At 39.2% G+C, this 433,912-nt stretch overlaps 1 protein-coding gene and 1 long non-coding RNA gene across 7 annotated transcripts; one reads left to right on the forward strand and one right to left on the reverse strand.

Moving 5' to 3' along the window:
* The first annotated feature begins 131,549 nt into the window (after window positions 1–131,549).
* LOC104068330 (contactin-3) lies at window positions 131,550–242,934 on the forward strand. 2 transcript variants are annotated; one of them, XM_054076138.1, is made up of 21 exons: window positions 131,550–131,676; window positions 159,176–159,306; window positions 186,814–186,915; window positions 200,603–200,806; window positions 201,100–201,202; window positions 202,899–203,083; window positions 210,871–211,007; window positions 213,252–213,381; window positions 214,548–214,698; window positions 225,040–225,167; window positions 226,564–226,739; window positions 230,497–230,614; window positions 231,411–231,569; window positions 231,659–231,808; window positions 232,593–232,663; window positions 233,524–233,758; window positions 233,916–234,031; window positions 234,669–234,855; window positions 238,145–238,257; window positions 240,099–240,267; window positions 240,856–242,934. In XM_054076138.1, the coding sequence occupies exons 2-21, from the start codon at window positions 159,252–159,254 to the stop codon at window positions 240,954–240,956; spliced, it is 2,790 nt and encodes a 929-aa protein (XP_053932113.1). In that variant the 5' UTR covers window positions 131,550–131,676; window positions 159,176–159,251; the 3' UTR covers window positions 240,957–242,934. The 2 variants fall into 2 exon arrangements, with proteins under 2 accessions (XP_053932113.1, XP_053932114.1); XM_054076139.1 differs by lacking the exon at window positions 131,550–131,676 and adding an exon at window positions 136,741–136,759.
* Window positions 240,277–417,216, reverse strand: LOC128853238 (uncharacterized). 5 transcript variants are annotated; one of them, XR_008451592.1, is made up of 12 exons: window positions 417,090–417,216; window positions 371,342–371,550; window positions 364,525–364,645; window positions 255,935–256,027; window positions 250,360–250,490; window positions 248,077–248,176; window positions 246,768–246,889; window positions 245,675–245,921; window positions 245,458–245,546; window positions 242,953–243,279; window positions 240,838–240,973; window positions 240,277–240,454 (listed from the first exon to the last, which is right to left on the reverse strand). It is a non-coding gene; the product is annotated as an uncharacterized LOC128853238 (long non-coding RNA). The 5 variants fall into 5 exon arrangements; XR_008451591.1 differs by lacking the exon at window positions 364,525–364,645; XR_008451593.1 differs by lacking the exon at window positions 250,360–250,490.
* Window positions 417,217–433,912: the final 16,696 nt, after the last annotated feature.

The raw sequence follows: 433,912 nt of genomic DNA on the forward strand, positions 1-433,912 counted from the left end.
AGTTATCCATAATATATCAGAATATTACTTATCTCTTGTTACATGTGTATATACATATATATCTTGTAATGTTCTTACATGCCTATATTAAACCTTGGTGTACATTTGTCAGCTTACTGAAAATATAGGTTCCTTTAGTCTATGTTCTTAATAGAGATCCCCAAGAACAGGTTTTGGTAAGAAATTTCTTATGTATTATTAGTTTCAGCAGTAAATGACTTATGGCTTTCTAATAGTAGCCTTTCTTCCAAATCTTAGTCAAAATATGTTTTGCTAAACTACCAAAATAAATTAGAAAAAATTTGCCTCGTTGTTTGAAACTTGAGTCATAATAGTGACAATGGGATGGTAACTTACTGCAACTGTATTTCATGACTCAGATGACAACCACATTAAAAAAAACTTAAAGAACCATTTATGTGAGTAATGAGTCACTTCTGAATTGCCAGTTTGATTCAGAAATCTTTGATTAATTCTTCTAGAACAAGGTATTATGAACTACTAGTAAGACAACATTTCTGACAGGTTTACCAGGATTCAAGAAAGCTTACATGGCATGGTACTACTGCTCTGCTATAAACTCACCATTTTTCCATTTTACCCCTAGTGTTCCAAGAATATTTGAAATAAGCCTTCTTTGTACTCTTTAAGCCTAATTCCATTGCTAACAAATTTTGAAGACATTAAAATCAGCTCCAAGGAGCAGAAACAAGGCTAGCGTTACAGTGCTACAAACCCTAGCATTGTATCAGGCCAATCTCAGAGGGTCAGCCAACTGTTGTTCATCCCTCCAGGCCTCTAACACACAAGTGCACGTGCAGAAGAGATTTTGGTGAATGAATAAATAGCAACTTTAATCATACAGTCACATGGGAAGTATGTCAAAGTACGGCTCTTTATGGCATTTTAATGAGACGGAATTTAAAATGGAACAGTACATAGATGTGAAAATATTTGTACCAGGAGCATTTCAGTAAACTGTAGCTAATTACAGATTAGAAGAGATAGATATGAGAATGAACTGCTATGCTGAACATTGACTTGGATTTTTTTTTCCCCCCATTTCTCTTGAAAGCTTGATCACTCCTCTGGTACAGACTAACCTGCAGAGTAGAAAAACAAATCAGGAAGACACATAGAACATGCATCCTGCATAGACCATATTTTTGTTTGGTAGCATTCACTGTGCCTTCCCACACAGCAATAAAAGCTACAGAAATTTCTCTAGATCATCCTGTGACTGCACAGCACTCTAATGAATACGGGCAAGCAAACCACCCTGCTGTAACTGCACTTAACCACAATGTTGATAGCTAGAGTCCTCTCAGCTTCAGAATAAATTTTTCCTCAGCTACAATGATGAAAAGATCTAGCATTTAAATATTTAAGATATGAAATATCAAAATAATATTCACTTTATGAATGGTTAATAATATATCATGTAAGCAGTTAATATATGTAGGAATTAATGCAGTGAACTTTTGATATGATAAAACTGCCATGAGATCTGATCACGGCCAGGAGGAGGAATACCAGACTCTTGAACAAGGAAAGGCATATAGTGCAACCCTAGCACTGTATACACCCACAGGATATTCAGTCCCAAGAGAGCTCCTGTCATAGAAATGATGACCTGGTGCTAGATCTGGGAGGATCCAAGCAATACTTGGAACAAGCTGGTTGATCATCCTGCATATGCCAGAAGACACTGTTTTTATTTCAGCATGACAAGAAGTGCACAGGGGTTCGGAATACAAGCTTTTACATGTGTGCTGATTACTGAACCAGGAGTGGTCCCAAAGATGTCATATGAGTGACTGCACTACTCAAACGACAGCCCAGATATTATTCCTCTGGTCTCTACATAAACATCAGCTAGAATGTATTACAGCTCCATACCTCTGCTTTCTATAGGGACTGTACCGCATGGCCTCAAAAGCCTGCCTGCAAATACAGATCCTCTGTACAATTACATATATTCTATCATGGAAGTGCTTAAAGAAATTTTAATCCACTGAGATGAAAACTGGCAAAAATAATTGATTAATTGCCCATTTCCCAAATGCAAAGACTTCTAAAACACCTTATCCTACAATGCAAAGGGAAACAACTGGTCATTAGATGTTTGTATTCAAATTATCGCTGATAAATATGTGTAGTATGAGTGGCTGTTAGCAGCTGTTATTTTTTTTTAGCATTGTTGGACAATTTTTTCTGTAAACAGGTGATAGAGTATCATCTCAAGACTAAAAATGGCAATTTCTTTTTTTTTCCCCCCAGCAAAATACTATTTTAGCATAAATGTATTTTCAGCTGAATAAAAATGTAAATTTATGGGTTGAACTTTCTAGGTATAGTTTCACCTAAGAAACATGAAAAAATATAAATAAATAATATCTTTATTTTGGATATTGTGAATCCGTTCAGCTTATTTTTAAAATATTATTAAAATTGAAGATTTTATAAGTTAAATCTAAACCAAACACATAGAACTGCACTTTTGTTTAATCCAGTATGAAATTTTCTTCTTTAAATTTCTGGTATTCCTAGAAGGAACAGAGCTGAGGTACATTTTGGAGAGAGAAGGGAGGCCAAAAGGGAGGCCAAAAGAGCTCAGCAAACCATTTAGGGCAGGATAATATTCAAGAACCCTTTGGACACAGAACATCACCACATTGATAATTAGATTATTCTCCACAGGTGGAACCAATTGGCTAAAAACAGAACCACACATCCATCAAGGTCCTTAATTGCTATTTCCAAAAGTTAATTATTGTTGACTAGATTTGGCAAAATGTTTTCAATCAAGCACAGAAGGACTGAGAAGAAAATCATCTAGGGAGAACCCTATATGCCAAGTTCCAACCCAGAGCAGATTTTTATAGCTAACTAAATCTAAATTACAAATAAATCTTTTAAAAAATGGAATTTATGTTGGAAACAGTGACAAAAGTTCATCAGCTATAACTGAGCTAGTGGTCACAGTTGTCATAAGGTGATGACAATAATTTAAAAAGAGGATATTGCCTCAAATCTGAAGTTTGATGAATGACGTCTCATAATGCAACATCTTACAAAGTCAGTGCTGGGCATGTAAGCAGCTGCTGGTAAATACATTTTGAGTATTTTTTTCTTGCTATAAGATAGAATTTCAACTAAACAAAGGTAATAAAATAGTGACAGCACTATTCACTGCACAGCATGACAGCTGCAGTTAATGCTCACATATTAAATATAGTATCTGAGTGCCTCAGATTTCAACTACTTCAACATTGATTAGGCAGAAACCTGGCATTCAGAACCTGCTCCCTCTTCTTCTCCACCCTCCCTTGTGGTGAGCATGCAGCTTATCTCATATGTCCTTCTCCATCCATACCTATTCTTTCTTCACTTTGACCAACATTACAAAGACAAGTTTTCTGAGTATTCAGCAGACTGAACACGTCTCAGTATTAGCCCCACTCTTCAACACAAGAGAGTAGTCATCACATCCTACGTAACTGCCAACAAGCAGAAGGTTATCTGAAGCACCTAAATTGACCATAAATAAAAGCAAAAATCACACATTTACACATCTTGTTTTCTCTACAAGCAAGTCAGATCCTCCCTCATCCATTACTGGCAAACAGCACCAGTCTGGGCATCACCAGGATGGATGCCCTGCACCTGTGGTGCAATGGGACTCCTGAATCCATTGCTGATGGATATTTAGCATATAAGCTGGGAACCGAACAAGACAGCAGCAACCTGCAATGCAATTTCCTGATTATTATTAGGAAAAGCACATAAAAATAATTGCAGCACCTTACTGGAAACTCTCTGAACGAAGCAGGAGGCTGGTGCAAGTAGGGGGAGCCAGACCAGGACAGTACTGTGAGTAGCACTGGCAACTGCCAGGCTGACACAGGACATGAGGACTGCTTTCATTGGCAGAGAAAATAAAGCTAAACTCTTGCCTTAGCTGACAGTTTTTAACTCCACCATTCAAACTTAGATTTTGAGATTACTCTTCGATACAACTGCCTCTTGGCAGAAAAAGCGTATGCAAGCATATGAAGGTCCATGTGTCCCTTCTGGGCAGGACTGAAAAACAGTTTAAATTGAGCTAGAAAATACCCATGTTATTATCTATCCACATTGAGGTTTGTTTGAAAAGCTCTCACTCAACCATTTAAAAAGATTTTTTTACATTAATATGCATATATTTCCTTTCATCCGTTTAAGAATATGATAAACAAGCTGTGCTTGTCACTAATGAAGAACTGAACACTGGTTTGAAACACCAATTATTTGAAATTCATTAATCACTCTTAGCATAACTCATACTCCCCCTTCCAACCCTTTCCTCCCACCTCTGCTGTCAGTCAGAAGGCAGCAGCCATCCAGCAGAGTACTAAGTGGCACTCGGTGCTCATTCATGTATTTGTCCATAGGAATTTTGAGAGCTGACTTAGTAAGTCAAAAAAGCTTCTTTCAAGATCTACGAGGATGTTTAAATATGCAGATCATTTTAATGTAGCTGTTAATTCCTTGTTTAATAACTAACAGTTTGAACACTAATACGTTATCGAAGTATGCAATAATCTCGTTTTCTAATTATATTGCATTTTCTCTAAAAGAATGCTTCCTATATTAAGGGGAATGGAAACAAGACAAGGAACCATGCATTTCTCTTTCACCAAAACAATTACATCTGTGATACTGCTGGTATTCATTTCACATTGAGTAGACTATTAATTTTGAGACTCTAATCCCCAGAGCACATGTATCTAATACGGTCTATGCACCACATTACCAAGTATACTACTAGAATCCACATCAATTCTGGTCCTCTGCCCAGACCAGCCAGACACACAATGGCTCCAGTACACCTCTTCCTTCTTTCTTTCATGCACTTAGCTAGCCTGTGGTTGAATTGTCCATGGCATAAACCCTGAGAATAACATCAACATACTCACAGACTTGGCAGCAAAGCCATTACCTAATCCTACATCAAGACAAATTTGATCCAAAAAGTCCTAAAGTAAATCACAAGTAGAATTATAGAATTGTTGTTATAGAATTGTAAAAAAGACTTTTAAGGTCATCAAGATAAACTGTAAACCTAACACTGCCAACTTCACCACTTAACCATGTCCCTAAGCTCCACATGTACATGTAATTGAAATATCTCCATGGATGGTCACTCCATCACTTCTCTGCACAGCCTGTTCCAGTAGTTGAGAACCCTTTCAGTGAAGAAATATTTCCCAATATGAAGTCTAAACCTTCCTTTGTACAGCCCGAGGTTATTTCCTCTTGTCCTATCACTTGTTACTTGGGAGATGGCACCCACTTTGTTACAACCTCCTTTGAAGGAGTTGTAGAACTCCCCTCAGTCTCCTTTTCTCCAGACTAATCAGCCCTAGCTCTCTCAGCTACTCCCTCATGAGACTTGTGCTCCAAACACTTCATCAGCTTCGTTGCTGTTCTTTGGACATACCCCAGCATCTCAATGTCTTTCTTGTACTGAGGTGCCCAAAACTGAACACAGCAGTGCCACACTAATTACCACTAACCTGTGCTTTTGGCTCCATGAACTCTTGGTGTTTATGTCAGACAAAGGAACATATTCCAGGTTCCCGAAATTTTCTTTAGTTCAGACGATATGAAATGTGTTCAGCTTCTACTAATCTTCTAATTAAAATAAGGAGTACACTTACTTGCAGATAACACAATTAAAGCAAACTAATGTTCTCAGTTTGCTGCTGCTACAGAGAGATCTTGCTTTTTCATACCCTCTGACACAGAACTAATCATTTCACCCATAGATGAAGCCATGGCTTGGCTAGGAGCAAAATAATGCCCAGGAAGCAATTTTCACATAAAACAGATTTAAACCAAAACAGCCACAGGTGATCCAAACAAAACCTTTTAGGGCTCTTTATGTGTGTACACTACAGTTTTTAGCTACTTTCAACATATGCATTGATAGGAAAGTTTTCAGACCCATTTCTAAAGCAGATTTGGAATCATGACAGGAATCAAAACTGAATTATAATAAATCCATCGTTTGCAGATTGAGCAACAAAATGGAACAACATTGGTGTATCTTTTTCTATCCTAGCTTCTTCCCCAATCTACTCATCAACCAAATGCAGAGAAGAATTTACTTATTCACATGTACATAAAGCAGACTGGCTCAATCCGTACTGCTTTGTGAGGTCTATCTCAAAGTTAAGCATTTACAGAGGTTCTTACAGAGCAGGCTTTATGAGAGAATGTTTCCCCCACAACATATATGACTTCTTAAGGATTTAAGGGTATGTTTTGAATATTGACAAAAATATGCCCAAAATCCAGCCATTTAAGTTCAAATGGCCAAAAATAAAATTGCCTACAACAATGAGGGGGCAAACTTGCCACTTTGGTGAATTTGCTAACTGTAAAGATTTAATGGGCAACAGAGTAAAAGGTGATAATAAGCCTTAGGGGGAAAAAAAGCTATAATGATTGTTACTGTATCTGCACATAAACAGGGCACAATAACAGTAAAAAAGCAAAACAAGAAACCCAATGAACGTATCATAGCATGTATCAACAGCAGTACATTAAGAGCCACTGAACATAGACTGAAAAGATCAATTTCATTTAAGTGTAAATTAAAGTTTAAATGTGACGCAGACTATGTATTTTGCGTACCTGCAGAACTAGAAAGAAGATAATCATTCAGCAAGACAAATAACATTACTACACAGAACATACATCACTTTCTTTTTAATACAACATTTTCTGAAATTTTCTCAAATCTACAAAATAAAAAACAAAACCACACCACCACCCAAATCAGCATATGTACAGCTAAGACGCTATTTCTCTCGCCTATCCTCCTATTTATTCTGGCCAACTCATTAAATGCTCTTAAGTGGTTCCTGCCCTACTACTTTGGCAGGACATGAATCACAATAGTAGCCCTAACCTTACCCCCTTATAGACAGGGTAGCAATGAAATACATACAGATCTATCAAGACATTTGTAAAGCACACATACCTCCTTATTTAATGTCTTGAAAATGCTCATCAGTTCTACTGCTAGAAGAGTAGCTGTTGTAGAACCAAGAGGGCATCATCAGATTTTTATATGCTTCGTGTCAGGGCCTTGAGGACAATAATAGGGCTTAATTGCCCTGAGCAGAGTCACATGAGACCTCTACCATCCCATTTCAGCTTAGGACTAGATCCTCAGCTTTAGCCCAAGCTTTGCCATAGGACTACCCTCCAGTATCTTGCTATGGACCTTGTTGATCCAGACCTCAACCCAGGGGTCTGATATCCCAGCTTGATCTCTGTTTTGTGACTCTAGACCAGCCCAGTGATCACTGGACAGTGTCTGACTCTGGCTATCACCACTGGACTTGACCCTGACTTGGATCCCATCTTATCTGCCTTCTCACTAGGGACCTACTTAAGGATCAGACATTTGATTGCCCCCCACTGCTGCCCTGCAATAACTCCCTGCCTGCCTTGGTCGCATGAGGGTTCAGCCTGTGGTTCCAGGTGCTTGAGGAACAGCCAAGCCCTCACTGCTCCCAGACACTTCAGCTATAAATTTTCATTTGCTTTCAAGCTACCAGAAATAAGAACAAACACAAACCTTGGAAGAGCTGTACTAAAAATACATGTCTAGATGCATATCTCCTTTTCAGCTCCTTCACCTGCTGTAGCTGTGTAATATATGGCTCTCACTGACTACTTTGCTGAATCACCATATACAAGTAAATGAATTCTCTGCTAGTCTTATGTCAATGCTTCCTAATGAGAGCTTTGTTTGAGTTTCTCTTTTCAAGTATGTGCAGAATAATAGATAGACCGCAGTGAAATATGTCCCTCATGCTCTTTGATGGAAATCAAACTCTGACTACATAGCTCCAATGATTTACAGCACTTCCAAAATGCAAAGTAGAATTCATTCTGTGCAAGAAGCTGCTGCAACTTTCATTTGTTTTTTCCTTTAAAATGCAATACATATATTCATACACGTTATATAAATGAAATATATATTTCATCTGTCCATGCAATTATGCAAAAAGCAATGTTAATAATTTATCTATGCCATTCATAATAGCTTAACAAAAGCTCTATTCCCATAAGTATGAAAATTAATAACTGTGCATCTCAAGAGCACTAGTTTAAGTCTTTTAAAGGATTTGTTTCTTATAATGAAAGTCTGCCCATCTAAGCTAATCATGGACAAAAGCTAAGCTTCATGAATAATGTTTATATTTTTTAACAAACATCGAAAGAGCATACTCAAATTAGTTTTTCCAAGTCACCAAGTAGGATCATGATTTGCTATCAAGGAGTCAGAAAACTACAGTACGAAGACTCATACTATTCCAGCTGGACACTCAAGAACAAAAGACAGTCAAAAGAGTCATTAGCAACTGAAAGCCTAGAAGTTTTTTCAATATTGTCAGATAATTCAAATTTTCAAAGTTCATTTAATATAAAAACTAGTTCCTTGATAGACCTTGTTCTATCATTTATCTTGCAAAACAACTAGGACAGGTGTATTCATCAGGTGTCTGTAAAAGCATACCAATAAACGTCAAGACCATATAATGTACTCTTAGACTTACTTCTGCTTATTTACCTCGCTCTACCAAGCACACACTAAGGAATTTACAGTTAGATGAGGGCACTTCTACCCCCTAGATACTTTAATTCTAATTTCACATAAGGTTCAAGAGAGAGGAAGCTGAAGAAATAAGACAGGCAGATGGAGAAGGCAAAAAAGCATATAAGGAAATGGAAGGGCAAAGACACAAGCTACCTAAATTAAACATATGTATACACTTCATCCAACTCTCTGGAAATCAAGGGTAGCCTTCTGATTTCAAAAGGCTTTGAGTTCAACAAAAACTAATGTGCAGCTGTCAACCATTTTTTATCATGGACAATGTGTCATACAGCACTTGGTCTTCAAGCCGGGATCACTCAAGGACCTGCTTGTGCTGTGGTAATTTATACTGATCATATAAACAAGAATTAAGGTGTAAAAAATGGAAATTTCTGCTTTAATTTCAGCAAGCCAGTTCTTGAATCGCTGCTAAAACCTTGCTTGCTCTACTTATTTTTCTGTTAAGAAAATAAACATTTTCTCTCTTCATGATAATTTACACTCGGCTCCCCAAAAATTATACGCTAGGACTTTTAAAATATTAAACACTACAAATATTCAGAGCAGATTTTGTCTTATGTATATTATATTTGACTCTGTAATAGCAGAATATGATATGAAGTGACTTATGACTCAGATACAACTTTTATTTGTATTTCTTCTAGGCTTTCTCCGAAAGAAACAAATCATTTATGACTATTAACAAAGGGTAGATAATACAGTCAATCAGATAGAGCCTTCAGGCTTCTCAAAACTGTTTAGGTTTACAGTTTGAATTGAGACAGCTGTTTCTGTTGATCTGTTGAGAAACCATAGGAGCTGAAAAAAAGAGACCCAGCACTGAAAATAAAATCCCATTTTGGTTATCATTTTGCTAGATTAATGCTGCTCGTGGCATTTCTGTCTTTTCTACACTTTATGAATTTATGAAGTCTTGTTTCTTATGGCAACCACAGCTGATGACTTTTGAATCGTTATCCACACTTCAGTGGAATCCGATGGGGGGTTTTAGCTTATTTTTAAATGGACTATAATTTACATGATTTTATACAGAACAATGGTTCAGACAGCATGGGGTAAACATTCAAGGTGGTGAGTAGGAGGTACAGTGCAAGCACCAATCCTGTTAATTTTAAAGAGGATTGGTCTGCAGCCTTCTGTATATTGCTTTGAAAATGCAACCCTGTGCCTGATTTTCAGAATAATTCTACTGGCACCATCATGGGCTCCAAACAGACTTGGACATGTGTACAGCTCCACGTACGGCATCATGACGCAAAAGCTTCTGAGCAGGACATGACCTTGGCATTAAACTTCAAAGCAACTAATAGATTCTCTGGTTCCCTCTTTATTTCAATGACCCTACTCTTATTGCTCTTTATCAGTGAATCAAGCATTACTGGCCAAGAGCTGTTTCCCTGCAGAAGACAGTTTTCTATTGCTAATGTTCTATGTTCTTAGTAGTTTGGATATGTGTGAAATAATGTTAAATGCTATCGTAATACAAATATATTTTCCACAATATATCATCTAAATTACTGCCAAAGAGAACATCTTAAAATAAATACAGAACATACACAAAATGAGGGTTTTTTTCTCCACTTACTGTGCTTCCACTAACCACCACAGCTCCTTAAGTTCCTTCCCCCCCCATTTTTATCCCACCAGCAGGTTTTACAGATCCTGGCTTGGAAGGAAATATATCTGTTTTCCTGCTCCTGTGGACAGGACTGCTCACCATAAAAGCAGATAGTTGGTGGTTTAGCTGTTTTCTTCCATTCCTTCTTCCCTAAACAAAGAAGTAGGCAGGACTTTTGATGGAGGAGAAAATTCACAAAGCTGATAGTCATATGGATAGAGAAAACAGGGTGTAGAGGAGACAAATGTAAAAAAAAAAAAAGGAAAGCCTAAAAACCAACTTAAATAAATTACCCTTTAAAAAAATTATCACCTCTGACTGTTTCATGACTTGATGCTAATTTCATAAGCAACACCACTGTTAACTACTTGAGGATGAGATTAATTAATATGCTACCATGAAACAAATGTCCCAGCAATAATCTGTAAAAATTACTGGGATTAGGTGTCTGGAAGAACTTTCATTTTTGTTATTGATTAGGTTTTGAACCATTTAGCAATAGAAAGGTAATGATAACAAGAAAAGACCTTTAATGTTAACTTTAGCTCAAGTGTCAGCTTGGCTAAACTCACTTTGCTATAGCAGCAATGAAAGTCAGTGTTGCCAAAAGGAATACAGCATGGCCCGAGATTCAAGACTGCCATCAATGTACCAACTTCCATCAAATAATTTTGGATGTATTTCTATGAAAGTGTTCGTACATCTACAAAGTAGAGCTTTACCCTGAGGGGTTTGTGTGTTAATGTTAAGGATCTGACATCTTGTCTACAAATAGCAATGACATTTGTTATTCTTTCAACAATGTGATATTATTTGTAATAAGAACACCACTATTCTCAACTGAAGATACTAGTGAGGTTCCGTAAATCAGATGCCAGTAATGCGGTCTGCGAGGGGGAATCATGCAGTAATATGTATTTCTGGCCAACTCTGAATTCCTCATATTCAGAGGAAAGTATCTTTCTTCTGCTTTTCCTATCTTTTCACATAGTTAAATATTACAGAACAAGAGCAAGTCCTTTTCTCCTTGAAAGTCATAGGAGAGGGTGACTTTGCATTAATCTGAAATCCACATATATATGTGTATTCTAAAATTTTTCTGCTGCTCACTCTCACATTGTTCTTTATAAAATAAAGAAAAATAGATCTCCTTCAACATTTAGTTCTGATTCTGTTCTCATCTTGCTGCATTTTTGAAAAGGGAAATCATGTCAGACTTTGGTGCCTTATTGCCAAAAAACAAAAAATCATATTTAAATCAAGTTAATGACTCACTCTTCCCATTTCATGCATTTTCTTCCATTACTCTTGGTCCATTGGTTCATCCATTTTTAAAAGGTTTAATTTCCTGTTGGATCATTGACTGAATTTGTAACAGGTTCTCTTTCCATTGTGAGCTTATGAGGCAAACAGCATTATGTTTGCTAGCACAGATAAGCTCGTTCACTAAAGGCAAGAGCTTTCTTTTTTATTGAAGATGTGCTAGTAAATCATTTTCACACATAAATAAAATATAATAATTATTTCTCTGTATGTTTAAGTTATATCAAGTCTTTTCACACATCTCTCCTCCCTCCCAAAATACACTACCCCTGGGGCACCCTAGTGTTTCCAGTGGACCCAGGCATATAGAAAGCAAGGCTAATTTCATATGTAAAGTGCTGGAAATGTTTCTTGTAGTTGTTTATAACCCCTGCTGCACGCTACTGTTTAGTGACTAATTTAAGACTGCTACCTCAGTGTGAGCTGGGCCTTCAAGGGAAAACCAGTGCTAATTTTTCAATTCTCAGTTGTCACAGACCTTCCCTTTACTTCATCTCAAAATGAGTAACGCATTTCAGAGATGATCTTATAGCCAAGATTTTTTTTTTTTAAACAAACACTAAAAACTTCAAATATTCTGGGCGACAAGAGTCAGACAGATCACAAGACATCCATTGTGATGCCTATAGACAGCAGAATGTCAAGTAACTCAGAAAGAATCATGCCAGCTGAAGAAAAGGCAATAAAGAATTGCTCTATATCACAGATATAATCTGAATGATGATTCTTATTTATGGGAAATAATGCCAGAACTCCTACTGAGATTGTGTGAGGACTTACCAGCTGCATTTAAATTAAGTCTAAGCCTGAGATGGACTACCATTTTCTCTGCGTGGACTGGAACAAGCTAAGCAGGGGAAGTTTGTATAAACTACCTACAACACATCTTGCAAAGCTAGAGTTTGGAGCCGATACCGCAACTGCATCCTTTACTTGTTTAACAGTGATTCTTTTGGATCGGTGAATTGATCACGACCTCGGGGACTTTTCTTACAAAAAGCACAAGCAAATGATGGGACATCCTTTCCTAAAGGGAGACAAGGGTTCATGACAGTTTTTCCAAGTGCTGAATTTTGGAGTAGGAGCAATTGCAACAAAGCAAGCTAGCTGTGTCAGAGTTTGTAAATGCATATTTCTGGTTCACTCTGTTTTGAAGACATTGGGAGCTACTGTCAGTCTACTTTCACAGGATCATTAAGTGAAAGCTCACAAGAGCTTTCACAAGAGCATTAAGAATCGCACAATTTTACACCCTAAGAAAGGCATGAAAGTTAATCCAAAATGATATATCAAATCAAATTTACATGTTTATGTTGGTACCAATACGGTAAATAGTGTAAGCCTAGACTCAAAGCGTAGAGGAGACAAATTTATCACTATATATATAAGCCAGGGCAACGAACACTAATATCCATGGATTTTACATATTTTAAAATATCCAGATAGTCTAGGCCACTCACAGGCTACTCTTGGCCTAGGTAACTCTGGAATGCAGGAAATCCAGATGGATGTGTGACCTGCAGTATTTCAGATCATCGTTTAATGCAAACGTATACACACGACAGATTTATAGGATACCTTTTAATTCTACAATAATCACAAAAATGGTTTTGGTAATAAGAGCTTTCACCACAGAATTGGAGCATGTGTCAGACACTGTGCACTGAGAAGAGCAGGGTAAATGACATAAGGATGCTTAACAACATCTCAGAGAAGTCACATTCACAGTCAGCAGATTTACACTTCCACAAGGAAGTGTTCCCAGTGGGATCACATCATCCTGATGACTGAGAAAATACTTCTAGCTATAACAAGGAGAAAGAAAACTGAGAATATAAAAGTCTGTATCTAGGGCTTTTAACGTTAAAGTCTATAGGACTTCGTCTCTGAGTAGTATTTGTTTTAGGCATGAAAAAGACGCAACCCTGTGCCTGCAAAAGCACAAGACTTACGTAAGGAACACACATGAATTCTTCCACCCACCATCTGGATTTTTGGGATAGCCTCTGGAAACTATGGATCTGCAGCTCAATGAGTAGCTGTTTTCTGGAAGTTCTGAGATACGCCTCCTATTTCACACAACTCGCTCACTATTCCAGTAACCATTGGCAGAAGGATGAAGTTTCAGAGGCTACTGAGTATTCAAAAATCCTTATCTCTGGCAAGAAACAAGCCAGCAAAAACTTGCTGATGCTGACATCCCCAGGTTGACTAGAAAACCAGCCACAGACCCAGCCGGTTCCATAACATGGATGGAATAACACTTATTTCTCATGGACTGTCCAGATTGATTGATCTCCATTCCTGGAAGTGCACTAAGTGTCCTCTGCCCCCAGCAAGGTGGAGGTTTAAGATTCTGCAAAACTAAACTGTGTAGCAATATAAAAGGAAAGTCTGCATTGACAACCACCCTTATTTTGAGGACAAACTGAATTATATAAAATGACTAACTATTTGTATTCAGATACAAAAGTAAGAGGAAGAGGAAGGGTTTACTGTTGGATCACTGTATCATAGTAGGATTTAAAATAACGAAGACAGCCAAGATTACAGGTAGTCTGTATTTCTTCCCTCAATGGCTAAAATCACAAGCATCAGAACTGCAAGCACTAAAGAAGATTCATATTTATGCATGCATTTGCATAGTATTTTTCATACTCCTTTTCCTGATAGTATAGGCTCTTGAATCTAAATTATTTTTCACAGCACTTGGGAAGGGAAAGGGAATCATTATAAAGACTTTTACAAACAATTTTTAATTTAACACTGTATCAAATATCCATTCATTTATTTGAACACTGACTGCAAAAAAATGGCGATAAAGACATTTGTTTAAAGTCTAATGTTCTTACTGTAGCAGATTCTTGACTTGTGCTCTTTATTGGGTTACTTTAAATAAATTACTGAGCAGCTGCAGAGAAAAGATACTTTGAGTAAAACGAGGGTAAAATGTAGAATAAATTTTGAAAGTACACTTTTAAACTATAAAAATATATTTTACACTGGGGAGAAAAAAGGAATAATAGTTACTCCCTGTATTAATCACAAATCCTCAAAGCTACTCAAAATGCTGTGCACAAAAGGCAAAACTCAGACGAATGTGATTCATATATGAAAAATAAAAAAGCACGGACTAATTTTTTAAAACTATCAATATTTCAAAGATTTTGATGATTTAACAGAACATAATGCCAAAATCCAGCTAAAAAAATCTATTTAAATGTAAAATTTCTTCTTTTCTAAAATTATGAATTATCTCCTTTCTGTCATGAGTAATATTCAGATTTAAAAGTGCTGGAACAAAATTCACATAGAGTCTTCCTTCTTGACTTTAAAATATTGTTTCAAAATCTGCTTATTTTTAAAGCTACTTTTGCCTCCAAGCAGTTTTTTTGTCATGCTACAAGCACAAAAGCTGATTTTTAATAAATGCTTCAACTGTTCTTTTGCACCCTATGCAAGTTTTCTTTCAGGGTTTGCGTTGGTTTGACTTAACATCAAACACAATTTCCTTGAAATTATAATTTAATATATGCAACTACAATGAGTAACTGGATAAAAATCTGGGAGTTTATCCATTCTGGGTCAGGGAATATATGGTAAATTTCCTGCTTTTTGAGGAAATATTAAGACTTGCACTGCTGTCACGATACATGCTATTTATAATTTTCTTGTTTCATACAAATTAACACCAGTCTCTCTCCTTACCCAAAGCTTCAAGGCCCACGTTGTGTGATGCTCAATAATTTAGTTATCTATTTGCATCACACTTGTAGAGCAATTTAAGTAATTTACCCATTTGCCTAATTATGCTCCAGGGGGCATTGTTGGTAGAGTATGAGCTCTGCCAAGGAGTCACAGGACCAACTACACCCTCTTTCCATCAGCTACCGCATGCTCAAGGCCTGCAGAGTGTAGGAATCACCATCAGACACTGATGGTGTCTCATCATCTCCTTTCTGTCAGTTTTCGAGTAATGGGACACACACTCGTGGAAACAGGGAGCAAGCTGAGAAGAGGCTGTGAAACCAAATGCCTTCCTGGCACGAGACAAGCACTGACAGCACTTCCCAGACCCACAAAATCACAGCATGCTGTGGGTGGAAATGCCCTCTGGAGATCATCCAGTGCAACCTCCCCTGCTAGAGCAGGGTGACCTCAAGCAGATTGCACAGGAAGGCGCCCAGATGGGGTTTTGATACCTCCAGAGAAGGACACCCCACACCCTCCCTGGGCAGCCTGTTCCAGTGTTCCACCACCCTCACAGTAAAGTGTTTCCTCATGTGGAGTTGGAACTTCCACAGCACCAGTTTGTGCCTGTTTTCCCATGTCCTGTTGCTGGGCACTGTTGGAGAGAGTCTGGTCCCTTCCTCCTAATTCTATCCCCTGCCCTCTTGATATTCACAAACATCAATAAGATTGCCTCTCAAGTCCTTACTTCTCCAGGCTAAGCAAATCCAGATCTCTCAGCCTCTCCCCATTAGAGAGATGCTCTGGTCCCCTCATTATCTTCAAGGTCTCTGCTGGACGCTCTCAGGCATTCCTTGTCCCAGAACTGGACGCAGCCTGGTGTGGGCTACACCAGGAGCCACAGAGCAGGGCTGGCGGCCCCTCAGGCTCCAGACCCACCATAGGGGACCCTGCAATGCCTGGATGCAGCCCTGAGCAGCCACAGGGACGAGGCAGCAGGTCTGGCCTCACACCAGCACCCTGACTGCAATTTAGGATATGTCCATGCCACTCTCTTGCCCTGGCACTGCCTTGTGGCCATGGTCGAGGGGCTGCTCCCAGAGGGCTTGGTCAGTCTGCCTAAGAATTCTACCACAAGACATCCTTTTGAACCCTAGAATGAGGATTTATTGAGACAGCAAACACAACTATAAAAAAAACAACCAGAATGAGACAACGACTGGATGGGGAATGAAAGTTTCCACTAACACTGTCCTCACCAGGCAGCCCCATCCTGTTGCCCAGTCCCTCATGGCTACAACAGATGCATATTTGCCCTAAAAATCCCTTTCCTCCCCACCTTCTGGTGCCCATTCTTTGCCTTCCCACCTTTGGGAATCTTCCCTCCTCACAGGACAGCCCTCCCTTGAGCTGGAGGTGGTTCATCAGAGAGGAAAACCAATGCACCCAAGACATCATAAGGACTTTCACAGCTTTTTTCTTTAAAAAAAATACACTGCAAACTTTCACATTTTTTCAACTATTTACAATGGTTCTTTTTAGAGGATACACTCACTATGACACTGCGCCCAGTCCTTGTATTGTGCTCAGTACAAGGTTGAAACCACCCACCCTCTGGGTACCTTTACTTTTTTCTGTTTGATGATGAAGCCATTGTTCATTCATCTCATTCTTTTTTTTCAGGTGTCATTGCTATTCAGGGTTTGTACTAAATTTGTCTCCTCATTGATATGCAATAGATGAGAAACAAGTTCTCACAAACAGTGAAATTTGCTTTGATTTAGGAGCAGTATAAGAGCTATGCATTATTTAAGTGCCACTATAGCTGTATCTTAAAGTCTTAAATCCATTTAAAGACAAAGGAAGTTTCTTACATTTCTTTACATAGACTTGAATTTAACCTCACGTGCCTACTTAATTTAATCCTTTTTATCCTTATTTTCAAAACTCTGTGTTCCTAAATTAGGAGTTTCTTAGAGCAGATGGTGCCGTCTTTTCCTTCAAGGACAAAAAAATGCAGTCAAATCTGGACTCCTTAAGTTAAACAAAATATGTGGGGCCTCCCTGTACAGCAGCACACCAGAACTCTTCACTGACTAGCTGTCGGAAATGCACTGCGTTTTGAATTCCGATGATAATGAAGAATTATAGTGCTTACTCTTGCAGCTCACTAAAAAAAAACCACAACAACCTCAGAGCATATTAGAGAGAAAGATTATTTCATCTTGAGTACAAAGCAGAGGAAGACAAGCGCAAAAAAAGATTTAAAAAAGGAATAGAAAAGCTTACTACGTTCGCAGACAAGTTAAAACCGTTGTGCAAAAACTGTAGTAGGAAAGCTGCCTAAGTGAATTAAACAAATGTAACTGGATTCCCATGTATATATAAATGGACTCCTACGACAACTTGCAGAAATTAATATAAAAATCAAAAGGCATATAGGAATCAGGACTTGTGGAACATTGCTAACTTTTTTACTCTACTTTCCTCACTGTTGCAGTGAAGTTGTTTTTTTTGTTTCCAGAACATGAAGACCAAGGCATTTTAGGTAGATATTTTTCTGAAGTTCTGCACAGTCTTGGCACATCTTTTTTTGATTCCACCAATCACCCATAAAAATACTTAGCTAAACAAAATCTTAGAAAAATCTTATAATTCTTCTATTATGAGAACAAATATGATATTTTATGGATAAGCACAAGCAGCAACATTCAACTTCGAAAACTGTGTTGAGAGAGAAAAGGAAGTTATGTCAGTCTAAAATATTCAGGGTCACATAAAGGAGTCTCAGAGTTCCAATGTAACTTGCTATCTAACTGTGGGAGACTCTTTTCATACCCAAAGCATGTGTTATAATAACAACAAAAAAAACCCAATTATAAATACTAACAGGTTACGTGAGACATTTTCAGTGAGGTGTGGACACTGCACACTGCAAATTCTGAAGAGTTTCTCACTGGTCAGTGTTTCCAGGATTGGATATTTAGCACATTTTTTGCAAATAACAGCCCCAGTTATTTGCCATAAGTGAACTTGGTAAGTATTGTTCCTCAAAGAGTACTTGATAGCAAAAAAAGAAGGTTTTATGAACATTGCAAATCCATCATAGTGGCCTTACATTCCTTTTATTTTTTTCTCTAATACCTTTACTGTTCAATAATTATCAATCATATTAAAAAGTTTGAGTTTTCATGAACGAATTACATCAAAACCCAATTGGACTTCATAAATTTCGCCCCAATACTATTATATGAAGTAAGAGCTGCAGAATTGGCTCTATAATTTTCCATTATCCAGCACTCAAGTTGGCAGATATTTAGCAGAATGGATATCTCAATACATAACTCTCTCTGAGTTAATATATCTTTAGGCAGTTTTAAACCTCTGATGATTCACAGTGCACACGTCTCATTGATCTGTCCTTAGTATGCCCCAGTGAAAAGTGTACATCTTTGGGGAAAAACAGAGCTGTACATTTATGCAAAGAGAAAAAAATGTATTTCCAAATCTTGAAACAAAAGATCATTTTTGTTTGAAAAATAAAATACTATAACTATAAATAATCATTCAATAAATGAAAAGGATAACTTTTTTCAGATAGAAAACTGTTAAAATTTCATAATTACTCAGCTGCAAAAACTACCAAGTTAAACTAGGCAGATCTTTCAGAATTAATACAATTTTTATGAGATATCAAATATAAACAATCTCCCATTATCTGCCACAATTTGAACCCTTTCATACATATTTTGTGCTTTGCAAAACTAGAAAGAGTAGAAATGGTAGGAATAGCCTGGAATTCAAATAAAAGTTAAATCCAAGCCTAACTTCTGGATATTTTTGATTCCTGACAAGAAAAGGGTTACTTGAAGTTTCCAGATGATGGGTATTGAATCACAAAACAACAATAGCTTTGAAACAACGCTATAAAAGCTTGACCCAGATTTTAACTAAATCAAAAATCTATATAGACTATTAACTAACAGCGAATGAAAAATCCTAAAACATTAGTCAAATTTCCTAGATGCAGTTCAAAACCTGTTTTTCGGCAGATGGGAAAAATTACCATAATATTTCTCATGAATGAAAAGTTATGCTTCAAATGAAGTAATTAAAATTGCAGCCTTTAGTGTCAGCGAGTACAGGATACAACTCCAGTGCTGGAAACATTAATCAAGCTGGACTTACTAAGAAACAAAAGATAAAAATATAGTAGAATGCACTTCAGTATGTTTCAGTTTGTTCCAATTATAAATATTTTACAATATCTGGACTATGACGTTACTGAAGGTGACTCCATTTCTCACTAAGGTAAGAGCAAGTTTTTTTTTTTTTCTTTCTCCTTGAGTCGTATTGAAATCATAGGAAAAAGGGAAGTACATTTTGAAGTATCAGTGCTCTTGGAAGAAAAGTTTCCTTAGTTTTCCTTCTGGTTAGGATAGTCCAACTGAATAACATTATCAACAGTGTGTATAGTGGGCATTGACAGATAAACAAATTTGGAACAAGGACAACATCCACTCTAACCCTTGCACATCAGTATCGGGTGGAATGAGAATTGAGCAGCACAGTTCAAATAATAGCTTAGAAAACCAAATAAGAGCACCGAGCATCACAAATTGAAACTTTTTTTCAGAAGTTAAGAATTTTTCAGTCCAGAATGTCTATCATAACATCTTACCTGAAAGATTTGTTTTAAGATTAGCTCTTCATGCACTATTTTACCAATGCCACCTAATCAAACTGGTTTAACATTGCAATGTTTAAAATGTTTTATTTCCCTTGTCATCACCAACCATCCAGTGATCTATATTACATATACTAAGTTAAAGGATATGCTGCTCCTTTTATAAACTCAGACTCAGAGTTAAGAGCGTTCCAGGTGAGCAATGTTTTTTTTTTTTTCTTCTTCTAAGATCAGTCCAAAGCTCTGTAGATACCAAACATGACAGGGCCGGTGGTAGTTTTCCATTGCATAGTTCGAGTCATACAGAATTTCCCCTATATTTATTTTTTGCTAAAGACTAATAGATCCTGGAGGGAAACCAGGTGAGGGGAAGGGAGTGCAGTAACCTAAGAAGTTTATGACAGGAAATTAAGAAAGAAACAGAGATAGATTTACTATCTCTAGGTTTACATTCTCTCTACAGAAATGTCTGCATCAATTAGAAAATGATTAGGTGATTGTAAAATTTAAATAGTTTAGATGATTGAATTGAAGGATTTCTTTTTCAGATTAACATCTATACTAGATATAAAATAATAACTGCAGAAGACTGCCACAGACTTTGTCCCCATACATCTTCCCTGTCTGGTAAGGAACACGTCTGATTCTTGTGAGTTCAGTATCTGCCAAAACACTCAAGAAACTCCACAGCCATAAATAATCCCACTGAGATTCTTGACATGCGTGCAGTTTCTTAGGGCTGTGCAGTACCCATGACAAGGGGGTTGTGGTTTTGATTAAGGCTGCTGATGCTGCTGTAACATAAATTTGAAATACACATTTTTGTGCACACATTCACAAATAATAGATTATCACGCAGAACTTTCCAAGACATTAGAGCTCTATGACTATCTCCCAAATTTAGAATATTAATTCAGTTTCCGGAAACTTAGTACCTCACCTTTTTCCCCCTCCAACTCTGGATTTTTAGGGCATTGATGCTGGAGGGGGTTCAGTTGGTTGGTTTTCTATAGTGCAAATCTTTTTCCTGTGAAACTTAATTTCAAAATGAAACCTCTAAATAATTAGTTTAACTGCAAAAAGCAAGTCTATGATTAAATATTTATTCCATTTTAACCATACAAATAAAAAAAACTAGCTTTCAGTTCTGTGTCAAATGTGCATTTTTTTTATATCTACCTCTTTGTTTAGGGTTTGAGTTATTTGGTTTTTCACCAACAGTCAGGCAAGTCCTTACCATTAGTTTAGCACATGGACATTTCAGAATATCAGTTGAGTTTCCACTATCAACATTTCCTTTGCTTGCATCAGTGGAACCTCCTCCGTAAAGGACAGAGAGGCTTCAGGTCCCAAAGGACAAGGGTCCTTTGAGGGCCAGGGAGAACTTGTAGTATTTGCAGAAGTTTCCTCTGAGACTTTACCTCATAGCTTGCAATATACATAGAGAAAAGTGGTCTATGACGGTGCTTTTAGCAAAGTTTTATTGCTAGAAGTGGCAGGAGAGAACAGAGCCACGCAAGGCACCGAGTTCCAAAGACCTTCTCGATTTTACCTCTTTCAAATAGCTTCCTCAGTCTGAGCATCTTCCATACCACCCAATGCTGATCTGTGCCTGTTTTTCACCTTTCCTCTTTGCTAAATTTGAGGACAGCAGATGGGCTATGTTTATTTTAGGGATAACCTCATCTGCTGTTTATATTGGGGGAAGAAAAAAAGTGCTCACTGATGACTTCCTCCTGACACCTCCAGCTGAGGCTGACATTTGTTTTCTAGCAGTTATTGGTTTCTAATTATGCCTGGATATTCAGAGGATCAGCTAATTTGTTCCATATTTTTTTTGAGGCAATTTTTAATTCCCTTTCCTCCCTTTAAAACTTAGTGTTAATTTCATGGAATTATTAAATATACAAATATGGTGGGACTAAAGCCTTTGGGACTCCCTGGTGATTCTGCTCAGGCTCCTCTGTAGAGCTACCCTCTGCATAACATACAAACTCCCAAACAAGCAGGTAGTTAGGTGGCACGGCCAAGAAACACATGCAGTTTTGCTGCCTTCTCCTTGTCTCTTTCAGCACAGTGGATCAGCATGGGTCCACTCTTGCTGCTGGGCAAGGTAAGCACTGTGTGGAGCCTTGAGCAGAAGGTAGACATTGTAAATTGAAGTGTGTGGAGACATGAAGACTTTTTTTGAACTAATGAGATTGTGTAAAACACTGATGTTACCAGCAGGAAAGGAATGGGGGTACAGTGTTCCAAGTTGTGCTTCATTTTCCTTTATTTTCTGTTCTAAAAGCTTAGCCTAGAGTCGAAATCTTATTGAAATTCAAAATTTCCTTGTGTATCAGGGGTAATTTTTTTCCTATGTTCTGCTGAAATTAAGTGACTTTGCGCTGCTTTCAGAAAATACTTCTAACATTGTTTCTAAAATATTTCAAATAAATGTGTTCAGAAGTATCCCACAGGGGTAACACTGTATAGAAACATTCTAGTTACGGATTTTATCAGGTATTGCATGCACAGGCAAGAATTCATGAACATTTCAAGTTATTTGTAGCATTTAATCTTTTATATATTCCTGGTTTGCAAAGCTGTTCCATTTTAAAGATCCAGGCATGTTTGAAATAATTGAGGTTATTTAACAGAGTAGAGTTAAGACCTATGCACATTAACTAAGGCACTATTATCTGCTTTGCAACGTTCTTTATAGCAATGATAAAATACATACGATTCATGTAACTCAGAAATCCCTTGATTTTCTTCATGATGTTAGACTATATGTTACTTTCATGCTGTTCTTCTCATTAAGTTGTTTTAAAGGTGCTATTTTTTTTATAGTTTGCAACAGAATGCAGTGTTCTCTTGGCTACGCACATCATAACAAGGCCTTACAATGAAAAATAAATCAAAGCAGATCGCTGTTGAGAAAAAAGGAAATAACTTCCTGATTTTCATAGAATTTGAACCAAATGACTAACTGGCACGCTGAATCCATTGCTCTAATTATTTACACTTCTTTCTCCAACCCTTCCATCACAATCTGCCTTCATTAGGTACGCTGACTTCATAGAGAAATTTTCACTTCCTTTATTCACATTTGGTGTAACATCATTCATATTTGGAGCAGAAATACCAGCTTTAAGGAATACTGAGTAACTTAGTAGAGCATTACAAAAGTCTGGTTCCAGCTGAGCCTCCTAACTCCCTCTTTTTATATCTTAATGTTATAAAGACTTTTTTAACGTTTTTCTCGCATTTAGGAGTTAGCATATTTAGCAGTATTTTCTAGAAGTGACTATCCTTCTGCCTGGCCTTGTCTATGAATACCTTCCAGACTGCTAAGATTTGCAATAGTCTGCCAGGTTTGCAGGACATGAATTTTGGATTTTTCTGGTTCCTCCTCTTGTCATCATTACAGTCAGAGCTTCGGAAGCACTAGAAAGGAGTATATCAACAATCCCAAAACAGAATTATTCAATTAAAAAGAAATTTAGTTTTCCATGAGTGAAAATACCCATCTGACATTAGAGTAATGCCATAGGTTTGACAAAGATAATTTGGACAATTATTTGTGTTAAACACACAACTGGAGCAGAAACTTCCTACTTAAGTTGTGCCCATGAGAAGAAATTGCCTGTCTCTGTCAAAACCCATGAGAAGATCATTATCTAAACCTTACATATGGATGGATGTACTAGAGAGGCTGCTGGTAGATATACATTACACAGCATCCTCTGAGCCACAGACAACAGAAGACTTTTAAGACTCAGCAGCTTAGATTGTAGAAATTCAGTATTTTAGATCTGCAGTAGCTGACAGCCCTTTGAAACCCCAGCTGCACCAGGTGGTCTATACAAAGGCAGCAGCTACAGGCTGTTCTAGACTTACAGTCTACACAGAAAAAGCAAACTAAAGTACAGGACTCACGGAACTGATTGCTTTCCTTAGACTTGGAAGAAATAAATAAATTCTTGTAACATTCTTTTGTGGAGCCGTGGGAATAATCAAAGAAGTTTGTTTCTCTGCTATCCTAAGCTCTGTCATTGGTGTTCAGATTTTAATGTATAAATGATGCTTGATTTTAGCAAATTACTGTGAGAATGCCTGAATTCCATTTACAGCCTCCCTCCCAGAGATAATAATTGTGGTTATGATGACAACATAATACATTGCTTCTTCCACCTCCTTCCAAGAAAGCAGAAATCCTAAGTTTTCTTATTCACATTTACCAAACGAAGACAGACAGGGAGAGGGAAAGTAGCTTGCACCAGGTCAGGTCCCTGGAGCCTGAAGTGATCTGAAGTGTCAGGGATTTAGGTGAAACAGAATATGTTTGAGAAAAAATTCTGGATTTTAACTGTAGTTAAAAATAACACAACAACTCTTGTTTAATTGTGAGTAGCTATCCCTTACTGGCTCAGTAAAAAACTCTCAAGGGTCTCTTTACATTTTGGACCTGTCACTTTAAAGCATACCTAGGTCCCATCAAGAATAGCACCCCCAGGGACAGCTCAATAGAGTCTCAGTATCTCAAAACCAATAGGTAATACTAGAACACTGAGAAATCAGATTTTATTTCCTCAAGTCAAAAACCTTCTCCCTTTGGCAATATAGGAGTGCACCTAATGGGATGTCAGACAGCAAGGGTGATTACAGTAGAAAAATTAAAAAGAGCTAGATATGGTCATAAAAAGTATTTTTTTTCCTGCCTAAACTGGGTTGACTTCTAGTGAACAGCTTGCTGCAGATTATCTTTTGCTGCTTTCATGTGGAGTCAGTTTTGTTTTCTTTAGCTGTCTTTTTTTTAAAAGGTTGTTTTCATCTTGAAAGAGAACATTTTATTGTCCCAGACAATACAGAAGATATTCGGCAAGTAACAGAACTCTGTCCTGTGTCCCTGTGACACATGGAGAATAAGTGCCAATCTTTGAAACCAGAGGAGTGAACCTAGACCTGGCTGATTTCAGAAACTTATTCCACTTATCTTTAAGCACCATAGGAATTATACATGACCTGTTGTGGGGTATTTCAATAGTAGAAATACAGAAAAAAAAGGTTAAGCTTCTAGAATAGATTGGTTGAAAAAACATTTTCAAATGATACAATATAGTTTTCAATATTAAATGAGCCATTATACAGGCTACTTCATATGGCTCCTACTTTAATGCATTAACAATATCTTGTCAGGCATCAACATTATCCTGAGATTCAACACCAAGGCTATCCAAGAAATTTACTTTAGAAAATGTTTTATATTTTTCTTTTCTTGATTTGATTATTTTTGCGAGTACACTAATACAGCCCAGTGTGATTTAGTCTTATTACATTCTTTTATGCCTAGCAGAGCAGCTATGTGTTTGTGCCTAGATGTTTATTTTGCTCAAGTAGTGATAGCAGCTAGTTTTATATGGGGAATTTTTATTGATAAAAATAGGTTAGGATGGCTCTCTTGTGAGATTTATTTTTTTTTAATGCCCTTGAGACACTTGGCATTAATCTTATGGTTTAAGGCTCATTATAACTCTGCCTACCCTTGTCCTTAAGTGGATTCCTTTAGATGTCCTGCCTATTGGTCATAATGCTCCACATCTACTTCTAATCTAAGCTGGCACCTGCACAGTATAGGTAGGTCTGATGGAAATCAACAGCTGATGTATTCCTCCTTTATGAGTCTGACCACTGGGAAATACAACATACTGGCTCCAACCACCATTAATTGTTTCCACCAGGGGAATAAAGTATTTAAATTAAAATCATTTTAAAACCAAGAGCTTCTATCCACATTACTGCATCAGTTAAATCCTTCCATTCTGCAACAGCTGCCTAAGCAGGACTAACTTTCAAATAACCCAATACACAGCAGTCCCTCAACTGTATAGAGATTAAAAAATAGAGGGCATAGACAGTGTTCTACCTTGAATGACACTTTTCTTTTTTGTTACAGTTCTTGACTGAGAAGCTATAAAGTGTGTTCGACAGAAAAAAAACCCACATTGTCAGATTAGTGTATACCATCATAATCTGCCTGTCTTATTGGCAAAGAGATTGCTTTCTGTAACCACCAGCATAAGTGAAGAAGTAAACAAAATTCAGTGTATATGAATGAAAAGGTATATAATGAACCTTCCTGAGTTCATTAAGACATAGAAGATCCAGGCCACTGATAACCACATAATATGTATAACAGCCACAATGTCACTCCAGCAGGCTTCATGAAAGATCAAGCTTGTGTTTCCTTTTTGAGGTTAACGACTGTTTAGAAATAAGCAATGGAGATTACCTTGCTTTCTATATCCAAGTGTAAAGATAGTATACAAATTTGTAAGTTAAAAACCTTACTAGAAATAGAAAAAAACTTATTTTGTCATTTCAAGTCAAGAAAGAAAATAGTAGAGGCAAATAGAGCAATTGAAGGAGCATGAGACACTTAATGCTGCCAAAAAATAACTGTGGGGACAGTAGCACTGTGGAATGAAGTGTGTACTGAAAAAGTAGTCAATGTTCTCTTTCCTGTTGTTCTGATTTTCCTTCCACTTCCCTAAACAAAAGTAGTTCTAGTCAGAAAGTCACTTCGTTGAGATAATTAGGTTACTTGCAAAGAAAAATCAATAAAATGGTATCCACTCTTTTCTACAAACAGAAAACACTAAATAGAAATTTCTCACCTTGTTTCAGTGGATTTGAATTTTCCTGATTAATGCATAGAGATTATTTGTTGTTAAATATTTATGTAACTAGGGTATTATTACAAGTTGTATAAATGATGGTACATGTAGGATAATAAGGAAACTGTATTTTAGTAGTTAGATTATACTCTCTAGTACATCAATATATTTGGTGTGCAAAATACATCCTAAATATTTACATTCAGCTAGAAGCAGAACTCATCTCCCCAGCAGTCAATCCAAGACTATGGCATTTCCTCATAGTTTTACTGTGCAGGTTTAAAATCCAGATCAAAGAAAGCTTCTTTTCCTATTAAGGGAGAATCACATTTCTGAGTGTGTGCCACTAACTGGGCTTTAGAGATAATTTCAGTGCTACAGTGATGTCCCTTCCCAGCTTCAGAAAAGCTCACTGCCAAACAACTCACAGCCAAAGCAAGAAGCAGACTGGGAAGACGGTGTATTTTTTTTCTCCTGCGTTGTTTGCTCCCAAACTCCTTATTCCAGAATCTTGGCACCCCTGTAAACTTCTGCAATCAGTGTCTTAAATGGGAACACACTAACCACCCAGTACAAAACACGAATCAAACTTGGAAGCTTGCGGCAGGGTTGAGAATGAATAGAATTGCCTCCTATTCTTACAATCCAAAGAATTACAGAGAAAAACCCAGCAACAAACAAACTTGGAAGCTTGTTTTGGAGCTGATGAGCAAGTAATACATAATCCTCCCATACAGAAGGCCTATAGAACCTTGCCAGTGTTCTGGGACAGCAAACAGATGGAGGGAGGAATGCAGTGACAGCTTGAGAAGGCTGTGCGGCTATCTAGAGATGGAGTTCACGTATTAACATTAACCCAAAGGTTGTTAGGAAGATAAAACACAGTGATAGCTCTGAAAAAAGCAACATTAGGAAAGCAAAATGAACATATGTATATTAGATGAAAAAAGCCATGTTAGTTTTTATTTACCAAGGGCAGATTTAATTATATTCTGCAGAAGGTACAAGACAAAAGGTGATATAAAAAACTCAGATTTTGCCCAGGAACTTTATTTGCTCTTTTATTTTACATAAGCTGCTGTAAATTGGACCAACAGAAAGAGTAATTACTTTTGCCTTATCCAGTGTATTTCTCCACTACAGATATTTTTGAGAGATGGTACTGTTAAACTCAAAGATAGTAAAGAAAATATAATATTGCAGAAAATACTATAAGTAAACAAAATAAGGTACCATTTTCAGAATCTCTAACCATTCTTGCAAAATAAAAGAACTTAGATTTCTTTAGTGATAAAGACTTATTTTAAAAAAACCCCACTTTTCCATTCCTTTTGTTCCTTTCTTTCCCACCTCTCAAAGGGTCACTGGACATGTATGTTTATGGAGGCGAGTTGCCACAAATCAGAATTCCTCAGAACTAGGATATTGCCAAACTCTGAAACGGTAAGTCCTACTTTTTCCTATGTAAATCCCCTGATATTCACGTAGAAAGGAGATCTTCAAGACTTCATGATCTAACAAGAGTAGAAAGGGTATGTTTTAACAGTATGTAAGCTTAGTTATAGTAAGTTGAATATGCTTTATCTCACCAAAAGTGCAGTCAAGAGCCTGTCCACGTCTTGGATAGGAAACCTGGTAGCCAAGTAATCAATGAAAACCAGGTAGATGATAGACCTCATAAAACCAACCATGCCAACAGACTAAACTTTCTTAGTTTTGACGGGCGGAACAAAAGCTCTGCTACCACAGCATTATCTTTCCAGCAGACAAGTACTGCTAATTTCCTCTTCTAGTACTGCTAATATCATAGAATGATTGATTAGTTAGGGTTGGAAGGGACCTTAAAGATCTAGTTCCAATACCCTGCCATGGGCAGGGACACATCCCACTGGATCAGGCTGCCCAAGCCCCATCCAACCTGGCCTTGTACACCTCCAGGGATGGCGCAGCCACAGCTTCCCTGGGCAACCTGTGCCAGGGCCTCACCACTCTCATGGTAAAGAAATTCTTCCTAATGTCCAGTCTAAATCTGACCCTCTCCAGTTTATACCCATTCCCCCTCCACCACAAAACCATTCAGTGCACCCTCAAAAATAGTTATGTTGACAAAGGCAACCCTGTTTTCCATGGATAAATTTGGCTTGAGCATATTTTGTTTATTCTGAGAATAAAGATGAGGGGCTAGTAAGAGCTCAGAACACATGAATTATCCTCTGTGCAAAAAAAATAGACAAGAGAAATTAAAAAAGTGAGATAGGAAAGAAAAAGGAGGTATTTTATTAATTGTTATCAAGTCTTGAAAAGGAGGTAAAGCAGAGGACTTGGCATTCCCCAGTATATAAAGTGGTTAAATGCAAGATGAAACAAATACGCTTCTCTAGATAGGTAGGAGTTGGCAGTAGGGCCTAACATAGACAATTGCAGTCACGAAGATGTGATCAGAAAACAGAGGAGATTTAGACCTTTTCATTGTGGCTGCAAGCCACATGCTTAACGCAGCTTTCAGTGTTCAGCTGAAGCTGCCACAGAAGGTGCTGACAAATCTGTACCAAAAATTCTGCAGAAATCTGTTTATTACTACAAAGAGGTCTAACATACATCTTGAAACAAAAGTGGAATCACAGGCAAATGGAGTTAACAACAACTTGATGCCAGCCTGACTCTGGGCTATTATGCTTGCCAACATAAACACAGCTGAAGACCACCCACAAATATCAACCTAAAAAGGACAGGAAACAACTTAAAAGGGAGGACAGTCTACCTGTTGTCTTGATGACAGCTTACTACTAATGATCGAAGACAAATAGAAAGGATGCAATATCTGAATTGATTTCCCAGATCATGGTGCTGGATACACTGCTTCATACACAAATGTTTAGCACTCCAAAGGCATTCACTACCTGTTTATTCTTACATAAAAGAGCCTACTGGGAGCTGTCATGAGCTGCTTGCCTCAACCAACATTTCCTCCTGTATGCACTATTAGTTTCCTTGCCCTTCAATTGTCTAAAGAAAGTGCTCCTAGTACACTTTCATTTCTTTGTACCTTGAACTTAACATTTAACATTACCACTGGAGGTAGAACATAGATCATGAGCCTATATTCAGGAAGGTGTAGGCAGACTGAAGTTATATGGTGTTGGAGACACTCCTCTGTCTGCATGACACACCCATGGGCATAGGTATTTCCCATGTGGGAAAATAAGATAAGTGTATTAACATCTAGCATCTGAATTTAGACTCACAGCTACAAGCTGCCCGGCATACAGCCTTGGATGTTATTATTTCCAAATACTGCACTGATGAGCTAAGCAAGCACAAAAACCTCTGACAGATAAAATGAGCAAATATACAGACATTCAGGAGTGCATAACAGGGTAATCAAAGACCTGGAGAGACTGAAAGTAACCATATAATTTTCTGTGAAAATAATTTTGATAAAAACACGTGAAGTTTGACTAATATAGCTACACTACACAGTGTAGTGAAGTTAGGAACTTATTCTACCAGCTCTTCAAACACACAGAGCCTACACTGCAAACTGCATGCCACATTCAGAAATCCAATAGTTTCAGAACTCTGCTTGCAGATATCATATCTGAAGTTACTCCTGTTATTGCTGTCGAGTAGTCTGGCCTCCACTGGAACACACATTTTCTTTGCCACCAACTTCGCTTAGTTTGCCTTCACACTGAGGATGTGAAAAATTGCAAAGCAGACTAGGAAGGATTCAGCCTGTCAATATTATGTATTTGTAGATTGTTGTACCAGATTAACTTTGTCTCAGAGCCTCTGACATAGCACCACAGCCTCTGGCCTGCACTCATGCAGAACATCAACTCGAGCTGTATTACTATAAGATGCCACATCAAAAACTGTAGATATGAAGCCAGTTTGAATGAATCAAAGGCTCACATTCTATATGTAGCATAGATAAGCCATAAGGTCTACAGAAGAAGTAACCTGTTCTTAAATGAAAACCCATCCCAGTCATAAGCGTCTTTGTCAGAAAGGATATGAAAATGTCATTCTTCTTGAAGACTGACTTGTTTCTGGGATAGGAAAAATATTTTAAAACACAGTCCATTTAAGACCACAGGTGCACAATATTCATGAGCTCATTATTACATTTGCCCTAGTTCAAGTCTTGTTTTAGTTGTGAGAAGGTGAATGAAAACTTCATCTGCTTGTTTGAACATTCTCTTCCCAACTGTATTAGCTTTTTTTTTTTTTAACACAATCAAAAAATAAGTTCTCTCTACCAGCTGTAGAAATACAGCTCAGGGAAAACTGAAAAGTTTTAATTTCCCAGTGCCCCAATTATGTTGCAGCTGCAACCACCCTGTGTTTTTGTCAAGATTCACAGTTTTCTTGTACTTTTCTATGTTTGATTCCAAGGTGTTGTCACAGCAGTGCAGCCAGGAGGGGATCTTACAGGAAATCATTGCAGGAAATGCTCACATTTGTAGGTCTCTATTCTAAAACCTTTGCAAAGGAAAAGAAACCTACGTGTTTATATGTACACGGCCTTATCTTCACTTTAGTATGTATCACTTCGGAAATACAAAAAAACCTGAAAACTGTTGCATTTATACTCAAGTTTGTTTCAACAAATAAAAATATAGCCATTTAAAGTGACAGCAAGTCTTAAAATCCATAATGTATAAAGATAACTTTATAACACAGAAAGATGTTTGAGTAGTTTTTAAAGCTCACTGTAACTGCAATTGTAAACATCCAGTTGAAAAGCATAAAGATAAGTCATTCATTTACATTTTTATCTGTGTTGTCTTATAACCATTAATTGTGGAAATGAAACAGATGTGTACTAAACACCAGGCTGCGAGAAATTAATATACATGAAGAACAGAAGTATCTGGAAGTTAGCAATGACCTCCATGTTTCAGAGGAAGCTTAGTCAAAGCACAAGTTATGGCTTCCAATTTACTGCAAAACAACAGATTTTTATTTCAAAATAACTAAAGAAATAGTCTACCAGTTTCAGCAGAACTTAGATTATTCAACAGTAATAAACAACTAAAAGTCAGTGCTCCATATCTTGGGGCCTGAATCACTGTTCATGAAAGGTAGGAGTATTTATGTTTGTTTAATCGCAATAAGTTTTAATGATAAGGCATTGAGTGACATGTACATTTAAATATCCACCTTCAGCAAAGCAGTCATTTGCATCCATTTTCAAGCCATTCAGAATTCAATAAGGCAGATCCAAGCTGATGTAAATTGTCTTAGTTGCAGGAAAAGCAATGAGGCCAATGCAAATTTACACCAGCTGAGATTGGGTTCAAGTATTTGGCTATTTAAAGAATGAGCCATAGGAGGCTTATTCAGGCAATTTCTCTGGCTTACAGCTCATAAGGGCGAGGTATGTTCACAAGGGTTAGGCAGAACTCTGAGGTGTGTCAGAGCAAAATTTGGCTCATGGTTTTATCACAAAATGGTACCCTGGAAAGAGTGTATTAATTGTAAATGTAATTTACTCAAATGCTTTGAGTGTCATAGAACAAGGAAGTGAATTCTCCCAAGCCATACAAACCTAGAGTCCCTATGGAACAATTTTAATTTAGTGTTCTTCTGTTAATAACTAGGAAATGTCATGGCATTTAAACTGTGGAACTGCATTGTAGCCAATTTCTTTATCCAATTTAAGGATGCTCCCCATCACCATCTGAGGCACATACCTCCGTTGGGACAAGCCCAGGGTAAAGAGGGATAGATGCTGTTTTGCGCCAACAAGCGAACTCAGGGCTACAGTGACTGTTGGCAGCAGTCAAATTGAAAAAATATACAACATGCAGAATACCTACTAAATTAATGTGACAGTCTTATAAAAATCAGTACTGAGTCTTGTCAAGTGAGGAGCTAGGATACCTTTCCATATACCATTTGTAACTCCAAAAATGCTTCCCAAACTCACGTAACACTCAACTGCTAAAATGTGGATTTAGGAGCACAATGATCTCTAGACAAAGAAAAGATTTAACTTCACTGAGACTTATCAAATTCTTTTGTATTAGCCATGCAATTATTGGTTTTACTTATTCTTTTGTAGCAAATATCCTACCTTTTCCATTCCAGGACATATGAAAGATTCCAATGCAGCAAATTCACATTAATTAAGTAGAGATGAAAGAGGAAAATCTCCTCTTCACTACTCAAGAAGAGGCGGACCAAGGAAATTGAGAAACTTGTCCAGTAAACTTATTTCCAGCAATTTCTCAAGCTGCCTCGAGGTTACATCTCTTTGCCATAGTTTCACAGTTGTCCTCAGACAAGGCTGCATATCTGAAGGCACAAAGTCAATAAAATATCCAAAACCCCAAGGCAGCTTTGCAGATCAGTCTTCTCACTGAATTTCATACAGACACTTTAAAACTTGAATACTGCACCTCCTTTTTCACTTCTGATCAGAGTTACAAAGACAAACAGAAGTTCCTAATTTCCATCATTTTTCAGTCAGTCTAGTCTCTTACATTCCAAATACAGCAAATTTGGGTTTTTTCTTGAATCTCCATTTCCATCTCCACCCTCTCTAAAAACATTGATTCTCATCTTCTGGCAGGTAATTCAGAGCTTCTAATATGTAAATGTCAATGCTATGACCCCTTACGCCTCAGAGTTCCATCTCAAAATGGTCAAAAAAGTTCCACGCAGTTTTGGTTACAAATTAAATTCTAATAAAAATGAAACACTGCTACAGTTGCAGTGAAGCTTTGTAAGTGTTGAAATATTTTGTTCACAATTCATTACCTGCCCAGCTGTAATGCCTATATCCCTTTTACATCAGGACTTAAGTTTCCAAGTCACCTTGGTGGGTCTGAAAGAATTCCCCTCCTCTCCTTATGTTACTGTATGAATAAACACCATGGATTTGTGCCACCCAGCATGAAAGTTAACCAACTACTTTTCAGATAGGGGTTAATCAGAAAAGAAACAAACAGAAAGCAGGCACTATTCCACACAGTCAGATGCTAATTTATTTTACACAATTTTTCACACAGTTGTTGAACATGCATTAGACAACAGCTTAGCGAGAACGCGTAGGACAGCAGTTCTTCACAGAAAGGGCAGCTACCCGTAGAGAGCTTCTGGGAAGGTAAGATTAGAGCACTTTAAGGGCAATGCATACAGCAAATGCTCTTTTCCTGCAAAACCATTTCATTCAGTGCATGTACAGAGCCCAGCACATCAGCTCTTTACTCTACCACTGGAACACCCAAGGTGGAGGAAATGAGTAATAATATTAATTACACCACTATTAATTAACCAGTTAATTTTAGTTCCTGCCTTCTGCAATGGAATACTTGCACTTTCCCTGTATAAAGGGCAAAATAGTCAATATAAACCTTCTGTTCGTACATAGTTCACCCTGCTGCCAGAGACAGTAAGTGTTGATCTGTCTAGAAATATTTTTGATCATATAATTGGTTTTATCCATCAAGTCTTTTAGATTGTTTTCCTTCTTTTCCTGAAAGGAACACTTAAAGGAAAACGTGTCAGATTCTGAGCTGCTGCACCTTCATATCTGTCTTCCAAATACAAGTCCTTTCCACTCCTATAGATTACTCAACAAAGATGAGAAAAAAAGGACTGTGTAATGATGGATCACATGCACTGATGAACAGCATGATCTTTTTATATAACTGTAGCACTCAGAGCAGCAACACTAGGACAGTATCTGCCTTCTGAAACAAACTGTCAGTCAACAGGATCCCACATTAGTAACATCATTAGCCAATTCCCTGTTGGGTAAAGACCTTCTCATCTTAAACGACTCCTACTTATATTGAACTTCACCCATCATCCTACTCATTTAATTTTAATGTTTCATTTCACCCAATGTATTTGTCTATTTTTCTTTTTTTACTTCAGAATTTGAGACTATGTCTCATTTTCCTTTTTAGTGTAAAAGTTGCGTTTAACCTTGCTGTACTCCAGCTCTTTGTCTCAATACAATGGTTAATGCCATTTTCTACTGAGCTTTAGAAACATGAAAAAAACACAATGTTGATGAGGACTGCATTGAATAGCTAGCTTCTCATTATACCAGCGAAGTTCCATTACAATTGAGTGCAGAGATTACCTTTGGGCTAATACAATGAATGTAAAAGGGGTCTAAAACTGGACTCTTGCTTGTGTTACAAAGATTACACTTACTGCATGTTTCACCTTAGGCTCTCTGCTCATGTTTACCGAGACTTAACTATCATAATCCCCATGAGAAGACTAAGGCATAAGGAAATTAAATAACATTTATTATTTAGAACATTTAGTAACGCTGTTTAGAAATACCAGTTTCCTGATCAACCAAGTGCTACTCTACTGCAAACCCAGATAAAGGGGCTAGAATTCTCTGTACGCTCACCTCACAGGACTAAGCTGAGAAATTGTAATCCTTTCCCCTTTATCACCTACCATCTTAGATTAGACGTGTGTTCACTATCATCCCCTCCTGCTATGGAATCAGATTTTCTAACCTGAAATTCTCAGGTAAGGGCACAGGTGAAAATTTGTACTGGGTTTTGAGTGTGTCTCAACAAGTATTTATTGTTAATATGCATTATGTATATTGGGATAAGCAAGATATCCGTCAGCCAAAAGCCAGAATCCTATTGTGCTAGACAGTAAACGCACAGCATGATGAAAGTCTCTTCACTGAAGATCTGATATTTTTTCCTGGTTCCAGTGGAATTTCGTGCACAAAGCACCATAGTGAATCCTGTGGTGCTTCAGCAATAACTTGTCATCACTGTGCTTTTGACAATTTGCGATAAAAGCTCCTCTTAGGTCTGTAATTTCTATAGCTCTGTATGGAAAGAAAATGAAGCTAAAGGAATAAAGTTGCCAGCTTTAAAAATAAGTATTGTAAGGCCCTGTGCCTTAGATTCTTCTCTTTCAGTGACCTCCAAGATCTGAAGGAAAAGGTAAAGATCCAGGACTAGGAGTTAGGAGCCAATGTGACCTTTTCTTTAAGCCAGACAATAAACAGTAAAGGGTATTGTTAATGCAGTGCACAGGCATTTAGCCACATGTCTCATTAACTTTAATGGGAGTCTCACTTAAATATCTGAACATCACTTTGAAAGTATACCCTAAAGTGTGATGTCTGGGAAAAAAATTGCCCAAAGAGAATATATAAAAAAAGGAGAAATATGAAAGAGCAAGCCATATACAAAAGCGCACATGTGGGTGGGAATACATAAGGGTTATTTGCATGTTGCTGTGAGAAGAGGTAGCTAAACTCCTAACCAGACACAGAGGTGCTTAGAAGCAGTCAATAGAGAAGTAGAACATAACGAGAAGGGAAAGGTATCAAAGGACTGGTCCCATTAGTAGCAGCAGCGATAGCTATAGAAAAACATAAGGCGAATCCATAGGGAATATCAATCTACAATCCCCAGTATGACATTTTAATGTTTCACTATAATTTAATATAATGGAGAGATGTAGGCACTAAAGCATTCGGGTTAAAGTATTCATGAATAATAAAATCATCTTCATTTTATCTGGTCACATTCTATTCAAAATTATTTTACTACCTTCCAAAGGGTAAATCTGGCAAGGGTTTTAGAACATGTTAAGATAATTTAAAAGGAATTGCTTAAGTTTAAACCTTTAATGGCTTCTTCCATCTCAGTCTTTGTGAAAGCTATGAATGGAAGAGGGAGGAGAAGAAAAATATAATGGACCTACAGAACAGAATGGGACAGGTTGCACGCAACAGGACTTTAAAAACTAATTTGCTTACAAAGAACTTCACAAGTAAACATTGAAATATCTTGTTCAAAACTAGCTTCAAAAGTAAAAATGGCACCATGAACAGTGCTGCTCTTTTACTTACACAGAAATATCACAGCTGGTTTTCCTGATAAAAGTGAATGTTAAGAGCCCTACTAATGAAGGCACTATCATTCAGCACAATGGTCCCTAACTTTTTATCATGCTTTCTGAGCCTTTTCAGTCAGCCAGCAGTATGCCAATGGCACAGCCCTATCCTGTCATCTTAGCACCTTCTCCCTTCTCCACTGGGACTGCTTCCCCAGGTAACCCAGAAACACTGCCACTTTTCACCCCACTACAAGGCCATCACGGCTTCATCCTGCTGCCTCAGCTGCAGCATGCCCTTCTACACCTGTTTTCATTGCAAGGAGCAGAAAAACAAGCAACTCTCAAAAGCTAGCATGGGTTTGGAAAAAAATATTAACATGGGCTCTGTCATGCCTCTAGGCAAAGCAGAGAGCTCCATTTCATTGTCCTGAGATCACTGCCATGCAGCAGAAGAACATATATCAACCTGAATGAAGCCCACCTGCTCCTTCCATGAGCTACAAAGGGCTGTCACCAGACAGCACCAGTTTGTGCCATGTCCACACAGCCTCCTGGTTCTTTTAAGCTTTTGAGCCCTGTAAATCCAAATATGAATGAGTGAGGGTTTTATTTCTAATATTTCATGATCTTTATTCCCCTGTAAGCAGCAGACCTGACCCAGAAGAGCTTTTGGGCACGTGCAGAAAACACGTGAATAACTCAATGACTTCAAGCTGCTTGGTTCCTCTCTTTTTCACCCTGGGATTTGGCCTGCTTTTCCTAGAGCCAGGCAAAGGAAACTGCAAATCATTAACTAAATAATCTTTGCCCATGACAGAGACATTAATCAAAATGTCTGTACTCACGTTCCAGAGGGGCATTTAAACCATCATCTATTCATTTGCTCCAATATAACCCAATGTCACTTCTACTGAACAGCATTCAGATTTCCTTCCAAAAATATGACAGTAACTAATATTAGCTTTATGTAACAGCTTCCATTAGAAAAAACCTGTAATATTTATGGGATTGAGCAAAAGAAAAAAAATCAGCTGTGAAAGTCAGTATTGTGTCAAGCAAATAGAAAGAAATACACAGTATTTGAGCATATGCAGCCTGCCACCTGGACAAATCTTTTTAATAAAAAATAGTCCATCTTTTCTTCTTAACAGTACAAACCTGATTGTTAAATTCCCATGTGCCCTAGTATCCCCTCCCTCTCATTTCTCAACAATTCAAATACATCAATTTTAAATCCTTCAAGAGCAAATCTTCACCTGTGCACAAAACAAACTCAGCAAGCAAAAAATCCCCAAACAAAACAACCCACATCCCTTTCAAGCCTATATCACCATGCATTTATTTCTTCTTGCAGCAAAATGTTTTTGTCATGAGCAAAACAAAATGCAACACTATAAATCTAGAAATCCTGTTATATTGCACAAATTATCCCACAACTGGAAACAAGGCTGTTTTACTTCTCTAGAGAGACCAAGAAAAAAATGTTAAAAAATAACTTTCTGGGAAATATTTGTTTATTAGGAAGCTAAGGAGAAACAAATGGATGCTTAAATATAATCCCTACTATAGTGTATAATTATGGCACTGAACATGCCTTTCTTGTTGGAAAAGAGAAAAATTGGCAATTCTGAAAAGATAATGCAAGAGCTTGGAAAAATATAAGAATAAAATAGTTTTATGTAGTAAATTATATAATTGTCAGTTTTAACACAAGTCCTATCGGCTTTGATGAAGCACTTTATCATCTTGATGTATGCCTGCAGAGAAAAGGTAAAATGACTGACAACATGTCCTGACAAGGGTTTGTGAGCAGTATACCTCAAAGCCACCTTAATATAGTGATTCAGTCAACAAGAAAAGGCTACTTGGAGAAAAAAAAAAAAAAAAAGAGACAATTTTGCACATAACCGAGGTCTCCTTCTTTAAGGAAAAGCTTTGTCATTAAGCCATAAGTCTGATGCAATTTAATCAACTTCACTGTTGTTCCTGTCACCTGGGATAGGAACCTCAAGGTACTGTTAGCAAGAACGCACTCTTCCTGCTGTCTCCTTATTACTTGCATAGGCAATAACTTCCAATGGTTTTCTCTCTTCATTAATAAGAGCAGTTGGAAAAACGATTTACATAAATGGTGGGATTATGTATATACAAAGAATTTTTAATATATTTTGTTTTAAAAAGTTTTTTATGATACAGAGCCAGGCAATTCATTCTTATTTGAGTTTCTTCAGTGCTAATAAAGACCTTTACTTATCTAGCTGTTCATTACACAGCATTCCCACAGCAGAGGGTGACCACAGCATTTGTACTGATCTCATTTATGGTTTCTGCTGCTTATTTCCTAGCTGCTGTTTATAGAAGCAGATCATCAATAACAGCAAAGTACTTTGCTCTTCATTTATGGGCTGCTGGAAGATAAAAACATCAAGAGTAAAACCTTCCAAGTAGCTAGGGTGAAATTTAGCCACCCAGCTATGTCTTACAGCCTCTGAAAGCTCCCAAGTCCATAGAATATCTCTCAAAATTCAGAGCAATTAACCTATTTCTCAGAAAATTTCATTAACCTGGACCCTGTAGTCCTCCTCCTGTAATCTATCTTAGTGAGGCCAAATCCAGAGTAGTGTGTTCAGTTCTGGGCTCCCCATCTCAAGAAAGACAAGAAACTGCTGGAGAGTGTCCAACAGAGGCCATGAAGGTTATGAGGGGACTGAAGGACCTCTCTATGAGGAGAAGCTAAGAGACACCTGAATATGCTTAGCCTGGAGATGAGAAGACTGAGGGTGGAATTTTATCAAGACTTATAAATATCCAAGGGGCAGATATTGAGACAATTGGACTATATGCATTTCAACAGTTCCCAGGAAGAGGACAAGGGGCAATGGGCACAAATTGGAGCACTGGAAGTTCCACCTGAACACGAGGAAAAAATTCTTTACTGTGAGTGTGACAGAGCACTGGAATAGGATGCCCAGGGAGGGTAAACTAGGAAACCCCACCTGGACACATTCGTGTGCATCCTGCTGTAGGTAAACCTGCTTTAGCAGGGGAGGGAGGAATAGATGATCTTCAGAAGTCCCTACCAACCCTAACAACTTGGAGATTCTATGTACCATTCTGTTACTTGAATTCGTGTAATAAAATGCTGAGAGCAAACATTGATATTTAACATCTGTGTATAGGACCTTCTTTTAACGTATTTAGTAATTTAAGGTACAAAAAATCCACATGTATAATAAATAGTTCTGTAGCAGATACCTCCAGTCTCAAGCATGATCAATAAATACTGAATGAAATATAGCAGGAAGAGGGAGGATGGAAAAAGAGAACAGATACACTGTTAATCTTTGTTATTTCACCAATGCATTTTGAAGTACAGCAATGTGAACATATTGACACTAGGGAGAAGGGAAAAAGTCAGACAGTAATGGGTTCTCTCAGACTGATTATTTGACTAGTAAAAGGTATATGAATCTCCACCCTAAGTACTAGATGTTTGTTCTTCTCCACACATAGGTTTAAGTGCTTTGGTTCAGAGGCAGAGAAAGTTGAGGGGTTGTGGCTTTTTTTTGCCGAAGAGTGCATGTCTTAAAAATACAGTTTGAGGGGAAAAAAACATGAAGTATTTGTCAGGTGGGTCATGCCTGAACAACAGTCATTTGACAAAGAAATAACAGAAGAGTTATTTTGAGTTTCATCATTCAGGATATTCCAGAATTCTTATTGCAGAGTTTAAAAAGGAGTTATAAACTGAAAAATGAAATAGAAATTTTGATTTTCAGCAAGGGAAATATTTTAAGTTAAAAACAATCTTCACTATGGACAGAAAACTGATAAAGGATTTCTGCATTCAATTCTAATTTCTCCATCAAGTTCTCTTTGATTATACACCCAGGAGCGTGATGAGGACTAAACTATGGGCTACCTCATCTGCAGCATGTGGTAATTCCCTGCTAGAGAAGTTCACTATGTCTACAGGCACTAGTCCAGTGGAACAAGTCTGATAAATATCTATTACTAGGTTTTAAACAACAACAACAACAAAAAAAAATCACAGTAATCACAGCCGCCTCGGTTCTACCAGAACAGCCACAAGAGTAATGCGGTCTGGCTGGTGAGGGCAGCCTGGTCCCATCACTGCAGGGGAAGGCTATAGAGCAGGGTAGCAGTCACAAATCGATAGATTGGGATCTTGAAGCCATGGGTTTGTAGGTTGAGCTCAAAGTTTAGGGAATTTGCTGGATGGTCTATTGGCAGCAAAACTAAAGGTGTTTCATATGTATTTTCTGGGCCAGGCAGTTTTGGACAAGAAACATGGTGCATAATTCCTCCTCCGACCACCACTTCAGAGTACAGCAGTCAGCCCCGCTCAAGGCTGCCTTCAGAGGCCATTTGGAAGGTGTGCCAGTGGCCACCTGCCTGGCAGGCAGAATTTTCTGTTCAGAGCATACACCATTGCTACTCATTGCTACTTTGCCAGATGAGCTGGCTGCTGTTGGGCTTCCAGGTGACTCGAGCAACTGTTGACCTTTGAAGATATTCACGGTAGCCTTGGTTCTCTCCTTTCATCTTTCCTCCTGCCACCCTAGAGCAGCTAATACTAGCACAGAAATCCCCGCATACACATGGCTGAGGTGAGGGCAAGACAAGGACCGTGGAATGAGCACAGCTGGGTGCAGACATGGTGAGGAATAGAGATGAGGTAAAGAGTCATCCTCTGTCAGGTGCTCCACTCCACTAATTGGCATCAGCCTTGAAAATGCATCTCCACATCCCCAGTAAGTTGCTTTCTGGAACCTATTTCCCTACTGGTTTGTCCCATATTTTATTAAACTTAGCAACAGACAGAGGGTGGGAGAAGGGGAAAAAAAAATCACTAAGGCCACAATAAAAAGATAAAACAAATATTACTCGTGTTTCTGCAGCAAAACACATGGATGGTCTGGCAATGGGAGCAAACATATTAGTTGCTTTTAACTTGATGGATGTTTCTGCTACATATAGACATTCTTAAATTAAAATGAAGGTAAGCCAAAAATATTTATCAAAGGTCATCAGCTTATTATTAGCTGTGTAATAGTATTGTCATCATTTTGGCTTGCAGCTCACTGACATTGTACTCATTGGTTTGAACAAGGTTGTGTCAGGTAATGGTCCAATAAAACAAAGAGACAGTTCTTGCCCTAAACAGTTTACCTATACAATAGCACATATTGCCTTTGCTACAGCCTCTCTATTTTTACTTGTTATAACACAACAAGAACATCACTTGCATAACTGCAGAATAAACTTGTATCTCATGTGTTGTATCTCAGATTTTGAAGCTGAATTCCTACTTTCTGATCTCTTTGACTTCCACAGGAAGCCTACACCTGCTCCTCTTCTAGCTCCCTTCCCTCTCCCACACCTTCCTGGTCCCAGACCTGATTCTTCAACCAGAGTTTCAGGAAAAATGAAGTTGGGTTTATGTTAGGACAAGGGTGTTCTACTTCAGTTATTTATTGCAGTAATCATCTCATGGAACTGTGCTTTCCTCAAATTGCGCATATAAATTATCAGCTATTACTCCCTCCTGCAAAGGTTGATGCAACCTCTTGTTTTACAGATATAGGAAATTTAGAGGTTAAAAGATGCTTATGACTTGATTTTTCTCCCTGCTTCAACAGCTGCAAGGAAACAAAAGAAGCCAGCATATTACTGTATGAGCAGCTTATATGCTAACTGGAATTAAATATAAGCTTTGTGAAGCATTCTGAAATGCTATACACGAGCTTCGAGACATCTAGCTTCTCACTGCTATTCATTTTTCAATTTTCAGCTTCAAAGATCCTGGGCATTCTCCTCTAGGCTCGTCTACAAGCAGGAATCCAAGGTCTAGTCACATTGGATGATTTTCTCAGATACAGGATTTGTTGCAGCAGTCTTGAGACAAACCAGGGGAATAAAAAAGGAAGTTTATGCAGTATTAGAGTTGCTTTTATTTTCCCTGTATGCCATGACAACCCTATTGTCCTTCAGAGATGAAAGTAAATTTACCTTGTGGAATATGACTAAGATTATTATGGTATTTGTACTTGATAATCTACTTCTCTCCAAGTCTTTCATGCACTTCCATGAAAAGCTGTGTTCACCATGGTTCCTTGTTAGTTGTTGGAGATACAAGAACCTCACTGACTGCTAACAAACAGCAATACTGGAATGAGGCCACACCATAAGGGTCTTAGTAAGAGAAGTATGGGAGATGTCATGCCACCTAGCGAAAACAGTCAGAGGTAGAACAGGAAGATGCCAAGGAAAACTAGTATTAAACACTGTTTGTCACAAGGAAAAGCCTCGTAGGGGTGAAGCTGCTGCCAACAGGAAAGCAGCTGGTGTATAGTTACTATCTCAACCATCTTCACATATTAAAGGGTCTCTAAAAGCTATGATATACTAGTGAAGGAAGGTATTAGCAATCAGTATCACCCATATTATTTCATGTATATATATTAAGATACAGCAATATAATAACTTGAAAACAGAACTATAATACAAGTACCCTAGGAAGTTGGGCACTTGGCCATGGGTTGCAAGTATTGTTCTACAACAACTACACCCTAGTTTTCATTTCTAAGAAAGTGTTTCTCATGCATTTTTTTGTTTCTATTTTCCGCTCCATAAGATACATACCATGTTCTCCAAATTCACTGTTTCTCAGGTTTCCAACGCGCCTTTTCCTTACAACCCTATAGGCAATGTGCATACACCTCAGCAAGGAAGAAGCGTTCAATTCTGCTAGGATATTCCTTTCCACAAGGAATATCCTCACCTTTCTCACCTTTTCTTTTCCAAAGACTGTTGATCTGAGCACATCCCCTCCCTCTACTCAGTAGGTACAGGGCCAAGTCTGGGCCACAGTTGTTGTGGCTTCTAGTAGTATGTAGGGTGGGATAGATAGCACAGGCACAACACAAGCTTTCTCTGCTAGAGAGACTGGAGGTCTTAGAGCAGGTCACTATGCCCTGCAAGAGGCTCTTCAGAGTCCATTAATACAAGGTTCACCCACAATGTCCCATACATCTTGTCAGCACATCTCAACACAACTCTGGGTTCTTCTCTAGACACTTGTGGTAAGAACTGCTGCCCATAGAGGTAGCCAGCCAGCCCCCAGCACCACAGTACCTGAGCACAATAAGCAGGATAATTCCAGGAGAAAACACATAGCTTCAGCCAACAGCCAAAATCATCAAACAAACCTGTGGCGACAATACAATCCAAGGTCTTAGAAAAGCAATTCCCCAGCTCAGAGTCCAGTCAAACCATAATGAAGCCCCAGGGCCGAGCTTAAATAGAGACCCCACCCGTGGGTGTGGTGGGTGGAATCTCCAGGTGAGGCTGGTTAGGGCCATCAAGACCTCTGAGTGCCCTTGGAGATCCTACATTACCTTACTATCTCCTGTTCCCTACTCACGTTATTTAAACTCACTTACTGACATTTAAAAATTGTTTGGTGAGGACAGACCATTGACATACAAAGATATTTTTTCATACTTTTTTTATCTAATTCAGAAATGTTATGGGCTGAGCCCTCAGCTGCTGAGAATCAGTGGGACCTGTGTTAGTTAAAAGCAGTAGAGGATTTAGCATATGATTTTGTTCCTATAACCCATCACATTGACCAGTCCTTTTATTAATCTGAGCATTTAAATGAGTTCATAGTAGAAAAAAAGTAACTAGAGCTGCAAAAAAGGAACAAGGTGAGGCAAGGACAAAAAAGTAATTATCTCAAATGTGGAAAAAAAATGGTGCAGCTGAAGTTCATGTTCCTCTGTGTGGAACACAGCCCATTTAATGTACAATTTAGATGCAATAGTTTTCTCTGACTGGGAAATCGGTTTGATTTTTTTTCCCCCAGCTTATCCTTTTAACATTTTCCTGGAGAACACAATGATGGTAGAACTGAAATGCTGCAGCAAGCTGTACAAATTCATTAATGACATTAGCAAAATAATTAATTCAAATGTGTGTCAGCACAGACAGCAGCACTACACTTTTATTGAGAGACTTCCAGCATTCCACTTCTGCTGTAATGTGAACACATAGGTTTGTCATCCCCACTGCAAGAAATATAAGGTCTTAAAACAGCTGTATTTGCTATGTTCCTGCACATACTTGTGTCATAATTTCAAGGATTGAAGCCAGTGTTGGCAATCAACCAGTTTTCATTGCTCTCCAGCAGAAGTTTTAAATAGGAAAAATTTTCTGAATTTATTTATTAGTCTGTCTTTCAGAAATTTGCCATGGAGATGAGCAAGTGAGGATGTTATCCCATCCCTAATTAAAGAGCCTGACTCAGACCTGCAGTTTCTCTGAACACAGCGTGGTGTGAAAGAAGGCTCTGTGTCACTTGTATTTCCTTGCTGGCATCTATGTTGTGTGTCTGATGTTCATGGTAGTCCAGCACATGCTGCTGTATTCCTTCTTTCCTCCTTTCTGCCCAGGAGCCCTAAAGCAGCAGAATGGGTGTTTCTGTGCCCAGAACTCTGGCCCCATGTGTGGAATTTGGATGGAAAATTCTGGCTGGGACTGAAATTCAATGCTTATTGCCCACCATTAGCCTACAATTTGGAACAACTTTAAAAAGATGAGGAAAGGACCTCCTAAATTGAATCAGGAAAAGGCAAGCTGAAAATTTGAAGGGTGCCAGCAGAGCCAAGGGAGGCAGCAAGTAGCAGGATGCAATCTAAAGCAATACTACTGCCCTCGGGGCATGTGTTATCTATCAAATTGGACCTATCTAAAAATCTGTACAGCCCTTGGATTGAACATTTTTTCACCTAAACCTGCTGACTGCTTGCAACAACCCTCCCCTCATCTCTCTGTTTAGCTTGGTGAGTGGTTAAATCCCTCTAGAGTAATGCCCTGCCACCCACTGAAGGGACAAAAACGCAGGAATAATGGCTTGTCTGCAGGATAACATTGGTCCATCTGGATATCTTTCCCTGTCCCGGCCTTGATGTTATGTGCCTAGTTCATATTTAGACCTTTCTACCATTTTCTTGGCTTATTGCAGCACTTCAGGGTTCTTTTGCACAGTTTTACTGTTTTATTCTCAGCCAGCGCTACTGTTATATACATGATTTATTTATTATAATGAAGTTAATGATGCAGGGTTACAATGGAGGAGATATTGGGAGAGTCCAGTGAAAGAGCGAAACCATATAATGATATCAACCTGCCCACTAACCCTTCAGACAAGACCACAAAATGAGAATTCCAGGGCAGTGGAGCTAACAGAATGACAGATAACACTGAAACATTGAAGATATAAATAATAAAAATGAATAAAGCTTTGGTTTTAGAGCTTTCATCGCAAGTTCTGCTGATGCATTGAGAAAGTTTATAAAGCTCAATGGGAAATTTTAATAAGATGTAATAATAGGACTCTCATCCACTAAAAGAACACTATTCTGACCTATTTTATAAAAAGGGTATTCAAAATAACTCCACTGACATCACAACAAGCTAGGGCAAGAAAAAATAGATTCAGTCCCTTGGTATTAATAAAATAATCTGACTGGGGCACACAAAAAAACACATGAAGGAAACCTGAATAAATATCCTCATAATTAAAAAATGCTTGAGCAAGGCTTTTTTTCCTAGATTGGAATCTGTTTTGATAACATACGAAAAGTTCATAGCTGAAAGATCTGTAGCAGCTAAAATGCAGCTACACATTGAAGATGTAATGATAATCTACATATTTGATTGCAGCATTTATTGCCTAAATAAAGGAAGAAGAAGAATTAGTGATAATACAAAGCCTTGTTTTCTGTTGCAGAAATAGGTGTTCCTGTAGGCTTGAGGAATCAGGCAGGATAGCTGCTATATGGGACAAAAGCATCCAGAACCTGAGCACAGCTGTCATCAGCTGAAAGGAGTTTTTTTGTGTTACAGGCTCATACTGTCATAAATCACATCCAGGTAAAGAATTTGAGGATGGAGGGAAAGAATTCATAAATAGAGGATAGGGTGTAGGGGGAGCTCTACTATTGTGTTATAATATCAGCTTTTAAGGACTTCACTAGTTTGCTGCCTTTAGTGGTGCAGGAGTTTTCAGGCTGCTATAGCTCTAGAACAAGGCTGAGAGAGATCCTGGGATAATTCATACTTATGAAGAAGTTGGTACTGGGCTTGGATGTTTTCTTATGTCTTCCTCAAAGAATTAAAGCTTCCCCTTCTATTAAACACAGACGCTATGCTCACTCTAGGTACAGTCCTGAGGGAAAAAAAAACCAAACTGTTTTCTCTCCCCTCTGAAAAACAGCGAGGTACAGAAGGGGGGAATAAAATTGCTCACTTGTGGCAAGGTGTCTATATCCTTTGAGTGGGTAAAATACAGAGATGAATGAAGCCTGCAGGCTAGCAGAGCATCATCAATACAAAGTCATAAATAGTTCAGAATGTTCCCACTTCATTCACTTCATCTTTGTTAGATACACGTGGGGTGATGGGAGCAGAGGCAGGGATGCCTAATTCTACTGTTGGAAAATCTTAAACCACACCTGAGATTCAAGGTTTTGTTGTGACACAACAGAAGCATAGGTACATCTGAACTAGGCTTAGCTACGAGATCTGAAAATGAGGGCCAAAGGCTTTAGATGCTTGGTCTTTTATGTCTTGTCTTTGCTGCTGGTGTTAGCAGAAGTAGCTAAAAATGTCTTCCTGTGGTAGATTGTGTCTTCTGCTCGTAACAGGGAAGGTAGGTGTTCAGATGTTGACTTTTACATAGTGAAATGAGAAGAATCATTAGCCAGAGATCCAGTTTGCTATGGAGAACTGTATCTGGGGTTATTGTGGTATTGCATCTCAGGAGGCAAGCCCAGATGCCAAGGGTCTCTTCCTCTAGTCTTTCTTCCTCACACTAAATGTTACCGTGGAAGTGGTGACACCTCTCTTGCTTCAAACCTTTCTTCTTCCTTGGAGCTGTCAAAATGCTTTTGTCAACAATCATGAATGGATCCAGCCATTGCTTTCTGTTACAAAGTAAAACAAAAATTCACTTCAGCCTCACAAAAAAGGAGGGGGGGGGGAAAGACCTTTTTAAAATAAAGTGTCAAGTTTGTACTACTATTTGAATTACCTTAACTCATCTTCCACGTACTAATCTTCAGACTGTTGTGATTCGTGAGCTCTATTTCATCTGTAAAAATTTTATTATTAAAATAATAAATAGTTATTAGTTATTTAGTTAGTTATTTAGTTCATATTGCTTTGTTTTGGTTTGTTTTTTTTTAAAGAAGACATTCTCCTCAAATGTTCCCTGCTCTTGCTGTAGTAATTTCATGACAAGAGAAGAATGCAAAAAGGCACCCTTTGAAGCACATTTCAGCAAGTGCTCATGTCCAGACTTATCTAATAAAGGCTTAAATTGAAGTTTAAATATGTGGGAGGTGGTAAAAATGAATGACCTGCCTACAAGGATTTACCTCTGCTCTCTTCAGTGAAAGGAATTTGTTTAAAATTCCCCTCTCAGAACTGTGCCTGTGAGGATCCCACTCTCTGACCTCTGCAATATTAGTTATCCACCTTTTCAGCTGCCTTGGTGCCTCCAAACTTTTCAGCCCCCTCCTTTCTGACACGTCTCAGAGGTTGCAAGATCTTTATTTTCTCCTGCTCCCCCACTATTCCTCTCTCTCTGAATGTTAATGCAGTGGATGACTTCCCCAAACACTCTACAGGCAAATTTTCCTTGTTGACCTCCCATTTTGTGGAGTAAAGCTGTAATATGTCTTTGTCAGCTTAAACCTGAGCATATGGTGGTATTTCAGTTGTGAATAATTTCCTCCAACTCCATAAGGAGGTAGGGAAGAACTATGCATAGAGAAACTCTATTTTTTTTTATTCTTGGTGCCTGATCCAGGGCTCCTTGAAGTTGTCTGGTGTTTCATATGAGCGTAGTAGTTCTTACTCATTGCAGACATTCTTCAGTGTGTGGTATGTTGTGGAGTTTTTCTCCTCTAAGTGTAGAGGCTGAAGATTGAAATGACTCTTTGCAAATTTGACTCCTGGTTTGAGAGGTTTTCGTCATCCAATAGTGATCTGCTTTGCAAAAACAGCTGTATAGGTTGTTGCATATTCCATGTTTCCTCTAGATCACTTTGGCAGTGGGACTGTGGTCATCAACAGTTATGCAGGTGTGATCCAATGGAGGGAAAAGAGAGAAGGTGCAAGAGCGCAGTGGTGTTCCTTTTTGCTTCATTCTTGCATAGACTCTATCATATGTCTATTGCATAGACATATGTGCTTAATACATACAGACATTATTTTTGTTATTTTTTAATGGAAAGCCTATACATTGTAGATTATTCCCTTACGTATCTCTTTTGCATCATGCTATGCTTCTGTCCTTTATTAGCTGAAGGGAAATAGAAACAATCTAGGTGAAACCTAGTAAACCCTAAAGAACACAATTTCCCTATAAAATATAATTTCTTTCAAATAAAGGGAAATATCAAAGCATTTATTGTTCTGCTTTACAGTTGTAAAGTAGAAGTTACAAGAAGGATATTAAGTTTCCCTGATGTAGAGGGAGTGCAAACCAAATCAGAAACACTTTCTTCCTCTGTTTTTCTGTCATTTAATGCCTGTACTAAGGAAACAGCCCCCAGCAGAAATTCTGGAGAAGATAACAGATGTTTTCCTCTGATTAACCTGGAATGTGGTGGGTTTAACGTGTGCCAAATTCCAAAGTCTCTACTCAGGCAAAACTGCCAGAACCTGCATTAATAATGCCAGAAGGATATCACATAAGCATCAAAATGCAAAATAAAATCCATTCAGTAATATACTGTAACACAACTCAAGTCTAGCTTAAAAGAGCGTCCTGACTGCAGAGCTGATGTGTTTTGTCAAAATAGTAGTGTGCTCCAAAAGTATTTTGCTAGCAGAGGGTAGGACATGGGCTGTGAAGTATTGGATGAATGATAGGAAAAGAAAGAATCCTAGTTCTCTGAACATCTCTGTTTTCATCTCAGGCAAAATATACATCAGAAAAAAAAAATTGAGTGAAAACTTTCTTTCCAATAAACACTTTAAAAAATGTATCTGAGAAGATGATTTAAGAGGACAATGACACAAGAATTGTATAATGAATCTGGACCTGTGCTGCTGCATTTATGTAGGCTTTCCAGCAATAAAGTATGTTAAAAGACAAATTAATTGTATGCTTCCTCTTCAGGAGAAAGAGACCAGTGGTAGTTACTATGGCAACTACTTGCAATTCATCCTATTAACTTTCTTATTGCAGGAACAATCAATAATGATACAGATCGCTTTAGGATAAAATATACATGAAGGTTTTTTAAAAAAATATATTGTTTGCTCTACTTTCAAATAAAATCTGATACTCTCTTGAAAAAGCAAAGACAATGTTAGACAGAAGCAAAACGTGGATTTGCCAGAAGGAGATAAAAGGTGAGACAAATTGTACCAAAATCCATCCTCTCCTCTTAGCAACTTCAGCAAACTGTTCAGATTAATTTCTTCTGAAATGTTTTGACGTTTGTATTCACTCTGATTGTGAAGGTTACACCTTATTTAAAAACATAATTCTATGTGCAGCTGTCTGTGTTCAAACTAGTCAGGTATATTCACACTCTTAACAAGATGTTGGTAACTCCAAATACCTTTTGGAAATGCAGTGCTATCACCCCTGATGCCTTACCTTCTTATAGAGCTTGTAATCTATTCCACATGTTTTTTCAAACGTGGAACAGCAAGAGGGATCCATCCAGGCGCTCCCTCAATTCCTGTGACCCAAGCAGCAATAACAGCCAGTTTTAGTCTCCCTGTTGAAGAATATACGCTCTTCTGTGTGGCGTATAGGATATTGTATATTCTTAATCTTCACCTGTTTAATTTTATACTTGCTAGGAGATATAAATGCCCTGAGGTTTACATCCCACCCATGGTATTTCTTGCACCTTGTTCTGAAGAGTCCACTGAATTTAGGGGTATGCAGCCACCATCAGAAAGCCACCTCATATGGGAATGAATCTAAATTATGAGTGTGCTGCAGAAGTAGGAAACTTGAAGAACAATTTTAAGTTGCATGATTAGTCAGTGGAAGTTTGCTGTGCAGAGATGTCTGGATGGGCAGCAGATACAGAGTGAAGAATAGTGATTAGGATACCAGGTAGGGTCTTGAGAACTGTTTATTTCTTAACTCAGCTGCGACGTTCCTGTGAAGTTTTACATAATAACTTACCTGGTGTCTTTTCCTTTGTCTCACGTGTACATGATACTGTGATCCCCTGCAAACACTGATAAAATGGAGTAGTCGTGACTCTAAGATACCCAAATGTCAGATTGATGCAGGCATATAATCTAAAAGTTGTGTCTTCTCAAGGACATCCCAGAGTATTGCAACTATTACCTTTAGATTGCTTTAAGCATTTCTTTCCTCAGTCTAGGGAATCTTTCCATTTCTTTCAGTGGTATTTGAATCAGACTGACTGCCTGTAAACTGTATGAACAGAGAAGATCTATTCCAGTCCCCAATATTTTTCCATCCAAATCACTGTTCCAAGTGCCTTCTCGTTGAACATGGCCCTGTTATATCAGGAGCTGATGACTCAAGTTCTGTTTATGTGCATATGATTGTAAATATGTAAGACACTAACGTTTTCTACTTTATAATGCTTGAAAAGCCAGATATGGTTTACTGCTATTTCACTTACAGGTGTGAATCGTAATATATTTTAGCAAATTTAATGCAGTAGCACTGTGTGGATTGCTGAGGGCATTGTCTCATGAATGTGTCAGTCTTCTAACACTGCAGAGTTTTCTGAAGATGCATTTCACTAGATTGAGTACATAAATCTGAGCCACCTGGGAAGGAGGAAGCTGGAACAGGAATATTTCCCTGTGTTACAGAGAAGTTTAAACATCCTAACTTTATACATATGTTACCAATTCATAAGCCACAATTCTTTTGTTTCTTACAGAAGCTGTGACTTACGGAAGTTGGTTCTTTCTATAGAAATTCTAAATTCAGTTAATCTTCAAAGGAAGAATGTAGAATATTTTTAAACAGAAAAGTGGAAGATATAGCGCAAGTTAATTTACTTCAAACTGAAGCTTTTGATCTGCTGTTCTTAGATCACTTCATTAATACTAACATGACCAAAACAGTAACATTTTAACCTTCTTTTCCAAATCTCCCCTACTACTAATTCAATTTTTTCCATGTCACTTGAATTCTCGATCTACAAGTCACCTTTGCTTCTTCCCTGTATTGCTTCAAAATATGCATATATTACTCATTTCTCTATTACCAACACCCCTCCAAACACTACTCCCTCTGAATGACAGGCTCTGAATGACAAGGCATAAAGCCAGTTTAAACCAGCTGCAAATTTTAATGATATACATTGTGGGTTAAGTATTTCTTATGGTTTATAAATGAGTTCCTCACTCCATGTTGGTAGGAACCTGGCACTTCTAATGATGACAAAGGGATCAAAGCAAGAGTAGTAAAAGACGCATCACTTCAGACCAGTTGTGTGGCAGTTTTCATGGTAAGACATCCAGACGCGTGATGAAGGATGGTGGAGTGAAGCCAGGTTTAACAAACAAAATTTTAAAAGAAAATGCTTTCTCCATATTATTTGCAGTTTGCATTTCAGAATTTTTTCCCACTTGAAGCACATATACCTGGTCTCTCTATTTAAACCTGATGGCCTCTAACCATAAGAAATTAAGTTCAAAGATTTTCTGCTTTCTTTGGAGTATTAGCCTCATAGGGAATTAAATGTCATGCAAGACTGCAGCTTTGGGAATACTATGATGAATCTTCTCGGTACAGGTAGATCTCCACATGCACACATTTTAAACTATTTCTGAAAAAGCATTATATATCCAGCAATGTAAATAGAGGTTCAAAACTAATTTACTGAAGGTAAATAACAAGCTCAGCTTGTTATTTATTCAGCTGGAATATTTATTTTGCCATTTGATCAATAGCTGCTGTACCAATCCCTCTGTTATGTCTAATTCTGTGTCAGCCACTTCCCCTTTTTTCTGTTAAAAATGTGAAGAAATTATTAAAAAATGTCCAAATTGGATATCCGTGTGCTGATTCAAACTCTGTAATGTCAGCAGAAATCGAGCTCACAATTTCAGTAGACTTTGGGTTGGATACATGCTTTCTGACATTATCTGTCTCAGTATTACACATCTTCGATTTCTCTGCTTCATCTGAACTAAGGTTTGATACCCTTCTTGCTGCCTCTATGGGAAAATGTAGTTAATAAGACATCTGAGATACACCTAATGTCTCCTTTATTTCCTTGATGTAATTTCTGTGCTTAAACAATGTCAACTTTAATTGTGTTTGAGATTAAGTTAGAGGAAAACTGAGGGATTGACTCTCTGATCTCATGGTTAATGCACTCTGATTTGGTATGAGAAGAGGTGTCAAGCTCAATTCTCTGCTTCAAATAAGGAGGATGGATTTGAACTTAAATCTCAGGAATCTGTGATTAACCCTGGGCAGCTAAACGAAGGGCTCTATTTTTTCCCTTCTTCCTCCTGGTTGTTCTTTGATCTGATTATGAAAACTTTCAGATCTATGTGTTATGAATGGCATAATGTCCCTTCAGTCACAGGATAAGCACTGCATCTCCCAGAAAGCAAGACTGAAGCCATATTATAGTCCTCAGTATTTCCTTCTGGGAGATGTAGAGAGTGGCAGAAGGTCGGAGAGTACCTTACTATGGGAGCAGTCAGCATCCATCAACAGAATGCTACAAATTCTGCAGATAGTGCATCTTGCATACTCAAGTACTACCCAATGTCTGTTCCAGAAACATCTGATTTTAATTTGCTATAGAGTATTTTCTAAGGGAGCTTGACTTCTCTCCAGCTAAAATATTGTGACTAGAGAGAGTAAACAAAGTACAGAAGGGTTAAAGACGAGGCGGGATAAATAAATACAGTATGTTTGACAGGATAATGATCTGAGACCAGCTGTTGATGAACAAATATTTATTATTATAAATCATCAGAGGCCTAATAAAATATAGACTTACCAGAACAATACCAAACAGAAATGCTTATGTAATAATTAAATATGCAAAATTCACAGCTCCCTAGAAAATTATTTTTTTTCAGGGACAGGTCCAAATCTATTTCACTTTCATGCAAATCACTCATGGAAATTCCATGCCTTTGCTAAGAGTTATTTAATCATTTAAAGCATGACTTTTGTTGAGGCAATGAAGACATAACCGTAAAATACTCCTGGTTATAACATGGCAGCATTAGAGAATCCCAAATAAATGCTCACATTCTGGCCTTGTTTCTACTGGAGGAAAAAGTGGGACATATTAAAAATGCTAAGCATGATGAGCTGCACTAACAGGTGCTTGGGTAAACCTTAGATTTCCTCCCATGGTTTATTTCTACCAGCTTATACGCTTGTATTGCTGGAATTCAGCACAAAGTAGTCAAGTTCAGAAGAACACAAAAAGCTACGCAGAAGGAACAATGCTGGCTTGGAAGGTAAGTGATTGGAAAAGGACAGAGGTTAAGAAATGTTTTCCATGTTAAAATGTGCTCACAGATGTGTTCACATATGGTAGCAGAGAGGAGCTAGTTCTGTTTTACAGTTCTAGCCAGAGAGTATTACCTCTCTGGGTGCGAGATCCTATAAGACTAAATGTCATAAGCAGGTCTTGCAAAGTTAAGAAACATCAATGCATTCTCCCCAGGCACAACTGAGATTAAAAGGACTTGGATTTTATGAGAAGGGAGGGAAGCTGATAAAAAAAATCAAAACCACAATGATCCAAGCAATCTCTTTAGATGGTGACAATAGCTGGAGAAGCTGGACCATGAACGCTTCAGCCTTCCCAGAAGAGATGCCTGAGATTTCCTACTCTACGTATATTTGTGGTAATACAAAATGGCAGTATTTCACTTTTGAAACTCCCAATTACTCTAAACGAAACTGAAGTTGCTTTGACATCTCTCTTTTAAGCTAGAGCCTGAATGAAGTGGCAAACAGAAATAAGACACTGTCTGAAAGCTGAAGGGTGACAGAGTTGTGAGCAGTAAACAGTGTTGGTGTAGATCAGGGGTTGGGAATGTTTGCTTGCACCTGTTACACGTCATCGCTTGTATTTACATTATCTTCAGTCTTTTTCCCTGCAATCTCGCTTGAGTTGCTGCACAGATAAGAATGCCTGAGCGCTCCAGCCTGTCAACACTCTGTGGCATGGCAGTGGCACTCCACAAAGAGATGCTTGTCCAAGGCACGGCTTTTGACAGTGGCATCCAAAATGACAATCTCTGTTCTGCTTGGAAGTTCCAGAAGCCTTTTGGTACTGCTTCCTGCCACGCTGGCTACTCACCATCTGTGTTGAGTGGAAAGCAGTAGATGCTGTCAGGCAACAGAGCAAAATAATAATTTCCCTTTACTTGATGACATGATTTTTGACTGGCGTGGGGTTAAGCTGAGCAGGTAATGTCTGGCTTTAGAAAAGGAGCTGAAGATAACCACAGATTCAGAAAATGATATTTTAATCAAGCCTTGAGCAATTTGCTAATTACATTCAACTGCACTTATAGGAAAACAGGAGTTGTCAGGATTTTGTAAAGACAAGCAGAAAACTGGTTTGGGTACACCACTGATCGTTATGAATACCTCAGTGTCACTATTATCCAGGAAAGGCAGTGATAATCCTAGCAAAAGTCATATTCGCTATTTCCTTTCCAACTCCACTTTGGAGTAAGTGTGGTCACCAGCTTATTCTTCTTATCTTTTTTTTCTTGCAGTACGTCTATTTTATATTTAAGTATGTATAATGGATCTGCTAAAAAACATCAGAGACCATTAAGCCAGAGAAGCATGAAATCAAGTAGAAATTATTATTTTAATTCTATGCACTTGTGCATAACAGTATGAACATGGTGCCAAATAAACATTCATCAGAACTCCAGCTAGTACTCAAGACAGTAATCTGATTTTCAGTTTGGAAGCAGAAAATACATGCCTGCATATGTTTCAAGAGAAATTTAGCTGCAAAAAACCAGCTTTTATGCATTCTGACAGGCAAAATAAAATGTCAATTACTCCACAGTAATTATATTGTTAAAAAAACCCTTCAAATGGCAGCACTGGGGTTTGACAGACAAATACCAACCTGTAAACTTTGTTAATCATGTGTGTGGTACAGAAACATAAGCTCAGTGTTCATTAACTTTGCATGATCCTTCCTCATCATGAGCAAGTTCAGAGTCTCAATCTCACATATAATTTCTAAAGGGAATCTCCAATTTGACTCGGTCTGCTTTGTGACAGAGGTTGTTGGTGTGCTATAGGCACAGGAAAGTGAATGCCCTGATATGTATCATCTTCTGCCTTGCACTGAATCTGTAGGCATGGCAAAGGTGGGACAGAGTACAGGACAGTTTGAAAGTCTATTTGACTGGTGACGGAAAACTGGCCAAAGAGGGAGATTCGTTTACCCTAGAACAGATCCAAACTTTATATTTTTGGTTTGGGGTAAGAAAGATGTTATGAGAAGTGGATGTTATCTAACTTGGAAATATAATGTTGTTTCTCCTCTGCAACAGGACTAATTCTAAACTGCAGTATGAAACTTGCTCTAGATGCATGTTTAGAGTAGAGTTAAAAATTGTGAATAAGTTTTTCAATACATAATATATCTGATTTGCCATTCTCTGCTTCTCTTTTTAAAGTATAATGCTTGGAGCTGAGGCACACAACGAATTTACCTTGCACCATGTAACTTATAACAACGATGGTGAGCAGGCTGTAAGACTTGCCACAATGCAAGTTTATTTAAGTTCATGTAACCTTTCTGCATAAAAGGCTAAGACAACTTGAAATGTCTCATTTGCCAGAAGCTAGGAGAATGCACGTGGAGAGTTGCTGCTGATCTGCTCTGCTTATTTGTGTGCTGATTCTAAGAAAGGTGCTTGTTTGACATGCCCGTGCTTAAGGGAAAACAAAACAAAACCCATAGAACCTACTCACAACTTGGAATCATTTGCTTTATAATGTAGCGAGTGGAGCCATTGGCTACTGCGAATCACACAAACACCAAATAGCTGTATTTTGTGAGGCAGTATGTAAAGATACTGTCAGGAGCATACCCTGCCTATTGGCTTTGCAGTCTATCAACATAGTACAAGACACTGATTTGTTTAAGATTCAAATATATGCCTGAGTCCTGGCACCACGTGCAACCTGTTCAACCCTGGTGATTTTGCTCTGTGTGTAAAGTGAAGTGTGTTCATAAATACGGAGAGACTGAGAGAGAGCAGTGGTCATCTGATGGGGAAGAAGCAACAAATACTTTATTATAATGATGTAAAGACTTGAGGTCTTGCCTTCAGTGTCATAGAGAGACAGAAACTGAAACATTTCAAACCCTCTCCCAATCCCTTCACCGTAAAACTGGTCTCCACTTGGCAGTATTAAGCATCTTCTCAGCCAATACTCATGAAACTGGTAGAAATTAAGTTCTATTTCACCAAGTACCTAGGAAAAGCAGTTCATTTACAGTGTAAACATTCAAGTGATTTTCAAGCAACAGCAGTTTTTTACCAACAGCTGCCTCAATTATCCCAAAAATGTTCAAATGTGATCTATAAAATGAGTCCTTGCCTCAAACCAGAGATTTGTACACTGAGCTAAGAATAGGTGAACACGCCTGTATGCTTTCTTAGTCCTGTCACATTCTGTTTGCAAGATATATTCATGAATAATAATTCTCACTGTAGAAATGGAATACATTAATTACAATTAGTCCTTTTTTAACTGCTGCTTCCTTGTCTTCATAGCCCACTCTGCCACTCTTTCTGACATTATGGAGCTTCTTACAGAACAACATAAGTTTCCTTATGAAAATTCCTGGAATTTAAACATAGCTGGTGTTAGCCCTTACCTGGCACTGAGGCTGTCGTGTTGGTGGAGCTTGAGAGGACGTGCCAGGCTGTGACTGCATGACCCTGTGCAAAAGAGGAGTTCCCTCTGAAGGGTTTAAGGGAGACGACCTCCAGTAATAATGGAAATATGGCTGGAACTGCCTAGCACATACTGCACTGATTCATGTTAAAGAAAGATGTCTTTTACAGGAAGACAGCTATGCTACTATTAGAGTAATGTTCTATTGCAAGCTAATATGAATATTTCCTATCTGTTACCATGTTTGAATGCCATTGCTACAATGCAGCTCAGTGAGAAGGAAAGGGATCCGATCTTCCCAGGGAGGGATTGAAATGCAGGGGAAAAGAGCATTCCCCGACTGTCTTATGGGAAGCTGCTGGGCAGAGTCTAATCTGGGGTCTCTGAATCCCACCTTGGAGTTTGAAGCACTTAACAATCTTTCTTCACCGCTTTCACTATGTCTTAAAAGGGCTCTGAGCACACGGGTAATTCCTGGGTGTGTCAGCAACCCATTTACAGCCATTAATAAATTCATGAAACAAAAGATGAGGGAAAGTGGGGAAACAGTAGGCCGTCAAAGCTCAAGTTTATAGAGAAGGAAAATAAAGAGTAGATGAAATTGAAAAGGAGAAAGACCCCTCAAATATTTTACATCATTTAATGATGATTTTGATGAGTATCCTTGAAGAACAGAAGATAGCCTAACAGGGAGAAAGCACCAGCCCCTTCCTTCCCAGATAAATAATCTGATGTAGTAAAAGATACACTATAAGGGAAAGCCAAATATTTCCCTAGCTCTTTTCCTCACTTTCCTGTGGTAGGTTGGTTTAATGGTCATGGTTTAGAACCATCAGGCTAGAACTGCACTGGGCCATTCACCTTCAGTGATAGGCAGAGAATAGTTCCCATAGTTTCCGTGTAAAACACAAAGTAAATAATCTCAGCCCACATGCTGCCTTTCAGCATGGAAATAAATGGCTGTAAGAAAAGGATGAAACAATATTTCCCTGCTTTCCTTGCTTTTCTGGCTTCTTGATGTTGTCTGTGCTGCCCTTTGCTCTGTCATCTCTCTTCCTTGCTCTCAGAAGAAGGAGGGTACTGTGGCATACTAAAGAGCTGAAGGCAGTTAATGAATAACAAATTGGAAAGTGCACTTTCAGAGACTCCATAATTTCAGAAAATCCCTTACAGAAGAGTAAAGCATCTGAAATCCTCAAAATTTCAATAAACCTCTTCTCAGTTTGCATTCCATTAGAAGCAGCTGTGAACTCATGAGGGCCTCCTGCTGGCATCTTCCACAGGCATCAGATTAGTAGCTTTCACTCCTGTCTTTCACTTTTAAAGGTACCCAGGTCCTTTAGGTTAGGTCCAGCCTTGGCCCCACTACCCTTGTTTTTTAGATTCCTGTCCTTGAGAAGAAGCCATAGCCCAGACACATGCATCCAAACTCTTCACATTGCACATGGGAAGGCCAAAATACCTCAACTAGAATATCCACAGCTGTGTGGAAAATCACCTGGAGAAGCTTCCTAGAGCTTCAGATCTCAGTCTCTCAGGTCCTTCCTGCATCACCATTCCCGATGTCTACTCCTCCTATGACACCTTGTGCTAAGAAAGCAGCAACCTCCTGCTTCATCTCCTATTTTAGCTAACCTACAAGAATTCTGGTCTCTAAACTAATAAAGAAGAATACTATAAACGTATCCTATACTGCTGTCTTTGCTGAGGAAATTTGTTGATCCTGTGTCTGTTTAGGTGATTGGCATCAATTACAGTTGCTTCAGAACTGTAAATCTGCAAAATATACACCCAATATACACCACTCATAGTCTAAGCTAAATGTGAGCCATACGAGAGATAATTGTATATGTGATTACCACTAAAACCACTGGCTGGGAAGGGGAATAAGGATTACTAGAAGTATTTTTAAATACGCTGTATAATTTGAATCATAATAAGAAAGAACTGTGTAGAAAGCTTATTTGGAAAAGATATAGAAAGAAATGTACAATATTTCCATTTATTAATTTCTGGTGAGAGTCCAGTTTTTTTCATAGTGCCATTTTCCTAAATAACAGGTTACATCACTCATTTGATGTGCAATGTATTTTCAGCGCTGTGTTGAAATCTTTCCTCTAAGACAGGCAAGGCTCGATGCTTCAGATGCTCTCTGAGATCCTCTTGCCCTCACTAATGGACTGTGGTGAACATGAGACGATGCCCTTTGGCTCACCAGTACCTCAACTGAACAGAGGCAGTCTCTATCAAAAGAAGCATTTAGCTGGTCAGAGGAGACTACATAAATATCAAAGGAACCTATGTTTGAGCTGAAGATAAACCTAAGGGAAACAAGTACATAGATTATTTTAGTACCTTTCATGTGGAAGACAACATCCACTCATGGCTTTGGTTGAATACTTCCCATTTAAACCTGCAAGTTAGTCCTAGCAGACAATAGATGTGCAGAAAGACTATAGTCTCTACAGTTTTGCTTTAATATGAAAGTGGAAAAGAAGAATATTCCACAATTGTGTAAGCATCTTCCCTAGCAGAAAGCTGGCTTGGGAGCCAACAACTCTCAGCTCCACTGCTTCTACCCTTGCAATATGTTTCTTAGCCACTTAAATACGCTACTATAGGTACTTTGGTTTGCACATCTGAGACGTTTACACATACACTACAAAATTTTCATTTCATCTATCAGGTAACGAACTTTGGGTTGGTTGTAGGGCAGCAATGCCGCTAGACATTCTGTCTTTTAACTACAGAAACTTTTTCCATGTAATATTAGCATAGGTTCGGAAAAGAACTGACTGTGCATGAATTAGTGTCTTCTTATTCGTATGCCAGGATTGTATTCCTGGCACGGTTTGCTGTGTCTTACAGAAGAGGCTGGCAGAAACAAGATGAAAAGTAAAGCAATCACGAATTCCAGTGTCTAATTTATTTGGAGCTTTTCATACAGTGTCAAACAATAGTGAGTAGCTTCTAGTTCCTCCTGGGTTGCCATGGATTAGGAGTGGTTTAGTACTACCTTCTTAATCCTAGTGCTTATTAACACCTAGCTGGCCAGGGAAAAGCAGTGGAAGAGATGTTTTGGGAATGCTTGCTTGGATTTAAGATCTTTTGAGCTGACTGTAAATTTTATTTTAGTCTTAATGTAACAGAGCCATCAAAATGAAGTATTGATTAAACTGCAGCATTAGGCAGGCTGGAAAACTCAGTTTCAAGGTAAACCTCTGACTATTTTTCACAGCAAACAAGACTTCCCTGACAGCACTCTGCCTCCTGTCAAGGGATTGGTGACATGCCCAACCTTTGCTACAGAAATCTTGTGGGCTGGCAGCAGTGGGAGAGCTGATGGCAGCCAGGGACCAGGCTGCATGCTGTCTGCTGAGCGTTATCAGCTTAATTACAGTAAATGTCTGTGTTTGTTTATATGCTGAGATTTCTTTTCCTTCCTGCTGCTTTTCTTTTCTCTTCCACATCACTGGCACCAGCTCCGCTTCACTTCTAAATTTCTTTTCCCTAGATAATTCAGATTGCAATCTCGTTTGCTCATTGTTTTTGTTGTGACCTCTTAATTTCCTGAATTTCTGTCACATTATTTATTTCCTGTTGACATGTTGGAAAGAATAAAGCAAAAGAGAAAACAACAGAGAATGATGCTGAAACTGCATTTGCCTGTTGGTCTTCCTCTTCAGCCTCTACTGCTCTTTGCAAAGGAGAACAGTATTATGCCCACTTGATGCCTTTCTCCCACCTGTTTTGCTGTTTGTACTTCCTTTCTGCAGTGCTGGAATTACTCAACATTCAGTATTGAGAACAATAGTGGGAGTAACAAAGACCTCTTCTGCCTAGCAATCTATAAGAATAGGGCTAAAAATCTCTGCAAAATAACGTCATATATTTCAAGTATTTGTTTGGTTTTAGCAGGTTGTATAATCATTCATATTATATTAAGATGCAGGGGGAGCAGATCGATTCTGAAATTTTCCTTCAAAAACAGGAATCTTCAATTTGTTCTTTCTCTTCCTGGAATAAAAGTTACTTTACTTTTCCAAATGCAGGAAGGGTAGCTTGTGTGAACCTCCAGTGAGGAGGTGGGCACCGAGGTGATGAATTCCACCATGGTCCTTTGAGAACCCCAGCTGCAGCGCGCAGCTCAGCTCTGTACAATTTGTCTTCACTAGGTCTTTTTAAAAGAGATAATCTAAAGACATAGGGTAGATAAGAAGGGTGATTGATTGCAACGTTATTACTAATAATACTTTATGTTAAATTGAGCTTTTTTTTTATCTGCCCTATGTCATTGTATGTTCCTGTTCATAAATTTTAAATCCAACTTTACATTTCATGGAGAATTTTAAACAGACTGGTTCAGTACTAAAATCTATTGAACAAAATTTAATCTGTTGTGATCTTTCAGGTATAACACACCAAAAATTGTTTAATGTGATAGTAAGGCTGTATTGCAAGAAAACTTATTTAAAATATACAGAAAAAGTGCAATCTCTGTGAATGCAGTGTACTTTAATACCTAATTAAATTATTATATTTCTAATTTAAACTTATTTCTGTCTCTTTACTTTTTCCTTAGTGTTGTTACAAATGCTACTTTTTAATCTCATTTCTAATTTAATGTGGATTTATTCTTAAGCATTTCTTACATGATAACTGATCAACTAATTTCAAATTCTGTTCAAGAAAGGCACATAAACAGACACTAAAAACCACAGCTAACATTGTGAAATGGCAGTGAAAATTGTAGTGGCGGAAACATATATTCAGTCTAATTTTATTGTACTTCTACAGGAATACTTTTTTCAAAACATTGCATCAATTTCCAAATCCATTTGTTATTCATTATACCAGAGCATAATGAAACCATTTAATACACTATAGCCTGTCATATGTACTTCTCTTGGTGTTTCATTTTAATTTAGCAGTACTTAGTAGACACTTAGCTGATTGTCATTCTTATATTTAATAGGCAAAACCTATCTTTGTCTTGTTCTTTTCTATAGATTAATATTAATCTTATTCTGAGATAAGTTTCTACCATTAAAACAAAAAGGATTTCTGAAAAAAATCTTGTCTAGCAGAGTTATCTAGATCACATCCTTGCTTGTTGGAAAATGGCTAAAAATTTAATAAATCCTCCAGCCTTCTGGAATATATAGAATCGTAGAAGACAAAATGAGAAGGTCAAAATTAGCGCAAAGAAATTAGGCTATCAAGATCACCCTAAGAATGAGTTAAGATAAAAATTGACGGGAAAAAAAGAGGATTGGAACAAAATGAATTGAAATTGATGGGTTCGACACTAGGACTCATTACATGACAAAATAAAGTCAATATTGCCATTTCCACTCATTGCATCCTTGGAGTTTCCTTAGAAGTGAGGCTTTTGGCTGATGATTAGAAAGGTGAACTGAAAGAAATAAAGCCATATCGGAAAAGGAGACTTGGAGATCACTAACTTCTGCATTTGGAGTCAAACACTGACATGGACTCAATGCTGCCTTCTGCAGTGCAGACACCTAAGCCCACCTCCAGAGCAGTCACAGCTGGACATCAGGAAACATCAGCTGCAGAACTGCACTTTAAAAGTAGCTTTCTGCTCCAGATATTTCCATCCATGCAGAATTTATAGACCTTTTACTTTAGGTACTGATGGCTAGAGCTAGAGAAAACAAGCTTTGTGTTTAGGAGCCTTTGAAAACATAGATGTCAATCCCCAGTGCACCCCCAATATCAGAGGGAAAGAATGACCAGAGTATAATGTGTAAAGAGGGAAAACATCATTATTTGCCCGTCTTATATAATATCTTTACTATGAAAGAAGAACCATCCAGAACTGCACTTTAAAGATGCCAACAAATTTGAGATATTTAAAAAAGCCTCAAGCAAGTAATCTGGAAATTTCCGTAAAATGACCTACTTGCAGACTTTGGTTGACAAGATTAAAGCAGTTCTGGGTGAGAGCTGAGCTGAAATTCTCAGCCCTTCTTTAGCAAGACATAGGGATCACAGGGCAAGAACCAGGGATGAGTGGATTGCCCCCAAGCCCTAGTGTAGCCATATGGTCCCTGCTGTAGAGGGAACCTGCAAAGGAACCTCAGGAGAACACCTTCTGCAAGGCATGGAGTATGAAACATGGTATTTGCTATCAACTCTGTTTCATCTATCCTTTTCTGTTCCGTCTTCTTTCTTTTTTTTTGTTTCCCTACCTTTTGTTTGTTAATAGCCTGGCTTAATCAACCAAGATTACATCATTTGCAGCACTGTTATGAGCCTGTGACCACTGAGATCACTAAAAGCAATGCCTTGAACAGCCCAGTGCTACTACCAGTTTGCCGAATCTTGCAGTGGCTTATAAGAGTGTGCTTGAGTTCTTCCAGCTGTTATTGTGAAATTTAAATCAGTTTAGGAACAGTAGGGGAGTTCCAGGAGGCTGGGGAAAGCAAACGGTGTTCCAGTATTTCAAAGAGTAAAATTAGATGACCCTGGTAATTACAGGTTTGTCAGATTGATACTGGTCATGGAATGGCTGATGTAGAATTCAATTAATAAAGGATTAACGGTAGAAATCTAATTAATGCCAATCAACGTGGGCTTAGGGAGAGCAGATCCCGTCAAAATTACTTTTTTGTGAATGAGATTACAAATTTTGTTGATAACCGTAATAATGTTCATGTAATAGCCTTCTGTAAAGCATTTGATTTGGTCCTGCATGACACTGATTACAAACAGAGAGATACAAAATAAACAGTTCAGAGAAAATGGATTAAAAAATGTCTATCAGAACTCAAACTAACCCTAATAAGTGATCTTTACTAGCCATGTATTTCTTTTCCTGATGGACTTCATGTATTTCTCATCCCTTTGTTATTTTAGGCATTTTTTTTTATGATTTCAAAGGAAAAATAGCTGTTACTGAGCAAATCTGCAAATTACCCTGTGTTTGGAATAATGCTTAAAAAGAGGAGGACAAATCAGTGATACAAAACTATATGAACCATCTGTTTGCATCCAGATTAAGAAACAGGCATTTTAGTACAACCATACATAAAATCATACCTAAAAAGAATGAGTCCTCACTGATGTCAGGTTTGGCTCTGGGACACAGTTATTCTAAGAAAGCTCTTAGAGGCGATGGTGTCTAACCATCCTGAACACAATCTTCTGACATCATAATGGGTAAGATTATGCTCCATAGACTTTTTTTCTAGTTTCATATGGATGTCCACACCATGTTACTGATATAAATTACAGTAATATATTAACAAAACCCTTCAGCAATACATTCCAGAGTGGCCAATAAATGCCAGACCCTTGGCAGGGCTCCAGCTTGGGTTACACATTCGTAGCACACTTGCTCTTATCCAACCCTGGGCTCTGCCTCCATCTCTGTCCATATGGTTCTGCTGAATCCCTCATATTGAAGTTATGACTGCTGGAGTGCTGGGAGAATGGTAAGAGCTAATATTCTGGGGAGAAAAGACAGATGTCCACTAGGAGATCAGTGATGTATGGACTAGGAAAACGGAAATGGGAATTAAGGGGTTAGTCTGCATCAACAGTGGGCACTAAAGCAGATAATAGTGTCATACCTAGTTCTTGAATTTGAAGATAGGAAGGATGGGAGTAATGAAAGAACCTCTAAGCTAACTTGTTTAAATATTTTGAATATGTTGTTTTAATTAGATTAAGCTCCTATAATCTCAGAACCAGAGGGGTTAAGTTGTTAGCCCAAATCCAGCATGTCTATCAGTCCCACCTTGTCAGAGATTTATTGTGGCTGTAAATCCCTAGGTCTGTTCTCCAAGCTGATGCCAGCCACTACAGGAAGAGCAGGTTGCAAGCACTTTAACTTCATAATTGGCCAGTAGAAGCTCCATAAAAAGAAATATGCAGTCCTTAAATTGGAAAAGTTTGGACCATCATGCAAGAAATCATTAAAGTTTTAATCACTCACTGTGAGCAGGGAATGCAGAACTACATTCTTCTAGTTTAGTAGTGGTTAGGAGTTTAAATCACTCTAGGAATATCGTTAGTACTTGTAGTTAAAGTGATGAACTGAGACTAGGTCATGGTTGATTCTCTGTCAAACTCGAGACTACACGTTTTCCTGCATGATCTGCTCCAGTCCTCTCAAGAATTAATTCAGGAGAGCCTTGTGGTCTGTGGTAGGCAAAGAACTGTAAATGCCCTCCAGCCCTTCCATCTGGGTCAGAAATCAGGTTGCAGAAGAAAATCCATACCAATTAGAGAAGCTATATTTGTGATGTTTATTGGTTTCAGTGGGGCTCTAGGAGGTTGGGATTGTATTTGCTCTGTTTATATTTACTGTTCTCATCTGCAGCCTTGAATTTTTTTACCTCCAAGATTTAGGTTCAGTAGCAAACAGTTCCAGATCATCTTATCTATTTTCTCATTTCGTCCAAAAGAGGCACCAAACAGACAGTTGTCTTTATAAATATCTCTTGAGTATGAGATAAAGGGGATAAAGCTGTAAGGACATCTGATGTGCAGACCAATTACTCGATGCTTTTATCTTCCTATGTTCTAATAAAGGGTTTCTGCAGCATTTTAATAGTAATAAGGTGAATCTTTGAGGTGGTCATTGCCAGGAGATTCACCCAATAAGATTTTACTTTAAATTAGGCAATATTTTGTTCTAATAATGTTAACATCTTTTTAATTCAGTAAAATACATTTACTCAGAAATTGATACTACAGAACTATCACTTATTTTTTACCTGCAAGACAGCATATTAAAGCTGACTTTCTAGAGAATCTTACAGCAATGTTGGAGCTCTTTTGAAACTTTCGTCAAGTATTTCATAGAAACAGCTTAACTTCCTCTGAAGGATTTAAATCTAGGATTGAATTATTCCATAGTAAAATATATATATAAAAAAAAAAGGAAGTATACGGTGAAAATCTGGCCTTGTTAGAGCAAAAAGGAGCTTCAGTGCTATTTTACTCCCTTTCCAGCCGTGGTGTGACATGCACCTAGAAAACCTTGCGGCTTGCAGAGGCGTTAGATACCTAGCTTTTGCAGAAATCCTATAGATGCTGAATTAAACAAGGTTCTCTGTCTCAGGGCTACATAATATCTAGCTCTCCAGTAAGACTCTCCATTAACAAGTAGGCCTCAAAGTTCTTGATAACAGAAGTGATTCCAAAGTACTTTATATTAACATTGCAATAAAAATCTAGCAACACAGAAGTATTATAATAGAATAAAAATACAATTTCGAAGTTGTTTAATAAATTGAGGGATCAAGTAGAAAAGCTCTAGTATAAGGTCATTGAAACACTACATAGGAAATGAAGTTCAGGCTTTGCACGAAGACTTTGAAAACATTGTATCTGCCCCAAGGGTGGTTGATATTGAAAGAAAAGAATTTAAATGGCTGTGGTTCAAGTGATAAAAACCATATACCAAACTGCAAACTATTGCCTGTTTTCATTATTCACATTATGATTCCCAAAACACCATTTTTCTCGGTGCCTTAATTATTTTCTCCATCAACTCTTTTAAACGTTCTTTTGAGGCTTGTGAACCTAAGAAACTTTTTTAATAAAAAAAAATAATCAGAGAGCAAGATTGTTTTGCAGGACTGATTCTCTCAGGTATTTCAAACACCAGTGATAAACTCTACAGGTCCATCTGCAGCAAATATGAATTTAGCCTGAGTCCAAGATAAGCACTAAGCCCATCTGGAATTTGCTATAAAAACTGACAGTCAACTGAAACTAAGGTTGAACTCTCCTTTCTAAACTTTCTGTGTGTGAGAATCCACATACCGTCAAACGGGAGTGCCTGATGGGACATAAGTGATGCTTCCTACTGCAAGAGCCTGGAACTTACCAGCACGTCTGTAACTGCAGATTAGAGTGGCCATCGTCCCTTCCCGTGTGTAGGTTAGATTGCATTGCAGCAGTCATGCAGTCCCCTTTGATTGCAATAGAAGTTGTGTGGCTGAAATTAATGTCAATAGGGGATACGCACAGGCATCAAGGGGAGAACAGATTTCATAGTGTGCTAATTAAAACATATTCCCCTCTTGCACCTTTCCCTAGAACCCCACTCTTATAACCAATTTACTCTGCAGAACTGATTTGCATACTAATAGCATTGCCTCCCTTTCGCAAATAGGACTCCAGTTGAGAATACCATTAAATGTAAAGTTATATAACCTGCGAGGTGCAATACAGGAAGTGAGGCTTGTTAAAGGCTTCCTTTAGTACGAGTTCACTTTGTAGCAGCTTTCTGCTTTTCAGATTTATTTTTGAATGCTTTCATAATAAAAATTTCCAGGTCTAGAGTGCTCAATTCAATACCTGAGGAGGCATGCAAAAAAGATATCTTCCATCATGCATTTCCTTCCTACATCCATTTTTAAGTTTCTTTTAGAGTTCTCCTTGTCTCTTTATCTGATTCCTTTTTACTCCTCCTTGGTTTTGTTCTGAAGTCTCCCCCTTCCCTCCTCACTAAGTTATCTTTACCTTTGCTATTTTCTCAAGAGGCAGAAGTGTCTGTGCCATTGTTCATCCCTCCCAAGCAGCCACATTCTTTCTTTTGGTTCAGCGAGCTTCAGTATGGACTCAGTCCTGGAAGTGTTTTCAACAGAGCGCTGAGAAATAAGCTTGAAAAAGAGTAGAGCTGTGTGAATTTTCACCTTGAGTACTGCTTCCCGGGGAACTCTTACATTTTCTAGTTGTTTTCCAGAGAATAGAAGTACCATTCACAGGGCATAAGCTTCCATTTAAAAGAAAAAAAAAGATAGATGCCATTAACAGAATGCTGATACAATTTGACTCCAAACAATAATATTTTAATATAGATATTCTCCAATAACTTTCAAGTTACAGTTTTCCTCTATCCTAGGTTTTGTTTTTTTGTTTCCTCTATGAGTCAACAGGGATACCAGTAGCAATGGGATTTTCCTGTAAAGGCAAAGGGAATGTGTATTTAATAATATGTATGCAAACAGATATTTTGGTTTAAATGAGTTTAAGTTGTTCTAACTTATGTGAAGGCTGCAGCTTTCTTTGACAAGGACAGTGGAGACATCAGACTAAGGCAGAAATGTTAGCAGGGGCATCTAATAACCTGCTCGCTGATGTGACGGCAATATTTTACTACTTATAGTGAACAACAGTGTCAAAATGCCTGCATGCTAAGTAACTTAAACAGCATGGACTTTAAAAATTCAAAATAGGCTCAAGTTCAAAAATCTTTTCTTTCTGCCAAGATCCCAAACTCTTACAATCCCTTTCTCTTGAGGCAGCTGTGCTTTGAGAAACCTGTGCAGCACTGCCGTTTGCCGTAGGGGCTAATATAGAAATAATCTACCTGTAATTAAAAAAGATAGATATCTTCCAGCTCAAAGATTACAGCTCATTACTTTCCTTGGTCTCATGTGAAAAGCAGTCTCATCTATCTTGTCAAAAATTCTAATCCAGGAGTCCTGACCATTTGAAAAGCATAAAGGTTTCTGTAGAAGGACACTCAATGGGAAAAACAGCTTATGTTTGATAGAGGGAGAGAAAGTTATAGCCTTCAATATGCCTTAACATTATGAGCAACCAGCCATGGCTCTGACTGATTGCAAGGAAGTGGATGACTGGGATTGCTTTGTCATTAGTTCAATCCATGTTGTTCTGCAGAATATTTTAATAGCTGATATGATTTGTTATGACGTTAATGCAAGTAAAGGTAGCGGCTGAAGACAATTCAGGATTATGTGTATGAATGGCTGCTGCGTCCTTCGCTGTGCTAACTCCTTGATTGAAAGAGCCATGTGGAGAGCATGGACAGGAAGGATCTCTCTCCAAGTAAAATCGGTGGCACAGCAGCACTTGTTTAATGGAGAGTAGAAACAACATGTCATTTTGCCAAGATAGCCTGGAAGAGTCCACGGTGCTCATTTTGTGTTTAAGGGATGTTGTGGTGATAACCCAAAATGCTTTAGTGCCTCGTGAAATTGCACCTTACCGCAATTGCTAGCAAGACAAGCAAGCAGTTTGTCCTGAAAGTTACCTAACACTTACTTCCAGTTACCTAATACTTCCCAAAAGTATAGAGCTGGCATTGATGGATTATTGAGAAGCATGAAACATGAAAATTCAAAGCAGAATGGTTTATGGATATTTCAGTGCACATTTTATTTTACAGTCTGTGGGTTAACTGTGGTTTCTAAACTAAGCATCCCCAAACTACTTCATTCATCATGCATAACCCCATTTAAAACAAAAAGCCCCACACATGAGATGCTAGATAGAAAATCGATGATGGGGCAAAAGCTCATCTTGGTCTGGCTCCCATGAAAATGTTCCTGTACTGTCAGGGTATTATAAGTAGACAGTTATACTCTGAAAGTTATTATGAAGGGAAGGGCAAAAAAGGCAAATCCTTTGACAGCTAAAAACTGGAATCAAGTCCTCAAAATGCTGATGGTAAAGTAAAAGAGTCAAACAAAAACAAAAGAAAACAGAAAAATAACAGTCACACCTCCATAGATCTGTTGATGGAATAGATGTGTCCCTAAAGAAAATCTGGGGAGTGGAAATAAGAATCTGTTAATCTGTTACTAGAATATAGCAGAAGAGATTAAAAAATATAAAACAAACAACAAAACTTGTCTATACTTTCACATATTGAGGCAATTATAAAATTTTTTTTGGTTAGCTTGTAAATCTCTGATCTGTTACTTCTATGTGACAGTCTTCTTCCCACCCTTATTGTGCTATACTGACATATTGCATTGTGCTTCCTATAACTGGAGCTATTTGAGCCTATTTGGAGCATTGTTAGCAAAGCAGAATATATGGGAAAATAAAATAGTGCTAAGTGAAGAAAAGTCTCACATGAGATGCTCAAGAATTATATCCCTGTTAAGGTCTTGTGTAAGCTAGGGCAAAAGGTTGCTTGCAGTAGAATATGTGAAGCAAACCTACCGGAAACGTCTCCTGGGCACAAGGTACTTAATGTGAACAGCTTAACACACATAAAAAGCTGTGTGCTCCTTAAACTGTTACCAGTCTTTAAATCTTGGGCTAGATAGTGCCCGAGTGATCAATTCTTAAGCATGCGGCTTGCCACGCCGCTGTGGTGGGAGCGCAGAAAGTGTGTTAAAATGCAGATCCCCCTGTTTTGAGAGAAGGCTGTGGAAGGTGTCTTTTAACTTCTGATCTCAGCAGTATCTCTTCTCCACTCAGCAGAATACTTAGGGATGCGATTTAGAAGTAATTAGAAAAATGAAACAGAATCTGTTATTAAAGTGTGTTTACAAGTAAAAAAAAGGGATAAAGTGACACTGAATGAGAAGCACAGCTGAACAAAGGATGTACAACAGAACATCTTCGTAAGTGTCTTTGATATACATTATATTTAAGCTTACTTCACTTACATACGTAATGGTTGTCTGCTAACCCTGTAAATAAAGGTTCCACGGGAAAACAAAATAAAAAATTAAGTTTTTTAAACCTTCCAAATTTTTTAGCCCAATTTTTAATAATTGCTTGCGCCTTCAACAATTATGGTGTTTTGGACTATAACATGAAGTTTTAAACATGTAAAAAAACATTATTTGTGGTGGAAAATATATACATAGATTATACAATGAAGTGGAATGTACACAACATAGGTAAAATCATAAAACTTTAGCTGATACATAATGAGAAGTTAGAGTGGAAACTCTCCTTGTTTCAGCTAATGATAAAATCTTTGCTCTGGAGCTGTAAAGTCATACCAAGATCAGTGTTTTGATCATCTTAATTCCTAACTAACTACCTGATCCAAAATGCTTTAATTCAGTAAAAGGCTTTCCATCAGCATCAACTTTCTATCCAGAATTAACAGGCCCAAGATGTCAGTTTGAAATGCAGCCAATTAGACTTCCGAATTTGTTGTCATGCCAAGTTGAAAAACATTTTAGGGATAAAAAAGGCTCAAATGCTGTTTTCAAATCTATTTTATCTTTCATACTTCAAAAAGTTTCAATTACATGTCCATCATGGTAGAAAACAGTGTGTCATTTTATCCATTGAGAAGTTGACAGATTTCTTATGTTCCCTTTTACCAATAGTCAAAAGAATTCCATTTACTTGTTGCTTATTTTTTTTTTAGAAATTAACATAAGATAATTAATACTGCTCCTTTGTACCATTAAAACATTTTATGTGCCAAGGTATTTCTGATTTGTAGTCTAATTAGAGAAATTTTGATTTGAACAAGTACATAAGCAATCCACGTAATAAGTAGAGGAGAAGCTGTTATCAATATCCTATGTTTTCAAATAGATTGGGCAGCACAAGATTCCTGTTCAGTGATTACGGTAAATGACCACAAAACTGCATACTCTCTGATTTTCGTTGGCAGCGTGGGAAAGGTGAACTTTCTGGAGGATTCAGTGCAGTTTCGTGGGTATCTGTGCACCAAGCTTTCCAGGCTTGACAAAGATCACTGGAGAAGGTATCTGGGAAAAACTGCACCTTGGCAACCACTCTCCTCCCCACTCCTTGTTTATGAATTAACAGTGAAGTCTTTTTATCCTGGGGGGGGTTGGAGGTGGAAGGTTTGTGAAGTAATAATGAAGTAATAAATCAGAATAATGTGAATGAAGCTTTACTGTTGCATAAAACATTTGTACTAAGCTTGGGGTATGTGCAACTTGTTTGACAGCAAGCACAGCAACACAAGATGCAGTTCTTCACAAATCCTTTTCCAAGTTGGTGAGTTTCAGCTATGGATAGAAAATTAAATGATGTCTTGAGGTATTCTAAGTAAAAGCAAATTTTTCTACTCATTACAAGTACACAGCCTTAAAGCATATGTCATGAATCTTGTGTAACAGCATACATAAACTCTTTAAATGTTGGTAGTCTGCAAATCTATGGAAATAATGAAAAATTGTGCAGATATTCTGCTTGCTTTTCCATAAAGTGATAGATGTGCTCTGGAAAATATTATGGCTCAGCAAACTTGTTCTTAGACAGTCCCTTCTAAGCCAAGGTTTATCTAGTAAAAAGGAAAAAGAGGGAAATAATTTAAAATAATCTAGCACAGTTATTTGCTAATTCACAGTAAGAGTTTCAGCACCTTCCATTATGTGTATAACAAACCAAAGGCAAACTTAAATTGTCCTTAACCTATTATGTCTTTGAAGATATTTAAATTTTTTGATTAAACATGAAAAACTAAATCAGCCACAGATCGCTACTTTCATGAAGGTTATGTCCTGTACTCACACAGTATAATGACTTGTCTGCCCTACTTTAAACTGTCTTGTTTTCATTTATTTTCTTTTCCTAGTGATATTTTTTCACCACCCAGAATCACAGCCAGTTCATTTTCTTTCTCACCTTTACATTTGAAAATAAGATTTATGCATATTTGAACCAAATAAGGTATGAAAGACAAAATTCCACCAACTGAAGAAGGTTAAACCTGTATTAACAACATCTGACATCGATATGATTGAAACCGTCATCTGTATTAGAGCAGATCACATTATTTTTCAAGATGCAATTAATATTTCACTAAGTTTTGTATAGGCATAAAGAGAAGGCCTTATTCTTTCTGTAACATTTACTTAATTTCATTTTACTGTTGTGTCTGCCTTGGATTTCGCTGCTTTCATATTTCAGTGTACAATTTTGAGGCAAAATAATGAAGTCTATAAAATGCTATGGAAGCAGCGATAAAAAAATAGGCATGATATTTGCAGAGAATAATCCCTCCTGAATTATCACTATATAGAAAGGCACAATCTACTGGCATTAAATATATAGAAAGTGCTGTAATATTGCATGGAGGGGTGGGGATACATGTGACACTTCTCAGACTTCTTTACTAGTTAAATACACTTAAGCGAAAGATTATATCGCTGCACCCGAAAACAGTAAATCTTTATATGGATAACATGAAGTCAGTGATTAGAAATTGTTTTGATGAGAGAAAAAGTAGCAATGACTTAAGCACCTTCTGCTCTTCCCCTTTCTCTTCCCCTTATGCCATCCTTCTCCCACTCCTGAGTCCTGCCTCAATTCTATTCCTAATTATTAACAAGAATGATTAAGCCCCTGTGCTTTCCAAGTAGCCAAGCAATTTGCAAGGGTTTTGTTTGAGATTGGCTTGATTTTTTTGTTTTTTTCTGGCTGCCAAAATAGAGGGGAAAAAATAGAAGGTCCTTTTGCCTACTAGCAGTTGGTGAGTTTAGCCAAAACCAGGCACCACTTCAGTAAGGCAAGAAGGATTTTTATTAGCTTTTTTTTAATTCATGAATCTTCTTTCCTGCTGCGTAAGACCTGAATACAAATTTGTTTTATTGGCCATTTCACAGCTGTTGATTAAAATAGTTCATTACAAAACTGCAAATGTGCTTATTTGGAAGAGTTTCACTCAAAAGAATAGTCCAATTCTCCCCCAAATCAAATTGTGACAACAGATAGGGAATTAAATGACTCAGTGGTCAATTAAAATAATACATATGCAAAGGTTTTACGAATGTAAAGAGGAGGGAAGGAAGCAAACAAAAATTGTGGTTAAAAGGTTAATTAAAGGTCAAGTCATGTCTCATAAAACATCAGGCATAGAAAAAGAAACAACAAAAGGCTTACAGAGTAAAATAAAATAATAGCATAAAACTGACGATGAAAAGAAAAGTAAAAAAGAAAGGAAGCTTGCAGTAGATATTAATATGAATAATAAAATATGTTTCAAACGTATGTGAAAAAAGAACCTAATAAAGTAGAAAGCGAGGCCTCCAGGAGACAGCAAAACAAATTTATTGACTTAGGAAGCAGCCCTTAATAAATAATTAAAGAAATTATTTGCTTCATTGTTCTCTGGGGAGCTCAGGGGACAGATGCTGGCACCTGCTATATATCTTTACGCACGCTGAAGGTAGTGTGTAATGGAGGGTTTACGGTATCCATAGGGTAGAAGCGGTGTAGATGCAGCCAAGCACAACTCTGCACCACTTCTGTGGGAACAGAGGTGCACAGAGAGAGGGAGGAAATGAGAAATGTATATGTGTGTAAACTGAGGTTTTTTCCCCTAGACATCTGGCTGTGGAATTTGAACATGGACATTTTCTAATACAATCCAAGCCATTACATTAGACAAGTCAATCGAAGGTTATATCTCAGAGAAAAAAAAAATCCTTTCTTCATTTGTGGGAGCTAACAGGTAAAAGCATGAAAAATAAAATAATTGAAGACTGAAGCAGCTAGTAGTTTTATCCGAATTAATAGTTTGAGGTAAATGTGAAGATCCTTCATAGCCCTTCTTGACCTGCTAACTTTGAATTAAACTACATTTTGCTGTTACTGTGATTTAACTTTCAATTTGTTGCCTCATGATTTAAGAACACACCTTTTCCTTTCTAAATATAACTCATGAGAGGAACTTGGTGTTCAGCTCAGTTGTTTAACACAAAGCAAAAGTCTACACTATACTGACTTTTCTTACTTTTGGGGGAGTACTTGTTAAAAGACAATTTATTATATTCTAGTCTAAAAAGCCTTTGAAAGACAGGAAATAATGTACTGCTTGCAGAACTGGGTTTTGAAGATGTATTGAATTTGCTGTGTAAATGTACAGCCTTACTAGCTCCAAAAGAGAAATAGAGGGAGAGAGATTTTCATTGACAAATGATATCTTGGGTCATGAGTCAAGGATGCCTTTAAGAACATATCTAACTTGAAGCGCATGGGTTGTTCTGCAATGAAATATTATACTTTCTTGCAAAGACATCTCATTGTCTGCACGTCAGTCTGCAGAAAGACATGGAACTGGCACAGGAGGAAGAGATAAATGTATGGAAAGGGTAAAGATTTACTCCACTCTTTTATGAAAATATTAAACTCTTCCTTTGCTATTCAACCCTGTCTCCTCCTGGATCTCCTTTCTCTCAAAATCCATTTGCATTATGCAGTTATGCTTGATGGAGAAAACTATGGAATTGGATCAGACAGTCAAGTTTAGCCAAGCTAAAATATTAACAGAGAGCTTTATATATACGGTTTATGTGTCTCCCAGTATCTTTTCTTGTCTGTCCACACTTGTACACAGACAGAATGCACAAACTCAGTGTGGGCAAAATAAGTAGCTTTCACCACTGAAGGGTTAGCGTGCAACTTGTGAGTGGTGGAGCATGGCACCAAGATGAGCCGGGCACGTGTGATTGTCTTCAGCAGTGGAAAACAAATTGATTATGAACCTTTCACTGTGTCTGCTGTATTTTCCACTCCATCTATCTCAATGTTTATATTTCATCTAACAATGGGCATGTTCACCTCTCTGGGACTGGGCAACAGACCTCAAGCTCTGGATCACATAAAAATATGATCGCCCATAAGTAAACTTGTCTGCTGCCTCCCGTGTTCCTTCAACCCCAGAAAATCCCCAGGAGGCTTTTTTTTCTCCACCTCACCTGCAAAGTCTGCACTTTCTTTTAAGCTTCTGGCCAGTGTCACCATTACCAGTCCAACTGGTCACCAGGGATGGGAAGCACAATTGGAAAAGGGAGCTAGCGCAACCCAAACAAAGTGGAATGGGCTGACATGGGAGGTGTTTACGAGTATCAATATAGTTCGCAACCCTGGCAATCTACTGGGCTAGGCCACCAGCTATACCAGGAATATAACACGTAGTGTGAAAGATCCTTCCTGGACTGTGCTGTAATATCAGTGATACTGAAAATACACTATAAATCTGGCCGAAGACCAATGAGAACACAAGCTATTGTTTTATTTCCCGAAGATGCAATGTTTTACTGTTTGCCTTCATTTCTTTCAGAGATGAAAGAAAGAGAAATCCGGCTACTTTGGAAATGTGCTTGGTCACAGGAAGCTGAAGATGCGAAGGCAGAGGAGAATGTCAAGCCCGGGTGGTTTTGCCTGGAGCAAACAAGATTATACAGGACAAAACTCTGCCAGCAACACACCAACAAAATTGCTAGAGATGATAAAGAAATTAAAAATATCAGTGTTGCTTTTTTTGAAAAAAAATGTGTAATTGTCATCCTTGAAGCCCTGTCAAAATTGCCAGCCTGAGAAGCCCCCTGAAGTGGAGAAGCTTCCATCCCACTTACACAGCTCTTAACATTCCCCTGTAATAAAGGCAACAGAAACACTCCAGGAGCGCAATGATCCCTGAGGAACCTTTCTCCTTCTCGTTGACTTCTTTCCAATGAAGTTGAGTGAAACCTCCCTCTTCCCTACGCTGTCCCATTTCATTTTCTTCTCTCTGATGTCTAATCCAATTCAATATCTACTATTTCATTCTAATAAGACCATATAATGTTTCATTTAAAAAAATGTGGGTTTTTTTTCCACAGTGCTTCATTAGAAGTTCAAATTACTCAACCCTTTTGTCTCTTTCACTTGTTTTAGCCTCTTCCCTCCCCTCCTGTATTGATACTGGACAATTTTTGCATCACCCCAGGCACTGCAGTTTTTCCTTTCTGCTCCTATGAAGTGTCCAGATGTCACCTGAAAAATCAAAAGCGCGAAGAAGCTGTAAGGTTACTTTTGAGAGATTTTTTTAAACTGGTGAGCTGTGGACCAAAAAAACCTGTAAACATCTGTACTGAAACTTGCAATTCACGAATCTTCTATTACTGGCTTTCCTTCAAAACTGATGAAAGTCAGAGGGAAGGATTTTTTTTTCCCCTGTAGATATTTGGGAGAATTTTCCACTATGTCACTTAGCTGTTCAGCTACCCCAGTGATGAGCTCAGTGGGAGAAAAAGCTCTGAGGTTAGATAGATGAGATGGAAATGTTGGCATCATTGCACTGTATTAAACTACTACTATGGTTACACTCGCTAGATTTCTTCTTTGAATTTAATGGAAAACCTTATATTGATGGAATGCCTGATTAATAGGGATTTATAATAGAAGATTTGTTAATGTGGAAAGCATACAAATCTCATATATCTGTATCTATTTCCAATCTTTACTAGATTATTTTTACTTCGTTCAAGATTTAACTCTAGTAGGAAACAACTTTTGTGAACAAAATCCAGTGGCCATGACAAGAATGCATCACAGCAATTTGCAACTGTATTAGATAGCTACTTACAAAGCCTTTCAGAATAATTGCAGCAGCAGGAAAAAAAAATCACATTAAAACACATCCTCAGCTTTGGGGGGCTTCAAATTTAGCAGCTTCTCTAATGGTTTATGGTGATGAAGGGTTTCTTCCTGGCATTAATGCAGTACCCTGTTTCAACCTGAATCTCTAAAGACAGCTCAGGACTTGACACAGTATAAGTTGTTCAAATCCTTAAGACTTTTGCATGCTCTCCCCTCTCCCTTGATACTCCCACTCTCCCCCCGATCTTGTGCTATTGTAGACCTATCAAGGGATTCAGATTGGCATAAAACTGGTGTAAAAGGGTAGAAAATCAAGCCACTATTTTGTGTCTGACTCTTCTGAGTTTGAGTTCTGTTGGCTTTACCTGTTGCCTGGAGCAGAACTGGGATAGACCTGGGACCAGCTTGGATGATTCCTACTGCAAGGACACCTCATAAGCCCTCAGTGCCTCAGCAAGCCAAGCTTGACTAGTACCATCACTTCTTAGGGCAGATGGATGTTAGAATCTTCTAGTTTAATTAGCATGCTAATCTAGTACCTGCACCAGAGCTACTTGGTGTATATTAAATACAGTGCATGTGAACTATTTCATTTCCCAGCCATTTCTGCCTTCTAGATCTTCTATTCAATCTGTTTTTATAAGGCTTACTGGAGTTACCCTTCTTCATGCCAGATAAGGGCCAGATCCATACGTATCCAAATATATGTCTAATAGAATTTGAATGAAAAAAAAAAAAATCAACCCCAAATTAATCAAGTTTGCATTTTTCAATTAATTACATATTTTATTGATAGGAACAGAAGGAATCCACATTCCTGTTAAAGCTTTTTGGTCTGGCATATTGGGATATTGATCAAAGTTGCTGAGAGAAATGGTTGCCTTTGTGGGAGATTGCCTGAATAAAGATTTCAGTACTGGGCTCTCCAGCACTTAAAATGTTTCATTACTCAAGATCCTGGACTATGAAGATTCTTGCGGTGGATGTGTTTTGCACTGAAATGTAATTGAAACATATATCCTGGGCAAGAGATGCCTTAGACTATGCTGAAATAAATACATTATATGGTAGACAGAGTTCATATTGAAATAGGTAAATGGCTTGCCTATTAAAACATGACATATTAAATCAGGTACATCACTGGGAAGCTAGAGTTCTAGGAAAGGCATTGCCATAAATTTCTTTAAAAAAGCCAATTCTGCACTGCAAAATTTAAAGCCAAAGTCTGTCTTACATCAGATACAGCGTTTGGGGCATAGTAAGACAGCACTGTCCAAGTGGAATCCTTCTAAATTAATGCAACCCTTGATTAGGGTTCAGTACTATGTCACTTGTTTAGTTGCACCATTTTGCATGTGAAGCACATAAGCACAGCTGCAGTGTAAGAGGAAAAAGGTGTGACAAGGAAAAGAAAGAAAGAAGGAAATGAATTCTTGGCCATGAAATGAGTTTCATTCATGCAAATATCTATAAATTGTATTCTGTCATTTAGGCTATTTCTTTAAAGCCTCAGTTTATTGTATTCCTCTTTTTCTGCAGGTTTGAGCGTAAAACAGAAAAAAAAGTGTAGAACAATTAGTGTAAATAGAAATGCTTTTGCAATTAGTATAGGCACAAAACCCAAAATATCATATTAAAAAATCAGTTCTTATCTTTTTCTCAAATGCTGATGCCATAAATTCATCTAGTGCAAATCCATAGTCACTTTTCTTGCTCTGGTTTTAAAGAGCATATATAAGTGTCTAAATTAATACCCATTATTTCCTTTAAGTACTACTCAAGCAAGGTTGAGAGCAGTCTGAGGCAAACACTTGATTAAAATGGGTGTCTCTATGTCAGTCAAAGTTAGTGTGTTTGCAAAGAGACCAAGAAACATGCTGATTTATTCACATATATATCAAAACAATCTTTTTTTCTTTTCTTTTTCCATTACTAGATAGTGGTGCAGTGCAATACTTCGTATGTCAAAATAAGAAAATGTGCTATCCACATTCCCTTCCCCAGGGTTTGAGTTTGCCTGTCAACCGACCAGAATGCTGAGCTGATAATGGTAAAGATGCAGCAGAATTCCCTTCCCTGAAAATAACTGTATATGAATTCTTCATAGGAACAGCCTTCAAAATACCTGCAGGCTGGGACCCCAGTCCAGCACTGTACTTACCACCATGTCTTTGAGTTAAAGTTTCAACTTCGTTTCGCTAGTCTCACCCATTTAAAAGAAAAAGTAGCTTTCTTTCCTTTCTAAAATGCTTTGAAATGCAGCCCCTGAAATTTCAAGCACAGGTGATTTTTTTATCTGTGCTGCTGGAGTAAAAAACGGAAGTGTTATTTTTCTTTATAGCTGTCTTTTCTCCCTCATCTTTGGCTTTGGAATGCAAAGGATGTCCTAGTTGGATAAGCAAGCCAGTAAGGTCAGTTGGACAACTGACCTCTGCTCATCCTGCCTGTGACTCCTGCGTCACTGCCTTTGTTCCTCCCTTCCACGGCTTGCAGGGTAAGATTTACGACATAGGGCTAGCATTACTTCTCTGCAATCACAAATAAGGATGTTTTATTTTCATTTAGACCTTATTTGAAATAGAGTATTATAATTTCCATGGCTTGAACAATAGCAAAGCCAACATAAATCCTGAGACAGATGGTAGGCTGATGTAGAGAAGTGTTTGGAGACCCTCACCGGGAAAGACAGTGCAGCGCCTTTCTGCGTCTTCCTTTATAACCAATGAATCACGGCGAGTGGGATATGGATTTGCAAGAAAAACATTGCAACTTTGACCCAAAGTTTCATGATTGGCTTCTCCCAGCTGTTTGTTTTGGTCCTGCATGATAAGACAGATGCCAGTTGTTATGGAGAGAAATTCGCGGTACTTGGAGAAAGAGTATGAATCATGAAAGCTGGTGTTTGGATCTGTTATTTATACCCTGCAGTCGGAGCCATTTCCCTCAGAGCTCTGCAGGTGGAACTCAATAGCCAAGTGAATTTGGGATGGTGTGACAAGAGGAGAGCCTTCTGTCACCTCTCATGCATTTAGACAGCCCTTCTTTACCAGATAAAGAAGTATGCTAGTGGAGCTAAAAGGCAAAGGGATTAAATGCGAAGAGATGGGCTGATGATGGCAGCCCTGCAACAGATACATTGACTAAAGGCTGTGCAGTCCATCCAAGTAATTGCAGAGTTCCCTAGGAGTTGTAATTAATAAAGATGATGAGTCAACATGGTTTCTTAATATTTTGTCTTTCTTTCTACATGCCTGCAAGGATGACATAATAAACCATTAAATAATATCCATACCCCAGGATAAATTTTCTATTTGGGCATATTATCATAGCTCCACCATAAATATCAGTTCTGCGTCAGTAGGAGCTTCTTATGCTGTCTTACAGACTCACATTTCTTATGCCCATCTAAAAGCAGGCTCTATTTCAGCAATGAATGAGGAAATTGTGATGGTAAACAAGTCTTTGACCTAGCAGAGAAAAAGATATTAAAAAGATTTTGCTGAAGTGAGGCTAATTCAAATTTGAAATGAACATTTCTAGCCATTAAAATAACTTATCTTGGAATTAAATGGACTTTCTGCTCTGTAATACCCTTGAATCAGTTGACTTTAAGAAAGCACAACCAAAGAGTGTGGGTTTGATGAACAAATTACCAAGGGAGCCTGTTCAGCATAATTTATCCAACGTGACAGACAGTAATTAGAGTAGTTTGATCTAAAAATCAGAGGGGTTTATTATTCTCATGTATATTCCATAGTTTAGAAATTTGTTTTGGAGACGTTCAAATATTGTGTTCTGAATAAGCAGGAACTGGTTGTTCCTAGGCTGAAAATGTTAAGGAGAGACTACAAACAGTTTTTATCCATTTCCAGCATCTGGAAAGAACATACATGACAGTTAAGAAGAAAATGGTGATCTTAAAAAGAGAAATGATGGAAGCCTTCTCCTGGGAAAGAGAACGGAAGAAAAATACAAAAAGAAAATGGAAAAGAAATAGTAATAGCTAGCCCAACAACATAAGAGAATATTCTGCTGGTTTTAATGATTTTAAATTTTACTGTCGTTTCATGCCTGAAGAGTCTTGAATGTTTTGTTGTTGAACTGAGTTTTGCATTTCATTATTAATATTGAAGGATAATTCCACTGGTTTTACTTTGTAAAGTGGATGAAGAAAAACTTGCTAGCTGCTGCTGGCTAGAAATCGATGACAGTTTTACCTCCGATTTCACTGGAAGCAGGATCAAAGTTTATAATAATTTTTGTTGCTTTTATGGTTAATAAATATTATTTATTGCTGCGGTAGTGCTGCAGTAAGATCCCTAAAATGAGCTGTAAGATTGGTACATTGCAGGTAACTTTGCTCTGCTCCCCCAAGAAGTTGAAGTAACAAGAGATAGGAGAGACAAGATGGTAAAGTGGGATTTTGACGCAGGTAACAATAATGATAATGATTACAGGAAAAAAAAAAAAAAACCAACACAAAGACAGCCCTTGCTTGCCTGTTGCTGCCAGTGCTTAATACCTCAGAGGTATTGAAAAAGAACAGTCCACCAGTATAAAACATATAGACATTGTAACATAGTGCTGGGATTGCATGAGTAAGACTAAGTAATCTGCTGTCTGTCTGTTTCTAGCCCCTAAGTTAAAACTAACTGTCTCCTTTAACTTGCACATTGAATTTTTCCACCCCCTAGGCTTTCTGGAAGCATTATACATGCACCTTGTGTCGCTGGACTGGCTCTGGGTTTTCTTTTCTTTCTACTGCATCATTTCTCATATTCTAGGGAAGATTATTTTGAGGTCCAAAACACATGACAGAAATCATTTTATGTTTCCTCCAGTTAGAATACGTGCCATCCTCTAGCACTAACATGTATTTGGTGTTTAAGCTTCTGGTTTTTTTCTCTGCAAACTACTGGAAATACCTAGGGGAGGTAGAGTGGTTCTGTAATAATCGAGGTTGCTCGGAGTCATAGTGGCCGACCAGCCAGCGCTCCCTTCTGGGACCCATCTCTACTGCTTCTCATGTCCCCAGACAGGAACATCGTTTTCCATCTCTTTCCACTTATTATTCAGTGGTCATCTTTTCAGGTACAAAATGCAAAAGGAATGCAATGTTAGGTTATAACTCATTTTCAGACCAAAATATCTGGTTTTAATCACATACCTGCAAGATCTGTACACTTTTGTATGTATGTGCTATGTAGATGTTATACATTTTACTGTCTGCGGTGCATGCTTAAAATCCTCTATTAAGTCCATAGCCAGAAGGGCAGGCTGTCAAAAGTTGAACTAATCAAACTTCCAGCTTTCACTGAAATTTCTCCGAAGTCTGGGTCACCTTCATTTTAGATCAGGATTTAACCATTCTTCCTTACTCTGAATATAGCTCTGTTTAATTGCAAGTCGTGGCTGTTTGAAGTACTTGGGAAATTATTTATACCTGATAGCTGGGATTTCCTAAGGAGCCTAAGAAAGTTAGGCATTAAAATCTAATCAGACTTTAATGGAAACCATGTACTTCAACACAATGAATAGTTCAAACTTACAGAAAATCCTGTGGACTACAAACTAGGCTAACAGCTACAAAATGTGTGCATGGAGAGTTCTGCATCCTTCCGCAGATGCCATTGAAAAGATTGAGGTTGTTTTCTAAAATACACAGTGGAGGAAAACAAGCGTATAAACATAATAATGGCAGTCTATGAAAAATATAGCAAGGGAAATTTCTTTTTACTTTCTTCCTAGCAAATAGGAGAGCATTTGTAGCTTTTTCCTCAACCCTCTGAAATTGAATTTTGCAGGGTTTTTTTTCCCAAATGTTCTGTTCTTTAGTCCTAAAGGAATTCTTAATCAAGCAAAAATGACACCTGGATTTACAGCTTCTTCCCTCCCTCTTCCTACACCCACTTGCTCTTCTTCCTCTTTTTAGTTAATACTGAATTTATTTTGAGAAGCCTCAGAGAAAGAACTATATGTGGTATTGGGATTTTTGTGTTTTTTCATACAGCATCCATTTTCTGAGTGTTAAGGAAGTACTGACAAATTTGCTGGCATCCACAGGCAAGATGTATACGAATATTACTCAAAATGGAACATGCTGATGCTGATGTTGATGGCAATAATTTTTAATAGAAAAACTGTGGTCAGTGAAACAACTCAGCAAAATGGCTGTAACTTTTTTACTACCCTTACTGTAAGGTATAGCCTTAATTTCGAATACGAAAAAAAAAAAAAAAGCAGTTAGTGGAAAGGGTCTAATTCTTGGTCTGGTAGTTTTACCTCACAAGGTTAAGAGAAATGAGCTGATTATTTATCTTGGGATTCAGAGGGAGATATTCTTGTTGTATAATAATGTAAATGAGAGGAGAATCAGGCTAGAAATCTGGGATTTTTTCAGTAAATTGTTTCTACAACTATTGTACACATTTTCATTAATTGTGGTTGGAAGAAGAGCTTGTGTGATAAAAGATTCCTAGGGAGCCATACTTACCTGTTCATCTTCTCAGGGTTTGAAAAATAGCCTCCTTCTATTTCCAAACAATATGCAGTAGTTCAATGTCACAGACAAATGTGTGCTGCAATATTTAGACTTAAATTATAACATCCTGGAGCCCTAAACGGGGAGGAACACGCACCGTGCTTCTGATTCATTTGAGGTGTGATCTGAGTACATCTATGCTGAATTTCTGATGAGCCTACACCACTTCCAAGATGCATGTTTTTACAGGAGGTTGAATTAAGCTTCAAAAAAATTCTGTCTATGTCTTTGAAAGGGTATTTTGATTTCAGCTTGGATGCTCCCGAAGAGAGTTGATGCTTTGGAATAACATAGTCTGAAACCAAAGAGAACTTAAGGTACCAAATCTCCATCTGGTATAAATCAGCCTGGCTGCACATAGTTATTGTGATTTGTGCCAGCTCAAGACCCAGCATTTGAGTTTGAAATACGAAGAGCAAGAGTCTGGTGTTGTCGCAGGGCTGCAGATCCCAGCTGCATAAATACACACAGCAGATTGACACCTCATCTGCTGAGCCTGCAGCAGGGCAGAGTCTTACTGTCTTGAGGAAAAGAGCCTAAGAGAGTCCTTAAAATCCTCCCATTGCCACTGGACTGGCAGAGAGTTCTCTGAGTTGGGCATCAGGAGTTGGGCTCTTGCTGCCTCCACTCACTGCCTCAGCCACCCTTGTAGTACCTCTACCACTGCCTCGCCTGCTCTGATGAGCCTCTCACGCACCCTTCTCAAATCTCTCATTCTGTGGTTGTTTTTTTCTACCTTTAAATTGATGTTTCATTTTTCCTTGCTTCCCAACAGGTGAAATATCCTTCTCCTTACATGCAAACATCAGGTGCTCAGTTAAATTCCTTTCTAGAGCACGCTCTCAAAGCCTGTGCTTCTGAATGCAGCATGGGACTGCAAGAGGACGAAAAATGTGTGGAGGAAAATACTGAAAATGGATAGTCTGCATCTGGGCAGATCTTGCTGGTATACACCTCTGCATAATCTTTTTTCTCCCCTTTCTATTATAGTGAATCCAATGTTGCTGAAAGATAACTCACTTGGCATCTACTAATTGCTCTCCAAAATAACTAATGATATTTTTAAAGACAACAGCAACTTGTACAGACTTTCTAACTGCTAAACCTGAGTGCATCAATTCATCAGAAAAATTGGAATTATATATGTTCATTGCAGAACCCTTAAATGCTTACTTTCAGTTTAGCTCTAATTGTGCATTTTCAAGTGCTGTACTCAGCTTGCGTAGTACAAATATACAATATCATACAGTTACATTTATTATTTCTGTAGTCCCTAGTCTGCAAACGCTTACTAATATGTTCAAGTTCACATCTATGATTACTCCCGCTGGTTTGTAAAATTAAGCGCACGCATAAACGCTACCAACATCAGAGCCTTAATTCATGTTCCTTTGAACTGGCAAGGGGCCCATCTTCTCCGTAGCTTTAATTCCACTAGACAGGCTCTGTGCTCAGAGAAACACATTTTAAAAATGGACTGTCTGTATTAACAAGCACTTCCATGAGCAATGAAACTAATGAAGCCTGCTTTCTTATGGCTTTGTCCCTTGTAGTTGGGTTCTCTGGTGCCTAATAAAATGAGAACTCCATCAGAAGTTTTACACATAGAGGAGGCATTCAAAACATCTCCTTCCTCTGCAGAAGGAAACCGACAGGACAAATGAAGGTGTTTTGCCTCTCTTCTTTTTTTTTTTTTTTTCCATTCCTTGTTTTTAATAGAAAAGCAGTCTGTGTTCCTAATGCAGACTTTTCATTTCTGTTTTTGTAGAATTTGGAGGAATATCTTATTTTTGAGACGGATACACAATCACTGAAAATTGTTTAAAATTGGTCATGGGGCTTAAAAGCTATATGAGAGAGGACAGGACAACAAAATGAGGTGGATTCAGTAGTTTTGGGGAGTTTTAAGCAGACAGGATATAATTTTAAAATTCCTGTGTAGTTTCAAGGTGTATTAGAATGATAAAGGCATACTTGAAGAAAAAAAAGTTATTTTCATTACAGCATCAGTAGTTTACACTTCTCTCCTCAGACAGATGCAAGCAAAGTAGATTATTAAGGGCCTCCAGTAAGTATCACATGTAGATTTTATCTAGTTAGCAAATATTCTTTGGGTCATACAAAACTAAACTCCAGTGTCTGATTTGTGGACAACCTGGACTTCTCACTCCCATTCTGTGATTGGTCTTATGGAGAGAACTGTATATTATAGAAACCCATAATTACAGAAAGCTGGGTAGGCATTTTCTAATGCAGAATGTCTGCTATCGGTTGAGATTTCTGTTTCAAAATGCTCAGCAATAAGCCAGGACTGTTTGAGTTTGAAAAATGCTATTAGGCATATTCAATATTAACATCTCAGGCTCCAGCAGGAAACCTACAATTGATAAATAGACACTTCATTTGAACTTGGCACAACCTTCAGTCAGCTTTGCATAACTCCGCATGGTATTACAGATTGCAAACAGAGTAGAATACATTAAAGATGGACCAGGTGATACCAGTTCAAAAACTTTCTAATTTCAACGTAAAATATTTCCCCACATACATGGGAGTATGTTTACTTCAGAAATAAGTACAACATTGAAGGTTCTGTTATGTATGGAGAGGCAATCAAAATGTAACCAAAAATCTCCCAGAAAAATACTTGGAGCTTGTTTCTCCCCTTCTGTAATATATATTAATAACATGTTTCAAAAATCTTTCACTGTTTCTTAGCTGCTCCTTTACTTGCAAGGATTTAGATGTTCCAGAAAAGTCCTCTCCTTGTATGACTGAAAATATATTAAGTATTTTACTGGTATAAATCAATTAGGACTTAACCCAAAGGCCAAAGAAATCTACCAGGATGTATTTTGAAATTTATATTATTATTTAATATGCATGTTTTAATACCAGTGCAAAGGCATCTGAGAGAAACTAATAGGAATTAATATCTTAGATGTAATTTCAAAGCCCTGGATTGAGGTACACTCTTAAGTCAGATTCTTAACACTAAGCTGCAATTTTATATCAAATACAAGGCTGGTGACTATAGCGTATTGCGCCCTCTCTTCTTTCTGTATGATGAAAGCATCAGTCTCAGCCCAGCAATTTTTCTTCTTTGTGAAAAATGCTCAGCTCTGGATGTCACCCATCTCTTTATTATTAAGATATTACCCATTTGAAAAACTAGATTCATATCAAGTTATAGCATATGGAAAGTAGGGGGGAAGGAGAGGAGTACATGTCAGTTAATAGATGCAGAGAGGAGAGGTTATAGAAGGTGATGTTATCTATTAGAAGAACAAAGGAGGAGTGATATCCCTGAAAAAGCTGATGGAAAATCAATTCCATAGCATGCTATTAGTCTGTTAATATTAGACAACTTAAGCCCAGAATCCTTGCAGTGGACATAACGCAATACTCAAGATTTGGAATATGCCTCACACAGAAAGTAAATCAACTGACTTCTTTCTTTCTTTTATCCTCCCCAGAGAGAGCATATATAGGAAGCAGGTACTTCAGAGGCCCAAATAGTGCATGTTTCAGACCAGCAAGGAAGTGGCAAAGGGAGGATTTCATAGCAGAAAGATCTGTTGATCTATCAGCACATATTCAAACAAAGTCGGGAGTAGACTTTTTCTGCCGATATAGGGGACTGTAATTCTTTGAGTGTTAGTGAAAAAAATTTCCAGGTGGAAGAAATAAATCCTTCCAGACCTCCATAAACCATGTAAAAGAGGTTTCTACCACTACATACTTGCTGTTAAAATTTACAGTTTTAACAGATCTTAATATAATCTATGGATGATGGTGGCTATAACCACAAAACAAGTCAGCACTTGCAGCAGATGGGCACTGCTGTGCCTTAGCCAAGCAGAAATGGGACTCTGCACTCCCCTGCACACCGACTGAACAGGGTTGGAGAAGAGGACCCAAAACCACCACCACAAAGTGATAACTGCTGCTACGAAGTGACCTCAGAATGCCAAAATCAGAAACTGCAGGTAAGCCCAATCCCGACTCACATTGCCTGTTTAAAGCAATATTCCAACAGACCAGCTGAAAGACCTGGCTCCTTCCTGATGGTCTTTCCAGTAAGCACATTTTTAACACAACCTGTGGCTTTTGAACCCAGGACTTCTTGATTTCATCTCTCACTGCCACCCCTATAACTCTCTGTGTATTGCAGTAACTTTCATTTTTCCATCCTTCTCTGCATCTCTCTGGAAAGGCAATTCATTTCCTAAGGACAAATAATGGCTTTCACAGTCCCATCACATGCCAAGTGCTTGCAAAAATAGTCAAAATTCTGACAAATGCTCACCAAAATGGAAGATGATGTATCTTCTTTATGACAGAGAGTAATGTTCAAGGTATCCCACATACGCATATTTTCAAAAGGTTTAATGTACGCGGTATCTCTATACGACCCTCCCAAAAGCTTTTGCACGGAGCTAGACAGTATGCATGGCTTTTCCTCGTGGTAAGCAAATTCTATGGATTTCCCAGTAGAGTAGCAAATTCTTCTTAACATGTCTTGCTGAGTCTCTGGGGAAAAAAGTGTGTAGTTTCTTAAGCTCCTCATATTTTAGCTATAAACGCAAGTTCTTCATCCAGTGGTTACACTATCGGTCAGTTAGAGTCTTACTTGCAAGTTTTTCTTTTTATTCTGGGGGAAGGGAAAAGTAATTATATTTTAATGGCTAAAAAGAATATTTTTCTCATATGTATTGCAAGTTCACAGAGACTTTCTGACAGGAGTGACGATAGAGTGCATGGGAAAGGTCTGCCACAATTCCAAGGGGGGGTCCATCAGGGTCTGTTTTTATTAAGTTTAACACCAACTATATTTCTTAAGGAGTTATTTTCCTCTCCAACAATAATTTCTCAGAATCAGACAGGCTATTAATTTCTCCCCACTTGTAAATACCTGGTGAGTGCTCCATCACTAGCACACTGGTCTAAAGTACAGGAGGACTCGTAAAAACAAGCAAAGGTCTCATTAATAACTAAGGAATATTGAACTATTTTTTCATACTAAAGTTTAGAAATAAAATTGTTGGTTCCCTCTTTATGTGCCATGCAATTCATTGGAATGCTCAGTCTTGCACTTTGTACAACCCAATACCCTAATTCTGGAATACAGGACCAGAATATTAGGCACTGTAGGCTCTTTTACCACATCCTCCTTCAGCTTCTGGACCCTCGGTGATTCTCCACAAAGCCTGGCGTGTGGCTTTCATTTTTGGTATCTGGATGAGTTTTACTTTCCAAGGGGATTAGGCAACAGATTCTGGGGATGCCAAATGTTCCTTTATCCTCCAAGCAGGAATTAATTCTCTCTTTAATTAAACAGATAAAAAACATGCACATCTACCGCTGCGATGCTTTACCTCTCATAGCTGTGGCTGTCAGCTTTTTGTCAGCATCTCATGTTTAAAAACAATGTGCTTTCTCTCCTGACGTAAAACCACTGAGCTCCTCTTTTAATAGACTTCCACTGACTTATGTTAGTCCAGACTGTTGCTGGAAAATTAATTGGTCTTTAGTTTGAAGTAGTACATGAGGTGAAATGCTGGTTTTGGATGGATAAGGAACAATATTACTGAACGCTAGATTTTTGAAAAGTCTTTGTCATTCAACTTTTTTTTGTTGTTGTTAATAAAAGGACAGGTTAGTCATCTTTCACAGAAGGCAAAGCTTAATAAAATTTATTTTCCTCAGAATTCATTAAAAACATAAACCTTGATAATTCAGCTTGCAATATAGAGCAACATTTTCCAAAGCTTCAGTCCTGAAAAAAATTTGCATTTCCCAGCTTTATATAATGAATTGTTTTCACCAGGAATTAAAGGATTTTCTCCATAAAAAGGAAAAAAATCCCTTCACTGTCATCTAGACTAATCTTTACCCCAATCTGCAAAGGGGTAGAAAAATGTGTGTGTATGTATACATCTTCAAAACATCAGCCTAAAACTAGTAGACGCAAGATCTAGATCTGCACATCATTGCTCTTATGACTGAAAGCCCTCATGTGAACAAGATTTTTAAAGACCAAGGTGATTTTTAGTTTGGACAATATCTATATGAACATAAGTTTAAATGTATGGGATCAAACAGCTCAATTTTTTACCCAAGACTTAATGTTCCTCTGTCTTAACCCAAACAGCTGCAGATATTGCCATGTTAACACTTACCCACCCACTCTGTACCCATTGGAAACAGGGAACAAGTTTTCCAGACAATGTTGTGAAAGCAGAAAATTACTTTAAATCCTGTGTACACAATACATCCTTCAAAAATACTGCTGAGTACAGGACTAAAGGACAGCTTGGAAGCCAGGAGGTTAATTTGGTTTGTAGACATAGTGCTATGCTGGGATGGTAGGAATAAAGCTGATTAGAAAACCTTAATTGGCTACTATCTTAATTATGAGGGAGATTTGTCTTTGACTTGAGTGTCCTTTGAAGGCCACCCTAAATTTAGGATACAACACTGGCTATAAATGATACAAAACTAAAATGTGAGAACATAAATTTCATTTTAATACCCCAATCTTTTTGTTTGCCGATAAAGCTCTAGGTAAACTGTAGCACTGAGAAAATAAATAATAAATCCTGACAATTAATAATTGATTATGTTTCTTGATCTCACAATTTCACATTCAGTGACCTACCTGGCCTCCTCTAAGACTACAAAGATTACCTGCCAGCAAATGCCTTTTAATAGTTGCTTTTACCTCTTGTTTACTAGTATTGTTGACCCCATTCGTATCCTATAATGTAATTTTAATGGTGACTTTATAATCAAGGCGTATGTCTGAGAGAACTGTAGCTAAGATTCAGAGCAACTCCAGAGTCTGCAAAGCAGGCTCGCCTGAATTGCTTTTTCACTTACACAAGGAGTACAAGCAGATTTAACATAAACTGAAGCAGTAAACTTGTTACACATCCAGAGTCTATTGATTACAGTGTAATTCACAGAGATCCAAACACACTCTGAAAAATTTACCCTTCTGTGCCCCAAAATTGGTTTACAGGAGAAGACATTCTGCTGCTGTGACGGGCAAGGGGAACGCAGCAGAGCAGGTGCACGGGTTTTACAACCATGAAGTCTGGATCTGCCCACGCGAGCAGGCTGAGGTACACAGACCAAATACGCACGACACAAAGGCTCGAGTTTATGGTGCTTTTCTGAGGCTGGCTGGGGGCACATGCTGCTCGATGTCACTAGCTCTTTGCTGTGAAATCAGCCCTAAACACTTCCCAAACAAACTGAAGTGACAAGCTGTACTATACAACAAATCAGTACCTGGTGTTATCCAGCCATGAGGATTTTCGTCTGAACATAGAAGCCTAAAGCCGAAACAAAACCTATCTTTCTTGCTTTGAACTATGTGTGTTCAATTACAGCTATACCTTCAAAGCTGAGGTAAAAAGGTTATTGCTTGGATATTTTTTTTTCTTCCACCATGCACATGCTCTGCAGAGTTACCGTTACCTAAAATAGTGGAAAACAGAAAAATTTAGATTCTCGGTTGTAATCTAAGTATCAAGGTTTGAGTCATTCACAAATTGATAAGAATACGAATAATAGCTGCAGCTGTAAATTCAATTATTTCTGTTGTAGCAATGGTTACTGTCATATACACCTAGCATAGGGAACGTTATCTGTATGGGAATTTCAGAAAGAAAGTTGGTACATAGTGAAGATTTGAACAAGAAAAGTTTATGTCCACTTTCTTTGAAATAATTTACAAAATTATCTCCAAAGCCAGTGCACTGCAGCAATAAGCTATTCTGAAATTAAATGATAGCCACTAAGAGAGACATCTGGAATAAAAACTACCCAGGAAGAAACTGATTCAGTATTTGAAAGGAAATTACATTTGTGAAGTTATTTTTGCTGATAAAAACTATTATGCTTGACAACTTGCTGTGGCTCTTATAAAAATAGTTAAGCAAAAATTTATGAGAATACAGATATTGTACATATTAGCAAACTGAAACAAGTTTTCTTTCCAAAGGACGTATCTATCCACATATATCTCTGTGTATACATTGCTCATATGACCAATACGCATCCATGCATATCTAATTATGATTACTTATATATCCTGAACTTCTGCAGAGTTGGCAACAATCCTCTGCAAATGCGAAAGCCCATAGATTTTAGAAATTTTCATTGCTACTTATTGGATTTCTTTGATCAGAGAAAATGAGAACTCAGGAGAAGGATTCACCAGTGAGAAAATTACCCAAAGCCATGCAGTACCATCAAGAAAGACATGAACAAAGCTGCCAAAAATTAGCAGAGTTTGTTTCCAAATCCAACTGGCATCAGAGGCCTTGTAGAGCAAAGCTCAAGTTAATATATACGGGTGGCTCCACGTTAATCATCTCAACATAACAGTCAACAACATCCACTTCAACAATTATCCAGGTTAATGGTATTGGTACTTTGGGAAGTGAGAAAATATCCCTAGTATTTAGCCCCAGGGAATGGGCAGTAGGGGTGAAATAGGGAAACTCAGTCTCCTCTTAGCACAGGAGTGTCTGAAATATAGCGCTAAGCTCCCAGGATCTAATGATGTTAGCCTCCGCTTCTGCAGTGCCTTGTAGGCTTTGCTGCAGATCTTCTAATGTGAACTTCTGTGATTTAAGCTATTGAACTGCTAGCAATTAAAGTGAGTCAAAGTGAAAATGAACATTTCCTTCCGCTGCTTATCATGCTGACCATTACTGTCTTGTGCTACCTTGGTAAATTTGTCTGAATCCATCCCTTTGTCTGCCTGTGTTGCATGTTTTTCCATTTTCTAGCACAGTGCAAGTGAACAATAAGGAAGACAACTGAGGAATGGGAGCATCCCCATCTTTGCTAAGGGAACAACAAACCTTAGTCTTTAACAAGGGTTAAATACTCAGCCATTAGCCCGGTAAAATTGCTTTGTTCTCTCGTTCAGCTACCAGTAACTTCTAGCCTACCTAGCCTACTACCTCAGCCTACTCAGACCTGATGAAACGAGCTATTTTCCCTCTCAGGAGGGCAGCCTAGTGGGCCCTGTAATTCTCAGGGACCGTAGCCTGCTTTTGGAGACCTGCTCAGTTCTTCAGCGATGTGATCTAGCACACTGAGACAAGCAGTTAGGAATGCTGTGCACACAATCTCAGCAATTTAATTACAATCAAATTAGTTATTTAATCAGGATATCAGCTTGAAACAGAAAAAAAAAAAATAAAATCTCTTTTTTCCTCTTCCTCCCCACACCTCGAGAATCAACTGATGAATGCATAAAGTAGCAAGGTGATAATAGCTCTTAGTTCCTGCTGTGCAAAAGCTTCATTAAGCTTTTGCTGAACTCTGCTGGTATATTCCTTCAAGTCATCCATCAACAAATAACTTGAATCTGTTCTAGCTATTGATCAACTTATTACTCCGATAGCTGATCTAGTCAAATTCCCATACGTTCATTCTCAACATACCCCAGTGAAAAAAAGAAATGCTTTTCCACCTTGTTCAGAGACTAGTTAGCTTCTGGATCTAAACTAGTTAGCTGAATAGCATTAAAAATAAAGGCAAAAAGTTTACTAAAGTCACATGGGAAGTTTGTGATAAAACAGGGGAAGAAACAAGATATTTCTGGTCTCAGACGTGCATCCTAACCAACCACCTGTTCTTCCCTCTGACGCAGAAAGACAGAGTTATAGTAGGAAGACAAAGCAGTTATTTTTTTTCTTTTTCAGTCTTACAGTTATAAATCACTGAAGCACTTGGAAATGAACCACTAACCAAAACAAAATTCAACGTTGTATATTCTATAATTTTATGACTGAAGAAGCTAAGCTGTGACTCAGATAAAAACCAAACTCCCCCTGACTCACACTGTTCGGCTAACACCTGTCCTCTACTTACCTTCAAAATCTCCAGAGAAAAGTCTTCTTCTCTTTTTCACTAATCATCTCTGACATGTAGTTGGCCAAGTGATCTACACCACCGTGTTAGGGGTATTCTGAATTAGCCTTTTCACACACAGAGAAAAAAACAGATGGAGAAGCGAATACATTACTGCCCTGAACCATGGATTGTCATTTGTGCCTATGCCCGGTAGGTACAAAATGCTGCCCTTCTGATGCAGGTGTATTATTAAACACAATTTTCACAGGTGCAAATGATTTTACAAGGTGTAAAGCAGGGGCTGCATGAGCTGCTGAATTTGTTCCTGCTTGCTGTAGCACAAAGAAGGTAGAGGGAATACTTGTTTTCTGCTTGACTTTATTACTAAAATTGCTTTATCAGATGAACCAAGGCAAAGGAGAGAAAAAAATGGATCAGGTCAAACTGATTTATTTTTTTCTTCACTCTTTCTCACTAAAGTGAAACATCCAAACCAATTCAGTTATACGATGTGCTTTGGAGGGATAACATTCACATTCCAGGAAGAATAACTGCTCTTCTTTCCTCTCCTGTGTTTCCACATAAGCAAGAGTTCAGTAGCTACTTATACAGAATAAAGAGAAACTAATTTTCCATTTCTTTTCCTCCCTAAAGAAATTTTAAACCAATCTCATCTCTGAGAAGACTGCCCTAATCACCATCATCTGTGTGTCCTCAGTGCTTCTCCCTCTAGTTCTGCTCCTGTTGATTAAGTAAAGGTAGATCACAAGGGCAATAAAACCAGGTGTTTCACTCTTGGTGGGGAAACGTTGTGCTCAGAGAGATGAGGTGCTAGGCACTCCCAGCTGGCTACTGTTTAATACCTGGCAAGAAAACACTTGTGGTTCGGTTTTGCTTTTTTAAATAGTTCTTAAGTGGTCTGTTGCTTCAACCGCATCTCCTTCAATAGCAACATGCACAACTTTTCTTTTTTTTATTGATCCTACTCATGGCCCATCTTTCTCTCCCGCTTATGTGCTCTTTATCCTCACCCTCTCAAGGTAATGCTTTTGTTCAATACAGATGCCGGCTGGAGACAGCAGGCAGTGAGCAGCTGATAGCGCCTGCCCAAATGCCTTAGGAGTAAGGAGAACTGGGAATGGGGTAAAGAACTGAACCCAAGATTGGAGATGGCAGTTTCTAAGGTGAGCGGTGGCACTGCTGAGCCCTGTGGAAGATAAACAGGAACCTTCAGTTTCTTGGTGTGTAAGCCCTTCCGGCAAAATAAGGGACTAGCTTTAATAGTCTGATTTACCTGTGTAAGAATTGATATTTTGCTGCAGCTGGTTTGTATGTTTAATTATCTTGTCATATAAATCTGTCTTCAGAGAAAATATGCAGACAATAGCCAGATATGGATAAATAACCTGAAAGAATAAACACTCTCTTCGAGTTGCAAGAATTTATTGATGTGCTTAGTTGTCTTGTAAGATGTAGTTGTCTTAGGTCAAGAGATAACCCGAAGGGAGTCTCCAGACACGGTTGGATAACTTAAAAAAATAAACATTCTTTGAGGACTTACATGTTTTTTTTGTCTAAAACTAGTGTATCTATATACCCACTGCTTTTGCAAGATGGGATGCCTTTTTAGAAGGGCATCCGATTCAGCGCTGGATTGTAAAATAAAAATATTATTGCCTTTGCTTTGAAGACTTCTTCCTTTTCAATATTTTATCAGCAAATGAGTGTTTCTCACACCTGTACCACCTCTGAAGAAGCAGTCACGCAATTCATGTGTCCGGCGAAATATGGAGCCGCTTCTGAAACTGAGTCTGACTGCAGCAGTCAAGGTCTCAGCTTTCTTGTCTTTTTGGCCTTGTTTCAACAACTAACTGCATTGTGTGCTCCATTGATCTCAGGAACAATTTGCAACCAGATTAAATCTCTGCTAATGTAATTGGTGTAAATTCAAGCCTGGCCTAGCCTGTGTTGAAGGGAACGTGCTCAGCAGTGCTGCAGGAAGGCTGCTCGGAGAAAAAAAACATCTGTACAGCTGTGAGGCCTCTGCAGAGGCCACTGTGTCTGACCTCTTCCCTCACCCTCTAGAAGGTGGAGGATATTTATACGCTGCTTTTGGGTTTATTTTATTGCTCTTGTGCTGTTGTGCATTTTGACTTTGTGTCACCTTTATGCCTGCCTTGACCGCAGTGAAAGGTATTGAGCAATGATAGCGCACAAAGGACTTCTAGAAGCACAGGTGGATGACTTCTGCAGAGCTGAGGAGAATCTTAATTAGCATGGCTTTTTGATGTTTCTGGTACTGTCTATGTAAATCTCTGTTGAATCATACTGAGATCTGTCTACGGTGCTGGTGAACTCCGATCTTGTGAGCACAAGATATAGACACAGCAAAAAAAAATTGGCTGTTTAGTATCAAGTTTTTTTTCAAACTCACTTGTAAGAGAAAGCTAAGCTCTACTTTGTTGTGTGTCACAAAGGAGTGGTCACAGAAATCAGAAGAATCTGTATGTTTTCTGTTTGGCAGGAACGTTTCCCATGGGTTCACTAGATGCTGACACTGGGGAATCATGTCCTTAAAAATAGCCTAAGTTTCATTATCTGATTTTTGTCTTAAAAAAAATAACTGTTTTGGGGTTTTTTTTAGAAGTCTAGTTCTGGGGGACTCGGCTTCTCAGTAAATTCAGTCATCTTACCCCATTTTTGTGTAGCAGGTAGGCTTATATAAAAAAGTTCTTACACTGCTACTACAGCCATTACCGTTGGCACGACAGAAGAAAGCATGCAAGGTCTTCGTCTCGTAGAAATGAATTGCAGTACATGGAGGAGGTGAGTGGGACAGCTACATGTGCAGAAGTAGACTATTCCCTTTCTCTTTTTCTTCCCTCTCCACCTTCTGTTCAATCTTGAACTCTTACGTAGAAGACTCTCCTGGTCCCCAGTCATTTCCAAATTCAGCAGTGGGGTAGTGATTTTACATTCATTCTAGGAGCTGCAAAGCCCAAAGGAAAGAGGAACCCTTGCTCAGAGGAAAGCTGCAAAGAGGAACCGTTGCTCAGAGGTGTGCATGGTGTTCGCATTTTCTGTTTCTAACTCCAAATCCAAGATTTCTCTGTTGTGATCTTATGCAGCTTTAACCTGGTTTCTTTTGAGTTTCAACTTCAGCTTATTTTTGCTTATTACTAAGGTGATTATGGCCATTTCCTCCTTTTATTTAATCTATTTCTGTCCTGTGGAGTAGTCTTTCAGCATAGTTAGCAATGAAGAAAAAAAAGCTTTGTTCACATCATAATCTCCTGTGCAAATAGCACATTTCCAGTGCAGGGATATTCGACCCAGCTCTCCAGCTCAGTAGTCATCTGTGCTACCAGAGTGGTGGCTATGAAACATCGACATCTGGCTTAATTGATGAGATTAATCCTGTGCTTCAATCTAGCACTGTGTTTTAGTTCAAAAATATTATATTATTTCCATACTATGAAAAAAGAAACCAACCCTCCACTTGCAGAAACTGGATTGCATGTATGCCTATTTTTCTAAATATAGTGGCTATTTTGTCTGAACTACAGTAACTCCATCAGATAATTTTTCTATAATAACCTGTAGCATAGGTGTTTTGGTTGAGTAGTAATGTAACTAAGTACAGTGATGGACAAAATCAAAGCATTAAGAAACATATATGAATTTACCTGGGAAACCTTAGTTTTGGGAATGGGACAAACGTGACAGGTATCTATATTATACATGTCACATCATGAGGCCCTTTGTGATGAGGGCTCTACGTGCTGGTGAAAGGGGTATAACACAATTTCTGGATTGAGAAGTCAAGACCAGTCATCCCAATGTTACAAGACCCGTATGGCATCTAATTCAGTTCAGGTTGTCTTCCCACTTGTACTTTTTTCAAAAACACTGTTAGGAAAACTTTTCTTTATCCAAAACGAGAAAACATTACCGAGGAGCCTGACGGTTATGGGTTTACCTGCCATACTATTAAGACAGTTTCTCCATGTGGAAAAATCTTTCACAGCAGATTGTTCAAGCAACATGGTTCAGGTATGCGGATGTTCTTTATATGTTGGTCACCTGGATGGCAGCTGCCATATCCAAGCCTTATTCTTGTCCACTGTCTTACATGGTACACTAAATATTTGCTGCAGTATGTTTGGCAGATTTTGCTAATTTCCCCATATATCTTAAAATACAACATTTCCATTGGCTGGATGTTCACTGTAAACACATTAATCATCCTGAATTCTTCCTGGATCCAATTGCAGGATATACACTCTTCTGTAGAATTAATGCATATTCAGATACAGAAGGGGGAGAAAGTAAGAACGCTTAACTTTGATTAATTAAACTGTATTAATTTAACAGATGGTGTGTTCTGGCACCTGCCAGGCTTAGGTTTAGATTTGTGATAGTTTAAAGAGGGATCACTGCCTCCATTATTATATAGAGTTTGAATCTCTGCACAGACCACAGATGTTCAACTTGGTGTTTTGTATTGTTTTGTCTTCAACTCGTGGTTGGTAGGGACAGATTCAATCCTGAGGTTTGCAGACATTTTATACTACTACCTTATAAATCTGAATCCTTGCTAAGAAACCATTATTGTACGCAAACAAATCTTGATCTTTAACATCAGAACAGAAAGATTTATGAAGCAGATTCTGCTCTTTGTTGTTATAACTAATCTTAATGACTTGTGTGGACTAGATTTCATTGCTGAGATTTCCTTTCTCCTTCTCGCCCTTCTTATATTATCAGAGTTTTCTAGAGGCTTTTTTAGTATATCTGTTTCAGCATGGAATTGTGACTAGCACTTGCTTGTGAACACGTGTTAGGTTACCTTATGGTCACTGTTTCATGTTCTTTCAGCACAGGTTTTCTGCTTGTCAAAAGAGATGTCTCCAAAATCGGCAGTCACTATTACCTTGAACACCCTTGGGAATCCAAGACTCATTAGATGCCAGGTTCCTTACACATTTACCATCCACCTTTGAATAACAGATTCCTTAGCCACTTGTGTGTATTTGATAGAAAAGTGAAGTAAGTGAATAATGGTATCACTAGGCAGAATGTAAGGATAAAGTAATATATTTGCTCAAAACCGTGGATTTGCAGTAAAAAGCAATGTTATACTAAGCCAAATGCATCGAGGACCCTTCTGAGTTAGTACTCTTAACCTTGTCAAACTTGCTTGAACTTGCTGTGCGTGATCTTGCAGCTCCTTCCTGCGCCCCCTGTTTAAGGGGCCAGCGTGACTTGCTCCTTCAGTTGCCCAGATGGCATATCTCAGCCCTGTTCACTTGCCCTCTGCCTCTCACCTTGCTCATCCCATCTGGTCAGAGTCCACAAACATGTTCTGCTCTTGGAGAAATACTTATAATTCCCTTTAATTAGTCCATTTCTAGTTTTAGGCTCCAGGCTGCTACTGGTTTCTTTTCAGCCTCTTAAAACTCAGTGGCACTCCTCAATACGTCTCATGATATAAGTTACTAGCTTCTTTCAGGATTTATGACACTTAGCTTGCTTTGAGCTCTTCACAGAATTTACAAATGACACATAAACACAACAAAAACCTGATTTGTGAGCTGGGCTGTGCAATGCTTTACACATGCTTTTTTATATTTAGGAGAACCCTTCAGGGCACCTTTTGTAAGATTGTCTTACAGGGTTGTATAAGTTCTGTTGCAGGCAGGAAAGCTGCTGAAATTTCAGCTAACTCTGGCCCCCCGAGTTGCTTAGTAACTATGAGTGGTTTCCCAGGCAAAGCTTCCAAGTACCAGCCTCTAAGTTAAGAATAGCCAAACTGTACCTCTAAAGCAACACCCAGCTTGCAAATCACTTGGGCTCCATACCATGCAATACAGTAGCAACTGTCATTACTGAATTTCAAGCAGAATTTATTTTGCAACTCATGTCTTGAAATGAATGTATATCTCCAACAGAGAGGATTTTACTTATTTTAGCTTATGTTGCTTTGGAAGGCATGTTGCAAAACTAAAAATAATACCTTTAATAGCTAGAATTGCAGTGGGGCAATGGGACTTGAGTATATTAACATAGGCTAAATTCATGGAATAGGAAAAAAATTCTAAGCATTTGCTTTAGAATTTGATTATTTCTTCTGGTTATCTTCAAAGGTAATTACCTTAACACTTCAAACTGTCTAATCCTTTTGTACTTAAACACCACTATTGAAGAAAGGTAAACATCCCAATGTAGCAACACTGGTGAGAAGAATGGAAAAAGCTACAATGGAGGAAAGGCAGAAGAGAAAATGGATGGTGCTTTGCTTTTGTCAGACCTGGAGCTATCATCCGAGGCAGACCTTACGTAAGTGAGAAATGGATCTCTCTGCAGGATTACCTAAAATTATTAGGATTCATTATTTGAAATGGGTAATAAATTGTAGTCTAGTGAAAATTTGGAGTGACTTAAAATACTTAGTGGCTTAAAATTTTAGGTAATGAGGCAACAACAATGCTGCCAGTAGTTACAGGAAGACCATAATAGAAATAATTTTTCTTTTGTGCATTTTTCTTTAAAGACAGAAAACAGGAGCTAATAATTTAGATAACTCTATTGAATGAGCTTGGGATTTGTGTCATTTCTTAACTAAACTCCCATGCAGACAGCTAAATCATTCTGCATCGGTGCCAAAATCTGACAGCACCACATTGCTGTTCCTATTTTAAAATGCATCCCTTGCAGGATGCTAGACTGACAGGGATGCTATGAAGGCACTGCAAGGAGGAAATATGAAGCTCTAAAGACAGAATGTAACTCTTAAAATATGCTATCTTGCATTATATTGTTATTTGAGCTAAAAAAAGAGAATGTCTGAATCACATCAGTATGATTTTAATTTCCACAAGGACACCTCTACGGAATTTTTTAATTTTGAGAGGTTTTGTAGGTGTCCTTTGTGCCAAAAGTGACTATACATCACCAAGTGATGCAGTATAGCACTAAGCAGCCTCAGCCAGTCATGCTTAGGTATTTCTCTCGTCAACATTCTCAGGTGACCCTGCTCAAAGCAGCACTGAGGAAAGCTGGGAGCTTCCTAAGGCGGCTGAAACTCCAACCTCTGCAGAAGGTGGTGATGCAGTACTATAGCTTGTTTGGTTGCTTGAACCAATAAAGAACACATGCTAGGTCCTCCAGATATGTGCACACATCTTTAACAAGGACTGCAGTAAGGGTAGACGGTTATGTATCAGTTTTTCAATATTAGATAGCTACATCAGGTCTTGATAAATGCAAACTGTCAGTGCATTCAGCTGTTGGGTTGGGGTATTTTTTGCTGTGTTCGGAGAGTTGTGGTTTGGGTGTTAAAATTGGCAAAAAGCACATTGAATTCTTCTGTCTCTGTGCGATGCAGCACAACTTTAAACTAGGGAGATTTTATCATTATATCACTACACAAAGGCTCAGTCTGAGCAGCTCTCTTAGTACAGCTATTATTTTGTTTCTGATATTTACATGGCAAGGCTATGTAAGCTCATAAAACTTCCAAAATACAGATATAAAACCCTCGATTGCTTGGAGCCTGAGCCAAGTTCCTATTTGGGTAATTGCATTCTGTCTATTTAAAATTCACACATCAATTTTCAGTTTGATATTGATTGGACTCTCCTTCACTTTCTTGTACTAAACCATCTGCGTGCTTTTAGACAGTTACTGCAGTTTATCTTCCAGGTAGTTGCATTTCAGTCCCTGACATGGGGCTGGACGAGAGATGTCCAGGCTGCTTCAGTGCCATGAGCAGTTAGAGTGGCTTCTGTCCTGCCCAATGAAGCACGCTTTGCTCCTGCCGCCACCCTGTCTTGGTACCAGCAGCTGCCCCTCTTTCTCAGCTGGGGACGTCACCCCCGCCTCCGCAAAGTGACATGATCTCTGCCAGTTCCACCCCAGGAAATGGCTGAGGTTATTTTCTTTTCTTTGGCATTGGGTTCCTTTAGAAATATGGCCTGGAAGGAACCTTGTGCATTAAACTAAACTCTGTGCCCTGCTACGTTGGCAGCCACAGTTTATAACATTATGCTGTCCCATCCTAAGCTGTGGCGGATTGTATTGCTCCCATTACTCCTATTGAAAAGCTGTTCCAGGCTTTCGCTATTTTTGTGGTGAAAACTGACCTCGGAAGGCCTGAAATGGTAATCAGCTTACTTGCTTTTGGACTGCCTCCACCTCTGCATTTTAATATTCCAAGAGAATACGCCTAACACGAATGTGAACTTTGCTGCAAAAGCAATGCATAGCTGCAAGGTCCCAGACAGTTTGGTGGAAAGGTCCCTGAAGACATAGTTGGAGAGGGAAAAGAAAAGATATATTTTTCATTTTTATCCTGAACTTTCCATGAAGCAGCCCAGTAAATGTTTTCTACCAGCTCCAGATAATTCACTGTAGGAAGGAGACAAGAAGATATAACATCTATTTCTTGTTGCCTATATTGCTGATGAACGGTTGCTGAAAAGCTTTGATGCACAATGAGAAGAGAGTTCTGGAGCCAACTGTAATTAATGTTGTTCTGAAACTATGGTAAATCCTTAGTAGTAGTGCTTTAATCTGGCTTTTTTTTTAACTTGCAGGCCTGTAATGTCCACTGGGTAAGGAGGAGGAACCCTCCTGTGTAAACTCTCTTGTATACTCTTCCTTTTTGTAATTAGCATGAGTCAACAAAACTTGGAAGAATCCTCTTGAGCTACTTTATGCATGCTTAACTTTGTTTGTGCTGGTGTCACTTGGAGTCCTTTTTAAACAGAAGATAATTATCAAGAAAATAAATACAGCTACAAATGAAAATGCTGTGCTCTGGTTACATTTGGCCGTCTGAAACCTGTAGCCATAGTCTGTCTAACCATTGAGATTTCTGCTATAAAACATGGTCACCTCCCCGTTCTGCCTCTCCAACTGCTTTCCTTGTGTGGGTTGAGTTGCCCTTAATCGACGTCTTTCTCCTCTGGCTAAGAGACACCTATACCCCTGTTCTTTCATTAAAGCTACTCAAATGTACAATACAGTTAATAATTATGGAATTCATCCTACGTAAGCTTCATTTATGTTTAGAATTTGCTGCAAATCATCTCTTAGACCATGATTAGCAATACAAGTGCTGTAGTGTTTAAAGCTTTTGGTGCATGTAAGGTACTGGGTTTTAAGCTGTGCCTTTTTGGTTTTTTTTTTAAGGTGTAAACTGAGGAGAAAAAAAAGACATGTGCCTCATTCACTCAGGTAAGAAATTTAGAAATGTAGTGCAGAAAGAGGGCCACATATATTATTTTAGTAATGACATGTATGAGATTTTCAATGTTCTCCATGACAACTATTTACCTTGCAATAAATCTTGATTCTTAAATATTAACAGTGGGTGAAAATACCGAATATTTGAAAGCATCGAAACATCACACTGTGGGACATGTGGCAAAGCCCTTCCAACTATGTGAACAATGGGGGGTGATTGCCCCTGTTCAAGCAACCGAGAGAGCATTTACTTGTATTTCTTTAATTCTTGGATTACCCTGAGATATGTAACATACTAATGCTTCTATAACAGTAAAAATGTTACTCAAAGGTGACTTGTAATTTTTTGAGGTGGTGGCCTTGATGGAGCAGCTGCCCTATGCTGCAATATTCTCTGTCCTAGTGTGAACAAATTAGAACGAGACAGAAAAATATCATGAGCTTTCTTTTTGCTGGAAGAAAATAAAGTTGTGAAATATATAAAATTGTCTTTTATTTTGGTTTTGTTTAGTTGAGGTCCATGTAAAAAAAGCCATCCAGTTATAGAAGCCCAGACAAGCCAAGAAATACACTGAAGAAGAGAAAATAAAGGTTGAATTATTGTATGAACATTGCTTTGGACCAAGTTGAAAATGTAGTTAACAATGCTACTGCTAACTATCTGAAGGCTCATTTTCTGCCTTTTGCTGTGAACAAAACCCTCAAAAGGCAATTCAAAAGCCTGATATAGGAGACAGTCATATTATAATTTCATCTGTAGGCTCAGTTAATGGCTTGCAATGATTGTATATATTGCCACAGTGCTCAGGATGTTTGTGTACTATATACAGCCATCACAAACCCCAGGCTGGAAGTGCATTGGCTTCTAGTTCTGAAACCGTAACTTTTATTTGCTGAGTTGGCAAGAATGATACCTTTACAGAAAGTGCCCTGTCTTCGAAAATAGTCTCATGGCTGATGTGCACTGTTGGGAGCCTGAGTACAGCTCAGAGTTAAAAAAAAAGGAAAAGAAGGTGTCACTGGCACATCAGATGAAATCCTGTGCAATTTAAATGCTGTTACCACATTTTATTGAGAATATTTCTCTAGAGAAATATAAATAAATATCTGAAATAGTCTGCCAAGAAGCTAAGAAAAACAGGACTGACTTATTAAATAATTAATTTTTGTTACCTCTGAGTATTCTAAAAGCATGCCAAAAATTCTTAAAAAATGAAAGCAACAACATGTTGAAAACATATGATTTTAATATGCTATATTTGAAAACGTTTTAGAGACTGGCTGCTTTTAAGTAGGTTAAAATACAGTGGAAGATAGTTATTCTGAGCTTCCCTGTAACACAAAGACCATTGAAATAGAAACAGACCATCAGTAAGTAGGAAACAGTGATTTTCCAGATAGATTTGCATTGGAGTAAAAATAGTGCAGCTATCTAAACTACAACAGGTATTTCTAGATAACCCTAACCTGATGAACAACGGCACTGATAGGTAAGCACAAACATACTTTGAAAAACTTCAGTTTAATTTGATTATTTTGGCAAGTAAAATACGGTAATGAAACAAGTGCGCGTTCCTCTCTTACTTAAAGTTAGCATTTCTTTTATTGAAATGTGCTATGTTACCCACACACAGCAGTCAGCTCTCTTCCTTCCATCTCCTTTTTTATGAAGCTGTTCTTTCATATATAGCTGTGAATTATTCCCTCTTTCACCATCCAAGTGGAGGCAATGTAATATGTCAAAAAGATGACTGGATCCCAACAGGTTCTAACATAAGTTCTTTTGCTCTGCTATAGCAACATAGCTTAAATACTGAAGGAACTTTCTTTTTTAAAGATCTTGATTTTATTAAGAGAAGGAGTAGAGGATCAGAAATCCCTTGATATCATTAGTGCTCAATCCCATTGAATAGACCCGAAAGACTTCTTTAATTACCAACAAAACATTTTGAGCAGATGTCCACAAAATGAATTATCTGCTGTTTGCCAAAAACTACTTCTGGCAGGCAGTGTATCAGGTAAATAAAAAGAGAGATTGAAAACGTGAATAAAACATGAGTAAAACAGCCTACGGCACTTTGATCCTTATAGATTCAGAAGCACCAATTGAACCTATAGGGGTGCAGAAGGTAGGGTAGGGCTGCTATATGAAAATATGTTGAAAGGAGTCAACTTTGAAGGAAGCACTTTTAACAAGCATTTTCTCATGTTAGCAGCAGTATTGCTGTGCCAAGTAATAGAAAACACTTCAGGATATGGGATGGCAACAGTTTTCAGAGTTTACCACAGGAGACAGAGAATCTGGACTTCCAGCATCAGTCTGAGCCCTGCATGTCACAGGGGCCGGTATCTTGGATTCTTAAATTTAGCAGAAGCTGCAAATACCTGAAAGTCCTGCTATTCTGCCATTGGCAAGGACATTACTGTGTAATTTATCCTTAGTTTGAGAATCCAGTGCGAAATATTCAATTCCTACGAGGAATGTGCATGATGCTTTCCTAATTAAGGCAGGCTGTTCATACCATTAAGATCACGAAAACCTGACCTCTACCCTACAAAAAAAAGATGAACATTGCATTTAGTAAATTTGCAGATAGAAATGTTCTTCAGGAACTGAACTTTAGGTTTCAGAATAATCACCTTTATGTTAGCACATATAGTTCTGTGATTACATTTTAAAAATCTATCTATATGGCATCATTTCAGGCAGCTTGATATAGAATCAAAGAAAAGAAGACATCAGTTATTCAGAAGGAAGGATGTTCCCAAATACTTTGTATCGACTTAAAGCACACTGTGTTTTGTACTCTTTCACCGAATAATAAAAACTTTTAGTACTTTAGGAACAGATAGTGTCCCAAATCCATACCCTAAATTGTATCAAGTTGGACAAAATGCACTGGTTTGCTGCTTGAAAGAGAAAGCACCCATAAAATTGAAACATTAGCAAGTATCTAAACACCAAGAAATATAAATGAAAACATTTGCATATGGAAAACTTTGCCACAGAAGTGGTAGAGGAAAAGATGGGAGGACAGCACGATTTGAAAATTGTGATTAAAGGAAATGAATAGGTAGGTGGGTAACTTCATAGGTAATGGACCAGATTTATTCATGGTGGTTTCATTAAAAGCAGTGATAAATTAATGCCAAGCAGAAGTCTGTTTCTTTTCAACAGTCTTGACCTATTCAGTGGAACCATTGTAGTTACTAATTCATACAGGATTATACATTTGGGATGCCCAATTATAACAGTTGAGTTTCAGAAACGACAATGTTCTCTTTCCTTCAGGGATCTGTAATTTATTCCATTGCCTTGAACTTGGGTTATGCAATATGCCGAAATAAATTTTGCAAATGTTCTCTTAAATCCTGCTATCTTTGGTTCATACTGTATATGTGAAGGAAACATGTTGAGAGGATTAAAAATATGGGAAAGAATTACCATTTTAATACATTTGACTCGTCCACAAGGAGACAATAGAAGGTTTTCACCCTCCATAAATCTACTTTAATGTATGAAAAACGTTCAGAAAAAATGATATTATCCCATTGTCTTCATGACAGCAATAGCAAAGTGGTTGGTTCTAGAAAGGCCAGGATAGCTTATTTACTAAAGAAATCTGATGGTTTGTTTTGTTTCGTGGGGACAGCTTCCTTTACTATGTTTTGTTCCACTAAAATATTTCCTTATTGCGTTAATTCGTATGAAGTCTGATGCATAAACTGCTAGCAAAAGTAGCTACACTTTAAAAAGTGTGGCTGACGCCATGTTTCCTTTTGAAAATTCCAACAGAGGAATCAATCTTAAATTTGGCTAATGTTTTTTCTTTTTACACTTTGACTCTTAAATCTGCTGAGATATTAAGACAATAAGTGTTTGAAGAAAAGAATAATCTATTTATAAAGAATCAATAAAGTGTTGCCACGGGAAACATGAAGCTCTCAAAAGGAGGTTTCCTAGAATAGAGGATTTTCTCAGAGAGAGAATTACTCATACACATTTAGTTCTTTATGGCTGTTGCTGTATTGTTGCCTTCATTCATGTGGTGCTCAACTCTGCTCAGTTCAAGGGAGGAGTTCTCCTCATGTAGATCATCAAGCAGCAGAAACTGGAAAAATTACTTGCTAGGATGTCCCATGTATGTTACAAAGGTTAGATGAAAGATCTTTGTGAGCAGCAATGCAACAATACAATTTATGGGAAAAGATCTGTAGAAGTGTTGCCTTTTGAAGGATTTCAAGTATGCTGGAGAATTCTGAAAGGGAATATTCTAGCTACGCGGTTACAAAGCTATCTTAAAGGGCAGAAAGTATGGTGATACGGTTAGTTTGTTGGAATTCAGAGGAGAAAGACTGGTTTTTGTCATAGCTTTGTTTTCACTATAACATTACACGTTATTCCATTGGTGCTTGGACAGTCTAAGCTCTAGAAGGTACATGAAAGTACATTTATACATTTTCCCACTGTTTTAGGAGGATATTAATATCCATAATATGTGACATTATTGTCTTCTGTTGCTACAGTGAACAGGACCCCATCAGCCTCTGAAAAATGACTGATGATAAAGTGGAGCATTTTCCTAGTGAATCATGCAGGATTTTTCATATGGGGTCAGCAAGCCTTTGGGCATCTAAGCAATACAATAAATAGTTCTGTTCTAACTCTTTCCGCCTTTCTACAAAGGCAACACAGCAAGATCGTAAGCCTAGTGCAAGGACACGGTTTGTGCTACGGTGCATTTTCTGTAATGTGAACTGAAGGTGTCAGTTGTGATGTCGCTGGCTCACTACTCTTTTGCTGTCTCTGAATTCAGTTTTCAATGAAATGAATTGGAACAAAGCCAAAGATAACCCTGGATGTCAGAAATGGTATCTTTAAAGTGATTCTGGATGCATAGGCAGCCAAAGAAGTTCAGTCTCTCTTCAAAGTCATGATGCAAGTATTGTAATGCAGATTACATTGATTTGCTACCAGTTCCTGACAGCTAGCAGGAATCTTTTAAAGATTCTCCACAGTGCTCATGGAATAAAAAGCACTCTGCATGAAAGGGAAGCTGTGTTTTCATGCAGATGATCCATCCCAAAAATAGTATCAATGTTATCATATATGTAAGGCAAAATTCAATTTTGTATAATAAATTTTGACTATGATAGCTTTCAGCTTATACCACAAACAGTACTTATATTTAAGCACATAAGTAAGGCCACCAACTTGCATGAGTGCTTAAGCACTTGCTGGTTATTTTTTAGTAATTAACTTATAGCAGAGAGGCAATAGATAAACTGACTTTCAATATACTGCCAGTAAGTTTGCTGTGGTTCTGAACTCTCCTTGGGCAGGACTGGTGTGCAGGTGTATGATGAATGAGAGTTGACAAGATTCTACAATAAATACTTGAAATACCAAAGCAATGACTACTGAAGCATAAAAGTAGTACTGTACTGGGCCATAATTCAAACCAGCATTCAATTTAAAAATGTAATAAGAGTAATAGAAAAGATTAACTTTCATAGGAAATTACAGTTTGTGTACTTAAGTGCATGTTTTTATGAAGTTCAGTTTCCTACAGGCTTTATGTTTCTGCATCAAAGTTACCAGAATAATTTTAGATTGTAGCTCCATTCAGTAATGTTATGGCAATCTGTATGCAGTGTTCACAAGGACTGCTTCCCCCAGGGACTCAGTTTTGCCAAAGATGTCTGTATGTTTGAAGTGTAACCGTAATACGAGCACTGTAAACTGCAGTGTGTGCTCATATCTTTTATTTGTATGTAAAGGCACATGCAAGCCTTTAGGATTACACCTAGACGATCGCCATACACTTATACACAGGTTTGCATACAAGAGGAATGTTCTCCAAAATCTGGTTCTGTATGGGAGAAATGGAAGTGGTTTAGGTACAATTCACTGCTTGTCCAATGCCATAAAATATGCTCTGTCTTCTCTAGCTCTCCATTATATGAGAACGAAGGGATGTAATGTACAACCTTCTTACAAATACTCTGAAAAGAATTGCCTGACTGGCAAAAGGTTCTTGGCTCTCTAAAACTACAGATACAAGTTCAAAGAGTGCTCACCACTATGATTCTTTTCTTTCCTGTTGCAGTGGATACAAACAGATAGGAATCTAAGAGATTTGCCAGCAATCAGGGCAAAGACTAAAACCTGTCTTCTGAGTCCCTGGACAACACTGCGAGTCTTGTAGTTTTCTTCCTGATAAAACCTCACAGTCTAATAACTGCATCTTAAAAATTTGAAACAAAACAAGAAAAACAAAACCAAAAAAACACACAGAAAATAGCAAAACCCCAAGCAAATCCAAAACAAAATCCCAAACCTGAAACCAAAAGAAAAGCAGTAAAAAACCCATATTACTCAAATAATATTTAATCCAAAACAAACAAAGAAGTGATTATGAAACAAAAAAGGAAAACTAAATCATTGTTCTGCTTCTTCCTTCCTCTTTGGGAGCTTCTGCTCAATGTGAGTACCATGGAGTTGTTTAAAATAACCATCATTAAAAAGTTACTATAACATCTCTGACAGCTTTATTTTTCGTGTGCTCACAGTCTATCGAAGTTACAGCAAAACGCTGTGAAATCCCCGTTGTTTCCAGCTGCAGATCCAGAAGCAGAAAGTATATCCTGCTACAGCTGTAATTGCTGCCTTGGATTTCAACTGGCCACTTTCTAGCATTATTCACAAGACAGATTTATTGCATTTTTAGATCTGATTATTAACTGTCACGAAAACCTTCGTACCAAGTAGGAAGACTGACATCCCCAAATATGAACATGGAGAAGCTGTCATCTAGAAGATGACATAGTGCTCATGCTCAAATATCACAGCTGTTTATAATGCCACCGTGGTGGTCTCTGGTTGCAGTAACACTAAGAGATGTCAGAGACTTGACTGGTGCTGAGCTGGAGGACTGTGGCATCAAGGTGCGCGTACTGGCAAGGAGAAATTGTTTGTTTGCTCCTTTAACTAGCTGTTGGCAGAAGAAATGTTACAGTTAACGTTTTACATCTGGTTTGAGTATGTGGAATAATAGGAAGCTCCGGAGCTCTGCTTGTGAAGCAACCTGTAGCAAGGTACATTGGCAGCCTTTGTCAACGAGAAGGACTATTTTCCTTTATACCATGTAGTCCAGTTAGGACCACAAAAATTACCAGTACTGCCTATTAAAACAGCTTGGTATTTTCTCAGATTTTAAAATTATTTCATACAAGTCTTCCATTTCATAATTTTTCTTGTTGCAGAAGCCTTTGACTATCTACTGTTTTCTATTTTTTTTTTTTGTTGTTAAAAAGAATCAAATTTCTTTTTTAATGCAATTTTTTAAAATAGCAGTGAAAACTGAAAATTGTGGCTTGGCTTAACTCCACTGAAAAGAGTGGGCACACAGAAAAATTAAAGTGACCAAATTAAGGATAACTATTCTGCATGGAATTCTTTCTTCAGTGTCTGTTCCTTGTACCATTTGTAATAGGAATTCCCTTTTTTTTTTCCCAAATAACTACTGAGCTAATGATTTGGAAAGCAATTTTCAACTTTCTGAGTGACAAAGGCATTTCAACAGGATTGGCTTCTCTAGTTGAATTGAAAGAATGAATTAGTTTTTCCCTATATTTGCTGCCATTTTGCTCTCCTTTAAAGTATTCTGTGTACTCCAGCTAAGATCCATACAGTTAATCTGTTTTTCAAAATACATAGTTCTGAGTCTAAGGCTTCTGGCTCTGGAATACTGTCGACTCCAGACGTACCTCTCTGTCACGAGCACTCGTATGACTTAAAATCCAAACTGGAGGTCCTTATTTTGATGGACCACATATACAGTAGTGTTAATAGAGCTGTTCATTGTAATAGATTGGAGGAAATGAAGTAAAACATTACCACTAATCTTCCTGCTAACTGCATTAACTCTCAGGATGTGTTTATAAAGGCAAGGGAGGATAATACCAAAAAGATTTATCCAATAGTGAAGGCTTTTTTCCCCATTAACTAACTTGTAAGTTACAAAGTTCTTGCAGTTTAATTGGGGATAGTGGAATTTAGGAGGAATAATTACAAACATGACTACATAGGCAATATGAACAAAATACATCACCAACACAAAGCGAAAATTCAAATAAAATTAACTTTCACTTTCAAAGGTGAAAAACTTAATATGGAAATTTTGAACAAGCTATCAAAGTTTTAATCTGAATACTATTGAGAAGAGCATAAATAAATGAAGCAAGAACTGATAACCAACTAAAACTGAGTAGCCTTATAGACTGTTATGGGTTGGGTTTTTTTTCAAGGTAAAGAAGGAATTTAATGTCTGAAGTCAAAGTTAGACTCAATCAATACATTCAGGGCTCTTGAGAAATTTTGAAAATAATTTCCTACTTGTAGTGATTTAGGGCAGTCAGGCATGTAAAAAGATCGAATTGGTTGTGAGAAATCAATGACCTCCCCCCCCGCAAGATCCCCACTGAAATGAAAACTTGCCAATTACAATGGGAGTTTTGATAAGGCCAGCAGGAGAAGGATGCTCCAAACTCGAAGAAATAGCATGTGAAATGTAATATCTATTATTTTTTGTGCCGTTAGTGTGTAAGACAGAGACCTGCTGAAAATCTTATCTTAAAACTCCAGTATCTCTCTCCTGTGGCAAATTAGCAGTGGTGATACAAAACAAATAAGCAGAGCTTATGCATGCACGTAATAATCGCTCTCCATCGACCGGTGACATCTTCAGACATTTTCATTTCTGCTCAGCAGGTAACTGCAGTGCCACTTCACTGCAGCCTTTCACACTTCTTGTCAAAACTCCCTTTGGAAGTAATGCAACAAAACATAGGACATTGAACAAGTTTGCATACGTACTGAAACCACAATTTAATGCAAGGATCACCGTTTTCTTAATCTTTCACCACAGTGGTCTGTCTTTTCTCATGCCAAGCGCTATGGGTACTGGTCCATGGAGCTGTGTCCACACCAGCAGCCGAGGCAGGTCTGTAGCTGGGGACCTGATGTCTGCTCTCTCGTTCCTGGGGCTTTTTACTGCAAACAGGGCTAGTCTGGTCCCATGGTCTGAATAACTCTTTCCTGAAGGTGTGCATTAGGTGTGCTCTGCAGAGTCATTTTCCAGTTTATTTTCATCTGAGAGGGACTGAATTGTGCAATGTGAGAGGGCTCCTGAAGTGGCAGGGCCTGAATGACAGGCCTAAAACAATAGGGGTGACCCATGGATGATTCGTATTGCATTGCTATGTGTACTGTTCAATCTGTAAATTCTCACACTGCTATTATCAATAGAATTGTGCTGTGCTATTCCTACTACAGAGAGAGTGAGAAAATGTATCATAGTCAGCATCATTGGTAGAATTTGGCTGTGCCACCTTAATTGTAGCTACTCTAGCACACATAGGATGAGAAAAAGACCACCAACACCCTGGATGACCAATTGGCATGAGCATGAGCACTGTGCGAAAAGAGAACTATGCAGGAACGTTGCATCTCAACAGCCCCCTTAGTTTAAAGGTAGGAGATATCCAGCTGCTTCCCTATCTCCTCTCTTTGAACCCTGGCCTTGCTCCAGGAACGGAGGCAATAAGCAAATGGGACAAGAAACTCTGTTTTTTTAGAATGATGCAAGTTGTTTATTTAATGATATAAAAGCTGGACCCTTTGCAGCTATCACCTATGAGTGGACACACTGTGTAGGATCCCCAGTTGTCTGAGACAAGCTTTCCAAATGTTCATGGCAAAAGGGCATCCCCAGAGACTGCAGATATAGATGACAATAATAGGACGATTGATGATGTATCTTTCTTAATCGCCATCCTTATTCTCTTGTAATAATGATTAGATGCATTGAAAGCTGTTACTGTTAACTTATTGTTAATCACTACTAATCATTTGGTACCTTTCTTGTTTTGATAAGTTAAGTAAATCTTGATTTCATGGAGTATTTGAGAGTTTTGGCTTTTATGTTTGCTTTTTGTGCTTGGCACCCTGTGGCAATACATCTCCTCAGTGTGAAATGAAGACTGATATGGGAAGTAAAAGGATTCATTTTCATCAGTGCAGAAAGTAGGTACTGGCATACAGGGTGGAAAGCACTGGTGTTTTGCTCAAACATGGAAACACAAGTTACCCTAACATTGCACAGCCCTTTCTCAACCCTCCTCTTCTTTTTCACTCCTCTTTCCTTTCCGGTTTAGAAATTTCCGTTTGTGGCTGCATCCTTTCTTGGCTTGCTGCTACGGGCCACTTGCCAAAATATCTCTCAGGGATCTGAAGTGCAACTGAGCTGTTGCAAGGCTGGGGATGAAGCTACAGGACCTGAACATAACCAGAGGTGGAGTGGACCTCCCAGAAAACGGATTGCTGTGGCTTTGTGCAAGCACTCGGTGATTTCTCCTGAAAGGAAGGCTCACTCCTTCTTTCTCTCCTCTTCCGAGAGCAGCGTTTCAGAAAAAAAAGCCAAACAGCTGTGCTTACAGGATCTCACAGAGATTCCTAAAAGCTGATAATAAGGTTTGACAGTCACGTCATAATTGTTAACAATGGTATTGGAGATGTGCCAACAACCTCACAGGCTCTCGCTGCTTCTCTGGGTGAGAGGAATTGCTCTATGGCTGTGCGTCTGCAAACCAAATGTGATGCAGAGGGATATTTCTTGCAAGAGGAAATATAAAGCAATGCATTGTATTGTGCCAGATTACACTATGGCCTTGAAGGATAAAGTAAGGAAAGAGAAGAGACTACAGTGACAACCACATTAATATTTGCTCTTCCTGCTCTCCATGCATTCAAACATTACGTAGTTAAAGCTTTTAGGAGCCCGATGGAGCAGCCTGGTACAGAGGCTTGGCAGTGGGCATTTGGTGTGGTCTGCTTATTTACAGAATGATTGATACAAGTTGGCTGATGAGATCTTACCCTCTGAAAATCCATTGCCTGTTCTCTGTTACCAGCATGCCGTACAGAGAAAAGTTTCTAAAAGTGTAATTTGGTGCTCCTTGTAGTCCTCTCCTGTATAGCTATTTGTCCTGGTTAACATGCACCCAATAATGTAACTGTCAGAATAAATCACAGCAAATGATACTTTTCTGTATGGGTGTCACAAATTTCAAAGCTCAAGGTTCTGGGATTTTTTCAGGCCGATGGAGAGAGCTAGTTCCTTCTGAAATTTGTTGACCCTCAGACAGCCGTAACTCTTAGCAACCTTCACTGCAAAAGGAATCAAAATACAAATCAACACTATAAAAAGTGACATATGAGAACTATGTCCTTTTTGCCTGTATTTGCAATTCCTTCTCAATGGCTCTATTAGAACATTTACAAGCAAAGCCATGCAGATTTCTGCATGATCTGTTAATGATTATAGACTGTTGTTTACCTTATCACAGAAGCTGTCAATAGACCTAGTTAATGAATTTTTTTTTCTTCTCATCCGAATTTTAATTAACAGTTTATTAACTCACAATCCAGTTCCCTGGAGGTCTCAGTAGATTCCAGGAAGATATATTATGCATATGCTCAATCTTTCTCCTAAATTTAGATAATTTCTGGTCTGGAATTATTACATCAATTTCACAGAGCTGCAGATACAACTCCGACCACTCCAATTATCTGTCTACTCCAGAATACAGCAGCCATAATTTCAAGCCATCATAAAAAAGTTTATTAATTTAGCTCCACTGAATGCCAACTATTTTACTGTTGTGAAACAGAAGCCTTTAGCTATTTTTCTCCTGTCTTGGCTTTCTAAAAGGGATTTCTAAAATTTGCAAGGATGAATAGTGGGGCCAATTCAGCATCTCCATGAAGCTTCCCTAAAAGCCTGCAAGAATAAACAAGCATTTAAGGCAAGAAGCGGATATTTTCTAAGCTTCAGAAAAGTGACGGCTGGCTAGGGACTGCAGCAGTGCTATAGCTCTCTTTTTCTCATAATTTCTAAGAGCTGCGAGTTCGCTTGTTTACACACTTATTGGTGTGTTCTGTTTCCCCTTAAGCAAGTTTTTGCTGGTAAATCTGACAGCAATAGCTGAATATAAACTTCTAAGTTCACGTTAAACATATTCTTTCTGAGATTTCTGATGATCTTGATACCCTGAACATAGGAGCCACCTGATTTTTCATCAAACTTTGGTACAGGTGTTGACTGGACTTAAACTGACAGTTTGTGCCCTAAGGTCATGCAGTCAGCTGGGATACCCAACAGCCTGGCAGGAAGGATCAGAAGCACAGTAGAGAGAGAGACCATAGAATAGCCAAATGCTGGAATGTAATGACCAGCATATACTGGAGGAGTCCTCTGCAGAGGAGCTGGGGAGCACCAGCCTCATCTGCTGCAGATCTAAACCTGAATAAAGAAGAGGAAGGGGAGAGGAAGCCACTAGCCCAAACAAAACAAGGTACCTACACCAGGAGAGCAAGCACCAGAGGCAGGGATTGCTCCCCTAGCGTTGGTCAGTGTGGGACTGCCTGGGATTGTAACACCTGGTTCTACATAACCAGACCTATGTGCCTCCACCACGGTTCTCATTCTCTGTCTTTCATATGCCAGAAAATCCCACAGGGATTTCCTCTGGCAGAAAGTCTTGGGTCCAGAATGCAAATATCGTCTTTCAATAGGAATGTTTTTTCTCCAGCAAAAAATATTATTTTTCTCTTTGATATAGATTCTGTACTTACCAAAGTGCTGAAGTAAAACAAAATTCCTTGACATCATGGCAAGTCTGGCTACTGCAGAAAAACCAGCTATTAAAACAAAGCATGCTTTGCAACTCTGATGCTCCCTAGTTTTTTCAGATGTAAGGGTTCTGACGTGCTCTTTGAAAATGTTAGTTGTCATGAGTATTATGATGCAATTATAGCTATCACTTGTCATTTTATATTACTGCTGGTCAGATATCTGAAACCCCAAATTCAAAGTCTGTCTTTGAATTATGGAAGACCGCTGCCAAAACTGGCAGTTTAAATACCATAACTTCATCAGCAGTGCATCAGCCTACAGCAGATGTCAAGACCGCAGGAAGCACTCCCGCAGAGCCAGGCAGGAGCGCCAGGGTCAGGATACTGTTTTGGGGAGCTGTGGATGTCCTGAATACGTGCCACTAAGGGTGCAGAGCACTATATAGTGAAGAACTAAACCTAGGAGCAGGTTTGGTTATCTTTACTGTTTTGAGAAGTCATGCACAAACCCCCAACAGTCAGTGGAACAGACAACAAAAATCACTGACCTAGATTATCTGCTGAATGGGTGGAGGAGAAAAAAAGGCAGTTCCTGTGCATTGCTTCCAAGACAGTCAAAACTGACTTTAGAGAATACCATACATTGCCCAGGGTAAAGGCCAATCTCCGTTTCATAGGAATATCAAATGTATTTTGAAGAGTCAAAAGGTCTTTTTCTGAACTGAAAATGAACTGTTGCAGTTCACGGGCTGTTGCTAGAGCAGATACTTGAGGTTATCAAAGTGTAAAGATAGATTCCCGATCTTTAGGCAAAATACTGGTGACAAGGCAAAATTGAAACTAGGAAAAAATACAGCTTTTCTCAAGCATAATAAGGAACCATTGTGAAGCAGCTGTTTGAAAACTGCTTCAAAGCCACTTAAGTCAACAAAAGTTTTCATTTTCTGCTCATTTCAGTAGGCTTTTAATTGGGCCAATAAAGGAGAGACAAAAATAGACTGATGGAAATTAGAGAGGTGTAATCAAAATGTATGTATCCATTTAGAAATGGGATGTAAAATGGAGTTTTCACTTTACAGTGTTTCATGTCCACACTTCTGAAGATACTTATTTAGAACAACAGTCAGACTTTTTTTGGCAGAGAACGTGATAATCTAATAGGTTCTGCAGACTTCTATGGAATGCTAACTATAAAATACATCACCTATAAATTAAGGTTCAAAAGGTGACACAGCATCAGAATATTAAATAATAGCATCTTTCCCTAAGTTGAGTTAACTGTTATAGCAAAATTTATTGCCAATCTGGCTTCAGCATCTGCACAACTAAAGGACTTGTTAAAGAAAAATGAAACTTGTCCTTCTGCCAAAGTTTGGAGAGGCCTAAACAGAAATTAATATCCATAAGAAATCCTGGAACATTTTTGAAAAATTATCTGGCTGGCAGTACCTGCTGCTTTTCAGAGGAAAAAAAAGGTGTTTTAAAAGACATATTTCACAGTGTAGCTAAAGCTTGCTCCACGGAAATGCCGGTGCTTTGATACAATTACTTTCAAATTTTGTCACTATTGTTAAGGTAAATTCATGCTAATGACACGTATTTCTGACAAAACAAATCTGATACATTATTTACAGAAACCAACCACAGGCTCTTGGATTCTCACAAAACATCACACAGGTTGATGCTAAATATAAGGGGTGTGGAAGATAATGCATCCCCCATCCTTATGTGCAAGTTCAAGGTGGCAGTTCAAGATTGCTCTCTTTTTTGCATCATCAATTCTTTCTCCAATATGTGTTCTGGAGGAACACTGCTGTTGAGATGGTCTGCAAATACATATATGGTACCTAAACACTAATAATTAAAAAAAAAAAGATAACAAGAAACAACACAAAAACATATAAAGGAGCATTAAGTTATTGTAGTTGTTCTTCTTTCTTGTTGTCCATGAGGAAAAAATGTTTGCTTTTGTACATGGCAAATTTGTCATAGTAATTTCTGTGTAGCTATTTGTTTTTCACAGAGCCATTTTCCATACTCCATCTAAAGACAAAAAATCTTTGCTGCAAGTCTCAAAGATAAAGGCATAGCATTTATGAAACCTAGATTTTGTTTTCAAACTGACATGGAGGAAAAATCTACATTGGACATTACTCATAGTGGAAGCTACAGCGAGAATACAAACTGATTGTCCTGAATTCTCAGCCCAATGTGAAATTGTTTATTTCCTTAATTTATTTATTTCCTAATTTTAAAATAAAAAAATAAGCATTTTTCACATTTAGAGGTTGATATTTTTTGACCACACAGTGAACAGCCAAATCCAAATTTCTATTTGAGTAGTGAGAAGATGTATGTTGGCTAAAATTCTGTGCATATATGATGCCTTAATTTTCACTTCCTAAATTTTCAATAAAACCACAAAGAACTCACTCTAACCAGCCTGGTACCTGTTCAAGACGACACCTGGGCTAGATATTCTTAGAAGTACTTAAGCCTTATCTTGACATTTAACAACTTGCCTACTTTTTTAAATAAAATATCCAGCTGCAGCTGCTGGATATTTCATTAAACACGATAACGGCTCTTCATTTCAAATTCTGGAATTCTCTAGTTCTTTTTAATTACTAGATTATATGGAATTAATCGTGCCAACACATTTAGTCACTTGATAGCATGCTGCTTCTCTTTTTATCATTGAAATGTGATGTCTACAGTTTCTACTATTTGTGATAATAGACCATGGAAAAGAAAATAATCTATACTGTTACATTTTAAAATCTGAATTTACTGTTCTCTCAAGGCACCTCACAGAGAGCTGGGGTTTCTGGTCTGTTTTTCATTAGCCAGCAAGAGGTATGCTTTTGACTACCAAGAAACATCAGACTTGCTAAGGGACATGGCAGAACTCCTGGCTCAGGGTACAATGACAGCACTATGTACACTGTTTGAAAACTTTTGCCTAAAATTGCAAGGTGCAGAGGAGAGAGTATCAGTTACAAAGGAGCAGTCAGTGATGTGAACTTAGACCCTAGTTGACGATGCCAAGGATGGTTAGGTACTGAGATGCTGAATTCATCACCTAGAAAAATAAACTTCCATTTGCCAGGAGCTGGTGGAGATCCAAAAGCCAGGAAGCTGAGCATTCTTTTATTCAATGAAACAATTTCATGGATTATAAAAGACACAGTGAATAGATGGAATGAACTTCTTCAACAAAGCAGAGAGAACTCTTCATTCCTGTTCAATCAAACTGCAATAAATTAATTCATAACATTTAAGGATCATCAGGACTGTGAACAATGATTTCTGTTCATAAAGCTTTGGTTATTATGACACCTTCTGGCTGTGGATTTCAGCTAATTAGCAGTAATTATTTTATCTAGAGCATATTTAGCTGTGGAGTGTCTTCACATCTCTGAAGCCAGTTGGTTCAACAGTACCACCACCATATTATCCCATTAGCACTTCTGCATATGCCATGATCCATTTCCACTGTGCCCATAAAGACTGGATGACTCTGGGATCTTTTCTTCTTGTCAGACTGACATGGACAGAACTGAAATGCTTCGTGGCTTTGGGATTTCAAAATTGCACAGTCTTCCAAGTGCCAGTAATGTAACTCCCTCATGCATATTTGATTGCTGCCTTGGGTGGTGATATCTCTGCCTTTAATGTATGGGAACATGGTGCAGTTGCTGTGGGAACCGTAGCTTTGAGGTTTCACAATTTAAAAAAAGAAAAAATGTATTTATAGACTTTATTTATTTTGCTTATGAATCAACATGGTAATATTGATGCAATGGAAGAAAAAAGGAAAACAAACTTCTAAACAGAAAGCACACCATTAAACCCTGATCTGTTTATTTTTCCCTTCTGCAAGGTTCCCATAACAAGCAAAATCACAGCAACGGGAAGAGAAAAATTACAAAACAAGAACCAGATGAAAGAGGGAGAAAGCAAGTTGCAGAGAGCTGATTAGCTGAATTAAGTTGTTGAGAGATCAAGATTTACCAGTCATAGACTACAATGTGCTCGATGATGCTGTGATGCACTGCAAACACTTGCCATGGGGAAAACTGCCCCAAGCACTTTGAAGGTCAGCTAAGACAGCAATTAGGTTAATCCAACAGGCTGCTCAGGCAATCACAACAGTGGTTCTGAATGGTCACAAAACCAGGGATCTACATTTGGTTTTAGGCTCATTTGAGATCCCTTTAAGGAGTGCGCGCTCTGAGGAGTTGATCTCTGCCACAGCCCAGCACTGCCCTCACCAACCATGAGAGCGTGGCTGATGCTGGAGGTACAATTACAGCTCACTGCACTGCAAGATAAAGTCACACATATAATATTAAGAAGATAAGAAGAAGAGTCATTTCACAGGTGGCCTTATGAGGTGATTCTGTTACTAGAAGTGGGATGCTCCAGTGGTCAAACAAGCCGAGTAAAGCACTGAGATTAATTTACTGAGCCAGGTGACTGCGGAGAAGGATCCAGCATGGTCTCTCTCTGCCTTTTGGGGCACGAGCAAGGCTTGGCCAGGCTGGTTTACCCTATCAGGTGGGCTTTTTCTGCATTTCCACTGCATGAATTATGTCCACAGCAAGAAATATAAAAGGAACGGAAACTTTTCTCTCACAGTACACAGTGGGCTGGGTGTGCGTCAGAGTGAAGAAGGAGCTGGGCAGAGGGCTGGGGAAGCAGCTCCCGGTGTGTAGGTGAAGAGACATGAATATGTATGAGACTCTAATTGACTCCCACATGTAACCAAGGTGCCTGAAGGCCTAGGTGTCCTGGCTAATTGTTGTAACCAGTTAATAGGTTGAAATCCACTAGGTCCATATTGTCTTGTGCAGCTGTTTACAAGAGGAAAGAGTGACCTTGTCTGCCAAAGCTGCCTGGAGATGGGGAGCAATTGGAGTTCCCAGGCTCAGGGCTACAGAAAGTCACAACCAGTCTAGCATCGTCCCCTGCTCTCCTTAGTGCAGGAGAGACCTGTGCTGGAGCAGGCAGAGCATCCCTCCTACCCCAGGGATGGCTGGTGTTGCTCTTGGTCCTGATTGTTTTATGCAGCAGTCCAAGCAATGATGGATCCTGGTTCTCAAAGTCTAATTCGCTTTTCACGTGTTTAATGCATATGTCACAGCAGCATTTGCTGTGAGTGCCCAGGAGATGACTAGCAGTCCAAGCTGCCACTTCACGGGCAGCACGGAGCACATTAGACCTGGCAGCTGCCAATTATTTGAGGCATTTGAACAGACATCCCCTTTCACCACCTTTCCCTCTTCTTCACCATTCCTGAACATAGGCTTGCTGGGTTTTTAACTGCACAGCCCAGTGGGGTTTTGTGCCTCCTGTTTCTGTTTTATCCCCATCACTTTTTTAAATTCAGTTAAAACTTTCCCTGCAGTTTAATGCCAAACACAAGAAAAGTCATCCAGCCTCAGCATTTCTATCCAGCTTGCATTAGTTTTGTGGCCAAGTTCGTGGGTACCAGTGGTAGTTTGTAGTTTACCCCTTTTGCCCTGGCCCTACCATTTAAAATCCCTTGATTTGCCTCTTTGATTGTGTTTCCTTCTTCCTAGTCCTCCTGCTTTCTCTTCTGGGCCATTCTCCTTTGCTTAATCCACCCATAGTGTTGCACTTCTCTCTTTGTCACGCATCTGAACTCCTTGGCAATGGAACTGGTTTTTGTCTCTGAAATAACCATATGGTACATAAAAATATTTTCTGCTTTCCACTGATTCAGCAAAGATACATAGTAGATTTTATATAGCCCTTAACCTGGAACACGAAAGGATTTTTTTGGTCCAAACCAGAAAGAGTTTGCAATAAAGCTAAATATGCTTGAAACACAAAGCCTTTTAAAGAAATAGTCATGCCTGACTTAATAGTGGACTGAAATCTCTGAAAGACTGACCCCATGCTATTTGTACCTACCTCATTTCCAGATTCAGCAGCTTACAAATAAAGCCAGTTATAGGTTACATTATAACTTAATTCTGTGGTTAATGATTTTGTTTCTGCTGGTAAATAAACTTCCTTTCTACTACAGAGGGGCAGTGTTGGAGTCAAAGGAAGGGGCAAGAGTATGTTGGCCTCTTCATCTGCCAATTATTAAGTTTTCTGAAAGTTAATTATTTTCTTTCTGCTTTAATCACTGTAGTCTGGTACCCATTTAATCTGTAGGCTGTAGCCACCCTATTTAAAAGAGGTGAAAAACCAAGAACCTGAAATGTTCCTACTAGGCTAAAAGAAAAGTGTGGAGCCAACTTTCAGTCACCACATGGATACTACAGCTATTTTAGATAAGAACATTATTGCCACTGTGTTGAATGGATTTTATATGATGATACAAAGATGTCAATTAGTATTTCAATTAGCATCTGTGACTAATCTGGCCTATGCTGGGAAGTTGCAGTATGCAGGTTTCTTACCAAAGGGTATATTTTTCTTTCTTTGTTATTCAAGTGTAACGCCAGTTGACAACTTTAATAGTAGGGGCAAGACAGACAATTATATGATTTCTTTGTAATGGAAGATGAAGGATTGGGTAGAAGCATTTCAGCAGAGGGTGAGGTCTTAATTCTCCTGTATTATATAAAATTCTATATTCTACTTTGCATTATGCATCAACTCCTACAGACTTTCTTTCAAATAGTTGAATACTCTGAAGTTTCTATGAACTTTGTAAGGAATTTTGTCATACAGCTTTGTTCTCATGCTCTCTAGCTAATAGCATAGCTCCTTAAAAGTGTCATACAAACAAAATTATTCTTAACTGTGTTGGCATACTACCCACACCATCACATTCATCTATAGCAAGGCTATTTCATACTGCCTTAACAGTGTAAACATTCCTTTTTATTAAAAAGGGAAAAAAATCTGTAAGCAAATAATGTGCTAAGTTTTAATGTTGAGAATAATCTGGCCTTTGTGACTAAAACATACTACAAGAAAAACCAAGAAAAAATTGGTTTGGGCACTCTGTTTTGATACAACATCTGGAAATAAGGAATTTCTTTCTCTTTTTTCATTATTCCCTTTATTCCAGTAGAGGGCGCAACTGTTTAAATCACATTTATTTCATACACAGCATTCCATAATAAAGGCAATATAAAAATTCATAGGAACAAATAATATGCATCTATTTCCAATAATGAACATTTTGTGAAGTTTGACTGCATTACCTGGGATTGGCTAATAGCAAAGAGAGAGCTATTTAAATGATTTTGCATCTCAAAACTGCAGGAGTGTTTGAGAGTTTCTGTAGAGTTCACTATCAGAAAGCAGTACTTTGGACAATGGGATTATGGGAACAGAAGATAAAGAGATCGAAGAACGTGGTTAGAATAAAACCAATATTAATGTAAAACCAAAAAACACTACATAGTTGGTTTTAAATAAAAGGGATTGGAAGGATTGGGATTTTTTTACTCAAATTTTATATAAAAGCTTGGTAAACTTTATGTAAACAAAACACCTTTGCAAAGGGAAACCAAATCTTTGTGTAATTTTTCATTGTATTATTCCATCTGACATCCATGTAATGGGAATGAGAGAGACTCAGCATAAACCATGGGCTTTGAAAATAACAAAACAATGGTTCTACTTTCCATGCATATCCTATGGTAGTTTCATTCCAGTGTTTATTTCTCAAAAGACTTAAAAAATGCTCAATTCAATAGATTTATAGCTTACCTGAAAGTATAAAAGAAAAATTAATTAACAGAAAGAGCATCCAGCAGGACAAAGTTTAAAAAAAAATAGAGAAAAACCAGTAACTTATTCTATTGCACTTTTTGATCAACGTCTGCAAACGTTTTAAGACAGCTACGCACAAGATTTCAGTGATTAGAACACCTAATATTAGATTTATTCTAACCCTGAAGTTAGAGGTGCTTTCTTCTAGACAACCAGGACATTGCTGTCAAAAAAAAACTTTGACAAAATTATTGAAGAATTCAGGGAACTGCCAGCCGTGGACACAATCGTTGTTTGTCAAAAGGTCACAAAAAGGATCAACACGGCTCAAAGTGTCAAGACCCCACCAACCCATCCCAAGGAGGATTCAGTCGTTCAGCGTGGTGCCAGGAACTGAGCCAGAGACCCGCGGCCCTGCAGTGAGCTTAGAAGGGCTAATAAGAATAATATGAGGATGGAGAGTGAGTAATGCATGTCCTAGAAAAGAGCTAGCCTTAGCAGTGACTGTGCAGACTTTTCAAAGTAATTTTTGAGTTTGTGAGCCTTTTGCCTCCACAATTTAAAAATTATTCCTTGTCTTGTCACTCCTTTTCGGGTGACGTGCAGCAGATGAAGAGCAGATTTCCTAGTGCATGCAGTTACTCTTACAATATTCTGTGTAGCTATTTGAGCAGCAAGGTTAGTTAGAGTTAGCAATATCATCGTTAATAAATGTGAGTTCCAGCATCTCCAAATTCCATCAATCTTCAGATGTCTTTACAAGATAAAGCTACACTGACTTTCCAAATGTTAGTTTGAAAACAATAAGAGACAGCCGTCTGGGCACCTCTTTTCTTCTGGAAATGCTTTTTATCAGTACAGTGCCTGGCTTAAGCAGCACAGTAGTCAGAGTTTCACAGCCCCTCAGCATCAGCAGAGCATCCTCCTCTACCAGCTCCTTACAGACGGTCGGAAATGGGGATCAGCTGGGAAGATAAAAGAACAGTAAAGAAACAGCTTTATTGACCAAGTCGTGGGTTACAGGAATGGACTCACTGTATCTGAAAGCAGCTCTGCTTACAGACAGGATTTTGTCCAGTTTCATAAGAATCATTGGTTCAGATTCAAGCCATAAAATCCCACATGCCCTGCAGGAGTGGCAGGACTTTCTCCTTCAACAGGCATAATGGCTTACATCCAGCCCTTTTTATTACTCCTTAACATTCACATTACAGAACTTTTAATTTGAAACTAATAAAATTGTAAAGCATTGAATTTAAAGCAACTGGCAATTTGAAAAGAAAAAAAAGATATAATTGTATGCTGAGTAAAGAGTGACTTCCATTTGTATTTGGAGATGTGTTAGTTGGATGGCGATGAGATCCTTAAAAAATTTCCGACAAAACCCCCACAGTTTGGATAGATGGACTGTTAATCAATAATATTAGCAGCTTGAATGCACTCAGACTCTTCTTCCTTATTTTAGAATTCTCTAAGGATTTAAAATTTGCTTTAAATATGTTAAGCTCCACAACTGCACTCATGTTGAGATGCAATAGCATTTTGGTTGGAGGTCACTTACAAACTGTTCTCTTTATTGTTTCTTTTCAAAGTGAATTTGCACAGAATCATTTGTATTTGTTACAGATGCAGAGTTTTCCCATCAGGGTATTTATAGTTCTCAGAATTATTGGTACTTGATTTTGGAAAGTATTCTTAACCTAGACAGGAATTAAAGCATATGTTTTCACAGAGACAAACACAAATACTGGCTGAAACGCTCCACCAAATGGAAGCTCTTTCGGCACTTTTTGTCTTGTTTCTCTTTCAGGTATGCTGGTTTTCATTTTGTTTCTTCATAAGTCAGTGTTACTTACGCTCATTGTTTTATCTGGCTGCATCTGATCCTGACAAAGTTTAGGATTAAGTAAATGCACTTACCTTTTCTTTCCCTTAAACATGTTTGGGATGCCTGAGCTAACCCAGGAATGAAACTGCATGATATTAAAACCTGACCCTACTTCATCACATTTAAATTTAAAGTGTCAGGTGATTTTTAAAGTTCTACATACAGAACTACGTTGCTGGAGCACCACTCCATGGATGCATGGAGGTTGCTGCATAAGAAATATTAGCTGATGGCTGATACGATGAAGACAGTTCCCAATGTTTGTGTCATGACTGTCATGAGTTTCCCAGCTAGAACTGAAAGCTTTGGAGATGACTAAAAATCATCATCCTCTTTGGAAACAAACATTGTACCATTACAGAAATAACTTTAAAACTACAGATTCTTTTGAGTTCTTTGGAGTAGAATGAAAAGTCAGTGTGACACCAAGAAGAAAGAAAGGAGGAGTAGCTGCTCTTTTCCTCCGGTTCCCTCTAGCATGACAGTGACAAAGACCACGTTTCAGAGTGCTTTGAAGGAGCATTCCCTTGCTGGTCAAAAATTTACTAGCCGCATCTTTACTGGCAATGGCTGCCTATGCTTTGGTTTCTGTCTTCTAATCCTTATCAGCAAACTCACAGTCATAGTCATCCTTCGGATGCATTTATTCTCCACGTCTTCACCTCTTCAAAAATCAGTTTGAGGCCAGGAGAGGAGTCATTTCTCATCCTGAAAAAGCCCTCATGTCGTGAGAGAGCTTCTCAGTACTGTAAATGCAGTATGCAATTTCTCTAATAAACTAAATTGAGGTTTTGGTAGAATTAAAACCTCTAATCTGGAAAATGTTCTATATTAAGTAAATCGTTGAACAGCACATCAGGCAGTTTGTTTGAACAAAGGATGACAGAGTGGTGGGAATATAATTTTGTATTTAATTCCGTTCAATTAGGAAAGTTACACAGCCTGTCATTTAGCTTTCAGGACAGCCATAAAATGTCTTTGCCTTCCACTGAATTGCTAGCCAGTCCTCCAGGCATCAGGTTTGTTTCTGCTTAACACTTCAGCTCAAGGTTGCCAGTTAATAGGTAATAAGAACTGATCCATTGAATTTTAATAGATAGGACAAAATCAGGCAGAAGTACTGCAAAAATAACTTGAAACATACGGAAGTAATCATATTTTAATGCCTAGTAGCTGCAGATGTTCAGATTACTGTAATACTATTAAAATGAGTATCTATTAATACACAGATATTTTAATGACACACAAAAGAGCCAAACAAAAACCCACAATAAAAACAAAGCTAAAATTGCCTGTTTATTGGAATTAGCCTTCAATCATCTATTGATTTCTAATAGGCGAAAGGCTGTGCATCTGAAAATATCACGCTCTTGCTCTGTTCTCCCTCCCATAGTTCATAGATTGCTTTTATGCCTCCATCTACCTATATCTGAAATCACTTCACCATTTTAATTTTCCCTCTCTGTAATTTCAATGTATTCTATATCAGTTTGCGCTCACTGGGCACTTAACCTTCCTATTATCATTTTCCTTCTGTATCATGCTCTCCAGTACAACTGCACATAATTCACTTTCTTTTATCAGTTTTGTATTAGTCACTGTGGTTGATCTAAGTCCTAACTGTATTAGGGAAATTTGCATCCATACAACAACACCGCCGTGGTTATTATAGCAGCGTAATGCATACAGTCTGTGTCAGGGCAAAGTGAGGCTTTCAGTGCTGCAGTTTAATCCAGTCACATAATTAATTTCCTTATTACAGACAGAGCCTCTCCTTCTCGGTCGTTCCCTCCTGCTGCTCCAAACACTAGTTGCACTCTCCATTTATTCACACGGGCAAGAACTCATGGAGACAACAAAATGGAAATTTTAAAAAGCTGGTGATTTAATCAGTTGCGTTTGATACTGTGTTATCATTGACTTCAATGAAATTGGACTAGACCATTGTTGGATGCTTCTAAAACCACTATTCTTTTTAACATAACCCCACCTAGGAGTGAATTATACAAAACAGAGATGGCCATTGGCATGAGGAGACTGTCTGATGGTGTCAGTTGGGAACATCAACAATGCAAGATGACCATGGACCAAGCACATGAATGAATACAGCTAAGCCTCTGACACTGCCACAATAGGGAGTCTTCCTGTGCTTTGAAGAACTGCTGTGCTATCTTGTGATACACATATTCAAAAGACCATGTAGCTACTACAGTTGACATCAGCCTTGAGAGCAATGCATGATCCATTAACTGTGCCTGCAGATCGTGGCCCCAGATAAGCTGTTATCCATAGTGGCTGAAGGAGAGAAGCATTTCTTAAAAATTAGAAAGATTAAATTTACATTAAACTTATCCTTAAATAGGATTCCCATAACTGGGAGAAGTAGATTTTCTACCGATTTAACTGCACCCAAAGTATCATACATTTTGTCCATATATTTTCATCATTGCATTAAAGTGTGATTGGAAAAGGTAGGCTAATTTAACCCTTACAAATAGAAACACAGAAAACTGATTTCTCAACTCTTTGGGGTTTTTTTTAAGTTTTAATATTATGCTGTCTAGTGCCTGTTTCATATTAAATTAATTGATTTTTCTACCAAAGAAACTGATAGCAGTGATTGTCAGAGGTAAGACCAGACTGATGCTCCATCGAGTTTCATTGACAATATCCCATTTTGACAATGTCCTAGAGGTTTTTTGCAAAACAAGTTCAATTTAAGCTTGAGGTGAGTTATGCTGGTATTTCTGCCAGTGGTAAGAGAAAGTATTTGAAAGCTAAAACATCTGGGAGACAAGAGTGATTGATTTTTCTGGAGAAAATTATGGTGGATCTGAGTGTGCTTGTTCCTGGTGGCTCAACTCCTATCTAAAATCTGAAAAAACAAGGTTTGTTAAAGCGGACAGTGAACAACAAAACAGTCACACAGGCAATCCATGTGCTGAAAATGTGAACATGGCAAGAGACACAGACATAGTAGACATAGCAACTATGTCAGAGAGCAGCGAGGGGGATTGTAGTTAATGGCAGCAAGTGCTCAGCCGATCAGCAGGTATCAGAATGGACAGGGTTAAGCTGTTTCTTCCAAACAAATTATTAATTAATTTGGAAGTTTAAATATCATATTCATTTACCTGCGCTCATGCTCATAAATTAAAGTGGTGTTTTTTTCCACTTTAATCCATAGGAAGCATTAATTAGACAACATTAGAGCAGAAGCCTCCCTGTTCTTCTCATATAATTTCTGAGACATGTCGACAGTGATGTTTGAATGACAAGTAGAAATGAAAAAATCATTAAGCTGAAAGTAGCGTGAGATTTGCAATTAAGTTGTTATTATTGAACATGTATATTACAGCAGGCCCAGAAGCCCCAAATGGCAGAAGGGCATCACAGTACCAGGTACAGAGTGAAAACGTGCCATCTAGCCTCAGAGTTTATTGTCTACACATTGATTATCTTCAGTAAATATATGGTGATACTGCACATTTACTGTGTTTTCCAAAATGAATACAGGAAAAGCACTTACAAAACCACTATTTTTACATGCCTGGGTTGCTATAAAATAAGGGAGGGAAAGAGTGTTTTCTGTCCTTTTTTCCTTCACACCCCAAAGGTTAGAGTTATTTTTTTGACCTCACAATCTCATAAAGTGCCTCTCTGACAAACTCTAAAAGAATCCCTGCATCTTTTACATGGTATAACTGATACCTGTGATAGGAATTTGAAGTCCTTGACTTAACTGAAATTGAAAAATTATATTAGTTGGCCAAAGTAGTCAAAATGTTGTGCTGGGCTGGAGCTGACCAAGGACATCAGGGAAGGCAAACATGCAGAATGCATTTTCAAAATTTTAAAAGCTCCTTTGGTCAGTCGAGCATAAAAATACAAGCTATGCTTCTCATGCTAGTCTTGCACAGCTAAAGCTAATATTTCCAAGTGGAGAACTATGCCATAGGTTCATGACCTTGTCAGCTCTCATAAGCCCAAGTGAATCGGGTGTGGAGAACAGACGAATGGCAGACCTCTGAGGCAGCCCAGCCTGCATGTCGGTCTTTGCTCCTGGGTCTGCACTCAGTCAATGCCCTGCACATGTGTCCACAGACATTGTGCTCCTACCTGCGAGACAGTTTGCTGTAAAACTAAGGCTTGACCCTAGCCCTATCATAAGGCTTTGTGTAATAAAAACAAAATGTTAATATTATCTTCTAGGCAAAAGCCCCAAGTGGAGTTTTAGAGATGTGATAGAGTTACTATACTGTTAATACATCAGCTGAGCTACAGTAACAGGCTGAGCACACGTTCCTGCTCCGTGCCAAAGCTGAGCCGAACCATGTTAGTATGAACCTCAGTGCTCAGCTCATAAGCGGTAACTCATTAGTTATTCTATCATCTCTATGAGCCCTATGTGATTGCACTCCACCAATTAAAAATGCATCTTGTTTTTCTGAGATAATTTATTTTTTGACAACCCTTCCTCAGAGCAGTGCCACGTTTCGTTATAGAAGTTTATTGCAAACATTTCAGAGATGGACATCCCTTAATTACAGGCTTACAGATGCATAGAAGAGTAAAGATGGTGTCTTTGGGTCAGGGCTACTACACTAAGTTTGAGTCAACAGATACTGTGTTGAGTTTCTACTCGTCCCCGGAGGAGATGCCACTGTTTCCCAGGCAGCGCATTTCAATAATTGACCACAGAAAAGGAAACAGAGGTGTCAGTAACTTAAATCTTACTCGCTGAAGCAGCAAACTGTTTTCTTCTTGTCCTTCCTCCCAATGCTGGGAGAACAATGCATCACCACCCCTGTCCAAGAGCGCTCTGTGCAGCCCAGGACAGCCACCAGTCCTTTCCTCTCTGCAGCCACAGCTTCACTGAGCCAAATCCATCCTTGGTGCAATTTGTGACTTTCACTGAGGCACAGCAGCCTACAGTGCACTTTATCATAATGTACGCTTCGCTGTGCTTTGGGATCCGGAAAGATAATACAGGTTTTAGGAAACTTATTATCATTTGTCGTATAACCTGCTAAAAAGGGGGGACTTACAGGAATTCTGCTCAGCCTTAATTACAGCAACACAGCTCTATTACCGTGATCAGCCGGAGCCAGACTCAATAAAAATCTCCATCCGGCTCCTGCGCAGAGACCTACGCGAACCTGATTCTTTCCCCGGGCTCGCAGCCCAGAAATTAGATGGAGATTTTATTTAAGCTCTTATGTATCAACTTCCTTCACCAGCAGCGAGCCCGCCCAGCCCAAGCGGGAAGGAGCAGCTCCACAGGGCTCCCACCTCGCTGCAGGAGCACGTTCTACCCGCTTTGCCCCCTCCCGCCCCAGGAGCCCCGCGTGAATGCCAGCGGGGGCTCAGCCTCCCCCGGTGTCACCGGCGCTGCAGGACCGGCACCGCGGCAGCGCTGCGCTGGGCTGGGCTGGGCTGAGCTGGGCTGGGCTGACCTGAGCTGAGCTGGGCTGCGCTGGGCTGAGCTGAGCTGACCTGAGCTGACCTGAGCTGAGCTGAGCTGAGCTGAGCTGAGCTGGGCTGGGCTGAGCTGAGCTGGGCTGGGCTGCGCTGCGCTGAGCTGAGCTGAGCTGAGCTGAGCTGAGCTGGGCTGGGCTGAGCTGGGCTGGGCTGAGCTATGCTTGGCTTGACTGGGTTGAGCAGAGCAGAGCTGGGCAGGGCTGAGCTGGGCTCTACTGGGATGCGCTGGGCTGGGCTGAGCACAGCTGGGTTAGGCTGGGCTCGACTGGGCTGAGCTGAGCAAGGCTGGGCATGGCTATGCTGGGCTTGACTAGGCAGCGCTGAGCTGGGCTGAGCTGAGCAAGGCTGGGCTTGGCTGATCACGGGCACGGCTGAGCTGGGGCACGGCTGAGCTGGGCCTGGCTGAGCTGGGGCACGGCTGAGCTGGGCATAGCTCATGGGGAGCATGGCTGGGCTGTGCCGCGTAGCTCTCGACGCGGCCCCCGGGCAGGGAGGGAGCGCGGAGGGGGAGCGGCCCCGCTTGGCCCCGCCCGCCGCTCTGGGTCCCGCCCCGCCGGCCGGAGCGCCGCGCTCGCCGCTCCAGAAGAGGCGCCGGGAGCGGCGGGAGCCGCAGGATTACAGCGGGGTGTCTGCGCGAGAAGGGCTCGGCGGCAGGTGGGCAACTTCAGGGAACTAAGTTAGGCTGCGTGTCCGGCGGGGAGCAGCGGGCGAGGTGCCGGGCGCTGCCGGGGGAGCGCAGCCGGCAGGAGCGATGGGGAGCGGCGCGGAGAGGGGGCTCCGCGGAGCGCGGCTCCTCCCGGCCGGGGGCTCCCCAGCCCCGGGGCGAGCGCACCGCCCGGTGGATTTACCGCTGGCCGCGTTAGTGGGGCTCCTCTCCTCCTGCCTGGACGCGGCTTTCCCCTCGTATCGCGTCTCCCTTCGGTTCCCGGCGCTCCCCGAGCTCCCCAGCGCGGCGTGGGAACCGCTGAAAAGCCGCTGCGGGCAGCTGCTGTCCTTGGTTTTTTTTCCCTTTTCCCCACTGAAAATTGTTTAAGTGAGTCTGGAGTTACTCAAGTTCTAACGCTGGTTTTGCTCTTAATCAGTCCTAGTCATTGTCTCAGGCTCAAGAACGCGGGCGCAGGAGGTTTTTCCCCTCTGCGGTGGGGATGCCGGCGTCTCGGTTTAAAAAACCTCCCACCGCTCCAGAGAAGGCGTTCGGAAAAGCATTTTCTCTTTGCTCTTCAATAAAGGTTTTGTTCTTTCTGTGCATCATTCGGGGCTGTTCGGTTTCCGCTGAATTCTGACCGAAACAGAACTTTCCCATCGGATGGGGGGGGGGGGGGGGGGGAAGCCGAGCTCGACACGAAGTTTCGCGGTGTCGCCGTCGGTGTGGACGGTGGTCTCGGCACGGCTGATGGCTCCGAGCTCCCTCTGCTCCTCGGCAGAGCACGTTCTGTCTGCGCCGGTGCTCGTTCTCTCAACTACTGATTTCCCTTCTTTTGGAAGTTTTCTGTTTTTATTTACCATTCGTCTCTTTCTGTTGGTGTCCCCTGTATCGCTCTGTGACTGTGCTGCTGATGAACCGTGGAGCCTGGCTGTGATTAACCTAAATCCAAGCACCATCTTGTTGCGTGCGGTGGAGATCGGTCCATTCCGATGTGAAATGATCCAGCAGTAGCCTTAGGTGCTAACTGGTTAGTCGTGATTGCCTTACTGATGGCATTGACGTTCACAGAACAGCTAGCATACTGATTTTTAGCTGTCCTTAAAGCGCTTGTTTTACGCAAGGAGAAATAATGCCCGTATTTTTATTATGAGTGCAAAAATATAGAAATAATAAAATCGAGACCTTATGAAATAGGACAGGCAACCCCCCCCCCCCCAACCTATTGGCTGTGGTATTTAGAAGAGAAACTTAAACTCTAGGTTAAGGTGCATGCCAAGTTTTTTCAGTGATAGTGTTTTTTTTTTTTTCATGTGTCTGGAAAGTTATGAACTGATCATTAAAATGAGTAATGGAAATGCTGAACTAACTTTTAAATATTGAAAGTCTATTGTGGAATTATCCCAGGAAGTTATTTATTAGGCAAATGACTTTCCCTACTAAGCTGGCAAATTAATTTGTGAAAGCGTTTGAGGGAGATGGTTTAGTGAAGGTGTCTAATTCTTGCTAAAAATGCTGCTCACTTGATGTTGGGGCTGCAGTTTAAAGGCGTGTTGATGCTTGTGATTTCTCCCTGTGCTGTGAGCTCTCTATCCTGCTGCAGAGGCGCTTCCCTTGCTCATCGGGGCTCCTACAGGCTTCACAGTATTTTTACTTCTCTGTATTACTCCTAGCTTGTCTTTGCACTGGAAGACAGCTACGGGCTGGGAGCTGAGAGCTTGGTGTGTTCTGCATATGTGAAGCAGAAGGAGGTGCCACGGGTCTCCTGTCAGAGCAGAGGATCTGCAGGCTGGCACTGGCATTTGCTGCGGGATTTTTCCGAAGTGGGTTTTGCGTACGATTGCATAATGAATTAAGTAGAGGTTGCCTAATTAAATGACAGCTTGGTACTTTTATGTTAAGGGAAGTAATAATACTAGACTTCTTGAGAGAGCCTGCGGGGTTTGGAGCCACTGCAGAGTGGTGTCAAGCTCTGGCCCTGCACGTAACTCCTATAGCTCTGGCAGGCACTCAGCTCCCGTGCCAGTGACCTTAGGGTCTTGGAGAGAAATCCGTGTATTTATGTAGTTGGCCACATGTTTGCGAATTCCTTGGGTTTGGGACTAGGATAAGTGAACTACAGCACTAGCAAAATACTTGTTCTTTATATTCCTAAAAAGCAAATCCCCGTACCAGGTAGCAATGTCATATTTTCATGTTACTTTTCTATAATTCTTTATAGTTTCCCCCCAACAATTGAGTATTTCTGACCACTTGTATGGGTGGGTGGTTTGGGGGTTATTTTGAAGAAGACTCGTCGTCTTTCATTTTGTGCCACATCTTTATGTTCTTGTGGTATTGTAATGGGAGATTTCTGCAGATGGATTCATCTTTTTACCTTTCCTGGAAGGGACAGATTCTTACAAGTGACATAAGCCAATGGTTTTAGATGAGTGTAAATGATTGTTGGGGTTTACTGTGATACTGGAAGACACAGATTGACTGGAACCTGCAAACAAGATTTTTCACCACTCCTTTGAAATGATGAAAGGCACAGTGATGTGGTGCTGCTGTCTGAGGAGCCAGTAAGCCTGCAGAGATGGGAAAGAACTTATTAGTGATAAGGAATGACTGACTAGTGGTGAGCTTCCCTCCTCTGTATAAAGATGACTTCGGGTGACTGAGAAGTAATGATGAGATTGGGCTTTATTTACTGCAAAACACAAGGAAAATGGGAAGTCTGTTTATTTGTAAAGTTACTTTTTGTGTGTTTTGGTTTTCATCCTTGGTGCTTACCTTGGCAGCAACATCTGTCTTGTTATCGTGTCGAATATGAAACCTTCTGGTTCATAATTGGAAATGAGTGAACACTTGATTGTAGACACCAGAGATGCATACATGCATTCAAGTTGAAGACTACTAAAATTACAAGTGATGGGAAATTACTTTTTCAGGGGACTGCTCTGATGAATACATTGCTTAAGCTTGTGTTGTACGTGGATGATGTCAAGATGGATTAAATGGCAAGATGCGTTGAAATTGACTTTTGTTTAAAGAAGTTTAGAAGCATAATTTTGGTTTGCGAAGACTGATGTTTGCTATAGAAACATCTCTGGAAACAGAAGATAACTTGCTTTGATGTGTGCTCTGAAATTGCTCTGTTGCTGCTATCCTTAACAAAACATCCCTGCAGACAGCAGGTCCTTTTCCAGGTCTTCTTTTTGCAGCTCTGCAGCTTCAGTTGCCTCGAAGGCAGCCTCTTTAAGCCAAAACAGGGAAAGATCAGTCAGCAATTAAAGTGCAGGAACATGAAGTTTATAGAGCTGCAGTGGTCTTTTATGCTAACACTTCACCTTTGATTTAGTGAAGCTATTTAGGGTCATAGCCCTAACTTATCAATGTAGATACAAATATCTGATTTGATGGCATGTGTTGTGAGAGAACGCATTAAGGGAGAGATGTAAAGAATCATTAGTGATACCTGATAATGTGAAACAGCAGTTAGTTTTGTACTCTTAAAGTTGCATTTTTTTAAATCATGTATAATATTCCTTAAAAATCAATGATACTTAAATTTGCATAGCTGATGTGTGATTTTTTTCCAAACTATAACTATTAAGTGTTTTTCTCTTCAAAAAAATCTCTTTATCAATGTAAAGAATAATTAGCTGGCAAAGATGCTGCATTTCCAGCTGAGCAGAACAGCAGTTAGAGCTACTGAAGTGGTGCTCAGCCCAGAACAGTCACATCTGCAGCCTACTTGTGCTCTCCTGGAGAAACTTACCTAGTGAGAATGAGCAGTACTTGGAAACCAAGGTATGTCTGTTAGTATTTTGTTAGTCCTGATTGCACATGGGAGAAATCTTGTCTGTTTGCGGTATTTGAATTTTGAAGCATTTAAAATACTTCTATTGCAGAGCCCCTTGAAAACGAGAGACGGCAACATGGGCTGTAAAAGTCTCATAAGCAAGTGCTTCTGATGATAGGGAGAGAAAGTTGGAGATGAACAGATTTGTCTGAGAAGTTCTTATTGATCGTTCAGTTCAGGGTGCTGGAAAATACAGGCATAAACCTCATGCTTTTCCGTGAGAGAATTCTGCTGACTTGCACCCCAGTGTGCCAGACTTGGGCAGGTTTTTCCTCTTAACTGGTTTGCTCTGAGGGGTTTTCACAGCAATAAGTTAGACTTTTTTTTTTTTTTTTTCCCTTTGGATGCTGGAAATAAGCAAGTTATTGTCAGACTAATTCCAGTCAGTCAGGGTGACATTTATGGTTATGAAGAGCACGCTCTTGAAATTTAACAGTTGAGTGAATTGGTTTGTGGGTTTTTTCTTTTTTTTTCTTTTTCCCCTGAGCTGTCGTCTGCTTTATTTCTTGTGTCTGGATGTCTTGTAGCTGAACCCAAGCACTGGAAAAAATAAATAAATCCAACAACAAAACCACCAGCACCATCCTCAAAGAAAAACTGAACATGACCTCCCTCGCCCTGCAAAAAGAACCCCCCAAAACTGGTCCCTCAATATCAGGTCACTTACTGTGCAATACTAGTATGACTTTATTTGTGTATATATACAGGTGGGTGAAGCAACAATGCAAAGATAGAACAAAAGTGATTTCATTTAAAGGCTCATTCCTTCTGTTTCCCTGCTGAGATGGGCAGAGGACAGGCATGAGGGTCTCTGTAATACAGTGTATATTATTTAAATTTCTGACCTGCAGTTTGAGGGGAAAACGCATATTATGATGACAAGGAGTTAAGTGTGAGCATGAAGGAACTTGCAAAACCTTTGTGCAAGCGGAATCTGATTTAGAGGACAGTGGCACCAGTTTTAACAGCTAAGGATGGAGCAATACTCCTACCCCAGGTGTGTGTCTGCTGGTGGCAGGTGTCTCTCTGCTTTTCTGATTGCAGTAGAATTCCAGAGAGGTTAAACTGATTCAGCTGTTACCAATCAGCTCCTCATACTGTGTTTAAGTGAAGAAAACTAAATAAAGCATTTTTTTTACTATAGTAAGCCGGTTGAAACCTGTGCTGCTCGAGCCAGGTGTGGTGAACACAGAGCAAGAATCACCAGAGGCATCACCTGTGGGCAGATTTTGCATCTATTACTACAGGTATATTCCTATATGCTGTTTCTTTGGTTTTGCGATGAATAGTTGAGGAAAGATAACTTGTACATTCAATTACAAAGGAGAAGTGAGTAATCTTGAATTTCACTGTAGTTTTCTAAAACAGTAGTTTGAACTTCATTGAAAATTCCTGGTTAAATCTAAATTACTTTGCCATTTACGTTTTAATCCAAGCAGTAGTGGGCTACGCTGCATTAATTGTTTTAAAAATGCTCTTCTCCTTATTCCTGTCTGTTGTGTATTGACTCATTCTGAGAAAATGCTGTACTGTTTCTTTAGCTCTGCTGAAATCGCAGTGCTATATTCATCATTTGGGGAGTGTGTTTCAGTTCAGTAGGCCTTGACAATTCTGAACACTATTATCACTCAACATATTTAGGTCTTCTATGAAATTTAAAATATAATAAATTACAGCTGTTTGTAGCTGTAAACCTCTCTTTGGAGTGAATTGGTGGGGAATATCAACTGTTTTTCTACATTCTGACTTAATGTAAAGCATGTCCAGCATCTCTTTTGCTTGTACTGAGGTCAGGACAATAATTTTCAGCATATTGCACTACTTGACTACATAAGGAGCAATCCTGTCTAATCCAATCCAGAGCGGGTCAGTAAATGATAAATTTTGTTTAGCTTGCAAGCATACTGATTTTCACAGTTCATTTACAGAAGAATCATGCATCCCTGCCTTTGAAGACTCTCCATTTGTTGAAGTTGGTGTCTCTTTGCATTCTCAGTAAAATCTGTGAGATGAAAAGTACTATTTTAATGGCATATTATTGTAGAGGTATTTTACAGGGAGAAACTGGGAAGTCAAGAGTCATGTAGTTGATGCAGAAACTATCATTTACTTCACCTGAACGTAATAAAATGTTTTATTCCTGGCTTCTTAAGGCTCATTGCAGTCACCTGGATGTGTCTGCCCTGCCTATCCATCTTTGCTACCACTCAGCTACTTACTGGTGCCCTCACTCAGGGGGTGAGCTTGATGCTTGTAAGATACTGGAGCAGGTAGTAATCCTTGGTTATCCTGGTCTTGTAGGTGCAGGGCAGTAACGCTTTCCCGGATGGTGGGACTGTCTGTTGGTGAAACATACACGTGCAGTTTTTACATAAAACTCGGGACTAAAATGTCAGTGTTTACTGCGAAAACTTCATTTAAAAACTAACTTTTTTTGGTGCTTGCTGCTGCAAGCGTAGTGCAGGTCATTGTGTGTGCAGAGCTGAGGTTATGAGTGGGAGGAAAGCCCTCTTCAGCATCCTCGGTTATTTAACATCTCAGGCAAGTATGTTGATGTAAGTTGTAAATGACAATAAAAAGAAAATGCTGTATATGCATGTATGTTTTACTAGGGTAATTTATGAAGCGGAGTATAGGTTGATAGCATTTCTGCTAGGTCACTGCTTGACCACCAGCACCTCTTCCCACTGAAACGTGCTATGCTCTGGGAGCATGCTTCTGGACATTTAAGTTATAACAGTAAAATGTTTGTTTTAAAAACAAATGCTTTAAGATATAGCATGGTGATCAAGAGCTATTAGCATATATTCTATCACATATATACATGCACTTTAAGTCTTTCCCTTCTACTGTTAAGATTAGTAGAAGACACTTTATATATTTTATGTGCCTTTATGTATACCTTTAGTATTTCGAATCTGAGCATCCAAATGCTGTGGAAAATATTAGTGAACGTTACCTTAGTCCTTCCAAAGTGTTGAGGAAAAATACATTAATCTTTCAAGTTTTTCTGAGTTTTATGTCTTCAATTAAATGTTCTGTTGCAGCAAATGTCATTGTTCATTGCAGCGAGACAGACCAAAGGTTGTTTCTTAATATTTCTACGTAATTGCTTCAATCAATATACAATTTTAAAACAGCTGGAAATATAAGTATAGTGGTGTGAGTGGTCAAGGATAATGATCATATGAGCAATTATTGCATATTATTGAAATACTGCAGGCTTGAAGGTGCAGTTTTTCTGGCACCTCCACAGTTATGGGAGAGGGCTGTGTAAAAGTAAGGATACTACCTAGCTCCTGTAGGCAGCGGTTGTCTCCTTGACCATGTTTCTTCTTGGAAGCTTATGGTTAGCTGGTGAGGAGGATTTCCCTGGGCTGAGATGTAGTTCAAGCCCTGGAATAGATGCTTAGCAGCAATGCCAGGAGGAAACCTCGCTTCTGCAGGTGGGGCAGGATTTTGGGGCTGTACAAAGAACATTTCTCTTGTGCTATAAAGCAGTTAAATTACATTGTACAGTTTCTTATTGTTGCTTACCTAGCAGAAAATAGAGCTTTGTTAAAAGAACTTCATTAAAGAACTCAGTAGTGTATTAACTACTAGTTTTTATTGAGGTGGTGAAACAGGAGTTTGTTCCAACAGTGCTTTGGTTATTAAGTCCTTGCATTCACTCTGTGTCATCCCATCTCCTTTAAAATTTGGTCACTTTGAATATTCAAGGAATTGATAGTTACAGAGGAACCAGAAGTGTATTTGGAAGAAACAGCTGATGCTCAATTCTTCTCCTGCTGTCAACCGTAGCTGGTGAGAAGGGTGAATCAAGGGCATGGTCACAGAAGGAAGGCTGTTACAGTTAAAGCTGCCCTTCATCACAGCCCAGAACTTCCCAGAACCTCCAGAAAAGAGCTCTTTTCCAACCTAGCAATGTGGTGGATGCCTCATTTCAAGTTGTGTGCTCAAATCTGCTTGCGTGGAATTGAGACTGGAGGGAAGGAACAGAGCTGAGTTCAGGCCGGAATCAGCCTTTTAATTTTTATGACGGTGTTTTTTTGTTGTGGTTTTAATTTTTTTATTACAATGGAGTGTATGCCTGAATAATTGGTAGGCTGCTGTTCCCATTTTGAATTACAAGGGCACATTATTGTTAGTACTTGCCCTTGAAACGTATGTGAACTTATTAAGCACTAACAATTTCTGTCATGTTGATCTGTACTGATTTAAGTTTCACTTCATTGGTCCATACAGTGGAGCTGTTAATGATATCAGTTGTTTCCTTTTAACCTTGGGATTTAACAATTATATATTGCCTTAGAGTTATTACAGGCAGTTGAAAACATTTGCATTGAAAACATCTGTGCTGTGTCACAGGAGGATATATTTAAACATCGGTTGATTGAAGTTACAATAAGACAGTAGCCTTGCCACCTTTGAAAGTTGCTTGTTAAGTAAACCCTGAGTTTTGAGCGTTGGTACTGACTTCTCAACCATTCAGGTATGCATCTGCCTTTTCAGGAAAAAGGACTCCTAATATTTATGTACATGAATTAAAATTCATTATACACTCCGATGCTTTTCTGTTTCAGTCTGTCCTAATTTTTGCTTGTGTTGACTAAATACATTGAGTGTGTTGTTTGACTCTGCAGATAAATGTATGAAAATTAGTATCTGCCTTGGGTAATGTAGGTAGAAAGGATAGATTTTGTAGCTTTTCTCTCTTCTCTTGTGTATGAGACCACATGTAAATATGTATTGAATCATCTGTTAGCATAATGGCTTATAAAGAGTAGTGAGCGTAAGTGATTCAGGGTTTTTAAGTGCTTTCATGTAAATGTCTTTCCAGTGAAGCTGAAGCCACAAGATACGGGGTATTGAAGATTTCCCCAAGACTACAGATCAAGTCAGTAGGTGAATATTAATAACAGATTCTTTTCCAAACATAACTTCTTATTTCTGTATCTTAAGAACTGCGTGCTGTGTTTAGTGGTTTAAATCAATGGCAAATGCTGCTGAGTGATACGTCTAAGTAGTTTAGTGGAAGCTCTGTTGAAGACTTAGTAATAAGCTGATGACTTACAACAAAAGAAAGGAAATCAACTGCTCAGTTGAGAGGCTTCTAACTTGATTTTTCTGATTGTTCTCCCATTTGTGAGCACAAGGTCTTGCTTTAATCACTTATATTTGGATTAACTGATACATAAAAGCTTAGACTTTATGGAAGCTTTGCCAGAGGTTGTGAAGAACATTTTATCTGTGTGCTTGATTGTGTTTTTCCTTGCATATTCTGTGGCCAACATATCCTTAGTTTTTTGTATTTGGAAAATGCTGAAAGTTAAAGGCCACAAGTCAGATACTTTGGGAACTTTAAGGAGTCAGTGTTCCCTGTCCTGCTCCTCAGATAGATATGTGTTGAAAGAAGAGGATGACTGCCCATCTCTCTAAGCTTGGGGAATGATCAGAGTAATATTTGCTAGTCCTTAAAGATGAGATTCTGAATTTTTGGCTTGAGTGTAACTACTGGAGTAGGAGTGAGTACCAGTGAATGGAAAGGGGGGAAATCTGTGTTGCTCTGTTTATGAATGTTTAAAAGATGAGGCAAATGAGCAAATATGAAGAACTAAATACTTGCAATGCTTTAAAATGTTGAGTATTGAAATATGCAGAAATGTTGGCAATTTGCAAATTCACTGTATGGGATTAGTGAATGTTTTTGGTCTTTGCAATGCTACTTACGGCAGATAACCTCAAACGCGTTAATATCTGCCATGATGACTGAATTTTTAAGACTTTTAAAAGAACTTACACATAGCTCTCAAACTTTGTGAAGAGCTGTTCAGGTTATTTCATGTCTGCAGATGGAAGACTTGAGAAGGTGTAGGAAGTTGTCAGTCAGTGGTATAGTCAGAGATGGTGTAAATTCCTGAGGTTTACTGCAAATTTTTACCCATCCTTCCTCGCAGGGAAGCATGGTGGGGAAATGGTGTGTTAGTTAGATTCCTGATTATTTTCTGGACTGCAGCACTTCATTTTAGTGCTGCTCTCTTCTGCCCTCTGTGCCCAGTGTCTCTTGCGCTGGCCAGAAGTGTAGTCACCGTCACCCAGCAGGACATCCACACTTCTCTGCAGATGGAGGAGGAACTCAGGAGGTTAACCAGGAGAGACTCTTGGGTCTCCTCTGAGGGAGAGGTATGACTTGATGCTGAGACTCTGCTGGACCATCTTCTGGGATTTTATGAGAACATTAAAATTGAGACATGCTTGATTCTTCACTGAAAGTGGATTGATTTCTTTGTTTTATCTGTTCTGTAACCTGATTTAAAACAGATGAACTAAAACAACTTTAATGAGAAGAGATTTTATGTTTATCAGCCATATGGTATGCTGGGGTTTTTAATATATCAATTTCTGTCACTTGCTTGATCTTTAGGGTTTTTTCTTACCTCTTTTTACGTTGAATTTTGAAGCAAGCTGCTGAGGTCAGGAGGTTGCAGGTAATTCTGCCATATTAAAAAGGGACGAGAGTACAGTAGAAATTGGAGTTTTACCTAAAAAATTGTAGAATTCCTTAGTTGAGGTTGAGTAGTAGTGGAAAATAAGCATTGCTTTGTGTGTCTTGAAGTTTTTGCCACTTCCAAGCAATGCACAATACATAAGTTTTTAAGTCTCCTTTGTGTGCAGTCATTGGTTGACAGGATAAAAAGCAAAGTTGAAACATGTAGAAGAGGAGAATGAACAAATTAATGTAGCATCCAGGAAGGAAGGAAATATGTTTAAGAATAGAGATGATTTAAATGCATTGTTTAATCCCTTCTAGGTTTGAAAGACTTTGGGATAATGAGGGAAAACTTAGAGTTACCGAAGTGATGTAGCTTTTTCCAAGTTATAATCCTTGATTTGAGGATCAAGTCACCTATCCCCTTAAGAACCCTTTAATTTAGCCTGCATCAGCTCTTTGACTTTGTTCATTGCGGTCTGACGAATGGCTGTGCTAGCATCACCTAAGGAGTGAATAAGTAGGGGAGGGTGCAGGTTAAATCGGCGTTGCTGCTGAAAAAGCATCAGTGTAACTGAAGCTTCAAATTTTGAAGTGATTAAGTCTTTTTTGAGGGGAAAAACAGAACTCAAGTTTCTAACGTTTGTAGCCCTTCATATGAGGTCTCTAAATGTATATTCCCTAGCATCTGTTTAGGCATTTAAGCATGTGCTTTTAGTATCCTCTTTATCCTCTGGATAAAGGTTCATTGATTCTACAGAGATGTTCTAGGTGCTCCTTAAGTTTATGTTAACATCATTAGTGGCATATGAAAGTCCTCTGCTCGTACACAGGATTTCTTCCACGAATGAAAAATACATGTTTTGCTGTTGTAGACTCAAGATCTTGTCATTCACGGAGAAAGATGTATATGTGTTTAATTGGCTAAATGGTTCCCTGTTGCAACTGGTAGAAAGTGACCGGCTAAATTCTTGATGAAAACTCTTCTCTTAGGGTTGGGTTGAATGACAGTTTACCTGAACCAGTGCTGGAGACGGCAGAAGCTGTAGAGTCCAGTGCTGCTGTGCACAACCCTGATGCAATAGGAGTATGCTTAAATGTCTTTTTCTTCTTGACAAGATGAAGGGCAGCAGCTGCTCGTCTGTAACACTTGTTCCATTCTTTGATATTTGCTTTTTTTGTCTATTTTCTCCTTTGACTCAGCACAAGTTGGGTTGTGTCCCAGAAGTAGCTAAGATGGAGTTATTTTACTCTCTCTCTCTCCCTTGCTTTTGGGGGGCTGGTATCTCCCATAGTGCTATTCCTCTTGTTGCTTGTCTTGCATCTTTCCTGTTCTACAAATTCTGTTGAAGTTATAGTGGATAAAGCGAGAAACCTTGTAGAGAACTAGCAAACGATTTGTGGGATCAAAGACAATTACTGAAGTAGCTGCATATACATGGTAGTTTTCCTTTTATATGTTTGGCTTAATCTGTTTATAGATCTTGCATTTATCAATTTCTCACTATAATTGCTGTAACTATTGGATTTTGAATCTCACGTTGACTCTTTTCTATTGTATTGCTAAAGAAAACAAAAATCTGTATAGCTCTGGTGAAGAGCTGTTTCTAATGCTTTAAAAGCTGTAGTTCAGTCTACTGGAGCATCCTTTTTCCTCAATAAGCTTAAAATGCAAAGTCTACCTTTGCTATTCTTCTATGACTGTTACGTGAAGAACAGGTAAGGTTTCTTCCTGTCTTCTCCTTAGAAAAATAACAAAAGCATTGTGGGTTTTGCTTGGCATTTTATTTTGTAGTAGGTTCCTCCCTGCCACGTAACTGTGGTTTGCGCACCAAAATCCAGATGCTAGACAGTTCTGGAATTGCATCAGGTGTACTTGTATACCAGAAGGCCCTTCTGCAGATCTGTCCTTCTGCAAAACAGCTGAAATAAGTGAACTGCTGTCAAGAAAAACACTGTCCTGTTCAAAAGCACAGCCCCCAGGAGCACCTGCTTGGAGAGGTGGGTGCTCCCAGTGTCTCCGTGGACCATCCCCTGTGCATCTACTCACTGCAGTTGAGTGTCGTGCCCTGGCATGGTTTTGACACTGCTGTTGTGTTTCCTCTGGAAGTGGTGATGGTGGTGCTTGGTCCTCTTCCATAAGGCGCTGGCATCCAGAAAAGGGTCATGGACTTCTTTCTCTTCTTTTTTTCTACGTTGTCTTCAACGACTTCCAAGAGGAGTGTAGTATCCTATTATTCAAATCCCAGCTCTGATGCAGCTTAATCAAGGCTTCATGATTTTGACCTTTTCCCTATCCTGTCCCAAGAACATTCTTGACTAGCTTCGTTGTGGGCTGAATAGTCTATTTTTGGATGAAAAAAACCCTAACAACCTATTGGGAGTCTGTTTTCTGACTAGAATCACTGCATTTATACTCATTTATACAGGCTTATCCAGATGACTGCAGAGCACCTTCTTTGCAGTCAGATTCCGCTTAGAAGCTGCAAAATGGTCTCTTATTAATACTGCCAAAGCTCAGAAGCTGGGCTTACTGCGCAGATGATGCATGTCGTGCAACAAGAGGAGAACAAGTATGGCAGTTCCTTTACTAAACTGTGCCTGGATTTTAGGCTTTTAGTGGACGGGGGGTTCTTTGGGATGTGATGGGGTGATGTTGGGCTTTTTGGCTTCTTTGATTGGCAAGAGGGCAGAATGATAGTACTGAAGAGGCATCTGTCCCAAGTGTAACTTAACTTGAAAGCTGTTTTGATATCACTTGCTGAATGCACTTCAGAGTTAAAAGTTGCATAAGCTCCTTATCTGAAGCTAAGCAGCTTAAAGAAGTTGCAAGGCTTCACCACCTCATGCTTCCTGCTAGTGAGCTATTTTAACATACAATCTTCTCTTCTGCCAGTATCTGAACATCGTAATGTTACAGATTTTGATAACTTGCATAGTTAACTGCTTGTGCTGGTATGTTGTCCTGAAATAGCAAAAAGCTCCCAGACCATTCATGGTTGTCTTTTGAAGAAAAAAAAACCCACACACCAAAAACAACAGAACAAAAAAAAAGTTATATGTTTGCAACTGATAGAAAACAGCAGTCAGGTTTGAAGTTAAACATGTTTTTCTCCAGTCTGCTTTCATTCTGAGATGGACTCTAGTCCGCTTAAAACGAAATAGGCATGAGTTCTGGTCTGGGTCCTTGAATCCCCTTAACTCCTCATCAAGTATCTGCTGCCTTTCTGGGAGCCTTCAAAATTGTTGTGGTTGAAATTTCCAGCTTCTTCTTGAAGTTTTATGTACTATAGTGTCCAAAGAATTACCTGTAAGCCTCAGACGTACAAATCACTAGTAACATAGATGTACTTTCACTTTTGTGTCCAAGGACACTTTCCAGCAGAGAAGTCTGCACAGTGACATCTTTAAGAAAACCAGGCTTGGAGTTTGTAGTTGATGCATACAACATCATCTTGAAGGGGAAAATAACTTTTTTTTTCTCTGCAGGTATCTTGGCAAAATAAGCAGAAGAAAATAATCTCCTTTATACTTATGACCCTTTGCAGTGCTATAACAAAGAGAATCTTCTCCCCGTCCTTGCTTCCCTGGAGCAGGGAGCGAAGAGTCAGCATTTCCACTGGATTTTCAGAAAAAATGTGAAGTGCCTCAGTCTGGGGAATAAGCACTGCAGACAGTTAACTGGATGCAATTCTAATTTAAGACTCCTCAAATTCTGATTTTGTAAGGATCCACATATTTCCTTTCAAAACACCAAGAAGCTCAAGTTCCAAAACACTTGTCCAATAAGCCTGATTAAGGTGGTAACGAACATATCATTCTCAGATTAATGTATCCCTGTACTTCCTGAGAAGTAGTATTACATAGTGATTTGAACTAGCTAAGTAGTATGTGTGAAAAAAAGTTGTTCAAGATACAAACAGGTATTGCAGCAGAGAGCTGATTGTTTTTTTTTGTCTTTCCACAAAAGAAATGTTAATATTGCAGTGGTGCAGCACACATTGCTGCTTTACAAATGGTAGACTTGATGCATAATAGACTTACAGAAATATGCTGTGTTACCCTTAAGAACTGGGGGGTGGAAAAGTGCTAGTGTATATTTTTCTTCCTTTTTTGTGAACCAGGCCAGGTTTTGCTTTGGAAGCAAACCTTTTGCCATCACTAGCTATCAAAGTCACCGTTATCATGCAGAGTCACACCCAGTATTTGGGTGGATGTTCCATGCAAACAGCAACCCCAGTTACCCAGAGGATGGTGTGACAAGCCTGATGTGGTCTGTGTCTCTGCAGCTGCTGCTTAGTGAAGCTGATTCCTCCCTCTGTCTCTTGCAGCTACAAGCCGTGTCCTGCTGTGCTGTCTCCAGCCTCTGTTTACTTTACAAATGCAGGCAACTATAATTCTGGGCACATTCGTTATTTGTGTTATTTATCTGATTCCTTTGCAAATGCTCCTGAGTGATGTATTATTCTGATAAATTCTGCAAGTTTTCTCTGCATTGTGTGGAGGACTTCTAGAAAATACAGCCCTCCTTTGTTTCACTAGGATGTATTTTACATACCTTAGACTTTTCTAGCTGAAAGAAGCTTGTACTTCTAGAAACAAAATCCCAGCAAGGCTTTTTTTGTCATTTGCCTAAGTTCTATTATGATATTCTTCCTCTCCAGTATGTCAAGTATGTAGATCAAATTAGTGTTATAAGAACGTGAAAGAAGTCTTGAAAGCCTTCTTTAACACTGGGCTCTGAAAAATACTGGTTCCTGGGATTCACTGTGTGTGGTCAGGTGAATGTAATGGTCTTGTTAGTTAAAAGTTCCAAAAGCGTTTGAAGAATTAAAGTTACTTTTTTTTTGGACTTAGAATCATGTGCATTGTAAGTACAGCTTAAGGTATTCTTCTACAAGGCTTTTCATAGATGAGTTTATGCTTTGTCTTCTTGCTTTAATGATACCATTTAAAGCCAGGCAAAGTATGTTTTATGAGGGTCTGTCTTAGCATACATTCCTATCTCATTCCCTCTCCTGTACAATGAAGGACACAGAGGTGGCCCATGTGTTTTAGTAATTGTAGCTTTTTTCGTGCCGTATATCATAGATATGAATATTCAAATTTCTTATTCAACTTTTAGAGTTTCTTCTCCCTGCTAGCAAGAGTAAGAACCATCTAGTATACCAGTTGGGTACATCTGGCTCTCTCTTTTCATAGAGGATATGCCCTCTTAATAAGGGTAACACCAGAAAGGTATAAAACAGTGCATCTTGAGTTTTGTAGGAACATTTGGAAGCTGCTAAGGGATGCTCTTCAAGATCTTAGGGGGTTAGGAAAAAGTACTAGGTAGGACTGTCCAGGTACCTTTGCTCCTTTGGCCACAGCACGGGATGATCCAAATGCAGTCACAGACTGAAGTTATGTTGTATGTCTCTAGTATTACTATTTGTAAAGGGTTGCTGTTTGTCTTCTGGCTCAAAGCACAGGTATGTTGTTAAACTATATGAACAGTTTCTACCCAGTGGTTTAAATAAAAGGTGGTAGTGAATCTGACTGAAGGGAGTAAAGCAGCTTGACTGCTTGTAGCCCACTGCAGAAGGGCTGATTTCTGGGTCAGTGGGTTTATTGGTTCTTCAGGAATTATGAATTTAGTTAGAGGTCATTTCTGGAAAAGCAGTTTCTCTTGGTCTGCAGTACATGATTAATAGTGAGAGCAATGCCATGTGCATTAAGACGTGAAGTGAACCTTGGAGATCCCAGAGAAAAACAGCCTCTTCTGGGGTCTGGGCTTGTTGCTACTTTAGTGTTTGATGCTGCAGAGAAGAAATTTTCTTCTCCCTGAAGGAAAGGTAAAGTGATAATTGGGAAGTAGAGCCTACTTTGGTTAAAAGAGCTCCAAGTGTAGGTTTTGTGAAGCTGTATTTCAAACTTGCTTTGGTGCCGCAGATGATTTCAGAAGATAACGATGGTGAGGATAAAATAAAACTCCTGGATGTCAAAAGTTAAGTTTGAGTTTCTTTCTGCATCCCTCTCCTTGGTGCAGGCTCCATGTGCTCTCTCTGTATGACTCCTCTGCAGGTTTGCTTTCCTGCCAGGGCCTTTTGTATCAAGTTACTCTTAAAACTTCACAAACGAATTAACCTCACTTCCCATCTGCTTTTCCTTCCATGGTTTTCAAACCTCTCTCAGACATATTTCCTAATTTGAATTTGGTCCCTAAGTCAAGAAATTGATTTTTCCGTACTTTAGGTATTCTTAGGTGTATCACCACTGAATGTTATCTCAGTTTAGCTCTCTGCTCCTTCAAGTTCTGTTTATTTTGTTTGGTTTTTCTTTTTTTTTTTTTTTAAAAACCACAGCTGTCAAACTTACCCAGCAAAGCCAATGTAGTCTTTAGCACATCTAACCTTGTACTGATATTTAAAGATATCCTGCTAAGTAATTTAAATACCACTTTTTGTCAAGCCCTTTTTTAAAAAAAAAATTAAAAAATCCTTAAAATGAGGCCTCTTTATGTGGGAAGGATAAAAGGAGTCTTAATTGTTCAGCTGAGAAGTCTAGTGCTTATTCTTTACTGCTTCCTGTTAGCCATGGGTCAACTGTGGTTACTTATTACATGTATGAATCTTGGGATAGACCCTAACATTCCTCTTTTAGTATCAATGGAAGAAATCTCTACTATTCTTATTTTTTTGAGATTAGTCTTATGCTGAGACTCTGTTTCCTACCTGGTTATGTAACAGGGAGAGCCACAGAATAATTATCTCTAAATTTTGCAAAACTGAGATTAAATGTTGTCACTTGATTGTTCGTCATGTTTTTTTCTTCTTCCCCGTTGTTTTCCATTGTAGGAGTCTGTGTACCGTCCTCTTGCAGTGATGAGTTAACAAAGCAAGCATGTATCTGAGCTAATGCAGACCTCATTTCACAGTAATGAAAGGGAGCAGGGGTGTGTGGAGCAAATCGGATAATGAGGAATGTGAAGAGGTGGGGCAAAAGTGTTCTATTAAGATAAAAATAATTTAAAAAAACTCACATATTCTATGATCTTAATAGTAACCATAAAATGGTTTGGTTCTGTTGAGCAGTGCACTGTCATGTGCAAGCTAATCGGCCATGCTAATCAATGGAACATCTGTGGCAGCTTTATGTTCTCCAATGGGTATTATTCTGCTTGCTAGTTCAGTTTAATTTCACTTAGGGGGTTAATATCTCTGCTACTAGTGTGAAATTTGGCTGAAATGCAGTATTCAAGTTTTCAGGCGATATCACAGCTTTTTTATAAGAAAACTTTGCATAAAAATGTTTGAGCACTTCATTTCTACTCACAAGAGATGAGGCTCTCTTGGGCTGAATAACTTTTAAAGTGAAACTTCATAGACATCAATGTAGATTAAGCTGCCTTGGTCTCAAGTAAAAAATAGAAGGGAAAAAAGTACTGAAATGGGTTCAGCGATAACCATTCAGCTGTGACTTTGAGCTTTTCTTTCCTATCACATCGGCGCTTTATGCTGCAGGGGATTATTTTCTTGCATGTGACTTGGAGCAAGATAATCATAGACAGGATAGATTAAGGTACCTGTGGCCATATCTCTTGAAGCTCAGTTCCTCGCTAAAATTGGCGAGTTCTATCTAGGTCTTCCATTCCCAGGGTATAGAAGTTTCAAAAGAATAAGTAAAGGCTGGTAAGACTGTATATAAAATATAAATTTTGGGTTTTATCATTTTTTTCTTGTGTGCTTGAAGTGTTTATGCTCTTTTGCCCTCTTTCTTACTTGATAATGAATTTTCTTTTATAATTAAACGGAGACAATAGACCTCCTTGGCCACTGCCTGTTGGCTGTCAGGCTGTAAACAGGTACGGTGACTGGAACATGTTCAGAAATGGGGCTGGTCCCTCGGCTTACAGGATGAGGTCTCAGCTTGGAACTGCAATGGCATGTTCCCCCGGTGCTGTTTTCTTCTGTTATCTTACACTATTTAAGATGGTTTGATGCTCCCTGTGGTAGTTAACTTGATGTGGAGCATTATGTACTCCCAGCATTACACTTAGCGTCTCCATCTCTGGAGGTACTTTAAAGGATGCATTGAGCTTCGGAGTGGAAGACTCTCCAGAGAAGCCTGTTGCTGTTGGCTTCTCTACCCAAACTGCTCCATGTCTGAGTTGAGTTTTCAATGAAATCTATCCAGCACATACATATTGGTTTAAGACGCTTATACTTGAGGATGTGTGCTGACCTTACAAACAAGGATTTGCTGCTAGTTCAGTGATATATATATGACACCTTGTGCTTGCCTATCATGGCAAAAGCTACAGATGTCCAATAGCTAAAGAAGAAACAACAAAGGATTCCTGTGTTTACCTGCAGGCTTTTTCACCTGCTTATCTGGCCAGGAGGCAGAAAACAAGCTAGGTCAGTCTTGAGTCATCGTGCCTGTAGGGCATCTCTTCCTCTTGGCTTGCTTCTGCTCAGAGAAGGTAAAGAAACCTGTGCGTGAGGCTTATGGAACTATGAGAGACTTCTTATCACTGTTTATGTGGAGCAATGTTTCTCACCAATAAGTTTGCATCAGTCTTATGTCAGCTTTGGACTAAGGAGTTTTTCTTAGATATTGGTTAAGAAGAAACAATTGGGTAGTGTAATAGTAAAATGTTAAATTCACACCTGTGTGTTAGTCCACAGATGTGCCAGTGGACCCATGCAGGGGACAAATCATCTGCCTTAGATTTATATGATATGATCATCAGGATTTTTGATGTATTACCTTTTTTAATGACTCCCTGCTAAGTTATGTGAAAAGCTGAGTTAGTGGTTAAAAAAAAAGCCAAACCAAAACCAATGCAGAAAACTTGTCCATCACAGCGCTGAAAAGTAATGTGAGAATGTGTGTCACTTTTTGCTCTGAGTAAGTTTTCATTAACGTGTATTATCAAATACTTAAAAATGCCTCCGAGATTTTAGATTTTACACTTAAAAGCAAAGTTGAGCCCCAACCTTTGTAGGAAGCTAAGGTCCGTGGTGACAATCAGACTGCGGAAGTGCAGATGGAGCCCAAAAATTTAGAGGCTCTCCTCAAATCTCTGTTAGGATTTCTTTTCCTTTTCTGTTGGAAACAAAAGTAGTAACTGTATTGCTCTTTCTGGAAAATGCCTGATTAATGCAATATGCAGGTTGTGTTTTAAGCCTTGGTAAGGTGTTTTAAGTAACTAAAGAGATGGTCATGCTTTGAGGATTTCTTGCCTCTTTTGAGTTATGCATTTGTCAAAAATGCCATTAAAGATGAATGAATTTTCCTGTAGGTACTTGAGCGTTGATTTGAGACTTCTGCAGAGAGGGAGGAGAGGACAAGAAGGGATTTTTCTGCAGTTGTATTTTTGGTATACATTATTAGATTGTTACGTACCTCTTATAAATAGCTAGCTGTAAATATGTGTGTGTGTGTATGTGTATATGCATTGAAAGGAACACGTTTTACTGTTTAACGTACAAAATCTATAGTTGTCGTTTTTTTAAGCCCATACTCAATTTACTGATGGTTTAATTTGTCAGCTATAAGGTTACTAAGGCACGGAATTATTTTTCTTATGTGTTGCAGTTTAAATTCTCACTTTAAGGAAGACTTTAGTGGGATAGAGATGCTGAATTTCTGTATGATCTCTTGTAGTGAGGTAGATGAGAATGGCTAGAGTGTGTGTTTTGATGAGTATTTTGGGGAACGAAAAGCAGCAACATTTGTCATGGGGAGCTTTGTAAGTTAGAGTAACTTCTTTCTGTCAGTGCTTCAAGTGGATTGACACTTGTGTTTTCTGGTGGCATCTCATGGTCTATCTGTGGTTAGTTTTTTTGGTTTGCTTAATTTCTTTTTGTCTTTCTGTATTGGGGAAAGACTTTAGGAGATGTTTGGGGGTTCGTTTGGGTATTTTGTTTTTGCAAGTGTTTGAAGGCTTTCTGTTGTTAATCTGGGGTTTGTTTGCACCCTAGATGCCTCAGTTCAGGTAAATGGAAGTCCCTGAATTCCAGTTTCTAGGATTTGAAGCCTATTCAAGGGTAGAATGAGTGTTATTTGTGTTATAACCTGTTTTTATGTAGGTACTGTACTTCTATATGGGAGAATGACACATTTTGCTTATAAAATGGTATTTGAACTAGTTGGTATTACTGTGGGAAACAGGGTTATTGGAAATTCGCCAGTCTAAAATTTTGATGAAGAGGGAGCTACTGACAAATTGCTGTAGGTAACCCTTAGAACCAGTTCACCAAATCCTGATCAGCCTTCGCAGGGCTCCCTGGCCGGGTGAGGTGATGCCCTGGGGGAGATGGATGTTAATGCCAGCTGGGACAGAGCGAGATGTACAGATCAACTTTGTTCTGGCCAAGGAATATCAAAGTGAAATTATGTATGCAGTGGAAAGTGATGAGTTAGATTTGGGCAACCGTGCAGGATAAAAGAGGCTTTTGAAATTATGATTTGTGGGAGATGGAACCAAAGGTGTTTTGGAAGAAGTAATTATTTGCACCTCACCAGAGACCATATGTTAATGTGGTTAAAAAAGTTCCGTACATAAGTTTACTTTTATTAGGGCTTCCTCATCCCTGACTGCCACAGGTCAGTCTTATTTTCAGAGACTAAGTACGTGCTAATGGTCAGCAAGTATTCTGGCAGCCCTGGGGAGCTGGTAATGCAGACACCATAGTCACCTGAGCTATGGAAACAGAAATTGGGTGGTCATGTCCTCCCTTTCCTCCCACTGCAGCTATACAAGGTGTATTACATCCAAATGAATCCTTGGATCTATGTTTCCCAATAGCTTTGATTTGTTTATCATCATTGTAGAGCCTTAGATTATTTTTTAAATGTGGTTTGTGACATCTTGTCATCTGCGTTCAAAGAATTTCTGACCTCTGTTGGAAAGCTCAGTTGAAGGCGATGACCCATATGTGTTATCAAAAGACCTTCTGAAATTAAGTCACAGGGAGAAAGCCTCAGGCATGCAAATTATAGGAATAGGGGCCTGAAAATAACAGAGTCAATACTTTATTTGTGACAGGCCGCTTGTGGAGGGAGGGCTGAGGGAGGGCAATAGTACTTTTTGAAGTTGGTTATTGACTTGAAATATTGTTATTCCAAGAAAGAAGAATTAATGGACAAGAGTACAGCTCATGTCATCATGGGCACATTGCAATTTTCACATTACAGTAAGTTAATCATAGGGTTTTGAAATGCAGGAAACTGTTGCTGTGGTGTTGTATAGCATGAGTGGGGCAGATACTTAATAATCTGCTGAAGTAGAGAGGAATATATCTGTATAATGTTAATAAACAGAGGTATTTAAAGCAGCAGGAGAAGTTAGCTTTTGGCAATGACTGAATAGGAATGTATGGGTTTTTTTTCCTAACTTCAATACCACTTGGAGGGAATTTCAAACTTCTCTTTGTGCTAAATAGATAAGATTCCTGATTAAGTAAGGATTTTTTACCAAGAAATTGCAGCCTCAAAGTTCTGGTACAATGCAAAAAACACCTTTTCCTCACGTTGGAAGTACAGTTTTGGCCCTGAAGATAAGACTTTACTTGGAAGCTGGAAGTGAGTTTGGTAATTAGGGCGTACAAAGTCTGTATGCAGATGAACGCTGCAGCAGAGCCACGAGTCTGCTTCTTGGGGCTCGAGACCCATCCCTTGGCAGGGGGATAAGTGGGGATAACTCCCTATGTTAAAAGACTCAGCTGAGTTACAGCTTTCTTTAGTGGTCATAGCTCTTCAATGGAAGAATTTCGGATACTGAGTTCAGTAAACCTGTTGGTATATTCAGAGAAGATCTTAATGTAATGAATAGGAGATATAAAGTAGAGTTTGACACTGTAGAAAAATTAGTGTAGAGGGAGGGTGACATCCAAATACTGCGAATGTTCTTTGCTCCAGTGGGAAATGGGAGGGTTAAAACAAGTGTAGTGCTAGGAAAGATGCTCTGTAAACCAGAACCACCTGTGTGATCCGTGTACTGGAGAAATGTAGATCAAATGCGAAGGATGAATGGGCAGGTGAAGCGGGGGACCGTGGATGAAAGTCAATAAATGCAGTGAGGCAAAAGAAGTTGTAATAAAACTCTCCACAGAACAGTTGCTGCTTCTTTTTATTTTAAGGTTCTGTAAATTAATTTTGTTCAAAATGATACTTTTAAATAAGTCTTTGCTAATGACACACTGGAGATTACTTTGATCCTCCTTAGTGCTTGGTAATGGTGGCTTTTCTCTAAAACTTTCTTCCTCCTTTTTGTGCTTACAGTCCAACTTCATCGGGATGATTTGTCTATTGTTGATATCCCTGTAGGGATAGGAAGGCTGAGGAAGAGCCACAGGCACCTCACAACCGCTCCTTGCAAAGGCTGCTTGCTAATGAGTTGGTGCTACCATGCAGCTGTGGAACAAAGATCTAATGAGACCCCAAAGGAGTCAAAGCAACCATTATTTTCCTTGGAGCACCATTTTAAACTTTTCTTTGGAACAAGCCACGGGATTTCGTAGCAGGTTTTTTCCCCTGTTTGTTGCCATGCTTTTTGGCTTTTAACTGGTCAGTTCCTATTTACGTAGCCTTTGAGGTGTAATAGACGCTTTTACGTTTCTTTCAGAAGAGTGTTGCCAGTACTGGCTCTGAAACATTCAATATTTCCTCTGTGTTTTGTTCTTAAAAAGCCTTTCCAATCTTTAGCATGAAATTACATGAATAACTTAATCTGTATATTTGCCTGGTGGGTGATGGCAGAGTTGAATTAAGCATTTCCTTCAAGTGACCGGAATCCCTTACGAGTTGTCATCTTGAGCTCGCGCCACATATCCATCAGTGGAACAAATAACAGATATAAAATTTCATTTTAAAAGTAAGTAATTTCATGCTAAACTCTGGTGTTGAATAAATCTGCCTTTGACTTTACACTTCTGTGTATCTTTAGCACTTTTGATTTAGATTAATCTCACTAGAGACAGATCCCGGTGAACTGGGCTATTTTGGTATCAAAGCATAGTCTACAGATTAGCTACTATTACAGAAAGATCATTATGTGCAAACATAGTACTTTTATAGATTTTTATTGTATTTCGCATTTTCAAAGCCTACAACGGGAGCATTTTTGATGGATTATCTTTTTACTGAGTGCGTATGCTCACTACATGCTTTGTTTTCCAAAGCTAGGATATTTTCATCATGGCCCGTGTTCCTGTCAGTCTTAGGATATGGATTAAGAGCTGGTGGTTTGGATACGTGATGTGGAAACTGAGAGTCCACCATGTAGGTATTCCTTAATAAGGCAAAGTATATTGGGTAATTTTTTACAGCAAGTAATTTAATTTTGAGGGAAATGAAAAATGAGTATTTTCAATTTCCCCTCCCAAACTAGAAATTTTCTTCTTAAAGTTGAGGCATGTTCCACACTAATCAGTACATCTCAGTTTTATGATGCCCCGTGAAGATGACTTTATCATTAACTAGAGTGTTAATCTCGTAAATCAAGATGAGATGATAATAATTCTTTCCCTTTGTAAAGATATGCTGACCTCTAGTGTCAGTTCATCGGTTTATTTTCTGTTTTGTGGTCTGTGATCAATACAGGAAAATAAGTTTTCAGTCCCTGTAGCTCTCCTTGGTTCCAAGAATTCGATTGCTTTAAACTCAGTGACGCAACATGTTCCTCCAGCTCAAAACTCTAAAGTTTAACTTGAACTTGTCAGCCAGATCTGACAAGCTCCATTTCTGTTTATAGAAATAAAAATTCCACCTTTGGGGAACTACTGCTTTTTACACTTTGGGTAGTAAAATTCAGGTCAGTAAATAAAATTACTGACTCTTAAACTTTTCCTTGAATTTATATTTAAGATGTTCTTGTCCATCACTTGCTATATTAAATGATCTCAAAATGCATAGGTTTTGGAAAGCTAACTTTGAAGGAAGAAAATAAAGTTGAATTTTTTTATGTCCTCTACATAATTTGTTTCGCTGGTGTTTTTCTTGCTATCCTGTGGTTGTCCTCAACAGACTTCTTGGAGGAACTCATGAGAACTTGCTTACCTGAGAGTCAAAATAGGGTATAATAAATTAAATCTGTTATTTTTTCCCTGGTATATTACCTCACAGGTTTGCTTTATAACTTCTGAAATATCTTTGGCTTCTCCTGAAACTGCAGCTCTGTCTAATACTAGAAAGCTAATTTAAAAAATATATCTCCTTTTACACATTCTGTGGCTATTACTCTGTTTATTTACTGCCTTTTCCAACCATAACAGGGGCTGCTTGTCTTTATTTCTGGCCTTTACGTATTAAGTGCTGAGTTTCTGTAGAGCTAATTTAAGTCCATTTATTTCCAAAAGCATGAAAATGATGATGTGAATCTGCCCCTTTGCTCCTGCAAAATAAGGAGGAAGTGAAATTATTCTTTGCTATTAGTATCGCATTACTCTCTATTTGTAAGATATGGTATATTTGAAGTATTATGATCAATTGTCAAGGAGTTGGGACTTGTTTTGTACTCTTCTTCACCTTTTTCTGGATGTGGTTCGTCTGAAAAAACAGCTGGGATTATCTAGAAGCTCTGAAGGCAACAAAGATGCTTAGCGTTGTTGTCTGATTTTTGAAGCCCTGCCCTGGCAGTGAGTGGCTTTGCAGATTGCATCCACACACAGTCATCTTTTAAAAATGAAATTTTGGTTGTTCAGGAATAGATCCTAGGTTAGCAAAATACTACAGAAGAGACAAAATGAAGCATTTTTGAGTAACCTAAATCTTGCAAGGTTATCGACCTGATAACTACCATTCTCTTTCAGATATTCAAATTTATTAAAATATAATGCAGGCAGAGGTTGGGATGTATTTTACATTTCATACCCGTATATAAAACTTTTCAATTTTTTTTAGCTTCTACTAAAGCACTTTTTTCTTGCCTGAAATGTATCTATTAAGTTCTGTTTTGCCCAGAGCACTTAAAGAACAAAATCAAATTAATTTAGCTTTTCCTTCTGTTTTTTTCTTTCCTTCCTTTTAAGATTGCTGGAAGGCTGACATAAGAGTGACCTACTTTAGTATTCCTGCTCCACCTCCTCCCCTTTACCTTCTGGCTATCCTTAATTCTCAGGGCCAATGTTACAGCTATAAAATGGCTCATTCCCATGGACTGGGATGGTGATGCTTAGGAAGGATGTAGTGCTGCATCCCAAAACTGGGGGGATCCTGATAAGATCTGGTGCCAGGCTGGGGTGGCGCTGGCACAGCTGTGTCTTCTGATGGCTGCAGGAGCAGCTGATCCTCAGCAGCATGGGTGGAGCTGTGTCCTGGATGGTGTTTGGTTGTCCTGCCACTGATTTCAGGTCTGACCACGTATGACCTTCCTTAGCGGAAGGCTCTGCAGATCGCCCTTGGGAACACAGGATGTTGGATAGTGGTGGGGAGTGACTAAACCCAAACTTTCAGTTTGAACCAGAAGCATTTTTCTTATTTCTTGAGTTGGGGATTTCGTGTTGGAGGAAAGGTCTTTAACTACAGTTCTCATGCAATACAGGTTTCTGCCTTCCTTTGTGTGATCTCCTCAGTAAGTGCATCTGACCTCAGGCTTTCTGGCTTCAGGAAAAGGAAGAGTTATGACTTAACTAAAGCACTGTGGTTTAACATGAGCAGAGTTTGTGCTTACGCGACTGCTTTTGGAAACAGTTAATGTTTTAGTTGCATATGATAAACTTTTTCAGATCTTAGTCTGTGAGAACTGTGTGTGGTTCCTCAGACTGTCGGATCTGGAAACCTGCCTGGTGGTGGGATACTCCCTCCTCCCTCTCCACTTTTAGGTACTTGGGAATTGCTTTGCCCTGCAGTAAGCATCCCTCTTGTACCTGCTTTGCTGGCAGTGGATACCTGCTGAGTGATCAATACCTCTTACTTGATAAGAAGGTGGGGGTTGGGTTTTTTTTTTTCTGATTTAGAAACATGTAAAAAAATCTGAAGCATGTAAAAAATCTGAAAACAATGCCTCTGACAGTACGGAGGAGAGGATGTTGCTGTCAACACCGTGTGACTTAGCTGGGGAAGCTGATAGTGTACTCTGCGTGAGCGAAGATCGCAGAATGCTAAAAGATAAAGTTCTCGTGGCAAAGGGACACGCAATGTTTTTCTAAGGAGCTGAAACTCTTCTAGCAAGTCACAGTGTGGGGATGTATCAGCGTGTGATCTCCTTCTGGGATGCTTAGCTTGAAATTCAGACGTGATGTGTAATTTGAAGTGTAATGTGAAATACAGTTCACATGGAAAAGTAAGTTCAGACATCATCGATGTGGCTTCTCGGAGTTAATGATCGTTTTCTTGACCTTAATATTTTTGTGCATTGGCCCATAGCCTAATCCCAAGGAACCATTTGATCTGGTCTGTGTACTGCAGAACCTCAGATTTTGCCCAGCCGCCCTTTCTCTGAAGAAAGAGGATGCCGTGGAAGTGACACGGACAAAATATAAAGGCCACAGTTGTCATACAACTTCAGAAAATCTACTGTAAAGCTTTTTTTCCTAAAAAATAAGAGTATAATAACAAGGCTAGTAGACCTTGGGAAACCATTTATCATCTAGCCAGTAGCAAAAGTAGAAACAGAAACTGGCAAATTAGTTCATAGCCTGTCGTTACACCTGATGCACTCGAGTGTGATGTGCTCACTGGTGGCGGTTTTTTGGTTGCTAGATCTTTCACTTTAGATTTCTACAGTGCTCTTCTGTGTATTGAGTAGAGGTTTAGTAGGGAAAACAATGGAGAGAAAAGAAAGGAATGGTTTAGGTGTGGCTTTAATTTGTGTGATGGATGCTCTTCTTGTAACAAATGCTTTGAGCTACTGTACTTTGTGTATGATTGCACCTCATGTACTCTGTTTGCCTTTAAATCTACAGTTTCTTACAAATAAATGCATGCTAGGGACTCCTAGAGAAGTAGGAACAACAAAATTGACTTGCCTGTCAGCTCAACTCCTATTGAATTGTGTGACATCCAACACCTGGTATCCACATCTAAATGGGATACGTGTGTACCATTCTGTTGAGGGTTAAGTCATAGGAAGAAAGAGGAACATTAGAGGTTCTGTTAACTTTATATGTTTTAAAATGCATTAACAAGGAACCCAGTTCTGAGGGATCATTGTGAGATTCAATTTTACGTTTGTTCTTTTTAACAGGTTAAACCTTGCCACCTGGAAGACTAAAACAGCTCACCTGAGACTGAACCAGAATTACTGATTTAGGTGACTGAAGATGCTGCTGCTGTGGAAACAGCTGCTCCTGGTGTCATTTGTTGGCTGTCTTGGAGGTAACAATGCAATACTCTCCGACTTTGAGTTTAGAGCTATGCGTAAATCTCCACAGTCCAGATTTGAACTGAAATTGAGGAATAGAACCACAGGGACTTTGAAATGCAAATGTCACATAGAGTGTAGGAACCAAGCATGCAATAGATATCTTAAATAATAGAAAATCTGAACAGTGAATGAATTAAAATAACATTTTTTCTCCAAAGTTACTACATAGGGCTATGCTTTCGAAGCAAGCAGAATGTATTTGAACATATTAGGGGTGTAATTAGTAATGTATGCGTCGTAGGTGTCCTGATTTAGTAGGTGCAATGTGTGTTTAACCGGAAACTTTAAGTTCTTGCTGTAACTGGGGATGAGTGCTGCAACTTCGGTCAAAACTGTTTACTTTAGAATGAGTTTATTCGTGAGGAATAGCACTATGTTGTCACTGCACCAATTGAGCAGTTCAGAGGCTTGCTTTTCCTCTGTGTCAGAAACTCTCAGTGTTTGAAACTTGTTCTGCTTTTTGGGTCTGGTCATTCTGGCCACTTTAGTTCTTCTGAGTCGCTTTTCTTTACCTTCTTGAGGTCAGTGCTCATAGCAGCAGAAGTCCGTCACTTTTCTCAGTGATCTTTGTTCAGTGTGCATTCTGCTTGAGCATCCCTGGTTGATGCCAAGGTGTCTGAGGTGGAGAGGAGAGGCTCCTTTTACATCCTCGGGAGTTGGCTTTTGGTGACCTAGGAGCCCTTGGGCATCACCAGGGCTGCAAAGACCAGATGGAGCTGGTGGTGCCCGAATTACCTACGTGCATCCTCTGTGTAACATTTGGTGCTACTTTGCGAAGGACGGTATTGTATATGCACATGCTTTAAATGAAACATGTATATGGAATGGATTATAGCCTGGGTGTCTTGTGAATAGCTGTGTTTTCTCTGTAACAACTCTAAAGTGGGGGTGGATAAAGAGAGACCTTGATGCTGTGCCTGGCCTGTGCAGTCACCCAACTGTGATTTCTCCCTCTGATACTGCAGCATGTGCTGTGCCAGCCTCTTCTCTCGCCCCACTTCCTCCTGTAACCAGTGCTTATGTTCTGGCTGCCCTCAGGAGGATTGAATTCACAGAAACATAACTGAGTAAAGCGTATGGATTTAGCTTTATGTGGAGACTCAGAAGGCCAGGGTTTTGGGTTTGGCTTAGTCAAACTTTGGAGAGAAGGATGCCACGTTGTTAAACCAATCTGTAAAGTGACAGGTGCTAATATTGCCTCCATCAAATCCAAACGATTTTCTGCAGAAAGAAAATCCCAAGATACTTAAAATATAAATTATTTTTCCTGCAGGACTACTTTACAAATTGCTTTCTAGAAGAGGTTCTGGGTATTTCTGACACTGAAACAATCACACAAGACTTACACAGAATTATTGGTTGAAATAGGGGGACTTTCGCTTTTCTCCTCTTTGAACTGCTGGGAGCCAGGTTACCTTTTTAATAATACTTTTGAGTAGATAGTGTCTTGCTTCTGGATCCATATTCTTCGTGTGCCTGTCTGGCCTGTCCCACTGTTGTGGTGTAAACCATTCAATGAGTGCGACTCCCTTTGAGCCCATGGAAGCACTAAAGCAGGGAGGGAGGAAGTGGGAGGGGGCTGTTTCCCCCATTAGGATTAGAGGTGCTCTGTGGCGTTGCTCGATGCTGCTCTTGTGCTATAGCTCTTCTGTTTCAGCAGTAAATGTGCACAGGAGTGGTGCTGCACAGGGCAGAAGGGTGAAGTTGTGAGCATCCTGTATCTTGAAAGTGGAGCTGCTCCACGAGCCAGGGCTGTCCTTTTTTTTTTTTATTGGGTTGCATCTGGAAGGACCTGAAGTTGAAAATGTGTTTGTAGTCTTAGCGGTGTGTAGGATGTAAGTCCGCCCTCTGCAGTGCCTACTGCTGTGTCTGTTACTGTTGGGGAATTACTTTGTAAGGCCAGTTAACTGCTGCTGCATCTTGACTGGCAAAATTTGACATTATGAATGTTGGTGAAAGAGTTTGTTGCAGAATGTATGTATGTGTGTCCTTCTGAACCTCTCACACATAACTTTGGATTTCTGCTGACTGTTTAGTACAGTTATTCAAAGCAGATATATTCTTTGTTCATTTCAATATAGACTAAACAGGTTTTTTTACAGTGATTTGTTGATGTAATGAAGGATACTGGGGGTCGGGGGCAGAACCAGGTAAAATCCACACATTAGAAGTCATTAATTTCCTACAGGCTTTTTCAAAGTGTGATCTCACTGGGTTTGATGTGCTTGAAATTGTTTTTGTTTTATTTACATTGCAATACTCAACTAAAATGTATGAATAATTTCCATGCAATAGATCACTTGTGTTGGTGATTGTCGTCAAGGATGTTACTTGTAGTAGAAGGAATAGTTTCATTATGTCCGTGTTTCTGTTACTGTTAGATGTGTATTGATGAAAAAAAAAAAAAGAGCCTGTGTTTTAATCTGTTAAAACATATCATTAAGTTTTTCAGTTGATGTAAGGAACATAAGGACTAGTAACTTTATCTTGCTGTAGTTTTTAGTTACATTTTTATAATTTTATAGTTATCCTTTGAGTCATAACAAATATTTGAGATAAAAATGGTATATGAAGGGAAGGCTAAAAACCCCAATATTTCATTCATAGATAACAGAGTAAAATGTTCTTTTGAAAAACAGTCATTTTACTGTTATTGAAGTTATCTTTTTTAAATTGCAAAGTATGTGCATATTCTGGCTTCATGTGTTGAATTTAAATACATTTTTTTTAATGGAGAAAAGCCTTTGTGATAATATATTAGATAGATAGCCTACCCTCCTGCATCTGTATGTTAATGCTTAGATAGATAAAATTAAAGAATCATAGAATGGTTTGGGTTGGAAGGGACCTTAAAGATAATCTAATACCAACCCCTTTGCATGGGCAGGGGCACCTCCCATGTAGCACAGGCTTCTCTCCTTATCTCTCAGACACTGCTGATGTGTTACAGGCTGTAATGTGGAGAAAGCTGTAAGCATCTCTAGTTGGAGACTTGCAAACAACTGCTTGGAGTATGCGCTGCAATACTCACTTCAACAGCCATTGGTGTGACACCTTAAAGCTTTGCTGAGATTACTTTGACCTTGGTAGTGGTTTGTGTGGAGAAGTACATAACCTCCTTTTACAAGGATGAAAGATGTTTTTTTTTACCTGTCTGTTGAAGGACTTTTTTTGTCCTTTAATCTTTCTTACATTTTTATTTCATGTCATCTCTGTTCTTTTAGGTCATGTTTAAAAGCAACTTAGATGAAAGTAGGTTTTGGTTTTGCTGCCTGTTAGGAATGGTAGCCTTAAGGATCCAGGATGAATGGAGAAGTTTCTTATGTTAAACAGCCTTGAAGCCAAGTGTAGCAAATTATTTCCTAGAAAAGAAATAGAGTCATAAATGTCTGATTCTATGCAAATGTAACAGCAGAAAGACCAATTCATCAATTGACATCTCTAAGTTCAATATATTCAGTAGTGAATTTGGCACTGACTATAGTTGAGTTTGCTAATAGAGAAGTGTTTGTTATTCAGCTAATTACTCTCCTATTAGAATACTTAATTGCCAACGACCACTGCAGTAACAAGGAAAATGCTGCTGATATTTTGAAGTGCAAATGATTCTGGTCTTTCAGACTGCCCTCCTCTATCCTCTATCCTGCGAGCCTTTCATTATATCTATTTCACTTTATGTCCCACAATTAGGGTTTATCCCAAATATTGATTTAATACCGATGGGGAGTTGGTTTATGGGAGAACCATGAAGAAATTAAGCAAAAAAGCTGTTTTTTCACATTGCCAAAAGCCAGAAAATTTGATGGAGCAGGACTGCTTGGAAGCCTTGAGCACCTGTAATTTTTATATATAGCTGTTTGTGTGCGTTGTGTAAATGTGTCCCAGACTTAATGCTGTTACATTGCTGTTGTTGCTTGGAGTTACAGTCAGCACTTGCAGAGACAGGAGCTCGAGCCAGATGTGATTTGCTGAACAGGCTGAATCAAGTATTTGCAACTGCCTGACCCATGTCACTCAAAACTCCGCAGGTCTCAGTCCTGACGTATTGTTCTAGTATTTGAAGCCTGGGCATGTGTTTAACGCTAACATTACCTGCTTGCTTCAATTGCTTGAGTGTTAACAGTAGACCTTTGGAACAGTACTTGCTTCTAAAATCCACTTGGGAATCCTGTAGTTCAATTTATTTCAAGTCAGATTTTAGTAAGAGCACTCTGTAAATGTAAAACAAGTTGTTAAATAGTTTTGAGACTACTATTTTTAACCTGCCGTTAAGATAGATCAGCAAGTATTTTGACTCTGTAGAATACAATTGGTCCTGTGCTCCACTTATAAGCAAAACCACAGTTCTTTCAAGACCTGTCTGCAGTACGGTGTTATGAAATAACATCATAGCTACAGAAATGGAGATGCTGCTGATATTGGCTTATAAACCTTGACATTCTCTGTCCTTACAGATAATTTATTTCAAACTCGTTTTTATTACAGTGTCCTATATTGAATTGCTTTTCACTTACCCTATGTGAATCTTCACAGTTCATCAAAGTGGGGATATGAGAGCATCTAATGAAAAAAAAATAAATGGCCCTTGGGTTTTTGTTTATTGAAGTATGCTTATATCTGTATGACTAATGATCCTGCAGTTTCTTTGTCTATTTACCTTGGGGAGCACAAAGGTGATTGCTTAGCACTAAATATGTATATATGGAATTTCAAACAAGTGACAAAAATGTCTACCTTGTTAGGAAAGCAGTTTCAAAACACATACGTTAGTATTACTGTTTTTAAAATACTCTGAAGAACAACTTCAAAGATAAAAATGAATAAAATATGCAAAAAACCTCATGAACGGTTAATGTGCAAAAGTAAGTGGTGATCTGTGGTGAAATTTGTTAGTCAATTCCAAATGTGTTACAATTTCTCTTGACTCTCCCATAGACTTCTGGAGAAGTAAGAGGAAAAAGAACTTTTGAGATATGTTTGAATGGGAGAGAAAGCTGTGAATAAAGTTTAAAGAAATTGAGTGAGGAGAATGATGTGTGTAGATGCGTAAAAGTTTTGTTCTTCAGGAGATGAAAGGGTGCATCTCAAACAGCATGTCCAGGGTGAAACCTATCGAATCTACTTGGACTGACTTTCTCTGCAAAGCTTCTAACTCCTTGCTACCACAAGTAGTGTGAAACTCTTAACACTCTCTTGTCTGCACTTTGTCCAAAGAGGGGAAACTGAAAAATGAGGATTACATTTTTCCTTCAGCTGTTACAAACCTTGGCAATAAAAAAAAAAAAACCAAAACAAATAAACCAAAACCACCAAGAACAATAAACACAAATAACATCCTTCCTCCCCCACCCTCCACCCCCCCTGCAAAAAACAACCAAAAAACCCTGCTGAAAAAAACGATTATAACACGCAAACTATTTGGACGTTGAAGGCTGGTTCCTGTTCTGTCCCTTTACACTGAAATTTGGCAACAGGGAGATTTTCCTTTTGATTTCTCAAATATTTAGTAGTCTATTTAAATTTAAAACTAGATCATGTTATATGCATTTCTTAGTCAATTCAGGTGTTTGTGTTGTTTTCGTTTTTCATTTCAAGTCTAATTCTGAGTATTATACAAAAAACCTCTGTTAAACCCTCAGGCTCAGCAATGTTGTGTATCCGATACATAGCTCTCTTCTTTGTTAGTATTAAGTTTTGGGGACTTACGAAATTGGAAAGCATGATTCTTACTCTTTATTGTCCAGAGAGCATGAAAACAAGCTTGCTATGTTCTTAGTGATTTATTGTTTCTATTAAATCACGCCAGAAGGAAAGTAGAAACATCCTCTTCAGAGGAAAAGCTCGGTTCTCCACACCTGGAAATACGTTCTATGAGGTGGTGGGTGACTTGTTTTCTTGAGCATGTGTGAAAGATCTCAATCAGGTTTCTGTTTTGAAATCTCCTGTCCCATATTGATTGGGAGAGGCAAAAAGGGGGTCTTGCTCAAAGTGTGATATAGGTCCACTTTTTAATATCATTGCACCATTCATCCTGAATATCAGGATCCTGTAAGATCAGTGAGGTGAGCGAACAATATTCCTCTTCATTCTGTAATCCAGTATAATTGAAGACAGGCTTGAATTTTTATCAAATCTTAATTAGCCAGCTGATCGGAGAAGCCTGAGTGAAGAATGTGGTTTCAGTCTGCACTACCTTACATTTATATATGCAATCTCTTTGTTAAAGAGCTCAGTCTCTTACTCATATCCATGGGTGCATATGTTATCTTCCTCTTGGTATGCACTTTGTCACACAATGCTGTTTCCTTGTGGTTAAATGTCTTTTGAGGGCACGAGAATGCTTGGTTTCTTTGGCTTCAATGTTTCTTGAAAACAATGGGTGTACCAAACATCAACACGTTGACTGGATGTAGATGAAGAAAGAACTTGAGTGTTTCTGGTGAATTCCTGTACAGAAATGAATCCCATGTAGAGCTATATTTGCAGTTACAAATGTGTGGTTCTTAGTGTCAGCTTCTTGGACACTGGCAGAATGCTGACAATACCTTCCTTCTGCAAAACAGATATGCTTTTTCTCATAGCTCTTAGAAACTTGCAATAATTTTGATTTAGTCTTCAGTGAGGAGCTTCTATATGGGTGAGAATCCATTTGTAGAACAAAAATAGCTTTCACTGCTCTTGTTAAAATTCAGTTTTCATTAAGAGTTACTGCATTCAGACAAAGCCAGTCTGTATCTTAATGCATAATGGTTTTGCATATTAATAGTAATATTATTTTTGTGCTTTTTACATGCGTAGTCATAATGTTAAAATGCATCCATGCTGGTAGTTGACTATAGGAATTGTTTAGCTTGAATTGCTTGTATATTGCTACAAGATGCGTTACACTGATAGAAAATTTTGTTTATCTGTTGAATCAGTTACAAAATGAGGAACCAGTCTTAGAGTTTTCCTTTTCTATGAATTGTTTAATTCACGCAGAGTGGGTAACAGCGAACAGAACAGCTGCTGTGTATCAGAAAAGGCACCCATTGTAGATACCACTTTGCACTTAAACCCAACATCCATCAAGCCTAGCTACTCCTGTATAACAGTGAAAAAGGATAACAGCCTGGCATTTAAGCTCTGAGAGGCAAGACACTTGCTCTGGTGCAGAGTTGTCTTGTATGCTTGTGCCTTAGCATTGCCAGCTTCTCTGTGTTCAGCCTGCCAGTGGAGCACACTCCTTTCCAGAAAGCCTTTTTAGGGCTTGTTGTCATTCTTCTTGCAATAAGGTGGTGAGCATCAATGGAGAACAATGCTAATCTGTTCACTTGGAAGTGAACCATGTCATTTGGTCTCCTTCATAAAGATCATCTGGGTTTTTTTGTTAGCTGTATATTAACCTTGGACAGTCCAAGTCAATGAAAAGACTGCCATTGACTTAACGGACTTTCTCCAAGTTCAGTGGATCTACGGGAGTCTGTATTGGATGCTGGATATACTCTTATCTGTTACAATATTTAATTCTGTAAGTGTGGAAAATGCTGTGGTATTAAAACTCTTTTTGAAGAGAGACCTTAAATGCCTCTAAGTCTTCTCAGTTTCTGCTTTGTCTTCCAAGCAGAACATAACCTTCTTTTTAAAAACAGCAACTTCTTGCTGCAGATACTGTTTCAAGATGAATTGTCACCTCCAGACAACTAATGCTTCATTTCAGCAAGACAGATGCTGGCTTTATCTTCATTAATTAAACCTGTCACAGATTTTATTACATTTGAATGGAAAAATTTTGGCTTGTCGCACTTATAATTTTTAGATAAATTAGAGAAGGAATTTAAATACTTTATCCTGCAATAAAATTTTTTTGTTGCAAGTATTACTGGGCATGGAGGCCATACATCTGTCTTTATATAGTTCTTCTGCGTAGTGTAGTTTGAAATGCAGTAAAATATAGTAAGTAGTTCTGTTTTTTTTAAAAAAGATTATTGAGCTTGAGTGCATTGAATAGTAACACCCAACAGAATATTTATTCAAACCCACAGTAAGTTATTTAGTAAGAATGGTAAGTCCCAGTGCCTTAGAACTTGTATTTGCTGAGTTTCTTAATAGGTTACTGCCTGATATTTAGTATATGGCTACTTATTTGTTGTTTGACTTCAGGCCCCTGTTTCAAACACCTTGGAAAAAATAACCTTTGAAGGTATTTAGGATGCCTGCTGTGTCATGAAGGCTGGGCAGAATTTCTCTACAGCTGCTTTTTGGATTAGCGCAGTCCATCATGGGCAAGTCTGAGCTTCAGAAGAAGCAAGGTCTTGGAAGTTGTTGCAGGACAGCTGGTTTCCATCCCACCATCAGGCAGCTGTACCGTCCCATCCCTGTCCTGATGTGGTACTTATGAGGAGAGACTAGATGCTATCTCTAAGAGAGGCTGTCATCTTCTCTGTTAGCTGGGATCTTTCTTTTTCCCTCGCAAAGCATCAGCTTATCTCTTCTTCCTTGTCCTCCAGCAGCGGCTATTACAGTCATTCTTCTTTACTTGCCAGGCAGTCCCTACTGAAGAGATAAAAGCTTAGAGCTTGGATGTTTTGCCTTTCTTCTGCTGGTTTGATTCAGGAAATGAAGATAAAGCTTTCACTCATTACCTGAATAGAATCGAATAGCCATCCTAATGTTTCTTCTGTCTTTTGATAGCAAACTAAACAGAAGCATCCAAGGCTTGCTGCTCAGCCATCTTAATTGATTAAACTACCTCTGAAGTGTCTGTTGTTGGCTGCTGAAGAATAAATGATGATCAGGATGGACAAGTAATCTCATCTAGTGTGATAATTCCTGTGGTTTTGTGTGCTACCTTTAATCTTCTGTTTCTTACCTACAAAAGAGATCCAGTGGTGCTTGTTGCTTTGCGCAGTCATTGCTTTATGAGGCTGGAGATCTGCAGGGCAGTCGTGCTTATAGAAACACCAAGGCAGGCGAGGTTAGCACCTTTTCTCTACTAGCAGAAGGGTAGAAGACATTGAGAACAGGTCACGAGGGAAAAGGACTTTGGGAGGAGTTTGCTCTGCAGAACATAGGCTGTATCAGCCCAGTACTTGGGAATCTTCCCCCACTGTAGGGGCAGAAAAAACATATTAAAGTGGTTGTGATTGATAATGGGAAAACGGGGAAGATATGCTGTGGTTCAAATCTGAAACTGAGTAATTTGGCAGAAGTTCAGGAAAACAACAGAAGTGAAAATACTTTTTCTGTTTTGAAAAGGCTTCCAGAATAAATTGTTCTGATTTTGTTGTTCTTAATGATCATGTTCAAAATTAATACTTTTAATTTTTGGTAACGTTAAATAGTCTGATGCTAGCCTCTTAGACAAAAGTTTGATTTTTTGTCATAATTAACCTTCCAGGTTCTTCCTTAATAAGAAATGGGATAAATACTAGCCTTTAACTTAACCGATACAGGATGTATGTATCAGTGATAAGATTTTAGGGGTCAAATATTTATCAGGGATCAAAACACAATTTTCAGCCTTGGTTTTCAGTAAAATAAAACTTGAGTTTTGAAAGCAGACATTTATCATCAGCCGTATTACTGTACACATTTGAAAACCTGAGCAAATAAAAGCTCATTTATATTCTTGTCTGATTGTGCCAATCAGAACTGATTGATGCTAAAATGGACCAAATTTCCATAACTATAAACAGAATATGAAAATATAGCTGTTTAATGTAGCATGTTGTTTTTCCTTTTTGAATGGAACAAATAGTTACAACTTTCTTGTAGACTTTTTAGGAGTCTTGTAACAAAGTCAAAAGCATTTCAAACACATCTTTCGTCAGGATTTGTAGACCTGTTTCTAGACCAGGGTGTTGTGCTCCCTTGGGAGAGAAAGCAGGAGACGACCGCTGGGCGTGTTTGTACTTGGCGGTCCTTTACTCTTGTGTGGTCAAGGGTGAGATGTTCAAAGACTGCAAAATCATTGGAGAAACATTTGAACATAGAAACGAGTTTATTTGAACCACATTCTGGAAGCATTTGTAGTATTTTAATCTAACAGTAGGGAACAGAAGGCTTTAGTGAAGAGGAGGAGGTACGGAGTAACTTTATGCAATGATATACATACAGTAAGGAACTCTCTGTACTAAAGCCAACTGGATGTTTCCCTGTGGTGTAAAATAAGAAACCTGGAGTAACCTAATGCAAAGGATTCAGGGCTGTGGATTTTCAGGAGATGTGAGTTCAAACTGTTGTGGCTGTGACCTTTTGCAGGTGACTTGGTAGTTTCCATTCAAATTGCCAGGAAAAAGCATAATAACCCTAGTAAGGGCCTATGTGAAAAGAATTGCAAAATAGAGTTTTTCTGCATTGCTTTAAATACACATAGGGGTTTGCTCCTTTCTCCTAAGTGTAATTTTGTTAGGAAGTACTGAGTGTAAGGAATCAGTGGATTGCCATCACTTGTGTTTAGTAGAGGGGATGGGCTATGGGGGGAATTTACTTCAAATGAGCAGAAAATTTCAAAGCTCCTGTGCCACTCTTTCACCATCTCATATTGGAAAGGCTTGAAATGCCGCTTTGTCTCCAGTGAACTGTGAGTTACGCCTTGCACCCAAGGCAGATAACTTGCAAAATAATTCAACAGTTGTTACGTAATGAGAGTTTAAATGTTTTAAACCTGAATTGAAAAACAGCCTAATTTGCACAGTCAAGGGTAATTAGTGTATGCTTTATCCTGGTCCCTCACACAACGATTTAGAACTCTGAAAGCAATATAGAAAATTCCAAAATAGCTCTGTGTTAGCTTCAGTTAAGGATTTTCCTGTAATTCAGAGGTGGCAGATAAAGGTATTGCTGTTCGTAAACAACTGATTGGAAGTCTGATGATACTGAAGATAGCAGGCAAACTGATGTGAATGTACCCCAATATAAATGGCATCTCTTTTTGATCCTTGGTCATTTTTAGGAGGTCTTTGCATAGCTTGGAAGAGCTGAAGTGCGGATAAGAACTGGTCTTTTAAAACTCTGCTGCATGTTGGAGAATTTGTTTAGCTAATTGCTTCCATGTTACTTTGTTCTTTACATTGCCAGAGATCATCCATTGGTAGAGAGTTGATGAATTGGAACTTTTAAGGTTTCATCATATTTCTCATTTTTAAGGCTCCCTCTGTTGTAGAGAGATCATGTGGCACCTTATTTAAAGAGTCATGGCAGCTTTGGGGATGTGTAGTGGAAGGAAGCACCCTACATTTTTCAGAATGCAAAGAAACATTTCTTCTGTATCAGCAGCTTAAAAAGGGGGCAGATTCATTCCTTCCCATGGTGTTCTGTGCTATCTGGGAAGTGACTCCAGCAAGCTCTGAGAAGACAGTGTTTTAGGGACAAACAACTGACATTAATGGTGCCTTGAGTTCTTCGGGGGAGGGGGCAGTGTGATAGTTTGTTCTGCCGTCAAAATTTATAGGAACGGCTTTTGATTGCAGCTGTGGAAAAATATCTGTATTTACTTATTAGCTTATGCAAAACTTTATGGCAAATTATAGACTGTAGCTTAAAGAAAGAAAATTACATGGCTGAATCTATTTTATATAAAAAGATTCTTTATATATAAAGATTCTCCTCAAATTCTGTATCTACATCCATAGCATCGATGCAGAGTGTGGGTGTATTTCAGCTTTTGCAGGAGCTTCTAAGTGAGTGACAGTAGTGAACAACATTGGAAAATATTACTTCTTTAAAGTTTTCTGCATTTTAATTTGAATTATTCTATTCTGTAAATATCTGAGCAGAAAATGAACTTGCCTAAAAGCATAGAGTAATTGAGGGAGAAAAAGCTGTTGTTGTAGATTGTAACTTTATCAGTTGGGGTGACAGTTTTCGATTCCATTAGAGTTCTCTCCAGTTCTCGTCTTCTTTATGTTGGATTAAGTAACAGGTTTTGTTGTCTTATTCCCATAGCAACCTTATACTTTTTAATGTAAATTTTCTTGTCTCTAACTGTCTTTTAAAGGCTGCACGTGAATAGCTTGTGAAGGAGAGGAGTATGGTAAGGAAAGTGAACAAAGACTTTCTGTTATAGGAAATAAGGCGAAGAATATTTTGGAGATCTGTATAGATAGGCGTGTGTAAAACCATCATCTTTTTACCCAGAGCTTTTCAGTGTAGTTTTTCAATGAAGACTAAAATTTTCAGACTGTTTTAGTAGGCTGACTGGGCAAGATTCTTTGTCCAAGTTGAAGGCCAACCCAAAAATGCAGATTCAATGACCTGCAATGTTAAGGCTTACATAACTCAAGAGGAGTGCCACTTCCAATGAAGATAAATCTTGTCATGATTTTGCTCCGTATGTAATTTGGAATCTCTTGAGAGAAAGTTGGGTGCAAGCAGACGTTTAGCTGGGTGTTGTGTTGACCCCTGGCTTTGTGTCCAGACCTTCTGCATGATGCATGGTTGATGGCCCACAACTGGGACTATCCTGACCTGGGGAGGGTCTCAGAGTCCGCTGTATCACTGGGGTGAGGCCCGAAGTCAGAGTGCAACACTAGTTTGTATAAGAGTGTTCATACCCTCTGATGCATCTGCTTGCCCCTTTAAGGAAATAAACAAGCTTGAAAAAAGCAGCTCTTGCTTGATGTCTGTAAATCTTTTTCTCATATTAAATATTTCACTTGATTGGACTTGTTTAATATAATTGACTGGGAGATGGCTCCATAAATTAATTTGAATCAAAATTTTTCCTCTGTAGCTGTAATGGCTATGCTTTAACTGTCTGCTACCTTAGTCCCACTGTTGCATTTTGCTGTGGCCCGGGGATGCAACACGGTTGCATTAGTACCAACACCAAGAAATAAGCATCTTCTGGAACTGCACTTTTGTGTGCACTTTCTTACGCACCTGCTTTTGGTTGTCCATCACCTTTTTATTAGTTACAGTAGGAATCCTGCTGAGGGCGGCTTTGCTATCAGACTTTCTGCGTGTTCAAAGCATATTTATTGTTAGCGGATGAGGAGTGGACTGTTTCTTCATTAGCCCATCAATGTTTCTTCCTTTTAATTCTCAATTTTTGAATCTTTAATAGCTATCTAAGTTTTGGTAATAACTATTTTTTACTTTTTTCTTCCTTAGCTATTCTTTTGAGGGCAATAATTTGTTTGCTGGAATTATTTGGTGCACCTAGCATCTAGTTCTTACATTGTAAGGGTTTTTTGATGGGTTTGGTTGTGGGATTTAGGGGAAGATTTGTTGGGGGGGGATGTAAGGAGTTTAAAACAAAATTTCTTATTCATTCGGAGAATGTACATAATGATTAAACCAACATGATCATTATATTTTTAGTTATTTAGTCTTTATGCTTAAATTCTGAAGTCTTTTTGATAGCAGACTTCTGAAGTACTAGCTTCACTTCTGTAAGTGTAAAAAACTTTTATAACTAACTAATAAATATTGGCATTTCCTGCATGTACCCCTCCTCCAGATCCCAGTTGAAGGTCTAAACAAAATTTTTTTAAATTTTAATTCTTGCAGGGTAGGGGTTTTTTGAGTGGTGACTTCCCTTAGGATTTTTGCATGTTCTTAAGCCTCTGGAATTTGGGTTATTTGGAAAGAAGGAGCCTATATTAACTGAAAAATTAAAGCAAGTCATTGCCAAGGAAAATTTCAGCCCTTGTCTTGTTTTACAGAATTACTCTAATGGGGTCTTGTTAGCCCTTTTAGCATTCTACAGATATTAAGATTATGCTTAAACATCTACATTATATTAATACCGTGTTAAGGGCCTGATCTAAAGCCCATTGAAGTTGATGGCAGTGTTCAGTAGAAATTTAATGCTTTGATCTTTCAACTGTAGCTTTACAAGTTACAAAATCAAAAATAAAAACCATTTCAGTCAACATAAACGTGTCTGTTATCTGTGTTGTACTTCACCCTTCATGACTATTGGATTTGGAGCCTCCTCAAGCTGAAATACTTAAAATAATAATTCTGAGTGCGTTTTACAGCAGCAGGTTCTGAAACAGAAAAAATGTCTTGCTGAAAGGTGTATAACAAGTGCAATTGTCTTGTGATGTAGGGAATTACCCTAACGTGCTATGAATATATAAATGTAGTAAGTTTTAACTGTAAGTAGCGTAGAACTGCAACACAATAAATATCAGATTTAGGAGGAATTTAGAATCACTATTTAAATGTCTTCACTGTGCAGCTTCTTACTTTAAAGTGTACCTTTCCAGGGCTTCAAATTGCTGCCAACCTCTGCCTACTTTGCTTCTTGATGTTTATTGTCTGTAGAGCTATTTGCTGTGCAAAGTGGGTATCTTAACACCAACGTGAAAGAAGTTGCAGAACTACTCCTATTACACTGTATTGCTTCTTTCTGTATTTTTGTATTGATAATGTATTTATGTAAGTGTTTCTAGTGGAATATTACAGGGAACGGTGACAGAGAGCACAGGCTGTGAATTGTGGAGCGTCTCAATTTAATAACTGAGGAAATTCTCACTACTTGCAAGAAGAGATGCAGTGCCTGTTTTTTATTTTCGTGTTATTACCCCTCTCAGCCCTGTGCACTTGAGAGATCCTTCTTTCTTTTTTATGAAACTGTATATTTTCAGCCTGTGGCTTTCTATTAAATTGTAGTTAATGATATACTCATGAGGATTACATCACCCTACATGGAGCAATTTGGCTTAGGCTAGAGATCAATCTGCACATACAGCATCTGTCACTTAACAGTTCTGCTTAGATACCAACAAAAAGATTTGAGGTCCCACTGTGTTTTGAGGTTTTTTTTTCCTTATGTACATGTCTCAGTCTCTTAAAGTCTTCACTAGCACTGGGATTGTGTTTGTTTTTATAAACGTAGTAGCAGAAGAACAGGTAGGTATTTCTGGGCAGTTTTTCTCTGCTTCTGCAGCTTCTCTTTGTGAATGGTCCAATGCTGAATTTATTAATCTATGCAGTTGCTTGCTCAGGTGTAATCCCTTGTTCAGCTACACTTATTCATTCACTGAAGGATGTGCACATTTGTACATCATGGCATATTAAAGTTTTACCGCCGTCTGCCACAGCTGTCATCTCTTTGACCCTTCAGTAAACCAACAGTCTTCCACATAATTTTGCTTTCATCCAAATGTAATGCTATTACTGCAGAGACAGATGCAATGCAATTCTCTGAAGATCTTGTCTCATTACCTTCTCTTCCAAGGAGGTTAATGTGCTCAAATGATCCCTGTATTTTCTTATTTTCAGTCTCTTGCTGCATGAAGAGCAGAGAAGTGCTCTGGGTAGTATTTGCACAAGCTTTTTGGGGAATGGAGCAAATGGGAAAGATGAACTCTCCATTTCAGAGGAAGGCCTCTTTACCACTTGGATTTCAGATGCCTTCATTTGTTTCCTTAGAACTCTTAACCTTTTAGTTAAAAGCCACAAGAATATATAGATCTTTTTTCTAATATTACTTACCACACAAATAAGTCAGACAAAATCTCTTTACCCAAAACCAGCTAAACAACATTTAAACGTTAATGATCTGTGATAATAACTTGAGTTTAATCAGTGTCTTGTCCATGGCATTTGTCATATAGAAGTGGTACCACTTCAGAAACCAACGTAACTTCCTCAACTTCATTTTAATATTTGCATTATGTTAGTACTTTGTGGCCAGCAGGGATGACCTTATGATCTTCCAGAGTTCATGGAGAACATGAGAGTTGGCAGATGAGGGGCTGAAACTGGTGTCTGGAGACATCTGTTCAAAACCCTGGTTTGTAAGGCAGCAGCTGTCATGTCATCGAGTGCAGTTTCTCTTCATAAACTTATCATCATCGTAATGTCTAATGATTTGTGTTTTCCTCCTAGTGCCTTTGTATTGATGTACTAGTATTTTATATAGTAATGAAGCTAAACAATCGAGGCAGTGATTTATTGGGTTTCTTGGTTTAGAGACTGGTTTTACACTGCCACAGCTTCTCATTTGGTCTCTGAACTAGTGTTCGTGATTTGCCAGTAGCCTTCCTCACTGACTCCCTGAGTACCCAATAAGTGTATAACATGATGCTTTTGATTATTAATAACCACATAGTAACAGTTGTTTTCCGTTTCCTTATCGATTGTTCACACTCTACATTCATCATTTTTTTTTTAACCTCTGATTTCTTAATACATATCTCTGGTTGTATTTCATATCTTCATAGGAATTTTTTTGAATATTCAGCTTCTCTGGTTAACAAAATCTAACACTTTTCTCTTTAATATTTTATAAGTTCAGCTCTTAATAACATGGTACTCTTATTTACTCTTTCATCTTTCATAGAATCATAGAATCACCAGGTTGGAAAGGACCCACTGGATCATCGAGTCCAACCATTCCTAACCCTCCCTTAAACCATGTCCCTCAGCACTTGATCCACCCATTCCTTAAACACCTCCAGGGAAGGTGACTCAACCACCTCCCTGGGCAGCTGTTCCAGGGCCCGATGACTCTTTCCGTGAAGAATTTTTTTCTGATATCCAGCCTGAACCTCCCCTGACGGAGCTTCAGGCCATTCCCCCTTGTCCTGTCCCCTGTCACTTGGGAGAAGAGCCCAGCTCCCTCCTCTCCATAACCTCCTTTCAGGCAGTTGTAGAGAGCAATAAGGTCTCTTCGTGTAGTGCTCTTTTATTTCTTTCCATTTAAAAATAACTCTAGTCTGTCTTTACGCCAGTTCTGTCTTGTCCGTCCTGTATTTTCCATTCTCCTAGTTTTTCTGATGGGGATACAGTGGAATTACTGTCTTGGTTCTTTTAGAAGCCTTTTTGCCTCATAATAAATCCTTTTGTTACTGAAAAAAAATTGTCTGCAGATTCTAGTTCAGAGCTTTGTCTAAACTGTTGGAACTAAACGTACTTCCAGGCTCCAGTATTTACTGACTGTGACAAGGGTAAAATCCATTTCTTACACCCTGGCATCCATGAGAAGATGCCTGTCTAGAGGCTGGAAAAGGATCGCTATGCACTGTAACTGTTTTGAGTTGAAAGCAAGATGCTTAGCTGCACCATTGTGCTGGTCTGCCATACACCCCGACTTGCATTGATTTGTCACTATATAAGGTGTCAAATAGATCAAGTTAGTGAATTCTTATCACAAATCATTGCTTTGTTTAATGATTTTAATTTTTCCCAAGTCATGTGCGCAAGGGTCTCCTGGTCTTCAAGATGAATCAGTATCAGGCACCAATTCATTTTGACTAAGACCAGATGCAATTTTAGCATCAGTTTAACCCTCTTTAGTTACATGCAATTATTGTCCCTGCTTTTATAAACCAAAATATGGGATTTACCTGTGTGGGTATTATACTGTTTGTTTTTTAAATGTGTCTCTATCTGGGTCAGAGGAATGATTAATATTGCAAGAGAGATTTTGTAACTAGGCTGAAGCTCTGGCACATATATAGAAAAGAACATTATGATTTTACAGAGGATGCAAGAGGGAAAAGTAGATGTATGACAGAGCAAACGAAATTTTGGCTTAATTGCTTGCAATAGGTACACTTCTGTAGTCCTGGTCAGGCTGATTAGCTGGTTTGAGTAGCTGATAGGAACAGAGCAGTTGTTCGTTATAATAAAAGGCAGTGTTTACAGTACTTAAGATTTGAGAAAATAAACTGCACCATACATTACTGATCTTTTTCTAAGACTAAAGGTTAGATGGAACTGTTAGATGATCTGTTTTGATCTCCTGGGTATCGCAATACAGTTTTGCTGGGTAACCCCTGTATCAAACTCTTCTCCGGGATGCAGTAACTTATTGCTTCTTCTGAACTCTCTGGAGTTTTAAGTTCTGACTTGAGTTTGTGGCGCCAGCTTTTGGTTTGTCCTACCTAAGAAATGATACCACAAGAAACTCCTGTAAAAATGCGATCAGCAGGCAAGTGGGCAGCGTGCTGCAGAGAGCTGCTGCAAATCCAGTGCCAGCCATGTAGGTCACGGTGGTGTTTGCTCCTGCCGTATTCCTTCCCTCCACTCTAACGATTTCTTTTATTGACTGCTGCGAGCCTGTTGATGGGAGGGTACGAGTGTAAGAAAGTTGCTTACAGTGAAAACATATTTCAGTGTAGATAAGTAGAACTGCTGCAGTGTGTCTCGCTGTGTGTGTTGAAGCAACTGAAAGGATCTCTGCTCATCAGGTTTCCTTAAACGTCCTACCAGGAGCATGAAGTCGGCGCTCAGCATGAGCTGCTGTGCACTCGATTCCTGCTGCAACTCCCTATAGGTGCAAAATAATTTGACACCTTCCACTAAACATTCAGACTCTCAAAAACTAATTAAATATATTCAGCAGCACTTGAGGAAAGGAAAGGTTTCCAGATAAGAGAAGAAGCTGACTGTTCTAATAGCAGGAAACTGATAAAAATCATCAGCTTCTCATACTAAGCAGCTTCAAAATGAGACCAGATGGCCTTGGGACAGCCTTTAGGCTCTTTTGTCTCTTAGTTTTTGTCTTTGTTTAAGAAACACCTCTATCAAATTCTGCTCCCTGAAGCTGCCCTGTTTTGCTGCACCTACTCCTCCTCCCTGTACCTTAGATACAGAAAAGAAAATACCATTCTAGGTCTTCCCCTACTCGTGGAGACTTATGAAGAGTGTGCCCAGACTCTTGGTTGCTCCCCATGCGTGCTGTTTGTTGGTTTTTCTCTGTAACACACATAATGGAGTCCGGCATTGCTGTTGAGATGCGGTGGTCTATTTTGAGTTCAGACCCTGACAGGAGAAACTATGAATTTTCTCTGGATTCTAAGAAAAGGGAGGAGATTAGAATTTAATAAATTGTAATGAATATCATAACAAGAACTAAGGGGTGCGGGATTGGTAAAGTGAGTTTAATGAGACTGAGGATAAAGGAATCTTGAGATAAATTGAGGAAGATGCTGAGCCTGAGTGTTGGTAAGTTGAGGAGGCTGAAACTGGTGGAGAAGCAAGGACTGAAGGGGAAGCAGTTGAGAAGTGGGAGAAAGCACATAGGTATGCGAGGAATGACAGAAATGTGTAGGAAATGCATCTGAAGCTAAAGCATCCTAGACCTCAGGAGAGATTATGGCATTGGGAGTGGGGCACTTGAGCTGCGGGTTTCACTTTGGGGTGGCTGCTTCATGGGACCTGTTTGGTTTTTTTCTTGGTCAGTGTTTGCAATCTTAGGCAATCTTAGTTCTGATATTTACTAACTCCGAATAATTGTGTTTGCAACCTCAGTGTGTTCTTCTAGTTTTGTTAGGAACTACAGAGTAGCATGTTTGCACAAGAATACCGAATTAGATCATAGAGTGGAACTCGTGCCTGTGCATGGGTTGGAGTCATGGCTTCATGGGACACTTTTCATCCTTTGGCTTGTATCTTCCATATTCAAGAAATGATTCGGCTGCTTGCACTGCACAATCTCCTGTCTTCTTGAGATCAAATTATTTTTTTTGTGTGTGTTTTTACGTGAACCTGGAAACTTTTGTTGTTTTAAAAATCTCCACTGTCAGCATCACAATGATATGTTTCTTTTATATTCTCCACCTTACCTGCAGTAGAAAGTACCAGTTTCGCTTGTCAGCTGCAAATGACATCATGGCAAGAAATGTGTTTCACTGCACCCCTTTCCCCTGAAGTCTGTAAGAAAGTAGCTACAAACCATCTGCTTTAGCCACTCCTGCCTACTGTAAAGTAAATGAACAAAATGTATTTTGGTTTGCTTTGATGTGTTTCTGAACATCCATTAAGCTTTAACTTTAGTGTTGCTGTATGGTGCCTGAATAGAAATAGGTTGTTTTTCTTACATATCCTGTCTTCCTGAGCCTGTTAATGTAGTCTAATCCTATCTAGTAACATAAGAGACTTATAGTCATAAGTGTTTGCAGCAATTTTCTGGAATCTGTTTTATGCTGTGGAAACATCTTTGTACTCATCTAGGTAGTGCTGCAGATAAGGTGAAGCACCCAAGGAATTGTGTATTGTATGCCCGTTTGAGAAATGTTAGATTTGAACGTCACAGAGACAATTAATGTCAATACTATGTGCTATATTCAGGGCACTAAGTCTGAGTTATTTTATTCTTCAGGTGTGAAAATTATCTTGCCTCTTAAAATTGTAATGTGAATAGTTAATACAGTAAAATAACTGCTCTTTCTCCAGCTGAGCCAGGGAAATGTGCTACCCTGAAAATGTGTTACTTTTATTTCTGTCTCTGCCTTTTTCATCCACGAGGAACTCTGGTAATAAAATCAGAAGTTTTAATTTCCTCTGAATTCCTCTGCAAAGATAGTTCTTGATATGGTATTAATTTCTGTGCTTGCAGTCTATCCCCTCTATGGCGCACTTCAAGTAGGTTACTGAAATCACTTGTGTAGAAATAGTCATCTTCTCTAAGTTCACTTGTAATTGTTTTATTAAACTAAAGAGTTGAGGTGCAATGTACCTGACAAACCAATCTCTCTTTAGGTTGATAAGGAGTCTATTGGAGAATTATTAATATAATAAAAGTAAAATCCTTTAGTGTTAGCTCTTCAGGATTCAGGACACGTCAGGTTAAAAATACTGAACAGCAGTGGAGCTAGATAAAACCCAGCTGATTTTGAAAGAGAAAGCAACACAGGTGCTTTTGGCAGGGTAGGTCATGGATGGGGAGATGGCTTGTTACGTTGCACGTGCCTGCTGTCTGCAAAGCTGGTCGTAGGGCCACAGACATAGAATAAAACTGCATTGGAGTTATAATCACAGCAAGAAATGCTGTCACAGAGCTTTGGAGAGCCTAATCCTCGAAGAGGGTAGTCCGGACTATGAAAGGTGGAGGCTCTCTGAAGAGCTCGAGCAGATCTGTAAAGATGGAATGGCTTTCTCCAGGGCCATGTTTTTGATTAGCTACGGTGGAGTTAATGACACTCATTATTATGTTTGTAGTTCTATATAAACTTGTGCACTTCATATTATTTTGTTTAACCCAGGTAAGACACGCTTCGAGAATTATGGATATTTTAAAGGTCTGTGAATACTGTTGTTTTTATGCTGACTAACAAGTTAGCGTATTTTTATGAGTGAAGCAGCAGCTGTGCTAAGACATCTGTTGACAGGACATTTGCTCATCTGCTGTATCTGTTATTTGTCATCATTACATCTGTTATAGTCCACATGGCCCTAATCAAAGCAGTGGGGGTTTTTGCCAAGTGGTCCATACCAAGGGAGATAGGGAAAATGAAATATTTTGGTTACCTTTATCCTCGCTATAGTTTCTGGTGATAACCCAGTTGTATTTTGTGATATTCCTGGGAGGATAAATGCATTTCTTTAAGGAAGGTGGCTGTCTTTGGAATGATAAAGGACTGAAGTCGGTGGCAGAAAAAAACAACCGTGTTGTAATCAGCATATTTCCAATGCTTCGATGGTTTTGATTGATTTGTTTATTGTGGAAAGTCTTCTTGGAATCACTGCACTTAGTTAACTGAAGGTGAGTTTATTTATTAATTAGATGCAGATCAGGCAAAGCATTTAGCACTTCTTAATTTGAATAGCCCGGTGGTGTTCATCGTGAAACACACTTTGTGGTCATGAGTGGTTAGCGATGGAGGTGGTTTATAGATTTTTTTAAGAAAGCTTTAAGGGGGCAAGATCTGTGTTGCATCTGAGAACTTGGCTGTAGGATAATTTCTTTGAGCAAACATCCTTCCTTCCTGAGATGTTTCTTAAATTACTTGAATTGCTTTGTTCAGTGCTGTGTTTGCCTTGAGTTCACTGATAATTCCCAGATAATATGAATTTATGGAGGACGTATTTTTTGAAATATTTGTTGGAGTGTTCCTTACCTTCAAAACTTGCATTTCCCGTATAATGCTATTTTCCCAGTTCTGTCTGTGCATATTGCCAATGCAAAATGTTTGGAAAAAAAATTTGCTGTTCATCAGGTGTTGACTCAACTTTTACGCTATTAATATTCCTCTACTGCTTTTTTATTCTGCTGTCTCTGGGCTCTTCCTTCTGTTCCACAGAGTACACAAAAGCATCTTATCTCTCTCTGTCCTTCTTCCTCTCTCTTTACTGCAAACTCTTCTACCTTTTCCCATGCTGACATCCTGCATTCACTACACTGTGATACATCCCTGCGAGTTTCTTTTTAGCTTCACCTATTTGTTTTTGTAACATGCTCTGTATGACTTTTAAGTTATTCTCCCTAATTACTGTAAGAATGTTTGTTTTCTGTTGCTTTTCTTGCTTCATCCCAAGTGACTTAAGAGGTGGTGAACGGTTTGAGAGGGTTGTAAATAAGTTTGTTGCTGGTGGTTGGTACTGTTTGCCAGCTGGTTCCAACAGCCTGTAATCCCTGCACAACTTGCTTGTTAGATGTTCTGCTTTCCAGACAATGGAAACAACCTGCAGACACTCTTCCCTAAGCTGTTTACTTTGTGTAGAAATTTGCTGTGTTCTATTGGTAGTAATTCTATGGATGCAAGATGGAAACTCACGTGGGCTGTGCTAAATGAGACTAATGGGATGTGTACCGAGATGGGAGCACTATTTCAAACTAAAAACCTCAGAAGTTTTCTAAGGAGTACCTCGGGTTGTGAGTAAAAAGTGCCCTGAGGATGGGGTGTTGTTTCTGCTTGCTCTGTCCTGGAACTTTTTGGGCACGAAATGTTGGCTGGAGGGGGGTTTGGGGGTGTGGAACCAAATGTACTGTTACCTTTATACGGAGAAATGTCACAGTGTGCTGAGTTGATGCTGGCTGGATGCTGGTATCTGCCTAAAGTAGTACAGTATGTCTGGCCTTGGAAATGCCTTAGTAAAGCCAAGGTTGGGGTATAGAGGGGTGGGGAAGGTGGTTTGTTTATGCACATCAGTGATTTAGGTAGTAGTGAAGAGGTTTGGGTTACTTAAAGAAATGAAGCTGTCTTGTTCAATTTTCTCTAGAATAACATAGCTATTACAACATGCTGAGAGTGTTATAGTTTCTTAAGAGCCAAAGGCTAGCATTTCATTTCTTTTTACTAAAGTGACTTTTACCAGGGCGAGCTGGTTGTGAATTAGTACCTCATTACATGCTAACATCAAACAAAGTCCCCACTTCAAAATTACCTATTCAAGAAAACAGTTAAGATTTGGTTGTCCGACTCATTTAGATACTTGAACGTTCTACCAGTGTGGAATTACACATAAAGTATATTTGCTGCTCTGAATAGTAACGAGTGTAATGAAGTAATGGAATAAATGTCCCTCTTAAGGGACAATTATGCTTGTAGAACATCAGCCCTTGTTCTGCAGTTATCAAAACATGGTAGAATTGCAAATAAAAATATGTTGACAATAAATATCAATTGATGCAAATATAATAAGATGCCTGGGCATCAGTGGACTTCGAGTTGGAAACCTATTGTATCCTGCTTCTCTCCAGGGAGTAAATGTGTTCTGTGCATTGCTTAGATAAACAAATAAAAGTTGGTATAATTTCTAGCAGCCTCTATTAATCTCACGGAGTTCCAGTGTTACAGATGTGTGACTTTGGGTGAAACAGCACACAAGTTTCTTGGCACAGTGTGATGCAGCACAGTGCTGCGAGAAGGTAGGAGTCGTGTCTGGAGCAGATTTGTCATAAAAAATTCTCTGGATTTTTCACATCATGTTGTTTTACATCTTTTTAAAGCATAGGTGTAATAGTTGATATGATATTGCATTCTCTCTTTGCTTGCTTTCCTTGATTTTGTGAGATAACAGAAATGAGAATCATTTTAGAAGGTGCTTTCCGTGAATGCTGTGTCTGCAGGTGGAGATCAGGTTCTTTTTTTAATTCCTTCTCATGTATTGACATCAGGTGAGAACATGGTCTGGTTTACCTTCTGCAGAGGCTTCATGGGGCGTATTCTCTCCGCCCATTAATTTACAAAGCCATGTTTTTTAATAACTGGGTGTATCACATGAACTTTGACATGCTTCTGTTCCAAATACATACACAGAGGCATTATTCCTGGACAGAGGCAATGGAAATAGTGCTCATGTTACTTTTATTCCATATTTCAAAGTCTTCTTTAGTAACAAGCTTGTTTATTAAATGGAAGGAGAGAGCCCGAAGGAACATACATGCAGGTTTTCATCTCCTTGCTGTTTGTATGTACAAGAACATGTCCTATTGTTCTTATTTTTGGGCAAAATAAAAGACTTCAATAACGCATAATTACATTTTCTCACTCCATTTTATTGCAACAGCATTTATATTTCAGTTGATGTAGTTTTATATACTTAGTACTAAAGCTATGAGGCAAATACGTATATTAGCCTGGAAAGAGAGAAGATGATGCTGTTTCAGGAGTCAGAAAAGTCTTGATTGCTAATTTTAAACTTTCTTCTATATGGCAAGCTATAAACAGGCACTAAAAATATTTAATTTAGAAATTGCCCAATTTTAGATTGGTTTTAAGTTGGATTTTTTTTTTTTTCTTCTGTAGTCAGGACTTTGTAGCATTTTTTACCAAAACATTTTCAGCTTTAGGATTAGAGAACTTGCCTGGTAAAGTTAGGTAATGAAGTTGCTCGTTTCCTTCTGCAATGGTGGTGTTTCAGATGAAAGGAGCTAAAACTGGGGCATAATAAATCTTAATACAAGTAAAAAGCTGTAGACAAAAGAAACTAATTAAAACACTTTATTTTGGTAACCAGTTTGAGGAAGTAGATAAAGTTTTAAAAATCTGATGGTGAATAAGACAATCCATAGATCAATAGATAAAACGCAGAAGTACTTTTTATCTGTTTCTGCCCTTTAGAGCAAAACAATGGGATGTTGTCATCCCATGGGATTCTGATAAGCGAGTCCCGTTCTGACTCATCACTTCTTAAAACCATCTTCTGTCCTGTTCTTATCGCCATTCTTTGTTTCCATTTGTATTTTACCCATTAAGACATCTCAGCAGGGTAAGAGTCTGTGAGTTCAGAGATACAAATTGATCTGTAAAAGTAAACAATCTTTTGCATTATTTGCCCACCTTTTGCAGTATTTTATTTACCGTGTTAGTTTTCTGAGAACTTAATGTTCCTTCCCAATGATTTCATGTAATAGCAAGTTTTGTTAGAAGATACAGCCCTACTCCTCAGTGTTATTGTGTGTAGGATACTGGTTTTATTAAAAGCAAAAAAAAGCACACCACACCGAAAAAAAACACCAAACTAAAAAAAAAAAACCCACGCAAACAAAAAACCTGAAAGAAACAGTCTCTCCTGCTATTCTACTAATCGTGACTAGTTTTGACCTTTAATACTCTGAATACGCTGCAGAGGCATCTGAAAATCAGACCAGAATAAGCAGGGAGCACTTTCCAAGGTCAGAGGTTTAGACTTCATTGCATAATGCTGAGGGAGAATTTTATTACTCTTTTGTGTGGTGATTTTTAATTATTTTCAAAGTGGTTCCAGACAATGTGTAAAAGGAAAATGCAAGTATATAAATGAATTGAGTAATGATGTTTCTGCAGCTGTGTGATGAGTCTGGTACTTAAACCACTCTACAAGGTAGGATGGAGAGCTTCCTGCCTAATTAGGGAAAAATTATTCTTTCATTGTAGTACGTCTCATATTCTTCATTTTCTGATGGATTCTACATTGCTGCTTGTTTCTCAAAAAAACTGTTCTCCTGTGAGAGCAGTCTTCATCTGCAATCAGTGATTAATAACTTCTGCAGTGCAACATTGCAACAGATCAAACTGGAGAGAGCTGTGGTGGGTGTCCCCATTGGGTACCCATGGATAAACGAGTATGTGCCTTTCTGAATGCTTTGGCACGTCCTGCAGGTCACGTCTCTTCCCAAGGTGCTTCCATCCCAATCTCATCCTGCTTGTGCGGTCTGTCAGACGGCACAAAGATGACAGAGTTTCCTAAGGTCTGTATTTGCAATAAATGAGTGTAAATGCTTAGAAAGTACTAAAAGCATTTCAATTACAGAAATGCTGTGTATTAAACAAGACTAATGACACAGTAGTTGTGATATGAGAGCAAAATTAGGTCTCAGTTTTTTTATATGTAAAATAATTTCTCTTGGAAAGTCTTAAAATCCAAATTGCATAGCTGTGTTCATCCCCACATAGAATATTGTGTATCCTTTGGGGTGCTGTCATCTCTTGGTTCTTCCTTTCATGACTCAACAGAATTGTGTTAGGGGCGGCTAATAAGTCTATATTGTTGTGGAAGAAGAAGAGTCTTAAAAGGCCTGAAGCTAATTGCAGGGCATGCTGTGTTGCTCTCCCAGTGAAATTTATTTGGTTGTGGTTGCGTGTGACCGCCACAGTGTGTGTTGCTGAAGGATCAAAACTTATTCTGTGCATGAAAATGTGGGCCCTGAGATGTACCTGTGCAGAAGTTCAATTGGCAAGGTGAAAACAGTCCTTTTAAGAAGCAGTCTTAGAAGCTTTATGTGCAGTAACAAAGACTAATACAGCACTATCTTATTTCAGCGTTGAATATATTTTTTAAATTAAGTATTGAAATTCTAATCGCTCCTGTTCAGTGTTATGGTAACTGCTGTTGCTTTTGAATATTAAAAAATATTATATTTTGGGAAATAGCTACTGTTGGTCAACTCACTACTCCTATTATGCTTTGTTCTAAAGACAGCCTTGTAGTAAAGACTATGTTTGTATCCTTTACAGGGCTATAAACAAACTTTTTTAAAAAAATTATCTTCAGTTTGGTTTTTATTATGGAAAAATGTTTTATTAATGGAAAAATCTTTCTTACTGTTGGACCTTGATTTTGGTTTATATTGAATGTTACATCTTGCTTAATTCAAGGATATAATAAATCTCTATGTTCTTGGATCTTGAGTCACTAGTTAGAGGGAAAGTTAATAAAAATTTATGCTGAAATACTGCTGCTCTGCAGTTTTGTTTGTGTATTTGTTAGTGGTTTTTTCTGCTTTTACTCAGCTTAAGACCACTACAGAAGAGCTGAAGCCAGTCAGAGCAGAGCACACTGGTGCGAAGTGCTTGCCCTCACCAGGGCTTAGCAGTACTACAAGGGATGCTGCTGCAGGGAGGGGGTCGAGATGTTTCTTTTCTGTTTGAAAAGATATATATCCATTTTCTGAGTTATTAGTGTTATTATGAGTGTTATTAGCGTTATTTTACGGTTGGTTAGATGAGCTCGGTAGGATCTCAATGCTATTTTCATCAGAGCTTTCATTTCAGAAGAAACTGGCTTAAGGACCTATTTTTAAGTTATGCTTGTGATTCATTTTTTGTTATCAAAATTAGGGTAGCATAAGCCTAGCATAAGAACAAAATTAGCCATAGGATCTGTTTAATTATGTTCTTGTAAATTAGTTCACTTCAGTCCTAATTCTGTCATCCTCTCTCATGTTGAACAGTCATTTCTTTTGCAACTGATCCACTGAAATCGCTGAACTTGGTTCCACGTTGAGTGATACAGTACCCGGATTTGAAAACTCAAACTCCTGTATATTTAGTCTTTTCTGTTTCCTAATATCTCACTCACCTTTCTTTCAGTAACAGATCTTGAAAACTCCAGGACGAAAATGAGAAGCGCTGTGTCTGTTCGAGAGGGGCAGGGAGTTGTGCTGCTCTGTGGACCGGCTCCCCGGGCAGGAGGTAAGGGGCCTTCCAGGCTTTGTGCTTCAGCCACAACTGAATGACTGTGAAGTGGAATATTGTCCTGGAAATGCAGAAGTGAGAGCAAGAATGAAACTTTTTTCCTTTCTAAAGGAAATACAGAGAGAAAGAAAACAAAGCGAAAAGAGAGGAAGGGAGATACTTTGAAGGAGTTATCTTGAAATGCCTTTCTAGCTCCTAGGAATTTCTGTCCGCTTAATATGTCTGTTTTATATGATACTTCCAGTAATTAATTATCTTCTGGAGTTCAAATTCTGCCCAGTTTCACAATTGCCAGGACTCAATGAATCTAGTTTTCTCTCTGACTAAACAATTGCAAAGAGTAGATTGTTGTCTTTAATTATACCAGTGTCTGCCTCTTCTTGCATTCAAGACATTACAGCATTTAATAGTGTAATGTAATGGTGACGGCATAATTTAAAACACTGCTGTCTTGAGTGAGGTGAGTAAAATGGATATATGGATTCTTTGTGGACCAAAAGTTGCAAGTATGTTTTATTACTCATTCTGTATCTTTGACTAATTGCTCTTGAACCTCAAGTAATATTTGATATTTGGTTTTAGTTGATATGGAATCTCATTATTGAAGGGCTGTGATGGTAAACGTTAGATCTGATTACAAAGATTAAGTAATACAAGCTAAACATTTAATAAAGAAATATAGGTGTTGTGGTCTCTTAAATTTGGCAGAGTCCAAGCAGACATAGCCGTGAAGTGGTAATTTTACAACTGTCGGAGCTTGCAGAATTTTCTTCTCCCTAGACTGATGCATACTCTTAAATCATCTTTATAATCTTACAACAGCTTTGTCTTTTCAGCTGCTGAGAAAATAGGTTATTCTCCCAGCTATCTGTAAGAATTATTGAATTTTGCTTCTGTATGCAGTCCAAAGTCTGAATTATGCTGACCATTCTAGTAGTTGCATCCTATGCATGGATTTAGAGACCGTGGTGATCATCAAACTAACTACAGCTCTGCACTGAGTCTTGCAAAGTTTGTTTGAGGTGTTAAACATGAGATGATACACAACATGCTTCTGTTGCTGAGAACAGTGGTTCAAATCAACATGTGGGAGAGGTGAGAATTTCTTTTGCACTCAGCAGATGGAATATGATTGACACCCCCCCCGCACTGTTATTCATGCACAACGAGAAAGCTGAGGGCTCCCTGCATTATCAAATGGAATTGAAAATTGCTACCAGAATTATTTTAAAACCATCCCTGGCGATGTTAACGGCCAGGTTGGATGAGGCTTTGAGGAACCTGATCCAGTGGAAGGTATCCTTGCCCGTGTCAGGGGAGTTGGAACCGAATCGTCTTTAGAGTCCCTTCCAACCCAAACCATTCTATGATCTGTCTGGAAGTTGGAGGGTTAAGCATTAAGTTTTCAGGAGAGAATGGAACAAGGTGGAAATAGCCCTTTCTTCACAAAAATAAACCTGTAGCACAGTGACATAAAGCAGTGCCTCTAGATCTGGTATGGTAGGGTTCAGGTTGGTAAGTCTTTGATAAAAGATCCATCCATTAAGCAGAAGTAGTTTGATAGGAATAGCAGGGATGGTTTAGGAACAGCTGTTCTTGAGGGCTGTTCAGCCCTTTCCAGATCAGTCATCTGATTTTTTTTTTTTAATTCTGTATTTGTTGTGCTGAACTATCAAATAATTTCAACACTCATTCTAGAAACCTTCTCAAAGAGTGTTTTCTCTTGTTTAGCCCCCAAAATATTATTGCTTCATGTTCTGCTATGTCATGCAATTTCAAAGTTCTTTCTAACTTGATCTGGATATTCACTTTACTTTGTCTGTTAGAGGCCTTCAAGAAGAGGTGTGATTATTCCTGTGATATACACACCATTCAATTGCTATAGAAACCAATGTTCATCCCAAAAGGAAATACAAGTTCATAATATGGAGAAAGGAAATTGCTTCCCATCTGTAATGTGGCATATTTTTCTCTTCGCTTATCTTAGACATATTTTTATTAGCAATATAAATATCCCCTTTCAAGGTGGAGCAAATTATTCATGCAGTTAATGCTACTTTTGTCTTTTTGAAAGTCTATAGTTCCAGTTCCATCGGAGTATGGACATCTACCATTTAAACCAACAATGCAACTCCATTGAACTTAAAATAGAATCATGGAAAAGACCTTAAAGATCATCAAGTCCAACCCTTAACCTAACACTTACAAGTTCTCCACTAAACTGTGGCTCTAAGCGCTGCATCTGCAGAGCTTTTAAATACTTCCAGGGATGGTGTTTCCATCACTTCCTTGGGCAGCCTGTTCCAATGCTTGACAACTCTTTTGGTGAAGCAGTTTTTCCTAATATCCAGTCTAAACCTGCCCTGGCACAACTTGAAGCCATTTCCTCTCATCCTATCCCTTCTTACTTGGAAGAAGAGACCAACATGCACCTTGCTACAGCCTCTTTTCACCTAGTTGTAGGGAGCAATAAGGTCTTCCCTCAGCCTCCTTTCTTCCAGACTAAACAAACCCTGTTCTCTCAGCTGCTCCTCATAAGACTTTCTCCAGACCCTTCACCAGCTTCATTGCTCTTGCCTGGATGCACTCCAGCCCTTCAGTGTCTGTTTTGTTTTAAAGGGCCCAAAATTGAACACAGGATTTGAGGTGCAGCTTCACCAGTGCTGAGTACAGGGAAGCAATCACTTTCCTGGTCCTGCCGATCACACCATTTCTGATACAAGCCTGGATGTTGTTGGCCTTCTTGAACACACTGCTGGCTCATGTTCATCTGGCTGTCAACCAGCACCCCCAGGTCCTTTTCTGCTGGGCAGCTTTCCAGCCACTCTTCCACAGGGCTTCATATAGTTCATGAACCTCATACACATTGGACTTTCCCCCAAGTATTTTATTAATTGAACTGTTTTTTTATGTTGGATAATTTAAGTTCTGTTATAACTGAGCAGTGATTTTTGGATAATTAGGAGGGTCAGCTGACATTGTTCTGCGTAACCATGCTTCTGTGTATAGTTTTAATTCTATTACTGGAAACCTGTTAAAATATCCTGGTTTTATCACGAATTAGTAATTCATGTCCTCCACAAACTCAAAAGATAAAATGATATCTAAAATTGATATATGTAGATCTCTTTTTCAGTTGTTGTAAAAATTATATTCTACTGAACTGTCTCTAGCTGTTTTGACCTTTTGCTGTGTTATTATCTCTTTGATGGTTTTAAAGGACTGCTGATATGACAAACATCTCGACACAAAACTTAATACTGGACGCACTTCACATGCAGCCAGTTAAAAAGCATTCATGTGATGCTAATGTTTTTCTATTCTGCCAAGAATGGAAAAGGCTAAACATATGGAGATCTAAAAATGATTTTTCTCTACTATTGATTTTGTTCCAGAATCGGTATCTAAGGAGTGACAAAGCATGCATAAAGCAAATCTGCAAGTTCCTTTAGTTTTACCTACTGTTACTACTGATTGTTATGTAGCTTATCTTAAGATACTATTTGTTTGCTAGATACTATAGTTTGTAATTGTTTAATACAGTCAGTAATCTGAGATCAATTTCAGGTATTGGAAAATGTTACTGATTTATGGGGTATATTCTGTTGTGCAGGAGAGGAGAAAGCAATGAGGCATGGTCCTTTTACGTCGTTTGTGGTAGTTTCAGGGCTGCTTTTTAATGGTAGAGGTGAAGATTTGCTTGATGGTTATTCCAGCTTTTCAAGGAAAAGGCATGCCTGGAGAAATTAGGCATCAGTTGGTGGGTATAATTTCTGCTGTCTTGTTACTAGGTGAACTAGGATAGTAACCCACATGAACCGAAGTGAACAGTAAGAATGTTGTGGAACAAGCTGCTGTTTGGAAATTGCAAGGAAATTCTACTTGTCTTATATACATGATTAGCCTCCTGTGATACATGTTTCTATTTCGTTTAATGTGGCAATGATATTTCTACATAAATAAAACAGCAAGAATGAACTCCATCTTACTATCATGCCCTGATAAATGTAGATTAATTGAGAAATGAGACCATATTTGAAGGATAGGGATCAATCTAGCTTATAGTTTATTATTTTAAAGTTGTGGCTGCCCAGGGAGGTGGTTGAGCCACCATCCCTGGAGGTATTTAAAAGACGGGTAGATGAGGTGCTCAGGGGCATGGTTTAGTGGCAGATAGGAATGGTTGAACTCGATGATCCAGGAGGACTTTTCCAATCTGATGATTCTATGTTTTTTTGAAATACATTAGATCATGGAAAAATAGATCTGAATTTTATTGCTGACTGCTTGGTACGACAAATCGTTCAGTATGTAATATGTCAGTCACAAATTAGTATTTAGACTTGCAAACATTTGCTCGCGTCTTCTGCCATTTGGAGACCTGCAAGTTCCAGCAAGACTGTGCTTCATGAATAACATGATACGGGAAGCATCTCGTATGCCAGAAATACTTGATGGTTTGTGTGGGGTCCACAGCGGCTGAGGACCCCTGATTAATGCACCCGGAAGGAGATCATGGGACGGGAAGTGGGCAGACAATATAGGACCATGCATGAAAGTAGCACTATCCATTCACAGATTGTTTGTGTATAAGCTAATCCAATCATGCGGAGACACGTGTGTTAATCAAGGGTATAAGAAGCGCGCGTAAGATCAAGCACCGGCCGGCCAGCCCTGTAACATCAATAAAGAAACTTGCTTCCACATCACCGTGTCGTGACTCAACAGCGACAGGTTTGATTGTTTCTTTCCCATGACTCTTGAATATCAACATGTGGTTTTTCAGGGAACTATAAATTGAACCAAATTTACTCATTTGCTTTGGAAATATTTCATACCCTTAAAACAAAGCAAAAGCAAACTGACAGAACTCCAGATTATGGTTTCTTTTCTACTGCCCACCAGTGTGTTTTCAGAAGTTGAAAAGCTTCCTGGTTTTGCTCCTCTACTTTTTTTTATTTCAGATTGTGGATGACACTTATCTGGGTATGAGCAATAAACCATACTTACAGTATATGCGTTATGAGGAGTTTGCACAAAAATGCATTCTAAGGAGAATAGTAGGTTGAATATTATAAAAGCAATGACCTTAAAAATGGTCCCGTAGTGTTCTCGAGCGGTTCTCAATCTGCCAGAGAGAAATGGTATTTTTAAATAAAAATATATTTTGCAGTAGTCCTGTTGGTGTCATCATCATCTGCACAAATTTCAGCTGACAGTTTGAATTAAATTGTACCCAAGAGTTGCTTATATTTGTCCTTAGGAGAGACAATAATACATGTTCACAGCTGGATTTCACAGTGATTTGTGACTGTCAGAGCATTATTTTCACCACGAGTAACAAACCAATTCTTTCCTCTGTTCAGCATTTTATCAAATGCTGTCTTTTTAAAGCACTTTTTCTTTCAATAAACCTGTGTAAATTAGACCAAAGTTAATATATCCTTATTTGTATATTTGTACATCTGCAGCTACTTCATGGGTCATGTTTTCAGGTTAGTGTCGAGGTTACAACAGGTCTAAGAAACTTAGCAGAAAGTGCATGATTCCAGTTTGGGAAAGGGCCAACTGGACAAGCAAGGTTATCAGTCAGTTATTACATATCTCTTTAACTCCATGTTTTGTATTGCACATCAATGACAATAAATGAATATTAATATTTCTTTTTTTTTTTTTTAGCTATTTCTTCTTCTGTTCTTTTTGTAAGCCTTAGTTTGAGGTGTATATAGATCATGAAGGATAGCTTTATAGCCAGGTAGTCAGTAGAGCATAAAGCCTGGAAACATCCATGATTGGTAATGTTAGGTCTCATAAGTTTTGAACTGTTATCTTGAATACCTGTTGTAAAATGAGTATGGGAATATTGCAGCTTTTTTATAATTCTGTTTTTGAGGAAAGATTCTAGCCTTCATTCCTTCTATCTCTTTCTTCTCTACTAAAATATTTGAAGTTTTCCTTGAGAACTGGGTAATTGATTAGGAAGAGGCAGGATGGAGATGGCCGCAGTCCCAGCACACAGTCATAGCTGATTGTTGTATCCTTAACAAGAGAACTGAAAGTAATTTTTGTTTTTCACAGGAGTTTACAGAGAAGTTTACCTTCTCCTATAAGACTACTAAATGAAGTTTGTCACTAATCACTACTTCAGTGTATAAGCTGTAGTGTGTTCCTTCAAAAATATGCACTTGGGTATTTCCATTAGTTTCCATTAGTTTACCTCCCTAATACTTAACATTAAGAAGAAATCAGATGTGTTTTAGTTTAGCAACAGGCTAAGCTATCATCTTTTTATCCTCAAAATTATTATAGGCAGGAAGCAATTTAGAATACTTTGAACTATTGAAAAAGCACAACAGAGTTGTTAGAAATGCTCTGAGCAATTAAATGTAAAGTTCTAGGGAGGTGATTAAAAGAACAATTTGTCATTTGAAATGGATATGGCTAATGGGTATGTATTTAAATATTGCTTCCCAAAGCAGTTCCTTACTCTTCTGCGTGCTTCCAGAGTACCAACAATTTGATCGGAGCCAGTTCGCTTTGAATGACACAGCTAGTCTGACACAATTAGTTCAGAAATGTGATAAAGAGTGACTAATCCATCATCCTGCAGAGTTACAGGGGAAGCAAAATTGGTTTTTTATTCAATACTGAAACCCGAATGTAGAAAAACATTTTGTTAGACTCGTGCATTAGCATCTGGACTTTCTTCAGAGCACCAAGAAACATTTAACCTGCCAGTCAGGAGCACTTCTAAATTACAAGGTCACATTCAGTTTAAAACTTGGCACTCATTAATGGTTAAATTCTGCGTGTGGCAGGAGAAAGCAGAGTGGGATAGGAAGGCAGACAGCAGGCAGTGCCGTATCGCTGAGCTGCCTTTCCAGTGAATGTGCTGTTTGGAAATGTACTTACAGCGAGTTTTTCTGTGGTATGAAAGAAATAACGCTGCCGGTCCTGAACATCTGTGTTTCCCAAGGATAAGGTTAGAAATCTTTATGGTTTAATTACAATGGCATGCTTTGCTTTTTGACGCAACACTTGGAGAAATGCAACAAATTGTTGAGTACAATGAAAGACCTTCAGGGGGCTGTTCTGCATTGAGAGAGCTTTGTCACCTGTGGCAGCTGTGCAAAGGTACCCAGATGGTTTGTGTGATTACTGCTTGGCTAGTCTGTGGTTGTGCTGTAGGTGTGGGGGCAGGACGGAACAGTATAATAGATGCTGCAACTATGTTTAAGGAATTGCATCTTCTTTTACATCACACTAGCTCATTTCAAAATTGGAAAATGAGTGGACTCTTACCATATTTCATTTAAAAATGAAAATTAGGTGTTGGCCTGAAACCAGAAACTCACAATTTCAGCTAAAACATTTCAATATTCTCATTAAATGTGTAGATTGAAATTGCAAGATATTACATACGCCTATCGTGCTGCTGTCATTGTTTTGGGTTGTTCCATACACAAGTTGCATGCGTAATTACCTGCACAGCATGCTGAAATATGATCTTTTATATTTTATCTACAAAATAATTCACTTTTTCTGCCAAGAAGATTAATGGTACACATTAGTTTCAAATCAGAGTGTTTCTATTGTACTCTGGAATAAAAAGAGTTTCTCGGGATATGTTCTTCACTTTTTGTAGTTGGACTCCGATTCGAATTATGCAATTTACATTTTATATAAACAAAAATATCTTCAGCCTAAAGGAGGTATTCTGAAGAATTTGAGGGGGATTTCACAAGCATTTATAAACTCTCCAAACTTTTTACAAGTTGGGAAAAAAAACCAACCTATTTTAACCAGAAATTAATTTGTCTGACCTTACTCCTGGTGGTCACAATTCAAACCTTATTACAGAGGTTTGGTTTTGTAGTTGTCATTATTTTCATGTAGAAAGCATTAACAAAAAGTAAGCTATAATACCAAACCTGTGGTTCATACATGGTCTGTACTCTGAAGCATGACTGCAGCTTTTGTGAATAACTAGAGACTTGCATTATTAGTGGTAAAAATACTTGAATGCAAACAATTCAGGATACCTCTCAGTAATACATGGTCTGAGATTTGGTTTGCCCAGATGAACATACTTAGAACAGTTTTGCAGTTTCTGGCCTTTAATATGCTCAGTATACCCTAAAACCCTAAAATAATGTACAATTTCTTTACAATAAAATTCTAAAGAGTTTTTTTTTTCCATTGTCGAAACATTATAATTACGACAGTGGCACCTAAAAACATTATAACATTTAGTTTACGTGTATGTTAGGGGGGCTTTTACTGGAGTAGATAAACATTTTATGCCTACGGTGTGTAGGATTTTTATTTGTAAAACAATCTTTTTTTTTTGCCAGGAAAAAAAAAAAAATGTAGTTTACTTTACTTTACTTTATGGCAGAGATAAACTCAGAGGTTTTTTTTTGGCTGAAGTCCAGGCACCAAGAACAGCCTTGCAGCAGGTTGTGCAGGCTTACCAGAGGAAGGATGGGCAGTGAACTAAGTGAAATAAAGTTATCAAAGTTTGCCCAAGTGAGAAAGAAAAAGTAGTTAATGAGAAGTTTGAAGGTAGTGCATGTAAGGTAAAATGCATTATACCCACAGGGGCGCTCGCCTCCACCGGTATAGTGACCTAAACCCATAGCAGTGTAATCCTCTATGGATTAAGCTGCGGTAAACCAAGGACTGTTTGCATCTAAGCTAAGAGCATCCTCTGGGAGTTTAATGCACTTTACCTCATGCAGATTAATTTCCTACTTTTAAATAATTTGTTTGCCCCTTCCTAGGACCATACAGAGCTATCCTCAGAACTGTTGACAAATTTGACACTTCTGTATGTTACTGCCCTACAAAAAAACTTATCTGGTTGCTTCAGGTCTGTGCTGTGAGAGCTTACTCTTTCCTGAGTGATGCTTAGCCGGAAAGCGAGGGACTTTTCTCTTTTTTTCTGTCATTTAATCATAGTTTGAGCTGAAACTGGGCTAAATGATGAGTGGGTTTCTTTACTAATTATGGAATCTGTCATTATCCTCTCAAAATCAGTGTTACTTTTTGCTTTACTTTTAACTCTAAGGTAGATAATTCAAAATAACTGGTTGTTAGAAATTTCCATGCCTCTAACTGCAATTTCTGTCCTTGCTATATTTTCTGATTATGATCTTGCAAGCAGTTTTTTGAAAGCCATGCACCATCCCGTGGGTTAGGCAGACTGCCAGCTGGAGAGAGAAAATACCAGGATGCTTCAGCTTCCCGTTGTGTCTTTGTTATCGAATATTGTAGAAATCTGGACTGGAGAACTGTTTAAGATAATGTAGATTTGTGAATTGATGATTGACATGAAACTTGTTTCTTTTAATAAAACATTAAACATGTAACTACTGTTCAGTCAGCTTAATGCATTCAAATATTTTCATTTCATTTCAGGATTATGGAAACATCTGCTTCACTAATTGAAATCCAGTCAGTTTTCAACAGAAGCTTAAATCTGTTTCAGAACTGTATTGGTCACATCATTTACTTTTGGCTGTTTTAGAAGTATCATTTAGATGTGAACTGTAGGGCTAGCAGATCCATGTTAAGTAGATGTGTGGAAGTGGTGGTCCTAAACAGGAGTGAGAGATAGTGGGGAATGGCAAGCACCTGCACACCTACCTCCCCACTCCCCGGAAAGGGAAATGAGAGGAAAACAACACCCACCCCCCACCGGGAAAGGGAAGCAAGAGGAAAAACACCTGGGGGTTGGAAACTAAATAAAAACAGCTTTAATGAAATAATAATAATAATAAAGACAAAGAAAGTACTAATAACAATAAATAATAAAAATATATACAATTATAAAAAAATTGCCTGCTCCCCCTCCAACTATGTGACCAAATGTGCTGCAGAGCAGGCACGGGGAACGGTCTGGGCTGGGAGGGAACTGGATTCAGTCTGGGATCAAAGGCAAAAAGACAGAGAACATCCTCACTGGATGTCAGCCATCGAAGAGAGTATCCCTTGTGACCCCTCTGTTTTATACAGAGTGTGACTTATATGGGATGGAACACTCTGGTCAGCTTTTTACCTTCCTGCAGTTGTGACCCTTTTTCGTTTCTTTGACTTACAGCACTCCACCAGCTTGAAGACGGTCTTGATTTCTATAGAAATAAGCATAAGCAATGGCTTTTCTGCATACCACTGCTCTGCGTTATCACTTCCAGGGAGAAACACTATCTGAACAAAAAACATGCAGTTAAACTTTCAGACAATGAAGTTACTTAGACCAGACTTAGCTGAAGTTATAAACTGATTCTAATTTAGCTCAAATCGGAACAGTGTGTAAAATAAACTTTATGAATTATCCTTCTTTTAGCCATAGGTCTTTATACCCTTCCCCCATCCACCCCTGAACTTTTGCTTTCTTCCTTAATTAGTTTATAGTTTGTGATACCCACAACTACAGCTCTGGTTTCATTCCATGGCCTCCCACTGATGTATTGTAGCTTCTCTTAGAGGAAATGTATAATGTAATTAAAAGCAATCTTTCTCAGAAGGATGTACATGAGTTAGACTTAAAGTCTAACTTTGAACTCTCTTGAAAGTGGGGCTTACCCCTTTGTCTTCCTTTAGCAATAGGAGACTTCTGCTACTTAGGAAGGTATGTTTTTTGAGATTTGTAGATGGCAGGAAAAGACCATGGCAGGCAGTCAAAATTATCGATTTAATTCTTTAGTTTTTTGTAACAATCTAAATTTAAAAGTGATAGGCAGTTTTGGCAGCTCTTTTTAATCGAACAGTTAGATGAACAAAGTACCTAGAACAGTATGAACCTGCTGAGTGTGTTTTGGGTGTAGACTTCACAGTAAATAATAATCAAATAATATCAAATAAAGAGGAGAAGCCAACCAGGATACGGTAAACAAATAAAAATTGAGTAATAACTGTAATTTCCAATACCTTATCCATGTATGGTTGCCAAATAAGGAAAAAATGCATTGGAAAGCAAATGCTTAGATCTCTGAGGAAGCCCAAGAGACGCATATTGCTTCCATTTATAACAGAAAATCAACTGAAAAGTTGTAATTGACAGAAAATGAGTGAGTTTATGTCCCTTGAGGTACCCTAGGATCAGCAATAGGCAAATTGTGTAAACATAATAAATCACAGAACAAGTTGCTTAATATAATTTTTTTTTGGAAAATAAGAATACAATTTTATAAACTATAATAAATACAAAGTGAGGTATGGTTGTGGGGCACTGGTAAAGAAATACCCTGCTCCTTTTTTAAGTAAGTCAAAAATATACGTTGAATGGGAAATTAGGTTTCCAGGAGTGCTTTTTCATAGGTTGTTGAAGAATCCAGTTAAGCTGGAATACACTTTGCATGGCTTTTGTAGTCATAATGACTGATTTCAATGAATTTACTCTTGACTTAACCCAATACAACAGGAATGAAATCAAGTTGCACGTTTTCCTGCTGCATATCCAGGTCTGTTTGTCCCCTCTAGATGTTTTGAATACTGTCTTTTTTCTTTTTTTTAAAGAAAAAATTGTATTTGAGCTAAAGAAAACAAGTAGCTCAATAAATAGCAGAACTAATAAAGCCTGGCTTCCCGCACTTTTGTGTCTTGTGGATGTCTCCGTTTGATGTAGAGCGTAAAGTGTAAATTATTTTTTTTTCTTACTATTCCTAAATTGGTGGCTGTTTTAGTCTACAGCCTTTCCCTCAGCTTTATGATCACTCTCTTCATCCAGCTGCTCTGTAGAGATGGAATTATGTTTTATTTTCTGGTCTTTCTGGTTTTAGCCAGACCATATAATCTTTGCCCTCAAAGAGGTCGTAGTCCCCTTCAAACTCTTCAGGTGTGCTTTTTCTTCTTTTCCTTTTTCAAAAGTAACTTTTGTTTTATTTTTTTTTCTGTTTGAAGTGTCTGATAGATACTGAATGATGTTAGACCACAGCCGGAACGGTGCACAGCTGCCTCAACCTGCTGTGCGATGCTTACTCAACAAACCCTCTCAATTCAACAGCAAACCATTGACACCTGCATCTTGGTGTTTGTGTTGTAAGATGGGAGAAGAGCTATACAGAGTATTTTTTTTGTTGACTGTATAAATATCCCTCGGTTTGTGTATGAGATTCTTGTGGCACGCCTCAAAACTCTTGCTAAAGTCAAAGTAGATTCCCACTGCACTGCCTGCCTTGACCTTTCTTGGCAAATCCTTGTTGGCTTCTTAAGCATAAAATCATTAAACCTCCCATGTTACATAGGGAGGAATTTCTAGAGAAAGCCATTGTTTCACCTGAGGAGACATGCAGCATGTCCGGAAGGGTAGAAAGCTGCTTTCAACAGTGTTTCCAAATATAACAAAAGTTTAACTCTTGAGAAAAGTTCTGGATCTGTTAATTGTTCATCCACATCACTCCTGTAAAATTATGTTAATGGCATGGATTTAAATATTGTTAGAGGATAATTAAATGCAATTATGATAAGCCTTTTCATTTGATGCCTTTTTTTGCACTAGTTAGTCCATAAATATTTTAATAATTTCATTTATTGAATGTTTTTTCATCTGCACAATCTTACCTTGTGCTAAATTGTCCTGTTGGCTTAGCGCTTTCCTGAGTACGTATTCATACTCAACAGTGAAGCCTATGAACGTGCCTGCTCTCCATTTCATGACTGCGTCCAGATTTATGTGCCTTAAAATTAAACCGGTGCAAAAAGGGATGATCTACATCTTATAGGAGCAGTGCTAACGCTACAAGATATTTTAGTGTGAAGGCAGGTCAGTCGAGCTATAATTGTCTCTAATTAGCAATTGCAGAAGCTGTAATCTTTTTATAAACTTTCAGCTGAGTGGCACTTGGGTGAAAAATTATTTCTTGCCTGGAAAACCATTAAAAATTAATTTCCTTTGGTTCTGTAGGATATGAATGAGAGAAGCACATGGCCTTGCACAGGAAGGGGCTTTTGCCGATTAAAATTCAACACACAAAGCTTAGAGTAGTTTTCTGAAAAGAAAATAACAAATTATAATGCAGATTTTGCTAAATATCTTAGTTTGTCTTTTGAAGTGTATTTTTTCTTTCAAATGCCCATAATGAATGGTAGTGAAAGGTACTTTATGGTTTCATACAGACTTTTTAAAATGGCGTTCATGGGTTTTTTTATCAAATAAGCAGTTTTGCACTGTGGAGAGCCCTACAGGGAATTTGTGCTTCTTTTGACATTCTGTTCACTTGCATACACCTGTGCTGTTTCTATCTGGTAAGTATCTAGAGAAGTTGTTAAGTAGCTACTGAATGAATAATGTTTCCGTTTCAGCGAAGTTTGGTCTCGATTTTGCTGTCTGCGTGTCTTTCCATGCATAGTAAGCCATTAAAAAAAAAAAAAAAACTTGATAAAGTTATCCTGGTGTAAAGTATTTTGAATCCCTTTCACCTTTTTCTTCTGCTGGAGGAGATACGGCCTTGGTGAAAAAGAGAGTTAGTTGTGTCTTTTGGGGAGGTTGCTTTTTTCTAGTAGCTTTAAATTTATTTCTCTTCATCATTGATTCCTTGATGTTGTTTGTTAAATGATGTAGCATTATATATAATACAATACTGAAAATACAACACAATAATAAACTGGTATTTGAAGGAAAAAAAAAAAAAAAGTGAAAAGTCCTACAAAACGTCTTTACTTCTCTTTTATTACCAATTAGAATTGTCATTTGCTTGGATCTTCAATGAATATCCATCATTTGTCCAAGAGGACAGTCGTCGTTTTGTATCCCAAGAGACCGGTCACCTCTACATAGCCAAAGTTGAACCATCAGATGTAGGAAATTATACCTGTGTTGTAACCAGCACTGTGACCAACAGCCAAGTTCTTGGGTCACCGACTCCTCTTGTGCTGCGGACGGATGGTATGACTTCCCTTCTGCGTTGTCAATAAATTATACAACCAGTTGCCTGTAAACATTTCAGCCTCTTACAGTGTAACCTTTTATGCACTCTCAGGGTGGTGGTTGCTTTATAAGAAGATAAACTGTTTTGTGTTGCGCGCTCCTCTTCTGTGTCTGGCAGTGATTTGAGTGGGAGGTCCCTTTGCTTGCATTTCTAAATGGAGTGTGAGAGGTTGGTTTTGAATTAATTGTGATGTGTTGCTAAGGAGAGAAAAAAGGATTTAAAATTTACCTTTTTCAATTGTCTCATATAGGTGTGATGGGAGAATATGAACCCAAAATAGAAGTTCAGTTTCCTGAGACACTGCCTGCAGCTAAAGGCTCAACTGTGAAGCTAGAATGCTTTGCACTTGGAAAGTAAGTTTCTATTTTCATATATACTGGAAGTGGAAGCACATTAAGGTTCATCTGCACAAGAGATGTGGAGTTCTGGCAGTGGCTTTGTAGGTGTTTTCTAAAGATCCTGTTTTCATCATCACAATTATTGCCTTGGAATAAGAGGGCAATGAGTCTTGGAGTCATTTTTCATGGTATCATAGAACATCAGGTTGGAAGGGACCTCCAGGATCATCTGGTCCAACCTTTCTGGGCCACAGCATGATCTAGACAAGCTGGCCCAACACCCTGTTCTCCTAAATCTTAGAAGGGTCTGATGTTTGGGAATTCACCACTTCCCCAGGGAGGCTATTCCAATGGCTAATGGTTCTCATTGTGAAAAGTTTTCCTCTTGTGTCCAGTTGGAATCTCCCTGGGAGTAAATTTTACCAGTTACCTCTTGTTATTTCCATGTGACTCCTTGTAAAAAGGGAGTCTTCATCTTCTTTGTAGCCTCCCTGGGATATGGTCACAAGGTCTCCCCTGAGCCCTCATTTTTCATGGCTGAACAAACTCAGTTTTCTTGGCCTTTCCTCTTGTGGTAGGATCCTGAGTCCTTTGATCATCTTTGTGGCCCTTCTCTACAGCCTGTCTGCATCATTTTTTTGCACAGCGGAGACCAAAACAGGACACAGTATTCCAGGTGTGGCCTGACAGACACTGAGTAGAATGAGATAATGACTTGCTTATCTCTGCTGGTGATGCAGCCCAGCATCCTGTGGCTTTGCTGCAGCGGCACAATGTTTGCTCATATTGAGCTCATCACCGCCACAACCCCCAGATTCTTTTCCACAGAGCTGCTGCCCCGCTGGGTAGATCCCAGCCTGGACGGCGCTCCTGGATTATGTTGTTAATTTTCTTTAGAATTAAAATGTATATGTTAGTGACACAGGAATTTGTTTCATTTCAAATTATTTTGAATAATACCAGTGTAGTTTTACATATAGACTTTGACCTAGTTCTGCTTTCTTTGTGTAGAAGGAACTGTTGTTAAAGTCAGCAAAAATTTTGTCCTAACTTTACTGTTAAGTGTATTTGATGCTTTCTTAATAGTGTTCTTCCTTTAGAGTGGAAATAAAGCGTAAAATGCATTCCACTTCTGAATGACATTTCACTCAAACCTGATACCTTTTGTCTTTCACAAATGATCTGAAAAAGCATTTAAGTTTCTGTAAATGTATTTACTTACCATCTTGCAGTTTATTTGCAGACAGCTTTGTCAGGTGTTCATAATGTTAAATGTGAGATTGATAACTCAAGCACATGCTATTGCTGTCGCTCCCCAGCTCGGTGAGTGAGAGTTTTAAAATCTGAGAATGAATGGCTGTTTTAGGATGGGAATTTCAAAAGACTTGCCTTGATTTCCCCTTCCATGGAACTCACTGGTAAATCTTAGCCATCTTCAGGGGATGCCAGTGCTGGTTTTCCAGAAATGTTACAGTCATTGAACAGTCACACAGTAAAATTCCGTACCACCAATAATAGCATGTAGAACAGAACGATATATGCAGATCAGTAGCAATAGTGTCTGACCATCTGTCACATACAATATGAACACAACTTTTAATCCAAGCTTTTAGTCACTCCTGAGTTTTTTTGTATATTACTTTAAGTAGCTAATTTTGACAATCATGTACTTTAAGCAAAGTTGTTTGTGATACTGTTATTTTCTTTTTAGCCCCGTGCCTCAGATTAACTGGAGAAGAAGTGATGGTCTGCCATTTCCAAGTAAAATAAAGCTGAGGAAATCCAATGGCATGATTGAAATACCTAATTTCCAACAAGAGGATGCAGGGCTATATGAATGTATTACTGAAAACTCAAGAGGAAAAAACATTGCAAAAGGGCGTCTCACGTACTACGGTAGGAAACCATCTCTATCTCTCTCCCACCCGTCTTATGCATAAAATAGAAAACGCTCGAGGGTACTCTGGTTTTACAGCTTCTGCAATACCATCAAGCATTTGTACTTAAAAATCCATGGTCTCTTAACTACTTGAAGAGAATGAGAATTTCTTTACCAGGCTTTTTCATAACTTTTCTAATAAATGTCCAAGCTCAAAAGGGTGTCTAAGAGTACTGTAGAAAGTGCTTGTGCTTATTTTTCTATGACGGAAAGACTTTTTTAGAAACCCTTCTGATTGGTCTATTGGTGAAACCTTAGATTTTCAGTCAATTTAATTATTTGGGGGGATCATTTAGGCTTCACATTTACAGGAAATAAAAATTCTATCTTGCTTTAGGAAAAGATTACTGACGGATACTTTCAATCCTTTGCTGCTTTCAAAGCAGCCAATTTTATTTTAAATTGAGTAAATAAATGAGAGAATATAATCTAGTATAGGAAATGAAATAATACTAAATTTAATAGCTGGAAACAGAGAGAGTCTCTTGTGCATGTAAGGCTATAGAGTGAAATGAATATTGGCAAAGCATATTGGTGGTGTTTTAAAGCTAGAGTGGTTTGCAACAAAATGGTAATTGACAATTTTTGTTAAAGCCAGATCTCAGCAAATATAATTTTCTTTAGGTAAATGGCAATTTAAAGAGTGTTTTCAGATTGTGCTTTGGAATGCTGTTCCTCATGTAAGAATATTTGAGAAAAGATATTTTATTTTTTTTAAGTTGTATAAGAAAGCATAAAGCATAACTGCTATGCAACTTTGAGCAAATGTTCTTTCCGGTTACTACTTCTAGATAGGAAGCTGTTGTTTGTTAGAACACGGGGAGAGCTGCAATGTGGACTTTTGTAAATGAAGATTTTAATTTAAGGCACAACGGATTTTATAAGGAGGAAGAAAAAGAGATCTCTTCCTTCCTCAGCTTCCAATTTAATAGTTACCCTGAATCAGTGCCCCATCATTAGAAATACTCAAGATTAGGTTGGATGAGGGACTTGGAGCAACCTTAATTTTCCATACACTAGCTGTAATTACCACTTTTTGAGAAATCCTGTGGACAACATAGGGCAAAAGACCCAAGATGCTTCATCTGACAGTGTCGTCTGTCATTCCCAACCTGGCACTATGTAGTTGATTTTATAAAGTGACTTTTATTAGCTGCTTGAAATGTTTCAAACAAGATGTGATTTGTACATCACTTTGGCTTAGTATTCCTACTCTAGTTTTAAATCAGGGCAGTTGTAAGACACGATGTAAACTATGTACAAAATAGAGTAGATTTGTTCATTAGTCCTTGTAACGTAATTATGACAGTGGACAATCTTGAGGTATTTGACCTGCTTCCCAAGTTTTGTTTTGCTCATTAAAGGATGCAGAGCTGAAATAAAGAATGTTGCTAATCAATAAGAGCAAATGAGTTGCAGTTCTGTGACCAGTAAATCAGTGTGAATATTTTCTTTACAAATCCAGGAAGGGATTTGAACCCTCAAATAGAGTTCATATTCCAGTACAAATGTCTTCCCATATTAGACTCATCCCTAATATGGATGTTTAGCGTAAAAAGAATAATGAGACCTGTAATGACATTAATGGCACTCCAACTGTTTCATTTAATTTACTCTGTTTAATGAAACCCATTCTGGAGAATTAAGTAGATTTAAGTAATCTTTCTTATTTTGTTACTTGCTTTGTTGTTGCAATAGAATGCCAACTAGTCTGTGCTCAGGACAGGATCATTTTAACACTTCTTGATAATTTGAAGGATTTTAATTCTGTCTCTAGATTAATAATGTTCTGTAACTGAAGGTAATATCTTCTGGTGGCTTGCTGCTGTGATATCAAAGCTCAGAAATCTGTGTGGTAAAGAAATCTAACCATATGCCACTCGGCCTTCCAATGAAAGATCAATATTTAAGGAAGTTGTTCTAAAAGCAGATGAGAATTTGGGAGAAATTAATGCAGTATCCTGAAGACTTAGAATAAAACCCATCCATCTGCCAACAGTTACCAACTCTGGCAAAGATGAATCAAATCTATGGCTGCTGTTAAAACATTTTATTGGTAGAAGGGCAAGATATGTCTACTAATGTTATATAGAAAAATATGTAAATTGCAAATGGACAAATTTATTTGTATTTCAACAGTGAAAAGTATTATTTTGTCGCTCCTCAAAAGAACAAAGCAAGTTTCTGGCTTACCCAAGAAATCATATAAGAAGAATTGGGGTTTACCTTTTCTACGTTGTCTTAGTGAAATAATGTGAAAAATAAATCTCTTCGGGGGAAAAAAATAGACAAAAATTTTCCATTTGACTGAAAAACAGAAGGTTTTTTCTTCCTTTGCAGATTTTAAAGATTCTTTCTAAATGATGCATAAAGCTAGTCCTAAACAAAAGCTTGAAATACTTCATGGCTCTGCTATGAAACAAAACACTCTTATTCTCTTGCTTTGTTTTATGAGCTGAAGCTGTAAAATTTGAGTTCTGAAAATTGGGTTTTTCAGTGCATAAACGGTTTGATTAAAAAAAAAAAAAATCAGTTATGTGTCCTGTGCCGTCCTGCCTCTTCTTCCGGTAATGAATTATAGTCTTGCAATCACAAAGCACTTGAACATAGGCTCAACTTTAATTGTATCCATAGTAGTTTTCTCAAAAATACTCATAAATTTGGTTTAGAAATTCTGTGCATATCTGTAACTCTCTTTATGAAAACTAAAATGAGTCTGTTTTTTCTAATTTCACTATGAGTTTTAAATATAAGTCTTAAGCCATAGTTGAAGTCAATAATTAAAATAAATACTCTAAAACAGCTATTTTGGGTTCTTTCAAAACATTACTAACAGACTGTTAATCTTCCTTTTTTTCTCATGTAGAATTTTATCAAGAAAAACCTAACAAGAGTGTTCAGGTTTTTGTCCTTTGTACAGTTCCAACATTAGTCTAATGCCAGTTTTTCTCCTCAGGGGAGTTCAGAATGTGCTAAAAATAGGACAAGATTGTCTGACTTTGATTTAATATAAAATCTAAATATATAAATAATTTGCTTTCCTTTTATTAGTGGATTCATTTGTAATTGCTATTAGCCTTTTCCGTAAAGACAGAATAGAAGAAGAAAGAATCCATGGAGACTTTTCATAGCATTGAAAAATGAGAAGAGACGAAACAATTACCTTTTTGTATTTTAAGATGCAATTAAACATGTAACGTGGTAGAGATACATAAAGCAATTAATTTAAAGTATAATTGAAGAGAATATATTCTTAATTAGCACATGGTGATTTAACAGAATTCATGCTCGACTGTACTGAAGTAAAGTGTTTAACAGGGAGAAAAAAGATTCTGCTTCTCCTCTCATTTTGGTCTGCAGTGGTGGTCTGTGATAGCAAAGACAAACCCCCCAGTAATACATAGACTCTGTATAGTAATTTTTTAGTATATATAAAAATACTTTTATATTTTATTAATTTCTTTGCTAATAGCATACCACCAAATTTATACTGAAACTATGCTATTCATGTATGTGGAAGAGCCTCACTATTTAAAGCTTTTGTCTAATAGCCTCTTACCTTGTTCATGGAGGTGTCTTCAGGGATGTGTTAGATGCTTCTTAAGGCCCAGTTGTTACATCAGAGAAAAGTTATTCATGCTTCAAGTCACTTGGAGCTTTGAAAAAAGAAATAAGGTTCATCACCACTGTAGGCATCAGTGTGTCATAGCCTGACTTTCAGGTATACTACCTAGAAAAATGAAGGTTACATTCTTCTGGCTGTTTATTTCACCAGTATGCTTCATAGCTGCTTTCTTTTGAACTATGGAAAGTTCCTTTGGGCTCTGATTTATTGCCCAACTGCTGAGCTGTCTGAAGGTATTTTCAAAGGAGATTTCCAGCCTAGCTGTCATACTGTAAATTTTGAAGTAAAACGTGTATAAGCAAACTTCAACTGAAGTGCAAGCCCCAGTTAGGGCCTGTCCTGGAAGAGCTTCCCATAGTCTTCTGCATCCAAGCAGAGTCACTGCAGACCTCAGTACTCTCTGGGAGAGCACAGTGCCTGGACAAAAGTCGTGAGCCTGAAGCTCTGCCTTTCCTTCATGCTATCCCTATGGCTTACAGAATTAAAAGATTTTTATCGGAGTCTCCTACTCTGAAGGAAATCATATATAAAGATAGAAGTTGACATGCATGGTGCATGATACCCCACAAATAATTTGCAAATTGGATCTTGGCAAAGCTTCTGAAGAGTGTCAGATTCTTCAGGCATTGCTTTCAGGAGCTCCACCACAGTCACTCATTGCAGTTGGTCTTCATTCATATCCAGCCCCAGAAAGTTCATTGCAAAGTGTTTCTTAGAAGTCTAAAAAACTGTTTCTTCTTTCCTTATGGCTTACAGGGATGCCCTACAGTGTAATGAAGCAACAGTTTTTCTTCAGGAAGTCTTGCCTGGCTTAGTTAGCTGGAAGAAAAGAGTGACTGTACCCATAAAAAGGTGACCAAGTCTTCTCAGTGGGATAAATTAATTTATTAAGTTAGGCACTTGTATCACTTGTTGCCTGTAGGACCATGAGAATTACAAGGAATATTTTAGGCAAAAGCGATTGAAGCAAAATACAGGCTGGTGTGCCCAACCACAAGGCTGAGAGCTAACCTTCTTTAGAAAATCAGTTACCTACAAGGATTTCGTCCTAAGGGAACTGTAGATGAGTCTTTCGTGAAGATTGCACGGCAAATTCCTAAGTATTCTTAATACCATCACACAGTACGGATTCCTGTCACAGTCTCTAACCCTGCACTACAGTCTCCATTAAAATTAAATTCCAACCTCTCAACTTACATGACATCATCTCTTTTTTTTTTTCCATCCCAATTAAATTATGTTGCCCACTTGCCCATTCCTTGCTTAAGGAGGAAAGAGTGGTGTCTCCTCAGGAAGAACCAAACCAATGCAGAAGCTCCATGGGAGGATGAGGTTTTGTTACCAAGTCATTAGTCTTCCTTCAGCAGCACAGATGTTGTAGTGGGACTAGACCACACAATGAATAAAGCTGTATATTCAGAATCACTTAGGTACGGTCAGGCAGAGCTTAATGAAGAGGGACAGTGTTGAACCTGGAACATCATGCCTGTTTCTTGAAAGGATATGTAGATGTACATATCTACGTGATATGACAGGAAGTGTGACCTTCTGTATGCACTTTTCTCAGGTGCTGCAGCGTGCCTATCTTTGCCAAGATTTGGAGTATTAAGTGGAATATTCCCAGCTAGAATTGGCCCTGGTTAGCTGCCTTTTCAATTTTGAACTGGTTAGTCAAATTGTTCTTTTTCAAAGAGTTTTTAATACTCTTACAGCCACTTTTAAAGACTTCGAGATGTGGCAGATTGAAAAGGGTATTTTTCTTTGTGCTGAATGCCTTCATCAGTAATTTGAAGAGAAAAGAGCCTTCCCGGAGAAAATCACTAAAGTCTACATCAACACTCTCTTGCGAATGAACAAGCACCATAAATTTCTCACATTGTGAGAATTATTAGGCAGCTCTATTCTGTTCATTTCTGGTTTGAATCGTTGTCTTGCTTTCATGCTTTCCAAAAACACCCAGTTTATCTTGTCTTCTGTGGAGACTTGGGAAACCCTCCAATGGACAATATCTGACATGAAGAGTCGTAAAATGAAGATTTGTAATGTAGACAATATGTTTTGATCAGTGGAATTGAATCCAAGATCTTGAACTTGAAAACAGACTATATTTATTCCTATTTTCAAGTGGAGATGTGCAGCAGATGTGAAATATTGCACATGTATGGATCTTAAATAATTCATGCACTGTTGCTTGTAGCATAAATATTTAGGTATGCAAAGTGCAGGAAGCATTCTGACATGGAGTCCTGAGCTTTCATCCCCTTGACACTTGTGGGCCAAGTATGCCAAATGACAGTGTGTGATAAAGCAGTGGCTCTTCTTGAACTCCAGTGTTGTTAACGTTAACTGTCAAGATTTAACGTAAATTAATATTAGTAAGATAGTGCATTTGTGTGACACGAAGATCGGGTTATCCTGTCTTTTAAACCCAGTCTTTAATAAAGAGAGTGTATATAGTATAACATTCTCAAATCAGTGAAAGTCATTAATACTCACAGGGTAAAAGAGATGTGGAAAACAAAAGAAATGACAGAAGCTTTCACTGTGAGCAAATACTGGCTGAATTCCAAAACCTCCTAAGTTAATATCTCAATGAATGCATTGTAGTATATTCTTCTGTGAGAAGTTAATCCTAAATATGTATACATTAAATGGTATTAATCTTTGTTATCATAAAAGTATGGTGCTGTACATGATCATGTTGAGATCTTATCACTGTATTGCAGAATGTATGATAGAGAAAAAAATCAGTATGCTAGGAAAGAATGAACCTTTTAAAATGAAATTAAGAACAGCCCTCATCCAAACGTTGGTCTGTTGGTCTTGTGCCTGTGGCAGTGGAGCAGGTTTAGCTCTCAGCTGCGCTACAGACTTCCCTTGTGGCCACAGGCAAGTCATTAATTTCCCTGGTCTGAATTAATTGCTAATGTAACTCCATTGTAGTAGGAAGTTCAACGGGAATTAATCTGACCTTCTGTGCTTCCAAAACTCATATATTAAATAATGATATTTTCCTGTATCACCAGGGACTTTTTTTCTTTCTAGTTGTTTTGATATGAGAGTTTTATGAGAGTTTCCTAAGATGTCAACTTAGGAGAACCTTTAAGGTAATCAAATTGACTCCAGAAGTTCTTTGGCCCTTAGCTATGTACTTGCAATCAGTTTTCATCTTACTTTTTATCTGTTTTCTCCATGCACCAGTGTCTAGAATTTATCTTTTCTTGGAGAGATAGTATATGTTTAGATTATAAACTTTCTAGTAAATTGAAGAAATTCAAAGAAAATTCACAAAAAACTGGCTATAAAACACTGTTGTGCTGTTGTGTGAAACAAAGCAAAAAAGGAATAAACTGCTGTTGTCTGCTGTTGTCATTTGTCATGCAGAGATGTTTATTTGCCAAGTGAGTTGGTTTTTTTTTACACCTTATGAAAGCTCTAACAGATGTTTTAAACTCTGTCTTTACATTTTTAATTATATTATTGTATTTTAGGTAATTCTGAAGTATGGATGGTATTAATACATCTACAGTTTGTTCAAAGATCTGTGATTTTTATGGACTTCCTTAAGGGCCGTATTCCGATTTGCATCATCCAAATGCTGTGCTAAGACTAATGCTTTCAAAAACAGTCTCATATATCCATGTATTCATCCAGTTAAGTACTGATTAGCATTAGAAAACAATTCAAATGGTATTTAGAACTAAGGCTGACATACCATTACATTATTTTGAGGAATTAAAGGATTCTTTTCAGTATTAAGTTGATGATTTAGCTACATCAATTATTTAATTCCAGTATCACCACTAATTTCTTTATCTTATATTTAGCTCAATTTCAAAGTTTTGTTGTTTAAGCGTTGGTGATTTTCATATTGGTTTCACTAGTTCAGCTTTAGCGATCCATAATCTCAATTTTCTTTTAGTTTACTCCTTGTAATAAAAATGTATAAAAGGAAGAGTGAGTAATTTCTTCCATTAGGTGACTTGAAGCAGAACCACTGAGAATCTCTGGTGATATAAACCAGTCCACAGGTCACTGCTGTGCAAATTAACCCTTTGATTCACATACGGAACAATAACTTCTTAGGGTCTTACTTGTTGACGTGCATTTAATCTGCAGCAAAACCCCACTGGATCCAGACAATAAAAGATATTGAAGTTGCTGTAGAAGACACCTTGTACTGGGACTGCAGAGCAAGTGGAAAGCCCAAACCGTCTTACAGGTGGCTGAAAAATGGAGACCAACTGTCACCAGAGGTAACATTCTGTTTTGAAAAAAGGTGATGCTATGCAAAATTAACAGTACTTCATACAACCATGACAGTTTGGGAAAGTCCATGTAATTAGTCATGAGAAATATTTGATACTGTTTTTCATATGTTTGTCAAGAGCATCCAGATGGAAGCTTAAAAAGATGCAGTACCAGAATCACAGACAAATTATGTTGTACAAAAATTTCCCTACTAAAAGGAGATTTTAAAGCAATGATAAAACCATACAAATAAGTATTTAAGGAAAGACTGGAGAAGAAAGTTAACATTTTACATTAACAACCACAAATGAGTGATAGAGAACTTTAAGTACTTTGTTATATTTGCCATTGACCTTTGATTAGAGGCAATAAGAAAATCTTTTCAAACTTAAGGAAGACAAAAATTCTAAAAATTCAGAATATAGAACTTCTTGACCTGAAGAGTGAAATACCAACAGCAAGTAATGTAGGTATTTATTTTAATACAGTTATTAAAGTAAATTAATGGAAAGTCATGCATTTGGTGACAGAGAAGAGAACTCTTACTTAGAAGGTGAGGTGCTTGACTTCCCAGATCAGAAGTGCGGAAAAGCATGTTGCCCATATTGATTTGAAATCTCACTGTTTCATTGGGAAAACTGCCCAGTTCAAGTAGTTGGGAACATAAACTGTGGGCACTGTGCCATTGCAGGGAAGGTATTTTGCCCCTGGCCAATGCTTTGTGCTCAACGTTGGCATCTGCAGTTGAAGAAGAGCAAGTGGCCGCTCGAGTGTATTCAGTGGATGGCTATGAAAAATGATCTAAGCACTGAAAAACATTTCTTACCACTCAGAGTGCTGTAGTTACATGCTCACTAGAAGAAATGGCAGTGTTTTGTGGGCAGATTGAGTGAGGGAGTACAGAATCTCATCTTAGTGATTTAAGAGCATTGTTATCATATCACACAATGTCACTAAGTTAATGTGGTTTTTTGCCTCAGTAAGGACAAAAAGACCTTCTCTTATTCCGTCTTCCCATTTCTCCACTTTTGAGCATTGGTGTCCTGCCTTTTAAAATAGCGTAACACCATGAGCGTGGCTCACTCTGGAAGCGTTTAAGGACTGTAAACTGTAGCACAAACTGTTCGAGAGCCGGTGCTAAGGAGGCATCAGAAGAGAAGTTCTCTCGATATTGTGATTAGTTGTCCTCAGCTCCTCTGCTGCAACGTTCATGCTGGGTCTCCTCCACAAAAATCTGCTGGGTTTGTTCTGCTTAGCTCCCCTTCTCCAGATACAAATCTTCTGTTAGGAAGAGTAGGAAGAGCAGCTTGGGATGCTAGAGAGAGGATCAAAACATTGGAGACTTAGACTTCTTCCTGTTCAGCGTTTATTCGTTGTCTAACTGACTGAGCACTTTGAAATAAACTGGGAGGAGACCTGTCAAGGGAGGAGCTGAGTTGAGCTCTTATGGCTGCCCATAGATAGCTGGAGTCGCTCTGCATTGGGGATACCTCTAAGTACATGTCCTTAAGAAAAGGCTGCTGAGCCACATCCACATCACTTGTTAGGCACTTCTGCTCAAAAAAAACCCAGAAAATGTCTATGAGCAGATAATTTGTTCTTTTGGTTCAAAGTTGTTTCTCTGGTTTCCCCCTAAGGAGAGATACGTTTGGTTTTATATTTGCTACTGATTCCTTTTCTCACCAGTTCCTGTCATGCCATCCTTCAAATTAGTCACTTACTGGAATTCATATAGCTTCTTGAAAATAAGCAAGGTGAGACGATACCTATACTTGAGAAGCTTTGTCAGTTCTAAGGCAGTTAGATGTGTGCCTTTCACTTAATGACTCTTGGAATTTTTTCTGCATAGTATTACAGAGAACTCATTAGCAAATGGCATGTGTGAAATCTCTAAATAGCATGAAATGCCAGTGCCATCTGTATAGTTTGGATACTCTGGTCGGTCGTGAGGAGCCAGCCATGGTTTTGTCATATTTCTGGGGGAATATTGAGGATATTTGAGATTAGAAAGCCTCTGTGAAACTGAGCAAGTTTGAAGAATCTGTTTCATACACTGTGTTGACAAGTCTCCTTATTTGATCACTGTTGCCATAACATGGTACAGTCATGTCACTTATTTTAAAACTGCTCTCAGGATTATGCTGTTGTATTTATCCTATTTTTTGTATTTATGCTCTCATATTTCTTAATTATTTTAAAATTTTCACAGCAAATGGATCATCAGTAAAGATATTTTTCTTAATATTCAGGGAAGGATCCAAATTGAAAATGGTGCACTTACAATATCAAATCTAAATCTGACAGATTCTGGCAGATACCAATGCATAGCTGAAAATAAACATGGTGTCATCTATTCGAGTGCTGAGCTCAAGGTTGTAGGTAAGATTTTCCTTTTTCACTAAAGCATAAGCCCCATTCTTCTCTACACACCCTCCACCTGGGTTGTATTCCACCTCATCATAATGTCAGATTTAGCTCACACAGAAATAAACATTTTCATAGACCTGGTATGTTTTTATCTGCAGTGCTGAGGAGTTGACTCATCTGTTTCCAGAGGATTTGCAGCCCGGTCATTCATTGCTTTAAAACAGAACACAGCTAAATTATTAATTAGGGGTAGAGAGCGATGGGGGCTTGGACACAGGCCTGAAGATTAAAACTGCTGGTGTGGTCTGGAGGCAGCACTGGCTCAGCACATCAGTCAGCGGCACTCACCTTCTGCACCACGCTCCGGTGCTCCCCAGGGAGCCCTGCTGTTTAAAAGCAATAGGATGCTCTTATGTGCAGCCTTTCTAGATCAAGGGGACAAAGAATTGTCATTCAGTCATTCAGACAGCATGTGCTTGAGTCAAAAATAGTGACAGTCCTTTGTTTGATTCTGTGAAAACTAAGCCTGTAAAAACAGGCTGTTTTGGGGACTTCAGTTATTTACTTTTTGTTGTTAAGGTTCCAGTCAGTCAGCAGGCTGCTCCTTCAGACACAATCTCTTAAAATACTGAATTTCCTTGCAAAGTGCAGAGTTGTATGGATAGAAGCCATGTGCCTGTTCTAAAGTGCTACCTAATGCAGGCTATACCCATTTGGAATGAGCTTCACTGTACTTTTATGTCATCTAACATATCCAATCTGACATTGTACTCTCAGGCAAAACTAGCAGCCAACCAGTTCCTTGAGTTTTAATGAGACTGCTGGTGTTGACTGTTGTCCCTGGACTCAGACGAGTCATGTACACTCACATTCATCAAAGCATAAAGTTAGGCATGTGCTTAATGCTCATTGGGTTCACTGAGCTTCAGCCCAGATAAAGGTGGTGTGATCTTCTGGGCATTTTAGGTGATGTGCTCCGCACAACTGGGTCCTTTACTTTTGTACAGGTGTAAGGGGAAGAAAGGAGTAATTGTCCAATAGAAGATCCATTTGAACTAAATAATTCAGAGTTTTAATTACATTTGGAATCTGAGAAGTGTCATGTATGTGCTAAATAGTAGTATCATTAATATAATTAAAGGTGCTTTATTTCACTATTACAATCTCCTCTGTTTTAGCTTCTGCTCCAGATTTTTCCAAGAATCCAATGAAGAAACTGATCCAGGTTCAAATAGGCAGCACAGTTGATTTTGAATGCAAGCCCAAAGCTTCCCCTAAGGCCAAATGTTCCTGGAAGAAGGGAGGTGAGCAGCTACAGGAAAATGGAAGGTATCAAGTTGCATTGGTTTACTTATTTTAATCTTACCAAAAGCTTGTTTATGTCATTTTATGAAGTAGTCTGTTGTGTACATACAAAGTCTCTCTGAAGTCTGTCTAGCTGAGGGGCATTGTTTGCTTGGTTTTTGATTGTCATTATATCTCAGTACTGAGAGTACATGCATATAGCTTTCTTCAAGGTCAAGGGCCACCTTTTATTTTCAGTTTAATGTAGAGTTTGGCTTGATTTAGAGAGAACCAGATACAGGTAGAAAAATGAAAATGCAAAGCTTATAAAACAGTACTAAAAGCCTTTAACAAAATACTCTGAAAACACTAGCAAGGAGGTGCATGACATGTATTACAGCTGTGGTGATAATGTGGCTGAGAGATGAAAGAAGGCTTTAAAAGAAAAAAATTGTAGTTGGCAAAACTTAATAATTGGGAATAGCACTCTTACTATTCTATTACTTTTATTTTTACGGTTCTAGTACTGTGTTTGTTTATGTGGGAAAAGTTTTTAGAAAGATGACTCAGAATTGTACATCACACACACATACACAATTATGCAAAGCTTTCCAGATGATTGCAAGATGGACCTCATAAAACCAAACACTGGAGCTGAATGGTGAGAGATGAAAATCAGTATTGGCAATACACTTTGGAAACAAAAAGCAAAACAGTAAAACTGCTTGTATCCTGTTGTTGTAAATTAAATGTGAACACTGAGGGAAGTGATACAAGCATCCATGTGCACAGGTGGGTGTGAATATTCGGTACACATTATCAGTTAAATCATAGACTGATGATATATATGGGACAGAACAGAAAATAACTTTTAAATTGCACCATTACAATTCATTGCCTTGGATGTTGTGTTGGTCATCTTTTCTCAGAAATGTGTGGTAGAGGTAAATGAGGGATTGTTGGTGAAAATAATTAGAAGCATGACTAATGGATCTATAGTCAGTTCTGTGACTAAGAAAAGGTTAGGATTGTATGATTTCAAAAAGAGCCAAGGGATGTGTGAAAGAAAATGAGATGTGTGCTCATTATGAACGTACTTGTTCAAACGTATACTTAATTTCATGTGCATGTTGTTCAAATGAAAACAGGAAAAGAAAATGAAAATACACTTTCAGGGTCTTTTCAAGAAACTATGAACTTTATACAGCAATGATAATGTAGGCTGCTGTTTCTTTAGTGCTTACATGATAGTGAATGTGTTTTGCTGATAGTAATTCTCAGTGGAGAGTTTGTGATTCACGTGTACGCTCAGCTATTGACTTCCAACAGCATGTAAACATTTTTTCCAGCAGTAACCATTAAAACATTATTGAATTAGTCATAAACTAAAATTGCACAATTCTACTGATTAAATTGTATAATCAAACTATAGGGAAGCGTACCTCTCTGTGCTCTGGAGCAGCCATTTGCTTCGCATCTCCCCAGCATTAGGAGTTACTGCCTTTTCAAGCTTTCTGGTTTATATTTCAGTATTTGCATTGACTGAGAGTTTCAGGTAGTGAACTGAGAGAGAGAGAGAAAAAAACCAAACCCTTGGATGAATGATGTAATTAGTTACATATCTGATTTAGCATGAAATTAGGTAGTTTGGTACTTAGGACATTCCAGCTGCAGCACTTTAATACTCACTACGGGCTGTAAAGACTCAGAAACAGAATAACTATTTGGGAGTTCAGTCTTCCTTGAGGTCAGCCTTTTTGCCCCTCGTTACTGGACTATCTGAGCTAGGTACAGCCTGTAGTCACAGCTATAGCCACAGAAAATCATGGTGTTTGTGTGGGAATAGTGAGGACAGGATAACTGAGAGTGTTCCTCTTGCAGCACTGGTGTTACCCTATACTTTCAAGGGTAATTCAGGAGCAGTGGTACAACAGAAGTTTCCAGAAGTCCAGACATGAAACTGAGGTAGCTGAACACTCTTTTTTGAAGGCAAATTGCCATGGCGGCGTATATTGTTTTCATGAATGTATCCCTGCTCCTCTAGGACTTTGTGTTGCATTGTACAAAGCTTTGGCCTATCATTAGGAAGCTGTTTCTGAATCAATCCTGTTCCTGTGAAACACCACATCATGGTTTGGTTTTGAAATTTCCAAATGCAGAAGATGCTAGCAGTCAAAAGTTTCAGAGATTGTGGTTGAGACCATTTCCTGCTCCATTTTAGCGTGAGCTCTCTCCTTGTACCCAAAGGGTGTGGACACTTGCAGTTTGATCTGTGGAGCCCTGGCTCTTCCTTCACAGAGAACACAGTAGTTCTCATTTGTTCAGCTGTTAAGTGCTGTCAAATGTGGCAATATGGTAGAAGATACGGCATCTGTCATTACAGAGCTTGACAGGGTGTCTCGGACTCCCGAGCTGGCTCCAAGCCTGCAAGCAAACAAGCAAAATCTCATTCAAAATAAGCCTAGTTGTTTGTTCTTCCTGTGTGAAACCTCCCAACATCTTGTAATGACATACTATCATATCGCTAAATAAGCATACCACAGGGTGGTATATTTCTATAAATAGGCAGGCAAGAAGAATGATATCCTTCCCATACCTGCCAACCTCTTCTTGGAGCTCTCTGTCACCAGTCTTCAAATAACCTGTGTAGGTTCGATTCATGATATTCAAAGGTTCAAGGCATGCCTGGACCTTGCAGGTCTTCACACGTGGCCAGGAGAACAGCATTCCAGCCACAACTTGTCTTGCTTTGTGAACTTTCTGTCTGGATAGGCATCAGATCTGGTGTTAATGGTTGTTTTGGATTGCCTTTCAAAAGCAGTACCCACCAATTCTGTTTGTGGTGATGGTACCAGGCTATAAAAGCAACGTTCGCTTTCTGAAAATGTATTGAGAATATGTGATGTGCCTGCTTAGATTTATAAACAAAACTTAACAGCTTTTAGTTGTGCAAAGTGCAAGTATTTCCAAAATGTAGCCCAGAGTGTCTCCTCCTCACAGACAGCACACTATAAACAGCTACAGAGGAAACAAACAACCCAGTAATCCTGAATTAATCTAAATGAAGTACATTCTCCTTCAGAGAAAAGCAGAAATGCAGTTCTTTGCAGAAAACACAGGAGTTCATTACTGTCTGCTATGAATAATTGCAATTCATGAATTTCTTGCAGTTCTACCATTCTTGCAGTTCAGGAAAGTGTTTCTAATTAGTAGTATATTTTTCAGGCTTTAACTACATTTCTAATGGAGAAGTCTGTGGAAGTGACTCTCTTAAATACAGAAGACGAAAGGATTGTGTTCCCAAATGGGGTAGTGTTGGCCACGGAGATCCAGCATGGTCTTTACCTCGGAGAGGTAGGGGAGGCAGAAGGAGCTTACTTATATTTGGAGCTCAGATCTAGAGTACGGCGCAGGCTCACGGGGTAGTCCTTAGGAGAGACAGAGACTGAGTGTAAGTTGGAGGGTGGCAGTTCCCTGCCCTCCACCAGGCAATTGCAATTTGCTTGTAAAAAAGGAAGAGGGAAATCACAGTCTTCAAAGAGTGCAGCAAGTTATTTTGTCTCCGTAAGTCAGTTCCTGCAAGGTAACATCCCTTGCACTAGTTGCCACAGGGATAAATAAATACATCTATGGTTTCCCAAATCTCTTTGCCCTTGAGCAGTTAAAACCACATTCTTGTTGATTTTGGTAGGTCTTCGTGTGGTGTAGTGGAGTTATTCAGCGTTGGTAGAGAATGGGGTCAGTGTAGTTTTGGTTTTCATGTAAACATACACAGATTTTGGAGCCTGCCCTCTTCTGTAGGTATGCCAGCACACTACAGCAGTACTCTGGTAGAGATACCAGGGTTAGACGATGCCAATTTGGATTGCATCTAAAGTGGAAAGACTTTCTGGAAAGCTCGGAGGCCAACCAGGGGTAGAATTAGTCCTTAGTGTCAGCTCTAAAAGTGAAAGTGTCATATAATATGCAGCAACATGGATAGAATGTGTATGTTTTCAGAAAATTACCATTGGAATATTAAAAATTAAGCACAAATACTCACATTACTTCTGTGTATTCACAGTGATTTGTTGTAAGAGCATCTGTTTTGCTGGAGGTACTGACCACATTTCTTTAGTAAAGCCTGAAAGATTTTCATTTTGATGGCACTGTTGCTTGTATTCTTAATTTACTTTTAAATGGTGCTGCGTTTTTAGTATGTAGGAGATTTGGATAATGACTCAGTAAATTTTAATTAAATGAGCTGAGTGTGATATGTCTTGTGGAGGGAAGAAAATATAATTCAAAATGGATTCATGAGCTCTGGACTGAGAAATCGCTTAACATTGAAGAATACAGCCTTGCTTCTTGTTAGTTTTGGAAAATATGTGGCTGATTTTTTGGGGATTTTTTTGAGAACATCTCGAATAAAGAGAGGTAGATAGTATAAAGCAGTGGAATACAGAGAGAAGTGAAAGCACAGGGGTAACTGTAGAACATGCAGAAGAAAAGACAGAAAATGGGAATTAAATTATTTGGGTGTTGAAGGAAGATATGCCTTCCACCAGGATGCAGTTTTGGAACTCTGAAATAAGTAATTTTGTGTGATGCAATGAGCCTAACAATCAAGAATTAGCAAGAATTCTTTTGTCTTTAATGACTGCCACATCACGTACTGAGGGTAGCTGATAAGCCAGCAGAGGGAATTTTTTTACCCCGTATTGTGGTTCTAGCGTGTACCACCGTGCTGGGAGCAGCTTGTACTTACTCAGGCTGTTCCTTGCCAACTAACTCATATTACAAGGCCTTCAGAAAATTTCTCTGAAGTAAAATAGAGTCATTAAGCCACAACTAGGTTTGGTTTATTTCAGATCAATCTGGAGCAGCTTTTACTGATAGCAGCCCATAGCCCCCAGCGTCTGCAGGTAGAGAGACCAGAGGGTGCAGACTATAGTTGCCTTTGGGTACCATCTTCTGTGTTGAAAAGCCATTCTGAGACACCTCTGTCTCCAGACAGATGTGCTTTTAATTTTCTTTTATTCTTTGAAAAAGAAGGATTAGACATTTAACCAAGGTTAAATACACTTGGTACTAGTTTAACTCCTCAAAAACAGAACCAAAATACGCTGCAACCTAGATAACTCCTTTAAAGATTTCTTTAAACGTTCTATGATTTTTAATTGATACATAGTACTAGACTGCTCCTGCTTGTTGGCTGTAGTAGGCTTTGTGCTCCTGGCTCAAATATCTGACTGGAAAGAGATTAATACAAGGGATTTTGAGATTATAAGGAGCATTGTTTCACCTGTAAATAAATTTACCTTTATTCCTAGATATTTCTATTTACCAAGACTAGAAAAAGACAAAAAGATGCTCCAAACATTAATTTCACTAAAAGATGTTCCAGTGCAGTTCTCTTAAAAATCTTTAGTTTCAGCATCTTTTACTGTGGCAAAGTGATGTCAAATTAAGGGTGAAGGAAACAAGAAGAAATAATTCCGGATAAAGTGTTGTACAATTCTTAGAAGTATCAGTTACTAGTTTTATCTTCCGTATGGTTTGAATTTATTTTCATTTCGTGTTACAGTTTGAAATGCTGTGATGTAGAAAGCAGTGCATTTGCTTACCAGTCCTTCAGTAGGAGCTTTTTTTTGCTGACTTTCTTGTTAATTAATCTGGTTTAATTTAGTTGGAATTTGATTGAGATATAAAAAGGCAGTTTTGACCCACTTTTCCTCTGTTCCTTTGTACTGAAGTGTTATGATCTGGAAAGCAATATGTTTATTATCATATCAATAAGGATCTGAAATAGTTGGCTTTTCTGCTGAATAACCTGAAAAAAAGGCAGTGATTACTTAGCTTGATTATATCTGTTATTTTGGTAATAAAGTACTGCTGCGGGAAGATGAGCAAATTTGCATTCATTAACAGTTTCATTAATGAAAGTAAATTTCAGGTGGCAGCCTTGTCTCGGATCCTGAGGCGTATTCTGACTCTTAGTTGCGTGTGTGTGGTTGTACAGCACCAAATTTAACAGGATTTTGGTCAGTAACGCAAAACTGCAAACCTGTAGATAATGCTGTCCCACTTCTCTGATCAAGTAGGTATGGAGGTAGTGAATGCAGATTGAGTATTCTGAGACCACAGATACTGAAGTTGCTAGATCTCAGATTGGCATCCTGGAGCACCGCTTGCCCTCTAGTCACAGATGATACTTGGTTTTATATCTGAAAATAAGAAAATTTGGTGCAGTCTGTAACAATAGTAAAATAATTTATCAATATGAGAAGTACACGCCTCCCTTCACGGTTGGATTTTTACCATGGACAGTTAGGACTAAGATAACTAGTAATAAATTATAATGTCATGCTTAAAACCTGACAGACTGGGCAGAGTTGATGGAGACTGTAACCCCACCGAAGTCCCTCAGCTGACTGTAAGATCTGTAAGGACAAATGCATGCTCCTAGTTTGGGTGGGACAGAAAGACTCCTGTAGTTTTACCAGTGTTGGACCTCTCATGTCAGGAACCCTGAATTCAGTTAATGCCTCTCCCAGTTTGTTAACTCATATCCGTGCTCTTTGACTATGGTTAAGACTTTAGGCTGTTGTAGGTTTGTTGGGGGGTATGCCATCCCTTTGACTACTGGAAAAAAAGAATCTTCCCAAAGATTAATTACCCACAGTTTTGCTCAAAAGTTAACAAGAGCTGATGGTTTTTTTCAAGGATAATTTGGTCTGATGACCACTCAGGTCCTAAATGAGTCCCCATCGTGCAAATGGATATGTGCCAAAGCATTATTCCACCAATTATTTCTATTTTACAAGACTAAAAGTTTCTCCTATTTGCCAGTGCATCAAAAGTATGGAAGTTGTTGAAAATGGAATTCACTTTGAAAATTGTTGGCCTTTAGCAAAATGTGTTGGAAAAACTCTTGTAGATACAGGGAACGCCAAAGGATGTGTTATTTTTTTGTATTAGAGATCCGGATCGCTTCCTGGCAGCGAGCCAGCCACAGTACATTTGTTTTATCACAGTGTGTGAATATCTAATAATTTTAACTATACTAAAAGCTTCAGTTCATCTAGTGTTTCAGCAGAAAGGGATAGAGCTATTTCTGGGTTTAGTGTTTTCATAAGCTGTGCTGCATTAACTGTTTTGAAGCCTTCCTCTTTTTCATTTACTGTTAAAGATTTTATTTTGACAATAATTTTTTTTTTTCTAGAATTGATTTTTGGGTTTATTTTTCTGGAGAAAAAACTTGATTCTTAATTATATCTTGGTATTAATAAGTCTGTTCCTTAATTATTGTAGGCAAGCTAGGCCTGCAGGTAGCTCAGAGCACTCTAAATGCAATTTGTTGTAATTAACCAATAGACGTTTTATAGTTTATACACCAGTCCTGTTTTTCCCCATGTTTGTTCTCAGGCTTTGTCAACACTGTTGGGTTTTTATTTGGTTTTGCATTTTTTTCTACTGGAAATGGCTTCAAAGTAGGTGATACAATACGAGCTTTTCAAAATATACAGATAGCTATAAAGTCCAACAACTCAATAGCTTGCTTGCGACTGTAATTAATATATTTTAACGCCTTTTATTGATGTCATTATAATCGCCTATAAAATGTATTAATCATTTCTGTAACATATTTAAAATACCTATAAGCCATACGGTAAGACTTAACTGTTATATGTAGTCCCTCTAATATAAAGTGCAGCCAAATATTACTTACAGATTTTCTGGGAACAAGTTAATAAGCCTGGGGGAGGTCAGCTCTGCTGACACTGATGAAGATCACCCTCCTTATGAATCTACCTCAAACACAGCCACGTTGGCTCAGATACCTCAGTGTATTTTGGACAATTCAAAGATGGTTACTTCCAGACAAGAAATGATTAAACTTTCTATTTATACCTTTTCCCCCCTAAGTAAGATGCGTTTCTTTGTCACTCTTAACAAGTTGACTTGTTATCACTTACGATGTGTATCTTTTCATTTTGTTACTTTATCACATTTGCCCAAAGGAAATGTATTTCAGCTGCAGTGTTGAGCGCTGCAACACCTTTTTCTAAGAAAATATAAAATGCAATTCAGATTAAGGAAAACAGTTGAAAGTTGTGCTTACTTCTAGAATATGTTTCATTATAAAGAGCTCTGTGATGTCAGTGCAGCTGTGGAAGGAATCCAGACTCCTCCTTTCACACACTTAAAATGCAGCCTCCGTGAGGCCTCGGGGATCGAGTGACCTTATTGTTAAGGGAAAGGAGAAGCATAACTACAGAGACACCGTGCGCTTCCACCGCTGTGGTCCGTGGTTAGTGAACATGGGTTTGGAGGATGAGAGAAGTTAAGGGTGAAGGATAAGATCACTGAACCCATGAAAAGCCAGAGTCGTGTTTTGCTGCCCTTATTTACCAACTTAATTATTCTCTGAAATATGGATGCAGATGGATTGCTTTTTAAAAAAAAAAACCATTGTACCACTGTATTATTTAGAATATAAATGAGCATAAATAATAAATGACAGTGCAGCTTACTGAAGCATATACCTTTTATGGGCCAACTTTTATTTTGGCAATGCAAGTAAATCTAAGCAAGTGTATTCACCAGATGTGTCTTAACTGTGTCTGCCTTTAGTCCTAAAACTCTTTACAGACTTGCCCTGCAGCTGGTGCTGCGATTTCAAGCTTGCGTTATCCTTCATCAGCTACCACGGCACACGTGGGGTTTCACATGGGGAACTGCTCACACTGAGCTGTTAGATACAGCGTGTGGATGCTGGAAGAGCAAGGAAGCTGCTTTTTAAGTGAGCATCTTTTGCTTGGGTTAAGTTTTGAGAAGAAAGGGAGTGGTCACAATTCCCGCTTAACACAATGGACATCCCCATCTACCTCTTGTAAATAAATACTTAATTATAGAGAACTGACTCTCAGTTAGGACAAATGATGGAGATCTTTTAAAACCATTAATAATTTGCCTCAAGTATGTTATACACTAAAAAGTGCAGCAAGGGGGTGTATTTAATTAATATTTTACTGAATAAAGAAGCAGGTTAATAATGAAGTACATGCAAGTGAGAAAGCAAAATCCTCATGACTTCTCTGAGAAAGGGAATATAGCAATGTTAAGTTTCAGGACATTTGCTGCCTCCTCAGCTACTGCTTACTCTGACAACTGTGTAAGATTCCAACTAATGCATTTAGAGATTCGCCTGGAGTGTTACTCCTGTTTGCTGTTGTGTGGATTCGGTGTAGCTAGATGTGGGTGTTTGGGGCATTTCCAAAATACCTTCTAGCTGAGATGCTTGGGGAGCTGACAGAATAGGCTTGCTGCAGTTCAGTTGGTGCCTTTGAAACGGATTGATGTTATCAGAGATGGAATTAGGCGTATCAGGAAAATGTTGTTAACTTTTTTTGTTAATCATTCTGGACATTTTTATATACAGTGAGGTATATAGTTGCTCCAGGTTAAGTCAGGGAAGACCTGGTAGAAGGTCTTGCGTCTAAGGATATGACAGATGGGAGGACAAGAAAGAGGGAAAGGGGGTTAAACCAGCCTTACCTTTCCATCCCTCCAGTGCCTGCTGTCTAAGATGTCATATCTGCTGTTGAGATGCTGGTGTTCTTCTGTCTATATCAGTAATGCAAGTTGTCTTTTGTACACATCTCTTAAAAGCATCTTTCTGGTTTGCTCCGTGCTATCGTCTGTTAGGCACGGTTCTTGCTGGTGGAGCTTTTGTGGGGTAGAGGGACTTTTCTTTCCTTCAAGTCCTGCCACAAAGCATACGTGTACTGCATCCGCAGCTCACTCCCACTCAGCGTAGGTGATAAACTGAGACAGAAGTCTGCAGCAGCGTGAAGTGTCAGTTTGCTTTCTAAACAAACACGGAATTTATATTTTCATGGGCTGAATCCTACTCTAGAGAGTCAGTTGTGCGGATGAGCTCTTGACTTCAATGCAGGGTGTGCTAGGCTTGTGTCTATGACTCCTGAGAAGTGCAAAACGTGAATTGCTTATGAAAAATCCTATTTCCTATCACAATAATGATATGCAGTCACTTCAGAGTTACCATGCAAGACTGCAGGAGGGAAAACGCATAATACAGTTGAACATTCTTCCTAGTTTGGTGCAGCTGAAAAAGATGGAATTGATGTGGGATTTCTTTCTTACACACATAAACATACAAACATACATATGCACAAATATAACAAACATTAGTTCTGCTGTTGTCCAAAATGCTGAGTAACATACAGATGGGTTTAAAGATTGTCAGTATGCAGCCACAAAATTTTCAAACATTAGGTTGGTAATTGATGCAGTTTGTTTCTTGTAGGAGAATGAGTATTAAAACATTTTGCCTACAAAACAATGCTGGAACTGTTAAAATCTCCTTATATCTTTTTTTAGAATCATGTTATTGAAGGATGGAGGACTAAGAATAGCCAATGTGACCAAAGTTGATGCCGGAAGCTACACATGCTTGGCAGCAAACCAGTTTGGAACAGCCAGTGGCTCAACAAACTTAATAGTAACAGGTAGGTGAGTTGGAACTGAGGGTCATCTGTGAAATGATGGAAATTGAATTACAAAGTCTGCAACCCAAGCCTGCAACTATGTGGAGCCTGAGCTTGCTTATTCAAAAAACCACTTAATGTGGTGGAAAGTAAAGAGTGTGAGAAGTTATATATTTAACAGTGTAGAAAGATAAAAGGATATTTGATACAGGTCTTTTATTAGTTCAGTGGAAAGAGACTGAGGTGTTTTCTGTGACCGAGGTACTTCTGCGACGTGAGGGAGTTCTGAACACTTTCTTCCCCTTTCTTGCTTATCTAAATGCTAAATAATACAATTATGCTTTTAAGCTTGTTGTTTGAGGTTTTTTTAATTTGCTGGGGGAACAACCATTGCAATTAAAAAATATTTGAGGTAATCTTATCTTCCAATCCTCAGTCTGTTTAGCCCTATGCAATTTGCTAATGGAAGAAGATGTCGCAGAAATTCCAGCTGTAGGAGTATTCACAAACTCCACAGGCAGTAAAATGTAAATTCTTACAAAAGTGAATTTTATACATAATTGCTGTTAAGAGTTCTTGTCCCTTCCTCTGAGTCATCCCTTCCTAGCTGCTGTCTGAGATACTGGATTAAAGGGGCAAGTGGTCTGTAAAGTTTAGTTGAAGATTGTCTTTTCTCATTATGTTCTTTTTTTAAAGCCTGGAATATCTGAAAGGTTTTCCAAACTCAGGATTTTTTGACATCCTACTCCATTACCTATCCTATATATCTCATAGTTTTGAACAGAATTCTTCTATTTACTATATTAATAGCTTCACATTTTCAGTCTGTGCCTCCTAAATGATGATTCATGCACCTTTATATACAAATAATAGAATGCATACAAAGGAATTCTAAAAAGAAATTTTATTTTTACGGTACTTCACATTTTTCTTGAGTAATAAGATTCTGCAATAACAAGCAGCTATTCTTAATGACGCTATTTATGTTCTATATGATATATGGACCAAAATACCCAACGTATGTGGATTTCCTCTAGTGTCCAGATTTTATTAGCTCCTCTGATTCCCACCTCTTAATCTTCCCAGTGGCTGCTCCAGATCATGAGTGTTATTGCTAAGAACAACACATGCTCTTGAATGGCGGTTTCATTGCAGTGGGTTGCAGTGCATTAGCTCTGTAAAGTATAGTGGCCTGTACAGGTTAAAATTTACCTTTTCAGTGTTGAGTAGCTCCCTCTGGTAAATGTGCAAGGACACAGTGTTCCCACAAGAGGGGTCAGGCAGTAGCATTTATAGTCCAGCTGCATAATTTGAGGTGACTGTCATTAATCAGCTTTGAAGAACGTGGTAGAATATTAGTAGCAAGCAAAGCTCAGCAATACACAAATCCAGTAACTGATATTTCTGCTCTCATCAGAGCCAACCAGGATTATTTTGGCACCTTCCAACATGGATGTCACTGTCGGGGAAAGTGTTGTCCTGCCCTGCCAGGTTCAGCATGATCCTATACTGGATATCAGCTTCACCTGGTATTTCAACGGAACGCTCACAGATTTCAAGAAGGATGCTTCTCATTTTGAGAAGGTTGGGGGGGTAAGTTTCAAACAAATTCTCTTTACTTGCTTTATGTGGCACAGACAGGCTTGCTTTTTTTTCTTTCTTCAACGTGGCAAAATTAAGATGTTTCTTCTCTTTTAAGCACGTGGAATTTTCTTCTGTGTTGGAAAGAAATCATTCATTGAGCTAGTTTGCTGCCCGTAACCCATTGTACAGGTGCCTTGTATTTTAGACCTGAAGTACTGTTAAGTTCCCACCTCCATTTCTGCCTCTGGCCCTCTATGATTCTCCCCAAAACCACATGAAACACAGCAATGACAGATTAAAGAATATGATGCAGAATTGGTGAACTTCAAACTAACACTGAACAAAAACATCCCATCTTCCGCCCTCATATCCCTCATTCTGCTGAGACTTCCTGGGTGAGAAGCCGTATATCTCATTAAATAATTTCCTATGCTGGACGCAGAGATGCTGCTGGGGGAGGGTTGGAAGTGGTGATATTAATGCTTTTTACAATTTAACCTTCTAATCAAAACATGAAAAATAAAGCATTAAGACAGATGAAGGTTGTATCAAGAGAATGAAATCAATTACAGTAAAAGGCCTTATTACAGTGCAAGCCACGGCCAAGTGAAAACAAAACAAACAGCTGAGCATCGGTTTGAAACGGGCTATTATAAGCCTTCATAAAGTTTCCTTTCATATAATCTCGCTAGATCTCCTGCTCTAGAGGAATAGCTGCGAGTTAGACACCATTGCCTGTAAAACTGAAATTTAACCACCGCACTTTTTTTCTTTTTGCCTGTAAAACCTCAAAAGATTTAGCATTTAATCAGTAGGCACCAAATGCACAGATTGTTCTGCAGTTTGCAATTGATTAAATAACAGTGTGTCTGGAGATGATGAGATTTCCTTGTAGGAGCCATGAGATATTCATATATCGTACTTTTTCACAGAAATGTTTTGAGAATTACGAACTGACCATCTGTCATGCTATAATGGGAATGCTCCGATTTCATAGCCCGTTACCTTCCAGTATTGCTACATGGACTTTATTTATTTAGTAATATTTCCCCCCAGCTGTACTGTGGTTGTATATACAAATAGTAATACTAGAAAGGAAAGGTTAAGAACTTTCCAAAATCTGAGTCTTGACAGTTTTAGTGACTCATTTAAGGTTTCATAAGCTGAAAATGCAGTATTTTTTCTCAGGAAGAATTCTAGCTTTTTCCTAAAAGAACACGGGCATAATTCCAAATCAAAGCCATGTTTAGGTATCTTATTTTTTTTCCTTCCTCTGGGGAGAAAAAAACATCAAAAAGTAGTTTTTCACAAAAAATTCTTGGTCAGTGCTGAAGGAAAATCCAGGGTAAGTATTGGCTAACTTAGAGCTCTGAATCCAGAACATTTTACTTGGTATTTTGTCATAGGAGACAGAATTAGAAGGGCTTATGGGATATAGACATTCAGATTGTTTTGGGTTTTTTTTTTTAATTCCTGTTTGTGTAAAGCAAGATTGAAGGTCATTAGTAGAAAACTTCATTGGTTATCAAGAAATCCACTAAAATATGTTATGGGCTTTATATCATATTAAGGTCAGTGAAATAATTTCATCTGGAGTTATATGCAGGTCACTTTAAGTAAGTAAAAGAGCGTAAATATGTTCTAAGCCTTCCAATAGTTCCAATAGTGTAGTCTTTAAATGAAAATATCTGCAAGAACAACTTCAGCTTTCTTGGTTGTAAACATGGCAAAAGGAAAATAATTTTTCAGTGGATAGATTTCTATGTATTGATGACTTGGAAGTTCCTGTCATGCGTGCCTGAGGTCTCTGACATGTAGTAGTTAGTGAGAACGTTATTGGACCACCACCTGGTCTTCCAGATGGCTAGAAAAATATAGGATGTAACACTGTCTTACTGCTCTTTTTTTTTTTTTGTTAGAAAGATGATTTATACAAAGAGCATGGCAAACCAGGCAGATTCCAAAATTTTGAACAGATTGCCTCTAAACCGTTTTGGGTATCACCTGCTTATAGCCCAGCAATGGCTGAGATTGATATGCAGTCAGGAGAAACAAAAGCAATTTCAGCAGCTATTCATAGTGCGTGGGCTACTCTTTATTTGTATTCTGTGTAGCATGAAAAGGGAAGGTGACCTTACTGTCACCTGGACTTGTCCATACTGACAAAGATTTAATCTGGCTAGGAACGAATGTGGGTAACCGCTGATGGCCTGCACAGCCACGGGGAGGAGAGGGTGCCTTCTACGTTGTAGCTTTTTGCTGCTGCAGGTTTCTGTGTTTTCCCTAATACTTAGGGATTCTTCCCCAAAGTATCCACTAATAATTTAAATGCAGTGTTAATTTTTTAGGGGTTTTAATTTCCAGTAAAAGTACTCTATATGATAGTCCCCTTTGAGATGTTTTAAGTGTAGTTTACTAAAATAACTTCATGTGTAACATGATTTTTTTTGTGAGTGTGCGTTGCTGTTGAATGGTCATTCCTTGAATATCCACTTCCAAGGAAGCAGATGGAGTTTAGGTTGCCTTTGACTCAACCTCTGATGTATTGTAGCAATCAGTGCTGAATTGTCCCCCAAACACTTACATCTGTGCTTGCGTAGAAGACCAGGCATTGTGTTTATGCACACATGGAAAGGAATTGGGCAGAATTGAATAAAGAAGTGAGACATTGTAGTGCTGAGATAATGATTATGACTGTGAAACAAAAATAATCAAATGGGTAGACAGGTTTTTGATTGGTTCTTTTTTTCTAAGACAAAAATAAACTCCAGAATCCCCTTTCTTCCCCTTTCTCCCAAACTACTGTGCATCTGAGAATCAGTCATGAGGCCAGAGTAACTGGAAATATCCACAGAATGGTTTTGCCTGCAAATGAAACACTGTTTCTCCAGGAATTTTTTTGGAAAAACTGTAACTTTTAAAAATTGAAATCTGAGTGAGAGATTTTTAACCTGGGAAATATGATGTGAACTGGGTTAAAGCAGTAATCAAGCTGACAAAAAGAGGTGATTTTTTGAAGTTACCAAAGGTTTAGTATTGAGTTCTCAGTGATGTAAAAAAAAAAAGTATACAAGGAGCTCTAATGTGGTACAAAGCCACAGCTGTCACTTAAGTTTTATATATGTTTCCCTTGATTCGGGAGATCAGCCACATGCTGAACATGAGAGAGGCCAATAAGAAAGAAGTTGCTAAAGATTAACTATTCAGTGCAGAGCAAAGAATAGAACTTAGAATTGTAAAATCAAGGAATTTAGCACAAAATACACAACCCTGAAATGAAAGCATGCTCACGCGTCGAATGGTCCAAATTCACTTTTGTTGTTTACAGATTTGTACTCTGTAAAAATCTGCGACAAACTAGACTCACAGTATCTGTCAAGAAGTCAAATTGATTAATGGCTGTAGAAACTATGTTTTTTTCTTTTTTTAGGGCTTTGAGACTAATGGTTGGTCACAGGGCATTCTTCCTGGTTCCTCATAGCAGTCAGGAGGTACATTCCCAGTGTGAGCTAACTGTATTGTAGCTTACTTCTCCCACAAAAGAGGGATGCTACCTCATGTTTGTAAGGAAAATGCTTGTAGACAATTACCATGGAGCACCTGATAGGTAATAACTTGCTATCCTGCAGGCTGTCCACCAAGGCAATTTTTGAGCAAATTTATCTTCAATATTTCTGGTTGATTTCTTTTCCATTTACAAATACAATGTTAACATGAAATTACAAGGTAGTACATTTACTTTAATAACAACTTTGTATTTCTACAGAGTGCATCAGGAGATTTAATGATTAGAAACATCCAGCTGAAACATAGTGGAAAATATGTTTGTATGGTGAAGACAGAAGTGGATAGCGTAGCATCTGCAGCAGACCTTATTGTACGAGGTAAATTTCAGCATCATTTATCATTAATTATATTTTCTAACTTTTGCATACTGTAGATTACAGAAGCAACGGATACTGTAGATCACAACAGTGATCCATATCTGTGGTTTAAATTATGCGATTCAGCCTCGCAGTTAAGGAGAACTTTAGTTCAATTTTTTGATAAAGCTTAATTTTTCCAAGAGAAATTAAGAGTTGAAGGATATAATAGATTTTGCCTTCACATCTTTTCTCCCTGACTGTCATTCAAGTCACTGAAGAGAAGGAATGAGAGTTACTTCAACCCTCTTTGCTTGTGTAAATGAGACAAAACCCTGCATTTTTGCCAAGATGCCAAGAATTGGGCTTTCCAGAAGGCGGCAGAAAGCTTCCTGGACTGGATTGCTGCTCGGAGTGCTGGTCATGTGTTGTGCTGCAAAATTGCTACAATGCATTGTACAATAAAACAGCTGTAGATAACAAATTGGCAGACTACAGAGATGTGTTAGTAGATTAAAAGAGGACATCGAGGACTAAAGTAAAAGACTTTGGAAAGATAGAGGGATCGTGCTGAACAAAGGTTCTTGAAAAAAAAACAAAACCCTGTCATCTGTGCTGCGGTTCAGAGTATTTCACAATTAGATTATCAGAGTGAAGTTCAATGAATGTAAAGCAGTAATTACAAGTGTTCTTATTCCAAGCTGAATTGTTTTCTTCCTCCCACAGTGCTGATAAAATGGGAAACTGTACTGCTATGTTAGTGATTTCCAGGGTACTGGCTTTACAAAACATTGTCTATTTTTCATGCTGGTTCTAGGCTCGCCTGGGCCCCCTGAACATGTGAAAGTGGATGAAATAACTGATACCACAGCTCAGATTTCCTGGCAAGAAGGCACAGATAATCACAGCCCAGTAACCGCTTATACCATACAAGCAAGGACACCTTTCTCAGTTGGCTGGCAGCGAGTTACAACAGGTAAAACACAACCAGCTGCTTCTGTTGAAGTGTTTTCAACCAAGGACACCATGTTCATAGCTTCTTTATTTTCTTTTTGTTTTTAATAGTTCCAGATGTGATCGATGGAAAAACGTTCACAACCACAGTAGTGGATTTAAACCCTTGGGTTGAATATGAATTTCGTGTAGTTGCCAGTAACAAAATAGGAGGTGGAGAACCTAGTTTACCCTCAGAAAAAGTAAGAACTGAAGAGGCAGGTTAGTGGGTTCTTCTTTATGTTTTTAATTCAAGAATCTTGAATATTAACAAAAAAACGAGCATTCCCATCCTTAGCTTTTTGCAGACGAGCTTGGAATTGCCATTGATTGATTATAAAAGCCTGTAACTAGTTTGTTCATGATTTTTCAGTTTAGCTGTGGAACAGTTTGTATTGCATTACTCAATATCACAGAAGCTGAATGTGTAAATACGTTTAAACTGTATTTAGTATGCTGATGTCTATCAGGTCAGTCAGTACTGCAGAGTCTGAATGTATTAATGGATGGAAAGAGGTTCATTCTGACAGGTTTTTTTTCATTCCTAGTGTTTAATCAGTATATATTTTCCATGTAATAAGCATGTGGCTCAGAAGAACACATCAATTAAAACCCCAGGAGTTAACTTGGAATAAGGCCATTGCCCAATACATCTGCATAAGTTAATCCTATTAAAAAAAAAAAAAAAAAGAAAAAGAAAACACACATGCCTTCAATTTTTAGCAGTTTATTAGCATTAGCATACAGGGTTCAGTCTGTGAGCTAGTGAGGTTCTCCAAGCACTTAGAGGAACATCAGCCTGTCCCAACGATGGAAACCAGCAAGGTGAATACAGGGTGGGGATGGGGCTTTCTAGGACTGCCTGTGGTGGCTCAGAAGCATTCACCTTGATTTGAAAAAGCAATATTTATACAAGCAGGTTAGCTTCAGAGAATGAGGTTAATGTTATTGGATGCCGTCTCTTGTATCTGCACTGTGTAGACAGCCATACATTTCTTTTTCACAGTTCCTGAAATCCCCCCATCTGAAGTCAGTGGGGGAGGAGGCAGCAGGTCTGAACTGGTCATAACATGGGATGTAAGTAAGTTTTCTGGCAAGCAGTTTCCTTCAGAAAATGATTGTTTTCATTCAAACTCTTCTTAAAAGATGAATTTCCCTGGCTGCAGCAGCTTCTCCTCTAGGATGTGTATGTGCTTGGTAACATTTTGTAATGTGAGCTACATACGTTTGCCTTCCCCCTTCAGCTTTCATGTGTTACTGTGCTGGGCAGCAGTCGGTAGGCACTCTATAGTTTGTTTGTCTCAGATGGCTTCTGTTCTCAAACAGATGTTAAGCTAAAAAATGGGGCAGGAGGGCTGGGGAAGAAGAAGGGGTATTGCTCAAAGGTTGAGCCTAAGAATGATGCTTTTCAGTGCAGCTCTGCACTTCCTGCTTTCTTACTGTGCCAGCCAACACAGTCGGATGCTACTTTATATTATACTTTTAAATGAGTTAAAAAATGTGCACATTTTGTTACTGACATGGACTGCTCTGTGTGGTTATCTAGTCATAATCGCATCAGAGGACCATATAAGCCACTGAACGAAGGTGGCATTGGATTCTACAGCAGTTGACTAAAACAATTATTTTTATCAGCTATAGATTGTGAAGTTGAAAAAAAGATGTATTTACTGTATTAAAACAGCATACTGTTGGAAAACAAGAAATAGACCCCAAAGTTGTTCTCTTCTTGAAGTGCAAACCTTAAAAAAAGTTCAAAGGAACACATTTTGCTGAGCTGTACCAGAGTTCATTTGCTGATGGAATGATCCCAAATTCAGTACCAGAATCTGGTTTTACAATCACGTATGTTAGTCTGTCGGTACTTTGTTCTTACAAACATGTCCAGTACTGTATGTAGCATCACAGACTTCTGTCTTCTGTTGCTTTTCTCACAGCCCATCCCTGAAGAACTACAAAATGGGGAAGGATTTGGCTATGTCGTTGCCTTCCGCCCCTTTGGCACCACAACATGGATACAGACTGTGGTCACCTCTCCTGACACGCCAAGATATGTCTTTAGGAATGAAAGCATCTTGCCTTTTTCACCATATGAAGTCAAAGTTGGTGTCTATAACAATAAAGGAGAAGGACCATTTAGTTCAGTAACCACAGTTTTTTCAGCTGAAGAAGGTATGTGATTGAATTATCTCCAGATTAATTGAGTTACCTACAGATATTTAACATTAGTTGTTTCATCAGATAATATAGCAACAGTTAGTAGAAATTATATCACATTTCTATAGTCACCAATGCTGCTGATCTCTTATTTACTGATTTCTAAATACAGAGCCTAGCACGGCACCCTCTGGTGTATCTGCAAGGAGTCTGTCATCCTCAGTCATTGAGGTCTCCTGGATGGCCATTCCCTGGAAGATGAGTAATGGGAGGTTACTGGGCTATGAGGTAAGCTCATTTAAAGTACACTCCTTTTTGTAAAGGGCCATGAGCCAGAAGGATCATGCAGGCTGCAGGACACAGCACAAACTTACAAAAGATTACCACGTATCTTGCATTCTTCCTGCCTCACCTACACTCCAAAGGAGCACATTTTCTTCTAAGATTCTTTGAAAACAAGAGCATACAGAATGAAATTGTGTTTTGCTTCCTGTGCTGATAATGTGTGTCTTAACAGTATTTTCAAACTGACATATTTTTTCAGAATTACATTTACTTCCAAAGAAACTGTTTTGTAAGATACAGTTTTCTGAGTTTAACTTGTTTACTTTTCAGATGAAGTAATGATTTTCCTCTTGTCAGTTTTTAATTCAAGCAAGATCTAATATTTCAGTCTCCTTTTTCCTACAGTCACACTAAAAAGAGCAACAAGCATGAAAGGCAGATGGATAAGAATTTTTTTTTACATAGTAAACATATTTTTAAACTTTAATGTATTTTTGCCTTTTTCAGCTGAGAAAAAAGAAAAATGCACTTAAAGGAGTCAAATGCACTGCTGTGGGTGAACAGTCCATGGCAGGGGAGTTGGAACCCAAACTATTATACGATTCCATGATTTTAAATGCTTTTGTTTTATATCTACTAGGTTAGGTACTGGAATAATGGTGGAAAAGAAGAATCTTCAAACAGAGCAAAAACTGCAGGGAATGAGACATCAATAAGAATAACAGGTTTGAAGAGCAACTTGGCATACTACACAGCTGTTCGTGCTTATAACAGTGCTGGAGCGGGTCCCTTTAGTGCCACAGTAAATGCTACCACAAAAAAGACACGTAAGTATCTTGAATTTAAAGTGGGGAGGGACATAATGAATGGTGTGTTAGCACTTGCAGGCAAATGAAAAATAGGTGTGTTACTGGGACTCGGTACATGTAAATGACCTAAATTTTCATACAGATTAGAGGAGTTACATGATCAAATCAATCACAGATCTTCTTCCCTCTGCTGCTTTAGCAGGTTGAGTAAGTAAATCTCAACTATGCCAATGGAGCTAAAGTAAGCTACACAACTTCTGTGTAGAACCTTTATTATTCTTCTAGTGACTGGAAGAATTTTAAAAGAAAAATTTCTGTTGTTATTTGGAAGCAGAAAAAAGACTTGTTGAATTGTTTAGGGTTTTATAACATATTTATAAGTTCTCTAGGGCATAGCTTTTCAAATGCAGCAATTCTCATACAAACTGATGCAAAACAATATCCAGTGTTTCCCCTTGAACTAATTAGATAAGGGGCCACTTTACTTTTAAAAGGAGAAATTAAGCTGGAGAACAGATTGTCAAAGGCTGCACTAATTTTTCTTCAAATGGAAATATTTTTAGTATCCTCTTGCATTGTAATAACACTTAGAGTCAAGGTCATCAGTCTTGAAGTATTTCTGTCATTCTCAGAAGAATGTACAATTAAATCAGTGTGAAAGGTCAAATTCCCTGGAACAGTCAGTAACTCCTTCTACGAAAAGTAGTTGCAATGTAAACTAGCTTATTTTTTAATATTCATCAGAAATTATTATATGCAGAAACCAGCGTCACCCTTAGTCACTGCGAACTAAACAGACTCAGATTAACATATTTGCTAGAGTTTAAATATATTATAAGCATAGTTAGCATGAATTGGCTGTTAGGAAGTAACTCCCTGCCTGTAATCTTTAGCTGACATGTGATGGGTATTTTTCTCTAATTATCATCTGTGTGGCTACTGGCTGCTCAAGAGTAGCCACAGCTTGTTCCAGCCTGGGCAGCTCAATGATTGTTCAGTCTTTTTTTGGTGACTGCCTGTCTTTGGGATGTGTGAACTGGCCAAGCACCTGATCCCATTGATGTGAACAGGATCTGCATCAGGCCCTTAGTCAAGAGCTCTGTTTGCAGTGACTAAAAAGAAAAATTAGTTGCACTATGTCCGTGTATCTTGCTGGTGAATAAAGAGAGCAAAAACTGCAGTACCGTATAATGTCAGTCTGAAGGATTTTGCTAACTACTGGTTCAATTATCTAAGACAGATAATTCTCCCTGCCACTGCTGTAGAAGCTGATTTTTCATTCTAACGTGTGAGTTTTGATCAATCCCAACTTCTACCTTAGCTTGAATGTTTATGATTGATATGTTTTTCAGTGTGAAGGATTTCTGTGCACATTGCATTTACGTTCACCCACGTGATCTACAAGATACTTCTTAGTTAACTACTAAGTATTTGTGTTTCTTACGGTTATGGTCAATTGTCAGAATATTCCTAGACTGAAAATTCAGTGTTCAACCATTAAAGTATCTTTTGCTTTTATATTTGAAATAAATATCCATATTCATAGCCCAAAATAACAAGTGTAGTTCTGTTTAATAAAATAGTCCTATGTAAATTGGCAAATAATTAGGGAAGACTTGCCTAAGTTTAACGGAAGGTGTTACAATTATTTCATATTTAGAAGGTCTTAAAATATAACAAAATGTTCTGGCCATCAGTTCTAATTCAAAGAAATACTAGTGTATGGGACCGACTTTAAACATCTGAGGAGTCTCAGAGAAATCAGTGTAGCTATTTGCACACTTAGCACTGGACATGCACTTAGGTGATGTGGTGGTTCAGAATCTGACCTATTATCTGACAAATTAAGTTCTGCAGTTCTGAACACTGAAGATTACTGGAGATTCTGGTATCTGAATCAAATTGGATCTTTCTGAATCATCCCCATAAGTCAAGGGGTAGATAAAGGGCTTATATTTTTCATATGTAATTGCCCCTCATTTTTTCAGATGTCTCATTAATATTTTGTTGTAGATTTCAAAGAATGATTCATTTCTTTTGAAAGTCATCTCTAATATCTCATTGTGAAAACTTCATATATGCTGTAATACCTAATTCCCAGGAGTAAGACAATCTCTTACATCTACAAGAAATGGCTATTAGCAAATCAGATTAAATCCTATTTAGTATATAGAACAAGGCAAATACTGCAAAAAAAAGCCAACTGTGAGTGGCTGTTTGACTTTAGAATAATTCTTTTAAGTCTCACTCTTACATTTTCTTATCTACTTTGAGTTGAGAAATATAATCAGGTAGGTTTTGATCTGACTGCTTATGGAAAGAAAGTAGGAACCTACATGTGTGAAAAAGTTTAAAAATAAAAGAGGAGGAAAAACCCCATAAGCACATACCTAGGAGCATTAAAGCCACTGTCAGTGTTTAATATTGGAACAAACTTCAGCATCAAAGCATAGCATGGTCCACCTAAGCAGCAGTTGCCTCCACTAGGTGACAGCAACAGTAAATTGTTTTCCTTAACACATTTAGAAAAGATTTTAATCATCGATTATGTCACTGCATGACCCATTTTCTGGGAAACCAACTTGAGGCGTCTTAAGAGGTTTGTACTTACCTTTGCCTTCCCTGAAATCTTGGCAGTTCAAAACATATTAAAGTGTACAGCCAAAAGAATACTGCCCCTTTTGAAAATAACAGTCTCAGATTGTTAACGAACAATAAAACCCCAATAGATTTTGTTGGCCAGAGCCCACTATTGTTCCAATTGCAGATACTGAAACGGCACAGAGCGTGCAGTTCAAAATCACGCCTTGAGTTAAAAGAAGAACAGAAAAATCTGTTAAATATTTTTAGATTACAAACATGTTCAAGTAAATCAGCATTGCGTGTAGATATGAATATTCACTAAGACTAAGTTTGTCTAACAATCTTTTGTCAAGTATTTGCTTATTCTTGGCAATATCCTAGATCTAGAAATTGTCTGTTACCATCATTGGTTTCATTAGAGTTTGTCCTAATTGATCACCCATGTCCTAAGACATATTCTTTTCTTTGGCTGCATCTAATGAAGGGCCATCAACGGATAATGCAATTTCAGAAAGAACATTTATTTGCCATTCTATTTTTCCTTCCTTCTATTTTTCTAATTTAGTCTCTGAACCATAAAGTGTGGAAACGACGAGGCTGCATTTGAGTTGCTTTTGCACCCAATGTGTAATGACAGTCAATTACCTGAACTATTTTTCTCTACAGCAGAATAAATCACTAATGCCAATTAATTTAAAGTCATGCTTTTTTAATGTATTTGAAGCACCCAGTCAGCCTCCAGGGAATGTTGTGTGGAATGTCACTGACTCCAGAGTAATCCTCAGCTGGGAGGAAGTAAGAGCTATGGAGAATGAGTCCGAGGTGACTGGGTATAAGGTAAGTGAAAACAGACCAGAAAAATATCTGACAGCAGTCCACAGTTTGCTTTTTTTTGTCTGTTTGCAGTAAGTTCAGAGGATGCACAAGAGCACATTTAAACCATTTCAGTATCATCTCCTTTATATAGATTTAAATTATATCCTAACAGTGTTTTACAAACTGTGGTCTTTTTACCATTAATGTATGCTAAATGTCTTCTCCATCTCATGAAAACAAAGACAGGAGCTGCAGGCACTGCTGCCAGCTCTTGCAATCCTACTTACACAAACGTATAACACTTCAATATTATAATAAGTGTTATACATGTTACATACATATAATATTTATCCCAATGCATAACATATAATCCAAGATTTAGCTGATAGGTGTAGTTTCCACTGCTGGCCAGCTGTATTTATTAGTACCAGATATATCAAACTTACATTCTTGAATTTTTTTTCTTCTTACCTATTCTGGGACATGCTTATTGTTTGATAGAAATTACATTGCCACATCTACTCTATATCTGATCAGTGCACAAATAGGTATTTAAATATGTCATGTATCTTAAGTACATTTAGGTGAATAGCCAAAGGGACGTTCATGATGAGCTGTGTACAGCTGGATCCCACATCCTGCATAAAATATTTACACTGAAGATCTGACTACGCAGTGTTCTGATTTGTATTGGCAAGAAATACATATTTACAACTTACATAAGGCACTAAGTTTCATAGACAGTAGCTGACCTGAAAACATAACATGTAAAGTTTTAAACTGCATACTCTGTCTCCCACAGCAATATCAGGTTCCCCTGTGGATAACAGACGTTGCTAAGTACACAAGAATAAGCTGAATTTTGATAATGCTCGTTAATTTTACTGAAGTAAAGCACTTAGGGGGTCATTTTTATCCCAAAAGTCATGGGAAGTGGAGTTAACTGAAGTCAGTTTGCCAGGAAGAGAAGAGCCAACAAATGACATTAAAAATGCCAGATCAGCTGTAGAGTGGTCACCGTGGAAGTGAGCCATACAGCTGTGTGCCTCTGAGAGTGTTTTATAGCAAGGCACAGCATTAGGGAGCATGTCTCAAGGGTGGCATCACATGTGTAATTCTGGTGATCTTGTGTTTTTTTCCCCTTTCATCATTGTTGTTATTGGAGGGAGGGGGGGATTGCTAGTTTTTTGCACTGGGGAACTCCCAAACTTACATGCTTGTCAAATTTGTGAAACTGCCAGGTGAATGCACGGGTGGTGAATACCCACATAATTGTTAAACTCTCTCAGGACATACCTAGAGCCTTGCTGCTGACACTAGGGACTCTTCAGGACAGTAGAGAAGCTGATGTTGCTTTTAAATCCCTCCTCTTGCCTGATGATATTGAGCAGCGGACTGTAACATTCAGATGTGGATCCCATTCTTTAAAAGATACAGCACCAAATGCAGTTGAGTTTCATGACAGAATAATCACTCAGCGTTTGCAGAACATTTTCCAAAATAGTCTGTAATGTCAATTACTTCTCTTCTTCCCAAACTTCATATTGGCATAAGAAGCTGATGTACATCATGACAGATTCCAAATAGTGGGATATTTTATAAAACAATATATTATTAAGACAACTCAGCAGAATATATTATTCATTTGTTATCATCGTAGATTAAAGCTAGAATAAAAGAGGTTATTGATGTTACCGTCTTTCTATAAATGTAATTATGCTCTAGAATACTAACCAAAAATTAGATCTGTTCTCTCATCTCATTTTTTTGAGACTGAAACCTTGTTTCTAAGAAACACAAAAATTGTGGGGCAGGTCCTAGTGGAAGAAATGACACACCACAGCTCTTTTCTTGTGTTGCAGGTTTTGTACAGGACCAGCAGTCAGACGGTTGTGAATGTTCTGAACACAGACAAGACAACAGCTGAACTCCTGCTCCAGTTTAATGACGACTACATCATAGAAGTAAAAACAACAAGTGATGGTGGAGATGGCACTAGCAGCGATCAGATCGTGATTCCCAGACTAGCTAGTAGGTTGAAGCTGAATCGCCGTGTCTTTTTAATGTGCTTACACAGGGTCCCCAGCCAATATCAGATCCTCCTTTATATCCGCTGGGATACAGAGAGATGTGTCGCTGCCTTATTGTAGTGAGTCATTACTAAATTTGCAGTTGACACTCAGCAGTTGTCACAGCATGTATTTGCAGGAATTGAGTCCTTGTTGATGGGGAAAAAAAAAAAGAATTAATGCTTGTATGTTGTAACAAGGTAATAAAAAGAAAAGCAATTAACAGTCTTCATGCTCTTATGCATGACAGACTTCATTCTGTTGAACTGATAAGTTACTGTGTGAATTGGTATTAGAAACATCAGAATTTTTTTTACATTCCCCCTTTTTATTATTATTATTACTGTGAATGTAAAGACCATTCATACAGTGTCAGCATTTTGCAATACATTCCTGTAGTTTAAAAATATTTAGCATATTTTTGTAAATTTTGATTGCTAGTCAGAAACAAAAATTTACAATAATTTTTGCTTAGAGTCTAGGAAGAATAATAATCTGACAGCAGATACACATGCTGTCGCTTAATCCTGACCTTTTTCATTTGTCACAGGTATGGATGCAAGAGGTTCTGGTCCATCAGTCTTGAATATCTTCAGTGTATCCAGCTTCTTATCATCAGTACTTTCCTTGACTCTTCATTCAGTGTTGTGATGATGTATTTTCATTTGCTGGGGAAAAAAACTGAATTGGTTACTTCTGAAAAGTGCTTTTTTTTAAAAAAAAACTGCAGTGGTTAATGCATGTTTTTCTTCTATCCTGACGTGTTTTTAAATTCTTTATATATCACTGTCAGTTGAAGTAAAAATATCGTGTAAAGTTTAGCAAATCCTTTAAAAAGGAATCTAAAATGCCTTAATACTTGAACCAAAGGAGTTTACATATTATATACTTCAGATACAATGTAAGAGAGAGGGAGAGCTTTGGCACTGCGACCAGAGCTGCGAAGCAGAGCTTAGCTCAGTGAGAAACTCCCATTTTTGCAGTGACACTGAATTGCTTAGGGTATCTTTCCAAGTTTTTTTTTTTTTTTTAACCATGTAACATCATTCCACATATGAAAGGTGAAATCAGAGACATGGCTTTTCAGTCAGATGGTTCCAAGCAGCATTTCTTAAGGTAGTGTCATAATCCAGTAGGTTTGGATCAGTTTTCTTACTGCCCTTTCTACAAATTATTCTAAATTGAGGAAGAAATCAAAGTTGTGAGGTAGAGAAAAGTCACAGAATAGATGTTTGTTTTGCACAGTCCACATTGTGGTGTCCAAGATGCAGGGCTTCCAATACTATTCTTAAGAAATTATTTCACAGCCGTGTTTCAAAGAAGGCTCTTTGCTGTATCGCAGCATACATCTGTGTACCTTTTCAAACACCTGACCTTCCTCTCCATGGATAATAGGCTTCAAAGTTAATTTCCTTATATCCCCACCTTATATTTGTTAACCAGGTTCTTTATTCATAAACAAGTGCTCCCACCTTCAGGATCATTTTTATTGCCCTTCACTGAACTCCGGTCACTGTTTCACTAACAAAAGTGCCCAGTTGTAAGCATTATCGAAATGCAGCTGCACCCTGGCCTTATGAAAAGGGACTACTACCACCTCCCTACTTCGTGATGTGGTGCTCCCAAATACGCAGCCTCAAATTATCTTGCTCTTTTGTCTAGCGCGCTGCAACTGTTAACGTGTGTAATTCTCCTTCCTGCTGCTCTTGGACCAATTCAAATGGTACTCTAATGCACCCCATTACTGTCTCATGATTCTGGTAAGTTTATGGCAATACTATAGGTTATAATACAAAATCACACAAAGACACTTCAGGCTTACTATTACAGAGAAATCTATGCTTTCTTTCATTGCAGCATATTAAAGATACATTAAACATGGTACATTTAACTTTTACAGTTGTGAGTTTAGTCAACTCACCCTTTTAGACACCTTTTAGAGAGCTTCCCACATACATGTTAGAGCAAGTATTCATGTGACATAAAGCATATCCTTTTAAAGACTTTTTTTTCCTAATCTCACAGTATTATTACAACACGCAAAAATTATGAAGGGAGAGAACCAGGATTAATCAAATTATGGTAGCACTGTAGAAAAAATACCTAGATACGCATTCAAATAGCAGATTACCTTATTAGTATCACATCCAGAGGAAATCATGTGCTAACTGTTAAAGTAAGCAAGATCTGTATATACTGTATATATATAGTTATATATGGCTAGTTGCTTTTCAATGTGGCTAACCAGTGATGTTTTCAGACACTTGCAAATGGGGGGTGGGGGGGGAGTTGGAAAACCGGTGTTCCTGGTAAGTATATAGTTATGTTTCATGCAACAGAGTAACTCCTTCTATTCTCGTTTCACAAAATTCTAGTCCACGTTCTTGTATGGCCATTTTCATGCAATTACATTGTATTGTTTAATTTCTAGTTATATATCTCCATGAGATATGTACTGAGTACTTTGTTTCATATTGAAAAGTTTGAAATTTATCCTTAAACTTGCAGTTGTGTGTGTATCCTATGGTTATCTGTATGCATTTTTTTCTATTACTCTAATAAAATATTTATTACATTGAGGGATACTAGAATATTTCAGGGTAGTATCGTGTGTCCATATTATGTATTTGCACACACAAGGACTTACTGCGTCTGAAAATCCTTATCTCTGTTGTTCTTAGTATTTCTTCTGACTGGCACTTCTTGACAGGATAGGAGTGGTTCCCCTCGCAGTAGCTTTGCTGCTGAAAGACTCAAAATCCCTGCCCCTTCTTCTACAGAAAGCAGGGCAGGAAGGAGAATAGGACTAAGGACCACCATACATCCCAGACTTGCCTGGGAAGAGTCAGACGGGCATGGGCGAGGACCCAGTGTTGTGCTCAAGCTTCTGAGCTTTACCTCTGCCCGCTGGTTTGCAGCATGATGGACAAAAAGACACCTCCCTTTCCCATCCGAGAAGGCTATTTTCTCTCTTCTGAAATGAGTAAAAAAAAAAATATGTATTCATATTGAAGAAGAGTTAGTTCTTGATAACAATTTATATCACTGTTTAGCATTAAATTGTGGCCTGTTCTCCCCTGCGAGTTGCTTATTCCTTACATCCTGCAGTTTCCCATAAAGCCAGCAACTTTCTAGCACTAAAACCTTCTCACTGCCAACACAAGCAAAACAGAACTATGTATTTTAAGCTTTTAAAGCACAGCTTCTATCTACATAATAGGAAGCTGATCCAGATGCTGCAATGAGGGTTAATAATAATCCAAACACATTTATAAATGTATACACAAGAGGCAAGAGTGAAATTTTTCTTACGTAAATGGGGATTTCCATTTCCAGTGGTTGTATGTGGACACGTGCCTTGCTGTGTATTTCCCCCAATGTCCAGATTAATCTTCCTTGACCTCTGCTTATTCCTCATCTCATGTTAATTCTGTTAATGCTTATTCGCAGTAATGAAACTGACTTGATTTTCCAGGTAGAGTTGGAAAGAAATAAGTTGTTATTAGGAAAACATAGTGGGGGGGGAAACGTGAAGCGGCAGTAAGTGATAAGGCGAGAGGTCTCTGAGCCAGCCTACCTCTTGCAGGCTTTTCCAGAGCAGCTCCTATCACTAACCAAGTTTAGCAATTCTTGGGGAGGAAAAAAATAAGGAAAAAAAAAAAAAAATCAATGTAATGAAAAATGTGAGTAACTTCACTGCTATGATTGAAACTGCAGACGGTGGAGAAGGTATTTTTGCCATTCTACTTTTACTTGTATTTGCACCAAAAATAGCCAGCACTTTATCCCTCACAATTGCTATTATTTGGAATCCAGTAAGAAAGAGTAGTTGGCTCAAGTCATAGGTTTTAGGAAAACATTACTGGAAAGTGTATTTTTTTTAACACCCTATCCAAAAATGGATTTATATGCCTCTAGGCTGTTCAGAAATGCTGAAGGCTACCAAAGAGTGAAGCCAAAATCTGAGTAGAAGCAGAGGAGGGGCAATAGGGAGTGGGGCAGGCGAATCCCTGGAGGGGTGAGCCAGGCCCTTTTCTGGCTCCCTATGGCCTTCAGGGTGGGAGGTGAGTGCTGCAGGGAGGACCAGCACCCACAGTAGTATCACCATGGAGACTTCCAAGTGGGTTCTCAGGAAACTGTTGGTGCAAGACAGAACTTGGTGGCTCGCTGGGGTTTTTAGACAATGACTCAAACTGTCATTGTGAAAAGGAGAAAGGATACAAGAGTCCTGCCACTAGCTGGATACTCATGCCAAATAAAAAGGAATTTGATAAGAGCTTAAAAAAAAATGTTGGCAGCTGCATGTACCTCTTCTGGAAGCTGTGACAGCTTCTGCTGGAAGCCGATACTGGAAGCAGTAGGAGGGCTGTGGTTTGAAGGTCTGGAGACTAAGGGCTGTTTGTTGGGTTATTTTAGGCATGTATTTAAAGTTTTTCACCCTGCACCGCTATTCCCCCAAGATTTGTCTTCTAAAGAGTTTCTTGTGCCACCTGATTAACATGGCACTGATTTATATGAGGATATTTGGTGACTGCTGTATTTCTCAAGTCCGAATTTCTCAGAGGCAGCCGGTATAAGTAAAAGCAAAACACCCTTTTTCTTTAGACATTTTACTCTATTGAATATATTGCAAACATGCAGGATGCTCTATGAATACAAAATGAGTTTAAAACTACTGTCACTGTTGCCGTAAGAAACATTGGAGATCTCCATTTTCTACTTAATTTGCCTTTCGCTGGTGGAATGCAGACGTGGGCAGTGCCTGTCAGGTTGTATATATTATATCTTAATAACAGGCAATAAAGCAAGATGTCCTGCATGAGGGAGTGAATTAATCTGACAGCTTTCTGTCTGAAATAAATAACAATGGAATATTGTGAAAATAAAATGAGTTTGTAAACAGGCACTCGCTCTCTTAGGAAAAACAACCTCCTCAGTTGTTTTATGCTAATGCTTTGAACTCCTGAAAAGCAATAAAAAAGGATATGTTTAGCAGCACTATAACTGAATGTATGTTGTTTTATCAATCCTGTTTAATAAAAAGAGGCAGTGCTTTTCTTTAATTCTGATGCATACATAGTGTAAGCTGCCACATGGTGGGGGGTGGGGGAATGGTACACCACTGAACTGTATCTCCAACTGTCAGACCTACCTTCTCAGAAAGATGGTTTTCTGTGAAGAATTTTTCACAGTTCATAGCTGCCTTGCATGGGTCTCACCAGAAAGTGGGATGTACGGCCTCTGAAGAAGGGAGAGACGTTTGACTCCAAGCTCAACACCTCTTTCAACAGCCACAGCCAGCAGAGAGCAGAGCCTGCCTGCACCCTGCATGGATGGAAGCTGTTTCTCAGAGGTGCGATGTATCTCACCTTCAGTTTGGAAGTGTTTCTCCAGGTCAGCTGAGGATGTGGACATCTCGTTAGTGTCTGTGGGACAGGTTACTACCACATCAGCAGCAGTCGAGGAGATGCAGATGCTTGACAGTCCTCCCGGGAGACAGACAGCCGGGTTACTGCTCTGTCACCGCACGTTTCCTGTAGTGCCTGCAGCCAGTGCAGAGGGTGTGACCTGAGCAGCAGGTAGTGCCTCATCTTTCCCAGAGGAATACGGCTATCTCTAGAAAATATAAAGTCATTTATGTTGGAAAAGACCTGTAAGATTGTAACACTGTCAAGTCCACCCCTAAACCATGTCCCTTTAGCGCTATAACTACACATCTTTTAAATGCTTTCAGAGGTAGTGACTCAACCACTTCCTCGGGAAACCCGTTCCAGTGTCTGATAACCCTTTCAGTGAAGAAATTTTTCCTAATATCCATTCTAAATCTCCCCTGGTGCAACTCCTCAGAGCACACGTATATGTCTGTGCGTACATATGCTTTCCACAAATACAGATGGTTGGAAGTCTGTAATAACCTTTGGCCTCTTACCAGTTTAGAGTCTGTTTCCATGTTTTCCTTTTGCTGGCTTTGGCTGTGTATTGCCAGTCCTCTGACTGTCCTGCCACTTGTTAGGTGCATTAAACAGTTCCCCTACCCAATGGTTTGCTATTAGGGTAAACAGACACTGGCCTTTCCTTCCATGGATCCTCCTCCTCAGCTTTAACTGCCATGGCATAGTGTATGCAATAGCACTTGTTGTAATTCACACCATGCTCTTCATTTGCTTTAGGTTTGAACTCTGTTTTGAGACTTTTCAGTTTGTGCATGAGAATATTACAATTTCACAAGACATTCACAGGCATCTTTCCTTTTTTTTCCCCCCATCTCTTATGGGTCAAGAAAACTTGATATTGGTATTAAATTTCTTTTCTTGAGCTCCTTGCTGATCTTTTTGAGGTCAAGAAGTATCTTTGAAGGTCAGGTGTTTTTTGTAATTGAACAAATATAGGAGACATGCCAGCAACCTTATATAGCATTACTGAGTCACTTTCTTCCCAATGTACCTAAGATTATTTTCTTACCCTTTAAGAGCATAATTAGTCCCGAGAGATCTGCACCATGCCTTCTCGCTGTGCTGTGCTCTTCATTCCATCTTGGCGATTAATTCTCTTTGGGTGGAAGAACATCAAAGCACTGGCAAATACTGAAAAAGTAAGAATAAAAAGCATCCCTTTAGGAGCCAGTAGAAAGGATGCAACTTTAAGATGTTCGTTAATTCAGCCCGTGATAATTTAAACTCAAAGCAAGTCCTAGGACAGGAGGACATCCCAGAATTGTCAGTCAGGAAAGAGCCCCTTTTGAGAGTCCAGACCCTTGCTGCTTGCTCAGCCTCGGCTTCTCAAATCACACACTTCTAGGGTTGCTAGAAGAGAAGAGACTCAGAGTTGCTTCCTCTCCCTCCACTGCCAGCTGAGGGTGCAGAGATGGAGTTCTCCAGCGGAACAGGAGGAGAGTTTGCATGTCCTTGGTTGAAGGTGGGACTTAAAACCACCTACCAAACCATCTGGTATTAATAAAACTGCAAACATTAAAATGTTCCTTCGAATGAAAGGTAGCTGTGCTCCCTGCTCTCCCCAAGTGCTTAAAGCAACATCCTCATGCTCGGGGACTCGGAGGGGCTCGGTGGTCTCCCCACCGTGCCGCAGAGCACAGTGAGGCAGGCACTTTAAAGCATGCATAGGGCCCTATTTTTAGGCATTCTAAACTCACTGTTCTGCAGCCCTAAATGAAACTGCAGATTGATTTTTTTTTGGTCACCTCCAAGGAAGTTGCTGCAAACACTCCCCTGGGATTTGAGCACCTAAATGAGCTCCCTGCGCTCATTAATTTAGAAGGAATATCGACAGGCAAGAAAGGCATTCATCAGGATTGCTCCCCCCAGTGATTTCATTTTAGGGGATCTTCCGTTTTATGCTGGAACAAGCAATGACCTGTTCCATGAGCTAAAGACATAAAAAGAAACGAGGCAGAGAAAATAAGGGAAAGCCCTCTCTTTCATGCCCTTCATGATACAAATAAGAAATCGTTTTCCCAATGGAGGACCTGTAAAGGAGTCTATCAAAAAGAACATGTGTTTAATAAGAATTTCCCTCACTAGCAATCCAAGGGCGGCCATGGTTAAAGCAGACAGTTTAATTTTTGTCACATGTCCTAACATTCCTACCAAACTGAGGCATTTAAAGTTACACTTGTCACAACACTAATTTGAACAGCAGAGCTCTCAGCTGATTGAGTGAGAACAAATCATTTCATCAGCTGCATCTGATCATCATTACATTTTGAATATATGATGTAAATAGACTATAACAACAGAAAATATGGATTTGGTACCTTTACAGCAGCTTAATATGAGACAGAGGGGAACTCTCCTGCAGCAGCCAAAAGCTTCTGCTCATGTACTGGAAAACAATGTATTGGGGGTTGGTGTTGCCTTGGAAACATGAAAAATAAAGCAACATTAATTACCTATTTTCAAGCAACCAGAGTATTCAGTGCTGGGGGCCTGATCCAAGACTAATGAAACCCTTACCTCAGTTTCTGCAGACTGACTGATCGATCAATGCTTCTAAACATGGAGAGGACCAAGGCAGAAAAAAGCTCAGCCAAGTTTTACTTGTTACCAGAAGGCTTCAGACAGACACTCAGAGCGGTTCTTCCTTACCTTCACAGCATGACTCTTGATGTTGTCAGCTCTTTATTTTTTGAAATATATGCCCTCTTTTTTCAAGAGTGACCTGATAAATGTCCATGCAAACCCATATATGAGACCTATATAAATCCCACATATATATTTTCTTGAGACAGAAATCATGCTAATAGATCCGGTCATTGGCACAGAAGCATGATTTCAGCTAGACCTTCTTACATCATTTTTCTGCCCAAAACACCGCCAAATAACAAAGTGTCTACTACTACATCCTTTGCATAATAATTTTTAACTGTTAATTAAATGCTTTTTTTAACTACAGACTGCTTGCTCTTTTTCCTCCCTTTAGTAGCGGTGCTTTGGTCCCAATTATCAGTCTCTATGAAATAGCTGAGGGACAGAGTCAATGTGTCCATGTGGGAGTATGAAGTTGTCTTAGACTTTTCTTTTGGAAAGACCATTCACTTCCCACACTAGCACAGCCCAAAGCAATCAGGCACAATACTATGGAAGGATAAAAATAAAACCTTAATTTTCTCCAGGAATCCTTTTCATTTATGAACTATGCAAAGTTTCTCTTCTCTTTCATTTACAATTAATCTTTGTCTTATCAATTTTACGGTCTTTTTGACTCATTCATATTCACAACGCTGACCATAATCACTAAAGAACTTTGATTATCTGGTTTCAGGTTTGGGTTGGGTGTTAACACAGTAGTACTTGACACCACTGAAAATATTTCATTAAACACACGCTGGAACTAGGTGAGTTCCTGTGTACCGCACACTCTGTTCAAAGACAGGCACACACTGACAAGCTGGAGAAACATCAGTCTGAGACTCCAGCATTTGCAGCCATGGTGCTAACTCTATGCAGAAGACAGAGAATGAGGCTGTGGCACAGCCCAGGCAAGCTCAGAGCACACAGGGGCTTCGGCACTGAGAGGGCCTTGCGGTTGTCCCCCGCGGCTTCTTTGGGATGTAGTGGGGGCACAGTGAAGCCACATTAGCACACAGCTCGCTGCACTGGTGTGATGGGCACACCTCATCCCCTCCAGCTTACACTGATCCTTTCTTGTCTCCATGGGCATGACCAGGCTCCAGCCTCACCTTCACAGTAGTCGGTACTAAAAACGACACTGTTCAGCCACAAACGCAAAGCTGACCTCACCACTTAAACTCACGAGACTGACTCATCTAACTCCAGCCATACCTACGGCTTTTCCATCATATGTATATGCTCCTACAGAATCATTTAGGTTGAGGAAGATCTTTAAGATCATCAAGTCCAACCGTTCACCTAACACTGCCAAGTCCACCACTAAACCACGTCCCTGTAAGGCACTCTGCCCTGTGACCTTTGGCATTAACATATATGAAGTTCAAGACCCATTTCAGTGCTTGTAGGCAAAATGCATCAACAGCATTTCGAGCTGCCTCCTCCACTTAGGAGGACGGCGACTTCTTCTAGGTCTCCCACTGACTCCTCCCCAACTGATGGAAGCTTCCTAACATACATCTAAAGAAGATTAATTAGTATTGTCAGAGAAGTAATTCACCAGGAACATCCATTTGTTGAGAAAACAATCTATAACCAGGTTCAGACCTTTCCTTTTCTACAATGACTCTGTTCAACAACCACACTTGAAAAGGATCATATCAGACACTGGTGATAGTCTCCACCATTTTGTGTGGTTTTGCTGAGGGAAATCTGCAGATTCAGCACGGCAGCCATCCCACCTCTGGTCATACCCTCTCCTTCCATCACAGCCCCAGGGATGAGGTTTGGAGACCCTCCCACAGCATGGGGATGGGGCACAGCCACCTCCCAGGCTGCTGGAAAAGCACCACTTTCATCCTCTAACGCTATGCAAACATGACAAATGCTATTTTTACATTTGGTTCCAGCTATTTTAAGCAAAAATTTGCTTTAAGAGACATCAAGAGACAACCTTTTCCTTTACTTACGCATCCATTTCTGAATGAGCTGTTTACATGGGTAATTTAGAGTTTTCTTTTCTCTCTCCAGTCTTCCTCGGGAATAATGCCATCGGCAATCTCCATGAATCTCTTTTGACTCTTTCTGAAGGTTAAACTGACTACAAGGAAGATGGATCAAAGGGAAAGAAAACTTTATTCTAGAAGCACAGAAATATTTACATACGACAAGATAACCCAGAACTCCTAATTTCTACCATGTAGACATGCTTCTAAAAAGCATGTAAAAATAGACCATTTTTAGTTCAGCTGGGGAGGGGAGGAGAAGAGATATCTTATATCTCATTTAAGAGAGGAGAGACAAGGCTGGAAATCAGCACAGTTTGTAATGCATCTAATTGAAAAGAAACAGAGTTTTCAGGGTTTCCTGCCTGAAGGACAATATCTTGGAGCCATTTTGATGCACAAGAGAAAAACAAAATAAAGTATTCCACCACAACCTGGGGCTGACACCTTCGAGGAACAAAGCAAGGACCACAAGGAGCCCAGCAAAATAAACCAGAGGTTCAAATGTCAAAGGACAAATCTGGCTGTTGATTGAAAAATGCTAGAAACAATTTGATTCGTGCAGGCAGCCATCAGAAAGCAAGACGAGCTTTATTTCAGCCTCCTCTTCTGAACTACTGTCTCAGCTGTGACCACAAATCTTGCAGCACTCTACTACTAGGAATGATGGGAAATAATACAAATTAATCTAGGATTGGTCATTGCAAAGCAATAATAAAAGTGAGATAAGAGAGACATTTTTTCACAACATATTTCTCAAGAATTGCCCTCTTTTTGGTCATCTCTAGTAAATTCAGAATAATGGAAAGTTCAATAAAATTATCAATATTTATTCTAACGAGTTCATCATCTCTCCTCACCAATGCACTGGAACCAAACTCATAAATGTTTCAATATCAAACCCCTACTTCTGCCTGCCCGCCGAGGAGCAGAGCTATATGTTCTGCATTTTATTAGCTGTCCTCTAGAAAGAAAGACCATACTTTAAATCAGATCCATCTGGTAAAGGCTTTCTTGAAACGATGTGAGTTGTGTCATGTTTTAGAGCTATCAGACGCAGAAGTTTCTCAGCAGAGGCCATCTGTCCCGAATCACTGCTGCCAGTACCCAAGATTATCAATTAGTCCGTAATGATTGTTTGTATGAAAAAGGTGACTGAAGGGCCAGGAAGCTGATTGCTGAATATGAATATCATGGTACTGTCTAATAAAAGCCCAGGTAGCAAGTGAGGGGCAGGACAAAGCTTCCCAGCACCTCCCCTTCAAGCAAATAACAATATTGTTGTTCTTTGAGTTCAAGTAAGAACTGAGATACTGCTGCTCATGACTATTTTCCTACTTAATTGGAGCATTCACTAGAAAGTGTGGGACAGGTTCAGGTCCCTTCGCTGCCCTAAAGGGTTTTAACCCAATATCTCTGATTTCCTCAAAGCCTTGTGGATAAGCCTCTCTTATCCCCACCTGAACTCCCAACTCCACGTTCAGGATGAATGTCCAGCTTTAAGAGATGAAGGTACCAAGATTTCTAGACTTGTACTGGGTGTGCTAACTGGGTTCCATTACATACAGTCCATGGCGTGGCCACAGCCACAGCTTCAAGACAGAATTGCCACAAACCACACTTCCCAAATCAGAGGAGTCTCGTATCGCAGGCAGGCTTGGATTTGGGTTTGTCCCCTCACTGGTCTTCCCAGTTTCAATTAATTTCCAATGTGCCACATGCTCTATTCTCTGGTTGCAGCACAGCTGAAACACAGTCATACGAGTCCTGCTGTTACTAAAGTAGCTTCTGTCTCACGGCTCTTATCGGGGCAGCACAGGGCTGGGACGAGCTTGTAAAGGAAGAAATTGCTTACATAATTTATGAAGTCTCTTGTTGTCAAAATAACCAGACAAGCTTAAAAAAATAAGCAGACATCACAAGTGACAATGTGCTTAAAACGTTGAATTATATGGTACTGGCAGAGAATGGGAAGTACTTGAAATTAGAGCAGAATAAAAATGTAAGGTATTGGCGAAACATCAAACATTTTCCGTATTTCATCCATCAGCAAAGCATCATACCTTGTTGTAAAGATAGAAGATGATGTTCAAGTGGCTCAAGAAAGATATTTGAAGTGCCAAAAAAAACATTACTGCATCAAATGGATTCCACAGATGGTCAGTCATACCTGCACTGTCCGGGGAAGAGACCTACCAGACAGCTCCTGTACATGGATGGACTTCTTAGGCATTTTTCACTAGTGTTAAGGAAAAAGCATTTGGGCATCTCTTTCTCTATATGTTCAGAACACCTAATTATGTAAGCGTGGTAACTAATACACCAAGAAAGCAGATGCACAAATGAACAGGCCAAGAGGCGCTGGAGCATTGCTGTTCACAGAGGGAAAATCTGCCTCTGCACACCAATGGCAGGGCAGGACTCCTGGCTCCTGCCTTCCGGATCTATTCACAAATATATAAAGTATATACACAGAAAACTGAGGGAGCGGGGGACTGTTTTCTAAACAGCAGCAGCAGAGATGCTGATCGTCAGGTTGCAGATGGACACCACACATTTTGGAAATCAAACTGAAAGTTGTTGGGTTGGGTTTGTTGCTTTCTTTTACCACATCGGTAGGATTTCTGTCTGTGGGAAACTTTTCCTCGGAGAGGCTGTTTTCATAAAAACAGCAGGGCATGGAGCGGTAACAGCGTGAAAGGAGAGAACTTGAAAAGCAGCATCGTTCTGCAGGAAGCCCTGCATTTGCATGTTAAGCTACATCTATTCCCTGAATGCTCAGGCACATGAAAGCAACCACAGTTTTAGTTAGCAGCAGATCTTTTAGCTTCAACCTGAATTTAAAGGTCATGCATGTTTAGATTTTTTTTTTTTTGTGCTTAGTTGATCCATCACTGCGCAGTTCTCCTTAGGAAGAGAGGTGAGAAAAACACCAGCTCAGCCGTGCCATGCCATTGGGGTCACAATCCCGTCTGTAGCAAACAGTGTCTGACATCAGCCCCTATTCCCAGTGATGGTGGCCCCAACGCACTGGGATGTTGCACAAGAGACACTTCTGTGATATCAGTGACCTTAACAAGAGCTTTTTAGCACTTGTCAGGGCTATGACAGCTGAATCTTTTTAGGCATGTAAATGCAGCGTGAGCAGAAAGCAAGTGAACAAAACCCTCTGTCCTTTTCACAAAACGCAGCCCTGAGGGGAGTTCAAGACATTTAAACTAAATTTTAACCTTTCTCATCTTCAGCAATCAAACTTATTTTCATTCAGGCTGAAGTTTTCCTACCTGACACGGCAACTTTGGCTTTACGCTGTGCAGCTGGAGGGGTGGGCAGGGCTAACTACCCACTATCTCCCTCCCACCACCACTGGCACTGGTCAGACAGGGCTGCAGGGCATGGATGCTCAGCTGTGCTTCTCACTCTTCATCATCCTCCCAGGACACCCTGACAAATTGTTGAGCTCCCCAGAATGCCATTTCCTCCCTTCTTTCAGCATTCAGGAACAGGTGAAGTGGGAGATAAAGAATAAAATTATGACCCTTGTCATAGTCTTCCAAATGAGCAGCATTGATGTGGCTGCATATCTGAATATTCAGGAAAGGGGCAGACTTACTCACTGGATTTACTGACATGAATGTTGGTCTCAGCTATTGAATTCCTGGTGCTGATGAAGGTTGCAGAAAAATTATAGGCATGCAGAATGGATAAGAGGTGAGGGCTTGCCTTTGCCTGCCAATATTTAAAAGACTCAAATGATTTTCGGTTTGTCTAGCTTTGTGAGTAGATTGATGTGGCTTATACCTAAGTATATTGCTGACACAGACGAGCAATTACATAGCTAAGATCTTTGGATTCACCTGAAATGCATTATGAATCCAGTAGAGAAGGACCCCTGGAGAGACTGATCACAAATCCCAGAAAGAAATGGATACCCTCCCAAGGCTTATTATTTCAGTTCTTCTGGATTGGTCATTTATTTATCTGACACATACTGGCAAGACAGCACACAGTTCCATCTCCTCTGAGGTCAAGCATGACCTCTGAAGCCGCAAGACAGGGAGCAGATGGAGTTGGGGATGGCTCTCACGTCACACACGCTTATCAGTGACACACACCCCGACACTGAGAAGAGAGGCAAAAACCTCTCGGACTTCCCAGCTCAACTGCACATAACAGGACTTCAAAATAGATCTGTTTCAAAATACCTTCCTTCCCCTCCCTCATGTTCTTCTCATGGTACCAAGAGACAGTTTTTCACATAACTGAGGAAAAGCGCCTAACCTCAGAGAATATTATTTTAAAGATGAGCATGCCTTACTTGGAATCCTAGATGTACTTGTTCAGCGCTTCATTGAAGGGTGAGTTCAGGTCTGACAGCAGCTACTCTCAGGGGTAGCACCAGCGTTACGCAGGGACAGTGGGTAGATACAGCTGGCATCACCAAACGAGCAGACTTGCTTAGCAAGGCAAAACATCCACCTGGGGCTTTGGAAGACTCAGGTTCCGGCCTCCTAGTTCCCTTGCATGAATGCATTTACGCTTTGCTCTGTTGCCTCCACAGGCGCTGACAATGCTGAGGCACTCGGTGTGCTGAGACCACTACTTATCCTGATGATGAACATGACAAAATTGCTTGGGGTTTGGGTTTTTTTTAGCTGCTTCTTTGTTAAGTCCCTTGTCTTACACTTGGATTAAGTTTTCTGTTACTTTCTTCCTGTAAACCTCTTACCTAAAGACGTCTTCTTCCAGTATTGCAGTCCCCAAGGCATCTGCTAGTGATAATATTTGTCACTGCAAAATCCCAGAGGTTTGCTTTGTCACTCAGAGAGTCCCCCCAGCCCCAAAGCACCTTGAAAGAGTCCATGTGTCTGCCTCCAGGAGTCCCACAGTACAGCTGCCACATGGCACAGGACAGCGGGCTGGACCAGATCACAGACTGCAGAAGAGGAAAAGAGATGCTCCTTTTCCCACTCTCCCTTCAATAAATCCACACCTGGTTATCAGGCCAGCTTACGGTATCTGATGCTACTTTGGGCCCCTTTGTATTCATCTCCTATCTCTCAACCGGCCCTTAGGCAAATCAGAAATCTGTTGCCATTCTGGGACTCAAATGTTAGCAGCGCGTACCACTGAACTTCCCCAGCGCTCTTCTCCTTTCCAACTATATCCTCTTTGTGCATGTTGCATTAAGATAGCCAAGCTCTCCTGCTGCATTTAAGGTGCAGAGCAGAAGTTACATAAAGCAGCAGCATCCCTGCATGAAAGGCAAAATTGATCTTATGTACAGGATGGAAACATTTGTAGCTCACAATGGCCACCTGAAATGGGGTTATATAAAACTGCAGACACTACCAAAAGTTTCAAAATAGAGAAAAAATTTTCTCTGACACACCTATAAAACAGAAATATTGTGTATTACTTTTAAATGTGTTATTTTACAGAGAATGTGGTCATACTGCATTTAAATGTGTAACTCTCACGATTTAGTGCATCTATTGAAAATTTTCATGGTCAAGATAAAAAAAATTAAAAAGCTCACCTTTAGTACGCTCATTTGGGGTCTGCTCAGGCTTTCAGAAACAAATAGCTCCATATCTTACAACAGGTGAACAGCACGGTCAGGGAAGACTGCCTTTGGAAAGAAGAGCGAGAAAAAAAGGCGAATCACTGCAGAGAATCAGTATTTAGGGCACACCAAGGAGCCATTGTCAATAAGGCTCAACACTGTATAACCAGCAAACAAAAGTTCACCAGGAATCATCCATCTATTACAGAAGCTTAAAAAAAAAAACCCAAAGTGAACCAGTGAACTTATGCACAAGTCTGACACCACAAAATACTTGCACATTTTTTATTTTTTATGGCAATTTTGTATCATCAGTTTAAACCACCATTTATCATTTGGAATGCAAATACCAAAATTTGATAGCCTTTAACAAATGACCCACTAACCCTTAGGTTGAAAGTAACTGTGTAAGTGCCATTCTGCTGTTTAAAAGGCAGGGATCATCCAAACCTTAGCCAACGTGCTCCAGCATAAACAAATGAAGTTGTCCTACACAGACATTTCCTGAGAGTGGGCTTCTTTCTGAAAATAGGTAAAGAAACTATGGCCACGTTCCTAAGCTTTCTTCCCTATTGGGTATTGCCATGCGTATGACGTTTAAAGTCAGAGAGTACAAACTGTGTGTACGAATGTTCTTATGCCAACAGTTTTCACTGTTACAAAGCAGTGTAATATGGGAGACCTTAGAAATATTTTGTGTATGAAAACGCAAAGCAAGTTCTTGCTGTCTTAGGACTGGTATTCTTATGAGCGAGTTATTGACAGTATCTCCTTCTTTTAGTGCAAGTTCAAACCCTACAGATGAAGCCCTGGCCCATCACAGCAATATGTGAACTCCTTTTATAATTACGATTTTTTGTTCTCATTGTAGGCGATTAGGCTGAGCATCCCCTTTTGTAATTCATGTTTATAATTCAATTATTTACATAATGAACAAAAATGTAAAAGCAAGTAAAATATAGAGTAGAAGTATTTGTGATTTCTTATTTCAGTAAAAAACTTCAAAGCACAGCTTTAAAAACTGAGGACAATATTATTTCTAAATACACAGCTTTTAATGGTCTCAAAACCACACATTGAAAACTAAATCAATTATAAGCAAATGCTGGAAATGCTATACATGATATCTTGGTCTAGTAAACATGCAAAACAATAGTCTGAATCAGAGAAATTCTTTCCCTGAGGCCATAATGCCTTTGTATGGACACAGAGAGGTTGGAAAACTACATATCCTTTCGCTAACCTGCAATGGACAATAGAAAGCCCAGACAATGAAAACGGCTACTCAGTGACCATCCACGTTATCCTTTTTTAAACATATGTAAAACCACACAAACAAAATTAAAAAATGAAGCGTGAGGTGTACTGTGTTTCTTATTTCGGTCTTTACTCTGTCTTCTCATCATGAATGCATTGTTAAATGGTGTAATGCATACAGCTTCAAAATCACCAAGCAGGTGTTTAAAAGACATCCGTAAGCAGTTCTGCTATAGTCTAATTAGTGTTCTAATACACATTACAGTGCAGACTCATCATTATTTCCTCTTCATTAGTAGCTGATATATAACGTATCTTAAAAAAATGTCTAACCCATTTTCTTTTTCTTAAATAAAAAAAAAATCCAAGAGTTTATTTTTCCCATTAACATAACAAAGGCAATAGGAATACGATTAATGCATGCCATCTAAACTATGTGCATTAAACATTAAAAACTATGCACCATCTCAGCCTATTGCGCGTTTGCAAATTATAAAGTACGTCTGTCAATATTAACACTTGAACCAAGCGAAATGCTGTTTAGAAAGAAAAGAACAGAAAAAGAACATTTTTCTTCTAGCTGTTGTTTTTGTAACTTTCCTATTCTTTGGAAAGAAAGAGATCACCAAGCCCACCAGAATGCATCCAAATTATTCAAGGCATGGTCTGATCTGGTTGGTAGGAAGCTATAGGATATATCTATCTTGTAGTCACTCCCGTGAGAGCACTCTGTGTTAGCTCTACACAGTTTTTAATTAGTTTTGGCTACCAACAGCACTCTCTCTGCCCAAGCATACAGCTGTAGCACGGAGAAATTACTGAAACACTACTGTTCCTCTCAGCTTTGCAGATGGACTTTGCAACTGCGCTGAGCTCAGCCCTGCTTTAGCCGAACTGCTCGCAGGATCCCAGCCAGCTACCTCAACGCTTATGCGTGTCTAAACCATGGTCATGACAACACAGAAACACCTTTAGAGGTTGGGCCTGCCAAATGGTGATGCGTTTCCTTGGGAGCACCTCTGTCTATAAGACACACGTGATACCTCTCCCCACTGGGATAAACTGTGCTAAGGTCAAAGTCATCTCCAAGCTTATGGTCCAAGTTTCCTTACATTTCAGAAGCTTAACGGCTAACAGAGCAGAGGAGATTCAAGTGCTCCCTTCCTAGAAATCTCCTGGCATCTGCCAAGGAAATCCATCCTAGAAACTTCTGTATTTACCTTGATCATCCCCACTCAGCTGGCAAGTCGACCAGTGCAGCTGAGCTTCTCTCCCAGTGGAAATTACAGTTGTGGCTATATATGACTCCAGTGGTACGAAACACGTGGCTGTTGATACCGAACAACCAGGGGTACAGTCACTTACCCAGCCTGCTCATTCTTCCTGTCAGCCCATCCCCTAGAGAGGCCGTAGGATCATTTGAGAGATTGAGATGCATCAAGGACCCTGCTCCTTTGCTCCCATGCCTGCACAGACTGGATACCTGCAGAGCAGCTCTCAGAGAGACCGGGGCCTTGCAAAAACAAGACATTGGTTTTTCCATTTCAAAATTCAATTCTCCATCAAACACTGAAAATTAAGACGAACTCACCAGAGCAAGCAGCAGCTGAGGAAAGTATAATACATTTTTATCCTTGTTTGGCCTTTGACAGCAGTCCTTAATTACCACACATGGTAAATCTTCAGGAACTTGCCAATTATGTCTGATCCCCCAAACTCAACTTAAAGCTTCTCTGCGGTTCTGCTCTCCACCTTCTCTCATAGAGCAGTAACAGATGCTTCACAAACCAATCTCTTATAAAATGTAACACCAAGCGTATAATGAGGTTTTACTGCAACAACAACAGATTTTATTATTCCTCTAGAAATCTACAGAAATCTGGTCAATTTTTAGAAGAATTCAAGCTCTGGGGAGCAAAAATTCAAAGCTGATGCCAGTCATGAAAGTAATGCAAGCAGCAGAGACCCCAGGGTGTGGGGCTGCGCCCTCTTGCCTGCTCTGCACTCAGTATCCATGCAGACACAAATTTAGACCTTGAACTAAAAGGCCGTGAGGGAATTCACGTCCTGTTGAAGGTCACTGGTGCCTCACCAGCGACTTGGCCCTGCAGCGTCACTCTGTCCTCATAGAGGACGAGCTAGGTCCACATCAACAGCATCAAATGGCTGGAAATAACCCCTTGTCCATGGCACAAGGACATGTTTTCCTTGAGTTGCCTGAGCATGTCACCTTCAGTCAAGATGAGCAGAGGTGCTCACCTGAGGCTATCTCCTTGCTGATGACCACGGCAGCTCACACCATGTCACACAGCTACGGGTACACATCAATGGGGACTCCAAATCTCCAGTTCCTACGACGAGGTGAGAAGAGGGATTTGCCAGCAACATCTGCAAAGCCAAGCCAGGACCAAAACCCCTGCGTACTCTCTTGTCTCAGCAGAGCCGCACTTCACTGCAACGTTACAGAGCACTGTTTCAAAAGCACTGCACAAACACAAGTCAAAAAGCACTCTGACTGATGCTACAGGTAGGTAAGGCTTAATGTGCCTCCCCTTAAAAAACAGCAAATAGGTTAAACAATTTAGCACAGGTTGTTCAATAAATCAGTTGCAGAGCCTGGGCTGGAGTCCAGAGATCTTGTCTCCTGCTATTGTCTTGATTTAACTTTGCTAGAACCACCTTAATTATTTTGTTTTGTTGTTACAGGCAAAAACTTGAGCATAGGAAATAGAATAAAGCCCTGTGCAATGCTGAAAAGAAAGCTTGATGGGATTTTTGTCTCCTCTGCCTTGAATACCCAGAACAAAGAGCAAAAGATTGAAAGCAGATGGGCCACTGAGTTTTCTTGGCTTGTTTTTACAGGTTTTTTTTCCCTTATTTTTATTATCGGCCAAGAATACTCTGAAGTTTCCCAAGGAAAAGGGTAATGGTGTCAAGAAAATTTAACATGTATTTGAGATGAATTCAGTGCAACTCTAATAGCTTTATGTTGACTTTTTTTTAAAAATAAAAAAAAAGATACGTTTACATCTCAGCTTAAAGAAACTATTGAACCACATAAAACTAGAGTGGTACGGTATACCTCAAGGCATATTAAAGTAGCCAAGAAGCACAGTAGTTTGGTAATATCTTAATGCACCGTGGACATAGCATTTGATTTTATATATTGATCATTCTGTATATAATTATTTGAGAAAGTGCACGTTTAAAGTCAGTGCTGCTCCTTTCTCTTGTTTTCTGTAGTAAATAAAACTGACTGAAGCAAAAGTGTGGGAAAGCAATCATGTCTCCTGACCTTAGAATTGACATCTATCCACAGTAATGAAGTATGAAGGCTTTTTAAAATCATTGGAAGGCAGTCCGTTGGAGTTACGCTGAGCGGTTGCTCACCTATGATTTAAAATTATTTTAAACAGATGTTTAAAGTAACATGATTTGTAAATACTTATTTTAACTGAGGTTAACATCCAGCTTTGAAAAAGTCAGAGAAAGAGCAAATATTTGCTTAATTTAGGTTCCAGATGCTTCCATAATTGAAAAGTAAAAATTGCAAAAATGTTTAATATATTTAAAGGCAACAATAAAGGTTTTCTTCCTCTTTTGTGTGATTAAGGGTTACAGATATTCATATCATACTCTAATTGTTGATTAATCAACAGATATAGTTAAATGTCTTTTATCACTAAGACTTTTGAGGATGTTATTTTGACACGTCCACTAGGACCAACACCTACCTAGCATATGAGGAAGTAACTGTAAAATCAATTAATTCAACAGCTACTTCTGTAGCCTAAAGTGTAATTACCCATGAAATGTTGATGTTTTTCAGGATAGCAGCAATTCATCATTTATGCTTAACCTGGACTATCTTTTCCCTCTGTACATCCAAGCAGCAGTGCTTGGATGTGCAGACAGAAAATGGCAGAAGAAGGTGAGCTGGTTCTCACCTATTCTAGACCAGTTAAAACATTGGTTTAACACTTAGGAAGCCATGGTGGAGCACGGGCAGATCTTCAAACACAACCTGAAATGATAACCACATCCCTACCAGTAAAGACATCAGTCCCCTAGGTAACACCTTCTTTTTTTTCCTCTCTTCCACTTTTCTTCTACTTCTTGTCCCACCACCAGAGGATGTGCCTGTAGATTAGGAAGTTTCAGACGAATTTCTGTGAACATCTGCAGGGAGCCACCTCCTACCTCGATGAACACATGCTTTCACAGCATCAGCTCCACAGCAGCAACAGCACATTACCACCTGTCAGACTTCAAGGACAGGCAACAGGGCTGGGATTTCAAAAGCACTCCACATCCACCGCACAGAGCTATGCCGAGAAGTTCGCTCCAGTTATGGATGCTGGTTATTAACAACAACTCTAAACATAATTAGTTCATCTATCTCAGATTTACAATAGCCTTTCTGTAAAAGCATATTACGGTTGAATAACTTTGATTTTTTTTTTTTAGCTGTATGTAAAGCAGGCAACATCAGTATAATCCTCAGAATCTAATAACTATTTCATCAGTGTAAAATCATTATCCTTAGGCAAGAAGGAAACCAATTCAATTATGATGTTGGTTGAAAAATCGAGGGTGAAAAGTTGTAGTACATATTAAACTCGAGGCTGAGAAAGTTGTAGTACATATTAAAATGATTACTACAAAATTTGTGCATCCAGGCTAACAAATGCTAATATGTTCTTTTGTTACCTTCTAATTTATATGATTCATGTAAGCCTGCAGCAAGAGAAACTTGTTTTAAAATTCATCTACATTAAAAAATAGCAATGCAATGAATTGTAAAAGTTATTAACATTCATGTCTGGTTGTGTTATTAAGCTGTACACATCAAATCTGGTAGTACAAGTACAGAAATGTCATAATGAAGTAGAACAACATTTAATCAGAAGAATTTCTAAAGGTCATCAAAGCATCATATAAATTCATCCATGCATGACAGCAATATGAAATAAATAACTGAAAGAACACTATAAGAATAAACTTCAATCTTTGAGCTGTGTTTTCAACAGCAGAAGAATTAGTCAAATTTCATGCTGAGAGAACAGCTAACAAAAAACCCTGAATTCTGTAGCTTTAATTAATGAAAGACTAATAAGACGCAAATAAGGAATTTTACACAAGGGAGCTAACGAGGTATGTACACTGATAGCTTCCTATGAACAGCTGATCTCATACATCTCCGTAAAACTTAAATGTTCAGCTCAGTTTTCTCTTCCTCATTAGCCAGATGAGCCCTAAATGATTCCATTTAAATAACCAATGATTTGTTAATATTTTTGCAATCATACCAACAGTATGACTGCTTTCGGACGTGTATTATAGCCCTGATACTTGGCAGATCCAAATACTGGAGCCATTTTAATATTTCATGTTAATGTAGCAACAGCCTCCATGCTCCTCACCGAGCACCGTGATGCGTACGATCAGAGCAGACACCGTGGTCACCCAGGACCAGGCTCTGGTACCCGTAATCAGCAGTGCCTTCTTCTGCACAAAACCTAATTGATTTCTCTGGGATGCTTCTGAGAATAAAGTTCAGTTCACAGGGATTAAAGGCACCAGGATCTGGCTTGAAAGATGCATTCACATGGTCAGGGAAGGCAATACAGAGCCGCGCTACACAAGCGCGATGAGACAGGCTAAATAACTAATTCATTAAAGACTTTTTCTGAAGCCCTGCATGCACCCATTGCTTTCACCTGATGGCTTCTCTTGGACAGAAAAAGGAAGGGGCCCTTTGTTTCAAGCCAGCACAGGAGCTGGTGGGGTACAGAGGGCAATGAGCCCCATTTCCCTTCTCTGAGTGGCCACTTTCGGGCAGGATGAGGAGCGCTGTACTGGGGACTGGATCCTTTATTCTGTTTGAACAGGATCATTCTTATGTTTTAATAATAAGTATTTATTTTTTTTATAGTAGTTCTATGTCAGAATTCAAGCAAAATATATTCCCAGCGCTGCAATAAGAGCATTTGTGCCGGTGAAGAGAAGAGAAAGCAGATAAAGTACTTTACTGCTTCTATGTATTTCATGTGGCCAAACCTCTGAGCACAAAAAAGCCTGTAAAATGGATCTCTGGGCTTTCTTAGCCTAATCACAAATGAGAATTTCCTACAAAGCAACCATTTCCCTCCTGCTGTAAATGCTCTGAGTGTCATGTGCATGCCCATATCTGTGTTGGCCCTTTCCCTTTGAAAGGAGTACTGATAGTGATAGAGGACACTTAGGATTTGGCACCTTAAAGGACACAAAATATACTATATATTCCTACAGTGACAAGCCAGCTAGATTATCTATGTGATTTTGTGCATCACCAAGAGAAAAAGAGAACATGCTACTATTATTTCAAACTAATCTGGAGAATCCACCACTCTCCCTCCAGAGAAGCGCTTGCTCGTTTCTCAAATTACAGAGAATTAGATTTTTCAGCCCAGCTCCCAGCTCTCTCTCCTCTCCATCCTCCTCCCTTGCACCTGTGCTGGCCTCAGCATAGGGCACTGGGGACTGACCCTCCAGTCTCAGACTTAAATTCCCATCAACAGAGCAATTCCTGCACTGTGTAATAATTCCAAAATCTCACACACTGGGTCATAACACTAAAATTTTAATCCGTACATCACCTGTCTTCTAAGGCAGGACATGACACACACAAAAAGGATGTTACACTATAACTTTCCTTCTCCTTATCTTATGTTTCCTCTGGCTGCACCAATGTTTTTATTTTTTATCTTTAAATACTAATAAATGACAGCAAAAAGCAAGACAACTTCAGAAGCTGGCTAGAGTCTCATGCATAGTTTTCAGATTTTTTTTAATTCATTAGTAACTGCACTAAATGAACGAATTTACTACCACAGTCAGGTTTCCTAAGAAATCATTCTAGCAGCATGTTTACTGAATCAGCAGGAAAAAAGAATAAATAAAATGAAGTCAGAAAAGAAAAAGCAGTATCCAAATGAAAGCTAGAGGAGCTGAAAAGGACCATGAGATTATAACCTTGAATTAAAACTGCAGTGAGGGTAATATAAAAGATATTCTAATCACTACATCCAATTAAACGGAGTAAATCACTAAAGCACGTTAAGTGCCTTAACTATTATAATAATTAAGAATCAAACAGAAATCAAGCATCTTTGAAAGACTGATGATGCACACTAGTGAACAGGGAATGCTGTTTCCCATTCAAATGCAGAGGCACAGCAGAAAACACAGGAGACTTCCCCTGCCTAAAGCTAGCAAGGCATAAAGGTGGGCATTCCACGTCGAAACACCCACTGGGAGATGAAGTGGCCTCTTCCCCACGGTGTGAACCATGTATTGCTCCCGTGGGAGCCCCTTGGTCCCCAAATGAATGACAGCATACACCTCTACCACACTCCTGCACAGGGAAAGCAGCACCGCGCTTCCTGCAAAGCCGTGTCTCCTACAGAGAACTCCCACAGATGTCTGCAACCTCTTCTGCTCAGCTCCCTCCTCCCCAAGGAGATACACAAACAGAAATCTGATGAGAAGTTCCATGAAAAACATTACACTTCAACTGCAATGCTGTAGGCAAACACTGCTTTTATGCATTTTATGGTCTCACTGTCTGAAGCTACAAAGCAAACATATGAATCGGGATCACACAATGGTTTCGGTTGGAATGGACATTTAAAGGTCATCTAGTCCACCGCCCCCTGCAATAAGCAGGGACATCTTCAACCCCATCAGGTTGCTCAGATCCCCATCCAACCTGTTCTTCAATGTTTCCAGGGATGGGGGAATCTATCACCACTATGGACAACCATTTCCAGTGTTTTGTCACCCCCATTGTAAAAAAAAATTCTTCCTTAAATCTAATTTGAATCTACCCTCTTTTAGTTTAAAACTATTGCTTCCTGCCCATTCGGCACACGCCCCTCCAGTGTAGAATGGCACTCTTATGGCTCAGTGACCACATTACCAAACACTTCTGTAAGAATGTGTATTATTATCTGATTCTACTCGGTACACCTTTAACATCTCTCCAGCACTGGAACATTCTGGCCCTAACACAGTGATAAATGACAAAACAGCCTTTTGGATAAGAATCTGTGATTCATGTTCAACTCCTCCTTAAATTAAAGGCAGTCATCTTCCTATTCTAAATCAGTCTGAGCCTGTGCATGGTTGATAGATACTTTAATTAGTAAAATTAGCAACCAAGAATTACAATTTAGATACAAGATTTATCTGCAAATGATAATTCCCCAACTTTGCTGCAATAGCTGGAGCTAAGCTTTCTGAATACAAAACATCGCTATCATGCCAGGTGGAAACAGTGGCGTGCACATGGCTCTCACTGATGACTCCTCTGCTTCAAGAGAGGTTTTGTTAAATAGTTTTTTAGAATCAGAGCATCCCTACTTACACAGGACCAATTTTTACTAAATTCTACACAGCTGGGGTTTCCTTGCCTTCAGAAAGCTAAGCTTAATATTGCAGGATATTTGAAATTAGGCAAGCTCTAAAATGGGAGTAAAAACGTGTATTTGGAAAGAATGGCTACAGACAGGATCAAGGGAGGGAAACCTCTGCTGCACAAACATGTCCTGAAGTGCAACAGGACATTTTCACACGATGCAACGAGCACTGTGAAGGAGGGTTCATTTACACTGTGTTTTCTCCTGTTTTTTCTAATGCTGTAGCTGTGATGATTATAAATATTCCTGATAGTTTAGTTAGCTGCACTGCCCTTACATGTCAGGGAGGAGGAACAGTACTTGAAGGACTAAAACCATAACAGTTTTTTAAAGGCATATAAGTAATTCTTTTTAATAGTTCTCCTTCCATTTTCATTTGAAACATCTCTTTTACTCTGTAAATGAAAAACACATGAAGAAAAAATAAAACTCAACAAAAGAAAGAGTGAGTTTGTATTTTTTATCCTGTAAGAAAAATGCATTGAAGTGTCAGTGTGGGATTTCATATGTTGCAATCTTACCTTATGAAAGTAATCTTTCCCATGCCACATTGTATGAAAAGGAAGAGAATATGACAGTAATACATGCTTTATTTTTTTTTTCATTCCTACAACTTTTTGATTGCTGGTAAGTAAATACAATTACACATTGTGCACAACAATACATGCTAAAACTAAAAAAAATCTGCACTACACCTAAATTTATTTGAGAACTGTCAAGTCTCCATTCAGACAAAGACAAAGAAAAGAGAAAACTATTATGGAAGGACAGGATCCCAGGCTGTTTTGGCAGCAGCAAAGAGCTCAGATAGGAATATGAGCAATCTGCAACCTGCAAAGGCCAATCCACCACTTACCAGTACCAAAAGTTTTATTAACAGCCTGTAACACTCCCTATTCTGCAACTGTGTTTGCAATATTACTTTTAAGCTCATTTTCACCAAGTTCAGTTCATAATCACTTTTGTGTCTTGAACTGTACTACTGCTAAAAATTTTTAAATATTAGAGTAAGTACAGGCATTTCATTGGCAAGACTGACCCTTGAATTATTCCTTTGCCACCTTCCCAAAGCATAACCCATTCTGATCCCAGTGCCGATAGATGCTGGCAGCCATCAGGTCTCTCAGAAACCAGCAGATTCTCCCCCAAAATGGTCCTTATGTCCTGACACCAAACGGCTGGCACTCTCCCCCACCATCTCCAAGCAACCAGCAAACACTTCCATCCAGCCTGGCCAGTGACGCCGAGCCCAGTCACCACCACTACAGGCTGCAGACTCTTGGCCCCTGAACAAATACCAGATGAAATTCAAAATACATTCAAGAACACAGCCTTGCAAAAGTCAGGTCAGTACTAAAGCAATCTGATCTGAGCCACAAGAGAGGATGAAGCCACTAACACGATATGAAAATCCAATGCTAGAGCCTGCTTCAGACACACACGCCATGGTGAAGGGGTTTAATAAGGCCTGCCAGCTAAATCCAGTGAGCACTAGACTCATTTCCCAGCGGAGATGGATGTATCACCACCTTATCAAACCATGTGCTCTTCTCAGCTGTAGCTTTCAGACCAGGCTCACACAAATATACAGTCCCACTACGGGGATTTGTAGCATGATACTGCATTTAAAAATGCAAGTTAAAGACAAAAAGCAGCAGCAACAAAGCAATAACATTAATCCAAAAAGGCCCAGAAGAGGAATCCCTTTTATCCATAATCCGGTAGAACTTTCTCAATTTTAGAAAAAACTACTGCAAACTACATTGAAGAAAATCCTAGAGCCTCAGAGATAGCCTTGTCCTTCTGTATTCGTGCCACACCACAACTGAATCCCCACTTTAATAAGAGGCTTCTTATTTTTAGGGAGGCTCTTCAGGAGCTCCCCAGATACCCGCAGCTCCCCTACTAAGCCAAAGCGATGTTTTGGTCCTTCCTGTTCTTTCAGACCCCATGACTGCTGCAGCAGGCAAGTTCGACTTTCGCGCTCCTGCAGGTGATTTTTCACCCCCCACGAGCCCCCTCTCACAGCCCGCCTCTTCCATTATCTGTATCATGTAAGTCTTCAAACTCTCATCCTCAAAGATTTAACCAGCCTCCCAGGTCTTTATAACAGTTCCTTACTCAAAAGCCTCCACTCATCTGTGGAAATATTTTACCTTTTACCATATAAAGCTTATATTTTTCTGTGTTTGATCTTCAGCCTGCTTTATTTTATCTTATTACGTATCTCAGTATCTTTTACAGTTCCTGGTTGTATTATTATGCATTTGAGCAAGTCTCTCCTAAGGAATGACCTTACCTACAGGTATTAAAGCTTGACAGCTTTCAGCTGTTCTTTTACTACTGGATTTGTTCTTTGGGTTGAGGAAGGCTTTGTTCAATGTGTAACCAGTAAATATCTACTGAGATGTCCCTGCCCAGATTTAACCCTTTTCACAGGCTCTGTCTATAAAATGTTGGATAATTGCTCTGTCTTTTCTTTCCCTAAATTATCCCAACAGAGAAAAATTTTCATCCCTAGCAATATTTTGGAGGTTTGGCATGTCAGAAATGAGGATTGCTTCCCCAAAAGCAGGACAGGAGCATCTGATCAGAGCAGTGGTCTGCATGCATGATCACTTTCCTGTGTCAGACACACCGAATGACTGCTTCAAATGATGATGCCAACAATACAGAAGGCAGTAACTGTCTCCCAAAGTATGCTTCCATTAGGGGTTAACTAGAAAGAAAAATTATTTGCCCTCTAGTTTTTTAGCTCTTCAAAAATACAACCTTATTAATGGAATTCTTGATGTCCTCATTATTTATTCTGCTTTTTAGGCACCATAAATTGTGATCTTGAATGCTGCCTAGTGACAATAAGTTCTTTAGGGTTCTTGTATACAGCACTGCTCTTCCCATTAAATTTCTAATAAAGTATTCCCATTTTTATATCTGAAATCCCAGAAATGGCACTAGAGAAGCCTAGCATTCTACTCTTAAATTTAATACAAACTATTTCACTCAGCATGAAAGCGTTTTGAAATTACTTCAGTGCAGATTGTGGTTCACCGTTGTATTTGGTGAGCTTAGCATGTCCATGGCAACTGATGAATATTACTTCTGCTATTGCTATAAATAACAAACCAATTTGGCAAAGTCTGAGATGTAAATATTAAATCCAGCACAAAGGCAATTTTCTGTTCCTTCTTTTCCTCTCTTCTGAATTAGGAACCTATACTTGCATGTCAGCAGATTATTTCCAAATAGATCTGCAGGTGTCACAATATTGCAGAAACTAGCAATTTTGATTGGCATTGCTTTCAACAAGAATCACACATTTGAGGTCAGGTACAGGAGCGATGCTGTATAACATCAGGCTGGCTGTAGCAGCAACAGTCCCTTTGAACCACAAGTGCTCCCCGGTCCCAGCACTGAGACAGTACAGACAGCACATCCTTTTGGAGAACCGTAAAAATCTGTGGCCATTTGTGGCTTCATTTTCAGAAAGTTAATGGCAGAGTCTCACCTGCAGTAGCATACGTGCAACTGGGTCAGTCTTTTGCATGTGCAAATTAGGCATGAGGGCACGCAAATGGAGCTGATATCCTTTTCAACAGATGGCACCGCTGACTGTGAGACCCTGTTTGGAAACACACTTCTTTGGAGAGAGTCCCAGAACCTACACACGATTAGGAGAACTGAGCACAGTTACATTGGCCGGTGCATTTGGGAAGTCCTGTACTGTCAAATCTCTCTTCTCCTCTTGGCCACTTTCCCACTCCTGGTGAGGCAGAGAGGGACACCCCTGATATCGGCCTGTGCAATGATGCTGGGGTGGAGCAGAGTAGAAGCACTCTGTAATTGGGTTCTGGTTAGCTGAGGATGTTAGCCGTGGGCCACAGTTCCTCCCCACAAGCCTGGTGACTGCGTTTGGTGGGGCATTGACAGCGAGAGGACCTGTCACATCCCCCACAGTGCCCACTGCAACCAAGCTCTGGCAGGGATGCTAATCACTCTTGAACTGCCATTTTGTATGAAGAATCAGATGAGCTCTAGAAGCGTTTCTCCTCTGCTCTGCTCCTGGGCTCAGCCAGGAATACCGCTGGCTGCTGCTGCTGGCTATTGCATCCCTCAAGTAGTTAGACAGTTGCCTCAACTGCAATGTGGCAACTCTACACTCAGGGGTGATCAGAAGCAGCTTCCCAAATCATCTCACAGCCATCAGGCTGGCTTGCCTCCCACCACTGAGACCTGGGAGCTCTGAAGAGAGGGCCTACAGACCTGCCTGTGTTTAACGGGCATGGCAAGTGAGGAGATGGGAAGAAAGCTGGAGCCTAGATCCAGGTCAGATATAAGCTATAACTCCAGCAACATTCTCCTTCCTGACCCCATTTTCCCTATGCATCCACTCTCAACAGCACTTAAAAGGGGGTTGATGTGTTGTGCCCTACCCAGATCTCACCTTTCTGCCATTCCAAGAAAGTACCAACTATTCCATGTGACACTGGAGCTTCACACTCTGACACCCTAAATCACCCCAGGGTCCACACTGAGACATCAGCTACTCCTTGTTTAAAAGCATGTCGAAATATCCTTTGACACAGCATCAGAAAAACCAGCGTTGAAACCACTTGATTAAGAAGAAAAATAGTAGTATCAGCATAGACCTCCCTCCATCCAGGAATTAGCTTTTATACATATCAGCTAAATCTGATCTTGTTAGGCACAGTGGCCTGCACCAAGGTGTACCTCTCTTGACATTTCAGGATGTGGGTAAACAAGGTAAATATGAGTGTGGGAGAAAAAAATGGGAATATTAGAGAACTGCTGCTCAGACACAGTGCTAAACCCTCCAGCACTGAACGCTACAATTCTTTGTCATAAACACATCAATTACAGTGTTTATATCAAAGCTCTCGATAGATTATATTATTAATATAAAAATGACAGCTGTCGTGCAACACATACTGCAATGTCACCGTTTCTAAGCCTACAACAAAAATATAGAGTTTGAGTCTGCAGAACTCAGGTTTGTGTTTAGGCAAACAGTTGATTAAATTCAAGGAAACAAGTCAGCTACATAAAGACCTCGGAATCCGTGCCAAATCCATGTTTGTAATGCAATTTAAATACATTATTCTCAAGCAACTTAACTAATTCTTAACATAATAATAACAAGAAGTAATTAAGTTGTAAATGTGAGCAACTATGGATTTTTGACTGTAGGTAATATAACATTTACAATAGCAGAATCACTGTGGAGTTCACTGGACTCCTCTGTAAGCCGTACTGTTTGAGTCACTTTCAGTGTAGGGATCAAACCCCTTTGACTTCAGCTGGCCTTGGAGGCAGACACTCAAAGCAAAGTGGGGCCCCTTACTCTTGAAAGTAAAGCCTTAGAAATGAATAAATTTAGCTTCTTCTACCTGTAGGTGAAGATTGCTCTTAAAGAACATTCTCAGACGCTCGATGTGCTGGCTGGAGGCCATGACCTTACAGAAATGCACCTTATACCAAAGGCAAGTACGTGATATTTAACCTCCTCACCACACGTTCAAGGGGTCATGCAACACGCTCATGAAAGTCCTCTTTAAGCACGCTGTGTTGGGAGGTGTGAAGGGTGAGACTTGAGGAGCCTTGAAAGGGGCTCCAGCAAGCAGCAGGAATTCAGAGAGCTAATGTTCTGCAATACGTTGTCAATTAGAAGTAAACACATCGAAGATGGGTGAAGGCAAAGAGGATCAGCATCTACGATGAGCAGTCAGCTCATGCTGCAAGCACCTATAGAAACTCATGGCCATTCTTTTTAGGCCTCCCCTGATGAATTTTTTTTAGTAGAATAATTTATTCTCATTGAAAAATATGCACGTGGGGATCTATTTTACTGCCAAAACTTGAAAAAAAGCCATTTTTCAGCTTCTTCTCCGAGTTAAATCCTTGCAATAGCAGAGTATTCTGAGAAAAGAAAACTCTGAGCTGAGGTTTCACTCGGAAAAAGCTCCTGCAGGGCTGGCTGTAACCTACAGGTGCTGTGTGGGAGGTAAGGTAAGGCTGAACAATACATGCAGTATTTTCACGTTTCCAAATTCTCTTCTACTCAGAGTGGAAGACTGGAGGAGGCCTATAGCACAACCATGGAAAACACGACATCTGTTCATTCAGTCAATTACAATTAAATGTAATAAATCTAAAGAAAACTCACCCACCACATACAGTTGTAGTTGGATCAAGGTGAAGATGTGCTTTTTACCAAGGTTTAAATCCTGCTGCAAATTCTGTTTCACTTAACTAAACCGCAACACTTAAGTCCTCCTCTGAATCTTGCCCTGGGATATTTTAAATGTGCAAACAGCTGTGGAATGAGTATTTCCACAGTGGAAACACCTCTCAAGAGTCTAACCACCTTCCAAACAGCTTTGCATTTTGTTTATTGAGGTTTATTGTCCCTGCTTCCCAAGTGCCTAGTTTTAATATCTCTGCTGCTTCCTCTACTGTTGCTAATTTTACCAGTTTGGACTATTTTAAGCTTCTTTCTGCCAGCAACTATCTTTGAATTCTCTATTAATGCTAAAATGTTCACATCATAAACCCATGGAGTTCCCAAATCAGTAGTTTTTGAAATCTTTTCATTCTGCTGTGTACACTCCGCTGGTTTCACCCTTCCTCCCCGCCCCACCAGGAACCATTCCTATCTGCTGGGATCTGGGGTGCAATAAGTACTCCACTGATTCATTTTGCAAGCTTTCTTTTATCTCCAAGTTTCTGAGAGCATAAGAAAATCTTCCAGAGAAAAGAGGCTTTACCGCTACAGACACTAGGGAAAATCAATTATCTTTGTTCTTATCTATAGTCTTATCTGCAAGAAAATACCAGCCCAATATATCAATATACTGCTGCCAGTTCTCATTGTCTAGATTAAATGTTTGCATTCTTCTATAAATTGCCACATTTCAAATATTTTCTTGACAACTGTGGAAATGGAAAGCTCCCATTGTACAAAAATAATTATCCATACAGTATTAGAGGGAATCATTACTTTATCAACTGAACCAAAAAAAAGTGCAAGAAAATGATTCCCACTGTCAGGAGTACCTGCGGCAGAGAACTCATCCCCCAAAGGCCAAACTCAAACCATCTCCATTAGTTTTGAATTGGTTTTCGCCCCTAAATTACAGGGATAAGTCTAGGAAATAACCCATAAAGGTCAGAGGTGACTGAGTGGGAGTTAAAACTACACCTGGCAGCCAGCTGATTTGACCCTACCACGCAGTATGTTGGTGTCCCAGCCTCAGCCCCATCAGCGCACCTTGTCCCAGCATCCCTTGGCTCCCCTGTACAGGCAGCCCTATCCCTGTCCCTCATATGAGCACCAGCATGGAGGAAACAACCAGGCTCTCCCCAGGGCTGCAAACTTGCCATTTCTTGCATTTGGCTCCAGGATAGATCTGTGTGTGTCTAATGGAGAAGCACTAACCACCACGCTGGCTTTGTAAGGATGGGAACATGACGGGGAAGGAGGACCTGAGAGCAGACACAGCTGTCATCAACTGCCGTGGCTGCAAATACCATAACCCATCAGATGTGCAAATCCTGGAGCCAGGTGTGAACTCAGTAACCCAGTGCTCAGGCAATTAGTTGTTTTGATGTAAATGTGAGCTAATCATAGCTGCTGCTACCTCCGATTATTGGAGTTTGTTTCTCTTTGCATGATATTTACATAACTCTATAGGGCTATTAAGCACTTGCACCCAATTAAAAAGCTGAATCATTCACTGACCAAGCTGCTCCACTTCTGAGCTGGCAGAGCACTGGGACTGTCACTGTTTGCCACAACAATTCGGCTTTCCCACACAGCTGGGGAAGGAGCCGATAGCACCTCTCCCAGCACAACACTCACACGCTGCTTTGCATTTCTAAAAGTGCAACAGTGTTTTCTCATCTCTGCGCTGTCAATACTGAAATTGTTTTACACCCCATAAATTCCATAATGTGCCAAAGCAAAGATCTACAAACCGTCATCATTTAGGATGATATACATTTAATTTCATCCAATAAAGCTGCTAGCACTTACTACAGTGCCTTTCCTAGAAAACGACTCAGTGTCATCTAAACAGCAGGTCTCCTGCCTGCAGCTTTCATACAGCTCAGAGCTGGAGGGAGATGGGGCCAAATTTGACCACAGGAAAACATAAACTCTGTCAAGGCAGTAGAACCACAGCTGCTCATGCTGAGCCTGAATCAGCACAGGCAGTGCTGGATCCGTGCATCTCCAGACAGGCTGCCCTGTGGAATAGAGCAAAGACAGAAAGGTCTGAGGCAAAAATGTCCAAGCCAGACTTTGTTTTTTTCTGTCAGAGTGAATTAACACACTGACAACTCACAGTGTCTTCTGAGCTCACGCTGTCAACCTGCTTGCTACCTTGTCTGAAGCAGGGAGAAAAACTTGGGTACAAGTGGTATTTGGACCTTTCATCTTTAAAATCTGAAATGTGGTCCTGGTTTCGTTTTCCCCTAGATGCCTTGTTATCATTTCTAGCTGCCGTCCTCACAATCTGTGGGTCACCACGTGGCAAGGACATCGGGGTTTCTGTTCCAGTCAGTGATGTAGATGCTGCAAAACCCATGCCAGGACACGGCAGCACAGACTCGAGCTGCAGAAAAGCCACATAGACACACCTCAGCTCTGTGGACTCAACATACCCTAAAATCTTCCCATACCCAGGACCTACACAGGAGAGAGATCCTCTGTCCAGACGTTGCCCAAGCCCCAGACTCGCCATATCAACAACAAAGCAGGAAGGAGGCAGTACCACAGGCCATGCAAGCGTACCTCAGCACTGCTGGTGCAGGCATCAGAAGCAGCGATGAGCTGAGCTGTGTGGGCCACCAGGCCAGTAACAAACTGCTATACCTCTTAAATGTGGGGGGAGAAGGTGCCTGGACTCTGATGTATAAATGCGTAATCAAATAGAGCACAAAATCCATGCCATGTGTCCTCATGCCTGTTATTACCTGAGCTAGCTTGTGCATTGCCTCCGACTCTGTACCGGCACATCTCCAATGGGAAACACTGGTATAGATCCTGCTTTTGTGCAGGAAGACACAAACCAGCCCCTGGTTCACTAAACAGAAGATATTTGTATGAGCTAGGCTAGAGGAATAAAAAGCAAAATAGTGCTAAAGCACACCTAATAGACCCTATAAAACAGGGGTTCAGGTGTGTATTTCCTCCACCCCATCCAAGGCATTGCTGCCTTGCCCTTGTCCTTCTCCGGAGTAGCCATTTTACGTAGCTTTCCTTGGGTGAACCCCTCCTTCCAGCACTCTTTTATACCTTTCCAGCCTAACTTGCAGTCAAATTTATTTCCATAAATTCACTGAACTGTAGATTACTTTACAGGAAAATATTTCCTTTGCTGGCTAATATCTCCCATGTGTTTGAGTATTTAAAGCCACTTTCAAGCCTGCTTTGCTATCTCTCCTTAGCATGCGCAGCAAAGTCCCCGCAGAGGGTTTTTGGTGTGGAAGAGTCTAGCACAAAAAGAAGCTAAAGAGAAATACTGTCACTGAAGATGATAAAAAAAAAAAAAGTGGGGGAGGATGAGAAAAGCTGACAAGAAGAAAAACTGACACTGGAAAAATGCCAGCCCTGTACAGTCAATCTTCGGGTTGGCAGCAGAAATGACATTAAGTGCAAAAGGAAGAGGGTCTCTAATGACAGATGTATGCACAGGCTTAACACAGGGTTGATTAAAAAATAAACAACAATAAAAGAGTCACATTTCTCTCTACTTAGCGTTAGTAACAATCTATTGCAATTCACAGACACGACTGCGCAGAAGTTTATAGCAGTCAAAGACTGCCAAGTCCACAGATCAGAGAAGACATGTAAAACCATCTAGCTCAAACCACCTGATTTTCTTCAGCTTTAGCTTTTTCCCTTCTCTGGGACAAAAAACTTTCCAGTGACAGATCCATTGGCACTAGAGAGTCCCAAGAGAGCATCCAAGCATCTCTACCCAAGCTCTTTACCTCTAGGGAAAAATCAGACCTTGTACATTTTGGCCCACAGCTGGCAGAAATGTTCTTTATTTATCAGTATCATTCTATCACTCTGTACTTTTAAAAACTTCTCTGCTACAGAAGAAGGAACTGTTTTCAAGGAGTCCATTCGAATAAATTCAATTTTAGGGTTCTTTCCTGATGATTATGATACTTAACCTTTCTTTTTCAGAAATACCTATATGAACTAAGATCTTATGTTGTCAAAAGCAGTGTGGACTCATTAAATGATTTCAAATGAACGAGACTGGAAAATTAAGCTTTTAAGTGCTATATATAAAAAGTATCTATAAGTTTAAGGACACATCTAGAAGGACTTTTATACTGAGTGTGCCTGCCGGTATTTAAATATCTATGAAAACTGTCCCACTGACACGTTTTAGGAATAGGAATATGCGGTAAGATATTTAAATGAGTTTAGATACCCAACTCCCATACATTTTACCTTCAGCTCCTAAATCATTGTGTGGTTTTGAAATGTTTATCTTCCAGCTAAACAGTATCAGTTGTCGGAATACTATAAATGCAACAAATATCTGCCAGGGTAAATTACCCAACCAGTACAGCTAGTGCCTAGACACATGATTAAATTGCCATGGATTAACAAGCAACTACATTTCACTAAGCTGCCTGTACCAACACTTTTAGCCCAATGCAAATTAAGAAAAATGCGTTAGCATAAACGTATTTCACTAGGATACGAGCTTGTATTTGTCATGGGCAGAGGACACAGGCAATCAGTTATCCCAGCTCAGTGGAGCCACAGTAACTCTCTGGTACCTTGCTTGGGAGCTCTAACAGCTACATCAGTGGAATCCAGAAACTAGAAAGCTATACACAAGAGTGGGGTAATCCTTTCAGGAGATCTAGGAAGAGTCATCGCTGATCAAGCCTAATACCTGCCTTGGAAAAAGCAGACAAGAGATTGGTGATACTTTTGCCGTTTGGCAGCAGCCCGGAGCAAGCAGCTCCACAAGCCCAGCCTGCGTGGCAGGCAGCAAGTGTAGCTTCCGAGCTGGATGAGGAAGGAGTCAATATTGTACATTAAATAAACTAAAGCAGCCTGGTAATAATCTGCTAAAAATAATTGAGTAACCACATTGCTTATAAAACTCTGAATACCCTGCCAAGTCTTACCAGAGCAGGACACATGTTCTTCCCCCTTCCCAAGCATGTAAATAGATATTGTAGAAGATTACAAAAAAAAAAATAGGCGTCACAAATTTTCATGTGAGGAGAAAAAAAAAAAATCTCCTAGAGATTCCCCTGTATTTTTCTCAGAAGCAGCTGGTGCTGACCACTGCAAGGGAAAGGAGGTCTTACATAGTATTGCAATGTTTTTGTTCCTATTCCACTATGTCAATATTATTTCTCTGATTCATTTATTGCACCTAGTATAAAAGCCCAGCTTCTGACCTTAACAGAAAAGGGTGACCACATTATTCCTACATTATATTCTGCACAGACCTTTAGAAACAAGGGACACAAACCCTTCTGAAGTTGAATCCTTTTCTTTCTTTGTTTTTCTCTTCATCTAAAATAAAAGACATTCTTGACAAAATGTGTTTGTGCAGTTTTTGTCACCAGAGAGCTATAGTTAGAGCTGGCTGGGTGACAAAAAAATGTTTTTTTCAAAAAATATTCATATTTTAATGACTGCTCTGATTCTGGGTGAGAATGGGAAGACACTGAAGGAGCCTGATGCTTAGCAGCTCCCACCCAGCAGGGAGGTGAAGGCAGAGGTTTGTATCTCCAGCCCAAAAAAGCAGGTGCACACAGAAGCTCCACAAAACTGCTGCTGCTTCCAGGGCTTGGATTCAGAATTACTCTACTACATAATTACCTCCCTATGCCCTTAACTCATCCATTTCCCACAATCAATTGCTAACACAAAGCAAGGTGCCCGTAACAGTGCAGGTGGACACCAGCCCGCAAGTGCTGCAAGATGGGAGCAGGACTCTTCTTTCCACCCCCAAACTTCATAAAAAATGATTTTGACTCTTAGATTTGACTCCTGGCACTCTCTTCACCTTCCCCCTTTTTCCTACAAATCTCATCAAAGTGTTTATGAGTAGCTGAGGCTGTAATAGTGATGCCAAAATACAAAAGAAACAGTAAGCTCAATAAATTGATACAAGAGCCAACAACACACATCCCAAGGAGGAGGCAAATATCATCGCATGGTGTCCAAGTAGTGCAGAAACAAAGCTGAAGTTTTTAAGTCAATCTTCAGCTTGGAAGTAATTCCACGTACAGTTCAAGCAACACAGAATTAAAGAGAAAACATTTAAACAAAAACAAACAGACAAGCAAAACCAGAAGAAAGCTTTTGTTTTGGGAAAGAGAGGAATTTTTAAACTGAGAGGCAGTTAGTTAGTGTCCATTCTGGAAACATCTCAAAACTGCCCAGAGGCAAAACAAACAAAACCAATTCTTTGCTGGCATTTGGGACACTTAGATGCTACTTGCTCTAGCTACTTAATTTAATACAAAACAAATCACCCTGGAGCTAAAACCCAAAAATTTGCTAGTAAACAAGATAGCTCTAATTATTTAACAGTAGAATCCATAATAATCAAGCCATAGTATCCTGAGCAGATAAAAGCTAATTATATAAGCAAGTATTCAAAATATTTCAGCTATCATTTGAAAAACAGGAAAATCAGGCTGTTACATTTCGAGACTAGAGAGTAACCAGCATCTCCAAAGACAAGGCTTCAGGGTGATGCATTTTTGCCTTTTCTGGTGGCTGTCTGGGACTTGGACTCTTCCCCGGAGGCAACAGCTGCCATTGGAGCAACTTGTCTTTCTCTGGGCATGTTGCTGGCAGCTGTGGGGACTCTGACCCCAATTCCCTGCCCTCACTTTCCCCTGGGATGCTGCCAGATCCACCCTGTCACACCAGCAATTCATTCCCCTGCACAAATGTCCATCTCAGAGCTCTGTTGGGTCCAGGCTTGGAGACAGAGGGCTCAGCATGCACAAAGAGCTTTAGGAAGCTACAGGGGTTTGGGACTTCAGGGGTATGGAAGGGAGGAGTTGGCATCAGGAGGGACATTATAGCCTTCAGGCAGGCACCTGGAAGGCTGGCAACTCTTTCAAGTGGCACAGAGCTTGGAGGCATCATCATGTCACCAGGCAATTTTGGCAACTTAAGGGAGAGATTTGACAATTGTCAGGAATATGGTAGATGCCAGGAAAGGTTGAGGCTGCTGCCTGTGGTCCAGGATAAAACAGCTATTTCTATTGATGTGAGGGAGTGTGGCACACAGCAACATAAAGCTCCCAAAGATGCCAGAATCAAGGGCTGTTTTTAGAGATTGAGCTCCATTTGGTACCTTAGTGTCTCACTACACTGCCACACCAATAATGCTAAATGCCATGTGTTTGTGAGAAAATTGCAGGCACAGCATCCAAGGGTAATGCTTCACTCTCGCAGAGGAGCTGGGATCTACCTGTAAATCAGCTGGGGCTGGATGCCTGAACAAGGGATTTGGGACTCAGTTCCTCAACTTCCCACAGTAATACAAATCACACCCACAGCCTCTGATTTCAATTTCTGCAGTAATCTCAACTCTGATCAGCTAACGACACTGGGGGTGTGTTAACATCACTCCCGGTATGTATGTGTGAACCTCAGAGTCGCGGGTGGGAACAGCACAGCTCCCAGCAATGCGGCATCTCGGGGGGCAAAGGGGCTGGGCACAAGAGCATCTGGCTCCAGATCTCTACCTCTTCCCGAGTTTCACTGATCACCAGCAATCGCAGCAGCTTTGCAGGTGTTTTTAGGTATCTGGGCCTTGTGCCAAATCCACATACTGACCTTTGAACAACAGCTATATTTCTGTGACCATGCTCAGAGTATCAGCCTCTGCTGAAACCATCAGTCTCAGAAGTGATGATTCAGTCTCCGTTTCCCTTCAGACTTCATCATTACAAGGTCATCAAGCACAGCATGGTTTAAAACACACATAAAGCAACCACCAGAGTTCTTAAGAATATCAAACAGTTTCAGTATCTTTCTGGAATACTTCAATCTGGCCGCTGATTAACTCTCACTTTATATTTAAAATTCCTCTTGCCAAAAGAATGTCTGAGGGGGTGTACAAAAGCTGAATGACGTGACTATAATTACAATCAAATGGATGTTTCGTGGGTAAAACAGGATGGCTGCAGAAAGACCAAGGGGTGAAATTAAATACTTGAGAGAAGTATTAAAAAACAAGAATGAAGCCCCCAAATTATGAGGATTTTAGCTAAATGTTTTCCAATTTCTCTATATTTGCCTTCTGGCTTTGGAGTTCCTTCTTCAGGTTTTTGCCTATTATGAGAGATAGAAGCATGCTTAAAAATAATACCGAGTTCCTCAGACAATCACATGAGTCAGAGAATTTAGGCGTTAGGAAAGTGCAAGGTTTTGCATGGCTCAAACTTACATTATGGAACTTTGGCAGCAGTATAGCCAAAATTCACAGGAGCACCTGCACCAAAGGAAAGTCACCAAAGGTTATCACCTCTCTGTTATCACCTTCTCTGTTTGTTTCCACCAGTATCTGCACTTTGACCAAATCCACTGACTTTCTGCCAAAAGCCATCCCTTCTTCTCTCTCCTTTTTTAAACTCCCGCTTTAGATCACTGCAATCTCTTTCTGTCAAACCTCCAGGCTTTTCATCTCCCCTTGCAGACACACATGCCAAGCAGAATAGCCAAAATATCTTTTATTCTTTATCTGAATTAGAGCCGGGTTTTGACCCACTTTTAAACTGTTTTCATCACGTGCAGCACAGAGAAGCCTGCTGATGGGGCTTGATGCTACGTGCCTAGTGCGTTTCCTATAACGTGCTGAATGCTCTCTCTTCCATCCTTGTCCCGCGTCTCACCTCCATATGGGACTGGGACCACATCTACACCACACCATGCAACTCACAGCTAAGAGAAGGCTCTACACCTCTCACCTTTGCTCTTGGTGTGCCCAGGGACAGCCCTTCCCTTGGACTCTTCCTTACAGCTCACATCATTTCCATAGCTGCTCCCCCTTCCGAGCGCACAAAACTTTTAGACTATGGTCTGTAAGGCTCTGTGCAAACCAGCATAACAGCCAGTTCCCAGTAGCCCAAGGGTTAGAGGCATCACTTCTCTTAGGCTACATTACTCATGGCTGCGATATATCGTTGTGCTGAGCTTTATTTTAGCTATCCACGTTCCTGCTGAAAGCTCGCTTGTTCAAGCTGACTTACTTATTATTTGAGTTGTTAATTTTACGATTTTATTAAGTGCCTCTGAATGAATGCCATTAAAGCACATGGTAGTTTCGTTGATTGAATGATTGATTTTACACAGTTGCCTTCTTCCTGCACTCCTAAGTACTTCTATTTGTGATTAACAAACCTCACCATTTTGCTATTCCACTTCATAGCTCTCTGGCTCATTTTCAGCTTCTCTTTTATACATGTTCTTTATGGGGTAAAGATCCTACTTAACCATCTCTAAACAACCACAAGAAAAAAAAAAAGAAAAAAATTACAGCAATGTATAAACGTATAAGAGATCAGAAGTGCGCACACACACACACACTTTTACAGCAGTGAGGATACAGGCTGTGACTGCTCCTTCCTTCATCAAACTCAGCATCTCGAAAATATGTGAGATTTTCCTGCCCTTCACAGGTTTGGACAGAGAAGGTTGAAGGTCAAGAAGGCAGCTATTTAGAATTATTTCTTCTTTTAGATGGTAGGGGGCTTCCTGGGGTTTCCAGACCTCGTGGTAGAGATGGGAACAGTTTCATCCCCTCTCAGTCTGGAGGTTTGCATTTCCACACAGTATAAGCCAAGGGCAGTGAAGAAACAAACCACAAGTCAAACAAACTTTGAGGTATGATACCTCAAATTGCTTGTTGCATTTTTAGTAAGAACGCAACTTATTTTGGTAAATATTATAAAGCTGTTATTATAGAGCACCAAAGATACTAAATATAAGATTTAAAGTATCTTGCTAAAACTAAATGCAACTAGAAGCAAACGTTCAGGAACAAAACAAAAATGACACAGGTTTTTGTTAATTTATCATTGATATAAACAAAAGATTGAGGAAATTAAAATGCATAAGTAATTAGTAAAGTGCTTTTCAGAAACAAACATCTAAAAACTTTTCTCATTCCATGAATCTGACACTTCGGACTCTTTCTTCCTGAAACAGGACACAAATTCCAAACCTTGACATTCAGCATAACTCAGTGCAATGTTCTATCTAGATTATTGCTGGGATAATTATTTTTCAAATCTCTTAATAAAAAAAAATCAGTACCTATTCCATTTTTAAAAACCAAGTTACTTTGATCCAAAAAAAGATATCACAGAAAAACAAGGTATGCCAAGTCCTAAGCCTGAGGCATACAAAAGATGCAGTGAACTCTCGGCAAGATGAAAGTACAACAAAGAAGGAGCACTTGCTTTAAAAGAGTCCTTAAAATAGAAGAGACACAACATGATATCCCATAAAGAAGTGCAAGATTGGAGGTCTATGGGATTGTCTGTTTGGAGAGTGCAGAAAGCAATCAAAAGTTTTATATACATTAGAAAACTTTATACTCCTCACCCCAAAAAAAAGGAGTACTGTGAAAAAAACTTGTCTTCAAGTCCTCCAAGAATTTAACTGGTACTCTTGGGCTCAGACAAATAAGACAGTTCATATTGGTTTTCAATTATTTTAGGCTGAGAATCACAATGGAGGAAAGGGAAAACGTCAAGCAGAGATAAGAGCAGAGAATAGAGGACCATGGAAGCTGGATTTTCAAAACACCGCACGTGGCTCCACCACAATCCTCTCTGCCTTCACACCCTGCAGCTGAAATCTTCTTTACCCTCTTGCAGATTCGAAGGAGTAACAGGGCGTGGTCCCAAGGAGGGAAGGAGACATTTGGCTAAGATCACACTGCCCCTGACGTGAGGCTGGGTTTGTGGGGAGATTTAATACTGTCATACTGAGCAAATGATATGGCTGGAGACAACAAACAAGCCTCCGGGTGCCCAGCCTTGCACTGGTTCCTTAGGGACACAACCCAGAAGCTAAGACCCACCTAGTCAATTAGCTTGACTGATATTACTGTAATGCAAGAAACATTGCCATCTGCAGACATGAGGTTTCAGATTGTATTAAGTCTTCCCTGAACCCAGAACATGAATTTAGCACAGCATCACTTAAACAGACTGGATTCAGGATGGCCCCAGCTGCCCCAGGCAAGGCATTGCACAGGACAGATTTTAACCACCTGGGTCCTCCCTAGGAGTTTGCAGCCCTCAGTTACTCATCCAAGAGATAACACTGGCTGCGTACAGGGACAGTTGAAAACCAAAAACGTGACCTACAGGAGCTGCCTGCTTAGCCAGGAGGAAATACCAAGGGGGGAAAGGCATTTAGATGTTGGATGAGGAGTACAGGGAGCCAACTGCTTCATTTAGGATACACAGGTCTCAGCCTACTCCTCATATCATGGAGCAAAGACCTTTCTTTAAAACATGAGAAGAGGGAAAGGGATCAAGTGGTGTGTTACAGCAAAGGTGAAACAGGAAAGAGGAGCTGCCTTCATCTAATAGCTCAGCAATTTGGACTCTGTTCTGTCTTCATTGCTGCTGGACTCAAAATACTTTTCATTTCCCAAAAGACAGCCCGAGCTGCCAGCCTGCAGGTTGGGCTGAAGCTATTCTGCTTTGTACAGGATAACTGAAGATTTGTTGTGCCATTCAGTGTGATTCTTTTTTTTTTCCCCATCATTGTTGTCTGGCCTCTCTTCAGAGCATTCATCCAGGAAAGCAGAGGCATGAGGTCCCAAATTCACGCTCCAGTGATTTTTTAAGTACTTTATCTAATGAGCGTTTGAAGTAAAATCAACAAATGTTCACTAGGGCATGGACTAGAGAAAAGGAAGGAAATCAAACTGCTAATTCAAAGGGCAAGGGAAGCATTTCTGAGCAAAGTATGAAGTCTTCTATGGGAGAAAAGCAGCAGCACTGATGAAGAGGAATAAAAGACAGGCAGGAGATGTGATAAATTCTAAGATTCAAATAGGAAAGAAAGGAGTTTTGAAGAGAAATGAAAGGGTGAATAAAGAGTCTGAGTGTGCTGTAGTGGGAAATGCGAGAAAGTAGAGACAGGGTGATAAGGTCAACCAGAGTGAAAAGCACCTTGGCAGCTCCATTGAGAAGGACAGGGAGGTTGACACAGTGGGTGTTTCTGAGAAGGGGTCACTGTCATCCAAACACAAGGGAAAGAGCAGGTTGCACAGATATGGGTAGAAAGAAAAAAACAGAATTTTGGAGAAACCATACCGTTTGCATGGACAAAAAAGGCATGGAAACAGAGAGAAGTCAAGTAAAAACAGAGATAAAGGAGAGCAGCACTGGACTCTGCAGTGGGACAATGGGATGCTCTTGCCTTCTCTCTCATCTAACAAACCACAAAATGCACAGTGACATCAGTATATATCCTCTGACTAGCATAAGGTCCAGAAGAGAGAGTGTTTAGTCTTGTTATGACAAGTTTATGACAGTATTACGACAGCAAGAGAGAGATACATGGGATGAGGTTGATCTAGTTTACGCAAGTCCTCAAACTGATGGTCTGAAGGAAAGCTTGCTTTCCTGGCAAAGCTTTTTTTATCTAGTCCTGTTTTGACAGAATCCCCTTCTTCTATCTTCTGATTATACTTCTTACCCCATAAAGACTCAGCACAAGTACAGTCCTATTAGTAAGCCATAATATTAGCAGCATGTGTAACTCAGTACAGTACTGAATTGCTCCATCACAGTAATTACTGCAACAATAATGCTTGATCTAGTTGAACAAAAATCTATGTACATTCACTAGGAACAGAAGTTACAGCTGCTAGAAGTCAGAAGCATAAAAGCAGCATTAGAAAAAAAAAATGCAGATTTGTGGGGGGGAAAAAGAAATCTATTGTTGCAGATTTACCCACGTACCAATCTATTTTCGCCTCTACGCTGAAACAGGTTTTTGTTTGGCAACTGACACACATTTGAGTCACAGCTGAGGGGAGAGAATAATACCCACCTGCTGTCATATTGTTCTCCAGCTGATTGTCCTCTTGCTCTGTAGTGCTCGCATTCACAACAGGGAGTACACAGAAGGAGAGAGAGGAAAAGGGGGTTGGGCAGACAGGAGAGATGTGCTGGAGAGAAGAGTCAAAAAATGCACAAAATGGCTTAATCAGCAAAGTAGAAATCAGAGTGTTTGCAGGAGGGAAGAAAAAGAAGAAAAAAAGAAAGGAAAAGGAGAAAGGGTGAGATCATTTTTATAGGATGAACAGTATGAAATCAAGCCTTATATGCCACACAAATAAACAGTTCCAACAATCTTGCTATGCGAGGGTGCTTTTTTCTTCCACAATCCAACAACTCTTGTTGACTTTTTCATGCTAAAATCCACCTTTTCTAACACTTCTAAGTGGTTCTGCAAAGAGCAGCATAGATGGACACAAGCACATATGGACACCTTCCCACAGCCCCATGGCACGCAGCCACGATAACAACAGATGGATGACCTGCTCAGTACCCATGGCCATGCACCTATCTGCAAAAGGAGTAAAAGGAATGGAAACATCCACAGCACTTTCTCCAGGTACCAGCTGTCACTGGAGATAAATCCTGGGTGGCTGAGTATGACGGGCAGAATCTCACTCCCCTCACAAAGCCATAGGAAAATGTATTCATGTGCACACTGGCTGCACCATTTCAGTGGCTGGTTGAAATGACTAAACATTGCACTCAACAGCGAGGCCATGTATAAAAATACAGATTATTAATTAAATGGTCTTCCCCTGTAATAAGAGCCTCCAAAGCCACAGCACAGCGAGAGGGGTCCCATGCCCAAGGACACAGTGCAGGCACCTGTGTGCAGCCGGGGCTCAGGCTAGGGTTGTCTCCCCCCTACAACCCATACACACGATTTTCTTTGAATACTAACATTCTCTACCAAATTCCATTATAACTGTATGGTGTAAGATAGATATGCAATCTACCATTTCGGCCTGTACCCCAGCGCAGCATGAGGCAATGTCTTCTTAGCACATTTTTGCCCTGTGCATAATAATACAATAATAAATATCCTATCACTGCAAACACCATATCCTCAGCAGTTAGCAAAATAGAAACAAAAAATCATTCTGATTATATCACTTCAACTCACTTAGTACGTAAAAAAAATTAAAAATGGCTTACGTACATTTTAACACAATATTTTAATAGCAATTCAAACACATATAGCTTTAGTAACTGGGGAAGCATACTATTTCACAGCATTTTTAAAAGCTCACAAGCTGTGACTCTTTCACAGGTACACTGCAAGAGCTAGTTTTCCTTTCACTTTCCTGTAGTGTCTTTCTAGAGAACTCAAATTACTTTGCTGCAATCTATTCTGGATGCCAAAACAGAACACGCAGTTTCCAGACACCACCTGAAACAAAGCATTAAACAACAATTACATTGAATCAGACTGTGACTACACAGAAAGCCTAAATCCAAGCTGTTCTCACTCAGAATGAGTGCTTCCTCCCTCTGCTTACGTATTTTTATAGACTTGCCCAGGCCAATGTTCCTATTACCTGTGTAAAGAAATATTCATAGAACTGACAGCTGAAAGACACGTTCATGCAGACCCTGTGGAAGGAGAACTCCAAGCTCATCTCAGCATGTGAGATGCTCAGGACTCCCTGTACATCCTGTCATTGTCACTGCAGGACAGCAAAGGGACAAGTGTGCAACACATTGCTAGAGCTACTCTCTGATGCTGCTTTATGTCGTCCCATAGTTGCAGTACATCAGAAGCCCTAATACCACGACAGCCCTTCTGCCAGTCACACAACATAGTTCTAACACGGGAAAGCAAATGAATGCCCCCCAGAACAAAAGCTTATCTACTGAAGCAAGACACAGCTCTTGCACTAAAGAGATTTCAATTTAAATTTGCAGGATAAATAAAGTCTGACAAATGAAAAAAAAAAAAAAAAGAAAAAAAAATTAAGCCAAATTTTTCAAGTGTGATCAAGCTCAATCCTGCCGTTTGAACAGTCCGGCCACACTATGTTCCCAGCACTGGCAGTCTGCTGCTGCCCCAGAACTCATGGGGTACACATTATAACTGCCTTCATCTTCAAAGCAAGTGATGCCTTTGAGCTACGTTTTTCACAGCTAAGTTGTTTGTACAAATGAATTGCTTTTTGAAATGCTCGTGATCCCTCTGGGATCCAGGCTGCTGATCCAATTGCATGGAGCCTTGTCAGAATGTGAGCTCAGGTTTGTGCCAAGGCTGTACTACAGTTCTGCTGCAGCCCAGTGCCCCACATCCCCATTGCAGTCATATTCAGAGACCCCCCCCCCCCCCCAAAGTGTCAAAACCACAAAACCAGGTGAGTCAAAAAAAAGAAAGGTAAAATTTGTGTCATCCATGACAGAGTTGGTCCACTTCGAAAAAAGGTTCAGGCTTAATTATAAAATTTTAATTCATCCTGGTCTCTTTAATGATGAAGACTCATCAATATATGCAGTCAAACTCAGGTTTTCCTACTTTATAGCACATCACAATCTTATGCTGATCCATTACCTGCATAGATTCGCATTAAGTATGACATAGATTTGTTACATTGCTGAGCTGGCTGTAAATTGAACTTGTCATAGTGAAGTGCATGTTTTCCAGTTCTTCATCTCTTTGGTTCCTGTTGCTATAGTGACCATCAAAAACCAGAGTAGAAAAAGGCAAAGAGAAAGAAGAGCCTTTCTCTGTTTAAACAGTATCTTCCATCTATAACACTAGCAGTATTCTTTCATTTCAATTTTACTTGTAAGGATAACTATACAAAAGAATTTAGCCCTTCCAGATTTCCAGATCTCATCCAAATCTGTTAAAGTCAAAACCAGTCTTTTCAATGGCTTCAAGGAGCTCTAGATTCAGCCTACACTGCCTAAAAGAAGAATTCGGTACAGATTTGCAGCACTTTGCAGTTCATGTTAGCTTAAAATCCCTGGCATAGGCATATGCTGATATCTTGCTTAGAACAGTGTCTGATACTATGAGCAGAATAGGACATACATACGTACATCAGCCTCATAGATAAGGCCAATGACGAATTTCACTTCTCATCACACGCTCTTTCATCTCCTCGATTTGTGTACCACTTCTTTGTTTAAAAAACAGAATCTAAGTGCTCCTTGACTTTGGTGCTAACAGACAAAAGTAACCCAAGCTTTAAATGACATGCCTTAGGCACTGTCTGACCAGAGACACATGAAAACCAAAACATACATCACAGCCTAACACAGCCTAGTACATGTGACTGATGAACCTAACATATTTAGCAGCAGAAGAGTCTAAGGCTAGATATTTGGTTCAGGGATCTGCAGTTCCTGTTGAAAATGGGGAAGACACTAGGAACTATACACTGCTTTCACCGAGATGTAAACTTGTAAACTGCTTAAACAGTTTAAGCAAACTCAGCGTGCCAGTTAACTACATGTGTGCAATTCCTTAACAGGAGCAGGTGACCATTTAACGGTGATAACTGCTCATTAGCACTAATGCTGTATTAAAGTTAAATACTGCCTCCACTCAGACTTTCTATCTACCCAGTGGGTATCTGCACAAATTATGTACCCACTGGAAGCCACCGTGCTTACCTAAGCCTGAGTTTATTTTAGATATGCCATTTCTAACTCGAGATATCTTGTCACATGAAAATGTATGGCTAAATATGTTGATGAATTGTAATGAGTACTATCCTCTAGAGCAGTGGTACCCAAACAGTAGCATGTATCATTTATGGTAAACGAGCTATTTTTAAGCAGTACATTAAGACACACTGTTCCCGCACACGAGCTGGTACAGAAGGTTTACTCCCACTGCTGTTTGATGTGGTACCGACAAAGGGCTGGCAAGCCCAAAGCTGAAAGCAATGGGGGCTGTGGCAAGAGACTGCTGTATTGAATAAAAGGTAACTATTCCACACGTGAAATTAATAGCCTTGAATGCTGCTTGGATCATCGGTACTGCAGTTTTGCTGCTGTGTGTAAGAACTGGAGTCAGCTCAACCGGCAAGTTGAGACTTTTCAGAGACTGAGCACTGAAGAGAGGAGTTTCGAAGATGCAGTTTGCATGCAATCACAGCTACATTTGTATCTCTCCGTAAAGACCCACTTTCCATAAGCAAGAACCAGCCCCTTGGGGTCACTACTTAATGAACACAGTGCTGGAAGCAGGACAATCAGTACCATTAGTGGGATAACAGCACCCACAACAGCATGGCAGGACAGCTGCAATGTCATTCCCAAAACAATGATTAACAACAACATTAGACAGAAGAAATTTGACCAAACCCTGGCTAATGCATCATAACAAAACAAACAAAGAAAAAGAAAAACACCCCCAGCAGGCAGCTGTCGGCTGCTGATGAGAAGCTAATCAAGAACTGTCTCATGGGCACTGCTGATGGATGATGACCCACAGACAGTGCCAGTGAGGAGCATCGGCCCTGGCCAGGGATGGAAACTATTCAACCTGAAGGACATAACATCCCTCTACTCTAGCAAGAGGCCTCGCAGGGTTTATGAAAATATTTCACAAAGGACATCAAGAAGTCAACTTTCAGTGAACCAAGAGCGACTCAAGTCTGTCAGATTTCCAACAGTTCTGGCATCTGTCTAAAAATGCTCTAGAGCTATCAAGCTTCAAGCATCCCTCTTCTGCTAGATAACTGACGTGGGTTTAATCAGGGATGCTGAGGAGCTTTTCACAGTGTTTACCCCACTGAGCTTTGGGCTGCTGTAGAAAATTACCTGAAGTTTATCTAAATATCTTCCCCTCCTAAGAGGCTGTAGAGCTTTCCTGTGCTGCTTATCATTGTTTTACCAGGGAAGTGGGACCTTGCGTAGCATTACCTTTCCATCAGAAAGGCAGGCAAGGAAAGAAATTCTGACCGGCTGGAACTGGGTTTGTTTCCCCCAGTGCTGGACATTAAGGAAACACAGGGCTATATTTTTTCTGCAGATTTATTGACCTCAGGTGATGATTTCAAAATTATTTACATGCCTGAGGAATGCAACTTCTATTTTCAAAAATTAGTGAAGCAGGATCCAGGAGTCTTAATTTTGATACAGCCAGACATGGTTTAGGTTTAAAACCACTACTGTCTAGCAGTTTCGATTAGAAAGGTGTGGTTTGTAACCAGGTAAAAGTGAAGCTCTAGCAAAGCTCTAGCATGAATTTACAACAGAAAAGCAGTCTCCCCACTACAGCCTATGGCTACTCAGGGAACCTGTATCTCCTGGACAAACTTTTATAGAACCATAACTACTCCAAACGTAGGAGAGTTTTGAAAGTGTATTTATACTGACATAGTCCACTCAGCAAGACCCTTACAAACAGGCAAAGTCATTGGGATCAGGTTTGTAAATGGAACATCTGCAGCTGGGGAATTCAGGTGCTCTCAGCTGTGTATGCACAGATTCCTGTTCATACTTTAACTTGATGCCTGAAATAATTACTCTTTGGCTCATACCACAATTACCCTTTGGCTCATATATCAACACCATGATTCTGAAAACTTGACAGTACACACCTCTCATCGCAACAACAGCTCATATGTGTACCACAGATGCTCCCATGCTCACTCTGCTGACGCTCCAGCAAAGAACGTAACTGCAGATAGAAACGTTTCTGAGTCATGTTCGAAGTGCTCCATCTCTATATCAACATCTGTCTGTTTTAAAGTCCATGTTTAAATGTGTTGGGATACAAAATCATATACTCAAATTCACTTGCTGATGAGTGTTCCACTTCCCTGAATGCCGCCTACACTAAATGCAAGCCATCAACATAACACCCTGCAATATACCCAACACTTGCATTTTATGGAAATATTAAAAATGAAATGTCAAACAGATGTTCAACAGACCTGTTATGATAAGAAAACCAATTAGAAATAGAAGTTATGAAACTAATGTCTTTTTAAGGGAGGAAATGCAAAGAGTTTGAAATTTGATGGTTAGTATAAGTAAAAATTTGGAAATTAAAAGTTTTAACTTTTTAAAAAGAAGTCAGAATCACCATTTTCTTTGTGCTGCAAAGAGCAACAACTGATTTCTTAGCTGACAGCAGGCAGCAGAAGGATTCCCGCTGCAAATTCCAAATTTAGAATTACATCCCCTACATCATATTTGAATACTCCCATTTATACCCTAAGGTTGTCTGATAAGTGAGCTGACAGAAACAGAACTGGGTATATCTTCATTTACGCAACTGCAATCCACTTAGCTGCCAACCTAAGTTCATAAAGAGCTGACAATACTCGGTATTCAACATTCATGACTAACATCACTTTCTTCCACTGTAAACCCAATGCATCATACATTCAAAACTGTGTTTTTCCATTACATCACAGCTCTTGTCATCAGAAACATAGGTCATGAATCTAGTGATAAAATGAGGTATCAAGAAAACATTGATACTAATTTCTACAAAATATATGAAGTTGTGTTCTGCAAATCTCAATGCAAACAATTTCAGTTAATCCAGAAAATCATTTGGAAAAGGGATGTGCAGACAACAACTGAAATTTATCTGATACAGAACCGTGTGCTGGTCAGACTGGCTCCTACGGAAGCCTTATTGAATTTAAGATTGATCAAGAAAAGCAGGAAAAAAATATTATTGATGATACAAGGTTGTGAAACACTTCAAGGAAATCATATTTCCAACATTATTCTTATTTATTACAGCATGCTACTTGCTGCACAAGACATAGATATCAAGCTCGTGAGTGAGATGACTGCAATAAGGCAGTCTGCTAAGAAAAAGCATCTATGTCCCAAAGAGGGTTTTAACGTTACAATTTTTAAAAGTGCAGAGTCCAGACTCAGCTCGGCTTTCCCAGAAACCAATGCTAATACTTCCTCTGATGTTAGTACGGGAAGTAGTAAATGAAAGCTAATGCAGAGAATTTCTGGCTATTCCGGCCTATATACAGGTATTCCAGATTAGTTCATTACAATAACGTGAAACTGCAATTAAAGAACACGATCAAAATGCTTTATAACATTGGAAGGGGGGTGGTGGTGTCTTTTTTCCCCTCCTTTTTATTTTTTATAGTTATGTTTCTGAAGCTTATCCTACAAAGCTGCTTGAAGTAGGGAGGAATTATAGCACTAATAGGAGTGAATGGGGCCAGCTGGATGGAAAAGGAGAAATTAAAGGACAATAAACATGAGGAAAAGAGGGTTGGCAGTCACAGCCAAGACAGCCAGTTGTGGCAGAGCTGATCGAAGCTGCTGGCTGAACACAAAGGCTGAGAGAGATCCCCAGGACTGCCACAAAGCCCACTGCAGCCAGGAGTAATCAAAGGGTTTGAATAAATCCCACAAAGAACAGAAAATTTGGGGAGCAGAAGGCCAGAGGGGACTTGCAAGACTCCTCTGCCAAAGCACTCATGAACTCAGCCCTGACAGACTTACTTCACTTTTCTGGATGCAGTTTACAGATCAAGATGGGCACAGCCTCTGGCTCCCCACCTTGTCTGCAGGAACTGTCTCCATTCCCACAGAAACTGGGGTGCTTTCACTCAAAACCTGGCTGCCTGCAGCACCTGGCATGCTCAGTAAGCAAGACTGGTATTTTTTTATTCAATTCTTTTTTATTTTTCCCTATGAAGTTCCTCCTTCTCACCTCTCAAATTCAGAAATACCCACCGTGAGGCAGCTGCTGCTCCAGATCATCCCAAGGTCTCTTGCCATGCTGGCAGCAGAGCCAAAAGAGGAGCTGTTTGGAATACTAGGTAAGCTTCCACCCCCCAAGTCCAACATCTGACATACACCCCACCCCTCACCCCAAGCAAACAAAACTCATTTAGAAGAGACAGTTAGCCCAGTATGAGTTATCTTCTGGCTCCAGCAGCCACGGTGACCCCATGCTGGGAAGAGCCTGGCAGCTCTGGTTTGCTTTTTGGCAGGTTTTAGTCCAACGGCCGAATGGCACTGAGTTTAGCTCATAGAGCCTTGTTTGCTGCAGCATCTGAGCCTCGCCTGGCTCCACTGATAAACTGGTGCAAAAGTACCATAAAAGAAGGAAGGAAGGAGATAGATTCTACGAAGCAGAGGCTGTTCCCCCAAATTCTATAGCTCTATCACATTTTACAAAATACTCTGACAGAAAATATTGGAAATTACTTAGTCCTATGAAGGATATATTTTTTTAAAAAAATATTTGTTTGTAGGCCAAAATAAAAACTCCACCAGAGTGTGAGGCAATTCTCTCCTCTGTCATCCTGCTTATAAAGGATGAGATCTAAGTCATTTATATTACAGTGACTTAGCAATTCATTTACACAGTTTTACTGCTTTGGACAAAACACAGCTGAGATCCAAGCCTGATGAAATATTGTTATCCACATAATTCATTTTGTGCAGCTTCAGCAAGGTATTTGGATTTGTGGCTGTTCCCATTTGAGGTTGAAATTGAATTGAAAATTCATACGTAACGTGGATGAGGCAAATCTCAGTATCAGGGAGGTGTCAATTAAATTCACCTTCCAGTCTGAAATGAAAGCCTGATACAAAGGCCTTGGAAAAAGTCTCCATTATCATATCAATTGAAGACAATATGAATAACTCAGGCCAGAGGTGAATACAAGCTTATTTCAAGACATGATAACAAAATTTCAATCTATTTTATTAACAGTGTGAATGTTGATTGCTGTACACAGTAATAGGGGATAGCATAGCAATTTGAGTTTTCATTTGATAACGTACTTATTAAGGCGGTTATTGATTAAATGTAAATTAGCAAAAGCACTGCTTAACTCATCCCTCATCTTTACACTTTTGTCACTGCAAAGACCGTGTAAGCAGTTTAGGAATTTAGATATTGCTATGAAGTTGTATCAAACTGACAACTAGACACACTATCCTGGAGAAATAGATACAAGGCATAGAGAGGAGCAGCATTCTTGTTGTGTAGCATTTGCAAATATATTTTTTTCATGGCAACACTTTTGTGAAATGTATTTTATTAAGCCAGTATGAAAAATCACTATGTAGAAGCAGAAACTGCTTTTCTAATGACAAGCAAGTATTCTATGCTGGAGTTTCAGTTTGCTCAGCAATCCCTACAGTTCTGATGCTTCTCTCAACCACTTCAGCACGCACAATACAGCTACTCTCCACTCCCTACTGGTGACTGCAGCTTCCAGCTAGTTCTAGACCATATCCTGACATGGGGCATCTGCCACTCGAGCATACAGAGATGCAGAACAGAAATATAACCCTTTAAAAAAGTTTTGAAACTCCACCTTTTTAAAAGCTGTTTACTTCACAAACTTCACAAGTATTATTACCAACTCTCTAAACAACTGTCTCTCAAAGAATAGTAAATCTTTCAACTTGCACCGATTATCTAAATCGTTCACGTACAAAAGGTGTAAGAGAGCATCCTCCACAGAAGCAGATGATTTGGCTTTAGCATCTAATCCTCCCAAAGCAGCACCAAGTCCTGCCTCCACAAGATGTGGACGCATGTGTTCCCGGTTACAGCAACTCAGCCAATTAACAACAACTTGTTAGTAAGGTTATAGATCCATTCTCTGCAACCACAGGCTAAAAGACATTGTTCTTTTTCTCTATAGCAAGCATATGTAAGGGAGACTGCCTATAGTAGAAAAAAACCCACATACACTATGTTTACTTGGAAGCTGTACAATCGGGTCAGCAGTCAAACTTTCACCGAAGCAGGAGAGATTGTTCACAAGCATACAGCTGACCGAGATTTGTCCCCAGAAAGCCACTTTAGCTGTTTCTGGATGATTAACAGGCCAAAGAACGATGCAATGTATGTCATATCAACTTAAGTACATTTCAGAAATTCACAGCTATTACAAAACAAAATTCTGAGCATCCTTTCCAGTCTCTGAGCTTCACCTAACAGTTTCCATTTCTCGGTTCTGACTCTGACTTTCAACATATCATTTTTTTTGTACATTTTCAGAAGATTTTATTTTGTTCTGACAAGCATCTGAGTCCATACACTGTTTCTGGAACATACAATTCCATACATGCCTTACACAAGTACACCTTTTAAAGCACAATGAGCACACAAGAAACTGCCTGGGAATAATTAAAAAAACCCAAAAGAATACCATGAGCTGTTCTACATAAAAATGTGAGTCATATCAATGGGCATATCATATTTAAAGTTACACATCTATTCCAGAAGAGTTATTTCATCCACATTTCAGAGCTAATTACCTGTAGCAATAATGAATAAGAAAGTATCTAGAGAAACAATTCAGAATATAACTAAGTTAAGAAACTTAAAAATATCATATCAGATTAGGCTCGCTTGAATGAGGAAGATGATTTGGGGATCAGGTTTCCAGCAACATTTCAGTGCACTGGCTATAATGAGGACTTGATTTGTTCTTAGGATTCGCTTAGCCTTAACGGATAACTCACAGTGGAACAGAGCTGGTGAAACAACCATGACCATTCCCGTCAAAAGCATTATGAAAAAAAATACAGAGGAAGGTTGAAGCATGCTGGGGACTGGAGCCATCATATTGAGGGTTATTCTAAGTTCCATACAGGAAGGTAGTTCTGGAGGCCTGAAAATAGCTTAATATCATATTTCCTACCCTCCCTATTCCCTGGGCTACTCTTCTGAGAGATGCACTTAGAGGTCAGAAATCGCATTTCTCACCAATTGACCTACGAACTGCAGGACAGCTGGGCTGACATCCCACCTGGAAACAAAAATGCTTCAAAGCCAGCTACTCATGTGTGAGATGCTCAAATCCAAGGGTTAGGCTTGCAGGTCTAATAAAAATCACATGAATGGAAAACTATACTTAAAGAATTGCAGAACAGTGCAACCAAAAACTCCCTGGCAGAGTATTTTTTGTTTTGGATAATTCTGACTAATCAAAACAGAAGTACCACAGACACAAGTGAAAATTCACATCTTGTTTAAAAACTGCAAAGAGCTATTTAGTGGCATCGTAATACAACATCTCAACAGATCTGAAACAGAAGGTTACAATTTTCGATTCTGAAAATAAATTTTCGGGTTTTTAAACTCTGGGATATCAACTAAAAAGACAACACTGTGGAAAAAAAATACTACAGGTTCATGCATCAAGCCTGAAATAAAGTTAAAGTTTGAAGACAATTTGTTTTTCAGGAAGCAGATAGGGTCGTTTTATGGAAAACCCACTCAAAATTACAGCTTTTCCCATTTTCAAGGAAGGCCAATTTCCATCCAGCACTACTTGGGTACAGGTGGAAAGGTAAACATACATAGGAAGTAGACCTTACAAGCAAGAATACAATATGTTGCTACAATTGCTTTTTCTGACCTGACTTACATTAAAATCTTGAGTAAGCAAAGCATTTTTTGCCTGTGTGTAACTAACATGCAAAATAATCTCATGCTACTAGACCATTTGTGTGCCTTCAAATGATTTCCTGGTTAGAACTTAAATTCAGGTGGCTTTACTAAACCAACTGCCGCCATTTGAACATAGTCTTCACTACATCTACAAATACCACTATGAAAGAAACCCTGTCGGAAATATTCAACGAACGCACAGGCAGCCCAGATTGTGGGCCTGGACAGACTGCAGAAAAGTCTGCTAAAGGGTCTGACCACACGGGCGTGTGTCTGAACAGCCATGGAATGCTCAGCTGTGTGAGGTGCAGCCTCTCAGCCCCCCATAGTTCATTAAACTACATACAAGGTTATGCTACTGAGGAAGGTGCACTCAACAGCAGAGTTCATTTCATGCCTCATGCACCCGGTTTGGGTTGTTAAGCAAAGGGAACTCAACACCAGCTCCTTAATTCTCAAACTTGTATCTTATTTGCTTCTCCTTTGTGTGCAGCATGGCTCTAATCTGCATCTTCCTCTTCATCCTCCTACAGAGAGACTGAAGCAGCAGAGGAGAAAGGGTTCAATCCCCCTTGCAGTACTGGTGGGGTATTTTCAGATTCCCTGACATTTAGCCCTCTGAATGAGGAAGATAAAGGGCAGTAGCAAACAGTGCCAACAATGCAACACACTAAAGGAAAGACGAGGGAACAGTACATGCTGAAGTTAGACTGTATCCTACAAGTGAGCAAACAGACTCAGTTGCACAGAGTAACCCAAACAGCAGATAAGCATCAGCTTTTTCTGCTCCAAAAAGAACTGATATCCTTGAACTAAAGGAACTTGCATAATTTGGAGTTAGATCCATATCTATTTTTACTTTAAAAGTATGGGCCTGTTCACAGTAAGGAAATTTTTGCAAAATCTTCATTCCATTAACATGACGATACACAATGGTTCCTCTCACTTTCTTAACAAACACAGGATTATATATAGTGTATTATGCACTCTGTTTTGCAGCTTCTTTTTCTTTATTTTTTTTAAAAGCATCTAAATTCCAAACACTGAGGTGTTTCGCTCTTCAGATTAACCGCGTACCTAAATGATTCCTGCTTGATTGAAAAAAAATCAGGTATTCATCCCAACAGCCCTCTGGTAATATAAATCCCATAACATCATTTAGAGATAAGTTAATTGCAGACTTGAATTTAAAATGCCTACTTCTTGTTCTTATCTTTCAAATCAATAATTCTTCAGACTGTGTATCATCTTGTCATTTAGCTGGGTTGGTGGATAGACACATGACAGAGCCTGCACTTTCTGTAAAAGTCTTGCCTTTCCCTGGGAGTGTTTTAATATTTGAATATTTGTGTTAATTTGCACATTCTGACCTGCAGTGATAGAGATATTTGATCACTCTAGCAGTAGTTGCTTATGTAAAGAATATTTTTTGCTCTAGTTTAACATATGCTAATAATCACATTTATGCCAGCACTTCCCCAAGAGTTTTTAAGGAAAAAGAGAGATTCATCATAATCTTTTCCACAACTGTGATATGCAGACATAGACACAGGACTTTTTCAACAATATATACACTGAAGGAGAATCAGGAATGTATTTTGTAATTTTAATTCTCTCCACAAAGCATCTTGCAACAAGAGAATGAAGATGTTAACACAGTCCAATCCCTACTTTTAAAGGGCTTGGACATGTCAATCTCTACTCTAATACACAGCCTGGGGAGGGCGGAACTCGCTCGTTTTCTCCATGACTGTTCATAATTACTAACTGCTGTGTGAAAGCAAAAAAATCCTTAAAATATTGCAAAAACTCCATGGTAGCGCCAAAAGGAGAAGCAATTGAAATGAGTATTCATTATAAACATAAGATTACGTATGTGTACAAACAGTGTTCCCTCAGGGGGTTTAGGGGCAAGAAGTCTCAATTCCACAGCTGTACGAGTTGTCTCTCCTTTTCCTAAGGGTTTTTACTCTTGCATGCAGTTGGTATTTATTCTATGAAATATTGTGGTTAGAAAACATGAGGCTTTTCTTTTTTAAAAAAAAAAAACTTAAAGGCAACACTTCCAGTTTTTCTCCAGTTCTTAGCATGCATCTACATAATATATATATGGCCCCCTCAAAAAACATTTTTAGTTGGGTTGTACAGAAAGGAGTTAGACAACAGGAATATTCTCTTTTTCTGTAACTCACAATATATGGGCATTCTACCAAGTGATGGAGGAAAAGTTAAATACTCTCCAGAGAAATCTGGATATTGATGTGCATTCAACATGGAAGGCAATGCGAGTCAAGAAGTAGCAAAGTTTGTCCTGAAGGCTGCCAACAAAACAGGTAGGCAATTTATATATTTGTTTTCTTTTACAGACATATAAAAGATGACACAAAGTCTAGGGAATGCAGCCAGAACAGCAAGAACAACAATATATCAAAAAATGACAGAACAGAAGATAAAAGCATCTAGCACAAAACTACGTTATAGTTAAGGACCTTACCTACCCCTTCCACAATGTCACATTAAAGACTCTTCTAGAAGACCTCACTTTGTCTACAAACTACAGATTTCTCTAGAACCCATCTGAAAACATCTGTGCAAGTGCAGAGGGGGCGGAGAAATTGAAATGCTTTACCAGTGCCACTGTCCTTTCACTGAGAGTGGTCTGAAAACCAGCAGATTTCACAAGAAAATTCCATCGCATTCTGGAATTTAATACACAAATTGTCTATCAGGACCCCTTTCACTGCTATGACCTGCTTTAAATGATTCATATAGAATAACAACATATTTGATTCAAACCCTAAGTAATATCCCTATATGGCATAAATGAATTCATTTTCCTTCTTGCAAACAGTTTAACTATATAGTTCCACAGAAATATGTGTGCCAGTAAGTAAATACAAGTTTATCTCCAAAATCAACCTATAATTTTAGGAATGCAAAGAGAAAAGATTAAATTTGGCACATTAACTGATGGGTGCAGAGTTTTTGTCACTAAAATGAGTTGTTTTTATACTATTCCACCATCCTAATTAAAAACTGCCAAGAGAGTGAAGTGAATTACAGTGCTATGATCAACGGCATCGACCTTTTTGCCTTTTCAGTACTTCTGTTAAGTCAGTTAACCAGGAGAGCAAAATTAAAACGAAGACTGACACTGGAGTAAATACAAGGAAAGCAGCGAAAATGGTGGGAAATTATCATTTCTCCCTCCTCTTTTCAGCATTAGAGCAGAGTCTTATTCTCGGCTGAAACCTTAGTCTGATAAATTAGATAGAGGTTTGGAAAAGAATGTTCTGATTGTTAATCATGAAATGTGCTGTAATCTTCTTCAAGGCAGCTTTAACCTCCTCAATCAGCAGCCTTTTCTTACTTAATTACATGATTTTAAGTACCACTAAGGAGGTGCTGTCAGATTTACATTGGCGTTCTCTTAGACATTACCACTGTAGTCATGGTGATGATATCTAGAAATGGACAAAATGCCAAAGATCAGAGAAAAAGTCAAAGTTATGGTACACCCACAGTTGCTCCTTGCCTTGGATTTACCCAGTATTTTTCAGTTAGTTTGAAATATTATCTTACTCAGTATATTGCTATACCAAAATAACAAGATTAATTGCATATGTGTAATCTTATTGCTAAACCCACACATAAGAGCAATTCTCAGATCTAAGTGTAACTCATAAGTGTTTGGGAGACCGACGACATGGGACAGCTGTGGGAAAAGGGGTAAGACCGGGTACAGTCCATCTATCCCCCTCTCTGCAAACACAGAAAGCCTGTGGAAACAGCTTTGCTCTGCAAAAATAAATCACTTGAACACTGGTAGTGGGCTATTCTGGTCTCTGAGCCAGGAATCGTCATTCTGAGCCCAGAAAGCTGCCTTCAGGCTACTAACTATTCCATTTTCAGATGCAGAAAATTATTATTACCTATATGTATATAGCCAGGGGATGGAAAATTAGTGGCAGTGGGGGAAGAAAAATATAAATACTTGTTAATTTAGCAAGCTCTCACCAAATATTCATTTTCTTCGAATATTCCGACTACCACTTTGATAGCATTAAACTCTTCAACTCCCACATCAATACCTAACAGAAAGGCTACATCACGCTCCATACTCCCTAGCGCTGAAGGACACTCACTCAGCTCTTCATGGCTTTTGTGGTACACAATGACTGTCATTTAGCCAAGGTTTCCATTTAGCCAAATTTAATTTTGCCAAAGAAGACATGGTCTTTTAAGTTGGGGCTACGTGGCAGCAACAAAACCAGGCTACTGATATACCGTTGCTAGATAAGGTAAGAGTTAAATGTCCTTGATTGATTCCACGGTTAGTGTAAACACTCTCCAAAGACAATGGGCTTCTTAATTCATGCCAGCTGTAGATCCCATCTTCAGCTACTGGAATTATCCAAGTTGAATAAATGGATGATTAACTACCATCTTGGGTTTATTTTCCTTTTATTACTAGTTCCTGCAAGGTTTGACTTCCATTTCTGCAGTGCCTGCACAGTTCACAGGTGTAAAAGAGTGGCTTATGCTACGATAGCATCTGAGAGCTCCAAGATAGAGGGCTCAGCTGCAGTAGGCTCAATATGAACCATGTGCTCCCTATTACAGGGATACTGTTATGAGCACATCATTCCTCACCGTACATGAATATAGCCAAAATTCTTATCTTTATAGAGTGAGGAGGTCAGCATTTACTACCGCATGCACAGGCGGCACACAGTACTACAGGCATAGTTCACCTGTTCATAATTTTTATAGTCTGAAACACATTTCAGAATGAAACATTGCCATCTTTACAGGGGTCATGTGGACAACGTTTCTTATGCTGTTCCAAATAGATTTTTGTTGTGTTTTCTTTCCTCATATTGCAATGAACAAAAGCTACAGAACACCTCAAGGAAACACACAACTGGAAGCCATCAGTTCTCAGATTCAAGGGGTAACAACTCTCCATGTTCTCAGAAAAAAAATTAGAGGATATAAATCAAGAACAGAGCCAGGAATTAGAAAAGGCCACATCAGCTAGAAAGAGAGATCCTATAAGCGGTGTAGGAGCGGTTACCAAGGTAAAGCAGTCGTAGATAATAACATCCTATGCATCTACATTTATCACTGCACAGAGGTATTCTGGAATAGAAAGTAACTACCTGTGCCCGAGCTACAGAGTTCACAGTACATAAGATGTGACACAGCCACATAATGGACCTTATGGGAATAGGGGCTGAAATCCCATTTCCTGGCTGTGGCATAGTTGTTGGTCCTAATGTCTCTTTCCTTCATCCTGCTGATCACTGATAAGTATTTGCTTATTACAACTACCTTGTCAGTCACAAAGGCCGTCACGGCAAGTTAATAATGTACCATTCTGCTGGATCGATATCTTTACAGATTCTCCTGTCCCTGATACAGAAAAGTTATTAGAAAGATTAGGCTGCTTGAGCTCAATTCATTCGTTTTGTAATGCAAGTGGCTTCCACGGGCTCCCTTCAGGGACAATCTGGTCTGTTGTGAATAGACACAATGAGAAATAGCATGAGAATATGATCATGACACAAAGGAAAGACAATAACTTTTTTTTTTCCGTATAAGATGAACAATTACATCAAAGCAGCAATTACAAAGGTAACTGTTAACTTCCAGCAAGCTCTATAGTAAACTGAATTTTCATTACAAAGTACTTTTTATATGTGGGAGTCATGGTTACATTCTTGCTTTCGTCTGCCCATGAACTGTTGTGACCAACTAAGATGCTTCAGATAAAGCATCAGGTTTACAGGGAAACAGTAAAGTGTTCTTTGTAGAAAGTCTTGAGTTAGGCATTTATTCCTACATCATGTGAAATTAAGAACATGCTAATTATTATTCATATATATCATTAATATTTTTATTTCTCCTAATATGTCTTGGTGCTGGTGGATGCATGAAACCCCTGCTAGCAATCATCATCTCGTTAAACAGCCAGATATCTTCTTTTATGTTGCATGACACCATGAGGATGAGAAAGACAGCATTTTTCCCTTTCTTATAATAAAACATTATAAAAGTGAAGTAACATTAACATACATTATACACTTCCTGAAATATTTGCCAATAATATCACAAATGTCCAGTAGCTGTCTCCAGTGCCATGCTGGGTTTAAAGACCTGTCTCCTTGGCTCTGTGTGGAGCGTTTATCTGCTATTGACATGACTGGATTTCATTAAAGAAGGCCAAGAGGTATTAAAGATCTCCAGAGTGTTTGCTGCTTCCTGCCTAGCACTGCTGCGCTCTTCTCTTTATATTCTCTCAGGATAAGTCATTACTGCATATCATTTCCTGGTCCATAATCACCTTCCAGCAAACACAACACACCATTGTATTGGATTGCTATACGGCCTCGTGAAATTACAGCACATCACTAAGCTTTTGAAATTAGGAACAATTCCCCCAAAATACAAGAAAAGTTGTTGGCAACTAAAGATGTTGAAAAGTCACCATGATACAGGATATAGCCAGGACATCTCAAAAACAATTGAATTAATCTCCAGTTAAATTCCCCAGTTACTAGATTCTTGTATTAAATTTTGATAACTAAACAACTTGTCTTTACAACTGAAGAAATCCTAATTAGATGTTCCAGGTAAGATTAGAAATAAAAAGTCACTGAGAAACAAAAAACAAAGCTTACTTCTTTGATTCTCTGTAATGTATTAAAATATCAATAAATAATGCATTTATCACTTGATCGTTTTAATGCTAAAACAGCATTAAGATTTTCAAACTTCGTCTTTGCTACTTTTCCTAGCAGTCTTGCTGGAAGACTTCTGGAGATCTTTTTACAAGTGATTATTTTCATCCTCTTAATAAATAGAAAATTAATTGCTGAATCTTTCAGAGAGAACAAATGCTTATTTATCCAAATCAACTGTTTAGAAAAGCCTAAAATATCTTATGCTCGCTCATCTATTTAGGATTAAGATCCACTTTTGATCAGAATACTATAACATCTGTCCTCCTGGGAGAGTAAAGACAAGACATGATTTCTTTGGACAAAATGGTAACGCTTGTAAAAAATCAAGTTATTTTATATATCAAGAAGAAAACCAGGCAAAAAAAATGAGCTTAGTACAATGTTAAGTTCTATGTTTTTCTGGTTTACATACTAACAGTGAAAATATTCCTTAATTTCTTAGCAGTTTTACCTATTGAACTGGTGCTCTGACAACAAAATAAAAATTGAACATCTGTTGGTGGGAAGGGGAAATTGGGAAAATGTTTTAATGTTTTAAATCCAACTTAAATTAAATCCGGGAAGATAAAAAGCATCCACATTCCAGAAATCTGCAGTAGTGGCAGTAGATTATCCCTTACTCTATAAAATAACATTCCATTAAAAGTAAGACTAATAAAACGAACTCTTTAACATGTCATTTTAAATGAATTAACTGTGCAGTGTTTTTAGTGTACAGTTATCAACAGTAGCGCAGCATTCACGACGCCACAGGAAAGATGCTTCTGAAGGAAAGAGTTTGAAACATCCTCGAATTTAAATATCAGACGGTCATAGCAATAAAGGAGAAACTGCAACTGCTGATGAAAGTTGAAAGTGTTAGAAGTCTTATGTTTAATCATCTAGAAATATAAAAAACCTCGACTGACAACCTATCAGCCACCAGTCTATACACTCCAGGTCAGAAATGTTTCTACTGAGTTCATTTTGTCAGCAAGGGCAGAACAAAAAACACAATCTATTTAAAGAATTCTCCAACTAAATCACAGCCCAGCAGCCTTTCATATTCAATAGTTCACAAAAAGTTGACAATATGGGATCAATATTCTGTTAAATTATCTCATTTAAGACATAATAATGCAAGATCCATTCTAAGTAGTGCGTTACCTCCTTAGGCTTCTGGCAACCAGTCTTTACTAGACAGGCACCAAATCAACATAAAACAGACTGCCCGTGGAGGGAGATGTTAATAACTAATGCAAAGGACTGTGGAAAAATAATCTATAACAAACACAGACCAATGCAATGCTCATTAAGTTAACAGAAATCTCAATTACTGAAACCACACTGATCTATATGGTAGGTCTGTATCAAATGTTTTCTCCTGCCATCTCCCCTTGTTACATTTCTTTGACAATTCATGAGCCCTCTTCAATTCTCAACCCTTTTCAGTTATGCTGAAGTCTAGTTTAGCAGTAACGCGAAAGCAGTTTTAAATAGAGTAATGTGAAATCTCTATTAAAACTAACAAAAAGAAACCACACACAAAAAAGTCCACTGTACTAGAAAGCTTTGTGGAAAATCTTGGCATATGACATAATTAGCATATTATTAATTTCTATGATCAGCACTCAACAATGCACATTAACCTCTCTTCCCAAGAAAAAGACAGAGGAACCTCATTCATGCCAAAAGGAGGGAACACAAACCCAAAATTCAGTGCTGATCTCTCACAAACCTTGGCAAGAGCTAACATTAATGTCTATTCCATATTTCTTGCTTTGAGCCTTCCTGACATTCCTTATGGCCATCTTACTGAATGTCTTTCCCCACTTTCTGCAGACCAACAGCATAATAAATATTCAATGCAAAAGGATGTACAAAACCCCTGCCCCTGCAATCAGAACACAACAGGTTCTCCAATGCTATTTACACCATGAAGACTGTAGTGTGCCACGACAAGAAAGGTGACGCTTTCACTCTGACCTTTGCAACAGCTGAGAATTGGGCAAGTGTAAAACTGGTAACACTTGGAGCTTCTGCAGGAATATGCTTATTGGTTTACAGCATAGCAGGCAAAGAAAGAAAATGCTTTTCATATGGTGCAGAAGGCCAGGAAGTTTACAGAGGTCTTCGCTCGTAGTAAAGATCATTCACACGTCACCCTGCTCAGTCAATGCTCCTCTACCCAAGGGAGGCTCTTTGAAGCCATAGGAGAGCAGAGCTCTGCTGCTTCCCCTTCCCTACGCTTTTGATTGAGCTGTGTAAACGTGCTGTGTTTCAGGTGTAGTTACTGCAGTCACTAGACAGCAGGTAGCACACAGGTCTTATACCTGCACAGATACACAGATCAACGCCTACTCGTTCATGTACATTTTTCCTCTTTTTGGATATATGCTTATTATTTTAAAGACCGTAAATAATCTCACAGTTAATTCAAAGACTGCTGAAAAGAAAAGTGCCTGCTCTACCCATGAAAAATGAGAGTAATTTGCCAGCACCATCATTCTTTCCCATGGTGGAAAGAGCATATTCCTTGGGAAGTGATAAAAATCCCACCAAAAACACTATCTCAGCATCTTTGCTCCAAGACCGTCAAGTTATGAGCAATAAAGTGTCATCCATACTTTAGTAAGTGGTTTTAGGTCCACTCACACTATACTGAAAGTTTTTGGGGCTAAGGGTGGTCCTTTTGGTATCTGTATAATGTTGAGAACAGAGAAACTGAGTCCACCTGCTTGGTCAACTCTGATCACACAGAAGGAAAGAATCGTGAATAACTGCTGCTAAAGATTAAGCTCTATTTCATGATTTGCTTGTTTTTAAAAAATGCTTTTATTCACTTCAAAGGGTGTTCATGTGAGCATGAACAAATGTAGAGATGGAAGCTCAATGCATGTAAAGTCTTTCCAACTCTTAACAGGTGGGTCCATGCAGTGACAGCAATTCAGGCAGCAGACTCCAGTGCAACATCTCAGCCATGCAGAGGGCATGTTAATCAAGCAAGGCTTCTAAAAGAGAATGTCTTCTCTATAAATCAAGTTCATGCAAAAATGTGAATACATTAAAGGAAAAGAGAAAAAGAAAAGAAAATAAAGAAAAGAAAGAAGAGAAAAACTTCCTCCTCTGTACATGAGTTTGAAATAAAAATCCAGCCAGTCTAACTTTCCCTCGTTTACAAGTTTCAGCTTTCCTCCCTTCTCCAAAATGGAAGCTGTAACATGAGACTTGTGATCTGTGAACATGAGTTAACACAACACTCCAGCTGGGAGGAGGAAACAAATCAGTTTAGCATTTTTATATTTTTAAATCTCTTGCCTGCTGATGTTCTCTTCCCTTTCTGCTCCTTTTATATCAAAGCTTTATTGTTGTTCAGCTCCTGCTTTTATTTGTTAATAGTACGGTAATCCGATTACAAACCAGGAAAAAATAGCATGCAATTTAGGTGGCTAATCACACAGCATGAATGTTCACTTGTAATCCTGGCATACCTACAAAAAAGCAGTTTTATGGCTGATCCTGGGACAGCTGACGTTAATTGAAACAGCACCAATGTAAGTCAAGCCCACAGAGAGCAACCAGAATGCTTATAACTAAATGTTCATCATGCGAATGTGAACATCAAACATGTTAATGGAAAATTTTAGTCACCCAGCAACAAAAAGTTAAGTTCAGCTAGAAATGGTTTACTTCATGTAATTTTTCTTGATCTTCTCCCCTTGTCTAAATTATCAAGTCACGCTATGTTTGGCTAAGGAGCCACCTTCTTTGTTGGTGTAAATGCATTCACCTCTGTAACTTTCAAAGCAAGAAGCTGGAATTTGTCTCAATTCTAACTACTGAGGTTCATTTGTTTCCCTACTTCTGAGCAGAATTAAGCATCTGCTGTATTTGTGTGAGATGAAAAGACCCTTCCTTAAACAGACGGGACACCCACCATGGAACAGACACCACAGCTGGAACACACCAAGGCATGAAATCCACTGCCTGCATAAACTACTTTGCCTTGCACAAGCTTTAGTCAATAAATATTCTTCGGCATAATTAGATTATTTTCTGTTTCTTGTGATCTTGATTAGGCAGCAAATGTTTAGGAAGGCATCAGGAATAGCATACAAATAAAAGACTGTACCCAAGAAAGTGTCTGCTATTGTTCAGGGATAAGGATGACATTTTTGAGATTGAGACACGAGGTGAAGAGTTTTATATAGGTTTGATAACCAACCTCAGCACAGGTTTTAATGCAATCTTCTGCCAGTATTCAAGACGGTACAAGTCAATCAAGGCAAATCATCAAAGGCAGAGCTGCACTGATTTGTAGAGTCCTGAGTTCACTCTCTAGGCACGAAGTTCTGATCCAGAAGACTGAGAAGGACCATCACAGCTGGGAAATCCTCAAGCTATTTCAAGGATCTGAACTGATTTGCCCAGGATCGCACACGGAGCTAACAGATGAACCTAAATCAGGGCTTATTTGGACTAAAGCATTGTGAAATTAGCTGAGAAATCTGCACAGTGCTTCACTATATGGCTCAAGCACATCCTTATTCTCTGTAGCAACAGCTCTCCTAACCCTAACGTTGGGGACAACAATGTCCTAGCTGGTTTTTTTTATTTTTTTCATAACCCTTTACTTGTCCAATTTGTTAAAAATAGAGAGTCAGAGGATATTATTAGAAGTGCAGAAAGAAAGTACAAGTGAAAATGCAATAAATCTTCTAATTTCCCTGCTATTTACTGCCAATAAATAGATGCAATGATCCTTTTTTCATCATCTGTTGATTGGTAGTAGCCAAAGCAGATGTGATGTGGTTTGTAAATAATTCTGGCAGAACTGACAGAACTACACAAATAATGAGCACTGCAGTGAAGCAAAGGAGGTCTCTCTTTCCTTGAAGAATGATTAAGAATTTCGAGTCATTTAAACATGAAAAGTTGATGCACTGAAGACCTGCACAGAAGCAAACCACTTCAGAGATTTTTCTATAGAAGCTTTATACTACTGGAGCTAATCACCAAAGAACTAAAAGCACTGTGGAGGCTTTTGGATTTAGAAACATCTACAAGCAAAATTAGCAGAGTATCCAGTGAGGTACACTTTGAGCTTTGAAGGAGTTCAGTCCATTTTTAATTTCACTACAATACGTAGAAATATTAAAGATACCATTTTAAAAGCCCTTTTAAAAGATCTACACTTGCTGGATACTCCCAAATAATGTTTCTATTAACAAAAACTTCTGATATTATCTGCTCAAGAAAACTCTAAGTCTTTTAGAACCTGAAGAGAGAAGTATCTAAGTCTTTTAGAACCTGAAGCAAAGAGTTTCCTTTTAGCCCAAAGACACCCTTCAGAAAAAAAAAATCACAGTAAGCAAGAGTATAAAGAGGGACCTACATTTAAAGAATGAGTATGCTGCTCCCCCTCCTTCTTTAATGGGAAGAAGTTATTATCACCTTTTCTACCCTGGGACTTTTAAAAATATTATTATTTTTACAAATAACCTACTTGCACACCATTTTCCAACCTCTTCTTGCTCCTGGGCAGCAACAGTGAACAGTATCACGGTGTGGGTAACATCATACTTAATTCTTCTGTATGTCTCACATTTACTTCCCTTTGTATTTCTTAACAGCTGCAGGCATCTTTGGAAAACTTCACAGGCAAGAAGCTGCCTATAGACAGGAGAGGTTGGGTAGTGCCAAGCAAGAGAGATTACCTTCTCCAAAAAAAAGAAGAGGCAAACACAATTCTAAGCCATTGATCAAAGATATTAATTGCTAACTCAAGAGTCTTCTCATTAGGTGCAAACAGCAACACACTTTTCAAATGCAAGGTTCTCTGTCAACCGCTGTCCACTGCCACGCACATGCTAATAAACATCAGGTTGCCGGACTGTGATTTCTTTAAAGGAGTTAGTGGGAAGAGTTAAGAAATTAGCTTCAATTTCAAATTTCAGTAGCAGTTATATCTCATTCAACACAGTAAACAGGCATCCCATATTCAAGCTGAAGACTTGCACATGTACATTAGGAATGTGCTTGAATTCCCATCGCTTTCAGGGACATATCGCAACATGTGGAGATAAATAGATGGATGCCTGAATTTCACCTGGATGCTGGATTTACATGATCTTTGTGCAAAGTCAGTCCCTTCATTCACCCACTCAGTACACTACTACAGAGAAATAGATCACCTTTCAGCTGGCAAAGACGCATCTCGCAGGGGAAAGAATTTCTACCAGCTCTGTAGACCATTAACAACATAAATAATTTCATATATCTGCTCAATCTAACATGGGGATTGTTTCACATCACTGCTTAAACCACCCACACAAACACTTTACAACTTCCCCTCTCACTCTTGCAAAAAGTAGCCCTTAACAGCCTTTCATTGAATCAGAGGTCTGTGCTCTTCACTGTGTTTCTTTCTTTGTGTTTCTAAGCAATTCCTTGTTGTCAGTCAGTATATTTGTTCTTCAGCTAAACTTCAGTTTCTCATGCCTGGTTCAGTCCCTTTTTGATCTGTTACCGTGATTTCCATAGTCCACTATGGCATCTCACTTCCACCGCTTTCTGCTCATTTGCATTTTAGTTGCCTTTACTGTTTGTAAACGTCACCTTCCTGACACACCAAACTCCTCTCAATGCTTCTATCTATTGTACACAATTTCTACAAAGAACATAACACAGGGCCAGTATTCGTGTTAGCCTAAAAAGCAATTTCTTCTGTGCCCGTAGCCTTCACATCCCCACAGCAAGTAATCTACAGCTTTCTATAGCCCCAAGACAGATATTAAAATCTTGCTTTAAAAAAACCTTCCAGCAGGGATGGAGAGGGAAGAACAGGAGGTATGCTTTAAAAATGCCCAAAATGCAGCAGTAATCTTAATGGTCACACAGGGATGATTTAACTTCAATTTTCTCACCAGTCCTAGTGAATGTATTTTGAATATAGCACAGATGCACAAAAGGCAGCTCCGCTGTGGACTTATTAATCTATTTTGTAAAGAAAAAGCATCTAGAAAATAGTCCTGCAGGAAGAGATTAGAGAGCAAATCCCAGACTCTTTAGGGAAGCAAAGCAGCCTGTCTAGTGATACATTGTCTGCTGCAGCTTTATCTAGAGAACAATCTTAAAGAAAATGCTGCACAATGCCTTGCTCACCACTATACATCGTGGTAATTTAAGACACTTTTCCAAGTAGGGGCCATCATTTTTGTCCTAGAGAACTATTTATAAATAAAACTGATGTTTGTCAAACACCTGACTTCTGTTACAAAACTTGCAACTCTGGTTTTCATCCATTAAACATCCAGAGACTCACTGCTGAATAAAACTTCAAACTTCACCATACATTTGAAATGCAGTTCTATAAATGTCATCATAATGGAATATATGACAGGATTCAATTTGCTGCGGCTGGGACTGCTGCCTTCCATTGTCACTCTCACGAGCCCTCGCCAGCTCTGAGATACTCAGTTTCAGGTGAGTTTCTCACTGTACAATCTCCCTTCACTCTTGCCAAGCACAATGCCATGAACTTGCTCTGTCTGAGAAACAGCCTAGATATATATTTATACTGTTATTACTAAATATTTCTGAACAACCATTTCTCAAAAAGATCCTAAGTTGTTACCCATGACTTCATTTTTTTTCTCTATTAAAATTTAATCCTGTGATCAGAAAATGACTTTATTTTTTTTCCATTAATAACTCTCATATGACTGACAGCCAATCTTAATGATCCCTGCAGTACATACTGGGTACCAGGAGAAAAAAAAAAAAACATTATTATGAGTCAAATCATGCATTATGGAATCAATATGACATGCTGTATCCAGCCATTTTTTTCCTGACGACAAGAAAGCCCACTATCAATTTTATTCTGCAAAAGACCTTTGCGGTGGGACTGTCTGAATAATCACAACCTTAATTACAGTGAGCAAATATAATGAGGGTAGCCATGATACATTAAGAAAAATTCTCTGAAATGCTAATGCATCTTCACATTTTAATTTTAGCAAGTCATTTACAGGAAAAATCATGAGGTTACAAAGAACATCAGTGTACTGCAAAGCCAAGCTGAGCTCTGCAAGTGCATTTATGCAACTTCTAGTGTTTTGTCAAAATGACACAGTGACAAATGAAGGTGTTTGCTCATCAGCTAGAGTACTATGAGGTGCTACTCCTTTGCTTTACAAGAGTTTATGCAAACACACATGCCACACAGCACGTACAGAGATGGGCAAGAAGACAGCGAAGGACACAGAGATGATACATACAAACAACCAAAGACAATCTGGAGTCAAAGCAACTGTCTCATAACGGTAATCTGCCTTTCCCTCCCTCAGTATCACGTGCTGAGACCAGCACATGCCAGTCAAGCAAAATGGATGAGCACTGGGAGAGCAGCGTGGAGGGCTACGCGTGCATTGCTTTGGGAAGGACCAACTTAAATGCTTCCCCTGGGCTCGTTCAGATGAATGCCACCACCAGCCCTGGGTGTCCCAGTAGAAGGTACAGGCAGACATTTCCTCTTGTAGAGGCAAGTAATCACTGCATTACCTTCCCTTTTACTTCATTTTGAACAAGGACAAATACATTATTGGCATCTATCAGATAACAGGCCAAGATGATTCCTACTGAACATTACATTCATTTTCCAATAATAAGAAATACCAGGTTCATTTTGTGTGAAGTAAATCACCTCGCTAGAAGAAAAATGATCCCTTAAGAATACGTACCATGAACTTGCCATGTAGCTTTGACTCACTGAAGAGCTGCAGAGAGATATAAGGTGTTGTTTCTGTATGCCACTGCTCTGTCTCCAGGACTTGAAGCAAAATATACAGCTTGCTGCGAGGTGCTGCAATCATGCATACTTTATATACATGCCACCAAACTAAGGATCTGAGTCCACTTTGCAGACATCATCTACAGCACATAGCACAGAGGATAGATTCTTCTTTCATGCTAAGTTATAGGACCAAATTTATTTCATTCTTACAACATCCTCAATTACTATTTCCATTTTGCCCTGAGGGACACTCAGTACTCTGCCATTTGCGCTGGAACCAAAGGGCTCTTAGGACAGTCTGGAGGGGCTGTTTCTGTCTTGGCAAGCAGTGCCGCACCATAGGAACAGACCTACAGAGCGTAACAGTTGATGGTACAGTTCACTCAAGCACCCATTTAGTATCTGTTCCAGGAATTTTACTTTATAGTGTAATTCCATGGCCTAAATGTCTGGTACTTCTGGTTTTGTTTCATTCAAAAGGAATCTGGAGCTTTTGCACTTTGAAACAGCCAAGCAACGTGAGCCAAAACACAGTAAATGGGTACTACCCAGAGATCTTCAAGAGAGCACTCCTAGTCCCTTTTGGAATAGGATCAAAACTTGAACAACAAAAGAATATCCCTTGGGTATAGTACTGTTTGAGTTTCAGGTAGTGATTCCCAGGGTTGAGTTAAAGAGCCAGGCTTCTCATCTACTGCGAAGGTCTGAATTAGGAGCTGCAGAATAAAATCCAGTAAATCAATATGCAACCGCTGAGAGGGAACAAAGTGCAAAATCACAGCAACGTAAATTTAGATCAAATTAGGAACATCACAGAGCGGTGTACTCGACACTGACCAATTCCACCCTGTCTACACGGAAGCATCTTAAATGCATCCAAAGAAGCTGATCTTCAATAAGACAAACAGAGGTTTAAAGATCAAAACCAAGGAATCTATGAAATTTAGCTGCTTGTACACCCAGAGGGCTGAAGTACCTATTTTACCAGATAAATCCCACTGCTGATACAGAAATCTCTCTTGCACCCACCACGCCGGACCCGGCTCCTGCTTTCCTCTGGGGGAAATCTACTGAGTTCAAATTCAGGTTGAGGATACAGCTCACTTCTCAAAGCTAATTTGGGATTTTAGTGTATGTTACCATGAAGAAACTTATGCATAGGTGTTCCCAAAGGCAAAAGACCAACTACAACTGCTCCCCCAACCCCTCCAGCTTTTTTGCTGTGAATACAGCTGCAGTGTCTAATAACACATTGAGTCAGTCTCAAGGGTGAAGTTACCTAAGAAGCAGAGAAACTTTAGGTTTAGATTAATACCTTCACAGCTGCCCGAAACTCTAATAAAATAGATCAGATAAAACATTTCTGCAACCCAGCTCTGTGAAAGCACAGGACACAGCCTGATTTTGTGCTGCAGTTTCTGTGGAGGATGAGGATGCACCCGCAGCAGTGTTGGGGGAACAGGATTGGAGCAACACCACTTAGAGCAGATAAGCAACATCATCCTCAGTTTTCCCCATTTCTCTTAACTTTCTGGAGGTTTTTTGTTAAGCTGGAACATATATTTTTATCCAGGAAGTCTGAACAGGCACACACACACAAAAACCCCAACCTTTTTGAAACAACTTCTGAGCTACTGGATTTTACTTCTTCCTAATCCAGAAAAAAATAATTGAATTCAAAGGATCTCTAATGGCCTGTGGAGGCTTGGCTGACAAAAAGTGCTGCCATTACTTACTTTAAAAGAAATTCAGGTTTGCTAGTATGGTGAACACAATTAAAATGCACAGCAGTCCTTCTCTAGTAGTATGTAAGAGACTTCAGTAGGATTCTTTGACTGTGAACTCTGCGTTTTCCCAAAAACCCTCTCTCTATTCACATCATTAAAATGTTTTGAGACACTCTGAATAAACAACAAAAAGGGCTTTTTTTTCCTGAATGTAGTGAAATATAGGACAAACAAAAAAATATATCTGAATTTCAACAGGTAAAGCATCTCCAGATTTCCATAACAGATGATACAGATAATAGAGGCATTCATAAGCCCTTTTTCATCTAGGGTTTAAGAAACGGTGGCAGCACCTTGTTTATAGAATTGACGGATCAGATGGAGCATTTCCCTGGTTTTGTCTCTCTACTAATTGCCCTTTAATGGAGACTACTTGCTTTATTGGTGTAAAAAATGCCTTGAAGTATGTTTTCTAGGCAAGAAGCCCAGTGCTCTAATTAATACCTTGCAATGATCACTGATTAATGATACCATTTTGGGGCTGTTGCACAAAGGTTTTTTGCTCAACTTTTCCTAAAATCAGGAAGATTAATGATGTTATCATTGATATAGGAAGCCCTGTCCCTGAAAACACACGCAACACAAAAACTGCTGTGGAGACTGTGATGAAGGAGAGGGGATACCACAAAGGGTGCGTTCAGGTGGAACCACCTCATCATTAATACTATGACTCTTTCCCACAGACTTGGAGAAGATCACATTTTTTTTTTCCTCTATCTTCAAATAGCTATATTTTGCAAGAAAAAGAACAACCCTCTCCACCCCTCACCCCAACAGGAGAGGCTAGAGAAGATACTTCTCAAAAGTCTCAAAGCCCTGATTTATGTCACTCAATACACTTGTTTCTTAAAGTGTAGGAGGAAACTAACAAAACTAAAATCTACATTAAGCATCATTTATTTTCTGTGGTTTAATGCTGTAGGAAATCATAAACTGCTAAACCCTTCAGGTAAATAAGGACGCACTCTGCAGAGCACAATTCACTATCCGGTTACAAAAATTATGCGAAACCCAGGGTATAAAAGTTGTAAAGAAGTTATAGGCAGATAGCTGATAATTACTTGTCCACTGTGCTGCTGTAGGTGTTGTCATTTCACGTGTGTTGAACATGAGATGCTTTAGTCCCCTAAGCTCTAGTGAAGGCAGTTTAAGCCATTGGTTTGCTCCAGCAAGGTGACTCCTACTGTGCATGCTGCAGCAAGGCATGGGTCAGTCCATGTGAAATATTACCTCTGTTACATCTCCTTCTGCCATAATCATTGTCTCTGTTCTTACATCAGTTCTGTTCCTATACCCAGCTGTTCAGCACAGATCAATACAAAAACAGTGTAAAAACACTCTGAAAATCTACTCACCTGCCAAACGCACAGGGACCAAGCAGGTCGCAGGATCTCGTGTGCTCTCCCAAGTCCTGCCCACATGGGAGGACGAGGGACAGGCTGTGCCCTCTCTCTGCCACATGCAAATACACTAACACACCACAGGCACACATGTCCTGTTTTGCAAATGTTGAGCTGTCTGAATGTAGACTTTCCAAGAGCATGCAGCTGGACTCCACCAGTAGAGCCTGTACCAAACACAGCTGTGCTCTCCTCACTCCACCAGTTTCAATCCCAGCTCTGGGAACTTTGGCATTTCGCATGATGGGGAGATTTGAAGAGCTCCAGTATCCCAGAGCTACCATAAAAGCTTATTCAATTATTAATAAACAAAATTAAAACATGCAAGAGCAAGTATTGTGCCTTTGGGGGCTGAGATCAGAGGCATCTGCAGATTTCACAGATTCCGCTTTGTGCCCAGGATGTTTGGTTGCTGCAGTCGTTATACAGGCAAAACTCCCACTGTACAAAAAGCATTTTGCTGACTAAGGACAAAGAAACAGCATGCAATTGCCCAGCACCGACACCTATTCTAGCCAAAGAGCTCCCTTCCAATTTTCTATCCCTTTGATAACATGTGAGGCTTTAGTCAGGAGTTGAATACATTCAGCAATGTTATTTGCCAGTGTTATTCAGTCCTATACACACTTGCATTGTTGCATGAAAATACCGTTCATTTTCAACGTAAAGAGCATGCAAGAGAAAAAGTAGATCCTGTGCTATGGTAAAGACCGTTGTTATTTAGGAGGAAGCTGCAGGCTGGAGAGAACATCTAACTCATAATTTAATTAATGTGCTGAAGATTGCCCTTAGACTTGTGCCCCCTTTCTAGCTCTGTTTAACTCTTCGAAAGAAGGAGAAGGGTGTACAATAAACCCCAAGACCTTCTCCCTTCAGCCTCTTAGGCCTGGCAGTATTCTCTTCATCAGAGCCACAGCCATTAAGCACACAGGGAAGGATCATCCTGTTAAATCTCTTGATACTAGTCATCAGTTGTAAAAAAACATTCTCTGATAGCACCTGCAAGTTTGTCCTGATAGTTGGAGCAGCTTTGCCTGCAATAACTACACATGCTAGCCTTTTCTGCCAGAAGGAGAACAGTATCAGATAAGGCACTTCCTCTAATGACATTTATTCTTTACACATTTTTTAATCTAAATGTAAAATATAATCAGCCCTTGTCCTTCTTCTTTATTTACCTTGAAAAATTAAGGGCCAGGGTGAGTATAACTGAAATAAAATCACTCCCAAAGGACCTCTCTGCAATTAGAAGTTATACCTGCAAATGAGACCAGTATAGACATTTATGCCACAGAGGACTGTTTGCTGTTATGACTCATGACACTTGTCCAAGTGAGATATGCAACACTACCAAATTACTTCTGTGCCAGAGTAAATAGGAGCATTACAGAGACTTTGATGGTCCAGTGTGCAAGAAAGCAACTGGAAATGTAGCAGACATGACAGCACTGGCAGTACTTTAGTCACAGACTAAATTTTCCTGTACATAAAATGCTACACGCTCTGTAGCTCTCTCCACAATATTATTGTACCTTAAGAAATTTTCAAAAATTACAAATTTCAATAACTACATATTATTTCTTAACTAAAGTTTCATTCTATTACAAACCCTGGTAGCGCTGTCATCTTGCATTAACCAGAAAAGAGATCTGCCTACTTTATCTCCACATCGGTCTAATATCACAAGATATGAGTACTGTATTCAGATACTTGAATTATCATGCTTGTGGTAGGTGTAGTACAGTTCTTGGAGGGAAAAATAACAAATAACTGTGAATCCCTTTCTTTCATTCTGTAAAAAGAAAGCAACAGATGGCAGCGCAAGGAGGGCAATAACAAATCAGTCCTTTGGCCTTCCTGCAGTTCTTGTATCCTCCTCGGAGACAGTCTCACAAGATACACATAATGGATGAATAGCAGGGTGCTATCATCATCCTTCTGCTTCCCCCTTTTGTAGCTACTTGTTACACTGCAAAGAGCTTCTGCACCTGGAGCCACAGACATCCCAGCATCTTTTTATCCTCAACAGATCTTGAAGCATCTATGCTCATACCGTAGCTTTGCAAAAATGTATTTCCTTAATAAAAGTAGAGCTGGAAACCAATATTGGTAAGTAAGGACTTCATCAGCTCACAGCCATTTGGAATACAGAACTTTTTCTAACCCTCTGAGACCAGAAAACCTGCATTTGGGATGGGCAGGGTGCCCATCCTGATTTGGATGCCATGACTGGCAGGTTCGATTACCCGGGAAAAAAGCCAGTTAAGCGTGTGCTCCCAGCTAGATGCACAAATAAAGATCTTCAGAGCTATTTCCTATATCCACTCAAGTATAGCACCACATCTGTACTGTGAGGTTCAGCTTTGTAGTTACTCTCAGGGTTTTAAATTGCTCCTCATAAGAGCATTAGCTCCCCATTGGGATATGACATAAAAACAACACGAATGCTTGAAGATAAATGCTGTGACTAAATAACGTCATAATTTTCTGAGACACCAACATGACAATATTAACATGAAAAGCTGTAAAGCTTCTTTTACAGCCACCATTTTTGTTCATTTAAACCTTTTCTCCTCAGAAATAATCCAGAAAATGAGACTTTGGACCCCTTCTCTTTAGTTTAACGGCAATAACAATAAGAATATGCATGGGCCTTTTTCTCCCACACTGTATTACATACTTCAGCAAGCATAATAACATCAAACATGTTGCTTGAGAAATTAATGTCAACATTTTAGCTTTGGAGTTTAACTTATTTGATCTAAACTTTGAACAATTTGGCTTTGATCCTAAGAATCTGCTGAGCAACTACAAATCCCACAGAAATCAACAAATGTAGGCTGAGTACCACCTCGACAGCAGATGCTCTCAATAAAAGGAAATGTCATAATGTTGGCTAGTGTCTCAAAACAGTTCTGTCCTCCCAGAAGCATCACTTCCATGTTATGATATATTGCCAACAAGTACAACTTCACTCAAGTCTCCTGTTGTCGCTGTAAAACAGCAGCTGCAAAGACAGCGCCTGCAGCACATACAAGAGAGATGTACTGTATATTTAGTTTTCTGTTCTTTGCATGGGTTTCATTTTGCTTATAGGCTTGGTGGAAACATTCATCAGAAGTGGAAGCATTCACAACGCTTTACAATTGGTCTCTTTATAGTTGTACAGCTACCACTGACAAAACATTTGGACATTCAATTACTTCTTGTGTAGTACAAAGAACACGATTCCAAGTTAAGGGAGTTTGCTCTGGGCAAGTTGGAGAATATCATTATTTGCACAAATCACTGCAACAATCTGATTATAGCTAGTGCTGGTGTGTTGTTTTCATTTGCTTAAGTTAAAGCTTTTGCTTTGTGATTTCTTCTATTGCTGGCTAAGAAAACTGATGATGTATAAGATGGAAGCATGTCAGGGAATGCTAACGCCGATGTCAAGAGTACACTTGCATTTTGCAGCATCAAGTGAATGGAGAAAAAAAAAATGACAGAATTGGCTGCTGTGAGCTTAGGAGAGGTTTCTTTTTGGGGGTATCTTTTGGGTTTTTTTTTTTTGGTCAGAGTCATGACTATGAAAGTTTTCTACTCATCTCAACCATTCACGACACACAACTCAAACTCAATTACAGTGCGCAAGCTACAGTACCAGCGAGCACTGAGAACTCACAGCAGCTGTACCACAGTCCATACAGTCTAAGGCCCAAGGGGTTTTTTATTTGATTTTTTCTTTACAGATGGAACAGTATAAATAAGTCACAGTAAAAATGAAAGTCGCATTACTGAGACTATGAACATTCATAAATTCATTTCATTCCAGCTGAATGAGATGCCAGTTCTCCATATGCTTCCCCACTTATCTCACCAGAGCTCACGGGACTAATCCTAACACAGAAAGTCAAATAAACACATGGAGCATTACATGTTTCCTTTGCATGGGCCTTTCTGTAAGACCTGGGCAATGTATTTGCAATGAATTCTTGAAAATTTTCACGTATGATTATACAATCCCTCAAGTTAAAAGGAGGTCTTGGCTTCATGAAAAAAACACTTTCCACATTCTGAAATAAGAAGAGCATTTCTACTCATAATTTTTAATTAGGAGGTCTGTGTGGAAAAAAAACCAAAATCAACTATATTGTTTCCTGAGTTTTCCATTACCACTGGGAGGCTCTCCAGTTCCCACCCACACCAAGTAGCTATATACTAGAGCAAAATGGAAGGGTAGCCATTTGGACAAGGTCTGCTGGAATCCTCCCACCACTTTGTTCTCCTTCAGTAATTCAGCCATCATAAAACTAGGTACAAGGCAGTTTATCACAGGAATATAGTTGCTTACATCTTTTTTAAAGTTCAAAGCAGTAGGAGCTAACAGGGAATATAGAGCTTTGTTTTTCAACAAGGTGTTCGAAATGTTATATAGTACCTTAGCAATTTATTCCTAATGCTTGAGGGAGGACATCATCATGTGAGTATGCAGCAAACTCTCCAGAGTTATTCTAAGCACTGCGCAAGCCGTACCTGAGACCGCTGCAGCACTGCCGACTCCACCACCTTTTGGTTACACTTAACAGCATGTTTGTGCAGTTATCCCAAGATGAAATAAGTACCATAAAAGTCATTCGCTGATGTTCAGAACTGTAAGCAGCATTTGTAATCACATAAAACAGATATTTGATAAAACATAAGACAGTAGAGATACTTATCTTTTGACAATAACTACAGAAATTTTAATCAAAACCATAATAAATTAGTTTTTCTTTCAACCTAAGATACTCCCCAAAAATAATGGGGGTTTTTTTAATATACCACCTTTCCAAGGGACGCAGTCTATTTTAAGTTACAAAGACAAAAGCCATTATCTCCAAGTAAAATCTGCATCCATACAAAGCTTTCTTTAAAATACTTTACAGCTGTGAAACCACAGAGAACGCGCTGACCTATGTGACTTTATGACTTCTGTTGTGCATTATAATCTGCAAACTCTCCTATCTTCTGATAAAATTTTATATATTTCTGAAGGAAGAATTTCTTTTTCACTGTATCTTTGAAGCTCCTTAGAATGTAAGGTCTGTGACTGGAACTCAAAATACAACACTAAAAACACTTTGTCTGAACTGTTAAACTGCTGGTATTAACCTCTTGTTTTCAAACACCCCCCAGATACTGTAAATGAGCTGAATCAGCTGATTCTCAACAATTTAATGTTCTGGTGGTAGGGTTTAAAGAGAAAAAAAGTTATAACCACCCTGAATATACATCACAGTACCACTTGCAGTGCTCAAGTTCTGGATTTCTGTTAATATTTTCTAACAAATATAACATGTATCACAGAAGATGGAAACCCTTCCTTGGGATCCAACCAGCAGAGAGGGTACAAGAGATACAAAGCGTACTCTGTCACGCTGATGGAAATGGATGACTTATATCGGAGGACATGAAAGTTCAAGTTTAAAAGAAACCTGCAAAAAGCCATTAGATAAAGGACATAAACTAAGTAAACAATAGGAATATGAAATAAGGAATTAAATTTCAGAAAGCAAAATACAAATTATTTGGAAAAGCATTCTCTAGTGATGGGATGAATTACAGGAGAATATTTTACCTACAAATAAATAGACAGGTAATAAATTTTCACATGCTGGTCTCTGCAGACTTACCAGTGGCAGGGGAGCTTACAGCAGGGAATCTAATCAGCTGGTGTAAACAAAGATACTGGAATTCATTCATTAAAACTTGTGAAATTACTATGTAGTGTTGGGCATGGAAAAAAAAAAAACAGCTTAGGGAGTCATTAGACTGGCTTCCTTCGGGTCTGGATTCGTGTACATCCATGTTCAACCACAATAAGCCCTTCCCATTTTATTATTAGATTGTATACCTTGATAAAGCCTTTCTCAGCCACCCCTAAAGGGAAGACTCAGAAGTGTTTTTTCCTTTAACTGCAGAATACAACCCTCACATAGGTTTGAAAGCCAAGCCAAGGTCCTACAAGATGCTAAGACAACCATGATACCTGAAGGCTGAGTTGTTTCTCTTTGGTGTTTGTCATGTTAAATTTCTCTACTCATTCCACCTCCCCAGCTAGGAGACCCGTAATGACACAAGTTTTAAATTAAAAGAAAAGATATTGGACCCTCCTGCTGTTTTATGCTTCAATGCCGATTCCCCTGTATTTACACAACACTCTGCTCAAGTGCAGTTCACAAGGCTGACTTCTTGCTCCTGCTGCCATCAAAGACTTATTGTGCACTGTATTTTATTTCTAAATGTGAACCGCGATGCTGCCTTAGTTCAGGATCTAAAGCTTTGAAATAAAAAAAAAAAACAACCCCAAACAAAAAAACCCCAAAACTCAAAAACTTCTAAGAGACAAAAAATAAAGAATTCCTGGATTTGTATTTTTGGTTTGCAGGAGGCGCAGAGGGATTAGCATCAGCTTCTGATACAGCCTTTCAATGCTCCACAGGGTGTATACTTTAAACTTGTGGCTAATACCCTGCCCTTCAGAAGACTTCAGCCTTCAAGACCGGCAGCATAGGCAGACTCTGCAGGTTCTTTCTGTAGGGTTTTTAGCTCGGTAAGTGCTGGGTTTCATGCACAGTCACTCACTGGGTGTCTGTTTCTCTTCACCACCTCTCAGCAAGGGCATCCGAGCTCCTCACCTATTGACCAGCACTTGTCAGCAAACCACATGCTGCCGACACAGCCCAGAAAAACCACAAACCACGAGACAAGGATTGTAGAAATGGTATGACAAGCTTGGAAAGAGGCTTCCCCCACCTGTCTGCTCCTTCCCCAGAGGGTTTTGTCTCTGACAGTGGGGCTGGCAGGATGCCCACAGCAATCGCCGTGCTCAGACATGTTGAAAAAAAAGGAAAAAAATGCTAATGAGTATTTTAACATCTCAGAAACGAACAAAGCAATGAAAAGAGCAAAAAGCTAAGCTAATACCTATATAATTAGTCAGAATGGGGCAAACTACTATGCCCAATACTGGGGAAAAGAGTTGTCAGAAAATGCAAAAGCCCGTTCATCTCCTGCACATGAGCCTTGCAGTCCTGGAAAGCACAGCTGAAGTCACAACGTAGCATCCCAAGGCTACCTCACCAGCCATGTGGGTTATTTTTGGGGGGAAGGAGAATGAGGTGTTTTTAAGACAAGCCAGTACTCTGCACTGTTCCAGACACTGAGTCGATTTTGACTGGGGCCAACTCAAGCCATCTCCATGGGAAATCTCTGCTTAAAATGCTCCCCTTTCTCACCTTGACTGATACAAATCCCACCAGCTACTTGTGCCATTCCACATATCTGGAAACAGGCTGAAAGCTGCAGTAAAGCCAAGGCAAAGGTTTGCAGTAGGCAAGACCCGGAGCTCTAGTCCCTGACCCACAACATCCCAGATGGTGTGGGGCCATAAAACCCGTCACCAGGCAAAGGCTAGTTCCCTCCAACCTCCACTTCTCACTGCAACTTACCGTGGAGGACTGTAAATCTTTTTATTAGCCAAAGCACCGTGGATTTTGCGCTCTTCCTTTACGTTCATTCCCTCCTCTCAGTGGAGTGCTACAAAGATTAATTAGTTAAGGTGGGTGCAGTGCCCAAGACCGTAAAATACTATCAGCAGTTTGAAAATAGCATTACAAGCAATAAAAGTTTCAGAAGTAAATCTCTAAGGCCAACAACTCAGGGAAGTATAAAACTGGTGTGACCAAAAGGAGTCCTGTGGATTTCTAAAAGGGGGTTGGTTCCGACTAGACACATCAAATACATTTTTTTCAAATCAGGGTGGTGTAACACTGGAACAGGTTGCCCAGAGAGTTGGTAGATTCCTCATCATCCCAGGAAACACTGAAGGTCAGGTTGGATGGTGATCCGAGCAACCCAATCGAGTTGAAGATGTCCATAATTACAATAGGGGCATTGAACTAGATGACCTTTAAATGTCCTTTCCAGGCCAAACCATTCTACCATTCTGTGATTTGCACCAGCCAAATCCTCATGCCTTTCCATCTCCTTGCTTGCTTGCCCCTCACCCTGATCAGGATGGCACACAGCACCTCCTTAGTAGTGAAATTTAACCAGGAAACAACTTTCAGTGCATGGATTTATGTTTTTTAATTATAAGGCAAATAGCATAATAAAACCTATATTTTTTGCTAGTCACAAACTTAGTTCTTTTCTAGAGTTGCTCTGGATTTATATCAGGATGACAGGAAAATGATGTCTCATTGACCACGTGACAAATTAACTCTTTCAGAATACAGGCATGACAACACAGAAAGCTTAGAGAAAAAGAAAGGTAATACATTTGTAAAAATGAATAAAATTAGATTGCATTCAAATATTGGTCATGAAAATGAAAGCGGTATTGCTGCATGGGGATCAAGAAAATATACAGAATAAATGAAAAAGTAATTCTCATGTATCTAAACACTGCTACAGCATCAAGGTTGTGTCTGTAGAGAATATAATCTAATTCACCTGCTTTCATTTGTGTGATCTTTCACATTTCAAAAGAAAACAACAGATGAAAAATTCAATACTGCATTTACTTAGTGAAGAAAAGGTCATTTATTGGCCTTTTTCATTATTAATATCTGTCTAGGCTTATATTTTAAATACAAAGAAACTTTGCAACAGCCATTTACATTCAAAACCTCTAAGTAGTTTTACAAGTGGGTCTCAAACACATCTGCTAAATTGAAACAAATCTCATCCTTTCGAATTAATCATGCTTGTTTCAGCTCTTCACAGCCAAAAAATGGAAAGAAAAAGGGAAAGCAAAGGAAGGGGAAAGCAAAGGGAAAGAAAAAGCCCTATCATAACATTAGGCAGCTTTTCCAGACCTCTTCACAGTAAAAAGAATTGAACTGAAGCAAGTGAGATGGCACAGCCAATATCAAATAGAGCAGAAAGGACAATTCAGAGCTCATATTCCACAGCCTTTGAGAAACTTCATTACCAGTTATTTCAATTGCCACTTATTGAATTAAGGGGGGGTTTAATGTAATCCATATCGTAGTCAAATTAGTGGAAATGTCCTCACCACCACAAAAGAGTTTGGACATACTCATCGTTCTAAAGAGGGGAAAAATACCAAGAAGAAGAAAATGACACTGATTTTCAAGCCTAAACATTTGTCTCCCGTTTCCTCCAGCACCAACCAGAGTGGGTTTGAACCTTTACCCTATCACTATTGCCCAGGAACCCAATCAGGCAATGATCCCACTTTCATTTCTCAGTGTTTGTTTCATGCTTGTAGTATTGGAGTTAATATTGTAGCTGAGGGAAACAGTACACACAACAGGGAGTTTTCCTAGATGTCAACACGTAGTATGGCCTTATTACTGAGAAAATCTTATAAAACTGTTTAAAAATCCATGAGTGTGATGGAAAAGCCCTCTCCCTCCAGGGGTGGTTGCTCGCTACCATAAAATTTATCATAGAACTCAGATGGTTGTAAAAAATTCAAATTACAAAGGTAACAACATGATGTGCGAAATGGGAAGGCAATCACCCTTCTTATAAATAGTCATGTTAGTACAGGGCAAATTTAGGGAGAAATACAGGGAAATGAAAGAGGGGAGGAAAAAAATGGAAAGGTCAGCAGCAGAAATAAGTCCCCATCCTGTATGAATAATTCACTAATAAGATTTAATTTCTAAAATACCTATTTACATGAATGCTTTGAAAGACACATGCTCCGCCTCAGATCTCACTTTCATTTTAAAGAGATTGCCCAGGAAGTTTGCATGAATATGATTCACCACAACCTACATGGTACTGAAATAATTTCCTGTATAATTCTGCCAAGCACAATCATAAATCTGACAAACTGCAGAATTCATGTATGCATATCTTCCAAAATAAAGCAATATAAAAAGAAACTGTGGACTACAAGGAGGTGGTTCAATAAAATAACGTTTCTTTCTGGAAAAGAGTGCAGCCATGCACTATGGTGTATACAGATATTTTTGTATGGGATTCGCATTCGCATCCACAACTTCCAAAGATGGTCTCATGAAGCAGTGCGCAAAACCAATGAGGCCACTTAAACATAAACCTTCTGAATATTAGAACACTGTATATACTGTCCTTGTAATGTGGAACCAACGTTTGCTAATGGATGTTTGTACATTCATGTTATGTTAGATCAGTCCATAACGTAAGTGAAAAATAAACTTCAAATTACACACACTCCACACAGCATTATAATGATATAAGCCAAATTTCTTTCAAAAGATTTGGAATCAGATAGAAGTTAGCAGTTTTGAATTTGCAGAATTCCCGAAAATAGAAAGACTAAGGCATAGCCTTACAGGATATAACCTGAAAAATACTCCATGCTACCATAATTTTGCTTTCATCAAAATAAGTGGGTGGTTTCTTCTACCTTTGCAAATTCCAAGTGCACTCACTCCTTCTTTACACTAGCAAATTTTTGGATTGATGAAGGATAAACATGAAAGAAAAAAAATCAATAAATCTTCGCCAAATTCAAGTTAAAAGAAATTATGCCTTTTTTTTCCTCACTCAGAAGAAAAAAGGAAAACAAGAAAAGTTATGCTCACTCTATTATGAAGTTGAAGAAAGTAAAAGCTGATCAGTAATGAATTAGCAGGGTCAACTAATAAAATAAACTTTTACCTCAAAAATATATTATTTATGATAATATTAATTACCTACCTAAATGGAGACTTCCTGAGGTTTTAAATTGAGGACTACATCATAAAGAATGAAAATCAGTGAAAATCTTGCCTTTGATTTGCAGGAGCATAAGAGTACATTCTAAAAATGTCACTAAAGTTACTACAAGGCCATGACAGGAAATGACAGAAAATAAGATGACCCTTTAGCTCGGTTCTGAACCTCACCACTGAAGGTAGTCAGAAACTTTTGTGGAAACTAATATTATTTTTCCTCTTTAAATAACTTGATCAAAATAAACGGAGCAATTCATAACATAAAATACAACTGATGTTGGATAAGGAGTCCAAATCTTGATCTTTCTGAAAATTAAGTCTGGATTGGATCTGCATATCTTGTCAGGTAATTTGCTCAGCCAGATAAAAATCTTTGGTAGATATGGTTTTTCGCTCATTGCCTTTCTAGTAAATCAATCCTTGTAATAGTACATAAAACATAATAATTATCCAGATGAGTCTGTACTTATCGGGTCATTTGATGACATGCTGCCTAAATGAATCTCATTTATAAAGTCTTCTTTTATCCTTTCAGTGCCAAGATTCATGGCAAGCATTCCCACAAGTGCAGCATTCATAATTAGCGGAAGTCCCTGTATCAAAACTATTTTTAGATAAATTGAAGAACAGGGAAATGTACCTTGTGCGATTGATGTACACATCATGAATGAAAACATTATCACTTGTACTGCCATTATCAATCCAATGGCAATAAACTTAAGTACAAGAATCATCTGTTACATCAGTCATTTTCATGATGTAAGTATAATAATGGCAGAAAGTGATCACCTCGCATCATCAGCTCTTTTGGACAGGATCTTCCTTGAGGAAAATAATATCAAATATCAATTAGGGAAGAACTCCCAAGCAGTAATTTATGGAACCATTTTTCCCCTTTTCCTGTTCATGTATTGCCCATGCACAGGTTGCCAAGTTCTCAGTGGGATTCATCATTCACCTGTTTCAGAAACCATGAATTTTGATTGATCAGTAATTTTCAAATTACAAATATTCAGTCATGGTCCATTCTATGTTCGTAAGAGCTCTAAGTCACATGAGACAGGGCTAACCTTATTTACCGTCAGTTACCTAAAAAGCATGGTATATAATACAAAGTAATGTTTAGATCCCTTTTCAGGTCATATAAGCCCTCAGCAGTTTTCTCTAGTAGTCATTCATCACATCTTGAAGACAGATAGCAAAGGCGTGTAGGGAATCTCCCCCTTTGGCGGTTCCTCTTTCTCCATTACTCACAAAGGAAGCAGAGATGGCCAGCTTTGCCCGGATGCCTACATCTTGGACAGCTAAAGCTAAGCAAGATGAATTTCAACAATACTGTTTTCCTCCTCACTAACAATCTTGCATAACAAAAAATACAATGAAAAATATTGTAGTCAAAAGTCAAATTTATCCCTTACTCAAAGTCCAGAAATATAATGATTATATTTGCCCCACAGGAACAAAGGGGCTCACTTCCAGAGCTCCAATTGCTTCCAGACATTAGAGTCAGAGCTATGACTATATTCTACCTATTCATCAAGTTGGAAGGAGGACAAATCTTTCATCCTTTAAATCTTACTTTTATGGAATACAATTACTATAAAGATTTCTGTTTCTGACGATACTGAAAAAGGCAGCACATACATGTAGGTCTTTGGATACAGTTGAGCAGAATCTTTAAACCTTCCTACAACCTGAATTTGCTACAAGAAGTACTAATTAGAGCATAATCTCTTACGCAAACCCTATTTGTATGCTTTTCCAGAAACACTTCGGGTACAATTTCTTTTTACCAAGGAAAAGGCATTAACAGAATTCTAACTTAAAAGTAGTTTATTTAGTAGACAATGCTGCTCCTTTCCTCATCCAGTTGTGTAGAGCTAATCTACAGTACACCCTTTCATTTATAAAAGCAAATATTCTTTGTCCCCGGGACAAATCATCACTTTTAGAAAACCTAACCCTTTATTAAGAAACTCTTCACATCAAGAGATACTGCCATGCATGTCTTGTCTTAGATTTGCCACCAAGATGAAGTATCTCTGATAAGTATTCCTAAGGGGAGTCTTTCCATCCTTATTTTAATGCCTTTTTAGTGTTGCCTTTAGAGATGCAGAGATGATGATGCAACCATTTCACCTTCCCCCTCTACTTCTGCAAGCGGCTCTGATAAATACTGCAAATTTCAAGGTTTAATTTTGAGCCACTCCTCCCTAACAAAAATGTTAATGTCACCACCTGCCCCAGGGAGAAGAATTTTGCAACAACATTATCTCTTCTGTTTCTGAGAAAGAAAAGCTGTTCACACGTTGGAAGCAAATTCCGTTTAGTGTTTTATTACGCACAATGGAAAATATTAAATAGATCAATAGGAAAATGAAGCTGTTACAATTTGATCTCCATGGAGTGAGAAAAATGCTGGGGAAATAAGAATTATTAGGAAAAAAGAAAATTAAATTTACACATTTGAGATAATAAGGCATGTCGCTTATCCTCAGTGGTTTCTCTAATCTAGCTTTACTTAATTGCATTCTTTGTAAAGACATATTGTTTCATTTCTTTTCCCGATGGATCCTTTTTGTTGGGGGAGTATATAGTGTAATTACTAGCTCCCAGCATTATCTGTACTTTTATTATAAAATGTCATGATTCTGAAAAGAAAAATTTCATGCACTATATAATGTCAATCATCTGTCTTTATGAGATGGAACAGCATTCACTTTGTTCAAAATTGTGGGTTGGGGGGGGAACTGTTTTTCGTGTACGGTCAGTTTTTAAAAGCTATATTCCAATCCGTTTAGCATAAGAGCACAGTCACAGTTATGATCACCCACTATAAAGGAGATTTGTGTGTGTCAATAACAGCTTTTAAGTCTGAATGTAGAGACAAAGTCATGCTCGTGAAGAAACAGGAGAGCAAAATTTAATATTTTTCCAAACTTCAAAGCTCTGTTTTCATTTTAGAATCTTTGTGATTAAAATCAAAGCCACTGTTGCTGCACAACACTGGAATTCTACTTCGGAAAATTTGACATTTCTTTCCATCAGTGTTTCACTTACCAAAGAAATTTCAAAGACAAAGCTAGCACCTGTTAGTAACTCTTGAACCTTTAACCCTCCCAAAACAGCAAAGACATATTATGTATAATAAGGCATTCTGACCACGTGTGGTATTATACTTTACATGACACAGGGGAAAAGAGGTGACAAAGAAAGGAAGGAGCAGCTTTTATTTAGCCAAGGGGCAGCACTAACATCCTCATGTGAGGCTTGGCTACCCTTCAAAATTCTCTAATGTTTAGTAAATATTTCTGGAAATACTGTTTTGCTCTAGATAAACTGATCCTCTAATCTATCCTCAACTAAAACTCCCACTGAAGCCATGACATTTTATAATAAAAATGCGTCAATCATTGGGAGTTCCACATTCACACATCGATTAAAATGGGCCCTGAAATGTCACTGAATAGACAGAAAACTCCCAAGCCAAAAAAAAAGGGAGACAAAAGATAATAGATCATAAAAACTGATATTGCACTGAAAATATTTTGGTCTCAACTCTAGGGCCTTTGAACTGGATAAAATCACCAGAAAACTGATTAAGCTAATGAGATACCCATTACTTCATTAGAATATGAGGATTGTTGTTTTGAATATTAAAAAAAAATAAGAGAAATACCTATTCACAGCAGTTTTAATAATTTATATTGTAAATATATGCTTGTCATATACTTACAAATGCATATTTATGCACCCACTGAACAGTGAAGTCAACAGACTTTAAGATTCTGCCGCAGTTGTCACTACAGTCCTGTACTGAGGTGACACTTTGATGAGTTTTCTACATACAAGTTCTTCCCGGCCTGTGTTATCATATTCTGAAGTTGTGATTTTCACATTTTAAACCACATATTGCTACAGGAAACAATTAATTTTAAGAGCTCCTTCACGTGTTTTACGTGCCTCAGAAATTTTAATGCCATTCCCGGTCCTGGCAAATTATTTACATGTTCTTGTCTTTACTGTTCTGTAAAGCTAGCTGTTAAATGCATTGCAAGCCCTGAATCTTTAAGTCAGAGTGAGCTTATTCAGTGAGCATTGACTGTGTATCACAACACATTTTATGCAAGATCACACCTGTGCTCCAATTAGCACTGAACCCTCCATAAAAGAGGCTCTGAAAATAGAGAGAACAATGTGGCATAAGCAGCTCTGAAATAGCCTGCCCGCATTTAATAGCCTTCACCTATTATCACTTTATTCGAACGGGTGGGACAATTATTTTTTTGTTCTTGAGCACTCATATCACACAGTTATAAAAAAAAAAAAAAAAGACAACTTGTGCCTTTGGATACAAGACACTGAAAGTCTCCAATGATCAAGTTCAAATCTGATGGGAAACTTACTCTTTATCAATAAGCATTTGGAATTTTATCCTAAGTTTCATAATATTGCAGAACTAATTGCTCAAGACAAATGATTAACTGAAGAAAAAGTATGTGAAAGAAAGATTGGAGTCATTTCTCACATATCGAAGAGAAAAATATTAGTGTAACATGAATACTCAAAAAAATTAGAAAGCATCTAGAATGGCACTATGAAGTATGAAGTACTTTTTCAGATGAAGTATTTTCAGAGAGCTCACTGTGCTGAAGAACATTATCTAACAGTGTTTGCCTGGAGTGATTACACCTCAGGCAAGTCACATTCCTGAGAACGAGGCATCCGATTTCTCTCATTACAGGACTATGCCATCGTGCAAAAAGTATTAGAGTCAGGTCTGCATGGCAGTGTGCCTACACCTTCTGTTTTCCTACTGGTTTTGCCAAGTGATCACAGGCATCTCCCCTTTTAAGTGACAGCACAAGTTTGAGGGTCATTTTTCAGCAAATCCCAATTAAAGACCAGTGCAATACAGACCACGTCACAGAGATCTGCCAAGAACCAACCTAATCCTTCTTATTTCATGTTCTTTTTAACAAAGGTATACAGAGATTATTAAATTATCATTCATACATTTCTTATAAACATATTGCTTGATTATCTAAATGTTTCTCCCTACAGACAGCAACATTGAAAGCATTTTAGAATAGCAACTAGTATAATTTTTATATAGGGGTATGCAAATAGCAGATACACAGAGTCACCCAAGACTCTAAGAGCACCCTTTTGAGTTCAGGAACTGAGTTTTGTTTCAACATATCAAAAGAGACAGTCATTATTCTGCTGCAGGAGGTGAGGAGCAGGAGTACCACCTAAGTAAGCACCACAGGATGAGGGATGGCATTTTGTTTCCAGGCATTTAAGAAAAGCCTCGTTGCAGGCACAAGATACATAGACCAGGTACCTCACTTCAGTAATAAATCAGTACTAGATCAGTATTAAAGGACTCTCTAGCTTACTGGAATATAGTCTTAGCAACTTACAGTCATTAAATACCAGACAGTTTATTCCCCTGAAGATCATTCCCTCTGTCTGGAGAGGGACGAGGCATTTTGCTTCACAGCTATAATTTAAATGAAGCAAGGTTAATCTGTTATCGGTGCCTCTTTCTAGGGGGGAAGCAAAATACCTGCTCACCTGAATTCCTTGTGCAAGAAGAGGCAGGAGGGGCACCTGCACATCATTATCTCCCTTCGAAGACTGCACCAGTCATCATGAAGTAAGACAGCATCCACAGGCTTTTATGGCAGAAAAGGCCTGTTTTGGTTAAGCCAGGTTCAATTCTTAGCTGATATAAAATGGGTAGTATCCCTGAAGTCAGTCAAGAGGATTTGGGTGTTGTGAAACCAGCGATGTGCACAGAACTCCAGGGGTACAAGGCCAAACAGGCCAAGTGCAAGCTTGACTTGAGGCTGCTTTGAACACTACGGTGTACCTGCTCCTCTGCTCAGCCTTGGCAAGGCTCCACAGGCTATACTTGACTGGTTTGCCACCTCCAGTGAATTATCATTAGCAAATGAGTTGGCTAGCTTATGGCTTGCCAATGAGCATCTATTTTGTATTTAACCTCTTTGTCCATGTCCAAAAATGGGCTGTTTAGCTACACACAAGAAAGCATGACCTGGTGTCTTCTCCAGTAGCATTAGTACCAATGAAATTTGATTGATTTTCCCAAAGCATTAGAAAAATGGCATCTCAGGTACACAATGTGATAGTACAATTACTAAGTCTCCTTTGGCTGTTTGTGAATATTATCTACCGGGACTTTCAACATCTGAATTTTTCTACAATCTCCATAGCCCTGTATACACCACCACACAGTAGTTTATACAGTTCTGCTAGTGGTAAAACAACTTCAAACTATGTTTCAATGACTTCTGGTTACAACATGATTTTTTAAAAGACATTTTTTTTAATTACCTAAAAAGGAATTATTTCACTTGAAGTACTCACTTCCTCACAGATTTATGGCATATTTAATTAGTCATTTGGAGTGCAGATCGCTACATTCACTAAGGATTAATATATAGTAACAAACTGCAAGCTGGTAAGAAAATATGGTTGAGTTTATAAGGATAGTTAAAGCTTAAACCTAAACTGAGAGGGTGTAGACAGGAGACATGGGAACACGATCTGCTTCCAGGCATCTGCTATTGAGAGCTTTAAATGAAGCAACCAGTTCAGCCCAGCAGCAGGAAGTCTGAGTGATGCTGGCCAGCCTGGACAAGCGGAAACCACATGTTCTCATGGTGACATTTGGCTCCACTGTCACTTTCTGTTCCCTGCAAAAATGATAAGCAGTTCTACAGAAGTCTCTGCCTGTACCGAGAGGACTGTAAGCTTCCATTTCTCTTCTTCTTTAATTGCTTACATATCTGGATTGTGGTCTGCTGCACTTAATTAGACACCTGGCACAGGGAATCTGTGACCATGTAGAATTCATAGCCAATAACGTCATCATAAAACCAAACCAGCTACTTCATAAAATACTTCTATTTTGAGAATTAACATGGATTATCCAGCTTATGAAATAGGACTGGAAAAAATCCTCTCAGCAAACAGTCTCCTTCCAACTGACTGTAATTTCTTATGGTGCACAAGTAAGAAAACCAAGTTTAACACAAAATAAACTTGTATTTATTAACGTATTTCCAGGAAGAGCTTTATTAAGGGGCCAGAAGTTAAATTGCATTCTAATGGGTAATAACAAAGACTATATACCACAGTTTCTGGTAATATTGATTTAGATTTAGACACACAGCTAAGGTAACCTTCTATTTCTCTTCTTTCATTTGAAAGGCTACTGAAAGCACCAGAGAATAAGAGAGATTGTCATTAGTTGTCATACTGTGTCTATAATTACTTACTTTGTTCCCGAAGCCATCAACGTGATAAATTTGCAGTTTTTCCCATCTGCCAGGAGTAGTAATGTGCAATACATTTAACAACTGAATTTGCATATAGAAAGTATCATTGACCTTTGAATTTAAAAGGACAAAGATTTACAAGGACACCCTTTTGAAGCAAAGTGCTTAGTTTAGGAAAAATGAAACAGCACAAGAATAAAACATACTATCGCCTGCATATAGGAAAAGTTGCAGTATTTATGTGTAAGACATTCAAAATCCCTATGAAATAGCTCCCTCCCGAGTGCCAACATAATAAAGGAAAAAACTGTCAACTATGAGGAAAATACTAAAGCAAGGTTTGCAACGCGTTTGGCATTGGCTAAATTGGACGCTGAAGCACATGTGACTGCGCTGGAAGGCAACCTCTAGACCTGCAACTTCAGTAAATGCAGGGTGACAGCCTGCACTCTGCCTTTGAGGGTTTATTTACAGGGCTGCCTGGTGACAGAGGCGCGCTCCACTCTCGCACCGAGCTCTGCAGGACCCGCACAGTGAGCGCAGGGAAACACAGGGCTCGCCAGCAGTGCTTCTTCCTGCCAGCTTGTCACACCACTAATGGAGCTGCACAGTCTCAGTTTGAAGTTGATTTGCATCCAGACAGGGCAGAGCATGGGCAAAGCAAGCTCCTGACAGACAGCAGCAGGCTTTCTAAAGTGAATGTAAAATTGCATTTGGGAGCAGAAAAAAGACACTACATATTTTTTTTTTTTCCAGCCCTGAGCTGCACCAGTGTTTGGGAAAGCCCTTTCCCCAGTTCAGGCTGCTATACTGTACCAGACTATTACACCTATTGCAGGACTTGTGGAACTGCCCCCCTCTCCCCAGGCAGCAATACTGTTGCAGGCAGCTTTCCCAGTGCCTGGTTAACTGAGACACAGGCTGCACATCCCTCTCCTTCACCCGCCCATCCCAATACATTCAGGGTGTTTTCAGAAAGTTTTCAAGTGTCTGTTTCCCTAATTGTCTACATAGGAGAATGTTTCCTCGTTGGAAACCTGCAGTAATATAGACCAGAGTTGGTATAGACCACTCATGAATCAGCACGATTCTAGTGAAAACTGTAAACTCTGACTTAGAAATGTAGGTTTGAGCAAAGTAAATTTAAATCGATACTGAATCGAGACTTTAACATGGAATCTGACTCTCATTCACACTCCAGCTTGCTCGTGCAAGATGTTATGAAGATAAAGAGACTAACAGTGTCTCAGTGTCTGCTAATGCCCAGTTGTTTGTCCAGTCACACAAAGAGAAAGTCAAACTAAATTATAACAGAATGAAGCCATCTCACAGTCAGCCTTGTGACTTCAGCTGAGATGCAACGTACCACCAAGCCATTGATCTCTGGCACTGTGTAGCATAGCATAAAAATTCCTAGATGAAAACATCACAGAAAAGTTCCTAGATCAAAAAACTTTCCACTCTCTGTTGCACCAAGGCATCCACCAGCTTCTCTTCCAGATGAGCAAACTGCACATCAGAGCCATGTCCTCATGCAGTTATGGCCACACAGAGAACAGACTCCAATAGTCACAGTTCACAGCCCCACTTCACCTAACCACATAATCCCTCTCTGATGGATAATTTTTTATACAGGACATAGAAATGTGACAATTCAAACAGAGGTGAAATTATTGATTAGTAAAAGCCACCTGTAGTATATATCGAGGAAAAACAAACAGTTGAACTACAACTTCGCATGGGCTCATTAGAAAAGAGAGAATGCCTTCAGTGCTCCGGTGCTAAACTAATTTCCTGATTTCATCAACAATGTTAATATTAAAACATAGCAGTCACAGCAGAAGTCCACTTAACAGTTTTTTCCTTGTGGTTATGAGCAACTTCCAAGAAAAAATATGGCTATAATTTTATATAATAATTCTCCTATTATTCTCCCAGCCAACAGCTTGGCTCACAAGATTTTCAGTGTATTTCTGTATATTCAGGAACACTCAATGGATTTCTCTTCCCTACAGTTGTCCAGTCTCTGATCAAAACCATGTTAACTCAGCACAGCTCTCACAACACCTCAGCAAGGACGTCAACATCTTTAACTATTGACTGAGAAGTTCACTCTCTTTATTTTGTTCCTGGATCTTAGTACTGTTGTTTCAAGGCCTCTATTTCTGCACTGGAATAAAAAGGGAATATTTGATTACCACCTACTCTGTCCATATGGGGAAAAAAGTCATATCTGTGTGCATCCTACTTGTTCTTCATTCTGAAGGCATTTTGTACCTATGATGAACTTGATTGTTCTTCCCTGAAGCTTTTGAATTCTGTCTTCTCTTTCAGAAGAAGGGACAAGGGCTGCACACAGCATTCAAGATACAGAAAATACACCACGCCATTATTATGCCACTGAGAAAAATCTCTTTAGTTTTTAACTCTGTCTTAGTAATTTCAAGTATTTGATTCGCTTGGTTGACTACAACTGCCATTGAATTGGTATGTTTCATTACCAAATCTTGCTCTCAAGAGCTAATTTTGAGTTTAGACAAAGAGATTCCAGGTAATTCCCACTTTTAGAAACTCGGTCCTTTTGTGAATCTGCTACAGGCAACCTGTTGTGAAGCTGGCACACCTGGGATACAGTACTGCACTCAAATTTCAGAATATATTTAAGGGGTGGTGCTTGGGGAGGAATTTAAAGTACATTTCGTATTCTTGACAATATTCAAACTAATGAGAGTAAGAAAAACCTATAAATCCCCAAGATATTCCCAAGAGGCTATGTACAGACTTCTATCTCTCTCCAACCCATCGCTACTGATGTCTTTTTGTTAAAATTAATTTTCATATTGTCAATAGCTCTTCCAAATAACTCTTGGGAAGAAACTGCTATAAGTTCAGCTTACCACGTCATGAATGCATTATTCATAGATGTCATTTTGCCTCATAAAAACCTAAGATATTAGTATAGAACATAAACATAAATACAACTTTAACACAGCCTGCGCATCCTTTAACTCCTACACTACAGTCCTTTCCCAGTAAGCTATGATGATTCAAGATAAAATGACACTTGCAAAAGCAAGTTAAAAGACTCAGACATGAAGAAACGTTGAATTCTGAATTTCTTAGAACATGGGTTTGGGTCACTCTTAAAAGGGTTTGCCCAGACTTGTTACTGCATGCTCTTTCCTTTCTCCCTGGAGTATGGTGCGACTTCAATGTACCCAGCTGTATTTTCCCTCTTCTCTGTTTACACCACCAAAGAAAAGAATCAACACACTATTTTCTTACAATATACTCCCTTGTGACTCAAACTGCATGCGTGTGCTTTTGCATAAACTTTAGACGTGCCTCAGCAGGCTGGAGAGAAGCAATAGCTGCATTGTAAATCAGTCATAAGATACACCACAGATGCAAGGTATTTCCATTACTCCATCTCCAATTGTAGCAAAGTGACAGAAAAAAAAGATCTCTTCCTACAAAAGGGAAATGAACCAGAAGGAAAAAAAAAAATAAAATAATAGAGATGGGGGGTGGGGGAGGGGTTAAAAAAGGTTAACCTGAGAGAACAGGGTGAATAACCAGGACTTGCTATCCTTTCTCTGGGACTAAATAAGCTGCTATGAGAAAACAGTTCCTGTAAAGAGAACATGCAGCTGAGAACTTCCTGGGGGTATTATATTTGTAAAAACTCAGCGCTACTGTGTTACCTACAATTATTTTAACAATGTCTACCAGCAAGCATCAGTAGATATGAGAAAGAATAGACAGCCTACCAACTACTTATTTAATGTTATGGTTTTTTTCAGTTGCTTTTCCTGTGCTTGCTTTTTACAAACTGACCTCACGTGACTTTTTACGTGACTTTTTACTAATATCCACCTCATTACAGTTTCATGAATAGTTTTCAGCAGAGTTCTTAATTTATATATTCCTAATCCATTGGAGCACCTACATGTCACCTCAATTTGTTATCCCTTCCACTGTCTATCAAGAGATTTCCTTGCATTATCACCCGAGTTAGGTTTTCCAGCACACACATTGCATTGATTCATTCTTACAGAAAAATGACAGTTAATAACCCAAGCAGCACTTAATTTTAAATAGACCTGAAGACTTTCCCAAATCTAGCAACTTCTTTGCTTAATCCTCATATTCAATAACTTCACCTGGTATAGAAAAAATACATACCGAAATCACAACTACTTCTCTAAAACTTTCTGCATTAGCAAACATCTGCTGCAGAGTGTTCTCTGGAAAGTGTACAAGCAAGAACAAAAGGGACAGGAGTTTGTGACAGGATGAATAATCAGGGAGACTTGTCAGAGGTGTTTGCTTAACTCAACAAAACAAAACAGGACTGCAAAGTGATGCATCAGGTTGAGTAACGTTGGTAGGTGTAGTTCCACTCTTATCCTTCACCAGATGCGATTTTGGCCTACTGACTGGAAGATGTGTCATGGCTTGGGCTCATACACTGAACATATGGTGGAGTTAGATTACGAGCACTGAGAGAAACTCTGTCTCTACACAGTAACTGTAGTTCATTTTCCCTAAATTTGCCTGCCATTGGCTCGTTAACAAAAACAAAATCAAACACCTGTGTACCAGATACAGAGTTGTTTAAGTGCCAGCACTGATCCATCTGCAAAGCGTATCATTAGCCAACGTCTTTTCTTTGGGTGAGATGCAAGACAGATTCATCAGAGTAAACCCACAGCACCACTAAAGGAATATGTGTTCCCAGCCTACCACTCTCCACTTCTTTCTTCGCCTCTTCATGCTGCCATAATGGTGATGAATAGTGATAAAATATTCATTTCTCTCCTCCTCATCAGGTGATTCTCTAAGCCCTGGGGACCAGCACACTGTGAACTTCCTCCTCTTTTCTTTATTGGCCCACCTGCCACTTTATTGGCAGAACCTTCCAGTGTGCCATTCCCTCATTTGACTTCTCCTGCACTCCAGACAAGTGAGATTTTTCAAAACTCTTTAAATGCTGCTGTCTCTGGTTTGGCCAGGTTGCAGGGGTGACTTCTGTGAGAAGATGCCTTCTTCCCATCCCTCCTGACTTACTCTGGGTACACAAGGTTATGTAAGTCATTGTATCCTACTTGACAGTTCATGGTATGTTCTGTTTAGGTTGGCATTCATTTAGGATTCTTAACCCTCCTTTTACATTCCATATATTTTTACTATTCCATCAGAAGTGAGGCGCTCTAGTAATATATCATCGCATAAGTAAAGGTTTATTATAAGATGGTGTCCTATTCACCCTGACAAAGGCTGAAGAGGAATATTTCTCTTAGTTATGTTCTTAGCATGAACATGAAGAGCAGAAGTGAGCAACTTGTTCAGTGCTGATTAGACATTATCACCCTTTAATTTGCTGAAGCTGAGACTATTTAAAAGCTTGGAAAGATCTTATTCATTGCAGGTGCACACAAAACAATTTAGGGAAGAGCAGCAGGCGTGAACTGACACAGAAGTCTCGTAGCTGTGGAAATGCAGATGTACACAACAGAATAACACATTTAGGCCATTGACTGTTTTCTTAAATAGCTGCCGTTGTGTACACTCTCAAGGACCAGAGCCAGAAAGGTCCTTGCCATTGAGCACCACATTTCACTGCTGTTTTGGTCAGTCCCCGAGTTCTAGAGCTAAGAATCCCATGGGAAAAAAAAAAAAAAAAAAAAAAAAAAGCCCCCAAAAAACTACATCAGAAAAACAAACCAACAAACAATGCCCACATAACCACCAACCCAAACATATCCTGGCCTTGCTCTACCCTTTTTCTATGCCTTCCTTGCATCCCTTTACATGACAGAGGACTTCTCACCCTACAGGAAGCAAGTATCTACGCTGGGAGACGTCTGCTCAGGCACCAGTATATACAGTACTCCAGGCTGGATTTAACAGCCTTCATTCCCAATGAACGGGCCCAAATTCAGATGTCTTCATTTCACATTTGTTTGGCTTTCCCTTGAGATATTGCAACTGTTGGCCTTAGGTTAGCATTCTTTTCCTTTCATTGGTTTCAAATTGATTTGCAGTAGCTTTCATTTGGTGAAATTCCTATCATCATCATCCTAGCCAAGAAAGCATAAAAAAGGAAAGCTGAGTAATTTCTGTTGCACCTTTCATAGTCCTAAATGCTTCTTACCTTTCTGAATGCTAAATCAAGCCAGGCAATGCAGCTAAGTAAGGTTAGTTGCACACTGAGGCATTTGCCAGGAATTCATTCTACCTCCCTCAGAGAGTTCAGTAACATTCTCAAGCACCTAGACACATCCAACAAAACGACGCAGAGATTAAAGCAGATATGTGGAGTACTCCCTGTACATCTAAGAGAAATATCAACCCAGGCTTGCTGAAAACAAAAAACAAGTAGAGATACTGCTGGGGGTGTTGTTTCTTCATCTCTGTTAAATTCTAAGACTATAGTTTAGGCTGTCTTCTGTCTCTCAGTCCTAACCTTTTGTCATAAAGATCTGCAGTATCAGAGCTATCAACCTGGGATGACTTTTACATTTATCCCAGGATAAAAGAGGCAGTTCCTTCGACCAGTTTATGAATAAATCGCTGGTGGGTTCCTTATCTGCTTACCCCTGTTTACAATTATTCAGTTCTTACAGCTACATGTAAATACCAACAACTCATACACAGGGAAGGGTGCTGATATGGAAATGCAATGCTTTCTCATCTCTGTGAACAGCGATGAATCCTGAGGCTGAAGAAGGTCACGGTTAAATGTGAAAAGCAGAATGAATTAAAGTACCTAGAATCTTACATTTGCATGAAACACCATCCAATAAAGTCAGCAGAATTTCTTTCCAATGGGCTAGGGACCACGTTCAAATCCTGCTCCCCATCTCTTTCACAAGGACCTAACACACCTTTCAGTACAGAAAGATAAGGCAGAATTTGCAGCTGCAAGACAGAGTGACCATATGGAGAAAGAAGGAATGGCAGATTTGTTAAACATGCAAATTCATCATAGCAGTTTCCTTGGATTAAGCTAAACTATAAATGGTGCTACTGCTAAAAAGGGCAGTTCTGTCAGCGCCCCCCACTCCAGTAATCCTCATCACCTCTCCTTTGTCAGAGTATATTTACCACACCACTTGATACAATACTAACCTGGTAGCAAACTAATCCAGAGAAAAACACCCTTTTTGTTGTTTTATTACCCTATTTAAAACATCAACCCTTTCTGAATGGCAACACAGCAACTAAATACAATTCACTGTGCAGCCACATTCACTGGGGGCAAAGCATGCAGCAAGACTGAGGGGCTACCCTTACTGGCAACATTATGGCCTTAAGCCTGCTTCAGGTGATGAAAATTTCCCTCTTTTTTGTAAAAGTCTTTTGCTGCAGCACACCAGATATGTATGGGATGTAATAGCTGCTAGAAAAGAGGCAGAAAAAAAGCAAAGGAATTTACTGCCAGAAATATCCATTCTCCCTGCTTCTCCCAATCCCTGTGTTCAAATGAGCCATTATACACCACCTGCTTTAGCTATGGAGTAGCCATCAGGATTTAATTCTACACAATCTACTTGGATGATGCTCTGAAAAAGGCTTTCATTGACTCACTCTGCTTAATTGGTAGAAGAGCAAACACAGAAGAGCCTGGATTTTTGAGATAGCAAAGACATTCTGTTCAAAACTAGGATTACTTGATAATAAATCCATTTGCAAGCAGATAAATGGCAGCAGAGACTGGAAACAGGGAGTGTCTGTTAAATAAAGCAAGATGCTGACCAAAAAAAAAAAAAAAAGGAGATTTGGGTTTATTTTGAACAAATAAACTAGGGTTTAAAGGTTATTGTACTACAGCAAAGTAAAAGACAGAGCAGACTGTTATCACATTCAATGTAATATGCAGTAAATTAAAGAGCTGGTATTCCTACAGTACATATTGATTATGGTATTACTGTGTACCGTGTTTGGTGCTGGTAAATATTTAAGCACATTACCAGTCTTCACAGGACACAGAACAGAGCACTCAGATTTATTTCAGATTTCATATTTAAATTCTTCTGCTAGCCTGAGAGCTCAGGGCATACAAAGAAGAAACTTCACAGTAAGCTGATTTACCCAGAGAAACAGAGATACTACGCTGATCTAAACAAACAACTTCACCAATATTTTGACTGGTCACCCAAAGTAAACTGTAATGAACTAAAATACAATAGGTCCGTAGGCCAAACCCAACATGAATTATATACAACCATTTTTATTTCTAAATTACCACTTGGGAAATAAAGATAAAACACCAAAAATAATTGTTACTGAAAGAAATGTAACTTTCTACTGATGATGTTCAGCTCTGTACTGTCAGATGTTCAACTGTTGCTCTGCATTGGACATCCTTTTCAGTCCCATGGCTATTCCCACCACCTCTCCACCTCTCCCCTGTGACCACATTCAATTCAGAGAAGCTACCCAACATCTATTCTTAAAACAAACACTGCTTTGTTGCAGCCCTGCTATTTACTGCCCGTCTTTTGCCCTGTACAGATGGAAAGAAATACACCATCAAATATGTATGTGCATTTTTGCTGGCTATCTTCAGGCAGCAGCCGACTTCTGCATTACCTTTGCCATCAAAGGAATACATATGCTGCATGTCAGAGAAATAATAAATGAAGAGATGAACAGACTCATTCAGCTTCTATCTAAAATAAAAACAGGCAGGAAAAAGAAAGTCTGTCCATGCACCATGTTCTGCAAATTGCACAAGGGGGAAAAAAAAAAGCCATTTTTTACCTTCCTATTCCTAAGTGCTTTTCAACAATGTGTATTAATTTCTTCTGAGAGAAGGATGGGATAATTGCATGCAGTCTTTAATATTAATTGCCGTGTAAGCTGTTATAAAAAGGATTGCTATCTCACAACTCCCACACAGGTAAGCCTAGTTGAAGCCACCCTGGTGGCCAAGGTAACACTCCCCAGTAAAAGATGTATTAAATCAATAGGCCAGCAGTAAGCCTTCTATTTAAAAAGCCTTGCTCCTTACATGTGATCTGAACACAATGAACTAACAATGCTACTTGCAATTGAAGGAGCTTTTAACAACTGTGGGATAGCACTCAAGTCAATGCATCAACCACTTGAATTTCTTTAGCAACTTACATCTGGATAATTCTTCATATATTCTAGAAGACAAAAAAAAAGGTATTGCAGAAAAAAAAGACAATTTCCAGGTTCTATTTTATAGACAATAAGAACTTGGAATTAATAACTCTGGAAGAACAGAATTCAGCAGATTGAGTCATATTTGTCAAAATACTACTTTTGATAAGACATTTGTCCAGTCTAGGGCATAAAGAAATCTGATGATTTCACTAAGAAAGCATCAGGACATGTATTTATCCATTTGTCTTTATTTTTTTAATCTTAATTGGTGCTAACTACCACATTATGTCAGTAATTCTCTCTCAGAAGCATTTCATTGGATAACATCAATGTAACTGGAGCCAGAATCCAGTTGATGAAATGGACAGCTCGAAAAGCCTTTGAACACGAGAAGAGCATAAAAGGTTGGCTTTTGTCCTAATTAAATAGAAATAAACAGCTATTGTTTCTCACAACAATTATACTCTTTAGTACAAGAACTATGGGACGGAATTGAAGCAAAGACTACCAGAAATTCAGAACCGATTCTCTAGGTAGGAGCTGAAGAAACGGCACTTCTAGAAAATAGGTAAAGAGAACATAGAAGATAATCTAAAGAAATGCACAAAAAAAGAAAATGAGAAAATCAGAAGAATTCACCAATGCCTGTAGCTCATGCTTGGACGCACAAATAGCTATGACTGTGCCTCAGTATGCAATGATCATTTTGCACATGCAGACCTGTGTTTTCAAACACTCCAACTGCAGCTCCATTTTTCTGTTCTCCACACAGCCTGTTCTGCAAGCTCTTCTCTGCCTCCAGTACCTCTTTGCAAAACACACTCTGATGGAGTGTAATTACAATGGACAAATGACTTTTGATTCAGCAGACAAATGACTGTTTCAAAGCACTTGATCAGGTAGGAAGATGCCTGTAATTTTGAGTCGTCCGGCTGACCCTAATTTACAATCAACAGTCCCGGGAATTATTAATTGCAGACTCTCTTGCTAAAGCTGTCAGGTGGGTTACAAACCCACACGGCACAGCTCTCCACGTGTTCAGCATGCCAGGAGGCTTTTGGCTCATAGAACATGAGTAGAGACTACCCCAGAGTGCATTATATTGCACAGTGTGTTTCACAGTGGGGGAGGAATAAGCAAAACTCACCCACACCCACCCTTTCTCTCCCCTCAAAAGGGCCAAAAAGCCCCACAGCTACACAGTATTTTTCCAGTGCAGTTACAGAAGAGGTAAACCTCACCTGTACGTTAGGCTGGAATACATCAGAGACTTTGACCTGTACAGCTAAGAATGGTGATGTGGGAAGGACAGAAGAACGGAAATGCAATAAGCTGTCCTACCGTTCAGCTACAATCATCTTCCCAGCCTTCATCTAGGCTCCTACCTGCCCAGGCTCCCCTTTCACACCCTGGTGACTGCCACATCCAAAACTATTTCTTGCTCGTTTTCTTCAAAACAACACCCAATGCCATATTTCTAGTACTACCTGGAAACTACTTGAAATACGTCACGGCATATCTCAGTCTATTGGTTTAATTAACCTCTCCAGACACACCTCTTTCCCACTTATCACCTTTACATGGATAATTTGCCTGTTTCAGTATCTACAGGTGCCAATACAGAAGTGACACTTTGGGTGTGAAGGATGTTTTCCCGCACTGCAGAGTACTTTATTTATTGTATTGCAAAGATTTCAATTTTTGCTAGAACACTTTACTACTTACTGTTTAAAAGAAAGTATATTCTTAGCAGCGTCTGCTATGACCGAATATAGCACACTTAAGCTGTCATCTTAACACTCAGTATTTATTTGAATTAGATCCCATTGTACAGTCTGACTATTTAAATGGAAGTTATTTCTTAGACTGCAAAGTAAGCAGATGCCAGTGCAGTTCTCCAAAATGTGTTTCCATTTTATCTCATTGCATATGTTTCCATTTTCTTAAGGCCCTCTCCTCATCAATACCTTCTCTCATTATGTGATCAAATCTTTCCCTTTTGTCAGAAAAAGCACGTTAGTCATCTCTTGTGAGAAAATTGGAAAGGAAAGTCTGGAGGTGCTATCTCTTCATCTAACTTCTGGCCACTAGCTTTCACTCATGATGAAATATGTCTAAAAATTATCCTAACATCCTCCCCCTCCCCGCCTACAAAAACTCTTTCCTGGATTATATCTGCCAGATTTATCTATCAGTTTTCTGTAAATCAATTGCTGTTAAGGAATGTTATCCATCAACAAAAAGGATTACGATAACCATTAAGTTTCTGTTACTGCTGCTTGAGAAATAAAGAATTTGAGGCTTTCCTAAGACAAGTAGCACTGAAGTTTTGTTAAAATTAATTTTTAGAAAAAGTGCTAAAAACTTTGTAAGAAACAATCTTTGTCAAAAAAAAATCAAAGCTTTTAAAATCCAATTTAAATCACATTTTAATAATTTCTTGGTTCAAATTCTGAAACAAAATGAAATAAAACTGTACAAAGGAAATACAACATGGTTAAAAATCGCATTAGAATGTCATATGAGGATATTACTCATGAGGATATTGCAGACTTGGAGAGAAAAGTAACATTTTACACTCCCTCTCAAGCCAATTTCAAAATGGAACATTAACTGTGATAGGACAAGTATCTCTATAATAATTGAATAAAACAGTCATTAAAAACCTGATTTCTTGTGTAGCCTGTAAGATTTTTAACTAAATAACTTGCCTACAGACACTTGGACTGCATACCAACATGTCCAAAAATCTGCCCAAAATCCCAGGGTCACCACTGACATTCTTAGTTACCAAATCAAATATTTTGTACCCCAGGTGAGGCCAGGTTGGCTCTGCCAAGGGACTCACTGCTCACAGTCCCACCAATGGTGAAGGATGTCACACGGATACAACCACAAATGCTGAAATATTAATTTTACAGATTTTAAGACCTAACTAGGAGGCTACAGCCCAGCCTGGCTGCTGCAAGATGTCCTGCGTTTGGGTGATTTTATTAGAAGCCTATAAGCCTATCTGAAAGCATAAGGCACACTAGACTGATGGAAAATGCATACACCAAATGCACATATAAGCAGGGAAAAAGGAGGAAGCAGTTGTATTCCTGTTCTTACACAGCCATTCAATTTCTGAACTGCTCTTCCAAGTCAGGGATGATAGAGATTTGACACCCTTCCTTCCATCTCTGTCATATACCTGGACTCATGTCCCAAATCATGGCTGGGCACTCTAATACAGAAATCATCTCTATAACAAGTCACTTAAACGTAGTTAAAGTGATGTGTGTGGAGAGTTAATGGTGTCTAAAACCATTTTATCAGCAAGAGATTGCCCAAGATGATACAGGAAGCGTCTGGCAGTGCAAGAAATACAGCAAGTGGTTTCCAAGTCCAGCAAGAAGTATTTATTTGTTCTTTCACCATCAGCACATACAACTACGGCCACTCACTGCTAGAAGAATATGCAGATGATTATCCAAGCAATTCTGGAATACAAATGAATAGAGCTAGTTCAATTCAAAGTCCCAGACGGAGAATTGCTTACAAATGTGGTTTATATTGCATTCACTTCTAATGGTTCTTTGACAAAACACCAAATCGCAACAGAAAAACACCAACCACTTTCAGTGATTATAGTTGCAATTAACTCACCTATAAATCAAAAATACTAACCAGACAATGAATAGTGGCACACTCAAAAGCCAGAAGTAAAGAGTATTAGGTGCTCAGGCAAACGACGAAAAGATGAAAATCAGAGGGACTACAGAAAAAGAGATATGCCCTTTTTCCAAGCTTCTTTTAACTTAATGCTGTACAGTGTAGAAATACCAATCCACTGCCGTTACTTAGGAAAGACTATTCTCAGCAGAATTTAAACATTTCTCATGCACAGTCTTCACTAATAAAAAGAAAAAAGTAATAGAGATTCTATTCCTGATTATAATGTGCACCAGTGATTTCCAAAACAGCAGGCAAAGCAGATGTTGTACTAACTTCCATGCAATGGCATGTGACAGCCACCTTGATTGTCCTTTTCCAGCCATTTAATTCAGTTACTAGGGGAAGAGATGACACCGATACATCTGCAAGTTCCATGTGTTCCCATAAATCAAGTATTTATGTATCTTTTTTTCCCAGGAAAAATATAAACCCCATTTGGAAGATACTTAATGGAATACTGCAGTACCAAAAGTGCCTGCAGGTGTAATGCAATGGGATTCTGACACTTTGAGAGCAAACAAACTGCCTGATAATGCAACGTGTTTGAACATGAATGTCTTTGTGGGGGAAAAGGGAAATTTGACCTGATCAAATTCCAACGTGGGATGATTCCTGAGGGTCACCCAAGACAATATATGTCAGCTGCACTAAGCTCTTAGTGGTTCTGTCCAGTTACAGATCTGCATAGAGGTCATAGCCACTTCCTAAAACACAACATCCGTCACAGGTAACAAAGAAGAATTACCACCTTAATTTTTCTCAGCAATGGTCTTGTGCCAATATGAGATATCTACAATGTGACAGTTAATAAAACACAATTTACTTTTAACCAAAAATAACTTGCACAAACCATGCATGCAGAAGACTGCACTAGTTCCAAAGACATAGAAGAATCCAAGATAGACAAAGTCTTCAGAGGTATTACTTTCAGATGAAGAGGCTATTGTAGAGGGCACGGGACAAAACAAAATGATATTAAGAACAAAAGGAAGAAATAAACTTTTATAAAGACAGTAGTCTTACTTTCCACGGCTGAGAATAAGGAACAAGATTTTCAGTCCAAGACATTTTCTTTTCCGTTTCTCAAAAGCTCTTCAGTCTTCCCCTTCTATAATTTTTCTTAGGCTGAGAAATGTGTAAAAAGAAAAAAAAAAAAAAAATCTCTGCTTTTAGCCAAGCAGAAATAAACGTATTGTGTAATATGGCTATTGAAGTTCGAGTAGGGGAATCCACTTTGTCACAGTCACTTTCAATGAATACTCCAGTTTATGATAAGTTTCATAAAAACTGCTTAATTCAACATTTATGAAAGTACTGAAGATAGATGAAAGGTGCAGAAATAGAAATCTTGCCAATCAATCATCCTGTTGAAAATAAGCACATAGAATGATAAGAATGAAGATAGGCTTTTCATGTACATATGGTCTGCTAGATAGAATGACTGAATATTCTTGCATTTTTAATCAAAATGTTCCCACCATTGCACTACAACATTCAAATTATTTTCTTTCACCGCTGAATATTAGAACTGTTTTCCCCTTGGGATTAAGTTGCTTGCAACATTCCCAATAAGAAAAGGAAACATCCTCTATGAAAAGGTGCTTGATAAAAGACTGACCGAGGAAAAGCTTTTTGTTTGTGGTCATCTTTTCTAAATAAATGATGAGAAAAGAACACAGAAGTTCAGCTGTCAAACAGCACTACAAGACAAAACAAAATGGTGTTAAGCCAGATCACACAATTTGAGTCTTAAACTCAGAAAAGCTCTGGAGCAGAGACTACCTTCTAATAATGAATTTTTATCGCTTTTTGTACAAGAAACCTTTGCCAGAAATTTGCTCCTGGATATAATAGCACTACAAAGACTATTGATAACAACCCAAGTGTTCAGGTGAAACCACGCTAAAAATATCCAGCCAGGGTGGATTTTGTCTACTTCTTCTGTTTTATCATGGGCTAAAAGACCAATCTGTAATGGAGCTGGAAACTTAACTTAGCCAGCTCTTCTCTCAGGGCTCCGAGCTACGAGCAATAGAGAGAAAAGCATTATTTATTAGCTCTAAATAAAAAATGAACTGTTTCTGTCCTTTCTCTATAAAAAGAGCCACGTGAGATCAGCCCAACTTGGTGCAATAGGTAGCCAATAGGAAATTTCCTATTCCTTTTACGTTTTTGGAGACTTCAAGAAATATGTTCAAGTACCTATAAGAACAGAAAATGAACCCAAGCTCTTCTCATTTTAATATCAATGTACCTCCCATTCAATTAAATTGTAGAAGTTACATTTCAAGACTTAAGTGATGACACATGGTGGATAAACACTATTATTACCTTGATGAGTTATTGCATAGAGCTACTCAGATTACAAAACTATTTCGATGGAGTTGAACAAGCTGGAATTGAATGCAGATTCACTGTAATTTCACATGTGGCAACATGTATCTCAGTGAAGTTTTGATTGATTTTTGCCAGTTAATACTCTGTGCCAATGTCATCTTTCTACGCTTGGAATATCTAGTTGAAAGATAGTAATTGCCTTAAAATTTTGATTGTTCCCATTTGACTAACAAGACGCAAGTTCACAGTTTGTAAATATTAAGAGATGAAGGCATAGGCATGATGAAATACTATCTACCATTTCAAGTAATTCAAATTTCAAATTAAAAAAAAAGACTGGATTCTTAAGTACTTCTTGCTCCTCTGTTTCTTCAGTTCTGCACACACAGTAGGAAAGTTAAAATAAAGCTAAAATAACAATTTTAAATTATTACTAGACAGACCTAAGATCTTTCATAAACAGCTCTACAGAATGGCAACTAAATCTGTTCAAACAACCCCCTGTTGCCTATTTCTTCATTTGGTGCAACAGAGCAGATCAATGCCATTCATTTCAAAAACTTCAAACTTCTAACCAACAATTCACAGTAGAACATCCTATAAGACACATTTAACTGCCACTTATTAAAAAAATAACATATTTTTGTTCTCATCAACTGCAGAACAAAATTCCATTGCACAGAAGAAGGGAGAATTAGGAAGGAGAATGCACACTCATGGGAATAGAAGGAGGAAAATATTCTTTTCATTTCTAGCACTTGAAGAATTTTCCAAAATAACAGAGAAGAGGCTACCTATTATGAAATCTGTAGTGGTCTTTCCATGAGTTTCAGAAGGTCTTGCAGATGAGGCAATCCATCACTGAGAAGTCAGTTGCTCCTCTACTGAATTGATATTACAAAGTAGGTGTATGAATCACTGAACAAGTAAAGCCTCCTGAGTTTGTGGTGCTGCGTCAGATGCTCTAAGAACTAACAAGATTTGTGCTCTCGTTTGGGGTCTTTTTTCTATATTGCAACACATGTAACATTTATAGCATCACCTTCAACTGTAGATTATCTGTTGTCTAATAGGCTGAGCCTGTCTTTTAAGTTTCTGCCTTAGTAGGAGTACACATGGAAAAGAACAGAGAAATCCTGGATATTTAGGTTCAAGAAAAAACTGTAGGATTTAAATTGTCTGAAAGCTCTACCTCCTACTGTGTTTGGTTAAAACCAGCCTGCAGATTCAGTGCTGGTTAGAAGCAGAGCGCATCACTCAATGCAGACCTGAACACGGGCAGCTTGCCCCCCTCTTTAGGAAAAAGCACTAAAAACCCAAAACAGCTAAGCTGGTCTGCCTGCCATGACCATGGCCTTGCAAACAATACACACAGCACAGAGCTCTGTGACACACGGCAGAGGGACAGGGGCCACCTCGCACCAGGTTGGGCTTCATCCCCACCTCTCCTAGGACAGTCCACATCCAGTGGTGTAACACGACAGGGCTTGAAGTTACACTGGAAGTCCATAGCAGAGAGGACTTGTGGGTTCCTTTCACTTTAAGCAAAAGTCTACCTATCCTTCCTGTGTCCAAAAATTCCACAAAATGGCACACTGCTTCTGCAGCTTGCCGCATCCTCTGGAAATCATTTCTGTTTCATAGAGGGAGTGAGAAATAACCAATAAAATAAATCAAGTCCGATTATTTTGAAAAGGACAAAGACAGCAGAGGTGACAGAGATATAATTGTCAGTCAACCTCAAAGAACTTTCCAGTAGAGCTATTTAACATTTGATTCCACTGATAAGAAAAATAATAAACACAGTTATTATGAAACTTTTCTATCTGTCAGCCAAAAGTCCAGTGAATCATTTATGAACATGTACCTAGGGCTTTTCTCCTTTCTACTCACTTTTTCCATCAGAAACTGAAGCTAGTTACCTTTTTTTAAACTGTTGGTTTTATTTCTTAAATCAACCTGAAAGGAATAAAGTATTGCAATGAGCAAAAATACAAAATAAATGTTTGTAGTTCTGTAATTCTTCGAAATGTCAAAGAAAAACATAAAAACGTATGCTCTGTAAGTTTTCAGCTGAACTTAGCATGACAGTCTATCTATTATTTAAAAGATGTTGAAGCTCAATTCATAAATTATTAAATTCTTGTTACATTTAGTTTCCAAGGGAAAAAATTATTTCATTCAATAAAGGAAATTCAACTTGCTCTATAGTACTTTCCTAAAAAACATGGGATTTAAATTCCTGAAGTCAGTCTAAAAAATGAAAGAAATTACTAGTCCAAACTTCATAACTAATGTTACTGCCTCATTAAAAGTATGTCCTGTATTTTCAATAAGCGTCAAGAGTTCTTCAGTATTCCCACATCCACCGTGCAAACGTCTGCATGCGAAATAACCTGCAATGCAGGAGAGGGGCTGGCAATATGTCCTCCACATGAAACTACTGAACCTCTAATTCATCCAAGATGCAGAAGCCAAGCATCCGCTGGACCCTCCAACCCACTTCCTTCACACATTTCTCATAACCAAGCTCAAAAGACTGCTCACACCTTATTAAAGTACGGGAAGGTCCAACAACCCAAACAAAGTTTTCTGTTGTACTACATCTTAAGCTGGCAAATTTTGATTACAAATCATATCTAAGACTGCTCAGAAGGTATCTCAGAGGTGAACAGCTGCCCACCAGAGAGACTTCTGGCTTCAGCCTGACTGAATGCAACAACATTTTTTTTATTTAAAGAATATCTCTCTCTCTCTTCTGAGGGTCATTCCTCTTCATGATTACCATGATAATTTCCTTGTATGGTTGCTTCAACCAATGCAAACTTCCAATAGTTTCAGTGGTCACTTCTACAGCAAAGAACTGATGTGACATAAGTGTTGGTCATCATGCCAGGGCCTCTCAGGAGGGGCACAGCTGTAAAAGGAATTCCCTTCATCCACCCAGGACAGCAAACCAGACTTGATGAACAGCAGCCTTCAAGTAGAAGGAACCTAATTATACCTTAGTTCAGCCAACAGCATCTCTGCTTTAGATTTTTGAAGCTTCATTTGTAGTCTTGTTATTACAAGACTGGTTCTGCCCTAGACTGAAGACTTAATAACTATAGGGATTCAAAACAAACAGCTAACTGAACTTATTTAATATGAGAGACACAAAACAAACTCAACGACGCTACTTATAATGCCAAATAAAGTTATTTCACTGTACTCTGGAGGTTAGCTATTCAATTGCCTTCTAAAAATCTATGCAAATATTCTTAAAAGGATCTGAACAACAAACTGACACAGGTGCAGTGGTTACTCTGTACAACAAATATTTCAAAGACAGCTGCTTGAGCATACGATCCCACAGATAGAAAACATAATAAAAGTATACTATTATGAAGCTGTCTTAACCATCAACTGAAATTACAATGACTAACTGATTAGCTTATACTGATAAATATTCCAACACCCACTGGGGTATTTTTCTGTGTAAAAAGATAAACTGAGTTAGTTTGCTGCATTTTTCAAAGAAATGGTTTAAACTACGAGCATTTTAAGAATAATCCAAAAGAAATGTTGCCATTTAATAACAAAAAAAATATTTTTATAAGAAACAGTTAAGTGCAAACACCATAAAACAGTCCTTCCTTCAGCCATGAGTTGATAAATTTTCAAAGCACATTTTGACATAACATCATCATAAATGCAAACTATCACTGAAGTGGTAGAATTATTTTCTTAAAAGTGCTTTAACCACCTTAACAGTGTTGGCCTCCTAACATTTCATTTGTGCTGAACCCCTAAACACTAATCATTTCCACACCCAGGCACAAGGACATTACACACCAGCCCTCTCCACCCCCATGATGCACTGTCAGAATGGGTTCAAGGAGAAACTTCAGTGAGCTGTGCCTTTTCTACCAAGCTGCTCAACCTCTTGACAACATTCCTAAACAAAAACAAATATTCAACTAATACTCCCAGTCCTGCCTCTTGACTGGGAGCAGGGAAGTCATCTTGCATAAAATTAACTGCTGGATGAAAGGACTTGGATCATTCCCAAGGGGCCAGGTATCTTGTAAATATGAGAATAGCAGAGGACTGTCTTACTCTGTTCTCACTCAAAACATCAAGTTTGCAATCTATGCATGTCTTATTAACATTAACCAGCTTAATTGACAGACTCCTCCAGCTCTGCATACAAAAAAAAACCCTGGCATTTTTAATGCAATCAAAAGATGAGAAACACTTGTTGTCTCCCAGATGACATCACCAACTGTCAAGAAAGGAGCTTCCTGTTTGACTGTTATTCTTTTTATTGTGAGACACAATATCACTCTCAAAGAAGAGCAGTCTTTGCAAATAGAGTTAGTGACAGGAATACCTCTTGCCCTACGCTGCCATTTGCCTTTAATAGCACTTCAAAACCCTCACTGCAGTCAGACCCTGTAAAGTGATGAGCCATTTCTGCTCTGAGGTCTTTGCCAGGATTCTAGGTACAGCCCAATCTTCCGACTCAGAAACATATTGAAAGAGAAATAAAAATGGATGTTGAATATAAAGTATAGTTATTTCTCTTCAGACATTCTGCATTTCAGGTTCAAATCCACAAACAAACACTGGACACACTTGTAGCAGTAGGAATCACCTGTCTCTAGGCAGAGGCTGTACAATACTGCATGATTCCAACAGAGCACTGGCCCCATTCCCCACGCTTAGCAGAGGACACCTCTCATGCAAGTCACTGGTATGAGCCAGTCACATCTTCCTGCAACACCAACCATGTCCTTTCTGCTAACGATACAGCAGCAGAGGGCGAAATCCCATCTCTTCTGTAGGGATGGTGCTTGTGCAGACTCTGAAGCAATATTAGTAATATTATAGTAATACAATTTTGGCACAGTGTAATAACCTAAATTGCTTGCAAAGCTCTCCATGCTTTCTAGTCTAGCTTGGGACCAGTTAATCCCCTACAACTGAGGCATTTTGAAGGTTCCTGATGGCGAGTTACATAAATCAAGGTTCACCACATCTTCACTCCTCTCTTACTAAAACTACATAGAAGTATTTTTGGTAGCTCTGAAGAATACTAAAATACAAAAATAACTTCCCAGTCAAACAGTAGTGACACAGGCAGAAAGCATTCCCAATACAAGGATTTCAAACTACTGAACCAAACAACTTAGCTGGTACAGTTTGAAAGCCAAGATTTGTAAAGAAACTGCATGTGTCCCCACTGTGTGGGGTCAGGGATCTGGAACTGAAGTCTCAAAACAAGCAGAAAAGGCTTATTTTAAAAGAATATTATGCTGCAAAGTTGCCCACAACTTCCACACAAAATGCTACCACGTCACTGTTTAATAAAGAAATCCAGCTCTTCCTCTAACTTAGTAAAAGGATGCAGTGGAGAGAGAAGCAGTAATCACATTCTCTCCCTGGTGCTAAACATGCAAAGCTAACCACTTGAAAGCTGGAAATGCCAGAGTTAAGATTGACTGTGGAACCTTAATTTGCCCCCTTGTGCCTGTGCATAATGATATGGTATTTAATTACATGAATACAACCTTCAGTTTTAAGATCCTGCCTCATTTCAGTACATTGAATGGATGAGTAGTAAGGTCTGCAGGACTATCTAATTTTGTAAGCATGAGATACTGTTAAAGGTGACAGGAGGAATATGAGGGAAGCAAAAAGCTGGTCTCACAAATAAGGTAGCTTAGTATCAGAGAAATGAATTTGTTATCACAGAAATCAAAGGAATCATTCAGCTTTAAAAATAAAAGTATTTGAACTTGAAACAAAGTAAAATATTACAAACAAAATAATCTGGGGGTTGCATTTTTTTTTTTTTCCTTTTGGAAAATCTGCAGAGGAAAGATGGACAGGGATTGGTGTTCCCTCAAGCAGGTTTAATTCACATTTAATCCCCTAATGGGAAGCTACTACCTGACCTGCTGGCTCCTAGCTTGACACTTAGCCATATTAAAGGGACCAGATGTGAATAGGTATACAAGACTGGCAAGTACAAACTCTTTTCCCACTTAATCTTAGATTGCCTACTGGAAATTACGTCTCAAAGCATCTAACAAGACTGGCACAGCATGAAGGACCCCATCATATACCATGCAACATTATACTAATGGAGACCGGGGAAAAGGCTTATCTGTTTGTAGCAAATATTCTCCACATGCAGTAAAGGAAATTAAAAGAGAGAGTCTCAACCTTTTTGCCTCCACTGCTTCCTTCGTAGTTGTGAGGCTCACACTCAATAGACATTTATCTGGTACCTCAACAAAAAGCACACACCTGCATTTCCCAAATTCCCTACAGTAAAGATTAATGCCAGCAAATTCTAACAAAGCCCCAAGTCTGATGGACATCTAGGTCCATCATTTGGAAAAATATTACATTTTAATGCCAGTGAAATTCTGGTTGAAACCGTTGAAGGTTTTGCTCTCATGTCACTATTTTTTTGAGATCTGTGGTACCTTTCCAATGATGCAGACTGTTTCTAAGATTGTTTTCTCCTTGCTGTTCCTTACACAAAGGGCTTCCAAACCATGCCTAAATCATCCACCAAACCAGTGCCCTGTAGCATTGGGAGGACTCATCGGTCTGTAATCCATCCCAGCTCTAACTACTACCCATCTCTAGGACAGGCTCCCTTTGCTGTAGTTTCTCCATTTAAGAAACACAAGAGGCAAAAGACTTCTTGGTTGAGATCAGAGGTAATTGATTTGAAGTTATGAGTAAAATAGCCAACATTATTTAACACACAACAGGCTGGTTTTCCAAGTAGGGCTCCATTTCAAAGGGTGATTTCCACAGCGCTCTCTCAAGTATCAGTTTTGGGCTCCTGCAAAGGGGGCTGTGCTCTGAAATTTGCTACAATTTAAAACCATTTAATTCTTAAGCCTCTATGTTCATCTTTCACCATTTATAAAATGAAATTAAGTATTACTGCTCAGTTTTTAATTCGCAGTCTAAAAGTGTCAAAGTGAGAAGTGCTTTGTATTATTGAGCTTTGAGTATCACTGAAGTATTTATGAATAAACAGAAAGAGTAGCTCAACAGGACACAGCTGGCATGCAAGTCTTGGAGGAGGATGTTTTCTTCTGATTAAAAAAGAATCACCACTTCTCTATCCCCTCATGGCCAGAGAGCAGACTCTCCCATGTTGCTCCTCCTTTCATCTCATACTTGGGAAAGTTGGCAGTACACAGCATCCATCCAACAGAGAGTGAAATCCATCCTGGTGTAAACTTGATGAAACTGTGAAGCCCTTTCCTTCCTCCAGTTCCAAAATGGGCTGCAGCTTCAGAGTAATTTCCCCACCCCACCCCCATAGATCTTTTAAGAGCCACAAATCCCTGGTTACTTTTGATTTACAATAGAGGCAAGGTCATCCTTATAATGAAAAAACCAAGGTCTATATTTTCAGACACCAAGATTCAATTTATCATAGAGATCAATGACACTTTTATTCTCTATAGAGATGAAGTATCCATTTTACAGTAAAATTATCAGAGGAGGGGGTTGTGGGTTTTGGGTTTTCTTTAAAGGCTTGTTTCAGGTGCTGCATTGTTTGAAAACCAACTTGTACAGAACATTTTAGCATTAGCATCCTGCTCTTCCAGCTGCCTTTCATAAAATATAGTTCTTATATTATTGGCTGAAAGAAAAGGGAATGGTGAAATCAGAGAAACAAGACCTATTTTGGTGGTGAAATATAATACTAATGGTATCCCCTGAGTCAAGAGGTATTGCTAAGCCCTTCCAATTAAAATAATTGCCCCTTCCCAGTTTGCAGTGTGTGCACCACTGTACTCACCCCTGGAGATTCACACTATCCTGTGCAAGGACGAAGCAGGCATGGTGCATTATCTGTATGGTCACCCAGGATCACCCTTTTTTTCTAACAGGACTTTAAAAAACACAGTCCCATTGGAAATTCTCACTGAGCCCAGTGAAATGTCTTGCACCTCACCTTCAGCAGTGCATCTGAGCATCCAAAAACCATTTCAGGCATATTTATGTACAAACATTGGCTATTTGTCACAAGCTTCTAAGTTCTGTAAGATATACAGAACTGTAGACCCATCACAGATACATTTATTATAGTTGACCCAAATACCATACGCCAGTGGTAATTAGGGCTTCGTCTTCTCTACTGGGCTCTACCAGGTATCTGCATCCTTTAGCATCTCACAGAGAAAGCCAGATAACTAGAAGCACCAACTAACACACTGTATTGCCAAGATCACTGACATAGTTATAACTGTATGAAAATAAAATTTCTTTGTCATCTTTTCAAATACCATGGACCGAGCTATGAGCGATGTGATAAACAGGTAACATTTGGCAGCGTACCTCATACCTGCACCAGAGAACTGTATCAGCAGAAATGCTACAATAGAGATAGCCTAAATCTTTTGAAAGGTAATAATGTGCATTCTCATGCTGTTTGAGTTACAGCCTCCTCTGCCCACTGTATCCTATGGTAAAATAAGTCTACTAATAAGATTTATTTTAAAGTTACTCTCTTAAAGCACATGAAATTCCTGAATTTATCGATGGCTGCCCAAGAGTAAAACATTATTCAGATAAATTTCCCTTAAGATAGATGCTTTCCCATCATTATTTTCAGGAAAGGAAGGAATTGTAGAGTTTTTTACTAGTGTTTCTATTCCATTGGTACCCATTTACCACACATTTTCAATATTTTCACCTTATGCTTTCTTCCCAAATGACTGTTTTCTTCTTACTGATCTTAGGGCTGCTGAAGGCAAAGTAATTTTTTGCACCCACGTGAATCCAGTTCTCCACTGCTTCTGCATACATTTCTAGTTAAATAGCTTTGGACAATACCATGTTTGGAGATATTGACATAGACAGGACAACATTTGTTCACAGGGATTTCCTTGCTTTGATGATTTCCAGCTAATAAGAGCTGAGAGATTAGAAAGAACCTTGTTATTTTCTGGTTCCTCCTGCCAATTAACCATAATTACTTAAAAAAAAAAAAAAAGAAAAGAAAACAGAAAAAAAAAAATCAAAAAAAGGACCGCTGGCCTTTTTAGTAATTTTTATGGCCTTGCCCCAAGTTATTTTCAACTACAGTTTTCAAAACACCATCTCCAGGTAGTAAGAAAACAATCACAGTGTTCATGATGATGCGTTATACTTCTGAGGTACTAATTCACCTCTTCCATGCACATCAAGACAAATATTTGAGAGAAAAATTGCTTTCTTCATGTTATTTTGCACTGGCATTACATGACATTGATGTTTGCCCAAACCTGTAGGTCAGTGCCTAGCATGGACCCTGGGGATGCACTTTTCTGTAGCATCTTAAGAAGAAAATATATCACAGAATATTGGGGACGTCTTCAATATTTTGAGCCTTCCTGAACAAGTCACCACGCTGTTCATTGTATTACAAAGAGTTTCAGTGCTATTCTAATACAAAAATCTTGTTTTTCTTTTCATACACATTAAAAATAAACTCCTCTAATAACTGAGGCCCGGATTCAGCTCTGCTTTGTTCTCCATGTTCATTTGCAGCTACAAGAACAGAGTTTAAAATGAGCACAAAGTACCATCAAAACCACCTGCTTGTTCTATTTTGCAATCACTTTACAATCAGCCTACAAGGTGTTAAATGACTGCAAGAGTGCATGACAATGGAGAAGCAAGGAAATAGAGACACAATGAAATCATATGCTTGATCCAGCTGTGTCCTGAGCACTGTCATTTTCGATCCATAAGCACATTTGCAGGAGTGAACTGCTCAGCTTTTAGAAATGAAAAATATCAGCAGATTTTCTCTGCCATCATAGATCATCAGGGACATATTAGGACAGTTGCTGCTCTTGGCTGAAGTACTGCCCAGAATGGAAGCACCAATCTCTCCAAAACACTGTGCAGCCCAGTGAGAGAAATGCTGAAGCTGCTCCTCTGCCATCAGCAAAATACTTGAAATATTTGATTTCATGACTTTGGCCAAACCAAAGCCCAAAGCAACTGCTATTTAATGTTCCAAAATCAGAGCAAGATTTGACTTCTACAGAAGTCCAGTAGAATTATTCCAGATTTTTAAAATAAAATTGCCTTACATTGAGGGTGACATTGAGACTCCTGCAAATTGGTAATGGACTAAAGGAATCAAATAATCTTACAATTTTAGGGAGGAAGGATAAGGAAAAAAAATAATTCTAAAGCTGTATAATCAAAAGAACAACTAATGTTTTAAAAACTACATTATCTTTTCTCCTGTACTGGGAACTACTTTGCATGATAGACACTGGAAACAGAGGTATGACTCTATTTCCAAACAAATAAGGGCATGCATCTATTTGGAGACAAATAGGTGTATGTCACACATCTGCACAACTGATCCCAAGCTGCCTCCAGCTTCAGATCCATGAGCCCTGCAGGATCGAGCACTCCTGTAACCAATGGCTCTAACACAGCCTGGCTGTTCAGCCAGGTCCTGCCACCATTGGCCCAAGGTGACCAGCACCAAGGTGTCTTGCAGGCTGGGTTAGATGACAATTTGTGTCGTTTTCCCAGAAGTCAGACTAGTCCTAGCACAGTTCTGCACTGGTTCCAGTCCCCTCTCCAGGGATTTGCCAGTTCATCATTTCCTCCTCTCAAGCCTGGCACCAGGAGCTGGACCAGACACCCATAAAACAAGTAGGGAGTAGATTATAGCCACCAGTTGGATTTTGCAGTTGGACATGATAGCTCTGCAGTGATTTAACAGCAAATGGAAAACTGAGATCTCTTCACTAGGTGTTAACTTTATCATCTACCTACTTAGGAGGCTGCTAAAAAATTCCACTTAAATTAATAAAGAAGAGACATAATTACACAGGCTAGCAGAAAAAATGGTGGGTTTTTTTTTGTGGGCTAGCTTTTTTTAAACTGCATATAAATCATGTTTCCTTTTTCTTGTTTGACTTCACCAAACCTCCTATTTTTCACGTGTTTCATAACTAGTAATCTACAGAGGGTCAGCCTCTGAGAGACAAGATCTACTTGTCAAGCGCAGGCCAGAGTAAAGCATCCTAGTGTTTCAGTATTCAGGAGCCAGGACTAAATTTATTAAGGGTAGGAGCAGATGGGAGATCATCACAGAAAGTATACTTTTTAATTCACAAAACATATGTGCTGATACAATGCAGCATAGTTGCATGGGTTTTATGAAACTTAGAAATAAGTTTCTGTAAAAAGCATACTATTTTTTGTTCACATTTCAGAGCAGAATGTTTGTTACATACTGTATTTTAAAATTGTTTCAAAATCTGTACCTTAAAGTACACTGGATGGAACAGAATGCAGTATATCTTGGCCACAGAACCTTAATGTTTGCTTTTAGATACAACCCATACCAATGCTGAAAGCAAAAGCTTGAGGATGACATTAAAAAAAGCTATTGGAAAAAGAAAAAAGACCCACAAACAATGAGATAAACCTCAGCAAAACCAAGAACAAGCTGTTTGCTCTTTTAGCATGCACAATATAAGGAGGCAGATGGCATTTCACAACTCCTTTAACTCAGTGCCTACAGCTAAGCCATATGTATTCCTAAAACTCTTAACAGCTATAGAGAATAGCTTACATTACTATGGACTTACATTTCCAGGTGCTAGATATTAAAAGCAGAAAGTAGTTACTAAGGCTACTCATTTGTTATGTTGTGAGCTCCATATTCTGGAAATTCAAGCCCTCTGACAATCACAGCTACAACCAGATATAACATCTCTGAAAGCAGAGTGGAGAGCAGTCAGTTGGCTGCCCGATCCTAAGCCTACGCTGCGAGGTAAAAACATCTTAACAATGATACATTCAGCTGATACAGGCATCCAACAGACCAGAATACCCTGTGCACAAATTACCACTCCACATCTTCTCCTTTGCTATAAAGAACTGAAAGATTAATTGGTACAAAGCTACTTACACAGATCCCCGTGTTACTTGACCCTGACGGAACTCTCTCCAGTCTCATGCGAGCTGGAAAAGTGGATCAGAATTCAACTCAGCCTCTACTCAGCACCAGCTTGGAGCAGCTACTATCTCAGATGGAGCTGGCAACCCAACCCACTTCATATCTCAGGCAGTCGGAAGGGTCTTGGTGCCTTTTTTTGCATGCTATATATGTTTTATAGACTCCTTAAAAACTTCAGCAGAAGTTTTGGATTAAATTCTATTGATTCCACCAATGATTCATAGTCCACAGATTAAAAAAAGTCTTCTTCCCCCACTGCCTGGCTCCAAGAGGAGCAGTAAAGCTCCTCAGGGAAGAGATTAGAGGTGGCAATAAACAGGCAGCAAAATTCATCAAATCTTGTTTTACAGAGTTGTCCCAGAGAGGGGAAAACACCTGCTGTGAGACAACTGATAAGTAAATATATTTCTAAAGTAGCACATCATATAGGGCAGAGGAGCCCACTACCCCCACTAAAATTCATCTGGGCATGACCATCGCCATGCAGTAATTTGTAAGACAATCAAAACAGTGGGCTGCGGGTACACTGAACTGATAAAAGCAAGTGGCAAGCCTTCTGCCATTTTGTTTTGTTACTTTTGACAGTCTCACAGGAAGCAGAAAAATAAGCACAAATCTAATTATTTCTAGAAACTTTCTGGCATGGAATGCAGTACTGTGGGAACAAGGGCAAGGCTGGTCTTGGAGCAGTACCGGGCGAGTCCCAAGCCTGGCAGCGACTCCAGCGCTGAAATCCAACCTGGCTCACACAGCACCACACACACTGCTGCACATCGGTATTGTTCTAGAAACCAGGAATATGAGCCCCCCGTTTCCAACACACCATCTGGCAGCAGCCATCTTCCTGGCAGACACCATCTAGCAATGCTCAGGCTAACAGCCTATGCCAGCAAATACACTAAACTGGCCTTCCCTTTGCCCTTCCACTGGGAAAACAGCCCCAGAACAGAAACCAACATTGCCACTTGCTTTCCTATAGCACAATCTGATTTCAGCTCTGATCCAGTTCAGTTGATATGCATCCCGCTTTAATAGGTTCTTCTTGGCTCCTTCTCACATTTGAAACAATTGCCACCATTTCCTGATGTTTTGTGATAAACATACGGTAGTTTTGTGCCTTTGTTCTCTTTTACTTCTTTAAACTCTCGTATTGTGTTATGCCAACAGATCAGTAAAAGAAAGAATCAAAGTCATCATTCTACGCAGTGAAATTTTTCATTTGTCTTTCTATTCCTCATCTTTCATTAATGATTCACAAAGTCTTATCATTTCTTTTCTTAATCCTTTACCCTTCTCTATCCTGTACACTTTTGATGTACATGGACTTCTGTGTTACAAACTCTTCAAAGACATCATTACTCTTTACATTGATATGCACTGAAATATCTTTGTAATCTGTGATCAAAGACTTTCTATATCTGGCTGCATTCAATTTCTTTATTTACTCTTCCTTGACAGCCATTTTTACTTATATTAATTTTTGCTACAATATAGTGTTTCTGAGCCATCAAATCAGAAAGCCAAGGCAATTCCAAGTCATATTAGTCAGTGTGCTGGTGATCTGACTACAATGTGCCACTGTACAGAAAGGCAGAGGTTAGTCAATTAAAATGTCTGATTTTCACTTGTTAATATAACTGCCACTCAACCTCAGTAATCAGTAGGCATTATTCCCCTAATTCATAAGAATTACAGCAAGGCCTTTCCTTACTGAAGCAAAAAATTTATCACTTAGCCCATGCACACATTGCTCAGTTAAACTAGGCTATTGAGATAACAGTTTTCCCTCTCTTAAAAGCGGATAAATCTAAGCTGAGGCAAGCTCTTCTTCTGAAATAGCATCTACCAACAGACACAATTTTCATGGCCTTTGATGGTCAGACTCCAGCTTGCAAGCCTCCCACCAGTAGTCAATTTGTCATTATCCCATAAACCAATCTACCATCATCTCCTAAATAATAGATTTCAAAGTATCACCTTTATTCGGACTTCCTCTCATACTACCTTTAATATTTGGGTAGACCATCCCCCTACACATCCCCCAAATTCAAGTCCCTCCTTGAAACTCTTCTGTGTCAGAGACTGTGACGCTTAGGATGCTGAAATTTCATCATCACAACTAGCAATGCACTGTTGTTTCTTTTTGTCTCCCAAATCCATACGCATCTGCTGCTTTTTCTTAGACTTAGTGTGGTGTCCTTATGTAGCTCTTGGCATTGTTGGTTGAGTCCCAGCCTATAAATTACTTAAAATGACCAAAATAATCAACTACAATGAGTACCAGACTGGTAAAATTCTAAGTTTGCTACACTGAGAAAAATCTCCATTATCTTTGAGATATTTCATACCTAACCAACTTCGAAGAAATGTTTTCCTCACGCCAAATATTCTACTCACTTTGTGCTCATTTACCTAGAGGAACTAAGCAATACCAACAAGAGCTTTACAAACATAAGAAAAAAGGAGGTAGGCATGTAGTTACGAAGCACCAAAGCTTAAGGAAAACAGGAACTAACCGATGTCCTCAAATCACTACTTATGTCACTTCAACCTTTCCACAATGTCCATTAGGCTGAACAAAGCCATTGCACTAACCACCTCAACTTATGGATAGGACTCCTATGACCTTAGTATGCTTCCAGAGCAGCACCATGGGAATTACGGCATCATTCTGAGGAAGAATCTGATTTTTAATTGGGAATTTTTTCCATAGGTATTTTCATTTTTGGTGGTAATCTGTCTGCATGAAGGCAGATCACAAATTAACAGTTGGTCTAATGAAGTATAAGGATCATCATCCTAATTCCACAGTTAGACAGTAAGGTCCTAGGAGTGCAACAATTAATCCTCTGTTTGTTGGGGGTTTTAGCCAGTAGAATACCAAATTTCCTTTCTGGCTTTAATCCAGACACATTCTTTTTGATTTTTTTTAATATTTATGTTCTTCTGCCATCATTTTCTAGCCAGTTGCTCCCTCTTCTTTATTTCCTCAGCTATCCATTTCACAAAGCTGAAATTCCCACTTACCCCACGATCACCTCAACGTTCATGAATTAACCCTGGATGCTGAACTTTGTCATAACTGCTTTCTGAACCCAACTTTTCATTCAGAGAAGCACATCTGAGCTCTAACATATTTTTCAGTTCTTCAAGGTTATATTATACAGCCATGTGATTTAGGGGTGGAGATCACTGTAGTATTTAGACGCCTTCTATATCAATATGCCTGGTCTAAATAGGGGCTTTGAGGGCTTTTTGTTTGGCTTTGGAGATTTTTTGTTGGTAGGTTGTTTGGGCAGCAGGTGACTGAAATACAGTTTCACAGGTAAACAGCACCGTATTGAATGTACCAAAACAAATTATTATTTCATAAATAAACATCATTAATTTGCAATTTACAACCATTTTTAAAAGCCTATCTAAAAAAACCCACACATTTGATGAACATCAAGACTGCATTTTCAAATCTCAGTAACCCTAAGTATGTCTTAAAGAATGACTGATAACATCAGTGGAAATATATATGTAACCATATGCTTTCAACCCAAAACTATGAACGACAGAATTCAGCAACCACATTCAAAGCACTGTGATACACAGATCTTTTGAAGATTTTTCTATCACAAACTGGCAGGACGAACAGCTGCTAATTTTAGCAGCATTTGTTCTCCTTTGTTTACAATTCTGTTGTTTTTAATACAATCTCGTGCACTCAGCAACAGAGCAGAAGTGTATTTTAGCTATACACTGCACTGCTCTATCGGGCATTTAGAACTCAACTTTATGCCGTATTTGAGCCTTTCATAGTCTGGCTTCCCCAAAGAACCTAACACAGGTTTAGGATTATCTTAATCTAACCTAATTGGGCCTCTCTTAATTCTCGTTCACAGCAAGATTCCCACAAAGCCAGTGAAAGGACAAGAGGAAATGGCCTCAAGTTGTGCAAGCGGAGTTTTAGACTAGATATTACGAAAAATTTCTTCACCAAAAGGCTTGTCAGCCATTGGAACAGGCTGCCCAGGGAACTGATTCAGTCACCATCCCTGGAAGTATTTAAAAGATGTGAAGACGAGGTGCTTAGGGACATGGTTTATTGGCGGGCTTGGCAGTGTCAGGTTTACAGATGGACTTGGTAATATTAAAGGTCTTTTCCACCCTAAATGATTCTATGATTCTAGGGTATGATCACTTACTTTGTTTCTAAGAACATATTCCTACATGAGAGAGAAAATACTGCTCTGAGAATCTCTATATACAGCATATACTGCATGGGGACACCTGAGCCTGCTCTTTACATGCCAATGAAATGGTGCTATATACATGAATTCTAGCTAAAAGTGACAATAGCAGTTACTGCAAACCACAATTGCTACACTTAATAGAAAATGCAGCAGAATACTTTGGCAACTTTAGCTACTGAGAGTACAATATGTGTAGATTTTATTTCTGTTCCCTACCTTCAACTCTGCAACCTCATTGCAAACAGCAATACACTGAGTCTGGCAGCGTGCCTTTGAAGCGTTTGCCCTGCTGTAGAGGGTCAGGAGCTTGCTAGAGACACCACAGAGATGCTTCCCGCTGGAAAGAAGGAAACACCGATCAATTTTGGGCTGTTGCTGTGAGTCAGCACCTTCTATCAAAATCAGTCCCAGGATCAATATCTCTTAATATAATCCCCATGCCCATTCAGCTCTTTACAAGCAGAGAAGGACGACATACATATGGGGCAAAATTTTCTCTGCCTAATATAATACTATGGATGATCACAAGATCATCCACTTGAGTAAGGCAAAACATTAACAACCTCTATAAACAGTAATATTAACTTTAAAACTGTAGCATAACACAAAAGCTGTTTTATGTCCTTAAGTGCATTAATAAACAAAAGGAAATAACTCTTACAGGGGGGTTGGAAACACATACTCAAGGATTAGGGCACTGAAAAGACTAATTATAAAAGTGGAGTGCAACACGTCATGCCCTTGGCCAAGAAAGTTAACTGCAGTGGGAGCACTAGACATGGTTTTTATGGCAAAATGTTAGTTCCAAAGAAAGACAAATTCAAGTAGTTGTCACTGATGTTGAGCCAAAAAAGCTTTCTGGGTTTTGCATTCTCTTCTGCAAGGTCAGAGGTGACAACAGGACCTTTATTGTTGCTTATAGTTCATTTTATTTGAATCATACATGAATAGAATCCAAGAAGCTAATTAAAGACATAAACCTCTTGGATTGGATTAAGAGTTGTCAATTTTTTTCTTTCCTGTAGGAGGATAATTTTTTTTACAGCTTAAAGTTACATATTTTCACAAGACAAAGCAGAATGAAAAAAGGAAACAAAGAAATACATGCTTTACCAAAAGCCAATAAAAAGGAGACAGATTAGCTTTCAATCACACTGAAACGAGTCAAAGAAGTAAATCTAACTTTGCAGAGCTATAAAGGAAAGATCCATCTTTGCTTCTGCGGTTTAAATAAAAGTTTGACAAGAAAGTTAATAATATAAAAGAGAAAGGAGGATTTATAAAAATCTTTTTGCAGAAGTAAATAATTGAAACAAGCCACAGATCTCAGAAATTATTGTCGCTCCACTTCAACATGAAAAAAAACCTGCTGAATTTAGCACAGCATGCAGAATGTCACGGAATGCCAACACTTCAGAAAGCCAGCTTGCATATAGATGAAGTTATTTCAGAAACTTCACTGTTACAAAAGTCAGCCAAAATTTTACCAACTTCAGCACCTTCATGCCTATGCGCACACCCAAAGCAAGGATAATGTGGTGTAGCACGTCTCCTAAACATAAGACTTTGAGCCTAATGTCTCCCTACAAATTCCCTCTCCCTTGCCTGCTTTGGAGCATTGCTAACTGCAACATGTAGTTTTGTTACTCATTCAATTAAACCCCGCTCTCCCTCCTTCACAACAGCCCCACAACAGCAAGGATTTGCCAAGAAAGGTCAAGACACACTCAGAAGTGAAAACCTTTTCTAGAAGAAACCCATTGCATGAGTTCTGAGCAAATTTTCTGAGAAAATAACCACGGCTTAGGTAGTAAATTTCCTTCAGCTGTAACTCACATGGTAATTTCCTTCTGCAACCACAGCAAAAAGGCATTTTCTCACCTTAAACTGAAACTGTTCAACATTCAGAAAGTCAACACAAGACAAAAAAAGTCTCTATCAGGAGCTCACTCAGCCCATCTCGCTCACACACTTGGGAGTTAAACCGACTGTTCATAGAAGGAATTATTCTCCCTGGACAGCCTGGTGGAGGCTTTGAAGTTGGGAAAGCAAACAGTTTCTTAGCACCAGCTGGATTTTTTTTCAGTTAGCAAATTTGCTGTTAATTCAGTAGTTCAAGACATCAGCAAGAGCTTCCTATTTTTTGCTTTCCCTCTGGCACATCATAATTTTTTTTTCCACTTCCATGCTAAAGGTCTGGAGTTCGTTGCTATGCCTGCACTAAGCATATGGGGAGGCTTACTAGGAGAGAGTCAGAGGTTTTGCAGAGCCTTCTGGACTGGTTTTGAGGGATCAAATGGTTTCCTTTGATCCCAAATATTTGCCTACATTTTATCATTACCAGTTCTATCTCTGCACATCCCTAATTTTCTAGCAGGATGAAGGGTATATGTATTCCTCAGCTGCAAGCGACTAGCAAATCACTCCAGCTTCTGCTGTTGCAGCTTTCTTCTCCCACCTTGATTAACAGAGTCTTATTTCCTCAAAGCTGCTTAGTGCTATCTGATTCCCCAAAATCCTAAATTGTTGCTCAGAAATGAGTACAGATTTTTTGGCCTGTCTAGTTCTCAACTTTGGAATGCTAATCTACAGTGATGACTACCTCACATTTTTATGTTCCGCCTTAGCCAAGATTGTAATTTCAAATATTATTTGATTATATTCCTCCCCTGATGAGTTCAAAAGAAACAAAAGGCAGTAACTAAAATGTAGGCTTTAATTGCAGAAAAAAAAAAAGGCTCTGCAGAAATTTAATGTGGCAAAATAAGCAATAAATGTCATTGTTATGAAATAAGTTGTCATGTCATACAGCGTGTGCAAATAAGAATGAGTATCTTCTACAACAAGAAAGTGCTTTGCACGCTGTCTGTACTATCTGGAACTCATTATAAAGAATTGAAACACACACAAAAATAGCAATTGGGACTGAAATACTGAGTATTCAAAGAGCAAACAGGTAGAGGGGGTAGGGAAATGTCACTTTAAAAAGGCAAAGACAGGAAGCCCTTTGGGTCCAAATCACTGGGGAAAAATACTAAGACTGGATATTATTAAAGCCCCCCGTAGAACCCCAATTTCATTTTTAAATGCACATTTATTTCCAAACTAATACTTAGTATTGGGTTTAATTTTATGCAGGACTTAGGTTACCAAGGAAGACTAATGTCCCAGTTATAGGAAAGAAAATTTAAATAATAGCATTTGTTTACTTAAAGCTTGATAGCAAACATATTTCAAACACTGTTACTGAACCAACAGTGGGTGATGGATGCTATTTTAGACATATTCTAAAAAGATATTCTAGATCAAGAGACACACAAACTGGAAAGAGTAACAGGAGTGCAACAAGACTAACTGGAGATTCACAAAGCATGACATGAAGGAAGATTAAAAAAATTAAGTGCTATGTGCCCTAAAGAGAAGACGATTCATGGGGGGACCTCAAAGTCTTCATATAGGTGGAGTAGAACATAACCTTTTTTTCATACACATGACAGGTAAGACAAGTTACTCAGTTTTCTTGACTAATTCAGGGTAAACATCAAGAAAACCTTTCTAACAGCAGGGATGAGAAGGCAGAATAGATTAGTTGAGAATCCCTCTACCATTGGAGATCTTTCAGAATACATTGAATAAATATCTGTCAGGATTAATATATAGTTAATCCTGCCTTGGGGCTGACGGATGAGATACATGACCTCTCTAGCATCCTTCCAGACTATCTTACCATGATTCTGTTATGCAGTTGCTCACAAATTCAAGAACTGTATTTCACAACTAAAAATGTTTCCAAGATTCTTTAGGAGCTCACGACTAATGCAAGATAAATATCCTTTTCAGATACCACGGAGCTATTGGCTTCCCTGCTGTTGCAATCAGCATATTCGGGCAGCTAGGAACACACACAGAAGTGGGGGTAATTTCCATTATTAAGTTTGGAAGCCAGCTCTGAAGGACAGTAGATAAAGTGCTTTGCAATTGTGCTCAGGACAATTTCAGCAAAGATACACCTGTTAAAAGCACCCTTGAAATGCAGACATCTTTAAATCTTTTATGTTATCTACTTGAATGACTTAATTTTTGCAGACTTGATAAACGTTTAAGTAACATATCTCCCATGCTGGGTGTCAAGCTATCAAGGAAACAAAGAGTTTAAACACCATTTTAGAGAATTTAAATGCAAGATCTCTAAATCATTTACTGGCAAGGCTCCCAAATCATTCTTGCTTAATATACAATAGAATCATAGAATATCCTGAGTTGGAAGGGGCCCATAAGGATCAATTAACTTCCTGGCTGAGGAAGTTATTCTTACTCTCAATGCAGCCAGGAGGCTCCCATGAACCAGATTACTAAAAAATGGAATCTTCGGCCTTTCTGAGATCTAATTCCTAGCAATAAGATAATGTAATATAGCTTATTTAAAGTCATTTGTTTAAGTAAAGTATTTTATAAAATGCTGGCAATGACTTTAAAGAATATATCCTCCTAATGATTCTTGTCCTGTGTGTACACTGACCACCTGTGCAATCTGAAATCTGAACTCTCTTAATAAATCTTTCAGATACTGGGCAGAGACAAGTTTTAGAGTTCCCTAAATCAATGGCCTCTATGACTATTAATATATTCCATTTTAGACACTCTCAAGATGACTGAGTTTTGTTTGTTAACCGGGGCTAAAATTGACTTATGTTATGATAGACCATGAAAGCACTTCAGGTACAGCCAAATCAAAGCAGTCCCCCTGCTCCAGAGGTGTGTACAGCACCATATGAGATTACGATATCTTGTATAGCATGTAATTACCTCTGGCCCCTAGCAAAAATATAACAGAGGTGAACCATCTACAAGTTCTCAAATCTCATGATTGAGGACCAGAAGATGAAAAGCTGCCTGCACCACGCCCCACACACTCCTGCTATGAGTTCAGATTAGGTCTCATCTCTGGGCCCATGAACTGAGCCCCTTTCACTTGGCACCACTCAGTTTCTCTGTGAACCTATTTACAACACAATCTGGTTTGATCACATAGGCAATTCGTCCAGATCCCATGCAAATTAAATTAAAGCCACAGCTTTCATCAAAGCAATCCTTGTTTGTGTTGCAAGACCTGTGTTTTAATCTCATCACAGCCCAAGCCTTAAATCCCTAATGCCACTTCGCCATGAGTGGTACCTGGCACTGCTCACCTTGTTTACAGCCAAGTCCTGAAGTGCGCCCTTCAGCATCAGAGAACAAACAAGTGTTTGACTATTTTTGTCTTCTTTGCTACCCCCCAAATCATACGAGTTGGAGAATCCCTGTGCCCCGGGACTTTTTAGACTTATCTCATTGGAAAAATAGGCTGGGAGACACATAGAGCACCAGGTCAAGCAGGCAGGCAGCAAGAACAGCAGTCAGAGACTGCAGCACAGAAGAGGTGGGCAAACAACCAGAGCCTTGCCATTACCTCTGCAATAGACTTTTCTAGAAATCAGGGAAACCTCTGAATTTGAAAGCACATTTCCAGAGGAAAACAAACCACATTTCCAGAGGAAAACAAACCAAAACCCCTTCCCTGACACAGTAAGAAGCAAAAAGTCAATTTGTCAAAAAAAAAAAATCAAAAATAAAAAAACTAACAACACTCCCGTCCAACCAGAACAAAATCAAAAGCACAGGCACACAAAACCCACAAAAAACAAAGAGGAGGAAACTTTGTCTGTTAGCAATGCACACACTGAGACTTCATATCTTTGTCATTTCCTCTCCCCCCATCAACATTCTGTGTGGGTGAGGAATAACTGCCACAAACAAGTCAAAAAACAACCTGGCTTTTCATAATTATTTAGGCTTTGCAATAATAATTTTTTCTTCTCTGCCAATAAAGGTAAGCATTACAAGACAAGGTGTCAACAGCTTTTATGAGAATCAGCTGAAGTGGCAATAGCTAAAGTTCATGCTAAAGGATTAGTTCTTAACACATTATGAGTAGCTGCACAATGAAAAGCATTGACCAGCATTGCACAGTGACAACAGTAGATAAAAATCCTCTCCCGAATCCTAGTTTTACACTTTATTTTACTCTGCATTCCTCAACAGAAGGGAACAGTCATGTAAGCTGCTTTCCAGAGCAGCTTGTTGACTAACAGTGGGTTGAGCATGAAGTAATGCTGGGTCGCAGCTTTAGATTTCACCTTGCTGCTGCAGGTTTCATCTTAGTCACAAATCCCTTTCAGAAGGGGAATGAAGATGGTTTTTACCTCCACTAGTTCGCTAATTCACTAAGCTACTGTGCTTTCTATTTTCTATCCTTTCTCTCCAAGAGGAAAAAAAAGTCATAAAAAGTCAACACATTAAACCATTCAACTAGTTTACAAGCATAATGCAAAGTTTTGTTCTAGTTAGGATTTTCAGAGTAACACAGCACTGTATTATGCAGCTCATGGACTGAAAGAGCTCTTTTGAAGCTGCTCTAGCTTATCATTTAAATAAGCGCTGATTTTTCTATTTATTTTTTAAGGAGATATATTATTAATTAGGTGACAGAACAGAGCAGCTTTCCTGGAATTACTCCAGTCTGTGGCTGAAAAACATATGCAGGATGCCATGCAGAATAAAACCCCTCAGTAACATAAGGGGAGGATTTTATACCGCAATCTCAATGGTTAGCTTGTCAAGAAAAGTATACTAGGACATAAATCTCTTCTCTTCCCAGTTTATGCTGGGGACAGTAGAGTAATTCAGTGGATAGATTAGGAGTAGGTGACTGTCTACTTAATCCCTACAAGTTAAAATTAGTTCAAGGACTGTATGTGGGATTGCCAAAGCAAATTCTGTCTCTTCTCATACCCAAACCACAGATTTCCCTTGACAGACTCAGGTGAAGATGTCAAAGGAACCAATAAATCCCAACCAACATTGCCGCACTGGCTCAACAGCAGTCATGTTACTACTTGAAACACCAGATCCATGGTCCAATTTGAAATGCTGGACAGACAAAGAATAACTTGAATGAATGTAATGACTTCATTATAAATTTCCTCACACCTACCTCGTAGGCCCAGCTCGGATCCTGCTGGCCAAGTGCCTACATGCACTGCAGAGCTGGAAACCAGGAGCATTCAGCTTACTAGAGGCAGGGAGTATTTAAAGGTGCTTTCTTATTCTCAGACACAAAGTCTCCAGCGCAAGTTATAACATCGTGGCTTGTTCTTGCTGATACAGCAACAGAGATGGATGCAGAGGTAACTCACTCCAGACCTGTAAATGAATGACAGGGAGGACAATTAGCATTGCAGTTAAAGTACTCCACTCTTCTTCAGTGTTATATTACATCAGCGCTTAAAATGTAAATACATGTGTAAAATAAAATATTTGCTTACTTTTCACACAGGTATAAACAAGAACGCAAGTTTCAGTTAATGAAGCATAAGCCATATATAGCTTGATAGAGCACAAAGCAGAAGCCTGTTAGAAAATTGCCTCTTGCCTGTTTGCACAAGCTGGCAGGCCAGACTCACACCTACAACCCCATCTCACGGTATCTCTGGATGGCTGTTGCTCATGATGCAATAACAACGAGGTATTAACAACATGTATTTCGAATGGTGCCCTCAGGATGCAACCTCATGCTCATACACAAATCAAGTAAGCACAGCTTAAGCAGTTATTGCGCACCAGCTGCCTACATGCACAGTCTTAGACTATTGCAAATGCAAGGAAACACAACTCACAGGCAATGGAAGGGCATCAGCTCATGTGGATTACAGGCTCACTGTCAAGAGACCACAAGCCCACTGCAGTTAAACTGTGCTAAGCTCAAGTGTTAACTGTTCCCATTGACAATCGTTGTACTTCCTCCCGCACTCAAAAAGAATTAAAAATCCTCTGAAACTTCTCACATTTAGCAAAGGAAATAGCTAGCAGAACCACCGTAGGAAGTGTCTGCTTCCCTGAGGATCAGCCTGCAGGGAAAAGCGAGGCACTTATTTACCCACCATGCCTCCTAGCTACTGGGCAAACAACCGCAAGTTCTCAGCAGTGCAAAACCCCACATAAGTTGCAGGAAAAACAGCTGCAGGGCACATGGGCTTGTTCAGCACCTTATTGCAGAAACACAGTGCAGCAGAACAGTGTCTGCCCTCAAATCTGTCTGATGTGACCTTGTGAAACTTCCCTTTCATATTAATGTTTAAAAAAAAATTTAAAAAATCACATCCTTCACGTTGACCTTCTGTATAACATAAGGCCAATAGGACTTGCAATAATTAATCTTGGAGTCAGAGCTAAGCTTTCAGGGAAGTATCTGATCTCCATATGGACATTGTAAGCCACAGAGAATCCACCAAAGCCTGTGATCAGTTGCTCTCTTGCTTTGCTCTCTGCAGATTTGTTTGACGTTTTTGACATTCAACATCTGGGTCTCATACCAGTGAGACCGAAAACACTTCTGTTACCGAAACTTGATCGCTTTTGTGGGTCCAGCATAATTCTCCTAAACTTCAGGAGCTCCACCTTGTTACACAACCTATGAAGAGAAGAGTTAGTCCAAACTACTCGAAAGACCAAGTGAGTCTACATCAACTCCCAGGTACCTGAAATTAGGATACTGGTCAAAGTATCCCTTAGGCTTTATAGAACTGAGCTCTTTGAAGCCGTCTATTAGTACTCCACAGAAATAGGGATTTTACTACCCAATTTACCTACTACCACATCAGATGCCTGTGATGCAGAACAGGGTATGCTCTAGAGAAATGTTTCCATACACAGACCTCAAAGTTGTGTTTCCATCTGACCATCCCACACAGAAACCAGATGTGCTCCACAAATGCACTCAGATATCATGTTTCTTTTTCACAGGTATTGGTAGCAATTCAGTAAAGCTGCATTAATACAAATTTAAAGCAAAAAGACCCCAGTTTAAATTAAAAAAAATAATAATCCAGAGGGCAGCATACACAAGCCGATCATTTTGCCCTCCTCCTCTTCCTTTTCACTTTTCCCTTTCAGAAGGACTCAGGCATTAGGCTGAGGGTTGAACTGCCAGTTCAGATTTTCAGCCTTAGGAGATGAATCTCCCTTATGACTTGAGTCGTGCCTGTACCAACCTTTTGCAATTGTGTATCTGTAGTTAATCATATGCAGCTACACTGAACCTGATTGTTAAAAGGCTGAGTAAATATAACTACACCCTCGTTATCTTGTTTAAAGGTAGAAAGATTAATTTGAATTCTAACTGGAAATACTGATCCAACACATAAGGCTGAAATGTAGCGGTTTTCAATTACACTAAGAAATTGGTCTTTTGAATATCCAAATTACGCAAGGCAAAGCAAGTTCAATTTAATCTATTCATGGGGATATATTTGCCATCTTCATAGCGCTGGATGTCAGCGGGCAACAGCTAAAAGAGAAAAGAATTGTAGCGTTGGCTGTTGGTGCCCTCCAGGGGCCAGACCGAGTACAGCTTTCAGGCAAAATGTAGTTTTCGAACCGTCAAACAAATATGATAAATACTGCATATTATTCCCCATATTATTTAAAAGAGTGCAAGTGCCATTATTCATGCTACCCTCGGAGGACGGTTTCGCCTCCCAGCCCCGCAGACACTGGGGTGCTTGAGCCAACAGGAGCAATGCAAGGGAGGGGGATATTTATATTTGACTACTTCCACTTTCCCTGCCTCGATTAGTAAGAAAATGAGGTTCCTGTTCATTCATATTGTGCATCTGTCAGTCCTCTTCCACCAGCATGGAAGCGTTTGCCTGGATTTCAATAAATCTGGGGGAGAAGTAGAGGTGACCAATATACTACAGGCTGATAGCATTCATAAAATAGATATCAAGAAATTAAAGCAACTAAATTTGATGGCCCACATGCTGGAAGGCTGAAGCACTAACTCGGCCCTTACACCCACTACACACTGAACCATAGGGTAAAAAAATCCAAAGAAAACACAATCTTGTAACTTCTATCCATAGCATAAATTGCTAGATAAGTCCATTTCTGTCTGCAGCTTGCTCCAGCTTTATGTTAAACTACCAATATTATCCACTGGGCTTTATGCCCTTTGGAACAAGACAAAAAGCATCCTTTTGCTCTCATAGACTGCAGAATTGTTCCTTGGTGTAGGGACTATGAATTCCTATTTTACACTGCCATTCCACAGAACAGCTGTCACAAAGCTCCATGTCAGAGAGGGTAGGGAAAAAGCAGGACAAGAGTACAGGAACAGTTAATGTTAGCCCAGAAGATGTACTGTGCATCCTATGCACAACATACCTCCAGCACAAATCCAGGATTTTTCTGAATTAGTGGAGCTCTGCGTCACCTCCCAGCGCACACAATTCAGTAACTGCAGACAGCATGGCCAAGAGGAGGTGGACCATCAAAGCATCATTATGTTAGAATTTCCTCTCCTTTTTCTTATGCATTAGGAAGGCATGTTGCCAAAATAAAGTTTGCATTATTCTCCAGTCTCACCTGCAAGAGTACCTATGCTTTATAGATACTTCTACTGCAAAACTAGAACTCAAAGTTTTTCATACACTAGAGATGTCCATATGATACTAAAAACATTCTTACACTTACAGCATAAATTAGCCAATAGAAGTCTTAGTTGGGGAATGCTTCTCTGTCATTGAAGTGAGTATGGCACAAATGCTTTGTTTCTGAGGTTGAATTTTCAGTATATGCTAATAGTTTTCAGCCAACTATGCATAAATACTTAATTTAAGAGATTACATTTTCCCACAGGCATACATAGGCAGGACTGCACTAGATTCTGTGAATGCAGGGCACTATAAGCTCAGCGTTTTCTCCTCTGAAAGTCCAGCATCAAGCTCCTGGCCCAGATGCTGCTGACCTAATACACCAATGTAATATTTGCATATCACGAGGTTTCAAGAGCTAAAGCCGCTGAAGGATGTTCTATGATGTCAAGCACACAAGTCAGCTTCTGACTAGAAGTGCTGAATAACTTACCTTTTCCCTCCCCCTTTCCCTGCATAGAGCTCTCCAATTGTGTCAAGAATTGAGATTTTAAAGACAAGGAGAATCCAAAAAGTCTTTGACATAATTAATATCAGATAATTGTTCCAAGTCTTCTTTCATTTGCCAATTACAAGTGGAAATTGAGTCTGGGGAGATACTGCAGATCATCTTTATGCAATTATGATTTATGATGAACTACCCAGCTCCAGCAGCACTCCCCAAGCTACAGCACAATGATTCTAAATGGAGGACCTGTAGTAGCAATGACATAACATCAATTCCCAGTATTTAACATTCCCACAAGCTAGAATATACACTCTTGGTTTGCTGCTGTATTTGACCACATAGCTCACGGATGAAAAATTACTCAAGAAATCCGAATGGCAGGTAATTAGCAACACAAGCTGTCTTCTGTTACTTTGTTTTGTTCTCCTTGAATCATTTCCCATCCATGCTCTTTCTCACTGTTTTCCAGGTTTACTGGTAGGCAGCTTCAAACTTGAAAAGCAGCTTGGCTTCCAGTGATGCTATTACACAGTTTTTGCAACTTGACAGGTTTGGGGTTCAGACAGAGCGTAATCCCAAATAGCTAAAAAATTGACAACGAGCTGTCAAAACCGACTAACTTCACTGAGCTTTCTACAAGTTCACCCTCAGCAGAAACACAGCTCCATCTTTTTACCTCTAAGACATCCTGTAAGAGATCAGCCTCTTATTGAAGGAGGAACATCAGTTAACACATAAGGCAACACACCAAAGCATCAGGGTTCTGGGCCCACGGGGGCTCTCACACCGAGAGCTCCACATGCTGCTTTCTGGGAAGGCAACAAAAAGGAAAACTGTATTCCGCAGAGCCTGCCACATTGGAGATATTTTCGCCTACATTTAGTCAACTCGGGGATTGTGGAAGAACAATCCCTACTATACTCCGTGCTTTTCACTTGCTGAACTATGAAAGAAAACTAAGCATATGTGTTTTGATCACCTGCAAACCAGAGCAAGAGGCAGCTCAGCCAGTGCTGGACACTGTTGAGAAATGCACCCTCTCTCCAGCACCTGCAGGTGGCACGGTCTTCTTGTGTATTTCTAATCTATGCTCCATAATCACATTCCAGGGAAAAAAACTTCATAGATGAAAAGAAGTTTCAAATATTATATACTGATGTATGATTCATCAATTGAAAGAATTGCTTTATTTTCCAGAGGCTGTGCTGGATTAGATTTAGAAAATATTGACATGAAAAGATTAATGCTGGAGAAAACAAAGTGAGTTAAAGGAGATTGACAATGAAATACACACCCAACACTGCTCAGAAACACAGAATATGAAGGCTCTTGAAAAGCAAGATTCATATTGATTAGAATAGTAGCAAACATCATCAAATAATGGAGTAGTGCTCGTTCTTTTAATTGAAGTTCAGTTGGTATTTCTACCTAGATAGTATTTAACTCCAAATTTTTTGCCGAGTGACTAATCTTTTAACTCGTAATAAGGTGTTTTAACCCTACTGCCAGGCTGTCAAGTAGTGCAGGTTTAGAGTCACTCATGTGACGCCATCACCCCCCACCCCAGGAGGAAGAAACTGAAAATTAGTATTTTGTGTAGCTAAAATTGTGTGTGTTCAGCTTGAAACACCTTTTAAAAGGATGTATACACCTTCAAGAAATCAGAACTCGATTCATGTTTTTCTGCAGGCACCAGTCACTTCAGAAAACTCAGCCCAACATGCAGTGGGGTCTCTAACACCACCCTGCTGACAGTACTATGAGCTTTTTCACATCCAGCCATTCAACTTGCCTTCAAGTTTAACATGTGTTGACACAACGCTTAGCGGTGTTGTGTCAAAACCTCCATTTTTTGTCTTTAGACTGTGTTGTATGTATATAAACACAGAACAAAACTGAAAGAAGACCTTTTCTCAATAACAATCCTGAAAAGCTACATCTCAACTATGAAGGACTTCTACTAGCAATTAAGTCCACTAGCAGCTTTTCCAAGGCATGGTACAAATCCTGGAGTGTTCAAGTCCAGTGGCAGAATTTTGTGGCAAGTTCAACAGGTTTGCTAGTGGCAGTTGTCAGAGAACATGTTCCAGAGCACTTCTCCATGAGATAGACTTGCAGGAAAACCTATGGAGCAGTCTCTATTACACAGCTGCTGGGAAGATTTTTTTCCCATGTGACTTCTTACAGGCCGATAACAAATGGGATCTCTAAAGTGATACATCAGGAAAAAAGAAAGAAGAAAACAAAAAGACAAACAGCTTTTTTCAGGTCAGGTCCTCAGCCTACACAGTTAACATAGATGGACAATGGGACAGAGCAGAGGCAGGACCCCAATCCCAGTGCCCATGTAATGATGCTCCTTGGATGACTCGGCTTTCGCAGCATCCCCCTTTGCAGCCCTGTTGCCGTTAGCAGACATAGAATCTCATCATTTTTACACTGACGCCTACCAGGACATTGATTCCAACAACAAAGTATGCACCAGTATGTTTACACTTGGTTCAGCTTCCAAACTGCCTCAAAATAAGAAAGAAATTCTGAGCCATAACCACTTAAATTAATGGTTTTATAGCACGTCTGTGATACCTTGGCCACAGAACACAGTGATTCATAGCACGCGACAACATTTCAGTAATCGTAATTGCTTTTGAAAATAAAACTACAGCTGATCAGGGTGGTCTTGTTTTCCTTAAATACATTAAAAAGTCATTACCTCAAGAACTAGTTATATCAACAAAGCACTTCTTAAAGGGACAGCATTACACAACACCAAAGGGCTTTTGAGATGCTGATACTCCGTCCTTCAGTCAGTTCTGTAACGAACTAAATCTTTCATTCAACAGCTAGGAACATTAAGCTTATAGATTCTCTCTTCAAAGCTTCTTGCTGCCCTTCACTGGCAAAGAGTCTGGCTGAGCTTGGGAAGGAAATCAAACTGCTCATATGTATCAGCACATTTTCTCCCCTGGGCCTAAATTTAAAGCAGACAACATGTTTCAGAAATATTAATTTAGATTAGATATTATAAGTATAGCATAAGAGTTTCCCACAGTTTTCCTTCTCATGCTTCTAGCTTCATTTATCAACTCAGCCCTGCCAAAATATATTATACAAAGTTGTTGGCAGCTGCTGTGGTCTAAGGCATAGTCGTATCTCAGAGATGAATATTTACAAGGCAATGTCTCCTTTTAACAAGGACACAAGAAACCACGCTGCCTGGCAATTGCACAATGCTGCAGTTAACTCCTCCAGCACCGGAAGGATTCTTGCAGTAAAAAGGGAGCAAAGCAGAAGAACAGCACCCAAATCGGGAAGAGTCAACACTTTGTAATGCAACAGAAACGGCAGACCTTGAAAAAGGCACGTTTCAAGTGCAGGAACTTTGGAGGAAAAAACATATCTACCCAGAAGCCAGCCTAGTTCATGTGTCACCCGATACAGGTCAGTATTAAAGGAAGTTCCTCTCCACCTTTATCAAGTTTTGTATAGCTTCTTATTACATTATAGACTGTGCTGTTGGAAGATTGCAATCAATGAGCAAAATCCTGCCACAGTAGTGCTACATGCATCCCTTCCTACTACTCTAGACAAGGCAACAGTTCCCACACTGAAGAGTTTTATTACAAAAGTTTACTGTGACAGAGCCACAGGAAGGATATAACAGAATAATAGCAATAATGACAACAATGCCAAGAAATCCTTAAGATCAGCAATATTTGAGCCAGGGTAACACAGTTGTCACTGGTCTGTTCTTGCAGAGCACCTGTAACAGCATGTCACAGCAGGCAGTAAACACAAGACAGAAGTCCTCTTCCAAACTTCAAGCTTCCCCAGAGCCCTGACACCCACAATGTGTCAGCCATGCTCAGTTCTCTTATCTGAGTTGCCATCAACACCAACCCCTGCTTTCTGCAAGCCTCCCTCCAGCCCTCCTCCTCTGTTCGTTTGTGCTTGTTGTACATCTGCTCTCTAATCAATCCAACAGTCCTACTCTCACTGATTACTCTGAAAATAGGCATGACTGTCTTCTCATTAGCTGCGTGCAGCACACAGCTAACAGGAAAAAGTCCTGTGGCATTTCAATTTGAAAAGGTTTCTGGTACTCCATTTCCTTCTTGTTTACACCTTCCACATTTATATTGATGGCAGCCACTAGAAATTGCAGCAGAGTGGTTTTCTGTTTATAACACCCTTTGTTTCTGCTACAGCAACAGCAGGATCCCAGCTCCCACTCAATCTTTAAGTGACAGAACAGCTTGCGTGGTCATGCTAAGGCATGTAAAACCGCTAAGTGCAGCCAAATGCTTCTTCAGATCTGGATAGAAGTATAATATCCTTCAAATTTCAATACTGCTCTAATCTTTGCATGCCACAGCTCCTGCTTCTCAGCAGAAAGCAGAGGAGTGAAAGCAGTTTTTTGCACTGCTTGTTCTTCTTTGCAACACTCAAACCCGATAAATACCAGCAAACCAAAGCATAAGTTTTCCTTCCACTGACGGATACACCATCTCTAAATTTTTCAGATGTGGTTCTTCAGATTTCTTCCAAACAGAACATACACAGTATTATTTAGAGCTCTGCATGTCATTCCAAGAAAGCCATTTGAGTGTGTTTTGGATAAAGAGCTTGCATGATTCTAGCATGTTTTCTCCAAGCTTAACTGGGTCAGGACTGAAAAATGATAATGGTAACCTCTGTGCTCTTAAGCCTCAGAAAAAAAAACCCTAAGCCTGTTGTCCACACTTCAGTCATTCTCCCATACTCTTCTACAGTCAAATACTCATACTTCCATAACTCCTCTGGTCCTAAACTCAGGCACTACCTCCAAGAAGTGAATAATTTCTTGGTGAATTCTGTTTCCTCCCAGCATGATACCATTCAAATTTACACATGAATTCACTTTACCAAGTGATACCAGTAACAGACCATACACTCCAATACCACTACTTGTAAAACACCACTTTAGACCTGTGAACCGAGACCTGACCTGTTTCCTTAATCAACTGCAACAACATTGATCCAAAACTCTCCTCACAGAGCAAGAGCCCTCAGGTCCTTTGGCTCCAGACCCAGCACTCAAAAGCATTATTGCTCCCTCCCTCAGCAGGGACTCCTGCAGCCATGTAGCAAACACATGGCAAGGGTACACAGGGAGAAAAGGGACACCGCAAGAGACGAGAGAAGCAATGGGATATCAGCTATCTGTATTGTGTGGGGCTGGGGAAGGACAAAGGGGAGAACACATGTTTGGGTACTGCATGCCTCAGCATGCCACATAGCAGAGACAAGAGGGATTATGGAACTGAGACAGAGGGGGACAGTGCGAGAAACCTCTTTGGTCTGAAAGAAACTATTCAGTAATCCCTGATCACTTCAGTGTTCTGTAGCCATGCTATTTAATTTTCCAGAAAAATCACAGAAACTTATAGTTCCTTTCTTTTCTTCTCAGTTATCTAGGGTCCTCATCTGCAGCAAGAGTGAGCCAAATAACCATCTCTTTGCTTTATAGCTGAAGATAGTAAAAGAGCTGTAAACACTTGACTCCACTTCCCTCCCATCTACTCCGTGTCCCTTTCCTCCCAAACAGAGCCATGCATCTTACTTGGCTACTGGACAAAGTCACTGGCTTATTTCTCCCCATTTTACCCTCCCTCTCTCATGTGACATCTCACAGCAGCGCAGGCTGCAAAGCAGAGACTGAAAATTTCTGTATGCTGGGTGTTTCAGCACGGGTGGGAGCTGTGGCTGCATACACCATCTGCACTGGCATCTCCCAGAGCCTGAAACCTTGCATAGAATCACGTACCCTACACAACCAAGTGTTCTTTCTCTTGTAATCAAATTCCATCTTTCAGGAGCATATGCAAGACCTCTCCATCCATATCAGTCACATTCTTCAAACGAGCCAGCTGTGAGCACCCCCAGCACTGCAGCGGAACAGAGGAGCCACATTTAGCAGTGCTAACTCCAAAATTATCTTAAATAAATCCCCTCTCCTTCTGGGCCAGTCCTTTCCATTTACATCACCATCCACCTGGATAGTATAAAGCATGACTATAAAGCTGATAATTATGTTTGTACAAGGATTAGATGTTAAATGTTTTCTGATTATATTTAGGGCTCAGACACTCCAGTTCAACATAGAAAGAAAATTATTCCTATTTTCCCCAGAGAAAAACAGTAGTTTGTATTGACTAGAAAAGGCATTTCCTCCTCAAAATTGCATTGTCTAGAGACCAAGAACAGGCCAGATTTCAGGCCTGTATCAATAAAAAGTTCTCAAATCTAAACTCAGAAATTTTCCCTTTAAATACCTCTGAAAGAAAGGAAAGACCTCCTAGAACTTTACTCCCAACAGGCTACAGTTCAAACTCCCACATAAGTTCACCTTACCAAGTGATACCAGTTATTGTACAAGATAATAACAATAATAACAGAAGCTATTACTCCTAGAGCTGAGAGACCTCCAGATACCAAGTCCTGGAACTATTCAGTTACTCTGTGATGTAAAAGCAATGCCAGAGTGCTTGTGGAGGCAGGTATTTAAACATTAATTAGGAAGCTTCTTTCTCACTCTCAGACCTGCAAGAATACTTTCCACACAACTGGAATCAAAGCTGGACTTACAGAAGAAATAATTCTTAAAGTCCTTAGAGATTTTTTTCCTTTTTCCCCTCTTAAAACAAAGGCACTGCTCATACTCACATGACATATCACCCCCAAGGCAGCCTGCTTGCACAGTACCCACACCACACAAAAACCTCATACTTACCCAGCCACAAGGACAAGAATGAGACCAGCGTCCAAAAAGAAAAAAAAAACCAAAATCTGCCATATTGCAGACAGTAATAAGTAAGAAACTTGCACAGCAGTCTCCAACAGGACACCAAAACCCCAGAGCAGTTCAGAAGCCCTGGGTAGGAGCCAGACCAGCTCCTCTCATCCCCTGCAGCTGCTGGAGCCCTCACACCTGCCAGGGATCAGCTCAGCGGTGCCCACCTGGGCTGCAGCAGCTGAGCCACATCACACCCTGATGCTGCATCACCCACTCCCTCCTCTCCTGGGTAGGAGATCATGGAAACACCACTACAAGCAAGGAGCTTGGCACACACGTACAGTGGTCGTGCAGCACTAAGGTTTTGATTCTTTTAAGGCATTATGATACCTTTGAACTTTCTATTCTGTGCAGGTATCAACATTTCTAGGTTTTTTCCCAACTCAGAATCAATTGCTGAAATACCGTATTCTTAAAGTGTTTAGGATTTTAAACACTAACTTTTTGTTTTGTACCAGGAACAATATATAGTATTTAAACATACACAACAACAAAAAGGTTTACAAAGTCCATCACTTGCAAAGACTTGCCTACACAGATTTGCAAAGTGTTCACTTAGATTGGTAAACACACTAAAATGTAATGTAAACAGTACAACAAAATGTTCAGCTGTAACTCAAATTCAGCAGCACTGTTCAACTCACACCACTTCTGAAGCAAAAATCTCCAAACACCCATTCTGTCTCATGCTGCAGCAATTTCCTGTTCTTGTTGCTCCCACCAAGTATTCCCATTTTCAATTGCTGCAGAAGAAATCATCTGCAAGGCAGGTTGTGATGCTGATCAGCTATCTCTAAGAATTAGTCTGGAATCTTGGCATTTTCCACCTCCTCTACAGGACAAAAGGCATCTCGTGAATATTATTTATTCCCTCTTAAACAATTTTTCTTTAAATCCTTCCAGGTTTCCTTCAGTAAATGGGAAACGATAATGCATGCGGGAAAAAATAAGATAAGAATCTGCTAGAAACAAACTTTTTTAGTGCCGATAGTTGAGAACAAAACTGTATAAAGCATATAATATAATTTACATCAGATGGAAATTGTGCTGACTTTTGAAAAAACAAAACTAAAGTGGCACCGAGTCCTTCCCTTACATTTCCTGATCTGCTTTTCAGTCACCTAGAGACAATAGTTCATTTCTGAGAAACACAAGTGCAGTGATACGGTATATGTATTAATAATTAAAATTATGTAATTTCCAGATAATATCCTCACCACTATCAGTATGAGTGGGGTCAGTTCTTATCTTAAAAGCAGTACTGAATAAAGTCTTTAAGGAAGATATGCTTTTTCTAAGGGCAAAACAATTAAGCAGCAGGATTTGTTTCTGTTTTGGAATCTCTTCCTTTGGAAATACCGTGACCAGTAGAAACTGGTTTTACACTGATGCCCACTTCCCGACCTAAATTTAAGTGAAGGTCCCGGGTGGTACTTGAAATTCTCTTTATCCCTTTTTCCTTCCTTGAGTTATAAACACAAAAGGAATGGAGACGTGGAAAGCAGCCCACTGAAACCATCCAACCATGCTTGCTAATGGGCCACTTTCTGGCTTTCAGCAAGGGAATACTATTACGTCCCTTAATCCACCTGCAAATCAATGATGATTTCAACTTGCTTTCAGCAACAAGATATGTGTGCACGGACTGTGCTATCTGACGAGCCAGCCACCCGTACATGATTGATCAGCGTCCTACCTCAGCTGTGTCAGAACCACAATAATATGACAAATTCTCTTCGTCATGCTTCAACTTTGCTGGTTGTTAACGCAAAACAGGTGTAAAGCAAAGGAATAAAAAATACCAGCCGTCATGGCAGATATTGGAGAAGAGGACTGTGAACAAAGGGCTAACAGAAAGGATCCCTGGAGACCAGCCTTCAACAGAAAAGACTGGCTGAAATGCCCTTCCCTGCCTCCAGCAGTCAATCACAGCATAATTCCCTCCAATTGTTTCATATTAAATTGTTAGTTGTACTTAGAGCTGTGTTTCATTATTCTTTAACGAGTTACAAGAAAACTGTCCAGGATAAACTCTGGTATCTACCAGGTACCAACTTTGAAAAATGCTAGGTTTCTGCCTTCGCGTTTTAGGCTTCTGATTACCTTTGAAAACTTGATCTACAGAGAGACCAACCAAAATGAGAGCTTTGTTTCAAGATATGTGCCACTGGTCCAGCTTATACCATCTACACAGACCAGTAAGACAAAGAAAGTATTGTGTCCCCACTAGAGCTGGCCATCAAAACTCTAGAGTTTTAACTGACTGTCTCACTACTCCAACCAGAAAATGTTGCCAAGGTATCTTTTGCTGACAGTCAACACTGGAATTACATATGCCCTTTGAATGAGCAGAATCTGAGAACTATGACCATCTCTCACGAATCTCATTCAATGTAGTCCTCAGTTAAAATCCATTGAGGCTGATAACAGCCCTTCCTTCTACAGGTTTGGGAACAAATACTCTGAGTTCACTGAAACCTACTAAATTCTGTAACAAAATATTCAATTGACCCTGCCTTTAGTTTCCCTTTCTCATGCCTGATCCATGACCTATACTGTCTTCTGAGCATGAGAGCTTATCTACAGCCACATCTTTCCCATTTTGGCTCTTGGGCTTTTGTGTAAAATGTTTTCAAATATGGTCCACATGTTTTTTGATATACTGAACTTGAATTTCATTTTATGGAGCCCAAGTAATTGTGTTTGGTAATTTCTTTTCCTTTAGATCTATCCATCAGACTCTTTTTTTTAAATACCAGCCATGCTCTTACTGTACTTTAATTTTCTGATGTGGCCTCACTTCAAGATTTGACATTTTGCTGAAAAGTCTCAATAGCAATTAGTCAAAACACAGTGACGTTTTGGTTTTCATTTTAATCCATACCAGAGTGTAGACCAAAGTAGTTTCCTTCCAATGAACACAGACTTTCTAATTACACTCACTAATCACAGGAGTAGTAAGAGCTTTTTCGGCAGAGGGGTGCCTCTCCGAGTTCAAGCTCCAGCCTAATGAACATGATTTGATGCTCCTTCACATGAAATGGCAATTTCCACATCAGCAGCTGGGTGCGAGGCAGAGCTCCAGGGGGAAGCCTTGGCTCTGTTTTACAGTCCTCTCCAACTCTCCCCTCTGCATTTAGACTCCTCTGTTTCCCTTAGAATCCGCTTGGATGATCTCCCAACACTTTCTGATTTAACCTTTTGCTAACTCTTAAAAATACGCAGACTGTGGCAAATTGAATTAACTTACCCAGAGTTAGGCAGCACTGTCTCCAGTGGTCATGGCACAAGAACGGGCAACCAGAAACAGACCACTGCTGTAGGACTCCATCTCAAATCTCATGGCAAAGGAAGAGGAGGATGTTTAACCCTGCATTTAACTGGTTTTAAGTTAATTCTGTCCTGAGCTGCTCTGCACTCTCACTGCAGATCAGCGAGTACATTTCTTCCCTTGCTTCTCCCACCCCTCCAAACTGTAATGTAAATGCTGTCCCTAAGAGACAATTGCTTGTAGTGGGTTAATAGAATCGAGACTTATCACTAAGCACTTTTACATCCAAAAGTTTGTACATTACAAACTTTTACATACTTTGGATGTAAAAGTGCTTAGTGATAAGTCTCGATTCTATTAACCCACTACAAGCACGCCTTTAAAGATTCCAATAGCAAAATTGATCTGTGTTAGTGCTCCAGAAACAACTGCATTAGAGCATAAGGTGATAAGTGGGTTTGGACCTGCACTTCCAGAGGCATGTTGAACATCTGCTATTTAAAAACATCAACCAGGACCCATAACAGTACTTTCTATCAAGTGATACATATAGACAAACAATTTTTACTATGTATTGAATTTGAATGCAGAAGAAAATCCCAAAGTTTCCAAAAAAGAGACATTATGAATCCTGTTGGATGATTTATTCCATAATATTAGTAGAATTTTCAACAAATATTATCATCCTTGGTAGCAAATAATTACTTGGCATTCCTTAGCTCAACATAAAAATCATGTCAAATGTGATCAGTAAAAGTAAAATGATACAACTTAGCTGCTCTAACTTCTAGAATAAACATTTCCAGAGTATGACATTTTTCTTGTCAATCTAATAAGCTAACAGAATATTAGATACTAAATACTAAAGAGCAGGAAAATGCATCCCACACGTACACACAGCAACAGCACCCATGAGGAAGTGTGCTTGTTCCACACTGACTGTGTCGCTAACTGCAATGTGAGTACAAGGCACGATCTAGCACCCTAGAAATAGCTGTAGCAATTATCATAACACCATTTTGTTTCCTAAGTGACTTAGGAGCCTGTTAAAATTTTACCCCACATCCAAACTGGTCTGAATCACAAGACAGTTCTGTGCTAAAACCAGACGGTACATCCCAAGTCCCATGTACAGCTTCCTGTCAAAAAAATAGCCTTCCCAACAAGTCAGAAATGAAGGAGAGAGAAACAACTTTTAAAACACAGTGTAAAATACATCACAGAGAAGCATGTAGAAGCTGTATTGTTACTAAGCAGATATCTGAGACTTACTCCCTAACTTGATGTTATTATCATAAAAGGCCTTTATGTTTAAAAATCCACACAGCTGCAATGTGACTCCTAAATACAGGAAATATTGTTTGTGTAACTCTGCTCATGTTCTCCCATTTCGCAAATATTGTATCTATACTGGACATACACAAATACTGCAGACTCTGCTGCAGCTACCTACACAAAACCTAGACTGTGCCAGATCTCCGGGAATGGGAACACCAGCCTAGCTGAGCCCCTGCAGAGTCCATTCATTGTGTTCCTCACGCTGGGAGAAGACCAGCAGGAGACAGCAGCCCACAGTGCCAGCGTTGGATCGCCCACAGATGGCAGAGCTTGCAAATACCCTGACGAGACAGTTTTCCAGATGCTCTGTGCTATCAGCCAGCGGCAGGAATGATATCCAGGCCAAATATGTAATACATGGCAACCCGAACCATGACAACAGCAAGACAAGGCGATATGAGACAGTGAGCTCAACTGTTTAGCTAACAACCATACAAATCAAGAGCAATTCCATAACACTACAGAACTTCTCTCCCGTCTATGTTTACACACAAAGGGTAACTATCTTTAAAAATAAAGGTAGCAACTAACTTTAAAAATAAGTAGGGCTAATATGGCTTGCATCCCCCCTAGGTTGCAGCAAGTTCACCCATGCCAACATTATCCACAAAGCATCCCTGAGGGAAGGAAGTCTGTAAATGATGGATAATGAGGTGGGCCACAGTTCATGTCTTTCAAAAAGACTGAAAGTAGGAAAAGCATTAGTCTGGAATTCTGGCTCTGTAACATTATCACCCATCCAAAAATGAGGATGCGGAGACAAATATATACTTTTCAACCAGTTATGAAGTGTAAAGGCTAGCTCAGCTCTAACTGAAGCCAATTATCTTGACTACAATAGCATGTATGGACCACATGTTGCAGCAGCAAAGCTCCTTGAGGGCACAGCAGGGACTGGAAAGGTCTACTAGAGAAACTTCCATCTGTGAAACGCAGTTTCCAAAGTCCTTTATATCAGTGAGAGCATATTCTGCTGGCTCTGATCAGCTAGCAGTGAAGAGATGAATTAAAAGCAAAGAATGAAAGATAAACACACGTTAGCAGATAAGCACTAAGTGATTGCAGTACAAACCTGGGATTTTATCCACGGATTTCACCACTTGGCTGTTCAAACTACTGCAGCATCTCTGGACATCACTGACATAACATTGTGTAACCATTAAAAACTTATGAAGACGATGCACAAGGTAAGTGCTGCCTGCACATGAGGAAACAAGTTTTAAAGCACCAATATTAAGTGGATGTGATACATGAATTACAAATCATAAGTATGTCTTTTAGCCATAACATTGACGAAGTGGCTGCCTTCAACTTAACGTTGATATATAGTGAGTCAGCAGCTGCTTAATAGTTAAATGTTTCAGATTATTTCATAAATCCCAATTTTTATGCTTTTACAGTACGCCTCTCAAAACAGAATTATGAAAAAAAACCCACAGCACAATAAGGGAAACAGCCCTGAAAAGGCAAAAAGGCATAGTCTCATGGATGTCCACACAAGATTGATTCCAGACTTTGAGTATAGCAGGGTGTCTCACAGATGCAACTGCTGAGTGTAGTGGCACTTTGCCATCCACACCTACGTAGATAAAGCATATGACAGCAGATTTAAAGAAGCCATTCAGAAAAATCCAAGCAGTTTATCAAGATTAAAATCTTATCTTTTTATTTATTTGTTTTTCCTTTTGGGGGAGCAGAGACGTGGGAGGAAGTCTGAAGGTTTCTTTCTTCTTTTCTTCTTTTTTGAAAAGCAAGAACTTTTTGTAAAAGAGAAATAATTGGTAAAAATTTTCTTTAACAAAAAAAAAACCCCAACTTCTACTTCACAAGGCAAGCCAATAGAGAATTTTTGTTCAAGCTGAATATGTATATTTTAGATTCCACTGCAACAGTTTTGGATTTTTTATGTACCCTGACTACCTCTGTTATTTGCTAATGCGAGCATAGCACATTATCTGCCATCATCTAGCTGAAGCTATTAGACTGCAGTTAATAATTTACTGCTCAACTCATCTTTATTCTGAACATGCAAATTATTAATTGATTAGAGGTTTTCTGTAGTCATCTGTGCAAATGACTGCTCTTGCCATTCATTACTGCCTCCTCTTCCACCTGCCTGTCAACCAGCTCCTCTTGGTGATGCCAAACTAACATTTCCCTCCAGTGCTGTTTGTGGATTGATGGAGCTCAAATGAAAGCATAAGTTCACACAAAAGCTATGTAGCCTCTCAGGTGTGTGATGCTGACATTTGGAATGCATAACGTTCACCGAGATTTTGGCACTTTTGGAAGATGCTATGAAAAGTGCATAACACGACATGCTGCTCCTGAGCGGCGCAAGCAGAGACCTTAAGCAAGAAGTCAGAAACTAGAACAAATCTCAAGCGCTTTGGCCATCTGCTTTCATATTTGCAAGTACAGACCTACGGAGATACAGGATTGTTAAACATGATACTACTTACATAAACCAGGCACAGAGCTACAGCGTTCTTTTTGAGACCCAATTCTTGCTAACTCACAGGTGTTTTGGCAGCCTCGCACATGTAATACAGGGCCATGCTTTACTAAGTAGAGCTACAGTATCAGCTTGTTATCTGAAACTGGAGTGCTTTATTCACAAGATGGCATACACTGAGTATTTTGACCTCTGTGCACAGAAAGCAATGGGTGCTATTAGGCTGCCTAGACTGTCAGCTCTCCGTGGTGAGTATTTTCTGTTGTAAAGCATATCTTGGGTAGCAAATCAGGCAAAGACTTTATAAAAAAGGACCAGTGAAATGTTTCAATAGATTCATTGAAAACAAATCTGTCTGTATACAAAAAAAAACCCTGTTCCCGTGGATAGAACAAAAATAAGAAGAAAAAGAAAGTATTGACAAAATAGAGAGCCACCCTGAAGTTTTTGAAAGAAATGGAGCAGCAGCAGCTGCCTCCTTTAGTAAGGTAGATAATAACACGAGTCCAGATGAGCTTCTAGAGTTAGACCTACAGCAGCTTTACCCTTTTTTCCACCAGGCACTGAGAATAGGTTACTAATAGTTTCCTACTATCTGCTAAAACAACAGTTGCTTAGGTCATGGTAAAAAGCCAGGATATCTGGCTGTATTTATTCTATTACAAGCTATGGTTTTAATCTTGTAAGGAATCACGTGATGGCTTTATCTCTAGCTTTAAAAAGACCTACCTCCAGGTCCCTGCACTTGGAGTGACTGTGTTAGAGGAGGTGAAGCAGGAAAAACTTAGGTAATTTTAGAGCTCTGCCGACAAGATAGCGCCAACACATCGCAGCCACAGAGTGAGCCTACAGCTGTCTCAAGCTCAGCAGGAAAGATCATTTATACAAGTACTTAATGCGACATGATGAAGGCAGAGGAACACACAGCACTTGTATTCAGTTCTAAAATAACAATTCAGCCCCCTAAAAGAATTACTAGAAATCAGAAAAATTGTTTGTTTTAAGAGAATTGATTTGGGTTTTTCTGGTGTTTTTTTGTGACACATTTGCATTACACCTCCAATATTTTTCCTTCCACCATGAAGATTAGAAAAAAAAAAATTCCCTTGCTGAGTGTCATATAATATCTTCATCCTAAAAGCAGAGACTTTAGAAAAACACAGAAAGGCTGAGATATTCAAAAGGTATTTGAATGACTAATTGCCCTTGGTTTCAATGTGTGTGAAAGAAAGGCCTGAATATTTTTGAGACGTAGGGACCAAAAATGAGACTCACTAAAAATATGCACCTATTTGCACAAATGTCTCTAAGTTACTCTTCTTCGCAATTATTGGTGGGACTTGCTTCAGCTCCCAAACCTCAGTTTAAAGTACCAACGTATCACCACTTTTTTCAGAGTGCTCTTCACTTCTGCCAAGCAGAAAAGGGGTTTCTCTTCATGCTGGCTGCCTCCTGACCTTCTCCTCCTGCAGCACTCAATCTTTTCCACCCAACCTCCCTGATTTTCATAGGGAAAGGAGACAAGGAGAAAGAGATGCTCGCATCTGTGTAGAGTCACATCTGTAGCCAGCCCTCCTGTATTCAATCCTCTGATTTGGCTGTAGGGAAGAAGCAGGTCTTGATTGCAGAGCTTTGAAGCTTAATGGTGATTGGAACACGCGCTGAAAGACAGTGTCACTACCATATTTATATCAAAAGTTGATTATCTATTGAAAGGAAGAGTGTTTATATGTTTACTTCCACTTCTGTTAATATACAGGGAAAGGAGAGGGAAATTAGCATGTGAAAATGCCAGATGTGACTAATAGCTATCAAAGTAAGATAGGGTTGGGTTCAGATCAAAGGGGACGGATAATTTAGAAAAAGTCTGATATTGTCTTCTCTGTCTTAGAATTACTTAAAGCCCATCATGGTAAAAAGATTTATTAGGAACCAGAACAGCACATCTGAGTTTCTCATTTTACAGAGTTTATGTTTGTATGATGATATTGTTTCTTTTACACAGTTGCAGGATAGCGCCAAAAGAACAACATAAATTGTCTCTGGTACCTTTCAGTCCATGTTCAAAGACATGAAGTATTTGGCATAGAAGATTTATGCACCAAGGTGATACTCTAACAAATTATGTCAAGACATCTGAAAGTCATCATTTCTGTGCACATGCATGCATTTTAAAAGAAAATCTACAAGAGGATCAAAAACAAGATTAAGCCACATCTGTTTGGGTTTAAACTACATTGTCTGCAGAGTTCAAAGTTGTTTCCCTTCGTCTAAAAAAACTTACCCAGCTGTTTTTTATCTTGAATTCCTACCCCTATCAAAGAAGTGTTTTCATTGGCTAACCAATGTTATTTCTAGAAGTTGAGCTAGTTAGGAATGGAGCTAAGTAAGAAAATATGCTTTATTCATCAAAGGTCTACCCTCTGTGACTTGAGTTGGCACACTGAGAAAATTAAGAGAGAGGTTTCATCGGGTTCTAATGGGAGCAGTGTATCTACTGTATGTCATCATGCCATAAATTAGGTCCTCAATCTTTGTACGCAAGTAATTGACTACAACTGACACTGATAAGGAAAACATGAGACAGAATGAATTGGAAGAGACACAAATTATATAATAAATAAATAAATACAGCATAAATCCAATACCTGGGAAAGAGAAATGTTTTGAAAACTGACAAATTACTGCACATTCTGCACAAATGCAGGTGTTGTGCAGTAGTGTCATAATAGCAGGACTTGTTCAGCTACCACTGACAAATATACACACACGTACATGTGAATGTATATACATACACACACAATAACACTAGACCATGAACTCCCGATGTTCAGTGTTAAACAAAAAGAACAATAGCTGGTACGGCAAGACCGCCTCCATCATAGTGACACTGTTTTGTGTTAAAATACGAAAGAAATATGAAGTGCAACTAAAAGCATATGACGTGACAGCGGCATAGCAAGCAATTAATTTCACTTTTCAATGTGTCCTCTACCTTTCTGAAAGGCTTCAAGTAGCATGTGAAGGTCTGTTTCACACCAGGGCCCGAGTTTCACTCCAGCGGGAACTGGCTGAAGCCTCTCATAAACTAGGCTACATCCTAACTCTTAGAGGCAAAGTTTCCCACATCCTCAGGCTAGTCTGGATTTAAAAAACAAACAGCAAAACACCTATTTTAGCTAAGCTGTTTGCCAAGCTACCCTCTCTCCCCCTCCCAACATACATATCACAGGAAGGGAACTGGCATCCATCACCCTACCGACCAGGAGCCCAGGGCAGGAGAAGCTGAAAAAACTTGGGTTGTTCACATAGGCAGAAGGGTATGCAGGTGGAGACTTGGGGATCCCACTCTGGATTTTGGTACCTAACCCAATAGAATGTTTTTCTTACTATCCTTTCTTAAGTCAGGAACATCACTTGCTTTTACTACGCAACAAACAGGAAAATTGAGCAGTTGTGCACTCTACAGCTGGTCTACTAATGTCACAATTTTTTCAATATGTTCATTATTCAGTTGTCAGAGATTCATACATTTGATAGCTCTCAATCTGCAGATCATTCATACCACGGCCTAACAGCTGGCATTTCGTGCCATAACACTGTAACTATGTACCCGTAATGTATAGAACATATGGGGCTAACTTTGCTTACTGAGTACGTATTGTGTGCTCCACTGTCAAATGTAATTTTACACAGTTCCAATTTACATTTAACATTGTGTGGGATAAACCAATAAATCATTTGGCCTGGAATAAGGAACAATACCAGCTAATTTATGTAACTAATCATAAGCACATAATTTTTGTTATGTTTGTTTTCTCTGGTATCTTGAACTCGAAAATATTTTGGGTGGTCTTTGTTCTAAATTTGTTCCCCTCCACTTCCCAAAATCTAGTGTTTCAGAACAACTTCTATGTGTCTTATCAGTTCCACACAAATGGAAAAAAAAATGATTCAATCTGTTGACATATGTTTAGAGACCACTCATAGAAGGCTGGCTCTCCGCATACGGCTCAGAAGGAAAAACTAAAACTAGATTCTCCAAAGGGGGAAAGTTCAAGAATGGAAATAAATCAAGATGAAGAACAGTAAGAAAATATGGTGTCAATTTATTCAAACACCTTCTGGCATATAGGAAGAAAAATAGCCCCAGTGCCCCCATCATTGCTTAATGCAATTCTCTTTTTGCAGGTCACAGTAATACGTTCCAACCACCATCTGAAAATTAAATACAAAGCTGGCCAGAAACAGAATTCCTACAGCTCCAAGGGGATGCATTCAATAATGCCCACATGCCTTAGAAATTTAAGGCAAATTTTCAAAGTCCCAAAGCAACATTTAGGCCCAATTTCAGAGCTTAAGTGTCAGGCTTTTAAATACGCTTTTGCATTTGGCTTAGGCCAGCAAGTGCATTCATCTCTAGTTGCACAGACATCTTCATTTTTCATAGGAGAACCATCGAATGAGCAATGGCAACCAGGCCGAGGAACAACACCACAGCAAACCCCAATCATTTCAAAAACACACTGCCACTGCCTGTCACTCCAGAGCCCTCCCCAGGAGGTGAGCTGAGGGCAGAGCGAGCAGCAAACATCCTGGCTCTATCCACCGCATGTAACCACTGCCTTCAGTCCTATTTCAGGGTATTTCTTTCCCCTTCCCAAACCAATACATGCTTCATCATTTCCAAGATGGATAGATGTGGATTGGGAGTTTAGAGGTTTTTGGATGTATAACAGCCGTAAAGGCCATCCAACTGATTTGATTTTCAAATCTGCGGAGGAGCTGGAGGGCAGTCCTTGGTGGATTGTTGGTCACAACTGCCCATGCAGCAAATATTATGGCACATTCACTTTCTCACCACATCCTACTAAGTAGCAGACTAGTCTTTTCTAGCAAAGCAGATTATAGCTATCTCAACCTTCACTGCAGTCCTTGAAAATTTCTGTGTGAAAAGAACAAATATTTTACTAAAAAAAAAAGCGTGTAAATATTGTGTAAATATGGAATAAGTATTTATAAGGATTGTGTGTATCCGAGTCACATAAACATGCTCAGAGATGTATAACTTCCTAGGAGCTTTTCACAGCACTGATGCCATGAGACACACTGTGCCAGTGTTGCTCTCTCATTAACCCGTTCCCTTGTGATGTGACTGAACATTGATAGCCAAAAGCAACAGACCGCTTGTGGAGAGACAGTCTTTCCAAGATCATAGCCCAGTGGAAAAATATCAGAGTATTCCCTTCTGCTTAGGCAATTCATGTCAGATCATCAAATAGTCAGCTTAGGATAAATATTTAGTCCCCTCAGTCCCACAGTCCTCCTAACACCCCCACAAAGTCATTAAGTGCCTATTTTCAAGCATCAGAATACCAGAAAATATGAAAATTTAAACCTCAACAAGATTACAGTGTTAACATCACATTGGCTTTCCTAATATTGCTTCATATTATGCAAACTTTGAAGGCTATAGTTATGGGAAGGGATTGCAGCCTCCCTTTCCAGAGTGGTGATAAATATAGCTGAGCCCTTTTTAAACTACAAGGATGAACTAACCTCTTGTCTTTTAAAACACAAACGCAAGAGCCTGCTATCTAGCTTCATGCTCACCTATGGAGTGCTTCAAGAGGACGTGCAATATGTAACAGCTCTGATTGTCTAATTGAGCACAATGGCAGCATCTGGCCTTATGCAAGCAGCTTTAATAATACAGTGCTCTGGAGGACAAAACAGACACAGACAAAATACTGACGTTTAACCACCCCAAAAAACAGTAAATATTTTAAAAAATAAATAAATAAAAATCAAACACGAGAAGCACAAATCCTACTGTTCTGAAAACAACTTGGGAGATGTTTTGTGCCCAAAGAGACACTTTTGAATACTGTCAGATCTCCAGAATGATCTTACTAGTCCCGCTACTGCAGGACCTGAGAGCTTTGGTCAAGTGCTTTGACCTACTGTACAAAGACATGAAGAAGATACAATCCACCCTGAGGCATTATGCAGTTAATACTAGACAAGACACAAACTAAGGATACAGGCTAGCCAGTGGGACATTCCAGATAACTATGATCATCCAGCCAAGCTGAGCCTCAGTATAACCTTCACATTTCTTAGGCATATCAGACAACCAGAGGGAATTATTTGGAAGTTTTGAAGAAACATATGCTCCAGTGAATGTGCAAGAGAAGTTACTCCCACAAGCATGAAGAAAAATCAAAGTGTAAATCCAATCAGCATGGGACAGAGATGGTCAGCATGGGCCATCCACATTTGAGAGTCAGCCTTTTGGTAACCGCTATTAAATAACCAACAGGACAGGCTACACCAGGCCTCACTAGCACCTTGTAAACAAAGCCAAGACGTTATAGGTGACAGAACAGAGAAAGCGACATCAGTGAATGGATGTCAATAGAAGGACAAGACAGAGTGGTGCAGGTACCAGAGGGTCAGGAAAATGTAAACAAAATGTGATATTATGAAAAATAAAACTGCTGAGGGTGCCGTTTCATTTCAGGTTTATAAATTATTAGATAGCTTACTTCGTCTGAAAAGGCAAGGCCCTGCTGTCACTTGTCATTTTCTCTTCCTCCTCATGTCCAGCCAGCATGGATAGACCACTGCTAATCATCAAAAACAGCGCAAAAGACTGAAGTAATTTATTATGCAATCAGACCAGTTCTGAAGCTAATACAGAGTGGGAAGGTTAGGGAAGGAATTGAAAAGAGGTCAAAATGGTAGAGGATTCCTTTTGTGTAGAAAGGGAGCATCATCCTTTGAGTTACAGTGAGAAGTCTGGAAAGACACCAGCGCAACACAAAAATAATCATTGCACCCTCTTCCATGCTATTCCTATATTTCTTGTAGTTTTAAGAAGTAATTAACACTGCACTAGCTCTGCTTATCCCAGAAATCGAATGTTAACAGAACATACCAAATGAATTGCTGTTCGTCAAATGGAAAAGAGATGTTTTAGTGGCTTGAATTTTCAGTGTGTGGGTGTAAAGAAAATATGCTTATTTTCTCTTTTATATACCAGGAAACATATGGAAGCTGAATTTTATTTGTCCCAGCTTGCCAATATTTTAAATTTATAGAACCCAAATCCTTTGGGGAACGTAATAAATTTACATACATTCTGACATGGTAATGCTTGCACAGGGATATTTAGATTAGCGGATCCATGTGCAAAAGCACATGTGTACAACCACCTCTTTAGCGGCCTTGCACATATGAAAGCCAGTGCAGGTTAACACTTTTCATGTCAACATTACTCAGGCCAGCATCAAATGAGAAACTCCTTACTCCACACCATCACAGTCCCTCAGCGGACATCTCCCTCAAGAGAGCATTAAAGGTACAAATAGCTTATCAATGTACACCACCCAGGATGCAACAAGAATGCTTTCCAGGCTGTAGCATCTATTAAGGGCCAAACACTTCTCCGTTTGTCTCCTTATGTAAAGCTAAAATTCAGCTCTAAAAAATATCAGCCATTGCCCAGTCTGTCCTTGAACAACAAAGCAGCTTATCTCAACAGTGCATGTAAATCGATGTACATTTACCATTTTAAGCTATTTTAAACTTTCATTGTAACTGTTTTGCTTTATTCGGTGACTTCCCAATGCAAATCTGACTAATTTATGTGTGGAACTATATTTTGTGTATCAGTGATATCCCCTGATACAGCTCTTCAAAAGAAACATTCAAAAGGTATACCTATTGCTGTCACATAAAGGCTTAAAACTAATACTTTTGCTCACAAGTTAACACCTAACAGCCATGCACGCTGACATGCTGCAGGACAGAAGCCTTAAGAAAGGCAATGTCTGACGGGAGGAACCAGAGGAACACTGAAGTCCTGGGAGAGCAGGCACAGCAGCTTCCCTGAAGCATGGGGTGTTTGCAGGAGCCCCAGGTGTGTCTCAGGACAGAATCTCAGGATCTAGCATGGCAAGAGGACTTGAACACATCCGTACCTTCCCGCTGTGTTATCAGGAGGTGGCAGTGTTGGATCCACCATCGCCTTCAGCCTCAGCCTGTTCTCCACAAACAGCAGCTGGCAGCACAAATGCAGCCTTAATAATGACAAATTACACATCCGCCACTCAATTAGTCATCATTCATGTTGTGAGCCCGTCAGGTGGCTGCAGACAAAATCCTTAATAAAAGGAAATTAAAAAAAAAAAAAAAACAAACCAAAACCCAAACGAAAAATCACTACTATGGCACCGGGGAGATGGGGACCCACAGGCTCCCACCGATGCACATGGCCTGGGCAGAATCACTGGCATCGGGCTCTCTGCTTCTCTGGGCTGAGGGTTTTCAGAATTAAGCAGATGGACTACAGAGCAGCAACTCCAGACCGTGCCTGATGGGATCACTTCGGCCTTTGGCCACCTCACAGCAAACAGGAGAGGCAGTGACAGCGCGGTGTTAGAGGGCAACTGATCCTGCAAACGTTGAGCGTCACGCGAAAGACTGATGGGCTTAAAGTTCTGAAGCTTAGTCATAGTAAAAGCACTGCAGCCTCTCAAAGGCCAAGAGGCTCAGACTTAGCTCAAAAACAAGTCTTTACTACTTCGCATGATGTAAACAGACCCATATGACCTCTGCCCATACCCAACTCAGCCAGAGGCCAGCTCTGGCCTGGGCAGCCTGTGACCACACTGAGAAGTGCCTCGCCGCAGTAATTAGCCCTGCGCAGGGGAAAGATACGTTATTTTGGCCACAACCATCTAGCTATAGCAACTACTTCAGCACGTGGCCGGAGCCGATGTAGGTGTCTGTCTGGCCAGAAGCCTTTGCACAGGGTTAAGGGTGCAATATCTTAGGCCAACAGACTCTTCAAAATGAGATGCACATTCCTAAGTCAATTATGCCTTGTAACTGCAAATGGAGTCGTGTCTAGGTATCCTTGAAAACCTAAGCCGTAGTGTGAGACCAGAGACCTCACCATCTGGCACAATCAGTCCTTAAATCAACACAGGATACAGTGTTTGCACAGAAGCACTAGCATTTTCCCTTATAGCACAGGACACCACATGCAGGTGGTGAACCTCTGCCTCATATCACATCTGAAAGTCAAAATCACTGATGACCAGCTTGTACATGCTCGCTCACCCGCTCATATTTACCCCGGTGGAAATACCGGAGGAAGTATCCGCTACTCAGTGACAGTAAGAGGCAAACAATCTGGCTCAGAAAGGAAACATAACACCAGCTGATTCAGAGCTTTTTAGCATATGAATGTGTAAATTTGCTGTGACAGGTGGAATGTTTCAATGACTTTCAATAGAAAGCCAACTGCTACTCAGTTATCATTAGAAATTTCTCACTGAAATGCCAATGGCTGGTGCCCCATGCTGGGTAACGGAGCTCCAAATTAGTTTTTAAAAAGAGAGAGTGAGAGCAACTAAAACCAATATCCCTGCTGGGTGATTTCCTGATTGGAGTACAACTAGCAAAATATTTGCTCATGCAAATGTTTCCTGCCATGAGCAGCTTAACAATATCAATGTGTTTCATGCAGGAAAATAAACAACAAATAATGAAAAACACATGAGGCAAATAGAAATATTTGGAACCATCCTAATTACAGAAATCTTCACTTTAAGGAAAGAGCCAGAGAGTCCAGCAGTCCAACGCTGACCTCAGTCTGAAACAGAGCCAGGACAGGAAGACTCTTAGGAGAAGACTTCCAAGACAGCTTAGCTCTTACATCTCTCTGTCAGATATTCAAGGGTACTCAGTACACAGCAAATCTTTCAGCAGCAGCTGCTGGATCCCGAACCTCAATAGCAGAGCTTGGGTAATTTCTTCCCATGCACTCCGTTTCCCGCTCGCTCCCCACCCAGACTACACCCACATCAGCTCCCCTCTGCCTCAGCAGGGATGAAGCAACCAGCCCTGACAGGAGAGAAGCTCCGACTCTGCTGGCCACCACACTGTGGGGACTCTTGTGTCTTTAGGAAGTTGTCTCTGCAAGCCAGAGCGCAGCTACCACAGCCCAACACAGAGACATAACTTCAGTATTTCTCTGCTGGTGCAAAGTGGCTTGCACAGGTCCTGCCCCTGGTATAATGCTCTGTCTTGCAGGCCACTCTATTGCATGATCCACAAGGGTGAGTAGCAAAGGATAATTTCACTAAATGAGTCCCCTGGAAAGTATCAGTAAGCCAGAGATGCATTTTAGGGAATTGCTAAGACTTTTTGGTGGCTCCTGTCCAACAGCCAGCACACAGGAAAAGAGCCTGTATATTTTTACTCTCTTGGAACAATACAGAGAAAAGTTCCCATCTGTCTCCTCCAGCTCCATTCCCCTTCCAAAATGAAAAACAACGGTTCACCACCTGATTTTTCCCAGGCACATGAAGAGACAAAACGGTCCAGCAGTCCTAACAGCAGCAGTTCATGCCAGGATTTAAATCTCTAGTGGGTCACATACACCCTGCAACATCTCTCCCCACCTCAGCAGTTCCCTCATAATTACCTACTTCAATCAGTGTTTCAGTTGGGCTTCAATTTGCTTTTATTAAAATAAACACAGAGGTGGCTCAGAAACTACAATAACAAAATGACCTAACTGCAGATACACATACTAAGGTCCAGGAGACTTGCAACAACACAAGCTAGAAGAAGAGGGCTTTTTTACCTACTTCACTAGGAAGAACCTATGTCCCAAGGATTTTCCTTAAAACTAGAAAAATGCTGTGTGCTATGATCCAATATAGTTGTTCTCAGTGAACCAACCATCATGCTTTAAATACACTAACTGCTACATTAAGTGAAACAAAACAAATTAATTAAGAAAGAGTAACAACTCTAAAGCTAAAAGACATGGAGGCTTTTATATTTTTCTCTCCAGAATGTCTGGGACATTTGCTGTGAACACAAGTATACTGCACGTGATTACAATTTATTGAATTAAGCTCAGAATAGTTTCTGTTGTATAAAGTAGCACTTTTTTCCCTTATCTAATGCAGATGAAATCTTGAACTTCAATGCCCATCTATAATATCGTGTTCCCTTACAAATATATTGAGCAAATTAAACTAAGTTCATCTGGAATGTTATTTTTTTCTAGTTTGGTTTTTGAGGTTATAAGCAGGGCTTCAGGCAGCTGCTGCAATCAGTCTGTAAGTTAAATGTTGGTTTCATGGTGGCTGATGACCTAACAGAAACAGCAAATGCTGAACACTAGGAGAAAATAGCAGCACTCTGTTTAATCATCTAACTTTTCCTCTTTTTTTTTTTGGTCTGAAAAAGTTACTTTTCTATAAAGGGATTAAAAACTTCAGCCATTTTGCTGCAAGAGCCTTTGGTTTCAACCCACAAAAAGACACGGGAGGGGGGGGATTAATTTTGTTTAACAATCAACTTGAAAAGTTCCCTTTAAACAAGATACACCACATTTAGCTTTGAAGTTCAGATGTTAGCTCCAGTTGGAATCTAAACAGAGTTCTGAGAAGCATATTCGCACCTAGGCTTTGTCTGTAGAAGAGGATTTACAGCAGCGGACCTTTAGCCACAAATCGCTGTGCATACCATGGCCTGTAAGCAAAATCACAACAAATGTACGCAAGCTACTGACACACACCAAAGCTACTATTGATGTTTATACAACTCCCAGTGCTGCATTTGCAGGCTAATGGCTCAGCACATGACAGCACATTAATTTGCAGAGGAGCTCACACTAATGTAGACCAAGCTGTGGAGCCAAAGGGCATTCAACAACTGGCACAGAGGATGCTGCTGCATGTTCGCCCCAGAGATGTGCAAATGCACATGCTGTCTTGGGCAGGACATCGTAGTTCCAACCAAGGCAAGCAGGACTAACTCGGTCTCTCCTGTGCTCATCTGAAACATACCAGGTCTTAGATACAGCCTGCGCCCACATCGACACATCAGAGATTGTATTTTATATCAAGCAGTTTAGAGAAGCCTTGCAAGGTCTGTTCTTGCTTGGTCCTGCTCACCCAAAGGCCTCCAAAATGTATCAGCTATCAAAAAGATGACTTCAAAGCTGAAGAAAAAACAGAAAGCAAACATAAAAGCCCAAATGGAGGCAGACAATGACACCCAGTGCTCCAGGAAGTGTCACTTTACAATACACGAAGTCTGTGGAGGTGATGACATTAACACTCACAGCAGAATTTCACTCCCAGTGCTGCTAAGAAGCAACTGAGAAGCTCACAGATCTGCTCCAAGGTGTCTCTTGAAGTATCCTGTATTTCTTTGCACTTCCCTGACAACAGCTCTCTGTGGTTCTCTGATAACACTGCATATTGTGAGATCAGAGTTATTAGCTATGCTAGCCAAGGCAGGGTGCAAATAACTCCAAGCCCTCTTTCTTAGATCTTGGAAAATTATTTGACTCAGCTTTATTTCCTCACTATGAGTATTAAAAAAAAAAAAAGGCACTGAAAGAGTTTACAAACCTTTTTCATGTGGAGAGGAGGAACGCAAGTTCCCTTTAATCCTTCAGAGCTTGCGTGTGCTAGCGGCATGCTTAAAGAGTGCCAGCTGATTTGAATTTTGCAAGGGATATACAGGGACCACCAAAGTCAAAGAAGGTCTGTCCTTGCGATGAGAGAGTGGCTGCAGGAGCCAGGGCAGAGGTTACCACGAGGAATGTGATCTAGAAAGAGACATTGTGCTGTGATCATCACACGAGTGGAGTGATCTCTTCTGCAGACTGAAGTCCACATGCACAAGTTGGGTTTATCCTAGACCAGGGAAAGGCAGACTTCCCTGCTTACCTCTGCTCATTACACATCTCCAGCTTGCCAGGAAGGAGAAGAAAGGCTTTTCTCACTTAAGCACAGGAGTTTTTGCAGAGAGGGTAGACTTCACTGCAACAATGGGTATAAACTTTAGTCTATGATGGGTGGCTTACTGTATAGGCAAAAAATGAATTGTTCTGTGAGACAGAAGGCAGATTAATGATGGAAAAAAGAGCATAAGTGAAGAGCACAACCAACAGATTATGTCCCAAGGACGCTACGGCTGCTGCTATTACAGGGTGACCATAAGTAGATTTTAGTCACTGGTTTACCATCTCCCTGAGTTAAAGTACGCTTACTACTGAAACATTTTCTAAGTGCTTTCCAGAATTTAATGTTATTATAACTGTCCTACAAGCCTCCTTGCAAGGACAGGTTTGAAAGGATTACTTGCATAATGAGCAAAATATAGTGGGGCACGTACACTCGTGTCATAGAACACACACCTTGACTGTGTTGTGTAGCATGATACAAAGAGCACTTTTGCCTTCAACTCCAGGAATATAGGGCTCCAATCTTTCAGCTATGACTTGCCACAGACAAAGCGACTGCATTCAGGAGGTTTTTATTGAGCATTACTGGTGTAAACGTCATTATATGTTACAGTCCTCTGCATTTGGGTTGAAAAATTGGCAATTTCTCCAAGAAAAGTATTAACTAAAGGCTAGGGAAACAAGCAATATCTACTGTGAAATCTGCCAAGTAATAAGAGATGGAGATTTGGTTTCCCTGAATCCAAAAATGTTTGCAGAAATGTGTTAGTTTCAGTGACACCATGTTTTGAAAAAAGCTGGAACAGGGCTTAGGTTGAGATTGGACATTCAGACTTCCTTCCAGGGGAACTTTTCTGGTTTGAAATGCATTTTTTAATCCTTCTAATCTTATGTTACACAATATAAAAATGAAAAATCATTTTCAGACAAAAATTCTATTCAACCAAAAAGTTTCTCATCTTAAAATCATTCTTCCCCCCCAAAGGTCATGCCACAAGAATCCAAAACTGTGTTACATCCTTATCTTGGAATAGAAAGTGATTTGAAATCACAGTAAACTGTGAAATGGAACCCTCTGTTCCAGCATGGCTTTGTGCCTTTCAGTTCAATTCATAACTGGAGCAAAATGTACAGAGGAGAAGAGGCCAGCTGGTCTGAAATACTTACAGAGCTGTAGATTTGTGGATATAATATCTATATGAAAATGCTAGAGAGTTAATTATAGAAGGTATTCTAAAACTACAGCCAATAGCAGTGTTAAGACCTTAGAGGACTGAAGGGATCTTGTGACGTTTCTGCCCCAGTTCTGCTCCTCATGCTCTGCTAGCTCTGACCCAAGAGAACTGCTGAGCACTAGCCCTACAAATGACTGTGTCCTTGCAATTACTCCCAGGTTCAAAGCCAGAAGGGATCATATAGACTCAACACTTGTGTAAAACAGTACCAGCCTTCATTCTTTTAACACTTGTGTCCCATTACACAGGTTGTCAAGTCTTGTGACTTTTTGGCAAGTGGTAGGTTTTGGCCAAGGTGAGAGTTGCTCTCCCAATCACACAAGAACCTTCAACTTTCTCAGAAATTTAGCCAAGCTAAGGGAAACCTCAGCCAACCTTTCTGACAAGCTGTTTATCCTAGTGTCTGCCTCCCAGGATAGAAGCAATTGCAATTGTTCCCCAAGGCAAGCAATGCTCTCTTCACTCCCATCAGTAACCCAATACCAGTCTGACAAGGAAGGAGTGGGAACGGAGATGGAGAAAGATCAGCAGATAAGTAGGATCAGATTTCAAGCACAAGGAGTAGCCCCTCTGGACTCCCCCTCTACCCCCAGCTCCCTGTTTCCTTCTTCTCTCAGGCCTGGCTGTTTTGAAAAAATAAAAAGGAAACTGGGCTGCAGCTGTAGCTCCTCTGTAACCTGGAGAGAAAGGGAGAGAGAGTTGTTCTGCTCCTGTAGCCCAAGGCCATCCCAGAACGAGCAGAGTTGATGTTACAGGGACAGGATGGATGGTGAAGAAGTCTATAGTGGAGATAGGAATATGCAGAACTAATGAGAATGGAGAAAGCAGAGAGAGCACAACTGATTTTAACGACACATTATCAAGCAGGCCAATTTGGGGATAAAAAGTACCCATCTAAACAGATTGAATCATTTCAAAATGATTGATAAATCTACAAGAGTAGACTCATACTCACACCAAAAAGGAAAGGAACGCGAGGAAGAATTTTTCAAAGTTATCCAGAAAATAGATCCCATAACTTTAAATTTACATAGTTAAGGCTAGAAGAAGGAAGTACACAATCTCTTTCATTTTCAATCTAGTTAGGTTAAAACGATTGCATTCTGACCCAGGTGTATCAAACAGCCCACATCAAAACCAGTTCGCACAGGAGCAATCAGAGACATTCAGCAGCTCGATCATCCCCACACAGCCCCTTCCTGAAACCAGATAGCCAGTGGAGATGCTTCCTCATGCCTCAGTCTGCAGCTCCTGTTGAGCAACTCTACATGCAAAGCTGAATCTAACCAAAGTCCCAGGCTGGAAACATGATCCAAACAGAATTGCTTTAATGAACTGGTTCTTAATAGCAAGACAGCACATCTTTCCTGGATTCAGCCTCAGCTCCCCCACTGGACAAGAACCCGGGAGACTATGGATGACATGGGTGGATACAAACTGGAAGACCTTTTCTAAGGTGTTTCAGAGCTGACGAAACAGTTAAAAGAAAAACAATATATGATTTCCTAGTCTGAACTACTAGTTTTAAGAGAAATGGATCCTGCATGAAAAATCATGAAGGTAAGCTCAACAAAGCAGCCAAAAAGATGAAGGGCCTTTAGATTTGGAGAGTGAGCAAGACTATATGAAATAATAGCAGCAACTAAGCCGAAATGGCTATCATAGCTAATGATATCCGTTCTTCTTCCCTAATAATTTACAGCTGAATAGAAGGCTCTGTGGAAGTATTGGATAAGCAAATATTCGTGCAGTGCCCACTTTTAACAACTGCCTGGGAGTGATTATTTATGTGTGAGTGCCAAAGCATTTGACATGAGGGATTAGAAAGTAAAACCAAATTCTGCTTTCAAGGAAATCATATTGGATTTCAATGGAGCAATTGTGCATTTACATTATTTTTTCACAGGACCGACCTTTGACATTTGGTCCTTTCAGAAGAGCTCAGGGTAAGAAAATGGGGCAAATCAAGTGAAATCTTAAACAATCAACAAATGAAAGAGCGGAAAAGGTCCACATTCTGCTATCCAAGCTCTTTTATATTTGTTGGAAGAAACTTCCCCCATCAAGCCCAACTTCTACTTATTTGGAGATCTTGATGTTTATCCAAGACCCTGTTTAGCTATCAAGAAATTGAGCTTCAAAGCAAATTAGCCCTTTTTAAGTGTGTGGGGTTTTTTTCTCCCAGTAGCTTTCATGACATTTTCACTTCCTTCAGCTTTTCACATTTCAAACTTAAACAAGCATGAAATCTTTGCTCCTTTGGAGCCAATGGCAAAATTCCCATTTGTTTGGATCATCCCATAATTTCATGCTATATATTTCGCCCAAGCTTGACTGCAATCAAAGCTTCTTTGTTGCTCCAGTTAACTGTAGACTGTTCCCAGATTCTGGTGTTCCCAATATGAAGATAAAGAGTTACAAAATTGGAGTAATACTGGAAAGGAAGGTACTGCTTGAGCAGAAGCAGTCTCTTTGAGTAGAGAACAAAGAGAAGTAAAAGTGGTGCAAGGCTGGAACATTTACAGCCCTGCAACAGCTCAGGTGCACACTACCCACACTGCAGCAGGAGCAGTTTGCTCAAAAAGATCCCAACAGAAAGGAACTGCCATTGACTCACTCTGCTGATGCAGAATGTATGAGCTGACGCCCTAGAGTATGATAAAAGCTGAAAGAGCTAAACAGCAGATTCAAATATTTACTAAAAAGATAAAATAATAATTCACAGACACCACTCTCCATTTAGTGAGCTCAGCCACTAAAACGGTGAAATAAGCAAAAGGGCATGTAGGGAAAGCTGGACACAGAGAAACACAGCATTTTGCTCAGGCTACAGGACAGCGGCAAAGTGAGGCTATCTCACAAACACTTCAGTGTCTCATACTCATTTGCCTTCAAGTGGAGCTAAGAAATCTTCCAGCAGACAGGAGTTTCAGGTAAGGTACTAAACGAAGCCCATTATTCCACAGAAGGCTTTGGGATCACTGGGAAATACAAAGGGTTTCTTGGAAACATGGGAGGGCCTGTATGGTCTTTTTGGTTATTCAGGGAATGTCTAGTCTCTCCACTTCTGCACCCAAAACTAAAATCCTGTCTGCTGTATAATTAAAATTAGTCCCTTCATTCCGAGAAATGGAAAAGCTTAAATTAAAGACTTCAAGAATGTATCAAAGCATTTATATAGAACATAACATCAACCACACTTTCTTATCTACAGATAATATACTAGTTAAAGATAAACCTCAAATTAATATGACTCTATACATACTGTCTGTATTTGCTACATCATTAAGCTAAAAGCTCAACAGTTAGTTAACAGCATAATGAAAAAAATAAAATAGGCTGTGCAATATTCATACTAGTTGCTAGTTAAAAATAAGTCTCCAGCTCTTATCCTGGCTCCATATAAATGTGCTCCAGTGGGTTAGGAAGAACTCTTTAATTCAGGAAGATTTAGACTACCAAGACACACAGGGTGATAAACAGGATTTCTTCCATCAGATTCTGTCTCAGTATTTGCAGAATACTTTATCAGGAACTGCAGCCCTAACTCCACCTCCCATTTTGTAGCACAAACCCAAAGTGTATATGCATACACACACAACACAGAAGCACTGATCGCATAGAAAACTTTAGCACTGCTCTTTCTTTCTAGATTTTTAAGCATTTAGTTGTGAAATTGGAATAAACTCTTACAGGGACTGTTTGGATGGGACTAATAAGAGTAAGCACTTAGGGAACCTAGAATAAATATATTCACTATTTGATATTAGCATTCCAGTCAATCTTTAAGTCACTCCTCTATAGTCAGCAGAGTGTTGAGCATCTTCAGAAAGCAGATCAGGACAGGAGATCTGAATCAATGTCTAGAGAAAATTTCCTTCTAGCTGGTTTACGGGGTGCCTAAATTAGACTGTGTGTATTACTCACTCCTAAAACAACAGATGCACATGTCACGTAGGGAAAACTAGACGAAGCTTGTGACTGAGAGCCACAGCTTGATTCCCAGTTTGTTCGTGGGGCAGCAGAGACCCCATACCATGAGTTGTAGCAAAGCAATGACTAAGTCCTGTGAGAACATAACATCACCTGAATTATGTTGGTCATGTCTAGACACAACTGCTCACATTCCACATAATCAAATAATTTTTAATAAGAAGTTGTCTAAATAACAGACCCAGATCTGGCACCCAAATTCAGGTAAAATAATCACTGACTCCAAAAGTCACCTCTTGATTTCAGTTAGAATAAGGCTCAGTCCAACAGCACAAGGCTGGCAGGGTCCGGTCCGATATGGTTTCAATTACTTGTTTAAAGTCTAGCATATTCTCATGACCAAAGTATATTTTAACAAATATATTCCCTTAAATGCTCAGTAAGGCTCATGGTAATCTACTTAAGCACTATTTTCTGGAAGGTTTAAGATTCCTGTAAGCTGAATTACATGTGGAAAGTTACATTAACGTGTCTTCACATAAACTGAAAGTTTATTGTTTTATTATTATAGAAAAACCATAAAAAGATTTGTCTGAAGCTATTGGCTATTGTGCTACACATCTGGTGGAATGTTAGTTATTACAATGACTCCTTCAGTGCCCTCAAATGAAGCCGTGGGCTAAAAATGAAAATAAGTAATATGATAATACTGTAAAAAGATGTTATGGAATCATACGGAAGTACTGAGCCAAATCCATCTGTCAAGGGAAAAAAATCCTGGCTGAGTTTAAAAAATAGCATTAAGTTAGGAAGGAAAAAAGGTCAAAAACCTCATGACCAAGCTATATCCTCAGCCAGCTCCAGGGTGCTGCTGTAGCACGCTGGCAAGATGCTAGAGCCAACTGCAGAAGGATACTTGGCTAGTTGGAGGTTGACACTGTTGTTTCTATTCACAGAGCTAATTAAAGTCTTCCCAGAAATATGGTCTAAGTTTAATTTTGTACTGGTCACAGATCAAGCCCGAGGACAGCAGGAGCAAGAAGAAGAGACAGTAAAGAGCCAGTAGGAATCGAAAGACATGAAGATGAGCAGGAGCAGCTGAGAAGTGGGAAGTGTCAGGAGGCTGTGAGTAAAGAGAGGCTGCGTGCAGGCAAAGGACTTCTGAGAGAAGCAGTGTTGCAGCTGCTCAGCACTACAGGCAAAAGTCAGACTGAATGTTGGGGTGGAAGGTGGGTATAGAGGGATTGAGGGAAGCGATCACAAAGTCTGTCTGACACTGTGGTTTTCCTGGGGAAGATGGAAGTGGTAAGTGAGATTTGAAGTAGATGGAGGGGCTGGGAATGTAGATAAGAAAAGTCAGCGGGGAAGAAAGGCTGAGTGCTAAAGCTGGGAAGAAGACCACGAAGAGTCAGAGGCATTTCAGGAAGGCTGGAGTGGGAGCAGCAGGAGGCCATGCCTATCCTGTTTGCTCTTTCTTTCCACTCTCCAGATCTCTCCCTCGACCATCCCTCCCCACTGTAACAACAGCTCTTCCCAATGTCCAGGAACCACCATCATCCTGGGACCCTGAAACAGTCTCCCAGCAGAGGGAAGGACTGCGTAGCAGGACAGCAGGGGCAGTGACACAGATTTAAGTCTTCAACAGCTGACCCTCATCTCCTCAAGCAAAGGCAAAGTATGCAGTCCGCCATCCCTCCGTCTGCTGCCTTAATCTCTTTTAACCTCATTTGGAGGCAACATCCATATTCTGGCAGAAAAGAATTTAGACAGGACCATACCAGTTGCCTAAAAAAAGGTGGCATAACTGGAAGCAGTTTTAAGTGCTTTTACTTCTGCAAGTGGACCAAACTGGTTCCAGCAACCAATGTCTATATTTGTATTTATTGCTCTCTTGATCCAGAGTATATTTACCATGAGAGCTAATGGAGCAATATTTCTTCTCCTATCAGCACTGACTGCTGTGGAGTCTGGGTCCTCTGGCAGAGCAGTGTCATGCTGCTACACAGCTTTCCTCACCCTCATCTGAAGCAATATTGCTGCTACATCCAACCCTGAGTGTGCCTCCTCTGAGAAACTAATTTGTGTACAACATATTTTGGGTTATGACAGTGAATAAACCAAAAATAGTTCACAGAGACAAAATTCTTCATATACATTAATCTTCTTGTTTTATTTAAATCTTAAAGCTCATTCGTATCACTTACCTGAACATCCATGTCCTCCAGATGTTTGATTTTTTTTATACTGGTGGCATATTGCATCTGTATTTAATAATGTTACTGATAACTGTGGTCATGAAAGAGACTTTTTTTTTTTTTCTGGATCAAGCAAAGTAATACTGCTGGCTTAACAAAGTTTAATAAATAATGATATTAGGTAGATGAAATAAAATTGATAGTCTTATTCTGGACGCTCTTGAATAAACAACTAATCAGTTAAAAAGCACACTTTAGAAATGTGCTCTGTCTAGTCCAGACTTATCTCTCAAAAAGAAAAAAAATCAGGAAAAGTGGTTGGGGATAAATAAGCTAACCAGAAACATCTGCCTTTAATATTCCATTTTGACGTCAGTGAATCTTTATTGGCCTCCCAAAATAGTCTAAGGTTCTGTGAAACAAGCAGCAAACAAAACACGCTGTTGTCCATTTTCTAAAAGATTTTTCCATTGATGACAGAAGTAGAAATCATTGCTATTTCATTTTTAAAAATGTGCTTGTACTGCACTCGTTGCAAAACTCAGGCCAAGGCATGACCTCAGTGGTTATCCTGTTTCATATAATCTGAATGTTGGTTGCGACTTTCATCAAACCTACTCACAGCCTTTACAAGATAAATACTTTTTGCTTTGGCTGCATAGATGCATCCAGCAGAGCACCAGCAGCCTTTAGCTCTTCTACTGACAGGCGACTCTCTAGGTCACCTACAAGCCAGAATCCCTCTGTAACTGGACATACAGACTTTTAAAGTGGTTTTGGTTTGGTTTTGTTTGGGTTTTTTTTGGTGAAGAAAGAAGCAAAAGCCAGCAATGCTGCCACTGTGAAATTCGTACAGAGCAAACACATTAGGCTGTCCTGCAGCCTTGGCAGCATTTTTGCTTGACCGACTTGGTGTTCGGAACAAATTGCACAGGGTAAAACCTGATCCAAAGCCTTCCTACCACTCCAATCCAGCAAAGCTTCACACCAATTGAAGAAAACTCCCACATCATACCACTGGGACTCCAAGTTGGCTCCAGAAGAGGCTGGCACAAACTGCCAATATGTATTTAAGACAGAAAAGCCAGAGGCAGGCAAGAGACTCTGTGGTTACGCAGACCCAGCCAGTCCAACTCCCTGTGCAAGCTGCATACCACTCCTGTGACTAATGGTCTGGAGCTGGGGCAGAAGAGGAGGGCTACAAGGCTAGTATTTCCTTCAGGATTTCTCCAACACCTCAGCAAAAGAAAGCATTTATACATCAGTTAGGTGAGATAAATTTCATACAGCAGTAAGATTTGCCCTATTTCAGGAAAATGTAAAGTTTCTAACACCTAAGACTGACAGAAAGAAGCCCCTCTGGTTATGCTTTTCACTTCTGTATAAACATCTCATTTTGAAAACCTCTTCATATCATTTCAAGCACATTTTTAATGGATGTAGAAAATTTCCCCCTCCTCTACACACAAAGCAGAAAGTAGAATACATTTTTGCAAGCCCCAGAATAAAGTTTAATGATGTTCCAAGCCCAATGCACATCTAGGAGTGATGATGTGGCAACAACAGCCCTGCAACAACTGGAAGTGATGTGAAGAAATGTAACTGCTCTCTAAACAAAACTCCTTTGATCCATTTCCCCTTGGACAGAAGTGTGATGTTGTTTTTCTCCTTGGGAATTATGAAATCACTTTCTAAAACGTAAGTTTTCTGTAAATATGGAAAGTGTATCTCCAAAATCATGCAAAGGAAACCTCACTTGAAAACACATGGATTTTCATAACTCTTTCATTCTCTGCTGAGTCAATCAAGCCTTTTTTTAAATGAGACTGTGAAAATCTGAATCTTCTGTAATAAATATTTCTCATTATTCAATGCCATAAATGTAAATTATAAAGAAACTGGTTAAGATCATGGAATTTAAACAGACCCTTTCCAGCAGGGAGCACAGGTTGCTTATAGCAGTCTTAGCTCTAGTTCAGTCTGCTGGAACAAAGAGGGCTCCATCATTGACAGACACACATTGAGTTGACAGTTTTAAATTCATATGCACAACCAAACCGTGAAGTGGCCCTCATATCAATACTTACATAGAGACTCTTTTACATCACCCTACAGTTTCCATCTTCTTTTACTCATACTTTAATCTTTCTCTATCAAATTTCTTCATTACCATAGTCATTTCTTTGCTTCCTCAATCAATCATGATGCTGAGTATTCGGGGATCAGAGCTATGCCTTCACCATGGACTTCTAATTTGGATGCTTGGCTTGAGAGATGCCAGTCATCTGCATATACTATGGCTTCAACTCACACTGCCCCTCAGTTTCTGTTCCTTAACGTCAGCTGGAAGCAAATATTCAACACGAAAATCGTGTATTTCAAAGACAAAAGACAGACTCCCTCAAGTTCTTTTCTCCCTTATTATTAGAGTTTCTTAGATTTGAAATCACCCTTTCTTATGGCTTGTGGTGTGTGCTGAGTTCAGTGGGATTCCATCAGACGCCCCAGAACAGAGCTCTCCATGACAGCAAATTTTATATCCCTGTTTACAGCTGCCATTCTAATGTGGCTTGGATGTCAGACACACATATTTAGGATCACTTCTGGACAAGAAGACAAGGCTGTGCTAGAGACCCAAGAGGATTTCTGACAAGTCTTCAACATTTCAATTGTGTCAGTGATTGTCTGGAAGCAAAGCTGCCTTCCCAACCCACTCAACATATTTGTGATGTATTGTCTGCAGGAAGACAATGGTGGGTGTTAGAGGCTTTGTTTGCCAGGTGGTTCCCATATTCAGAACAAAATTACAGTGTCAGATGGAGCAGCAGGGAGTGGCAATAGGAAAGTGAAGATCTGCATTAATCCCAAGCCTGGAACCTCGCATCAGCCCATGAGGACACACAGACAGTCACCAGCACAAAGAGCTACCCTGTGAGCTCTGCGCAGCCTTCAGTCCGGGTGTTCAGACTTAACTGAGAAATATCAGGTTTTGCAAAGAGCCTGGGATTTCTGCCCAGCAGACTCTGTATGAATGAAGATAAAATCTGTAACCAGTTGTGTCAGCCCTGAACTGATCATCCTCACCAAATACAGTGAGCACAAACTACAAAACCAGTTTCTGTGATTCTTATAAGATCCTTTGTTCCAGACTGCTGGGTTTCCCGCGCTCCTCGAGCAGCCTGGAGCCTCACTCAAACTTCTCCTCAGCTTTCCCCTTAGCTTTTTGAGCAGTGCCAGCGCTGGCTATTCATTTATACTGTCCTTGGGCAACAAATGACACGAATGACCTTTCTTTCTTACAACCTAATTTATCTGTTATTTATCGCACCTTATCTAGCTCCTTCTCTATGAAAACCACACCATAAATATAGCCTAGATGTGCCAGCAAGCCTCCTGCTACTTTAATAACCCATCAGTACCTATTATATATAGCATAATACATAATGAAATCCAATAGCACATTAAAATAATTGGCAAACATGCACACCCTTATCTTTCACCTTCTTATGCTGGAAACCTTCCCATTTCACACATCTTATACTTCCCGAGACCAATGCTTCCTTTCCCCTACCTGCAGTTTTATTGCTTTGTCCAGCAAGAAAAAGATATTCCCTTAACAAATCAGTTAGGTGTTTGTTTAAAGCCTACAAGGCCTATGAATCTCCTTTATCTCCCTTAGTCTTTATCTGCCTCAGTCTTTCCTAAAGAAAAACATAATAACCATTGCCTTTCAGATGACCTACTATGTGAAGTTAGGAACACATTACTTATTTTATGAACATGAAGATTAAAGGGCCACTGTAGCTTAGGCTACATTCTCCAGTTGGGAGTGCATACCCTGCTCCAATTCATTAGGAGTTAATTGTGTATTTCAACACCTCCTATTGATGAAAAACATTTATAATAATTCCACATGCAAATAGCTGAGTCAGACAATATAAATCCTCTGCTTTGGAGTTTCTTCTTTCTCGTGGAATCTTCCAAATTTTTTCTATCATCAAGACATTACCCGGGTTACAGTCTTCTTGATTTTTTTTAATTTAAATTCTTTCCAAGGAAATTTTGATCCTTTTGAACTGTCTATTTAGGTTTTGATAATTGCTGAGTATCCTGTGCAAGAGTTCAAATAGCTTAATTCTCACCAAATCGAGGAGGGCAACAACACAAATAAGGGCACTAGTGTGCAGAATTTATCCCTCAAAGTTTCTTTAGATTTTTTAGATAAGCAGCAGCTGTAAGATAGTGAAACTTCAAAAATGTATATAAAAAAGCAGAAGAGTAAGTGCCCAAGAATAATTTCTGACAATTAAGATGATTCCCCAAAGTGCTGTGCAAAGGTCTATGAGGATATAAGGATCAAAGGACAAATGGCTAAAGTGGCAAAAAGTGTAATTTTAGCTATACTACACTAATGTGCCCTTTTATCCTCAAAAAAAAAAGAGCAACTGCAATTATCAAGACTGTAGGACAGGAGTATGCATTCACAGTACAACTATTACTGATGGTAAATCATTTTATGGACTCTGGGTTTATTTACCCGGTTCTGCAATTGGTCAAAATTTCACTAATTCAAAGGAGCTTCTGTTTGAAACAGTCAAGACTCTGATCAGCTACTCTGTCAAATTGTCTTCAACTTGTAAAGGCACACATATATATATTGCTACAAACAGACACTGTAATTAAAACAAGTTGACATGCTTTTTTTTTCCTGTTCTGCAGGCCTTTACATTCATTTCAAAAGAAACTGGATATGATGTTGTCTTCATTCTAAACCTGCCTAAAAAACATGAAACCATTTACTTGGTGTAACTGCCTGTGGCTACAGAAGAAAAGGACACTTTCAGATGCAGACACCTATTACCAGGTCTAAAGGCAATGTGATATCAGCTGCTCTCAGGTTCCCAAGACAGACATCATTGCAATCTGGTGGAACCATCATCTGAATGGCTGAGGAGAAAGCAAAATGGGAAGAAATTTGTATTTTGAATTTTTTTATTTTTACAGGTAGCATTCCCTGTATGGAATTGCCACATTTCCTTTATGCAAACACTTCTGCAGTCTGTAAACCCAGACCAGCAAGTTTATAAATTCTCAGTGTTCTAACTTCTAGTTATGCTCTGCTTTCCTTTCTATCCTATGAAGCTGAGCACATAGCTCCTGGCATTTTTCTGTCCTAACACTGACAAACTTGTATCTCAATTATAGCTCTAATCTTAATGGATTTTTCTGTCTTCTAGCCCCTGTCGAGGAAGTGCTGTGATTGTGACAGGACTCTCTCAGGTTTAAGAAGTATACTCCAGTCCTCCCTGTGGAAGGAAAAGCCTGAAACCTAGAGGGTAAATAGAAGCATAAGGGCTTTAGGATTTCATTGTACACTACTGCAGCAGTAATAATATTTTTGTATATCTTCATAATCCTCTACACTCTATAGTTATGCCACTACCTAAACCTTGTCCTATCATCTCTGCACCCAAGGATCCAAAATAGGAAAGAAAGTGCTGCAGAAACATAGAATAAGTATTATATGTGACAAAAAGGACTTCAGTCTACAAAATTATACTTTTCATCCACCCTCTGTTTGCTTTTTTTTCGATTGGGATTATTTGAGATTCTGCACTGTTCTTCTATGAACGTAGGTACTTAAGGCTTCTTTACACTCAGGATGCCTAGAGGCTCTTCTAACAAAAAAACCACAATAGATAATAAAATTATTGGAGAAAATACTGAGGCAAATGTTTATGCTTCACCAGCACTGGAAATAATTGATGAAATATGCTTATTCTGCATAAGTGGCCAGGCACATAATTCTGATGCAAAGCTGCTGAGAACTTGCAAACTGGTGTGGATTTTGTGCTAGCAGTGACAGCTTCATAGCACAGCATGGAATAACAGAAGCTGAGACTCTGATTCTGTTTTCAACTGTGGTTAAATAATGTCCATTTTATACTATGATTTAGTCTCAGAGAGAGAAGAAATAGCAATAAGACCTCCAAACTAGGACTTTCAGCTCTTGGTTAGAATTTTGGTATGTGCGATTCCAGGAATAAATAAGCAATTTTTTTAGCAATGTTAAATTCAATTATAACATCTAGGAATTTAAAACCATGAAGCTTAAAAGCTGGGCTTTGAAAACACAGAGAAACAGAATCTCCTAAAACGGTGTCTGGCACCACAGGTAACCCTTTCATTCTTTCTCTTTTTTTTACTTTTTCTTGAAGTAGGTAGTACCTTCCATCATTAAACCAAAGAATTTCTCTCTGAATCATCTAAAGCATAACATTGATGAGACGCAGTTAACCTGTACTCTTGTCTGCTGCAGAGCAGAGGAATAAAAGCTTTCTGGTATGCAAGTTCAAAGAAATGGACCTTTTACCAGGTTTGAACAGTTGTCTTGGGAATGCAGATTTATGAAAATTGATACCCTATCTTTGTCTACTGGAACAATGTGCCTTTCTTCTCCACATTTGCCCCCTGTCTATTCTACTGAGTCAGAACTTCTTCAGAACACTTTTTTTAATTAATAGAGGATAGCCTTGCAGCCACAAGGTTATAAGATGTCTCAGACAAACCTTTCTTTAGATACAGTCAAAGAGGAAGATATTTGGACTTCACATTCAATTTAAAGTAGAGGTCAGAGTTCAAAAGAGTAGCTTGCCCTTGTCATGTTCTATTTGGAATTCAAATAGTCAGAAAAACTGAAGGCAAAATGACATATCCCCATCACTGGTATTCTACAGTCTGCTCCAAAACAGGGGCAAGAGTAAAAGAACGGACATTTCTAATAACATTTATTGAGATATATTACATATAAGCTCTGCATTCCAAAATAATAAAATAATCAGATCAAAAGAGTGTAGGTATATATAGTTGCTGACTACAACTGACTTCAAAACAGCTCTCAATGAGGATAAACTTAAATAAATATACCCTTATTTTTCTTTAAACTACCCTTATTGAAACAAAATAACTTCAAAATTTAGGGAAGACCGATTTGTAAATATCCTTTTACTAACTGTTGCTGTATATGATATTTTCTTACTATTACCATTTAGTCTGTTTGATTATTCTCTGGGAGAAAATGATAACAACTTCATTGATTTCTGCCATTTTTCTGATATAAAACGGTGAAAATGAAAAGAAACAGATTATATACATGGCCAAAATCTGAAATGTTATGGGATGATAGATTTTTCCCAAATATTTGATCGTACAAGTTTTGCTTAAAATAATAGCACTTTTTGAAAACTTTCTGCATCACACCTTTGTGTCCGAATAAAGCCAGAAAAAAAAGACAAGCTACAGAATGCAGCAGCAAGAGCTACAGAAGCCTAAAAAGCAGCTGAGATAATACAAAACAGACAAACTTCATCCCTTTTTAAGTCTTCTTACCACATAGAAGAGTCTATTTACACAAGTGCAAGAATCTTTCAACCATAAATATTTTTCTATAAAAATATAAGGACTACATAGAACCTGTGAGGACTTCTCATTCATTCATTTATTGTTCTTCACACAGTCATGTACCCCTCAGATCTATTTTTGATTATACCCTTCCTCAGAGTTCCCGTAGGTAAAATTTTTTTTTCTAACCATGCCAATTTCTGTTAAGCAATTTCCTAAATTCCGCAGTGCTGGTCACAGAAGCTCCTTGTAAGCTCTCCTGTCTCACAGTTTGAAGACTAAAACCTAAAACACCTTCCAGCCTGTGTTTTTGTTCGTTCCCACATCTGTGTCAAACCTACACATTGCACCTACCACACAAAGCAGTAACCATGTATCTGCAGACCTCATGCAGTCTCCACTTGTCTCTTCTCTGTACACAGTACGCTCCAATTTTACTGTTGGCTGATGATTTGACTGATCAGATTTGTTTGAACAAAACTATGCAACCATAAGAGCTCTCCATGTAAATAATGAGAAGGATGGTATGGAGAGACAACCCTTTTCACTAAGCTGGTATCTTTGAAAGCAGCTTAATGGATAAAGAAGACAAGGCCAGGTTATTTGTATTTCTTCTGTATCAGCTGTGTTGCTGCTAGTAGCGGGAAACGGATTTAAAGAATACATAGACACAACCTGGTTAATCTCAATAGTCACCCAGCTAGTGAGTGAGTGGCAATGTTGGGAATATATCCACAACATACAGGCTGCGGATGGACATGGCCACACATCAAGTGTTCTTAAATGCAAAAAGAAGCAGAGAAATGGTCATTATTTTCTCCATCTATACTCATTAGATGTTTAATTATAAATGGCCTTGGAGGGGGATCTTGGATTGCTCCTCTGGTAGGATGGCTCCACTCCAGCAGTAGATTTGACTGCAGACAAGGACAGGCAAACCTACATTAGCTTTGATAGACAACTACGCCAGGTAATACAGAGATGTGATAGCATGGACTTCCACCCATATCAGCTCTCTGAACCTACATACAGATCCACAGCATGTCTGTACTGAAATTCTCTCCATCCTACCTTCAACACTGCTGTGGCCCACAGAAATTATATTAACTGTCCTAAGTGCTTTACCTATGAAATCATATCTTTTGTATCTATAAAGAAACACCCTAAATTATGAAATAAATAGAAGACATGCCAGTAATCTTGTCAGATTACTGTAAATATTCCTTCACACTTAATAATCTTTGTATCTTTCCTAGATTCATTTAAAACAGCTTTAAAATGCCAATATTATTCTCAAAACACAGCACTTTCCAGGACTACTTTGTATTTCAGTGCTTGGAAAATGACAAAATGTGAAAAGCTTCGGCTCCACAAAACTAATTGTGACCTCTACCTGATAACGTACTCCAGTTCTTAAACTGCTTTTAATTTCAGACATTTATAGGCCTCGTCATCTTCATTTCCCAGTGCTGCATTACTGAGCTCCTCCTCAAAAAACCAAACAATCATAATGTATATGGTGTGATATGCCGTAGCTTATGCTGAGACAAATTTTACTGACACAAAGGCAGCCTCTCTAGACCAGTCTCTGAGATGACTGATCATTTATTGGACAAATACAAGATTTTTTACATAAAGAACACTGAAAAGTGTTTGCTTCTTCTCTATTGTAATCAGATTCCAGGCAGTGATTCTGCTCAGAGGCATGTTGTACTGTTAGTGTCAGGAAGATGGATGGAAACCTGAAGTTCATCACAACAGTCAGACAGGGCCAGAGAAAAATGTTGCTCTCCTGACATCAAAGAATCAATGAGCAGCACTTACGTTTTAAGTTTAGAGCAATAAAAGTATATAGACAGCATTTTAATGTTTGTTTCTCTTTTTATAACATATTTCTATGGTTGGTTGGTTGGTTTTTTTGTTTTGTTGGGGGTTATTTTGTGCCAGACAAAGCAAGTTGGAGCGATTTTTCTCACAGCATAACCTAATGTCCTCAATCTGTTTTTCCTTTCTAGGATCTGCGTAGACAAATTCCACAGCAACAACTGATGATAAGATCAGACAGCAGTAGCAGAGTCATGTTTAAATCATATTTACAATATGTCCCCTCTGGGCCAACCAAAGAGCAATTTTTCTTATAACAATACATATTGGCAATTTTCTTGCTTCACTTAGAGATAATTTTAGCTCTTCAGTGTCATGCAAATATGCAGGGCTTTACTCAGATAAAACTGCTATTAAGGCACTGGGAGCTCTGCCAGGAAAAGAGCAAACAAGTCTCCTAAGAAGAGTTCAGATGGAGAAAAGCTTCAGGACTTCCTCTGCTGGGCATAAACTTGGTGTATTTTATCTGAGTTTAAGACAGTGAAAACATGTTTATAAATCAAAAAGGAAAAGGCATCAAAATCATTAATTTCTGAACTCTGCATTTACTTCAGACCCACCCAAAATAAATGAAGCTTTATTCAGGTCCCCTCTCTAGCACCCCCCAGGGAGTCCAGACCCTCAGCTGCCTGTCCCCCACAGCCCACAGACCTTCCTCCCCCCCTTCTCTGGCTGGGATGGGAAGCCAACTGGCCAGCTCAGACACACGCTGTAGCTTGGAGATGGCGTGGCCAGGAGGAAGGACAACTGCCCAAATCTCTACCCTCTCCTCAGAAAAGGATTTGGTTCATAAGAGGAGGAATCTACGCTTATTAACACTTGATGAACAAAAGGAAGTATTTCTGGGCCCCGAACACCAAGCTCTTTGCTGCAAGATATAGCTGAATTAGAGATATTAATGGTATTGTGAATCAGCAACTGGATACAGGTCTAGACAATGAGACCATCTGCTGTCACGTTAGATAGGCTTAATGTAATCACATTATAAATGCTCCCACTTTCCGGTACGCACTGTGCAACTACAGTTAGGAAAATCTTCTGACTTGGAAAGACATTATCATTGCCAACAAATTATCCTACAAACACCTTGCGCTGGTGGAAGAAGGACAGAGGACGAGATGGTCCCTAAAGCCTAACAGAAATCATCACACCAAAAAGCTCAAAAGGAAGAAGGGAAAAACCTTTGCTATGGAAATAATGAGAGGAATTACAACCTGGTCTTCAAACATTTCACACTGCAAACACACACACTCCATGCACCGAACTGGAGAAGGTTCTTCACTGACCCTGCTAAACTGCTCTTAAACTTCCCTTTAAGATCGAACAGTTGCCCAGCTCTGCCCAGGACCCCCCAGACACAGTGATCTCTGCCCATAATCCCCACCACAACTTCTCAAATACACCACAGCTTGAGGGGATCGTGGCAGATGAAAGTGATGTAAATATGAGATTATATTATCTAGTATTGTTATTATAATTTTATGGCCCTGTCTGTATACAGTATCTTAAAGCTTTGTAAGCTCTTTTCTTGTTTGGCTTTCACTGCCTTTAAGCATCTTAGTAAATTTATAAACTCTTTTCTCTAGCTTCTTTTTCTATCTCTTTACTTGAAGACCTGGCATGCAATGAATCAAAGAAGGAATATTTATACCCGTACTGTGAGAATGTTTACAACGTACAGAAAATTCTGTCTGTGGTTTGGTCTTTGTATATTTTCAGAATGACTGACAGTTTTCCAAACGTACTATATTACTGTTGAGTCCACAGAGTCTGTATTTATCTAACTAAAATGCTTTTATTTAGACCTTTGCAACATGCCAAAATGAGAAGTATTTTAATGAATGAATCAAAGCAGTACAGCAAAGAAATCTGTAACGTATTACCATCTCAAAATAAAGACCTCTGTGAAAAGCCTCTCGGATACGAAGAATCTGTTTGTTTTATGAAAAGTAATTTTGTTATTTTTATGTCCATTGTTTTAATAACAGAACTTTGATCCTGAAAATATTTTAGCATTAAACATTAATATGGTAATAGCCAAAGTTTCCATTTAGTTGCTGCCTCATGTTCCAAGAATATTGGGTTCCATTACATGTAGTATTTAACAATTTACACATGACTTCCAGGCAATTATCTTGAGGTCTTGATGCAGACACTGTTTAAGTTTTTCAAACTTTTACTCAGGTATGTGGACTTCAAATTCAAGAATATCAATAGCATCACTACAGGCCTGACTTAATTTTCCCAACGCCATGGTTTGGTTCAAAGAACTTTAACATTACAGGAGAATGTTCCAGTCAATCACACAGGCATTAAGCAGTCCGTGACTTGCCCACATTTTATTTCCTTAACTAAGCTAAGAAGTCATTACAGTACTCAAGCATCTCTTATTAAATTCATTCCCCTATAAAATTTTGGAAACAAAGGAAGCAGATACTAATAAGCCATTTCCTTAATTCCCTTCAAAGTCATTTCCCTTTCTGAAATACTTCAGAAATTATAGCTAAAACCTGTTTTATTCTAATGCATTTGCTTCCTCAGGCTTACTTAGGTGTGTATGAATGAATGAGGCAACGTCCCACCTTCCCACTCACAAATGTCACTGGGGAAAACAACAGAGGATTTTGTAAATTTGTCTGGCACTTCCAGATGTCAAGCAGCCCTGTCCGACCACATATGGATCAACTCTACCGTGCACCTGTAATGAGCGTGGTGCCTCTGGGACTGCCAGCCTCTGATGTACACATGGGTAAATGGATACTGATGGATTTATCGAGCATGTGCAAATCATCTCTGTAGCACACTGTACATCATAATTCTAACATTTACAGAAGCACCAGTTCTGGTATACGTTTACTACCAAAATGAACCAGAGATGTTCCTGGGACTCTGCATCTGCTCCTGGGGTGCAAGCTAGCCAGATCAGGAAGTCAGTGGATTAAGTTTTGAGCAGAGATTCATCACAGGGAAGTAAAAGACATGCTGCTGGAAGCACCGAAGGTATTCTGAGCATCCCGGTGGCAACCGAATTTGCCTTAAAAGCAGTTGTATAAACACAATCACATCAAGACCAGATAGCATCCGCCTTAGAGGGGGACTGATGTCAGGCAGAATGGTATCTTGGACTGATATTTACTCTTCATTAAGCAAAGCGTCTGATAAGCTGAAGCCTTTATCCCATCCCAAATCAAGTTACATGCATATTCTTTGAGCTTGCACACCTTTCCAGGATCCTTAAGGTGAACAAATAAATCTTACAAATGGTTTTATGCCCCTAATGATACCTCTTGAAGGGAAGCTGAACATAATAAATTCTAGTTAATCTTGATGGGTAGGTTGAAAGTAAGGCATGCAAGAGATAGCAAGCAAAAGCACTAATATTAGACATTTCCATTATCATTAAACATGCCATCCTGCCCTAGAAAGCTGATTAACATCAATATCACAAGAAAAATGCTGGAAAATCTCCAGCATCAGATGTGACCTTGCAGCACTGCAGACCGTGGCAGTTGCAGAAGGCAATGAGTCCTGTGAGCATGTTCTTTAATCTTTGGTTATGATAGGAGAGTCATTAACATTTCAGAGGGCTCCAAAATAAGGAAGCTACTTTGTTCTCTCCCACACCCTATCATTAAAGAGGGCACACATTTGGTTTCAATATGTCTGAAAATGATATATTTATGTCCCAATTTTAAGTCCTGTTTGCCAACACGGATCAAGAGATCTGTATGTGCAGTAGACACTGGTCAAGTGCCCAGACTTGACACTTGGGACCTCAAACGTGGGAAGCAGAAAGGCAGAACCTGCCCACCCACCCTTTCCATCCAGTGATTCTAACAAAGGGATTTTGCACTTGCAGTGATGGTGGCTTAGCACAGCCCAAAGTAAACAATGTGATTACAATCCAGTTACCAATACAGCTGAAGTCTGAATTATCTCTTTTTAGACGTTACATCCAAGTAAACTTAATCACACTAGCACCATAGGAAAGTTTGTATTGCTACTGAATAGAAATAGTTTTCTGCCTATTAATTATCTGGAATATTTCAACACAACTACTTTTACACTTAAATTAGCATGTCTGGGGCACACACTGCAACGTGCCATCCCCACATGCCAAAGCACGGCTGTGGCATCCCACTCCTCCTCCTGCTCCCCACCAGGAGAGTCGGGCCCCACTGCTTCTCCTGCGCGCTGCCAGAACCCTTCGGGGCTCCACACACAGCAGGAGCCTCAGCTCTCGTCCAGCAGTATGGATGTGGGACAAAACCACCTTCCGCCAAGGATCTGGTGTCAGGGCACAGGTATAAGCGCTGAGGAGCCTTGGCTGAGCTGTGGCAGCACTCCCCGTTCAGGGAGGAAAACCATCTGGATTTCACAGTTCGCAACTGGGGCAGGCATTCCAGGGCAGCCAGGCTCCCACTGACTTTCACTTTGTTTTCTTTAAAACAGACCAAGTTGCTGTCAGCTTCCCTACGACTTTCTCCCAGTTTAATTTACATCCCGTGCAGATTCCTCAAAATTTTCCACTGGAATAAGCCAGGGACAGAGCTTTTCCCCTGCAGCATTTGAGGAAAACTGACAAACTTGTGTGAAGAGGTTTGGATTATTTCTACTTTGAACTTTTTTCCTTTCCAACTTAAGAAAAAAAAAAAAAAACCAAACCAAACACACACACATTAGTTTTCAGGTTTCATTTCGGCTAAAACTGTTGTTACCAACCAATAAAGGAGGATAACATTGGAAGCTTTTTGAAATTACGGCTACATTTTTCAGATCTCGGTTAGGCTTATGGTATTAGACATAGCTTAAGAGGAAATTAGCAGAACATACATAATCATCAGCTCACTGGTATATTAAATACCAGGATACAAACTATCTCAAATATATAGCTTAGCACGCATCTGCATCCATGATTGATTTTCTGATATGAGGAAAAGTACTAAGAATTTAGGAAATTACTTCTGCAGATAATTCCATGCAGAGTCTGACTATTTTTAAAAAGAATGTCCTTAAATATCCTTGTAATTCTAGCTTTTCTCTAGTATTAGTAGCTTAGGAAACGGCTGACAGGTTTCTGTGATTTGAGTGGTCACAGCAGTATGGCATACATATCTGTCTTAGATTAAAACAGGAAAAAACCTACAAGAATATTTTAATGCAGTGAAGTGTCACATAGCTAACATAAAATGTAATAAACTTCCACACATCATTTGACTTTCCTCGCAAATGTACAACCTATTTCAGTATTTACCTATTGCACGGGGTTTTAATAGGGAAAAACTGTGAGCATAATAGCTTTGTCTGCTTTAATATAACCAGGTTCCACTTAACAGAAAATTCACTTTTACTCAATCATTTGAATGACTCCTTTTAAGATAAATTGCATGGTGAGATGAATCTGTGCACTATCATGGGCAGCCTTGATCCTAGTATTAGTGCTTCTAGCTAGAAATATGCTTTAAAGGCACGACGCTTGTGTATATTCCCGCAGAGGACATAGCTTTGCTACAGCTTTATCTAAAGGTAGATTGTGAGACTAAAGAAAATAATACCATTAGCTGTTTATGTACACACAGAACACAATCACATGCAGACCTCATCATTCTTGAATCCTTGCAAATAAGTTCGACCCCTGTGGCTGTTTCCCTTCGGATGCAGCAGTGGGTATAAATTGTTTTCCTGGATACCCTGAAGGGAAACCAGAATGAGACCATTCTTTCCTGTGCTACTGCTGTCTACTGTCATGATTGCAATGAAATAGCCAGAGACTTACACCAGCGGATGAGGAACAGAATTCCTCCAGGGAACTCTGAGATGGGCAGGACACAGACTTTACTATTTGTGGGCTGTTTGACAGTTTCCGGGGTTTTTTATTTACTTACAAATGGACTTAAGTTCACAAAACATCAATGTTTCCAGAGGAAAAAAAAAAAATCATTAAAATGAGTTTTCACTTCAGATGTTATGTTTCAGGTTTTATTTTTAAAAAATCCTGAATTTTGTGAACTGTGAAAAGAATTTCTCATAAAAACAAGCAATCTTGTCCTCAAATTTGAATATCCAAATATTTTATCTGGGAAATTACAGTACTGAAATATTCTTCTTTTCTCTCCCAAGTGAAAGTGTATCAACTTGATTTTGGTTGAAGCACCATTTCAAATAGGCGAGAGGGATGTCTTCTGGAAATAAATCAGTTTTTCAAATAAGTCAGATTCACAGTAAGGTTTTACCAATATGTATAAACCTATCCTAGACGCAGTCAGAGTAACTTCAAGCCCCAAAAAGTTTCAAGTTACTAAAAAGGGTTGAAAGGATAAAAGAAATGTTATTTTAAGACAGATTTTTTTTTTTTTAAAGCAACAGACAGGGAATTCAAAAAACGACTGGAAAAATCAAATTGATCATCTTTATTATCTCTAACCATCGTGGTCACTAAACACCAGCTCAGAAAGTTGTTACCAGATTCAGCTGAAAGCACTGTGAAACGTCAGGCTCACATCCAACCACAATATTCTGTCTTTCTTATGAATAAATAAAGCAACTACTATAATGTATTTAAAGATAAATCCCTAGATCTTCTCTCCACCCAATTTAAAACTCTATCAATTAGGCTCTGGAGATTTTTACAACAAATCAGATTTAAACATTATGAAAACGTGGCAAGTAGGACTCCAGGGATTTCCTTTACAATTCTGCAATGAATAAGATTTGTAATGAGAGGTTTTGTAATTCCCAAGTGAAGGTTTATGAGTTCAAATTGCAATGTTTCCAAGAACAGAAGGGAGGCAAGGTCTGCAGAATGTAATAGTGTGTAGTAGACCAAGTGATACTGTGAAAAAAATGCACATATTTGGAGTATATGGTTGTGTCACTGAAGAACTCCTTATGAATCGCACAAAGGCTTTTATAAAACCGCTTAGGCATCAGAAAACTGTGTATTTTCTAACTAAATCAGTTGGTATAATAATAGATTAAAATTACTTTGCCTTACAAGAGTTCGCCACCCCAAACAAATTGCTTCTTTGAACAAGGATACAACATTTAACCCAACTATAAATAACCCTAACACACCTCAAACAGTTCAAGAATGAATACATGTGTATTTACACAACATGTACATGGCCACTGGACAAGATAACCAGAACACATGTGGCTTCTAAGTGTTTTGCAAATCCCAGGATATGTCCACGAGTGCACTGAGAGGTAGCATTAGGTGGACTGCTACCTTTGATAAACGACAATGCATTGGTTTCCTTTGGCGAAAGAAGGACCCGAACTGCATTAAAAACTCCTAAGCACAGCTGATGCATTCATTAGCAACCACAAGCAGGTCTGGTTGAAAAATATTTATTGGAAAAGTTTTAATGAGAAGTTTCTACCAGATTACTTCAGAGATATCTATCATTGCTTGCTATCTGGTTCTATGAACAACATGGTTTCTGAGTTCAAGTCAAAATATTCTGCATTTGTCACATAAAATTCTTATTTCACTAGCATTAAGAACACCACATATTGTGTGAGGTTCTGCCCTGCTGAGGCCTTTCACTAAGGCATAGGTTTCACACAAGTAGAAAGGTTCCTTTGGTCTTTGGTGGCAAGCACTACACAAGACTAACCACTCACAGACTGCTGCTCCAATTCTGAAATAATTTGTGCACCGTGAACTGTTCTTACTTATTTTTTTAATCCTCCTTCCTGCCTTCTGCCTTTCAGCCCACCTAAAACACACCAGCTAAGGGCAATCCCCATCAAAACTAATGCTACTGTTTCCTGGTAACTGTATTTTTTTCCATTAAAAAAAAATTAGTCATACATTTTTTCCTTAGGGGAAGTCTAGCCAGTTAATTATTAAGTAACTACATTGCTTAACTAGTTAGAGGAACTCTGACCCATCACCAGTCATCATTTGGTTTCCAATGTATTCCTGGTGAACAAGCAGTGAGAAGGCACAGCTGCTGCCTGCGAGGGCAAACAGCATCGCACAGCCCATCTCCAACGAGATGGTAAGAAGATGGGGCTGCACTGCAGTATGCCGAGCCCTGGTCCTGCTGCTAACAAGACAGCAGGATCTGCAGCGTTCTGCAGCCTGCCCTCCACCACCTTGAAGGTATTTCCAGATAGGAGTCTGCCTGGAAATAGCAGGGACTATACTCCTCTACTTCTTTTGGAGAAATCCTGGCACAGAAACCTTCCAGGGTCGTGGCAGCAGCATAAATGATAGTAAAGCTGTGCTGCTGAAGGGAAGGAAAGCAGAGCTATATGGGGATGCAGGTCTTTCACGCAGATGGTTCAGACTTCTGCTGACTTCATAAGAAGCCTACTGAGTTTGGGATAGAAGCCTTTTCTGGGCAAGAAAGGCCTTGTTGTTTACACAAAGATGCCAAACAGCTCCCTAAGGAAGGATCTAAAGGTAAACTCATTTATGTGAAATGTGAAAACTAACTGTGAACTCACATAGTTGCCATCACCCTGTGGCAGTACAGAACAGTTTGTCTTCTTACATAAGCATCCTAGTGTTGTCAGCAACCTGGGTCATTTTCTCAGCTGTATGTTCACAATGAATAAGTTAAAAAGTCAAAACATGCAAACAACAAACTAAACTGGAGTAAATCAACCTCGAACAAGAAATGCACAGTGACTTCTGCAGAATACATTGTGCTTTTCAAAGCCCGGGGACATTTAAATATTGTCAGTAGCACAAAAAGGTGCTTCTTTCCTTGGCCTGTGCACAGCATGAGATAAATGAACTTTGATGTCTCACTTCAGGTCATCACGGAACAAAGACAATACAGGTGCTCCATACGCTGCATGGGTTATTCATGCAACAACTACTTAGTCTAGCAAGGACAAAGGCACCCCTGTTTATGAACCTTGAACCTGGTTCATATAAAGTCTGATGTTTCCTTTCATAAGGCTCCTGTTTCCAGAGACTAGTTTATTCTTGCTAGGATTAAGCAGATAGCAAGAATAACATGCTGCAGTGTATGTTGCCAGTCAATTAAAGGTGATCACGGCCTGATACTGATAACAGATTCTACAGAATATTATTCCGATTCCCAGGCACTAAATCTTAAAAGCAATGTTTGAGATATTGTTCCAATCCAATAGCATCTCTCAAACATTTATACAGTTTTACATTTAGTGTTATTTGGAGCAAAGGTCCCTCTAGGTAGATTTCAGGAACTCAAAAGTTGAGCCTTGAAGCCTGTCTTGTTATGGTTCATCTCTAAATAACCAGTACAGAAAACAAATAAGCAAATCACACACACAAAAAAAAAAAAAAAACACCAAATACTGCAAAAACAGGGCATAAATTGATACTGGTCATTTTCAAAGTCAACAGCCACTCTTCATACAATTTTTGTATGAGTCCTCAGATACTACTTACATAGCAGTAATGTTCGGGATATCATTAATAAATGGTTTAAGTACAAGAACAGACGTGACCAATTTGGGGCTTACCTAAGCTGTCCCACTTAATGGTCATATGATTCTAGAAAAGTCATTTAAATGAAATGGATATCAAAATTTCAGACACCTCACGGTTATAATTTTGAATAGGTCTGTCAGCTGTGGAAAAACCTGTTGTGGCTGAAAAGAAATGCCTGTGATGATTTGTCATTTGATGTGTTCTGGGCCATCGATGTCTTTTCCAATACAAAATTTTTTCATCGTAAATATTACCTAAGAAAAATCTTGCAAATCAAGGTTGTATTAAAAAAAAGGTTGAATTATCTGCCTTGGTTTTTATCCAAGCACAAATGCAATACCACACATGCTGCTTAGGGTGAAGCTGACTCACCTTCTAAGCAGATATCTGTGTTGTTGAATGAACCCAGCACCTATTTCCCTTTTGCAAGGGAAAGGTTTTTTCCAATTTTACAATTCTGCTTGTGAAGAGAGTCTTATTTTCAAGACAGACAAAAGTGGACACGTTGGCGGCTGGAAGCAAAGGTCATTAACATACCAAATCAAGCGCCCTACCTGAACCAGTGACGCGACAAACCCACAGGCAACAATAAAATCTGCCAAGGAGCTTGATTTTATCAGTGTGTTCCCAGGTAGCATAAATACTCTAAATGGTCATGAAAGCACTGCTACGGTACACGTCTTAGAGTATGAAAGGATTCTTACTAAAACATAATTTGGATATATAAAATTTGCCATATTCTGGATGTTTTGACTGATAAAGAGGTAGTAGGGGATTCTCCTCAGAAATAGCTAGCAGACATTTGAATAAGCAATAACATCAGTATATTTATGCCTATATGACTCAGCCCTCAAGCAAGCTGAAGTTCACCTAAGACTCCTCAAAACATCCATAAACATGTTAACTTGTGACAGTCCAAAGCAATAGCAGAGGAAGTACGGTGTAAGAGGGTCAAGAGCAGCAGCAGCTTGCCGCTAACACCAGGAAGAGTACTTAGAGTATTTACTTGCTAAATCTTAATAAGAGTCAATAAAATTTCCTTTATGTCCTCATCATTTAATAAAACCTCATGAATACTAAAATGTGCCTTCTCCATAGCAAGAACATAATACTGTATTTATATGCATCTCCATCAAAAACCTGTAATGAGCATCAATGCATCGCATCTCTCTTTCCTCCCACTTCAGAACTGTTGAAAAAAGGAGCTAGAAAACAGTCCACTATCTGAAGGGAAAACTGCTTATTTTGGTGGTAGCTATTCGCTTGAGCACAGTTGTCTAACATTGAGCACTGATGTATCCAGGCTATCGGAAATCATGAATAATTTTCAACAGAGCATGCAGAGAGCCATTTCTACTGCACAGTGTGATGTTGTACTAATGCGTATTTGCCTTGAAATACAGCACGGAGCTTAATAACGTAAGCCTACTGTAGGCTTTAATGGTGGCATAAAATGTAGTCAGTATATTGAATACATGAAATTTTGTGATGACTAACTCTCATAGTTCAAATGTCTTGTAAAAAGTGGCCATTTAGCAGGTAGTAGAGTGCTGAATGCTTTGTCCTTACATGAATTATCCAGTTTCACACCTGTGTAGTCTAAATCTAAGCAACATTTTTGAGTGAAGTAGAAGTATTCAGGCAGGAAGAGCTCATTATATCCGGTAGGAGAGAGTTCCTTTCAATGTTGCATTAAGACCACACTGAGATCTACCTGGAACATTTTTATGACACCCACTAGCTCTATAAAAATGGTACAAGTTGATTTCTACTAATTATATTCACAGAGAAACGGATTTGAAGAGTCTGCAATACTTTCCAGTATGTTTGTCCTCAAAAGCAAGATTTGCAAATTGCACCATGGGTTTTGCCTGCCCTGCAACAGCAAATTGTCATTACTGAGTTTTTTAATCAGTCTAACTAGAGGCCTGATTTTGCATAATGATTCTTGTGCCTCCCAAAGTCACAGGTTTCAAATAAACAGGTGATGAGCTTCATGACTGCAATGCTACAGATCAGGTTGGACCCTTAATGAAATAATTAGGATTGAACAAACAGCACAAAACTTACGCTTATTATGACCCAAGAGTCTTTCTCTGGGTCATGTTGTTCAGAAACAACTTATAGGGAAGAAAAGAACCATTAATGAAGTGAATGCAAATTGTTTAATGAAGTAGGTAAGATTCGCATGACTGTACAACCTAAATTCTTCATGCTGTAGACAGCTGTCATAGACATCTCTTCTTCAGCACGTAGGTATATTGAAATATACTTCCTACAATCGGTTTAAATGTTATGTAGAGTATTAAGAACCTATCGATGTCAGCAGAAACCCAAAATGTCATATGCTATATATTTTTAATAGTCTGAATTATGATTCTAAAAGTACCCTATCTCCTTTGGAGTAGCCACAGCAACCCCAAAAGACCATAAGAAACCAAATCCTCGAGGAGCACTCTGGAGAAGCAGTTTTTAGTGAAGAGGAAAACTGAACATTGATTTTCTTCTGAAAAAAAATCAGAGCACTTTATTCATATCTGGAAACACTGCCTCCCCACTATGTTTAATGTCACAAAAATGCAAACTGCTCATGGGGTAAATATTAGATCAATGCTAAACAACAGCTGGGAAAGACCAGGGGAAAGATTGCACAACACTTGCAAGCACTTTGTGGAACATTTAGTTGGCACTTTTCTGGAGTGTTGGTGAGCATTTTCTGATATTTCTGAAGGCATGCTGGGAAAATGTTATGGGAAAATAACAGTCAAGTAAGAGAGTCATATGAAAAAAATCAAGAACAAATAATAAAAGTAGCTAACTTACCCCTCAGATAACTCAATGCTAAAGCAGACACACACTGTAACAATATTTCTTGCTAGGAAAGCGCAAGGCTAACTTGTTTGTTATTTCTATAATCAGCTCTCTTCATTACTGCTCCCAACAAGTTGCTAGCTTCCAGCAGCAGACTGGAGAGGCATCACCATGTCTACACCTTTCAAGAAATCTGCCGGTCTCCTACCTTCCTCCCTCTTGGCCTATCATTAACTTCTACGAATTTCCAAGAATGCATGTGCTGTTCTAACGAAAACAGATTGCATTCTGGAGAACTGAGCAGTATTTCAACAACTTATATTCACTACAGCTGTAGTCCTCTTCTTGGATCTTGCCACCTGAGATTATATTTCTTCTTCAGAGTTATTTTAAGTAGGATTATAAACCTCTCTCCTCTTGCCCTGCTCCATGTAGGACAGTCATTCCAACCAAAGGGGAGAAGCAGCTTCCCCACATGGCACCCGCCTCTACCCCTCTCCACTTTTCTATTTTAAAGCTTTCTTCATAGGTTCATGACTTTTAAAGATACATAGACCGTATCCCGCAGCCTCCTCTGCTCTACTTTATTTCAGGTCACTTTGATGTTGCCCTCCTGTGCAGAAACATCAGTGTTTCAGTACAGATATAGTCTTTGTCCTCGTAACAGACTTGACTCCAAAGACCAGAAACTTCTGCAAAATGCCATCACAGCATGCAGATACAGTTTGAGCATTAACATTTACCAGTCAAGGTCCCAGAAGGGCGTATATTCCAGTAAGAAGCCAACCCCTTGAGCAATACAAAAGGTTTGCCAAAGACAGCCAAGTAAAACCAGATGACGTGGGCTGGAAAGATATAGAATGCTATTCACACGGGTAGGCAGTGTGAGATGAGAAAATAAGGAGAGGACAAGGAAATGAGTGGAGAAAGTGAAGAAATAAAAGAAAATCAACAGGGAGAGACTTGACATGGGCAGGATGAAAAAAATATATGACAAGCAGGCTATACTGGAAAGCAAAGGAAGGCAAGCATCGGTGCAAAAAGGAGAAAACTGGGATTTAGACATACATGTCCCAAAGACTGCTAGCTGTAATATTGTTGCCTACATCAGAGGTAATTTAGCAGTTGGGATCCATTACACGAGAACGAATGATCTCCAAATGTTTGGAAAAATATGAAAGTATGAAACTTAGTATCTGGCTATACAAAAAAAATAAATCTACGACCTTACCATTATTACCTATGGTTTTACTCTTACTTTTGCCAGTGGCCAGAATGATGCTGTCCTATTTCAATCTGTTTTTCTTCAATAAATTACTGATAATTGCATATGTGCTAACATTGTATACGTGCTCACACAGTAGAGGTCAATACTGTACTTCTATATGATAACTGAGGCTAATACTAAGGGAAGGGCAAATGTACAACTTAAAAAAATTTCAGCAACCTGAAAGAGCTTTGCACGCTTCCTGAAATAATTCCCCAACACCAGTTCAGTACACTAACCTTTGCCTTTAGAACAGCTATAGTCAGATAAATCATTTAACTCTCCTGTTACCTTTTCCTTTTCCCATTACTTTCTATCTTGTTATTCAATTACTTAAATCATTCACTAGAGCCTACTTCATCAAGCTTCAATAATCTATAAAACAACGATTTATAACATGAATTTTTCGTGATTTTTCATCAGTCATCCCAGTTTTCTTTACAAACAGTGAATTTCTCTTTACACTGGGGAAGGGGGCAAGAGAGGAGTTAATTTCCATAGCGACTAATGAAAAAAGAATTGGAAGGTGTACAGCTATTGCAGAGTAAACCCCACATCTTTAGGAAATACCTGCTTTCAGAACCAAATAAATCAATCTTTAGACACTGGGCTAAAGGGACAGGTCTCTGTAGCTTGAGTGATTTGGGATTGTAGCAGTACACATCCATCCTGACTGCATATAGGCAGAAACACAGTGCTGAGGAACCAGTCTTACATAAACATGTCTCAGCCAGACACAACCACTCTGTTCTTCCCACAATGTCTCCCAACTACAGTTCTGATGATCAAACAACAGACTGCACAGGAAAAGCACCTCCCATCCCCAATCTGTGGCTAAATAAGTAGCCAATGTCAAGAAGGTCCTTGCAGCAAATTTGTGAACATGCAGGATGTTGGGAGCAGGCAGAGTCAGAGCTTGCAAATTGTAAGAAGGTTCTGCATTGGCCTTGAGTACCATAGGTGAAGCTTCCCTGACTTTATGGCACAAAGTCTTTTCACAAAGAGGAGCCGTTTTAAGTGGAGTATGAAAAATCCTATTGTGGTCTCTAAAAGTGCTGTCTAATGAAAAATTAATTAGCAGAACACAAAGAGTAGGTATGAGAGCAATCTCATAATGTCCTTATTTTTATAAGCCAGTGTACAAAACACAGTATAAGCCATTATATTGAAAACAATCATCTTCCTAAAATAGCCTTCAGCAGCAAACAGCTACAGAAAGGGAGTTGTTACTAATCATCTAACACTCTGCAGTAGTTACCAGTCAGATCTCCTGATGTTTAGCAGGATTCTCTGCTTTGCAGTTCAGGAGAAACACCTGATGCTAAATAAATTGCTAAGCTTTCAGCATCCTTGTTTAGCTATGTAGTAAAAAACATGAGCTGTAGAGAAAGGAGAAGAGAAGCAATACCTGGGGAACTGCTATTCAGACCATTCTCAAAATTTTACTCCCATTGCAACATCAATGGAAATTCTCAGAGATATAAAACAGGAGCACTTCTGATAGATTCTTGACCAGCCACTCCAACGTAAAAAAATAGGGATATGACATCAAAAGGATTCCTGTTCCCCTCCCAACTCTTTTCCAGGAGGAAAGCTTGGTCCAAAGGAGCCACATAGAGGACCCTGGAGACTGGCATGTTTAGATCATGGACCTCAGCTCTGTTTCTGACAGGTGTCCAGCTGGCTTGTCAGTAGCTGTTCATTATCTTCCTGGTTGAGGCTCAGCAAGTGTCCCTACTCCTTTATGAATGCATCAGGTTTGGGAGCAAACTGTGTAGGTCA

The sequence above is a fragment of the Cuculus canorus genome, chromosome 11, assembly GCF_017976375.1.
Source record: "Cuculus canorus isolate bCucCan1 chromosome 11, bCucCan1.pri, whole genome shotgun sequence".
In the NCBI taxonomy this organism is placed as follows: Eukaryota; Metazoa; Chordata; class Aves; order Cuculiformes; family Cuculidae; genus Cuculus; species Cuculus canorus.

Coding starts and splice junctions, on each gene's coding strand:
- LOC104068330 (XM_054076138.1), top strand. CDS start 159,252: ATGCTGCTGCTGTGGAAACAGCTGCTCCTGGTGTCATTTGTTGGCTGT. Junction 186,916..200,602: donor ACCGGCTCCCCGGGCAGGAG/GTAAGGGGCCTT, acceptor ATTACCAATTAG/AATTGTCATTTGCTTGGATC. Junction 211,008..213,251: donor GAGACCAACTGTCACCAGAG/GTAACATTCTGT, acceptor CTTAATATTCAG/GGAAGGATCCAAATTGAAAA.